This window comes from Lissotriton vulgaris, chromosome 11 (genome assembly GCF_964263255.1).
Source record: "Lissotriton vulgaris chromosome 11, aLisVul1.2, whole genome shotgun sequence".
In the NCBI taxonomy this organism is placed as follows: domain Eukaryota; kingdom Metazoa; phylum Chordata; class Amphibia; order Caudata; family Salamandridae; genus Lissotriton; species Lissotriton vulgaris.
The window spans coordinates 485,554,883-486,131,598 of NC_141699.1; the positions used below are offsets into that span (position 1 = coordinate 485,554,883).

General features: G+C 45.2%; 1 protein-coding gene across 1 annotated transcript; it reads left to right on the forward strand.

Moving 5' to 3' along the window:
* Nucleotides 1–80,257: 80,257 nt before the first annotated feature.
* LOC147682140 (guanylate-binding protein 1-like) lies at nt 80,258–472,838 on the forward strand. The gene is made up of 12 exons (XM_086943549.1): nt 80,258–80,297; nt 94,548–94,652; nt 223,251–223,512; nt 228,051–228,178; nt 228,498–228,607; nt 318,476–318,681; nt 369,311–369,553; nt 378,950–379,230; nt 379,498–379,710; nt 412,162–412,264; nt 430,268–430,461; nt 471,940–472,838. Exons 3-12 carry the CDS (start codon nt 223,320–223,322, stop codon nt 472,072–472,074), a joined length of 1,806 nt encoding a protein of 601 aa, XP_086799675.1. The 5' UTR covers nt 80,258–80,297; nt 94,548–94,652; nt 223,251–223,319; the 3' UTR covers nt 472,075–472,838.
* Nucleotides 472,839–576,716: the final 103,878 nt, after the last annotated feature.

The following is a 576,716-nucleotide window of genomic DNA, read 5'->3' on the forward strand; positions in this document are numbered from 1 at the left end:
AGAGCACATATGGCGTCATGTGATAAACTGGACCGCATGGCAATAGCCATGGAAACAATGTGTGAAGCCATACTGACACAGAACATTGCCAGTTGCAATAGGCACATGAGATCAGTGACAAGCATGCACGCTTACACCAGGGCATTAAATCGTGTGACCAGCAGCAATGCTCAACTAATTAAACATACAGTTTGCATGCAGAAGGATTTAAGTCAATGTTGTGGGGAGCTTTCTGAAGGAATGATGTCACTCAAAAGTGCTGTGGAGGACATGCAACCTGATGTAACCATTGATAAGTCAGTACAAGGGGGGATTACTGATGATTGTGCAAAAAGCAGTAGCCAAGCTAAACCTAATCAAGTAGGTGAACGCCGTAGCTCCAGACATCAAGAACATAAAACCAGCACATCCATGGGTGTGGGTAATTTAAAAAACAAACCTTTAGGGGTGCGAGGACGAAAAAAAATATTTCAGAAAATACTTGTCTGCCTTATGAAGGATTTGAAAATTCGAAATACTGTGCTGTGACTGAAGAAAGTCAAAACAAATTATTTCTTTGTTTGAACTTTACATGCATGAATGTATTCGGAGTAGCATGATCCCTATTTAATTTTCAAAAGATAAAAATGAGTTAATTTTGAACAAAACTGACATGCTTCTTACCTCTTTTAACAGTAATGTTGAGTAATTTCTGCCCTTCTTCTCCTCCCTTTTGCTGCGCCAGGTCCATGTAGTCTTGCATGGGTGTCAGACGAGGTCTTCCTCAGGATCTGTCGAGTTGATATAAGGGCCCACCTCTCGATACCTCCAATTCTGATTGTAGTAAATACACAGAATATTGAAGTGATCAAGCGGGGGGAAAAGGGTGTTGGGAAAGGAACAGCAGGGAAGGAGATCTCAAAAGGAAAAGTTAGTCAGGGGTGTTGGGTAGGGAACAGCAGGGAAGGAGATCTGAAAAGGAAAAGTTAGTGCTGCAAGTCTATACCAATATTCTAAGAACTCTGCAACAACTTAAAGAACTAAAATTTCACCTCACAATAAAAGACTTTTTGTCTTTAACCTGGGTTTAACTCCAAATCAACATATATGAAATTATTCCTTTAAATTGAGCATTAAAAGAAAACACATTTGAATCCCAGATTCAGCACAGACGTAATGACACCTTTCTTGTAAATAACCGCTTTACAATGACAGTCAAAAATGTCTCTTTGCCTAGTAAAATATAAACTTTTACATGGATAACCTCTGATAGGGTAGATATGCAATTTTACATAAATAATCTCAAGTTCTAAACCTTCACTTGAATATCCTTTCTTTAACAAAATAATTCTTTCTTTTGTAATTTCAATTCGCACTGCGACTGTTATGGATTGCAACCAAAGAAACCATAAGAAGAAGACCCAACAAGATAGAGCCTAAGCTCTCAGTGAATTATTTCACAAGAAACAAAGAATGTGTAATTTGCGCAGATAAAAAGACTCAAAAACACATTTTAAACATGTTCACTATGATGTGCTTTAAATGTTGGCCCAGAAAATAGCTTGAAAGGTCCTACCTGTAGAGTACGACCTACTCTACTGAGACACAGGGCGTGGCCGAAGAAACCTAGGCCTCGAAGATCCAACTTACTGGTACAGCCAAGGATTCCCAAATACTTCCACAGCAGGTTGCGCCTTCCCAAAGGACCTTCAGCAGGAATGCCAACCACTTACTGAAGTAAAGGCCAAGAAAATGCTTCCTAAACTCTGATCTCCACTCAGAGCAACTGGAGGACGCTGCTACACCTTCAAGATCCTAAGAATAGTGAGCAAAGAGGTCTGGGCGTGGTCGCGCACGTTAACGTGGCTACGCCCAATGTTAAAAGCGACCGCTTGCCGTTTCTCACGCATTTTGCGTGAGGTTTCCAATGCCGCTTGCCAAACCTCACGCATCTCGCGTGAGGTCGCCAATCCTCACGCATTTCGCGTGAGACAGTCAAATCTCACGCATTAGGCGGACTAGGGGGTATGAAGAGCACGTTTCAAGACATTCAAAGTACATTACATTACACATCAACATATACTCCTTTGGGTTGTGCAAATGAACCACCAACGCCCCCTGGAGGGAAAACTGTGAACCTTCCCACACAAATACTTCAAGCATGGTTCATGACGTGGGGCGGGCCCTAGACCGCAAGCCGCCCTAATATTCCTGACAGTACCTCCCCCTCCCAAGAGCGGTCTAGGGCCCGGCTTAGAAGGATGAAGGAGGTGGAATCTGCGTAACAACCGAGGGGCATGAACATGTTCCGCCGGTTCCCAAGAATCATTCTCAGAACCGTAACCTTTCAAAGAAACCAGATACCATAGTTTCGTGCCCCTGCGTTTAGAATCCAATATTTTTTGCACCTCATATTCTCAATTGCCCTGAATCAGGATCGGTGCAGGTTTGGGAGTTACACCTTGTCTAGCTGGTTTTAACAATGACGTATGAAATACAGGATGAATCCGCAAGTTCTTGGGAAGTTGTAGTTTGTATGTCACTGGATTAACTTGACGGATTACTGAATATGGACCAATGAATTTGGGACGAAACATGTTTTTGTGTTTAAACTGTAAGTTCTTAGTGGATAACCACACCTTATCTCCAGAAGAATACACTGGTCCTGCTCGATGACGCTTATCATATTGCTGCTTGTATTTCTCTTTACTTTGTAATAGCCTTTTGTGAATTTTCTGATGAATGCTCTGCATAAATTGTACTGTCTCTTGAACTGCGGGTGCATTGGTCTCTTCTTTGGGCAGATTTAGAGGAATTGTCTTTGGTATATAGCCATATAGGGCCTCAAAAGGAGAGGATCCTGTAGATGAATGAGGTGATGAGTTATAGGCTATCTCAGCAAACCATAGCAAATCCAACCAAGACTCTTTGGAATCTGTTACATAGCATCGCAGATATTGCTTCAGGGTTTGATTTAATCGTTTGGTTTGACCATCCGTTTGAGGATGATGACTGGTTGACATATTTGACGTAATCTGTAGACATTGACACCATTGTTGCCAGAACTTGGATGAAAACTGAGAACCTCGATCCGATATCAATACTGAAGGCAGTCCATGTAGTTTCACAATATTTTTTAGAAAGATTTGCGCTAACTGTCCTGCTGTAGGCAATCGTTTACAAGCTATGAAATGTGCGTACTTTGTTAAACTGTCTACAACTACCAAGATAACTGAATGTTGACTGTTTTGCGGAAGATTTGCTAATGAAATCCAAGGAAATATGTTCCCAAGGTCTGGTTGGTGTGGGTAGCACTTGCAACAGACCTTTTGGTTTACTATGATCCGTTTTGAATCTTGCACAAGTTTCACAGTTTTGAGCCATTTGAGTCACATCTTTCTGCAGAGTTGGCCACCAGAGTAATCTTTGTATTTTCTCTACTGTCTTCTTCGGACCTGGATGTCCTGCCATTGGATGAGAATGTAACCAACTGAAAACAGTTCTTTGTAGTTCTTCGGTTGGTAGATAGATCTGCCTTCCATGAAATGGTAGTCCCTCCTTGATAGTTTGATTCTCTTCCTTATTCTCCCATTTTTTCCATTGATTAGGAGAGAAGTTTTCATGTATTTTCTCTAGGAATTGATCAGCTGATAACAAGCAAAGTACTTTATCTGGGCTTATGATCGCTTGTGGATCTCCTTCGAACCTGTGCAAAGAAGAATCTTTCCTAGAAAGAGCATCAGCTTTCTTGTTGTCTTGACCAGGACGATAAGTTACTACGAAATCGTATTCTGCAAAGAACATCATCCATCTTAGTTGTCTGGGTGTCAAAATTCTGGCTGAGCTCATAAATTGCAAATTCCTATGATCCGTGTAAACAGTTACCGTGAATTTAGCTCCCATTATATAGTGTCTCCATTCTTTGAAGGCTTCTAGAATAGCAAGTAACTCTTTTTCTGCGATGATATAGTTTTGTTCGGCTGAGTTCAATTTTCGTGACATGTATGCCACCGGTTGCATTTGACCAGTTTTAGGATGCCTTTGAGAAAGAATAGCTGCAATTGCCACATCTGACGCATCTGATTCGATTATGAAAGGTTCCTTAACATCTAGGTGCATTAAAATTGGAGCTGCTGTGAACGCTTTTTTTAATTTCTGAAATGCATCATTTGCCTCGGAAGACCATTCAAATTTTACCTTTTTCCTCAGCAATCTTGTGATAGGAGCTACTGCTGCAGAAAAGTGATCAATAAATCGACGGTAAAAGTTTGCAAAACCCAAAAAACATTGTACATCCCTGACTGAAGTTGGGATAGGCCACTCAGCTACTGCTTGGATTTTTCGATCAGTCATTTTCATACCTGTTGGGGTGAGTAGGACACCTAAAAATTCCTCTTCAAATACATGAAAGTCACATTTTGTTAGTTTACAATACAAATTATGTTTTTGTAGAGTTTTCAAAACTTGTTTTACATGACCTTCATGTTCTTCCACAGAGTCTGAGTAGATTAAAATATCATCGATATAGACGATAACAAATAGATCTAAAAATTCTCGTAAAACATCATTGAGGAAGAATTGGAAGGCTGCTGGGGCGTTACAGAGACCGAATGGCATTACCAAGTATTCAAACAGACCATATCGAGTTTTGAATGCAGTCTTCCACTCGTCTCCTTGTCGGATTCGTACCAAGTGATAAGCCCCTCTAAGATCAAGTTTGGTGTAAATCACTGCTGTTTTGACTTGATCCAAAAGGACAGGGATTAACGGCAATGGGTATTTATTTTTGATGGTTATTTTATTCAGCGCCCTATAGTCGATGCAAGTTCTTAATTCCCCATTCGCTTTTGGGATAAAAAACAAAGGGGAGGCAGCTGGAGACTTAGAAGGACGGATAAAACCATTTTCTAGATATTGGTCTAGATAGTCTCTCAAATGTTGGTTTTCTTTTTCCGATAATGCGTAAATTCTACAATTGGGTACACATGATCCTGGCAGAAGATCAATCTGACAATCATAGCTTCGATGAGGTGGAAGTTTTGCTGCTTTCTCTTCACTGAACACTTCTTGAAATTCTCTGTATGCTTTGGGTAAAATTGTCTCTTTTTCTTCTGCAGTTGCGATTTTACTCACAATTGGTTCCAAGATTTTTAAACAAGATGACTGACAAAACTCTGAGAGGAATACAAGTTCTCTTTTTTGCCAATCGATTAGAGGATTATGCAAGCAGAGCCAAGGCATGCCCAGAATAAACCCATATTGAGGAGCTTGAATCACATCGAATTGCACTTCTTCTAAATGTCTTTGTTTATTTGAATCCTCACAGATCATAACCACCTTTGAGGTTTGCATTGTAACTGGCCCTCCGGACAAAAACTTCCCATCGACTGCTTGGACAATTTCTGGAGTTTCTTTTTTCTCGCAAATGATACTTAGTCTCTGTACAGTTTCTAGATCAACAAAATTCCCAGTAGCTCCAGAGTCGATTAAAACTTCCATTTGCCAAATCTTAAGAGTTATTTGGATCTGTACTGCCAACCTGAAATGAGCTTTGTAATTGGACACACAAGAGTTTATGGAAGGGTAAGCGATGGTACCCAAGAGATCCCCTTCTAAACATCTCGGGCAAACTAGTTTTCCGACGTTTGATCTGTTTTTTCTAGGATTGCCGCCTTGTTTGCACTGAAAGATTTAGTCTTTGGCTTCATCAAGCAATCCTTCACGAAATGTCCTTTGCGACCACAGTAAAGACATTGTCCATTTTTGCGTCGGGTTTCTTTTTCTTCCTTGGATAATGGTTGTCTAAGAGCTCCGATCTCCATTGGCTCTGAACTGGATTCAGAGTGAGATAGTTGAGTCCGAGATCTAGGTTCATTCTTCCAATTTGGCTTCTCGCTCTTTCTTTTATCTGACCTTCTTTCAGAGAGCCGGTGATCTAGTCGTAAGGTTAGATTAATCAAATCCGAACATGCTGTTGGTTGGGGATCAATTTGTGCAAGAACATCTTTTAACTCATCCCGCAAACCCTGATATAAAAGAGCAGCTCTCTTTTCTTCTGGCCAAGAGGTTTCGGCCACCAGTCTATTAAAATGGGACAAATAAGAAATAAGGTCTCTGTTCCCTTGTCTTAACTGCAATAATTCTCGGTCTGCAGATAAAGTTACAGTTCGCCTATCAAACACCTTTTCAAATACCCCTACCAAACGTTTCCAGTTATATAATAAAGCACTATCCTGTCTGACCAACGGAACCGCCCAGGTAGCGGCATCTCCAGACAGATAGGATATAAGGAACGCAATCCTGTATTGAGGAGTAGGAAATGCTGCAGGTCTGCAAGAAAAATGTAACTCAATTTGTGTCAAGAAGGTTTGCACCTTAGAAGGATCTCAAGTGAAACGTTCTGGGGATGCTAAAGGAATTTGCGGGGGTACAGTAACAGAGATATTAGTGGGAGCCCTAGAACCTGTATCCTGAACTTCATCAGGAAGTGGTGTATTCTGAAGTTGAATGTTATCCACTTTTTCAGCCAATTAACGCAGTTGCATTCATGGTTTCATTTAGATCAGCTTGCATTTTTACAATTACCGCCATTAAATCATCTAAGGTGGCCATTACAGCAACTCCGACAGATCAGGAGGAAAAGAATTCGTGGGCTCACTATTCTGTCAGACGAGGTCTTCCTCAGGATCTGTCGAGTTGATATAAGGGCCCACCTCTCGATACCTCCAATTCTGATTGTAGTAAATACACAGAATATTGAAGTGATCAAGCAGGGGGAAAAGGGTGTTGGGAAAGGAACAGCAGGGAAGGAGATCTCAAAAGGAAAAGTTAGTCAGGGGTGTTGGGTAGGGAACAGCAGGGAAGGAGATCTGAAAAGGAAAAGTTAGTGCTGCAAGTCTATACCAATATTCTAAGAACTCTGCAACAACTTAAAGAACTAAAATTTCACCTCACAATAAAAGACTTTTTGTCTTTAACCTGGGTTTAACTCCAAATCAACATATATGAAATTATTCCTTTAAATTGAGCATTAAAAGAAAACACATTTGAATCCCAGATTCAGCACAGACGTAATGACACCTTTCTTGTAAATAACCGCTTTACAATGACAGTCAAAAATGTCTCTTTGCCTAGTAAAATATAAACTTTTACATGGATAACCTCTGATAGGGTAGATATGCAATTTTACATAAATAATCTCAAGTTCTAAACCTTCACTTGAATATCCTTTCTTTAACAAAATAATTCTTTCTTTTGTAATTTCAATTCGCACTGCGACTGTTATGGATTGCGACCAAAGAAACCATAAGAAGAAGACCCAACAAGATAGAGCCTAAGCTCTCAGTGAATTATTTCACAAGAAACAAAGAATGTGTAATTTGCGCAGATAAAAAAACTCAAAAACACATTTTAAACATGTTCACTATGATGTGCTTTAAATGTTGGCCCAGAAAATAGCTTGAAAGGTCCTACCTGTAGAGTACGACCTACTCTACTGAGACACAGGGCGTGGCCGAAGAAACCTAGGCCTCGGAGATCCAACTTACTGGTACAGCCAAGGATTCCCAAATACTTCCACAGCAGGTTGCGCCTTCCCAAAGGACCTTCAGCAGGAATGCCAACCACTTACTGAAGTAAAGGCCAAGAAAATGCTTCCTAAACTCTGATCTCCACTCAGAGCAACTGGAGGACGCTGCTACACCTTCAAGATCCTAAGAATAGTGAGCAAGGAGGTCTGGGCGTGGTCGCGCACGTTAACGCGGCTACGCCCGGTGTTAAAAGCGACCGCTTGCCGTTTCTCACGCATTTTGCGTGAGGTTTCCAATGCCGCTTGCCAAAACCTCACGCATCTCGCGTGAGGTCGCCAATCCTCACGCATTTCGCGTGAGACAGTCAAATCTCACGCATTAGGCAGACTAGGGGGTATGAAGAGCACGTTTCAAGACATTCAAAGTACATTACATTACACATCAACATATAATCCTTTGGGTTGTGCAAATGAACCACCAACGCCCCCTGGAGGGAAAACTGTGAACCTTCCCACACAAATACTTCAAGCATGGTTCATGACGTGGGGCGGGCCCTAGACCGCAAGCCGCCCTAATATTCCTGACAATGGGGTTATTGAGGCTGGTTGTCAATGTTTGGTAGTACATCCTCCAAATCCAGTTCTAGGCCTCTCCTAGTGGCTAGGTTGTGCAGCATGGCACATGTTGCTACTATTTTACAGCAAACATCAGGATGATATTGCAATGCTCCACCAGTCTTATGCAGTATGCGAAACCTAGACTTCATGACACCAAAAGTCCTCTCTATGACATTGCGGGTTGCTATGTGGGCATGGTTGTACTGCTGTTTTTTGCGGGTTGCTGGAGTTAGATATGGTGTGAGTATGTATGACCTCACAGCATATACACTATCACCTATGGTGTGGGGAAATGGGAGACAGAAAGTATCAACGTAATGCCACAGCATGGTACAAAGTGAAATAACATATAATTTGACTGTATTTACCAAGCAAATAACCATCTCCAAATTCTCCAGAAAGCAGTCGAGCATGGATGGCACTATGTCTAAAAATATAGGAGTCATGGGCACTCCCAGGGCAAAATTAAACTAAATCAGTGATGATAGTTTTTGAATTGCAAATTGCTTGAATGTTTAAAGAATGGTAACTTTTCCTGTTGCGGAAAATGTACTCATTTGCAGATGAGGGACAAATGGGAACATATGTACCATCTACACAGCCTATTACATGCGGGAAATGGGCCATGTTGTAGAAGTCTAACTTTGTTTGAAGCAATTCCTGCTGTGTGCTTGGAAAAATAATGTGATGCCTTATTCTTTGCAGCATTGCATTGAGAAAATAATTGAAACATCTGGATAGTGCACTCTGTGAAACCTCCCCCAGCAACGGCTTTGACACCCTGGAAGGACCCTGAGGCTAGAAGGTGAAGAGAACATAATACCTGTACATGGGTGGGTATGGCTTGAGTCCTACGTGTTGGTCTATGCAAAATGGGGTCTAATTCAGCTATCAGGTCTAAAATGGAGTCAGCATTTAGCCTATACTTATCATAAATTTCAGCCTGTGTCTGCCCAAGCAAAGTGATGAGCAATCTGAATATTCTTTCATTGAGCATCCTACTCCTCCTTGCTGCTGCTCTCAACCTCCACCTACGTGCCAGGACAATGACTGCTGCCATCCCAAAAGAGTTTTTGAACAATTGTGGAACCCCTTACATACTCTCCCAATTAGTTTCACATGTTTAGATAAAAACAATTACCACCTGCTCTCACTTCTTCTAAATTTAAGAATTCTTAATAGAGATTTCTAAGAAATTCGCAATTAGCGATTTTTCATGCATGCAGATTTTTGAGAAAATATTGCGATTCCTTACGTTTGCGAATTTTTAAGGAATCGCAAATCCATTTGCGATTCTTAGATTTGCGAAAAAAACGTTTCAACATGATGCATCCCAAAATAAGAAATTGCATTCGCAAACGGCCGAATTTTGCGATTCGCACCATTTGCAAATGCAATTTCTGTTGATGCATGTGCCTGAATATGTACATCTAGGTTTAATTCAGCACATAACTATAGGGAAGGTAAGAATTGGAACATACTATAAATTCAGCTTATCTCCTTAAAGGGAGGGCGAGAAAAGGAGCATATACTATATAGAACTGATTTAGCATTGACTAAAGGTGGGTTAAAAAATGGGAACACACTAATAGACAGTAAAACATGAAAATCTCATTTACCAAGGGACGGGAAAGAAAAGGAACATATGCAATCCAGCTTTGCAGTTTTAGGGAGGGTAAAGAAAAGGAATGCAAGTTAATTTACAATCTTCCACACATACTTATATTTACCTAGTATAGAGTGAAGACCAACCTTGGCCACAGGTCAGTTGGAAAAGACAGGAGGATCCCCAAAGACTTCAGTGCCAGTAGGCAAGCAGGTGCAGCTCATGGACAATCAGGACAGGATAACCCCAGACTTTGGATCCGGACCGGATCACCAAAGGTTAAGACCGAATCACTGACAGAATTTCGACTACAAAAATATCGACCTACAAGAATATCGAGTCAACAATATCGAGGGCAAAAATATCGACATCCTATCTACAACATGGTAAGTACAAAAATATCGAAAAAAAAATATCGATGTAAAAAATATCGATGTTAAAAATATTGTTTTTTTTTTAATATAGAAATGTAAAATTAAGTCTATAAGACTAATAAATAAAAGAAACATATTTAAAAGTATCTAATAATATTTAAAAGTAATAAATAATACATATATTAAGAATACATTAATTAAATATATACAGTAAATATGTAATATATATACACTGAACAATAAGTATTAATAATTATTTTACGAATTTATAAATTAATGAAATATATTCTAATTTACTAACACATTTACAAACATAAAAGAGTAACATAAATAAAATGTAAGTAATATAAAAAATAAAATTAATATTTGATATTTTAACAATTAATTAAATAAAACGTTGGATAGCGTAAGGCAAAAAATACTATTCCTACTCCAGAGAGTACAACAGTAGGGAAAACTGACCCTGAACTCAAAAAACACCCCTTTCCCCAAGAACTGAAACTGACCCTGAACCCTAAAAATACCCCTTTACCCAAAAACTGAAAACTGACCCTGAACCCAAAAAATACCCCTTTACCCAAGAACTGAAAACTGACCCTGAATCCAAAAAATACCCCTTTACCCAAGAACTGAAAACTGACCCAGAACCCAAAAAATACCCCTTTACCCAAAAACTGAAAACTGACCCTGAACCCAAAAAATACCCCTTTACCCAAGAACTGAAAACTGACCCTGAACCCAAAAAATACCCCTTTACCCAAAAACTGAAAACTGACCCTGAACACAAAAAATACCCCTTTACCCAAGAACTGAAAACTGACCCTGAACCAAAAAATACCCCCTTACCCAAAAACTGAAAACTGACCCTGAACCCTAAAAATACCCCTTTACCCATAAACTGAAAACTGACCCTGAAACCAAAAAATACCCCCTTACCCAAAAACTGAAAACTGACCCTGAACCCTAAAAATACCCCTTTACCCATAAACTGAAAACTGACCCTGAAACCAAAAAATACCCCCTTACCCAAAAACTGAAAACTGACCCTGAACCCTAAAAATACCCCTTTACCCATAAACTGAAAACTGACCCTAAACCCTAAAAAAAACCCTTTACCCAAAAACTCAAAACTGACCCTAAACACTAAAAATACTCCTTTACCCAAAATTAATTAATATTATTTAATTAGCAATTAATTATTAATGAACAATAACAAATAAAGTAAATATATTAGCAAATTAGCTGTAATTATTATAATTTAATAATTAATATTAATTTTTCCCAATTAATTAATTAACAGTAATTAAAAATTATATATCAATAAATTACTCTAATTAATGTAACTAATTAATAGTATTTAATTACCAATTAATTAATAATGTTAAATATGTACAAAATAATAATAATTAATTAACTAATTAATATTAATTATTTCCCAATAAATTAAATATAAATTTATAAAAACATATATTAATTAATTAATTATTATTAACTTACTCCCCACCCCATTCCCCTATAAACCCACATCCCGCTACAGAAAATATATATCAATTAATCAATTAATTTTTTCCCAATTAATCAATATTAATTAGCAATGAATTATAATGAATTAATTAATCCTACTAATTATTAATCAACTTACCATAATTAAATTACTTCCCACCCTATTCCCCTATAAACCCACAACCCGCTACAGAACATATATATATCAATTAATAAAATAATTACAATTATTTTCCTATTATTTTCACATAATTACCAATTAATTATAATTTATTAATAAATCCTACTAATTACTAAACAATTTACCATAATTAAATTACTTCCCACCCTATTCCCCTATAAACCCACAACCCGCTCCGGTACAAAAACATAAAATTTACTTATAAAATTATTTATTATTATATAAAATTTATACACATATAATAGTAATTATTTTAAATACTTAAATTAAACATATAACACATACATAATAAAAAACTATACAATAATACAAATATCGATATTAGTGTCATCGAAATTAGTAACATCGATATATATGCTATCGATATTACTTACTTCGATATTACTTACATCGATATTAAGTATTTCGATATTACTTACCTTGGGTCGATATTCTGTCCTACGATATTCTTGCCTTCGATATTATGCACCTTCGATATTTCAGACTCGATATTATGGTAGGTCGATATTTACAACTCGATATTTTGACTGTGTACCGTTAAGACCAGCACTCGCAGTTTCGGTTGCAACGCCTGCGCTACACCCTCTCTACAAGGAATCTGCCAAAACACCGATTGGGTTATAACTTTTATCAGCAAAGTGCTTTGCCAGCACTTTCACTTCCCAAAACCCAGATTGGGTTCTTGAACCTCCCAACAGAGTGCTCCGCAGCTCTCTGCTCCTAGTCACCTATTGAGTGCGTTGGGTCAGTGACAGGTCAGCTAATCAGACAAGTCGGACAATTTCTCTAGCTAAACCTATGCTAGTTATACTGCTTTTTCGGGTCAGTGTACCACCCCCCAATGTTGCAAGTGTAAGGATCCCCAATTTTGATTGGACAAAGAGAGAGGACAGGTCATCACACCACCTAAATTTTACACTTTCTCAGACTCCTTATTCAAATTCCATCCACGCCCCTTAAATTCCAGGTTCTCATGACATATGCCTTTTGGTTAACAATGGTGAATATAACATTGAATACAATTGTAACAATTTTCAGCAGACTTCAGTTCCTTCTAGCTAGGTCGCAGGTCGGGTTCCTGGCGCATCTTGGCTGTTGCTGCTATCTGGCTGGGTTCCAATGCTGCAGAGTTCATCTTTCCTCCGCAAGGTGACATGAGCAGAAAGGACTTCCAAATTGGAGTAGTAAGCACCTCCCAGGCCCAAAGAGTACGATACACGTAAAGTAAAAGGAAACAATTTAGAACGCAGTAATAAATGATTACACTGTATACCACGAATCTCTATACTAGACCCATTTCTTTAATATAAACTAAAGCATTAGGATTAAGCAGAACAAACAGCTTTGGGAAAGCAGCAATGCAAGCTTCTCGCATGTGAGAACACAGAACAGCCATTTTAGCACTAGTGCGCAGATGCGACAAAGTTTCCTCCAAAGCTGAGAGTACGTCATGTCACGTAGGTATGACAGATGCATGCGCAGTAGATATTCCCGCGTAGCAGCAGCCATTTTAAATGCAAGCGTATTAGGATTAGAAAACACATAAGCAAGTTTCTCTCAGATACCCAATATAGAGAAGAAGGGGTAAATTAACCAGGTTGGTTATTTCGTTATATGTTATTCGAGGTTCATGAGTACGAGCAAGTCGCTTCACATGCAAATCCTTGCTCCATCAGCATTTGAATCTTTAGGTTTGGTTGTCAACTTGCAGTGTGATGCGTGGGTTCAAGCATGCAGCCTAATGCACTATACAGAGTTATTTATGATTAGTATGGTCTGAGACAGGCCTCACCACCAGCGTTGGAGTGCAAAAGTTTGCTAATGGACCTTTACATGGACCCAATCCTTTAACATAGAAGCTATTCTTGATTGGGGCTTCAGGAATACTTGGTGCAGCCACAGGTGGCCAAAATCGCGGGGCACTCCAAAGGCATACTTTGGATCAGTCAAATGGTTATGGGTTTCCTAGTCACTAAGTTACAAGCATGGGTGTGAGCTTTCAATTCAGTTACTTGTGTGGAGAGGCCCTGGGGTAAATATCTGCTCTAAGTGACTTGAAATATAGGGGCATATTATCAAGGGGGTTTATCTCCGCTTTTTTGGCTTTAAAAGCCAAGAAAGCGGAGTTAAAATTATCTCCCTATTACTTAGCTGTCACTAACACCAGTTAGCGACAGCTAGTAGGAGATAGCAACCATCTTGGGCCCCACTTTGCATGTCAGTGATATTTATCACTAATGATATGCAAAGTGGGCGTGCCAAGATGTTAGCGACTGAAAACAGTCGCTAACATCACTATCTCCTATTACCAACTTTTGGAGATATTCGCGCTAAGCGCGAATATCTCCAAAAGCTAACACCTGCCCTGAGCAGTTCTAGCCATGTTATCCAATGGGAGGTGGATAACATGGCTAAGAGCATTAGCTCGGTAATGCATGAATATCGCTGACTTTTCAGCGATATTCATGCATTGCGCCGATTTTTATCGCATTTGCGATAAAGCTTGGTAATACCAAGGTTTATTTGCGGTAAAAATCGCCGCAGCTCAGCGGTAAATTTTTGTCTCTAACCAAGCAATAGCGATTATTATCGCTATTGATTGGTAATATGCCCCATAGTGCTAAGCTGCTTACCATAACTCTGGGGAACAAGAGCTTCATGGTTTGCATGGAGGTGGTATCCTCTGTAGCCATACACTGTAATTATGTTAAATAGTAATGTGAAGAAACTACGGTTAAGTTTGCCACATTTCTTTACGGAGAAAACAGAATTTATATTATAGATTTTCAGGTTTACCCCTAAGTTTCATGCCTGATTTTATCAGAATCTGTGGTTAAAAATGTTTTTTACAACTCTGCCTGTTGCTGAAAACTGGTATTAGTGTGACTTAAGCACAGCAAATGTTGTGTTGATGCCATTCTTGAAAAAAATGCATGTATTAATATACAACACATTTTTCCAGTTTTTACCCCAAAAGGTTTTGCATCATTTTAGTTATTTTTCCGGTTTCCTCAGGGAAATACACAAACCCTGGGTAAAAGGACACACATTTAGCCTGGATACCTTGTAGAAAAAAGCTCAGAAAGCATAAGAGCAAACAGCCACAAATGTTAAAAGAAGGGCTCAGCAAGGTGATAGAGTTAAAGCCTCAGCATTTAAGGGATTAATATCTAGCAACCTTTGGCACCCAAACCTATGGGTTTATAAGGCACACGTAAAGGTTAACTCGATTATTACACAAAAGTTGGTTTTCTTCCATAGCAACGTTATTTTACCTGACGTATGGCTCCGGGCTGTTTTTATACAACAACTCAGCCAAAATACAATGGTGCTCCCAAGCCATAACTAAAGGCTAAAGTGGACATTTGGATGTATTCAATTGAAAGAACTATTTTAAGAACAGTACATATACACTGTGGCACCCAATGGCTTTGCCATATTGCACAATCCACATAATACTAGAAAAAATAATGTCTGTAAAAAGTGAGAAATTAGCGGAGATTACAATGTTAAAGTGAATTTGATACATTCACAAAACATGTGAATGAATAATGTGTTCGGTAATAGCAAAACATAATTTTAGCTGTGATTTGCTTTTGTTAGTGCTCTGGGCAGGTGGTAAGTAATGTTTGTATGCAAGGCACCTTAGATCTGTAGATGGTGTACCTGTGTGGAAGTTTTAGATCTTCATATGAATCTCCATTATGTAAATGATGTAAGTGTGTGGTAACTAACAGGGCTGTAGGATCAGAGTTTCAGGTGCTGAATTTGCACTGTGAACTTTAGATCAGCAGGTCATGTAGCAATGCACTAAACCTCAGCTCTGCAGTTGATAACTTTGGGCAATGAGGCCGAGATATGCAGGAGATATACATATCCAAGAACCTCAGGATTGTGGATGATGTGCTTATGCTAAGTGCTGCATCTCTATCAGATATGATTCCACACCTAAATTCATAAGTGAAGGTGATGCAGTTGCAGAGTCAACTTCCCTTGCAGACACTGTGCTCCAAATGGCCCCTACAGTTAAGAGAGGACCCTGTTCAGTTCAATGTTTTGTTGGTGTGGAGACCTTGCTAAATTATCAGATGTTGTAGTTGGGCAGTTAAACCAAGGGCGACAGGAATCTCAGACGTTTCATCATACATGTTGAAGTGTGCAATCATTTTACGCTATGAACTATGTCAGATCTGGCCAGTGACATATGAGTGCAGTGAGCGTAAGATCAGAAGCAGACATTCTTGTATCAAATGTATAAAATCCATCTCACCTCAATAAAATATATTTAATTTCTATCAAGTTTACAATAGGCCCATATTTTCCCAAAATATACATGTTTTTATAAGGGTTCAGGGATTAAGAGTAACATTTCAATTGTTACACCAGACAGCCTTAGTTAGGGTGGCCTTCCCCAAAACCTTTTGCCTTCCTCCTCCACTTTTTCTGACCTCATTTTTGCTGGGATTAGGACTCTGCACACTTTACCTCTGCTAACCAGTGCTAACGTGCTTGTGCTCTCCTTCCCTAATCATGGTAATGTTGGTTTATCCCCAAATGGCATATTTCATTTAATTTAATTCCCTGGTAAAGTGGTACTCCCTGTACCCAAGGTTTGTAAATTAAATGCTACTAGTGGCCTTCAGCACTGATTGTGCGACCTACTTAAGTAGCTCTGTGACCATTTCTCAGGCCTGCCATTGCAGAGCGTTTATGTGCAGTTTACATTGCTATGTCGACCTGGCAAGGTAAAGCTGTCGACAGGCCCAACCTTTTCCTTTCTATACATATATCACACCTAAAGGAGACCCTAGACATCCCAGAGGGCAGGGCGAACTGCATTTAAAAGGCAGGATGTGTACTTTTTAAGTTTTACATGTCCTGGTCGTGGAAAAACTCTCAAGTTCATTTTTAACTACTGTAGGGCTTTTTGCTTCCATAGGATAACATTTGGATTACCTTATTACATTTTATATGTGTAATTTACAATTGGGAAGAGATAACCCCCCCCCCCCCCCCCCCATTCTGGTTTCTCTGGAATCCTAGTTTAAATTCCTAATTTATGGTGAAGTCGGATTTTAAACTACAATTCTGAAAATGGCACTTTTAGAAAGTTGGCATATTCTCGCTTTAGTCATTTGCTGTCTGATACTTGTCTCCGATCACATGATTGGGTGTAGTTGTCAGTTGGCCTTTGGGTTTTCCTCTTAGGTATCCACACATAATGGGAGTTATAGGTGTTACTTGATGGGCCATCCTTGCAGGATGGGAGCGAGGAGCTGGGCCCAGCCTCATTTACCTGAATAGGCTATGTGCTGCCCACACACAAAGGGACTGCATATACCCCTGTAGTGAGGCAGGAGCCAGGGCAGGAAGGGAGGACAGCTGTGCATATCAAAAGCATGTCTTTGAAGTCTACCCGACTTTAAAGGTATCCCTAGGTATAAGTTTTGGACCTCAGACACCACAACTACAGTACACTTCTGGACTGGTGGATACTTTGCCAGGAAGGACTGCTGTGCTGCTGAAGCAGTGCCACTCTACTGGACTACTGCTTTGCTGAACTCCTGGTTTGCTGTGCTGATCTGCAGTCTCCTTCACACTTGCCTTATTGAGAAGGACAGGACCATCATCACTTGACCCCAGAACCCAGAGTGACACCAAGGGCTAGGTGGATGGCCTCCTAATCTGAAGACGCAGGGAAATGCCACGCTTCTGACCCCTGCACCTGGACTCTGCCATCTCTGAGTCTACCCTGCCAAGTGGTGCCACCCCAGTCCTGGACTCCCGGGCCTAAGGTGCTTATTAGCGGAACCGACACATCTTCTCTGTTGAGCGCTGCATTCTGGAGCAGAACTGATGCATCTCCTTGGCTGAGCAGCATATCCCCAGGTAGAACAAGTGATTTGCTTCTGCTGTATGGCTTGGACCCATTGCTAAAGACTTGCATCGCCACCACCTCCCACATCTTCAGACTGATGCGTAGCCTTTGGAACAGCTGCTGCTTACCCAGCACATGCTTTTTGCATCCCTCGTCGATGGCAGCCTCGTCAATGACCCATAATCGACGCATCGCTCCTGCTGCACCTGACAACCTCTACACCGGACTACGCATTGCAAGCCTTGTCTACAGGATCTTTGACGTCGTCACATCAGGACCTTGCATCGCAGCCTGTTGCATCTGGGAACAAATGCATTTGCTCTGCTTGGCGATACATCTTCAACGTGGATCCACGCAAAGCTCCGCAGCCAAGATTTGAGGTACTTTGTTCAGTGGGTCTAACTGGGTCCTTGTAGCCGGCCTGTGCTCCATCGTTGCAGGCCTGAACTTGTGACTTTGCCCTGGTTCAGCACTACAAGATATCCCCAATAGGGCTTTTTGTTCCTTAGGGCCGTTTTTCACTATAAAATATTAACAAATTAATATCTCCAGCTGTACTAATTGGATTTGTGGCATTTTGGTATTGTTTTATTTATTAAAATCATAGCTATTTTGTTTTACTTGGTGTGGAATCTTTTCGTGAGGTGTTTTCATTGATTTACTGATGGAAGTATTGCACAAATACTTTACACACAGCCTCTAAAGTCAAGCATGACTGCTCTGTGACAAACAATCAGAGGGTGGGCACGGGTTAATTTAGCGTTTGCTTGCCTCTTTCCATGACTAGGATTGTGGTTGCTGCTTGACCAGACCCCAGTAAACCAACAACCCACTTTCTAACAGCTACCTATGACCAAACCCATTAACCCTGTTATGTTTCATACAGGTACCCCAATATAGGCTCAGGTAGTGAATGCATCTTTCGGCTATATTCCCCTGATATTTGCACTACATAACGGTTCTCAGTACTGACCATTTACCTTGGTACGGTAATGCCTACATGACATGGGGTTTTCTCTGAAAACTAGCCTCATTCATTATGCATGAGGATTCTTGGAATCACAGCAGTATTACGATCTCCTGCATAATAACAATGTATACGGGTCATTCCTTCCGTCATCCCAGTCCAACATGACACAGCAAGGTATAACCCCTGAGGGTACCGCTTTGGGTATATAAACATATCTTTGCTGAGACAGGCAGAGGAGTAAAGGACGTCCATGCTAACGCACAGACCCAATACGCTGAGATTCCTGCACGCAGACACTCTGGCTCATAGTGGTCTGACATCCCTTGCGGGGTGTCCATCTCGAGACCAAGATGGGGTCCCACAGTCTCTCACTTCAGGTAAGGGGGTTAACTTTATCCTAGAGGGATTCTTGGCTCTAAACCTACATGCATGCCAGGTAAACTTAGGTACATCTAGTTAGGGTCGCATCATAGATGTACGCATTTTATTGTCCTGTATTTTTATACCTACTTGCATTCATCGTTTTAGTACTATGGTAGAAATCTAACATCCTTTTACTCTGTTGGTGCTTATAATCATTTATATCTGTTTCTGTCTAATGGTTGGTTCAGCACACCTATTTTACACTAGAATGACACTGGTTCAATAAATGCTTACTGAAAATGTCCCTGCCGTTTATTCTGTATATCTCTCTGAGCCAAAGTGAGAATGAGTGACTGAGCGAAAAAGTATCGCACTGTTTCCATGATCCCTGATGGGATAGAGTTGTCATGTTTGATAGTTGCCAACAACTATTCTCTCCTTGTTAAGAGGGGTTTCTAGTGGCACTGTGAGCTAGCTGATATACAGGCGAACATACTCGGCGGGGGTATCTGGAATCCACAGTCTATGTTGCCTAACAAACGTGCAGATCCTATATAGGTTTATAGGAACTGCACAACAACCCCTTAGTCTTTACCTTTACCCCTTACCCTTAGCTTCTCACTCTTAATCTCCTCTCCCCTCTCCCTTGTCCTGAAACCCTTACCACAATCCCCTTAACCTTGCCACTTCCCCTTTACCCTTTACCTTTAACTCCTTATCCCTTAACCTTAAACCCATTTCCCTTAACACTTTGCCTCCTTATTCTTTAACCATTGCCCTTATCCTTTAGCCTTTAACTCTTATCCTTTACTATACTCTCTAGCCCCTTGATCCCCTAACCTTAACTGTTTGCCCTTAACCCCTTATCACTCATGTTTACCCCTAAAGCCCCTTATCTATAACCTTAGTCTCTTACCCTTAATCCCTTATCCCCTTACTCATGATCCCTTACAATTCCTCTTTACTCCTTACCCTTTATTAACCATTATTTTAATAAACCATTGGGGGAAAAACACATGGCAAAGGTACAAAATATGAGATGGTGGTGGTGAAATAATAAACTGTAAAAAAGGGTTTACTCACAGAATTACGAGTGTCGGAAATTGGGTTACTGGTTCGGGGAGGTCGTGGGGTGAAACCCTACTTTAGCAGCATGCACAGTTCTCTTCTGTTTGAAACACAAGCAAACCCCAGATTAACCTGTGTGTAACCCTCTGGCAGCGTGGCACAAAGCAGTCAGGTTTAACTTAGAGGCAATGTGAAACGTTTTTATGCAGCTCTTAATCAGTCATGAAGTGAAAACATATTATACAAGACAGAGGACCCTAGTAAGTTAGGATCATGCAAATGATAGACATATACTAGATAGTATATATGACCTCTGTCCAGCCGGACAGGAATTTATTAATTAGATATTTTTTACTGGTTCATATAGTAAACATTTATACAAAAGTGGGCACAACCTGTGACCCACAGAAGACAAGACAAAACAAGTGAAAGCAAATTATGTAAAAGCGCACAAGGCGGTCTGTACTAGTATTCAGTTTTACAGACTTGGATTCTATTTTAGCAAACCATTGTTAAAGGCATTTTGTGACTTTATAAAAAACATATGGTGCTGTAAGGTCGACGACGTTTTGATGCAAATTAAGAATACATGCATCATCATCAGGACAAAAAACATTAAATCATGTTTGTCTTGAGAATATTTCTGTAGTAACATAGCCTCTGCAAGGAAATTGTACGTACTGCTGGTGGTAGGTTTAGTCCGCCCGTTTGGACATTGCAATGGATCTATTTACCGGCCATACCCGGGGGCCCGGTATGATGAAGGATTCAAATGATTGATATCGGTGGTTCCTGGGTCGCTAGTACAGCGGTACGACGCTCTGGCATGAGAGGTTTTAGTAACGTCTTGCTCGATGGCAGGACGGATGGGGTTCTGGCGGTGATCGCTATGGAGTGAAAACATAACACAAGAAAACCTCCACCCCAATTTTGGGGAAAAAAAGTAAAATGTAATAAATTATTTGACACCCAAACGGAAAAAATCAAGTTAGTAGAACCGGAGATATGTAATTTTAATGGTTTTGTGGAAATCAAACACTAAGAAGCAAAAAGCACTAACCGTGGTTATCTGGTCGCGGTACACCAGACCCAAGTCACTGAAGATGGAGAGCGGGCCGTATGCAGGACTTAGTTCAGCCCTTTAAAAAGTACCTTGTAACCTCAGGGTCGAGATGCAAAGTCCTTGCATTGAGATTCACAGGCCGACATCAAGGAGCCGTCAACGAGGAGCTGCAATGTGAGGTCCAACATCCAGGTACATCGCTGAGGAAGATGATGGGGCTTGTGGAAACTTTCACTGCAATGCGCCAGCGCAGGGGAAAAGATGCATCACTCTGGGAGGGTGTCAGTGTCAAGAAACAGCGATGCTTAGTGATTTTTGTTTATTAAAGGACACCTTTTTTGTACTGCATGCTTTTTACTTAATTTGGCACTGTTTTTGGGGCTCTATAACCCAAAAATCATGCGGGTCGAGTGTTGATTCAAACAAGGTCAGGTAATTTTTGTTGACTTCAGCCCTTTTGCTCATATCTTTTTGCTATGAAACATCATTTAACCATGTACTACTTTGGACGCGAGTAAATTGAATGAATCGTCAAAATGTTATTGTTTTTATATTTGTTCCTAATTTGAACAATTTTAGAAGTTTCTTCAACTCCCAATATCTCATGGGTATACTGGAGAGATTTCTCTACCTACCAGTTGGGTTACTGGTAAGATGGATTGACAGCACAGTGTCCTTCAGCTTTCTTATCCATGTAGTTGCTAGTGATGTAATAGTGCATGTCTTGGGTGATATGTAATTTTGAACAGGTTTCAAGCTCCACCAGCTTATATTTCTTTTTTTTCAAATCTTATTTTTCCCAAGTGAAATGGAGTCCTCTGAAATCACCAGCAAAAACTGTCTGAGAAGATTGTGGCATAATTAGTCATGATACAGTATGTTAGAAATTCTTGACATCCTGTGGTACATCCCACATACGGTATCCATGCCAAATGTGCTTCCTAATCTTCCAACATCATGGGGATTTTAAAGGATACCATGGGTTTGTTGATTCCTCTAGAGGGAATCCAGAAATTAACCAAAATACATCTACATTTTTATTTTAGTTTTAAAATGGGAAAAAAGGACTACAGACGAAAGTGTCAGTTTTTTTCCCTGCAAATGATATCAATAAAGGGGCTGTGGTGCTGAAATCACCATCTTCCAAGCTTTCAGGGACAAGCAGACTTTTGACAGAAAACCACAATTTTTTACACAGTTTTAGCATTTTTCTGGGACATAGCCTATTTTTGCTATTTTTTGTACTTTTAACCTCCTTCCAGTAAATGGTAAAAATGGCTATGAAAGAAATGATGGATCCTGAAAAGCTATATACTTCTGAAAAGTAGACAATGTTTTGAATACAGCAAGGGGTCATTTATGTAGATCTTTCAAGGGTTTCATATAGAGACTAACAGTTGAAAATATAAAAAAAATTAAAATGAGTTAAAAGAAAACATCCACTTGTGCCAATGTTTTCACCTGTAACTTCTACTAAGTATGACAGATGTTTGAAAGCCATATGCTGTTACATCTGCTGGACCCTTCTGGTTGTGGGGATATATAGGACTTGTAGAACCACCAAGAACTCAAGGAACACAGAGCCAATAACTAAGCAGCATCTTGAAATATTTTTTATTGCGTACTGGGTATATGCAATTCAGTTGGGAAAATATAAACGGAAAAATAGGTTTGACAGTCACCTATGTATTTCTGAAATGGGAATAAAATATAGAGTTTTGAAACAGTAGCTATTTGCACATCTCCAAATTTGTGGGTACCCATACCAGCATGTAAATTATACCAGCTCTCACCAGGTTCTGTTACCCAGAAAACCTTGCAAACCGCAAACTTTGTTAAAAAACACTTTTCTTCACATTTCTGTGGTGGAAAGTTCTGGAATCTGTGTGGATCCACAAATTTCCACCCACCCCACATTCCCCAAAGTCTTCAGAGGAAAATGGTACCTCACTTTTGTGGGTAGGCCTAGGGCCCGTAACAGGAAACAGCCCAAAACGCAATGTGGACACATCACATTTTCACAGTGAAAACGGACCCTATTTTTGCAAAGTGCCTAGCTGTAGATTTTGAAGCGCAAGCTCTGCTGGAACTTAGGGAAACTTAGCAAACCTACACATTTTGTAAAACTAGACACCCAGGGAAATCCAGGATGTGCTGACTTGTCTGGCTCTCACCAGGTTCTGTTACCCAAAATCCAGTGCAAACCTCAAAATTTGTCCAAGAAACCCACATTTTCCTCACATTTCTGTGGTGGAAAGTTCTGGAAGAATCTGTGTGGATCCACAAAATTCCACCCACCCTGCATTCCTCAAAGTTTTCCGAGAAAAATGGTACCTCACTTGTGTGGGACGAGTCAAATACCCGCAACAGGCAAGGGGGGTCCCATGAGTTTTTGGAAAAAAATCAAATTTTTTTCAAATTTCTGTGTGGGAAAGTTCAGGAATCTACAGGATCCACAAATTTCCTACTGTCCAGCGTTTCCCCAGGTCTCCCGGTAAAAATGGTACCTCACTTGCACGGGTCAGCCAAGCACCTGCGACAGACAAGGGCCCAAAACATATTGAGGAGCCATCAAAATTGCCTATCACAAAACAACACAAGTGAGGTATCATTTTACTCGGGAGAATGAGGGGAACGCTGTGGGGTAGGAAATGTGTGTCTGCATGGTGACTCCAAACAGAAATATGTGGATTTTCGGCTAATTGAGGTTTGCAGAGGATTATGGGTAGGAAAACGTTGGGGGATCCATGCAAGCCACACCTCGTTGGACTCCCCCGGGTGTCTAGTTTTTAGAACAGTATGGGTTTGGTAGTTTCAGAAGATGTCCGCTGAGACCTGGACCAAAAACCCAGGTAAACCCCCTTGCAAAACCATGTTGTTTTGTGATAGGTAATTTTGATTTCTCCTCAATACGCTTTGGGCCCTTGCCTGTCGCAGGTACTTCACCCACCCACGCGAGTGAGGTACCATTTTTATCAGGAGACCTGGGTGAATACTGGTTGGTAGGAAATTTCTGTCAACCCGGTGATCCTACAACTTTCCCACACTGAAATTTGAGAAAAAGTAGTTTTTTTACCTCAGAATTTGAGGTTTGCAGGGGGTTCTGGGTAGGGAAACTTTGGGGGATCCACGCAAGATGTATCTGCCTGGACTCCCCCGAGTCTCTAGTTTTCAGAAATGTGTGGGTTTTGTAGGTTTCCCTAGATGGCCGCCAAGCCCGGGACCAAAAACTCATGGGACCAACCCTTGCAAAAGCAGATAGTTTTGGAATTGGTAATTTTGAAGTCTCCACAATAAGATTTGGGCCATTTCCTTCTGTAGCCACTATGCCTACCCACACAAGTGAGGTACTATTTTTATCCGGAGACCAGGGGGTGGGAGGATATTTGTAAAACCACAGTTGATGGACAGAATGCAGAACAATGTCATGCATTCACCCCAGTACAGAGATCTGGGCCTAAATCCAACGTTTTTTTGCACTCCACACCACCCCAGTTCAAACATGGCCATGTGCACATCAGCCTTGACCCTGTGCCTCATGGGAACAGTCCAGCCCGAACTGCCAAGCCATCTCTTTCCTGGACTGGAATCAAGCATCCTAGGACCGGTTTCTGGCTATGAGCCATCTTCAGCCAGGATAGCTTGGCTCCAGTGGTGTGGAGAGCATGGGACTCGTGTCTGAGCATACCCATTCCACTCGGGGTGACAAATGCAAAACCACAGTTGATGGACAGAATACAGAACAATGTCATACATTCACCCCAGTACAGAGATCTGGGCCTAATTCCATCGTTTTTTGGCACTCCACACCACCCCAGTTCAGACATGGCCATATGCAAATCAGCCTTGACCTATGCCTCATGGGAACAGTCCAGCCCGAACTGCCAAGCCATGTCTTTCCTGGGCCGGAATCAAGCATCCTAGGACCGGTTTATGGCTATCAGCTGTCTTCAGCCAGGATAGCTTGACTCCAGTGGTGTGGAGAGCATGGGACTCACGTCTGAGCATACCCATCCCACTCGGGGTGACAAATGCAAAACCACAATTGATGGACAGAATGCAGAACAATGTCATACATTCACCCCAGTACAGAGATATGGGCCTAAATCCATCATGTTTTTGCACTCCACACCACCCCAGTTCAGACATGGCCATATGCAAATCAGCCTTGACCCTGTGCCTCATGGGCACAGTCCAGCCCGAACTGCCAAGCCATGTCTTTCCTGGACCGGAATCAAGCATCCTAGGACCGGTTTCTGGCTATCAGCCGTCTTCAGCCAGGATAGCTTGACTCCAGTGGTGTGGAGAGCATGGCACTCACGTCTGAGCATACCCATCCCACTCGGGGTGACAAATGCAAAACCACAGTTGATGGACAGAATGCAGAACAATGTCATACATTCACCCCAGTACAGAGATCTGGGCCTAAATCCATCGTTTATTTGCACTCCACACCACCCCAGTTCAGACATGGCCAAATGCAAATCAGCCTTGACCCTGTGCCTCATGGGAACAGTCCAGCCTGAACTGCCAAGCCATGTCTTTCCTGGACCGGAATCAAGCATCCTAGGATCTGTTTCCGGCTATCAGCCATCTTCAGCCAGGATAGCTTGACTCCGGTGGTGTGGAGAGCATGGGACTCACGTCTGAGCATACCCATGCCACTCGGGGTGACAAATGTAAAACCACAGTTGAGGGATATTTGTGTCAACCTGGCGATCCTACAACTTTCCCACACAGAATTTATTTTTATTTTCAGTAAAATTTGAGGTTTGCTGGGGATTATGGGTAGGGAAACATTGGGGGATCCACACAAGTCATACCTCATTAGACTCCCCAGGTTGTCTAGTTTTTGGAAATCTGTAGGTTTGGTAGGTTTACCAAGATGGCTGCCGAGCCCAGGGACAAAAACCCTCCCTTGCAAAACCAGGTCCTTCCAAAATAGGTAATTTTGATGTCTCCACAATATGTTTGGGCCCTTCCCTGCCGTGGGTACTTGGCCCACCCGCACAAGTGAGGTACCATTTCTATCGGGATAGTTGGGGAAATACTGGGTGGTAGGAGATTTGTTATTTCTTCCTGAAGTGTGAAAATTTCGGCACAGTAATGCAAGGAAAATGTGACAGTCACATTTTGAGGTTTGCAGGACATTGTGGGTAAGATAACTTGTTGAGATCCACAAGAGAGAAATCACCATGTACTCCCATGTGTGTTTAGTTTACAACAATATCTACAGTTGGTAGGTTTTTCGTAGATGGAATGTACACCTTGGCAGAGAGACAAAAAAGACAAATATTACTGCACAACCATCTACCCCTCAAGCACACACACCTACTGGTTGGATTTGGCACGAGGGAGAGTGATGGTTTAGTATATAAAATGTTATTAACAAGAGATTTCACAAAAATGATATGCACTGTCAACAATTGAAAGGACAAAAAACTGAACTAGTGACTCACAGCTCGTGAGCTGTAAAGCCCGGCAGGGCCCCAACCGCTTTACAGGCCATTCACACACCTTTCGTACGTGATCCACACAAGACCATTCATACCACCATGCACAGAAACAACACATTACAACATTCACAAAAAAGGACTAGGTACACCCTGTTTGAGAAAGACAGAAAAGACAAATGTTACTGCACAACCATCTATTCCTCAAGCACACATACATACCGGTTGGATTTGGCATGAGGGTGAGTGTTGGGTCAGTATATACAATTGAATTAACAAGAGATTTCACAAAAATGAAATGCACTGTTAATAATTGAAAGGACGAGAAACTGAACCATTGACTCAGCTTGTGAGCTGTAAAGCCACAACAAGGCACCAACCTCTTTACAGGCCATTCATACACCTTTCATACGTGTGACACATACAAAACCATTCACACTGCCAGCCGCGGGCCCATCACATTACAACTAGGGGTGGGCGGAATTCGCGAAATTCACTTTCGCAAACTATCGCGAAAATGTCAAATATCTCTGCGATCACGCGGAAATATCGCGAAGACCCAGAACTTTTTTTGTCGCCCGTTCGTGATATTTTCTGCGTGATCGCAGCTCGCCAACTTACCCATGCGGTTGCTCGCGTGCGCAGCCATCTTGTTTTCACTTCTCCCGCCCGCCCGCGATGCTTACTTCCTGTTCCGGGTTGCGCAATGCATGCTCGCGCCCGTTCGCGGTACGTATTTTCTGTTCGGGAAAGCTTTTACTTGTTCGAGCCGCTTTTTGCCTGATCGGGGAGAAAATATCACGCAAACTTGCACACGTGGACGCAATGGGCGCGGGCCATCTTGTTTTTCACTCTATTGCATGGTTCTGGGGCCTGATTTTGAATCCTCCCTGTATCTTTGCAATCCTTTGTTTTCAGCCACTTTTTAAAAATCATTTTTATTTATTATCTCTCTATTTTCCTGCGTCTATATTTTTGGTTTTTGTCTACTTTTTTTGAGTTATTTAGCTACTTTTTCACTCTTTTTTTATTCCCTGCTATTTACTTTTCTTACTATTTTAATTTTGGTTGGTGGTTGCTTTCGGCACCGCCCACCACAATGTTAAAATACAGGATGCACCCGTCACTGTGGCGGGCGCATCCTAATTGCCCCCACGGGTCCCCCGCCCTTAGGGCGGGTGGTCCCTTTTTAGCGTGAGGATGGCCATCTGATGTCCTAAGTAAGAATTGTTGTGAACGTTTGAAGAGTGAAGACACCCTTTAATTGGCATAGGGGCGGGGGTATTGAGTAACCAATGGCCTCATCTATCTGTGATTTCAACTCCGCTTTGAAAATTTTATGAAGAAGACTAAAAGTCAGATCAGATCACCTGGTTTTCAACTAAAAAGTGAAAGACAGGTGGAAGGAAGAAGGATGGGCGAGATTTAATAAATGTTATGTACTGTGCTTTATAGTGCTACCATGCCACTATGTGTATAATTAACTTGTCTTACTGTTTTTCTAAGACTATATTTTACAATTGTCTTGTTTTTTCTTTTTGATATACAGCTACTCCTTCCAAGGTTGATCGGGAGGGGTTGGCCGCCAAGGCACGGCGCCGGAAGCTGGAGGCAATCCAGCGTGAATATCGGCGGCTGGTGGTCTTGGCCGAGGAGGAGGAGGAGACCGCTGCAGCACTTGAAGCCTCCTCCAGTGCCCCAAGCCCCAGCCACCGCCCTCCAGCGGTACAGCGCCACCGTCTGGCGGCCGCCCGCTGCCGCAATATCATCTCTGGTTCCCCCCCCCCTGTTGCTCTAGCTGCCGCGCTCTCAAGCACTGTGTCACCCGTTTAGAAGAGCAAATGTGTCCTCCAATCCCGCCACTCCTCTTAGAGTCCCTGTCTTCTGACCCTTTTTTAATTCTTGTTTGGGTGGGTGGGAATTGGGCATTGGGGATTTTTGGACATTTGGACTTCAGTTTCTTACGGACATTGGTTGGGGTTAGGGAGGGGGTGGGTCAGCTTTTTTGGTTTTAAAATAGTTTATTTTTGTTAGGGTAAATTAAATCTATATTTATACTATACATGCAATGTTGTTAATGTTTTGTAGGTGGGGTTACTGTTTTACATCACACTGTTTCCTTGCTGGTGCAGGTCCACCCATAGCCAATGTTTGATTTAAATAATTGGCTGACTGTGTAAGACACAAAAAGATAGATGCAACACCCCTCACTGATTGAGTTGTCCTACCTATACTTTCAGTCTATCTCTTCTAGTCTATGCATTCTTTATCTGGACTCAAAGGGGTGTGTGAATTCATTGAAAACATGTCCATTATTAATTATGCCTCCCCCAAACTTCTCTTACCTTTGCTTGATGTTTAACTTATGCGCAGAGATGGCTGCATGGTGATGATGGTTCCTTGCCTAACAACATGCCATGGTTGTGGTGGTGGTAGTAGTAGTAGTAGACACTGGCAGGGCAGCAGCATTTAAAAAAAAGAAAATTAGACAGTCAGTCGCCTGAGAGAGACTGTTTGAGGAGTAGTAGAATGAAGTACAGTACAGAACTTACCGAGAAACAATAATATGCTAAAATATTTTACAACAAAACATAATGGTGGTGGGGATAGCCTACTTGACAGAGTTACAAACTATAGTTGTGTCAAGTCACTTGACTAGGCCTACAGCGTAACAGTTAGTGCTGTGTATGAGGAATGACAACAAATCCAATCAATGCAGGCAATTAATGCTGAGGTATATGTTCCTTTGTTAAATAAAAATCACCTCTAATATATACTGCTCATACTGCTCATGGGTGGGCAAGCAGAAGAAGATCATCGCTCTGTTTTGAAATTGAAGTACTGTTGCTTTCGCCACATCCGCCCCAGCAAGCGTGTGATTAATTATTGGTGTACATTTAATTTAGTCACACCTCAATAAGTCACACAGCCCGGGGGAAGAGGGTTAGGGTTTGTTGAATGGATGGCAAGGGGGTTTGGGGAAAGGTTTGACAGTGAAAAACAGTACACGTGAACAAACAAATGACAATCTTTGAAGACTACCATATCCATATCAATATGTTAAGGGAGAAAAAGGAAATGCATGCATGATGATAATTGATAAGGAGACCCGGATTACATACACTTCTTGTTTTGTTGTTCCGGGCTTAATACTTTTACTGATAGCAAATAGAATTTTTAAATATTAGTAGGGATGAATCATAAACAGAGAGCAAACCTAATGATAATAACAACAACAAGAAGAACACACTGTTGTAAAGATTGTAGACAAAAAAATGAATCAAATTATTTAAAAGAAGATGAAAGTTGATACTGTTACTGTGTTATCCTGGAAAAAAATATGGACTGGATTTGCATCTCGGCATTCCTCTTGGTCCTCTCGTCCATCAATCTTGGGTGTCGCCACTCGCCAGTCGCCACTGCCAGCCTGGAAAAAAATGTAGATTTATTGGTAAGGTAAGTGTGCATTGTAATGTTTTCCCAAGTATGGGTTAAGGCCCGGCCTGTAATTGTAGATGGAAACGCAAAGGGGATATTGAGAAACAAAGTTGAAACAAATGCACAAGTTCTGGTGTAGTGCAACAAGAACACTTTCCGAGGCGGCATGTATGCATCATCTCTACTCCAGTCTGTTTCCAGCATTGACCTTCAACAACAACAGGGCAGAGCAGGCCCACAGTGATAGGCCTGACGGCACGTTGCTTAGCACATCCTCCGTTTAGAGTACTTTTTTTAAAGAGTTGGACAAAGGCAAAGCACATATCCATTCCAAACATAGCTTTTTACAATTTAAGTTAGTTAATTAAAAGCACCGCACTAATCCCACCGCTACACCCGACTCCACTTCTACGCAGACGTTTGGGTCTGCTGTGGTTGTTGTTGACATGTTTACCTTTAGGCTTTTATGCCATGCATGAAACGTCCTCCTGACTTGTTATTATTCCATCAATCATCTCCGATACTTGTATTGACTGACTGTGAAGTACGGCCTGCAGTAGAACTAACATTTTGTTTTTACACAACAAGAGTAGAACTAATATTGACTTGAGTTACTCTTTAGTGTGTACAGTAAGACTACTAGTACACTTTGACTTCACTTCATGCACAACAAACAAACAAACAAAAAAAAACATATTGTTCAGAGTCAGGTGTCCAATGCATGCCATTCATTTTCATTACCTGTTCCTTCTCATCTTAAGTTAACGGGACGTCTTTTTCGCCATCATCATCACGGACGGTGCTGTTGTCATACTTAGTGCGCAGACTCAGTCCCCTTCCTGTATTCAATCAAAAGCAATGTATCAAGCTGCAGTAGAAGTACAAAATTATTATTTGCAAGAAGGGGGAAATTCACCTTGAGTTATGTTTAGTGTGTACTGTTCAAACTGATGATTAGTGCACAATGACATAACTTCATGCACAACAAACAACAACAAAATCAAACAATCTGCGACTCTGTGTCCAATGCATGGCATCAATTATTACCTGTTCCATCTCATTTTCAGGTAATGGGCAGTCTCTCTCGGCTCTGAAAGGAGGATAGCTATAGTAGTCGTCATTTTCCACTTCTTTTGGCGGGACTAGAAAAGTTTTTATTTTTTCGTCTATTTTCCATCATCCAATTATCATCATGAGGGTAATTGATTACGGCCGGAGATTCAGTATGATGGAGCGGAGGAGCTGGATTCGGAGGACTATAATGTCAAAAATGCAGACACCTGAAAGTTGTATATTGAAATACGAAGAGTAGAAGACGGTGGTAATGGAATGGATTTGTTGTGATTCACAAGTTTGTAATCAGAACGCCAGACACACAAATAAAGGAAAAAAAGGGAAGAAGACAGTAAGTGCAAGCCTAATTGTCAGGGAAATATAGCTCGTCCTCAAACTCTGGGGGTTCAGCCAGTAGTAGGTAATCATGTGACACACTTCCGCTGTCTTCCTCATCTTCCTCCGTTGCTTCCTGTATTGTGTAATTCTGTGGTATGAAGTGGTGATTCATTTTGATCATTGTTAACCTGTCCACGTTTTAGGGGAGAGACTGGTCCTTCTCATGTTACAATGGAACCAGCAGCACTGAAAACACGTTTGGAAGAGACACTTGTAACAGGACAGGCCAGATAGCTTATCGCCAGCCTGCTGAGCAGTGGCCATTCAGCCCTTTTCCTATACCAATACTGCAATGGGTTTTGATCAATGTACACCTCTGGTGAGTCGTCCAGATAGGCCTGAACCATCCGCTCAATGTTCAGGGGTGCTACTGCTGACCTTTCGGGCTCTTTTCTCTGTGCATCAGCACTGTGCTTATTAATGCCTAACTGTAAATACCAATCGTCTAACGATTCTACTGGGCCTATTGATCCTGTTATTGCTGCTGTTGTCGATCGTGATGGTGAGTGTTGTGATCCAAACGCACTGCCCTCAGCCTCCAAAGTTGCACTTGATGCTGCATACCCTTCTGCAGTACTTCTTGTGGGTTGATCTTGCAGGCTTTTAATTAACAGCCGTTCATTTTCCAACTTACTCGCTGCCTCAGCTATCCAAGTTTTGTAGCGGGCAACATCAATATCTGAAAAAGGAAAGAATGTCTTCAGTCTCAATTTTGCCTGTGGGTCCAGAATTGTGGCAGAAATGTAATGTTCTTGTGACAAAATGTTATTTTCTATCCTTGTATTTTCAGCTAAGCGACGGGCTAAGCTCTCCACCAAGTCATAGGCTTCCTTTTCGTCCTCTAAACCTTTGTATGATCCAGACACCTTCTTCAGCTAATGCTCTAGCATTTGCAATAATGGGATAGATTGGCCCATTGTACCGTTGTCCTTGCTGACTTCACGTGTGAAGACCTCAAAAGGACAAAGCATGTTATTATGTTATGTTATTAAGTTTTATTAAGCGCGAACAGCTGCCCCAGCAACGAGGCGTCCCGGCGCTGAACCATAACAGTAACCTGAGGGAGGGAAGGGAAAGGAAGGACAGAAAGGGATTAGGATGTGGAGAATAGAATGGTTTTAATCGCCTTGCGGAAGGCCAGTAAATTGGTCATGGAGCGAATGTGGGGTGGCAGGGAGTTCCAGAGCCTTGCCCCCAAGACTCTGAAAGAGCGGCCGCCTATTCTGCTTAGCCTTATACGTGGGGTGACAACCACATTTTGACCCGAGGAGCGTAGGGCACGCTGAGGGGTGTAAGGCTCTAGGAGTGGGCGCAAGAGACCAGGGCAGTCAGTCTTAAGAATTTTAAAGACAGTAGTAAGAGCTTTGAACTGAACTCGGGCTTCCATACGCAGCCAGTGTAGTTTCTGAATGGTATTTCTCGCAGAGCACCTACGAGGGAGGCCTACAACTGCCCTGGCAGCAGAGTTTTGTATGCGTTGTAGCCGCGCCATCTCAGCTTTGTTAAGGCCAAGGAAAAGGACATTGGCGTAGTCCAGTCGAGCCAGGATGGTAGACTGGACAATCAGCTGGCGCGTATGGTGGTCAAAAAAACCAAGAATTGGATGAAGGCTCCTCAACAGGCCCACACAGGTGGCAGCAAGTTTCTTAGTGTGGGTCTGGAAGTTAAGAGATGCGTCCACCCAGACGCCCAGGTTTTTTACCACGGTTTTGGGGGGAGGGATGGGGCCCAGTGCAGACGGCCACCAGTGATCAGTCCAGTAGTCGGGATTTTTACCTAGGAGCAGCACCTCCGTTTTGCCAGCATTCAACTGGAGGCAGTTGTGTGACATCCAGCATGCGACTTCCTGAGCTCCCGCTGCGCTCGTCCGCTGCGCTCGTCCGCTGCGCTTCCTCCAGATGCATCTCAGTCAGGCATTTAACTAGGCCCCATTTCGCCATCTGAAGGGTCATGCCTATCATAGTGGCATCCCCTCTTTGCATGACATAATCATTGAGTGGGCTGTACAGCTCAAACAGACAATCAAGCATGTAATACGTTGAGTTCCAACGTGTTGCCACCTCCTGGATGAGTGCTTTGACTGGCATCTTATATTCACGTTGAATGATCCTCAGCTGTTTCCGAGCTTTAAAAGAGTGGCTGAAATGAGTGCATATTCTTCGGCAGATGGTCAGTAAGTTGCTGACCATGTGTTCTTTTTTCAGAAAGTCTTGAACTATAAAGTTTATGCAGTGTGTCAAACACGGAACCCTGAAATAGGAATCAAGCTCCATGGCCTTAAGAACATTGCTTGCATTATCTGTGGCAACAAGACCAATACTAAACCCTCTTGGGCGCAGCCATTCCAAAACCTTGATGCAAAACTCTTGCAAAATGTTTACAGCAGTATGAGATTTCTCCATGGTGAACATGGCTACAGTTGCATGTTTCTGAGTAGCTTTAAAAATCTCAGCTGTGTCAACAGCACCTCCTTCAGATATCTCTAAACCCCACAAAAGAGACCCAGTGTGCAGTGATGCAAATGTAATCTGTGGCTTGGCAACTGGTCCACATGTCTGTTGTCAGGTGGATATTGTGAACAGCACTCTGCTGCAAAGCTTGTCCAACTAATTCCAGAACATCATGATGTTGTGCCGGAACAGCAATTCTTGCGAAATAGGACCGGCTGGGAGCCTTCCATTTAGGGCAGATGGCTGACACAAATTCAGGGATACCCACCCCTTCCACAAATGAAAAAGGGAGAAGGTCAGTGCTAACATTTAGCAAGCTTCCCGTTGTACAACCGTGCCGTTGGGTGGTTGCGTTGGAACTGCCCCTCCAACCTAAGCATGCTCTCAATGGTAAGCTGGATTACTTTCCTTTGTGGTGCTGTTGTTTTCATTTACCCACTTAGGCTCAACGACGCAGTTTGTCTCATTGTGATACTCAGTCGCCTTGGAGTCTCAGTCTGACTCTGAGTATGGCTCTTACTGCGGTGCTACTCAGTTGTTACTGAGGAAGATGTGGGAGGTACCACTACAGTACTGGGGACAGGGCTCGAAATACCTCCCTCTTCTTCACCTTCCACCGCAATAATATTGTCCCCTGATTCTTCATGACCAACTTCAATGGGTTGACTTTTTCTACTTTCTTTTAAGTGAAGTAGGTGATTCTCCCACACGATACTGTGGTGTATTCTGAGATGACTTGCTTGGCCTCCGGTACCATAGTTTGTACCAAGCTTACCGCGCCGAACACCATTGCGACAAATTGAGCATATAGCAATGTTCTTTTCCCTGGGGCTAACAGAAAAGAAGTCCCAAACTGGGGAGGAAAGCTTTCTGGCACTGCTGGGTGTGCCACTTTCAATACCAGATGAACTGGAGGGTGTGCTTGGAATGTGATGACTCTGTACAGCTACACTGTGACTTTTACTACCACAACCTACTGAGATGGTTTAGCTGGATGAAGGTCCTTGCCGGGCCTTGGAAAATATGGCATCTGGAGGGCGTGGTGGCGTAACCTGTGTTGGTGATATCCGTGCTACATCCCGCTCAGTAGCAGCCTTTCTGGATAGGGTGAGAATGTTGGTCTCAATACCCTTTGGGGCGGGAGTGATGTGCGTGATGACTGGGTCATCTTCATTAACATCATCCCCCTCTTCTAGATCTACCTCCATAACTCTACATTTTTCGGGAACCTTCCTTTTCAGAAGCATTGTCTTGTGGCGTGCTTCACTCTCAGACTGAGCTGGTGGCTGCCAAGTGGCATCACGATCAACAGAAGCAGGGCTTTAAGAAGAAGATGATGTACTAAGCCTCCTTTTCCTTGCTGGTGGTCTTGAAGACAATAGAGCTTCTGAAATAGTGGTTTGCTCCACTTTGTCTGCAGGAAGCTCGATTTCCTGAAATGCCTTTACGTTAGGAGCAACAACTACTATTGTGGGTTGTTCTTGCGGCTGCTGCTGTTCTTGCGGCTACTGTTCTTCTTGCGGCCACTGCTGCTGTTCTTGCGGCTGCTACTGCTGCTGTTCTTGCTGCTGCTACTGCTGCTGTTCTTGCGGCTGCTGCTGCTGTTCTTGTTGTGGCTGCTGCTGCTGTTCTTGTTGCAGCTGCTGCTGCTTTACTTGATGCGGTTGCTGCTGCTCTTCGTGCTGCGGCTGCTGTTCTTGTTGCAGCTGCTGCTGCTTTTCTCGTTGCGGCTGCACACTTATCTGCTGTGTTTCCGCCTGCGTTGATTGTGTACTATTTTGCGATAATGACATTTCAACATCGCTGCTCGTTAGTAGAGTGGCAACCTCTGCGACACTGAAGGGCTTGGGCCTAGGTTGGTGGGGTTGGCCCGCTGGTGCGGAGGTGCTGCTCCAAGCTCGGTTCCCGGACAACGCTGCTGCAGGCGTACCTTTTTTTTGGACCCAAAAAAACCTTGGTCGGCACACCAGTCGTGGTTAATGGCACTTCCTTTTTCTGTTCCTTCTTCTCACCGGCAACTTTCTTGGTACTGGACCTGGTAACTTTCTTTAGGGCCATCTTCTTCAGATGTCAGGCAGGATACAGATGCACAACACGTGGTCAAACGTGGACGTGATACGCAGCAGGACTTCAGTCTGGTTGGCAGTACAATGGGTGATGAATGATGATGACACCTCCTCCTCTGGCTTTTTGTGCACCTAAATGCAAATAAGCCAGGAGAAGAACATCAGTGGAATGTTGCATTTGTTGTTGTGGTTCAGTTACTTACTACTGTACAACAAAATATATAGTCTAGCCATTTCGGAGACTTTGTCAACAAGGGCTATGTTATACTACTGTGTATACACACACTTCACTCTCAGGAAGGATAGGAAAGAGAATATGAACCACCAAAATAAAAATGTATTGGAAGTGGGGTGGACCCTATTTGCCATTAAATTATTAGAGCATCACATAATTCATGGAGCTGCTGCTGGCAAAGGGGGTGGATGGATGGAAGCAGTAAGCCAATAGGAAAACCATGCAGGCATATATGGCAAAAGCAGGACACTACTAACTCCCAACACAAAGAAAGGCCACCAGCCACATGGACAGTTGAACACTCAAAAAAGCACAAGCAACAAGCAGGGGACGTGGGAAACACCAGGAGCTGACAAAAGGCCTATAAAACTCAGGCAAAGGATGCATGTTTGTAGCGACAGGGTAATTGTAGTCTATTTTCAGACTGGTAGTGACTATAATCCACTACCATTTTAGTCCTAGTTGCATTTGTGTTCATTTGTAGGGCTTAACTATGCGTTTTGACAGGGTTTAGTGCTTTTTTCCGTTTTCTTGGGCCTACCGGCCCGAAAGCTAGAGAGAAGCCATTTTGTATTTCTGCCTCGACTGTCCGAGGCGCTTGCAGGGTAAAGGTAGTGTTTAGAATTCATCCTGTTGTTCGCTAGAGAGGAACCGGTCAAGACTGGCCCTTATCGAAGGAATGTGTTTGTCTCCCCGGCTCTAGACGCAATACGCAGGTGGCCACTGTGGAAGGCGAAGGGAGCCGGGGACTGGTACAGGAATTCGGTGGAAGTCGGCCTAATACCGGAATTTTCCATAGAGAAAGTGAGCCCTATATTATCAAGGAGCAAGTAGAGAGGAGAGGGAGAGCAGCGTGTGGAGTAGACAGAAGAAGTTGTTCCAAAGGCTGGTGCATAGAGATTGATACCATCAGCTAATCGAAATCCTGAAACGAAGAGAGAGAGTGATTGAGAATCCTGTAGTGACATCATACAGGAGTGGCAGAGACTAAGTCCAGAAGAGGGTTCGAGTATCCTGGAACCATGGCAGCGTAGATGAGGCGTAGCGGTGCAGACGTGTATTCGTGAGCCATAGAGGTAGAGCAGAGTCCCGAGCACATTGAAGACAAAGCGAGAGAGAGAGGGATCTCCCGGCCCCGCCCACTGCAGCCGAGCTAGGTGCTGCCTGGGTCGTGACCTGGTGAGTCGCCATCTTGGGTGAGGGAGTAGGCGAGCGGTGCAGCGCTCGGCCCCTCCCGCCCTCGGCCCCATAAAATGGTCCCTCCATTCAGGGAGCGCAGCGGACGGGTGCAGCGGGCGCGCCGTCATCGCGCCAAAGTCGCGCCTAAGTCCCGCCCGTCTGTGCCCGTCCGTGCTCAGACGGGCGAAGGGGCCAGGGACGCTGCTCCCCCCATATCGTATACCGCCGCGGCACTTAAAGCACTGCAGTCCCCCATCTGCCCCCTTCACCCCACCATCTGGGCCCACATCTCCTCATTGGGAATTGAGGGAAGCTCCCCCCCTCTTCTGGGGCCAGACATTTTAGCCACTCCCGAGTCACACATTCGCATATTCTATCTCAACACCCGCTCCCTTATCAGGCATCAAATTGATGTCTTCCTTTTACTGACTGCCGAGAACCCCGATATACTACTACTCTCGGAGACATGGTTATCGGAGGACTCTCTTCCAGATATTTTAGCAGCATTGCCCTCTGATTACTACATGCTGAACGCCAATAGATCAGACGGCCGTCATGGAGGGGGCATGGCAGCAGTAATCCAGAAAAATCTACAACACATTTCCACCTCCTCGCTCACCCTCCCAGCAGTCGATAATCTTGTGATCAACCTGGGCACGAACGAGGGTGCCATCTCGCTCGTGGTATTATATCGCCCTCCCCACCCCATGCCTCTTTTTCCCTCCTCTTTTGCTGAACAACTGGCCAACCTCACCACTTCTTCCACACGTGTGGCCATCTTCGGGGACTTTAATTATTGGTTCCAGCATAAGGATGCTGGCCCCCAGGCCACCGAGCTTTTCGAGACCTTATCGTCCCTCAACCTAAAACAACATATAGATGCCCCCACACATACCGGAGGTCACATCCTTGACCACATACGGACCCTCGGGATCAAGCTCTCGCACCCGGTGATCACTCCCTGTATCTGGTCCGACCATTTCTTGGTCGAGACCACCCTCACCATCACTGGCCATATTAGGGCTCCTTCTTCAGAGGGTGGTATGGCGCGAAAATGGAAGGCTGTAGACACCCAGGGCTTTCTTGACCTCCTTTCAAAATCGCGCCCTCCCCTCACGCCTGACCTCAGCACAGGCAAGTTGGCCAATGACATTTCTCACTGGCTGCTATCAGCCAGTGATGTCTTGGCCCCTCTAACTAAATTCCCTCGATCCCGGCACAGTCACTCCCACAAGTGGTACAATTCTAGCTTGAAACAGCAACATCTTGAACTCCGCCAATTAGAGCGCAGGTGGAGAAGAGACTATTGCGCCACGAGCAGGGATACCTACTTGATTGCGCGCAAGAAGTACAAGAAAGCTATTATTGCGGCCAAATCTGCACACATCACTGATAGAATCCTCTCCGCACCTATTAAATCAAAAGAGATTTTTAGAGTTATGGGGGAACTCACCACTGACACCAGGACCCTTCCCACCCAGGCCCCCACTCAGGAATCCTGCAACACCCTCAGTTCCTTCTTTGTGGATAAAATCGCCATGATCAAGGATTCCATTTCTGCCCCTCTTCCTGACGCTGACACCACTTCCGTCCCTCACAATACTTCCTCATTTTCACACTTTCCTATCCTTGACTCCGCCACTCTAGCAAATCTTGCCACCCGGGTCAAGTCTGGCTCCCCGGATTATTGCTGTCCCCCTTCTATGTTACGTAACATCTGCTTGTCCCTCCCTGAATGTATCCTCCCTTTGCTGAATTCCTCTCTTTCCTCGGGTACGGTGCCTGGCTCCTTCAAGGAGGCAGTTCTTGTGCCCCTATTGAAGAAGCCTGGGGCCGATCCTTCGGTCCCAGCCAACTACCGACCCATCTCCCTCCTCCCCTACTTTTCCAAAATTCTGGAAGCCCATGTAACTGCTAGCCTCTCACAGTTTGTCGAAAGCTCGAACTTTCTGGAGGGTAATCAGGCCGGTTTCAGGCCCGGCCACTCCACGGAGGCAGTCATCCTGGCCGTGCTCGACACTCTGAGAGGCAATGCGGACAGGGGCACCCCCCAGGCCCTGGTATTGTTAGATCTGTCGGCCGCGTTCGACACGGTGGATCACAACATCCTCATCCGCCGTGTCGAACAAGCCGGCCTCCAGGGCCCGGCGTTGGCCTGGGTCCACTCCTTCCTGTCTGGCCCCCTTCTACTTTCTCTGAGGCAGTGGGACGTCACCGTCTTCAACTACGCTGACGACCTACAACTCATCTTTCCTCTCTCTACCCCCTCTGCTGTTTCTAACTTTCATGCTGTCATGTCTCACATTCTCCTCTGGATGAGTCAAAATCAGCTCAAATTGAATCCTGGAAAGACGGAGCTCCTTCTTCCAGGCAAGAGCTCCATCCATTGGGGTCCTCACTTCTGGCCCTCAGGGCTTGGCCCCCCTCCCGCCCCTGTGGCATCTGTAAAGAGTTTGGGAGTTATTATTGACTCCGAACTCTCACTTAAAGCCCAGGTGGGGGCGGTGGTCTCCTCCTGTATGTATCAGCTTCGCAGGATCAGGAAGGTCGCTTATCTCCTGTCCCCCGAAATTCTGCTCCAAGTCACCCTGGCCTTGGTCCTCTCCCGTTTGGACTTTTCAAACTCTTTATATCACGGTCTGCCCAAAACCCTGCTCTATAGGCTGCAGATCACTCAGAACCAAGCGGCACGGCTGGTCTTCAGGACTCCTAAATGGCAGTCGGCCAAGCCTCTCCTTGCCAAACTGCACTGGCTCCCAGTCAATCTCAGGGCAGCCTTCAAGATCGGCTGCATAGTATTTAAATCCCTGACAGGCCCCTCTCCTAGGTTCCTGAAATCCCTCATCACTCCATATCGCCCCTCTCGCAATCTCAGATCTTCCCATCTTCATCTCCTTGCCACTCCCTCCTTCAAACTCGCGAGGGTTGGAGGTCGGAGTTTCTCACATCTTGCTCCCACACTCTGGAACTCTTTTCCCCTCTCTCTCAAATCTGCTAACTCTCTCACTCTTTTTCGTAAATCTCTCAAAACCTGGCTTTTCCCCCTATCTGGCTAATCTCTACCTGCTACCTCACTGAAATCCCAATCAGCGCCAGGAAACTCACAGTGTCAGTGCGCTCTAAAAGAACCCCCCTAACATAACATAACATAACATCAGCTCCGCTGCTGAAATGGAAAGACACACGTCTAAGGTGATGCATTCTGAGCTTAGTGTAGAATACATCTAACCATTCATTTTTTATCCCCTTTTAGGTTATAGGTAGCGACTAACTTAATTCATGTGTCTTTTGCTCATTCTGTCATGCTTGATTGTAGAATAAAGATTTAATAATAAATATCTTTGAATGTTGTTTTTATGAATGGGATTTACCTTTCCTTTTAACCAGGTGCTGACATACAGAAGGATGGGATATGCCCGTCTGCAAAGGTAACTGATGATGAGGGTAGAGTGTGAACTTCATTTGGGAAATAACTCTTAAAGATGAATCCCCATTAGTATCCCCATTAGTGTATATCGTCGGGTGACGTTAAAGATATCGTCGGGTGACGTTAAAGATATCGTCGGGTGACGTTAAAGATATCGTCGGGTGACATTAAAGATATCGTCAGGTGACGTTAAAGATAACAGTCTTACGGGACTATAAATATAGCGTTAAAGATATCGTCGGGAGACGTTCAAGAATATAAGATGAGGTAATTATAGGATAAAATATGGAATCCATTAGGTGTTAGTGGTATCTGTGATTATACAGGCTTGAAAATAGCTTCTTTTCACTTTCTCAGGTGAGTATTCTAGATATCTTGTAAATAGTGGCCTGAGAAGAGTGTCGTTAGGTGACGACTGGGTTAGCCACGGTTGGTGAGCTGCCTGTCCTGAGAATCCGGTCGTTACATATGGCGTCATGAACCGTTTTCGATTGATGGGTGCGGGTATGCTTTCGTGATTCCATATAGGAGTCCGTTGGTTCTCCCCGTGAACGATTTTGTATATATTTGTGTGATTGTACAGTTTTTTCTTTGATATTATTTTTCATTTGTTCTTGTTTATTTGTTACGATTGTATGATGTTTTCGAGAAAGTTGAAACAGTCTTTTCAGTTGCCTGTAGAAATTCCTGGTTGGGAGTCAACTGCTTATGAAGCGCTTGCTCATGAATGGGCTAATTCTACTGGTTTGAGTGAGAACTGGAATTCATGTTTGATAGATGCTGAGCCAGCTCAGGCGGTTGCGTGCTTGCAGAAAGTTCCAGTGGTGAAATGCGAAGAGCTTCCCATATTGGGACGTAGAGGTTGGATTTCATTGAATGCGTACAGGCTTGTTCATGAGAAATGTTCTCGATTACAACGTGAGAATAAAATTTTTGAGGAACAGATTGTTCAGGTTCAAAATGATGTTACTCTTTTACGATGTCAGAATAAATTGCTTGCTGACAAGTTAGAAACGTATCAGGCTGTAGCCGAGAGGGCTGCTGTCCGCATTGCGAAATACGAGTATTGACACAGAAGTGTTAGAGTTAACACCAAGAAAGTGCGTATGGTTGTTGCGAAAGCAGGGCTCGATTGGAATCCTGATGAATGGGATGGTGACATTTGGAATTCGTCTGATTCATTTTCTTCGGCTGAAGAGAATGCTGCGCGTGCGCCTTCTTGCACTAGACGTCATTGTCACTCTAAAGACCGTACTGAGATTTCTGCTCAACCGATTTACCGACGTAAATTACAGGGCAAACCTAATGCTCCCCAGGGAATTCCTCTTGACAGCTTGGAGGATTATACTCAACAAGAATTAAACAACATTTTGGATAGGGTCCGGCAGAAGTTGGGTGAATCCTTGCTTACTTGGATGGTTCGTCTTTTTGATTTAGGTGCCTCAGGTATCTCGTTGGATATAGGCGATGCTGTGAAATTTTGTAGTTTGAGTTCTGATCCTACGGTTCAGGAATGTTTTCGTAATTACAATAGTGATGATCAGACTAATCTGTTGCAGTTAGCCGTACAAGGTTGTAATCACAAGTACCCTACTGAATCTGATTGGCCTATTAATGAGAAGCCGTGGTATACTTTGAGAGATGCTTCTCAGCGATTGAAGGAGGAGGTTATGAAGACCGCTATCTTTTAAGGTACAGCGAATAGGTTGATGGATGGTTTGCTTAATGCCTCTGTGAGGAACAGAATCATTCGTACTTCTCCTCCTGAGTACAAACAAGTGATGATGACTTTGTTAATTAATCAGTACATTAACCTCTGAGCACACTTAAGCAATTCCTGTATGTAACACAAACAAGTATCTGGCAAGTGTCTCTTATCTTGAAGAGTGAGATTTATCTTTTCAATCTCACAGGGTCAATTTCAATAATCAGAGTTCCAAAATGTTTAGTCTTTGTTGTTTATTTCTTTGTTTTTCTTCGTATCTCCCCAGATGTCCAAAGTTAATTACAACAGCCAACACGTGTTTCGTCGTGTACAGTATAATACCTCGACTTCTTCAGGGCTGTAATCAAATAAACATTACCCATAATCACTACACGTACTACGTATGGCTAGTCATGAGAGGTGGGAAAGTACCAACCACCTGTCAGTAAAATAATAACCTGCTTAGTGAGTAGATTTAAAGGAGAAAAGGAAGATAGAATTACCACTCCAGTCAAGTTATTCACCCTGAATATGTGTCCAAGATCAGGTCCCATAACCAAGAAGATAATCATAGTTTCAAGTATATACAGTAATTCACCTCTAAATTTTACAGTTACTTGAGGCATCAAATGCGTATTCCAAACGTAAATAAAGTTATCGATCTGTAAAGTAGAAGCCTGAGATGTAATTATATATATGCAGTAGCAGATCTAACACACTAAATAAAGTTAACAAATAATCCTCGTTTAGTTCCAAACAGAATGTATTACCACGAAAAATTATCGTTATCACCACCTATGTCTATTGTTCCAACAATCGGTAAATTTACCTGCACTGTCTTCCAATTCCAAATTGACAATAGCAGATCCTGTTCCGTTTTTTCAATCCTCAATCTGCGTTCACTAAAATCAAATATGATATATGATACTAAATAAATCTGCTGTTAATGAAGGTGCTCTATTTACGTTTAGCACTCCATATCACTTACCCAGTCTCTTACGGCAATAGGATCGAAGGACTTTTGAATAATATAGTAGGAAGTAATGTGTACCACTTACTTTTGTAGTGTGAGGCAAGAATAAGAGAAGCTCCGAATAAGATTTTCATATTAGCCCGGACAAAAGAGACTGGGTAAGTGATATGGAGTGATAAACATAAATAGAGCACCTTCATTAACAGCAGATTTATTTAGTATCATATATCATATTTGATTTTAGTGAACGCAGATTGAGGATTGAAAAAACGGAACAGGATCTGCTATTGTCAATTTGGAATTGGAAGACAGTGCAGGTAAATTTACCGATTGTTGGAACAATAGACATAGGTGGTGATAACGATAATTTTTGGTGGTAATACATTCTGTTTGGAACTAAACGAGGATTATTTGTTAACTTTATTTAGTGTGTTAGATCTGCTACTGCATATATATAATTACATCTCAGGCTTCTACTTTACAGATCGATAACTTTATTTACGTTTGGAATACGCATTTGATGCCTCAAGTAACTGTAAAATTTAGAGGTGAATTACTGTATATACTTGAAACTATGATTATCTTCTTGGTTATGGGACCTGATCTTGGACACATATTCAGGGTGAATAACTTGACTGGAGTGGTAATTCTATCTTCCTTTTCTCCTTTAAATCTACTCACTAAGCAGGTTATTATTTTACTGACAGGTGGTTGGTACTTTCCCACCTCTCATGACTAGCCATACGTAGTACGTGTAGTGATTATGGGTAATGTTTATTTGATTACAGCCCTGAAGAAGTCGAGGTATTATACTGTACACAACGAAACACGTGTTGGCTGTTGTAATTAACTTTGGACATCTGGGGAGATACGAAGAAAAACAAAGAAATAAACAACAAAGACTAAACATTTTGGAACTCTGATTATTGAAATTGACCCTGTGAGATTGAAAAGATAAATCTCACTCTTCAAGATAAGAGACACTTGCCAGATACTTGTTTGTGTTACATACAGGAATTGCTTAAGTGTGCTCAGAGGTTAATGTACTGATTAATTAACAAAGTCATGGGAGTTAGTGATGTAGGATACACATCATTTCTCTAGAGGCACCATTGCATTATATTTCTTGAACTATTGGACCCTGATAATAATTGGGTTGTGCGCCCATTTTCTTGTTGGTATCCACATTTTAGATTATTAATTAATCAGACTGGTAATTCTTTGTCTGAGGTGATTGAGGCTGTGCGTGAACTTGGTGAGTTGGGTGAGTGGATTAACCCTGAACGACAGTCTCAACCGGAATTTCGCACTAATGCTTTCAGATTCTCTAGACGTGACATGTTTCAAGCTCTGGTAAAGGATGGTGTAAAAGCTGATGACATTCATGATTTACCGAATAATCTGTTTTGGGTTATGTTTCGTAAGCATGGCCTGGACAGGAAGGAAGGAGCTAGAAAGGTCCGTAAATAGGACTTTGATGTTATTCATTCTGATGGCAGTGGTGATGATGCTATGCCACGTCGAGAGAGAGGCAGAGAGAGTGGGAGAGAGAGAGAGTGGAGTAAGACACGAGATGAATCGTCCCATTCCAGAAGAGATCGATAGAGAGACAGAGAGGAGAAAAGAGATCAGTCTGTACGCAGAGATAGAAGAGTTAGAGATCAATCCCCAGAGGTAAGATTGAGAGACAAAAGATCACGATCCCTTGAACGGAGATCACAATATTTTTCAAATGACAAAAATCCTTTTCTTGAAGAGAATGGGTATGAACGAGAGATGACATTACCTAAACTATATGAGAGTCTTTATCCTGATTTGACTTGGGTGACAGAACACAGTAAACAAGACAAGGAAGTAGGTCAAGCTCCAGTCCAAAATTGGGCTCATAAAGATTACAGGCCTTATGTAGACATTGAAATTTATTGGAGACATCAAAATATACAGAGGGCCCGAGCATTGGTGGATACTGGAGCGGAGGCCACTCTAATTTCTGGAAATCCCAAAAAGTTTAAAGGACAAGGCTACACTATTACTGGATTAGGTGGTAAAGAAACCCCCGCAGTACAAACTAAACTTGAATTGAGAATAGGTAGGAACCCCCGAAAAGTGTATCATGTATTGGTGGTACCTCTTGCTGAATATATAATTGGAATTGACATTTTGAAAGGTATGACATTGTATTTAGATGATGGATGTTACAAATTTGGACATAAGCATTATATATCAACAAAAATGTGAGAGTCGGGCGCTTAAAAATGCCTCCGATTAAAATTCCCCAAGCCACGATGAAACAATACCGTATTCCCGGTGGGCACGATGAGATCAGTGCTACCATTCAAGAATTGATGGTTGCAGGAGTGGTAATTCCCATTACTTCGGCCTGGAACAATCCTGTTTGGCCGGTACGCAAAAGTGATAATTCTTGGCGCCTGACTGTTGATTATCGAGAATTGAACAAACATACTCCTTCTCTGACTGTTGTAGTCCCTGATGTTATTACATTAATTGAAAGAATCCAGAAACATTCAGGTACATGGTTTGCAACCATTGACATTGCTAATGCTTTCTTTTCTATTCCCATTGCTCCCGAATGTCAATAACAATTCAGTTTTACCTGGAATGGTCGTCAAATGACGTTTAGAAGTCTTCCCCAAGGCTATGTACATAGTCCAACAATCTGTCACAGGATAGTAGCAGAGCATTTAGATGAGGTGACTGTAGACCCAAATATTCAGGTGTGTCATTATATAGATGATATACTAATTCAAGGTGAGACACAAGATCAGGTGCGAATACAGTTAGCACTGTAAGTCAAAGAAAAATCCCAGGACTCCTCATGCTTTTCTACACACTCTTGTCTTTCATACACCCAAATCTTATGAGCAAATACAATTTTTAGATATGTACCAAGCCAACACGGAAATATAACGTTTACACTCTCTGTATTTTATTAGTTTTGTATTTTTTTAAATTTAAAATTCAGATCACTTTCTGAAAAACACTATTAAAAACATACATGATATTATCACATTTGAATCAATTGATCACAATAATGCGTAAGATGTACAAAGTTAAAAACAAAAAAATAAAACAACATAAAATTAGGCTGCCCTGACTTCCAAGTACACAGTAGATTACAGTTAACAACCCCTCCTAACCTGTAGGTACACAAATTCCTACTGACGTGCTATACTGACCCAATAACCTCATATAATCTTAGGGAGATTTTGAAAAAACAGTATTCAAACTTATGGTATATCTGCTATCTCGTTGGGTTTTTAATGGGTTCTAACTATCCTTGCATCGACGCATTTCAGTGTTATTTCAATGATATGGTAACACCTTCTTCAGGACAGCATAATTCATGGGGTCATCATTTTTAAATTTCTTTCTGTGTGTGTAAAACAGTGATAAGTAACAATTAAAATCGCGCTTTCTACAACATTCTCATAGTCTCACATTCTAATATCCTAAGTTCTAATTTATCTCTTTTTATCTGACAGTACACAATAAACATATCTTTTCTTCTATTGTGTTCTATTTTATTCCTCCACTTTATAGATGTTTCTAAAGAGACACATTTTCTAGCAGGTACTTTTATTTTGACATGTCACAACTCATTTCGATGGTACAATTGAAACTCTTATTACCCTCCGTTATATTTCAGTGCTGGGCTCAATATATCAGTCGTCCCCCGTTCATCCCTCTCATTCAATCAAGTTCAAATACTCGCCTTATTTTCAAAACGAAGGGATGGCAATGCTTATTTCCCTCCTTTTCCTGCTAGGAGTTAATTATAGGTCTTGGATGTTTTTTATCCCTTGCAGGGCTTCCTGTTGCATAAATTGCCCTGTAGGATCAAAGCACGATGTTGGGATAATTAGCTCTTATATGGGTCTTTCATTCAACCTTGGAATTTTTATATAAAGAAAGAATCTTTTCCTAATCAGGTTAGTAGTTGGCAAACAAAGAAATGTGTAGACCAGGACGATATTCATATCACACTCTTCTCTTTGGTCATCTGATATTATGGTTAACCTAGGAAACGTATATCAGAGAATCACTGATCTGCTCTATCCATTGTTCTAGTCTTGCTGTTACTCGCATATGTTTAAATTTACCTTGGAGAGAGCTGCACGATTTTCTATTTCCCCGTTGTCGTTTCTTTTGTAATCTTCGTATCTTTATTCTAGTAGCGATATTCTGTTTTGAATACAATATAACATGTCAATTATGTATCCTCCTTTGCCATGAGCTAGTTTAGTTTTCTGACCTAAATGGATTGACAGGGTTCTTACCTTGTGTTTGATTAAAATTCATTTAACGAGGTATAGCTTCTTTTTTTCTGTATTCCATGAACCGGATATGTTCTGTAGGTTGAATATCAATAATGACCCTCATTAGTAATACTGGATTTTCCATATCTTAGTACACATATTATTTAAATTCCCTTACAACTAGAGCTAATAGTTATTTACGATTAGAAGAAGGGATTTTTTCAAGTCTGGCATACGTTTAAAATGTTGTCATCGAACCCGATGTGGCAGTAGCCTTTTTAATCCCCGGCTCTGTTGTCTCCGAAACTATCCACATATCTAGCGGTATTACATGTTCTCCAATTGTTTCTTCGGTTTTACGGTGACTGCATGTTTAGACCGTTAACCCAGTAGTTATTGCAAGGGAGATATTTAATCCCGCCGTATCCGGAAGTTATGCATTTCAACTAGTGTCCTCATAACATTGAAAACTAAATGCATCGGTGACCAGTGTGTTTCAATAGTTTTATTTAGTTTTTTAGCCTAACAAAGGGCCCCCGGGGTTTAGCACCCAATGGTAGCGAAGATGCTAGTCCCGATTACGGGTTCTGCGTGTTACCCTTTACGACATCTATCGGGACACTTACCTGAGTTCCTTTCCAAACGCGCGTCTACCTCGTTCACCCGTTGTCATTCTAAGGCTGCCTATCGATCCCTTTTTATCATCCACGCAAACACCACTAATAGTTTACAGGTGTATTTTGACTTATTAGCCTGCACTTGCGCACATCGTAATTTCTGTCTGGTTAGCAGGCACCGCCATTTTAGAGTGTCTAAGAGTTATTGTTATTGTTACGAGTTTCTTCGTGTTTTTAGTGATGATTGCGTATTAGAGGTCTACTTCACTACTCCCGGCGAGAAATTAATTCTAATTCATTTCTGCTTCCACTTCCCATACATTGTTAGCTTACCTGAGTCCCTTTCCTTAGTGTGATACCGTGTGTGGTAATATGTGATCTTGACATGTACTCAATGTATTCAGTCTTTTATTTATTTTTATTTTTATTGTTATTGTTATTGCTGACCTTCTCCCGTTCCTCGTATTGCCATTATTATCCAATCCCAAATTATTGCCATATCGCTTTTTCACCCAGGTTTAGATTTTTTCAGGATTGTTCCCTCTCAGTTACGCAAATATTACATTCAATATCAAGTGATAAATAATCGTTGCTGTGTGTATTAGATTAGCAACGATAATACAAATACTAATTTCCCTCATGGTATGCCCACATATAGGATTTTTTTCTAATTATATAGGGATTTTATACTATTTTATTATTCCTAAGCCATTGTGTATTTTTTTATTTATCACTATGTTACAGTTGTGTACTTGTACCGTTATCTCAAATTAGTGTTGCCCTGTCCTGCATATTTTGAGCCATTGTATATTTTCTTGAACCATTATATATTATTACTGGTTTCTTTATTTCCCTTCTATCTCAGATTAGTGTTTCCCAGTCCTCTTTCGAATTCAGGCCCGATTTTATGGTATTAAACTTGACTATATACCACTGTTCCTGTAGTTTATGTCTCTTTTTGCTGTCGCCCATCCTTGTCAGTTCTTTTATTTTCTCCAAGACAACCCACTGTATGTCCTCAATCTTGTGTCCCTTCTCTCTCCTGTGGTTTACTAGTGGGGCATTTTCCTTATTCGTTCTTATTGCCGATTTGTGTTCTCCTATCCTGAGTCTAAGTTCCCTGCCTGTTTCGCCGACATATCCACTGCCACAGGGGCAGATGATCAAATAAACCACATTTTTGCTTCTACAGTTGTTAAGTGTGGTAATGTTATGTTTAACTGAATTTAGGTTGACTTCTTTGGTAACCAGGCATAGGTCACAAATACTATAGGAGCCACATTTATGATTCCCTGTAGCCTTTTCTCCCAGCATGTTCCTTTGAGTTTCCACCTTGTCCTCCCTGTAGGTATGAACAAGACTTGAACGTAAATTTTTGTTCTTTCTGTAAGCGTACATAGGACGTGGTATACTGGTTTCTTTACCATCATTGAGAATTTTCCAGTTACGATTAATGATGTTTTTTATCTGATTAGCGATGCTAGAAAATCGACTCACCATCACTATTTTGTCTGTATTCTTTTTCCTCACTCTCTCCTGATCCAACAGGCAGTCCCTATCGTAGTATCGGGCTCTTTTTGAAGAATGACTGATTAATTTTTTTGGATAGCATCTCTCGTGAAATTTTTGTTTCATTTCTTCTGCATGTTTATAGTAGTCCTTAATTGTTGTACAATTCCTTCTTAAACGAAGAAATTCGCCGAAAGGAATACTATCCTTTTGGCTCTTTGAGTGGTAGCTGTTGAAATGTAGGACCGTATTGCGGTCTGACTCTTTTTTTAAAAGCTCCACCATTAATTGGTTACCCTCAGCCTTAATGCAGATATCCAAAAAATTCACTCTGGAATTACTGTAGGATGCAGTAAACTTCAGGTTTTCATCTCCTAGATTAATCCAGGTTAGAAAATCCTTCAAATCATTCTCAGTTCCTATCCAAATAAAGAAGATATCATCTATAAATCTGGTCCAATTCCTGATGTTTTCGTAATATGGACTGACCTCATTATAGATGTGTTTCTCTTCAAATATACTGATGTAAATACAAGCCAGACTAGGGGCGCAAGTTGCGCCCATACTGGTGCCCTGGCGCTGAATATATAAATCTTTTTTGAACAGAAAAATGTTATTGAGTAGAACCATAGATACACATTGTAGTATAAAGTCCCTATTCCCCCCTATAATTTCTGTATTTTCCAAAACTGTTCTAATTACTTCAATGGTATCTCTTTGGGGTATGTTGGTGTAGAGGGACTACGTCTAATGTCACCATAAATTCCCTCTCACCAAAAAAACGTACACCTTCTGTTCTCCCTATCATGTCTGATGTATCTTTAATGTAGGATTTCTGGGCTTGTACTATAGGTTTTAGGAATTTATCAGCGTATTTACTTACTAGGTTCCAATAGTGAATCAATAGATGCTACTATTGGTCTCATGGGAGGGTCTTCCATATTCTTATGGACTTTTGGAAGCCCATAGATCGCTGGAGTTTTTGGATTATTATTATTCAAAAATTTGAACTCCTCTTCACTAATTTCTCCATTTGTTTTCGCCGTTAGTAGAAGTACTTCTACTTCCATCTTTAGTGTTTTGAGCCTTGATTGTGATACTCTAGCATAGTGTAATTCATTTGATAAAAGAGACATCACTCTTTTGTTGTAGTCATCTGTATCTAAAATTACGACCCCCCCACCCTTGTCGGCTGGTTTAATAGTGAGTTGGGTGTCGTTGGCTACGGATTCTATGGCTTCTCTCTGTGCTTTAGAAATGTTGTGGAATTGATATTGTTTTTTATCCACTAGATTTCCTATTTCTATTTTTACCACTGATTCAAAAATTTCAATATTTTTGTCTACCATACCTGAACTTGGAGTGAAGGTAGATTTCACTCTTAGTCCTGAGTCTGTTGGAGCATCTCTTTCAGGTCTGTTCTCAAAGAATCGACGTAATCTTATTTTCCTAAAAAATGCTCTAAGGTCTTTTTCTATTTGGAATTTATTAATGCCCGCCGTGGGGACAAAATTAAAGCCCATCCCTAAAACTTCTTTTTCTGTTTCAGTGAGTGTCCTATTAGAAAGATTTATTATAGGGGTTTTCCTTAATTCCAGTACACCTTGTTTCTGGTTCTTTTGTATTCCTGAGGGGCCTGGGGTTTCTGATAGTCCTGATCCTTGTCTTTCATACACCCACATCTTATGAGCAAATACAATTTTTAGATATGTACCAAGCCAACACGGAAATATAACGTTTAAACTCTCTGTATTTTATTAGTTTTGTATTTTTTTTAATTTAAAATTCAGATCACTTTCTGAAAAACACTATTAGAAACATACATGATATTATCACATTTGAATCAATTGATCACAACAATGCGTAAGATGTACAAAGTTAAAAACAAAAAATAAAACAACATAAAATTATTACTGTTAGGCTACCCTGACTTCCAAGTACACAGTAGATTACAGTTAACAACCTCTCCTAACCTGTAGGTACACAAATTCCTACTGACGTGCTATACTGACCCAGTAACCTCATATAATCTTAGGGAGATTTTGAAAAAACAGTATCCAAACTTATGGTATATCTGCTATCTCATTGGGTTTATAATGGGTTCTAATTATCCTTGCGTCAACGCGTTTTGGTGTTATTTTAATGATATGGTAACACCTTCTTCAGGACAGCATAATTCATGGGGTCATCATTTTTAAATTTCTTTCTGTGTGTGTAAAACAGTGATAAGTAACAATTAAAATCACGCTTTCTACAACATTCTCATAGTCTCACATTCTAATATCCTAAGTTCTAATTTATCTCTTTTTATGTGACAGTACACAATAAACATATCTTTTCTTCTATTGTGTTCTATTTTATTCCTCCACTTTATAGATGTTGCTAAAGAGACACATTTTCTAGCAGGTACTTTTATTTTGACATAGTCACAACTCATTTCTATGGTACAATTGAAACTCTTATTACCCTCTGTTATATTTCAGTGCTGGGCTCAATATATCAGTCGTCCCCCGTTCATCCCCGTCATTCATTCAAGTCCAAATACTCGCCTTATTTTCAAAACGAAGGGATGGCAATGCCTATTTCCCTCCTTTTCCTGCTAGGAGTTAACTATAGGTCTTGGATGTTTTTTATCCCTTGCAGGGCTTCCTGCTGCATAAATTGCCCTGTAGGATCAAAGCACGATGTTGGGATAATTAGCTCTTATATGAGTCTTTCATTTAACCTTGGGATTTTTAGATAAAGAAAGAATACCTTTTCCTAATCAGGTTAGTAGTTGGCAAACGAAGAAATGTGTAAACCAGGATGATATTCCTATCACACTCTTCTCTTTGGTCATCTGATATTATGGTTAACCCAGGAAACGTATATTAAAGAATCACTGATCTGCTATATCCATTGGCCTAGTTTTACTGTTACTCGCATATGTTTAAATTTACCTTGGAGAGAGCTGCACGATTTTTTATTTCCCTGTTGTCGTTTCTTTTGTAATCTTCGTATCTTTATTCTAGTAGCTATATTATGTTTTGAATACAATATAACATGTCACCTATTTATCCCCCTTTGCCTAGAGCTAGTTTAGTTTTCTGACCTAAATGGATTGACAGGGTTCTTACCTTGTGTTTGATTAAAATTCATTTAACGAGGTATAGTGTCTTTTTTTCTGTATTCCACGAACCGGATATGTTCTGTAGGTTGAATATCAATAAGGACCCTCATTAGTAATACTGGATTTTCCATATCTTAGTACACATATTATTTAAATTCCCTTACAACTAGAGATAATAGTTATTTACGATTAAAAGAAGGGATTTTTTCGAGTCTGGCATACGTTTAAAACGTTGTCATCGAACCCGATGTGGCAGTAGCCTTTTTAATCCCCGGCTCTGTTGTCTCTGAAACTATCCACATATCTAGCGGTATTACATGTTCTCCAATCGTTTCTTCGGTTTTACGGTGACTGCATGTTTAGACCGTTAGCTCAGTAGTTATTGCAAGGGAGATATTTAATCCCGCCGTATTCGGAAGTTATGCATTTCAACTAGTGTCCTCATAACATTGAAAACTAAATGCATCGGTGACCAGTGTGTTTCAATAGTTTTATTTTGGTTTTTAGCCAAACAAAGGGCCCCCCAGGGTTTAGCACCCAATGGTAACGAAGATGCTAGTCCCGATTACGGGTTCTGCGTGTTATCCTTTAGGAGATCTATCGAGGACACTTACCTGAGTTCCTTTCCAAACGTGCGTCTACCTCGTTCACCCATTGTCATTCTAAGGCTGCCTATCGCGCCCTTTTTATCATCCACGCAAACACCACTAATAGTTTACAGGTGTGTTTTGACTTATTAGCCCGCGCATGCGCAAATCGAATTGTTGCACATTTACAAAGCAAAGGCTGGGAAAATAATCCTAATAAATTGCAGGGTCCAGCGCAACATGTGAAGTTCTTGGGTATTCATTGGCATAAAGGGAATCGAGAAGTGATTCCACAAGTAAAACAGAAAATTGCAGCATTTGCAGTCCCTAAAAACAGAAAAGAAGCCCAAAGATTCATTGGTTTATTTGGCTTTTGGCGTCAACACATTCCACATTTGAGTCAGATTCTGGCCCCTTTGTACAAAGTTACACATAAAAATAATGCGTTTGAATGGAACAGAGCACAACAATATGCGTTTGATTCGGCAAAAGAAGCGATTCAGCATGCTTTGGATTTGTGGCCAGTGCGTGATGGTGATGTGGATCTGAATGTATCCGTACAAGATATGTATGCAAATTGGAGCCTATGGCAAAAGCAGGGTAAAACTAGAGTACCCCTAGGTTTTTGGACTAAAAAGTTACCTGACGCTGGTGAGCGTTATACACCTTTTGAGAAGCAGTTGCTTGCATGCTATTGGGCTCTGGTGGATACCGAGCAATTAACATTTGGACATGATGTGATTTTGAGACCAGAAATTCCAATAATGCAGTGGGTTTTGAGTTCGCCGAAAACTCATAGAATTGGCCATGCTCAGGAGGTGAGCATTATAAAATGGAAGTGGTATATACAAGATCGGGCTCGTGTGGGCCCAAAAGGAGTTGCAATGTTGCATGAGAAAGTGGCGCAGGCACCGATGGAAGAGAGAGAGAAAGAGTTCTCCGTACCTATAGTACAGGAATCTCCTGTTAAGTGGGGTATGCCGTTCTATGATCTGTCCGTGGAGGATAGAAAACGTGTATGGTTTACGGATGGTTCAGCCAGGTACATAGGAGAAAAGAGACATTGGACAGCAGTCTCGTATAATCCCACGACTCAGAAATTGTTGAGTACTACTGGTGAAGGGCGAAGTAGTCAGTTTGCGGAATTGTATACTGTGTACCAAGTTTTAAAACAAGAGTTGCCAGGAACATGTCATATTTTTACTGATTCATGGTCGACTGCGAATGGATTGGTAGTTTGGTTACCTACTTGGCAGTCTCATAATTGGATGGTTCACAATAAAACGATCTGGGGTAAAGAATTGTGGCAGGAAATTTACGAATTACTTCCTCAATAACATTGCAGATGAGAAATCTAAAATTTCTGAGGCAGTGGTGGACCGACAAAATTCTGATTTTGCGGGATTGGCGAATTGGGCCCACCAAAAAGCAGGAGATTTTGTAGAGAAAATTACTAGCAGGTGGGCTACTGATAGAGGCATTCATATTCCTCTTGATTTGATTAAAACAGCAATACTTCAATGCCCTATATGTCAACAGAGGTGCCTAGAATAGTGAAAGGGCAGCTACATCGAGGTAATTCCCCCCCACAAATTTGGCAGATCGATTATATTGGTCCTTTGCCCATGAGTAAAAATTGCCAATATGTCTGTACAGTTGTTGATACTTATAGCGGTTTTCTAATCGCTTTTCCATGCAAGAGAGCTACCCAACTAAACACTATGAAGACATTGGATTTGATTACATTATATTATGGTACTTCACTTCAGGTGCAGTCTGACAATGCCTCACATTTCAAAGGACGATTAGTACAAAATTATTGTGCGGAAAACAATATTGATTGGGTGTTCCACATTCCTTATTACCCGCAGGCTGCGGTCTGATTGAAAGAATGAATGGATTATTAAAAGACCAGTTGTGCAAATAGTCAGATGGTACCCTAAAGAACTGGAGAGACCATTTATCAGATGCTTTATTGATTTTAAATACCAGACCTTATTTGTATGCAAATTCTCCTTTAATGCGTTTGTTTCCTCCCACGTTGATGTTCAACCTAATTCAATTAAAAGTTTCTTATTGGGAAATCACTCCCGGAGCTTTGGCTCCACATACAGCTACCCCTGGATCCGCAGGCTTAGACCTGCATTCTTTGAAAATGACTGTTCTAAAAATCAAAAGTATTGTGATAATTGAAACAGGAATTGGTGTTCAAATACCAGCAGAACATTTTGGATTGATTGCCCCGAGATATGGTTTGGCATTAAAAGGCATCCAGGTGCTTGGTGGGGTAATTGACAGTGATTATCAAGGAGAAATAAAAGTCATCCTGTTGAACAGTGGCGATTCTGAAATCATAATCCAGAAAAGTGATCGAATCACTCAATTGGTCATTATGCCTGTTTTCAGTGGCGCAATTCAAAAGGGCACTGCTCCAACTCTGTTAACAATGCGCGGAACCGGTGGATTCGGTTCAACTGACAATCCTGGAGCTAGAGTGTGGGTGCAGTCGCCGAATAATCCCCCTGAACAGGCTGAAATTATAGCAACAGGATCTGACAACACGATACTAGTGATGAGGCCAGGGCAGGAAAGCTGGGATGTAGTTCCGGCTGATAAATGTTATCTGCGAGAATGAGTAATGCCTGTTCTTTTATTGCAGATCATTGCATGGATTGCTGCTGCTGGATGGGTCATCGTTGGACTCCCTTTGGTCTGCTGCACCGAGAGTCAAGAGAGCGCGCAGGACCGGATTAATGACAGAGAACGTCGTTCCATTGCTTCGTGGGACATCACTACTAACTTTTGGACGCATCTAGCCAGGACCATTATGAATTCTACACACTTTTGCTTAGCATCTATGAGGTCTGTTAACGACCTCCTTACAACGTGCCTTGTGGCTGTACCAATCTCAACAGCCTCCCTTCTACATTTCTTCAATGTATCTGAAGTTTATCCTACATTTATCCATTCTGATTTTTCAGCGTATGATTACTGTGTATCCTGTACTGTTCTGAGCGAACCGGAATCCCCATTGACTTTTCAAATTTCGACATATAATATCACGGAAAGTGATATATGTTACAATATGACCTGTGACCCTAGATATATAGGCAAATGTGCCCAATTACAATTAGAACATTCCAACCCATCTTCCCTCATGAAAAAATTGTATGTGTTACCAGGACTCCTGCCGCGTGCACTTCAGTCCAAAATCATATGAGTTGCAAACGTCTTATAGTGACTGCAAGCCATTATTATCATGTGTTATTACCGCCCGGATGGCTCTTTTCCTGTGGCAATGTGTCCTGGTCCTATATTCCTGCAAATATTTCTGGAGGTCCATGTGCTTTAACACGATTAAGTCTTTTAATGTTTTCTTCTGATGAGGCTGCGTCATCCCGCATAGTGCGTGATGCACCACCACTTTCAAGAGACTGTGATTCTTCCTTGCATTTGTTTTCTAAAACTGAATATCTTAGTTTAGCTGCCTCTATTGTTCGTGTTCCTGCGTTGTCTGTATATAATGCCAAAACTTTAGGTAAACTTGCTTGTTGGATGGTGAAATCCTTGAATAATACTTCTGCTATTTTAACCGACTTATTATCAGACACTCAAGGCGAGCGCCGTGCTATTTTACAGAATAGAGCTGCGATAGATTATTTACTACTAAAACATGACCATGGCTGTTCAGATTTTGAGGGCCTATGTTGCTTTAATTTACCTGATCATTCTAAATCCATTAGATCTCATCTTAATAAATTACATGAGCTGACACAAGAAGTTAGGGAACATTTAGATGTAGGGTGGTTTGATTGGCTTTTTAATTGGCTGCCAGATTTCCATTCTTTACGCCAGATATTAGGTGGCATTTTCTTAGTAATTAGTTTTTTAATTATTATTTGTTGCTGTATTAAGTGTATACCATCCTTTTTCCGCATGTTCCGTCCACAAGTTATGGCCAGATCCTTTAGTATTGTTTCCTATTATTCCTCAACAGATATACGTCCTGTTTGAGTTCCCCTTTTGTTTTATTTTTGACTTTCAATGTTAGTGCATTTAGTCAGGAGTGGAATGTAGCGACAGGGTAATTTTAGTCTATTTTCAGACTGGTGGTGACTATAATCCACTACCATTTTAGTCCTAGTTGCATTTACGTTTATTTGTAGGGCTTAACTATGCGCTTTGACAGGGTTTAGTGCCTTTTTCCGTTTTCTTGGGCCTACAGGCCCGAAAGCTAGAGAGAAGCCATTTTGTATTTCTGCCTCGACTGTCCGAGGCGCTTGCAGGGTAAAGGTAGTGTTTAGAATTCATCCTGTTGTTCACTAGAGAGGAACCGGTCAAGACTGGCCCTTATCGAAGGAATGTGTTTGTCTCTCCGGCTCTAGACACAATATGCAGGGGCCACTGTGTAATGCGAAGGGAGCCGGGGACTGGTACAGGAATTCGGTGGGAGTCGGCCTAATACCGGAATTTTCCATAGAGAAAGTGAGCCCTATATTATTAAGGAGCAAGTAGAGAGGAGAGGGAGAGCAGCATGTGGAGTAGACAGAAGAAGTTGGTCCAAAGGCTGGTGCCTAGAGATTGATACCATCAGCTAATCGAAATCCTGAAACGAAGAGAGAGAGAGTGATTGAGAATCCTGTAGTGACATCATACAGGAGTGGCAGAGACTAAGTCCAGAAGAGGGTTCGAGTATCCTGGAACCATGGCAGCGTAGATGAGGCGTAGCGGTGCAGACGTGTATTCGTGAGCCATAGAGGGAGAGCAGAATCCCGAGCACATTGAAGACAAAGCGAGAGAGAGAGGGATCAGCTCTGCTGCTGAAATGTAAAGACACACGTCTAAGGTGAGGCGTTCTGAGCTTAGTGTAGAATACATCTAACCATTCATTTTTTATCCCCTTTTAGGTTATAGGTAGCGACTAACTTAATTCATGTGTCTTTTGCTCATTCTGTCATGCTTGATTGTAGAATAAAGATTAATAATAAATATCTTTGAATGTTGTTTTTATGAATGGGATTGACCTTTCCTTTTAACCAGGTGCTGACATACAGAAGGATGGGATATGCCCTTCTGCAAAGGTAACTGATGATGAGGAGAGAGTGTGAACTTCATTTGGGAAATAACTCTTAAAGATGAATCCCCATTAGTATCCCCATTAGTGTATATCGTAAAGATATCGTCGGGTGATGTTAAAGATATCGTCGGGTGACGTTAAAGATATCGTCGGGTGACGTTAAAGATAACAGTCTTACGGGTCTATAAATATAGCGTTTAAGATATCGTCGGGAGACGTTAAAGTATATAAGATGATGGATTTTATATGATAGGATATGGAATCCATTAGGTGTTAGTGGTATCTGTGATTATACAGGCTTGTAAATAGCTTATTTTCACTTTCTCAGGTGAGTATTCTAGATATCTTGTAAATAGTGGCCTGAGAAGAGTGTCGTTACGTGACGACTGGGTTAGCCACGGTTGGTGAGCTGCCTGTCCTGAGAATCCGGTCGTTACAATGCTAAAGCACACTGCTCTGCCTTTTTAATGCAACAAAATGCAAATACGAAAATTCACAGGCCCCAAAAAGGTCTGCAGGGTGCATTGCACACCAACACACACCAGACTCACACAACAAAGGCATGTCTTTAAGACGCCCAACATCAGAAAGCCCACCCCAAAAAAACACACTTCCTAACTCAATCCAATGCCATCCATGCCCTAAATGATGTCTAAATTCAACAGACCGCACAGAAACACTTGATTAATAAAGCTGTGGCTACCTGCTCTGAGCCTAGTGGATGAAAGCAGGCCTGTTGGCAGACAAGCTTGCAGGCCTAGACTTCAAAATGGCCACCAGCCACATGGCCAGGCCCAACAACATCAGAAAGCCCACCCCAAAAAACACACTTCCCAACTCAATCCAATGCCATCCATGCCCTAAATGATGTCTAAATTTAACAGACTTGAAAGAGGGACCTTACAGGCGTAAGGTGAAAAACCTGAGCACTCCTTTGTGCTAGATAAATGCAAATTACACAAGGGTGTTCGAATGTTCAAAGTTTTATTCACTTTGTCATTTTAGAGAATGTAATTCATCCTTCTGAATCAAAGGTATTCCTGTAAGTAAAGATGACTCAAAGTCAACATTGCGAGATAATTCCATAATCAAAAAGCCCTAAATGATGTCTAAATTCAACAGACCACACAGAAACACTTGATTAATAAAGCTGTGGCTACTTGCTCTGAGCCTGCTGGATGAAAGCAGGCCTGTTGGCAGACAAGGCCAGACAAGTTTGCAGGCCTAGGCTTTTAAATGGCCACCAGCCACAAGGCCAGGCCCAACAACAGAAAGCCCACCCCAAAAAAAACATTTCCCAACTAAATCCAATGCCATCCAGGCCCTAAATGATGTTTGAAAAGAAAATGCATTAAAAAAACAACAAATGAACAGTTGCTTCATCATGCACACACCCATGATGCCATGACTAGCTCGGGCCTACTTCTGACTACTACTAACCACAACATTTTTTAAAAAAGGAATGATAGTTACCAAAATTAAATTATAGTTGCAACAACTGCATTTCCCCAATCAAACAGACACAACAACCACTTACTTGTCAAATATCCAGTTCAAAAATCCTCAAATCCAATTGCAATGATGCAGCAGACAAAAAGAGTTATCTTTCCAGCTCAAAATCCAAAGGCAGAATGAGCAGGAGATGGACAAAGCACTGGGAGGAGCCTGCTGGACAGGAACAGGAAGTTGGAGATTCTGTGGCACTTCCTCCCTCTCCCCACCTTTTTAAAAAAGGACTCCTTGCACAAAAAAAACAGCCAAATGTCAATCTGAGGACTTTTTTTCATCCAAATCATCATTTGAAGAAGGTTTCATGCTGCTAGAGCTGATATTCTTCTCCAAATTGAAACATTTACATATTCGAGTACTCGAGTTTCACATAACTCCCTCCGGATGTCGATGGCGCGTCCAAAATGACATGATTGTGTTCTCTCGCTCCGTGTCGCGTTGGATATGACGTGTTCGGGGTCTCTGGCTCCTTGTTGCGTTTGATATGACGTGCTCATTTCCCCACGCTCTCGCTTGCGGTGGAGAATGACGTGCTCGAGATCTCATACTCTCAAGGTGCATGATCGTGAGACAAATTATGTGATCACGCGACGAATTACGTGATGGCGCGACGAATTACGTTAATGCGGGTGCGTACTCTCGCGAGATTGCGCAAATGGCTACAAAGTTAGCTTGCACAGGAACCACTAGATAAAACGAAGCAGGTGCTGCTTTATTTTATCTAAGTGCTTCCTGTGCAAGCTAACTTTGTAACTATTTTACAACGGCGCTGGCAGCTTGCTGGCGCCATTGTAAAATAATTACAGCTCACAGCTCACTCAAGGGACCCCTGCGCCCTTCGGGACGATTGCATAGTAACACACACATGGACGCTCGAACTAGTTGATGCTCAAATTCAGTGACTCATTCATTAGCCCAAAAACAATTGTGAGCGTCGTCGAGGCTGGACAGGTGTGCCTTCTTCCCAAATCTACCGTGGAAAATCAGCTGTGATGCTGGATAGGCTTTGCATCCTTGACTTTCACGAGCGCAATACCCGTGCTGTTCCTGTGACCAGGATCTTCTTTCTCTTAATCTGCTGAACTGATCTTTCTCTGACCTTTTATTCACACAAGACGAGGCACATACCCTACTGGGCACATTGTGTTCGCACGGGTTTCTGCAAGTTCGCACTCGTTTTGTACAATTTCGCAATTTGCGAAATTGTACAAAACCCTCGCGAACTTGCAGAAACCCGTGCGAACATAAAAAAAAATCCGCAAATTCGCGGGAATTCGCGGATTTTGCGGATTGCGAGTTCGCAAATTCGCAAAATTCGCGAACGCGAGATTCGCAAAATTCGCCCATCACTAGTGCCAGTAGGCGAGCAGGTGCAGCTCATGGATAGTCAGGACAGGATAACCCCAGAATTTGGATCAGGACCGGTTCTCCAAAGGTTAAGACCAACACCTGCAGCTTCGGTTGCAACGCCTGCGCTACTCCCTCTCTGCAAGGAATCTGCCAAAACCCCGATTGGGTTCTCGAACATTTGTCAGCAGATTGCTTCGCCAGCACTTTCACCTTCTAGAACCCTGATTGGGTTCTCGAACCTCCCAACAGAGTGCTCCGCGACTCTCTGTTTAGTCACCTATTGAGCGCGTTGGGCAAGTGACAGGTCAGCTATTCGGACAAGTCAGACAATTTCTCTAGCTAAACCTACGCTAGTTATAATGTTTTTCGGGTCAGTGTACCACCCCCCAATGTTGCAAGTGTAAGGATCCCCAATTTTGATTGGACAAAGGAGGAGGACAGGTCATCACACCACCTAAATTTTAGACTTTCTCAGGCTCCTCATTTGAATTTCCTATCCTCCCCTTGACTTTCAGGTTCTCGTGACATATGCCTTTCGGTTAACAATGGTGAATATAATATTGTATACATTTGTTACAACTGTAGTACAGTTCAGATTCTTCTAGCTGGGTTGAAGTTCAGGTTCCCAGGAGCATCTTCTCAGTCAATCAGCTCCTTGGCGGGATTTCAAAGGTCATTGCTCTGCAGACTCGCGGATCTCGCGCAGACGCAGTTTCATTCAAGATGGGAGTACAGCATTACAATAGGTTAGGCCAGGTTTCGAAGTGTAACATGAAAATGGAAAAGAAACAGTTTTAGAACATAGAATAAATGATTTCACTGTATACCATGAACTATACTATTCCCATTACTTTATAATAACTAAAGCATTAAGTTTTAAGCAGAACGAACAGCTTAGCAAAAGCAGCAATGCAAGCTTCGGTCATGTGAGAACACAGAGCAGCCATCTTAGCTTTATTGTGCAAGTGCAAACAGCTTCCCACCAAGACTTTGAATACGTCACGTCACATGGGTATGACCGACGCATGGGCAGTCCAAATTCCCGCGTAGCAGCGGCCATTTTAGGTTGCAAGCGTATTAATATCAGTAGACACATAAGCAAGCGTCTCTCGGACACCCCAATGTCATACAAGGGCAGATTAGTAAGACAAAACAGGTTGATTACATAGTTAAGGTTATTGGAGGTTCATGAATACAAGCAAGTCGCTTAACGTGCAAATCCTTGCTCAATCAATCCCCTCTTTGATGATATTTACTATCATGACTATTAATGGAACCAGATGCCAACTTTTCATATTTCACCCATTTCAATCTCTACAAACTGTCTATTTAGCTTTTTCCGAGCATCTTTATTGGGATGGGAATTTTTCACTTTTTTATATATCTGATTATTAAACTCTTCTAATTCGAGTTCATTGACATTTCTTTTTATTCCTCGCTTATTCACAGCATACTTCTTTTTGTGCTTTCGACATTTGCAGAAAATTATTCTGGCCTGGTGCTCCCTCCTCTGAGGGGAAGTCATCCTCCTCTGAGCAGAGGCATCAGAGCCTCCTGACTGGATAGAATGATGAGATTCCCTGGACAGGGATCGCCTCCTTCTTGGACCAAAGTTAAGCCTGCTTGAGGACCTGAATGGATTTAGGCCATTCTCAGTCCCATGTAGGCTTAGGTTGATCTGGTTCAGTTCACCAACATGAACCTGATCATCACCCACTTCCTCATCCTCATCCTGATTATCATCTCATCATCTTGATTATGTTCAGAGGAATTCTCTGTGGTGGGGTGACCTCCCTCTACACTGCCTGGTGGACCTGGTTGGTTTTTCCTGGTCACATCATATGCCTCTAATATCTCTGTTAGGTGCCTAAGTGTAGGGTTTGATCCTTGCTTCATCGTCATAGTTGTACACAAGTGCCTTAACTCATGGAAGGTAAGTGTGTCATATCTTGAAGGTGCCCTTGGAGGGTCAACTTCTACTGGGAGAGAACCAGTGGGTTCTACTCTCAATGACATCTTCTAGCATGGTGTGGTGTGTGCACCTACCTACACTAAGGGTATCTACTAAAACCTCTCTAGGAGTTGTAGTCAGGGTGTGCTAGGCCCTTTAATCTACAACAGCTAAGTTCAGTAGACCTTAAGTATTTTTAAGACTTGTTTTATATGTACCTTTAGGTACCTCAATGTGATCTTTAAAATGATATCTTACGATTATAATGGTAAAACAACAGTAAGTTCATATCCCAACCGCTGCACACCAATATGAGAAGTTGGCCAGGTATATGATGTCCACTATTCTAGTGGGCACCTTGCACCAGTCCAAACAACCTTTATGGTGATTGGTTGTAAAGTCAACCTTATAGACCAGCTATCCTAGCGGTAGCATGGACAAAGCAGTCTTAGGGCATGTGAAGCCAGCTGTTTTACCAATTACAATCACTTGAATACCAAATGAAAGGACACCACACAAGGTTTATATCAAATATATATGTATTTATTCTAAACACAACCCCTCTGCACTCTTTATGAGGTCAGAGGACAAAGCACAATACAAGTGACTTAAATAGCATATGTTAAGTTGCACAAATACAGTTTTGGCACAGGGGCCAAGCAAACCATATACTAAGAAAGTGGTATAAGTACCACAACCAGAATACACAGTAGGCCTAGGGCTTAGAGAATCACTGGGGCTACACTAAACAACCAGTAGTTAGGAAGTAGGAGGCCCACAGGAGGCGTGTGCAGTGTCTAAACACACACGGGGATTCTCATAGACTTTCAATGGGAACGAAGAAGTTACAGTTTAATTGATTCAAGACACGTCCGGATGGACTAGGACAAAACCCTCTTATACTAGGACACTAGGATAGTCAATACCCACGGGAGCACCGGAGTACTCGTGTTACCTCACCCAGGGAAGCCGGGTGCATAGGTGCCAAATCCTGTCGGGTTTCGTCGTCGTTTCCTATGGAGAGCTGCAAAGAAGTGCTGCAGGCGACCAGAAGCAAAGTGTCCGAATGGATCCAAGGGTGGATCGGAGCAGTGAAGAACCTGAAAGCAAAGGGGACAGAGTCTGAGTCACTAGCCAGTGACCAGGATGGAATCAGGAAGGAACAGGCAATGTTGGGTGCTTCAGATGAAGAAGGTGAAGTTTGTCTCTGCAGCCACGTGGTCCAGGAGGCGTCAACGATGACCAGGAGCTGGATTCGAGCTGTCCCACAAAGGATCTGGATATCTGCGGCATAGGTATCCTGATTGGACCCAACAAGCCTTGGCAAACGCAATCCACGCAGGAAGTGAAGATTCGCTTCTAGGCAGACCAGCAAGGTCTGGGGTGCTTCTCCTTTGTAGGGAAGCAGGAGCCGGCCTGGAGCAACCAGGCAAGCAGTGTGATTTCAAAGGATCGTCTTCAGAGGGCTCACTAGCCAGCGGGCTAGCAACCGGGAAGACATGTCGAGCTGAAAATGCAGAAGTGGCCCCACGCGGCACTCATGGAGTGTGGAGGGCTGAGCTTCGGTGCAGATGGTGCCCCGATTTGAGGCTTCTCAATCCCCAATGCACAACTTCGAGGAGGCCTCAGGAGCTGCGAAGTTAGCAAAGAGCAAGATGGCCAGGGCATCCGTTCCCACGTCTCTCGTGTCCACCAAAGGGTCTCAGCTTTGCTGCAGATGTGGGTCGAGGTCAGAGAAGTCTGGGAGTCCAGTTCCTTTGAAGCAGGGCCATTGGAATCCTTCAGGAGCGTCAACAAAGCAAACTGGCAATTCACTAGTTAGTGCCTGTTTGCACAGGGTGGTCACTCCTTGACCACCAGGAAGATTTCTTCAGTCTTCTATCCGTGTAGAACGTCAAAGGTCCAAGAGTACATCAACAGAGTTTTTCCAGGATAATGTAAAGTCTCTAGACTCAGCTCCTACCTATATACTGATTTGAGGGGCTGGATTACCTGCTATGTTTTGATAAAGCCAAATCAAATTTAGCAATAATCGCGAGGATTATAATGCATTTAAGAGTATATGGTATGGCTATATCGTAGAACAGCTATAAGGACATGGTTCCGAAAGCTGCAGAGGGGCTCAGCTCATGCTAGGGCATCCTCTCACACAAGACCAAGCTCTCTGCCTCCAGGATTGTTAAGGCCTGCCATAGGAGTGACTTATAGGTTACTATGGGCCCGATGTAGGTAATCCCAGATTACCAATTCTTAAATACCGAATCATACCGATTCGGTATTTAAGAACTGGCAATCGGGATGTAGGTACTTTTACCGATTTAATTACCTGATCAGTATGATTCGGTAATTACTGAATCAGTATTTACCGATTTGGTAATTGCCATTCATTCCTATGGGCCTCGAGGCTCATAGGAATGAATGTCAATTACAATTGGGGGAAACATAGAAGGGTGGCAGGGTGTCACTTTGACACCCTGTTGCACCCCTCAATTGTGCATGGGTACACATGTTGCAGACATACATGCCCTTAGGGCATGTATGTCTGCAACATGGCACTGTTTTAAAAGCAAAAAAAATGCTTTTTAAAGGGTTTTTAGTATTTACCACCAACTTCTAGTTGGTGGTAAATAACAAATTCTTAAACCCCTGTAGCACTGATTACAGTGCTACCTACATTTCAAAATACAGATTTGGTAATTTTAACGAATCAGTATTTGACCAAATCGGTAAAATTACCGAATCTGTATTTTAACATCCCCCTACATCCCAAAATCCAAATACTGGTCAGTAACGGCCGAAATCGGCCGTTACCGACCGGTATTTGCCTTCCTACATCTGCCCCTTAGTGTCTATATATATGGTAGATATAGGTATACTATATCTAAGCAAGGGGTGATTACACCACCTTGCCCCAGCTGAGTGATCAGCCAGTGGTGTCAGTTTAGAAGGCCCTCCAGGGGTGGCATAATACATGCTGCAGCCCCTGGTAGGCCTTGGATGCACCTATGCCCTGGGTACCTATGGTACACTGTACAGAGACTCACAAGGGTGATCCAATATCCAATCTGGCATGTACCTAAAGTACATGATATCAATTTAGAGAGCGAACAGCTGGGCTATGGATCTGATTAGCAGGCCTACAGCCATACTAAAGTCGAAAAACCAGTGGAGCAAAAGCAAAAAGTGGGGGTGACCATAGGAAGCAGACCCTACTCTCCTACAGTCGGTCCCTTTAAAATACGGGTTGGATGAGAAATTAGCTAATTTTTTAGCATATTTTCACAGAGACTTGAAGGCACGGGTGAGGATTAGCAACGACAGGGAGGTTTCAAGGGATATCTTTATTGGATGAGGGGTCAGACAGGGGTGTGTACTGATCCCTCTTCTATTCATCCTATACATAAATGAATTACATAACGTACTGTCAGAGCTTACCAACGACATACCTAACATCAATGGCAATGTACTCCCCCCCCTACTATATGCGAATGATGCGGTCCTAATGGGCCGCACTCCGAATGCACTAAGCACTTTAGTTAGGGGTTTTGTAGCTTTTATGGCAGACTTAGACCTTTGGACCAATGAAAAAAAATATTTTATAATGACCTGCAACCCCAAAACACATCGTATTAATTCAATAACCTCAGGTTCTGAACATTTATTATGCACCTGCACTTTCCTGAACCTGGGACTAGTATTTTCGGACACCGGATCTTGGGTCGGCCATGCTGCCCATAGCAGAAATAAATTTATAAAAGTGACAAACTCGATCTTGAGTCTTCCCCAACCCAAACAAGCAGAGGTAGTCTTATCTATAACTAAAATTTATAATACAGTGGAGCATATTACCAAGCCTGGCGATATTAGATTATCGCCACTTTAGCGGACGTTTTCGGCCGCTAAGCGGCGATAATTACATCGCCCTATTAGCAAGCTGTCGCTAACTGATGTTAGTGACAGCTTTGAGGCGATAGCGAGCGGTTTGGTGCCCACTTTGCATGTCAGCAATATTTATCGCTAATGACATGCATAGTGGGCGTACCTAACCTGTTAGTGACTGAAAACAGTTGCTAACATCGCTATCGCCTATTAGCAAGGCAGGCATAGCGATGGAAATATTCACGCTAAGCGTGAAAATCTCCAAAAGCTAACGCCTGCTCAGACCAGTTCTTACCCATTATATCCAATGGGAGGTGGATATTATGGCTAAGACCCTATTGGCGTTAATGCGTGAATATCGCTGTATTCTCAGCGATATTCACGCATTTCGCCGCTATCACCGGATATTTTATCGCTTTAGAGATAATGTTGCTAATAATATCTCTGCGATAATATCCAGCGATGCTTGGTGATGAAAAAAAACTCGCTAAGCCCATTTAGCGATAAATATCGCTAGTTGTTGGTACCGTATTTTCCGGCGTATAAGACGACCCGGCGTATAAGACGACCCCCTACTTTTCATGAAAAAATTTAGGTTTTGTGCTATATTCGCCGTATAAGACTACCCGTGATTCTAGCCCTCCTCCGTGACATGAAGTGTAAAGAACTGTCCATCCGATCTTTAAAAGAACGCAGTGTCTTGGTGATTCAACAGGAATGTACTGTTGGTAACTGCAGCAAAACATTATGTTGCTGTATTGCCGGCGGGAAAATATCACAGTCCCCTTTCTATGGCCATTAACTGACGCTCCTCTGCTTCCGATGACCGCGAGATTTCTGGCCACATCGGAAGGAGAGAGACGCCATATCAGGACATGCTGCTGCATCCCCCCACCCTCCCACGAGCAGTGGCAGATAACAGGGCGCCCGAATTCCTCCCCACTGGAGCTGCTGCGCTGCCATCACTAAATGCACCGACGCGGAGGCTCGAGGCATGCTCACAGGCTCGGTGCCCTGTATCGGTGTGCACAGTCTAAAGACTAGCTGGTACGTGGGGAGCTGTTAGTGTCAATTTAAGGACCTAAAACGTGGTGGGAACTGTGTCTTTCAGATCCACAGCTGTTCATATCTTTTGTATACCGTATTTTCCGGCGACCTGGGTTGTGAAAGCGGAGCGGCACGACTACCATAGCCGGTAAGGACAACAGCAGGCAGGCATAGGCAAGGTTGGTGGAGCGGTAAAATTTGGTTACCAGCGTATAAGACGACCCCCGACTTTCGAGCACATTTTAAAGGGTTAAAAAGTCGTCTTATACGCCGGAAAATACGGTAATATGCCCCAGTGTATTCCCACTGCCACATAAGGCGCTGAAGTCTGGAGTTTTTCAAACTGCATTGGAATCCAGAGAGAGGAAAACCGATTCTGTCAGAAAATCCTAGGGGCCCAAATTTCCTCACCAAACTAGGTGTGTCGTAAGGAATTAAATCTGTTTTATATAGAAGACTTTATTAGGTCCCGCCCAGCTATAATTTAGCTAAAAGTTTGGCAAAACCCGGCAGCGACTTTGACAAGGGAGATCATAGCCAACCACCTTAACTGCGACAAGGGAGGGTGCATACCCTGGCTTTATGCTGTTAGAAAAAGTTTAACTAGCGTTAATTTAGAGCAGGGGTCTTCAATCTGTGGGGCGCGACCCCCAGGGGGGTCGTGGAGTCCTGGGAAGGGGGTCGCAGATTCTGCAGAGTGCAGTTCCTGGCATTGGGCTAAGGGTGCTCACGGCGGAGGCCTAATTCACACCGAGGTGTGAAAAACATCAACGCCTCATTAACAAGTAAAAGGTCTTTTAAAGACCTGTCAAGTACTTGGGTGTGACTGTGTGTGTGTGTCCCTGAAGCTGTTACAGCCGGGCTCACATACACGAGCTGGGGGAAGCTGGGGGTGGGGTGGGGGGGGGATGGGGGAGTGGCTGTAATGTAGTCCTTTGAGTTCAATGGATGTTGCGCACCAGGAGCTGTGTGTCCCGTGACACGTCCCCCGCCCCCAGCAGGGAGGCACAGAAATGCCCTCCCATGAGCGGGAAAGAAGAAGAAAGACGACGCAGAGAGATACTGATCCCCCCCCCCCCCCATGAGAGAGGCACAGAAAAGGTGGGTGGATGAATGATGAGTGGATGGATGAATGAAAGGCTGAAGGATGGCTGGATGTGTGAAAAGGTGGGTGGATGAATGATGAGTGGATGATGAATGAAAGGGTGGATGGATGAATGATGGATGTATGGATGGAAGGATGAAAGGGTGGATGGATGAAGGATAGATTGGTAAAGGATAGATGTATGGATGGAAGAATGAAAGGGTGGACGGATGAAGGATGGATGTATGGATGGAAGGATGAAAGGGTGGATGGATTAAGGATGGATGTATGGATGGGAGGATGAAAGGGTGGATGGATGTATGGATGGATAAAAGGTTGCATGGATGAATGATGGATGGATGTGTGAAAAGGTGGGGGGACGAATGATGGGTGGATGGATGAAAGGGTGGGTGGATGTATGTATGGATGAAAGGGTGGATGGATGAAGGATGGATGGATGGATGGGAGGATGAAAGGGTGGATGGATGAAGGATGGATATATGGATGGGAGGATGGATGAAGGATGGATGTATGAATGGGAGGATGAAAGGGTGGATGGATGTATGAATGGATAAAAGTTTGCATGGAAGAATGATGGATGGATGTGTGAAAAGGTGGGTGGATGAATGATGGGTGGATGGAAGGAAGGGTGGATGGGTAAAGGATGGGTGAATGGATGGATGATGGATGGATGGATGGATGGATGTGTGAAAAGGTAGGTGGATGAATGATGAGTGGATGGATGAATGAAAGGGTGGATTGATGAATGATGGATGTATGGATGGAAGGATGAAAGGGTGGATGGATGAAGGATAGATTGGTGAAGGATTGATGTATGGATGGAAGAATGAAAGGGTGGACGGATGAAGGATGGATGGATGAAAGGGTGGATGGATGAATGATGGATGTATGGATGGAAGGATGAAAGGGTGGATGGATGGATGTGTGAAAGTGTGGGTGGATGAATGATGGAGGGATGTGATGAGGTCTAACAGGCGCATTTATGGTTGTCAAAAGTTGATGATGAGGAGTACCAGTTTCTAGAAACTTTTGTCGGAAGGGGGTCCTAACGCCTAAAAAGGTTTTACAAGGGGGTCTCGGCATCAAAAAGTTTGAAGACCTCTGATTTAGAGCATGTATTTCTAAATCCCTTGGGGCAAGAGGGAATAAATAAAAAGACTCTTATGGATGCACTATATGAATCGTATAAAAATGCAAGATATGCCTTAGAGCTCTCAAAATAATCAGTCGCTAGGTATATGTTATTATTGGAGGCTGACAGCCCATTAACCCATATGCTGTCTAAATATCTCCTGAAGAACATAAGTCGTTGGGAGAGAAGTTTGCTCTTTTGCCTCAGAAATGGCACCCTAAAATACTCACTTTACTTTCCTCTGGGATTCAATACTTACCTCGAGCAAATGCCCTGTGGCACTCGCAGAAATCAAACATTGTTAATTTTTTTTTTCTGCAATTTTTTATCAAAAATATACAAAACAGTATTTGATCCCCCACTTTAAGGCTACTGCAAACATTAATTATAGAACAGCATACCGGGAAACTCTCGGACTTGAGAGGGATGACTTCATTCTCTGTGTCTTCATGAGCACTTTGTAACGCATTTGGGTGTCCCTGAATACACAACACTTTTCCATTGGACAAATTTACATACCTTATAGCGCGGAACACCAAATGAAATCGTTACCTGTAAACTGGACTACCCTCAAAGATTTAACCTAAATTGTACCTTATATTATGCTGCTAAAACCTTTTACAACCATCTGCACTATATTTTAATATGGTGCTATTTATTTGTTGAATCCTTATATCTTGCTGCTAAAATAATTTACAATCAACTGCTCTTTATTGTAATATGCTGCTATCTGTTTGTCGAACCTTTGAAATTGCTCAAGATTATTATGCTGCTATCTGCCCATATCCCTATGATATTATTGTATTATATAATATGTTCTTTTACCTTAAATTTATAACCAAAGTCTTTGTAATCGGATAACCCCCCTTTTTTTACCTATTGTATTTATATTGTGTTTTTAACAAAAGTCAAACTATTGCTGGTTTTCTTGAACTGCGCTTTTATGGATATTTTATATCTGAATAAAGATTATTGAATTGAATTGAATTATCCCCATGGCACCCCAAAACCCATACCCACCCTGAACCCTAAAATTACTCCTCCCCCCCAAATCACAAGCCTGCCCTGAACCCTAAAATTACCCCCCTGGCCCCTTAAAACCCATACCCGCCATGAACCCTAAAAATACCCCCCTGGTACCCCCAAACCCATACCCACCCTGAACCCTAAAACTATCCCCCTAGCACCCCAAAACCCATACCAACACTGAACCCTAAAATTACCCCCCGGCCCACCAACACCCATACCATGCCGCATCGGAGGACTACGGCATAAAAATGCCATAAACAACGCGACCAACACAGGATGGTGGCACATCAAACAATATTAAAATAACACAAGCGCCGTGCCACACATGAGACGAATCCCTAAAGACACCATAGTAGCTATAAACAGAACTGTGGTGCTGCATATATGATTTTATACTTGCATGTTTCCACGTAGCAGAACTATTTTTGACAAGAATCGCTTCAGCGATCCAAATCTTCCAATGTGGATTACTAAATATATATTTGCCCACAGGACTACCTAGCAGTTCAGGCACAGACTTTCCTCTTCAGTGAATTTGCACAGTTAGAAACAGATGTTTTTAGAGACCCCCATCTCTTCCTTTTTGGAACCTGCACACTACCGGCCCTGATGAAGGTGACAACATCCAGCTTTCACCGAAACGCGCGTAGGCCACCTACACACGTCTGAGAACTTTATGTAAAGATCTAGAGAAAAAAAGAAAAAGGATTTCTTCGGGATTAGCCAATGATGGGTTAATGCTACCTCATGTATAAATAATAGAGCTGTGCTTCTCAGATGTGGTTTTGCATTTACACTTTGCACCTAGTATGAGTCCCAGTGTGTATGAGTAGAATGAATGATAGAGAGACTGTAGGAATGACTGTTTTTTGATTTCACATAGCTTTTCTAGTGGGGGTCACTTTGGTCAATTTTGTTGATGTTATTTGTTTAAAAAGTCAAAATTATTCTATTGGATATATATATAAAAACAAAAAAAATGTTCATGTATTTAAAGAAAGCAAAAATAATCATGTCTCTTTTATAAATAAAGATAGCTCAAAAGCTATACTTGGGCTTATCTTTTTATGTCTGTGTGCAGTAAATAAAATTAGTGGAGTGGTATGGCTCACTGGTTAGAGGCGGCAGACCTGTAAGCAAAGAACGGCCTGGGACCAGGGTTCAATTCCTGATGCAGCAGGGTTGTGGACCAAGGTCAAAAACGGACTCGATAGTTCTCGCCTCGGTGCCTACTCTAACCAGGGAACACACTCGGCAACTCTGGGCATTAAGCTTGCCTCATCTCTACAACGGCCCCCCACAGACGCCGGGGATGCCTGGTTTCACCATGGAGATACCCAGAATGGGACCATCTCACAGGGAAAACCAGGAAGGGTTCCCCAGTGGTCTTCAGCGCCAGGATACTCCATGGAGTCGCAGTGCGCTTTGCTTGTACACCCACATTTACATTATATGGTTTAATTTTACATAGAGCTATGACCAAAGTTTGAATTATACAGGTCCGCCAAGAGGTTGTTATTTCTGGTTTCTTTTCTTCCCCCTCCTCTTGGGCCTCAAAGTAAATAGGGTGCACCTTCGCTTTACAACACCAACACCCATACTCACCTGGAACCCTAAAATTACCCCCTAGCACCCCAAAACCCATACCCACCCGGAACCCTAAAATTACCCCCGGCACTCCAAATTTTCATTTGTTCTGCTCCAGTGCTGGAACAATATGTATAAGACATGAAGCTACTTATGTGTTCGCCAGTACAGTGTAGGTTTTGCTTTAAAATATTTGATTGTGGTTCACTTGGCCTAAACTGCAGAAATGTGTGTTGAAGGTAAAAAAAGGTTTCAATTTAAAACCGAATTAAAAGCAGCGTGGTTGTTTTCATGGTTGAATCTCATTTCGTCATCCTTGGAAGGATGAAAGGCTAAGCGGAATGGTTGGTGACTTGACTTAGTTCGCTATGATTGAGACTTCCAGGTTACATCCACATCTCGGGGGCAGGCTTTGTGACCTGTCTGTCCATCATGGAAACTCAAGTGTTTACAAATGACTGCGTGTGGTGGCTGCTTCTGGACAAAAAAGGTGTACGTGCAGGGAGGCACTCTTGATATTGATATGTCAATAGCTCAAAATAATGTTATTGCGAGACCTATTGCATTGTAAATGCTTGTTGTAACATATATCCATTGACTGGACTGTATTCGTGCATATGTGTGCATCCGAAATATATGCAGTCGATATGCTCACACAGATATCGATGCATATCCAAAAGTATTCACCACGGCTTCAAAATCTCTGCGGCCACACCGCAGGCACTGCGGTAAACTTGTAATACGGCTCGTTTAAGACCTCCCTTGCTGTGGTCTCCTGGCGGCCGCATAAGTGGCTTTTGGGCGGTCGGACTACCAAACTCGTAATAAGGCCATTAGTGAAAAGGTATCTCACGAGTAGGGATGCCATCTTTCCAAAAGAAAAATGCCAGCCATTTGTTGCTGTTTAAAGAGTCTAAAAATGCCTCAGATTGAGACAAGGCTGTAAATAAAATGGTATGTATTCATTTGTAATATGACGTTTCTAACTTTGTTTCCTTTGATTATTAGTAATGGATCATTTATGAAGCCCTAGGGCACAGACAAGTGCTAAAAATACCAACTTTAGGTGATTTCACTTATTTCTGTACTGGCTGGGGCATCAAAATAACGGTAGTACCAGTAGAAATCTGATTAGCTGGCAATCCTAATCAGGAGACTTACAGTTTGTTGCAGGATCAGCACGCTATTATATTTCCTATTTTCCTTCACCCTCCATTCCTCATTTGCCATAATAGTAAAAGTTTAACTTATATCTGAAACCCTACGCGAGCTGTCAATACAATGCTGTACTCCAGGTGTCTGGGAATGCATCCTGTATTCAGATAACTCACTCCTTATTCTCACTGCTCACTCTTCTCTTTCACACTCACCCTGCACTCACATTGATCACACTGTACTCAAACTGGTCACCATGCACACATATCATTCACCCTCCTCCTACAATACACTCACTCACACATGACCAGCACTCACCATATATGCATATGACACTCCACCAACTTGTCCCTTTCACCACTCACCCTGAACTCACAGCAATCACACTGCAATAATTATGTTACCCTGCACTCACACCGTTCATCCTCCTCTTAACCTGCGATCACATAAGCACACCACTCCCCCTGCACTCACAGTGACCTCACTGCACTCATGCCCCTCAACATTACCTCATGCCATTTTCCCTCCACTTACCCTGTGGTCACGTGAGCACACTACTCTCCCTGCACTCACACCACTCAACATGCCCTTGCGCTTTTCAATCTGCACTTACAAAAGCACACTACTCACATTGCACTTGTGACACTTCACTCGCCTGTCACTCACACTCCTCACTCTGCAAAACTCGCTCAAACAAGCACATCACTCACTGTGCATTCATTCCTCCCACTCTGCACTTTCATCCACACCCAAATTCATATGTCACATCACTCAATCTGCAATCGCTCCTCTCACCTTACTCTCACATGGTCACATTGCTCACTATGCACTCACATAGGCACCCCTGTCACTCACATTGCTTACCATTCACTCAAATGGGCACAGCACTCACTCTGCACTCACAACACGCAAACAAGCACAGCAGTCATCCTTAGAGTCACACCAATAACCCTCCACTTCTTCCCCTCCACTCACCCTCACTAGCCCAGTGTTATTCTGTATGAGAGAAAACTCTCAGCCTGCATTCATATAGGCATTCTGTTTATCCTGCCTGCACACAGAGACAAGTCTGCTGGAACTCAAACGGACACACCACTCACTGCACTAACTCCTCTCACCATGCGCTCAGGAGTCACTTTCACAGATCACCCTGCACTCTTGCCGCTCACCCTGCACCACACACATGCACGCCACTCACTCTGCATTTACACCACTCTCGCCACACTGCACTCGCTCGTCTCAATCTGCATGGACTCCTCTCACCAGACACTCACATGGGTGCTCCTCTCACATTTCAATCATGCAGCTCACCCAAAACTCACATAGGCACATTGTTCACCCTACACTTTCACCACTCACGCTCCACTCACTCACACTATTCACGATCACCCAGCACTTACATGGGCACACCTCTTACTCTGCACATGTATAAATTAAACAACTCTCATGAATATACACATTTTTCTACAAAGGCACTCACAGAATACCTGCTCTTTCCATAGTACTAGATGCCTATTTAATTCCATCTGTAACAGCAGGCTAGTGCAAGAGCGGAGAGTAGACTGAGAATGTGGGATGGCACAAAGAGGGAGAATAGGGCTGAGGCATTGGGGTATGGTGCTGGATTGAGCATTGGGTGACACCTTCAGCCAGTACTGGCTTTCCATTCACCACAGTACTTCATTCCCGGACATGTCTTTTTTTTACATTGTATGTTGGATCTCAAAAACTCCCAAATTCAAAGTGTTACTGGATAAAATCCATGGGGGCCGAAAAAGTCAAGCATTTAATAAGATACATTGGATGCTGTGTTATTGCATGTTTGAATGTGGATTAGTTATTTTCCAATAATGTATCTAGTTGATCCCCACTTGAAACTAAATATAAGCCCCATACAGCTATTTTAAGGAAGTGCAATTTTCATTCACTTCATAATTGTAACAAACATTGACAAGGCAATGTATTATTATTATTTAATAACGTATAGAGAATACGGCCTAGATGTATCAAGCCTTTTGCGATTCGTTAAGGCCGAAATTCGCAGAATTTCAGCCTTAACGAATCGCAAACGGACATTTTGCATCTTTTGGGATGTATGAGAAATTAGCAAAATAAGGAATCGCAAAAAATTGCGATTCCTTATTTTGCTTAAGCATTTAAGGAATCGCAATTTTGCGATTCCTTAAATGCCATGTATGAAGCAATTTCAATTTGCGAATTCAGGTTAAGAAATCGCAAATTAACACCAATTTGAGGTTGGTGTTAATTTGCGAATTCCTTTCAAAATTCACAATTAAGCAATTTTGAAGGTGGCATGTGGCACACATACATACCCATAGGGCATATATGTGCACCATATGCACACACATGTAAGTTTCAGGGGTGCAGCAGGGTGTCCATGAGACACCCCTGCACCCTTGCAATAATTCTCAAATTGCGATTAGCAAATTGCAAATTCACAATTTGAGAATTATTTCACAATCATTCCTATGGGCCTCCTGGCCCATAGGAATGAATGGGAAATTATTCCTTATTTGCGAATTTGCAACTTTCGAATTCGCAAATTAGGAATAATAAGGAATCGCAAAAAAAAGTGATTTTAAACATACATCCCATTATGCGATTTCTTAATAGCGATTCAGTAAAAATCGCTATTAAGAAATCGCAAATAGGAACGATGATACATCTGGGCCTATGTTTTTATTAAGCTTCACTAAAAGGCAAGGCAGGTATAGCAGAAGCAGCAGGGCAAGCTTTTCTAACATAATAAAGCAGATTGACTAATGGAGGTGTGAGTGGCACTGTGTCTGTGTGAGTGTAACAGAGTACAAATGCATGAAAGAGTGCAAGGGACATAGTGAGAGTGTGTGTGATTGCATGTGTGTTATGCGTGCAAGTGTGCTGCTGGTCTGGCAAGTGGAGGTTATTCTTGTTTTATGGACAAGGGCTACTAACATCATGTGGATGGGAGGTGTTACCTTTGGCAAACTGCAGACCTTGACATGCTTCTATGAAGACGCCATCATTTGCTGTGGGGACTTGAACTGTCTAACTGAGAAAGCTGCTATTCCAACCATACCCAGTGGCAGGGGCACAGAATACACACCACCACACCTGGCCGAAGGCCCTGACATGATGCACATAATTCTTAGCATATGGGGTGAATCCCGAGCAAAATGTTGGAACTGGTATTTGAGGTAATTCTTGTCGTAAGATGTCCTGTGTTCATTTTATAGGGGGTGTCAATGACATGATGCTCACCCTTGTATATCGGAGAGAATGTTTAGAGGTATCCATGACTGGGGCTGAAGTATCCATGATAAATTTCTGGCATTGTCATACTGAATGTACTCCTGGCATAAGGGACTCACCCATGAAAACATTATGACGTTGCTATAGTGGAAGTCATTTCTGACTTAAGACGTTTGAAAAAAACGAGATCTGCTTCTAGGAAAGGCCAGCAGTACCCATGAGGCACAGGGTCAGACTGATTTGCATATAGCCATGTCTTAACTGGGGTGGCAGAGTGGGCTAAAGAACGGTGATGGATTAAACCCAGATCTTTTGACTGGGTGTGAGTGTTTGATTGGTTCAGCTGCTCTGTCCATTACCACCCCTTTTTGTACCGCTTTTGGCCGCCACAAGTGTGGCAGGGTATGCTCAGACGTGAGTCCCTTGCCCACTTTGCCACTGGATTCAAGCAAGCCGGGCTGAAGACGGCTGGAATGCCAGAAACCGGTCCTCGGAAGCTTGTTTCCGGTCCAGGGAAGGCATGGCTTGGCAGTTTGGGCTGGACTGTTCCCATGAGGCACAGGGTCAGACTGATTTGCATATAGCCATGTATGAACTGGGGTGGCAGAGTGGGCTAAAGAACGGTGATGGATTAAACCCAGATCTTTTGACTGTGTGTGAGTGTTTGATTGGTTCAGATGCTCCGTCCATTACCACCCCCTTTTGTACTGTCTAGGAAAGGCCAGGCTTCCCTGGTGCACCTTGTAAGTACTGGAATATTTCATGAATTCCCTATAAGGGTCTGCAGCGTTTTAGAAAAGTTAATCCCAAAAGTTTCAAAAAATTCTCTGGGGAGAAGTCTATTTACCCTTACATTATCTACAAGAAATCTGTTACCTCGTTATTTGGGGGAAGTATCTCACCACACCACTTACATAGATCTTTTTCCTCATATAATGGCTATGAGATTAGCCTTGACTCCATTCCTGTAAATGCTTGTCCTGTCCCATTGCTGGGAGCAGGACTGGCTTTAGGGTAGTGTGATTGGTGCAGCCTTGGGTGACCACAGTGGTGGCGGTGTTTAAAATTGATTTTTGGTTTGAAAGCACGATCTTCCTTGCGCATTAGACAGTTTTTAGTCAACAATAAAAATGTCACGTTAACCTTGGTGAGAGTTCTGAATTTTGCCTACTGGCAGTTTTGGCTCATCATTAAGCTGAGTGGAGGGTTAATGCTGCAAAGAACGTGTACCATGCAGATCGTAAGAACTGTGTGTGAGTAAACTATGAGTAGCACCATAAAAATGACAAGTACATGGGAGAGGGGTTATGGAGAGATGAGGGGACTGTTGGAGAGTGTTAGTGAGGGAGTTTATGAAGAAAGGAGGGCAGGGCTGTAAGTGGGATGAAAAAGCTGGGGGGTCTGTCAAAGGGACGTGGCAGATGTGATTAAGGGCCTGGCTTTAAAACACTTATGCTAAAAATCTGTGTTTAGCGTAGTGTGCCGCCCGACTTGTATTTTGCTGTTTCCGTCATTGCATCCAGACATATGATACAACAAGCAACATACATCATACTTAAAACAAGTAAGGACTATTGGCTTTGTCAATGGTTGTTAGTTGCATAAGATAAATAAGCTGCAACTATGATTTGTATATCATATTGGAAAAGCTTCTACTTAAAGCCCTGATGACACCACAACAATGTTGCTGCTCTTGCGTTTCAAGAAGAGAAGGGGAAATCCAGAAAGAAAATGACTATTCAAAGGATTTGCCTCCCCTTACAACGCTCACCCAGCATGACGTCATGCGTAACTTCTCCACTAGTGAGAACGTGGTGTGAGCAGGTGCACATCGTGGTGTGAGCACGTGCACATCGATGTGCACGCTGTCTCGAAACGGGTCTCTATCAGTCTGTTTTGCGCCCTGGCACTTTTTTTCCAGACTGCAGTGACAGCAAGCTGCTGTCACTGCAGTCCGGCAAAAAACACGGACCGCCCTGGGCCAGGGCTCAAAACAGAGCCCGATAGAGACCCGTTTCGAGGCTCCCTTTTAAAAACTGCCAATGTTCAGACCCCTTGAGACCCGGCCCACTTAAAGCCCTGAAGGAGGGTATGGGGAAGAAAAAAAGACTGTCCTAACGGCCGCTAACGGCGATCGAGCCGCCCTAGCTGGGGGCGTAAATTACTCCCCACCCGAAGTTCGGGTCAAGTTGCGCCTCTGCAAAACCACCGGCGTACTGTCACATGCTAGACAGGGATGGAGGGAGGAGGTCCACGTTTACCCTGGAAAGGCCTTCTCTATTCTGGGAAATGGACGAATTCCTGCAAAATGACATAATACTGCACTTATTCCAGAATTTTCAGTTTCGGTCTGAGTGAAGCCCCCCAAAGAAGTGTATAGATAGGCTGGAACAGCCAGGGATGGAGGGAGGAGGTACGCGTTTACCAATGAAGGGCCTTCTCTGTTCCGGGAAATGGGTGAATTAATCCCTGCAACATAACATATTACTGCACTTATTCCAGAACTTTCAGTTTCGGTCTGAGTGAAGCCCCCCCAAAGAAGTGTATAAATAGGCTGGAACAGCCCCCGGACGGGCAGAGCCATCAGACGAGCACAAGAGGTTTACAAACTTTACAGTAAGTGTCTTTTTACATTTGTTTGTCCGTAGGCTATGCAAAGCCCATACTTCCCTTACTGCCTCGCTTTAGTTAGTCTGTGATAGTCCTGCTCTGTGTGCTGCTGCAGCTGCCCCCGGGTATGGAAGAAATTGGAAAAAATGCAACTAGATCCAGGGAGATTTTGAAATAAAAAAGATAAGTGGATTTCATTTTCCCCATTGAACTCCATGTAAGCAAAGACAATTTTCGGTGGGTGACTGCTAAAATAAAGTCAGGTCGGCGGGTTCTTCACTGTGACTTGGTGGTGAGACCGACCAGTGAGCAACGGAAACACAGCGCCCCGGGCAATTCTGAGACAGCACCGTGTTTTCATGCATTCCCAGGAAAATAGAGCGCCTCTCTGCAACCCGGGGTTGGTGTGGGGCACATATACAAAGAGTGCCCTTTACCAGTGTTTTTAATGTAACTTTTTTCCTCCGCCAACGATTCCTCTTTTTCAAAGCAAGTTAATGTGGAAATTGAATTTCTCCGATGTTTCCCAACTCTCCCTTTATTTTTTTCCCCGTGTTGGCTTGTCACTCTAGTGCCTCACTGCAAATTGATTCACAGCCAAACATCCACCTGCGACAATGGGAAACAGCCCCAGACGCCTAGAATGTAGTATAGAAGTTTTGAGTAGTAACCTGCATGCAGTGATGTGGTGTAGTGTCCCGCGGACTGCAGTACAATACAATCCCCTGGTCAATCATGACGCTGCAATGCCGCGTTGTGATTGGTCTGAGCACCGTGGTTCGGTGCTCAGGCGGGGACAGGGAGGCTGTGCATCAGAGCTTTCCAAACTCTGGGGCAGATTTATGTTAACTGGCGCATCCCGAGGGATGCGCCAGTTAACGTGCGCCACAGTGCGCCACAGATACGCCACCCATGGTGCGCCGCATTTATAATGCGGCGCACCATGGTGCAAAATGTGGCGCATTGCTGGAGTTGCGTCGCAAGCGCGACGCAGCTCCAGCAAGGCTCGGGGGGTGCCCCATTCTACTAATGCTGCATCAAGACCTATGCCTGCTTCAAGCAGGCGCAGGGTTTTCAAGCAGCATTGCCCTGAAGGTGACTGAGTGAAATCTCATAGATTTCACTCAGCCACTTTCAGGAGGCGTTCCTGCGCAGGAACGCCCCCCCCCTGCGCAGGAACGCCTCCTTATGGCACAGTGCTTTACAACGTGACACATCTACTAGATGCGTCACGTTGTAAATAGGGCGCATTGTTTGCGCCGCAGTTGCGTCAAATAAAGTGACGCAATTGCGGCACAAAGAGGCGCAACGGCCTCATAAATCTGCCCCTCTGTGTCCCGACACAGTAGTGTGTCGCCTGCAAGTGGTGGGTGTGTCGCAGGATGAGGCACTTAGCAAGTAATTGCTAATTAGGAGGCATTCCTTTGAAAGAGTGTCTCGGAGTCAGCCACAGCAGCGCAGACTCCGAGACACTCTGCTCTAGGGGGGCCGTGAGATTCACAACAAAGCCCCATTAACAAGTAAATGGTCCTTTAAAGACGCCTTTAACTTCTCAAAAACGAGAGATCCTTAGATTTTTTTTATTTACCTGTTCCCTCAATGTTTAAATTATAAAGTACTGACATCTGAAAGGAGAGTGCGCAGTAGCCAATCGATGCAAACATGTCCCAAAACGAATTTACTGAAAAGCAAAAATAAAAAAAACAATCTCTATCAATAAATCTGGGCCACTTTAAAAACTGCCTGTCTGTCCTTGTTAAGAGAAATGCATTGCTGGCTCGGCATTTACTCAATTTCCTCAGTCAAATTTCTATGTAAAAATTGCTTCTTTCTATAACGTGCAGCGCAATTTAATTCTATGTTCCTCACTGGTCCATTTCGTATTTAAACTAGGAAGAATATTTTTTTTAATCTGATCTTTTGTTCCGTTCCTACTTTATAAATATAAAGTAAAGCAGTCTGCAGAGGCGAGGCAGCACTGAGAGCTGTGCTCACAGATTGGTGTCACCCTCCACTGATGGTGTCATCCGGTGTGGTCCGCGCCCCAACCCCCCCCCCCCCCCCCCCCCCCCCGCCTAAAAGACCTGCATGCCCGGGAGTCTGGGGTGAGGTGCCAGAGGGTGACAGGCAGGGGGAGGGAGACAGTGAGAGAGCCGGAAAATAGAGAGGGAGACAGAGACAGGTAGGGAGACAGAGAGACGGATACAGAGGGATTGAGACAGAGGGAAGGATACAGAGAGAAGGATACAGAGGGGGACAGAGAGGGAGACAGAGAGAGGGAGATAGAGGGAGGGAGACAGACAGAGGGAGGGAGATAGAGAGGGAGATGGAGAGAGAGAGAGGGACATCGATGGAGAGAGGGAGATGGAGAGAGAGAGAGGGAAATAGAGAGAGAGAGGGAGATGGAGAGAGAGGGAGATGGAGAGGGAGATAGAGAGGGAGGGAGATAGAGAGAGAGAGAAAGAGGGAGAGAGAGAAAAAGGGAGAGAGGGAGAGAGATGGAAAGAGAGCGGGAGATGAAAAGAGAGAGGGAGATGGAGAGAGAGAGGGAGATGGAGAGAGAGAGGGAGATGGAGAGAGAGAGGGAGATGGAGGGAGATGGAGAGGGAGGGAGATAGAGAGAGGGGGAGATCGAGAGAGGGGGGAGATAGAGAGGGAGATAGAGAGGGAGGGAGACAGAGGGAGTGAGACAGAGGGAGTGAGAGAGAGGTAGAGAAAGGGAGAGAGATAGAGAGGGAGGGAGACAGAGAGAGGGAGGGAGACACAGACAGACAGATGCAGACAGAGACGGGGACAGACAGAGATGCAGAAACGGGGACAAACAGAGATGCAGATAGAGGGAGACAGCCAGACAGACACAGGCAGAGACAGACACAGGCAGAGGCAGACAGACAGGGAGAGGGACAGACAGAGGGAGAGAGACAGACAGAGGGAGACAGAAAGACAGAGATAGAGACAGACAGACAGAGGGAGAGAGACAGACAGAGGGAGAGACACAGACACAGAAAGCAGACAGACAGACACAGACAGACAGAGACAGACAGACAGACAGACAGAGACAGACAGACAGAGACAGACAGACAGACAGAGGGAGATAGACAGACAGACAGACAGAGGGAGATAGATGACAGACGGACAGACAGAGGGAGATAGACAGACAGACAGAGGGAGACAGATGGAGAGAGAGGGAGGGAGACAGAAGGAGAGAGAGGGAGGGAGGAAGACAGAAAGAGTGGGAGACAGAGGAAGGGAGACAGAGGGCAACAGACAGAGGGAGGGAGACAGAGGGCAATAGACAGAGGGAGGGAGGGAGACAGCGGGCAACAGACAGAGGGAGGGAGACAGAGGGCAACAGACAGCGGGAGGGAGGGAGACAGAGGAAGCGAGACAGACAGAGGGAGGGAGGGAGACAGAGGAATCAAGACAGACAGAGAGCGACAGAGGGAGGTAGACAGACAGAGAAAGACAGAGGGAGAGAGAGGGCGAGGGAGACAGTTACAGAAAGAGAGAGGGCGAGAGAGAGGGAGACAGACAGAGTGAGTGAGACCCCCCCCCGCATCACCCTTAGGTAGTTCGGGCTCGCTACGCTACGTTTGCTCGCTACACTGCCTTACTGTGTCCCAAAATTATGCACCTCCAAAAAGTGTGTCCCCAACATAAAAAGTTTGGAAAGCTGTGCTGTACATGTTTCCTACCAGGCTGTGTAATGCAGCCTGGTGGGGAACATGCAAAGTGCACAGGACTGTTTGCCCGGCCCAAGAGGGCCAGGCAAGCAGTCTTGTGCACTTTAAAGTATGCCTAACACTCCCCCCAGCCCCTGCTCTTGCCAGCCCAGCTCCACCCCCTCCCCCCACACTCCACTCCTAAGCTGTAATAACCTTAGTTCTTATCATTTATTTTACCTTTTTAAACTGTTTGCAGAGCATTGGGGCGACACTTCTCCGCTTCATCGAAGGAGCCACCACTGGTAGTAGTTTAGTGTCCCAATGATACAGCATCCCTAAGATGTGGTGTGGCAACTTAGTGACATATTTACAAGGGCATTGCGTCAAGGGAGCGTCACTTTTTCCAACGCTTCGGCGGCGCAATGCCCTGCCCCATATTTACAAGGCAGCGCTTTAACGTCGCCGTTGTAAATATGGCCCTTCTAGCCGCAGTTTTCTGCAGCAAAGAGGTGTGGAATGGGTGTTGCTGTGGGGGATCCTAGCAACACCCATAGCTTTGCATTGCTGGATATGGTCGTAAGACTGACGCAACTCCAGAAAAGTGTCAGAATACAGAGGTGAGTCCTAAGTTAAAAGCTCTGCAACAATTCTTACACCTGCTTTGAGAAGGCGTAGGGATTTTGAGGAAGTGAAAAGCAATACATTTTGCTGCATCATTTCTACATGACTTTTAACTTGGGAACGCCTACTGTGCATACATTATACCTGGCACAGGTATAATGTGGCGCAGGCCCGTACAAGTTAATGCATTGGGCCCAATGCATCAATTTGTAAATATGGACCAGGGTGGAGCACTGATTGTGCAGTCGCGCATCAAAAAAATTATGCTGCGTTGTTGCTAGCTCCTTGTAAATATGCCCCAATCATCCCTGCAACTCAGGAACCCTGCACCATGGTGCACGGTTGCCTGCCCCGGCACTAGTCAGCTTTTTTAGCGCAGGCGCAAGGGAAAACACTGGGGTGCACCAGTATTCTTGTAAATATGCCACATCCCTGCATTTTATGAATGATGCAACGCTGTACAGCTAAAGTGCATGCAGTGACAGCTTGGAATACTACTGAGGCGGAAGCCGGTAGTCGCTCGTTTTTAAAAATTGAAATCTGTTGTAATATTGTGTGCTTTTAAAACTTGTTGCACTGTGCAAACACCTTTGGCCCTACCTGTGCTACAGCTCAGCGGCAGACAGCTTGTCGCTTCGCTCGTAGAGCACATCGCGTCCTGCCGTCATTCCAGGTCGCCGCCAGACACGCCCACCGCGCCTGGCCACGCCCCCCCCGCCCAATTGATATAAATTACGCGCCAAAGCGCCAGCGCCCATTAACAGCTTGGAATACTACTGAGGCGGAAGCCGGTAGTCGCTCGTTTTTAAAAATTGAAATATGTTGTAATATTGTGTGCTTTTAAAACTTGTTGCACTGTGCAAACACCTTTGGCCCTACCTGTGCTACAGCTCAGCGGCAGACAGCTTGTCGCTTCGCTCGTAGAGCACATCGCGTCCTGCCGTCATTCCAGGTCGCCGCCAGACACGCCCACCGCGCCTGGCCACGCCCCCCCCGCCCAATTGATATAAATTACGCGCCAAAGCGCCAGCGCCCATTGACAGCTTGGAATACTACTGAGGCGGAAGCCGGTAGTCGCTCATTTTTAAAAATTGAAATCTGTTGTAATATTGTGTGCTTTTAAAACTTGTTGCACTGTGCAAACACTTTTGGCCCTACCTGTGCTATAGCTCAGCGGCAGACAGCTTGTCGCTTCACTCGTAGAGCACATCGCGTCCTGCCGTCATTCCAGGTCGCCGCCAGACACGCCCACCGCGCCTGGCCACGCCCCCCCGCCCAATTGATATAAATTACGCGCCAAAGCGCCAGCGCCCATTGACAGTTTGGAATACTACTGAGGCGGAAGCCGGTAGTCGCTCGTTTTTAAAAATTGAAATCTGTTGTAATATTGTGTGCTTTTAAAACTTGTTGCACTGTGCAAACACCTTTGGCCCTACCTGTGCTACAGCTCAGCGGCAGACAGCTTGTGGCTTCGCTCGTAGAGCACATCGCGTCCTGCCGTCATTCTAGGTCGCCGCCAGACACGCCCACCGCGCCTGGCCACGCCCCCCCGCCCAATTGATATAAATTACGCGCCAAAGCGCCAGTGCCCATTGACAGCTTGGAATACTACTGAGGCGGAAGCCGGTAGTCGCTCGTTTTTAAAAATTGAAATCTGTTGTAATATTGTGTGCTTTTAAAACTTGTTGCACTGTGCAAACACCTTTGGCTCTACCTGTGCTACAGCTCAGCGGCAGACAGCTTGTCGCTTCGCTCGTAGAGCACATCGCGTCCTGCCGTCATTCCAGGTCGCCGCCAGACACGCCCACCGCGCCTGGCCACGCCCCCCCCGCCCAATTGATATAAATTACGCGCCAAAGCGCCAGCGCCCATTGACAGCTTGGAATACTACTGAGGCGGAAGCCGGTAGTCGCTCGTTTTTAAAAATTGAAATCTGTTGTAATATTGTGTGCTTTTAAAACTTGTTGCACTGTGCAAACACCTTTGGCCCTACCTGTGCTACAGCTCAGCGGCAGACAGCTTGTCGCTTCGCTCGTAGAGCACATCGCGTCCTGCCGTCATTCCAGGTCGCCGCCAGACACGCCCACCGCGCCTGGCCACGCCCCCCCCGCCCAATTGATATAAATTACGCGCCAAAGCGCCAGCGCCCATTGACAGCTTGGAATACTACTGAGGCGGAAGCCGGTAGTCGCTCGTTTTTAAAAATTGAAATCTGTTGTAATATTGTGTGCTTTTAAAACTTGTTGCACTGTGCAAACACCTTTGGCCCTACCTGTGCTACAGCTCAGCGGCAGACAGCTTGTCGCTTCGCTCGTAGAGCACATCGCGTCCTGCCGTCATTCCAGGTCGCCGCCAGACACGCCCACCGCGCCTGGCCACGCCCCCCCGCCCAATTGATATAAATTACGCGCCAAAGCGCCAGCGCCCATTGACAGCTTGGAATACTACTGAGGCGGAAGCCGGTAGTCGCTCATTTTTAAAAATTGAAATCTGTTGTAATATTGTGTGCTTTTAAAACTTGTTGCACTGTGCAAACACCTTTGGCCCTACCTGTGCTACAGCTCAGCGGCAGACAGCTTGTCGCTTCACTCGTAGAGCACATCGCGTCCTGCCGTCATTCCAGGTCGCCGCCAGACACGCCCACCGCGCCTGGCCACCCCCCCCCGCCCAATTGATATAAATTACGCGCCAAAGCGCCAGCGCCCATTGACAGTTTGGAATACTACTGAGGCGGAAGCCGGTAGTCGCTCGTTTTTAAAAATTGAAATCTGTTGTAATATTGTGTGCTTTTAAAACTTGTTGCACTGTGCAAACACCTTTGGCCCTACCTGTGCTACAGCTCAGCGGCAGACAGCTTGTGGCTTCGCTCGTAGAGCACATCGCGTCCTGCCGTCATTCTAGGTCGCCGCCAGACACGCCCACCGCGCCTGGCCACGCCCCCCCGCCCAATTGATATAAATTACGCGCCAAAGCGCCAGTGCCCATTGACAGCTTGGAATACTACTGAGGCGGAAGCCGGTAGTCGCTCGTTTTTAAAAATTGAAATCTGTTGTAATATTGTGTGCTTTTAAAACTTGTTGCACTGTGCAAACACCTTTGGCTCTACCTGTGCTACAGCTCAGCGGCAGACAGCTTGTCGCTTCGCTCGTAGAGCACATCGCGTCCTGCCGTCATTCCAGGTCGCCGCCAGACACGCCCACCGCGCCTGGCCACGCCCCCCCGCCCAATTGATATAAATTACGCGCCAAAGCGCCAGCGCCCATTGACAGCTTGGAATACTACTGAGGCGGAAGCCGGTAGTCGCTCGTTTTTAAAATTGAAATCTGTTGTAATATTGTGTGCTTTTAAAACTTGTTGCACTGTGCAAACACCTTTGGCCCTACCTATGCTACAGCTCAGCGGCAGACAGCTTGTCGCTTCGCTCGTAGAGCACATCGCGTCCTGCCGTCATTCCAGGTCGCCGCCAGACACGCCCACTGCGCCTGGCCCCGCCCCCCCGCCCAATTGATATAAATTACGCGCCAAAGCGCCAGCGCCCATTGACAGCTTGGAATACTACTGAGGCGGAAGCCGGTAGTCGCTCGTTTTTAAAAATTGAAATCTGTTGTAATATTGTGTGCTTTTAAAACTTGTTGCACTGTGCAAACACCTTTGGCCCTACCTGTGCTACAGCTCAGCGGCAGACAGCTTGTCGCTTCGCTCGTAGAGCACATCGCGTCCTGCCGTCATTCCAGGTCGCCGCCAGACACGCCCACCGCGCCTGGCCACGCCCCCCCCCCGCCCAATTGATATAAATTACGCGCCAAAGCGCCAGCGCCTATTGACAGCTTGGACTACTACTGAGGCGGAAGCCGGTAGTCGCTCGTTTTTAAAAATTGAAATCTGTTGTAATATTGTGTGCTTTTAAAACTTGTTGCACTGTGCAAACACCTTTGGCCCTACCTGTGCTACAGCTCAGCGGCAGACAGCTTGTCGCTTCGCTCGTAGAGCACATCGCGTCCTGCCGTCATTCCAGGTCGCCGCCAGACACGCCCACCGCGCCTGGCCACGCCCCCCCCGCCCAATTGATATAAATTACGCGCCAAAGCGCCAGCGCCCATTGACAGCTTGGAATACTACTGAGGCGGAAGCCGGTAGTCGCTCGTTTTTAAAAAATTGAAATCTGTTGTAATATTGTGTGCTTTTAAAACTTGTTGCACTGTGCAAACACCTTTGGCCCTACCTGTGCTACAGCTCAGCGGCAGACAGCTTGTCGCTTCGCTCGTAGAGCACATCGCGTCCTGCCGTCATTCCAGGTCGCCGCCAGACACGCCCACCGCGCCTGGCCACACCCCCCTCCTACGCAACGACGCCGCCCATAAATTATGAGCCTCTGTCGGAAGCGCAGCGGACGAGCGCAGCGGGCGCGACGAATGCGCGCCGAAGGCGCGCATAAGGCAAGCTCGTCTGCGCTCGTCCGCGCCTCGGCAGCGACCGCAGCGCTCTCCGATGCTCCTGCCCTTTCACCTACCACCAGCATTCCGTATCTGACACGTGAGTCTCTACTCTCCCTTAGAGACTGTGCTCATGAAGGCCAACTCTCCTTCGCTGACACTGCCTACCCCCTACATGACTTCGCCTGTAAAGGTTTACTGATGGCCAGCCTGCTGAATGTCAGGTCATTGCCTAAACACGCAAATGAAATTTCCCAGCTTATTGAGAATCATCACCTCGACGTATTGTTCATGACCGAGACCTGGACCCACTCCGACTGTAATATAGATCTGGACTGGGCATGCCCACAAGACTTTAAAATCTTGCATCTCCCCAGACCTAAGGGTCGGGGTGGTGGAGTTGGCATAATTTACAGAGTCTCCTGGTCCATAAAAACACTCGACATGGACCCAGTGGCTGGTACGGAAATACTTGGTCTTTCAATCAACTGTCTCTCCGGAATAACCTTCACGGCTGTAATATGTTACCGCCCGCCGGGAGCTTTTAATTCTACACAGCAGCAGTCGCTCCTTACGACTATCACTAATATGGCCACTTCCCACAACAAGTTGATTGTTCTGGGTGATTTTAATCTTTGGCCCAATGGCAGTCTGGACTCTGCTCTAAACAATCTCTTACTTTCCTGCGAAGGCATGGGACTTTCTCAAATGGTCAGTAAACCCACACACTCGGCTGGAAATCAGCTCTATTTAATTTTTTCCTCCACCCAGTTAGTTCTCCTGAGCGACATCCTGCCTATGTGTTGGACTGATCATGCGCTTATCAAATTTCACATAGCCAGCGGCAGAGCCAACAAACCGTCACTCAGTGCAGCACCTGACCCTCTGTATAGAGATTGGAAAGCCTTGGATAAACGGAGGCTGGCCGGCCCCGTTTTTGAGGTGGAAGATAGCTTCTCCACCGCCCGGTCGGTGGAGGACAACTACTTGTCCCTCTGCACCAAGATCTCCAATACCTCAGAGCGTCTCGTCCCTCTGAAAAAATGCAAACCAAGGAGTAGAGCAGCCGCCCCCTGGTTTAACGACTCATTGAGAGCCCTGAAGCTGGCCTGCAGACAATCTGAGAGAAAGTGGAGACAAGGTTATCTTGACTCCAACAAAATTCTCTGGAAAAATAACCTTCGGGAGTATAAAACTGCCATTGTCCAAGAAAAGGCTAACTATTACTGTTCTACTATTTCCAACGCCACCAACAGTTCAAAAAGTATTTTCCAGATACTTAGAAATCTAACTCACCCAGAATGCGCTACGTCGACGCAGCTTCTCACCCAAGCCCTCTGCGATAATCTGGCAACTTTTTTCATTAATAAAATCAATATCATTATTCAAAACTTGAAGACCCCCCCCTTACTGGGAGATGTCAACACCCAGGGAGCCAGTACCTGCCCTCATGATTTGCCGCCTCGATCCTCCAGCTTACCGGCTAGACTGCGAGAATTTCCTAAGATCTCTGAACCCGAGTTTGAAAACCTGGCGCTCGGAATCACCTCGGGTTCCCCGCTCGACCCTCTGCCTCCAAAAATTTGGAAAAGCTCTGGAACAGAACTTTTTGGCATCCTGCGCCAAATATGCAACCAGTCTCTGCAATGTGGCTACGTCCCAACCCCATGGAAACAGGCGCTTGTAACTCCGCTCTTGAAGAAACCCTCCCTGAGCCCAGATTGTCTTTCTAACTATCGACCCATCTCCCTACTGCCTTTCCCTGTGAAGGTAGTGGAACGATGGGTCAGTTCTTGCCTTTCCATTCATCTTGAGCAGAACAACCTTTTAGACGATCTCCAGTTCGGTTTCCGCCCTGCCCACGGTACCGAAACTGCGGTTTTAACAGCCATGGAGGATCTTCGCATGCGTGCAGACAGGGGCCAGCCTGCAGCATTAATACTGCTGGACCTGTCTGCCGCATTCGATACGGTCAACCATAGGACGTTGCTGCTGAGACTCAGGGAAGCTGGTGTGGAAGGCACAGCTTTGCTTTGGTTTCACTCTTACCTGCAGGACAGGAGACAGGCTGTCTCCCTCCCCCCATTCCAATCCGCCTTCTCACCTGTGCCACAGGGAGTCCCTCAGGGATCTTCCATTAGTCCCATCCTTTTTAATGTGTACCTTACACCACTGATCACATTAATTAAGTCATTCGGGTTAAAAACAATCAATTACGCAGACGACACCCAGCTCATTCTCTCCTGGGAAGGAGAAGACTCCATCTCTCTGACCTCCTTCCATGAGTGTCTTAGAGAAACGGCTGGATGGCTCCATAGAAACTCTCTTCAATTTAACGCCTCCAAAACAGAGGTTCTGTTCTGTGCTGGCACCACTCTATCTTGCCAGTTCCCGATTGACTTCTGGCCGCCTGAGACAAGAGAGAAACCTAAACCTGTCTCCTCGGTCCGCAACCTGGGGGTCATGCTCAATAACAAGCTGAGTATGGAAACCCAGGTTGCAAAAACAGTGGGGATATGCACGGCTTTGCTACGCTCCTTGCGAAAAATTATGCCACTTCTCCCTGCACAAGCCCGGGCGTTGGTAGTCAGGTGTACGATTCTGAGTCGCCTTGACTACTGCAACGCCCTGCTCCTTGAGTCCCCTGTCACGTTACTGGACCGGTTGCAGCGAATTCAATCAGCCGCGGCCAAGTTGGCTCTTGGCTGGTCGAGAAGGTCCTCGGCCACAGCGGCATTGGCCGAACTGCATTGGCTACCCCTAAAGCAGCGGGTGGCTTTCAAGTCCCTTTGCATTGTATTCAGGGCTCTGCATGGACTCGGGCCCAGGCCCTTGCAAGCCCTGTTTCAGTAGTATACTCCCGCCAGAGACCTGCGATCATCCTCGGCGTATCTGGTAAGGGTGCCCAGATACAATAAAGCCAGAACTGGGGTAGATCCTTTAGGGTCGCAGCCGCCAAATTATGGAACAGCTTGCCCATTGACATACGCCAGACCCCCCAACTTCTTCCATTTAGGAAGCGCATCAAGACCTGGCTTTTCCCTTAGACCTCCCCGCCTCTACATACCTCGGTCTCTTTCTCAGTAAAGTATTCTCCAGCGCCAGGAAGCCTGCAAGGTATCAGCTGCGCTATATAAATAATTAAAATTAAAAAATTAAATTAAATTAGTGCCCTCTGCGGCATTTCACTGTAAATATACCCCAGAGTGTCCCTTTTATGCAGTGTGTGGTGAAATTGTGGGGTGAATTAGGGGCAAATGTATCAAGATTCCATTTTGCGATTCATAAATAGCGATTTTTAAGGAATCGCTATTTAGAATTTGCAAAATGGAATGTATGAAAAAAATCGCTATTTTTTTGCGATTCCTTAACCTTCCTTATTTGCAAATTCACATTTTGCGAATTCGCAAATAAGGAATAATTTTCCATGCATTCCTATGGGCCAGGAGGCCCATAGGAATGATTGTGAAGTAATTCTCAAATTGCGAATTCGGAATTTGAGAATTTTTTCAAGGGTGCAGGGGTGTCTCATGGACACCCTGCTGCACCCCTGATACGTACATGTGTGTGCATATGGCGCACATACATGCCCTATGGGCATGTATGTGTGTGACATGCCACCTTCAAAATTGCCAAATTGTGAATTTTGAAAGGATTTCGCAAACTAACACCAATCTCAAGTTGGTGTTAATTTGCGATTACTTAACCTGAATTCGCAATTTTAAAAAGCTTCATACATGACATTTAAGGAATCGCAAAATTGCGATTCCTTAAATGCTTAAGCAAAATAAGGAATCACAATTTTTTGCGATTCCTTATTTTGCTAATTTTACATACATGCTAAAAGATGGAAAATGTCCGTTTGCGATTCGTTAAGGCCGAAATTCTACGAATTTCGGCCTTAACGAATCGCAAAAGGCTTGATACATCTAGCCCATTAGTGCCTTAATGTCCTTGAAATGCAGTTTAATGGAAAGTTTACAATGGCACAGCTGCGTTTTAGAAGTAAATGGTTTTGTGCTGCAATGAAGACAAAGATGCAGAATTGAAACATGGCTCAGTGTTTTTTGGAATCTACTGGGTGATACTAGGTAAAGGTCACAAGGTTAAACAGTGCACTGATGGCAAATTAATTATTTTTTCAAGGAGGGCAGTAGTTCTGCAGGTGGCTGTTCACAATGTGGACTCAAACACCAGCACCGCATTGACCTCTGTGGCCCTCTGTCTCCATGCTGTTTCGCGCGTGTTCTATGTTCCAGTCTAGCCACCTACAAGCACTCCTGAAGTCCACTGTCACACCCTCCTCAGCTAACCTCGAGCCATATTTTCCCTTTCTGCTTTCAGTCTTTGCTTCAAGTCTTTGCTAAAAAAAAGAACCCCCTCTCCAAGTTTCAAGGTCTGCAGCTGCTAAAATACAACCCCCTCCCTTTAGCCTCACTTTTCTCCAGGCTCGTAGCCCTTGCCTTTGGTGAAGTGCATTTTTTTCCTGTACATAGCAATACAGTTGGCAATCTGGCAGTAGGCTTCAGCTTGCCACCACCATCATCCCACCGTTGTGTCAAAATAGTTTGCCGTAAGTAACTTGATGCACCACTTCATAGTCAAAAATGCTATATTCATGAACCATATTTACCGAGCCCTTAAGTTTTCCAGGCCCATGTGTGAGTAGCTCATTAAGTACATGGTATTTGTTTATAATGTGGGACTTGTAGTCCTGATTGTTGCATTATAAAATCAGGACTACACATGCCAGACAGATAAGAAACATCCTCGACCAGATGAACATCTTTCACAGGGACCTGGGAAAATTGACAAGTTTCACATAATGTGTGGTTGTTTATCGTGTCTAAAATGCTATTTGGTAGGCTGTTTCAACTATGGTGCAGTGTAGTGTGGTTATTCATTGGCCACAGGTTACAGTGTATTGTGTTTGTGTTATCAGGATGCAATTTTATAATTTGTAGAAATGCACATTTATGATTTGTTAGAAATGGCTGCCTTTTGTGTGGTGTTCCCCTAAATGTATGCCTTCTGTAGCGTAACATGTGTTTTTTGGCATTAGTACTCTGTGCACTTTAACCCTCGCAACTAGTGGTAACGTGCTTGAGCTCTTTCTTTTTAAACATGGTAAAATCAGCATACATCCAATTGGCACATATAATTCACATTTTAAAATCCCTAGTTTATATTACTACCTGTACCAAGGGTGTGTACATTAAAGGCTACTAGTGGGTTGCAGCACTCATTGTACCTCTCACCAAGTATTGGCAGAGACCAATAGGTCTCACCTATGTGAGAGCTATTGGCTTTGCCAATGTCTTTAAGCCATGTTGTATAGCAGTGTGGCTGGTGTTCTGCATTGCTAAACGTTATTGGCGTGGCATGGAGGAGAGTGATGTGAGTGACATACTGTAGAGGGGCGGAGTGTTAAGTGGCAACAAGTAGAGTGCTTCCGAGAGACATTGTATACACTCAGGGCTTTGCAGTCCACTAATTGCTTACCATTCGTTGGCTAATATTGTCACTCTTATTTGCAGTCTTGTTACTAGGTAGTGCCTGCCTCTGTCACCTCCTCTTTATCGGCTGGAGCTTGAACTAAGTACAGCTTGATTGCTGTCCTTCCACTGATCGTGCTGATCCAGGTACTATTCTTTTTATTTTTTTATATTTCTTCTTCCACCTCCCACCCCAACTTGTCCCTATTCATTCTTACCCCTCCCAGCCAGAGTCGTTTTAAGGCATGGGCAAAGTGTTCTGTGTCCCAGGGCGCCAGCCTTTTAGGGGGTCCCCTGATAGAGCCAGATCTGTTCTTGTCCTGATGAATTTGAAATATTATTGGACAGTATGTTGTAAAGGCATTTTCCTTTAAGGAATTTTCAATGTGGGTAATATGTAAGAGTCTATTACGACATTTTGCAGACAAGTGGTTTGTTTATGTTTCATGCAACATCCATAATAAACGTTTCTCTTAGATCAATACGGGACCTGACATATGAGTGATGGGAGGGGGTCACAGAGATTTTTTTGTAATATTGGTGCGTTACTGCTATGCTACAACACTGACAACACACATCACTATTCTTGAATATTAGATGGTAATACATTTAGAATTTGGACAAGTGTGCGTGTGCAGTGCACTGTCAGTGACCTGGCTAAAGAGTAATGAAAGAGCTGAAATTAAATTATAATATCAAAGTGTTCTGAACAGGGGCTCCCGACATACCTTTGGCCCAGGGCCCCCAAAATCCTTCAAAAGTCCATGCTCCCAGTCTCATTGTGTGCGTAAATCGCTATGATGTTGTCAACACTGGCTACATCAAAGCGCTTTTTTCAGCCTCCAACAATGTAGCTTTCTCCTGTTTATTGAATTCGTTTGATAAGTAAGAATAATGTGAACATGCAAACTCTTTACAGGTAATACAAATTAAATGTTATAAATGTTTTTAAAAAACTTGTACATCCTTAAATCTGTTACAGTTTTCGAAATGAATATGCAGACAGTATTTGTTTGAAGACAATGGAGTGATACGGGCTTATAATGGCTGGTATAAGCCCAGAGCTCCAACATTCCAATGTTTCTTTGTTCACAGCTCTGGCTGGGAACAAAGCCTTCAGGGAGCCTGAGGGGATTTCAATCCCCTCACGCTCCCTGAAGGCTTTGTTTTATTTGTTAGAACATTCTGCCCTCTAGTGGCAAAATGTTCTAATAGCCTTATAGTCCTTCGTAGATGGGCTATACCGGCTATTAAAGTCCCTCTCCCTTGTAAAAGTCCCTCGTCTTCGGCTCAGGCCTTTAACACTGGAGAGGGCCTTTACTAGCCGGTATATCCCGCTATGGTGGGCTATAAGGCTATCTTAGTAACATTCTGTGTAAAAAACTGTACCAATCACAAGTCAATCCTCAACATACAAATAACATGATTTATTCTTGTGGAGGTAATTTACTTTGCGGACTTAGTGATGCGTAACTCCTTTTTTGGGATACCATTTTGGCACGTTTACCTTCAGATGTAGATCGTTGGTTCCTAAATTCAAAAGAAATCTGTGAAGATTGTGACTATCAAGTAAAGAATTTATGGCTGCTTTATCGTAACTCTTGCATTTTGCAATGGCGGCTCCTCCGCTAAGGGTGGAAGGGCGTTGTCCCACTGTGCAAAAAGGAAAAATAAAATGACAATAATGTAGCATTATTGTCATTTTATTTTTCCAATTGCATGCAGTCAGTGGCCTGTGTGGGGCGAGGCGGGGCTGGCCAGAGCAGGGGACGAGCGGTATGCACTTCTAAAGTGCGCATGAACTGTTTGGCCAGCCCTCTCGGGCTGACCAAGCAGTTCATGCATTACCCAGCCTGGTCAGCAACATGCACAGGTCCTCTGTTCCAGTCTGAGCTCCGATCCACGGTGCTCAGACCAATCACAACTCTGCATTGCAGCGTTGTGATTGGCTATTGGGAGCCTGTGTGCCGGGTGCTTCCTGCTGCTGGCCGGACTGCAGAAATGAAGCAGACGCAAGGGAGGCGGCAGTCTTGGGGGCGTGGTTAGGGCGAGCAATGAGAAGGAATTCTGGGAAGGAAGTCCCACTTGTGGGACACCCCCGCGCCGCACGGCCACCAGCTGCTGCGTGTGCCCCTGCCTGCCCTCTGCCTCACTGCTGCCTCGTTTTGCCGGTTGCCGGCTGCCGCCGCTACGAGGATTGTTTTTGCCGTGTTTTGTCAAACATTTGTGCCTGCTGTGTTTAACTTCTTTTTTTTCCTTGTTTTGTCGATTATTTGTGCCTCTGTTGCCTAACTTCATTTGACCCGTGTTTTGACTTTCCTTCCTTGTTGTCCGCCTACCTCGCCGCCCTCCGCCCTCCTTTCCCGCCACCGCCGCTTGTCCCCGCCCCTTTTTTCTCTTCTGTAACCCTCCCCGCTCCCGCCTCTCAGCTGCTCCGCCCACCCGCGCACTTGGCCTTAAATGGCGACCGTGCGACGCAGGTGAGTGTGACCCACTTGTGGGACACCCCCGCGCCGCACGGCCACCAGCTGCTGCGTGTGCCCCTGCCTGCCCTCTGCCTCACTGCTGCCTCGTTTTGCCGGTTGCCGGCTGCCGCCGCTACGAGGATTGTTTTTGCCGTGTTTTTGCCGTGTTTTGTCAAACATTTGTGCCTGCTGTGTTTAACTTCTTTTTTTTCCTTGTTTTGTCGATTATTTGTGCCTGTGTTGCCTAACTTCATTTGACCCGTGTTTTGACTTTCCTTCCTTGTTGTCCGCCTACCTCGCCGCCCTCCGCCCTCCTTTCCCGCCACCGCCGCTTGTCCCCGCCCCTTTTTTCTCTTCTGTAACCCTCCCCGCTCCCGCCTCCCAGCTGCTCCGCCCACCCGCGCACTTCGCCTTAAATGGCGACCGTGCGAACGCGCAGCGGTCACGCGCAGCGGGCGCGCCGATTGTGCGCCGAAGGCGCGCCAAAGGTAAGCCCGTCTACGCCCGTCCGCGCCTGGACCGCGCCCAGTGCCAGGACCCCTGGCCCACGAGGACCCCGACCGACCCGCCTGACGTACTCCACCACCACCCTCACCGCTCTCAACACCGGCCGACTCCCAGAATGCCATCAAGCCACTCCACGACGTACCCACGGACCTTTCAGCTGCCACGCCTGCAAGTTCACCTGCATCTGGACCAGCCTCGCACCAGCACCCGCCAAGTCGAACACCAGCAGCACCCACCTCAAGTGCATCCTGCTCAACACCCGCTCCGTCCACAGACACGCCATCGAACTCTGGAACCTCCTAGACGCCACAGCCCCTGACGTTGCCTTCCTCACGGAGACCTGGATGAACGCCTCTTCAGCTCCCGACATCGCCATCGCTATCCCAGAGGGCTACAAGATCGTCCGGAGGGACCGAAACGCCAACCAGATGTGAGGAGGCATCACCATCGTCCACAGGAGCACCATCCGTCTCACGACCAGCACTGACAACACCCTGACCAGCGCCGAACACCTGCATTTCCAGATCCACACCAACCCGAACACCACCCTCAGAGGTACCCTGATCTACCGACCCCCTGGACCACGCACGCAATTCAGCGAGGACATCGCCGACTTCGTCAGCCCGCATGCCCTCCCCTCCGCCGACTACATCCTCCTGGGAGACCTCAACTTCCATCTGGAGAACAACAACGACCGCAACACCAGCACCCTGCTCGACAACCTCGCCAACCTGGGACTCAAGCAACTGGTGTCCACCCCCACCCACCTCGCCGGACACACACTCGACGCAGTCTTCTCTTCCAGCACAGACATCGACTTCAGCCACGCCACAGAGCTTCAATGGACGGACCACAGCTGCGTCCACTTCACCTTCAAGAGAACGACGACCCACCACCACCAGAAACAGGCCGCCCGCAGAAGCTGGAACAAGATCACAGCAGACCAGCTCGCCACCTCCCTGAGCCAGCACCCTCCTGCCAGCTCAGCGAACCCCAGCCAGGCCGCAGACAACCTCACGAAGTGGATCAACAACTGCGCGGACGAACTCGCCCCACTGAGGACCCCGCCTAGCAGACCCGGCAGCAAGAAGGCCCCATGGTTCACCGACGAACTCAAGAGCTCCAAGAAGAACTGCCGAGCCCTCGAGAAAGTCTGGAGAAGGGAACCGACACCGGACAACAGGACCTCCTTCAAACTTGCCACCCGGAAACACCACCAGCTGATCCGCGCCGCCAAGAAAACAGCTTTCAAGGACCGGTTGGACAACAACGCACACAACTGCAAGGAACTCTTCAACATCGTGAAAGAGCTTTCCAACCCCAGCGCAGGAAACAACGACATCACCCCATCGCAAGACCTCTGCAACTCCCTCGCTTCATACTTCCACAACAAGATCGCGGACATACACAACAGCTTCATCAACCAACCAACGCACACCATGACCGAACAACCACCCCCCACCACCACCCTCCACGCCTGGACCCCGATCAGCACCGAAGACACCATCCGCACGATGAACTCCATCCACTCCGGATCACCGACCGACCCCTGCCCTCACCACGTCTTCAACAAGGCCGACGCTGTCATCGCACCCCACCTGCGAGACATCATCAACACATCCTTCGACACCGCCACCTTCCCCGAGAGCTGGAAGCACGCCGAACTCAGCGCTCTTCTCAAGAAACCCACAGCGGACCCCACCGAACTCAAGAATTACCGCCCCATCTCGCTCCTCCCGTTTCCAGCCAAAGTCATCGAGAAGACCGTCAACAAGCAGATGGCCGCCTTCCTCGAGACGAACGGATCCCTCGACCCCTCACAGTCCGGCTTCCGAGCCAACCACAGCACCGAGACCGCCCTCATCGCCGCCACCGATGACATCCGAGCCCTGATGGACAATGGAGAAACAGCGGCCCTCATCCTCCTAGACCTCTCCGCGGCATTCGACACGGTCTGCCACCGCACCCTAGTACGGCGCCTCAGCAACATCGGCATCCAGGACAAGGCGCTGGAATGGATCATCTCCTTCCTCGATGGAAGAACACAGAGAGTCCGCCTACCACCGTACAAGTCAGAGGCCTCCGAAGTCATCTGCGGCGTCCCCCAAGGATCATCTCTGAGCCCCACCCTCTTCAACGTCTACATGAGCCCCCTCGCGGCCATCGTACGCAAACACAACCTCAGCATAATCTCCTACGCCGACGACACCCAGCTGATCCTCTCCCTGACCAACGACCCCGCCGCCGCCAGAGCCAACCTGCACGAAGGGATGAAAGAGGTAGCCGAGTGGATGACGACCAGCCGCCTGAAACTGAACTCGGACAAGACGGAGGTCCTCATCCTGGGCTCCTCACCCTCCGCCTGGGACGACTCCTGGTGGCCTCCCGCCCTGGGCACCGCACCCAAACCGACAGACCATGCACGAAACCTGGGCGTCATCCTGGACTCCTCCCTCTCCATGACCAGGCAAGTCAACAACGTCTCCTCGGCGTGCTTCAACATCCTACGCATGCTACGGAAGATCTTCTGGTGGATCCCCACCGAGACCAGGAAGACCGTCACCCAGGCCCTCGTCACCAGCCGACTGGACTACGGCAACGCCCTCTACGCCGGTACCACCGCCAAGCTCCAGAAGAGACTCCAGCGGATCCAGAACGCCTCAGCCAGACTCATCCTCGACATCCCACGAACCAGTCACATCTCCGGACATCTGAGAGACCTTCACTGGCTCCCCGTCAACAAAAGAATCACCTTCCGCCTCCTCACCCACGCACACAAAGCCCTACATGACCAAGGCCCGAGCTACCTCAACAGCCGAGTCAACTTCTACGCTCCCAAACGCCACCTCCGATCAGCCGACCACGCCCTCGCCGCCGTCCCCCGCATCCGAAGAGCGACTACAGGAGGAAGGTCCTTCTCCTACCTGGCCGCCAAGACCTGGAACTCCCTCCCGACCGACCTGCGCCTGACCCAAGACCACCTCTCCTTCAGGAAGAAGCTGAAGACCTGGCTGTTCGAGCAGTAGCGGCACCCCCCCTCCCCCCCAGCGCCTTGAGACCCTACGGGTATGTAGCGCGCTTTATAAGTGTCAATGATTGATTGATTGATTGAATTCTGTTTTGAAGGTGTTGAGCATGAGGGTGTTTTCAGTGGGCCAGTTTTGAGCGTTGATCAGGATGGAGTTGAGTAAAATGAAGTTTTCCGAGGAGGAGACTTTCAAATAAAGTTGGGTGTCATCCGCATACATATGAAAAAGAATGTTCACTGAGTTCAAGGCATTAACTAATGGTTCCAAGAATAAATTGAAGAGTATGGGTGAAAGGGCTTGTGAAAACCCCATAGAGACTATTGACGGCTTAGATAGGGATTGATTCACTTTGACGCTTTGAGATCTGTTGTGGATGAAGGAAGTGAGCCATTGCAAAACCACACCTGATAGACCCATCCTGTGTTCTAGCGTGGATAGTGATTTGCTGTGGTTAACATTGTTGAAAGGCAGAAGATTGGTCAAGGAGAATCTGGAGGCAGGATTCATTTTGTTCTAGCAACTTTAAAATGTCATTCCAGATGTGAGTAAGTGCAGATTCTGTGCTTTGGCCTCTCCAAAAGCCAGATTGATTTTGATCCAACCGTTAGAATTTCTCAATGTGAGCACAGAGTTGAGATTGCATGCACTTTTCTAAAAGTTTTGCCAGTGTGGGGATGTTGGAAATAAGACAGAAGTTATTCAGATCAGAACTGCCTGCGTTTGTTTTGTTTTTAGAATGGGGGTTACTTATGCAGCTTTTAGGCAGCCGGGTATCTTGCCTTGCAATAGTGAAGTATTAACAATCTTTGCCCAAATGGGGAGTATGGCAGCCTTAATTTCTTTGAACATGGGAGGAGGTAGAGGGTTGTTGAGGTGTTTGGATGGTTTAATCTAAAGAAGAGTGTTGTAGATGTAATTTTCACTGAGGGGTGTAAAGGTGTGCCGAGAGGAATTCTTCTTGGGTCTAGTGCTAGGAGGGACGAGCAGCTCCATGTGGTCAGGTGGAGCAGTGCTTCCAGAATTTTTAGTTCTAGGTCGATATTGATGCTTCACATTTCTTCGACAAAGAGGGCAGCCAATTCGTCACAAGTAGGATTGCCTTCGCCAGGATCAGGGCGGATGGGTGCTTTGAGTGATTGTTGATTAACAATTTTGAAAAGTTTCTTGGGGTGATTTTTGGCTGGATTAAGTTGGGATCTGAAGAAGTCTGCTTATGCACTGTTGATTTTTTTTGTTGTAAGAGCTCCTGACAACTCTAAGGAGGTTTAGGTGTTCGGTAGATGGTATAGATCTCCAAGATCTTTCCGCTGACCTTACTTTACGTAGTTCCGAGTTTGGGTTGTTGTTGAACCATGGTTTGGCGATTTTTGAGGAGGCATATTTTTGTTGTAAAGGGGCTAAATCGTCCATGATACCCGAGATAGAGGCATTATAGAAATCAGTGGGGACATGAACATCTTTCATTTCTGCAGGAGCCTTTGTACTGCAGGCTGCAAGGTCTTCAGTGTTGATATTTCAAACGTTCTTTTTCCATTGCTTTGTTTTCTTGGGTTGATCGCCCTTCACGTACATCTCCCTATTACCCAGGTCCGGTGGCTCAGTGGACTAATGCATCCACTGTAGGGGCCTGTGTTTGACCTCATGGTCACAGGTTTGAATCCGGGAGGGACCACTCAGCCTTTCATCCAATTGAGGTTGATAAAATCAGTACCATTGAGTTGGGTAACAATATACATCTGTTATTACAGCTCCAAGATTCCCAGTTGCTGGGGTGAACGGTGTGCTTTACAAATACACATGTTATGATATTAATAAAGAAGATGCAATAGTGGTTGCAATAGTGGTCGGACCAGTCGCAAGGGATAATGGAGGCCAGTGTGATATGATGAGATCCAGAGTTTCTCCCTGGTTAAGAGTTGAACTATCACAGATTGTGTCAGCTTGTGTTACAATAGGAAGGATTTAAGACAGTTCTCTACGTGGTCATTTGGCTTAGACCATTGGAGGTTGAGGTCTCCTCCAAGAAGATTTGGGACACTAGAGGGTCATTGTTGGATGAGATGATTTCCATTAAGTGCTCAATGAAACAAAGATTGCACCAGGGGGATGGTAGAATGTGCGTAGTTTACAAACAGGTGGTTTTTGCTGGTAATGTTGCAGCAACCAACAGTGCTGTGAAAAGTTGAGCAGAGCCACAACACTGCAAAGGCAATCTGAGCCACGGCATGGCAGTTTGAGGAGCTCAGCCCAGCCCTCAAGCACCACCAAAGTACTGCATTAATAACCCTGGTGAGTTCTGGTGTGTCAGTGACAGGTGGTAGGCTCTGTGTTGCTGGCTGGTGGTGTTAGCAGAGGCAGCTAAACCTGGGCCTGCTAGGGCAGCGAAACCTTTCGTGAAATCTTTGTGTCCTCATCACTGTGCCACCAACCTCCCTTCCATACCCGGTGCAACGCCAAGAGATAATTGGAGAAGCATCTGTGGGAGACAAAAAGCATCAGCTAGCGACAAGGGGGTCCTTGCTAGGGGGATTGGCATTGGCAGAGGCAGAGGTAGCCAAGCTAGGACTTGGTGCAGCATGGAGCCATGGGCCACGCACAAACAACCCATCTGGCTGCATAGTGGCACTTGGCAAGGAAGTGTTTGTGACCCACACCCGAAGTAGCAACAAAAACCTGGAATGGAGGGGTGAGTCTGTGCTCATCTGACAAGGAAGAGACACTTCCCCGCCCCCAAAAAGATTTGTTCCACTCGGTCCACTTTCAGAAACAGCGTGTTTGTGCCCCTCCTTTGCAAACAGCTCGAGAGTAACTTGCAGTGGAAGTGAGGCAGCACTGGAGGAGGAGTATTTGTGGGAGCTGCCCAAAGGGATTTCAGGGAAAAGTTAGCAGCACAAAGATAAAAGCACATTGGGAAAGTGCAGACACCAATGAAGATAAGCCGAAGAAAAAAATCATGTAGAAATCAACAAGAAGTGTACATTACTCAGTGCTGGCTATGAATGATGTGATGCAGCTTTAGCCACTGTTGTCAAGGGTTGAGCCGGGTTTGGTGCAGAAGCAGTCTGGCCAGGTTCTGGAGCAAGTGCCACCTCAGAAGCTCCCCTTCATCAAGACCACTTGCTTCATTAAACACCCTTCTCACAGATTTTCTCATTTGCTCTAAAAAAAAACCCACATCAGGTAATGCTGAACTCCAATTCTTAAAGATATTGCTCTGTGAGTGAAAATGAGATCTGGAAAGTAGGTGGGGTGTCAGTGACTGTCCAGTACTATGTCTGGAACACAGTCAGGGAATTGGGCAAGAACTTGTGGCTGGACAGAAAAAGTAAGCAGGAAGAGGAGTACAGCAGTCCCCAGGATCACACATACAGTCAGAGGAAAAAGGTATTCAAAGGGGAAGCCAACACAAGGGAGTAAGATGTTTAAGACTCGGAAAGGACAGGCACTCATGAGGTGATTTAGCATTCAGACTAACTACGCCCAGGACGCAACTGCATTAATACTGAAGGGAATGCGGAGGAATGCCCTAGGGAGCTCCACACGGTACAACTGAAGCTCAGTAAGTTCCTCACCCTCAATTGCTGTTACAGATACTGACTGTGAATACCCATTTATTGGATATATATGCAAAGGCAGGAAACTCACAGTGGGCAAGAAACACCACCAAAGCTCCTACACAGTCATGAGCCATGGCGCTCCGGTGCTCAGCTCGTCATGACCGCGCCCGTTTAGTGGAACGCTCGCATGCTGGGCTGATTCCCCTGCTGTGCTGAGCATTCCATTGGAACGGGCGTGGTCATGACGAGCTCAGCTCGTCATGAGCACCGGAGCTCCGTGGGTCATGACGAGCTGAGTTCGTTATGAGCACCGGGGTGCTGTGCGCTCGCCCCCCCGCCCCCCAGCACAGCGGGGGAAACAGCCCCACAGTGCAGCAGTTAAAATGGGTAAGTTGAGCTCCTTTCTACGCCCTAGAGGCTGTGGTCAGAAGGGGCCGTGTCACCACTAATGGGGGGATTGCCCTATTGTACAGACGTATTGGGTGAAAGTAACATCAAAGATTTTGGAAGTCTGCGGGAAAACAATGGAAATTACGCCCCGATTGTGCCTCCTCAATACATGGGATGCAACTGACTTGACGGAAAAAGAGAGGACCTCAGCTTCCCTTGGATGTGTGGTGGCAAAACGCAATATAGCAAGAACTTGGAAGGGAGCCACGGGTCCTAAGCTCCGTGATTGGGAGGCCGACATGACTGGTACATGCAGACGGAGAGGGTTATATTTGAAGGGAGAGCGTGCCCTCAAAAATGGACTAAGATTTGGGGGGCATGGAACAAAAGTAGAGGAATGTTATGTACACCGTTTAATGATTTCCCCATGCAGGAATGAGCACATCTTTGGAGATAGGTGGTCACAAAGTAGAGACGATGATATGCAATGTACTAAAATGTTGGTCTGTGGCTACAAAATGACTGTAAAGGTATAAATGCACTGTATCACTTTATCGTGAACTAATATTACTTTGTTTTTCTTATTCAATAATATATATAAATACAAAATAAACACCACCAAGGTTGTTAGCTGAGCTCATGGATCCTGGCGATCAAACAGGAACACACAAGGCGGTAACAGCATGGGTGTAGATCTAAATACACAGCCACGATAGACATGGAGCTAGCAAGGAGGAGTGCTTAACAATAAAGAAGGAAAAACAAAGGGCACACTTGGCAGAATACAAGCAACAAACATAACAGGAAACTAGAAACAAGACAGCATTATTGGATAACTGCAAACTAGGAACTGGAGCAAAGGTAATAGGAAGAAAGTCAGGGTCTGGGAAAAGGTAAATACAGAAGGAGCGAGACTACAAGGGTGCACTAAAATAGTACTGGTTCAGGAATCTAGCAAACAAGGAATAGCTAAGACTGAGGTGTCAAGGTAGCTCTGAAGGCAGTGCTAGTTCAGGAACAAGGATAGCAATAGCTCTGGAGTGAAGGAATCTAGGTAGCAGAGCAAACAGAGCTAATTCAGGAACAAGGAATAGCTAATGCTCTGAAATCTAGGAAGCACTGGAAGTCAGTGCTTGTTCTTGAAATAGGAATAGCTACAGCTCAGCAAACAAGGAGTCAAGAAAGCACTGCAAGCAGTGCAAATCAGGAACAAGGAATAGATATAGCTCAGGAATTAAGGAACAAGGATTAACTATCGCTTATGAATCAAGGAATTTCAAAGGCTCAGGAAGAAGGATAACAAAATCTCAGGAAACAAGGATATCAAAAGTTCGGGAAACAAGGATCGGTGTCACCAGAAGACAGCTTCACTGACCAACCCTGACTGTAAGGAGCTGGGGTTTAAAAGAGCTCACAGTAATAATGTGCATCAGGTGTGAGCAAGCTAGCAGCAACCAGCCACAGGTGAGCTGAATTCCTCCACCAATCCTTGGCCTGCAGAGGTGGAGACGAAGCAGTGTGCGGGGAATTCTAGGTAATGGAGTTTCAAGCATGAGCAGGGTGTCTTCAACAAAACCCCGGCATGGATTGCGAATGGATGGCAATTTCCAAGCAGCGTCCAAATGACTGGAAGTCAGTATGTGCATGTAGGGGGGGGGGGGGTGGAGTCTGGAAGCTTATAAGAGCATTGGAAAGTACCACAATTCGACCCCCTGGTGGTGGGCATGAGAGCGCAGGGAGAAAATTGAGACAGTACAACCCCTCCAACGACCGGCTCCCTGAATCTATAACTGTATTCAAATCCCTTGCTCCTATGAAAAAAGTCTATTTCCATCGAAGTTGTAGAGCAAGATACCAGAGGACTGCAGGAAAACTGTGATTTTTTGGAGGGTAGACTAATAGGCTGTAAATTAACAGCAGTATTGAATGCAGAACCCGAAGAGTCCAAATCAAGTAACGAGGGCTTAGAAGTCTGAATCAAAGGTGTTCAAAGTCCAGATAATGGCAGGCTACAGTAGCAGATTGACTGTAGGGTCAAAAGCAGATAACGGATTGGCAGGAGACACAGAGGTGAAAGACAAGCTGGCTAAAGACAAAGGAGGTAACGGGAAGCAGACCTGAGTCTCTGGTCCTGGAGGAAAACATACAGAAGACTCACATGCTGAAGACTCTGGAAGCAGGTATGCAGGAGATCCAGGCCCTGGAGGCTTACATGTTGAAAGTCTTTTTCTGAGGTTGCAAGTATGCATGCTGAGATCTCTGAAGGCTTGCAAACTGGAAGCACAGGGTCAAAATTATAGCAAGATAGAGGTGCAAGGTTAGAAGGCAGGCAAGATAGAGGTGCAAAGTTGGAAGGCAGGCAAGCTAGGAGCTTGGTGTTAGAAAGCAGGGTGGCTGAAGACTCTGACTCTGAGGGCAGGCAGGCTGGAGGCTCTGGCTCTGAATGTATGCAGGCTGAAGGCTCTGGGTCTGAAGGCAGGAAGGCTGAAGGCTCTCAGACCAGGCAGGCTGGAGGCTCTGGCTCCGAAAGCAGGCAGTCTGGAGGCACTGGCTCTGAAGGTAGGCAGTCAGCAGACTCTGGCTCTGAAGTCAGGCAGGCTGGAGGCTCTGGCTTAGAAGGGAGGCAGGCTGGAGGCTCTGACGCTGGAGGCTCTGGCTCTGAAGGCAGGCAGGCTGGAGGATCTGGCTCTGAAGGCAGACTCTTTAGAAGCTCTGACTCTGTAAACAGGCTATTAGGAGGCTCTGGTTATGTAAAAAGACTTTTAGGAGGCCCTGGCTTTGTAGGCAGATGCGCTGAGAGCTTGGGCTCTGAAGGCAGGCAGTCCACAGGTTCTGGTACTGATGGCAGGCACGCTGCAGGCTTAGGCCAGCTGATGACTCTGGCTCCAAGGGCAGCTGACTGCCTGAGTACTCTGGCTCCATAGGCAGCGGGCTGAGGACTCTGGAGATTCTGAAAGTAGCGAAGCAGCTGAGCACTCTGGGGACTGCAAGAAGACAAGCCGAAGGTGGAGAGGCACAAGGATGACCGACTTTAAATCCTGGGAATGGTAGTAGCTCATGAACAGTGGAATTCCTGTTGTCAGTATTGACATTGTCACTGTACCTTGTAACATTAAAACACACTGAAGGTCTTTCTTCGGGATGGCTAAAAATAGTGCTGTCTTAGAGCCTCTGTTGATCAGACGTCCTGTACCTTTTGGCAAGTCATAACTCTTGGCCAGAGATCTCTTGGCCATGGGAGATTTTTTCCATTTCTTCTGCATTACAAGGTGGACACATGCATCACAGCCTAGAGTACTATTATTTCCTGACTTTTTAATATGTGGAGTGCTTAAAGGCGAGAGAGCAATCAAGGGGTCAGGATTTTGTTCCTTCTCAGTGAGGAGGTTGGCTTCAGTCGCAGCAGTTAGATCAAGAGCATGGACTGAGTCATAGGATGTTGTCACATCAGGAATTTTATGGGGCACTGGTTCAGGTTTTGTCTGTACGTCAATGGCCTGTGTCTGTGATACCCCCAGGGAGGAACACTACCAGGAAGAAAAAACAAATACATATTTAGGGTTTTTCCTGGCATCTGGGATTCCTTAAAAGTGGAGGGACACAGCGCCGATTTAGAGCCTATATGAAGTGTAGCACTAGAAGACAAAACACCAGAGGAGGTAGAAAATTCAGAATGTAAACAAATAGTTTAATTAAATGTAATTTGAGACAAGGTACCATGGCTATTCTAAGTGAGCCTCAGTATTATCCACACATTCACTAGACCAGATCTGAGGGAACCCCAAAAGAGAGCCCAAGGTTTCATTCTCCAATTCGAAGAAGGGTAACACACATGCTCAAAAGTAGTCTTGTACAAGGGTTCTAGATTCCCCTTGAACTCCGGGTTGTAGTTTTTTAACAGAGTCTGAAAAACTTTAATTTCTTGGTGTAATTCCAGACTCTTCAATTTGATGATATCCTTTGATGAGCGTAGATCTTTTTGTACAAGGACAGTGTTAGGCTTAGCAAACTTCACAGCAAGCAACAGAGTTACACCTTGGATATCCACCTGTATCCTACAAGGTCTTTTCTCTCTGTTTTTTAAACTGATTATTGTTTACTTTGAATGTAGTATTAAATATTGTCTCTTTAGTATCAGGGACTGTGATATTTACTGGGTCACAAGACTGGGCTATATCATTTGAATGGAAAACAGCTGATATGAAACGCATCTGCAATTTCTTTGTCTGTTTTGTGGTTAAACATGTTATTTTATAACCACTTCCAGCAGAACTACGTGAATCAGAACTTTTTTTCAGCAAACAGAGTAAGGTATTATTCTCATTTTGCAATGCTGAAACAGTAATTGAATCGGGATCAGAACAGAAGATTAAGTCAGGATCTGGCATGTGTTTGAGAGACAATAAGCAAAATATTCAGAGCATAAATGTCCATTTCTCATAAGAAGATTCTTTGTTTCAGGACTAGGGTGAACAGCCTCAAATTTTAAAGTAGATACTAAATGCTTTTATTGTTGGGCACTGGAGAATTGCCTTGCACAAACTTACTTGAAGCACTTGTGCCTTCCTGTCTTAAACCTTTTATTATGACACACCTTCAAAATCAAGGTTGTCAGCTGAGCACAGGAATCCTGGCAATCAAACGGGAACATGCAAGGCGGTAACAGCATGGATGTAGGTCTAAATACACAGCCACGGTAGACAAGGAGCTAGGAAGGAGGAGTGCTTAACGGGAAAGAAGAGAAAACAAAGGGCACACGTGGAAGAAAACAGGCAATAACAATACCAGGAAACTAGAAACAAGACAGCAGGATGGCTGCAAACTAGGAACTGAAACAAAGGTAATGGGAAAAAGTCAGGGTCTGGGAAAAGGTAAATGCAGAAGGAGAGAGACTAGAAGGGTGCACTAAAATAGTACTGGTTCAGGAATCAAGGAAACAAGGAATAGCTAAGACTCAAGAGTCAAGGTAGCTCTGAAGGCAGTGCCAGTACTGGAACTAGGATAGCAATAGCTCTAGAATCTAGGAAGCTCTGCAAGCTCTGTTCATTCAGGAAAAAAGAATAGCTATAGCTCTGGAATCTAGGTAGCACTGGCAGGCAGTGCTTGTTCTGAAACAAGAAATAGTTACAGATCGGCAACCAAGAAATCAAGAAAGCGCTGCAAGCAGTGCAAATCAAGAATAAGGAAAAGCTTTAGCGCAGGAATCAAGGAACAAGGATTAACTATAGCTCAGGAATTAAGATATATCAAAAGCTCAAAAAACAAGGAAATCCAACACTCAGGAAACAAAAATGGGTCTCACCGGAACACAGCTACAATGACCAACTCTGACTAAAAGCAGCTGGGGCTTGAAAGAGCTCACAGTAATCACATGCATCAGGTATGAGCAGGCTAGCAGCAGCCAGCCCCAGCTCAGCTAAATTCCTCCACCTGTCCTTGGCCTGCAGGGGTGGATACAAGGCAGTAAGCAGGGAATTCTAAGTAATAGTGTTTCAAGCATGAGCACGCTGGCTTCAAGCATGAACACCCTGGCTTCCCCAAAACCTAGCATGGATTGGGAATGGATGGCAATTTCTAGGTAGCATCCAAATGACAGGAACTCAGTATATGCATGAAGGGGAGGGTCTGGAAGCTTATTAGGATACTTACTGAAAGGTCCCACAATTCAGTGTCATGACCGTTCTACCTTTCGACGCGCAATACCTCACCCATGCTTCGGGTTTATTTCGATCGCGTTTTCCATTCGACGCGCATCTCTACAAACTTGAATTCTTCTATTCGGGTCGTCGACGCAGACCTTCGGGCCTACCTGCGCCATTAGGCGTGTCCTCAATGTGGATCCAAGTTTCCACACACCGATCTTCACGAGGTGTGTAACCTCTGCCTTTCGCCCGAGCATGAGGCCAAAGACTGTCTTGCTTGTGCCTCTTTCCGCTCCAAGAAAACAATACGGGATCGTCGAGCTCGAAGAAGCATGGCTCGACCATCAACATGCATGCCGGACGATATCTTCCAAGAAGGCAATAATGTACCGGAGCAGGAGCACACCAAAGAAGGCAACATTAGTGCCTCCGAAGCTGATGATTCTGTAGTCAAGGACATCACTCCAGGGCAGCGGGTTGTAAGTACTGACATCGGCACCTCCCCCCACCCATTCACAAAAAGGCTTTGGTAACACCTTCACCTTCGGGCCTGGGTGCACACTGAGACAAAACTTCCCACGCCCGCCTTCCGGCTCGGCAAACAAGTCAGTACATAAGCCTTTAGGCTACTCTGAATCGCGCCAGACTACCGTCGGTGCCAAAACCCCATCCCCGGCACCAAAAAAGAAACCACTGTCTTCGTCCGTACCAACCCCTGGTTCCACATAGGCGCATTCGGCACCGAAATCCACTGGTACCGACTTTTCAGCTCCAAAAAAATCATTGAAACCAAGCAAACAACCAGATCCAAAGTCTACTGGCGCTCAGCCTTCAGATCCCGCAAAATCATCAGAACCAAACAAACAACTGGTTCCAAAGTCCACTGGTGCTCAACCTTCGGATCCGAAAAAACAATCAGAACCAAAGAAACAACCGGTTCCAAAGGCCCCGACGGAACCCAGGGAAACTCCCGTTTCCAAAGCCATAGAGCATAAAACTACTCCAAAACTTACGCCACACAAGCAATCGGACCCAAAAAATCAGCACCGAAAGAACACACTCCAGAGGAGGAGCTTTTTCGACCTGATCCAAACCAAAACACTCTCCAAATAGACCCCAAAACAGGTCAACTTATACTTAGTCCCACCAGGAAAAGGAAGATGGACAAACCTGTACCAGATACACACCCTTTAAAGAAAAGAGATATTGCCACCTCACCTTTAAGAATTCCTTCTCCACCTCCTCCTCCATACCATTCTTCTATCCCATCTCCAGTACCCTCACAATATCCTCCATCTCAGGATGATGAGGACACCTCTGGGGGGGATGGGGATGGTGAACCTTTAGGGGAATCTAGTCATCCTAATACCCCAGATGACCCATGGGATGATTATGGCACACCAGATGTTCCTAATACACCACAAGATGATATCTACCCATCTAGACCATCCCCTCCAGAGGATACTATAGGATTCACTCAGCTCATACACAGAGCTGCACAATACCACGGTGTGAATTTGCACACAGACCCTGTAGAAGACGACTTCCTCATGGACACATTGAACCATCTCAAAGGTCCACTTCCATTCTCCCAATGTTAAAAGGGGCAATTAAACACGCTCCTGAAGTTTTCAAGGATCATGTAAGGGCTAGAGTCATTAACCCCAGGGTAGAAAAGTCTGCCCCAACTGACCCTGTTTATATTAAAGGGCAGCTTCCCTTGGATTCCTTAGTAGTCTCCAACACCAGAAAAAGGTGCTAACTCCTAAACCTCAGGTGATGCTCCACCTCCTGATAAGGAGTCAAAACTGTTGGACGCATCTGGTAAAAGAAAAGCGCCCCAAGCAGCCAACATATGGAGAATTGCCAACACACAGGCTTTGCTGGCTAGGTATGATAGGGAACACCATGACGAGCTAGAGACCCTACTACAAGATCTTCCAGATCAATATAAAACAAAGGCCAATGATCTCATCCAGGAATGTGAACTTATAACCAATACCTCCATTCGATGTGCTCTGGATGTAGCAGATACCGCCTCCCGAGCTTTAAAACCAGTGTCCTATTGCGCAGACATGCATGGCTACCCATTTTGGGGTTCAAACCTGAGGTTCAAAATACCATACTAAACCAACCATTTAATCAGGAACACTTATTTGGGCCTAGTGTAGATTCATCTTTGGAGAAGATGAAAAAAGATACTGATACTGCCAAATCAATGGGAGCATTGCAATTGCAAGCTCCCAGAAGTTCCTTTCGTCGCTCCTCTTATAGGGGCGCCTATAGAGGTTTTACCACTGATAACCCCTCCACTTCCTACAAAGGTCCCACCCAGACCTCATTTAGCAGAGGCTATTACAGAGGAGGCTACAGGGCAATAACGTTTGATATTCCCAGTTACCCATTTACCCTGAGGAGGTAGTTGGGTGCGGGCGAGCGAGCGCTGCATTTGCTGAGTAAACAGCGTTTTTACTTCTATGTGTATTTGCTGCTGATTACGAGCTGCTTGTACATTTTAATTGTTTTTTAGTCGCACTCTGTCACTTTATTGCACTGTCAGCGCCTGAGGCGGAATGCCGGGCGACTTTTAGGCTCTCATTTTTACCTCTGTATTTTTAATTCTATCACTCACCCCTCTGCTCGAGGACCAGTAGGCCGGTTCTCAGCTTTGGCGGCCATCTTGTGGGGAGTTTGGCTCGCCGGTCGGCAGGTCGGCAGACTAGTGGTGCTGACTTGGACCGGTGACGCTATATATTTGAGCAAGTAGAGTGCCCAGGTTAGACCTTCTATATTGCCAGTTACCCATTTACCCTGAGGAGGTAGTTGGGTGCGGGCGAGCGAGCGCTGCATTTGCTGAGTAAACAGTGTTTTTACTTCTATGTGTATTTGCTGCTGATTACGAGCTGCTTGTACATTTTAATTGTTTTTTTAGTCGCACTCTGTCACTTTATTGCACTGTCAGCGCCTGAGGCGGAAAGCCGGGCGACTTTTAGGGTCTCATTTCTACCTCTGTATTTTTAATTCTATCACTCACCCCTCTGCTTGAGGACCAGTAGGCCGGTTCTCAGCTTTGGCAGCCATCTTGTGGGGAGGTTGGCTCGCCGCTCGGCAGGTCGGCAGACTAGTGGTGTTGACTTGGACCGGTGACGCTATATATTTTGTTGCCCCAGGCTCCGCGCAGCGGACGCCAGCAGTGGGCGCCTTCCTTCGCGCCAAAGGAGCGCACAAGGAAAGCCCTTCTGCGCCCTTCAGCGTCCCGGAGGCTGACGGGTGCGGTCGGGAGGCTTCAGGTCCTGGGCCTGTGGGTACCATGTTGAAGTATACTGCAGCAGAGCTACTGGCTCTTAAGAATGGGGTGAGCACCTGCTGCACAGTCTTTCCTGGGCGGCATAGGGGTAAGAGGCGATGCCCGGGTTGTGGCTGGCTTCCGGGCAATGCCTCCGCCTCCGTCTCTGTTACCATTGCTTCCTCCATCAAGCATTCATGTCTTCTCCTTAACACAGGATCTTTGAGCAGACACGCGGTAGACATCTATGAGCTTCTGGTGACTGAGGAACCTTTTTGTCTGTTCCTCACAGAGACGTGGCTGAGGGGAGGCCTCGAACCCAGACATAGCCACTGCAATCCCGCTGACTATGTTATTTTTAGGCAGGATAGGGCGAAGGGCAGGGGTGGAGGTGTGGCAATTGTAGTGAAGAGGTCTGTTACATGCTCCATTATCCCTACTGACGTTATTCCAGGCTGCGAATCTTTGGCCTTTTCCATATCGCTGTCACCACACCAATCATGCACAGGGCTATTGATCTATAGGCCACCCGGACCCATGGGCTCTTTCTATGAAGAGCTGCATGCAGTGGCTTCGGCACTGTGTCTGAGGGCAGAGCACTGCATCGTGCTGGGGTATTTTAACATCCATATGGACGACGGGGTGGACGTGGATACTATTAGGATCTGTGATATCACTTTCCCCCTACCTGAATACACCCACTCACAGAAAAGGCCATACCCTTGACCAGGTTTTCTCCACCGTTCACATTGACGTCTCTATCCCTTCTCCTGTGCTATGGTCGGACTATTTTTTGGTTAACTTCCACATCCTAGGCACTGATAAACCACTATGCAGTACCCCTTTACGGCCTTGTCAGGCCCCACTGGCTTATCATCGGGTTTATCCTGAAATGTTGGCTCAGGCGCTTTTACTTCACCCATGCCCGTTGTCTGGGACTTTAGAGAGGGATCTGGCTTCGATGCAGACATAGCTTATGGAAAGGTTAGTTGATCTTGCCCCCGAGATTGCCTCCCACAAATCTGCCAAACGTGCCTCTGCGCCGTGGTTCACGGAAGCCTTGGCCTTGACACGGAGGCAGTGTAAGGTTGCGGAGAGAGCCTGGCGTCGCCAGTATGACATCACAGCTAAGGTGGCATATAGGGCCTCCATTAAAGCCTATCATCAGGATATTCTGCTTTAGAAGAAAGCTTATTTCTCAAAGAGAATTGAGGCAGCCACCAATTCCTGTAAAGAGATATTTACAATTGTTAGGGAATTTACTGCCCCTAAAATGAGTACGCCGCTATGTGCGCACTCGGAATCCTGGGTGTCCTCACTTGCCATTTTTTTTCCAGCAAAATCAAGACCATTCAGGACTCTTTCTTGTTGGCTGGGGTAGTGGCTGAAACCGCCTCCAGTGCCAGGGTAGGGTCGGTCTCTAGCTATGAGCCCACGTTTTTGGAATTTCCACCTCTAGCTGTAGCTACATCACTGGAGCTCTTAGCTAAACTAAAGTCTGGGTCCCCTCTTGATCCCTGCCCAGCCAAATTTTTGGCTAAAATAGTGGAGGTTATAAATCCCCTTGTTAACCCCGTGCTGAACCTTTCCCTCAGCACGGGTGTGGTACCGTCAGTCTGGAAGCAAGCTATGATCATCCCGTTACTTAAAAAGCCCAGTTTGGACCCGGAGGTCCATGCTAACTATAGGCCTATTTCCCTCTTGCCAGCCTTTGCTAAAATAGTGGAGAAACACGTACATACATCCCTCTCTAGCTTCCTTGAAAGCCACAATCTGTTACATTCCACTCAATCCGGCTTCCGCACCAACTTGAGCACCGAGACGGCGCTGCTGGAAGTTACAGAGGCAATCTAGGAGGTATTGGATGCAGGAGGAAAGGCCATGCTGGTGATGCTCGACCTGTCGGCGGCCTTTGACACCGTCCCCCATGAGGGTCTCCTCACCAGACTTAGTGAGATCCGTCTGCGGGGGACGGTGCTCAGCTGGTTTAGATCTTTTTTAGTGGGCCGCTGTCAAACGGTCTGGGCCCCCCATTATTCTGCGGTAGTGCCGCCACTGGAGGTCGGAGTTCCCCAGGGCTCTGTTTTGAGCCCTACTCTTTTTAATATCTTTATGACCCCTCTGGCGGCACTGGCGGAGTCGTTTGGGGCCCAGATCGTGTCGTATGCCGACAACACTCAGCTTCTCTTCACGTGTGGGAAGGGGTCTTAGTTCGACGGTGAGAACATCCGAGGGTGCCTTGGGGCTGTTTTTAAATGGTTCCAGCTAAACAGCCTCAAGTGTAGCTCAGACAAATCTGAGGTACTCTTTTTCGGCTGTCAATCTGATCCAAGTTGGCAGGATTGGTGGCCTGTAAATATGTTTCCTCCATTGGCGGCATCTACGATGGCCAAGAATCTTGGAGTTAAAATCGATAACGACTTAACACTGTTAAGCAGGAACATGTTTCGGCCTCCTTAAGATGCTCCATAAGTTCCTTCCCTTGCTCTAGTTGGCACACAGGAAAACTACTGTGCAAGCCCTTATTGGATCGCGGCTTGATTATGCCAATCTCCTGTACTTGGGCCTGCAGGAGTATCTTCTCCAACGTCTACAGGTGGTTCAGAACTCAGCGGCTCAGGCCATTTTTGGCCTACATAGGCAAGCCAGAGCGTCTGACCTCCTGTACACTCTTCACTGGTTGCCTATCTGGAAACGGATAGTTTTCAAGGCACTTACTTTGGACCACAAGGCTTTTCATGCTACTGGGGCCAAATACATTCAGAAGCGGCTGGCTCTCTATCAGCCTGCCAGATCTCTGAGGTCAGAGTCGCAGGTTCTGGTTGTGGTCCCAGTTATAAGAATAGTACGGACTGGTGGCCGGTCTTTCAAACGTCTGGCGCCTCAGCTCTGGAATACCCTGCCGATTACTCTTCGCAGGAATACCAAACTGTTGGCCTTTAGGAAGGACCTAAAATCCTGGCTTTTTGCTCAGTAGGCCTGCCCCCTCGCCGCCTGCCACCCTGTTTCCACTGTAGGTCATTAAAGCGCCGGGACACTCCTCGGAGTAGCCGAGCGCTATACAAAACACCACCTAACATTAACATTAACAACAAAGGTAGAGGCAAAATTAGCAATACTCGCACCATCTCTACCCCCAAACAATGACAATCCTCTACTCCGCCTAGACCACTCTACTGTGGTTGGGGGAAGATTGCTACAGTTTCTACCTGTCTGGAGCACCATCACCACGGACAGGTAGGTGAGACAAATTCCAATCCGGTTATTGCCTAGAACTCACTTCACCTCCCCCAAACATACCACCCAAACAGCGTCCAATGTCAACAGAGCATTTAACACTTCTAAAACATGAGGTGCCTTCCCTCCTATAAAAACATGCAATAGAACCAGTTCCCCTGCATCACCAAAACACAGGGGTTTACTCCCTTTACTTCCTCATTCCAAAGAAGGACGGAACCTTGAGACGTATCTTGGACCTCAGACCATTAAACCTCTACATACAATCAGACCATTTCCACATGATCACTCTTCAACAGGTCCTTCCTCTGCTCAAACAAGGCGATTTCCTTGCCACCTTAGATCTCAAGGATGCCTACTTCCACATTCCCATTCACCCTGCTCAAAGGAAATATCTTCGATTTGTAGTGGACAGTCAGCATTACCAGTTCAAGGTTCTCCCATTCAGAGTTACCACAGCACCCAGAGTCTTCAGAAAATGTCTGGCAATGGTAGCAGCCCACTTAAGAAGGCAAAAATTCACGTCTTCCCATATTTGGACGACTGGCTCATAAAGGCCAAGTCGCATACCCAGTGTGTAAATCACACACACACCACAATCCAACTACTTCACGACTTAGGGTTTAGCATAAACCTCACAAAGTCTCACCTCCAACCATCCCACATCCAGCAATATCTAGGTGCCACAATAAACACCTCAAAAGGCCTTGCATATCCCAGTCCAGCCAGATAGCAAGCATGCAAACCCTTATAACAAAATTTCAGCCGCAACACTTGCTTCCAGCTCGAGTGTTCATGCAACTAATAGGGATATATGATGTTACAACGCGGACTATTACAACGCATACCGTTACAACGCGGATTTTACAATGCGGATACTGTAACAACGCATGTATTTACAACACATTTTTTTACAACGCAGGTACCTTTACAACGCAGACCATTACAACGTAAGTATTGGTAAGTATATATTAATATTAATAATATAATAGTAACTTAATTTTTAAAAATATAATTTAATGTAATTTTAAATAATTTAATTTCTGTTAATTAATTTAAATTTAAATTAATATTACTTTATTTTTACCCTGTACCCCTGTACCCCAGAAACTCAAAACTGACCCTAAACCCCAAAAATAAATTAAAGTAATTTTATTAAATATAATTTAAATTAATTATTGTAAATTAAAAAAAATATTACTTTATTTTTACCCTGTACCCCTGTACCCCAAAAACTCAAAACTGACCCTCAACCCCAAAAATAATGCAATGTAATTAAATTTAATAAATTTTCTATTAAATAATTTAATTTAAAATTAATTTTAATTTATTTTTACCCTGTACCCCAAAAACTGAAAACTGACCCTGAACCCTAAAAATACCCCTTTACCCAAAAACTGAAAACTGACCCTGAACCCTAAAAATACCCCTTTACCCAAAAACTGAAAACTGGCCCTGAACCCTAAAAATACCCCTTTACCCAAAAACTAAAAACTGACCCTGAACCCTAAAAATACCCCTTTACCCAAAAACTAAAAACTGACCCTGAACCCTAAAAATACCCCTTTACCCAAAAACTAAAAACTGACCCTGAACCCTAAAAATACCCCTTTACCCAAAACATATAACATTTAAAATATAACTATATACTTACCAATACTTACGTTGTAATGGTATGCGTTGTAAAGGTACCTGCGTTGTAAAAAAATGCGTTGTAAAAACATGAGTTGTAACAGTATCTGCGTTGTAATGGATGCGTTGTAACAGTAGTGCGTTGTAAAAAATGCGTTGTAACAGGTGCACACCAACTAATAGGGATGATGGCCTATTGTATATTCATAGTACCTCATGCAAGACTCCAGATGCGCCCCTTACAGGAATGCTTAGCATGTCAGTGGAACCAAGCTCAAGGTCAGCTAACAGATCTGGTGTTGGTGGACTGCCGCACACATCCCTCTCTGCAGTGGTGGAACACCCAAAACCTTTCCAAATGGTGACCGTTCCTAGAGCAGGTTCACAGATTGTGCTAACAGCAGATGCATTGCTCAAAGGCTGGGGAGCTCATCTACTAAATCACACCATACAGGGCACATGGATACCTCAGCAAAAGCTACTCCACATCAATCATTTGGAGTTACTAGCAATCTTTCTGGCATTAAAATCATTCCAGAAACAGATATCAGGCAAATCTCTCTTAGTCCGCACCGACAATATGATAGCAATGTACTATTTACAAAATCAGGGCGGGAGGCACTCTCTGCAGCTCTCTCAACTAGCACAGCGCATATGGAGGTGGGCTATTCCTCAAAACATATTCCTTTTAGCCCAACATCTTCCAGGAATTTAGAATCACATTTCAGATCTGTTAAGTCTTCAGACACAACAGATTCATGAGTGGGAACTTCATCCACAAGTTCTTCAACTGTTTTTCCAAATATGGGGTCAGCCAGAGATAGACCTCTTCGCCACACATTACAACACAAAATGCCCAAGCTTCGCCGCCAGATATCCACGCCCATTGTCCAAAGGCAATGCAATATGGGTGAATTGGTCAGGCAGATTTACGTACGCTTTTTCACCTCTCCAACGCATTCCATTAGTGGTGTGCGCAAACTGCAACAACAGTCACTAACACTAATCCTGGTTGCTCCAACATGAGCCAAATTGAGTTATTACAACATTCTACCCCCATAATGACAACCTGACACACATCTAGGACCCAGCACTTGGTGAAGGCCCTAGTGCATGGGACAAGTCAACAATCTCATAGTCCTAGCCTCTAGATGGGCTGCTATGCTCCGCAGTTTTTTTGGGATGAAGAATTTCAACAAGATGAGGTTTTAACCTGTAAAGACCTCCAGCACATGAACCAGCATCCATGTAGGTCGTCCTGAGGGCCATCAAAGAACCCTCAATATGACAAAATATGCCCCTAAGTCCTTTCGATCAATCGCACGTCTCTCCAACAGGCCAAGTTTGTTCTTCGCCCTCTCTTGCCCAGCAACATAACTACAACTCTTTCTTACCCCAATCAAACTTTAATTAGGAGCTAAAACCCTAGAAGATGAAGGTGCAAATGATAAGAAAGCCATTGGGGATAAAACTACCGTCCAGATAGGCCAACTAGGATTTGCCCCTGGGCTGAAGAGGGCCCACATGGAACCAGCTCTGACTCACCAAAATTGATAGTTGTAGATACTACACACCAACTCTCAAATATGGCCATTTGGCCTCAGTGTTTGAGCACTGTGTAGGTGATCTCTTCAGCACATACAATGCTGATAAGTTGGACACTCAAGTGGATTTACTCAATGCACTTGCAGTGCAAGTCCAGGGGATTCATATCAAACTACAGGAGTTAAACACTATAAATAACCACATCGGTGCTAGGCCTTTCTCCACCTGTGCTAAACCTTTTTTGGCTATTTGAGGTAGTTTGCGCTTAGGTCCCTGTAACATTTTGTCCACATAATGTATCCATGTTTAATTTGTGCCCTTTTTTCCAAAACCCTGAGGATTCAAAAGGTACCCTTGGTTTGTGGATTCGCCAGGAGGGGATGCAGGAATTTGCCAAAATGCAGCTACATTTTGGGTTTAAAAAAAAGAAAATGGGAAGAAGTGCTGCAGAAGAAAGCTCCTGTGTTTTTTCCCTGCAAACGGCATCAACAAAGGGTTTATGGTGTTGTGCTTTCCTTCCAGTTAGTGGTAGAAATAGGTGTGAAAGCAATAATGGATCCCAGAAAGCTGTACATTTCTAAAAAGTGGACAAAAAGCTGAATTCTGCAAGGGGTTATTTTTGTGGATCCTTTAAGTTTTTTTCAATAAAAGCTAATAGTTAAAAATAGAAAATATTGAAATTGAGTTGAAAAAAACAGCTACCAAGGTTTTCACCTGTACCTTCTTATAAGTAATTATTTTGAGAGTTTTATATAGTGCTGGCAGGACCCGTGGGTATCAGAGCACTTCACAACATGTACACAGGAAATAAGAAAAACAGAAAGACAAAAAAAAACTAAACGGACGGCCGTTCATAAGGTAGGTAGTAGAGTCAAGAGTTACTTGCTTGTAGGCTGCTATAGAGAGCTATGGTATTGTCCAGAGGGTTAAAGGCGCAGAGCGTGGAGGAGTTCCTTTAGTTTTCTCTTGAAGGTCATGTAGGAGGGGTTGGTTCTGAGATCTCCTGGTAGGGAGTTCCAAATTTTGGGGGCATTGCCCGAGATGGAGCAAGCCAGGGATTTTTGTTTATGTCTCTTAGGGGTATGAGAAGTAGGTTGTTGGTGCTCCTCGGGTTTCTTGCCTGGCCTGCCTTGGTGAGTCTGGCTGCCAGGTAGACTGGTTTACCAGTGTAAAGGACTTTGTGGGTGAGAGAAGCAGTTCTGAAGTGGCAGCGAGCTTCAATTGGGAGCCACTTGAGATTTTTCAGGGAGGGGGAGATCTGATTGTGCCTTTGGATCCGGTGACCATCCTTGCTGCTGCATTGAGAGTTGTTCTCATGGGGCTAAGTGGGATTTTGCTGTGCCTGTGAGGGTAGCATTCCCGTAGTCCAGTCTGGCCAGAACCAAGGCTTGCGTTGCAGTTTTGAGATCATTAGAAGGGAGCATGGGCTTGATTTTTGTTAAGCAGTTTTAATTTGTAGAGGGCGCTCCTTGTGGTAGTCTTAATGTGTGAGCTCATGTTCAGGTTAGGGTCGGGTATGATTCACAGCGAGTAGGTGAAGCCAGCCAGGGTTAGGTTGAGATTTAGGGAGTTGATAAGCTTTATCCATTCTTGGACTGGTGGGGTTGTCCGACGTTTGAGAGGAGACACATTTCTGTCTTATCCTGGTTGAGTTTTAAGTGGTTGTGTGAAAGCCATTTTATTTTTTGTTAGAGTATCGTTTAGACTGCATATGTCTTCTGGGGAGGATAATTGCAGGTAGAACCGGAATGTGATCTGCATAGAGGTGGAAGGGAATGTTAACTTGCTTGACTATGTTAGTGAGGGGCTCCATGTAGAAACTGAAGAGAGTAGGTGAGAGGACTGAGCCCTGGGAAACACCTCTGATGGATAGTGGAGGTATCTGAAGTTGCATTGCTTATTTTTATTTGTTAACGAACATGTGAACCATTTCAGCACCATGCCGTCCACTCCAACCCATTGTTTGAGGGTGTTAAGAAGATGTTTATGGTCCACTGTGTCAAAGATGTCATCTGTTATATTTAGTAACGCTGTTTCTGTGCTACAGCTCTTTCTGAAGCCTGATTGATAAGAATCCATGAGATTGTAACTGTCGATGTGCTGGTTTAGTTGGAGTAGGACACATTTCTCGACGATTTTGGCTACAAGTGTAGGTTTGAGATTTGCCTGAAGTTGTTGAGGTCCTCAGGGTCTGATCCCGTGTTTTTTTAGTAGTGGAGTGACTTGGCCTAGTTTTAGGCAGCCTGGCATGACCCCGTGCTTAGGGAGCTGTTCATTATCATCGTCCAGCTAGACGTAATGATATGCTTGAGAATATTTTATCCACGGAGGCCGGGAGGGGGTCGGCGAAGTGAGAGGAGGGCTTTGAATTTGCAAATAGTTTAGAGATGTCCATTTCTGTGAGTGGGTTGAATGCTTTCCAGCAATTGGGGGTAATGGGAGGATTTGGTTGCCCTCATTTGTCTCAGGAGGGGGGATCCCTACTTGTGAGTCAGAGGAGAGCAGGATGGGAGTTTTTTTATCTGTGGTCTGAAGGCTGATTATGATAGGTGCTTGTGTTAGGCATTCAAGAGAGGAGTTGATCATCATGATTTTCTCATCAAAGAATTTAGGGAATTTATCACAGCGTTCTTTGGAGACCTGAGGGGCCTTATTGGGTGGTTTGGAAGTCTGTTTTTTATGATGCTAAAACGGTCTTTCAGGCGATTTATTGCATTGTCCAGGGCGCTGCGGAAAAAGGCTGGTTTTTCTTTGATGATGTGATTTTTATATGTTCTGCGTTCTGCTCTGAGTTGGTGAAGGTGAATTAAGAAAGGGTTTGTTTGCCAGGGTCTTCTTGCAGATCTGAGTTGTCTTCTTTCTGTTTTGAGGTCTTTGTTAAACCAGGACCTCAAAGGGGTGTCTCTATTCCTTTTTTATTTTCAGAGGGGCTACTTGGTCTAGGACGGCTGACATTGTAGAGTTAAAGTGGATTGTGAGTTCATTTATTGAGATGCTGTCTGTCCTTGGGGGAAGGCTAGAGATATTTTTTTCTTCCAGATCAGCTAGGGGACCCTGACTTATGTTTCTAGTCCACTGGAGGGTTTTCTTAGTATGGATGGAGTATGGCTCTTCCAGGTTTAATTGGAACAGGATAATGTGGTGGTCCGACCAGTCTTCTGGGAGGAAGTTATTGATAGTTATCGCCTTCTCCTGGTCTGTATTGGTGTAAAGGATTGAGCCTCTGTTGTGGGTTTGCTCTTTGCAGTTTTAGAAAAGTTTGTACTCAAGTAAGAGTTTGTTTAAAGATTGGATTAGTGTGTTTTTCTCATCATTCCAATGGAGGTTGAAATTACCTAGGATTATGTTGTTGGCATTTGCAGCCGCGGTACGTACAGGTAACAGCGGTGAAGATGTGGGGCTGTGTAAGGGGGGATTTCGAGGGACGATGCAGAGGGAAAAGGAATTATTCATTTAATTTTCCCTCTGCATTGTCTGTCAAAATCCCTCCCTTACACGACCCAACCGCCCGCTCTGCTGCTACCTGAACAGACCGCGGCTGGGCATTTGAGAGTGAGCAGTGAGTTACCAGGTCAGATAGGTGTTCCTAGAAGGGGCGTGTGTTGGGAGGAGGGTGGTAGAGGAGGGTTCTTTTTTCTTGGTTGGCGTCATGTGATACTTTTTGGCCAGCTTTATCTCTTCGTTGTGTGACATTCCAGGACTAGATCGAATTGGTCTGTGAGCTTGGTTGTTTAAAGGAGTAGTAATCCCGCTATTTGGCTGAGTTTTTGAAGGCTGAAGTGGAGGTCTGGCATTGCCGGATGGGGAGAGGAGTGAACAGTGGGCATAGTCGCAGGAAGTTTTGAGGGTCATTAGGATTTTGTTGATACCTAGTATCACTTTATTTAGCTGACTTTCCATAATGCTTAGTCTTTCCTTGAGGTCTAGCGTGGGTATTTGGCTAGAGGAGATGGAAACGGAGGTGTTTAGCTGTGATTCTTTTATGTGTTTTGTTTTTCAAGATACATGGGGAGCAGGTAAGAGAGTTGATGAGCCGGGAGTGTGAGCATAACTTACCTGCTAGGGATGTTTCAGAGGGTGCTTTTTGTGGACATGGCACTGAGTCAGTCATCGGTGTCGAGAGGGGAGAGGATACGCTGTGCCTGTCATGTGTGGGTGCTGTTTGGTCGGTTTCTCTAGGGGCGTGGGGGGATAGGAGGTAGGGTAGTCTTTGGTTGAGTGCCGGGGTAGTGGAAAAATAGTTGGGTTGAGTGGGAGGTCTGACGTTGGTGCTTGGATCTGGTCTGATAGTTCTAACTGTGCGGTCAGTGTTTTGGGAGTGAGGGTTTATGATCTGGGTGAGTGGGATGTGGGTGACCGGCTTAAAGTGAAAGGGGACAGAATTGGAAACCATGGTCGTGATGAGGGTAGAGTTGTAAACTTGGGGGAAACTTGTATGGATGACCTCTTTCTAAATGGCTTCTGTGTGGGGGGTTGTGTTTAGGGACGGGTGCATACGAAGAAGAGAGCCTTGCAAAGTGTGGGGAATATGGATTCGAAGGAGCATAGTTTGGTGTTTTTGGCTTGAATCAGTATAATTTCGTTGCTGTAGATAGTTAGGGTGGCCTTGCCTTTGAACATGGGGGAGTGTGAGATCATCAATATGTGGCCATGTAGTAAGTTAGAGGTTTTGCTAACGCATTGGTAGTTAGTAAGGGTAGTATTCCATTTCGCAGAACGGGTAGTGTAAAAGATGAGATTGGTTTTCTCCTAACCTTTGGAGGGGTTGTAGTAAAGATCTGTAATGAGTGTTTCATTATGTTGTTTGATCACATTGTTTTTGAGTTTTTTGGAGAGGTAGCTGAGAGGTTTGGGAGGTAGGAGATGTGAAGGAGTTTAGGCCAAGTGGTTTCAAATGGTGAGGAAAGTGGGTTACTGTGGAGGCAGGCATGGTGCTTTGGACTGGTGGGAGAAATAAATGTGGGATGGGCGCCATTTGTTTGTTTACCCCCCAAACGTAGGCTCATGGGGATTAGAGTGGACGGTAATGACAGAAGTCAGGGGACCCTTAGGTTACTCTGCATTACAGGACATGTGTCTGAATAAACTAGTAAATGAATGTTATTAATTAGTTTTTTTTTACAGTTGTAACTTATGGGGGTTGGTTATTTTTAGATTCACAGAGTTGGTGCAATGGATAGGTGACTAAGAAGGGTACACACAGTGGGAAGGTAGTTTCCTGATCCAAGATGGCCGCTCTATAGGCTTGCATGAAGGCATGCCTGACCCTATCATGGGAGGTAAGGCATGCTTTTACGTGATACACCATGCGCACTGCGGTTCGCCCTATTAATTGAATTCTTCGAGCTGGAGTAGCAGAAGCCAAGTGCAGCCAGCAGCAGGAGCAGGAACGAACCAGAAAGGAAGGCAGTGGTGGGCTGCGGGAGACTGGCGGCCGGGCTGCACTGCCATGGACATCCAGCACTGCCATACTCACCCACCAAGGAGGAGGCTCAAGTAAGTAAGGCCTTACTATGCAGGGCAGTAGGGGGTGCCAGAGGGCTGGGAGGCAATGTTAAGGTGCAGGTAACTCTGCCAGGCCACAGAACTCCACGGAATTTCATGGAGTTTCCCAGTAACTCTGTGAAATTCCATAGAGTACAATTCTGCAAGCTCTGCCCAGGGTTATTTTTTTGCAAAGTGCCTAGATGTAGATTTTGAACCTTAGCCGGCACCTAGGGAAACCTAGCAAACCTATACATTTTTTTAGTGGGGTGACTTGTGAAGCTCTCAGCAGGTTCTGTTATCCAGAATCCCTTACAAACCTCAAAGTTTGTAAAAACAAAAACACATTTTCCTCACATTTCTGTGATGGAAAGTTCAGTTCAGGAACCTGCATGGATCCATAAAATTCCGCCCATCCCACATTTACCAAAGTTTCCCCACAAAATGGTAGCTCACTTGTGTGGGAGGCCGAGTGCCCATGACAGGAAACGGCCCAAATATCAACGTGGACACACCATATTCTTACAGTGAAAACTGACCCTTTTTTTTGCAAAGTGCCGAGCTGTGGATTTTGAACTCTAGCTCAGCTTTCACCTAGGGAAACCTAGCAAACCTATGCATTTTTTAAAACTAGACACTCAGGGGAATCCAGGATAGTGTGATTTGTGTGGCTCTCATCAGGTTCTGTTACCCAGAATCCCTTGAGAACCTCACACTTTGTAAAAAATAAACACATTTTCCTCACATCTGTGATGGAGTGTGCTGGAATGTGCGTGTATCCACAAACTTCCACCCAACCACATTCTCCAAAGTCTCCCTATAAAAATGGTACTTCACTTGTGTGAGTGGGCCAAGTGACCGTGGCAGGGACGGGCCAAAAAATGTTATTTTCTTTCAGCTAATTTTGAGTTTTGCATGGGGTTCTGGGTAGGAAAACGTTGAACGGTGCATTCAAGCCATACCTCCCTAGACTCCCCTGGGTGTCTAGGTTTCAGAAATGTGTGGGTTTGATAGCTTTCCCTAGATGGCGACCGAGCCAAGAGCCAAGAACCCAGGTGACCACCCCTTGCAAAACCAGGTCGTTTTGTGATAGGTCATTTTGATGTCTCCACCATACGTTGTGGGCCCTTGCCTGTCGTGGGTACTTGGCTCAGCCGCACAAGTGAGGTACCATTTTTATTGGATGACCTGGGGAATGCTGGGTGGTAGGAAATGTGTGTCCGCCCGATGATCCCACACCTTCCCACACAGAACTTTGAAAAATTTGATTTTTCAAGCTAAATTGGAGGTTTGCATGGGATTCTGTGTAGGAAACTTTGGGGGATCCACACAAGCCATACCTTGCTGTATTCCCGGGTGTCTAGTGTTCAGAAAAGTATGGGTTTAGTAGGTTTCCCTAGATGGCCACCAAGCCCAGGACTAAAAACCCAGGTGACCCCCCATTGCCAAACCAGGTTGTTTTGTGATAGGTAAATTTGATGTCTCGACAATACGTTTTGGCCCTTGCCTGTCGCAGGTACTTGGCCCACCCACACCAGTGAGGTACCATTTTTATTGGGAGACCTGGGGGAAAGCGGGGTGGTAGGAAATTAGTGTCAGCCTGGTGATCCCACAACTTTCTCACACAGAAATTTAAGAAAAAATTGTTTTTTGCAGCTAAATGTGATGTTTGCAGGGGATTCTGGAGAGGAAAAAGTTGGTGGGGGGGGGGGGGTCCACGCAAACCATACCTCCCTGTACTCCCCTGTGTGTCTAGTGAGAAATGTATCGGTTTGGTAGGTTTCCCTAGATGTCCGCCGAGCCTGAAGCCAATAACCCAGGTGATTCCCCTTACACATGCAGGTTGCAATGTGACAGGAAATTGTGATGTCTCCACAACAAATTTTGGGCCCTTGCCTGTCGTGGTTACTTGACCCACTCACACAAGTGAGGTACGATTTTTATCTGGAGTCCTGGGGGAACGCTGGGTGGTAGGAAATTTGTGTCAGCCCTTTGATCCCACAACTTTCCCACACAGAAATATGAGAAAAATCTGATTTTTGTAGCTAAATGTGATGTTTGCAGGGGATTCTGGGTAGGAAAATGTTGGGGGTCCACAAAAGCCATACCTCCCCGGACTCACCTGGGTATCTAGTGTTCAGAAATGTGTGGGTTGGGTAGCTTTCCCTAGATGGCCGCCGAGCCCAGGGCCAAAAACCCCTATGACCCCCCCCCCCTGCAAAACCATGTTGTTTTGTAATAGGTCATTTTGATGTCTCCACAATACGTTTTGGGTACTTGGCCCACCCACACATGTGAGGTACCATTTTTATGGGGAGACCTGGGGGAATGCTTGGTGGTAGGGAAATTGTGTCAGCCCGGTGATCCCACAACTATCCTACACAGAAATTTGAGAAAAAATTATTTTTGTTGCTAAATGTGAAGTTTGCTGGGGACTCTGGGTACAAAAACGTTGGTGTGTCTATGCAAACCATACCTCCCTGGACTCCCCTGGGTGTCTAATGTTCAGAAATGTGTGGGGTTGGTAGGTTTCTCTAGATATCCGCCGAGCCTGAGGCCAAAAACCCAGGTAACCCCTCTTACAAAAGCAGGTTGTTTTGTGATAGATAATTGTGATGCCCCACAATACGTTTTTGGCCCTTGTCAGTCATGGGTACTTGGCCCACCCACACATGTGAGGTACCAATTTTATCGGGAGATCTGGGGGAAAGCTGGGTGGCAGAAAATTTGTGTTTTTTCTTATACCATTAGATCTTGACATAGTAATGCATAGAAAATACGTGACTAGTGTCACATTTTGAGGTTTGCATGGCATTGTGAGTAAAAAAATTGTTGGGATCCATGAGAAGCACACCACCCAGTACTCCCCACTATTTTTAATTTACAAAAATATCTAAAGTTTGTAGATTTTTCCTTGAGACCAACTACACCTTAGCACAAAAAGACCCACACGACAAATATGACTGCCTATCCATCTGTTCCTCAAGTACACACACATACAGGTTGGATTTGGCACAAGGGCGGGTGAAAGGTTCATAATGTATATTTTATTAACAAGAGATTTCACAAAAAGGATTTGCACTGTTAATAAGTAAAAGGTTAAAAACCTGAACCAATGACTTAACAGCTCGTGAGCTGTAATGTCACGTCAAGACACCAACCTCTTTACAAGCCATTCACACACCTTTCGTACTTGACACACATGTTCACACCACCAGCTGCGGGCCCAGCACATTACAACACTCACATCAACAGACAATGTAGAAACAATGGACACCCTGGCAGAGAAAGGCAGAAAAGACAAATATTACTTCAAAACTAACTATTCCTTAAGTACACTCACATTCTGGTTGGATTTGGTTGGATTTGGAACGAGAGTAAGTCAAGGTTCAGAGCGTAAAATTTTATTAACAAGAGATTTTACGAAAAGGAATTGCACTGTTAATAATTAAAAAACATTAAATCAGTGACTCACTGCTCATGTGCTGTAAAGCCATGGCAAGGAATCAACCTCTTTACAGGCCATTCACACACCTTTCATAGGTAACATGCACAAAACTATTCACACCGCCAGCCGCGGGCCCAGCACATTACAACATTCACATCAACAGACAGCGTAATTCAAGAGCCCATCGCTTTCAAACTCCCACATGACTGACACAGCAATCACACGTGCTGGTAGTTGATGTAGTGTGTGCAGTGGCTTTTAGTTAGCAGTGTGTGTAATGACCAGCAGCAAGTCACTACTCACATCCTGCAAACCAAACGCCAGTCCACGCTCACCACCAGCCATGCACCAGCCCACGCACACACCGCCAGTCAAGCGCTAGTCCAAGCACACCACTGGCCAAATGCCAGTCCACACACAACGCCAACCAAACACCAATCCACCTACACTGCCAGCCAAGCACTAGCCCATGCACACCACCAGTTAAACATCAGTCCACCCACACTGCCAGTCAAGCGCCAGTTCATGCACACCGCTAGCCAAATGGCAGTCCACGCGCACCGCCAGCCAAGCGCCAGTCCATGCACGCCACAAGCCAAGCGCCAGCCCACACACACTACCAGTCAAGCGAAAGTCCACCCAAAAGGCAGTCAAGCACCAGTCCAAGCACACTGCTAGGCAAGCACCAGTCCACGCCCACCACTAGCCAAACACCAGTCCACGCACACTGCCAGCCAAGCGCCAGTCCGCGAACACTGCCAGCCAAGCTTCTATCCATGCACACCGCCATGCAAACGCCAGTCCACACACACCGTCCTCAATTTTTTTTTAACAACCAGGAAAACACAAACCAAATGGAACTAGATACAAAACTATAACTACAAACACAACAGCAGTAACTAAATACATCTTTCTAATGCCAACCGTGGAACAGAACTACAAATATAAAACAATGCAGACCAGGCAGTTCACTATTAGACTCACGGTTGCTCCCAAAAACTCTTTTGAGTGTGATACAGTATGAAACATGTGGGCATACACAGCCGAGGATTAGAAGGACAATCAGCTCAGTGCATACATCTCCCCTTCCGCATTTCTCTTCGCAAACAGACTCTACAGCTCTTACAGGGATTGTTTTTCTTGTGCCTTGGAGGAATTAAATTGGGAAAGTGGTAATCTTTGAATCTATGAGAAATTATTGTGGGTGGGACTGCGCACACCTATCACACCTATCTGTGTGTAGACTGTTTTAGCTCTTGTGTTCTCTATATGTAACAGTGTAGTGTGCTGGGTAGGAAAGAGGTTGCCAGCCTCTATGTGAACAAAATGAAAAATGTAAGTGTGACCATTCACCTGCATATTCCCACTCAGCCTGGGGTGCAAATGCTAAACTTGCTCAAAATAACAATATATTAAATCAGTCCTCTTCCAAAGTTCAAAACATGCTATTCACACATTGTCTATAAACATTTATCATTTATTACGGATGCCTCTTGTCTTTAACATGTATTTAACAAAGACATATGATCATTACAGACATTATATACATAACATACACAAACAACAAATACACTTTGATGTTGTTTTCCCAATGCATTTCTGGATTATCCTATCTGTTCGTCAGAGGAACTGAAAGTCAAACAAATGTTCTGGTTAAGCATACAAGGAGGACTTCAATCCACTGCATCATTAAACATTGTCTCCATTTACAATCATAACCCGACACTGAAAGATCTTTGAATCCAGCCACATCCTCCAACACATGCAACACTTGCAACACTTGCTTGTTTCACTACAACAAGTCTGCCTATCACAGACTCCTGAAACTGAACAAAAGTCATCCATAACGCTGGGGAAAACTCCTTGAACACAACAAAAGCATTAAAAGGTGCTAAGTTAAAGAGATGGATGGCCAACTTCTTATTACAAATGTAAGCCTTACGAACAGCAGTGTAAGGTTCCTCTGATCTACTCTATCTACACCACCCATATGCTTGTTGTAGTCTACAATGCACATCCTGGACTTTCGGACTTGGACATTTGTGCTCCCCGCCATTTTCTTTTTATGACTCGCTTCTTCTTCTTCTACCTTTCTCCTGATCCGCCATTTTAGAGATCTCTGACCTCCCCCTCTGTCCTAGTGACCTTTCTAGTGTCTCTCCTCTTGCCTATGACACACTCCTCCTATGACACACTCCTTGCTGTCTTACTCATTACTATCTGCTTCCCTCTCTCGTTTGTCTCACTTTCCTGCCCTTCTCTGTCCCTTCCTTGGTGCTATGACTGCATCCCCCCTCCGGCCCCACTTAATGGAACTCTGCTTTTCTGTATATAGAGATAACTCTAATCACTAGTATATGCAGTAGACCTTTGTACTCTCTACCACTCCTATGTGACTCTTAGAGTATATCAATTTGCATCCCTTCCCTATGTATATAGAGATAACTCTAATCACTAGTATATGCAGTAGACCTTTGTACTATCTACCATTCCTATGTGACTCTTAGATTATATCCATTCACATCCCTTCCCTCAGTATATAGAGATAACTCTAATCACTAGTATATGCAGTAGACCTTTGTACTCTCTGCCATTCCTATGTGACTCTTATAGTATATCCATTCGTATCCCTTCCCTATGTATATAGAGATAACTCCAATCACTAGTATATGCAGTAGACCTTTGTGCTATCTACCATTCCTATGTGACTCTTAGAGTATATCCATTTGCATCCCTTCCCTATGTATATAGAGATAACTCTACTCACTAGTATATGCAGTAGACCTTTGTACTCTCTACCATTCCTATGTGACTCTTAGAGTATATCAATTTGCATCCCTTCCCTATGTATATAGAGATAACTCTAATCACTAGTATATGCAGTAGACCTTTGTACTATCTACCATTCCTATGTGACTCTTAGAGTATATTCATTTGCATCCCTTCCCTATTTATGTAGAGATAACTCTAATCACTAGTATATGCAGTAGACCTTTGTACTATCTGCCATTCCTATGTGACTTTTAGAGTATATACATTTGTATCCCTTCCCTATGTATATAGAGATAACTCTAATCACTAGTATGTGCAGTAGACCTTTGTACTCTCTACCATTCCTATGTGACTCTTAAAGTATATCCATTCGTAGCCCTTCCCTATGTATATAGAGATAGCTCTAATCACTAGTCTCTTCTTTGTGTGACTTTACATCTTGTACATTTGCAATTTTTTCTGTTTGTATCTTTTATGTAACGCATGTTATCCTTAGTCCTTATGTTTTGCAACTGGTTCTTATGTAAAGCGCTCTGACACCTTCGGGTAAAGTTTGCGCTATATAAAATCGCATTAAATAAAAATAAATAAATAAAAAATAGGTGTGTGCACTTCAGCAACCTGACCGGAAACTGTCACAGGTGAAGTACTTTCATCATGGATGGTAGTCAACATGTAGACACTCCTCTTGTCCACAAATTTCACAGCTAGTAGTTCATCACTATGCAAGGCACTGCACTGTCCTCGCTCAAGGCTTTTGCAAAGAAGCTCTTTTGGGTAGCCTTTACTGTTAGAGCGGATTGTGCCGCGAGCAAGAGTGTCCACTTCGAACAATTCCTCAAACAATTACACAGCAGTGTAGAAGTTATCTAGGTACAAATGGTGACCTCTACCACGACCCCACACAATTTTCTCTGAAAGTCCTAAAGTGGACGGGCAACCAGGGGGGTCAATAGTGGAATCCCTACCCGTGTACATCTGAAAATTATAGACATATCCTGTCCTACTCTCAGATAACATATACATCTTAATTCCAAAACATGCCCTCTTGCTAGGAACGAACTGCCTAAAGACCAAACTACCCTTGAACAGGACCAAAGACTCATCAGCAGCTATTCCTTTCCCTGATGTAAAGATCTCTGAAAATCGGTCTACAAAGTGATCAAGGACAGGCCCAATCTTAAAAAGACAGTCACAGTCAGGGTGATCTTGAGCAACGCCGAAGCATTATCAACAAAATGCAGCATACGAAGCAAAAGTAAATACTGATCACGACTCATAATTGCAGGAAATATGTCTGTTGCAATCAAGGGGACTGGCAGACCAATATGAAGACATGGATGGCTTCCTTATCAAACCTATCAAAAAAGTTAAACTCAAAAACTTCTTCATCTCATCCAGAGTTGTGGGAGTCCAATGTGAAGCTCTAGAGCGGGGCCAAAGTCTGGCAATGTTGTCCTTCCTGACAGAAAACTCCCTGCTAGAATCTTGCACTTTCTCATCTTCCTCAGATGCACTGTCAGTCTCATAATGATGGTCAGAGGTGGATTAAAAAAGCATACCAACCACCTGCTTAGCAGTAATCCTGCGGCTTGCCATAATGCTTACCAATAAAGGTAACTTGACAAAATGTCTACAACAAAAAACACTTTGTAAAATAATTAATAAACAAAATGTGGTTTTATATTAAAGACCTATGTTCTCCATAACAATATCAGTCACTTGCCAGAAACACCTAGACTCAACACCTCCTACTCTGCCCAGACGCAGCAAGGAACAACAATATCCCACAAAAAAAAAATTGCACGAGACAAAGCAATACACATCGTGCACAAATCCAAAAATAATTTCACACTCAAAACATAAGCTAAATATGCTGCTATTATGACACCACTTACAAAAAAGTCATTCATGCATGACAATAATATTCATTTGAAGTAAACACCACAAAATGTTTTTATTACCCAACACATGCAACTACGCAAACTGCAGATCAACCACTGCCAAAACCACAAACAGGAATCAAAAGCTTTGTACTAGAAAAAAAAAGATAAAAAACCCATCACATTAATATACGCAAATCATGCACCAAAATCTACCAGCCTAGCTTGGTAGGGGGGGGCAGATAGGATGAAATATTAAGCTAAAACATGCACTCCCAAAAGGGGCCTCTCTCCAAAAACAGCCAACGTCCCTGGTGTTTAGTGGCTTCTGCCCCCCTTAGGAGCAAGTGAGCCTAAAAGCATAAGGCCGCTCTGCCCCCAAGGGGGGGAAGAAACAACCAAAATCATCACCCCAGTAATGGGGAGCAAGCCTTGCCAAGGGGTCACCCCCCAACATCGCCGAAATTCATCCAAAAAGAAATCCCTGGTGTCCAGTGGCTTCTAACCCATTTGGGGGGCAGATAGGCCTGGAAACTTTCAGCTAATCTACTTCCAAGGGGGTAGAAAGGGCTCAAAAAATCACCCCAATAAAGGGGAGTGATCATTCCCGAAGGGGCGGCTCCCCCACATTGTCAAAAAATGATTTAAAAAACAATTCCCTGGCGTCTAGTAGCTTCAGCCCAGCCTAAAACCATAAGGCCTATCTGCCCCCAAAGGGGCCAGAAACAACCCAAGCAAATTACCCTAATAAAGGGGAGCGACCCTTGCCATAGGGGCTGCTCCCCAACATTCCCAAAGAAAACCCCTGGTGTCTAATGGCTTAAAAACATTAGGCCGATCTGAGCCCAAGGGGTGCAGAAATGCCCAAAATAATCACCCCAGTAATAGGGAGCGACCGTTTTTTTTGTTGCTGAGTTTTATATTGCGCAAACTTGACCCGAATCAGATATCGGAGCACTTTACATAGCACCAGTTACGTTACATGAGGGCACACATTCATTTTTGTTGGGCACGGGGAGATTAAGGGCCATATTATCAAGAACTGGCGTTAAAATTATCGCCGCTTTAGCGGCAGGAAACTGTTGCTAAAGCGGCGATAATGGGCTTGATAATATGCCGTTGTGAATACACATAGAAGCCCAGGTTGACACCAGAACCTGGGCTTCTATGGGTATTCACAAGGGCATATTATCAAGCCCATTATCGCAGCTTTAGCAGCAGTTTTCTGCCGCTAAAGCGGCGATAATTTTAACACCAGTTCTTGATAATATGCCCCTAAGTGATTTGCCCAGAATCACAGGATATTCATCATCATTTCCGAGACTCGAACCCAGTTCCGCAGATTCGAGGTCGACCGCCCTAGCCGTTAGGCCAATTCCTATCCCCTTGCCCAAGGGGCCCTTACCCAACATCGCCGGAATCGATTAATAATAAATCCCTGGTGTCTAGTGGCTTCTGTCCCCCTCGGGGGCAGATGGACCTAAAACCATAAGGCCTATCTGCCTCCAAAGGGCAGAAATTGGCCCAAAAAATTACAGCAATAAAGGAGAGTGACTCTTGCCCAAGGTCCGCTCCCCGACATTGCCAAGGAAAATCCCTGGTGACCAATGCCGTAAAAACATAAGGCAGATGTGGCCCCAAGGGCTGCTCCAGAGAGTTTTCGGATGAAAGGAAAACCCTTTCGTTTCTACTGATACCTCTTTGTTTTGAAAATAACCTCCCCGAGGAGAAACTCACCTCCTCCTCCTGCACATTTTGGAAGCAAATGTCTTCCAGTGCGTCCGACTTCATCTAAAGACATCAGCACATGATAACATAACATAACGATGCCGCTGATGTCATTAGATGATGTGGTTGGAGGGTGGGGGGCCAGCAGAAGGACTTCCGCTGCCTTCCCTGGTCGGGTCTACTTAAAGGGCGGCCCACGGGGGAGCGACAGTGCTCCCCATGGATGGGTGCTAGGACGACTGAGAGGAGGCCCACGCACATGCCCACTGTGACGTGGGACGGCTCTCGGCCGTAACATGCATGAATGGGATTAAAAAAGTACAACATGATCCAACTACTACACACCATACTTGTGAATGCTCCACCACTATGAAGTCCCTTGCCACAATACCTAAGATCCTCTCAGAATTGCTGTATGAGGTAAAGGTGTCTCAAACAAAAACGTTCATCCAGCAAACTGTGTGTCACTTGTATCCTGGCCTCCGTGATATCCCAAAGACAACAGGAGCGGCATTCGAACAGTCATAGCAGGTAGAGCAAGACGCAAATCAAGCACAGGAACCAGAGAGGGAGCAAAGGAATGACTCGGTTGACACACCCAGCAACGTAAACCAATTTAGAAGTGACACCAATCATATCCAGAAAAAAAAGGAAGATGAAAAAATCACTAACAGCGCAACTTCTACACAAAAACGAATACATCAACATCTTCTGAACAGGAGGTCAGGTACTTCTTCGAAAAAGAACTCAGAGCTCACAGTTGCCCCATACCCAATTTTCCAGAGACTGGAGGAACGCTTGAAAGCCGTTGATTACATTACTATTCCTGCACTAAAATACCATACTGTGTTATTAGCATCAAATATACCAGAAAGCTCAGATGCCATGAACCAAGTGATGACCTGTGCATCAAGTTGTCACTCTGTGCCACAAAGACATGTGTCCGAAATACTCACACTTGCCCTCACGGCAGACAACACAGTCATACTGAAATCACATCAAGGCTTTGTAGGCTGTCCAGTTAATCCTGTTCCGACTACTGAAATGTGGCCTAATACTGAGGAAGAACCTGAAATATACAGCAGGTATCCCTCCGAGTTAGGGGGTAACGACGCACTAAGGAGGGCCACCATAGTGGATCCCCATTTTAATACTCAAAGAAATCCTCCTGATACACATATATCTCCACCACTGGAGCTACCACTTGTGAAATATCCTGCTGTTACATGTATTTCACCACCATTGGGGTTACCACCATTGAAACCTGAAGCAATTTCTAAAACACAGATGCAGAGTCAGATTTGTGGCTCTCTAATGCAAGAAAGTGTAAGGATGGAGCTAATCCCTCAATACAACTCAAGGAGTCCCTATGACATTTTAAATCGGAGCGCAGTTTTAAGATTGCTTGCAGCAGTACAAGGTTTGCAGCACATTAGGACAAATAATATAGAGGCTGTTGACTTCAGTCCTAACCCGTAGTGCTAAGGGAACGACATCACTACTATCATTTGGTCCGACGAAAGCATTGCATCCTTAATTTGGCAATTAGCAGCTTTGTGGAATCCATATGAGGAAAGTGGCAGCTGCTCCTTACTTTCGCAGTTGCAATCAACAGGTATGCTAATGGGGGGATATTGGACCGGAACACCCCATAGAAGTCTGGGAAGGCCTACAAATAACAGTCAACAATACTGTAGTGTAGTTCCTATTTTCCCAATAGGCTCTGCGCATTGGAATAACACAAACAGCAGTGTAGACGTAGGACTGAGGTCATCTAGGTCTCTACTGACTATGTTAAACTTAATTTAGGTTTGCGCCAGTTAGCTCAGAGGTCACTGGAAACTTTCTTGGATGAAGAGGGATGGATTACCTTCCCTGGCTCAGACAAGAAGGGATTCAGTTTCCGACAACCGCATAAACATGACAACTTTACTCCCTCAGAATAAGAGTATATTTCTAGAGTCGTGTGAAAACAATAGACAGATATTTCACTCAGTCAGCAGTGCATACTTAGTTTCACCAGAATGCAGAGAAATAGAGAGACGGGCGTTTTCAATAAAAGGTGTTATTTATTGAGCAGTCTTCCACAATTGCAATACTTAAAGTAAAGTGCGTACAGTAAAAGTAGTATTATGAAATAATACTAAAAGCATTGATACGGTTTCTTAGCCATATGATACTTTAAAATGGATAAAATATATACATACAGAAATATTTTGACTAAAAGGCTCAACTGGTGCTTCTAACTACGCCTACCCCGGTGTACCTGACCTAAGCCTAATACGTGGGAAGGGACAAGTAAGTAGCGATGTTAAGTTAAGTTAGTTAAGATAATTTTACCAAGAATCTGCATCAAGAATTCTCCTAAGGGTTTAGTCAGCTCTGTACCTTGGTAATAGAATGTGGGAGGTCTGGTATCTCCTTCCTCAGAACTCAATATTCCAGTAACCCGCAAGGGTAGGCTGGAAACACTGGAGCTGGATTTTCTCGGCCGGAGAAAAAGACAGCGTCTCTCTCAGTGCGTCAAACAGGAGGGGCGGCTTCCGCGAGCACTCGCATCAGCTGGGCTCTCGGGCAAGTAGATAGCCGCTCTGCTCCAAACCACTGTGTCCTTGCTTAAGGCAACTGTTGGTATTTTATACCTGAAAGGTGCCGGGTTTGATGTAAGGTTGGACATAAGACGTCACCAAGAACTAATAGTTCTTGCAGGACTTCAGGAGTTTTTGTTCAAATCAAAACAAAAGCAGGGGGGGTTTTCCCGGGCTGCTGGAGGCTTGGTTTGTTTAAAGAACGCGTTGTGCTTTCTAGGAGTCGATGGGAGTAGCCGTGCTGTGCTTTGGATTGCATGGGCTATTACTGAATATGAATCTGATTCTTATGCCTTTTTCAGGACATTATTGATTATAACCTCACAAGGGCATAAATCGGAAATATCAAATTAGGGTCCTAGATAAGAACACGACACCCACTCCACGAATTGATGTCCATCATTACTTAGACTAAGCCATATTAAACATTCAAAAGTGCATGTGTTTTTTCCCGACCCACCCCAAAATACATATTTCGCATTTGAAATGGTATACGGTAAATACACGAAAATTAGTATTTGTACTGTACACTTTTCAAGCAGTGTTATCATTCAGAGAAATGCATATATATATCAGCTGAACGAATTGCAAAAATTACACATGAAATGGCTCTAAATACAGAAAAGAAGTTCGAGACCATTCCATCACATATTTATACTAATTGCTGTATATGTGCTAGAGGCTGAGGTAAAATATTGTCTCTAGTATCTTAAAATAGAAGCTCTGTTCTCTAATATTAGTTCTACTTTAAGCAGAGTATCATGTGCTGAAAAAAAACGTAAATATTTTGAAAATATGGGCAAAAAGTAATTTCGCTTTCAGGGGAAAAGTTCCAAATATTTTCTGTAGCTTTCTTTATCAAAAACTGAAGGCCGAATTGAGAGTTTAGGGAACGCTGTGTGCTCATTGTTTTTATTAAGAGTTATTCTCGTTGACTGGAGAAAACATTATCTCAGACAGACCTGCAAAAAATTGGTCTACCACATCTGGTGAAAGTTCGACCAAGTAAGAAAATGCTGCAACATTCTGCGTGATTGCTATCATCGATGGTTGGATCAGCAATGCTCACAGAAGGCTTTACCTGTTCGGTGCTGCTTTCCTCTCGTACTTCTCCGCCACCTATTCGTAGTGGGGAAGTCTCAATGAATGCCGTCATCAGAATCGGTAGCCGCTGGGGGCAACACGATGCATGAGTCGTTACAGGACCTAGCAAAGTATCGATATCCATTGGTACTCTTGATTGTAGTGTAAGACAGATGTCCAACACACATTCTTCTCCGCATAGCAGACATCGAAGCACAGGTATGATGCAATTTTGCCAGATCGGTCTGAATGAAAGAAACCAGGTTGTACTCAGATCTCTTAGTCGGGCCAATCCGAGGACCTTAGTGATACGGTCTCTGTATCGTATTGCTAGGATCGTTTGTTCCATCGTTGCTAGAGTCTGGCCTTTGGATTGGCTTGCCATATCGGTGCTGAAGAAGCAAAAATAAAATTCCTGCCACGAGTCCCAAGATTAAGGGTAGGCCGCCAAAGACAGAATGGACAAAATTCGGGAAGATGCCCAGAACTGTTTCAAATGGTGTTAACAGTCCCAAAAAATTGTCTTAAATACATGTGCGATGCAACTGGTATCAGACATGTTTAAGATTTGGCTTAACACTTCTACGAAATGTACGGGGCAATTTGTTGATAAAAGGGTATGTATCTCTGCTGTTGTCCTTGCAACTTGCAGATCATATGTTTCTTTTGATGACGTTAGAGGCACAGTTGTTTGTAAAAGAATAGACTTCATTCTGCTTAAAGTATCAATTCGAATAGAAGAGATATTCAACCGAGGCCATAACGCAGCCCCCATATCTGGATTGCTGTGTGGATACAATACTTGCATACAGCAAATGGCCCTGGAAGTTACAGTTGTCAGATAGGCTTTTCCTGGCAGCATGCCACAACAGCTGTGGTCATTTATTAAAATGTAACTACCATTAGAAAGTGGTCTAAAAAATGGCTCTATCTGTTTTGCAGGCTTGCCATGCAGGTGACATGAAAGGTTGTTTGAAGACCCTTCGCAGGCTCCATGCAAATTAACATCCTGACACAGAAGTGTACCGCTTAGTGATTTTTTACAATTTTTACCACTAAGAAATACCTCCTTGTTTCCTTTACTATAACATCTGTGTGTATAAGGTAAATCCCAGGTTGATTTGATGTATTCTTTACCCAACCTTTCATACTGGCCTGCTGGTTTATATTCTTGACAGTAATTAAACTGGAAAGTTGTTATCGGAATTGTAATCGTTCCATGTATTATCCATTCAATGACAGGTCTTTCTGGCATTGTCAATGGTAATCTCTCGAGTTTTTCAATGCTCAGGATTGTATAATCTGCTCCTTTTTATGCCAAATTGATTTGTTTATCAGTAAGGTTAAAGAGACCGAATAATGATGTTGTGTTGATTAAACGCCATGGTACGTAGCCTGAACGCAGATTTTGCAACGTCCATCCAAGCTGTACAATAGAACGTAATTGAGACTGACCATGTTGTAACATTAGTATGTCCTGCTCTATTATATCAAAGGCAGACAATACAATACTGTCCAGTGAATATATTCTGGAAGACAGAGTCGTTAACCCATTGTCCACAACAGAAAGTGTTTTTTCCAAATTTATACGATCAATTTCTCGTATTTTTTCTGCTGTCTCAATTTGCATTACTTTCCATGCTTTGTTGTATGCAGCATATATACCGGCCGCTATGAAACGTTTTTGACGCTGTTTGCGTGGTCCCATTAAGAAATCACGCAAGTCAGCACCGTCTTTAAGTAAAGTCAAGTGTTGCTTAATTTCAGCCAGTGTGGATTTCTCTAGCCACTCAAGGCATAGTTTCCATACACTGTATGTTGTAACTATCCCTAGATGTTGTTTCTGGGTATATCTAGGGTCTGGTCTGGTCATTTTGAACCCCTGTGTTTTATTCAGGAATCTATCTTGACAGTTATTCGTGTCTGTTGGCCAGATCAACCACTTTTTCCAATCAGTGTGTGTTCTGTTTTGGTATAAAATATTAGAAACGTCTATCTCCACATCAGTAGTGCTGTCACTATCAGGCATGGGTTTTGGAATAGACGGTGTGTTCATGTCTTTTATCTTAGCAAGGTCAAGACAAGTAGTTTGTTGAATTGTGTCATTCAAGAAAATAATTTGTTCTGGGATCATGCAGGCCCTAAACAGGGCTTCTAGGCCTTGTACTTGCCAATCTTTGGAACCCCAGATGGTTTTTGTTTCAATGGTGTTTTTCCAAATTTCGAAACCTAATGTAGACATTCTGTCATAACATTTTTCTGAATAAATCAATGTAGTATTTGTCAACATTGTTTTCATCCCTGTTCTATTTGACATTTTAAAATAAAACGTTCTTGGGTCACTGTTATTAAGTCCTGAGAAGTATTGGAATTTATCAGAAAACTTTTTTGAACTGCCTTTTGGTGGAGTAGGACAGTGTTCCCACTGGTTAAAAGATAAAACATTTCTAGGCTGAGCACTTTTATGCAAATAGTGATCTCCATAATGGTTGTAGCAGTAAAGCTCTTCATAATTGGATGAACCCTGCAAATAATCTTGTTCTGTAAATTTTGCTGACATTACTAAATCTGACATCATATTATTAATGTTTTCAAAGTTCCAGTCATCAGAGAAGGTACTAGGTGTCACAAAATCACTTAATGAAATCTTGAGCTGGTGGGGATACTTTAAAAGCTCGACTGGGGCCAAAATGTCATAATCAGTTCTGTCCCATGCTATCCCACCGGGTATTGGAATGGATGTGATGTTTACTGATAACAGTTCTCTTTTCTTGATGTGAGAAGATGTGTGTGGCTTTAGGACCAAGTTGATGTTCTGACTTGCTGTGTCCATTGTACTATATTTTCCTTCAATGAATCTTCCCAAACATATAACCATGATGAGCCAAAGCAGGAGGAAAAGTACACCTAACATAATCCAAAATTCAATCCATGGTGAAATTAGGTAAGTCTTTTTCAGTTGGTGGAAAAGTTCAATTAGTTTGTTTTTAAAACTTTGTGTTGGAGGCGTTTCTTCATGTTCTCTTGGGTCTTCAGAGAAATTGTCGAAGTTGATGAAGTAGCCTGATGCAGTTCTATCAATTGTAGGAATTGCTTCCGGATTTTCATTTGCTTTTGCATTTTTCTTTGTTTCATTCGAATAGTCTGAGGCTACATCATTGTAGATTGGTGTTTCTTGACGAACTGTTATTATTTGGCTTTCAATAGGCACCATTTCCATGGCATTATTGCACAGTCCTTTTTTATTCATTGCTGATTTCTCCAATTTGATTAGTCTCTCAGCATGAGCCTCTTGGATTGTAGCAAACTTTGGTATTCTGCTATTTCTTGGGAGTCCACTGGGCCTACTACTTATTATTGGCCACATGATTGTGGTTTTACCAGGTCGATGGATACAACTCGTTTCTTCTTTTTACCAGCAAGGGGCCGTAGTCCTACTGATCTTGATCCGTTGATAGCTAATAAAGGTACAGCTTTTCTGTATGAAGGCCCAAATTCCTTCTTTACCGCGATCTTTTCTCTGACCAGATCCCCAATCTTTGGAATCCAGACAGGTCTTGCTGTGACAGGTGGTTTTTTCTCAGTGGATGTCGACTGTTGTTTCAACTTTATGTTACTCAGGTTTTTTCTTTTTTCATTTAGATCCTGTAAAACAGCCAAACGATCTTTGATATCAAAGCTTTTTTCTTCTACCACTGAAGTGTGACTATCTAGGTCCTGAGTAAGCATTCTAGTTCCGAACAATAGTTCGTATGGAGTGAGACCTTTTTGAGAGTTTCTTGGCAGATTATTAAGACTACGTTGGACACTTGTTAAATGTTTGACCCACCCATCACCTGAACCTAATACCCTCGCCGTTGTAGATTGCTTTATGTCCCGGTTTTTTCTTTCCACAACCGCTTTTCCCTCAGGATGGAAGAGTACCGCAATGCGATGCCCATGCTGTTCATGGCCTCTTTGTAAGCTCGAGAGCTAAACGCAGGACCCTGATCAGAATGTAGCATGCCAATTGCGTATGGGCCGATAAAGACTCACAAATCTTTTATAACAGTTCTGGCGTTAGCCGAGTGTGGTGGTCTACATTTTAAGTGTTTTAAGTCTTTTATTAATCATGGGACGCATTTCTCCTACTGGATATCTGCGTTATAGATAGCCTGATGCTATCTAATAGTGGTATCTGGGCTACAGGTTGGACCGGTTCACAACTGCGATCTCTGTTGCAGTCCTCGCAATTTTTTGCAAAATAGTAGATATCTACGCTCATTCCCGGCCACCAGTACTCTAATTGTAGGTCCATCAGAGATTTCAGGTTTCTTGGTGCCTCATACCCAACCCCATATGTGCTTCTTGTAGTAAGAAGATTCTCCTGTTCGTGTTTGGAATTACCCTATCCCCCACTTCAGGTATTCAAGCAAACGGAGCGGAGTTTGCATCAATTATGTATGTATTACTGAGTGGATAGTTGAGAGGTAATGCTGAATAATCGCCTTTTAATTAGGCTTTTACCGCTAGCATGGTTTCCCCATCTATGTGTTTTTCTGAATGCTTTTCAGTGGCCATGGAAGCCGGGTGAACCGCTTCCGCTGTGGCTGTATTAGCCAATGAATTCCCTGCAACGTGAACGCCATCACGTTGATGACTCAATGCGTGTATCACGTGAGTCTTTTGTAGTTCTTTCTGTAAAAGAACTACCTGTTCCCAAAGCCTTTTATGCTTTATTGTGGCACCTGTGTCATCTTTGTAACCATTTTTGATCCATGTCTGCATGTCACTGTTATAGGATTTGACGCAGAAATACGAATCGCACACTATTAGTATGGGGAATTCGCGATCAGTATTTTCAAGCGCCATCTTTAAAGTTCTTATTTCAGCTCGTTCAGGTGAACAGTTTCTGATTGATTCAATTTTGGTAATCATCGGTCTGAATTTACCAGAGCGCCAGCGACCTTTAACAATCGCGCACGCTGCTTTGTACGATGTTTCCACTACATTGTAGTGTTTTGCAAATCTGTCCATGTAGATTACACAAGTGTACTTTTCTAGAGGCAGAATTTCGATTGGCAGAGGATATTCCCGTTAATATACTAGATCATCTAGTTTTTTCAGTTTTGGGTCAAAATAGTATTTCTCGTCTTCTGTAGCAAATGAATTTTCCAATTCTATCCATTTTGGATTTAAGGCCACTTTAATCAGATTACGTGGACTTGTTAATGCCTCAAGGGCTGGGTTTGATGTAAAAACAGTTATCCTTCTGCCTTGGGCCAGGGCTCTTTCTTTTGCTACAGTAGTTTGAACCGCAGTTAGAATTTTTTCTGTGGAGCTGAATTTCATTTCAGCTTGAGTGTACAAATGTGATTTGTAAGCTATAGGTACAGTTTCTCCCGCATTAGAGGTCAGGTATGTGAATCCGCATCTTCCTGGGATGACTCAGATTACAAGATTGCGTGTGTTCTCACGTGTTTGCAATTTTGTTTTAGTTAACATGTCTGTTTGTAGTGATATCAAAATTTCTGTGTGTTTCTGAGTCCAATTGGTTTGTTTGAAATCTTGTTTTATTAATTCATAGAGAGGTGTAACCCTCTCAGCATAATTTAGAATGTATGTTCTTCCGAAATTCAGGAAACCTAGTAGTGATTGTAAATTCTTCAGCGTTTTTGGAGCTTGGAGTGTAGCACATTTCTCTAAGAAATTGTCTGGCAGGCTTTTGCCTTCACTTGATAATTCATAACCTAAAAATAGGACAGTTAGATGGGCAATTCGTGACTTTTTAAAGTTGAATTTGTAACCCTCTGAGGTGAGTCTAAGTATTATGGTGTTCACCCTTTTTAAGTGAGTCTCCAAGTCATCGTCTCTGAGGTAGATGTCATCGACATATGATAATGCTTCATCATCATATATTTGTAGTAACTCTGTTACCCTTGCTGAGAATAATCCTGGGCTATTCTTGAATCCCTGTGGGAGTCGGCAACATTGTTTTTGCGACCCAAATATTGAGAAAGCGGTCAAATACCTGCTTTCTGGTGCAATGTTTTGACAGAAGAATCCATTAGAGATGTCTAATGTTGTTTTATATTTTTTGTGCACAATGTTATTCATTAGTTCTGCACTATGTGAGTTTTGTACTGCAAATGTTTTACAACAGGAGTTAAGGTGTCTGTAGTCCAAAACTAAACGATACGAATCGTCTGGCTTGGAGACAGGAAACAAAGGATTGTTCATTTGAGAGGTGCATGTTTCGATCACCCCTTGGTACTCAAGTTGAACTAAGATTTCTCTGACTTGTTTTTAGCTTCTTGTTTAACTGGGTACTGCCTTTGTGCAGTGGGCTTATTTTTTAACTGGATCTTGTGATGAGGTGAGTCCTCATCCCATCCTACATGATTTTTGTACAAAGCAGGACATTGGGCTACTGCCCATTTTCTTGCATAAGTATATTTTTTATGAATCGGGATATTATTCGAGAAGGCAGGCATAATCATTTCTTCGCCATGAGGGCACTCCCTGACAAACTCTGGTGGTCAGTCTTTCCCAGCTAACAGAATGTCATAGCCTTTTGCAGGTTTTTCCCAAAAGAGACTTTTTATTTTCCTGGTTTTATCTCCCTCTATACGTAATGTTATTTCATATAGCTTATGGGGCACACTAACTCGTGTGTCTGCAGTTTCCACTTGAATGTATTCATTTGTGTCCACTGTCTCAGGGTCTTGTGAGCTATGGTCACTTCTGCTCCGCTGTATAGCATTGTCTGTGCCCACTCTCCGTTTTTCAGCTGTGTCCTCAGTATCCTCGGCATGTTTAATCTTAATACTTGCTACCTTCTTTCTGGGAAATTGTAATTTTTTACTTTGATGAGCAGGTTCCTTGTCTTTGGACTTGGCGTGCTCTTCTCTGTGTTCTGACCGTCCTCTTCTTTCCCATTTCTGTGAGGAAGATCGAGAAGGATTCAGTGAGAATGATCTAGAGGGACGTGTATCAACATCTTGATATCTGTCTGGTTTTCTTATTTTATCCCTATCTCTAAGGTTGTATCTTTTTTTCAGAGGGTTCCCTTTGGGGAGACTTGTCTTCTCGGCCTGGAGATCTCTCTCTACGCTGAGGAGACCTTCCTCTGGACTGGAAACGTTTTTCCCTGGGTATGGTTTGTTTATTACCTTCCCAACTCTTTTTTGGAGTTTTTAAATTATTTTTAATAAATGTTTTTTCAGGATTTTCGATTAGTTGGGGTTTTATCGGTTTCCCACCCAAACTATCTCTTCCTAGCTCTTCATAGGATTTTTCTATAATTCTGGTAAGTTCCAATGGTTGGGCTGCTGTATCTGTTTCCTTCAGTTTCTGGCGGATCGCCACAGATGCTGCTTTACCTTTTATGTTGGCTAATAATATAGCCGAGACCAGCTTGAAGTCTTTTAGTAATTTCATACCCATAGTTAAAGCTGGTTCTGGACCGTATTCATTTTGAATCTGTCGTAATACATCTGGTATGACCGCCATAGACGGGACACCATGTGTTTTTGTGTAGATGGAAGCAAAGACTGTGCCTCAAGTGTCACATTCCTCCACATGTGGTGCGATCCCCATCGGGAGGCAGACAGTCAGAACTCTGTGTTTCTCAGTAGGAGTAGTATCCGGGAATACTGCCTCTATTTGAGTAATTTTCTGTGCTAACCAGAATGGGATTTGTTCCCGTTTTATGGGTACTTTACCAAGACATGATTGTATGTTCTGTGGTGTGATTTTGTTTATGTTCCCCTGGTGAGGGGTCTGCTGTGGAATGTTAAATGTCGGTTGAACTATTGAAATCCACATGACATATTGGACTAATTGTCTATGTATTTTCATTAAGAGTTTTAGCTGAGCTAAAAGTTCAGGAACTGACATTTTATCAATGTCTGGATGTGGTGTATAGCTGGCTAGAACCGGCCACGTTGCTCCTGGTCTACCTAGTGGACCGAGCCTGGTGATATGATCATTATGTTTTAGGGCGCCTTTAAACCAGAGCAGGTGCTCTTGGTATTTTAGTGGAATTTCAATATCCTCGAAAGGAGTGTATTCATCCGGAGGTTCCTCTATTTCGTAATAGTGGAAGTCTTTTGTCTTAGCGTGTGCTGCTGGAAAGTGTATCCATGAATAGAATGCCTCTGTCTGCCGATATTCATGTGCCTCTATCACGAATATGACTGTACCACCTTGTGCTATCAGTCCATTTTCTATAAGTTTTAGAGTTATAGTTCTTCTTACATTGACCGGAATGAGTATTGCATCCGGGTCGGTTTCATGGAGACTTGTGTCTTCCTCTAAGAGTCGAGCTGCTAGTCTTGCTCGCTCCCTTTCTTGGTCACTTTCCGCCATTTAACTGACTGAAAGTTTTCCGTTGCAGATCAAGTTTCAAGGAAACAAAGATTAGGTGCACAATATTTTGGAACACTGTATCCTTCAACGTTGATCAAACCAGAAACTAATACATAGGATTCTCATCCTACTAAGTTCCAGCGGATATTAACCTTTCACCCACTCCAGGCTTCTATTGGAGTTTTTACGGGGAAAGGGTTCTGTGTGAAACAGCACGACTGAGTTACTCTATTGTCTTGCGTTAGATTATCGCCTTACCAAACGTTGGGCGCCATGTATTGTAGTTCCTATTTTCCCAATAGGCTCTGCGCATTGGAATAACATAAACAGCAGTGTAGATGTAGGACTGAGGTCATCTAGGTCTCTACTGACTATGTTAAACTTAATTTAGATTTGCGCCAGCTAGCTCAGAGGTCACTGGAAACGTTCTTGAATGAAGAGGGATGGATAACCTTCCCTGGCTCAGACAAGAAGGGATTCAGTTTCCGACAACCGCATAAACATGACAACTTTGCTCCCTCAGAATAAGAGTATATCTCTAGAGTCGCGTGAAAACAATAGACAGATATTTCACTCAGTCAGCAGTGCATACTTAGTTTCACCAGAATGCAGAGAAATATAGAGACGGGCGTTTTCAATAAAAGGTGGTATTTATTGAGCAGTCTTCCTTCTCATGCAAGAGAAATGAATTGCCACAATTGCAATACTTAAAGTAAAGTAAAGTGCGTACAGTAAAAGTAGTATTATGAAATAATACTGTAAAAGCATTGATACGGTTGCTTAGCCATATGATACTTTAAAATGGATAAAATATATACATACAGAAATATATTGACTAAAAGGCTCAACTGGTGCTTCTAACTACGCCTACCCCGGTGTACCTGACCTAAGCCTAATACGTGGGAAGGGACAAGTAAGTAGCGATGTTAAGTTAAGTTAGTTAAGATAATTTTGCCAAGAATCTGCATCAAGAATTCTCCTAAGGGTTTAGTCAGCTCCGTACCTTGGTAATAGAATGTGGGAGGTCTGGTATCTCTTTCCTCAGGACTCGATATTCCAGCAACCCGCAAGGGTAGGCTGGAAACACCGGAGCTGGATTTTCTCGGCTGGAGAAAAAGACAGCGTCTCTCTCAGTGCGTCAAACAGGAGGGGCGGCTTCCGCGGGCACTCGCATCAGCTGGGCTCTCGGGCAAGTAGATGGCCGCTCTGCTCCAAACCACTGTGTCCTTGCTTAAGGCAATTGTTGGTATTTTATACCTAAAAGGTGCCGGGTTTGACGTAAGGTTGGACATAAGACATCACCAAGAACTAACAGTTCTTGCAGGACTTCAGGAGTTCTTGTTCAAATCAAAACAAAAGCAGGGGGGGTTTCCCGGGCTGCTGGAGGCTTGGTTTGTTTAAAGAACTCGTTATGCTTTCTAGGAGTTGATGGGAGTAGCCGTGCTGTGCTTTGGATTGAATGGGCTATTACTGAATATGAATCTGATTCTTTTGCCTTTGTCAGGACATTGTTGATTATGACCTCACAAGGGCATAAATCGGGAATATCGAATTAGGGTCCTAGATAAGAACACGACAATACCATTAGAAATTACCCAACAGCAGCCCAATCCTGGGGATTTCCAGCAACCATGGATTATTAACAGCACACTTAGTAGAGTCGCATGAGGGCCAGACCTCTAGAGAACAGCCTGGTAGAATCTGCGCATGGAACCACAACAGCCTTGGAGGAGGATGTTCATCTAATTTATACGCTTTTTTTTTTTACAATTTTTATTGAGAATTCATGAGGCATAATGAGAAAACAATATACATGATTTAAATGAAAGAGACAAGATACAATATAAAAAATCCGCCTAAATTAACAATACAGAGGTAATACATAGATCGATTATCGGATTACATAGCTTAGTATCTAATTGAATTAATTCTTTTAAATAATCAAATAGTTAATGTTATTAATATGAATATTAGAAATATTAAGCCGGCTGCCACAAACAAAAAGGAGATGAAAAACAAAGAGAATGACAGTTAAGAACATTACCATAGTTCTGAGGACCCAATGAGCTTACTACAATCTGCTAGCCCGCCAGGCAGCCACTGGTGCCCAGATCTTCATCCCCACTTCTCTTAATTTTTTACCCTTGAGTTCATACAAAGCCGCCTCCACATTTTGTATTCCTAATAGTCTGGACATCCACATTTGGAAGGTTGGGGACTCAGTATCTTTCCAGGCTGCTGAAATTAATATTCTAAGTACATCTGTAGATATGAAGACTAAAGCTTCAGTCTCAATATTTAATTTCAATTTGCTTTCGCATCCTATGATCATGAGTGTTGGAGACAAATTTATCTTAGCATCCAGCAACCCGCCTAGAATGCTTCAATCTCTGTTAATTGATCCAAGTTTCTCGCACTGATAAAACATATGGATAATATCAGCCGGACCTTTACAGCATCTGGGACAGTTGCTGTTCTCCCTCTTACCCCAATCATAGAGCTTGGGGGGGGGTATAATACAAGTTAAATAATGTTTTGAAGTGCTTAGATCTTAAATTGGAGGAGCGTAGGAATCTTCTATCCATTATAAGGGCTCTGTCCAAGTCAATGTCCGGATCCTCCAATTTTTTTTTTTTTTTTTGAAAACCTTTATTGACATTTCAACCAAATACAAATACGGGCCTACAACCCCCGGGGCCCGCCGCTAAGCAGATAAAGAAACAGAGAGCAATTTTAATCACATGCAGCACCTCGGGGAGCAGAATCTCCATGCTATCATACTCTCAGTCACTGAACAGCCTAATTACGAAAACAAGATATAAGAGGTTTTCATTTTATAGTATAGGATGGAAGGATCAGGTGCGAAACAGTTCCCCAGCAGCGAAAAATGGCAGGCAGAATAGTAAACGTGGCAACAGTAAACAGTAATCGATCAAATCAATGGCGCTGAAACAGGAGGCTCAGGATTTGAGGGACATTACGGTCAATTCGCGCCTGCAGTCACCTGCCCAAAACCCAGAGAACACTACGAAAATTGAGGCACAGATGAAAATGCAGTGATTGATAACAAAGGAAAAACACTGCACTGACGCAGAAAAAGAAAAAGACAAAGAAAGATAAGAGAAGAGAAAAAAGGCCATAGAAACAAAATAAAAGCAAAAAATCCCCTCCCCCAACCCCCCACCCTGCACCCCTGCAGATGACTACGCCCCCCCCGCCCACCAGCAGTGTGGCTGTCGCCCGAGTACCAAACCCGAAATATAGAAGAAACAGAGAAAAAGGAGAAAGAAAGGAAACCCCACCTAACGGGGAAACGGAGGAGGGCGATAGTCCATGCGCTCCCGGTCTCTCCCCCCCGCCCTAACAAAGGGGGCCCCCTAAGTCAACACAAATAAAGTTGTCTACCATACAAAAATACCCCGGGGGAAACCACAAACCCCCCGCCCCGGAATCTGTCTGTTAATGAAGCAGTCCCGTTACCAATAGGACCATCGCAAACAATTCAACCTGCAATCTCAGCCTTGGCCCCGTCTAACAAAGTTGCCGAGTCCCTCGGATAGGAAAAGCCCCATCCCCGGAAAGTCAAGATTCACACAGAAGCAGCCGAAGCTTGAGTCAGCAAATGGGAGAGGAATAGCAGGTCCCACCGCATACGGCTTGCACCAACGATGTCCCTCCCCGTCTCCGAAGCCCAGCATCGTTCCATCCGCCATGTTGGAAGACCGACTGGGGAGAGGGTGCGACTCGCTCCGATACAGATCAAAGTGTGGGCCAACAGTGTCCAGGATGGGGGAAGCAGTGAAATGCTCCGATAACTGTAAGACCGATGCTTCCGAGAACGTAAGAGAGTCACCAATCTCAGCACACAGGATGAGTTCCATTTCTTCAGGGGCAGGGACAGCTTCCAGCACCGGGTCCAAACGCGCCAGTGGGGCTTCCAACAGGGGGCAAGTCGGCTGCTGGGTCCCAAAAGTAAAGTCAGGGCTTGCTCCCGGCCCCATGTTCCCATCTGCTGCAGACAGCCAATGATTGACCTGGGCCCTCACCAACGCGCGAAGCGCCGCAAGTTCCGCCATTACCATCCGCAAGGAAGGGCCCCATTGAGTTGGTTCTGCCAGGTTCCATACGGCCGCAGGCATACCGATCCCCACGGAGAGGCCCCCTCTCCGGGGCAGGGCAAGCCAGAGCAGAAACAAGCCGTGAGGGACGGGCCAGCAGCACGCAGCAACGCGCGGCGGGACCCCCACCCCGGGGCACCAGCGGTGCTAGTGCCGGGCCTGCGGGCCGGGGCCCCCCGCGACGCAGTACCGCGCGCCACCCGTCGCCTCACCTCGGGTACAGCACCAGGCAGCAGATGGTTGCAAAGTAGTCCAGAGAAATTTTCAAAAGTTCCAAGGACCGGACCCAACCACCCTCAGCAGTCCGTTGTTGTTCACTTTGGACCCGGGTAGACCAGCAATTGAGGCCCCGGCTTCCAGCCTGGGTTAGGCCTCAAAACATTTTCGATGTTACTTCACCCCAGAACATCAGAAAAATTCCGTGATCACACCATCGGATTGCCGACTAGTTCACCCACACGAATCCGGGGCAGGAGGTCAGGATAGTCGACAGGATAAGCGAGCGTAGGACGGGGATCAGCGGAGCCGGGAGACTATGCGGTCATCTTGGTTGGTAACGTAGCTCCTCCCCGGATCCTCCAATTTTGAAGCCCAGGCTGCCTTAGTTTTGCCCATATCGTCCTGGGATTCCTCCACAAACAGCCTGTACACTCCGTTAATTCTATGTTCACCCCCCCTTCAGATAATCCAGTATGTTACACCTCTCCCTTAAGATGATACGAGGCCTTGTTGATCTGATTGTACTGACCACCTGAGCATATTTGTAATCTTGGCTACCCTGGAGGGAGTGCCTTTGTCTCAGGTCTTCCAGAATTCTACACTCATCCCTGACCATAACTTGCCCCAGAGTCAGGATAGCCTGTCTCTCCTAGTGTCTCCAAGACCCATCATTACTTAGGTTAGGAAAGAGGCCAGAGTTCCAAAGTGGGGTGTGGTGATTATATTTAGAGATTGCCAGAGCTTTCTGAGCTGCTCCCCAGACCCCCCATATCCCTTCAAGTGTCTTGTATCTCGATTTATTGTACTAGCTTCTTTCTGTTCTCCTTAATAATACCCTGGTAGCCTCACTGCCAAGCAGCAGTTCAAAAATAGATGGGATAACATCTTGTCTGCTCGGGGAGTTTACACTATTTCCCATTTATACGCAGTTATGAAATAGTTCTCTTGCCAGAAACCTGGCAGCAAACGCAGACCCCAATTGTAAGAATTAAAGAATACTTCAATACAGCAACAAAGGAAGTGAAGACAGGTAGGGCCACAGACAGAATGGCAATCTACATTCAACTGACATCTTGTGTGCTCCTGAGGTAGTATATCGGTCAATCATGGATTCAGTGTGTTAAGATGTCAATGGAGGCACACTTTACATTATTGATAATAAATCTGTATATCCACCCTGCTCGCAAGAGTAAATTGAATAAGATTCATACCCTCATTTGCTTATTAGAAACCTTAAATGCTACATATCTACAAGCTTTCATAATATCCGTCAATTTTAAAATGAATCTATTGCGAGGCTCTCATGGCAAAACACCATTTTGTAGCCCAGAAATGGTCGGAAATAAAACAAGAAGGGATGCAATTGACAAGTCCTGCATAACAGCTTCAGAAGTTCAGGGATTTTACACCCTGAATGGCTGCAACCAATTAGATACTCCAGCAGCCTTCAACAGTGAAACAGTCCAGTCAGGTTCACCATTGACTATACAGTCGCTGACGCTGATCTATTTAAGAGGCTGGCCACTTTTTCAATACAAGTAAGATTGGACAATGATCACTTTGCTCAGACATTTAATTTGGAACTAACTCCTCCCAGTGTCCCAAAAGCACAATGCCTGTCAACATCTGACCAGACATATACCGTGAAGCTCCTTATAGGGAAAGACTCATCAATAGAGAATATCATGATTTTTATTTCAAATCACCTCTTGCAGAAAATGGTGAGCCTCGCTGCAGCAATGTCACTCGTCCATGAATGGGAAACATTTGTTGAAATCATCATCACACACGTCCCTACAACCCCGTCAAGGCATAATGCAGCAATGTCACTCGTTCATGAATGGGAAACATTTGTTGAAATCATCAACACACACGTCCCTACAACCCCGTCAAGGCATAATCCACAGGGGGTGGAATGGTTCACACCACAATCGCGTGCCATGAAGAACAAACTCAATAGAGAACCCTCCCTGGTTCAACTGTGCAATATAACCAGATTGAAGTCCAAATATAAAACAAGCATTTACAATGCAATAGGTCTCGCATCATTAAAGTTTGAGTTATTGACATTGTGTATGACAATGCGTTGCATAAAATTTTTAGCAAACTTTGAATTGGTGAGCAGTGAGAGTGTGTGCAAGAGTATGCTGTTCTTGAAAGCAGTGTGGTAGAGAGTGCAGGAATTTGGGTGACCTGAGCAATGTGGATGGGGTGAGATTACAGGAGTGAGTGTAACTCGACAAAATGTGTTTAATTGGATACCAGTGAGATATGGAATGTGTGTGTGGTGTGTGCATCTGTGCGTGTGTCTGGTTGTGTGCTTGAGAGTGAGAGAAAGAAAGAGAACCCTCTGAACGTTTAATAGAGGGTCTACAGGGGTGTGTCCGCTTGGAGACAGTGGGGGCAATATATTGGGGAATGGAACGTGTTTTTCCTCTTCAAGCCTTGACTGAAAGGAAGAGATAGAACAAGCACTAAATATGCATTGACACTGATCTTTCTCCACCACATATTAAATGTTGTCAGCAACAGATCTAAATATTAAGAGGACATGAAACTAGACCATGCTGAATTTTTATTATATGATTGTAAGCTGGTATAGATACGATCTCCTGGGCTACTTGTAACTCACATAATTTCCTGTTTTCATCATGCTTATGCTACTGCATAGCTTTCGCTCATGATTGTTGGTTCTAGCCAAAAAGTCTCATGGACTTTCATGAGGGAAAGGTACACAAGATCATTTGTTCTGGCAAACAGATGTTGAAAATGGTTCTCACACATTGAAGAGCATGGTGAAAGTCACTATTTGTCCTATGGGCAGCCTCCTCGTGTAGCATGCATTAAAATGTGCATTTCCAGTGATAATTACATACTCTGTGTGCAAAAAATAAACCCACCCCTAGATGAAGCCTGTATTTATACATCCATGCATCCATCGTTTTGCCTGATCATCCTTCAGTTCATCTGTATGTGCCTTTTCGATTATTTTTAAATATACATTTGCTGGGGGGGCTATAGGTGAACTTATAAGTCTGCTGCCTGTGTTGGGTTTTATAAACTTGTGTTTAGTTTATGGTCTTGGGGACCTGACTCTCCCTGTCTCACCCTGGCATCTGTCTAGCAGCTTACCATGTATCCTCTCTGCGAAACTCCAATTCCTTAATGATAACATCTCCGAGAAGAAAGCAACAGGTGCTACCGCTGCTTGACTGTCAGCCCCTATCAGAGATGCCATTTCCCCCGCCTTAATTAGACCAATTACACGAGTGAAATAGATGAAGTTAAAGCCTCAGTAACTAATGGGTTTACGGCTCAGGGGCAGGCCTGGCCTGGTTCAAGGGCTGCAAGAGGGCAGGGGAGTTACAGACAGAGGCTGGGGAGATGTCAGCCAGGTAAGACAGCTTGTGGTTGACTGACAAGAGAGCTGACAAGGAGAAATGTGCAGTGTTTTAGAGGGAGGCCGATAAGGATCTCCGAGATTTTTAACTGGAGGTTTAATTTCCACTTAGCACCTTTGCCTTGCCCCTTTTCCCGTCACTTGCTGCGCGCGGGGTTTGAGAAGATGGAAGTTGCCTTTTGTTTGCGTAAGGTCAGGCAGAGTTATTTTGTTGCATAAGGGCTTTAAACGCTCCATGAGCACACAGAAAGGCCCAGCAGGTACCACTCACATTGCTCCAGATACCGTGTACCTTCTATTGACGATTTTATACATAGCACACGCCACATAGAGCAGTCTCTCGGCGCTTGACTAACAACGTAAAATGTAGATGTTTTTCTAAGGAAACAACACTTGCCAACATATGATCTCACTATCTGATCACACCCCTTGCTCCATCCTTTTGTTCCAGCCATTCGACCATTCCCTTGTCTGAGATCGGTACGAAACAAATAATGTAATTTGCCCGACTCCCACGACTATATATACACATCGTTGGTTGTGCAGCTTCCTGGCCTACCACAAGAGAAATGCAATCGTACAACTCTGACATTAACATATTTATGCTACAGAGTAAACATGAGGATAACCTGGTTTAAGCTAAACTAGTCGCTATGGCTGCATTCCCTATCTCCGGCGCCACCCTCCATGGTAACAAACAGATTGGGCAGTGACAAGGTCACCCCAGTCTCGTCCATTCATTACGAGTTTATACAGGCACTGGTTCTCACAGAGAGGAAGCATAAGGTGCCCATAAGACATTACGCTGCAGGGAAAGAACGCCACGACTCCAACACTAACCGACCACATGTGTTGCGCCCTATGTTCTGATGCCCTATGAAAAGTAGCAAATCTGTATCACCTACCAGGGCTCACGTGCGTACTCCTCCATCTTGAAACGATTAGGACAGCTGACGTAACTAAAGAAAAGTGAGTAGGCAGTGGGAGGGGGGTAGGGAGCATGGTTGATTCTACGTGAAGACTGACACCTTCTACAAGGTGTGGTGGGGCAGGCATCTTCATATTCTTTTGTGATTGGCTAATTTCTAAATCAAGGCGTGATTATTAGCAAGGCTGCCATTATCAGAGATTGCGCGAGACGAAGGATTGGCGATTGATGTCTCAATGGGATTGTGTGCAGTGGTTTTATGTATGTTGGGGTTAAGAAGCAGTTACATTTTGATACTTGGAATAGTGCAGTTAAAGTATGTGCGACCCACAAACGAGACACATAACCTTGCTATTAAGTTGCTATTAAGTTGCCCGGTAGAACGCCAGCTCTTTCTTTCACTAGGTCGTGCGTTGCACGCTAAGAATCTTTACTTAGACGTCACGCTAAACGTCAATCATTGCTAAGCAGTTTCAGTCTAACGAAGGTTAAGGAAAACACTTGTATCTTTTATGTCTCGTGTCCTCAGGCTAAAAACTATTTTTTTTTCAATCAAATTGGCTGCAGCAGTAAAAAAACAAGAAAAATATATTCCGTTAAGTGTGATTTCCTGTTCTTCGCACTGCAAGGTCAGCTCGAAGTTCCCTTGTGTATCGCGCTAGAACTGGAACCCGGTACTAAAGTTAAGAAATGTTCTACAGAACAATGTCTTTGTGTAGGAATTTATTTGGAAAGCTATTTGAATTGGGTAGTATGGAAGCTGCAGGCAGTGACCACGAGCGACAGTCGTCTAACCTCATGCTGTACACTCCGGCTCCGAGCTCCTGCCCGATGTCCGACAAGCTGGCATCGATATCCTGCGCCACAGACTCGATCACCTCGTCCATCATCTTCAGCACCCAGGCCATGGGTGTGTGCCCTGGGGCCTACTTGTACGCCTCTTCTGGGGTAGTCTGCTCACTTATAGGGAGGGGGGAGTGGGCGTGGCTTGTGCACAAATGTTTTCGTGGAAAGTTTACGGGCAGTTTAGGGCAGCAGCCACAGTGCACTGCTGCCCGCGGCGTGGAGAGAGGTTCCCCTCATTTATCGGAGGTCAGAGGCAGCGGTGCACCGAGATCCCCTAATCAGCACAGCGGCGATTTCTGGCAAAGTATAACTAAAGGAGGGTAACACCCGTTCGGAAGGAAGCAATTTAGGCAGTATAATGGCACAGCTCGCTGGGAGTGAAAATCAGCACCATTCCGGCTCCTCCTCCCAAACACCTGTTGCCCCTGTATCACCGCCCGGAAAGCTTGCCCCGTCCTTCAGCACCGAGTGACTTCCTCCCCGGCATTCCGTATGCTTGTGTATCTTGCCGTGGGATTCTCCTAGGGTCTGCGTCATGCACCGTTTCCGTTCTACGGAGGTATCACCGCCCGGAAAGCTTGCCCCGCCCTTCAGCACCGAGCGACTTCCTCCCCGGCACTTCCGTATGCTCGATTAGCCCGGTAAGTTGAAAGGGGCGGCGGTGTGGTGTACTCGTGTGTGTGCTTGTGTGTGTATGCATGTGTGCAACGCGGGGGGGGCTGGGTGCACTCATGTGTGTGCGCGTGTGTGTGCGTGCATGTGTGCGGGGGTGTGCGTCTCTGTATGTATGTGTGTGCATGGGCGTTCGTGTGTGTGTCTGTGCGTGTATACGCATGCGTGTATCGTGTTTTTGAGCATCCCAGGAGACAGAGACTGGCCACAGTGCGCGTTCTTGTGCGCGTGGCCCGCGGAAATCGCCTCCTTGAAGAGGCAATACGCGTGGCCAGGTGCTGTCTCCTGGGAAGCACAGTCAGTGACAAAAGATCTCGGCGTGTACAGCGCTGACGCGCTGTATCGCTACGAGACCTAAAAAGCGGTTTGCGCAGCAAAATACAATTTTGGGATAAAACTATTGCATGCAAGTAAACTCCAAATTACTCTGGGCTGAAATAAACAAAGTGGTCAGTGGGAGAATTCGGAATTGCAATGCTTACAATACAGTCATAGGCAGCATGGCTAACGCACATCGCTACAGTATATACATTCAGAAGAATATAACTCCCCTTCCTTGTCATCACATGCAGAACCTGGCTTAGTTAGCAAGAAGAATCTACAAACTCAGCCCCAGCAATAGACGTACTTAAAGCTGATTAGAAAAGATCAAGGGCCAGATGTAGGTGGCCCAATACCGGTCGGTAACGGCCGAAATTACTGCATTTCGGCCGTTACCGACGGTATAGGGCATTTGGGATATAGGGGGACTAAATTGCAAATTTGGTAAATTACCGATTCGGTATTTTAAGGAATCTGTAAATTACTGATTCCTTAAAATAACGAATCGGTAAATTACCAAATTTGCAATATAGGGAGCACTAAAATGAGTGCTTTTCCCATTTTAGGATTCGTTATTTACCACCAACTATAAGGTGGTGGTAAATAAGGAATAACTTTGAAAATGCAAATCAGTGCATTTTCAACTGTGCCATGTGGCAGACATGTCCTTAGGGCATGTATGTGTGCCACATCTGCACACAAGCACGATTCAGGGGTGCGACAGGGTGTCAAAGTAACACCCTCACACCCTTGAATGTGTCCTCCAGTTTACCGATTCAGTATTTACCGATTCTGTAATTGCCATTCATTCCTATGGGCCTCCAGGCCCATAGGAATGAATGGCAATTACTGAATCAGTAAATACCGATTTGGTAATTTTTACCGAATGTTTTGCTACATGGCATTTACCGATTCTAAAATACCGAATCGGTAAAATTCAGTATTTTAGAATCGGTAAATACTATTTACCTACATCTGGTCCTAAGGGCCAGATGTAGGAAGGCTATTACCGGTCGGTAACGGCCGAAATTAACGAATTTCGGCCGTTACCGACCGGTAATATGCTTTTCTGATGTAGGGGGCAGAAATTAAGGATTCGGTAATTTACCAAATCGGTAAATTACCAAATCAGTAAATTACCGATTTCCTAATGTAGGGAGCACTTAAATGAGTGCTTATCCCATGTTCGGATAAGTTATTTACCACCAACTACAAGTTGGTGGTAAATAACGAAAAAAAACAAAAAGCAATTTTAAGCAAATTGCTTCAGTGCCATGTTGCAGACATACATGCTCTTAAGGTTTGTATGTCTGCAACATGTGAAGCCAGACACAATTGAGGGGTGCAATAGGGTGTCAAAGTGACACCCTGCCACCCTTCAATGTTTTCCCCCTTTTACTGAATCGGTATTTACCGATTCAGTAATTGACATTCATTCCTATGGGCCTTCAGGCCCAAAGGAATGAATGGCAATTACCGAATCGGTAAATACCGAATCTTACCGATTCGGTAATTTTTAAGGAAAAATGATCTACATCCCATTTACCTATTCTTAAATACCGAATCGGTAAAATTCGGTATTTAAGAATAGGTAAATGGAGATTACCTACATCTGGCCCTAAAACTTTAAAAAGACTCCAGTCAGAGGGGCCACCGGGCCAAAAAGCCTCCCCAACTGTTTATTTAAATAGGATGTCAGTCTCTGGTCCTCTCATTTAACACAACTTTTTAACTATGTCACGGTCTCAAGCAATATTCCGGAATCATGGCATGGCAGCATCGTCCAGCCTATTTACAAATCAGAAGAGCATTCAAATCCAGCCAACTACAGGCTAATCACCTTGATAGATGTTGAAGAAAAGATATATGCCCCAAACTTCTGGAGTAATTTAGAATATTGGGACTATACTTCAAACTTAATCCTGATAACTCAAACTGGCTTTAGGGTGGGAATGAGTACTTTACAAACCTGTTGGCTGCAACCTTCCTGGTTGAACAAGCAATCTCCAAATCCAGTAAATTGTACTCCTGTTTTATCTACTTCAAAGCCACCTTTGATAAAGTTTCATGGGCCCAGTTATGGAAAAATGGACAAATGGGGTGCACCACCAACACTGTTGAAAGCAGTGATTAGCTCATATTCCAACGCATGGGTACAAATCAAGGTAGAGGACGTCTGAAGAGTGGCAAATACAATCTACACGAACATGGGCTTAAAACAAGGGTGGGTCCTAGCACCGTGTCTATTTAATATTTTTATGTCTGACCTCGATATCCACCTGGCCCTAGTGTAGGAGGATCCTCCCAGGTTTGGCATGGTACAAATAAGAAGCATATAATACCCTGGCAACATCGTTCCCCTCAACAAGACCCCAATTGGTCTGCAGCAATCAATAAATCAGCTATTGGGGTACACCAACAATCTGCGGCTAAGCCTGAATTACAGCAAAACAAACGTGTTTTGCTTTACAGGTAGAGATAGCAGCAGGCAGCCTACATTTACTTGCGGGCCAATGGTAATGCACTAGAACAGGTCAACAGCTACAAGTACCTCAGTGTCCATCTAAACTCCCATTTAACCTATAAAGTCCATTTACAATCATGATGACCAATAGCTAACAATCTATTGTTTGCTTTTAAAACCTTGAAAAGTAAGACATTAAGCACCTCAACATGACATCTACTTTAAGGTGAAAGAGCAAATTGTCTGCCTTCAATGTCTTACTGCTCTGAATTGCTCAAGGGGAAAGATATCGTAACCCTAAACAATCTACAATTGTAGAAACAATTTGCAATTCCAAGGTATGTGTCGCAAACCCAAATTAGACTGGAATTTGGATTATTCCACCATGGTCCAAATAGGCACGGTGCCCTGGTAAACTTGTGCTGGATGACTAGGGCAGCCAAGGCAAATTCGCTTGCACATCTGTGTTGTTTGGAAATAGAAAGGTAGGCCCTCATACGAACTCTGTGTGCTTAGTATTACAGGACTCAATTGTTAAACTACAACTAGAAGATGCTTGGCACACCTCTATGGATTATGGTGAATTGAAACGCATTACAAATAACGCTGCCAAATTATCATCCTTTTCCATAGACAAGGCTGCAGTAGCAAGTAAAAGCCATGCCCGGGCAATTTTGCTGTCATATGAAGCTTAGGGTTTCCAGCCGTATTTATCTGCACAATTTTCACGGCACAAGAAACACGAACTCTTGCCACTATAACTTGGCGTGTTTGCAACAAAGGACCACACTCTCTCCTGGAAACAACACTGGACAACTCCAGAATGTTAGCTCTGTGGCAAAACAAACCTTTGCTCCACTTGCTATGTCTTTGTTCAGCCTTGCTAGTACAGAGAAGAAGACTCCTACGACCTACATTAAGAACAGTGCAAATTAGGACATGTCGACCTGCTGTTTACTGACATTTGGCATTCAAACAGTAGAATTTCTGAACATAGTAGCCAAGGACTTTGCAAAATCCAGTATCTAACTTTTAATCTGTGTCTCTATTGGAGTGGTGAGTTGGTCCATGTTTTATACATTTTATACATTTTATAATGTAGTATACATTGAAATTGCAGCCCAATCAACAATTGAAGCCCTTTTTAGAGAACAGTATTTCATTTAGTATGTGTACAGTAAAACATATCCACTTCATGGCAGAAGTCTTGCACAGTATGTATGCACCTTATTATCATTAGGATAAAGCGTTTCCTATGAAGTAGCCCTCTGTTTTTTACTCCTTACTGGATACAGCACTTTAGCTGACTATGATATTTTGTACTGACTGATGTTTTTAACTATAATGCTTGAGAGGCTATCTCGTATTATTTGGGAAACATGTTAGAATTTGCTTTATTGTGCATAAAATGGTTTTAATCATTAAACTAGATGCTTTTTCTCACTAGGTTTTGCACTCTACGTACGCACTTCATAAATACTACAAACACGCATTGGAAATGCAATAGGTCTCGGAATTATTTGAGTTAGAGCAAATGGCATCGTAAATGGCAATGTCTTTTTGCCTTGTGTTATGGAGTGTATGCATGTGGTGTGTAGTGGAATTATGAGGGTTGGATTGGAATTGTAGCAATGGTGGCATGCTGCGCTTTAGATGAATATGTTTAAAAGTAAAGTGCACAATACTGCGATTTCTACAATAGTTAATTGTAGATGCGTTAACAATTGATGTGTGTACTGATGGCTGGTGGTGTGTGTGCATGTAGAAATTGTGCACTGATGGCTGGGGTTATGTGTGCCTGGTGGAAGTGTACACTGCCGGCTGGTGGTGTGTGTGTGCCTGGTGGAAGCGTGCACTGACGGCTGGTGGTGTATGCCTGGTGAAAGTGTGTACCCTGCATACTCACACACTGCTCACCCTGCACACGCACACTGCTGGCCCTGGACACCCGCATACTGATCACCCTGCATACTCACATACTGATCACTGTGCATACTTACACACTGCTCACCCTGCATACTCACATACTGCTCACCCTGCCTACTCACATACTGCTCACCCTGCATACTTGCACACTGATCACCCTGCATACTCACACACTGCTCACTCTGCACACTCACACACAGACATGCTGATCACCCTGCACACTCACACACTGCTGGCCCTGAACACCCACATACTGATCACCCTGCATACTCACACACTGCTCACTCTGTACACTCACACACTGATGGCCCTGGACACCCACATACTGATCACCCTGCATACTCACATACTGATCACCCTGCATACTCAAACACTGCTCACCCTGCATACTCACACTGCTCATCCTGCATACTCACACTCTGCTCACCCTGCACACTCACACTCTGCTCACCCTGCACACTCACACACTGCTGGCACTGGACACCCACATACTGATCACCCTGCTGAGGGGGGCTGGAGATGTGGTGACAGAGGGGAAAGGGTGGGTGAAGGAGCGCTAGCTAGTGCTGGAGAGAGTGACAGGAGGGGCAATAGAGGTGTTGGAGATGTGGGAGAGAGAAAAAACAGCGAGCATCTCCTGGATGACGGGCGTGGAAGGGGGCGGTGCTGGAGGATGGGGGGGGAGTAATCGAAGAACAGGGCAAAAGAAAAATAATCAAAGTAAGTGCAAAAAAGAATTAGAGGAGAAAATACCCTTACCGGACAAAGGAGAGGCTACAGTCCAAACCCGTTGTTTGCTTTTGTATTTTCTATTTTGTTCCTCGTGTATCATTATTGGTCCTTTTGTGAAGCGCTCTGACACCTTCGGGTAAAGTCTGCGCTATATAAAATTGCATAAATAAATAAATAAAAACCCGTGCTCAAGGGGGGGGGGGAGCATTGGTGGAGGAGAAAGGGAGATTGAAGTCGGTGCCGGGGAGGGTGAGAGATAGGCGGGAGAGAGAGCGACGGCTGGGCCCTGGACACCCACATACTGATCACCCTGCTGAGGGGGCCTGGAGATGTGGTGACAGAGGGGAAAGGGTGGGTGAAGGAGCGCGAGCTAGTAAAGGAGAGAGTGGCAGGAGGGGCAATAGAGGTGTTGGAGATGTGGGAGAGAGAAAAAACAGCGAGCTACTCCTGGATGACGGGCGTGGAAGGGGGCAGTGCTGGAGGATGAGGGGGGGTAATCGAAGAACAGGGCGAGAGAAAAATAATCAAAGTAAGTGCAAAAAAAATGAGAGGAGAAAATACCATTACCGGACAGAGGAGAGGCTACATTCCGAACCCGTGCTCAAGGGAGGGCTGGGGGGGGGGGGGTAGTGGTGGAGGAGAAAGGGAGATTGAAGTCAGTGCTGGGGAGTGTGAGAGATAGGCAGGAGAGAGAGCGACGGCGGAGTCGGGTTCTGAGTTACAGCTGGTTGTGGGCAGAGAATGGATAGTGCGTCCGGGGAGGGGGAGAGGTAGCGAGGGCTGAGGAGCAAGAGGGGTGAGAACCAGCGGCGAGGGGAAGAGTGATCCAGTGCTGGCAGATGAAAAAGGGTGCAGGGAGGTAGTGCTGAAGTGATGGGGGAAAGGCTCGTGATAAAAGGTAGAGCCCGTGCTGGGAGACGGGCGAGGCATGGAAAGCAAACCACGGGGGAGGGCAGGTGAAGTGTGCCCGGGGGAGGAGGCTAGCCAGTGCGGTGGGTGGAGAGAGGAGTGCTGTTTGATATAGCGCCAACCCTCACCCAAATGTGAAAGAGCGCTTTATATATTATGATGATTGAGTACCAGGAAGGATGCAGCTACTAAATTGTGTTTTTTGTAGGACATTTATCACAACGTTCTATAGAGGAAACAGGACCGACACTGGACAACTACGGCGAATGCTGCATTAAGGGGGTGGGGAGTCAACTCCCCGAGACTTGCCTTTCTGCCCTAGGCGGCTCAGTGATTCAGCCTTTCCGTACACGTTTGGCACACATCTCCCTGTTACCCCCAGGAGGAATGGCACTGTCACCACGGCGATTAAACTGCCATGAGAATAAACCACCACTGCCTACAACCAACTGTTCAAATAATCCGATCTCTCTGAGGAGATTCCTGCACTGTCTTGCGCTCACTTCCAGTGGCAGGTAGTGCTTGCAGTAGGCGCTATGTAAACAGACCGGTGTCAGAGGGGGTCGTCTGTGAGCCGTCACCCGGCCAACGACTGTCATACGCTGTCACCCTCCTCTGTCACTTGTGACCTCTAGTCTCACCAATGCCAGGGTCACTATGCACGCCAAACACAATTGTGATGTATTTTTTTCAAAACTATCATTGGGAATGGCAAACTTGAAATTTCACTGCACCGTGTGGACCAAAATTATAATAAAATATCCAGAGCAGCAAGTGGTGTAAAAGCTGTCACTTGATTGGCAAGACTAGGGGAACATCTCTCTTGGAAGAGGGTTTCCCTCATAATGTTTTAGCGCTCATTACAAAGATCGCTTTTGTAATAAAAACAAGAGGAGGAGACGAAGAAAGAAAACAAACACTTACATCGTCCTCGCGCGCTCCGTGGACGGCCGCAGCCCCGGGTCTGCCGCGGCCGCTCCTGCAGGAAGGGGCACGGCGCATGCGTAAGCCCGAAATCTTCCATGGGGCACGGCGCATGCGCAAGCAGCGGGAGGTATAGCTAGCGGCTCAACTTCCGAGGAGGACAGCACCTGGCCACTGCGTGCGCGTTCGCGCGCGCGTGGCCGGCGCAAATTGCCTTGCGCGCGGCCAGGTGCTGTCCTCCTCGGACGCTGAGCCGCTAACTATAGGTCTCTGGCAAGAGCGAGCTTCGCTCGCTTCTAGCCGAGACCAAAAAAGGGTTGACTGAGAGATTGGCCTTGGTCTTGTTTTTGCGTATGGAGCGTAGTGTTTTTTATTTGATAGTTCTAGATTGTTATTCCGTGAAATTTCTCCCAAGGAAAAGCAAAATGACATTCTGTATCGATTTCTTATCTTTTATCCTTTCAACTGTGTATGGCTGCTGCAATATCATGTTGTAATATAATGATAATAATCGATGTACCTTTTTGTAAATGTAATGGTTTTAATTAACTATGCATGAATTAACTTAGGTCATCATTTATGAAAAGTGTTGCATCGCTGCAATGAAGCAGCGATGTGACTGTTTCCACTGAGTTTATCATCAAGTTTTAGGGCACCACTCCAATCATATACAGTCAATTCCAATTTTTCAGAGTCCACATCCAATTAAGAAGTCTTGACATTTTCTCAATTAGTTTTTATTTTCTTGTACTCAAAAGAATCATCAGCCAACGCGTTTCGTTCTGACCACCAGAACTTCTTCAGGGCGTGTATAACCCCTTAAGTGCTGCCTCTGTGCATTGGCTGACGGCAGCACTACCTCCCTAGTGCTGCGCACGACCATTAGATGTCCATTCAGCACTAGTTCCAATGGACAGCGCAGCACTGGGGAGGAATGTTTAATAGCATCTATGAGGTTAATTGTAGAAAACACCAACAGTGAATGCCACTGATATGTATAGGATCCTTCCAAACAACAAAAGTATTCCAATTTAAGATATCTGGATAAGTATAACTGGCTGGCTTATTCTCTCACAGGCAGTTAGTCGCAACTGTTGGTAAACGAATATGATAGTTCAAACATCAGATATGATTATCTCAGCAGAAAGCCTTATTAAGGTTCATTAATATGTATCCTCTTTGATGTTCCAAACGGAAATCCGACACAATATATTCCAAATTTGTGATCCCAATTAAACTCGTGGTGGAAATTGCTACCACTGCAACTCGGCCATATCCGCGCAAGCAGCAAACGGCCTCTCAATCCGGGACCAGTTTAAATCGCGTTTTAAACTCACGCCTCCTTCTCCCCCTTAATAGAAACACTGAGGACTCCAAATTGTACAGTGCTAGCATCCTAGCTCTCCAATTGAAAAAGGTGGGGGCTTCTGAACTTAGCCATTGCGATGTAATGCACAGCCGAATTATAGCCATTGCTACGTACAGGAAGGCAACAACATATCTAGATCTTTCAGCCATCCCGATGCCCTCACACCCCATTATCACCATCTCTGAGGAGATTACAACCGGAATACTGAGCACAGTGTTTATAAAGATCTCAACTTCACAGAGCAAATCCCCCAGATTTGGACTTGAATAAAACATATGTATAGAATCCGCTGCTTGAAGCCCAGACCTAGCACAACAATCACCTTTCCAATCCCCCACTTTGCGATCTTTGCCGGTGTATAATACAGATCAAACATTGCCATATAACTTTAAGTCCGTAGACTACCGGAGACTAAGACAAGGCTAGCTAATTCCAGTGTTGGCCTTATGTCCACCCCTGTTTTGTCAAATTTCCCCTCCCACTTAATATTCTGTACATCAAGGTCACCAGGAAAACCAGATAAAAGATGTTGATGAACAATACCTATTTTAGCCCTCCTCTGAGCTAGTTCAATAATAGTAACTTTACTAGGATTTGCACTCTACGTACGAACTTTATAAATACTACAAAAAAGGGTTGACAGATAGATTGTCCGTGGTCTTGTTTTTGCGTATGATGTGTAGTAGTTTTTATTTGATATTTCTACATTGTTACTCCATGAAATTTCTCCCAATGAAAAGCAAAACGACATTCTGTAGCTTCTTATCTTTTATCCTTTCAACTGTGTATGTCTGCTGCAATATCATGTTGTAATATAATGATAATAATTGATCTACCTTTTTGTAAATGTAATGGTTGTTATTAACTATGCATGAATTAACTTAGGGCATCATTTATGAAAAGTGTTGCATCGCTACAATAAAACAGCGATGTGACTGTTTTCACTGAGCCCTCCTTTCGACACGATGGATGCGCCATATTTAATGCAAGGCACTTCATGTCTCAAGGAAAGACAGACACATCAGGAATCCTGACATATCTGTCTGCACAAAAGTCACACATTGCTGGAGTTGTGTCACAAAGCATGACGCAAATCTAACAATGCATGAGGTAGGCCTGTGCCTATGGCACTGCATCAGCCTTTCGCCTGCCATGAGGGAGGCGTAGGGTTTGACACAATGACGTCCTAGAAGTGTTGCAGTGAAATCTCATAGATTTCACTGCAAAATTTGTGAACATCATTTTGTGTGAACCTTAGACTGAAGCAGTAGATCGCCGAAGCGCTGGAGGCGTGAGTCAGAGGAGGAGGGTGAGAGGACGCGTTGGCAGGCAGCCGCGGGCTTTACTGTCTTCAGCTTATCGTCGGCCCCTTTGCCTCTCAGCCTCTCCCCAGCTGAAAAATCTGCCTGCTGTACCCTGCTGTACCCTGCCCCTCCCCGTGCCCCCCCGTGCAGTAAGGTGCGGAGCGCGAGGGGTGTGAGCGCGGGAGGCCGCCAGAGTTCCAGTCTCCTTGTCACTGCAAAATTTCACTGCAACACTTCTAAGACCCTTTTTTACCTGTGAAAGACCACCCTGCATACATTATACCTTTTTTTTAAAAACAGATTTTATTTCCGTTTTCCAGTTATAAGTAGTTTTATTACATGCATTCATTTCTGGTGTATTTTTAAAAGTCGTGTCACATCAATTTGTGCAAATATTTTGACATCTTAGGGCCAGATGTAGGAAGGCTATTTCCGGTTGGTAACGGCCTAAATTAACGAATTTCGCCCGTTATCGACCGGTCATACTTTTTTCTGATGTAGGGGGCAGAAAGTAAGGATTCGGTAATTTACCGAATCGGTAAATTACCGATTTGGTAAATTACCCATTTCCTAATGTAGGGAGCACTTAAATGAATGCTTATCCCATGTTAGGATTCATTATTTACCACCAACTACAAGTTGGTGGTAAATAACGAAAGCCCCCAAAAAGCAATTTTAAGCAAATTGCTTCAGTGCATGTTGCAGACATACATGCCCTTAGGGCATGTATGTCTGCAACATGTGCACCCGTACACAATTGAGGGGTGCAACAGGGTGTCAAATTGACACCCTGCCACCCTTCAATGTTTTCCCCTTTTACCGAATCAGTATTAAATTGACATTCATTCCTATGGGCCTCCAGCCCCAAAGGAATGAATGACAATTACTGAATCTTACTGATTCGGTAATTTTTAAGGAAAAATTATCTACATTCCATTTACCTATTCTTAAATACCGAACTGGTAAAATTCGGTATTTAAGAATAGGTAAATGGAGATTACCTACATCTGGCCCTTAGTTCTATATTGTGGAACTGTCCAAGTTGCAATAAACTCCCTCAACTCCCCTCCCACCCACTCCCCCACTGCAGGTCGCTAGGTTGTCGATTTTTTCACCTATAATATTCCTCGTTGTAGTGACTGATTCTACTGCCTTTGGTGGCATTCTCCTATGATTCTCCTCTAGCCCCTCGGGTCGATCTAGGATTCCTTCTCCGGTAGAATCTGTTCTATTGTTCCTATGGGATCATGTCTTATTGGGTTTTCTTGTTGGGATTGTATCCATGATGTTGTGCTTCTAGATTCCAGATCCTCATGTTTCATGCTCTCTACGAGTGCCTCCCATGCTCTAAACCTCTCAATTGTACTTAGTCCTCTTTGTGCATTTCTAAGCATGATCCTGCCCTCAGAAGACCACCCATTTCTCCAGTTCATGTTTCCACCTAGCTATATTGGGTCCCCTTGGCACTTTCCAATGACTAGTAATTTCCCGTTTGGCTAGGATGAGCACCAATTCTTCAAACTTGTCAGTGATCGTTGTTTTAGCAATGTGGGGGAATAAATTGAGGCGGCAATGGGCCGGCTTGCATGGTACCTCTTGGTCAATAAGTTGAGCGAGTTCGATTGTCACCGCCTGCAAGTCGTCAGACAAGTCCTGACAGCGCCATAGCATGTGCATAAAGTCCTCCCCCACTCGCCGCATCTTGGGCAGCCCTCGTCTTCCCTATGGAAGTAGCAGTTAATACGATTTGGGGTAAGGTACACCCGGTGTAATATGTAGAAACTGATCAGTCTAAAGCCGGCGTTTCTTGAAATCCTGAGCGTCCTGTCCATTATATTCTCCCAGTCCTTATCTTCTAGGGGCCTACCTAAGTCTTCCGTCCAACTGTCTCTCAGTGCTCTCAGCGGTCTAATAGCATTGCTACCTATTGCCCTATAGAGGCAAGTAACCGGCTTTATGGTGCCCCCTGCTATTCCTATTTAACCACACGTAGAGTGATGATCTTGCTCTACATTGCCCCCTACCCAATGTCTTCCTATGGCCCTGGTGACTGCTCTGTGTAGCAAGAACTGACCCTGAGGGATACCACAATCCATTCTAAAAGTATTGAACTGTAGCAATTCTTCATCTTTATACAAGTCTTCCACTTTAATCGCCCCTGCCTGTGTCCAGTCTTCAAGACCCCTCCACTGTCCCCTATGTGGTAGAACTCGGAGCGCTATCATTGGTAGGTCTGGGTAGTAGGGTCGCCGGCTCCACGTCTTCTGGAGGCACCTGTGCCAGCATCGCCGTATCACTTTGCATTCATTTGTGTCATCTTGCGGCGCCCCCTCCCCCCCCCCCCAGTTCTCAGGAGGGTACGCAACAGCATGTCTTCCTCCGGGGTGAAAGGTCCTACCACCTTATCTGGCGTTAGTCTTTCAGACACCCACTGTGTGGGCCTCTGCAGTTGCCCCGCCAAATAGTGGGATTCAAACATCCGGGACAGCTAGTCCTCTCTCTTCATCTTGGTGTTTAAGTGTCACAATGGCTACCCGTCGTCAGCCAGATCCCCATATAAATGCTGATAAACATGAGCCGAGTTCACGGAACCACGCACTCTGCACCCACATTGAGAGTGTGGTAAAGTAAAATAGTAGTCTGGAGAGAGCCACCACCTTCAACAGAGCGACTCTGCCTGCCACAGAAATGGGAAGCCCTCCCCAGAAGGCCATGCTAGTCTTTATTGAGTGTTGTGCCCACCTATGTTTCCTTGGTGTAGGTCTAGTTGTGAGTGGTATGTCTTAACCCCTAGGTATCTAAAGCAGTTCGGCTCCAACAGCAGGTCCATCAGGCCCTCTGGCGGGGATCCACCAGCTATCGTTGGGAAGGGAGAGGCCTAAATTCCTCCAGCATGTCCCTGGCCTCTTGCAGCTCCATCTCCAGTTCGTTCAGAAATAAGAGGAGATCATCGACGTATAGTGCAACGTAGTGCACCTGTCCTCCCAGACTCTGGCCCTGGTATCTATTGACCATTTGGGACAAGCAAGCCAAGGGTTTCATGGTCAGGGGAAATAGTATGGGAGAGAGGGGGCATCCCTGGTGCGTGCCCCTTTCCACCCGGTATTGTTCTGAGATCATATGGCCTGTACGCACCTTGGCCAGTGGTTCCGTGTATAGCAGGCTCACCCCCCCTATGAAGTCCTGCCCACTCCCATCTGTCCTAGGACGGCATAGAGAAACCCCCGCTCCTGGTTCTTGAACACCTTCTCCATATCTATGGCAAATATCGTACCCTCACGTTCCTCACAGCCCCTACCTCCAGTATGGAGAGGATTCGCCTGATATTTAGAGATGTATTCCTTCCCGGGTTGAAACCCGCCTAGTACGAGTGGACAAGCGTGACCGTAAATGGGAGTAGCCTTGTCGATAGAAGCTATCTCAAAATTTTAAAGTCCAGATTGAGCATCAACAACGGCCTATAGGTAACCCATTTGGGGGGGGAGGTTGTCAGGCTTAAGTAGGGGAATCACCAGTGCTTCTTGTGTGGTCTTTGGAAGGAGGCACCCCTCCTCCCTGCTGCTATGTACACCTCCAATAGCTTGGAAGCCATTTCCTTTACATATGGGGCATAGAGCTCCGTAGATAGTCCATCAGTTCCCGGCGTTTTGCCCCTAGCCAGTCCTTCAATGGCTACCCTAAGCTCGGGCTCCGAGATTTCTGGCCCCAACTGTTCCGCCTCATCATCGATCAGAGTGGGGAGGGGAATTTTGCTGTTGATATCGCTTTGCCTATATATAGAGAGTGCCCCGATTGGTCGGCTATTTCCGTTATATTATTACCCCTGCTGGCCGGGTTGGCCAGCCAAGCCAGGAGTCTACCCGCCTTGTCCCTCTCCATATGGGTGCGGTCCATAAAAGTTCTGTAGTCAAAACATCGCAGTCGTTCTTATTGAACTGCCACTGCCTCCTTTGCATCCAAGAGCTCCTGGCGGAGCTCTGGGTGCTCGGGTCGTCGTGTCTCTATGTCGCGCAGTACTCTATCCTGCCATTCCACGTCTGTCAGTAATGTCCTATGGACCCCAATAGATGTCGCCATGCACCTACCCCTAGTTACGGCTCAAAGATTCCTACTCCGTCAATTTGGAGTCAGTGGAGCTGGCGTTATCATTAAAATATGAAGTTATATGCTCCCTTGTTTCCTGTACGAAGACTTGGTCCTCCAGTGCTTTAGGTTTAAGGCACTAGGTAGGTATGGGTTGGTGTTTGAATCCCCAGTGAATCCTCATCAGGGCTGGGTTATGGTGCGATATTGTACGAGTGAGATATTCCACCTCCTGCGTCAGAACATGTATGTCAGGAGAGCATAGGAAGGTGTCCAGGCATACGTGTAGTTTGCGGGCATGTGAAAAGTGAGAGTAGTCTTTATCAAGTGGGTGCGTGCTTCTCCAAGTGTCTATCAATCCCCATTGGGTATGCCGCTCTCTAAAGGCCTTCGCCACTCTATGTGCTGGGGAATCCCTGAGTGGAGGATGGGAGAGGTCCAAGGCTGGGTCCGCCACGCAGTTAAAATCGCCTCCCATAATAGTGGAGCTAATAAAATAAGGCGGCAGAATACCAGACATATTGTCCAGGAAGGCAATATGCTCAGAGTTCGGCCATATATTTTAATTATTGTTACATACTGTCCATCCAGGCGTCCCGTGAATATTAGATACCGCCCTTGGGTCGGCCTTGTGCCCCGTGTAATGAAATTGAACTCCTGCTGTACTCCAAATCAGTACTCCCCTGGCTAACGCCGAGTATGCAGTATAGTATGCCTGTCCTCTCCACCTGTGGTGTAGGGCTGCCCCCTCCGGGGTCAGTGTGTGGGTTTCCTGAAGTAGGGCGATATGTATTCCCCATCGGGTTAAGTGAGAGAATAGTTTATGTTGTTTCTGCATAGGGTGCATGACCCTGGCATTCCAGGACATTACATTATATTTCATTCCACTACCCATTGCATCCTCACTCCTCCCCCCATTCTCCATTTGTTCTTGAACCCACCTCAGAGTATGTGTCATGTGGCCTGTGTTGGTATTAAACCTTAGACATTCAGATCCAAGCTCCCTGCAGTGCCCACAACTTAAAACAAAAGATCCCCCATAACTTCCCCTCCCCAGGACAAGTAAGAAACTTTCCCCATCCAAACTTTGCGTTTGATTGCAGCAACTAATACAATTAGAAACTCAAGTGGGGTAAGTCCAAGCAGTCTTTCCGGAGCAAGGCAGTACCCACTCGCCCCAGCGTCCTCCCCCCAGTCCAGTGTTCTCATACATCAAGCTTTATGCCTGGGCCCCGGGCCTAGTCTTACCTGATATGTCATTGCCCTTCTGATGCGCCCCCACCCCGGTTTGTCCCATCTTACTGTACTTGCATGACCACCAATGTTCAGATAACATCATCCGCCGATCTGGGAGTCACCGTTTGGAGTTCTTGACCGGCTTTCCCCAGTGTGCTGGAGGTGTGGTCCAAGTCTGAATCTCCGGAGTCATCTCCTGGCAGCGAGGCAGTTTCTCTTCTGGATGCACTGAGGGACACAATCGCTGCCACCGCCCTTTCCCTTTCTCGTTGCGCCTCCGCTTCCGATGTGGTTACCCCTGTCATCATTCCTCTCTCTTTTTGGCGGTCTCGCCCCCTCTTCCTTTCGTCCTGTTTGGGGGTGCCAAGTTCCTGCTGCGTGTTGAAGAATCGCATCCCATCGGTCGTTGACATTCTCAGTTTAGCTGGAATATCATAGAGTATTGTATGCCCAGCTGGCTCGATTTCCTTTTGGCAGCCACATATGATGCTCTCTTCTTCTGGCCCTCCAGCGAGAAGTACGAACATATTTGGATTGTGCTATTCTCCACTACCAGTTGCCCCTTCAGTCGGGCTTGGGCTAGCACGTGATCTCTGTCCTTGTAGAATAGCATTTACAATACACAAGGGTTGCTGTGCACACCTTTCTTTAGCGTTTGCTTATTTGTAACTTTTATGCCAATGATTTGTTGATTTGCATGCATCCTGGGTCCCGTGATCTACCCAGATTTCACGGTACGCAATGAAGACAGTTACACTCCTTGTACCCGGCGCACAGCTTCTCTAGTGATTTTCGCATTTTAGAACTCATCCATGTTTATCAACAATGAATCCATATACTCCCAAACTTTTGAAACAGTTCATTTATTTCTTTGTTTTTTTCACACACTTGAGATGGATATGTCTTTAATAGCTTCTCATGCCACGGATATGCTAATCCAAGCCTTTTTCCAGGCACGTGGCAAAAAACATAAAACATTCTTAGTTGCAGAGCTCATTACACCCAATGCATTTTGGGCCATTTGAAAGCCCTTCGTCAGGGTTTTTCTACAAATGAAAAGACATTGCTGTTAGGATTCGATCTTTTAACCCCTTCACTGCGGCGGCTATTCCGCCGCAGTGCCGAGGGGGCGGGGCGGAAGAGCGGCGGGCGCATGCTGGTGACGGAACCGCTCCGTCACCAGCGTCGGTTCCGCTGTGCTCATGACGGAGTGGTTCTGTCATGGCCCCGCGCTCAATAGAACGATCAGCGCAGGTGCGGAATCCGCGCCACGCAGGCGTTCCGAGCGGGCCGTGACGGAACCGCTCCGTCATCATCACAGCGCGACCGCGGCTGATGACGGAGTGGTTCCGTCACCAGCAGGGGAGGGGTTAACCACTCTTACAACCTGTTTACATTTGTTATACTAACGAGTCCTTGCCCTATTGTTATGCAGCGCTTTTCCCTCTACACGCAAAACTATATTCCTCCCGCCATTGTGCCTGAAATGCTTTCCTAGTTGCCAGTTGTTTTTCTTCCATATGAACAGTCCCCAGATCTTCACCCCACAAAACTCCTCACTCATAGTTCGTACCCCTAATTGAATCAATGGTCTTTCCCTTTTCTTCACCCCTCTCCTTTATACCCAGGGTCTTGTCACAGAGTGCTGTGTCAGGCTCCCATTCATCTCCAGGCCCCCGCGTGGGCCCTCCGTGACTCTGCTTAGTGCCGCTAGATACTCGTGACTCCGTGGCTGGCCTCTGGTGTCAGAGTCATATGCCCTCCAGTGCTTTTATGGGGCCCACCCTTCTGCTAGGGCCCGACCTCTTTATGGTGCCTCTGGGGTCCAGCCAATCCTCTGCTCCACCTCGGACCACCAGCCCAGACAGCAGCTGTGTCCCATTCCCCGCAGGAGGCGGCCGCCCTCGTGGCCTTATTCTGGGCTCTAGCCTCCAGAGATTCGTGGACCGGTGGGCGCCCCTGCACCCATGGGAGAAGTCCGGGCCCACAGGCTCACCTCCTCTGCTTTTCCCCCGGCGGTCGGACTCACCCGCTCACCGGGGTTGTATGACAAAATATCGACAGACAAAAACTCGACATACAATAATAGTCCTATCTACATAAAGGTAAGTACAAAAATATCGAGAAAAAAAATATTGTTGTCAAAAATATTGATGTTAAAAATATCGTTTTTTTAAATGTTTTAATAATGATGTAAAAATAAGTAAAAAAATATATAACTTACAAAATTATAGATATAAACATTAAAACATATTTAAAAAATAGTAACTAATACAATAAATTACTATTCCCACTCCAGTGAGTGCAACAGTATGGAAAGCTTTGGATAGCGTAGGGGTAAAAACTACTATTCCCGCTACAGAGAGTGCAACAGTTCAGAAAGCGTTGGATAGCGTACGGGTAAAAACTACTATTTCCACTCCAGTGAGTGGCAAAGTAGGGAAAGCGTTGGATAGCGTAGGGGTAAAAATTACTATTCCCACTCCAGTGAGTGCAACAGTAGGGAAAGCGTTGGATAGTGTAGGGGTTAAATTAACATACTTATCAATTACATAACTTTCTTATAAAAAACAATAACATATTAATGATTACTTAAATAAAAAACTACCAATAAATTAATATTAATATTTACTTCAATAACATTAAATTACATCCCACACTATTCCCCCTTTAACACACAAAACACTACACATACAAAAAAATTAATCAATTAATAACAATAATAAATTAATATAATTATACATTAACTAATGAATAACTATTAATTACCAGTTAATATTTATTAACCAATTAATAATTATTTAACAATGAATTAATTACCAATACCAATAAATAAAAAGCATTAATGAATTATTTATAATTAAAATAATTAACTAATTAATAAAAATTGATTACCAATTAATACTTAATCAACAATTAATTACAAAAAAATACCAATAAATAAAAACAATCTCCATAATTAATTTAATTTATGTATTTCCCACCCTATTCCCCTATAAACCCACAACCTACTACACATACAAAAATCACATAATTAATTTATTTATCAATTAATCACTTCATAAAAATTAATCACCAATTAATTAATTAACAATAAATTAATTAACAATAACAATAAAAACATTAATAAAACATTAATTCTAATTCATATAATTAACTAATTAATAAAAAATTAATTACCAAGGAATAATTAACAATTAATTAATCATCAATACCAATTAATAAAAATGTATTAGTTAATTAATTATAATAAATTGCTTCCCACCCTATTCCCCTATAAACTCACAACCTGCTCTGATAGTAAAACGCAAAATTTACTAATTTCTAAACATTTATTTTAAAATTCATAAAAATGCATTAAAAAATGTTTAACATACATATAAAATACATACTAAAATACATCACACTAAATAAAATCGATATTATTAACAACAATATTTTTGCTTACGATATTACTTACTTCGATATTACTTACTTCGATATTTAAGTAAACGATATTACTTACCTTGGGGTCGATATTCTGGGCAACGGTATTCTTGACTTCGTTATTCTGTCCCTGGAGTACCGGGTTTTTATGGACCCGGCGGTGCCAGGGGACACACCTGAAAACTCAGAGTTCTTCCTGTTTCGGACCACAGAAACACGAGTCTTCTAGGTGAAGTCAAAGATTGTATTTATTGGCTGCAACCAGTAACAGGTATCCTAGAAGTACAACAGCATGTAGGTTCTCAGGAGACTGCTCAAAGATACAAAGCCAGTCTTCTTATTTATACGAGATATTATGCTTTAGGCTCAAATTCCCTATTTTACAATCGGTTATTCACATACTATACTACAAAGAAAGAACAGAATCATGATGACAAGCCCACATTCTGATAATTCCAACCCATGATCAATTACCCGGCGAGGTCCAGTATTTCCATCAGATATTGGCGGACCCCCAATAAAACAGGGAACCTCCTACTCGTAAAGTAAGTCATAAAGCAAGAAACAGGGACAGGTGTGTTTAAGATTAGGCGTGGTTTGCGTGCGATGAAAGGTTTATGATGTTTTGTGTCTTGATACGAATCTAGCTCGGCCACTGGGAAAGGACCTGGCCGAACAGGTTTGGCTTCGGGCAGTGGAGTCAGCTTGCCCAGGTCACAGAGGAGTCAGCTAAGGTGTACGTGTCCTTTTGACTGGGTTTTGGCTTCTAGTCATTTGGTTATGTGAGGGCAATCACAAAATGGATGCCGTTCACAAAATGGAACCCGAGGGTTTGGAACGGAAATGCTGATTTCAAGGTGATTTGGTCACTCGATCGTGACGAAAATGCTTGTGCATAGTATACTCGTCATTTCCGGTCCGTTGATACCAAAATCGTTTCGATACGATGAGGTTTATGACACGGGTCCAGAATTTCAGTACCACATCCCTACGATATTAAAAACTCGATATTAATGTATGTCGATATTTAAAATTAAATATTTTGGCTGCCCACCCTCTCCAGTGTAAGACAGTCAGGTTCTGCCTTCGCCTGCGGCCGATGTCAGTGTCTGCCCCTTCCTCATTCGATAATCAATATCCCGGAGGGCAGAGGCCAGGCCCCACAGATCGCCTCCCTCTCCACTGCTTTGGGGCCCCGTTGTGCACTCCTCCCCTCTCCATCTGCTCTCGATCAGAGAGTTGCTGTGTACCGGGGTCTCCAAGTTCATATCGGCCGCTGCTGCTGCTGCCATTTTGTTGTTTTTGCGTAGCTCCACCGATCTGTGGCAACAGTCGTCTTCCCCCACTTTACTGGCCCTCACTGCCGGCGTATAGTGTGCCTCTCCCAGTGGAGGTCCAGGTCCTCTTTTTTGCCTCCCTCAGGGGCCCCTTAATCTCATCAGGATGGCACTGGATAGGGGATAACCGACCGGGGCGTGGGCAAAAGCTCCCTACTCCATCGGCGCCAGACCATGCTCCTCTGCATACATTATACCTGACACAGGCATAATGTGGTGCAGTGCTTTACAAGGTAACGCATCTGCCTAGATGCGTCACCTTGTAAATATGCGCAACATGGCGCATTGTATATGCTGCTGCTGTGTCACAAAAAGGTACGAAATGGCGGAGCAAAAGTGTTGCAAGACCTTCATAAATAAGGCCCTTACTGATTAAGGTAGGTTGGAGTAGATTGCATTGGGATATATAGGGGTGGGGTAGATTGGAGTGGGGTAGATTGGGTGGGTTATATTGGAATGCGATAAACTGGAATGGGGTAAATTGGTTATGGTAGATAGGTGTACATTGGGGTGGGGAAAATAGGGGTTGATTGTGTGGGTTGATTGAAATCGATTAGGGTGGTGTTGTTTGGGTTAGATTGTGATGGGGTAGGTTAAGTTAGAGTGGGGTGAGGTAGATTAGGGTAGATACAGGTTAGGTACATTAGGTTATATTGGGGTGTGTTACATTGGAATAGATTGGGGTGGTGAGGATTAAAGTAGATTGGAATGGAGTAGACTGGAGTGAGGTAGCTTCGGGTAGTTTGGGGTGGGGTAGTTTGGAGTGGGAAACATTGAGGTGAGGTAGATTGGGGTGGGGTAGATTGGAGTGGAATAGATTGAGGTGGGGTAGATTGGAGTAAAATGAGGTGGGGTAAATTAGGGTAGACTGCAATGGTGAGATTGGAGTAGACTGAGTAGGTAGAGAGGTGTGGGGTTGATTGGGGAAGATTAGATTGGGGTAGATTGTAATGGGGTAGATTGGGGTAGATTAGAGTGGAGTAAATAGGGGTGGGGTAGATTGGAGTTGGGTGGATTGGAAGGGAGTAGATTGAGTTTGTATAGATTGTAGTGCTTAATTTGTAGAGAAATATGTGCCTGGTCCCTTGTCAGGAGTCCACTGCAGCTTGTACCACCCATTACCTCTGCCAACACTGCCAATGACAGTACCAACACAACTACTACCCCCATGAATATAGGAATGGCTTTGGCGGCAGGCATTAGTAATTTTTATTGTATGTTGGTTTACAAAACAACTGTTGTGCTCATTTCGAAATTAGACTAACGGTGCCACCATGTGGCAGATATCATAAGTGTTGGTGCTGACAATTGAGTGCCGGTGCTGAGCATCGGTAGCCACCAGTTCAAGTTAAGGAACTGGTAGTGTGAGGTTGAGTGGGGTAGATTGGAGTAGAGTGGAGTGGGGTGGGGTAGATTAACCCCTTGCATGCGCCTGTTGGTCAACGGCTGTCGCGGGCATTACCTCAGTAGTGCTATGCACGTCCGTTGGTCAACGCAGTCCCGCCCCCCTAATAGAACTCCTGCACCGCTGCGGAATTTGCGCCGCGGTAAAGGAGTTAAAATGGGGTAGATTAGAGTGGGGTAGGGTAGATTGGATGGAGTAGATGGGGTAGATTGGATTGGGGTATATTGGAGTAGACTAGGCTGGGGTAGATTGGGGTTGGGGTATATTAGAGTGGGGTAGGTTGGAGTGGAGTAGATTAGAGTGGGATAGAGTGGGGTGTGATCGATCATAAAACAAAGAAAATTAAATAGTAAAATGAAGCAACAAAAAACAAACTAGTAAATGCAATTGAGCAGACCGTGTATTCCCGATTAACCCTTGAAATCAATATCGTCCATAAATGGTGGCAGAGCTGTCATGTTCAGTGCCAAGAAACCTCTGGGTATTCGAGCGCTCTATAAATTATATTACCATAACCAAACATAACATGTTTAGAATATCACAAGGAAGGACAAAGCCAAACTCAGCATGCAAGATTGAAGCATAGAAACAACTAATAAAATGTGTGACAGGGATCAAACGAGCAGTTTAGTTAGCTTATGTGCAGCAGGTGGCATGTACTAGTGTGGTTAACGGAATACAGTGGAAGCTTGAAATAAAGTCCAGTACTTTTCCTGGTGTTGCTGGTGTTGCTTAGTGGCAGTCAGCTTGTCTTGGTAGCTTGTCCATTCTACTTTGGGCAGCAGCTGCAAATCATTACTTTCAATAACACATTAACTTCTGTTAACCCCTTGGGTAGGGGTGTTGGCCAATGGCCGACACCCTCTTTACCTCCAGAGTTTGGGGGATGGAATGGCCGACACCGGGGATGTAAATAAAAGTCCCTCTGGTGCATTGCACCAGAAGGAGTCCATTATTTCATGTTAAGCTCAGGCTGCTCGGAAAGAGCTTCCGAGCAGCCTGAGTGTTTTTTACCAACTTTGCTGTAGTGACGAACAGCGCACAGGGCCTGCTGATGCAATTACAGTGAAGTGAAAGTAAAACGAGCCAAAGGGCTAAATTTACTTCTACTGCATCAGTGCTCTCAGCCCCGACCACAGATTGGGGAGGGAGAGGTCTAGTTGGAAAGGGGAGAATCTCCCCTTTCCAATGCTAACTCTTCCCAGTGGATCCCTGCTTGGGGATCGCCACAGGAAAGTGACCCCAAGCAGGGATCAACCCACTAGGGACAATGAATGGGAAGCCGGCACTTAGGCAAGAGCTTGTGTTCCCCCGACCATATTTAACTATAGCAGTCTTTCTGCCCCCTCCCTCCCAGGCTGGCTAGAGCTACTTATCTATTGTCCCTAAGGAGGGAGAATGTGCAGAAAACCTACTAGACATCAGGGTAAGGATTTTCTTTTAAAATATAGAGGTGAAGACTGCCAATGTTGGGCATGGCCATGCCACCATCCCTTTTAAATGGGATGTTCATTACCCCAATCTGCCCCCTGGTGGGCACTAAGCCCACTAGAAGCCAGGGAAATATATATTTTTAAATACAGGGGTGGGAGGGGCAGGGCCAAGACGCGAATGGAGTGAGACGTGCGCTACTGAGTCTCCGCTCCATCGCGTCCTGTTAAAGCTTTTAAATCCGGCTGCCGTGCTTGCCGTCCTTTACTGAATACCGAGCCCGATGGGGGAGTGTCTCTAAGTGCTCTTACCGGCGGGGAGATGGTCCTGCTGACACTAGTAGTGCCACGGGCTACTGCAGGAGTTGGCTGCAGCAGAGTGTGTTGCTGCCATCTTGGCCTGGGAGCGGCCTGGTAAACTTTCCTATTTGCCGCTGGTGCTGGGCTTGCGGCCACACTGCTTGGACTGGGGGGACCCTCGAGGCATGCTCGGACTGCTAGAAGGCCCTTTGACCCTCCGGACCCGGACTGGCGCCCCTGTGGCGGTGAGCGCCGAAGGAACAGCTGGAAATCTCTACGGAGCTGCTTCCCATACTGGAGGTGCTGAAGCAGATGCAGGGCAGACGCTCCGGCCCCGGACCCTAATGCAGTGAGTGAACCTGTTATCTGTGTCTACACCCACCTTGGGGATAGCAAAGAGTGCAGGGTTTGTCGCCAGGGGTAGCCGCGGCTGGACTACTTGCCGCCATTTACCTACTTGAGGAGCTGAGGCTGCGGTGTCCCCCGTCCTAATCATTGAGGTTGTTGCCTCTGCCCTGTTCCTCTGCAGGCCGTTGGTTGGGTCGATAGCTTTAACTAACTTTCGGCTGCTGGTCCCTAGTGTCAGGATCCTTGCAGTGGAGCGCCCCCGTGGAGGCAGAAACTGTTGGCTGTGTCTCGGACGGAATACTGGTACGTGCACCCTGTGTTGCGTGGTGGCGGGCTGCCCAGCTGTTGAGCCCACGTGATCTGGGACACATCTCAGGAGTGGTGATATACAGGCTGCTTCCTGGCAAAGCTGGACCAGTGCAGCTGATGAGAACAGTGCGATACGCTCCACGAAATAATGGAAGGCCTCGCCTGCAAATCTGGGGGTAAATATGAACTGGGACTGCTGCTTGGTGACAGTGCGTGTCCCTGGTGCAGTCGAATGCTGATGTGATCAGCCGGTCAGTCTTGGGGAAGACTGCAGCATCACTGAATATACCAGGTACTGCTGAGGATAGCACAGATCTCCCCGTGTGAGGCCTTGGTGAGCAGGGCTTGGCGGGCTCTGTTTGTTGGGGACCCCTTATTTCTTTTGACTTTCTATGCTGGCTTGCTGAGACCTCATTAGCCTAAATCATGCATGGGGCCCTTCGCTCTGCTCGCTAGAATGTGGCTTTCCAGGAGATTATCCTGGAGCTGGGGGAATGTTGTCAATCTTTTTTGGTGACTCTGATGGCCTAGGAGGTCTGAGCCGTCAGATTGACTGAGCCATGAGGGATCTAGGATCTGGCAGCTTGTCTTGTTGTCACACCTATACCCCCCTGCCGCTTCTAGCCTTCTACTGGGACTGATCTCTGCAGCTCGGTCCATCCCTGAACTTGACATATAACTGACCTTGCCATCTCTAAACCTTGGGCGTTACCTCATTCGGAGCTGCTGTGACATTGTCAGGGAGCAATGTCTAGCTATGCCCACTAAACATAAAAGCCAACAAGGACCCAGGTCCTACCTCGACCAGGGACAACCTGGTAGCTTCTTTGTGGTCCAAATGCAATCTTCCCAAAGCCAAGGAAAAACCCTTCCCTGCCTACTTTGTACCGCCCCAACCTGAAGAACTATACTAAAATCCTCATGAACCGCTTGGAGGCCCATCTCCCATCTCCCAGGTATCATAGACCCAGACCAAGTTGGTTTTATTCACCAACGTCAGGGGCAGACAACATTCACTGAAAAGCCAACCATATTGAAAAAGGTCGGTATAGAGATATCCCTGCCTGGTGTCACTAGACGCTGAGAAAGTCTTTGACCGGGTGGACTGGCGCTTTCTCAGGGAGGTTCTTAGGAGAGTAGGGATGGGTCTCACCATGATGGCTCCGCACACGCAACCTACCACATGCATCCAGATTAATGCTCGCCTTACCGCCCCCATCCCGCCATATCGCGGCACCAGGCAAGATTGCCCGTTATCACCTCTACTATCTGCCCTAGTGGTAGAGCCTCTGGCGATTGCGATCCGCCACTCCATCTTTGGCATTCCCATGGGAGGGTACGAATATAAAATGTCTCTCTTCGCAGATGACCTCTTCCTATCCCTAACTACCCTGTCCTCTTCTTTCTCAGCACTAGCTACACTCCTGCGCTCTTTTGAAGGAGCGTCAGGCTTTTAGATCAACTTAGCCAGATCTCATGCCCTCTATCTCACCGTTCGGGCCTCAGAGATACAAGACTTACAAAATCTGATCCTCCTAAAATGGTCTGATAAGACATTCCGATATTTAGGCCTAGACCTGACCTCTTTGCTCTCTTCCTGGACTCAAGCTAATTGGCCTAGTTATAGATGTGCCATCCGGGAAGAGCTACGCAGATGACTCGGCCTTTCCCTCTCTTGGCTAGGATGCATTAACACTGTCAAAATGTTACTTCTCCCAAAGATACTATACTTATTCCAAACCCTCCCTACCCCAATCTCACAAAGTGACATCCTGTCACTCCAACGAGATTCTACTAACTTTATCTGGGATAAGTTCTGCCCAAGCTTTTCTAATAAGGTATTGATGCCACCTCGGGGGAGGAGGGCTCACATGTCCTAACCTCCTGGGGTACTATTGGGCTTGCCATCTCCGTTATATTTCAGAATGGGTGGTCCGAGAGAGTGAAAAGCACTGGTTCCATCTGGATTGAGTGGTAGCCTGTAGACCCCTATGGGACCTAACTTGGCTCCCTCGGAGGGCTCGGCCCATAGTGCATACATAGTCACTCCCACAAAAATGGCCTTAGACATATGGGACAAATTGGCGATACCACGGGGCCTGACCTCGTTCCCTTTCCCTAAGACGCCCATAGCACGCAATCTCATCTTCCATCTTGCTTTGCAACCTCGAGCCTTCAGTGCATGGACAGATGGAGAGTGTTGTATAACACAGGATTTATTTCAGGGTGACAAATTGCTCACATTTGACCAGTGCAAAAAAGAATTTCACCTTACTAAGGAGGCTTGGATACTATACTATCAAATCCGCCATTGGTTACTCTCACCCGCCTACACACCAGGAGCGACCAGACAACTCACTGCCTTTGAGACCCTAGTTCTCAAATTTGAGGGCTTGAGGGGCCTAATTTCCCATACTTACAAAGTCCTGCAACACCCGCAACGGCTTCAATCCCACACATACCAAACACAATAGAATATGGACCTTGGCGAAGAGGTCCCCCAGAGAGCTGGTATCGACTGTGGCGAGACATCGCGAAAGCTACCAAGGCATTCCTCAGCGCGAGTCGGCATACAAGCTTATGACGCGATGGTACTTTACTCTGGCCCGTATACAGCAGATGATACCGAACTTTCCCCAACCTGTTGGAGGTGCCAGGGTGACAGAGGAGATTTCATCCACATATGGTGGTCTTGCCCCAGCCTAATGGTATTCTGGAAAGAAATCCTTAGTTATATCAAGGACACAGTGGGATTCCCTATTCCTAGCTCTCCGATAGTGACTCTGCTAGGTATTAGACCTTCAACACTGTCTGCTATGACTCACTTGGATTGGTGCTTAATATCACAGTCCATAGCCTTATTCTGGAAGAAGCCTAACCCTCCACCTATTGCCGTGTGTTTTCTCCACTTATGGCATGTTTTGGCCCTCGAGCTGCTTTTTGCCCGATTTACCCATTCAGACATCAAATTCACTCGCATCTAGCAGCCATTAATTCAACATTTCTCCCAGATAGAGCACTCCCGCTCGGTTCCTCCTCGCCAGCGAGCGTTGCAGCTCTTTGATGACCCTCTTGTGCCCTACTCTAGAGGTCGACAACTGGCGTCCCCAACTCCATCGGAACTGTAGGGGGATGTCTAACCTCCCCCGCTTAAGAGGCCTTAATCCCCCCTCAAGATATTCTGTGTGCATCCTCCCTTCCCTGACCCCTTTATTTGGGGTCTGTCTGCCCCTACCCAGTTAGCAGTTTCAGAGATACACTTATTTCTCCCAAACTGCACTAGCTATACTATGTAGAGGTGAATACATGTACAAAGTACCACATAGACATACTTAAACCCTACTTCTTTTGTTTTTCATTAGGGGTGGGCCCGCACGACTCTCTCGTATTAATGCATTATTGCATTGAGGCCTTATCAAAAACAGTGTCCACCTATAACCCTTGCTAGGGAAGCAGCGTATTATCTTTCTCCTTTTCTTATTTTGCCCCCACATTTTGCTTTGGTTTATAGTGTAATGTATATGTTCAAGGCTTATGAGCTGGAGATCGTACACTGTGCATAGATCGCCTTCTGGTGTTGGGCTTGTATGCTTGCACTTTGTTGTTGTCTTGGAAGAGTCTTTTGTAGTCACGAGATAGGTGACTCCTCCCTTGGACGATAGTGCGCATGGGCATTGACTCCTTCCTCAGATTGTTTTTTTCTGCCATCGGGTATGGATATAACTTCTGCGCTACAGTTCGGGACCATATTCTACAAACCTTTTTGACGCGCAAACTATTGCAAACTCGACAGTATTGTTTTCGATCGCGTAATCTTTGGCACGCTCCTCAAATTTCGATTCCAGTAGTCGACACGGCTGCTGGGCCTATCGACACCGTTCGGGCCTATGGCTCATGAAAAGGACTCCATTTAAAAAATGCCCCCAGTGTGGAGCTTAATTCCCACACAGTGACCACCACAAAGTCTGTAACCGGTGCCTCTCACCAGAACACGACGAGAACAATTGCAAACCCTGCGCCTCTTTTCGATCAAAAAAGACCATCCGTGATTGCCGGGCCTGACGACACATCATGGGGCAGCAAGCAGCTACGGTACCAGTAGGCATCTTCGATGAAGGCCCGATGTCCCGGAGGAGGATTTTGAGGACCTGGAAATCGTGCCTGAAGCAGACGACTCAGACAACCACATCACTCCATGTCAATGAGTGAGTACAATTGCCCCTACCCCACCCGTAAAAAAGAAGGTCAAGACTTCGCCTGCTGGCCCCAGTCGCGACCGAAAACAAGCCTTCCGGTAGCTCGGAAATGAGCAAACCGCATGTCAGCGTTCCGCAGGCACCATCGACACTGAAGCCGAGAGTGCACCCTACTCCCAAAAAGGCATTGTCACCGACCATCCCGGCGCCCAAAGAAAAGGCATTGGATCCGAAAAGAAAACATTCAGAACTGAAAAAGATTTCCGCCTCCACTTCCAAGCCAAAGGACCCCACACCACCTTCTAATGCTTCGTAGCAGAAAACCAAACCTCGCTCGGACCCGAAAAAATCGGAGCCGAAAGCAGTTACCGAAGAGGAAGAACTTTTTCGCCGGATCCTATATATCCAAAACAAAAAACTCTCCACAAGGACCCCAAAACAGGACATGTGGCTACTGTTCCACACAGAAGAGGAAATTGGACACCCCAGGCATTCCTGTAGTGCCTGTGAAAAGCAAAGACTGTGCCACTTCACCTATACCACCCTCTTCTTCTGTTCTTCCTCCTAAGCCTGTCTCTCCTCCACATTCTCCTATACTTCCACCAAACTCGTCACTACCACAAGTTGAGGATGATTTAGGGAATGGGGGAGGGCAACAAAGACCCTTTCACTGATCCTGATGATGACACGGACGTACAACAGGATGATTGGGACGATTATGATGACCAACTAGATCCTCCAGACCTCCCTGACCCTCATGCATATCCAACAAAGCAATCTCCCCAAATGACAATATTGGCTTTGGTCAGCTTGTAAATAGAGCTGCTCGATACCATGGTGTCCAGATGCATTCTGACCCTGCAGACGAGGACTTTCTACTAGACACTTTTGAACAGTCCCAAAAGACTGTCCAAACCCTACCAATGTTAATAGGTGTCATTAAACTTGCCCCCAATATATTCAAGGACCCTGTTAGGGCTAGGATTCTCAATGCCAGGATTGACAAAAAATATAAACCCACTCCCAATGATCCCACCTACATCAAGGGTCAACTACCTTTAGATTCACTAGTGGTGACTAAAGCTAGGAAACATGCCAACTCCCATACCTCCGGTGATGCGCCACCTCCGGATAAGGAGTCTAAGTTGTTAGATGCTTCCTGCAACAGAGTTGCTGCCCAAGCAGCTAATCACTGGCGGCTAGCCAACACACAAGCATCACTTGCTAGATACAATAGGGCTCACTATGACCAACTGGAAACCCTATTGCAATATTTGCCTGATCAATATAAGACCATGGACAATGATTTAATTCAGGAGGGCAAATTAATAAATAATGCCTCAATCAAATGTGCCCTTGACGCAACAGACACCGCCTCTAGGTCCATTAACACTAGCATGTTACTCAGACTACATGCCTGGTTACGCATCTCTGGCTTCAAACAAGAGGTACAAACAACTATCCTCAATCAGCCGTTCAATCAAGACCAACTTTGTGGACCAGCTGTAGATACCACTCTAGAAACAAGCATTTACAATGCAATGGTTTCGCCTTTGGAAAAATTAGAGCTATTGGCATTGTAAATGTCAAAATTTGTATAACAGCGTTCTTCAGACAAGTGAAGAGATGTCCTCCGAGTGCGTAGCCAGCATCACCAGCCCTAGTGCAAGGACGAAAATTGGCCCTCTGACTGCTGTTTGAATGGAAAGTGTTATACCTCACAGTATATCCCAAGCGAAATCGTGGGCTTTACATTTCCATGTTTCTCCAAATATAGCCATTACACAAACATCTGAAATGCAAGACATTTGCATTAACGACACATGGGTCAAAAGCATCTTTGTACCTGGATCCCTGGCGGGACAGAGGTGTGCAGTGTTACTTCCACCATGGGCAAACAAGGGACGCTCTGCGCACCGCGTCTTGTGCTCTTCAAGGGCTGGGGCTGCCTGGGCCGGCAGCAGCAGTGACACACGTACTCACGACGAGTCCTCCTCCCGACCTCCGCTCCTCCCCAGCAAGCAGCCTGGGCCGTCAGTCACTCACAGTCAGTGGAGTGCACCCGCAGTGCAACGATGACAGTCTGCCTGTCAGTCACCACCGGCGCAGGCACCACCAGTCCACCACTCATCACCGACACCGCGTCCGCCGCCCCGGGGCCCGCACCGAAAGAGAGGGTGCTCGCATCAGCCCCCCGCATATATGGGAAGCACGCGGGGGCTGACCAACGCAAATGCTGCCCAGGGCCGTCATTGGTAGCGTTTTCGCGCGCTACACAAATGACGCCCTGGGAGACCCCCACCACATTGGCTATTTTTGGCATTGGCTAATGTATGCCTCCAGGCTTAATGTTGCAAGCAAGCGGTGACCTGGGTTGGGGGGGAGTGGGTGGGCGTGCAGGTACAGCGCACATGTATGGCATGAGTGTGTGTGCACCGTGCGGGCCCGTGCTGTCCTTCCAGCAAATGAAATATAGTGACACCAGAGATAACACACAACAAGCAAGAATGTAGCGAGGACGGCAGCCAGCCAGGCCTGCAGGCCACAATCAATGATGGATGCCAGACCTGCTCTAGGGGTGGGCGGGTCATCATGTGCCTGCACAGAGGCAGGCCCATCAATCATAGGACCTTTAATCAGTGACTGACTGTGTGTGCGCGAAGCAGCGCGATGCGCTCTGAGCCCCTGACTTTAACTTTGAGAGTGTGTGGGATTGGGGGCGCCCGCCCAAGCCACTTTTTTCTACAATCATGGGGTTAGTGTGAGCCATAATCATAGGTCAATGAGTCCCGTAGTTGGTGGGTTCCTGTATGGTACTGATAATGAGGGTGGGGGTAGGTGAGGCAGAGATGGCGGGCTCGGATCGTGATGGCTCCCACCGCGTACTTTGTGTGTGTTTGGTGGGGGGGGGGGCGGGGCGCTTGAACTCTAGTTTCATTACACCACTGCCAACTGGTGCCATGGGCATCGCATGCACCGCCTCCAGTAGGATTCTCTTATGTCCAATGTGTGGTCATTTGTTTCTACGTCTAGAGCCTCGCCGGTTGCCCGGTGCCCAAACACCAGTACTTCCTTTGTTGTCTCCGGTAAGAAAGTGCTGTTTTGTTGGCTCGACCTCTCCCGCGCGGTGTTGTATGGCTGTCCTGTGCAGGCACGCACTATTGGTTAATGGGGTCACTGTTCCGTGCTTGACTTATGTGCACGCGCTCGGAGTTTGCCAATCGTACTGTGCCCCCTGATTACGTTGCTCCCCGTGCCTCACTGGAAAGGGTGGTGTACCGCATCATGCTCTACAATGTTTGCTTAATGTTTGCACACGGACTGCGGGAGGGGGGCGGGCGGGCACACAGACAGCGGGAGGGGGGGCAGGCGGGTACACGGACAGTGGGAGGGGGGGCGGGCGGCTTCACGGACAGCGAGAGGCGGGGCGGGCAGGCACACGGACAGCTGGAGGGGGGGCGGGCAGGCACACGGACAGCGGGAGGGTGGTCAGGAAACAGCCAGCGGGACAGAGAACAAGACGAACAATGAACACAAACAGGGGTAAAAAAAAAAAAAAAGTCCACGCCCACAGTGCCCACGTCTTCATGACGTTGCGGAGAGGGAAAGAATCGGCGGAACGCCCACCAATCGCCTAGGGAAATGACTGACAGATCTCTCTTCCAATGGCTAGCCTCCATTTATGGAGCTAGCCAATGGAAGAGAGAGGCTGAACTAAAGCACACAGTGTAAGACATAAGATTTCGCTCTGCGCGAAACGCTGCTTGCGCAGCTTTCGGCAGGCGAAACCTAAAAAGTCTCCATCTACACATGGTTCCTTTCATCGCTCCTTCTATAGAGGAGCATCAAAAACAGCGGAGGAGACACTGACTCTTCTTCCTACAAGAACACCAAACAAACATCCCCCAAAGGGGATATTTTAGAGGCGGATACAGGGGAAATAACAGAGGGAGAGGCTGAGGTAACAACACTTGCACCTCCCCCACTAATAAGCAGTGACTTCCCTCCACTCCTTCCACACCATTCCATCCCGGTCGGAGGGAGACTATCACAGTTCCTACCTGTCTGGACTTCCATCACCACAGACAAGTGGGTAAGACAAATTATCCAGTATGGTTACTGCCTGGAGCTTACAGCAACCCCACCCACCATACGACCCAAACAGCGTCCAATGTCCACGGAACATCTCACGCTCTTGAAAAAGGAGGTTTTATCACTGCTTCAAAAGCAGGCAATAGAACTAGTTCCCTTACAGCATCAAGGAACAGGGGTTTACTCGCTGTATTTCCTAATCCCCAAAAAGGACGGCACCCTACGGCCCCCTCCAATCTCCACATACAGTCAGATCATTTTTATATGATCATTCTTCAACAGATCCTCCCACTACTTCAACAAGGTGACTTCCTTGCCACACTAGGGGCCCGATGTAGGTGGCCATTTACCGGCTGGTAACGGCCGATTTCGGCCGTTACCGACCGGTAAATGGGTTTTTGGGATGTAGGGGGCCAATTTTACCGATTCGGTAAATTTACCGAATCGGTAAAATACCGAATCGGTAAAATACCGATTCGGTAACTCCTAGATGTAGGTGGGACTCTTCTGAGTCCCAAAGGCCTTTCAGATTCAGTATTTTACCACCCAATCCAATTGGGTGGTAAAATACCGATTCCAGGTGTGCATGCACATGTGTGCATGCACACCTATGCCATGTGACGGACAGACATGCCCTTAGGGCATGTCTGTGTGCCACATGGCACACATGTCTGTATTTGGGGTGCTAGAGGGTGTCAAAGTGACACCCCCTGCACCCTTGCTGGAATCGGTATTTACCGAATCGGTAAATACCGATTCGGTAATGCCCATTGATTCCTATGGGCTTCAATGCCCATAGGAATCAATGGGCATTACCGATTCGGTATTTACAGAATCGGTAAATACCGAATCTTAACGATTCGGAATTTACCGATTCTGTAATACCTACATCCCCCCTCTATTTTACCACTTCTTAAATACCGAATCGGTAAAATTCGGTATTTAAGAAGTGGTAAAATATAATTACCTACATCTAGGCCTAGATCTCAAGGACGCCTACTTCCACATTCCCATACACCCTGCTCACAAGAAATACCTAAGGTACATAGTGGACGGACAACACTATCAAAGTCTTTCCATTCGGGGTGACCACCGCACCCAGGGTGTTCAGAAAGTCCCTTGCAGTAGTAGCAGCACACTTGAGAAGACAACTAATCCATGTCTTTCCATACCTCGACGACTGGCTGATAAAAGCCAAGTCATTCAACCAGTGCGATCGTCACAACCATCCAGCTACTACACGACTTAGGATTCTTAGTAAACTACATCAAGTCACATCTTCAGCCCTCCCACATACATCAGTATCAAGGGGCCACATTAGACACCTTCAGAGCTCTGGCCTATCCCATCCAACCAGAGTAGCCAATATACAAACCCTATTCACCAAATTTCCGCCACAGCATTCCTTCCCAGCAAGGGTATTCATGCAACTCATTGGAATGATGGCCTCTTGCATTTTCATCGTACCTCACGCAAGACTTCAGATGCGCCCCTTACAAGAAAGTCTAGCACATCAGTGAAACCAGGCTCAAGGACAACTTACAGATTCGGTGTTGGTGGACAGTTGCACACATCGCTCTCTGCAGTGGTGGAACACACAAAACCTTTCCATAGGACGAACGTTCCTAGAGCCAGTTCCACAGATAGTGCTAACAGCGGACGCATCACTCACCAGCTGGGGAGCCCATCTCCTAAACCACACAATTCAAGGCAAGTGGACCACTCAACAAAAAGTGCTCCACATCAATCACCTGGAATTACTGGCAATTTATATAGCGTTAAAATCATTCCAAGTACATCTACATCACAAGACTGACCTAGTCCGGACAGACAATATGACAGCCGTGTATTAAATACAAAAACAAGGAGGCACACATTCTTTGCAGCTATCTCGCCTAGCGCAAAGCATATGGACATGGGCCATTCCACAAAACATATACCTTCTGGCAGAACACCTTCCAGGACTTCACAGTCAGATTGCGGATCTGCTAAGTCGACACACACAGCAGATACACAAATGGGAACTTCATCCTCAAGTTCTTCAACCATTTTTCCAAATATGGGGTCAATCAGATATAGATCTGTTTGCCAAGCAGCCGCTCGCCTAGTGCGTGTTAAGTGCGCCCTAGGAGGAATTGTTAATGTGCGTTTAGCCTTTTGGTAGCATATTCGACTTCATTTGACTATCCACCTAACAATCCCAGCTTTGAGATGGGGTTACCTTTATGAGGTGGTGAGAAGGCTACAAACAACTGTTTTGTCTTTCTAAAGGGCTTAGTCCTGTCAATGTAATAAAGTAGTGCTTTTTTTTACGTCTAGTGTGTAAAGAGCTCTCTCTGCTACAGAGTCCGGGTTTTGGAAAAAACACCAGTAACTCTACTGATTGGTTAAGATGAAAAGCAGAGATTACTTTGGGAAGAAATTTAGGATTTGTTCTAAGAACCACCTTGTTACGATGTATTTGCAAGAATGGTTCTTGTATGGTTAAAGCCTGGATCTCACTTACACTCCTGAGAGAGGTAATTGCGAAAAGGAAAGCTACTTTCCATGTACGGAATTGTAGTTCACATTTGTGTCGAGGTTCAAATGGGGTACCCATGAGCCTGGTTAGAATACTATTTGAATTCCACACCGGAGAGGGTGGCAGTCTGGGAGGAAGTATCCTTTTAAGGCCTTCTATAAAGGCTTTAATTGCCGGTACTCTCAATATTGACAATTGTTGTCTGTTTTGTAAATATGCGGCTAGTGCTGCTCGATGTAATCTTATGGATGAATATGCAAGATTACACCTTTTTAAGTGTAGCAAATATCAAATGATGTCCTGGATTGAAGCATCCAGCGGATTGATTTTATTGTTATTGCAGTAGATTAAGAATCTTTTCCATTGTGCTGCCTAGCAAGCTCTAGTAGTATGTCGTCTGGCTTCTTTGATGATGATCATCCCGTCCGGTGGAAGGTTAAGGTAACCGAACTCTAGGACTTCAGGAGCCAAATCGCTAGATTCAGTTGTCCTGGATCGGGGTATATGATCTCTCCATGGTTCTGCGTTAGCAACATTGGGGAGAGACGTAGTTGTTGGTATGGAACTACTGAGTTCCAGGAGTGTTGTGAACCACAGTTGTCATTCTCACTCACAATGCCCTGCAAACCTCAAGCTTTGCCTGAAATAGCAAATTTTCTTTACATTTTTTTGACAGAAACTTCTGGAATCCACAAGAATCCACAATATTTCTACCACTCAGCATTGCCATGCTTAAAATAATAAGGCATATTTATAGAGAGCATTGCTACTTTATTGAAGTGTCCCATCGCTAAGATTCCGCTCCAGTGAAAGCCCTACAAGTGGACAAATTAAGATTAAAAGCCTGAGGTAAAAAAACTGTTTTTTCAAAGTTTCCTGAAGGCAGTTCCGGATGGAGATTTTTTGAGGCAGGGAGTTCTATATCCTAGGAGCCAGGTAACTAAAGGAGCCACCTTCAATTCTAACTTTTTAAAATTTAGGAACAGAGGCTAATCTAGTGCCAGATGATCTTAAATTTCTAGCTGGGACTTACGGTTTGACCAAAGAGTGACGGTATTGCAGACCAGAATTAGATAATGCGTAATTGCAATAGCAGAGAGCTTTAAAAGCAGTTCTCTGCTTAATAGGGAGCCAATGTAGCTTGCTCAAACCCGTTCCAATGGAAGCACATTTAGGAAGTTTCAGCAATATACGTGCCGCAGAGTTTTGAATGTGCTGAAGTCTACTGAGTCGCAGCTAGAAGAGGCCATGAGAAAGGGCATTGCAGTAGTCCAACCTAGAGGTGAACTGAGCTTCAATGACAGTTTTCTGAGCTGACACTGGTAGAAATCCACGGATCTTCTTGAGAATTTTCAATATCCCGAAGCATTTTGGAGCTAGTGAATTAACTTGGTTGTCAAATGAAAACTTATAGTCTATCCAGATATCAAGATTTTTTACTTTTTGGTAAAGGATCTAGACTAGCGGCCTACCATGCCATGCACCAAATGTCTGACTGATTACCCAAAATCAGCATCTAAGTCTTCTCACTATTTACCTTTAAGCAGTTGTTGTTCATCCTGACAGATACTTCCAAAAGGCACAGACGCAGTGGAAAAGCAGTGTTTTGGCTTTTTTGAGAAAGAGTGATGATCAGCTGCGTATCGTCCCCATACGAAATGATGGTGAAGCCAAAGAATTCGATTACATCGGCCAGTGGGTGGACAAGGATGTTAAACAGAGTTGTAGAGTGATGATTAGTTATGTATCGTCCCCATATGAAATGATGGTGAAGCCAAAGAATTCAATTACATTGGCCAGGGGGTGGACAAAGATGTTAACAAGAGTTGGACTCAGTTGGACTCAGGGAAGATCCCTTAGGCACTCTTTCACTACCATTGCATGTTTCCAACTCTGTGGAACACAGCCAAAAGCTAAGGAGCGATTCAGGAGGTCGCACAAAACAGGATAGACCACCGCAGAACATGCACGAGAATAGAAAGAGATACTGGATCTAAGAGGGAGCCAGATTTCAGAGAGGAGCTTAGTGATGCCATATCAGCCAATTCAATGGCATCTCTCAAAGGTGGAGAGTATCTGGCTTCCGAGGAGAATAAAGCGTAGATGTTATATACCTTCTGAGAGAAATTATTTAACTATAGAGAAGATTTTTCTAGAGGTGTTAGCGGCAGACTGAATTTGTTAAGGCTGCTAAGTAATCTGCTTTGCGCAGTGGATCGTATGGTTTGTGCCAAAAACATTTAAAGCAATTGCATTTCTGCTTCATTACGAGTGAATCTTCATGTAACCAGCAGGCTCACGGCTTTTGCCAAGAGACTTGCTTTGCGAGGGGTGACAATCAGTCTATGGCCCCTCTAATCCATTTGTAGGTTTCTTTTTTGGTCTTATTAACATTCCTGTTTAGAATGGGTCGCCTGTTTTCAAGTACATGACATAATCTTGCAGGGGTAGATTTAGCCCACTGATGCGACTATACTGGTGTAGGGTTAGAGCCCTCCAGAGCACTTTTGAGCACTATTGAAATGTTAGTAGCAAAATGATTGGACCAACTCAAATCTAGTGGAGCCTTAATCAAAATGTAAATTAAAGTCACCTACTACTAGGAAGTTGGGATGATGAAGTACTATAGGAGATGTGGTATCTGCTAGAGAGGTGATATAATTAGACAATGTGCATGGAGAACAATAAATCAAGGCCCCTGACAGTATGAATTTTATTGTAAGTGCCAGTAAAAAGAACCGAGGTCAATGGGAGTCTGCTTTCAAGGGCTCTCATTGACCTTGGTTTGATCTGTTCCTGTCGCAGGCACTAGGCCTAGCCACACAAGTGGCACTGCGTTTTTATTGACCCATATGGGGTTATGCTGGGAGGTAGGAATTTTGTGGTGTCCTGCAGATCCCAGAAGGTTTTATCAAAAAAAAATGTGAGGAAAAAGTGTGATTTCAGGCAGTTTTAGGTTTGCAGAGCTTGTGGGTTCCAGAAGCTTCTATCACAGAAATGTGAGGAAAATGTTTGAGGTTTGCAGACCCCTGCGGGTAAGAAAACCTGCCTCATGGCATCCACACAAGGCACACCACCTTGGAATATCCGGGTTGTCTAGTTTTCAAAAACGTCTGTGGTTTGTGGGTTTGCATGGGTGGCGTCACTGTACAGTCCCAAATACCACAGCTACCACTATTGCTTATCTATCAAAGTAGTGCTGTAGGGGCTTTTGTGTTGTGGTCTCTTGGTCAACCCACACAAGTGGGGCACCAATCTTATCGGAAGGCATGTGACAACTTGGAGATGTAGGAAGTTTGACTCCTCGCATATTCCAGGACTTTCTGTCACAGAAATGTGAGAAAAACGTATGTTTTTTTTACCAAAGTATGATATTTGCAAGGGCTTCTGAGTTAAGTTACCTAGTGAGAATCACGCAAGTCACGAATCCCTGGAATGTCTTTTAGTAGTTTTCAACAATGTGCAGGTTTGCTAGGTTTTCTTTAGGTGCAGCTGAGCGATGGCCCAAAATCCACAGCTATCTACTTTGAAAGAAAAGGGTCAGTTTTGATTGGAAAAATGGGATGTATCCATGTTGTATTTAGGGCAGTTTACTGTTGCAGGCACAAGGCTTACACACACAGCTGAGGTACCATTTTTATCAGAAGACTTAAGAGAATGCTAGGTGGAAGCCGGTTTGTGGAGGATTCTTTTTTTTTGTTGTCAGAGTTTGAAGTTTGCAATGGATTCTGGGTAAAAAAAAAAAACGGCTGAGAGCCACGCAAGTCACACCACCCTGGATTCCCCCAGGTATCTACTTTTAAAGAATGTGGAAGTATGCTAGGTTTCCCTTTTCTCTGGCATAATGTATCCCAGTTATCCACATTGGAAAAAAATGGATCTGTTTTCAGTGGAAAAATGTGATGAGTCCATGCTCTGTTTTGGCCCGTTAGCTTTCAAGGGCACTAGGCCTACTCACACAAGTAGGGTACCATTTTTATCATCATCATCAATCCACTTTATTCGATTATATAAAATCATAAAAGTACAGAGTACAAAATACAAAAAACACATTCCGAAAAAATGTGAGCAATATATATATATTACAATAGTTTGTGTTTATTTAAAAAAAATCCAAATATCTCAAGACGTATACACTGTTTAGCCTAGGACATCTTTTTTTTCTTGATTCGAACAGCAGCAACAAGAAAACAAGCAACATTGAAAGTATCCCAGGAGTTACTCAACATTTGAAAGTAAAGTAATGAAGGTCTAACTTGTAAAAAGCCCTTTCCAGTCATTAAAGAGATTTAAAACTTCCTGCGAATATCATTATAAAATTCACAGAACATCATAAAATGTAAAGTGTCCTGTGCACTAAAATTATCGCATTGACATGGATCCGCATCCTCTGGTTTACACCACCCCAGAAGATCACCCAATGAATCAGATTAAAACGGAACCTAGTCAGGAACCAGCGATGTAAAGGCTTAGTCACAGTTATCAGGTAGGGTTCAGTTAACAAGGTAGTTTTAGTCAGAAAATGGACCCTAGCTGAAGGTTTCTGTAGCTCCGTTTCTTCCCCTTCCATCATCAGTGTGTTCTTAAAATTCATTTTGACCCACTTCACTTGTTCCTTACCGATCTTTTCTGGGGTTTCAAATAATTCTGTCCGCCCTATTTTAAAAAGTATACACTTGACATACGACAACCACTTGATTTTACTAGCTTAGTCCATTTTTATCAGAAGACCTGTGGGAGCATAAAATAGTAGAACATTTATTATAACCATTTGGATTTTACTGCATTTGTGCCGTATAAATCTAAGTCAGTGTGTAAGAAAGTAGGCATTTGGAAAAATATCCTTTAAATCATATGCTAGTACGCAGACCCACAAATTCAGAGATGTACAATTAACCACTGATCCTAAACTCCATATCTTGGTGCCCATTTCAGAAATACTTAGTTTTCCTTCATACCCATTTTTCACTATACATATGTCACCATAAGAATTGGTCTGTAGTCTGTGCACAATGAAAAACCATTCAACGGTGTAACTCAGCTGTTGGCTCTGTGTACCTTGGGTTCTTAGAGAACGTACACACTCTATACATTCCCACAACCAGATGGATCTAGCAATCGTAATAGTATATTGCATTTGTAAATCACCCATTGTGACAACTTGTTTACTACAAATTTTCAAAATGTCTTTATTCAACAGTCAGTTTCTTTAGAAAAACATTGAGGGATCTACACATATGAGCCCTTGATAAATTCAGAATGTTGTCTACTTTCAAGAAATCTATAGCTTTCTCTAATCACCCATGGGTTTCACACTTGTTTCCACCACAAACTGGCAGCAGATTGAGGGCACAACAAATAGAAAAATGTAAGAACTGTGGTAAAATCATTATTATTTTATTTGGCTGTGCATGTTCCTGAAAGCTGGGAAGATAGTGACTTTTGCACAGCAAACCGTTCGTTGATGCCATTGTTTGGAAAAAAACAGACACTTTTACCCGGAGCAAATTTTTTGTTTTTTTCCCCCCCAAAACTCAAAATAAATCTATATTTTGTCAATTTTCTCAGTCCTCTCCAGAGGAATCTACAAACCTTGGATACCTGTACAATCCCCAGGATGTTCGAAAAAAGGACACAAATTTGTTGTGGATACCTTACGTGAAGAAAAGTTATAGAGTCCTAAGAGCCAAGTACCCCAAATTGCCAAACAAGAATTGGCATAGCCAATAGGTCTCACCTTTGGGACCTTATATGTATTTAGCCATGCAGCACATTATCCTGGGTGCTACAACATCCACTGTTCTTTAACATGTAAGCTTTGAAACTAATAGGCACATTATAGCACTGCATTGAGAAGTACTTATTTAAAGTGTTATTTTTGTATAACTGGTAGTCTGAACACAAATATCTGGAAGTGTTTTCAAATAACATGTGCATACATTTCTTTTTAACTCAGGAAAATCATCCACAGTGTATGTGTCTGCCCAACCCATGATGATCATTACAAAGTTTTACAGTAGAATATTGGAGGGCCTAATTCACAGAACTAACTTAAGACAAAATCCTAAACTTACTGCCATTTTGGTATTCACAGAAGACACTTACTCATTTTGGTATTCACAGAAGGCACTTACTCATTTTGGTCTTCACAGAAGGCACTTACTCATTGACAAGTAAGTGCCTTCTGTGAATACCAAAATGAGTAACTTAGTCATTTTGAGTAACTTACTAATTTTGAGTAACTTAATCATTTTGGTGTTCACAGAAAGCACTTACTCAATGATGAGTGTAGGAAAGTGGCTCTATATATACTGGACCAAAGTAAGGTACAGTGTGTATAGAGTCCCCAGTCCCCAGAGGTTTGGCAGAGGCTAAAGTTAGATATAACCTCACTCTCCAAAGTGGTAGCTTGGTTGAGCAGTAAGGCAGTATCAGAGGACAATGTAAAGCATTTCTTGTACACACTCAGTCAGCAAATGGTCTCACACACTCAAGAACTGAACTCTAGGCCAATTGTTTTGGGATGTATGATGTTACAACGCATACTTTTACAACGCCTACCTTTACAACGCAATTTTTACACCGTAAACATCCATTACAATGCATACCATTACAACACATGCCATTACAATGAATTCTTTGAAACTACCTTTACAACGCATTCCACTACAACGCATACTACATTTACAACTCATACCATTGCAACGCATAACATTACATTGCATGTAAGGTAAGTATTGTATAGTGTAGGCGTAAAATTCACTATTCTAACTCCAGGGGGTGCAACAGTAGGGTAAGTGTTGGATAGTGTAGGGGTAAAAATTACTATTCTAACTCCAGGGGGTGCAACAGTAGGGTAAGTGTTGGATAGTGTAGGGGTAAAAATTACTATTCTAATTCCAGGGGGTGCAACAGTAGGGTAAGTGTTGGATAGTGGAAGGGCACTATGTTTTGTGTTGCTATGCGTTGTAATGGTATGCGTTGTAATGACTGCGTTGTAATGGCATGCGTTGTAGTGGTGTGCGTTGTAGTATCATGCGTTGTAATGGTTGCGTTGTAAATGCATGCGTTGTAATGGATGTTGCGTTGTAAATGTTTCGTTGTAATGGAAGTGCGGTGTAAAAGTTGCATTGTAAAGGTTGTTTCCCATTGTTTTGTATCAAAAGATACAGTTGTTTTATTTTAGAACCAACAAGGTATCAAAATATACTTTCTCAGGATGAGTTACTTTAGTTAAATACTCTTCAAAATAGGCTATAGATTTTTTGAATGCTATAGTTACAGTCTGTTGCAATATGCAACACAATTTCAAACACAATGCAACATTGAGCTCAATGGGAATTTCTGGTTAAATGCAATTAGTTACTTTGTAGATTACTTTTCGAACCATAGGACTGGATCCTAGATTCAGTCCCGGGACATGAGCTGTAAGCAGTTAAGTAAAAGCGTTTTGGTTACAGCAGTGATTTTTAAGGAATATTATTGCATTTTAAAAGTTGACACATAGAAACTTTTCAGTTGATATTACCAATGTTATCCTTTGGAAGGAAATTCAATTTGCAGGTAAAGTATGTTCACGTGACTGTTGTAATCCAGTGCTGGACTCCTAGGTTCAGCAGTGGGACCTCTATCTAAAACAGGCAAGTAATTACGTGTTTATCGTTGGCACGAGTTTTTAGAGAATATTTGTAAGTTTCAAAAATCGACACTTAAAAACTTTTTCAGCAAAAAGCAGTCAATGATATCCTATAGAAGGATATTCAAGTTACTGATAAGTACAGTTAGAATTGCTTTTCAGGATCAGTACTGGGCTCAGAGATGCAGCACTGAGGTCTCTCCTGATAACAGGTGAGTAATCGGAATTTGTAGTTCGGTGATTTTAGATGAATATTTTAAAGTTCCAAAACTCCACACTTAGAAGAATTTCCAAAAGAAACCAGTCAATGTTAGCCTATGGAAGAAAAGTGAGTTATCGGCTTTAAGGTAAGTACTCGACTGGCAGAGTTAAGGTTCTGGGCATAGACTCAGGGGTCTCCCAGGGTCAGGTAGGTACAGTTGGTACACCCTCAGCGACACAGGGGCAGCCGGGTGCAGAGGTATTTAGGCCCAATGTTATCCAATGAGAGGCAGGGGGCCTTTGGTTGGTGGCTGCTGGCTAGCAGGCCACGCAGGCTGTGGGAGCTGGGCTCCTGGTCACTTGCTCTGGGCAAATGGGGAAGTAGGATAAGACAAAGGTTGCACTGCCAGGGGCACTCGGGCGGCTGGGTGCAGGGTGCTTTGAGCCATCGGGCACTCAATGTTATTCAATGGAGATCTTGAAAAGGGAACAAAGGCTGCAGGCTCGGGGACGGTGGATCTTCTGGAGCGACCAACACTTCGAGGGGTAAGTTGGGATCTTGGAGGGTAGGTAGGCACCCCGGAGTTGGGCACAGGAGGCCAGGGGGTGCCGGGTGCAGGGGTGTCTTTGGACGTCGGGAAATCTTACCCTCTGCTGGTCGCGGTTGGAGGGGTCCCTGGTTCTGAATCTGCAGGTGTCGTCTGGGTCGTCAAGGAGTGTCCTTGGGCACTGGATTCCAGGTCAGAATTGCCGGTGGGACGTCCTCGGGGTCTTTATCCACTTGGGCACAGGCCAGGGTCGGCGGGTGCAGAGTGGGCTGGATTCGCGGTTTCTGGCTGGCACCAGGGGAATTGCTGTTTGAAGAGAGCCACTGCTCGTGGGAGTCCCAGTCTCTAAGAGGGTCAAGGCAGGCAGGTCCTCTGGGGTTCTTGAGGTTGCTGTCTGCAGGAGACGCTGGAATTTAGCAGGAGCAGGTTTAAGGATCAACAGCCCTGTAGGGCTGGGGCCAAGTCAGTTGGTGTTGTCCTCTTGTTAGCAGCTGCACGGCCGGTCTTCTTCTTCTTGGTCTTCTTTCTTGTTTCAAAATCGGGATCTGAGGAAGGAAGGTTCAGTGTGCCCCTAAATACTAACCTTAGGGGCGTTACAGGTAGGGAAAGGGCAGGGACCAATAGGCCCCTCTTCTGAGGTGAGTACACGCCCTATCCTGCTCTTCTCCTGTGGGAGGTGGGCAGGAGTCTATCTCTGATTGGGCAGGGCTCCCCATCTTCAAGATGGCCGGGGCCTGAAGTTGTGCTCCACCTCGTCTCTCCAACCTGAGGGGTGGAGTTGGCACAGGCTGGCACCCCCCCCCTTCCTGACGTAGGGTTTCTCGCCAGTCTTCCTGCCAGAGTGGGGGTCAGAACTGGTGGGGGCCAGTTGCTGAGTACAGCAAGTGGCCTGGAGAAGCTCATAAAGACGGCATGCCTTTGAAGCTTCCCCCTGCCCATCCTGGGGGAGGAGACCCAGCACCTCGCCCAGGATGTGTATTGTTGCAGGCCCAGGAGACGAGACGTGGATTGTAGGTTAGGTTCCAGGGGGAATCTCTAAGATGCCCTCTGTAGTGCATATTAAATGAATTCCCACACTGGCATCAGTGTGGGTTTAATGTGCTGAGAAGTTTGACATCAAGCTTGTCAGTCTTCAGTGTAGCCATTATCGTGCTATGGAGTTCGTAATGACAACCTCCCAGAACCATATACTGGCATCAGTGCCCAGGAATGTCCCTGGGTACTGTAGGGGCACAGGGCTCATGCACCTGTGCACACACCACTGGCATAGGGCACCCAGCTAGAGGGGGGACTGATGTATGCCAGGGCAGTGGGTTTGTGAGCATGGCACACAGGGATGTGTGCCATGTCGACTCTCTGTTTAGTTCTGCACCAGGATACTCAGCCTGCAAAGGCAGTGTGTGGGTGTCAGGGTGTAGGGCCCCTAAGGGTGGCACAATAATTGCTGCAGCCCTTAGGGGTCTTCCCTGGTCAGAATGCCCTGGGTACCTAGGGTACCTTTTACCAGGGGCTGACATGTGGCCAGAGATGCCAATTGGGTTTCAGCTTCAATGCAGTTTTTAGGGAAGGAACACAGTCCCCGGGCTCCTGATTGGCAGGAGCCCAGGTCATACTCAGTCAAAGCACATCAGCAATTCAGTAAATAAGTGGGGGCATACCATGCAAGAAAGATGGCTCTTTCTCACAATGAGTAAGTGCCTTCTGTGAATACCAAAATGAGTAACTTACTCATTTTGAGTAACTTACTAATTTTACGTAACTTACTCATTTTGGTATTCACAGAAGACACTTACTCATTGATGAGTAAGTGCCTTCTGTGAATACCAAAATGAGTAAGTGCCTTCTGTGAGTGTGAATACCAAAATGGTAGTAGGTTTAGGATTTTGTCTTAAGTTAGTTCTGTGAATCGGGCCCAAAGACTTTAGCAGAAAAGGTTCTGGGAGTAGCGGGCGTCTCACAGTAAAGTGCTTCAATGTCTCATCAAGAGTAGTAATCACTATGTATATACAATTACATATTGAGTCCATTCACCTGTAATCTGTTCTAATAGGCAGGCCAAAGAAGACAACACACCACGCACCACGAAGCGGCCGAGGCAATATTTATAGGACCAGGCACTCCCAAAAGAGCAGCATCTCAAAAAAGAAAGCTCCAAGGAGCAACAACTAAATGACTGAAGGTCTTCACCCACTAAAAACTAGAGGTTCCCACGACAGCAACGCACACACTAAAGTACAGCAAGCAAAATACATGCCCAAGGTAACAATGCCCCAAAGCTCAGAGCATTCAAAAGGCAGCACCAACATAACTAAAGCTCTGCCCACAGGGCCCATGGATTGCCCACTCTAACCCCACCTCCTAAGGCAATCCAAGACCACTGACAGCCTCACCTTGTGCACGCCTTTGTAGATATAAAAGTAAAGCTCCCGACCCACATTGAAGCAGACCCGGTCCCCATTACCAGACTGTTCGTTGACATTGACAAAGGAAATCTTGATGGAATTGGAGCTTTGCGAGTTAAAAGACACCGGGTTAGGAAGGCAATAATCAGAGCAGCTTAGCAGCTTACAGAGTCCTTCTCAGGTGGTGAGCTGGGTCTTAATCTTGTTCCTCTCCTCCCCTCCTCTTCCGCCACCATCTTGGGGAGCAGCATTGATCCGGTCATATGCCCCACACCAACACAGCATGCATGCGCAGGCGGCACTCCTTTGCTCAGGTGGTCAACTCTATCAAGGCAAGGAAATGTAAAGTTGACACAAGCCTAGGATTGTAACAAAAAGAGGAGAAAGACTAGAATGGAAACCAAATAGATGTAAGCTGTCAATTGTGAACAAAGTAAAAGTTCTGACCATGTTGGAATCTGGCAGGCACATATCCACTACACAAAATTTAAAAAGATAGCAATTTCTTCTTCAAATATTTAATGACATTAAGGAATATACAGGAAACAAATGATGGACGGAATGCTGACAATGCAAACATTCTCCCCCAGTCAAAAGATATGGGTTAAATCCATCGTTCTTTTGCCCACTTCGCCACCCCAGTTTGGACCCAGCCATATGCAAATCAGTCTTGACCCTTTGCCCCATGGGAACTGTCCAGGCCGAACTTCCAGGCCAGGTCTCCCTGGACCAGAACCAAGCATCCTGGGACCGGTTTCAGAGTATGCCACCCTTCTTCAGCCAGGCTAGCTTGAATCCAGTGGCATAGTGAGCAAGGGACCCTCGTCTGGGCATACCCATCCCCCTTAGGGCGAAAAGTGTTACAGGAAACAAATGATGGACGGAATGCGACAATGCAAACATTCTCCCCAGTCAAAAGATCTGGGTTAAATCCATCGTCCTTTTGTCCACTATGCCAACCCAGTTTGGACCCAGCCATATGCAAATCAGTCTTGACCGTGTGCCCCATGGGATCTGCCCAGAACAAACTGCCAGGCCAGGTCCTTCCTGGACCAGAACCAAGCATCCTGGGACCGGTTTCAGGGTATGTCACCCTCCTTCAACCAAGCTAGCTTGAATCCAGTGACATAGTGAACAAGGTTCCACCTCTGGGCAAACCCATCCTACTTAGGGCGAAAAGTGTTACAGGAAACAAATGATGGACGGAATGCTGACAATGCAAACATTTTCCCCCAGTCAAAAGATCTGGGTTAAATCCATTGTTCTTTTGCCCACTACGCCACCCCAGTTTGGACCCAGCCATATGCAAATCAGTCTTGACCCTTTGCCCCATGGGAACTGTCCAGACCGAACTTCCAGGCCAGGTCTCCCTGGACCGGAACCAAGCATCCTGGGACCGGTTTCAGAGTATGTCACCCTTCTTCAGCCAGGTTAGCTTGAATCCAGTGGCATAGTGAGCAAGGGACCCAGGTCTGGGCATACCCATCCCACTTGGGGCGAAAAGTGTTACAGGAAACAAATGATGGACGGAATGCTGACAATGCAAACATTTTCCCCCAGTCAAAAGATCTGGGTTAAACCCATTGTTCTTTTGCCCACTACGCCACCCCAGTTTGGACCCAGCCATATGCAAATCAGTCTTGACTGTGTGCCCCATGGGAATAGTCCAGACCGAACTGCCAGGCCAGGTCCTCCCTGGACCGGAACCAAGCATCCTGGGATCAATTTCAGGGTATGTCGCCCTTCTTCAGCCAGGCTAGCTTGAATCTAGTGGCATACTGAGCAAGGAACCCAGGTCTGGGCATACCCATCCCACTTAGGGTGAAAAGTGTTACAAGAAACAAATGATGGATGGAATGCTGACAATGCAAACATTCTCCCCAGTCAAAAGAACTGGGTTAAATCCATTGTTCTTTTGCCCACTACGCCACCCCAGTTTAGACCCAGCTATATGCAAATCAGTCTTGACCCTGTGCCCCCTGGGAACGTCCGAGCCGAACTGCCAAGCCGGGTCCTCCCTGGACTGGAACCAAGCATCCTGCAACCGGTTTCATGATATGTCACCCTTCTTCAGCCAGGCTAGCTTGAATCCAGTGGCATAGTGAGCAAGGGACCCAGGTCTGGGCATACCCATCCCACTTAGGGCGAAAAGTGTTACAGGAAACCAATGATGGTCGGAATGCTGACAATGCAAACATTCTCCCCCAGTCAAAAGATCTGGATTAAATCCATCGTTCTTTTACCCACAACACCACCCCAGTTTGGACCCAGCCATATGCAAATCAGTCTTGACCCTGTGCCTCATGGGAACAGGGAGAATGTTTGCATTGTCAGCATTCAGTCCATCATTGGTTTTCTGTAACGCTTTTCGCCCTAAGTGGGATAGGCATGCCCAGACGTGGTCCATTGCGATGAACGCAAGGTAATCGGTTTTATTTTATTTTTTATTTTATTTTCCCTATCCAATCATCTATTCACTTCCCCCCACCTCGCCTCACCCTGCTGGTCTTACCTGTAGCGACCACGCCTGGCTACTCTTTTTTCTGTCTTAAGTCTCGGCAGGTTTGACATGCCAACATTAAAGGAAGGTTGCAGTCTTTTTTTGGACCCACTGATTACAGGGTGTGGTAAACTACGCAAAACTGAGTTTTGGCTCAGGAGATAATTAAACTCCCCCCACTCAAAATTAAGGCATTGGTGCCACACTGCAAACACCTGTGATCAGCGGAAAATGTAAAGACAGACCCCCGTCCAGCAGACGAATTGAGAAACATACAGCCTGATTGATCATTGTTAAATCCGGTCGCAAAGTTCCAGATTCTGAGAATCTGGCCCTTTGCGAGCGGTATTTTTGCATTTGGGATTCATCATCCCAAATGCAAAAATCGCTATTTAAGAATTCGCATATTTGCGAGGAATAGCATTTAAGGAATCTCTATTAGAGATTCCTTAAATGCTATTCTTGAAACATTTTTAAATTGCGAATTCGCAAAAATTTCCCGCTATTTACCGCGAGGTCAAACCTCGTGGTAAATAGCGGAAACTTAGAAAAATGCATTTAAATGCATTTTTCTAAGTTTCATGTTACACACACACATGTCCTTGGGACATGTGTGTGCGCAACACCAATGTAGCATACATTTCAGGGGTGCTACAGGGTGTCCTTTGGACACCCCTGCACCCTTGAAATCACAATTTCAATATGCGAATCGCTAATTGCGATTCGCACATTGAAATGTCTTCCCATTCATTCCTATGGGCCTTTGGGCCCATAGGAATGAATGGGGAGATATTCCTTAATTGCGATTAGCAATTTGCTAATCGCAATTAAGGAATAATTAGAAATCGCAATTTATTTAGCGATTTCTTGGTGAATAGCATTTTGCTATTCCTTAATAGCGATTCCTTAATAATCGCTATTAAGGAATAGCAAATACTCACCTTGATGAATCAGGCTGATAGTCCCCAATGACGAGCAAAAAAGAAGACCCCACCATTGGCCTGAAAAAGTAAAGTTATGACACCAAGCCACATCTCTGATCCGAAAGAGACATGCATTGAACCCCACATTCTCTTTTTCTTTTTTTTTTTAAACTTTTTTTATTGAGAATATGGCATGACACATGGGTAATACAGTTGCTTGCGAGTTGGCAATAAATGTTGTAGACTAAATGGTTCCTTAAAACATACATATCGCAAAGTGAAAATGACAGTTTAAATTATACAGAATTAGGTGTCATTAGTAACATCCTCTAGGATGTTCGAAATTACCTCCCCTGTGGACATTCCATTGCCCCCATATTTGCGTCCATTTGTTCGGGCACCTCCTGGCTTCATAAATGTACTTCTCTGTAACCATACACCAATCTATATCTTTGCACCAGTCAGCTGTATTCAGTGGGTTTTGAGCTCTCCACAATTGGGCAATGTTCCCTTTTGCAACCATCAGCCCCAAGGTGACCCATGTTCGTTCCCTGGAGTTCAAGTCAGTAGGATCCCATATGTTCAACAATGCCCGTTTATGGTTAAATTGGATCTGTTGATCCAACGCTTCCTCCATCTGGTGCACAACCCCCTCCCAGTAACTCTGGATCACTGCACATTCCCAGAGAGTATGGATAAAGGTTCCCTCCTGTCCACATTGTCACACACAGCCACCATCCAGAGTGTAAACCATGCTAACCATCAGGGGCCCTGACAAGTAGGATCTGTGGAGAAACTTTAACTGCACCAGGCGGGGCCGGGAGGAGATGGCCACCTCCTGAGGGGAGGCCACTGCTGCTTGCTACTCCTCATCATCTAAACCTGCCACATTGTGGTCCCATTTGGCTCTCAGTTGGGTCAGGGATCCGCCATGTTGTTGATGAGCTTTTTGTAAGTGAGTGAAATGGCCTTCTCCGGTAGGTTGCCGTCCAAGATCCTGTCTTCGAGTGGAGAGGATTCACGGAGCTCACTACCCTTGGGAAGTACAGCGAGCAAGGCATGCCTAATTTGGAGATATCCGAAATATTCAGACTGGGCTAAATCGTATTCTTGCTGCAATCGGGGAAAAGGGACCACCTCACCCGACTTCCATAAATCATCCACCTTGGAGATACCTATGAGGTCCCATCAATCGAAGCTCTTCCAGCAGATCAGTTTAACTAATTGCTCACTGTGCCAGAGTGGCGTGGGCTGTGTGAGTTTTCTTTCCCAGCCCAGACTCCTGGTAGCAACCTCCACATGTGCACTGGGTGCCCGGTCGGGCACGTCAGAGCAGGTTTCAAAGATCGTACATATAAAGCACCCTAAAAGCCGCCACCCGGGAGGAGCTACCTGTCGATTTGAAAGGCTGGGTCTCCCTGCAGTCTGTACATGCATTGGTTGATTGTTGCGAGTTGCGATGCCCAATAGTATCTCCTAATATCCGGAAGTCCGATGCCCTCATCAAACCATCCTAGCCTGAGTTTATGTGTTGCAATACAAGGTGGTTTACCCTCCCACAGCAAATCCTGAACGATACAGTCAAGTTCCTTGAAATACAAGGAGGCGACAGGTAGTCTGGTGTTCTGTAACTCATACAAAAGTCTGGGAAGGGACATCATTTTGAATAGGGACGCATGCCCCAAAAGGGTCAGCGGAAGCATTTTCTAGTGTTGGACGTCTGCTTTAAGATGCACTAGAGGCGGCAGGAGAATAGAGTTGTAGAATCTAGGTAGGTATTTGGAGACCCAGATCCCCAACTATTTAAAGCCATAGGCTGCCTCCGCCAAGTGACAACCCCGAGGGAGTGAAGGCTGTTTGCCATAAAGGACATAGAGCACTGATTTAGACCAGTTTATCGAATATCCCACAAACATACCAACCACATGAAATATGTCCAGGACCACATTGAGGGATGCCACCGGGGAGGGCAAATAAAACAAGATATTGTCCGCATATAGCGAGATGTGGTTCCCACCCTGTCGTTTATTTAAGGCCCTGTATGACGGGGTTCTGACGGACCCATTTCGCCAAAGGCTCTAGGGCCAAGGCGAAGAGAAGTGGAGACAAGGGGCTAACCTGTCTGGTTCCCCTGACGAGAACGAAAATGGGAGATTTCCTATTGTTGACGACTACTTGGGAAAGCGGTTGATGGTATAAAAGCCACACCCATTTGATAAATTCAAGCCCAAAACCCTGTTTATGAAGAACAGTGAACATGTAGGGCAATTCAAGGGTGTCGAATGCAGAAGCAGCATCAAGGTATACCACGACAGCGTCGTCCCTGATCGTGTCAACCCGGCACAGCACTCCATGGAGCCTGCACAAGTTGAGGGAGGTATTCCTAGCGGGCATAAATCCCGATTGGTCCGAATGGACCAGGCAGGTAAGGACCCTGAGCAGGCGAGTGGCAAGAATCTTAGGTAGGATTTTCGCTTCACAGTTGAACAACAAGATTTGGCCTATAGGGTGAACACTTTTTGGCTGGCTAACCTACTTTATGGATGACAACAATATTGGCGATTCTCTGATCCTCAGGAAGGATACACTCTTTTTTACTTTCACAGTACATTTCGGTGAGATAGGGTGCTGTCTTGCTCGCCATGAGCTTGAACAACTCAATAGGCAGACTGTTAGGGCCCGATGCTTCCCCCCATTCAAATCTTGGATGGCTTTTCAACTTCCGCGACTGTGATGTCGAGATCGAGGTTGGAACACTCCTCCTCTGTAAGTAATGGCATTGAGATATCGCGCAAAAGTGAGGAAGCCTCTTCCTCCTTATGCATGGTGTGGATGTGTAAAGCAAGTGGTAGTATCGGCCAAATGCGTCCGCTATATCTTGTGGTGCAGTGAGGCGAGTATGTGAGTCTGTTTCTATCTCAACCACGACGCGCTGAGCCCTATCTCTGCAATCCAGCCAAGGAAGTAATTTGCCAGCCTTATTGCCTACATCGTAGATTCTGCTGAGCGTGGCCCTATAGTACTTCTTGGCAGCCCCCGTAGCTAGGTCAGAGAACTCCTTGACTTTTATATGCAGTTTCTGGTGCACCTCCGCTGAGTCCTGTATCTGGACTGCGTTCTCTAAGTCTAGGATTTCCCCCTCTAAACGCATCATCTCTGCTCCCTTCTCCCTGCGCTGTCCGGCAATCAGGGCCAAGACCACCCCCGTATAACAACCTTTTAGGCCTCCCAAAGCATATTCATCGAGTAAACCGACCCTTCGTTTTTCTGAAAGTAAAGATCCGACTCTCTCCAGACCTTGTCCCTGATGTGGGGAGTCGTGAGGTACCAGGAGTTAATTGGGGCAGTACGGCCGACAGTGGGCTCACCCACCTCAAGGGGACACTACATGGGTGAATGATTGGAGATTCCCCTAGACAGGTGTTGTATGTCCCTGAAGGTGTGGAGTTGGTGCGCTAGCGTCAACACATAGTCTATACGGGACATACTGCAATGAGCGCCAGAGAGATAGGTGTATTGTAGTTCGGTCGGGTGAAAGCTCCTCCAGGCCCATCGCTCCCAGAAAGCTGTGGATCCACCTGCGGGAGGGGGGCAGGGCCCTCTGGGGCCAATGGTCGAGGGAGTCAGAGACAATAGAATTGAAATCGCCCCCGATCAACAATCTGCCATCTGGTAAGTCCGGAAGGAGATCCCCAAGATCTGTGAAGGCCTGAGTGTGCAATCCCGTTGGTATGTATACAGAGAGGAGATTAAGTGTGCACCCCTCCTAGGTCCCGGAGACAGCCACCAATCTACCCAGGACATCTGTGCGGACCGAGTCAACAGTCCTGGGGAACGCTTTCCAGACCAGTATACCCACTCCCCGAGAACCAGAACCGAAAGCTGAGTGTGCCACCAGCTGGAAACCCCATTGTGACAGGGCCTTGCAGGCATTCCCAAGCAGGTGGATCTCTTGTAGGAGGAAAGCATCCGGGGAGTGACGTTTTAGAAATTGGAGAACTACACCTCGCTTAATATTATCCCCCAGCACATTGACATTTCACAACAGCAACTTAAGCTCATGTCTAATCGTCGTGCCCATCACTTCTTCTTAGAGATACGCTCAGTCGCGGAGGGAACCACCCAGAAAGGCTCTCAGGAGGAGATATTCCCGTAGACCATTTCCCCTTCACAAATAGATATACCAGGAGCATGGAACTTGTACCTATTATTACCAGAAGCCAGTCAAATATGTCATACCTAGACAACAAAGAAACAACAATACAAATTAAAACAGTCCACAACCCAACCCTCGCAAGAACCCAGAAAACACTAACCGGAACCCACCTCCCTGCCTCCCTGCATGGCTAGGTCAGAACCTCCCACCCACCCAAACTTGAAGAGTGCCTATCGCCGACCCCTCAAACTTATGGGTGTGTGTAACCAACCGGGCACCGGTCCCTGAGACGTAAGCAACTGGTAAACACACATTTTAGGCAAAGATAGTGCGTAGGCACCAATCAATACCAAAACACATTATGCCCATCACAATGAAATCTGGGAATCATGGATTAAGAGCAGTTCAGTCACTGAGATGGTCCTGACCGCAACTCAGTCAAGCGGTTAGTTTAAAGATCCCCAGCCCTCAAAGAGAATAACATAAAGTAAAGACCAGTCACTAAGACCCTCCAGTCGCCACTTTCAGTTCGCCAGGCAGCAAGCTGATGTCAGATTCATCAGCGCCCTTCTCACTCCTTGCTCCTCGGGCACGATTTCTCTTGCGGCCCACAGTGCGCCAGCCATCCAGCCAGTCCCAGGCCTCCTCCGGGCTGACAAAGAACCAAGCTTGGCTGGGAAGAGCATGGCGTATTTCAGATCCTCTTCGCAAAGTGCCTTTTTGCCATCTAGGAGGCTGCAGGCTGTCTCTGCACTTTAAGGGTGAAGTCTGGAAAAAAGGTGACTTTGCTGTTCTGGAAGTCTAGTGGGGGTGTCGATCTTGCAGCTTCAAGGATAATGTCTCTGAAGTTAAAAATCCTAGCCAGCAAAGGCTGTGGAGGGGCACCTGGTTTTGGCCTGCCGCTCGGCACCCGGTACACCCTTTCCACAGAGAAGAAGTTGGAGAGACCGCTTGGTTTGAGGTAAGTAGTGATCAGTTCCTCCACAAACAGGTCCGCTGCCGGCCCCTCCGCCTTCTCCGGGACCCCCAGTATGCGGACATTGTTGCATCGAGAGCGTCCCTTATAGTCGCCCAGCTGCGCTTCTAGTTTGTTAGTGTGGTCTGGAGGTCCTCCATCTTGCGCTGCAGTTCAGAGGTATCTTCGACCAAGCTGCTCGTCTTAACTTCCACATCCTTCAGTTGGGTGTTCATGGAGCGCATATCCGCCCAAATAAGGGAGACTTCAGAGGACACAGAATCAATCCGTGACTCCAATGAAGTACGGACAGACGTAATGGCAGTGAGAATATCTTGCAGCTTATGTTCTTTTGTCTCTCCTCTGGACTGCAGCTGCTCCATTGTGGCTGCTCCAGGCAGGCCGACCGCGGGGCCTGTGCACCGAGGGACAACCGGGGTCACGTGCCTCCTCTCTTCGATCGCCCTGAACAGTAGGTAGGAAGTAGGGCCGGTTCAAGCCGTCTCGGAGCAGTCAATTCACTGCTTCACCGTGGAATCCAAAAGTAGAATTCGGGACCACCCGCTCTTGAGCAGCTGCGCTGGTGGCACTAGATCTTCCTCCGTATAGGTGCGCACTCACCGTCAGTCGCACTCAACACTCTGCGCTGGTGAGCGCTGCGCCGGTCCACGCCGATTACGCCCCAGAGCGTGAGCCCCGAGGCCCACCCAGTGCCAAGGAACGCAGCGGTGTGTCACAGGATTCAGCCGGGCACCGCAGGCACAGCTTTCACTGTGGGCCAAAGCTCAGTGTTCAAGCAGTCCCTGGCCCCCCTCGCACGGCGACAGGATCTCGGCCATCTCTTTTCGGCACTCCGGCCCAGAGTGGAACCTCTAGCGGTGGTACGAGTGACTCGCGGGCGTAGTCCCAGCAACCGCCCGCCGGGCCGCAGGGTGCGTCATCGGACCAAGAGCCAGATCCGCGAGCCGGAACCAGCTGTCTCACGGCTCAATCGGTCCGCTGCAGGTTCCTGTGCCTCATGGTGAGTTTAAAAACCAGTAGGAAATCGGATATGTGGTCAGATTTACTGAGGCACTGGCTCAGGTGGTCAGAGCCACCTTAGGAAGCTGCCATGTTGCTCGGCGGTTGGCCACTGAACCCCTCATTCTCAAGGGAAACAGTAACCATGACAGTGAAGTGTGTTAGGTTTCAGTAGTAGGATACATGCAGTACAGACTGTGGGTTAATTACTGGAAAATTGTTTAGCACCTTTTTAGGTCGAGCTTTAGCAGCAGCGCGCATGCCCTGCGCGCTCTGCGAAGCATGCAGTAGTAGAGTTTGGGCAGGGCACAAGTCCTATAAAAAGAAGTGGGGAACTGACACTATGACACCTCATGACGTCACGTGCGGAACGTGTCCCGGTGTCTGAAAATTACACCGGGACACTTTCAGCTTATTTCTGTGGGGCCCAGCTTCTTGGCAGGGGAGACGGCGTCCACCCTGTGAAAAGAGTGGGGGGATGCCGTCCACCCGCTTGTACCCCTGACTCAAACCCTGAGTATGGGAGACAAGCTGCCCTCACTTTCCACCCATATTTTTCATTGCTCGTGCCTTCTACCCCTTCACTGGCCCTCCCGTTGTCTGTGCCTTCTTGCAACCACCCGCCTACTCTCCCGCTGTCTGTGCCTTCTAGCCCCCCTGCCCCGCCCGCTTACACTCCCCTTTGCAATGCAATAGGTCTAGTGTAAATGCGAGACTTATTGCATAGCAAATGGTTGTTTTCCCCACTTTGACCACTGCCCTGCTTGTAATTGTAATAGTAACAGTATTTGTAGAGCGCGATTGCTGCCCATGGGCGTCCAAGCGCTGAGCTGACCAGAAGGTGACGGAAGGGGCAAGGGCTCCCTCAGAGACTGAAGCCTCCTCCCCTCCTGCAGCCAGTCCTTCCATCCTGTCCTTCAGATCACCCTATCCGGTTGGTGCATGGCCCGAGCACTGACAGGAGCAAATGTAGCGAGATTGCACTACTTACGAGGCATGCAATTTATTAATCTTTCTGCGCAGTAGAAGGCACAGTGCCCCTTTAACAATCCACATGAAGCCCCTGTTCAAGGCCCGAGCACTTTGCACTTAGTGCAGCAACTCTTCCATTAGTCCACAAGACAAAGCAGCCGATTGAAGGGGGGAGCCGCTTTTACACAGAAAACGCGTGCACTTCGCCCTGAACCTGGCTTGGCCACAAGCGTTCCAATTCTTTTTTAAAAACACACGCTGCAGACATGCCACATAGCTGGAAAGCCCCTGGTGTTCACTCACTTCACAAGCAGTGGGATAGCAATTAAACACAAGCCTGGGAATCTTGTTTCTGACATTATTATTATATATAAGGTGACCAGATTCTCAAAATAAAAAACGGGACAGGTCATAGACATAGAAGTAGGTCTGACAGAAGTACCCAGGGCTTTAAGTGTAATGAAAAATTGGGGTGGGGGAGGGTCTCTCAAGGGGCATGGCCAATGTAATTAAGAACGTGGCTTAAAACACATAAGCTTAAAAAATCTGTGCCTAGCAAAGCGTCCCACCAGAAAAATGTGCTGCTTCTGTCATTGTATCCAGATACATAATACAATGAATAACAACACACATACAACAACCCAGGACTATTAGCTTTGTCAATGGTTGTTAGCTGCATAAGCTAAATAAGCAACAACTTTGGCTTCACTGTGCTTAACATTGAAAATGCTTCAGTTCTTGAATGATGGTCTCTTTGAATGCAGTAAAGGTTGTTAGGTCTCGGCCTGCGAAAGGCTGCGCACATGCGCAGTCTCGCTGGCGAGATTTAATGATCCTGAGTACGTTTCACTAGCGAGGTTAAGCCCTGCCCCTCTTTACAATTGGCTGGCATCACCGTTCATGCTAAATGTTGGCCAGCCATTGGAAAAGAGGTGTTAGTGACGTACTCTTTTCTCTTTTGAAGCCGTCCCTCTTGGACTGGCTTCCTTGACGTACTGCTGTGGTAAAAGCTTTCTTATCTTCTTTATGGGTCCAAACAGATGGCCCCATAAAGAAGATAAGAAAGCTTTCACGCCAGCCGTCCAAGTGGGACGGCTCTAAAAGAGAAAACTCTGCATTGTGGCGAGCACAGAGTCCGTCCAAGTGGGACGGCAGAGAAAAGAGTATCTGTACACGTGTTCCCCGCCGCCTTCAAGTCTTCAACAGCCATCGCAATTTACATAGCAAGTGAAACACACCTTGCCAGGCACTAACCTCGGTCTCTAACTAGCACTTGCCGTGACAGCTAGAGGGAAGCCCGTAAATGTAAATAAAAAAAAAAAAGAATCAGAACGACCAATCCGCTGCTCGCCTACAACAACCAATGGAAACGGAGGAACAAGGCTCAGCTGAGTTGATTGTGCAGTTGAGAGAAAGAGGTTGTTCCCTTTTAATGCGTTTTTTGAAATTGGGAGTTGTTGTTTTTTTTGTTTGTCTTAGTTGCTTAAACCAATCTCCGTTCCAAAAGGGCCCCTCTTTTTCTAGGAGGTCATAATCTACTCTGAAGGTGGTCCGCTGTCGCTGTCGGTGGCGCTGACCTTTGCCCCTCGGGAGCCCAACATGCCACCATATTGGCTGTTGTCTGTGCAAGTCTGTGAGTTAGGAGTGGAAGAGAGAGTATTATGACCCAGAGGAGGAGCAAGCCAGGGGCAGCCGTTGGGGTGCGCTGGGGGTCTGAGCGCGGAGGGGAGGCAGCAGTCAGGGGAGGTGAAATGGATGGGGAACCTGGAAGCTGACTGCAGGAGGCGGTCAACTGCAAAGAGCAGGTGAGGGGCCCTATGGGTGTGTGGAGCGGAGGGGCAGCGGAGAAGTCTGGTGAGCATGATAGCAGCGAGGGAGCAGGGGGTAAAGTTGAAGCAGATGTGATAGGCGAGGAGGGCTTGTTTCTGGAAGGAACTAAAACTTGTTCTTGCTGTGTGTTGCTTAACCCCTTAAGTGCTGCCTCGGTGCATTGGCCGACGGCAGCACTACCTCCCCAGTGCTGCACACGACCATTGGACGTCCATTCAGCACTAGTTCCAATGGACAGCGCAGCACTGGGGAGGAATGTTTAATAGCATCTATGAGGTTAAGGCAGGTATGTTTGGCTGCAGCGAAGGGCAGGTCGAGGGAGTACATTTGGAGAGAGGAGTCACATGCATATTAAAGCTGTGTTTTTGGTTGTAGGTTTGATTGAGGAAAATCTGTTGGTCGGTGGTAGTATGAGGTTTGGAGATGCAGTGTCCGAGTAGCATGGGACGTTGCTGAGGTTTCCCATCTGTCGCTCGAGTACCCCACTGCTTGTGGAGTCGCACAGGAGGCTGCTGTCGCCCCTTTAGTATAGTTTATACTAAGGCCCTGGTTTATTACAGTGTGCTGGTGACACTCCGATATCTACAAGATGTCCCAAGCACTAGCATGAGCAGATGGGCCGCCTAGATGGTGACAAAGTGATTACGACATTCTCTGAACAAGGTAAGCACCCAAAGTTTCCATTACCTTAACATATTGTAGACAAGATTGCCGATTTTCACCGCTGGGGCGTCTTAAATGACTAAGCTTCTGCATGTAAAGGTCTTGAACATGTAGACACGTGCTTAATTTTGGGTTGACCGCAGAATTTGGTTGCTTAACTTAGAAGCAGTAGGATGAAGTGCTCACGCCCAATCATGTAGATTTTTGTATCTATTTGCTTTACCCTTTAAACATTCGACTCTTCTGTTTTAAATAATTAGCTAATGCAGCAAATGCCCTTTGCCATAATCTGCTGCCTGTAATGCGCGAGTAAGTTACCGAAAGTGTTTTTTCGGCATCTAAAAATGCACTACTGCATATCGTGGCAGTTCAACCTTGCGAATTAGCTGCTCTAGACTGGAAATAGACAAAACGACGAGTTTCTATTTTATTTTGTCTCCTCTTCGAGTCTTTAATGCCACCTTGTGTGAAGAGACGTAAAATGGGCGTTCACTATTAAAGTGGCAGCATTTCATTGCCCCGCTGGTTTTCAGTGTCTTATTGCAGTGTTTGCGCATCTGCCATTACTATCTGAATGCAAAATGTTGCTTATTTTTTGGTGTGTGTATATGGATCTGTGTGTGTGTGTGGCTCTGTGTGTGTGTGGCTCTGTGTGTGTGTGTGGCTCTGTGTGTGTGTGTCTCTGTGTGTGTGTGTGGCTGTGTGTGTGTATGGCTGTGTGTGTGGCTCTGTGTGTGTGGCTCTGTATGTGTGTGTGTGTGTGGCTGTGTGTGTGTGGCTCTGTGTGTGTGTGTGTGTGTGTGTGTGTGGCTCCCGTGTGTGTGTGTGGGGCTCTGTGTGTGTGTGGCTCTGTGTGTGTATGGGGCTCTGTGTGTGTGTGCGTGGCTCTCTGTGTGTGTGTGGCTCTGTGTGTGTGTTTGGCTCTCTGTGTGTGTGTGGCTCTGTGTGTGTGTGTGGCTGTGTGTGTGTGGCTCTGTGTGTGTGTGTGTGGCTCTGTATGTGTGTGTGTGTGTGTCTGTGTGTATGTGTGTGTGTGTGGCTCTGTGTGTGGGTGTGTGGCTCTTGTGTGTGTGTGTGTGGCTCTGTGTGTGTGTGTGTGTGGCTCTCTGTGTGTGGCTCTCTGTGTGTGTGGCACTCTGTGTGTGTGGCACTCTGTGTGTGTGGCTCTGTGTGTGTGTGTGGCTCTGTGTGTGTGGCTGCATGTGTGTGTGGCTCTGTGTGTGTGTGGCTCAGTTTGCGTGGGCAATTATTTACTTTTTCTTAGCCATAGTATGCAAATGTGAATCAGGTGCAAAATCTCAGTTTTTGCATTATCCGCTTTCTGCCTGCAGCGGACTAGAAAATGAATGAATTTTACGCTGCATTTTTGCAGTGACCCATTGACTGCCACAAAATTACTGCCCAGGCATGTCAAATTGCAGATACATTTCACAATGGGGGGAGGATCTTATAGGAGATGTGTCTATAAAGGGACAAAATCAAAAGCCAATGGCGTTTACGAGGCATGAGGGCACAAGGTCATGAAGAGGAGTCGGGGCTTTGGGCTGAGATCTGACCCCCAACATCCCTCCCCCCAAAACAAAAGCTTCTGAAGCTACCACTAATGCCCTGGGGAGTATGTAAAAAAAAAACCCATGAAACGCTGCAGGGCCCACCCTCCAGATATGAGCTGGAAACCCACAACCCACACCTGCAGTGTGAGAGACAGCAGTGTGTGAGAAACAGCAGTGTGTGTGAGAGAGACAGCAGTGTGAGAGAGACAGCAGTGTGAGAGACCTTTTATTCATGTTTTGGTTTTTGAAACATAAATAATACTCATTGTTATTTGCAATGTCAATAGCTCAAACCTGCGTAAATACTAGACCTATTGCATTGCAAATGGAATAGGTCTCACATTTGCGAGAGATTAAGCTATTGGCATTGTAAATGACAATGGCATTTATTTATCTGTTTTCAAAACCAACACATAAATAAAAAGTTTGTCATTTACAATGCCAATAGCTCTAACTTTAACGAAGGCGAGACCGTTGCATTGTAAATGCTTGTTTTTCGTCACCGTCAGGACAAAAATGGAGAGCCCAACAGAGACCCGTCGCATTTGCCCGGTCCCAGAAGTAGCCCCACTCCGCTGGCCTGTGAACAGGTGGCCTTCAGGTTTGATGCAGATCCCCGCGGTCGGTGCATATACCGCACTGAGCTGCTCGACTGGCTGGCTTTCCACTCCCAATTGTGACATCTTCTGGGTGGTTGCACCTTCTCACTGCGCCTGGCTAGCACTGACTGCTCACACTGACTTCAGAAGTACAGTAGGCACACCGAGACACTATTTAAAACCTGCGCAAAAACAGGGACATTTATTTAATTTGGAGCAAAGTGTCGGGACACTGCTCCAAAAACCGGGACCGTCCTGGGAAAACAGGGATGTCTGGTCACCCTATTATTATATTTTTTGGTAGATTTTAGCTGTACCTAACACCAGTCCTCCTCTGTTTCATGAAGCACATGAGTCACTGAAAATGACCCTACTTGTGTTCACGGGCTTCCCCAGAGACCTAATCCTCCTGCCCTCCTGCTGCTGCAGCTTGTCCTCCATTACTTAGATTATTAGGCGCCAAGCGGGCTTGGATTAGTTACCGGACATGCAGTTAATTAATCTTTTCTGGCAGTAGAACGTACAGTGACCCTTTAACAATCCTCGTGAAGGTCCCCTGCCCCACCCTGCAAGGCCTGAGCACTTTGCACTTAGCACGGCAACTATTCCTTTAGTCCAAAGAACAAGTATCTAGGGTATGTTCACCAGGAAAAAAAGCTTCAGAATGAAGAACTGGTGAGGAAATGGACAAATTACGTGGTAAATTTGCCCAAGTTCATTTGTGTTTTAACTCCAAACAAAGCTTCTTGTAAAATCTTTACTGTTTGTTTGATAAAGTGGAATGACATTGTAAAACTATGCTGCACAGCTATATTTGTGCAATCTGACTTGAGTATTAAACATTTTCAGCATTAAAGGCTCCCCAAGTAAATTAGCTTTAAACAGCTGTCTGCTGCTATACGAGTCCCACGTTCACTTAAATATTCTTTTTGGCAATGTATCCTTCACCAGTCTCTGTAGAATAAATTATTCTATGAGAGCAGAACCTTAGTCTGCTTTTTTTATGCAAGAACGAACCTTAGGCCGCACAGGCACAATGTAGATAAACTAGACACACCTTGACTACTTTAAGGCAGGTTGTCACGTCTTGGGATAGTCTTTTAGATTTCAGGGGGCTTGGTCCCATCCCGTCGACCCTTCACCTTGTCGAGATAGGATCTGCAATCTGACTTTTTTAGGATTAGAGATAAAGTTAATCAAAGTGGTGGCATCACACCCTACCACATTAAGATTGGTTGCAATGGCTCTGGCTAGCCTTGATGAATCCAAGGCAAATGGTTCAGTTGCGCTCCCCCTTCCAGTTGTGAGAATATGGCCTGGAATCTGCCTTTTGCAGTATTGGAAGATGAAATAATGGTGAGCCATGCCAGCCTGGAAAACAAGCACTGGCGTTGCCAATAGGTTTCGCATTTGGAAAGTTGGAGCTATTGGTTTTGTAAATGACATTTTATATTTATAGATTGTTATTGACAATGCCAATAAAGATATATAAATCTAAAATGTCATTTACAAAACCAATAGCTCCAACTTTCCTACTGCGAGACCTATTGGCAACGCCAGTGCTTGTTTACTGAAGAGGAGAGATGCGTGGGCAGAGAGGAGCCTGTGTGAACGTGCGGCGGAGATCAAAGAAAAACGCTAACACCCATATGGAGAGGAAGGGGGGTGGTGAGTTGAATGCGTGTGGCAACCAAGGGAGAGCGCGGCGCACGCTGGAGAGGGAGGGGGTGGGCTGCCTGGCGAGTTCAATGCGTGTGGCAACAGTGGTAGCAAATGGAAGCCCTTCATACTGTTCAGCTCAATTAAAGAAGCACCCAAACCCCGAGTGTGCTGTTCCGCCTGGCACTGGAAACTAGAGAGATGCATATGTCGAGGCATAATGCTGAAAAAACCTGCCGAAGGTCTACACACATACAAGATTGTTGCTGAACTGGTGTAATCATCCCACTAAGACTGCAACATCCGAGGAATGAAAAGAAAAAAATGAATCAATAAACAGAACTTTAAAAAAAAAAAAAGATCATGTGGTGAATGGTCACAAGACAGCAAAAGCCATGTATAAAAGACGTCTCTTAGGAGTCTCTGCAGTGGCTACTTGTATTCTGGCTTACCTACCGGTTTAGTCTGTGGGGTTTTAAACATGAGTTACATTATAAACAATTATTAGAAGCTCCCTACACCGAGTGAAGCGATCTGGTCCACTGCACATTACTGAATTTATATCATATTGGGCTTAAATATTCATCCATGTTTGATCATTTGAAAACAGTCTTTCAAGTACTACTGAGTAATTTCATGGTTCACATTATACCTAAACGGTAACTAAAAGCAAGAATAATTGATATAATTCTTCTCACTACATTGAACTGTGACCCCACTCCAGGATATACATTTTTACTGAAGAGGAGAGATGCGTGGGCAGAGAGGAGCCTGTGTGAACGTGCGTCGGAGATCAAAGAAAAACGCTAACACCCATATGGAGAGGAAGGGGGGTGGTGAGTTGAATGCGCGTGGCAACCAAGGGAGAGCGCGGCGCACGCTGGAGAGGGAGGGGGTGGGCTGCCTGGCGAGTTCAATGCGTGTGGCAACAGTGGTAGCAAATGGAAGCCCTTCATACTGTTCAGCTCAATTAAAGAAGCACCCAAACCCCGAGTGTGCTGTTCCGCCTGGCACTGGAAACTAGAGAGATGCATATGTCGAGGCATAATGCTGAAAAAACCTGCCGAAGGTCTACACACATACAAGATTGTTGCTGAACTGGTGTAATCATCCCACTAAGACTGCAACATCCGAGGAATGAAAAGAAAAAAATGAATCAATAAACAGAACTTTAAAAAAAAAAAAAAGATCATGTGGTGAATGGTCACAAGACAGCAAAAGCCATGTATAAAAGACGTCTCTTAGGAGTCTCTGCAGTGGCTACTTGTATTCTGGCTTACCTACCGGTTTAGTCTGTGGGGTTTTAAACATGAGTTACATTATAAACAATTATTAGAAGCTCCCTACACCGAGTGAAGCGATCTGGTCCACTGCACATTACTGAATTTATATCATATTGGGCTTAAATATTCATCCATGTTTGATCATTTGAAAACAGTCTTTCAAGTACTACTGAGTAATTTCATGGTTCACATTATACCTAAACGGTAACTAAAAGCAAGAATAATTGATATAATTCTTCTCACTACATTGAACTGTGACCCCACTCCAGGATATACATTTTTACTGAAGAGGAGAGATGCGTGGGCAGAGAGGAGCCTGTGTGAACGTGCGGCGGAGATCAAAGAAAAAAAAAATTACTAAAATACAAAAGTCTGAAATAACTTGAGTGCTGGTAAAGACCAGACAGAGCTTGATTACGTTTGGAAGGTAAATTACTTTTTGAGGGCCGAAGTAGCTCCGTCTGTTTCAAATGCCAGAAATAAAATGAAAAACCGGGAAAGCAAGACTATTCCGCCATGCTCGGCTCGAAAAAGGAAATGGCCGGATGGGGGCGGGAGAGCCTGGTGGGGGGGCGGGAATGCGTGCGAGGGGAGAAGTGTGATAGGCAGATGGGCCGGATGGGGGCGGGAGAGCCTGGTGGCAGATGGGCCGGATGGGGGCGGGAGAGCCTGGTGGGGGGGCGGGAATGCGTGCGAGGGGAGAAGTGTGATAGGCAGATGCGCGGAGGGAAGCCGGATGGGGGCGGGAGAGCCTGATGGGGGCAGGCGGATTAGGGAGATGCTCGTGCGTGTGTGGTCACGTGACCCGCTTTTGTGGTCACGTGACCTCACATGCACTGTAAAGAAACCGCAGTGGAAACCGCAGTGGTTTGACTATTCGATCGAGCCCATGAATTTTCACCATTCCATTCGCAAGCGAATGGTAATAGGCGAAACCTAAAAAACTAGCCCCTACCTGCTGATCGCAGTCTAGCCTGGCTGATTCCTGGGCAGTTGGTCTTGTTTTTGTGACTGACAACATTTCAGAGATGTCGCCCACACCTTGCCGTAAATACCTGTATTTGAAGCTGACATTCATTGAGACCTGCATTCTGGTCACTTTAAACACTCCTAACATTGACCATAAATAACTTGGTGGCAGGGTGTTGCTTCTCAAGTGTGTCAATTCAGCCTTTGCTCACTTTTAGTATTGTATCATTCGTATAGCGCTTTGTACCCCTGTGTTGGCACTGAACTGTTTACCAACATGGAAATCAAGCTACACAGTGCAGGGTGTGTGGTTGGGACAGTGTCTATATCGGAGGGTAGTTTTTATGGCATGGGTGATGACTGTGATGGCTGTCATAGCTTGCAGCAGCTGTCCTAGCTGTGTATCGTGTTTACTCTGGTCTTCTACTTCACTGTACTCTGCTTGACTCTGCTTGCTCTACTCACACTAGATGGCCTTCCACGTCCTCCTTCATTTATGTTCCCAAAATGAATTTGTGCATTGAACTAGACCTGGCGGATCAGTCCTAGGAATTTCACACAGATAATCTGTTTGGCATCCTGTGTTTAGCACAGACTCCATCAATAATAAACTCTGCTTGTGAGAGTTTTTGGTTTGCATCAGCCACCCACCTTAAGACTTGTACCTCTCATTTGTTACAGAAAACCACTTGTGTTTTGTTGACAGTATTCCCCAGGGCTAGTGCATTCTCCATATTCCTCTCTTCAACCCTCAGCTCATTACTCTTACGCAGAGATTGATCTTTCATTACTGTTCATCACAGCTGTCTTTTGGAACTTAAAAGAGCTCAGTTGTACATAATGTCATCTTGGTTATATAAATAAGGTAACAAAAATGCTTATAACACATTTTTATTATAGCTTTTCAATATGCTGCACGTCAACTACAATTCTCTACAACATAGCTTAACCCCTTCCGTGCGGGGCACATTCCCCCGCTGTGCTGGGGGGCGAGGGGCGCGTGCAGCGCCCCGGTGCTCATGACGAGGTCAGCTCGTCATGAGCCACGGCGCTCGTGTGCTCGTGCTCGTGAGCTCATGACGAGCTGAGATCGTCACGGCCACGCCCGTTCCAATGAAACAATCAGCACAGCAGGGGAATCAGCCCAGCGTGCGAGCGTTCCACGGAACGGGCGCGGTCATGACGAGCTCAGCTCGTCATGAGCACACAAGCGCCGTGGCTCATGACGAGCTGACCTCGTCATGAGCACACAAGGGGTTAAAGACATTGGGAAGCCGATAGTCTGGCTAAACACTTATAAGGTCCCAAAGGCGAGACCTATTGGCTATGCCAATGCTTGTTTTATATTGTTTCAAGCTCTTAGCCCACTCTATACACACTGTCGCTTGTTCACTCACAGTATTGCTGATTATAACAACCCTTCCTTTTCTTGACAGATCCCAAAACAGTGTCCTGCATCATCATCATTATTTACCTGGTCCATTTTACCTTCTCTGTAAGAAATTATGGCTGCCCAGGTCAGTATGCCAGCTCCTGTGTGCCTCATCGAGAACACAGCAGAAGGAAAACTTGTAGTGAAACAAGAAGCCATTGCGATTTTAAACAAGATCACTCAGCAAGTGGTAGTGGTGGCCATCGTGGGACTCTACCGTACTGGAAAGTCCTACCTAATGAATAAGTTGGCGGGAAAGAACAAAGGTGAATGTTCGACTCAACTTGTGTCAAGTACATTTCAACTGTTTACCAAATGTCATAGGATTTACATGTGTTGCCAGCTGTTAGATGCACAGCTATTTGATAATCCGGGGTGATCGGGAAATATGAAACTAGGAATTGGAACATGGGGTATTTGCGTCTTCAACATAGAGTTATATACAGCTAGTTGCTCTCACTCATCCACATGTAATGTTTTCTGTGTAAGAACAGCTGCTCAGCTTTCTTTAGCATGTTATATGAAGGTCTGACTCTTTTTTGGATGCACATAATTATCATTCTGATAAAAATGTCTTGTTTTGCTCGAATATCTAATCAATAGTTGATTGTTTGAGTAATATTGTGATATACTTGTTTTGCTCCGAGACATTCTTTTGTGGAAGAATTTGGAGAGTTTACCTTTGTTTTACAAAATATTCAGGGTGGGACCTCGGTATTTTCTGGAATGGTTGACATAAATTTTCCTGACTACACATAAGACATCAGTTATTCCGCTCAAATTCCTCATCTGTCATGTTTTCGTATTCCTGCTTTTACTAGCTGCAAATAGAAGGTTAAACGTATCAACACCTTTAGGATGGTGGTAACTTCACTTGTTGACTCAGTCATGCCATGGCAGCACTTCTTCAGTCAATGCCCACCCTATTTATCAAACCACAACTATTGTGACCATTTTCCATTACCCCTGGCAGAACTTTCCCATTGAGGCCCTCATTATGAGAGGCCCAATCCCGGTAACTCTGAGGTTGGGAAAAATCCAGCCCATTACAAATTGTAACCTGATGGTCAACTAGGATGTGAGGAATTACCAGAGAACCAGTAATTCCGGGACCTAATTCCATCAGTAATTTCTAGTTTTTTTGATCAGGCTCTGCGGTGCCCCCATGGATTTCATAATTCTGATGGGGCCAGGAGCTGCTGTTTCCGCCAACCGCTGTTTGCATTTCAACTGGTTAACAGTGGCAGTTGTTATTATAACTCTTTGAAACTGCAGAATAAAACACTATATGAAATAAAGGCTATTTTAATTGGGAGCGAAAGATAAGCCTTGGAGGAAACTGTCCCAAATCTTCACTACTTCTTAAAACATGGAAGCTGTTATAATTCGGGGTACTCGTTCTAGAGATGGTGCGGATTTTATTTTAATCCTTCTTCCGAGCACTATCCAACTACTGCTCTATCCTGATGCAATAATTCTCGACCACTGTATTCTTTCTATGAAGAAATCAAAGAGATTCATGGTCTAATTGAACCCGAGTCTTTCTCCAACACCCACACCAAGGCACGTATACAACATCGTCCTTGACTGTCTCTGGAACACGAAACCTCTTCATTCGAATTGTAACTTTTGAACTGTCCCAGATTACTTATCACCCCAAAGGGGTTATTACTGTAACTAAGAGCGCTAATTCAGCTGCACACTACACATCTCTTCAACAAGCGTCATCACCAAAACAGGCTACCTTACCTCGCCCATCATGCTCTGTTCTGAAATTCCTACCTACACTGTGTGTCATTCTTGAACCTCAGTGGGATTGCAGCCTGTTCCTTTGCTAAAAAACATAACATGTTTCAGTTTTAAACGACAGATCCTAACTCCTTTACAGCCAGCAAAGGTTTAATTGTCTGCACAGACCTGTCACAGGGTGCCCCCATAGACTCCTTGATTAAAACTAGCAGGGAAGCTTGCTGCAAGATTGGTAATAATACACTTAAAAGTACAACTGCAAAGCAGAAAAAAAATGTAACCTGTTTCCATTATGTGTGATTTACTCTAAGAGTCAGTCCTGCCTTATTTCAATGTTCTCTGTAGCAGACGGAAACATCTGTTTAAATTTGCAAAGAGGTAAGGCCTTTTACTAACATGCGCATATGAAATATGAAGAGGAGTTTTATGTTAGGATTTTTCGTTGATTGGTTGGTAAGCTTGTAAAAGCATATGTTTAAAAGTTATGTCCTGGAAAAAAGGACTCCAACGTATTCCTTTTGATGTTTTCTTAAGCAAGAAAGCATTTTATGTATTACTAGCAGCCCGCCCCAGCGTTGCCTGGGGCAGAAGGGGGCTGGGGGCAGCATTTCAGGCTTGCGTGCACTCCCGCCCCGGCCCCGCACGCCACAACATTGTCTGTGTCCTGGACAGTGTCGTGGCGGGCGGGGTCCGGGGCGGGAGTGCGCGCAAGCCTGAAATGCTGCCCCCAGACCCTGAGCCTTACTGCAGTTGTTCCGGGCCAACCTCCCGCACCGGCTCCCTCCAGTCCCGTGTCCCTGAAATGCTGCCCACAGACCCTGAGCCTTACCGCAATTGTTCCGGGCTTATCTCCTGCAACGGCTCCCTCCCGTCCCGTGTCCCAGAGCCTTACCTGAGCCGCCGCTCCTCCCCAAGCTCCTCACTTCACCGCCGCTCTTCTTCGTCATCACGTACGTTGCGGCCAGCGCTACGTCGTGGCCGTCAGCGTCGCGGCCGGCGCTACTTTCAGGGCACTACTTTTTTTTTAAAGTTATATTTTTGAATTTACGTTTTTTTTAATTTTCTATAGCCTATGTCCATCTGCACACCCTGAGGATTACAACAGTGTATTGGGTGTGTGGATTGGCGCCGTGGTTCCTGAGTTTACCTTGCCAAAAAGTTTGTGTTCTCTCTTTATAATAGTAGTATAGATGTGGCCTGGTTTTCTTTCCAAGAGCAGAGCATCTCTCTATTTTGAGGTTTCACTGAAGAACTTTGTAGTTTCTTCAAGGGAGAATTCTGGGGACCTTTTGTGTAGGGTCGAGTATATTCTATTCATTCAGAGTGTAATATTGGAAGATGGTGCCCTCTGCCACAAGAAAAAAACTGATTAGTACTTTTGGAAATTGACCTTTGTTGATATCCTATTTCATTTTTAAAATGTGTTAATGCAAATCCTGATAAGCGTCCGATATTTGAATCTCTAATGTAAGGTATATTTTTATCACCACCATTTGTTTGTCAGTGATGAGTCTAAGGTAACATTTGTCATCTCTGTTTTGGGTAGAGATGAATAAGAATGGTCCTCACCAGTCTTACAGACTGGTAAGTAAGTTAAATGACTAATTATGAATTCATCAGAGAACTGCAATTGCTGTGTACCCAGGGATTCACTGCTAAAACTAAAGGGTCAAAATTAATTTCTGTCTGGCAAGATACTATTCGTGTCTTGAGTATTTGGTCTTTTCAAAAGTTTGGTGGGAGAAGTGCGCTTGTGGGAAGAAGCTGAACTCTCAGCATTACATAGTGGGTCGAGAGAAGAACTAAAATATACCTACAGTTATTACTGAGAGGATGGAAGTGCACTACACCAAGATTAGTGTCAGAATGATAGATGGATGTTCTGGATGAAGGAAGGAGTGCCACCCATACTGATCAAACAAAGAGAAAGACTAATAAAGGACAAATACCATAGGGAACCTCTGAAACTGGGAAGCTTTAAAAGACTTTTAAATGTGCTTGAGAAGAAGATACATCATGGGAACATCTTTGTTTAAAACGTGGTGAAAATCAACATTTGGGCCTTAGATATAGACAGTCTGGATTATGGGGCAAGTGCTCATTGGAGGATCTTCAGTTGGCTTTGAATCCTCCGGGATTTTACCTTCACCATAGGAACAGTTTGACAGGGGTTATTCTGTTAGAAGATTCTACAGTGGTGGGCAGTCCTCCGAGAAGAATTGACCACTCTAAAAATCATGAGACTTTCTGTTTCCACCAACCTCCGGATCAGCTCCTCTGTTCTGGAATGTACCTAGGTGCTGGTGGGAAATGAAGGGCTCAATGAAAGGGAGAAGCCATTGAGCCAATACACAAATCTAGTCTTGTCTTGTGAAGCAGTGTTCAGATACATGCTTCCATGTCATAGACCATGAGAGAAAAGGAAAATCAAAGAAGATATTAGAATCAACTTAATGTGAATCTTCAGGACAATGTATTCATATCTAATTGATGAAGACACAAAAGATTCTGTGAGAGTAAAGGTCTAGTGTGTAGTTTGTGAAGGCTGTGAATGTTACTCCCTTAGCAATTGGTAATATATCCTTATGGGCAATTGAAGATACGCACACTCACCCGTAAGGAGAAAATACATTTGTTTTGACAAATGCTTTCTTTTGAACAATTTTTTACCTTTTCTGGCTAATGATGAAAGATCCTCTTTCTTCGCTGATAAAATGACGCATTTCATCTTAATTGACAGCTGTGTCACCAGGGCCCAATTTAGAGTTTAGCAAATATGATGGATATCTGTCTGTAGGCACTTGTAATAAGGCGGATGGCTATCTGTCATTTTTGGGACAGGGAAACCTTCCACCAGACTCTTAATCAGGTCCTAAGATGGTGTGCATTTTGCTGGATAGCACGGCTGTTTATTAATCTTCAGGAAACTCATCTATTGCATGAATTAGACACATATGCCTCCAACTGGTTTTGGGCATCTATATTTGCAAGATATACATTTGAAATTGAAAAAGTAGCATTGCCACTTTAATCTTAAATTTGTTTTGTTTCCTAGGCTTTTCCTTGGGATCTACCATTCAGTCTCACACTAAGGGGATTTGGATGTGGTGCGTGCCACACCCTCTGATATCTAAACATACCCTAGTGCTGCTGGACACTGAGGGCCTTGGCGATGTGGAGAAGGTGAGTCGTCAGAGATGGCCTTGTCTTCAGATAACTTACCACAGTTTTTAAATTGGAAATACTTTATGGTTATCTGTTTAATGTCAATGGAGAGCTTGGCTTGTTCCACAGCAATAATAGTAAACCGTAGTATTGCAAATAAAAATAGTTGGAAATACAGTGTCTCTAACTAATTCCTGTAATACGTATTCTGTAATGTCCACACTACTATGATACACAATTATATCCTATAATAAGTCTCTCATGGAGGTCTGGCAAATGAAAAATCTAAGTGTTATTTTATTGTGAATACCAAACCTGTACTTTGTATCTTTTCCAGGGAAATTCCAATAACGATAACGCAATATTTTCTCTGGCAATACTACTGAGCAGTGCCTTTGTCTATAACAGCATGGGCACCATTGACCAATGTGCACTCGATCGACTGCAGTATCCTTTGGAAAACTCATCAATGTCATGCATGTATATCCTTCTCTGAATCCATCCTTAGAAATCTGCATTTATTGGCTCTTCTGGTGAGACTGTCATCAATGGTAGAGCAACTGCGGTCCAAAGTTATAGGGCACATTATTGATATAAGGGCATAGAATGCACTGTTCAGTGTTTGTGCTTGGTTCTTTTTCAAGAAGCCTGTGTTCTCACATCAGCTGTGTTGGTGTCACACACTGCTGTTAATGTATCTGGAGAAGTCACATATGCTGTGCTTTTACCTTCAAATTAATAAGAATGATATAGAAAATGTACATTAAGTTTCATATGTAACACAATGTAGCACTGCAAATAAAGTATAGAACTGCTAAGCTGCTTAAAGGCAGTAGACTATCTGTTGTCATCCACCGCATTACTTCACTAAGGAGTTGGACGTCAATGAATGGTCCACCACGTTAGGAAAGGAAATCCTTCTGGAGCAAGCACCTGAGACATTTTCTTTTTTTAAACAAAGTTGTAATATGAGAGAAATGGTTCCCTCTGTTTTTTTTAAAATGTTGTATATGAGGCACAGTGCACTGTCACATCAATCAATGGGAAAGAAGACCGCACATTAGTGAGACACCATTTTTATAAGGAGAAGTATGGAAACACTAAGTGTTAGGAATTTTATTGATACTTACTAGAAGTGAGGAAAATGCAGGTTGCGCGCTTTAGTTTCAGGTTTGCTGGGCATTGTGTTTAAGAAACCTTGTGGGATCCAGACAAGTTACACTGCCCTGGACTCCCCTTTGTATCTCGTTTTAAGAAATGTCTGTTTTTGGTAAATTTCCCTACGTGGCGGTCGAGCCCTGGCTCAAATTCCACAGCTGCCCACATCGCGAAAAGGGTAATTTTTCATAACAAAAATGGTATGATTCATGTTACATTTTGGCGTCTTTCCTGTCCTAGAGCAATGTTTACTATATGTCTTATTTTAAATTGTGCCACTCGTGCTGAGATAATACATACTTATGTAGAGGGTAATGTAGTAGGTTGAGTGTGATGGAACTACACAGTCACGCTGTATGTGGTAAAACGAACAAGATGGTTGGGAAAATGCAAGCAAGATTATAATGGAGTACGTGCACATGTGTGATTGCTAATTCACGAGTCTGCCTAATAATGCAGGCATGTGTGTAAAATGAGCAGGAATGCTGAGGAAATACAGTCATGTTTATTCTGAACAACATGAACTGTTGTTGCTAACATGCCTGTGCTTACTAATGTGTGTAGTGGGCACTGAGACATTTAAGCATGTGTCTTCTTGCTAATATAGACGTGTATGCTGGGACTACAGATGTGTGTGCATTAAGTGTACTTACAAGTCGTCTTTTGTGCCCTTTTATAGCAGGCAAAACTGGGGTGTGAGGATAACTGGTCATTGTCTGTGCTGCCACAAATGGAACAAGCACTGGAGGGGGTGAGTGTATGTGTGTGTGCGCGATCTAAAGATGTAAAATCAAAATTCTCCCAAAGCTGTCTGAGGTGTATGGAGGGACCAGCAAAATGAAACCAGCTGCTGTCTCTGACAAATTAAAACTAAAGACATGACAGTGACAATGAAGCCAGCCAATGGTAAGTTACTGGGTGAGCTCTAAGCAGTTTTTTGGTCTCGCTAGCGAACGCAGCGCATGCACTGCTTCGCCATGGCTAGACTATTGTTGTGGGTTTGGTGCGCGAAGGGAGACAAACCATGTGCGCGCACGGACAAGCGATGTGCTTGTGCATGGTGTCTCCTCTCTGCCGGTCGCGCACGCTTGCCCACGGCATCTCTTCATACAAGAGTGTTTATTTAAGCAGCAGATACGCTTGATGATGTGCACGCATGTGAAATCCGAGCGGCAGTGCCTGGAGTCAATGCGGCCTAGTAGCACGCATACATACTAGACTCCCAGAAGCAGGTCAGTTGTTTTGCCAGCAGTGTGTCCGGGTTGCTGGGGGCCTGTGTGGCTGGTTCGGCGGCAGAGGGAAAGGGAGATTACACGCAGACAACCAACGAGCCGGTTGGGGGGGGGGGCGAGCGAGGCAGAGAGAATCTCTGGGCCTTGAAAAGCAACAGCGAGGCCTTCGTGCTAGAGTGAGGAGTCACTGGTAGAAAGAGGCCTCGCTGCTTGAGGGAAGCCTTGTTCGGGGATCTCTTCCACGCTGGTGCCTCACCGTGGACAGGACGTTAATATTATAGGGCACAAGGAGTGTGAATAAGAGCAGCTCACGTTATTTTTGTCCCTCCTTTTATTTTGCAAAACTAAGAATTAAAAATTATTGTCACCCACAGGAACGTAAATCCCCAAGAGTGCAGTGTTGTTACAGGCATACTCATATGATTTTATAACCACCCAGTAGGTATACATGTGTGTTTTTTCTCTCGCTCCCGATGGCGTTAATAACGCCCAATACACGGCATTAGCATAGGTTATTTTGTTAGCATGGATCAATCCCGATAAAAATATTATTTTGTAACACCTCTTCCAAAAATGAAAGGGCACACACTTTCATAGTCTGTTTTTTGTTGTGCATTTTTCACAGCATATGTAAATAACACAAGGGTTGTCTGTTGGGCATTAGTAAACACCCCAAAACATACACCTCCCCGTTGTCACGAGTGCAACCTGGTAAGGCCTTTTACTAACATGCGCATATGAAATATGAAGAGTAGTTTTATGTTAGGATTTTTCGTTGATTGGTTGGTAAGCTTGTAAAAGCATATGTTTAAAAGTTATGTCCTGGAAAAAAGGACTCCAACGTATGCCTTTTGATGTTTTCTTAAGCAAGAAAGCATTTTATGTATTATGTGGCCTGGTTTTCTTTCCAAGAGCGGAGCATCTCTCTATTTTGAGGTTTCACTGAAGAACTTTGTATTTTCTTCAAGGGAGAATTCTGGGGAACTTTTGTGTAGGGTCAAGTATATTCTATTCATTCAGAGTGTAATATTGGTAGATGGTCCCCTCTGCCACAAGAAAAAAACTGATTAGTACTTTTGGAAATTGACCTTTGATGATATCCTATTTCATTTTTAAAATGTGTTGATGCAAATCCTGATAAGCGTCCGATATTTGAATCTCTAATGTAAGGTATATTTTTATCACCACCATTTGTTTGTCAGTGATGAGTATATGGTAACATTTGTCATCTCTGTTTTGGGTAGCGATGAATAAGAATGGTCCTCACCAGTCTTACAGACTGGTAAGTAAGTTAAATGACTAATTATGAATTCATCAGAGAACTGCAATTGCTGTGTACCCAGGGATTCACTGCAAAAACTAAAGGGTCAAAATGAATTTCTGTCTGGCAAGATACTATTCGTGTCTTGAGTATTTGGTCTTTTCAAAAGTTTGGTGGGAGAAGTGCGCTTGTGGAAAGAAGCTGAACTCTCAGCATTACATAGTGGGTCGAGAGAAGAACTAAAATATACCTACAGTTCTTACTGAGAGGATGGAAGTGCACTACACCAAGATTAGTGCCAGAATGATAGATGGATGTTCTGGATGAAGGAAGGAGTTCCACCCATACTGATCAAACAAAGAGAAAGACTAATAAAGGACAAATACCATAGGGAACCTCTGAAACTGGGAAGCTTTAAAAGACTTTTAAATGTGCTTGAGAAGAAGATACATCATGGGAACATCTTTGTTTAAAACGTAGTGAAAATCAACATTTGGGCCTTAGAGATAGACAGCCTGTATTAGTGTGCCTACTGTCCTGGCTGAGATGAATATGCCTACCATCGACCTCTCCCCATTGGACACCTTGGACTCCTTTCCACCTCTGACCTTGCAAGATCTTGAAATCTTGACTAATAAGATCAAATCTGGTTCCCCCCTGCATACTTGCCCACTGAAAATCATCAAGCAATGTAGGGAGACCCTCTTACCACCGCTGCTAGAAATAATGAATCTAGCTATAAGAAACGGTGTCTTCCCTTCGGAGTGGAAGAAGGCAGTAGTGAAGCCTCTGTTAAAGAAGGCCTCCCTTGACCCGGAGGTCCTAAAAAACTTCCGTCCAATCTCGTTGCTTCCCGCCCCGGCAAAGATGCTTGAGGCACATCTGAACAAGCATCTTGCGGCCTTTGTGGAGTGCTCGGGCTGCTTGGATTCCTCCCAGCACGGATTCAGGAGGGAACATAGCACCGAGTCGGCCCTCACCATCGTGCTTGACAACATCCGCACGACAGTGGATGGGGGCCAGACCACCCTCCTGGTCCTATTAGATCTAACTGCAGCCTTCGATACCCTCTCCCCCTCAGTACTTACATCTCATCTGAGGGACGTGGGGGTAAGGGGTGCAGCGCTAGATCTATTGACCTCTTTCCTTGCTGGGAGGGAAGAAAGAGTTAAATTGGGTGAGTTTCTATCTCCATCCCGACCTGTGCTATGTGGGGTCCCCCAAGGGTCGGCTCTCAGTCCGACCCTATTTAACATCTACGTGACCCCACTGGCCAGACTAGTAAGAACTTTCGGGATGGAGGTAGTTTCCTATGCTGATGACACCCAAATACTCGTCTCTCTCTCCCATTCAAATGTGCAGACCGCCTCCAAGTTTAGATCTTGCATGGAGGCGGTTGGTCACTGGATGATTCAGAACTCTCTTAAACTGAATGGGGAGAAGACTGAGGTGATGGTGTTTGGAGGGACCGAAAACATCTGGTCAGCCAGCTGGTGGCCTGATTCGCTTGGAGTGTGCCCTTCCCCCACAACATCTGCTAAAAATCTTGGGGTGATGATAGACCCTGCCCTGGATATGGGCAAACAGGTGAGTAGAACCATCTCCACCTGTTGGGGCTTAATCCATACCCTGCGAAGGATCAGAAAGTACCTTTCGCTACAGTCCAGAAAACAGATAGCTGTTGCACTCATTGGCTCACGCCTAGACTACTGTAATGCGCTGTACGCGGGGCTAAATAGGAGCCTCCTGCAGCGCTTACAGGTGGTTCAGAATGCCACAGCAAGATTTGTTCTGGATATTCCCAGACGTACCTCTGCCACATTGGCCCGGAAAACATTGCATTGGCTTCCGGTAGAATACTGAGTAAGGTTCAAGGTCCTGTGCATGACATACAGAGCCATTACAAAAAACAGTGACTCGGGAGTGGGCTCCATCATCTCCCACTACACTCCTGGAAGGAACTTGCGTTCCTCCGGGAAATTGCTTCTATCAGCTCCTCGCATACGAAGAGCTAAATGGGGTGGCAGGGCCTTCTCTACCCTAGCTCCCAAATGGTGGAATGATCTCCCTCTAGATCTCAGGTCCTTACCCTCGCTACAGACATTTCGTAGTGCCCTTAAAACCTGCCTCTTCCGACAAGCCTATGTGTAATGGATGAATGGTTCTACTTTCTGATTTTATTGTTAGGCGCCTTGATACCTGCGGGTTATTGTTCTGCGCGTTATAAATTTTTATCAATCAATCAGTCTGGATTATGGGGCAAGTGCTCATTGGAGGATCTTCAGTTGGCTTTGAATCCTCAGGGATTTTACCTTCACCATAGGAACAGTTTGACAGGGGTTATTCTGTTAGAAGATTCTACAGTGGTGGACAGTCCTCCGAGAAGAATTGACCACTCTAAAAATCATGGGACTTTCTGCTGCCACCATGCTCTGGATCAGCTCCTCTGTTCTGGAATGTACCTAGGTGCTGGTGGGAAATGAAGCGCTCAATGAAAGGGAGAAGCCATTGAACCAATAAATGAATGTAGTCTTGTCTTGTGAAGCAGTGTGCAGATACATGCTTCCATGTCATAGACCATGAGAGAAAAGGAAAATCAAAGAAGTACGTACATATATAAAATGCCCAATTCGCTTAAGGAGTCACAGACACTCACCTATGCATTGTGTAGATTTTCACTTTTCGTGAGAAGTCCCAATCATACCCTAGGGAAATCTACAATTTTCACAGAGCTCCATGCATAACTCTTTTCCCCAAACCCTCCTAATAAGGATTTATTGATCCCTGTAAGCTTAACACATCCTCCAATTTCTTCCCATGCCAGAGCAGTGATTCCCTAGTCACCCTGCTCTTCCATCCCACAAATCCCTTTGCCAATTTCCATGTTTCAAGCACTGCAGTTGTCATTGGCAGCAGACAATTTTGTACCACTGTTGTATAATTAATGTTCATAAATTAGGCTTCACATTGTGAGTTTTATTTGATCAGATCAAGGTTTCGGCTACTGGGGATGATGACCTTTCATTTATAATCACCAATTGGCTCATCCAATAATACCCTCTCAAGTAAGACAAGGAGATGCCACTGGGACATCGGTTAAGGAGTGGTGATCGTTTGAGAAAGGAGTTGTAAGTATCCAGATGATGTTTCTGCAGGAGTGTCCGGAACTGATGACAAGCCCAAGCCCTTCCCCCCTACACCTCCTGTGTCTATCAAACCCTAGAACACAAGTCTTATGTGGAGGGAAAGGAGGGAACAAACCAAGGGAAGGAGGGGAGAGGCTCCTTGGACAGGAAGGACGTCTTCTGGCTGGCAGAATGCAGTGACTAAAAAAGAAATGTTATATTAAGACAGCACTCAAGCATACAAAGGAATCAAAAATACACACTGGTCTATTAGGTCATACCCAAGAGAATACTGGTGTTCTCTCTACACGTAGATGAAACCTTCTTCTCTCGTGGTTGTCTCTACATCTGAGTGCGCATCTAGTCTCGCCTGTGAGTGCAAAGGGCTATCAGTAACAACCTCGTAGACGGTGGTTATAACAAGTATTTTCCTGTAGCTTACCCTAATAACTATCAGATGTAGGTAAAGTCTGAATATTTTCCTAGTAGCCTGCACAACTGTAACATCAAGCAGCGGACCAGAGCTGTAAATGTATGAATAACTGTTATTCCTATATACATGTATAGTCTCTTGTAATTCAAGAAATGTAGCACTGAGCGCCTGTACCTGTTCTTCTGGTATTATGCAGCTGCAACGAATGCCAGAACACCAAACTATCCAATGAGTCCAAAGATAAACAAAATCGAAGAGGCAACCAAACAAGGGAAGGGTATTAATAAAAGGCAAAGACCACTATTCCCATAATGCCTCTAGCGGGCCAACGGAACCGTCCCAGCCCAAGTCCGGCTGACCGGCGGAACAGCAAGTCCGGCCGGCAAGCGGAACCGAGCGAGGACATGCCGGCCAGCCCACAGGAACACTCAAAGGGATAGCATGTCTCATGGGGAAGGTGCAGGAGGAAAACAAACGTGAAGAATGAATCCAGAACAAAGATACGCCGTCCCGCACGAGCAAGGCTCCACGAGGTGGGAGGGAGCTCGAGAACGGCCAGAAAAATCACAGGGCAATTCAGGACCCCGACAGGATTAAGGTTCAAGAATACAGGACACGGGCAAACCCGAAGCAATAGGAAAAGAGTGACTCGGCGAAGCGGAAGTGACGCGGACACTAGAACGCGAAGCCCCTTGTCAAGGGGAAGTCAGGCTTTTATGGCTGCCTGACCTCCTCGTGCATGCGCGGTACGGGGCATCCATCTTGGATGAGACATCGGAGCTGGCAATCATGACAGGAATTTGAGATGAGTGCTGAACCCTTTTCGTTCACTTCAGATGAAGTCTCTAGTAAGTATAGCAGTACTGCACCTTCCTGCTGCCTTCAGGAAGACGTCTAGTACTCTACAGTGTATGCTGACTTAAAATGGACCTCTATTGGTAAATTTAGGTACTGCACCATTACTGCTGATTTTAGATGGACGTCTATTAAGGGCCTGAGGCATCTTACCTCTTTCTGCTATCTTCAAAGGAGCCTTTAGGAAGGTTCTGAAGTACTGCTCGAGAGGGACATTGTAATGACAGCCCAGGGAAGACGAGGACGCCACAGTTTATGTACCAAACTCGTTTATTCAAGATAAGTCAACACTGCGACCTCAGCCACAGCCTGACCGCTTCGGGAGCCTCTTGTCACCTTGTCCCCGGCGCTCGCCTTGGAACGCTGGTCGCGGTGACATTCTAAGTGATGTCACCGCGAGCAGCTCCATCATACGCGAGGGCGCCGGGGGGTTTTGTTAAGGAAGATACCACACATCCCCCTCCCCTGCGGAAGGAAAACATTAAATACAACATGGCTTTCAGAACACACCAGGTGGCAGAAGAGCACCCAACGGGGGTGTACGACAACGAAAGGTCTAGGCCTGGTGGAAGCAAATGACTAATAGTAGGCAAGGTGGTATAGGTTACATCATAACATACTGATCAAAATGCCTAGGTGGTCTGGTCACTCTCGTGTTGTGCCTATTGCCTGGGTGAGGGACCACTGACTGCCTCTTGGTGGTGGAACTAAGGTTCTGCCTAGAGTCTCCCTCCCAACCCCTTGAACTCTCAGGGTCTTTCTCTGGCGGATGGTATCTTACAACTCTCCCTAGGTTCCATATTTTCCCTTCCTGTGTCTTGACAGCATTCTTGAATAGTTTGGTGATTTTGGTGGGACTGGTGTATCCTGACCAACTTGCCTTTCCTGTGGGAGCTCTGATTTTGATGCTGTCTCCTACATTGTATTCAACCTTCCGTGTGGCCTTGTGCCGGTCATATCCTTCTTTCCTCTTTTTCATTGCTTCTTCTTGTTTCTTCATGCTTTTCGCCTCTTTATTTCGGTCCGACCACCCCTTGTGCCACTCCATCCATCCAGGGGTTAGCTTGGTGTTGGGTATCCTGGCGCGGAGCAGTTCGAACGGGGTGACGCCCGTCGTCTGATGCGGCGTGAGCCTGTAAGCTTCTAACCGTCTCCACGCCTCTTCTTTCCAGCTTATGCCATTGGCTTTGGCCAACTGTATGCTCTCCTTGAGGGTTTTGTTAAAACGCTCGACCATGCCATTGGTTTCGGGGTGGTATAAAGCGCAACGCTTGTGTCTGATGCCTCTTCCTTCCAGGAAGTCTTCCATCTCTTTCGAGCATAGTTGTACTCCGTTGTCCGTGAGGATGTTGCTGGGCAGGCCTTCCCGGATGAACACCTCCTCTAGAAAACCGATGACTGTCTTGGTCGTGACTTCACTGACAAACTTTATCTCTGGCCACCTAGAATATAAGTCTATGAGCACCAAAATGTAGGGCGTCCGCAGTTCCCCAGACATAGGGCCCACAATGTCTAATGCCAACTCATCCCACGGTCCTGACGGGGGCGGCCTACATACCATGGGGGGCGTCTGTTGTCTCAGGACCTTGTCGCTGTTGCTGCACGGAATGCACTCTCTGATTCTCCTTTCGGTGACTGGGTCCATGTTTGGCCACCAATAGCTCTCCCTGAGTCTTTGTTTGGTTTTGGTGATGCCCAGATGCCCTTCGTGGGCTATCTCGACCAGGTTGTCTCTCACTGTTGCAGGTGGTACAAGTCTGGTACCCCTGAATAGACATCCGTCTACTATGGACAACTCATCCTTAATGGCCAGGTATGGCCGCAGGTTTTCATCTTGTTTGTCACCGTGCTTCCATCCGCCTTTTACTCTCATGTAGATCTCCTCCAGAACTTTGTCTTCCTCCAACGCCTTTCTCCATGTCTCTTCTCCCAATGCCCTCTGGATGGTGCAGACATCCTCCATCTGAATGTCCTCTTCTTCTTCATCCGCCTTGTCTTGCTTCACTCTCGCTTCTTCATCACTGACGAGTCTGGACAGACAGTCAGCTGCGAGGTTTTGCGTTCCGGGGACGTACTCGACATCGAATGTGTATTCTTGAAGGCTGACCACCCACCGCCTTATCCTGCTGGAGATGGCATCCAAACCCTTCTTACTGAATACTTCCACTAACGGCTTGTGGTCGGTACGGAGAGTGAACTGTGTTCCCCAGAGGAAGTCTCTGAACTTCCCTACAGCCCAAGATACAGCCAAGGCCTCTTTTTCGATCACCGAGTAGTTGTTCTCTGACTTCTGGAGTGACCTTGAGGCAAAAGCTATGGTTTCTTCTCCTTCTTCTCCAACTTGGGTGAGGACAGCTCCCAATCCTTTAGCGCTTGCGTCGGTGGTGACTACTGTTGCCCGGTTGGGTATATACGACTTCAAGCTGGAGGGCCTCAGCAAGTGCCCTCTTTACATCCTCAAACTCCCTCTGGCACTCCTGACTCCACTTGAATTCGTTCTCCTTCTTCAGCAGTAGCCTGATGGCGTAAGTCCTTCCCGCCAGGTTTCTTATGAACTTCCCGTAGAACTCCAACATCCTCATGAATGATTTGATCACGTCCTTGTTCTTGGGGGGTGTCAGGTTCACGATGGTGTTTTGCAGTTCGGCTTTGGGGCGTATACCTTCCGTCGTCACCTTGTGTCCCAGGAAATCCAAATCTGCACATCCAAACACGCATTTATCCTTTTTCACAGTAAGTCCTTGTGACTGGAACCTTCCTAGCACGCATCTCAGTCTCTCATCATGCTCCTTTTGGTTCTTAGCAAATATAAGCACGTCGTCCTGGTAGCACATGACTCCTGGGATGCCTTTTAAGATGTTGCCCATGATTCTCTGGAAAACGGTGGCTGCCGAGACCAGCCCGAAAGGCATCCTTTTGAATTTGAACGCGCCCATCGGTGTCACAAATGCCGTGAGTTCCTGTGACTCTTCGTGTAGTTTGATCTGGAAGTAGGCTGAGGTGAGATCGAGAGTGGAGAACACCCTAGCTCCCTCCAGCATGCTCATCATTTGGGTGATGTTCGGTAGAGGGTAGCGGTCGACCACGACCTCCTTGTTCAACGCCCTTAGGTCGATGCAGAGCCGGACTGACCCATCCTTCTTCTTTGCGGCCACGATGGGTGCCAACCACTCCGTCGCTTCCACCGGTTCGATGACTCCTGCCTTGCATAATCTCTCTAATTCAGTTTTCACCTCTTCTTGGATGGCAATGGGGAGTTTCCTGACTTTAGCCACAACTGGCTTAGAGTTCTCTCTCAATTTTATCTTGTGGCAGTAGTTTTTTAGACATCCTAGTTCTTCTCTGAACACTCCTTTGAACTCTGACACGAAATCCGTCTCATGTTCATGTATTTCCTGAATCAGGATCTGGGGATTACTGTTGGGATTAAGATACACCCCTAACCCTTTCTGAGCTCGCCACCCCAAGATGTTGTCACCTACTGTGGACACATAGACTTTTGACACGGTAGTCCTGTTACTGTATTCAATCTTCCCTAAGAAGTAGCCTTTCATGGAGATGGGGCGACCAGCATACCCCCCAGGTCTCAAATCCATTCTTTTCAAAGTTATTTTCCCTTTGGACACCCGAGAGAACTCTTTCGCGTTGATAATGGTTATCCTGGAACAGGAATCGAACAATGCTTCTAGTTCAATTCCGCCTACCTTTATGGTGTCTTTTGGGCTGTTGACCTGCTCTTCCTCAACCTGCACCACTACTTCACTGCACCTAGTGTCACTTTTGACCTGCAACTCTTTGACTTGCACCACAAATTCGTCGCACACCACATTGGTCCTGTCTCTACTCTTGCTACTGACCCCTTGCCCACTCTTGCAGTATTGCTTGAAATGACCTTTCTTGCCGCACTTGTTACAGGTAAATCTGAGGGCGGGGCACTCTTTGTCGTTGGCTAGATGTCCCTGTTTGCCACACCTATAGCAGGTGCCCCTGAATGATCCCCCTTGTTTGCTCTCCTTTTGTTCTCTGCCCTCTACCTTCTTGCCTTTGATCTGAGACACTGCCTCACATTCGGTCACCACTTCATTAACGCTAGTCTTGTTGTCGCTCTTCTTTTCCCCAGTGTCTTGCTTTATCTCTCTTACACATTGTAGCATGTGCTCCACCTGTTTGGCTATGATCAGTACCTCCCTCAACAGTGGGTCATCCTTAAGCCATAACTCTTCACGCACACGCTCCATCCTGCAGGCTAGTACAAACTGATCTCTAATTCTTTCTTCACTTGCCCCCCCGAACTTGCAAGTAGCTGCTAACTTCCTCAACTCAGAAACGAAATCTTCAATAGATTCCCCCTCCTTCTGTGCTCTTTTACCAAAGTGGTACCTCTCCATAATGGTGCTTGTCTTAGGGAGATAATGCAAATCCAACTTCTTGAGACTGACTTCTAACTCATTTAGACCCCTTGCTTTCTGCGTCCCTAAGTCTGGGAGATGGTCCAAAACCTCCTCACCTTCCGCCCCTAGGTAATATGCTAGTAACGCTACCTTCCTTTCTAATCCCAGGTTAGGCCCACACACAGTTGCGGAATTCAAAAACACTTTTTTTCCATTTTTTCCATTGGATAGTGGGATCCCCTGGGTTGGTCAAAAAGAAGGGTGGAGGGGTCACACTTTGCATTGCTATTACTACAGAGCGATGTTAGCAGAGCTACAACCTGGATGAAATGATAGTGTTCAGGTGTACACAATGTAACAGCAGGGCAGGGTACTAATTTCTTACCAAGAATGGGCAACATATACAATTGTGGTTCTAGGCCAATACCCAATGAGGACGAGCTAAAAAAAAAACACACAAATATATATATATGTATGGCAGATCAGCAAACAATGTCGTGGAGTATGCAGTTTTACCACAAAACAAACCCAGTTCCCCACACAAGCAAATGATTTCGCCCACAGAAAGCAGGTATAGACTTTTCAAATAGTTCCTTTTCTTTTACTATAGCTTTTAGTCTCATAAACCAATTGAGAGAGTCTCCTCCCCGCTTGGCGGGAACTTCCTGTGGAGGAGCATCTGACTGAACAGTTCCTGTTCGACCTGGGCTGGCGCGGAAGCAAGTGAGTCAAATGCTTTCACTTTTATAGTCGAGCTGAGTCCTAGATTTACTTGACAAATCAGTTAATTCCTTACTGTCTCTGACTGGATAGACCTCGGCACTGGGTCGGGGAGGCGCCGGTTGCTCTCCTTAAACTTTCTCTGCAGACGCGCTTGCCCTGCGCTGCCGCTTGGATAGAGACGACGTGTACTGCTCTCGAGCGCTCGCCTTTGATGTAGCCGCTTAACATGAGGAACAACACCGCGCTGGTGTCGAGCGTCAGCTGTCGGTTCCTTTGTCCGACTAAACTCGCCTCATGCGCTTCCTTCCTACGCCATCAAGCACCACAGATGCACACGATCTATTCAACTCCTCACGCTGATTGCTACACGCCGTCCTTGTGCCCGACACGACACACGAAACACGCCTCAAATCCTGTGATTCTCCTTAACCCAGCGAGCTCACACTGACACGCCGACACTTCCTGACAATGCCAAATCCTTATCTGCACAGACGATTACTTCAATAGAGGCCTTCCTTCTGCCAACACGGAAAGCTCTATCATGCGCCGTCCGATCTGCGCCAATTATCCCCTCTCTGAGGTGACGGAAAAAGGGAGTCTTAATTACACACGTCTCGCTGCTTTACATTCTAACAGCTGTGCCTCAAATTCCATTCTCCGGTTTCACTCTTGACTAGTGGGGCCGCAGGACGGGGAGTAGTAAGAGCAACAGCTTCGCTTAACAATGCGCTCTATTTGTTTTCAGTAGAAGGGGGTTCGCGCCCACAGCTCAATTCGGTCAGGCGCCTTCACTATTCTTCCTCTACTCTGCGCATTCACACGCTGACAAGGCTACCTACTTGCTCTTCGTTACTTGGCTGTAGATGCTCTTTCTCACCATATCCTTTTTATATACTCCCCGAAGGGACGGCTCCTTACTTGCACAGTCAGTTTAAACGCGCATTGGATTCTCCAGACGGCTGCTCTTTTCTTTTCTTTCTTCGTGCGTGTTGAGGTCGCGTGCGAGTTTCCCTCGTCGCCAGTGTAGTGACGGCCCAGGGAAGACGAGGACGCCACAGTTTATGTACCAAACTCGTTTATTCAAGATAAGTCAACACTGCGACCTCAGCCACAGCCTGACCACTTCGGGAGCCTCTTGTCACCTTGTCCCCGGCGCTCGCCTTGGAACGCTGGTCGCGGTGACATTCTAAGTGATGTCACCGTGAGCAGCTCCATCACACGCGAGGGCGCCGGGGGGTTTTGTTAAGGAAGATACCACAGACATCTAGTAATAAACTGTGGTACTGCATCCTAGTGCAATAGGCAGCATAGGGTGGAAGGAGCAGATTCAACAAGCATTTGCAATGCAATAGGTCTCACATTTATGCGAGTTTAAGCTATTTGCATTGTAAATGACAATGCCTTTTATTTAAGTTTTTAACCCCTTCCCTGCAGGGTTAATTCCCCCACGGTGCGGGGGGCGGGGGAGTGAGCGCGGCACCGCGTTGCTCGTGATGAGACCAGGTAGTCATGACTCAAGGTGGAGCTGTGCTCATGACGACCTGGTCTCGTCACGACCCCGCCCACTGATTAATTCGCCTGCACAGGCAGGGAATTAACTGTGCATCGGCGGAGCAGCGCCGTTATGACAAGATCAGCTCGTCATGAGCACAGCTCCACCGTGACTCCTGACGAGCTGGTCCCGTCATGAGCACCGAAGGTGTTAAAAAGCAAAACAAAACAAAGGAGACATTGGCGTTTATAATGCCAATAGCTCAAACTCGCGTAATTGCAAGACCTATTGCATTGCAAATGCTTGTGACCTTTTTGTTTAAAGAATATATCTCGACCACAGCTCATGTGCTATCTCAGGCAAGACCTGACAAGAAACGAAATTGAGGAGGAAATCAACCAGTGGTAAGTAATGAGTGCGATCTAGCCTGCATAAGCTAGCAAAATAAGTGTCTTAAGATAAAGTTTCTTAACAATAGGGTGACCAGGCATCCCGGATTTCTAGGGACAGTCCAAATTTTCCACCAGCTGTCCGGTAGATTTCAGCAAGGTTGGCTTGTCTTTGGGACTCCAGTATGTGTACTTTTGGAGAATGTGGTAAAATGTCTAACTGTTCGTCACCTGCAGTCACACAAGTCCTATGACAAGCTTTAGTTGTGTCTTGATAGCAGAGGTACCTTGATATTGATATACTTGGACTGTTTGTTTTTGATGTTTGACTAGTCTATAAAAATGTTGAAAGAGCCCTCCAACTCTACGCCATTTGTATCACGTATATATTACTTTTAATGATAATGTGCCATAAACAATAATTAAATGTCATATCTCATCCAAGAGTACCATAAATTAGGTAACAGCAACATCTATCATTTACGGTGCCTAGAACGGGCATCGGGGTGGTATTTAAAGCTGCATAAAATCTCTTCTTGGGGTATGATCACAGGTTTGCTTGAGGCAGCCATGAACCGCATTCGTGCCTGTGAAAGATGTCTGCATAGCGAGCATCTCAAAGTGTGTAGGCTGTTGTGCTAATGTTGCTTTGTTTAAGTGACCGCGCTTGCTGGTTTTAGCCACATCATATGCGTCACTTTACTTTTGGTGGTCAAAACAGCCAGGGCACACATCCGGATAATACAAACTATTTTCCAGGGTGGATGCTGTCCCTCCTGCCAAGAACCTGGGCCCAAGCGAAATATGCTGTACTTATTCTGGTCAAATTTTCCATCACCGAGACAGATACAGCACTGCCTGCACGTTGAATGCTTTCCATTCCGTGCAGCAACGTGCCCGCTGAGAGGAGGCTCCCTTATTTCACATTCAGCTAAACATAGATAAAAGACTGATTTAAAAGACCCTCAGCCCTCCTTGTAATGGCTTTACAGGAACTTAAGAGAAATTCAGTAACTTTGAAAGCAAGCTTTTGGCTTTTTTAAACCCCATATAAAAGAGATATGGATGCACTAGAAGGGCAGTTTTTCGGTCTGTTTGAGGATTTTGATAAATAAAAATTTAAAAGCCACCCTTTTTAATGTCTTTTACAGTGCTACTCCTACCAATATAGGGTGTTCATTATACATTGACAATAAATCAATCAAGTGTGCAAAACAATGTACTGAATGTGGTACATAAGATGATGAGGGTGTAGTGTAGTTCCTATATTCCCAATAGGCTCTGCGGTTTGGGATAGCATATACTATAGAATTGACGTAGGACTTAAGTCGACTAGGTCTCTATCGAATATACTAAACTTAATTGTGTGTGTGCCAGCTAACTCAGAGGTCACTAGAAACTTTCTCGAATAAACAAGAAGGGATTCGTTTCTGACAACCGCATAAACATGACAACTTTGTTTCCCAAGAATAAGAAATATATCTCTAGAGTCGCTGAAACAATAGATAGTAATTTCACTCAGTCAATCGTACATGCTTCGTTTCACCAGAGGGCAGAGAAATAGAGAGACAGGCGTTTTCAATAAAAGGGTATTTATTGAACAGTCTTCTTTCTCATGCAAAAGAAATTAACTGCTACAATCGCAATACTTGTCATGAAGAAAAGTGTGTACAGTAAAAAGAGTATTACAAAATAATACTGTAATAGCATGGTATGGTGTCTAAGCCATAAGATACATACATAAATAAATAAAAGACATAAACATACTCCACTGGTGCTTCTAAAATACGCCTACCCCAATGTACCTAACCTAGGTCTAGTACAAGGGAAGAAGTAAGTGTGGTGTAGCAAAGATTTAGTATTTTCTGCCAGGAATCTATTCAAGATTTCTCTTAGGGTCTAATCTGCTCCGTCCCTTGGTTTAAGAATAAACAGGTCTGGTATCTCTCTCTCAGGACTCGATTTCCCAACAACCCACAAGGGTAGCTTGGAAACACTGGAGCTGGATTTCTCGGCAGGAGAAAAGACAGCGTCTCTCTCAGTGCGTCTGCTGGAGGGTAGGCTTCCTTCGGCACTTGCTGTAGCGAGCTGCGTCGGGCAAGTAGATTGTCGAACTGCTCCAAATCACTGTGTGTTTGCTATGGCAAGTGTGGGCATATTTTTTTTCTTTCATTAAACATTTTATTGGGATTTAAGGTACATGATCACATCAGTCGATGAACCCTCCTCCCCCAAACGAGCATACACAGTACAACAATCCAGCATCGCAATATACGTGTCAGAAGTCTCCAGAACCTTCACAGGAGCAGTATGGATGCTGGTCCCAAATGCCCACCTCCCTGTGCCTCCGCTTTAGAAGCAGATTCACTAGCAAGGGGGAAAAGGGGAAGTGGACAGAGAAGAGAAAACCTTGACAATCGCTGGTATCCTCTGGGTCGTCACAGGAAAGTGTAGGTTCACTGCAACCAGTCTGTTGGGATACCTAATGCACAGAGCAAGGGAACATAAGAACACTATTTTCTCTACTACTGGATTTTCTATTAAACAACTGAAGCTGATCCTACCAGAAATTCTATGGGCAATGCTTCTCTTCTATTGATAGTACTTGCTACAGGGAGCGTAGAGCTGGAACAGAAAAGGAATAGGGTAAAGACTTTATCTACTATACATTTGTGTACTCTATCTCTTGCGTATGCTAAGCCTTACTCTCTATACCTGAATGCTCTCCTGCAGATACCTTGACACTGGGGTTCCTTGGATTCGGCAGTTCGAGCTACAATATCTGGTCCAAACTCCAGAAGTCCATGAGAAGCGCGCAAAAAGGTTCAAGGGAGGGTAAGAGGAAGGAAAAGCCAGGGTAAGCGCAATAAGGAGTCAACAAGGGAATATTGTACATCACTTAGCGCAGGTGCGCATGTCTTACTGTCTCTGCTGGCAGTTTGGTATTTCACTCACGGCTTCAAGCGGAGTATTCTTTCAGTTATTCGCTGAAGCTCCGTAAGGTTGGACGACGAATTCAACGTCTGGCAGAAGTCTTAGGACGAAGCTGCTGGATACTCTGAGGAGAATGTTTTCACTGAGACTCCACAGCATTCACTTCAGGATTCTGAATTCAAGGTCGAAAAGGATGAAGTCTCTCTGACAAGCCCAAAGGAACGGACTCGGAATTACTCTGAATTTACTCTCTGCTTCCAAACTCTCTGTTATTCTTACCACAGAAAGTTAACTAGGAGAAACGGAAAACTATGACTGACTCGGAACGGAACGTTATTGAAGTGCGCAGTTTACAACGCGCGAACGTTCCAAGTACTCTAGACTGCACTAATTCTGCTGAGAACAAGACGGCCTTTGCAGCGGCCATCTTGGGAGGAGGTTCTGACTGGAGAATAAGGAAACCAAACCCCTACCTTATTGGATTTGACCAAGGGACGTCTCCTAGCATAGAATTTAGAAGTACATATTCTGGCTATCCTGTGGTTCCTGACAACACGGGTCCTTCTGTGATCTTATACACAGCCGTTTAGCCAACAACCCGTAAGAGGGCAGACAGCGATCACCATAGTCTCTGAGTCCAGACTATCCGAAAGGTCAAACTACTCCTGCAACCCCCCCGTCGCGCTCTCAGAACCACACACATCTCATCCGAGCCCTATATGCGGGGAAATACTCTGGAGCGAGCACACCCTCCCCAGTGAACCTCTAGTATGGATTTGCTCAAATCTCTGAATCTGCCCCTGTGTTTCTAAGCATGGAAACTCTGGCTGTTATACCTTCCCCAGCACGTCATAACTTTGAGATCCTCTTGTGTCATCGCTGTGCACCGCCTCCACCCCGCCTCCACCTGTATCCTGCGTTCCATAATTAGTGCCTCTGCATCTTAGATGCATCTGGTATAATCCCCAAAAGTTCTTCGGGCGGCTCGTGGGAGGCAGCAGTTCGCTATAATGTTCAGACTGCGTGCAGCAGTAGAGCATGTCGTGTGCCCAGCGCTTAGTTGTGGGTGTTGGTCCTCTCATCCAGCAGAGGGCCACTGCCCGTTTGGCTATGAGCATCCCCATATCCACCAGCCTGCGCACTGCGCTAGGTAACTTCCTAGAATGGCCTAACAGCGCCAGCGCAGGATCTGGGACCAGCTCAATCTCCACTATCCTGCTCAGTTCTGTGAAGATATTCTCCCAGTATGCCCGAACTCTCAGGCACTGCCACGCCAAGTGCAAAAAATCTGCTTCCGGCACGTGGCACCTCTCACATTCAGCCGTCTGGCGGAGACCGTACCTACGCAGTCCATCTGGGGTGTAATACACTCTATTGATAAACTTGAAATGCACCAGTCTGTGCTTACCACTTAAAGAAATCTGTCTGGTGTTTACGCAGCAGTAGCGCCACATGTCATCATCTATAGTAATCTGTAAATCTCTGCCATGCCAGCCTAGCCTTCGTGAACTGGTCCTCCCTATGTGACATCGCTATTTTATAAAGATTGGTCAGTAGTTTGCGAGGGTTCTCTGTCTTTATTATATATGAAAGTTCAGGGACCTCCGGCGGTTCCGCCAGGTCGTCCCCAAGCAGTCTTAGAAGTGCTCCGCGTACTCTATGGTACTGAAAACGTAGAAGCAAGGAGTCCTCCCCCAAACTCCCAACAACCTGATCCCAGGATTTAACCTGCTCTTCCTGAAAGAGGTCTCCAGCGAGTCTGTTTTTCAACTTGTGCAATGCGTGTATCACTCCTTTCTCTCTGCAGGGGGATAGCCATTGGGCCCATTCCACCAGCATTTTGGGCGAGTAAAGCAGCGCGCCTCCCTGCAACTGCAGGAGGCAGTGCCATGCATGATTTGTGGCTGTGATGGAGTCAAGAATCCCAGTCCTGCGGTCCGCCGGTTTGAAAATTGTTGCCGGTAGGGGAAGTGGATCCGCGAACAATCTTTCATTGCAAACGTGAGGGATGCACACGTCTCCATGCACCCAGGTATGCATGTGCGACGCCTCAGCCACCCTGTAGTACAGCTCCAGGTCTGGGGCACCAAGGCTGCCCATGCTGCATGGCAGCGAGAGAATCTTCCACTGTACTCTAGGCTGCTTACCTGCCCATGATAGTTTAATTATGAGCTGCACCAGTCTCTGAAAAAATACCCTAGGCAACACCATCGGGAGGGTAGCAAACAGGAACAGCATTCTAGGGAGCACCACCATCTTCATGATCGAGATTCAACCCAGCAGCGAAAGCGGGAGCCGACACCAGGCCTCCACATCGTCTTCCAATTTGCTGAAAGCCACCCCATAGTTTTCCCTGAACAATATCTCAGAATCAGTGTGCAGTCGTACACCCAAATATCTGATCGAATCAGTGGTCCACAGCAGCGGGAACTCCATGTCGAATTCTTGCGTCACCAGAGTGAGGGGGAAGGTCAGAGACTTCGTCCAGTTCACCCTCAGGCCACAGAGGGCCCGAAGTGTACCACCTCTCTAAGCATCAATGATAAATTATTTTCTGGGCCACGGACATAATGCAGGGTGTGGTCCGCATACATAGAGACCACGATCCTGTATGCGGGGAAACCTATGCCCTCGCTGCAATGGTATTCCCGCAGTGCGCACGCTAGCGGCTCTGGCACCAGGGCATACAGTAGTGGGTACAGCGGGCACCCCTGCCGGGTCCCCCTGCCGATGGGGAAGGAGTCTGTGACCAGATTGCCGAGCCGTGTCCTGGCCCTCGGTTTATTGAACAGGGATCCTATCATTTGCAGGAATGGCAATCCGAGTCCCATCCTTATTAACACTTGGTGCATAAAAGGCCACTCCACCGAGTCGAAGGCCTTTTCCATGTCTAGGAACACGGCAATTGCCTTTGTGTCTTGCTTTACGTGTTACATAGTGCCGAGTACCATGCGAATATTATATGTGAGGTTTCTGCACAGGATGAAACACGCCTGCTCCGGCGCGACGAGCAGTGGAGCTAGGAGCGCCAGACGGTTCGCCAACACCGTGGCAAATATTTTAGTATCGACAATCAGCAGGGAGAGGGGTCCATAGGAGCTGCACTCATCAGATGCCCTATCCAGCTTAAGAATCATCACCATGAGCGCCTCTCTCATTGATAGCTGCATGCAACCCACCACACATATATCATCGAACAATGCCGTCAAGTGTGGGAGCAATTGGTCCTGGAATGCTTTATAGAACCCCACCGCGAGCCCGTCCGCCCCGGTAGCACTACCCAACTGCATGCCCGCGAGCGCCTCGACAATTTCATCTTTCTCAATGGGGAGCATCAGGAATTCCCTATGCCTGTTGGTAAGTGTGGGTATCTCTACATGTTCCAGGTAATCCAGAATTTCGTCATCGAGATCACCGCTCTTGGACGAGTACAGATCTGTGTAGTAGCTCCTAAACCTCTGCGTAATGTCCGACTCGTCTGTGAGGCTCGCGCCCTCATCAGTCCTTATCTCCGTTACTTGTGGTCTCTCCCTCCTCCCTCTCAATACCCTCGCAAGAACTGAGCTAGGCCTCTCTCCCTAACCGTACGCTCGAGCCGTAGCGTACTTTCCCATATGTTTGACCTCCCTGTCATGATATTCAGTCAGCAGTGACTTAATATCTTCTTCCACTACTGAGTCTGGGGTTCCCTGCTGCGGCTCCTCTAACCGTGCAAACTGCCGCTCCAGCTCTGTCAGTCTTTGCCTGATGGACTTAAGGACCCCCGAGTGCTCAGACATAGCGATTCCCCATATGTAGACCTTACATGCCTCCCACACTGTTTGGAAGCTGTCCACTGAGCCGATGTCAATCTAAAAAAATACATCTATAACCTCCGCAAGTTCCCCTCTGAACAGTGGATCACGGAGCGAGAAGGGCGGAAATCGCAGTGTAATTGGCGGGATCGTTTTCTTAGGGGTATCGAGCACTAACAGTAGTGGTGAGTGGTCGGACAGGATGCGAGGAAGGACCCTACAATCACGTATCAGTCCCAGTATAGAGGAAGACGCCAGCCAATAATCTTTTCAGGTGTGTATGTCGTAATAGGACGAGTAGGGGTGAATATCCTCCCTGCGCTGCATGCCTCGCCCTCCACACGTCCTCTAAGTCTAAGTTAGTGATCTCGCTTTGTAAAGTCAGTGCAGCTTCAGAGGGCCTACATGCTGGGCCTGCGGATCTATCCAGTGTCGGGTCAAATGCTAAGTTAAAATCCCCCCCCACAGGAACTTGGCCGTATTATAGTCTTATAGTCTTGGGCTATCAGTGCTAATGACCTATGAAATTACGGGGAATCATAGTTTGGGCCATACACATTAACAACAACTAAGTCCAACCCCAGTCCTTTGCATTGCAATATAGAAAAACGTCCTGCCGGGTCTACTCTCAAGAGGTCCAATGTGAGTATCGATTTGGGGTTTACCCAGGTCATTACTCCCCTGGCATGAGTCGTGAAGCCCGCTGTATTGATATTTCCCTCCAAACCTCTACCACGCAGCATCCTGCTCGTTTGTGGCAAGTGAGTCTCCTGTAGGAGTGCCACATCGACTTGATGTCGCTGTAAGTAGCTCAGCACCTTCCTCAAATTCCGGTAGTCGTTAAGACCCCTGACATTCCATGTAAGAGCCCTTATCGCGTCTCCAGGTCTAGGTTTCTCTGGTTTAGTCGTATTCGCCATTGCTATCTAATCTGAACTTTGTGTGTGTATGCTCACTGAGTGTTTCTGTGTTCTGCTGTATGTGCAAAAACCAAAACAATCCCCCCTACCCCCAACATCCACACCAAACAGTCAATCACCTCCACCTCCCACCCCCAGCAGACCACCCCCAACCTGGCCTTGCAGAATTCCCGCCACCCACTCTCTCCTCGTCCAACTTCCCGAACTGTATGACCCTCTGGGAGTCATTAGAGTGCATAGCACACGGGGGCCAAGGTTGCTTCACAACCAGCTAGTAGTGCGTCTGCACAATATACTAAACACTCTCCTCTGTAATCCTGTTGTGCTGTATCTCATGCATCAGTAAGGATTACATTATACACGCCCTTCTGTGGATCAGAGACCCCGGGAAGGGCCCCCAGTACCTGAAGCCCCCCCCCTCCGATACCTGGTGTACCGTCCAGCAAGCGCTATCCAGCTGTGCGTGCCTTCTAGGTAAAGTTTCACAAATGACCGGCAGTGCATGTGCAAATATTAACCTCTTTGTACATCACGCTAGAGGCAGCCATCCAAGCTATCAGACCCTCTTACCCACACCCCACCCCAAGACATCAGGGAACCAGACCAACATCCAGAATAACCCCAAGACATAGCCCCCACCGCATTCACCCTCCCATACCCCCTCCGCCATTGTGAAGCTTGAAAGAAGAAAAGTCACTCCTGCTCGTCCAACTGGCTGCTTCTCTCCTCGCCATCCGATGGCCTGTTTGAGTCTTTGCGACATTCCCTCGCCCAACCTTTCAATGCTTGCTGCAGGGCTCTTGGATCTGTAAATAGGTGGGACTGCCCCTGTCGGTTGATGCATAGTTTTGCGGGGTACAGCATCGCGTAGTCAAGGCCCAAATCTCTCAGCTGCCGTTTAAACGGGGCAAAGTGCTTGCGGGCTTCCTGTACTCTGGCTGTAAAATTCGGATGAAGCGATATCATTGAGCCCTCGTATTGTAATGACTGTTTGTCTCTAGCCAGTCATAGTGCTGCATCTCTGTCCCTGTAATTAAGCAACTTGGCAATGATGGGACGCGGCGGTGCTCCAGGGTGCGTGCGCGGGCCCAGTGAGTGGTGTGCCCGCTCCACAACAAACATTGGTGAAAATACTCCCTCCCCAAGGAGTGTCACCAGTAGCTTTTCAACAAACATCTCCATGTTGCCTGTCTGGGTTGTTTCTGGAAGGCCCGTGATGTGCAGGTTGCAGCAACGCGAGCAGGCCTCCAAATACTCCGTTTTGTCTTGCAAGGCCTGAATAAGTTTCCCGATCTTCTTATGATCAGTGTCCAGCTCCGTATGCGCCTCCTCCACCTCAGTTAATCTTCTTTCAGACATGTCGAGTCTTTCCGCATGTTTATCGATCCTCTCTGCCATTCTGTCCATTCTGTAGGTTAGAGCGTCTATCTTCGATCATAGCGAGAAGCAAGTTTTTTATGTCTTCACCTGCTTCGACTTTTTCTCCAGCTTGCGTGCTGTCTCTGTCGTCCCCTTCGCGTCCTGTGACTTTGAGCGCAGTTTTTTAAAAGTCAGCTTGCTCTGTGTCTTGTCTCCTCTACCCATGCTGCCAAGTGTGTTGCCCTTTGCAAACTCCACCAGTTAATGCGGGTTGGTCTGGGTCCGTAGCACACCTGCTATGTTGCCAGGTTCCTCACCACCGCAGCTGGGTGTATGCACCGCTAACAACGACAATCCCTCGCCGGACACTGCGTCGTCCCAAAGCATCCCCGGTCTCACAGGCTTGCTCATCGAGGTAGCCTTCCCCTTGATCTTCCTAGCGCCGCTCTCCTGCTTAACCCCGGGCCCGTATCTTGCCCTGAGATTCGCCGTCTTATAAGTTGTGGCTCTCAGTACAAACACAGCGCTCAAGCAGTGTCCAGATTACTACCTCAGGGGGAGGGGGGGAACCACAGACACCCATCCGGGTCAGCGCGGGACTGTGGTGCACCTCGTACTGCTCTCTCTCATTGGCCTCAGACCATCGGGTCGCGCCCCAAAAATATTCTCCGCCGTCTGCCCCCTGACAATTGCAGTGTGTGCTCGATCCATGCGCTGTACAGCTCGGGCCCAGAAAAGTTCTGGTTTATAGCCGTTCCTCACTCTGTCCGTGGGTCTGCCCTTTGCGCACACGGGCCAACTGGGGCCTTTCTGCTGCCGTCGGTTCTGCAAACACTCCCTAGGGGCCACAGAAGTTAGCAGATTCGCACCCACCATCTCAACCCCAGCAGGGCTCCGCCCTCTTGGCGCCTACCAGCTGCCGCCGCAATTCACTCCACTGGTGCCGTGACAGTAAGCCGCAAACTCCCCTTCAACGCCGCAGCAGTAGGCAGGGGGGGGACGTGCCCCAAGGCCTCCCACCTCCCCCGGTCCTGTCGTGCAGTCAAAGCGAGCCCTTCTCCAGGCCTCCAGGGTCCGCCGCCGAGTCAGCTCTCTGCCACCGTTCGATCCCAAGCCGCACGCACGATGACGCTGCACAGCCTCAGGCGTAACTCCAGGTCACGGCTGCAAAGCCTACCACACCACCAACCTGTCGCGGCCGATATCGTCGGGCTCTGTGCCCCACCCGCTGCCAGCTCCGGATTTCTACTATCTCAAGGGGTGCCTCAGCAGCGGCAATACAGCTTTATGATGCAGGATAATGAAGGATATTACAGACAACGAGTCGGAGCTCAAGGCTCAAGCGGCCATCTTGGTCGCTGGCAAGCTTCGCCCCCAAGTGTGGGCATATTTATACTCTGAAGCTGCAGGCTTGACGTAAGGTTGGACATAATAACGTCACTCGCAGTTCTTTGAAAACTCCATGAGATCTTGGATAAATCAATATTCAAGCAAGGGGAAGTCCCTGACTGCTGAAGAAATCCAAGAAATCGTTGTGGATTTTCGGAACTAGTGGAAGTAGCCATGCTGTATTTGGACTGAATGGGCCAAGTCTAAATAGGGTTATGATTTCTATGCCTATATACGGATATGATAATTTATACCTATATAAGGGCATGAATCGGGAAAATTACACTAGGGTCCTAAAATGATACATAACACCCACTCCATGTATATATGTTCAACATTACTAAATACTAAGCATTTTCTAAAACATATCTAAAGAATGTGTTTACAATCCCACCCAAAATACACAAAAAATGCACTTTGAAATGGCTGTAAACAGGAACTGGAGCATTGTACTGTACGCATTTTAAGCAGTGTTATCATTCAAAGCATATAGTATGACATTGGAAATGCTAACTGAATGAATCACAAATTTACATTTATGAAATGGCTCTTTAAGACAGATGAGAAGGTCGAGACCATTTCATAACAGATTATATAATACTGTATTTATGCTAGAGGGTAAGGTCAAATATTGTCTCTTGGAAGAATTTTAAGAAATCTTATTCTCTAAGAATAGTTCTACTTTAAGCAGATTACTTTGGGCCAAAAAAGTTCAATTTCGGAAAAAGTCAAATCAAAATCGGTAGAAAAATAGAGTTCCAAAGTTAGACGCTTTGTTTTGAAAAAGAGAAGGTCGAATTCAGAGTTCTGAGAACGCTGTGTGCTAGTTTCAAAAGTTATTCTCGTTGGTAGGAGAAAACATTAAATCAGGCAGGCTGGCAAAGAAGTTGTCTACCACAGTAGATGAAAGTTGGACTATGTCAGAAAAAAAACCAATAGTGCATAGATGAGATACATCGCCGTCAGCGTCATCTGCATTAGCAATGTTCACAGAAGCTGGTACCTGTGTGCCTGGTGTTCCACTTATCTCACCCTCAGTCGGTGAGACCTCAACGAATGCCATCATCAGGATTGGTAGTCGCTGGGGACAACACGATGCATGAGCCGTTACCGAACCAAGCAAAGCGTCAGTATCCACAGGCATTGCTGATGAAGAGTTAGACAGATATCTAACACTCATTCTTCACTGCAAAGCAGGCATCATATAACAGGCAAGATGCTATCTTGCCAGATTGGTCTGAACGAAAGAAACCATGTGGTATTCAGATCTCTCAAACGAGCCAAGCCAAGAATCTGTGTAATTCTGTCACGGTACCGCATTGCCAGGAGTGTGTGTTCCATTGTATTCTGGATATCACTGGGGACTGGACTTGCGATATCAGAGCAGAAGGAACAAAAATAGAATTCCTGCTACGGGTCCCAAAACGAGTGGCAGGCCGCCGAACACAGAGTGCACCAAGTTTGGAGAAATGCTCAGGACTGCTTCAAACGGTGCTAATCGCCCGAAAAAATTGTCTTAAATACATGTACAATACCACTGGTATCAGACATTTTTAAGATACGACCTAACATTTCTAAGAAATGTATAGGGCAGTTCCTTGATAATAGTTCATGTATCTCTGCAGAGGACCTTGCGACTTGCAGATCATACGTCTTTTCGGACGAGGTTAGTGGCACAGTTTTTTGTAAAAGAATGGCTTTCATTCTCCTTAAAGTATCAATTTGAATAGAATAGATGTTCAGTGAAGGCCACAACGGAGACTCCTCGTCTGACTTACTTTTAGTAAACAATACTTGCATACAGCAAGGGACCCTGGCTGACACAGTTACGAGGTAGGCTTTTCCTGGCATCATTCCACAACAGCTGTGATCATTCAACATTATGTAGCTACCATTCGATAGCTGCCTAAAGACTGTCTGAATCACTGCTGCCGGTGAACCTTGCAGGTGACAAAATAGATTATTTGCAGAACCATCACATGCTCCGTGCAAATTAATACCTTGGCATAAAATTGTACCACTTAGTGAGTTTTTGCAGTCTTCAACACTAAGAAATACCTCCTTTCCCCCACTCCAACATTTGTGTGTGTATGGTAAATCCCAGTTCAACTTAATGTATTCGTTACCCAACCCTTCATACAGGCCTGCTGGTATGTGTTTCAAGCAATATTGAAACTGGAAGATAGTCAATGGTACCGTGATGGTGCCATGTATTATCTATTCTACGACAGGCTTCTCAGAAACTGTCAATGGTAATCTTTCCAGTTTTTCTTTGCTCAGCACCGTATAGTCTGCTCCCCTCTGTGCCAAAGAGATTTGTTTATCTGTATGGTTAAATACAGTAAACAATGACGTAGTGTTGATTAGACGCCATGGCACGTAGCCTGAACGAAGATTTTGTAACGTCCAGCCTAACAGCATTATAGAACGCAATTGAGACTTGTCATGTTGTAACATTAGCAAGTCCTGTTCCATCATGTCTATGGCAGATGGTACAATGCTGTTCAAAGAATAAATTCTGGAGGACAGAGTTGTTAACCCATTGTCCACTACCGAAAGTGCTTTCTCCAAATTAATAGGTCAATTTCACATATTCTTTCTGCAGTTTCCATTTGCGTGACTTTCCATGCTTCATTGTAAGCAGCGTATATACCGGCGCATATGAAACGTTTATGTCGTGGTTTATGAGGTCCCAGTAAGAAATCTCTTAAATCAACGCCATCTTTAAGTAAAGTTAAGTGTTGTTTAATTTCTGGTAGTGTAGACTTATATGGTCACTCAAGGCATACTTTTCATACACTGTATGTTGTTATTATCCCTGGATGTCGTCTCAGGGAATATCTTGGGTCTGGTCTATGTACTGTAAATCCTTGTGTATTGTTCATTAATCTGTCTTGACAGTGATTTGTGTCTGTGGGCCAGATCAACCATTTTTTCCACTCAGGATTAGTTCTGTTCTGGTTTAAAATGTAATTTACGTCTACTGTTACTATCAGGTGTGGGCTTAGGTATGGACGATTTGTTTAAATCGTTTATCTTAGCCAGGCCAAGACAAGATGTCTGTTGAACAGTGTCATTTAAAAACATCATTTGTTCCGGAATGATGCAGGCTCTAAATAGGGCTTCTGAACCTTGCACCTGCCAGTCTTTTGTGCCCCATACAGTTTTTGTCTCAATGGTGTCTCTCCAAAAGTTAAAACCTAACATGCACAGTTGAGCATAAACGTTTGCAGAATAAATTTGTTTAGTATTGGTCAACATACTTTTCAATTCTGTTTTATTTACATTTTTCAAGTAAAAACTTTCTGGATTTGTGATGTTAAAACCTGAAAAGTATGGACATTTTCCAAGAAATGTTCTAGAGCTGCCCTTTGGCGGCGTTGTGCAATGTTCCCATTGATTATAAGTAAAAACATTTCTAGAGTTTGCAGATTTGTGCAAATAATAATGCCCATAATGATTAAAACAATACATTTGTTCATAATCTGACATTTCTACGTCTACCATCATATTGTTAACAGTCTCAAAGTCCCAATCATCATGGAATGTAAAGGCTGAAACAAAGTCACTTAAAGAAAACTTAAATTGATGTGGAATCTTCAACAGTTCTACAGGACCATAGATGTCGTAATCAGTATTGTCCCATGCTATACCACCCGGTATAGAGATGGCTATGATGTTCACTGTTGACAGGTCTTTTTGTTCACGATGAGATGAATTGTGTGGCTTCAGGAGCAAGTTGATGTTCTGACTTGCTGTGTCCTTTTTACTATATTTTCCATCTATTAGTTTCCTCAAACTTAAAACAAGAATGAGCCAAAGGAGGAGAAAAAGTACACCCAATCCAGTCCAGATTTCAAGCCATGATGAAACCAGATATGTTTTTTCAAGTTTATGAAAGAGTTCTGTTATTTTTACTTTGAAAGTTTTATCCGCTGGCTTTATTTCAGCCTCCCTTGTATCCTCAGAAAACGTATCAAAGTTGATGAGATAGCCAGGGGCAGTTCTGTCAATTGTTGGAATTGCATCCGGATTGCTTGAAATCGTCGAAGCTGCTTCATTCCTTGTCATATCAGTATAGCCAGTGCTATCTCATTGTAGACAGGAGTTTCTTGACAAACTGTTATTGGGTCTTAAGAGGCACAAGTTCCATGGCATTATTGCATAGTCCTTCTTTTCTCACTGCAGGTTTATCAAAGGTGATTAGTCTCTCAGTTTGAACGTCTCGGATTGTAGTCAGATTTGGTACATCAGCGGAGTCCACTTGGCCTGCTACTTATTATCGGCCACATGTTGTGGTTTTATCAGGTTGATGGACACAACTCTGTTCTCCTTTCTTCCAGCAAGGGGCGGTAGTAACACTGATCTTGTTCCAAGAATTGCTAAGACAGGTACTGGTTTTCTGTAAGAAGGTCCAAATTCCTTCTTCACTGCGATTTTCTCTCTGACTAGATCCCCAATTTTTGGAATCCAGACAGACCTTGCTGTGACAGGTGTTTTTTCTTCAGTGGTCGTTGGCTTCTGTATTGTGTTGTTCAGACTATTTCTTGTTTCATTTAAGTCCTGTAAAACAGTAAAACGGTCTTTGAAATCAAAGGGTTTTTGTTCCACCACTGAAGTGTGACGATCAAGATCCTGTATGATCATTTTAGTACCAAAAAGTAATTCATATGGAGTGATTCCCCCAGAGAAGATCTTGGCAGATTATTTAAACTACGTTGGACACTTATTAGTTGTTTGACCCACCCATCACCTGAACCTAATACCCTAGCTGTTATAGATTGCTTTATGTCTCGGTTTTTTCTTTCCACAAACACATTACCCTCTGGATGGAAGGGACTAGAATACCGCAATGCAACGCCCAAGCTGGCCATGGTTTCTTTGTAAGCCTTTGAGCTGAACGCAGGACCCTGGTCAGAATGTAGCATGCCGATTGCGTATGTGCCGATAAAGACTTGCAAATCTTTTATAACAGTTCTGGCGTCAACCGTGCGCTGGGGCCATAATCAAATGAATCTTGTGTAGGAATCCACTGCTACCATGATATATTTATAGTTACCATCCCTCTGTAAGGGACCTTAGTGGTCCTGGTAAACACACGCTAGTGGTTTATCTGAAATAAGAAGGGGTGTCTGCGCAGGACGTTTTACTGTTGAAACCTTCTTTTTCTGACAGATTTCACATTCTAGAACATAGTTTCTAGTTTGTTGTCTCATGTGTGGCCACCAGTATCTTTGTTTTAATATTGACACTGTGGCGGTAATACCCGCATGTGCAGAAGCTAGTCCTTCATGTGCTGCTAAGATTAGCCCTAATCTATGTTCCATGTTTGGAATTACCTTATCCCCCCACTCCAGGGATTCGAGCAAAAGGAACATTATTTGCATCAGTTATATAATAGTACTTGAGTGGAAAACCTTTTGGAAGTGTTTTACCACTGTCTTTTACTGAGGCAATGACAGCTTGCATTATTTCGCTGTCTATTTTTGTTTTTGAAGAGTGATTGCAGCTACGGAAGCCGTTTGCACAGCTGCCTTCGCGGCTTCATCATCCAATGAATTCCCTGCATCGTGAACGCCATCACGCTGATGACTCAGTGTATGGATCACATGAGTCTTTTGTAGTTCTTTTTGTAATAGAACTACTTGTTCTCAAAGCAACTTATGCTTGATTATGCCACTGTTTGCGTCTTTGAAACCGTTTTGAACCCAGTTCTACAAGTATTCATTGTAGGATTGAACGCAGTAATATGAATCACACACTATGAGTGTGAGGAATTCACGATCCGTATTTTCAAGCGACATCGTGAATGCTTGGAGTTCAGCTCGCTGAGCTGTACAGTCTCCGAGTGATTGAGTTTTTGTTACTATAGGTCGGAATTTACCATCGTGCCAGCGACCTTTAACAATCGCACACGCAGCACTATAAGCCTGTCTACCCCCAATTGCGGGTTGTGCTGATCCGTCTGTATAAATTATACAATTGTATTGTTCTATAGGCAGAATCTCAATAGGCAGAGGATATTCGTGTTCGTATTGTAGAAATTCTTGTGTTTTCAAGTAGGGATCGAAAATGTATTCAACGTCTGTTGCAGCAAGAGAGTTAACCCACTGTATCCATCTTGGATGTAGAGCTTTAGCATTTGGAATGCTCGCTTTTGTCACTGCCTCCAGGGCAGGTACGGGTGTAACGATCATCATGCGTTTTCTCTGTGCTAGGGCTCTTTCTTTTGCTACTGCAGTTTGAACGAGCGTCAGAATTTTTTCTGTTGAAGTGAATTTCATTTCAGCTTGCGTGTTCAAGTGTGATTTATAAGCTATTGGTGCCTTTTCACCTTCGTTAAAGGTTAAGTATGTGAATCCGCATCTCCCTGGGATGATTCAGATTACAAGATTGCGTACGTTTTCGCGTGTCTGTAGCTGTGTTTTTGCTAACATGTCTGTTTGCAATGAATGCAAACTTTCTGTATGTTTTTGAGTCCAATTAGTTTATTTGAAATCAGGTTTGATTAGTTCGTAGAGAGGTCTAACCCTCTCTGCGTAATATAGAACGTAAGTTCTTCCAAAATTCAGGAAACCTAGAATTGACTGTAAGCTTTTCAGAGTTTTTTTGGAGGTTGGAGCAGCGCACACTTTTCAAAAAAGTTGGCTGCTAGGCTTTTGCCTTCACTTGAAAGTTCATATCCCAGAAATTGGACATTGAGGTGGGCAATTCGTGATTTTTAAAAGTTGAATTTGTACCCTTCAGAGGCGAACCCAAGTATAATGGTGTTCACTCTGTCCAAGTGCCTGTCCAAATCATCGTCTGTAAGATAGATGTCATCGACATAAGATAATGCCTCATCATCATACGTTTGTAGTAACTCTGTTACTCTGGCTGAAAATAACGCTGGACTATTTTTGAATCCCTGGGGGAGACGACAAAATTGTCGATGTGTCCCCATTGTTTTAAAAGCGTTCAAATACCTGCTTTCAGGTGCAATGTTTTGACAGAAGAAACCGTTTGAAATATCTAAAGTCATTTTGTATTTTTTGCGCACTATGTTGTTCATCAGTGCTGCACTGTGTGAATTTTGTACTGCAAAAGTTTTGCAACAGGTGTTTAAATGTCTGTAGTCCAAAACTAGACGATATGTATTGTCTGGTTTGGAGACAGGAAACAAAGGATTGTTCATGGACGAGGTGCATGTTTCAATCACCCCTTGGTATTTAAGTTGATCTAAGATCTCCCTGACCTGTTTTTTAGCTTCTTGCTTAACTGGATATTGCCTTTGTGTAGTTGGTTCAGTTTATAACTGGATTTTATAATGAGGAGAATCCTCATCCCATCCCACATGATTTTTTATATAATGCTGGAGCCTGGGCCACTGCCTTTTTCTGGCATAAGTGTATTTTTTATGAATTAAAACATGATTTGAGAAGGCTGGCATAATGATCTCTTTGCCATGTGGGCACTCCCCGACAAATTCAGGTGGACAGTATTTTTCAGCTAGAAGAATGTCGTAACCCTTAGAGAGCTTCTCCCAAAAGAGAGCTTTTAATTTCCTAGTTATATCCCCCTCTATCCGGAGTGTTACTTCATATAACTTATGGAGTACACTAACCCTGGTGTCGGCAGTTTCCACTTGAATGCATTCATTCAAATCCACTGTCTCCAGATGATCCTTCAGGATCTTGCGAGCTATGGTGACTTCTGCTGCGCTGTCTAGCATTGTCTGGGCCCACTCCCCGTTCTTGAGTTGTGTCCTCAAGATCCTCGGCATGTCTGATTTTTACACTTGCTACCTTCTTCTTGGTGAATTGCTGTTTTTTATTTTTTGGAACGTGCTGATCCTCTTTGGACTTCACGCATTCTTCCTTATGTTCTGACCGTACTCTTCTTTCCAATTTCTGCGAGGAAGTCTGAAAAGATCGAGAGGGACGTGTATCATTATCTTGATATCTATCAGGTTTTTTCAAATTATCCCTATTCCTAGGGTTATATCTTTTCTCAGAGGGCTCCCATTGAGGAGACCTTCCTCTGGACTGAGATGGCTTTTCTTTGGGAAGCGTTTGTTTAGTGTTCTCCCATTTCTTTTTAGGAGTAGTTAGATTATTTTTAATAAAAACCTTTTCATGATTTTCTGTTAGTTGGGGTTTTACTGGGTTCCCACCCAAACTATCTCTACCTAGTTCTTCATAGGATTTTTCAATAATTCTGGCCAGTTCATATGGTTGCTCAGTTACATCCATTTCTTTTAATTTTTGGCGGATCGCCACGGATGCTGCTTCACCTTTAATGTTAGCTAATAATATAGCCGAGACCTGTTTGAAATCTTTTAGTAATTTCATACTAAGATTCAAGGCAGGCTCTGGTCCATATTCATTTTGAATCTGTCTCAGGACGTCTGGTATCACCGCCATAGTCGGAACACCATGCCTTTTTGTGTAGATTGAAGCAAAGACTGTACCCCAAGTGTCATAGTCCTCCACGTGTGGTGCGATCCCTATTGGTAAACAGATCGTTAGAATTATGTGTTTCTCATGAGGTGTACTATCGGGAAACACTGCCTCTATTTGAGTAATTTTTTTAGGTAACCAGAATGGAATTTGTTCCTGTTTTGCGGGTAATTTACCAATGACAGATTGTATAGTCTGTGGCGGGATTTTATTTGTGTTCCTCTGGTGAGGGGTGTGCTGCGGAATCCTTATAGCAGGTTGGACTGTTAAGGTCCGCATGACATATTGTACCAATTGTCTATGAATTTTTATTAATTGTTTTAGCTGAGCTAACAGTTCAGGTCCTGTCATTCTTTCAATTTCAGGATGTGGTGTATAGCTGGCTAGTACCGGCCATGTTGCTCCTGGGCTACCTAGTGGACCGAACCTGGTAATGTGATTTTGATGTTGTAGGGTGCCTTTACACCAGAGCTGATGCTCTTGGTAAGTTAGTGGAATTTCAATATCCTCGAAAGGAATGCATTTCACTGGAGGATCTTCTACTTTGTAGTAGTGAAACTCATTTGTTTCTGGATTAGCTTTAGGAAACTGAATCCATGAAGAGAACACCTCTGTCTGCTGATACTCATGTGCCTTCATAACAAATATTACCTTACCACCTCTCGATGATACGCCATTTGTCATAAGCTTTGTAGTGATGGTTTTCCTTACGTTTACCAGGATGATTACAGCACCTGGGTCGTTTTGTTGAAGACCTGTGTCTCCTACTGCTGGTTGGGGTGCTGCTGCAGCTCTAACTCTCTCTCTATCGTCTTCACTATCTGTCATTTTGTTGACTGAATGTTTGCAGAGCAAGTTTCAAGGAAACAAAGATAAGCTACACAATATTTTTGGAACACTGTATCCTTTAATGTTGAACAAACCAAAAAACTAATATATAGGATTTTTTGTCCTACTCAGTTATGGCGGATTTTATCCTTTTACCCACTCAAGAAGTCTATTGGAGTATTTTACGGGAAAAAGGGGTCTGTGTGAAAAGCACGACTGAGTTACTCTAGTATATAGAGTTTGCTAGATTTCCCTAGCTGCCGACAGAGCTTGGGTTCAAAATCTACAGCTAGGCACTTTGCAAAAAAATGGTCAGTTTTCACTGTAAAGTGTGTCCAAGTTTCATTTTTAGCGGTTTCCTGTCACAGGCACTAAGCCTACCCACACAAGTGAGGTACAGTGTTTATCGGGAGACTTAGGGTAACACAGAATTGTAGAGCAACTGTTATTACCTATTAACTTTTGATGCAGTTCTGACTTCCAAATGAAAGAGAATGTGTAAAAAATAAGTCATTTTGAAAAATAACCTATAATTCTCATGCTAGTATGGGTACTCACAATTTTCGGAAAAGTGCACATATCTACTGTTTCTAAACTGTATATTTTGTTCCAATTTCAGAAATACATAGTCTATGTTATGTTAACAAATGATTTATAAAGCGCGCTAACACCGATTGGTTTCTTGGCGCTAACAGACAGAAGAAGGAAAAATACTTGAGCAAAGAGTAGGCGGAAATCTATTGAAATGCTTGAATGAAGAGCCATGTTTTTAATGCTTTCCTGAATGTAAGCAGGTCCTGACAGGACCGAATTTCCAGGTGAAGGGTGTTCCACAGACGGGGAGCCAGAGTGCCAAATCTGCAGCCTCCAGAACGTTTACGGCTGAACGATGGTATCTGTAAGAGGCCCAGGTGGGCAGAGCGCAAATTCCGCGATGGGACATACTTGATGATTAGATTATCTATAAACCTTGGGCTCTTACAGTGTAGAGATTTTAAAATTAGGCACCCCGTCTTAAAAGTGCATCGCTGAGCCACTGGGAGCCAGTGGAGTTGCCTCAATAGAGGGGAGGCAGATATCCAACTTGGACGATTTAAAATCAGTCTCGCCCCATAATTCTGTACCATCTGAAGATGTTTCAGAAGAAAAAGCGGGAGGCCCAGATAGACAGAGTTTGCGTAATCTAGATGGGAGATCACAGTCGCAATTACTACCTGAGTAATGGCTTCTGATGTTAAAAGACGTTGCACTTTCCGGATTTTCTGTAATTGGAAAAAACACTTGCAGACCACCTGGCCTACTTGTGTTCTTAGTGAGAGATCACTATTCAGGGTGACTCCAAATGTCTTTGCCGAGGAGGAGGGGATAGTCGTTTGACCTAGGTCAGGCGGCCAGTAGTGTGGGTCCCAGTGCCTAGTACTGTCTCCAGTGAGAACCAGCTCGGTTTTTCCTGGATTCAGTTTTAGATGGTTCTGGTCCATCCATGATTGGATGAATCTCATCGTAGATTGGAAGGTGGAGATTGATGCTTCCGAGTTGTCAATAGAGAAAATCAACTGCAAATCATCTGCATAGTTGAACACCGTTATTTGTTGGTTTCTCAGTGCCTGGATCAGGGGGAATATGTAGATGTTAAACAGGTGTGGTGACAGGGAAGATCCCCGTGGGACCCCACATGTGATAGTTTGTTTGATGCCAACTAGTTCTCCAAGTCGGACTGCCTGTGAGCGGTTTTCCAGGAAGGATTTCAGCCAGCTGGCTGCAGAACCTTGGATGCCGGCCTGTGTGACACGGTCGATCAGGATGGAATGGTCGACCGTGTCAAAAAATAGGTGTCTTTCATACCGATTTTTCCATGTATATATTTTTCCAAATTAATTGCTATATACCCAGTACATAATAAAAAACCATTGCAAGACGCTGCTCAGTTATTGGCTCTGGGTTAGTCAAGTTCTTCGTGAACCTACAAGTCCTACATATCCCCACAACCAGAAACGTCCATCTGATGTAACAGTATATTGCTTGCAAACAGCTGTGATAATTAGAACAAGTTACAGGTGAAAACGTTGACACAAATGGCTTGTTCTCAACTAATTTCCAATTTTCCTATATTCAACTGTTAGTTTATATAAACAAACCTTGAAGGATCTACACAAAAGACCCCTTGCTGAATTCAGAATTTAGTTTAATGTTCAAAAATGTATAGCTTTCCATGTTTCCATTATTGCTTTCATACCCATTTCTACCATTAACTTGAAGGAGATTGAAAGCACATAAAATAGCAAAAATAGTCTATGTCCCAGAAAAATGCCAAAACTGTGTAAATAATTTTGGATTTCTGACAAAAGTCTGCTTGTCCCTGACAGCTGGAAAGATGGTGATTTCAGCACAACAAACCAGTTGTTAATACCATTTGCAGGGACAAAAACAGACGCGTTTTGTATCTGTAGCCCTTTGTTCCCATTTGTCCCCCAAAAACAACATTTTGCTGTATATTGGCTAATTTCTGGGTCCCCTCCAGGAGAATCCACAAACCCTGGGTACCTTTAGAATCCCCATGATGTTGGAAAAAAGGGCGCAAATTTGGCATTGATACCTTATGTGGATACCTTATGTGGTTCAAAGGTTACAGGTGCCTATAGGGAAACTACCCCAAATAGCCAAAAAATGTCTTAGCACAAAGGGGGGAGGGGGGAGGGGGGAGGCGTAGCAGCGAGGGGGTTAATGCATATATGTGCATACATATTTCATATTAATTAAGAATTTTTAAATTATGAGTAATATGTTTTCTATACTCATAGAGTTAACTATATATTTAATGTGCTTGAAGTGAAGTACTTTCCCTACTTTCGCTTAGACTGTAGTAGGAATAGTAAATTTCACCCCACCGAAATCCAAACCTTTTTTTACTGTTGCACAGGCTGGATTGGGAATAGTAGATTTTACCCCTCCAAAGTAGAATACTTTCCCTACTTTTGCCCTGTTTAAAGACGAATTAGTAAATTTTAGTCCTCCGAAATCAAATGCTTTCAATACTGTTGTACCCCTTCCAAGTTCAACTCGTTTATGACTGTTGCACTGTTTGGAGTTGGAAGAGTAAATGTAACCCCTCCAAATTCCAACACTTAGCCTGTTAAGCACAGACTAGATTGGGAATAGTACATTTTTTCCCTCTGAAGTCCAACACTTTCTGTACTTTTCTGCTGTTTGAAAGTGGGAATGGGAAATGTCACCCCTCTAAACTCTAACGCTTTCCATACTGTTGCGATGATTGGAGTAGGAACAGTAAATCTAACCTCTCCGAAGTCCACCACTTTTCCTACTATTCCATGAACTAAAAAAGGAATAGTATACTTAATCTTTTTAGACTCCAATAGTTTTCATAATATTAGTTTAAGTAAGAAGACATAGCATTAATTGTTTTTTAAATATTTTATCCTATTAGTCATTAAATGTATTCTAATGTTTATAGCATTGTGTATGCACGAACTGCCACAATGGATATGTGACTGATTTGCGCTGCCAGATATATACAATTGTATTTCCTTTAATATCATGTAATCATGTTCGAAATCCCCATGAAAAATTGTATGGAGAGAAAGCATTTTGGGACCTTGCCTCTTTCTCGGCCCCCCCTTGACAGTTTACCCTGGAACTTTCAACATAACAGCTGAAGTGAGCCTCAGACGAATTTTGCAGATTCGTAAAAAGGCACCAAAGTTATTGGCACAGCAAAAAACTCTTTTCCTATTGAAACGTGGTTCTAACTATAACTACCTACTGGGGACTGCCAGTAGGTAATATATATATATATATATATATATATATATATATATATATATATATATTCAATGAAAAAACCATTGGTTTTAGGCCATATATAGTTAGGAATTAGCATTTACAAAACCTTATTTTACTCGCATAAAACCATTGAAATTCCATATATAGTTAGAAGCGCTAACTATATATCGCGCACCCGCAATCCACTGCTGATGATGTCACATATTACATCATTCATGACATGGTCAGTGACATCACTGATGACATCACTGATGACATCTCAAATGACATCACTGATGACATCACTGATCACAACATCCAGTGATTGTATGTGTCTGTAAAGTTTAAATATGTTTTACATATTGAAGAATGAGTGGATGTATAAGTGTCTGGATGAAGAATTTAGTAGGTGCATGACTGACTGTATGAAAGAGTGATTAAATGTGTCTCACTGAGTGCATGGGTTAGTGACTAAACTGTCTTAATTTGTGCATCAGTATGTTTGTTGTTGTGTAAGCTGCTGCATGTGTTGATCAGTAGCTATAAGAGTGGCCGTATGGGTTATTGATTGGTTGCCCAAGTATTTGAATGGGAGGCTGAGTGTGTGTGTGGGTGGCTGGGAGGTGCGTGACTCTGTGCATAGATGTGTAAGCAGTTGATTCACTAGGAGTATGAGTTCAAGAGTGCATGTGGAAACAGCTATATGGGCGGTTGACTGTGCATGGGTGTGTTGGTGAGTGAATGGATTTCTCATTGCTACATGTGCAAGTAAGTACGTATGTAAAACACAATACATGTGAGAGTTGAGATATATAAATAACTGAACATAAGAGCCAGTGAATGTGTGAGTGGCTGTATCGATCACTGTGAGCTTGTATCAGGGATTATATAAGAGAGTAAATATGTGTTATTATATGTTTGAATAAGTAAGATGTGTATAACTGTATAGTTGAGGAAATGGAGGTGTGATTGATTCTTTGCATGACTGACTAGGTGTGTGAGTAACTCCATGGATGAGTGACAGTCTGTGAGTGTCTGTTTTTACTGAGTGTATGTAAGGTTATATTAGAGTCTGAAGAGGTTCATTGTATTATCACATGAGTGATGTGATCAGTGATGACAAATGAGATGTCATCAGTGATGTCATTTGAGTTGTCATCAGTGATGTCATCAGTGATGTCATTTGAGATGTCATCAGTGATGTCATTTGAGTTGTCATCAGTGATGTCATCAGTGATGTCATTTGAGATGTCATCAGTGATGTCATCAGTGATGTCACTGACCATGTCATGAATGATGTAATATGTGACATCATCAGCAGTGGATTGCGGGTGCGCGATATATAGTTAGCGCTTCTAACTATATATGGAATTTCAATGGTTTTATGCGAGTAAAATAAGGTTTTGTAAATGCTAATTCCTAACTATATATGGCCTAAAACCAATGGTTTTTTCATTGAATTTTCAAGGTTTTGTAAATGCAAATTCCTAACTATATATCCACTATAACCTATGGTTTTTTCTGTGAATTTCATTGGTTTTTTAATAGCAAATATGAAAAGCTTTAAAATGTCAAGTACGTGATAGATAAAAACATTTTCGTATTTATGCACGCTGATGTGCTTTGAACGCTGCACCCCCCCCCTCCCCTCTTTTGTCTTAGTAGTACTCTCTCTTTGCAGATACTGAAGGGTAGTTAACGCAGGCCTTTACCCCCGTTGTAATCCGTCGTGCCTCCTTGTCTCTCCATTTGATTGATTGTTGTCCAAGCATTTACTGTTTTAGAATTGGTTCTCTTTGGATCATTCTCTATTTACAAACAAGCACAAAGTCGCAATATACTCTGTTTAGTCTTTGCAGATAGTGAAAAATCGTGTAAAAAAATAAAAGTAATCGAGCAAAATCAGTAGGCCACTAATTGGATCTCTTTTTGACCTCGCTAAAATAGAAATATTAGGAACAACCCTTCATGAGAAATACGAAAATAGTGAGATGAACTGAGCTCCACACCATGAGGGCTGCAAGACAGCTCGGCTCCATCACCCATCCCGCACAAAATAACGACAAACCCTATGCAAATATTAAAAATATAGACAACACACCAGCAAAGAAACAGGGTAAAACATTTTATTAAAAACTATTTACATAACGTTGGTTTATAAGATGATGTCAGTAGTGGACCGATGTGTGAATAGATCGAAAGCAGCACAAGGCTCCAAGATCCGGATGGCAAGCTCCTGGATGTTGGGTGCCATAGTTTAGAGTTCTGAATTTCAGCCTTTTTCAATGCCTGTGCTTTGTTGAATCAAAATGGCGGCTTGACACAAAGCTGACTCAAGCGTTGCTACTGATGCTATGCAGACCAAAACTGGTTTTCAGTTTGTACATTTTTCTAGATTTTTCAATCCAAGTTTGGTTGACTTTGTAGAACGATGGCTTCAGATTTTCAACATACGGTGTGGTGGCGCTGACTGGGAGGGGGCGCTTCACTCCTGCCCCCTCCCCAAGTAAGATTTTCATACGTGAAAGTACGTTAATGGTTTTGGTCCCTGAGATGCTTCGATGTCACTGCCATTCTCAAATAGCATAAGTTCTGGATGTTGGGTGCCATAGTTAAGAGTTCTGAGCAGTGCTTGTAACACTGTCTGAAGCTTATTTCCACCTACTGCAGCTTCACTATTCTCAAAGTAAGTGAGTGTCGTTTGTGGACCTGACTGCATTAGAAAACAATGTGATATGTTACCTTCCTAAACAGCTTGACGGAGGCCCCTGAGGGGCGGTGTGATGGCCATGGACTCGGAGAAGACGCTTGGCTCCGACACCCTCCCCAAGTCTTATAGCACTGGTGTAGCCTGAGATCGCCCCCGACATAGGTGGCCGGCTCCCGGGGTCCGGCGGAACTTTTTGCCTTTTGATGACTCTTCAATTCTGGACCTTGTCCCACAATCCGTTTGACCTGAAGACAAGCTGTAGTGGGGCGCCCCTTTATCGTTTTAGTTGCCATTCCGCCCGCTTTTGCTACACTGTGCCTCTTCCGCCATTCAGCTGTTTACCGCCCGCTCTTGCGACTACAGCGTCTCGCTCACCATGTAGTTGAGTTGCGCCCGCTCTTGCGGTGCAGCGATAGGCGGCTGCCACAGGACTCTCAAAATGGCGGCCGGCTCTTCGGTTTTGGGCCTGGTCCACTAAAATGGCCCTGGGACACCTTGGAACTCGGACGCTTCCCTGATAGGGCTTGGGTCCCATTCTCGAAAAGCGTCCCCTCAGCCGTGAAGATTCTACAAAAGTCTTGGGGGCCTCCGACTCCCGCAGGCTTCTGGTGGGGAGCGGCTGCCATGATTGCTCGTGGAATGGCCACGACGGAGCTACGAGATGGTAGTGGTCTCATGCTGACGCCAGCTTTAGTCTGAAACATCCAGAAACACTATAGACTACCAATTCGATCAGTTCCGGTAGCGCCCCAACATGACCCGGAAGAGAAGAACTTGCCCTCCCCTCTTTGACTGATGGTTCTTGTTGCCTGTCCCCTCTGTTGTCATTTAACAGAACTTTTTGGACTGCTGAAAGGGGTTGTGTTCTGAACGCTGGTTGGTGGAGACATTTAGACTATATTCTTGACCTACGTTGTCGCGTAATGCGTTTTATGACACGCCGCGTTAGCGCACCCGGAAGTGATCCGAGGCGCGGCGCGCAGCGCGTAACGTAAGCATAACAGGTCATGTGACTTGTTAATAAAACTTTTCATTGGTTCATTTTACTTTTGTTAATTTAATGATGAAAAGCTTGGTCATATGACCTAAAAATTATGCTTTTTATTATTTTCGAACAATATTTTTTTTTCAAACATATGTTATAATATTCCAGGCTAATGTACTTTCCCGGAAAATTTACAACTGTCTTGCAAGTAAAATATATTCCTTTTTCGAGAAAAAGGGCGTTTCTTCCTTCCATGACGGAGCCGTTGAGTAAAAGAGATTCGGCCTGCTGTCTTAGTCGCCGATACGCCTGATTATCAGATTCTTATCGATCACTTTATGTTGCAGACATGAAAAACACAACTGCCCTTGACCATTTATCTTTACTGCGTTCCTGCATATTATACCTTTTATCCGTCATGTAATTGGACTGCTTTATTTCACTTGCCTTTTACTGATTCGAAAACAGTGACTAAAAGTAAAAACTTTACCAATGTAAATACTACTACCGTGTTTTGTTTTAAAAACCTTTATTGTGAAAATGTCAGTATACAAATACGGGCCTATAACCACGTGGGCCGGCCACGGAGCAAACTGAAATCGTATATGATGAGGAGACATTTACACTGTAGAGGAACGTAACGAGCGGGCCATTAGGTTGCAAGAACTAAGGTGTCTAACAGTTGCGGAATCGGTGGACATACATTTTGTAATTAAAATAGAACAGGGCCACTTACAATAACATTTTCTAGATATACATTTGCGGGCAAGGAGTTACGAGTCCCATTTATACCGGCGCCATTTTGGGCGAGGCCGGGCAGGTCCAAGATATAGTCAAAATGTCTCCACCAACCATCGGCCAGACCAGAACCCCTTTCGGCCCTTTATGCTACAAGATGGTGTCTTCCATTCAGAAAATATTGTTGGCAGCATTTTGAAAGGAAACAGAAACAGCCGTTCTCCTAGTGAGTTTCACATTGTTACATTTAGGAAGAATGTTGAAGAGTAGTATGTGGAAAATCTGAAGCCATTTTTCTACAAACTCTCAATCAGACTTGGATGGAAAAAAAAAACCTGAAGAATGTACAAACTGAAAACCAATTTTTGTCTGTATAGCACCAACAGTAACGCTTGAGTCAGCTTTGTGTCAAGCCGCCATTTTCATTCAATCAATAGCGTCCCCCTGCACACATTCAGGGACCTGATCGTGTCTTCAGATGAAACGGATTGTAGGAAAAGAAGCAGAAAGGAAAAGGCAAAAAGTTCCGCCGGACCTAGTGAAGCTGCAGCAGGTGCAAATAAGCTACAGACAGTCTTACAAGCACTGCTCAGAACTCTCAACTGAGGCACTCAACATCCAGGACTTGCCATTCGGATCTTGGCGCCTTGTGCTGGTTCCGACCTATTCACACATCGGTCCACTACTGACATCACCTCATAAGCCAACGGGGCACCCCACGCCGACTTTCGGCGCAGCATTGTAGGATGGCCACACCAGTGCGGCAACTTGCTGGACACAACATCGGGGCCATCCAGATCTCGGCGCGTTCGACTCACTGTACCGCAACAGTGACCGCAACTCAGCTGGACACGCCGTCTTTCGGCGCAGCATTGTAGGATGGCCACACCAGTGCGGCAATTTGCTGGACACCACCTCGGTGCCATCCGGATCTCGGCGCGTTCGAGTCACTGTACCGCAACAGTGACCGCAATTCAGCTGGACACCCCGTCTTTCGGCGCAGCATTGTAGGATGGCCACACCAGTGCGGCAATTTGCTGGACACCACCTCGGTGCCATCCGGATCTCGGCGCGTTCGAGTCACTGTACCGCAACAGTGACCGCAACTCAGCTGGACACGCCGTCTTTCGGCGCAGCATTGTAGGATGGCCACACCAGTGCGGCAATTTGCTGGACACCACCTCGGTGCCATCCGGATCTCGGCGCGTTCGAGTCACTGTACCGCAACAGTGACCGCAACTCAGCTGGACACGCCGTCTTTCGGCGCAGCATTGTAGGATGGCCACACCAGTGCGGCAATTTGCTGGACACCACCTCGGTACCATCCGGATCTCGGCCCGTTGTGCTGCCTTCGGCCTATTCGCACATCGGTCCGCTACTGACGCCGCCTCACGTGCCAACGGATTTTCTACGCTTTTTGTAGCCCTATGCCGCATAACAGGTCATGTGACTTGTTTATAAAACTTTTCATTGGTTCATTTTACTTTTGGTTTCCTAAAGATGGAAGGCTTGGTCATATGACCTAAAAATAACACTTTTCATTGGTTTAGAACATTTTTTTTTCCCAAACGATGAAAGCCCCACCTTGTTTCTGGATCATTCAGACTGAAGCTGGCGTCAGCATGAGAGCACCACCATCTCGTGGCTCCGTCGTGGTCATTCCGCGAGCAATCATGGCAGCCGCTCCCCACCGGAAGCCTGCGGGAGTCGGGGGCCCCCAAGACTTTTGTACAATCTTCACGGCTGAGGGGACGCTTTTCGAGAATGGAGCCCAAGCCCTAGCAGGCAAGCGTCCGAGTTCCAAAGTGTCCCAGGGCCATTTCAGTGGACCAGGCCCAAAACCGAGGAGCCGTCCGCCATTTTAAGAGCCATGTGGCAGCCGCCTATCGCTGCACTGCAAGAGTGGGAGCAACTCAACAACATGGTGAGCGAGACGCTGTAGCCGCAAGAGCGGGCGCAACTCAGCTAGATGGCCGCCACCTGGGGAGGCCCGTTCACGCCGCCTCCCCCACGCCCCCCCCCCGGGCCGCCGCACGCCAATTTTCGGAGCAGCATTGTAGGATACCAAAACCAGTGCGGCAGTTTACTGGACATCACCTGGGTGCCTGTCGTACATGTTGTGTCAGCCATGTGACACTGGACACAGACCGCTACTGACGAGGCCTCCCCCCGCACCACCCGGGACGCCCCACGCTGTTTTTCTGTGCTGCATTGTAGGATCCCTAAACCAGTGCGGCACCCAGGCGACATCACCTGGGTGCCGTCCAGAACTCTGCACGTTGTGCTGCCTTGGGACTATTCGCACAAAAGACAGCTTCTAACCATTGTTGCTTTTTGTGTTGAGAAATGTTTAAATGTTTTTAGTTTTTATTCCGTTCGTTAAAGTTAATAGTTAATAAAGTTTTATAACCTTACTTTGTTGGAGTGTTATCTATTTTTTTTAAAACGGGTGAATGGGGCCTTGAATCGGGTTATTGTCATGTGTGGGCTTTGGAAGTGTGCTGCTGCAGGATCGGACATTTCAAACTCAAATGCACGTTCTTTTTCTTACCTTTCCGAAGCATGGAGCGCAATAGCAAGCAGAGAAAGGGTGATGCACGTGTTGAACACTACCTGACCTGGCAAGTTGCTGGCAGTGCCCCCCCGCCCGCTCCTGAAAGAGGAAACACACACACCGCCGCTCCGAGTACTTCACAAATCTTTAAAAGACCATGCGCTTGTTCATGAGGCTTAAATGGTTTATCACCTCTTCTAGAACCCCTGCATCGACCCTCTGACGTTTCCTGGAAAAATTACCATGTAACACAATACCAAGCCCTGTAAGCTGAAACCCCCAAGGAATCGTGGGGCATATTATCAAGGGGGTTTATCTCCGCTTTTTTGGCTTTAAAAGCCTTGAAAGCGGAGATAAAATTATCTCCCTATTACCAAGCTGTCGCTAACACCAGTTAGTGACAGCTAAAAGGAGATAGCGACCATCTTGGGCCCCGCTTTGCATGTCAGTGATACTTATCACTAATGACATGCAAAGTGGCGTGCCAAGATGTTAGCGACTGGAAACAGTCCCTAACATCGCTACCTTCTATTACCAACTTTTGGAGATATTCGCGCTAAGCGCGAATATCTCCAAAATCTAACACCTGCCCTGAGCAGTTCTTAGCCATGTTATCCAATGGGAGGTGGATAACATGGCTAAGAGCATTTGCTCGATAATACATGAATATCGCTGACTTTTCTGCGATAATAGCAAGGTTTATCTGCGATAAAAATCGCCGATGTACGGCGATAATTTTTGTCTCTAAACAAGTTAGAGACAAAAATTATCGCTAGTTGTTCGTAATATGCCCCCGGGTTTTTGCTTGCAGAAATCGGGAGGCGGGAGACTAGCACTGAAATCAGTAGTCACACGCCTGAATCGGGAGGATTGGCATGTCTGAATTCTCTACAGCTGGGGCCATAAACTACATCCGCAGGGTTAGGTGATAGCCTGGGACCAGCCTGGCATCTAAAATGGCTGCCGTGCACGACAAAATTGTGGCATTGGAAAAAAGGCAAGATGGCGCAGCCGCTGGAAGAGATGTATCAACATATATCAGCCTCCTCAGCCACCCTCAGGAAACATAGGGGATTAGGATACGTCTCCCGCACCCCCTTATACCTAGTACTTTAATTAACGAAGCACAAAATGGCGAATTCCCGTTTCGCTACCAGTTTGCGGCCCAGTTCGCGGCCCGTGAAGCGCTTCTACCGTGAAAAATCATTTTTTTTTATTTTCCCCACGGGACCCTTTAATAACCCCAACAACATTCCTAGGGGGTCAAGAGGGGGATACCTTGCCCCCTTTCATTAAATTCCCCCTTAGTTTTTCACCTTTTCTTCTCTCTCGATCCTACCGAGAGACAAGATGGCGGCCGCTCCGGACTGTCACGCAGCAAAAAAAAAAAAAACCTCACGCACAGCCGCTGGAAGAGATGTATCAACATATATCAGCCTCCTCAGCCACCCTCAGGAAACATAGGGGATTAGGATACGTCTCCCGCACCCACTTATACCTAGTAATTTAATTAACGAAGCACAAAATGGCGAATTCCCGTTTCGCTACCAGTTTGCGGCCCAGTTCGCGGCCCGTGAAGCGCTTCTACCGTGAAAAATCATTTTTTTTTTTTTTCCCCACGGGACCCTTTAATAACCCCAACAACATTCCTAGGGGGTCAAGAGGGGGATACCTTGCCCCCTTTCATTAAATTCCCCTTTCGTTTTTCACCTCTTCTTCTCTCTCGATCCTACCGAGAGATAAGATGGCGGCCGCTCCGGACTGTTTAGAATGTTGACAGACACCGGAGAGCCAATCAGCTTTCTGCGCGCAAAGTTCCGTTTCGCGAAAAGTAAGCGGACCGGATCGCTGCCCAGAGCGCTGTTACAGATATATATCTTGATTTAAACGTTAATTTCTCAAAAACTACTGGAGCACATATATTGAGACCTAGCAAAGGCACATCGGGCTAACAGTCCCTACAATTTTGCCAAGTTTCGTGCAAATCCATTCAGCCGTTCGAGCTAAAAGTGAGGCCAACCGTCCTATGGAAATTAACATGGGAAAAATGCGTTTTGGGACCCCCCTTTTTTCTCGGCCCCCCCTTGACGAAACCCCCCCAAATTTAAAAGGGCTGCTCAGAAACAAAATGTGCCATTTTCCTGAAAATTTCAGCCGATTCCGTCCACAAACGCCAAAGTTATTAGACATAGAATTTTCAGAAATGCCATAGGGAAAAAATCCTAACTATATATACCTACTGGCGATAGCCAGTAGGTAATATATATATATATATATATATATATATATATCAAAATTATCCAAGTTTAAACGCACGCTCAGAGACCAGATGGTACACAGTGTCGCTTTATTGCTGTTACGCGTTTCGGAAGCTTCTGCTCCCTTGCTCGCAGAAGCTTCCGAAACGCGTAACAGCAATAAAGCGACACTGTGTACCATCTGGTCTCTGAGCGTGCGTTTAAACTTGGATAATTTTGAAATTGATTGACTGGCGGGGCTCTGCCAGTGCAAACGCGCCACCAGACTACGGGAGGTTCCCTCGCAAACGAGCCGTGGAGAGTAAGCATATATATATATATATATATATATATAGGTAGTTATAGTTAGGACCATATTTCCATAGGCAAAGCATTTTTTGTTTGGCCAATAACTTTGGCATCGTTTAGCGAATCTGCACAACATTTTCAAAACATTTGCTGCAGTCAGTTCCGTTGCTTTGTTGAAAGTTTTGGGGGTGATCCGTCAAGCAGGAGCCAAGACAAAACGGGGGTCCCAAAACCTGTTTGTCCCATGCATTTTCTCGTAGGGATTTTGAACCTGACTACAGCCTGAGCCGCTAAACGGAATTACACCAAATTTGGCAGAAACATAGATATTGCTCCTGGAAGGCGTGCTTTTTGTGATTTGGTGAAAATACATGCAGTAGTTTTAGAGATAATTAGGTTTGAAAAATATAGATATCTGGGGAAGTGGATCCTTGCAGTGGACTTGTGGATATTACTGACATTTTATTGGATGCCAACAGTTCAACCAGGAAGTGTTGGCAGCAACCTTGGAACTCGGCCTGAAGGGCAGAGGTTGAAAGCAATTATTTTATTCAACTTTACCCTGAATTTGCAGGAGGACCCATGGATCCATGGCAAAATTGGGAAAATATATATAGGAAGCCCGCGGCTGGTGCCAAATCCCAGGTTCTGTGCATTTTAATTATGCGGGGGCAACTGCTGAGCACCGGAGACCAACACATCCCTGGGGCTAACAATATTAAAATTATGTGGGAGGCTGTTACATTCTTGCATTCCTTCAGTTTTGTTTTCTATCTCTATTACTTCTATTATTGTGGCTGGAGCCTAGAATGTATGATACGTGCCTGCATCTTACATCCTGGGTTCCAGATTCTGCTTCAACTGTTTGATTGATCTGGGCTTGCTGCCTAACGGACGTGCTGTGCTCCTTTCATTAAGCTTTAAAATAAATCCTTATATTTTTTACTACACATGCTTCCTACTTTTTATACTGGCGACGAGGGACATCCATCATATTTCTGCCACGTTATTTTGGAGCACAGGAGCAGAAATTTTGAGAATCCACTACTTCAACATTTAAAACTACATCTCTTACTTCAGAAGAGAAGCGGACCGCGTTGTATCGATTTCCTGCTTACTCCGGTGAATTTCCTTGAAGTATTCAACATTTCCTGAATTTCTTCGTGTTTTTGGCTTTTGGTGAGTGAACCGAGACTGGTTGTGTATGTCATCCTGATGCTCGACGCTTCAACCAATCAGACACTGCCTTCAGCGTCTGCTCTGATTTGTCACTCGGTGTCAGGCAATTCAACCAGCCTCTTCTACGTGTCATCGCGCATCACGCTAAGCGTCATCGCGCACCACGCTAAGCTGCCATTTTGTTTCCATGGTAACTGGAGTTACCGAGAAGAAAGAAACACAAAGCATTTGATTTATGCCCACCTGACAGGAGAAATCGAACTGTTTTTGCTTTTAATTTAAAAGGAAAAGGTACATTTTTACACGCTCTTCTCTTCTTGCGTGTTTTGTGTTAATTCATTCTCACTTGAGAGAATTTCCTTCAAAACGACTGTTTTTCTTAATTTTAAAGAATTCTTTACAAACTATTGACTTCCTCACATCAATACTATTTGATAAACTTCACGCTACACCAACATTTCTTTCTACTTTTGGAGCCTTATACAGTGGAAATTTTAACAGGAGTTCTCTTTATTTTATTGCAAGACTGCCATCTACTGGATATTTTTAATAATTGTTTTAACCTTCATTACATTTTGGATTCATGTTGAACTTTATATGGTGATATTATTTTATTTCTTTTTCTTAATTTTCTTAATTTATTTATTTAGTATTTATTTACATTGAGGATTTAATATATCCTTTAACATGCAATTTGATCCTCCTTCTAAGTTCTTACAATCTAAGGGTGATCCGCCTATTCCATGGACAAGATGGAAAGAAGAATTTTTTACTTATCTCAAGGCAATGGACGGAGAACGCATGTCTGCAGAGAGAAAAAAGAACATATTTTTACATTGTCTTGGTTCAGAGGGACAGTTAGTATTTAGAACATTGCCACCTGTTAGATTGGGTGGTGATAGTAATGTATATGATGAAGCTGTTTCAAGGATTGAGGGGAGATTCAAACCTATTACTAGTGTTGCACTCAATAGATTCAAATTTTATACTAGAGTTCAGGATGAAAAAGAATGTTTTTATGATTTTCTTACAGCTTTACACGCATTATCACTACATTGTAATTTTGGTCTTATGACGGATGAAATGATCAGAGATCAGATCATTGTGCACATAAAGAGTAAGAAAGTTCAAGAACAGTTGTGGATCTTAGGTGACCCTAGCTTAGAAACAGCTATCAGTACTGCTAAAGCTCTTGAGCAGTCAGATAAATGGATAAAATCTTTGGATAAAGCATCTACTTCTAGTACTTCTACCTCTAGTAATGAAGTTAGTGTTGTTAAACCTCATGAACAAAAAAATGTTTATTATTCCAATAGGAACGATGGAAAGACTAAACTGTTTTTCTGTTTTAGATGTGGTAATCCTGACCATATTTCCTCTTTTCCGCAGTGTCCAGCTATTAGTAGACAATGCAATAAATGTGGGCGTTCTGGACATTTTTCGAAAATGTGCAAAACTCCTACAAAGTCCTTCCAAGACACTAAAAAATCTTCGTTTTCTACTTCTAAACGTCCTGCTGGTAATGTGTCATATGTTAATGATGAAGCGTGTAATGATCCAGATATTAAGGAGTTTGGTATTGTTGTTTCTGTACAAGAGTCATTTGATATTTCACAAGCTGATACTTTATCTTCTCCTAAAAGTTTTGTTAACATTTTAGGAAAAGTATTAGAGCTTATGGTGGACTCTTGTTCCCCTTGGACCATTATCACTCATGCATATTGTATAGAATCGTTTGGAGATCTAGTTGATATCAATGCGTTATCTAAACCTGATATCAGTGCTTACAATTTTGATGGATCTAAAATCAATTTTATTGGTTTTAAGGAAGTTCTACTTACAATCAAAAGTAGTTCTGCTATGGTTAAATTATATGTTGCATGGAAAGGAGTGAATGTGTTGGAATGGAGGGACCAAGCAAAGTTAGGAGTTACGTTGAACCCTAGGCTAAAAGATCCTGTGTCAGTTCTTGCTATATCTAATGGAGAGTCTACTGAGTTACCTGAGTTCACAGAAATTTCTCGTGCTTTTCCAAAAGTGTTTTCTGATAAGTTGGGTAAGTTGAATGGGTTTAGTCACAGAATCAAAGTTAAGCCCAATTCTGTTCCTGTTAAACAAAAACTAAGGGGGGTTCCTATTAGTATTAGGGATGAGCTTAGAGATATGTTGGATACCATGGTGAAGGAAAATATAATTGAGGAAGTGGAATCATCAGAGTGGGTTTCTCCCATTGTTTTAGCCATTAAACCTGACAAAAGTATTAGGCTATGTCACCCACTTCCTAACATTAATGAAATGCTATGTATGTTAGATGGTGCATGTGTGTTTTCAATGTTAGACCTTAGGTCTGCGTATCACCAGATCGAACTCACTGAAGACTCTAAACAATTCACAGCATTCATCACCCCTCATGGGTTATTTCAGTTCAAGAGAATGCCATTTGGTTTGGCTTCAGCTGCTTCAGTGTTTCAAAGGGCCATGTATCATATCTTTAAAGAGCTAGGATCATTCGTCAAGTGTTTTCAAGACGATATACTTGTGTTTTCTAAAAATAACTGTGAACATCACTCTCACCTTAAAGAAGTTTGCTCTAAATTAGAACAATTTGGTCTGACAATTAAGGCCAGTAAGTGTAATTTTTTTTGTAAATAAATCTGTTGAATATTTGGGACACACTCTTTCTGGAGAAGGAGTTGTACCAAAGAAAAATCTTGTGGATGCTATTATGAAAGCACCAGCCCCTGATAATAAGGAAAATTTGCTCTCATTTGCTGGGTTATGTGAGTATTAGAGCAAATTTATTCAAAATTTTGCTAACAAGATGGAACCCTGAGAGAGTTGACCAGGAGTTCTGCTAAATTTGTTTGGACGGACAAGCAAGACATTGCTTTTAAGAAAATCAAAAATGAGATTGTCAATGCTCTCACACTAAAATCATTCTGTATTAATAAGAAATGCATTGTTACTGTGGATGCCAGTCTATATGGGATTGGAGGTGTTCTGAGTCAGTGTGCGGGTAAGGATGAGTGGTGTGTAGCATTTGCTTCAAGAACTTTATCTCCCACAGAAAGAAGGTACTCGGTTATTGAAAAAGAGCTGCTAGCCTGTATTTGGGCTGTGGAGCATTTTAGAAATTATGTGTGGGGAAATAGGTTTATTTTGAGAACAGACCACAAACCGTTGGTAGGGATTTTGTCTCCTGGGGGTGGATGGAACTCTACTGCACGGATAGCTCGTTTATCTTCACGCCTTCAGGAATATGATTTTGAAATGGTGTATGTACCAGGAAAGAGCAATGTCACGGCAGATTTTCTCTCCAGGTTACCCTGTAGTATTGATAAGGTTTCTACTATAGATCTTGATGTTGATGTTGTTGCTTCTATTGCTGATTGCATTTCTCAAGAGTTTTTAATGTTAACTGAAGAGGAATGGTTTAAGGAAATGGAAAAAGATTCTGTATGCCAACAAGTTTTTGACTACGTAAGAGTTGGATTGCCTAATAGTAAGTGCACTTCTGCTGAATTAGCTTCTTTTTGTCAGGTTGCTTCTGAAATTGAAGAATTTGGTGGTTTTTTGTTTAAGACTGGTAAGCTAATTCCTCCTGCTTCTTTACAAGAGAAGATTTTGTTGCTGGCTCACCAAGGTCATATTGGTATGTCGTCTATGAAACGTTTGATTAGAGAAAACTTTTGGTGGCCTGGCATTGATAAGATGGTTGACAGAATGGTGAGGGAATGTTCACAGTTTATTAGTAGCGATAAAATGCTTCATTTATCTTCTGCTCCTCTTAAGCCTGTGGCTTGGCCTAATTTTCCTTGGCAGAAAGTGGCTTTTGACATCTCTGGTCCTTTTAAACATTTGCCTTTGAATGCTCGATTTGCTTTAGTTTTGGTAGATTACCATTCTAAATGGCCTGAAGTAAAGTTTGTTAGTAATGCCTCTTCACAGGTCATTATGTTTTTTTTTTTAAAGAGATTTTTGCTAGGGAAGGTTTTCCAGAGATTTTTGTCACGGATAATGGTACACAGCTGGTTTCTTCTGATATTGAACAGTTCCTTAAGAGTTGTGGTATTAAACATCATACTGTCTCCTTATATGAGCCTAGGGAGAATGGTCAGGTTGAGCGTTTCAATCGAGTTCTTAAGGATTGTATTAGTGGTATAAGTTCTTCTGATGATAATTGGTTGGATGTTATCAGGAAAAGGTTATGGATTTATCGCATTACACCTCACTCTGTTACTGGAGTCCTTTCAAACTTCTGAAAGGAAGGGAACCTACTTCTGTCATTTGTCCTTGGTGGGTTGAGAAGTTAAACAAGAATGATTCTAAAGTTGATCTTGAGAGCGTTGCTAAACGTGTTGAAGATAAGCAACAGAGTATGAAAGTGTTGTTTGATTCAAAAATGAATGTCAAACTTCATGATTTTGTTGTAGGAGAATGGGTGAGGGCTAAAAAACCCGAGTTTCTAGTTAAAGGGTTTTCTAAATGCTTTCCTCCCATTAAAGTGGTTAAAGTTTTCAAAAACAGTGTTGCCACTCAAGATGGAAGAGTTTGGAATGTTCGTAGGGTGGCCAAATGTCCTGGTTCTTTTAACTCACTTCCATCTCAGACGCCTTGTCTCAATAACAATCCAGGCATGTTGATGCGCAATGTTAATGTGTGTCCTCAAGGTTCTCCTCATGAAGATTTGTCAATTGCATCTAGAGTTAAAACTGATGTTAGACCCAAAAGAATGCCTAGTAGGTACCTGTGTTAATTTCGTTTGTTAGGGATAAGATGTGTTACATTCTTGCATTCCTTCAGTTTTGTTTTCTATCTCTATTACTTCTGTTATTGTGGCTGGAGCCTAGAATGTATGATGCGTGCCTGCATCTTACATCCTGGGTTCCAGATTCTGCTTCAACTGTATGATTGATCTGGACTTGCTGCCTAACGGACGTGCTGTGCTCCTTTCATTAAGCTTTAAAATAAATCCTTATATTTTTTACTACACATGCTTCCTACTTTTTATAGAGGCCTGCATGTCTCCCCGTAGCCCCGGAGGCCACCACCTCCCCAGGATTATTTCTAAAAGGAGTTCTGGGGAGGCTCAAACGGCCTTCCATGCAGCCCTGTGGACCGCCATCACCCCAGGGATGATTGCAATGAAATGGGGGTCCTCTGGAACCACCACCTCACCAGGACTGTTTCATTTTTACATGGGGGGCCTCACGGATACCTCTGGGGACCACCACCTCTCTGGGGCAGGCCCTACTCAAAAGAAGAAAGGAGGGGTGGCCACGCAGCACCCCTCCGAGAGCCATATATGGCCCTGGGGACCGTCACCCCCCCAGGGCCGGATCCTCCTATGTCCCTGGGTGCCCACACCCCGGGACATAGCTGTTTGCTTTGGCTTGGCGGAGCTTCACTACTCCCATCAAGCCATAGCAAATTGTGATCTACTTTGAGCAACCAGAGCACAATTGCTTTGACAGAGAGGGTGCTGCATGTTCAGCAGCTCCCTCTCTGTCACAACAATGCTGGCTCCTGCAAGGAGGCGAGGAGTTCCAAACAGAGTGGGTGCCCTGGGTGTAACCAGGGCACCTACAAGTGAGGCAGGGCCCGGGGTGATGGGATCCCTGGGGCTGAAATCAACCTGGGAGGGGGCCACTCTGCTCCCCTCCCTTTAAATATATAATTTTTTTTAAAGGCAGAGCCCCAGGGAATGGGTCTCCTCCCATTAAGATATTAACAATTTTTTTTAAAGGCTGGGTCCTGAGTGATGGGGTCCCCATGGGCCGAAATTGGCCTGGGGGGCTGCTATTCAAAAAAGGGCCTGGCCCTAGGGGATGGGGTCCCTCGGGCCAAAATTGACCCAGAGAAGCGGGCCATGTGACCCTCCTTCCCCAAATAAACTACATTTAAAAAAAGCCTGGCAAGTCACAGGAGGCTGGACCCCTTTCTTCGCCACTCTTCAAACATGCCTCCTGGCGTACTGTTGGTTGGAGAATGTAGTCCACTTGGACGCTGAGGGTCCTTGGGGGCCAACAAGCCCTCTTCTTACCTCCAGTAAGGCCCAAGCAGCTTGATTTTTTAGAGGACTTCAGAGGACACACCTCTTTCTACACCACTTCGCAAATGCATCTCCTGGCACACTGCTCGTTGGGGAATGAAGTCCCCTTGACTCCAGAGGGTCCATGGGGGCCAACACAACCTCCTGTTACCTCCAGTAGGTCCCACACTGCAGGATTGCTGAGAGTAAATTGGAGGCCAAGCTTCCTTTCTCCACCACTCTCCAAACTGCCTCCTGGCACACTGCTGGTTGGGGGGGTGAAGTCCACTTGGATTCTGTGGGTCTGTGTGGGCCAACAAGCCCTCCTGTTACCTCCAGTAACTCCCGCACAGCAGGATTGCTGAGAGAACTTTGGAGGCCACACCTCCGTTCTCCTCCACTCTCCAAACTTGCCTCCTGGTACACTGCTGGTTGAGGGATGAAGTCCACTTAGATGCTAGGGGTCTGTGGTTAAATACCACACAGAGGGATTGCTGAAAGGTCTTCGGAGGTCAGGCCCATTTTCTCCACCACTCTGCAAACGCACCTCCTGGGGCACTACTAGTTGGGGGATGAAGTCCTCTTAGAAGTTGAGGGTTCCTTAGGGGCCTAGAAGCCCTCCTGGTATATCTAGTAAGTGTGACATAGTGGGATTCGTGAGAGAGGGTCAGAGGCCCCACCACCTTTCTCCACCACTCTACTCACTTATCTATAGTCCCTAAGACAAGTGCACACTCTCCCATGCAACCTCTCTCACACTTACCCACTGATACAGTGACTCACACACCCATTTATTCACCCATATATCTACTCAGGCACCCAATCACTCACCCATTCATACACCCAGACAGTCACTTATGTACCCTGTCACTCACCCTAAAGGCATTTATGTACCTGTTCAGTCACCCATTCAGCCACTCATACACTCTCTCATTCATCATTTGCAGCCACTGACACACCTGCGCCTATCCGTTAACCCATACAGCCACTCATTCAACCTCTCATTCACCATTACAGCCACTTCCACACAGACCCACTCACCCATACAGATACTTGCACAGCCACTTATGTACTCATACACCCACTGACACACCTACTCGCTCACCCATACAAACACTCATATACCTACTCACTTATGTATACAGTCTCTAACATACACACTCACTCTTGTATACACCACTTACAACCAAACTCACTCACCAATATAGGAACTCCCACAGCCACTTACCTTAGTATATATGTTTAACACTCAGTAACTTTAAAAAAAACACTCACGATCACTGAATAATGTCATCAGTGATGTAGTTAGTGATATCATCAGTGATGTAATTTGAGATGGTTTCAGTGATGTCATGAGTGATGTCCCTTACCATGTCATGAGTGATCTAATACGTGCGGTCATAAGCAGTGCATTGCTGGGGCATAAGTTATAGCTAGCTCATCTAACCATAACTACTAAATTTCTCTGGTTTTGTACAAGTCAAATGTCAGCCCAACTATAATGCCCCTGTAACCTAAGGTTTTTACTTTAGGGCACAGATGGTTTTATGTGTGAAGAATTTGAATCTAACTGTAACGTGCATGTAACCTTTGTTTTTTTTGTGAATTTCAGTTTTTTAAATGTAAAGTAATATTCAATTACCATATGTTAATCCAACTGCTGCCTGCACAGACTTTGGCTGTGTGCTGCGTGGCGTTGACCACAGGGCCGGTCCGCAGCCAACCCACCTGCATGGAGCCTACTCAAGACTACTCACAGCATTTGGTAGACAAATGCAGCCCCCCTCCCTGGGCTGACATTGTCCCCATGGACCGCATAAGCCAGGGCACACTGCATTGTTTTAGGGGAGTGGGTATGTAGCCCCCCTCCATGGACTGTATTTGGCCACGGTGTCCCCATTCCCAGGGGCCCATTGCCTAATTCATGGGGGAGGGAGGCACGCAGCCCCCCTTTCTAGGCCTATTTCGGTTCTGGGAACTCCATCTCCCTGGGCCTGGTCATATTGTAAATAGATGGGGTGCTCGCAGTACCCCTCCCAGGGCTGTTTTCTGGCCTGGGAAGTTAATTTCCTAGGGTCCGCCCATATTGTAAATGGAAAGGGGGGCATGCAGTCCCCCTCCCTGGACTGATTTTGGCCCTTGTGACCCCTTTTCCTGGGGCCCAGCCACATTATGTAGTGGAAGGGGGGCATGCAGCCGATTCCTGGGCCTATATGGACCCCGGGTATCCCATCCCACTGGGCACAGCCAATAAAAGGTATGTACCCTGGAGCCCATCCAGGGCACCCACTACATCATTTTGGAGGCCGTTGGGGAGTCACATGGCCCCCATAGGCCCAGCTGGCTCCTTGCTTCCAGTTGGAGCTGGCATTGCTCCTGCCCACAAGGACCTGCTAAAATTGCTGCTCCCTGTGGGTGTGAGAACTTGTGTTCATCTATTTCCCTGCCTGCTTCAGTGCAGGCAGGGAAACAGATGAAAAGTCTGTACCCAGCAAGTAGTAGCAGTTTTTATGCTCCTACCCGCTGGGATTGGTACTGCCCCTGGGATCGGTCTTAGGACCTGATTATGGCTTTGGTGGTCTTGGAGGGGGCCGCCATGTCACCAAATGGCTCCAAGACCGCCAAAATCGTACGCACACCGCCTGCCAGATTACGAGTTAGAATCTAGCGGGCTGTCCTACTGCAGCGGTCCCACTGCGGTGCCTTTGTAAGTCTCATAATAGAACCTAAGAAAGGCACCGCTATGGGCCCACAAAAGCACATTCCTGCGTGTCATGGACTATGAAGTCCATGCTGTGCAGGAACAGGGGGTGCAGAAAGATGGGGGCCTCTCTGCATGCTCCCCGTGCACAAAGGCACCAGGAGTTGCCTCACTGCTTCACTTTTCATGGCGGGCTCACCGCCATGAGAACTGTGGCAGCGAGGAAACTCTTAATATGCTTGGTGTTGTTTCAGCGGCACCACCAGCAATTATTGGTGGCCTTATATTGCTGCAACGCTGCCATGGATTGAGCATCCTAAGTGGCAGCAGTGCTTCTATGTTGGTTCGACCGCCCAACTCATAGCATCGGTCCTATAGCTGTCCAAATGCCCAACTCGTAATACAGTGGTCGGTTGAACTGCCAAACTCGTAATCAGCCCCTTAGTATTTGCTCTTGCTTGGCGGGAAAATTGCGCTTACCAGGCAAGACCAAACATAGGTTTCCCTGCCCGTTCTAGTGTGGGCAGGGAATCCACTATGTCCCGAGAGTGGGCATTGCTGGAGCCGGTCCTTTAGGATGGGGTCCCCAAAGGAATTAATGCCTCCACCTCACTCCCATTTGTTTGCACAGCCGAGCCCTGGGGGTTGGGGTGTTTGGGACCAAAAACATCCCAGGGAGGGAGGCGATGTTTTCTCCCTCTATCTTTTCTTCATGGCTAGGCGCAGGGAGGGGTTGGTCCGAGGGGCCACAATCGACCCTGAAGGTGGGCTGCACGAACCATCCCCTTTAGTGTTTCAGTCGGGCCCCGGGAGTGGTGGTCTCCTGCGTTTTTAATGCTCCCACCTGCTGGGAGCAGACTTAGTGTTTGCTTTTGCTTGCCGGGTACTTAAAAGTTTTTCCTGCCAAGCCAGAGCAAATACAGGTTTCTCTGCTTTTGCTAAAGCGGGCAGGGATACAGCTATGTCCCAGGCGTGGGGACCCCAGGACAGAGCTGGAGCAGGCCCTGGAGGATAGGGTCCCAAGGGCCATTAATGGCTCTGCCCCACTCCCATTTGCTGACAAGGCCGGGCCCTGGGGGTTGGGGTACCTGGGGCTTAAAAATGTCCTAGCGAGAAAGGTTGTGCATCTCTCCTCTCTCTTTTTTTTTAAGACAGGGCCCTTGGGGGTGGTGGTCCCTGGGGGCAAAAATCAACATGGAAGGGCAGGCGCATGCCCTCCCCTTCTTTGTTTCGTACAGGCACCAGGGGTGTCATGCCCAGGGCCAAAATCTGTCCAGGAGGAGGGCCACATGCACCTCCCCCAATTAAAATTATAACCAGTCCCTCCCGGAGTGCTAATAACAAGAGCGAAAAAATGCACTTGATGTTGTTTCAACATTTTCCCATGGATCCGCAGATCCATCACTAATTAGCAGGAAAATAAAAAAAAACATTTTTTTCTCCTGACGGGATTCCTGTGGGATCCTACTACCAGGCTTAGGGGGTCAGGCTATTCCTTCCCTGCCCCCTTTTCTTTTTTTAATGTTTTTTCTTAGGCCTTGGCTGAGTCTGAGTCCCACAGTGACTGCCAACACTTGGTTGAAGTACTGCCAACAGATCAGATCTCAATTGGAGGTTTGTTCGATCGGTGGAGGATTTACATTCCTAGAGATATATATACATTTTGCTTCTTTAATATCTCCAAAACTATGTAACTGATTTACACCAGATTGCAAAAAGAGATCTTTCTGGGCTAAGATCTTGCTTTCTGACAAATTTGGTCTAATTTCGTTCAGCAGTTCGGGCTGTGGTCTTGTCTAAAGTCCCTATGGAAAATTGCATGGGGAAATGCGTTTTGGGAGCCACCCTCTTTTTATTCCGCCCCCACTTCACAAATCACTCTGAAACTCTATAGCCAGCATCTGAAATGAGTGAAGTACCCTTTTTGATAAATTTCTTGAAGATTCATCAAACTGTAGCAACATTATCATCAGAATATACAGATATATCTATATATATGTCATCAGTGATGTCATCAGTGATATTATCAGTGATGTCACTGATCATGCTATGAATGATGTAATATGTGAGGTCATCAGCTTTAATTGCGGAGTTGTAAGTTATAGTTACCTGAGGTAATTATAACTGCAGAATTTCGCTGGTTTTGTACGAGTGAATTCGGACACTAACTATATCGTCCCTGTGACCTTCATTTTGTTCTGTGAATTTCTAAGGTTCTTTTAACTCTATTTGATAACTATAATGTCCCTGTAACCTTTGTTTTTTAGTGAATTTCTAAGGTTTTTTAAAAGCAAATTCCTAACTATAACGTCCTTGTAACCTTTGGTTTTCAGTGAATTTCTATGGTTCTTTAACTAGTCGCGTTTGAAGGGGGCTGGACCTTCGACCAGCTCTCAGGAATCCTGCTGTGTAGGACTTACAGGCGGCACCAGGAGGGCTTCTTGGCTCCCAAGGTCCCTCAGTAGTAAAGTGGACTTCATACCCCAACCAGTAGTGCACCATGAGCTGCATTTGCTAACTGATGGAGAATGAGGGCATAGCCTCCAAAGACCTCATAGCAATCACACTGTGTGAGACTTACTGGAGGTAACAGGAGGGGTAGTTGGCTGCCAAGAATGTCCTTGGGGGGCAACTACCCCTCCTGTTACCTTCAGTAAGTCTTGCTCAGCAGGATTGCTGAGAGGTTGCCAGAGGCCATGTCCCCTTTCTCCATCACTCCGCAAAAGCACCTTTTGGCGAACACTACTAGTTGGGGGATGAAGTTCCCTTGGCTGTTGAGGGTGCTTGGGGGCCAACTACCCCACCTGTCACCTCCAGTAAGACCCAGACAGCTGGATTGCTGAGAGGTTGTCAGAGGCCATGATTTTTCCCCACCACTCTGCAAACACACCTCGTGGCCCACTACTGGTTGGGATAAGTAGTCCACTTTAGTCCTGAGGCAACCAGGAGTAAAGTGGAATTAATTCTGCAACCAGAAGCGTGCCAGGAGGCACTTTTGCAGAGTGATAGAGGAAGGGTGTGGCCTCCAAGTCCTTTGAGCAATCTTGATGTCCGGAACTTACTGGAGGTAACAGGAGGGCTGATGGCTCCCAAAGACCCTCAGCATTCAAGGGGACTTCATCCCCTAACCACCACTGCACCAGGAGACACGTTTGCAGAGTGGTAGTAAAGGGGTTGCTGCCTCCAGGGACTTGCCAACGTTTTTTTTATAAAGATTTTTTTTAGGGAAGGGGGCTAAGGGCTGCGTAGCCACCCTTACCTGTGCAAATTTTGGCCCGGGGAACCCCATCCCCCAGGACCAGTCTTTTATGAAATGGCAAGGGGGCCACGTGGCCCCCTTCCTTGGGGCAAATACAGCTGGAACCCATCCCCTGGCACCCAACTTTTCCTTTTATACTTTTTTTTATAAAGGAAGGGGGATGTGTAGCCACCCTTTCCTGGGCTGATTTTTGGCCCTGGGGACTGTCCTTAAAGGAAAATGGGATGCATTTGAAAAAGAAAAATGAAACATTTCTGTTTCATTAGTCAAGAGTAGGCTGTGGTCTGTGGTACCACTGCCTGCTCTTAAAAAATATTTTTGCACACACTCACAGAGGGCAAAGGGTCCCCTGGGGACCCCTTCCCATTGGCAGGTGGCTTACCACCTAATTGAAGTAGGTGGTAAACTGTGAGAAATAATCTTACATTGCAGTGCAAGTCACTATTACGAAGGAACACCCTTGGCATGCATCTTCTAATAGCGAGTTGCAAACCCTATTTTGCGAGTCGGTAAAAGGTTACTGACTGGCAAAATAGGGTTTTGTACATTGGCAGGACCAATTTTGGGGTCGCAAACGGACCGATTTCCCGTTTGCGACCGCAAAATATGGTTGTACATCTGGCCCTAGGTGTTAAGTAGTATAATCTTTCAACTCTATTTCTTCGGAAAACCACTTTTGAAATGTATTTCCTATGATCGCGGCGCAACCAGACATTGCAATAGCGCTGCTAGACGTGAAGAGCACATGTTTTTTATAAAGTCTAAAACACATATATACATATAGTGTGGACAGTATTTGAGAGTAGGGGTTTAGTAGCATTATCCTTTAACTTGAGATTTTGTATTTATTCTTTAGAAAACCACTTCTGAATGTATTTTCTATTATCGTGGCGTTGTTGGGAATCGCAATTACGTCGCGAGTCGCAAAGACTGTGTACTTTTTACAAACTCTTAAACAAATACTTACATATAAGGGCGGAATGCCTCCTCCCAATAGTCGGAATCCTCCCGTCCATGCCGGAGCCATTCCGACCGACTCAGTTGGTTTACAGTCCGACCGCATGAATATGATGTTGGTGGTCAGAACTTACACCGACAGACCGTTCCGACCGACTCACAAAATATTCCTGTTGGTCGGAACCGCACCACAACCCCCTATGGAAGGCTTTTGTGCCGTCGTGATTACGATGTTGGTTTCCAACAGCCTTTCCCAGCTGGCCTTTCCGCCACGGATAGGCTGTCACAAAGTGACTTTGGGTGCCCCTGGTAGGGTCCCCGAGCCCACGTTGCCTACGGTTGGTGGTGGAGGGGGTGCCTGTAAAACTCTGCACTGTGTGGAAGGCACCATGGGGTGTCGGCCACAGGGTGCAGGATTTTACCCACACACCCCATTTCCCCATAGGAGCTTGTGTTACAGCAGGTTCTCTGGAATAACAAGAGCTCCCATAGGACACAATGAGAATCCAGCTGAACAATGTTCGTTGCATCATGATCCAAATCGGTCGGTCCCTAATCCGAGTCTGTGTCGGGCAGAGGCTTTCCGGCATTGCAATGACATTGGTACACACGAAGGCTGTCTGTTTTTTTCAAAGTGTAAAACATATATATACATATAATGTAGAAAATGTTTGAGAGTAGGGGTGTAATATTGTCATCTTTATGTTGAGTTTATTTATTTCAAATGTATTTTTCTTTTTGGGGCCTCCTCCGGAAGTCACAATTACGTTGCTAGTCTCGAAGTTCGCATGGTTTTTACAGAGTCTACGACGCACATTTACACACATATTTTAAGATCTTATAAAGAAGAGCTGTTTATTAACAGAATCTTAAAACTTATATTTTTCAAGTTATTGTAGTAAAAACTGCTTTTTAATGGCATAACCGGTACCTCCGTACACTCAGATCGTCATGAAGGCCACGTGACAGGGACAGAAAGTGGTATGATTGGATAATACACTTTTCAACTATCCTAGAAGGTAGACCCCACCCATATCAATTTTCCTGAAGCTTTCTTTCATTCTGCTGAGATCCAGAGGAGGTGACTGTTGTTATAGCTGTACACCTTGCAATTTTGCATTTTCCATTGCAGAAAATGGCTACATCACTAGGAGAATAGCAGCAAATGTCACAGGAGGTGGACCAGAATGTTGAAGAGGTAGCAGAGGAAGACTCTGAAAAATGAAGGACCTGCTCAAGAAAAAAACAGCATTGCATTTGAGTTCTTCACAATACCGTCCAGTGAGTCCAAAACTGTTACGAAAATAGTTAAGTGCTCTATGTGCGATACAAATATTGTCTAGAGGGTCAAATAAGTACAGTTGTGGAACAGCTTCATGTTATATCACTTAAAAACATATCATGAACGATGCCTAAAGGTAGCAAAAAAGGAAAGGGATGCTGGAACAACATCTGCACCGCTGGCTGCAGCGTCTGTACCTGGTGAGAAGATCACTCCAGAGGTGCAGAGGAATTCTGGTGATCTTGCTATATAATTTTGTCACATGGCATTGTACTGTATGAATTGTGGCACAATAATAAGTGCTGGAGGGCAATCAATTGCAGCCATGCATGATTGTGCCAGCCACCAAAATTGTTCATTGATGTTCAAAAACGTTTTGCAGCTTTTCATGGTGCTTGTTGTTCGTTTTGCACATCTGCTGTATCAGTTGCCTAAAAGAACTGTAAAAAAAACATTTAAAAAGCACATAAAAAAGGTTCTAGTAAGAACCACCATTTACAGTTAAAAAAAGATCATGTATTCTGTAAGAGTGAACGATTGTGTGTTTTAGTATGGAATGGATGTATATGTGTTGTGTCAGTGATTGAATGAGTCCATCAATAGTGTATAAAAGTTACAATGACTGAATGGGTGGAGCATGGATGATTAAATGAGTACATGAGTGGTGCATGAGTGATTGAATGAATGCATGAATGGTACATGGATGTTAGAATGAGTAGTGCATGTATTTAAGAATGAGTGGATGAGATAGGTATAAATGAATGAATATATTAATGCATGAGTAGTGCATGGATGATTGAATGACTACATCAGTGGTGCATGGATGATTGAATGAGTAAACGACAAGTACATGGATGTTAGAATGAGTGGATGAGTAATCATGCAATCAATCAATCAATCAGGAGTTTGGTAAAGCGCAACTACTCACCCGTAAGGGTCTCAAGGCGCTAGGGGTGGGGGGAGGTGGGGGGGTGCAGGTTCCATTCCATCAAGGAGGGGGTCTGTCGAAGAGCCAGGTTTTGAGGTTTCTTGCGAAGATGGGGAGCGATGTTGTCTGTCTGAGGTGGAGCGGAAGGGCGTTCCATGCTTTGGCCACGAGGAAGGAGAAGGAGCGGCCTCCCGATCTGGTCTTTCTGGTGCGGGGGACCACGGCGTAGGAAAGCTGGGCTGATCGTAGGGTCCTTTGGGGTGCGTGGAATTTGAGTCGGCTGTTCAGGTATGCTGGTCCGGTGCCGTGGAGGGCCTTGTGTGCGTGGCTGAGCATCTTAAAGGTGATTCTCGCCTCGACGGGGAGCCAGTGGAGTGTGCGCAGGTGCTGGGAGATGTGGCAGTGTTTTGGCAGGTTGAGGACCAGTCTTGCGGCGGCGTTCTGGATTTTCTGTAGCTTGCGGATGAGGTTTTTGTTTATTCCGGCGTAGAGTGCGTTGCCGTAGTCGAGTCTGCTGGTGACCAGGGCGTGAGTGACTGTCTTTCGGTGTTCGAGGGGGATCCATTTGAAGGTCTTACGAAGGAGGCGGAGGGTGTGGAAGCAGGAAGATGAGACAGAGATGATCTGGCGGTCCATTTTGAGCTCGGAGTCCAGGATGATTCCCAGGTTGCGTGCGTGGTCTGTGGGGGTTGGCGGGTTTCCGAGGGCGGTGGGCCACCAGGTGTCGCTCCAGGCGTCGGGGTTTGGGCCCATGATGAGTACTTCTGTTTTGTTGGTGTTTAGTTGAAGGCAGCTGTTTTTCATCCATTTGGCGATGGCTTACATGCCTTCTCGAAAGTTGCGTCTGGCGGTGTTGGGCTCGTTGGATAGGGAGAGGATGAGCTGGGAGTCGTCTGCATATGACACGATGTTGAGTCCGTAGGTTCTGACGATGGGGGCAAGTGGAGCCATGTAGACATTGAAGAGCGTCGGGCTGAGGGAGGAGCCCTGGGGGACTCCGCAGGTGATCGGTGTGGGGTCCGAGAGGAAAGGGGGGAGTCTGACCCGCTGCGTCCTGCCGGAGAGGAAGGAGCAGATCCAGTCGAGGGCCTTGTCCTGGATTCCTGCATCGTAGAGTCTGCGTATTAGGGTGCGGTGGGAGACTGTGTCGACCGCCGCTGATAGGTCGAGGAGGATGAGGGCTACTGTTTCTCCTTTGTCCAGTAAGGTGCGGATGTCGTCTGTTGCGGCGAGGAGGGCGGTTTCCGTACTGTGTTTTTTTCTGAAGCCGGATTGGGAGGAGTCGAGGATGTTGTGTTCTTCAATGAATGTGGCGAGTTGGCTGTTGATGGCTTTCTCGATGACTTTAGCTGGGAACGGGAGCAGGGAGATGGGTCTGTAGTTTTTGAGGTCGGTGGGGTCCGCTGAGGGTTTCTTTAGGAGGGGGTTGACCTCGGCGTGTTTCCAGTTGTCGGGGAACAAGGCGATCGCCAGGGAGCGGTTGATGGTTTGGCGGAGCATGGGTGCGATGGTGTTTGCGGCTCTGTTGAAGATGTGGTGGGGGCAGGGGTCCGTGGGGGCCCCTGAGTGGATTGACTTCATTGTCTTCAGTGTGTCTTCGGAGTGAGGACTGTCCAGTCATCAATCGCTGGTTTCCGGGTGTCGGGGGTGGTTGGTGAGGGTTCAGTGTGTTGGTTGTCTTCGTCGAAGTTGTCGTAGATGCTCTTGATTTTGTGGTGGAAAAAGATGCTGAGTTTGTCGCAGAGGTCTTGTGAGGGAGGGATGTCGGTAGACTCGCTGGTGGGTTGGGCAAACTCCTTGATGATGCTGAAGAGTTCCTTGCTGTTGTGTGCATGGGTGGAGATTCTGTCTTCAATCGCTTTTTTCCTCGTTTCTCTGATGAGTTGATGGTGGGCGTTGGTGGCGGCTCTGAAGTTGTTGTGGGCTTCTGTGGATTTGGTGTTTCTCCAGGCCTTTCAAGGCGGCGGCATGTGCGCCTGGACTCTCGAAGTTCGGTGGTAAACCATCTGGCTTTCTGATGAGTAGTGCATCGGTGTAAGCATGAGCGGATCAGTGGGGTATGAATGCATGAATGAATGCATGAGTAGTGCATGAATGACTACATGAATGGTGTATGGCTGATTGAATGAGTAGTGCAAGGATGATTGAATGAGTGAATGTGTGGTGCGTGAATTATTGAATGAGTACATGAGTGGTGCATGGATAATGGAATGAGTGCATGAGTGGTGCATAGATGAGTGCATAAGTGGTGCCTGGATGATTGAATGAGTGGTACATGGATGGCTGAATAAGGGCATAAGTGGTGCATGGATGATTGAATGAGTGGTGCATGGATCATTGAATCAGTGCATGAGAGGTGCATTTATGATTGATTGAGTGGATGAGTGGTGCATGAATTGGTGGTTTTCCCCAAACTGAATAATTGGCAAACAATAGAACGTAATGCCCATGTGAGGGAAAAGCCAACCAAACAACGATGCATTTTATGTTGTTTTGTAAGTTTTACAAAGATATTAGAAAACAATATTTATGTCCAATTTTTATGTCACAGAAACTATTTTTTATAAGGATGCGATGAAATATGTATGTACCCTTGAAAATGAAGTAATCTGTAGTGCCGTTTTTGGTTTTATAATTCGGGCCATACAAAGAAGGAAATACTTAAAGTTTTTATTTATTTATTTATGTGTCTTATAAAGCGCACTGTCACCTTGCAGGCATCCTGGCACTGGTGGCTCAAAGAGGGCGGAAGTGTCAGACAGAACCGGACAGGACGGGCAAGTTACACATACTAAGGAAACAGCCAGGTTTTAACTTTTTTTCTGAACGGGAGAAGCTTCTTGATTTGCCTGATTTCGCACGGGAGCAGATTCCAGAGCTTGGCCGTGGCCACCTCAAAAGATCTTCCCCCTGATCTGGTCTTCCTAAACCTAGGCACTCTCACCAACCTAGCCGCTGAGGAACGAAGCAGCCTGGTTGGGGTATACCACGCAAATTTGGATTGCAGGGGTAGAGGGCCTATTCCATGTAAGGCCTTGAAAACAAGGCAGAGGGCCTTGAATTGTACCCTCTGTCGCATAGGAAGCCAGTGCAGCTTCGCCAAGGCCGCCTGCGCATGTGCTCTCCTAGGAAGCCCCAGAACCAGCCTAGCAGCCGCTGATTGCAGTCTTTGGAGCCTGTCCAAAAGGAAGCCAGGGGACTCCAGTAGCAAGGCATTACAGTAGTCCAGCCTACTGAGGATCGTACACCTTGCCACCTGGACGCGCGCCTGAGATGGTAATAATGGCATGATCTTCCGCAAAGACCGCAAAATAGCAAAACAGCAGGAGGTCGTCTTATTGACGTGTGTCTCCATGCTGAGCTTCTGATCAGTACAAAAGGGGGTGGGGAAGGACGGAGCATCTGAATCAATCAAACACTCACACCCAGTCAAGAGATCTGGGTTCAATCCATCACCGTTCTTTAGCCCACTCTGCCACCCCAGTTCAGACATGGCTATATGCAAATCAGTCTGACCCTGTGCCTCATGGGAACAGTCCAGCCCGAACTGCCAATCCATGTCTTCCCTGGATCGGAAACAAGCTTCCGAGGACCGGTTTCTGGCATTCCAACCTGTCTTGCTAGCCTGATACTAGGTGGATGCCACTGTGCTAGCCATATGCTGTAGATAAGAAGCTTTGTATACCATTGGTAGCCTAGCCTGTAGTTGACAGGGAGGTGGACTGAGGGTGATTTGTGAACCTACTGATGGGTGTTAATTGACTCCATGTACAGAACACCTTGGATGGCGGAGATATATACATCGCCAGAGTAGCTTCATGTCTGGTTGTCTGGTTTGTGTATTTTACGCAGTCGGTTTCTGTTATTGTAGAGCGGGGTCTCATATATCCTGAGCCAGGTCCAGGAAGAGGTGAGGTCCACTCCCCGGACACACTGGGTGAGTAAGCAAGTTGTTATATTTTTGTTAAACAGTTTATTATGTTTTTTACAGACCAGGGTAACAGATTGTGATTTTCCTGTACGTTTGTCCTCTCTAAACAGTACATATTCAACCAGGTGCCGAAGAGAGGAGTTGAAACAGTCGAAGGAACATTATATCCTTTACTGATTTTTCACTTGTGTGGTTTTTTTTTTTTTCATATATTTTTCACACTTTAATCACAACCAATGCAGTAGTATTATCACAGAACAGAGACCCTGACGAAAGCCGAAGGAGTCATCCCTTAGTGGCTGAAACATGTTGGTCTCCTCGCAGCTATTTGTTTGGACTGCGATGATGATATTATACTGTTCTTGTTTTTAGTAAGGAAGGGGCCAGCAATTATTAAAGTTTTCTGGGTTGAGTTCCCTATCCTTTTTTAAGACTACCACTTATTTTTTATTTACACTGCACTCCCCATCACATCAACATCATGTGGTAGTACCGAGTGATTGTGGGTCGCTACCCCGTATCTGGTTATCGGGTTATGCCGGTCTCAATGATCTAGAGACACAATACCCGATAAGGACTACCAAATGATAATATTGATCATTACAAGACTGTTGATGGGAATCCTACACCAGGGGTGACTCACGTTACTGGTTCTTCACATTTTGTGATCTGGTTTGTTAGTATCATTTTGTTCGTACCCTTGTACTATTGATAAGGTGTTGACGAGCAGAGGATTACGGTTGAATCCCTAATAAGACCCCTAAGTTTGAAGTTGTTTGTTGCATCATTACAGTAGTCCAGCCTACTGAGGATCGTACACCTTGCCACCTGGACGCGCGCCTGAGATGGTAATAATGGCATGATCTTCCGCAAAGACCGCAAAATAGCAAAACAGCAGGAGGTCGTCTTATTGACGTGTGTCTCCATGCTGAGCTTCTGATCAGTACAAAAGGGGGTGGGGAAGGACGGAGCATCTGAATCAATCAAACACTCACACCCAGTCAAGAGATCTGGGTTTAATCCATCACCGTTCTTTAGCCCACTCTGCCACCCCAGTTCAGACATGGCTATATGCAAATCAGTCTGACCCTGTGCCTCATGGGAACAGTCCAGCCCGAACTGCCAATCCATGTCTTCCCTGGATCGGAAACAAGCTTCCGAGGACCGGTTTCTGGCATTCCAGCCGTCTTCAGCCCGGCTTGCTTGAATCCAGTGGCAAAGTGAGCAAGGGACTCACGTCTGAGCATACCCTGCCACACTTATGGCGGCCGAAAGCGGTACAAAAGGGGGTGGTGATGGACGGAGCATCTGAATCAAACACTCACACCCAGTCAAAAGATCTGGGTTTAATCCATCACCTTTCTTAAGCCCACTCTGCCACCCCAGTTCAGACATGGCTATATGCAAATCAGTCTGACCCTGTGCCTCATGGGAACAGTCCAGCCTGAACTGCCAAGCCATGTCTTCCCTGGACCGGAAACAAGCTTCCGAGGACCGGTTTCTGGCATTCCAGCCGTCTTCAGCCGGGCTTGCTTGAATCCAGTGGCAAAGTGAGCAAGGGACTCACGTCTGAGCATACCCTGCCACACTTATGGCGGCCAAAAGCGGTACAAAAGGGGGTGGTGATGGACGGAGCATCTGAATCAATCAAACACTCACACCCAGTCAAAAGATCTGGGTTTAATCCATCACCGTTCTTAAGCCCACTCTGCCACCCCAGTTCAGACATGGCTATATGCAAATCAGTCTGACCCTGGGCCTCATGGGAACAGTCCAGCCCGAACTGCCAAGCCATGTCTTCCCTGGACCGGAAACAAGCTTCCGAGGACCGGTTTCTGGCATTCCAGCCGTCTTCTGATCAAGCATGACCCCTAGGTTGCGAACTGATTTCACTGGCCGCACTTTAGTCTCTGTCTCGGGAGGCCAAAAGTTCTCTGGAAATGGCCGGGAGATCTTATTCCCGGTGCTAAAGAGCACCTCCGTCTTCCCAGCATTAAAATGGAGGGAATTGTTCTTTAGCCAGCATGACGTATCACGCAGGCAGTTGTGGAATACCTCCACAGGTGTAGAATCCTCTCCCTCAAGGGAGAGGATCATCTGCGTGTCGTCAGCGTAGTTTATTATTTTAATTTTGTAGGCTTTAATAAGTGAGATCAGAGATCTTAAATATAAATTAAAAAGAATGGGACTAATTGCAGATCCCTGTGGCACCCCGTGTGAGACATTGGAAAAAGCTGATTGAAAGGGAGGCAGGGACACCACACCGCCTGCTGTCTGTCTTGCAGAAATGACCAGTTTAGACCAACTTGTTTATGAAACAGAATGAAGGATGGCTCTTGATATAAGGTATTTCATGATTCAGTGGGACTACTTAACGATGTGGACTGATGAGGTTCTTAACTATAGATTATTGTATATATATATGGTCATGTGATCAAGGCTCCGCTGAGCTGAAACGTCTGTGACTCTTTCTGCCAAATAAAGATCTGTTAAGCACCTCGAGGTCCGTGTCCGGAGTCTGCTTGTTGGCTGTGCGAGCTGCGCGAGCTTGGAGACAAACGGAGTACAGGATATATATATTATATATATATATATATATATATATATATATATATATATATATATATATATATATATATTTTTTTTTTTTTTATAAATGTCAATATACATTTTTAAACTGCATGTACTTTTATGAATCCAACAAAGATTCGAATAAAGCTAATATTGATTGAGTGGTGCATGGATGTTAGTATGACTAGATAAGTAGTGCATGGATGATTGAGTAAGGGCATGAGTGGTGTATGTATAATTTTATGGTTGGATGAGTGATGCTATTGTTATTATGAGTATATGAGTGGTGCATGGGGGTTAGCATGAGTACATGAGTGGAACAAGGATGATTGAATGAGTGCATGAGTGCTGCATGCATGATTGAATTAGAGCATGAGTAGTTATGTTATGTTATATGTCGATTTATAACGCGCACTGTTAGTCGAGACTGTCCTGGCGCGGTGAGAAGACTGAATCAGAGTGATCAGGAAGAAAACAACTATGTTATTCAAGATGTATAAAAAGGTGAGTGTAGTGTATATATTATTGAATGTGTACATGAGTGGATGTTAGTATGGCTGCAAGAGTGGTGCATGGATGATTGAATGAGTGCATGAGTGGTACATGGATGACTGAATGAGTGCATGAGTGGTGCATGGATGGTTGAATGAGTGGATAAGCGGTGCATGGATGATTGAAAGAGTGCATGACTGGCGAATGCATGATTGAATGAGTGGTGCATGGATGTTAGTATGAGTACATGAGTGGTGCATGGATGATTGAATGAGTCCATGAGTGGTGAATAGATGAGTGCATAAGTGGTGACTGGATGATTGAATGATTGCATGAGTGGTGTATGGATGATTGAATGAGTGGTGCATGGACTACTGAATAAGGGCAGAATTGGTGCATGGATGATTGAATGAGTGGTGAATGGATCATTGAATGAGTGCATGAGAGGTGCATTTATGATTGATTGAATGGGTGAGTGGTGCATGGCTGTTAGTATTAGTACATAAGTAGTGCATGGATGATTGAGTAAGTGCATGAGTGGTGTATGTATGATTGAATGAGTAGTATGAGTGATGCATGGATGTTAGTATGAGTACAAGAGTGATACAAGGATTAACGCATGAGTAGTGTATATATGATTGAATGAGTGCATGTTAGTATGGTTGCAAGAGTGCTGTATAGATGATTGAATGAGTCCATGAGTGGTGCATGGATGGTTGAAGGAATCCATGACTGGTTCATGGATGACTGAATGAATGCATGAGTGGTGCATGTATGAGTAGATGAGTGGTGCACGGATGTCAGTATGAGTACATAAGTAGTGCATGGATGATTAACTAAGTGCATGAGTGGTGTATGTGAGATTGAATGTGTGGATGAGTGAGGTATGGATGTTAGTATGAGTATATGAGTTATGTTATGTTTTGGGAATTTTTAAAGCGCAGCTATTACCTTAAGGTGTCTCGGCGCTGAGCACTGCCTAGTGTGTTCCTTGTAGTGGGAAGAGACTATTCCAGAAACAGCCGGGCCTTCAACTCTTTCCTAAAGGTATGGAGGTTGGTGGCATTCCTCAATTGAAAGGGTAGATTGTGCCAATTTTTTGCTGCACTTGTGATAAACCTCCTGCCACCCCAGCTAGCTTAGTAGGGGGGAAAATCACTTGTCTGGCTTCCATAGAGCATAGAGTCCTTCAAGGAATGCATTAAACAGAGGGGTGAAGGCCGTCCAAATAATCTCCGGGGTCAGTTTGCTCAAAAAGGCGGGGCAAGGGTCCAAAGGGGATCCCGAGCGAATCAACATCAAGAGTTTGATGAAGTCTTGTGTCTCCAGTGACATGAAGCTATCCAATATTGGGATTGTTTTACATCTCTTAGATGTAGGTGACACAGACACCCTTGCACCATGGTGCAAGGATATCTGTGTTGTGTGGAGTTTGTTTTTGTGCAGAAAGACACACCTTCCTGCACAAAAACAATCAGTGAAGGCATTTCTCTCCTTCAATGTATGCTGTGCATTGTAGCATATATTGAAAGAGAAAAAATGAGGAGAAATTCTCCTTGTTGTGCCTTGCTACAGAAATTGGAGGCTGGTGCAGCATTCGCACACATGTCCAGATTTATGATTTCTGATAAATCTGGAGATGTGTCTTGTTCTATCAGTGTTCTGTGCAAATATGTACAATGGGAAATATTATGAACAAATCAAATTTTTTTTTCAAGTCACACGATATCCTATGACAGGGAGATTCCAAAACTACGTAGGGTTAAACTGGGTGTTTTGAAAACTATATTCATACTTTGTAGCTTCTTGCAGATCTGCTTGCATAGTATTTAAAGAAACTAACTTGTACTAAGGTTAATGGCTAGGCCACTCCTTAACTATATGATTAATAAGTAGAGTAATTTCAGTACTGCAAAGAGAGGACAAGATACATTAATAAGTACTTAGGTTTTGGCAAAGTGATAGGACATGTTTATAGAGTGGTGAAGAGAAAGGATGGGGCCTTATGTGACATGTGAAAACACACTCTGTGATGTGTTTTCAGATAAGGAATGTAGTCTATTTTAATCCTGAAAGTCTTGGGGTCCTACTAGCCCACCGTATCTCTCTATAGAACACCATACAGCTGCATTGCAGAGAGGTAGTCCAAAGCCATATCCAATTTTACACCTCTCTTCAATGCAACTCTCTGGCAGTTTCTGCTCATATCTGGTGGGTTAATTGCCCCCCAGCGACACTCAAGATTCAAGACAACTTTATCTAGTAACTTAAAACGCCCACAGAGCATCTTTCCACACATATCTGCTCTGTTCATTCCCCCTTTCTTCACCAGTGTGCAAACATAGCACATTGTATATATGAATGCTTAGTTAATCTTACCTTCACAGTAATAGAAATAAAAAATGCTACACATTTTATTTTGTTGTTCTTTATAATTAAAATTTCTGAAAATTTCATATTCAGAATTAGGATCTGTGAAAGAGGAGATAAAATACAGTTATAATGTATAATATTATATTTTTTACAACACAGCATCATTTTTAGCTTTTATAAATTATTTTCTTTGCCTGTAATCAGAATATATTGAATTTCACTAGAAACAGTGATTCCAATTGTACTCATCACATAACAGAGGGCAAAAAAGAACAATCAATAAGATTGTTTAAAAAAAAACTACATCTAACATATTTATCACATACCCAACTATTTCTGAACATTGCACAAAAAATACATCCTCAATAACAAACCAAAAAAATAAAAATCACACATATCTAAAATGCTTTCTTATAAGAGGAATTTCTTACTTGAATATGAAAGAACTCAAATAATGATACAATGAACAATTTTTTTTTAATTTTCATACACTGTAAATAATGTTCTTTAAAAATATATGCTGACAGAATGTGCAAGCAAAAGTCCCTAATTCAAATATTTACTTATCCTCTAGGCCAAATAGTATTCTTGAAATCAATTGTATTGAAATTGTCCAATAGTAATCGTATTAATACATATTAATAAATTCCTCAGAGTCGAATTATGTTCCTAAAACTTTGGATTCATAATATTACGTAGGAATTTGGTAATTATTGATACAAACTTTGTTTAAAAAACAATTGAGCATCATTACAATATGTCCATCCTTTATCACATTTTAAATAGGCAGTGTAATGTCCAGATGTTGTAGAAGGACCATCATGGAAAATAATTGCTACAGCTACAAAAGTTCGTCCTGATATTGATACTTGAGTTGCTACAAAATGTTTAATTAAAGTTTCCAATTTTCTTCCATCAGCTGTACAACGTTGCATCATTAAAATTATATATTGTCCATATCTTTCTATAAATAATGTTGATAACATTTCTGATTTGCATTGGCTACACTCCATGTTTTGATTTGCTGCTTTAACTATTTTCAAACTGATAACCAACAATCTCTTCAACAGTATCCTTTTTCTTTTTGCTTGCAATCACAACATTATTTTGTTTTTTCCCCTTCTCTATACCTTCACTACAGATATTCTCATATCTTCTTTTTCGACCTATCACACACTTTTCAAATACAGGATATTCACCTATATTGCGGGTATACACTCTTCTTAACTCATTATACTCTTTTAGACAGTATGCATCTGCAGTAACCTTTGTGTCATCAAAATCAATGAAAAACAAACTAGATAAAGTTCTGACTTGGGACAAAGCAACATATGCCATACACTCTTTAAACACAGTACTTCCAATGTTCACCAAAGCATTGTCTACACTTAAACCTTGAAATTTTTGAATAGTCACAGCATATGCCAGAGAAAGTGGAAACTGTTTTCTACAGACATATAAATCTTTAACAAGCAAAAAAGGAACTGAACAACGACCAATTTGTTTTACTTCTTCAATCTGATCAAATTGAATTTTTGAAAATTAAATTCCATCTTTATTCTGATAATTAACAAAATCCACAACTTTGCCAATTGCTCCATTAACTAAACCTTTTTCTACATCCAAATCACGCCTTAAAATTACCCGACAGTTTATACATACATATAGATTCTTTTTTAAACCAGCAGTTTTAGATATCGATTTTTCGAAAGAACCCAATTTTGTTTTCAATTTTTCTGTCAAAATAATAGTGATTCCTTCATGCTCCATTTTATCAATGGCTTCCATTTTTATAATTTCTTAATTTTCCAGCTTCAAAAGTTGTTCATTGAATATAGAACATTCATGCAGTGTTGGCAATAAGCAGAATATAGATTTGTTTTCTGCAATTTTCATATATATTTTCTCAGGAACTATGGGGGTCATTAGGATGACGTCCGGACTTAGTCTGCCCGCCATCCTATCGGGACTAGGGACTGCCCGCCATAAGGATGGGGGTCCCGTGGGTGGAATTAGGATGCGACCGCCACAGTGGCGGCCGCATCCTGCATTTATAACATTGTGGCGGGCGGTGCTCTCTGCACCGCCCGCCACAATGCCATAAATGCATGTATGCATTTGCATAGACAATGTGGCAGGCACCGCGCGGTGCCTACCGCATTGTATATGCAAATGCAGGGGGGTACTACAGGTGTGAATACCACAGGTACCCGCCGTGTGCAACCCCACCATTCCTTCACTTTGGGAGCCCGCAGGTTGCCTCCAAAGTGAAGACCGCATGCCTTTCCGTGGCGGCATCACCGCCACGGAAAGGCACCTGCCCAGGCCCATCGTAATATGGCTGGCGGTGTCTAATAGACACCGCCACCATATTATTCCTTTTCCACCCCGGCGGCAAGACGACCGGGGAGGAAAAGCGGCGGACGGTCTTGCCGTCCGCCGAGGTCCTCCACGCCATACTAATATGGCGGGGGGAAAACGAGCGTGGATGAAGGGGCGGGTTCCTCCCGCCAGGCTGGCGGTTGCTACCGCCAGCCTGGCGGGGGTAATCTGCCCGACATCATAATGGGGCCCTATATTTTCATTTGGAAACAAATTGGAAAGTAATCGACTCTGCAAAGCTTGTTTGCCATGTTTTGTCAGTAATCCAATTCTTATATTTTGAAGAATAGTTCCATAATCAACATCATTTGTCTGTTGCATATATGTAATGAGTTCTTTGTATTCAAAATATGACCAAATTTTAACGTTTCCAACAGTACCCAAAGACTTTCTGGTGTCTTCATGTGCAAGTGTTTTAAATACTTGTTGTCCTTTTACGGGAGTACGTTGCAGTAGATCTCCAAAAACTATGACATGTTTTCTCCAAATAAGACATCGTACTCTGTTTTAAGAATTTGCTGCATTCTTAAATGCACAAAAGAAAGCATTAAGTTTGAGACCATGCTTACCTCATCAATAATCAGTAGTTTCATTTTCTTTAGCACTCTTGAAACTTCATAGCAAGCTTCTCCAGATAGCTTGTGATATTCCAATTTGTTTTCATGCTCCACAGGTAGCATAAGTCAACAATGCAATGTAATTCCTTTAATGTTGTGTGCTGCCAACCCGGTTGGAGCAGATACAACACAAGACAAATGTGAGTCAGTTGTTTCCTGTAGATAACTGGTGATTACTTTAATTAAGAAACTTTTTCCTTTTCCAGCTTGTCCAAATACATACATTCGGATAGGTTGAAATGATGTGCATTCTTTCTTTTCATGAAGAAATCCATGGTCAATCTGTTGTCTCACTTGCTGATATATTTCTTTCTGTACAACATTTAGTTGTTCTCCCAAGTTTGCTAAGTCCATAACATCTTCTTGAGCTTGATGCATTGCTGTTTTCACCTCATTCATGGCGATTGCTGGTTCATTTCAACAATTGGTTGTCCTAGTGGATCTTGACTCAATGGAGCAGAACTTTGACTGTCTTGAGAACTGTCTCTCTCTCAGCTGCAATAGTAGCTTCTTGATCAATTTCGTAGTTCAACATTTTCATATAATTTGCAAAAACAGCACATTCTATGGTATCTATACAAGCATTGAAGGAATCTTGATAGCTCTGAAAATCTTTTTTCAAAACTGCATCTCATCCCCTTGTGTGCTGCCGTGGGCCGTTGGACGTCGCAAGGACTACCTCGCTGGTGCTGCGCACGTCCAATGGCCAACGCGGCCCTGCCCGTTTTGCGGAAGTGCCGCAGTGCCGCGAAATCGCGGCCGCGGCAAAGGGGTTATACACCATTTTAGAAAAATCTTAGTTCTCAAACTGCCATTTCCCATACAGACACCTTCTGAGTGCATCCGGGCCTCCCTTCAAGATGCTTAGTGTGGATTGTGGGACACAGCTATATTTTCTGGAGACAAAGGTGCGCAGAAAACAGAAGCATTGACAGAGACCTAGCTTTGCCAACTGTAAACATTAAATGGATTGGAAAGAGAGGGTTAAAGTGGCACCAATTGATGCCATTGGTTAAATCCTTTTTGCATCTCCAACACCCTGCCCTCATAATTGTGCACTGTGCTGGCAATGACCTAGGCCCTTTGACTGGGGTAGGTCTGAAAAGGCTTATGAAGGACACCTTTGGAGAATTGATGTCACTTTTCCCCCAAACTTCCTTTGTCTATTCTAACATATGCCAAAGGCAGAAATGGAACTGCTCCAATCATTTTTGTCCACAGTTTGAGAAAGCTAGAAAACATGTCAATAAAGCTGTTTTCTCCGAGATTAAAGGATGGGTCAATTTACCAGAACAATCTGTGTTTCAATTAGGCATGAGCGGATTTTGCGGATTGGCAATCCGCGAATTTGCGGATTTGCAAACTCGCAATCCGCAAAATCCGCGAATTCCCGCGAATTTGCGGATTTTTTTTTTTTTTTGTGTTCGCCCGTGTTTCTGCCAGTTCGCGAGGGTTTTTACAATTTCGCAATTTGCGAACTTACCTGTCGGGTCGCAAGTTTTGCGAACTTGTTGTTTCTACGTGTCCAACCTGTTTGGGACACTCTTCTTCATCACTGCCACTCTCTGTCACCACTGCCACTCTCTGACTACTCATGCCACCCTCTGGCCCACCCATGCCACCCTCTGTTTCATCACCACACCCTCTGGTTGTCCAGTGTACATTATTTTTGGCAAAGCAAAGCACACCTTCCCTGCCTCAAGTGACCTGAATTAATTTGGGGCTGATTAATGTGTCACAGAATATTTTTTTAGCTGGCACCTGCTTCCTTAGTGCGCCCTGATTAGTGATCTTTTGCACTTGCTAAGTGCTTTCATTGTTGCAAAATTAGTTACAACACCTGCCCTGCCCCAACTGACAATAATGAATTAGGGGCTGATTAATGGATTTTAACTTCCAGCCTGGCTCCTGCTTGTCTCCCTTAGCTGTAATTCAGGACCTTTGTGGCATATGTGTAACTATTCTGAGGTTCAGAGCAGGGTCACATAATAGTTGCAACTGGCAACTGAACTCTGGAGGGGCCCCTCAGGAAGCACTACAGGAAATGGCTACTAATGATGAGCCTGAACTTTTGAACCTGGTAAGTAGTTACTTTCAGTTTTGCTAAAATCGTATTTCTGCAATTTCGCACTTATTCGCGGGGCGCGAACTCACGCGAACAGTGCGAGCAGTGCGAGCAAAATCCGCTGCTCGCGGATTTGCGGATTTTTCAGGAAATTCGCAAATCTCGCGGATTGCGGATTTCCCGAAAATCCGCAAAATCCGCGAGCGGAACGGATTTTCCGCCCATGCCTAGTTTCAATATGGATGGCATCTATAGGAGAGATGGTGTACATTTTTCAGATGAGGGTAACAGAGTCTTCCTCATCAGCTTTAGACTCTGCATAGGTACTTACTTATAGGTACCAACATCTCCCAATTAACACAACTGCTCTTTTTAGAGCCACCCAAGATCTAAACACATAAGCTTGATGTATATCTGAAAAATGTTACTTTTTTTTGCTAGGAGTCGCACACCCAATGTGTTAGGAGTCGTGCACCCAACGCGATAGCAGTCATGCACCCAACGCGTAGGAGTCGTGCACCCAGCGCATGCACACAAGGGGGCTGCGCTTAGCACCACACTGGGTGCGCAACTCGGAATTGGACCGTAAAAAAAAATTAGCACCTATCACTAATTTCCCTTGGTGCCTATATACAATGTTGGGGACCGTGAGGGGAGCGCCAATGCCCCCATGGTCCCAGCCGGTTCCCTGCATCCTTCGGGAGACGGCATTGCTTTTCTACACGGGGAGCTGCTGACATGCAGCTCCCCGTGTGGGAAAGCAATATGGTTTGCATTTTGAGAGAGCAGGTTTTCCTGCTCTCTCCCTCAAAATCCAAACCAAGTTTGCTATGGCAGGGCGGGAGCCTCAGCTCCCACCCTGCCATAGCAAACAGCAGTGTCCCTAGGGTGGGTAACCCGAGACACTGAAGGAGCTGGCCCTGGGGGGTGGTAGTCCCCAGGGCCCTCGACGGCTTCAGGAGGGGGGCCATGCGGCCCCCTCCCACAACATAAAAAGCCCGAGGGTTTGGGGGGGCCTTTGAGCCCCCCAACCATTTTTTTGAAAGCCCCAGGAGTAGCGGTCCCTGGGGCTGGGAGGGCCTTTGAGCCCCACCCACCCATGTATTTTGCTGGGGGTTGGCCTTTGAGCCCCCCCACCCATTTATTTTGTAGCCCCGTTGGTGGTGGTCCCTGGTCAAAATTAATATTTTTGCCCCCGGGATTTGGCCCCCTGGGGCTAATTATTAAAGAAGAGTGGGGGCCCGCGCTTTGTTTTATTCATTTTTTACTGCAGGACCCGCGCACCCTGTGTGCATTTTGCCATTTTACATTTTTTTTTTACATTTTTTTGTGGGACCCCCTAAGCAGGTCTAGAGGGTCAGGGTATTTCTACCCTGCCCCCTTTATTCGTTTTGCTCATTTGTTCCACTGATTTCTGCAGCCTCGCTTCTACCGAGGCACAAAATGGCTGCCAACACTTCCTGGTTTGGAGTGTTGACAGCCAATTAGCATGCATCTCGTAGGAGCTCATGATCGGGAGGGTGCGCACAGGGTGCGCGGATCCACCACGGCCATAGATATATCTATGATTTTACTTTTGATTTTCTCACCAACTACTGAACAGATTTACACCATTTAACCAAAAGGCACAACTCTGAACCAAGGGTTACCTCTTTGCCAAATTTGGTGTAATTCCGTTCAGCAGTTCAAGCTGTAGCTGCGTTTAAAGGTTCCTAAGGGAAATTGCATGGGGAAAACACGTTTTGGGACCCCATTTTTTCTCCGCCCCTGCTTGACGAATCACCCCAAGACTTTCAGGATAGGAGCGGACCGGAGCACCCCACCAGTTTTTAAAATTTTGCGTAGATTCGTTAACCGGCGCCAAAATTATTCCAAATAGAATGTAGCGGATTTCCTATGGATAATAGGTCCTAATTATAACTACCTACTGGCAACCGAATACGCACACACACACCCACACACAAATATATATATGCATACACATTTATTTAATTTACATTGGATTACATTTATACAATAAGATATATATTTACCGTTTACTACTTTATACTTTATATTAAAAAAAAATCTATATTTATGCATATTTGTGGACGATATTAGTGTCAACTATGTTCTTTTTTAGGATATTTTGGTAAATACTGTTATAATTATAGAAGCATGATATTGTGGTAAACAATATTTTTGACATGATATCCAAGGTGCTATTCTCTATTTGTAAATGTTTTGCCTAGTTTGTTTATTTAGAGGCTCATTTGAATTATTTAATTATTTTCATTGAATTGACGTGCTCTGTTAATTTCTTCATTTTTTACAGCAGCTAATTGTCCTATTCTGTGTTAAGGGATGGCTATTTTTGTGCTGTTGTACTGCACACTGGTAAATTTCCTGCACATTTTCCTAAACTCATCCTATTTGGATAGCCATTACCTAGTTTCTCCTTGAAATCATGGAGAGCAATTAAAGATGCTGAAGTGTAAAGGTTTTGTCAAGGACCTTTAATAGAGGAGACAAATGGAAAATAATATTTGAAAAAGAGCTGCCCAAGATCACTCAGGAAGTCAGAGGATATGAGGAACCCAATGAGGAAGCTTCATGCAAGATAGCAAAGAAGTCAGTTGATCACAGAGAACAAGAAAACAAGAGACAAGCCCACAATCAGAACAAGTAACATCCACAGGTGCAAGGCTTACAGAGAAGTGGATATAGGGGCTAGAATTCATAAACTCCGCACAGTTAGACTGCAGTTCTGGGACTTCCACAACTAAAATTTCTCTTGCAAATACAAACTGCAAAATATCCACCTATAGGACATCCATGCAGGGTCAGTGAAGCCGATAACTCTGTTGATGTTATAAAAAGTAACATAAAGAGAATGCTCTTAGAGGATGAGAAACACCACATAGGTTCTCAGCTTTTGCCACACATATTGGTGATCCCACAGAAACATGCAAGTGGCAAAAGCGAGAAGCAGGGAAGTAGGAAAGTAGAGAGCTTAATACAATGCCATAAAAGACAAGGCGATGATATGCATATTTCACAGGAAAGAAGGGAAAACACAGCTAACACCAGGTGGAAAACAAGTAAATATATCAGACGGAGCATAGAAGCGAGGAAAACGATAGTGCAAGGAAGAACAGGAGCAAGGACCGGGGAAGGAGGTCACCGATCGGACCACAACTCCCGGGCACCCCAAGAATCGCGAGAGCACCACGTAATTGCCCGAGAGCGTCGGGGGCGCTCAAAAGATCACAGCGCCCTCCGCAGCGCTTAACGCGCACAGGCGTGCCAGGGAAAAGCCCGGGCCAAGGGCGGGCCCGTCTGAGCCTGTCCGCGACAGGAAGAGGCAGGGCTGGGCCTACTCTCTTGGTCCCGTTGGAACAAAAACTATACATCCAAGTAAGACTATTTTACCTTCGTGACATCCCTGCTAAGTACTAGTTAAGACTCACTTAAGACAATCCAAGCTCGAACCCATATGTGGAATTGAGTGTCTAAACTACAATTAATATGTAGTAATAATACTCTGCAGGATTTTATTTACTATTGTATTCATCGTGTATATATGAGCTGTTTCCACATCAGTAACCCAAGGCGGACCATTATCCATCTTTTTAACTTTATCTATACTTACATCCACGTTTCGGGGTAAAGTACTGAGCAGACAGCAGAAAAGATGGGGGTAAGGAAGTTACTCAGTCCTAAATTAAAAACAGGACGTAGGGTAAACACAGATTCCCAGCAAACCTTGCTGAGCTATTTAACAGGCGCAATGGGAGCTCTAAATAAACAGATGAGCTCAGCGCGAGGAACTCCTAGAAACTAGCTCTTTAAGATCTAACTTGGAATCTAACCAATCCGATTCCACTGAGAGTCCCAGTCAAATTCGACCTAAAAAATCACTTCTAAATGGCTGTGTTCAGCTCATCCCAGATAGAATTAGTTTGAGTAATTCGGATAGCTCCCTACAACCACCCCAAAAGAAACACAAAAATCCCAGCTCTGTCAATAACACAGGACATGAGACCAGCACAACTAGAGTAGCACAAAAAACTCTTGAAGTAGAAGAAGATGAGGTGGTCTATCAAAAAAAGAAGTATACAAAACAAAGTAAAAGGAGGGAGGTACAAGACAACCTTCTATAAAACCCCATATTGGTACTGATAGTAATTCGGAGGTGTCTACCAGGGACATCAAGACCCTTACCACAGTGGTAGAAACGCTCGACATGTTCCTGCGCCTTAGGCTCGATCAAATCGAGCATAGACTAACCCTAATAGAACAAACACTATCTATAACCAACAGACAAGTCAGAGAGCATATTCCACCCCCTTCTAACGAACGAGAAGAGACAATCATGGGGGGAAACTCAACAGTGGGGGATACAAACATAAGCACTCAGAAGAAAATCGTAGAAAGGACCAATGTCCTAACTTCAAAATCTTTTCTAACCGCCACTTCAGGTGAAGAAATTAAGCCAACTAATAAGATTTTGGACTTCGTGGCAATAGATGTCCCTTCCCAAATTCAATCCCCATGCTAATTTTCCAATCCCATTCCTGAAAGTCAACCTAAAACCAAATTGGCATTAGATCAGCACCTATATTTGCCACCCCTAGCCACCCCGTATATTATAGTGCTTGCAAATGTTCCAAGGAAACTCCATTAGAATTAGAAGGATGGGAGACATTGCGAAATAAATCACTATACTGGCTAGGTAGAAGGACAGGTATAAGGGATTCTCTATTTAGGGAGTTCAAAATGGCCAGAAGGGTCCAGTGGGTGGGAGTACATGGAAAAACACTTCAAGGAGACTGTATAGTCCTCACTTTTAGATCACCCATCTTAGTAAAAGAAATTTTGCGGACTGCAGGAACCACCCATATAGCCAGGGGAGAAATTAACATACTTCCATTAGGTTATTTCTATCTCCCCCCGAATCCCACACAGTACGTTCACAATGCTATATAGTGTAAGAATCTTTTTTATGACGTCCCAACCACAAATAGATACTACCCACTTCTGGGTTTGGATGACTTGGATTGACTGGATAAGGTAGACCCCACATCTTTAGAAGTAGAGCCACATGTCACAGAGGTCATTCAAAATGCAAACCTCGAATTGCCTACCATAACTCCCACAGACATAGATGTTGGGCTCTCTTTTAAAATCCCAAAAATAAAAGATAATACAGATAAATCTTTATTGAATATACTTTTTTGGAATGTTGTGGACTTGAGTTCCAAAATAAACAACGAAATGTGGACTAATTTTATTCATAAATGTATCATCCTTTGCCTGCAGGAGACAATGGCAATAGCCGCAATCCATATAGAGGGCTATAAAACCTACCTCTCTACGGCACTCCCTTCAACTTCTGGGAGAGCCAAGCGCGGTTTGTCGGTCTTTGTTTCGAACTTGGTTAAACTGGAAAAAACTGTGTTAGTCAAAACACAGGCAAATTACCAAATGTTATCGCTGTATATGAATAAAAACAAGCTTCTTACGCTAGTTAACTTCTATGATAACTTGAAACAGGACGATGCAATTAGCGTAGTAAGAGAAATATATTCATGCTTACAAAATTTAAGGAATAATACAAGAAAGGACATGGTGATTATATGGGGTGGGGGACTTTAACCAGTCCCCTTGCCGGGATAGTAACGGTTGAACCTGTGGTTTTGTGGATGAAAATAACGATCCGTTCACGCACTTCCCACATACACCTATTGGGAGTTCCTTGAACGAAACATTACTTGGATTAGAGCTGGGTTTGGCTAATGAGTTGACTACCCCCCCATTCCCGCTTACCAGCACATTTAACGGGAGAGGGCAATTTAGCATAATCGATTACATACTCATCTCACGCCATTTCGCTTCTAAAATCATTGACTTTATAACACATGAAATAGCAATAAGTGATCACTATCCTAATAGTGTCACGTTGCAGCTTCTTGAGCAAATAGATGAAGATAACTCCTTAAGGACCTTGGGGGAAGCAACTTTATTCCTAGACAGACTAAACGGTTTCTCCTTAAAATGGGCAAAAGCAGATCCAGCGGCAATTACAATGAAAGTAGTTAAAAATTCAAGAGGTGCGATTGGAAAATGTCTTGATCCTACTACTGGATACGAGGAGGTTTTGACTAACTTTCTAGATATAACAAAATCAGTTAAAGAAGCACTTTGTATCAACTTAAAAAAGACCACCCTTAATTGTAAAGGTTGGTTTGACAAACCATGCACTAAAGCCTATGCTAAACCGTAGAACTAACAGGGGCAAAAAAGAAATACTACACAAATGGGAGTCTAGAGGGAAGACAAACAGAACTAGGACGCCCTCCACTCTGAAAGCTACTAAACAACACCAGTCCTAGTCCTCATGGCAATATTCATTTGCTGGACTGTAAACATCCATGGTCGAAATTCGTTATCCACGGGATCTCTTAAGTCTGAAGAAAATCCTAAGATGTTTCAATCTATTGCCTCTTTAAAATAACAACCTCTCTGATAAATACAAACAAGACAGCACAGACAAAAAATGTGTGAAAAAGCGAGATGGCACCTCACGGGCGCACCACCAATGGGACCCCTGGTTGGTACTCACCAGGATGGCCCTGTTCTCATCATCGGTGCCATCAAGCTAAAACCAAAAAAGTGTCTCGACCCTCAAAAATAAAAGGACAGTGGATGGTGCAGTGGACACAACTTATATGTGACAAAACTAACAACATGTAACATTTAACATATAAGTCACTGAGCAACTGGGGCCATAAACTTTTATTCTCATTCCCTTCTCTGTTGCAAAACAGTGAACACACATATACTAAAAAAGAAGAGAGAAAATACTACCAATCGATTCTCTCTCTACTTACAGCCGACATGTTTCATTGCCTTTGATTTTTCGGCAATTTCTTCAGGGCAATATATTTTAAATGCCACTGCAAGGGACACTGAAGCCTGGGTGCCTGCTTGCAGATTTGTCTCTCATACCAGTGGTGAAATTGTGTTAAAATCGAAATCCAGCTCCATTAAGTGAGCATGGTCCTTACTCCCCGTTTCAAGCAATTTACGGTGTCAGAGTAGCGGTCGGCGTCCTCTCAACCCTCGAGCTCGAGGGTTGAGAGGACGCCGACCGCTACTCTGACACCGTAAATTGCTTGAAACGGGGAGTAAGGACCATGCTCACTTAATGGAGCTGGATTTCGATTTTAACACAATTTCACCACTGGTATGAGAGACAAATCTGCAAGCAGGCACCCAGGCTTCAGTGTCCCTTGCAGTGGCATTTAAAATATATTGCCCTGAAGAAATTGCCGAAAAATCAAAGGCAATGAAACATGTCGGCTGTAAGTAGAGAGAGAATCGATTGGTAGTATTTTCTCTCTTCTTTTTTAGTATATGTGTGTTCACTGTTTTGCAACAGAGAAGGGAATGAGAATAAAAGTTTATGGCCCCAGTTGCTCAGTGACTTATATGTTAAATGTTACATGTTGTTAGTTTTGTCACATATAAGTTGTGTCCACTGCACCATCCACTGTCCTTTTATTTTTGAGGGTCGAGACACTTTTTTGGTTTTAGCTTGATGGCACCGATGATGAGAACAGGGCCATCCTGGTGAGTACCAACCAGGGGTCCCATTGGTGGTGCGCCCGTGAGGTGCCATCTCGCTTTTTCACACATTTTTTGTCTGTGCTGTCTTGTTTGTATTTATCAGAGAGGTTGTTATTTTAAAGAGGCAATAGATTGAAACATCTTAGGATTTTCTTCAGACTTAAGAGATCCCGTGGATAACGAATTTCGACCATGGATGTTTACAGTCCAGCAAATGAATATTGCCATGAGGACTAGGACTGGTGTTGTTTAGTAGCAAAAAAGAAATAGCCATTTTTAGAAGAGAATATAACAAGGTGATAAAATCAAGAAAAAGGGATTTGAAAAGCGAACTATGGGTCCAACTTCAAAAAAGCTGTGCTATGAAGGACAATATTGCTTTTTGCGCAACAGTTAAACCTCCTTTTCTAGTTGATAACAATAACGGCCCAAAAATCGACGTGGCCATAGATGAGAAATCATGGATCGACCACTTTACTCAGATCTTTACTTTACTCCCACAAGAGAATCTAGCGATTGGAAAGACGAAAACAATTAACGGTCTAACTAGCACTCCCTTTCTTCCAATTGATCTTGATATTACACTTGTGGAAGTTGAGATAGCCCTCCTTGCAAGCAAAAACGGAAGGCCCCCGGCCCAGATGGGGTCCCAGCCGATTTTTATAAGTATAACCCAGCCCTGTGGACCCCTATCTTAACTCGTGTCTTGGAGGCATCGTGCAAGGTAGGGTTACTAGAGTCATGGTTGGACAGCATATTAGTACGAATTTTTAAAAAGGGCAATAGGCAGTCTCCCTCATGCTACCGCCCAATATCGCTGCTAGATTAACTGGGGAAGGTTGCCGGATAAATTATCCTAGATCGCCTCCAGCAGTGGGCAGATGAGAATAAGATCCTCTCGGACATTCAGTTCAGGTTTCGAGAAGGGCTTGGGACTACGGAACAGGTCCTTAATTTGACACTTTTCCTAGGTAAATATGTACATGCCAAGGGCAGTGCTTTGTATACTTAGATTTATCAGTGGCTTTTGACTGCGTTAGCCATAGCAAGTTATGGGCCATCTTGGTGAAATTGGGGGTCGACTTGCCGCTAGGAAATTTTTTGCGTGAATTATACTCCGGAGCGACTGCACGAGTGAGGTACGGTCTTGAAGGACAACTGACTGAGCCGTTCAGCGTGCAGCGGGGAGTAAGGCCTGGGTGCGTCCTGGCCCCCTTTCTCTTTACTCTCTACAACAACGGTCTTGAACAAGACATGGTGAGGGGGTGCCGGGACCTACCGCAAATAAAAACACGCCCAATACCTGCCCTGCTGTACGCGGACGACGCAGTGATCATGGCTCGTACCGCACTCGAACTGCAGCGTGCTCTCTCAAAATATCACCAATTTATGGCCAAACTAGACTTGAAAATAAATATCAAAAAGACTTATGTTATGACATCAGGCCATAATACACGTAGATCTAAGGCAAATTTTATAGATAACATCAAACTAGAAACCACAAAGACATACACCTACTTAGGGATTGTAATAGACAACAAGCAATCCTGGAAACAAGCATTTGAGGTCAGGAAATTGTCGTTTGTGAGGGCAACAGCAGCACTAGTTATTTTTTCACGCAAATTAGGGAAACGACCCCCAAAGGAACTAGTGTACATTTATCAAGCTAAATGCAGGAGTACTGCACTTTATGGGGCTGGAGTGTGGGGATACGGGAAGGTGGATTCTATTCAAATCGTGGAAAATTCCTTTCTTAGATTTCTTTTGGCATTACCACAGGGCTCCGCAACCTTTGCATGCCACATAGAACTACGTCTGCCTTTTTTGACAGACTTAATTAAAATTCAACCACTTCTGTTGTGGCATCGCATATGGTCATCAACTAGAACAACTTTTTGCCAAAACCTCATACAGGATTGTCTCTCTCTAGAAAATGCACAGAAGATAGGCTGGATTGCTTATATTAAGAAGTTCCTATTTGATTTTGGCATGCAGGAATATTTTTACAATCCGGCAGCAATCACTGTGCTGTCGAGGAAAGTGTTTAAAACAATGTGCATTACTCATCTAGAGCTGCTGCGACTGAGTAATGAGGTATAAAAAAAACGGTGCAACATGCGCTAATGGTTCAAACATCTATGACCATCCAGCCCTATTTAACTTTTAATTTAACTATCTATGAAAGGTCTTTATTAACCAGGTTTAGGATGAACACTTTCCATAAACTTGTCACCTTCCAGCAAACCAACGATTGGGCAAAGTGGCTATCCCCCTGCCAATGTGATGAATCTTCTGCCCAAACCACAATGCACACTGTCTTATTTTGTAAGTTTTTTATTGAGCACAGACAGCACTGGATCAGTCCCATTTTAAAATCTATGAATTTACGAAGATGCAGACCAGCATTTCTCCGTCTACAGTGTCTAGAGGAAGAACATATTGCGAAACAAGTTGTCATATTTCTGAAATTTATAATAAGACATAGGACAAATCTTGAATAATTTAATAGAATATCATATTTTGATCTTTTTTAATACCCCATGTCTATATACATGTCTTACAGATTCCGACTATTGAAACTCATGGTAGCTTATTTTTATCTTTTAAAAATTTTGTATTTTAAATTTGTACATAACAATTTTATAGTACTTTTAATGGTGAAATTCTGTTTTGCATATGTACTTTTATGGTTTTTTACAATACAAAAACCGAATAAACAATTTTTTATTTGATTTGACTAGGGAAAGATTAACACAAATAGCCGGGATAGGAAGGCAGCTTCTGGGTACTAAAAAGGCTATAGCCCTCAAATCGAGAATTAACTGAAACAGAGGTTCAGGCAAACAAACTATGGATCAATGAAAGACAGTAGGCTGAAGAACAGAAATGCTTTAAAATAGCTCATCAATGATCGGGCACACAACTAGCAGGATCTGTAATGCAAGACAATAATAATAAAAAATAATAATAAGCTGAACATCAGTAGTGGGGATATGCCACAAGGTCGGGAAAATGTACACTTTGGGAGATAAATCATTATGCCTGTTATAAAGTCCAAAATGGATTCAAAATGAATAATAACTACGAGACTGGATGCCATAACAAAGATATACCACAATGTCAGGGAACTCAGTCTAACATTGGAATGCCCCACAGATGTACATAGCTGACCATGGAGAAATTACAGACAAGCTACTGCTGCCCATCAGCGTTAATATAAGGATCTTGAATATTGCAATATAGCGAACATGCATCTCTTTCATTCTTGATCTCCTGCATAGAAATTTAAACAAAGATGTGCACTGTTTTCATTTCCTCATACTTGTATGAAATGCTAACCATTATGTGCAATAATATCATTTCTAAAGGAATTTACGTGGATATATTTCAAGAATTGTTGACATACACTGATTTTTGGTCTTGTTTATTGTTTTCTCACAATACATTATGAACTTTAAAACATTTTGAGCACATTAAACATTTCCAAAGGGTTATTGCAAATTTGTTCTCAATACCTTTATCTATTAATGCTCACTCTCTTATAAGAAAGCATTTACAATTCAATCATTTTCATTTGTGCCTTTTCAAAGGACAATTGTGAAAGTACATAAGCAAATGTACTTGAGATAAAAACAAGCCATGTTTGAGCCTCATTTTTGATTGAACATTAGACACAATCCTCCCTGCCCGACATTCATATGTTTCTTCCCAAGTGTTGTCCTCCTCGAAAGTCCATAGATCATTAACCTGTAGTCTTATATTTTCTAATAAAAGAATCAGACACAAGAAGGAATATTTCATAAGAAAAGCTTTATTTTTAATTTACACTTGTCCGTAGCATTTTCTAAGATATACAGAGAATCTTCCTGTTGAAGTGCTATTTTACCTTAATTTGAAACCAGTTACGTGACAGAGCTGTCCAACCATATCAACGTGAAGTCCCCTGGACACAAAGACCGTAAGACACATGCGGCTGGCACTGAAGACTTCATGAGTGTCTTTCCCACTTTCATCTGGACGGTGCGAGACTTCACCCTGGATCTGAAACTAAACGGAAAACCAATCACAGCTGATGACTACCTGGAGAACGCCCTGCAACTGCTCAAAGGTATGTGCAACTATGTTAAAATGCTTCATCGATCGTATCAGAACCTCTAAAGTTCTTCTTCCCTCAGTCACAGGCACAGTAGGTGGCCATTGTTTGTAACTGTGGTTTATCAGTGTAAGTAAGCCTTCCCTTGAGGCGACTGCGTTCTTCACAAACAATTAGTTAGTTTCCATTGTTGTAAATATGTTTCTGTCGTGGGTAACAAAAAGAATGATGAGAGCTAAACAATCTCTACATCATTCCCCATAATTTAATCACAGCAGACAGCTGGATTTTTTTTAGGTACACCAAAAAAAGATACAAATAATTTCATGTATAGCAAACAATTAAATCATACATGTCAGAAATTCATACATAGAATAGAAAAATCAAATCCTAAGCACCTATTATATAAACCTTTTATATAATGTGAAATCAATGTATCGAAAGAAAGGAAAACATGAAAACCCCATCCCTAATATATTCAAAAGGCCAATAAACAGAAAGAAAAAGATCTTTTTCAATTATCTCAACCTTTCCAGATTCACGAAAATTTCTATATTGATCTAACGCTATGTGCATAGAGATTTTCCCACGATTTAACCCTCTGCATTTTTTCAATCCATTGATCCAATGTAGGGATTATATCACATTTCCAATTCGCTAATATCAGCGATCTGACAACAAGAGAGGAAATAAAAAAGAATTGGAGCTGTGGGAACATAATCACATAAAAGACTCCATGGGCATCCGGGGTACTTGTACCTGTAATTTCGCATTCAATGGATCTTCTCCTAAAATGTAGCCAGATGTGGGCAATTGAGCACCATATGCAGCCATTCCCCTTTCTCGTATGTACACCTGAAGCAGGCAGATGATGCCAGTGAATGCATCGCAGGAATTAACAACAGGGTGCTATAGAGCATCCATCTCCTGAAGAAAACCATTCTTCTGCAGTTGGCAGCACGTATTGCTTTAGAGCTCAGCTGGTACTGGAACCTCCATTGTGTGATATCGATTTTGTTCCAGTTAAGATTGTAATTTTATTCAGAAAATCTATTTCAGTCCGGCTAATTTTTGGATATATATTCTATACCTGTTAACTTTGATATGAAAAAAACGTTGCTAATGCTATTGGCTAGTGGCTTTTCTCCGATATTGTATCCGCACAAAAGTGTTTAATTTGAACAAAACTAAATAGTAGGATGGAACTAATGTTGGGATAGACACTGATGACATTGGATAAATTCATTATTTTCACAAAAAATATTTCTCCTACGAAGCTCCAGAACAGCCTTGCGATTGAGAATTCCTGCGACTGAGAATTTGAGTGTTTAAAGAAAGCCCTAATGGAGTAAAGTCAACAAATTTTTATTGTGGATGGAACCGTGGCACTCCGTATTCTTGCCATATGCGGTTGAATCTATCTATAAAGACCCATGTCATCTTATATCTGGATCTCTTTGGTACCCTGGGGATTTTTAAAAAAGGCAAAAAGTTCGATTTCACCTGGGTTTAGCTTGTTATTTAAATAAAAATGACTATCAATCGAAATACTCAGAAAAGCCAATCCATAAAGTCAACCTGACAGTACAGTTTAATTCTTCCTGATTTAAGAGAATAGCCTGAAGTTTAATCTGGGACTTCTTCCCTTGTTAAATAAAGGGTGGAAGATCGGAGTCAATAGTGCCAAAGAATGATTGTGGAACTATAATCATTGAAAAAAGAAAAGTACTGATGGAAGGATATTGATTTTAATCAAGTCAGCCCATTGTCGTTGAGAGAATGTGCCATTGGTCGAGTAGTTTGCGCATTTCGTTAGTGTAGACCTATAGTGTTATATTCCCTAGTTAGGCCTATGTAGCGAAGCAGCTTATTTCCTACATTGCCCTCATAAATAACCTTTCCAGCTATGACCTTTGGCACACATTTGCATGCACAACAAAGGTGGATATAGCTTTGCACAACATTATCACACATCCTGGACATCATGTACAAGGTCTCGTCTCGCACTGTGTACAAATGTCATCACTATCTTCATTCAGAAGGCGACAGGGCTATCTATATATCCATAACATCACTAATCTATGCATTTATCGCAAGTTTGCTTTCTATTATAAAAGATGAGCATCCCTATAGATTAGCAGAGGAGGTACTTCCACTGACACTGGGAGTCCTTGCAGGAGTCCTGACATCTCGTGAAGGGTGTCCAGTTCTTGACCAAGACAGGGTCCTTCACTCTATCCCATTAGGTAATGGGGTTGGATTGTCCTTTGGGGGAGTTCTTGGCTCTACACCTACACACTCTACGTACACTTAGGGTAGGGTACGTATAATAGGAGTACCCTAGATTTCTGCCTTGTTTATAGGCCTACATATATACATTGTTTAGTTCCATGGTAGAACTATATCTACTTATCATGTTTATCTGCTTCTGTCTACTAATCATTGCAGCACACGTATTTTATGCAAGAATAACGTTGGTTCAATAAATATTATTGAAAACGTGCCACTGTGTATTCTCTGTATATTTCTCTGAGAATAAGTGAGCACATGTGACTGAGCGAAAGGGGACATGGCTGTCATATTTAGTGTTTGCCAGAAACCATAGATTAGGGGCATTACAGTGGCATTGTGAGCTAGCTGGTCTATATGCCAACAAATCCTGCGGGGGTGTCTGGAATAAGTCTTGACACCGAGCACCTAGTTTATGTTGTCTGAACAATACACAGATCCAATGGATTAGTAGGAACTACACAACATGGCTCCCAGTGCTGGTTAGGCTCTTACTTAATGGTCAAAATTGAGTAGTTCAGTCATGCTTTCTCAGAGACCCCCATTCATATTTTAACCGGAGATTCCCATAGTGGGGAAAAAACAAATCTTCCTCCGCTGATTAGGTATACCTTATTTATTGGCTGTAGGTCAAATCAAGCTTGGAAGATTAGAGGATAGTGCATACAATATTTTTAGAAGATTTAGCTAAATACTACTGCTTTAATAATGACCACACAACCAGGTGATGACATTGAAGAACAGATAGTTGGACTAATGTTTTCAGAAAATTGCAGACAGGCGGTTACCATGTAAATTGATACTTGTATAGCACACTACTCACCCGCAAGGGTCTCAAGGCACTTGTACGAATACCGCTGTGGAACCCATCCTGGCTTTCCCTGTGAGGCGTCCACTACTGGGTACCCCCAAGGTGGAGGCCAGGCATCCTTAGCGGTTTGGGGGCCGTTGTGGAGCTTAAGCAAGCTATTGCCCAGAGTGGGACTCCATGATTGGAATAGGCACCGAGGCAAGAATTATCAGGTCTGTGGAATTTTGAGGCCGAGACCCCCCGAGGCAGAGAATTGAACCCTGGTCCCGGGCTAGACCTCTGCATCAGGGTCTGCCACTCTAATCATTGAGCCACACTTCTCCAAGACATTGTGGAAATGAAATTGTTACAACATGGCCTGCCAGCAATGGGTGGAGATGTTACCTATGTGGTTGAGGCATACAAAACATTCAGAACAGAGATATTGTATTCTTGAGTTGAATTCCCACCTGCAGATGCACACACACGATTATTTCACAAATATATTGAATATGAGCCACCTGATGAGTTTTTCCCATACATGGACTTAGAAATCTTGTTAACTTACCAAGAGCACATTAATTGGTTTAAAGGTGCCCTACCCCATACCACACAATATGTGAGAATCAGTCCGCTCAGCAGAGAAGGAGCGACTTGGCCAGTCCTAGCATCACACACACTGCAACCAGATGTTGCTGCCTTAACATCAGCAGGAATGCGCAAACTTTATAGATATCTAGTAAATATGTACAGAAATCTTACTCAATATGTACTGAGAACATTGACAGTCGAAGCTGCAGGGTCTCCTCAGGCTATGGAACCACAAACGCCTACTACAGATATTATCCCACAAACAATAAATGCCGTTATGGGAAAGGTTCCCACCAGCCAGCAGCAAATCCCGTTCTGGATAGCACAAAAAACAGCACAGCTTGAAGCCATTTGTCCCTGTACGGGCCCACAGGAAAAACACAGAATACCACTGACAATGTGCTTGCCAATGGGGATGGCTACCCCGTTAGAAGATTGTATCACTTGGGGTACAACATTCGCTGCTGTATATTCCAGAATGCATGGTACGCCTTCAATAGCAGTCATACCAGATAAATTGAAACAGATACAGAAAAAGTACAGGGCAGAGCCTGCATTAGATTTAGGGATGAAACTGATGGGCAATTTTGCCCAGATATCAGCCATTTTGTTGGGTAACATAAAAGGGGAGGCAGCAGTGGTGGCTATACACGAACGCCTGAGGGAATTCCCCCCACTCAGCAGGCTGGAAACTGCCTAAGATTATCGAAGATACATATGCTTCTCTAGGCAGAGATAATCTGGGAGCCAGACCTGGGAAACCCATGGTGAAGAGCAGTTCTGAAAAAGATAACTCTAAGCAAGCACTCGATTCTTCGAAGAAGAAATGGGATAATAAACTAAACAAACGCAGTCACAGGGTGAGTCTCCTCAGCAGGAGCACACTGAACAAAAATTCAATCGGAGAAACTGTGACAACATTAGAAAACCTGACAGGTATCAGGATACTGGTCCACGTTCATCTCGTTCCATTCAGGAGACAAAATCGTTCGGAGAGAGACAGACTCAGAATACAGATTGGAAGAGGGGGTCAAGTCAAAAAAGGAGACACATCGCACTTCGGGCTACATAATTAAACAAGAAGACAAACAAAAGAATTCAAAAGCTCAATTTAAAAAGAAGACAGTACCTGGGATCAATATTAGAAATACCCAGGCTACTGAGGACTCTGCTTCTGAATGGGGAATGGGCAGTGATGATGCTGGACAGCGCAGCAGAAGTCACAATAGCTCGCCAGTACCTTATGGATTATCTGGAGGTAGTATCACTGAGCGAACATATCATGGTGGAAACACCTGCTACAAGGGTAAGTGTCCCACATCGTTTATATGAAATACCACTCCAGATGGAGGGGAAAGTACCCAGGAAGGTAAACGGTCTCTTTTGGGAGAACCTGACATACGGTTACAACATTCTTTTGGCTGAAAAGGATTAGCCACCTGAGTTCATAATTGATTGCTCAATGGCGGAAGAAGATATTTTACCTGCATTCTCTGGCCTCTTGCCAGAATCAGTTAAAAATTCATACGCACAGGAGGGGGCTTTAGCGCTAGCTCCCACACTCTACTGAAATCATGTTGGGTAAAATGATGAGTCACCTCTTCACGAAATCCAATTCAATTCCTCAATCCCAGAGACAATACCAGATTAAACATGAGACAAAGAAACAAGTCAGGGAGATCATGGATCAACTTGAATACCAGGGTGTGATAGAGAATTGAACCTCACCTATTAATAATTCTTTGATTCCCTTAATGAAACCCGATAATTCATATAGTCTAGTCTTAAATTACAGACATTTAAACACATCTACATTCACATTTGCTGTACAAAATTCACACAGCAGTACCGCACTAATGAAGGATATCGTGCGGAAAAAATACTAAACAACACTAGACATATCAAATGGATTTTTCTGCCAAAATATAGCACCTAGGAGCAGATATTTACCAGCATTCTCTGTGTTAGACTCCCAGCACCAATTCTGTCATTTACCCCAGGGGTAAAAGAATAGCCCAGGGCTGTTTTTAGCCAGGGTGACAGTTACTTCCAACTTTTGATGAGGAGGCATTGCCCTATGTAGATGACTTTTTTCTGACGGACAATGAATTAATGGAACACTTGTCTAGGGTGAACCACATAATTCTTGGGTTGGCCGACTTGAGATACAAATTACATTTTTTTAAACTAAAAATTGCCAACCTCTGTGTCCTATTTTTGGGGTACAAATTGTCAAATGAAGGCAAAAGCTTGGCGGCACAATTTTTTGAAAAATGTGCACTGCTCCAACCTCCAACGACTGAAAAGACTACGATCCATTTTAGGAGTTTTTCATTTTGGCAAGACATACATTTTGGTTTACGCAGAAAGGGTGATACCTTTGTACGATTTACTTTCACCTGATTTTCAGTGCACCATTGGACACAGGAACATACTGATATCCTACCTTCAGTACAAGCAGACATGGTAGCTTCCAAACATTTACACATGTGTCAATACAACTCACTTGGTGATCCAAGTGGTCACTGAACCTACCGGGTACACCTACATCACCTTCAATGAAGGCGATACAGTACCTATTTCATACAAATCACATTTGTAAACAAACTCTGAAATGCATTTTGCACCAACAGAAAAAATACTCACAGTAGTACATGTGAGAAGTTGGCCTGGTATATGATGCTCACTAGTTCTAGTGATCACCTTGTACCATGCCAAGCAGCCCTTATGATGATTGGTTGAAAGTCAACCTTATAGACCAGCTATCCTAGTAGCATGGACAAAGCAGTCTTAGGCTAAACTCGGTAATGGCATGTGAAGCAAGCTGTTTTACCATACAAAATCCCCTTGAATACCAAATGAAAGGACACCACAGAGATAAATATTGAAAATATATATATATTTATTTACTACAAATATCCCCTATACTCTTTATGAGCACAGAAGCAAATGCGTTAAAACAAAACACAGTTTAAATATACAAAAGCTGCACAATATGGATGAGCCCTAGGGGCCACATAAACCATATACTAAAATAGTGGTATAAGTACCACGAATCGGAAACGAAGTAGGCCAAGGGCCTGGGGAATCGCTGGAGCTGTTTGGGACTAACAGTGAAGAAGTCGGGAAAGGCCAGCGGGACTCGGGTGCAGCGCTTAAAACACACGGATACACCAATGCAATGTCAATGGTGCGTAAAAGTTACAAAGTTAGTGAAAAGGGAACCTTCCGGATGACCTAGAACCTAGCAACTTGGAACATAGACACTAGAGGTGTATTGCTACACAGGGGCACTGGAGTGCCAGGTTTACCTCACCCACAGGAAGCGGGTGCATATGTCTCAAAGTGTGTCGGGTTTCGTCGCGCTGGTCTATGGAGCCTGTAGATGAAGATACTGCAGGCGGGTCGTCGAGGAGAGTTCCGGTGGATCCAAGGGTGGATCTGAAGAGGTGAAGACCTCAAAGCAGAGGGGACAATGTTCAAAGTCACTAGCCAGTGACTACCGTGGAACCAGGATGGAACCAGGCGATGTCGGGTGCAAACAGGCGAAGAGGTGAAGATTGTCTCTGCAGCCACGTGGACACGAAGAGGTCGAGGACGTCCAGGCATTGGTCACAAGCTGTCCCACGAAGGCTCTAGCTAATGGCAGTGGCGGCTTCTTGATTGGAGCAAACAGGGCTTGGCTAATGCAAGCCACGCAGGAATCGATGCAAGCTTCTCACTCGGACCAGCAAGGTCAGAGCGGGTGCTCCTTTTCAGGGGAGCAAGGGCCAGTCCTGGGCAATGAGAACCAGTAGTGTTGTTTGTAGGTTTCGTCGCCAAGATCGCCGCTAGCCACGTGGCAAGTGGCCGGGATGGTGCGTCGAGTGGCAAAGTGCAAAAGGGCCCCACGCAGATCGTGGAGATGCTGGGGGACTGATCTTCAGTGCAAATGCTGCTCGGTGGTGGGGCTTCTCAAACCTCAAAGCACAGCATGGCAGGTGCCTCGGGTTGTTCGCAGTCACCTTCTTGTGGGTCCTTCAAGATGTCCGGTCGCACGTCTCTCGGTGCCTCCACGGGTCTCTTCTTTTCAGGGACTGTGGATCGGGCTCTGAGATGTCTGAGAGTCTGGGTCTCGTCAGGCTCTGGGCTCGGGCTCCGGCAGGAGGCAGCAGCAAAGCAGATGTCGAGTTGCTGGATGGTGCCTGTATTCACAGGGTGGTCACTCCTTGGCCACAAGGGAGATGCTCTTCAGTCTTCTGTGCAGCAGAATGTCGAAGTCCAGTTTTCTTCTTAGTTTCAAGTCGAGTTCAGGATGATCTGAAGTCTTGGGACACAGCTCCTACTCTTATTCCAAATCTGGGGGGGGCAGTTACACCCCCTTTCCTTTGTCCAGCTCCATGCCAGGACTGGGGCTGGAAAGCCCCAGCACCGGTTTGGACTGGCTTATGCACAGGGACACCCAGTGTGCCCTAGGCATGTCTCATTCTATTCAGCCCTGTCCTACCCAATACACAAAATCCTGTCTGGGGTGGTGCTCGTACCTCCCAAGGCAGGAAACCCTTTGTCCAAGCCTCCCTCGCTGGAAGGACTCCCAGCAGCAGGAGGTCAGACTTGTGTCTGTGGTGGCAGCATCCATTTTGTGATGCTGAGGCTCGAGTTTAACTTTAACCGGGGTTCAGGTTATGTACATGTTGTGTCCCTCTAGAAGGGTGGAATGCTACCTCCTTCGCCAGCATTGGCGAGGGGGTAGTATCCCAATTCGTATGACACCTTACTCGACATGTTTTGATAAAGCCAAACCAAAGTTAGCAAATAACCGCAAGGTTTATAATGCACTTAAGAGTATATGGTATGGCAATATCCCAGAACCACTAGGGGAGTTGTTCCCGACAGCTGCAGACGGGCTCAGCTCGTGCCAGAGCACCATCTCACATGAAACCAAGCACTCTGCCTCCAGGATTGTCGAGGCCTTCCATAGGAGTGGCTTATAGGTTAACATGTGTCCAGATAGGTTTAGATATAGGTATACTATATCTAAGTAAGAGGTGATTACACCAACTTACCCCAGCTGATTGATCAGCCAGTTGTGTCAAAATATGGAGGCCAGGCCAAGGGTGGCACAATACATGCTGCAGCCCCTGGTAGACCTTGGCTGCACCTATGCCCTGGGTACCTGGGGTACACTGTTACAGGGGCCTATAAGGTGAACCAGATCCAATTGTGTATGTACCTAAGGTACATGAAGTCCATTTTAAGGATAGAGCAATTAGCCTGGGGCCCTGAATAGCAGGATCCCAGGCCAACTTAGTCAAAAACCAGCTAAACACCAGGCAAAAAGTTTGGGGGTAACCATAGTCAGATATCCACTTTCCTACAGTGCAGACTGTTGCAGTGAGAGGGAGAGAGAGCACTTGCGCAGGGTAAACGCATAATTGTCGTGACTTCAGTGCCAACCCTAGAGGCCATTACAAAGGCAAGCATCCCGAATGCTAAAGCATTACATTCATGATGGATTCAAAGGGCTGACTCTCTCTCTACAACAGATGTAGATTACATATTTGATTCTTCATTACGAATACAAGCATTCCTACAGTAAAAAAAAGAATTTCCTGGTGGTGCAGGCTGTGGCCCGACTTTACACCAGGTCAGAGCAGGTGTTAGTTTCCTGCTGATAACATGCATTATCACATGTTTTGTGATCTTATCACCAATGTGGCTGGCCATTGAGAATGTTGCGGAGTGGTATTGTTGCAGCTTTTTGCTCAGGAATGCCTACTCTGCATCTCATTAGCGATAGTTGCGGGGGTCATTCGTTGCAATGTTTTTTGCGGTTTTTGCTATCGCAGGTAAACTGGTGCTATGGGCTGTTAGTACCAGCTTGTGAATAGGGCGATAAATGTATCGCGATTTTGGCTGCGATAAAGTGCCGTTAACTTGGCGATAGCTCCTTGAGAATATGCCCCTCTGTATGCTCAGATTTCAGGAGTGAGGGATAGAATAATACCGAACACTAATTTCAGATTTGGATTGTTACTAGCTGCACTCAAGGGTCTGAGTTTAGCACATGTAGGGATTACAGCTACAGTTTCACTACTAAAGCAGTGCTATTAGTGGCCAGGTCTTACTAACCAGACCAAGGACTTTGTCCTCTAATTCAACATATGCCAGCAGATGAAGGGCTCCACCATAACACGTCTACCACAAACACCTTTATTGTTCTAAGGCAAACCTCTTGCATGTGTCTATTTGGATCACCGCGGCCCCTTACACTGTGACGGGACTTACAAGTACATCTTGGTGGCAGTAGATTATTGCTCTAGATTCCTGTTCGTTTGGCCCCAGCGCTCGTGGATGCTCGAACTGTTATAAAGTATTTGCAAGTCTTTTTCGGCACGCACTCAATTGGCGAACTACATTCTTACTAGGATCCTGTGTTCAGCTCTCTGACTTACAAAGAAGCCATGGTAAGTTTGGATGTGGCCTTGCGGTACTCCCCCAATCATCCTGAGGGAAATGTAATAGTCTAAAGGAAATTAAAGGAAAAATCATGACTTAAAGCAATCATTTACAGCAAGGGTATTAAACTTGGGTGTCAGTTGGGTCAATCACCTACATGGGGTCCAGCGAGCACTAAACAACATGCCAAGAAAATCCCTTGGGGGTCATACACCTTATGTGCTCCTGCTGGGAGAAGGATGTGTGTACCCAACCTCGATAGTGTTAGCACGGTGGCAGCTGAAATCCCATTTGACCTCAATAATTGTTTGGATGTTTTACAGGGCCTAAATGAATACTGAGCTTTAGAAAGCAACATCCAAGTAAAACGCACCGCCACTGGGGAAGTGAAAACAGTAACGACAAGAACTGCCTGGGTCCTGGAGATTGGGGACCTGGTCAGAGAGAAAATTGTGGACAAGAAAGAATTTCGGCCATCTTACAAGAGTGCCAGTACATGTCTCAGTTGTCGAAGGAACCAGAACTGTCCTTCCGCCTCTTGCGGGCTGCCAAGATAAAAAAGTTTGTCTCAATTCATCTGATCAAACAAAACTATGTGGCCGATTCTCAACAGTATGCCATGTGGGCGACAGAAGATTCCACTTTCTAAAGTGAAGCTGTTAACAACAAGGACATGATGCTTCTTCCTGTTGAAACAACTACAACTGTACAGTCAACAAGTACAGAAATTTCAATTATAAATATTGCCGACGTCTCTGTAAACATGCCACAGATTGAGTTCTACAAAATCTACTGAGCTGCCAAGAATAGACCAGACGACGTCTAGCTACTTCATACATTATGACGACTTCTCATTAGATCCAATGGAACCTCAGCTGCCGAGACCACCTCTCCATTTCAAGCTTCAAATTTATGCTTCCTATCTTTGGCTGAAAAAAATACTTACTTCATTGTTCCCTGGATACACCTATGGATTACTTTTACTGGTACTTTGCATTATTATAGTACCTGTCTGTTCAATGCATGTGTGCTATTGATACACATACTTTGCATACTCCTGCCGTCTACTGTCTTTTTTCTACTCCTGAATAGACACTTTCTCCCAGAACGCTCTGCAGTGCAACTCATGAACTTGGTTCTTAAACCACACACATCATCACAATGTGAACTAATAGACTTGTCCCTGATGACCATTATAGCAGTTCCAGTTCTTGAAGGAATTGTATAGGACAGGGTATCGTATGATGTATATGGTTCTACTGATCTTTTGAACATTCCTTATTTGTTCAAAATTTCTTTAAATGACATCATTACCTCTAGTACTTTCTCTGATGATTGGGACATTGAAATTGTGCACAATTTGCTTTCAGATTTAGAGCAATCAGCTGCATTTTCAAATGATGAATTGTAGGATGGTAGAAGTAATTTTGGAGACATGGTCTGTTACCAGCATTATAGCCACCATTATTTACATAAAGCTAGTATCCCATATTCTGTTTATAATTACACACAATGGGAACAATGTCCAACACCGCCTAAAGGTAGTTCAAAGACGTTTGTACATACATTTTCTTATTTTTCAGGTTTTGAAACATCAGACCCAGCCTCTTATTTCTATGATCTTACACCTACACCTGCAAAGAACAATATGCCAACAAATACCAAACAGACATACTCTGCTTCCTTTATTTCCTAACTGTCTATAGAGGGTTATGACTTTCCGAAAGACACAATATACACAAAGTCTATCTTGGAGACAAAAGATTGGCAGGCTCAGGGAATGTAGGGTTTATTTAGAGCATGCCTCATACCACATCAAATGATTTTCCTGAACAAAACAGTGCAACAAACTTAATGTCTGGGTATTGTAAAATCGAAGGATTTGAACGCATCACGTATTCCCACATTCTTCCGTTTTGAGAATTGGCAGCACTATACACACTTTTGTGAGAATACACTAGATACCTTGATAAGTAATGGTTCTTTCGAATCATCAGACCCCGATTGGAATGGTTGGGTGGTTTGGCCTGTCGACACAAATGGTTGTCAGTCTAGATTTCTTGGTAACACTCAAGGGTTTAGGATCAATTGGCCTGATCAACGATTTGTATAATCAGAACACTCAGGAGTGACATCATATAGTGTTGGGAAGCTATGCCTGGATTGACTAAACACCTCAACACTCTCCCAGGTGAAACAATACTTGTCCATTCTGTCTGATGACATGGATCTCAGCGATTTTTTACTTTGTCACCAGAACCCACATCAAAAGCGCTTTTTGTATTGAATATAGAACGAGCTGTGGAAGATGTCTCAACAGGAAGCTGCTGAGAGATTGCACAAGAGTGATAGGGTTAATGTAGAAAAGGCTTTGGCTGTGGTTGACAATGGTATGACCACTTTATCATCTAGAATTTATTTACTGGGCAACATAGTGTGTTCCGCAATTGACTTAATACAGCAAGACATGTCTATATTACAACATGGACAACCACAATTACGGTCAATAGTAATACTGAGCTTGACGTTACAAATGTTACATCCTGGCCACATGCAGTGGCGTTACATCAACGGTACAAATCTGTTTTCAGCATATGATCTAACCGAAAGATGATAATTTCATGAAGAGGTGTGAAATATACCATGTTGCACATTGAAAAATTTGACCAATTACCTTTCACCGTGGCTGAAGCACTATACACTGTCTAGATAATCCATGGTTAAATCGCCCTACCAGTCATGACCTTTCAATTTCAATATTTTCTCCAATACCAACAGGTAAGTAGATATCAAGTGCCACGGAAAGGATATGTGCAGGAGTATTGGGAATTTCAGTTCAGATTTAGATGCAGAAATGGGGACACAGAAGTTTTTCTTGGTGGCTCTGACTGTGAGGATGCTTTAAGCGGCTCCATAATTTGCAAGGACATTGCTCTCCATGGGGAATGAAAGGCTTCAATGGCAAACTTGTCTTGTTATCTGAAGGGTTCCACAGCTGCTTTGATTCATCCTGTATTCAAGCTACTCTCAAATGGGAGCTATTTGATGCTGAGTGTTCATGGTTGCAGCGGAATGGAACCGGGCATTGCTATCTAGTGAGGGTTAGTTCTGTAGTCACTTGTTGTACACAAGTACTATTTCCACCTGCCCGCACAGTTAGGGAGGGAGCACTATGGCTTTGATAAATGTTTCCAACATAAAATTTGACTCCCTAAGCAAATTGCAAGCCATGCTTTTACAGAAAGATGTGTCCTTAAATTCAGCCAAAGAGACATTTGATCTCCAGGCTATAAGGTCCTCATCTGAGCTATAGACACTACTCCATACTAACTTCCCACTGCTTTTTGGGGAGCTGGTTCATCGTATCTTTAACATATCTGATATGAAAGGAATAGCGCACTTTTTAAAATGTATCGGCTCTGGTTTGGTTAGCACCTTTCAGACGATATTCGGAGTTATACCATCTTTCATACACTCTGTGTTAGGAAGCATTTTTGGAGGGCTCCCACTTGTCTTGCTACTTGTGGCAGGAATACTGCATCAAAAAGCTTTATTCGAGGATTAACTCATAAAAGCACAAACATACATTTTAAAAGCATCATTAGATAATTGTTTCCTCGTTGAATACAGTAGTTTAAAAAAGATTATACAAACATACACAATTGATCATGAGCAAATAAATTTAAAACTTTGATACATAATTACACAGGTGCCAGAAAGGGTGTCCCAATCAGTGTACTCTAGGTGACAGCCCTCTGTCTAATAGACCATGCCCAGCCCAAATACTTAGCTGTTGCTAGAACTGCAGGCATATGGGTGGAAGTACAAATGATTTGTAGGGCCTCAATACCCCTGGATGTCCCTAAGTTTTTACAAACAGGGACTAACCAAACTTTCCTCGGGGTAACATAGGCTTTGCAAGAGAATAAAAAGTGGCCTATACTTTCTTTTGATGCACCACAAGCTGTACAATATAGGGTGGAAGAACTCCTCCACCTGCCTGTCAGTGATCTCAATGGAAGAGCACCTGATCTTAACTGAAAGAAAAGCTTCCTGTCCCCGGGGTTGGTTATGCTATCCCAGTAGGGTTCCAGGGCTGGATACAGTTTAACTACCACAAAGCGCCCCGTCATGGAGTCAGATTTAGCTTTACTCCAAACTCTTGCAGCTACATGATCCCAATATAGATCTTTGATCGCTTTTTTGCTTGGAAAAAGCTTCCCGGTTGGATTATCCCATAAATTTGAGAGGCCAACATCACATAGAGAAGACCTAAGGTTTTTTAGCCAATCTATCCTATGAAATATATCTGCGTTTATTATGGCTAAAAACCCCTCTGCATAGTGCATGATCTCCGGGGTAGTCCAGAGGCGTCTCCAATAAAGAATCGGGCGCGCCATCGCTAGGTCACTAACTGCTCTCCTCCCCAGGTCGAGACCAAGGGAAATCAGTGGGGTGCTCTGCGGGAGTCCTGTTATTCCCCTAAGGAACCTGTTCTCGGAGGTCTGCAAGGGGAGAAGCTTCCCAAAGCCCCACAGCTCTGCCCCATATAGAGCAGACCCGAGAGCCTTGGCGTCATATACTGCCAAAACGGGTTTTATTGGTTTGGACCTTGATTTTTTGTGCTCCACCCGAAGTGTCCCTGAGATCTGTTGGTGCCTCAAGACCGCCATTTCTATTTGTTGGGACCATCTAGAATCATTTGTTATCTGTATCCCAAGATAGGTAAATACAGTAACCACCTCTAGCAAACAGTTGTTCAAAAATATTTTTGGCCTGGGTCTGCGTTTTGGTGCAAAGGCCATCAGCTTGGTCTTACCCACATTGACTTCTAGGCTATGTTCCCCACAAAAAGAATCAAAGATGTTCAGAGCTCGCTGCAGACCACCTGGAGTTTTAGATAGAATTAGCGTATCGTCGGCGAACATCAGGATCGGGACCCTGAGGCCCGCCAGCGATGGCGCATCTACACTGGCGTTCCAACATTCCAGCCACAATCCCATTTATGAACAATGAGAAAAGCAGGGGAGCCATTGCGCACCCCTGGCGCACTCCGCGCTCAACCGGGAAGTCGGCAGAGGATTCGCCATGCATACCCCATTGGGTTTTAGCGAAGTTGCACTCATGCAACCTCATTACCAGGGTAAGTAGCTCAGCCGGGAGACCCATTTCGCTCAAAACTGCCCAGAGCTTTCTCCTAGGGACCAGGTCGAAGGCAGCCCGCAGGTCAACAAAAGCAACATACAGGCTGCCTTCTCCTAGCACCACCGTCCCCCACTGTAGCAGAGCAAAACGAAACACCTGGTCAACTGTACTGGTGGCCCGCCGAAAGCCAGCCTGGTAAGGGGACAGTGCATTGTTCTCGTCAACCCAATCCATCAATTTTTTAACCACCATCCTACCTACCACTTTTTGGACAGTGGCAATCAGGCTTATCGGCCTGTAGTTAACTGGGAGAGACCGATCCCCTTTTTTGTATATGGGTATGATGATCGCTCCCCTCCATGATTCCGGGACAACCGAACCCTTTGCAATGGCATTTCCCAAAAGGAATATATATCTGGCCCACCGCACCTTATCATTAATAAAGACATCAGCTGGTACGCCATCTAAACCCGGGGCCCTTCCCCCGGGGATAGTGCATAGAGCATCATCAGTTTCTTTAAGAGAAAATAAATTCCCAGTGGAATATACAGATAGAATTGCTTCCACACCCTTATGCTGTGCAGTCTCAGCATATTGAGGTTTGAAGTGATCTACCCAGGCACCCTCTGGGACGTTGTTACCGGGTTTATCTGGAATTCCACCTCTGCCCCACTTGACAATGTTCCAGAATAACCTAGAATCCTTAGCCCCCGAGGCCTCCTTTAATTCGATCCAATGTTGTTCATCCCATAGTTTTTTAGCCAGAGATAGGCTGGCCTTATAGTGCTTTCTGGCGCCACTAATCACTACACCATCCCTACTCCGAATTGCTCTGCCCAAGCTTAGCCTAGCTTCCCTACACTGGCGATTATACCATTTAGCTAGTCTAGATGGTTATTTGCTATTTATCTTGCGGGGCCTCAAGAAATGCGGGTTTAGGAGGGGAAAGAGTTTATCATGGATATCAGTTATTTCCCTTGACCCTGGAATTACTGAGGTTACATCCTCCATAGCGGTGATTGCAATATCCACCTCGGAGGTTATAAATGCCATAGATTCCACATTAGCCAATACACTCGGCCAATTCAATCTACGCATGTCATTAGTCATGTCAGGCAGCGGAGCATTGGTCGACTGAGAATTCCCTGTTGTAACCGACCACCAGTTATGGGCCACACAGAGAGGGTTGTGGTCACTCTCCAATCTACCCTTTACTTCCATGTCACATACTAGCTGCCACAGATTCAGGCTACAAAGGACATAGTCTATCCGACTTTGGCTACCGCCATTGTCAAATGTGCAGGCTCCTCCCCTTCGTTCTCCCGTTTAGGGCTCTAAGTCCCTGTTCCATGCAGATGGCGTTCAATCGTATTATGTCGTTGGTGCACCGCCTAACCGGAGCCAGATCCAAAATTGGGACGCCCCATTGCATGTCCTCCTCCCGCCCCAATGGATCATCAGAGATATCTAGAGGTTCAAAAGTCCAGTTTAGATCACCAGCAACAATAACTTTGTTGCCCAGGGAGTGTTTTTCCAAAAGAGATGACAAGGCCTCTAGGATAGGTGACCTCCCTCTTATATTGCCCCTAACATAGACATTATAAATGTCTAATCCTCCCCTAGGGTCTGATACCATTCTTATCAATTCGATATCATTGCTACCTTATTCTACCATAGTGGTTGTAACGGGTAGACCTTGGCGTATCCAAATGGTTAGACCCCCCATGGGTCGTCCCTTGACACCTTTGCTAGCCGGGATTGAGAAATTTGAGTAACCCGGGAGGAATATAGGATCGCAGGCCCATGTCTCTTGGAATAGGCATACATCAAAACCATTGATGAAGTCTACCTAATTTTGGGATACCAGCTTACTACTTAGTCCCGCGATATTCCATGAGACCATTTTACCTAATCTAGAACCCTGTACGGGAGCTAATCCTACAGGGGGCGCCCCAGAATGACTAATTGGGATTCCTACGTACCCTTCCCCAGGATGGCTAATTGGGATTCCTACGTACCCCTCCTCATCTAGGTTGTTGTCCTTGTTGTTAATCTCAACATTCTGAATGCCAGGAATGCTAATTTCGTTTAAATCCTCATTTCCTAATGCCCCGGGAATTAATGCAGACTCCCCAGACCTTTTATCCTCGTTGTTATTCTCAACATTCTGAATGCCAGGAATGCTAATTTCATTTAAATCCTCTTTTCCTAATACCCCGGGAATTGATGCAGACTCCCCAGACCCTACCTCCAAATTCATGCTTCCCCGATTAGTCATGGTATAATATAGATTAAACTTTTCATGTCCCAATCCCTGAAGATTGTTACCATTTTGTCAATCAACCCACCCAGGATTTGCCATAATTTCAAAACGATTAGAAGTTGGTATATTATAAAGGTTTCCCTGATGGTAAGCTACGGTAAAAAGGTCAAGTCCGGGAGTGGAGAGGTTGTGGTAACAACCTATTTCTGGGGTTATGCCAAAGTGAATACCTGGTGGTCTCGGGTAGAAGAAGGTCAGGTCGACTACACCAATACCTGCGCTACTTGTGCCCAAGTTCTGCCTCGTAATTAGATGTGCTACCCTGGAATCCTTAAAGGTAACAACTACACAATCCCGCTCAAAGCGCTTAGGGGTGCTACCTACCCAACCTATCCTTCTAACACCAATGATCAGCCCGTCCACTTCCCTGGGCAGTGGTCTGTTAGTCCTTAACCAGTGCATTGCTTTGTTTTTCAGCATCTGGAAGGATTCTTTCTGCCCAACCAGCAACGGTGGTACGTTGGTGAGGATGGCAACAAAAGGATAGGAGTCTGGGGGCAGATTCATGGGTGGTATCCTACGGGGCACTCTAGTAGGGATTGTGTCGGGCAGACTAGAGACCAGAGTAGCAGGGCAGGTCGTTGGGATTTGAGGTAAGGCGTCCAAGATTCCCAATTTTGGATCTATCATTGGTACCCGTAAACACAGTATCTAAGCGTTTTTTGGGTTGGGATGTGTTAACCCGTGGATAGTCTGGTGGGTGGGAAGTGTTCTTGGGGATTTGCCCTGGAAGACGAGGCCCCGTTTCTGTAGTAATACCAACAGGAGGGAGGGGCTCTGGAATAGGTACACCACTTGCCAGCCCACTTATTTTAATGGGATCATTTCTGTCCCCCGTCCTAAGTTGGGTTTTAATTAGGGATTTGGTTGAAAAGAAATTGTCTAAGGTAGCCTGTTCAAAGCAATCTAATCGGTCAGCTAACTTTTTGACTCGTTCTTCAATGGGGGTCAGTAATGACTTCATCAACTTCTCTAACTGCATAAGCAAAGGTAAATCTAGAGATGAAATCTCAGCAGACTCTGTCACCGGTGAATCACTAGGGTTAGATACAAAGTTAACCAGGGTGACTCCATCCTTAGCAGCATGAGCCCCGCCTAAACCAACCCCTATAGGCTTACAAGGAGTTCCCAAACCTATTCCAAGTTTCCTAATTTTCTTAGGATGTTTAGGAAGACAACTCTTCCTTAGAGTAGTCTGTCTTTTCCTTTTGATGCAAGAATTATAAGAAGCCGCATGGGGTAGCGCACCCGATTGGGCAGTATTTTCCTCATCAATAGAAGAAACAGTTGGAATAGTAGGCAAAGGGGAAGACAAGATGGTCGTGACAGCAACCGAAAGAGTATTTCTGGTCTGGACCTAACTTGCCCTCCACCCTGACCAAGCTATGCGACTGAGAAGAGGCATGGGGCTTTTCTACTAACACTGGCAGGGTTAAAGGAGGTAAAGGGGGAACCGGTGCCAGGGAACCCAAGGGTGGCCGTTTCTCCAAAGGAAGTTTAAGGAGTTCAATAGATTGCCTACGCTTGGCGCGTCTCTCAGCTAGGGCAATCTCTTTATCTATATCACGAGTTGCCCGGCTAAAATACTTGTCTAGGGGACCCAAAATTGTTACCCCTACCGTGGGCTGGAGGGGACTCAGTACAGGGGTGGTTGGGGGGGAAGACATACTTGGTAGTCAGTGTCACTTGAAAGGGAGAAAAAACAAAGTAGACCAGAACGGGACCTCTCAAGGCACAGGGGCAACCTAAGACAATGACCAATAAATAAAGCAAAACAAGATGACAAAAGGCCTCGCTGGTTGTAATGATGTCCGTATGGCAATAAAGATGACAGAGAGTGGGCCCAGCCCAGCCTCCTACAGCCCCTGACGGCCACAGACGGCCCACCCTTGTCCCGGGCTTAGCCCGGCGCCAGCCCGCGCGCGTCCCGTGTGCGCGACCCCCTGGTCAATTATATAGAGGGAGGAGGTAGGGGCGGGAAGAGGACCAGCTGCGGCAGATTAGCAACGCACTGCCCGCTGGTACTCGCAGTCCCGCTGGGGTCCAGATGGAGTCTCTTCACCGCCCTCTTAGCAGAGTCTCCTTCCTTGAGCGGCGCCCGCGGAGCGGGGGCCGCGAAAAGTGGGCAGAAGTCCTGGGGTGAAACACCGAGCAAGCACACCACTCCCGTGATTTCAGAAGCACAGGAATCTGCCGAAATGCAGGCAGCACGGCACTTTACACAGTCCGGGAGGTGGGGGCGAGAAGAGGACCATCTGCGGCAGATTAGCAGCGCACTGCCCGCTGGTCCTCGCAGTCCCGCTGGGGTCCGGATTGAGTCTCTTCACCGCCCTCTATGCAGAGTCTCCTTCCTTGAGTGGCACCCGCGGAGCGGGGGCCGCGAAAAGTGGGCAGAAGTCCTGGGGGTGAAACACCGAGCAAGCACACCACTCCTGTGATTTCAGAAGCACAGGAATCCGCTGAAATGCAGGCAGCACGGCACTTTACACAGTCCGGGAGGTGGGGGCGGAAAGAGGACCAGCTGCGGCAGATTAGCAACGCACTGCCCGCTGGTCCTCGCAGTCCCGCTGGGGTCCGGATTGAGTCTCTTCACCGCCCTCTATGCAGAGTCTCCTTCCTTGAGAGGGGCCCGCGGAGCGGGAGCCGCGAAAAGTGGGCAGAAGTCCTGGGGGTGAAACACCGAGCAAGCACACCACTCCTGTGATTTCAGAAGCACAGGAATCCGCCGAAATGCAGGCAGCACGGCACTTTACACAGTCCGGGAGGTGGGGGCGGGAAGAGGACCGGCTGCGGCAGATTAGCAACGCACTGCCCGCTGATCCTTGCAGTCCCGCTGGGGTCCGGATTGAGTCTCTTCACCGCCCTCTATGCAGAGTCTCCTTCCTTGAGCGGCGCCCGTGGAGCGGGGGCCGCGAAAAGTGGGCAGAAGTCCTGGGGGTGAAACACCGAACAAGCACACCACTCCCGTGATTTGAAGCTCAGATCACAACGGGAGAGGGGGAGTTTCACTTATATATCGTTCGTTAACTAATAATGTTCCTACTTCCCTTGGTCCATTGAGAGCTAAGTGGGAGACCTGGTTGGGCCCTCTTGAAGAAGAGAATTGGAGAGACGCACTGATGGTCGCCAACACTATCACTGTCTCGGCTAGACTACGCCTGGTCCAGCTTTACTACCTAAATGCCTCTTATCTCACCCCTGCTCGGCCACATAGAGCAGGCCTAATCCCACACCCAGCGTGCATAAGAAGTAAAGCTGAACCCACAGACTTCTTCCACATGGTATGGTCCTGCCCACACATAACTTCTTACTGGGCTGCACTGGAGGCAGAATTTACTGGGATGTTGGGATGGGAGGTTCCTCACAACCCCCTGAACATGTTACTGGGTGTCACTGACAGACTAGATGGATCAAGAGCGGATAAAGTGTTCCTTGGGACCGCCCTTGTAGTGGCCAAATGCGACATCGCAATGGTGTGGAAGAATCCTACCCAGCCTACTATAACTAGATGGCACAGAGCAGTAGACTGGTGTGCTGCACAAGAACTGCCACTATACGAAGCTCAGGGATTATCCGGCCAAGCACCAGAAGATATGGGGTAAATGGTTCGGAATCCTAGACTAACTAACTTCCTTGTCTTCCAAGGCCTAATTCTATATGCCTCTTTGAAGACGGAGAAACGTCAATGTATACACAATATTGTTACACTCGCATAATGTCACATATTGTGGTGCTGCTGATTATGCTGTGCTGTTTGTATTTATGTTTTTATCATTATCTCCTTGCAAAATCAATAAAATTGATTATCGAAAAAAAAGCAGAGCATTCAAGTGGGGCTTGTCCAACAATCCAAACTGAAAGTTCTCCTCGAGGGAAAATGTTGTTGCATTTGCCTCAGCTGAGCAAGCTAGTGACCTACTGCAATCTATTATTCGAAGGGAGGGAAGATGAAGGGAGCTCTTAAGAGACAAGTAAAAAGATGATGGGACTCTCAGTTTTTGGAAAACAGACAACTGGATTTAGCTTTAGTGTTCTAATATTCTTAATAGAAAGTGATGATGAAAGTCAAAGGTGAACTAGAATAGGTGAGAAAACACTGTTTGATTCACAAGTGTTAGCACTGCATAACCTAGAGAAACCTATATCTGTTAAGATGATGTATCAAATGCATTCTTAGAATATATGATGATCCAATAGAAGTGTGGCAGCTTCACTAGCAAGATTTTTCAACCTATTACTGAAGACTGGATATTCTAGACTACTTGAGAAGAGCGCCATAAGTCCAAGTACACACACACACCTGATAATACAAGGCAAAGTGGTAAATATGGGCTAGCCTGCTATATTATGGTTATGGAAATATGAATGCAATCAAGTGTAAGACAAAACAGTAGTGAAATATCAGGATGCCAGTGGGTGTCTGCAATCATCAAATCATGTTGTCAGCAGTGGAAAGTTGTGGGAGACCAATTAAATTGAGTTTGTTTCTAACTGGATTACTTGCTGAAAAAGCTAAAAATACTGTGATTTCAAGATTATACTATGTGCAAATTAACCGAATAAGACCATTCCAAAGCGTTGCAGCAAGCTGGAGAAGGAGCAACTTCCCACCCAAACTTTCTTGATGGAAATAACCACAACAGGTTAGCAGATGCCAATTTAAGGTTTCTAGCAGGACAATCAGCAGATTTCCAACTCTGAATGAACCAGTGGCTAGAATTGATGAGTGTGTAATGTAAAATATGTAGTGCTTGGATAAAGAAATACTTAGCTTAGTGTAGCCATTGAAGATTGAGAAGGTGCCTGACCATACAGGATCATGGCATAGCTCCATTAACAATGCGTACTAGATCAGTTTGAACCACATGCAGCTGATTGACACACTATGCAGGGAGCTCTAGGCACAGTGAATCCATATTAAAGCTGCATTTAGATCAAGCCGGCAAATAGTTACTTTATCTTCAGATTCAGTTTCGTCATCTGAAGATCAGCTGTTAATCAAAGCAGAGCAACCAGTATTCCATGCATGGGCCAGTCTTCAAGAGGCCAGCAGTAAAGTTAGATCAATAAAGAAAGCAACATTGTTTGCTAAGCCTTTTCAATCAATTTAGCCAGAAAAGATAGGAATAATATAACCAGGAAATGTCTCACAACACTAGGATTCACTTAGGCTTTTTTTTAAGCATGTGGGCATCCATGGCTTATTTCATAGTCCTTCTGCTGTCTAAGTCAGACACAGATGACTGATATAATAATATGTGCAATTTTAGCCACATATGATATTGACACTGGCTTAACATTTTTTTAAGTTACTGTATCTGAGGAAGTGTAAGTCATGAAGTTATTTTGAGGGTTTTAATTCATACTGCCATCTAACTTATGCCTTTTTCTATAGAAGATACACACTTTTGACAATACTGTTTCATTCTGTTTCTTAGTCTATATCTACCTACCACACACTGGGCTAAGTCTTTCTGCTTGCTATCACTAACTTTAGTGAGCCAAGTGTGCAAAGGAAGTTACTTGATTATTGAATTGGAATGAAACAGAATCGTAGGCCTTGCAACCTTCTTATCCCTCTCTAATCTATAAACATTTAGAATGCTTAGAAACAGGTTAAGTTAATGCACTAAGTGCTATAAAAACTATTTGATAGAGACACCCTTCCCTCCTTAGCCAGACTTTCACTATATGTATTGCTGGTAAAAGGACCATATTAAGTGGTTCTTCTGATTGTTGTTTGTAAAGCCTGTGCACACACTTCCTTCCTACAGATTACCGTAGTACTATCTGGGATTCACATCTCAACAAAACTTTATAACGGATGTTAATAGGATCCGGTGAACAGTACAGAACAGAACAGTACAGGAGGACATTCAGAGGATAGAATGGAATAGCGTGGAGGGGAGTGATAAGACTAGAGTACCATAGAGTGGCATAGCACACATGGACCTGAGGGTGTCTCTCATCTGTACTGTCTCTCCCAGGCCACAGAAACTGGATATCACTGGCCGGATAATTCATTTGTTGTTTTAGTCAGTTGTTGTAGGGGTGGTTGCTCTGGTCTCTGGCTGTAGCACTGTAGCCGCCAGGCAAAGAGCACACAATAACAAAAGCACCACCGCTTTCAGCCAGTCAGCCAGGATGAGACACTTCAGCACAAAAAGAGATGCTTCTTGAGACTCTCCGTCAACTAAGTTACATCGTTGAATTGCTGCCTGCTGTAATATCCTGGTCCCCTCCTGCACAACTCAGCCAAAGATTACGCAGCTCAAAACAAAGCAACTGGGCAAGCGCTATCGCAGTCAGTTTACATTGTTAAGAGGCATGTGCTTCTTTAGGTTTCAGACTGAGACTGCAACATAACTTGTTTCATGAAGAGAATGAATTGTATTCATGGTGTATTTGCAATGAATGATGTCAATTCCAGCTCCATGCAGCTGTAAATGCCAAGCTGTCAGCTTTGCAAGAAATGCTGCTTGTGTGCTCTGCACCTAAGCCAGTCGCAACTACCTGGTGAAATATGAAACTACAGAGGCCATTAGGCAAAAATAGCACAGGCCGCCCATGAAGGTGGCCTTAGGGGCTGCTGCACCACAGATGAGGGAGCAAGGGGTTTTAAGGACAATTCTGCCCCTGCATAGGCTACATTTTGGGAGCAGGGGCAGCGCACAAGACACTTTGAGAGGGGGAATGGAGAACGAAGTACCTGGTTGGGGTCATACAAATTGTCCAGAAGCCTCAGAGAGAACCTGCTTGCAGCACAATTTTGCACTGTGCCGCCCAGCCGCACCTGGCTATCGGGCCATCCACTGGACCCCGAGGCCACTGATCAACCTTGCTCCGCAACACTACTCCAGCATGACATGCTGGTCTGCCCCATCTGCGGTTCCAAGAACTGCATCACCGCTGCAGCTGAGCAAATGGAGCTCTCTGAGAGACACGCAGAGCCGAGCTGCATCCACGGACAGAAGGATCAAGTGGCATTGATGCTACTAAGGCCCTTCCCCTTCCCCTGAATGACAGTGAGCTTTGGTGCGGACATTTAAAGTGGCAGCACCCTGTGCGAACACTGGCCCCTACGGAAACAGAAATGCTTGATATTTAAATTAGTATAACAAAGCGGCGGTGCGCTTTTGTTTAAACTGTTTTTGTTTTCAGCCTGGAGTAAATTTCAAGGTTTTTGTTTGAAAGCTGGCCTACCGGGAACAGAGTCACTTGACTGGCAAGGTGCATAAAGCCACGCTTGCAGCCAGAGCAGAGCAGATAAGCCCCACTCACCGTAGCTGAGCTTGGTGCAAGGAAAATTTTAAAGCGGCAGCAACCTGCTTGTTCTGTCACTTACACCATTGGAAGGTACTGGAAAGGGTTAAACAGCCTCACACAACAACAGCACGAGGCAAAAGAGCTTGAGCACACTACCTGCAGGGTGCCATTTTTAGGTCTCTCCTACGCAGCGCCCATGCGTTGCATAGGCAAAAGACCTTTATCATTCGCTTCGGCTTTTCACCCAAAAACGTGCACGTGTTCCACTGCCTTCAATGGAAACGCATGCACGTTTGGTGATTCCTTTGTGGGAGCGAGTGCGCCATATGGTAGCAATTATTGTGCCTTGCTGCTTGCTCCCACAAGGGAATCCGGCGCAAGCCCCCTCCTCTTTCCCCTCCCCCTGCCGCCACGCGAGGCGCATGCACGCGCTTGTTTATTTATGTATGGCTCCCTTAGCTGTGCTGATTGAATCCTCAGCTCATCCAGGCTATGGATAGTCTCATCTGACTTTTCAGAAGCACCTTTTGAAAACTGTTTAGCACAATTATTTAAATGTGTGCAACAGTCACCTGAAATATAATTCTGATATGACAGAGATATATTCGTCCTCAGATGAATGGTGGGCAGCAGGACCTCCGTTACCTCACCCGGCAACAGTGGTAAAAAAACCTGGGGGTGAAATTTGGCAACAAGTTGTCATTTTGCCAGAAAATTCGCTTCACCGCTGGTAAGTGCTTTGCCTTATCACGGACTCTGAAAATCTGTCTTGGTCATTTACCTCTTGGAAGCACAAAAAACAGTTGTACATGCCTTAATTACTTTGCGTATCAATTACGCCAATAGTGTCTATCTCCCTCTTTCTATAACTTTGATTAATAGACTGCAGGTTGTGCAGAATGCTGTGACGCATGTGATCTTACAGCTCCTAGGGCATTTACTGATAATGAATCACCTTAGGCAGTTGCACTGGCTGCCTGTGCACAAGCACATTCAGTTTAAATCTCTGACCCTGGTACATCATATATACCATGAGATCGGCCCAAAATATTCGAGAGCTAGATTTCAGCTTTATTATCCTGTTAGAACTCTGAGATCAAGTGGAGCAAGACTGCTCAAACTTCCCACTTTCAGGTTGAAGCGAACTGAAAGCGAAGCCTTTTCTTACTTGGCAGTTAAACTATGGAATAGTCTTCCATTGCAGAAGTTGGATGATGAATTTAAATTCAGGAAATTGCTAAAAACATTGTTTTTTCCTCTCAATAGTTTTCCTGATCAATGAAATATTGGACCCTGTTCTGTTTGCCTAACACCTTAACGCCATGTAAGGCAGCTGTTTGTGCTCTATAAACCCATTCATTCGTAAGACAGAAGGCTTGTGTTTGTCTACCTGAAGGGCAGCTATTTCATATTCAGGTTACTGCTGGCCATGAATCTTATTCCTGCTCAAGTTCATGACACAACTAGCAGCTGATGCAAGTGTGTGATGGAGGTGCAAGTATTCACTGTGTCTGTCGCAGGGAACTACTTTTTTGACATTTCATCACTTAGATGAGTGGCACTTTTTAAAGTTCATGCCATATTACATACACTACTCAGAAAGCAGAACGCATGTGATGTTGTGTAGGAAACTGACAGCCTGCTGCAGTCCGGTGACTTCCGGTTTAAGGAAAGTGTTCACACGGATGTACGCACTGAAGTTTTCTTACATACTGCTTAAACAACCAGCCAGTCATATAATTGCTTTCATTTCCTTACCATAGAGCATTGTGCTCTCAGGATTAAATATGATTGCTTACTCGTTTTGAAAAAACCCTAGACTTACATGCCAGTCAAGGATGAAACACTTGTTGGCTGAGTTTTACAACCTCACAAAAGCCTGTTCTTTGTGCTTTGCATCTGTACAACCTTCAAAATCTGTGACAACAAAAGAGTACCAGAGGGTCTGGGAGAAAAACAAAGGGTTTGTGGTGTGTGAAACCAAACGACAGTCACCCTTACAACTGACCTGTGGAGAAGAAGTATTCAATGACACCCTGATGGATGGTCAAAGATACCCATCAGTCACCATTTGGAACCACCCTTCATCATTTGGGTTTCTTTCAAAACCATCTACCTAGGTATGCCATTCTCAAACAGAAGGAGACCAAGATGTTAATAGATCCCTTCAGTTGAAAAAACAGGTAGTATGGTGTACCACTTCTCAAGGTTAGTAAGTGTAAAAGTGTAAGATGACTGATAGAGTGCAGTGCAAAAAACTGGGTGGATGAAATAAAAATAATAAGGTGTGTTTAAAATTGGATGAGGGAGTACAGAACAGAATTTATTGGGGTGATACTCACTCCGCCAACATTAAAAAATTTGTTAAGACAGTTTAAGAAATGAGCTGTCTAGAAATGGAACCAGGTCAACATGTTTCAGCAATTAACGGACATGTGTGTCCTTGCTTTCTTCAGGACCTTAACAACAAATTAATGCTACTGTGTGACAAAGAAATAATAAGTGATAATAGGAAACACAGTTCACAGACAAGTACTGATTTCACCTGCAATCTCTAGGTGAAGAGTCTTGTCTTGTTCCTTACAGGTTATGTCGTTCACGTAACTTGTAAGAAGTGAAGACCTCACCCCACCTGGCAGTGGCTCAGGAGTAGAGTGAAGCACCGCTCTATCCGTCGGTACTTCTAAGCCGGCGTCTGAACCGACTGGGGAGGCCCTTCAAAATCGCCATTGATTGATTTGGACATGTATTGGAGAATATAATAATAAATATATATGCAAATACATAGAAATGGACATTGGCATTATCATTTAGTTATGAACCTCTTGCAGAACGGATTTGTAATGTTTACTATGTATATGCATACTGTCATCGTTTACTCTGTATATATATATATCTAGGTCTATGGGCTTTAACCTAGTCAGATGCATTAACAATCAATGGACATGCTGTTGTAACAAATGACAGGGTGTTATGGGACAGGAGGAACAAGTGAATAGCTGATTACATTAACACAGTATTATATTACATTCGCGTATGCAGCACATATTCTGACCTAGGTGTGGTCTTGCAGTTCTAACTGAATCTCATAACTTCCTACTCTTCTCTTGAGGACTCCTCACAGACCGGAGTTTGGTTTTGTTATGAGCTGTAGATTGTCACCACAGGCATGTTTGAGGACTGATTAGTCCATACCATTCGCGGATGACTTCAGCACTCCACGAATGATTGCGCTGCCCCAGCAGCACTCCCCTAATCAGACAACCCAGTCCTGATGACGATCCCGAGTTAAGAGGATCGAAACGCCGTCGACTTAACAGCGCATTAACAGGCGTACCTCTCAACGTGGCTCAACACAAATTATAAAAATACTGTATTCAGTGATGCCACTTTGTCACAATACTTGAGCCACCCACGGTACATAACTTGCACCATTGTACACTGTGCGCCGTCTATGCTGTTCACCCTTTCACTTGCGTCGCCACATTCTCCACAGACACGTTTTTGAGCACCAAGTGCAATATGGTTGTCACAAAATTTGTTTTATGCAGTGCTGCCCTAACTGTATATGCCCGACCATGAACTTGTGATTTACAATATAAGATGATTTACAATCTTGAATCGACTAAACGAGAGTTCTCCTTATTTCCGTCATTGTAATGCTTTTTGCATGCATACCTATTTGACTAATACTATTACCTGTTGGGACATTGTTCTTTTATTCCTCATTACATATCTAGGCACATAACTAGTAAATGATTTTGCTCATCTTTAAAACTTTCCACAAGTTTCGGGGTTTGGAGATCAGTACTGTGACAGTTCTGATTTATCCACATGATGACATTTCCAGTATTGGCAATAGTGAATGTCAGGCATTGAATATGCTTTTCCAAATTCTGGTGCAGTTACAAATGTGGAAAGCAAAGGGCAGCCAACATGTGTTTCACCTCTCTTAGCTGATAAGGCTGGTACTCCTGGTGTCTGTGTGGTCAGTTGAGCGATTGGTAAAATGTTTTTGTTCATTCTGGGAATAAAATCTAACTCAGTCATGGTTAACAAACATACTTCTGAGAGATTTATAATTTCCCATAAACACATTCTGGTTAGATCAAAACACAGTTCTGAGAGAATCTCCACTTAATACCTGGTAGCTATGGCGCAAGTAGGAGACAATCCCCAGAGAATCGTGTGGCAAGTTCAAGCATTACCAACAATTCTCAAGTGGTAATGGAGGTGCAGGATTTATCCTGTGCACTAGCCAGTGATTCAAGGAATTCTACCCCCACAATCTTATTTTTATTGCAGTCCTCAACCTTATTCTGCAACACCTTCTCTTTGCCTTACTGTGAAATTAATAATAATAATAATCAAATTTATAAAGAGCATGGTTACACTAGGCTAGTGTGTCCCCGCTGAGGAGCCCCTGTTTCAAGATGACGTACCTAGTTGCCTCCAGGCGGGCCTGTATTTTTTGCTTCTTTTCCACCCCTTTATCTGTCGGGGTCAAAACTTTTTTTTTTCCTCCTACTGTGAGCGGAGTCTGTCTAGGAGAGTCCTTTGAATGAATAGAAGCCACCCTACTTAGCACCTCCAAGTCAAGGGGTAGTGATAAAGTTGCCCTTTGTTCTGCCGACTATTCATGCCCACTCCCAGATAGCTAATCCCTGCTATGTGGTCAGCAATAATACCAATTGGTCTTCCTGTGTCCAGAGGCAAGCCATTTCCACTGAGCTTACAGTAGTTACCTCTGACAGCCAAAGGTATGTTTTCTACCTCTGGAAATGTGATAGTTGGCAGAACTGATTATCCCTTCTGCTGCAGCACGGCCTTTCTAAGAGAGTCTGAGGAATGAACAGGAGAATTCCCTCCCTGGCATCTCCAAGTAAAGGAGGTAGTGCTAAAGCTGCTGACTGTTCGTGTCCACTCCCAGATACCCAATCCATGCTTAGTGGTCAGTTGGTGATGCCCATTGGCCTTTACTGGGCCCAGGGTCAAGCCATTATCCTCTGAGACTGAGGTATGAGCTCTCCCAGGCAAGGATGTGTATTCCTTCTCTGGAGGTCTGATGAGTGACAGTACTGGTTTTAATGTACCAAACACAAAAGAAAAGGAGGAAATATGAGTGATCTCAAGGATCAGAAGCAATATTTGGGAAAGATGCAAAGTTTCTTTAAAACGCCCTCACCCACTAATAGTGGCATGTTTCATCATAGAGCTGCTATAACATCCCCGCATGGACCAATGCCGGGTATGGAGCAAAGGGAAGGGGAAAGACAATACAAACAAAGATTTTGGGATCCATGCAGCACAACAACACAAACATGGAATATAGAAGAATCTCAGGGATGCCACAAATACTCTTTATTCTATGACTCCCCGGATAGAATTAACAAGCATTGGTATAGCCAATAGATCTCGCCTTTGGGACCTTATAAGTGTTTAGCCATGCAACAGTTGATGTTGTTGCACCAAGGATATTGTACTGGTAACTAAACACTTATAAGGTCCCAAAGGCAAGACCTATTGGCTATGCCAATGCTTGTTTTAGGGAGCAGCCAGGGACAGCTGAGATACAGCAACCCAACCCAGCTCATTATTTCAGCGTCAGAAAAGAAGCCAGCAAGGTGTGGGTTGCCTACAGAAGCGGAGTGAGTTGGGGACAGCATATGGAGTCGGGGTGACCCGGCTCACAAGCTGCAGCAACTAGAGAATAGACCAGAGGGACTGGGGACAGCTCACCATGAGCGACACAACCCAGACCCCATCCAGCCCACTTCCCTCTCCCGCTTTGATCCATGAAGTACATGCTAGTTAGCATAAAGGGCACAGTGGCAGCCACAAGGTGGCGTGAGCCAACCCGGCAGCACAAATAAGGAGCATGGAGACCCAAGGAGCAGGTGGGCAGCCTGGTGAGGTGGAGGGGCTGCTGCGTACAGATTCAAAACAGCACAGAAAAGATTGGCTGCACTGCCAACTGGGCAAAGGCCTGTATAAGGGTTCCAACAGGACAGAGGTTTATCAGGCACCATGTTGGACACTGAAGATACAGCATCGAATCAGATGTAGTGCAAAGACCCAAGAAAACCGGAGAACCACGACCAAGGCAACAAAGAACAGATGTGAGAAAAGGTATTGGGCATGTGGACCCGCCTCTTGTAGCCATCCCGGCAATGGAGGGGCCCAGCAGAAAAGCCAACAGCAAGACAGCATGTGATGAGTATAGCAGTACAATTATGCATGAATGTTTGAACTCATTTGCACCTGTGTTGTTTAATGGCACAGGCATGGCTCAAGGGGAGGGCATAACAGTCACACTTACATAAAAGGGTGACTTGGTTATCATAGCACCTGATAGAGCCAGGGCGCACAGTTCTGACCCATGCACAGGTATAGTGGGGCTCACCAGTGGGGAGTGAGATGGATACCATGGCAGGGTCCTCAAATATTCTGGCCCCAGCGTAGGTCAATGGTGGAGGATTAGCATCACCCATGGAAGCGCGGGCGGCACAACAAGGGGCAGCGCAACAAGGGCGAGAAACTCAGCCTTTGTGGGGCAAGTTCCAGAGGCAAAAAGGGAAAATAAAATAAAATAAAGTAAGGAGCATGGAGACCGAAGGAGCAGGTGGGCAGGCAGGTGAGGTGGAGGGGCTGCTGCATACAGATTTAAGGTCCTCGTCAGGACAGCCATCAATGATCACAAGAGCGACGGGGTTAGCGAGTCTCATACCCCTGGCAGTGAAAGAAAGAATTTGGAGGAAAGGATTTATTGAGATTTTCTTACTACTAGAGATACATTTAGAGAGGGCTTTACCTGAGACTGTGTTACAACAAAGAGGAAGACAGGACGGAGAGAAAAAGTGTGAGAAAGAAAAATAATTTTGGTAACTGGCTTGATGCGTTCAGGATAATGGCATACATTATTGTTGAGAAGTTCCCACATTGTGCGGCAGACCACTGGCTCTATGAAGCCAATACCCATGAGGGGAGGCATTGTTGGATTATGATAAGGGCTTTAGATTGAAAATGCAGACACACCCTGAAACGGAGTGGAATGAGGAGGATGTATCTGGATTCAGCCACAAGATGTTGGTGGCAAAAGAGGTGAAGGTTCATTCAGGTAAATGTGAATAGCCCTTTTGGAATACCCTGTTTAAGGAGAGGAACGACAAACAATTCACTTTACAAGCCCATTGCATATAACAACTGGAAAGCACCAACACACAGCGGGTCAGCAGCGATTTGCTGGAAACATGACTTCGAGTGCACATGGGGTGCGGCATGCAAAATTAGGCACACTTGCACAGTCTGATGGGGAAGGAGCACCGAGCCTCAGGGTGCAGGTGCAACAAGCACCACGGCAACAAGAAAGAGAAGAGGCACTAGCAGGGACGAGGGGGACCACGAGGGATGGGGATGTTTTCAGGTATCCAGGTCACCCATTAACACGCACCAGCTCAAGAGGCTATCCAACAGGTACAACAACAGGAAGGACACTGTAATACTGGTGAAAGGCTTTGAAGAGAGTTTTAACATTCAGTTTGAGGGTTCCATCCCTATGGGCAGGGTGAGGAACATAAAATCTGCCCAGGAACACCCAGAGATTGTGCAGCAGAAAATGAAGGAGAAAGAATTGGGGAGAATAACCCCCCCCCCCATTCCCCAAAGGATTGATGATCTCACACCTGAGGATGGTGCCCAAAAACAAGGTGAGTCAGTTCAGGCTCAACTACCACCTTTTCTTTCCCGAGAGTGCCTCAGCATGCTCAGTAGGGTACTCCACAGTGGAAGATGCAATTGATTTGGTAAGAGCAACAGGTAAAGGGTTCCTTTGGCGAAGGCAGATATTGAGTATGCTTTCCGACTCCTCCCATTACACCCGGATAGATTTTACCGGCTAGGCTTGTAGTGCGAGGGAAAGACATACTTTGACAAGGCAATGCCAATAGATTGCTCTGTGTCTTGTTCATACTTTGAGGATTTCAGTACATTTTTAGAATGGACCATGGACAAGAGACAACCGCAGGGAGGCAAGCTGCATTACCTTGATGATTTCAAGTTCATGGGGCTGGCAAGTACAGGGGAGTGCACGGACACACTGAATGCTTTTCAAGGGCTAACCAAAGAGCTAAGCCTGCCACTAGCATCAGAAATCCGGTATTCCTCAAGCTAGAGCTAGAGTCGGTGGTAGGGACATCCAGGTTTCCAGAAGACAAGGTACTTGAGATAAGGAGGAGGTAAGGTCAATGTGCAGCAAGGAGAAAGTGACGCTCCACGAGCTACAAAGGCTGGTTGGTAAACTCAATTTTGCTGCAAGAGTCATACCAGCAAGGCGAGGTTTGGCGTGGGGCCAGACACGGCTGATGGTAGGTTTGCTGAAAAAGCACCATCATACAAGGCAAGGGGCAGCAGTGAAGGGTGACCTGGTTATGTGGGACTTGTTTCTAGCAGAGTTTAATGGGCTCCTCATATGGAGAGAAGGATGGGCGACGGCCAGACAGATACCCCTTTTCACAGATGCAGCTGGCAGCCAGGGATTTGGGGGAATACCTTCCTTGAGCTGTTCCTTAAAGGGTTGGCGCTGACAGTTTAGGAAGATAGGGTGAGGGACATTAAACTGACACTATTGTTGGACAACCAGGGGGTGGTGCAGGCCATTAATAATGGTACTACTATTACAAAAATGCAGCAGTGGAAAACAATAAACAACAACACAAGTACATCCCTGTATCCGCGGTCAGTAAAAGAGAACACTACACAGTGCTACCACAGACTGCACCCCTGCTGCTATAAGGTGCAAATAAGTCAACAGCAAAGGAACATGACTTCTACAACACTCCACTACTTCCTGGAGCACATAAACATTTGAAATGAGATGTAGTCAGTTGTAATTTGAAAAAAAATAAAAGCTTATTTCTAATATTGGCAAAAGGCATTGATTTCTAACAATGTCATAATAGTGTTGGGAGCTTTGACATGTGACAAAACGTAATAAACACAATCCTTCAAAGTTGCAATTTATCCACAAGATGTAATAAGTTTGGATGTAATAATTGGTTTTAATGAAATCAGCACAGACAACACATTTTTCTTCTAAAAATACTTCCTCAGGGCTGTGGATATAAAAAGCATCAAAATCACTTTTCAAGCATAGAAACTGTGATCTGCTGAGCAAATGTCAGTTCTCTGCAGTCATGCGTAAACCTTAGACAAGGCAGCAGGCAGGCCTCCCAAGTGCCTCATTCGGGACCCACTCTTTCAGGATAGGGCAGCAACAAATGCTGTGCAGCATGGGATGACAGCGGCAGAAATCAAGGCTGTGGGCAAGTTGCTCTCCAACTCTTACAAAACATATGTGAGGCCTCAGCTGGCCTGAAATGGATAAGGGGCAGCGTAGCGAGACAAACTGACAGTGTGCTTGTTGCCTTGGCAGGGGCCCGGCCCAGATTGGTTTGGGTGGTCAGTCATTCTTTCATCCACCGGATACTGACATGGTGGATTCACAGTGGCCACAGACAGGCGTGAAGTCGTGAAGGCACTTGCATTAGTTGGTGGGGCTACTTGGGGATGAGTTGTGATAAACTATTTGTGACCTTAGGCAAACTACAGGCAACAGCCACTTGGCACCCTGCCATCTTGATAATTCACCTGCGTGGCTATGACCTCACACAACTGGGGAGGAAGGACCTCCTCCATGACATCCGGCTAAGGTTAGCAGAAGCAGCATGAATGTTTGGCAGCACCACCATCATATGGTCAGAAATCATCCCCAGGTTATCATGATGGGGGTGCATGTCAAATGGGGCAGTGGATAACTCCAAAAGGAAATGGAACATTTCTGTCGGCAAATACTGTAAATGCTTTGAGAGCATCAGGAAGGGTCTGATCTATCCAAGATTCTACGGAATTATACTCAACTGATGGAGTGCACCTGTCATAAGAAGGAATGAACGTTTTTGGGGCCAACTTATGGGCAGTCAAGGCAATGGCAGGCTGCACTCAAAAAAGGAAAACAGAGCACACAAAAAAAGAGAGAAAGGGACAGCCGCCTGGAGATGTGACCTTTATATGCATTGTGGCGGATAAAGGGGTATATTTTTGATAAAGGAGGCACACTGGCAAGGCCACTTAGTTGGGGATGCCATACGGCAGGGTGAGTAGGCCGATGGGGGGAATAAGCAAAGCATAGCACTCGCAGGCCAGACATGCTGGAAGGCAGGGCACAAAATTAACAAAAAACAAGGTAGATAGTTGAACCTAACAGCAATAGGAGATAAACCCCGCCCTCGCAATCAGAGAAAAACCATCAAGAAACTGTATGGCCCCAAAGAAGCGGCATGTGTGATTGCCTCAACAACTAAAAGGTGTCATCAATATACCAAGCTAATGACAGGACTGGATTGAAACACGGCAAAGGTGATTTATGACCTGCCACCCATTTATGATTTTGACAAGCCACTCGTTTATGATTTATAATCCGGTTAGAATGATTTCTGACACTCAGAATGAATTATCACACTGTAATATTGCTATATGGCCCTGTAATACCGATTTATGGCTGGCCACTGTGATTTATGAGTTCATGCGGTGAAATAGATCATACATGTAAAATAAAACCGCAGCCAAGATTTCCCACAAGAAAACAAAGGCACACGTCAGGTGGAATTTCATTCACAAAAATGTATGCGGGATATGATATACATGTATAAGTTGGAGTGTGCTAAATGCTAGGGTTATGGACTTTAGCGCTGACTAGGGGTGGGCGGAAAATCCGTTCCGCTCGCGGATTTTGCGGATTTTCGGGAAATCCGCAATCCGCGAGATTTGCGAATTTCCTGCAAAATCCGCAAATCCGCGAGCAGCGGATTTTGCTCGCACTGCTCGCACTGTTCGCGTGAGTTCGCGCCCCGCGAATAAGTGCGAAATTGCAGAAATACGATCTAAGCAAAACTGAAAGTAACTACTTACCAGGTTCAAAAGTTCAGGCACATCATTAGTAGCCATTTCCTGTAGTGCTTCCTGAGGGGCCCCTCCAGAGTTCAGTTGCCAGTTGAAACTATTATGTGACCCTGCTCTGAACCTCAGAATAGTTACACATATGCCACAAAGGTCTTACAGCTAAGGGAGACAAGCAGGAGCCAGGCTGGAAGTTAAAATCCATTAATCAGCCCCTAATTCATTATTGTCAGTTGGGGCAGGGCAGGTGTTGTAACTAATTTTGCAACAATGAAAGCACTTAGCAAGTGCAAAAGATCACTAATCAGGGCGCACTAAGGAAGCAGGTGCCAGCTAAAAAAATATTCTGTGACACATTAATCAGCCCCAAATTAATTCAGGTCACTTGAGGCAGGGAAGGTGTGCTTTGCTTTGCCGAAAATAATGTACACTGGACAACCAGAGGGTGTGGTGATGAAACAGAGGGTGGCATGGGTGGGCCAGAGGGTGGCATGAGTAGTCAGAGAGTGGCAGTGGTGACAGAGAGTGGCAGTGATGAAGAAGAGTGTCCCAAACAGGTTGGACACGTAGAAACAACAAGTTCGCAAAACTTGCGACCCGACAGGTAAGTTCGCAAATTGCGAAATTGTAAAAACCCTCGCGAACTGGCAGAAACACGGGCGAACACAAAAAAAAAAAAAATCCGCAAATTCGCGGGAATTCGCGGATTTTGCGGATTGCGAGTTCGCAAATCCGCAAATTCGCGGATTGCCAATCCGCAAAATCCGCTCATGCCAAGCGCTGACAGCTTGTGCAACCAGCGCAGCCTAGGTTGCAAAATTAAAACAGTGACGTAATATTCTGTAATAATGTTGGTGTTTAGGAACCTACATACAAAATATTCACACACCTTTAATGAAAGATGAAATCATGCAAGCTATACCATATTGATCAGGAACATATTATTTTACGTTAATGTTATGAAACCTCAGTTGGTCAATGCAAGCACTGCAGATGTTGTGTGTAACCAGAGAGGAACTGAACTGTTTCCTCATTGGTGCAGTGCTCGATAGTGTCTTCCTTATTATAGTGCTACAAGGTCCCACCCTGCGACAGAAAGCACTGTAAATATGCACATTGCTTCCAAATTGGATTGCACACAGTATAACATAGGCTGGTAAAAAATATGCTCATTGTAAAGCAAGTGTTAGCTTTCCATTTCAGGGGGTTTGCAGCAATTTCAAGATATTTTTAGAGCTACTCATTTCTCAAAGGGGTGAAATGCCTGATTATGATCCCTTTCCATGCACCACATTGCTTGAATTTACTCGCCTGAATGTGTCACATATTTGGCAGTTGAATGTAGATCATAGGTCCATTGAAACCACGGAAATGTCACAAATAACTAATCTGAAAACTTGGCAGCTATGAAAAGGTAGAGGAAAACAGTTATACATTTCTATAGCCCTGATTATGAGTTTTCACGGTGCGGGAGCGGGTGGCAGGCCACTGTCACGCTCCCACACCGCCAAAACTCACTGGCGGTCAATAGATTACCAGTATTTTTGTGGTCTGGCGGGCAGCATGGCAGTGCAGTTAAAAGGCTCATGGTGAGCTGTAAACTGCACCGCTAAGTGACCCCAGTGCACGTTCCTGCACGGGAAGGAATGCACCATGTCATGCATCCCTTCCCGTGCAGGGACTGAGGGAGCAAAAATACAGGGATGCACAACATCTGCCACCCTGCATGCACCCCATGCACACGGTCAAGAAGGGGCCCTGTAGGGCCCCCTTTCTTTCTGCTCCTCCTACTGCTTCACGGAGGAAAAGCCTCCATAAGACCGCTGGAGGCAAGGAAAGTTGTAACATGCTTGGCAGGCAGTCCCTCAGGGCACCACCAAGCATATTGTGGCCCTCAGACTTCCGCGCCACCACTGGGGATCTCTGATCCCTGGCGGTTGCAATGGTGCAAGGGCAGACCACCTGCCCTAGTCGTAATAGGACGGCTGTGTCACCAGACTCATAATCAGGCATAATATATTTTGACAGCAGTTTAGGAAGAACTGTTCATTTCTTTTTTTTATTTATTTAAGTAGCACAGTAATTTGTAGGTGTTTCCGTACTACTCCATAGACTTTTTGGTGCATATTTAAATATGTTACAAATGGAAAAATATGCTGTAGTGCAGTATATGTGTATATGTGTAAAAAAAACGGTATTACAGTGTATTTTAAAATATTTTCTTAAGAATGCATTATGTTTTTATTTCTTTTAAGCACAGTGGTACTCCCAATGCAGTACCACAGTACTCCATATATATATTTTAAAATATATAGAAACTTAGAAATAGTTTTTCCTACCTATTAATTACCACTTTAACAAAATAGTAATAAGTAGGGGAAAAATATCAAACCTAATACTGACCTAGATCTGAGGGTGTAAAACACAGCTAAAATGGCTGTTTTTCACTGTTGTAGAGACAGTCATTAGCCAATCGCATAATGACGTGTCATCGCTATGTACTGCAGTACTTACGGGAAATACCGCAAAATTGCCCGATGTACCTCAACAACCAACATCCCTGAAATAAAATGTCTTATAAATTAAAAATACTTACCTGTAGTGCCCAAAAGGATCTCCTGCACCCCATTAAGTGTGATCTAACCAAATTTCATTCAAATTACCAGCATGTTCATGCTACGCATAAGTGGAAAGTCCATAGGAAATGCTTTGGTGCTCAAATGTGTTGTGGGGCCACCCTTTTTTCTTTGCAACCTCCAATGTAGAAAGAGGAATGCATCTGCAAGGTTTTGTGAACATCTGTCAAACGGGTGCAAGGTTATTAATGGTGGAAAATCTGAGGAATTCCTATCTCTGTTAACTTGTTAACTATAACTACAGAGTGGCTAATGGGTTTCCTTAGAAAAAATGTTTTTTTGCGTGCTAATAACTTTGGCATCATTTGATGAATCTTCATGAAACTTTTCCCAAATGATTCATCCACCTCAGCTTTTTCCGGGAAAGTTTTGGGTTGATACTTCACAAAGGGGATCCCTAAAAGTGGTTTATTCATGCAGTGTACCACAGGAACTCGAGATGCTATAGCCAAAATGGCTGAAGAGAATTACGCCAAATTTGACAGAAAGCTAGTTCTTGATCCAAGTGGTGCCTTTTGTGATTTGGTGTAAATTTGTTGAGTTGTTTTTGAAAAATGAAGGTTGAATTTTTTATTGAGTTTTCACACTGCAGTTCTTCTACAGAGTACTTCTGTGCCATGATCTCAAAACACACAAACTGATCTAAGGAATGTTGCGCTCACCAGTTTAGGACTCAGGAACTCGGTCCCTGGGTTCTGAAAATGAAAAGAAAACAGCATATAAGGGGGCATGGTATGACCAGCCTAAACTCCTGGTCTGCGGGGAGAACGTGCAAACACATATTTATTTTTCAGGTCACTGCAGTATTACAGTACTCAGTGCACCCCACCCAACACGAAAACTCAAAGGAGACCTGCAAATTTGCAGGGAGATTACCTTAGGACCAAAAAAGAAAAAGTTGGGTAAGTGTCCGTGGGGTACTGAGCGAGCGTGGGGGTGGGGGGGTGAATGTGCAATGATGAACCAGTCACCTGTAGGGGTTCGGTTCAGGGACTCACCGCAGGCAGGCCCTGCACCCAATTCCATGCCAGACACAGCGGAAGGCCATTTGTGGCAGGGATTGGTATCACCTGTGGACGATTGGGTACCCACAGGAAGTTGGGATAGTTACGCTTGTTAATGAAATCATACATCACGTTAAAAAAAAGCTAGAAATTCACTGAAAAAACATTACAGTTAGTCAATGGTAATACCGTACTTTACATTACGAAAACCCTAAAAATCCAGTTAAAAAACAAAGAATAAAGTGATGGTATAGTAAGATAAACATGTCAGTAAAAATAAAAATGTTAACTAAAAAACATTACTGAAAGTCATCAGTTCTAGTTAACTGAAGTAACTATAATTTACACACTTGATACGCACTGTTTATGAGCTCACATACTACATCACTCATGACATGTTCTATTAGATCATTGATAACATCACAGATGACGTCTTAAAAGACATAATTATTGACATCAATGTGTATTGCGAGTGTGCAAGATATAGTTACTTCAGTTAACTACAACCGGTGAATTTCAGTAACATTTTCTTGCGAAATGATACACGAGCAAACATTATAAACCCAAAAAAGCACAGTTTATGACATCACATATTACATCATCATGACACACCACGGTGAACTAGGTAATAACCCACTCCACCCTGACAGGTCGGTAGATCACACACCATACCTTACATTAAGCCCTAATTCTGTAAACCCATAACAATTCAATTCACAGAGCAAGACAATACAAAAAGTGTACATTTAGATACAGATATCTGCCATGCCACTGTTTTGCAATTAGTGAGATTGGTTGGCAAATGGGAATGAAAGTAACCTTGCAATATAATTAGTATTGTGATTTATTAGACTGCAGTTTGTTTTCTGACAAACAAATTGCCCCAGAACACATTGGGACACAATCTGTAACACAAGATATAAAAATTGGGTGGACGGGAATGCCCCCTGCATGGCAGATAGACATGTATCATTGCCTGCTTGCCCAAAAGCGTGTATAGCTGGTAACCTGACTTTTTATTTTGGCTGTGGTATCACACTAATCTATGCATGTGCACAGAGAACTAGGCTTACCTCTAACTATGAGGGGTCCTGTGACCTGCAGGGACACACCAAGAATGCTGACAATGGACTACTATCCCCGTCATGGATGTAGCACCTAGATAAGTGATGTCAGGATACAATGGTTGGATTCAGTCAGTAGACTGACCAGACCTTTTAATCTGGATCAAGCTAATTCAGGCCTACTCATTGACCTTCATACAGTTCTGCTTCTGTGTGTGTGTCATGCCTTGTGTTGAAGTCTCGTGTGCATGTCTCTATTTGTAATAAGTAAAGCAGATGTATGATGTGTGGGTGACACAGAGTAATAGAAGACAGTGGCATCTACTTGGGTAATTATTCAAGAATAGCTTAGAGCGAAATGGCGGGCAAAGACTGTGCTCTCAGACAGCTTGCATTCCAGTAGCTGGAGAGAGATGGCACAGACAAAGAAGTAAGGGAAGAGAGATAGGGCTGTCTTTAGAAATTCTGTGACCCTAGAGGCGCCCGGCGGCACAATATCGGCGCAACCCGAGGAGCTCCGCAACATCGAGCTGCGCTCGATTAGAAAGGGACCTCTTCGGTGCAGTGCTTCTTTATCCAGACGACGGATTTTGGCGTCGGAAGGCATGGAGGCTTTTCTTGCAAGGTTTCAGACCATGACACGATCTGGATAACTATTTACTTGCTCCAAATATTATTTTCCTGATTGCGGCTGCCATTTTGGGCACTTTTCCCTCTGCGCAGCAGGTTTTATTAGCGCGATGCTGCTGCTTAAATGCCTCTCTTTAAAGTCTCTTTCTCGCTTTAATGCAGCCTGAACTTTGTTCTCTTTGGTCCTAGAAGGGACATTTTTGGTCTTTCTTACTGGTATTCTGCAATGAGTAATTTGCCTCACATCATGTTGTGGAAAATTGGAGGTTAGAAAAATAATTTTAGTCGTATTTATATGGCTGCTGTTATAACGCTATTTCTACATTAATTTTTTATTGCCTACCTTTATTGAAAATCCTTGTGAGCTCTCTACAACGTATTTGGCTGGCCCCTCGCCACTTTCCTTTGTTCACAACTTGCTGCAACCTTAATCTTTTACATTTTCTCCTTTCACATCAGTGCTGTTCTGGTTCCTGCCTCTTTTCTCTCATGGCTGCACTTCACCTATAGAATTTCAGCCTCTAAGTCTTTCTGGATCATACACATAAATCTCAGGGGACCTCATCTGTAGGACGCATAGACTCAATCGCTGGAGCGGGTAAATGCATTAAAAAAGACCCGCCTCCCCCTCCAAGTCACCACTTCCCCTCACGTTGGAAGATATTATGGAGGAACTGCGTCTTATTTGGCCATTTTTGACTGATACTGCTGCTACCCTTCACCGGATTGAAGATAAATGGTCAGATCTTGATTCCAGGCTTTCAGATGTTGATCAAAAAGTCAGTGATGCTCAAGATGTTGTAGCTAGAGTTGACGGTCACTAAAAAAGTTAATCAACTCAAACAAATCATGGAGGACTTGGAAAATCATAATAGGCGCAACAATCTGCACATTTATGGCATTCCAGAAGGTTCTAAAGGCTCAGACACAATTGCTTTCTTGAAAACCAGAGTCCTTCAGATCACTGGCCTCCCGAAATCCACGGAATTCAATATTCAAAGAGCTCACAGATTGAGTCCTCAGAGTGCATCCTCCTCTTCAAAACCAAGAGGTATAATTGCCTATTTCCTTCTATATTCAGATCTCATGTCAATTCTTAACGCTGCAAAACAACATATCTCATCCAGAAGAAGTATGCAACTCAACACTGGGAAATGCTATTTAAAAGGTATTTATTAGAAACAATTTATAGAAAACACAAGTTATAGGGTTAATACCTCAATCCATTGGACAGATTATTATAAAGGTGAGGTGAAAAAAGACGCAAAAGGAATGAAATCACAACCATACTATCACTCTCATTAATAACCAGACATATCACAATCAAACCACTGGCATTCATACATACATACAAGAGAGCTCGTTTTTATCTCCTTCTCTTCTGGTTCCTACTCCATATTTTTATCTAGTTCCATTTGGTTACCTCTTCCTTCTTGGTATTCTTCTTTTGCGTGACTGTCTTGTTCTTCGCCGCCCCACCTCACACTTTAATGTCCTTTTGTTTGAAGTTTTCTATGGTCAAAGCCTGCGGGCTCTTCGTCATCTTTTTTATATCTCTTCTGGAGGAATCCTGTCCTCCTCTTTCTGTCCCTCTCTTTACTTCTTATTTTTCTTTCCTCGTCTTTTTTATCACTTTTTGGTCCACACACATTACTCTTCTCTTTAAACTTTTGTATTCTTATTTCATGTTTTTACCATGTTCTTCTCTCAGTAACTTACTTTGGTTCCTTTCAGCCAAACTTTATACTCTTCTCCTTTCATGCTCTCTTCTTTTCATTTTTACGATCTATCGGTACCCTTCCACTTTTATTTATGTATTACTTTTTTGTTATCTGCACATATCTTCTATCTCCTTACTGATTTTTAACTCATTTTTACTCACTGTTCTCTCTCCATCTAGTGTATTTCCCTGCCACCTATCTTTTTATTTCTCTTACTCTTGAAGGACTCCGTAATATTTCATGGAATGTTAAAGGCATGCATTCTCCTGTCAAGAAACAACGGGTATTATCCCACCTTGCCAAATTTAATTGTCATGTAGCAATCTTTCAAGAATCACACCTTAAGTTACGTAAACACTGGGTGGGTGAAATCACCAGCTGTTAATAACAAGAATGGTGTGATAATTGTGTTCCATAAATCTTTGAATGTTCTCTTACAAAATGAGTTTACTGATACAAATGGTAGATGGTTATATTTAGATGTCAAAGTTAATAACAAACAATTTTCTTTCTGTATTGTTTATGGCTCAAATGGTATTGATCTATCTTTTTGGAGCGATTTTCCACCTTCCTTTATTCACACTCTGCTGAAAATGTGATTATGGGTGGGGATTGCAATCAACTTATGGATCCTTTCCTCGATCATAAATCCCAAACCAGATACAATGCAAATAAGATGCAATTTATGAATACGATTGAAATAGGTTCTAACCTTATTTCCAATCATGCCCCTGTTATTCTAGACATGGATTATCCCTCCTCTTCTCCTACATCTCGACGGTGGCGCTTTAACAATTCCCTTCTTTTAGACCTTCAATTCTCTGAACAGTTCACCTTATTCGCACAAGAGTTTTTCTCTTCACAACCTTTCCTCCGTCTCTCATTCCATCTTGTTTGGGATGCTTTCAAACATCTGCTAGGGGTTTCGTTATAGAATTTGTATCTCGAAAAAAAAAGAAAGCCCTCTCACATTCAACATTGCTTCTAAAACAATTCAAAACCTTAAAGCATAAATACTTCACTACCAATTGCCCTGACACACTACCCCCTTCTTGTTAAAGCCAAAATACAATATAACAAGTTATTTTGGAAATTGGCTTGTTACTTTCTTCTCAAATGTAATGCAAAAATGTATGGTGGACATAACAAGGCAGGAAGATCCCTAGTAAACTATCTGAAAACCAAGAAACAAAAATCTAAAATTGTAGCCATAAAGGAAGATTCTTGGAATCTGCACCTTTCAGATGCCAACATACTCGAATGCTTCACTAAATATTATTCCTCTCTTTACACTCCTGAAACCCACCCTTCTCTAGATCTCATTGACTCTTTTTTTAAAAATATTCCCAAACCTCCTGATAGTGCCCTCGATCTTTCATCTCTTGACGTCCCTATTTATGTATGAGAACTTATAAAGGCCATTGCTCTCTTACCCAAAGATAAAACACTAGGACCGGGTGGTTTTACTGTCCGATTCTTTTTACATTTCAAAATGTTTCTTGTTCCCCACCTCATGTCACTGATTAACTCTTTTCTGCTTTCTGGTGTGCCACAGGGTTCCTTCACGCAGGCGATGCTTTGTTTAATACCCAAGAAAGATAAAGATCCCTAATTGTGCTAGAACTATAGGCCCATTTCCTTAATAAACACTGACTGCAAAATGTATGCCAAACTCCTCGCCCTTTGCATCAATAAGGTTATCCCCAATTTAGTCAACATATATCAATCTGGCTTTGTTAAAGGACGGTCAATCACCGATAACGCACATAATTTTCTTAACATCATACATCTAACTACAAAGTCTATCTCTCCTGTGGCGGCTATCACCTTAGATGAGGAAAAAGTATTTGATAGGCTTAATTGGGTTTTGATAGATTTTATATCCTGTGCTTTAAGATAGCATGGTTTCAGTCCCCCTATCATCAAATTTACACAACTCTTATATTCTGCACCTACTACATCTGTCTGGGTAAATGGCTGTCAATCTCGATATTTTCCTCTTCTCAGGGGAACTAGACAGGTATGTCCTCTTTCCCCCCTTCTTTTCCATCTTGCACTTGGACCTTTCATAGAAACTGTTAGATGTTCACCACATTATACGGGGTTTCAATTTCATAACCTTTTTATTAAATTTACTGCATATGCAGATGATATCTTGTTACTCATTTTTAAGCCATCCGTTTTGTTGCCGGTTTTCTTTTCCCTTTTACATGATTACTCCAATGTCTCTGGTTATAAATTGAAAGTTGACAAATCAGAAATCCTGCCTTTAAAGAAATGTTGCCTCCCCTCCATGTTCATTGGTTCTGGCTTTGACTGGAACTCTTCGCATATTAAATGTTTAGGAGTTCTTTACTCCAACAATATCAAAGAAATTATTAGAATCAATCATACTGATATGCTTTTTTTTTTTTTTTTTTTGTTCCTCATCTTAACCATGGCTGACCCATCAGTGCCGTGGGCTCGAAAGAGTGTGACTGGGAAGACCAAAATGCTGTCTCAGTGCAGGACTGGTAGGGGTCAATCATTAAGAAGGATCGCCAAGACCCTACAGCTAGATTAGCTTCACACTAAGTCACAGCCCCTTTTGTAATCTTAAAATGGAACTTGCCATTAGCCAAATTACACCACTGCCTATACCACAAATTGACCTTAAATATGAAGGACAGACGTGAATAAGCGAAAGGAGTACGACATGGCTTCGTAATCATTGGAACTGGGGAGAAAAAAAAAAGAATATCAGTATGCCCTCATTGATGGTTGGTCTCCACTTTTCCTTTCTTGGTTGGGTAGATTAGCTATGATTAAGATGATGCTTCTCCCAATCATTAATTTTTTTCTCTCTATGCTCCCTGTCTCTCTTCCTAACACCTTCTTTTGCACCATCAATAGTTCATTGTCATGTTCCTTTGGAATAATCGTAAACCCAGAATTTCGTTGGCTCGTCTTCAACTTTCTAAAGGTTTGGGCGGGGTTAATTTCCCTAATCTCAGACGACACTTGGCCTTCACCCTTAAACAAAATTTGGACTTTTTTGTCTGACTCCACTGTTCCGCCATGTACAGCATGGAGCACCTTAGAACAGGCCCAGTATTCTCCTTTTTCTTTCCTTTCCTCTATCCGTATTACTTTGCCTCCGAAACGCTTCTCCTCTCCTACTCTCATTCACTCCAGGGCTCTCACGGTCTTCTTGTGTGGCTTTCATCTTTCGGCTGATCGTTCCCTGTGTATTTCCGATCTGGTATTATAAACATTTTAAGATCAACAATTGTGCCTTATTTTGGAAGGAATGGATTGACAAAGGCATTATCGCCCCCCAACATCTGATGAAAGATGGTTCTTTTATGTCATTTTCCAAACTCCAAATTTTATATGATATTTCCTCTCATCACTCCCCTCACTATGTTCTACTTAAGGATGCTCTTACTCATTACTACTTTCAGGAAAACCCTATTGTTGCACTTGAGCACTCATCCCGCATTATTGATTCTATTGACTTTTCCACCCAATTTAAAGCTGCCACCATTTATAAGATATTATCTCATTCCCCTGCAATTCGAACCAAATCCACTTTGGAACTCTTATGGGAAAAAGATTTAGACCTTGACCTCTCTATTCACACCTGGGATTCCCTATGGTCTAAAGTTCATACCACCTCACATTCAGCCAGCACCACACAGACCTTATACTATTTTTACAATAGATTATTTTTTACTCCTAATGACCTTTATAGATTCAAATGATTAGACTCTCCTAAATGCTGGCCTTATCCCAATGAAAAGGGGGATTTTCTTCACATGTTTTTTGATTGTCCCTCTGTTAAATCCTTTTGGTCAGGTATCTGGCTGAAATTAAACAACATTTTATCTTCTAATTGTCCCCTTTCACATTACACATGTTTTTTTGGGGAGCTTTTCCACCGGCCTGGGATACTCAAAGTAATGATGGCAATTTTATTAACTCATTTTTAGCCATCTCGTACCAGATCATCACTACTAACTGGAAAGATACCTCAAAAATGTCATATCAAACCTGGTGGAATTTACTGTCTCATCATCACAGATTGGACCGATCTTGTGATACCTCTACTGCTTTGTTGATTAGAAGAGACGTATTATGGTTGCCACTAACTAACTTTCTTTCCGGAGTACCAAACTGACTCTGCTTGTTGCATATTAAATTTGTTCACCATATACCTAACCCTGTTTCAAAATTGTTTGTAATTGCATTACTTCCAGGACTCTTCTTTTCTGTCTCTTCTTTCTCCGCCTCCTCTTTTCCACTTTCTTCTTCTCTCTTTCCTTCTTTCTCTTTCTCTTAAAATCTTTTAAAAATGCATTTCCTCTTAGTACAGTTTTTAATCTATGAGGATATTGTTTTGACATTGTTTCTCATATCATGTTTTGTTTTATTCATATCCTGCCGCTCTATGACTTTGTACAGATGTTTTACAATGTTTATTACTTCAATAAAGCATTCTAAACTTTAAAAAAAAAAGACATTCTGTGACCCTTTTCGTTAACAAAGAGATGATGATAAGTCTTTCTTAACACTGCTGTTTGGTGGATGGTGGCAGTGAGGAGTCATAGTACAGGCTCTCTCGTGAATGGTGAGGAAGTCTCTAGGTGAGGCTTACTATTCTGTCATTCCCTGATTACTTCTTCCATTTGGCTGATAACAGCCAGATTCAGAAACCTCACACTGCATCACTCTACACAAGGGCTGTGTCTGGAAAACAGCCGGCAGATGACATGTGAAAGGAGAACCACCCCAAACCAGTTCTACAGTTTTGAACAGGTGATCCTGTGTCACGAAGTTGCGCATGAGAGTGGTCCCTGAACCACTTGTTTCCATTTCCAAGTCTTTTAATGTTCAAGACAATGGGCCAGATGTATCAATATACACTTTTGCGATTCTCAAATAGCAATTTTTAAGGAATCGCTATTTGAGAATTGCAAAATGGTATGTATGTAGAAATTCGCTATTTTTATGCGATTTCTTAAAATTCCTTAATTGCGATTAGCAAATTGCTAATCGCAATTAAGGAATAATTTCCCATTCATTTCTATGGGCTAGGAGGCCCATAGGAATGAATGTGAAATTATTCTCAATTTGCGATTCGCAATTTGCTAATCGCAAATTGAAAATAATTTCAATGGTGCAGGGGTGTCTCAAGGACACCCTGCTGCACCCCTGAAGATGACATGTGTGCGCATTTGGCGCACATACATGCCCTAAGGGCATGTATGAGCGTCACATGGCATCTTTACAAATTGCAAAAAGTGCATTTGTGAAAGAATTTGCAAATTACCACCAACTACAAGTTGGTGGCAATTTGCGATTTCTTAGCCAAAATTCGCAAAAATGAAATGCTTCATACATAGCATTTAAGAAATCGCAATTTGTGATTTTTTTAATGCTTACGCAATATTAAGGAATCGCAAAATTTGTGATTCCTTAATATTGCAAGGCTTTTTGCATGATACATACCATTTACCTTACCTATTTTTTAGTCGCAAACGCTGTTTTTTAGCGATTCGCAGCGTTTGCGACTAAAAAATAGCTTGATACATCTGGCCCAATGTCCATTCCACAGAGTACTTGAAGAATGGTACTGCAACCAGGGCTGGTGTCTGCATGCCAGTCAATCTCTCAGAGGTGAGGTGATATCACCTGAAGTCCAGACTTTATGCTGTAGAAGCTGTTGACTGCAATAAAGTCTTCATACCTGCTGTGAGAAAGAAGGAGGCTGTCTGGCCCTACATAAAGAGAGACTGTCTGGAAGGAGCGATGCCTTGCACGTGTCCCGCGATTGCAGGACACCCAGCAAGAAAAAGACTGCATGAGAATCGTGCCTGCGGGGCCCCCAAGGCAACAATTGCGACAATGTGCTCCTCACCTGGGCTGCATCAGTCAGAATGCTGAAAGCCTGAGCAGAGCCTGCATCTGCCATAGTACCGATGGATACATCTATCAGATTGCCATGGGTCAGTGGGCTCCATCTGCTATGGGCCCGATGTGGGCTACATCTGCTGGACTACCGTCGGCCTGTACGTGGGCTAAATATACCAGACTGCCCTTTGCCCAGCGGGGGCTACCTACTTCAGTCTGTCCATGACCATAACTGATTGAGACTACTGACCACCTGACTCATTAGCAGCACCTGCTCATAGGAGGCTTCATCAGGGAAGGACTGCCGAGGCCTTTGCTATCCTCATTGAGTCCTAGTGTTGCAACCTCTGCCATGTGGAGAAGTGTGGCTCAGGGGTTAGAGGCGGCAGACCCGGAAGCTGAGATCGGCCATGGACCAGGGTTCAATTCCCCGCCTCGGCGGGTCTTGGGCTAAAAATTCCATGAACTCGATAATTCTTGCTCCGGTGCCTTCTCGACTCACGGGTTCACACTCTGCGACTCTGGGCAATAGCTTGCTTAATCTCCACAACGGCCCCTCGCGGCGGGATGCCTGGCTTTCACCTTGTGGATACCCTGTTGGGGTTGTCTCACAGGGGAATACCAGGACGGGTTCCCTAAGCAAGCGCCGGGAAACCCACTGCGGGTAGCTGTGCGCTATAGAAGCTCAAATACATTTACATTTACATAAGTGCAGGGCAGGCACGCTGCCAAAGTAATCTGTGCCCAGCTCTGGTGTCTGCACTCCATGGACCCCACCAACGTGCATGGAAGTGCTGCTTGGGGATGGAAATGTAACACAATAGAATCTAAGTATATCAACTTCCATAGGAAGGGGTAAGATATTGCAAAAGACTAGGTGCAGTTGAGCATTTAATCACTGCACCAGAGACAAATTCACACCAGTCTAACCACTGGGAAGGCTGAGCTAGAGGGAATTCCAGGGTAGGAAAAGAGAGGGAGCAGTACGGGTATGTAGACAACAGGGGAGTGCACTCGGGACCACTGACCTGTGTATTTCCTGAAGTGTTTGGTATTTAATACAACTGTGATTAAAGTACTCTCATTATTGTAAAAGCAAGGACTGGACATCAATGTTATTGTGTTTGATGGTTGAGTGTTGGGTTCTAGGCTCGAGCACCACATCACTACCTCCCTGGGAAGCCTGTGAAAGCTTGTCCTCATTACTCTGAGTCAAGAGTGGAACGTGTTGCACTTGGCCCAGTTTTCTGAGCTATAGTAAGGTGGGCCCTGGGCCATCCTTGGCAAAAAACCACAACCCCCACATTTGAGGCCTAGTAGATCCTGCCAGCCCCTGGCACCCAAATGGGGTCTGACATAGCGTAAGTAGGCCACAGGGCTACAGAAGATACACTATTAAGCAGTAAAATTGGCTGTGAAAAGAGAAATCTATCTTTTCTGTATTATCCAACTTGCTGTGCTACATACAGAAGCCAGACCACCTCTGAAAACCCTATGGCACATCACTAGCATATGGTCGCCTCCGCATAGATATTGGCCAAACCATGGACGAACATCTATTAAGCAGGTCTTTTATACATTCTATTGGCTAGATAGCCACCAGGGATAGGGAGAAGAAGCGCATTAGCTGTATTTCAGTATTACTATTCAGGCGGACATTTCAGCAGTTTCAAGGCAGTTGTTGAGAATGCTCTTGTTGTATTAAGCCTATTTTATTGTTTTGTCTTTCTGACTGATTCTGTTATCACCAGCTTCAAACAAACCTACTAAGTGTTTGTCTTTGGGAGTCTTCTCTCTCAATTGCTCGTCTGTCTCACCAATTGTCTTTTCCGGCTCTGTCCATAAACTGTGTTACGATCCTGCATGATATATCTGAATTGTTATTCATCTTTCATTATACAGGCAGCCATTCCGAAATAGCAATTCAAAACAAGCCAAGGGAGTGCATCAGGTTTTACTTTCCAGGCAGAAAATGCTTCGTTTTTGATCGGCCCACAAGTAAGAAGAAGCTGATGAGACTTGAAGAGCTCCAAGAGAAGGACCTGGAAGATGACTTCGTCGCACCGACAAAGGAGTTCTGCCAATTCATCTTTCAGAAATGTGGACCTAAAACTATCGAAGGTGGACATTCAGTGACTGGGAAATGTGAGTTTGTGATGCTTTTGCTACGTAACTTTTGCTATCCTTAAAATGAGTTATAGCCTTAAAAGACTGTGCATGCATCTCCACCTTAAAACGTAGTCGCCACATGAAGTGAGAAATACTGCAATGAATTTCTAACTAAGTGCTACTTAGCACTAGTAGGAGACCAAAAGATGACATTACATTATGGCTCATAACAAAACACCTTAATAAATATATGCTCTTGAGAGATTGGTATCATATGCTTAATGGCTCAGATACTTTCTGAGCATTTACAGTTCTTGTTCTCGTTATCTAGAAAAATGATTGTCTTAAGACTTGCTCCATTTTAGGGGTATGCACACTGCAAAGCTGAGTCAAGAGTTAGAATATTTATCACTTACGATACTGATTGTACAAAGTATTAGTAATTTTGTTACATGGATGAGAAGGCCCGAACAAAATATGTTTTTTGTTTGATTTTATCCGAATGCAGGGAAGTATGAGAACACGTATCTCTCGCAGGATACAGTACTCCTGTCGGAGTCAAGAACTGATTTGAATAAGAGTACAAAAGTACTGACAGTATGTGTATATCTAAACAAAATTTGCTTTTTTTTTGCTCAAGAGGCCTTGGCAGAAAACGTTCAGTGATCCTTCCTGTTGGGACGGGAATGTACCCTGAATGTTGTACAGCCATGTTGCCTTGCCCAACTGAGTGTATCTGGTATTCAAACTTGTAATTTTGGGCTTTAGTATCACAACAATATAATCCAGCTCCAATCCAGCATTTGCACAGATGCCTAGGCCTGTCACAGGACATGAGTATGGTCCTGGACATGTCTGGTTAGCAAGAGGGGGTACCCTCATTGACAGACAATTGGACTACTGTATCTTGTTCTTTTAGCACATATAGTGGTGGTGGCAGCATACTGTGATTTGTGAATCCATAGTTGTGACCAGACCTTTTCATCTGTGCAATTGGAGTGAAGGCATCTTGGGCTACTCATGTAAAGTTCTACATCTATACCAACGGTCTCCAGCCAGTAGATACTTGTCTTCCTTCAGTTCTGAAGAAAAGCACCACTCACAGAACTCCCGCCCCTTGGTATAATGAGTCACTTCAAATCGATAAATCTTGATGCAAAAAATTAGAACGGGCTTGGAGAAGGAATTACTCCGCCTCTGCTTGCCTCGCTTATAAAACTGAGCTGAAGCACTATCACAAAGCCTGTGCCCAGACTAGGGCAAGCTACTTGAATAAAATGATTTCCGAAGCGGTCAATAAATTTAAAATTCTGTTTAGCGTGGTCAAGGAACTTGCTGGCTCCAGGACTACGGCCACACTTCCCCCCCTATCTAACAATAAATGCGACGAGCTCACACAGTATTTCATCTCCAAGATAGAGAACATACATCAGGACATTGCCGCTCATGGAGCTAGTAACATCAGTAATATTTCGGCCAACCTGCTCCATGCCGTTGGTGAGGCCGTTGTCTCCCTAACACAGCCATCGGTTCCACTCCTGTCCTGGCCTGATTTTCTTCCTTCAACCCTCTTGGAGACCCTGAGAAAGGTTAAGTCAGGTTCGCCATTGGATCTGGTGCCTGCCTCCATACTACGCTCCTTGGACCTCCCCCTGCTTTCTACCATCTGCACGTTGCATAATCACTCTCTAAATACTGCTACTGTCCCCAGTTGCTGGAAGCAAGCTATGGTCACTCCACTCTTGAAACAATCCACTGCTGATCCCAATGTTTCCTCCAATTATCGGCCCATTTCTTTATTGCCTATTTTTTCTAAAGTCCTGGAGAGATACATTCACGTACACTTGTCTCAGTACGTTGCGCTTAACAACTTATTACACCCTTCTCAGTCCGGCTTCCGCCCGGGATTTTCCACCGAGACCACTCTCTTAGGTGTGACTGAAAATCTACGCCTGCTTCTGGATCGAGGGGAAACGGCTGCATTCATATTGCTTGATCTCAGTGCAGCATTTGATACCGTATCCCATAACATCCTCATCAGAGCCCTTGCGAACATTGGCATTGGGGGTAAAGCCTTGGATTGGCTCTCGTCCTTTTTGAAGGATCGGACTTTTCAAATTTTTTCCCACTCATCCACCTCTAAAATGTATTCTTTCCCACATGGTGTACCCCAGGGTTCCATTCTGAGTCCTCTTTTGTTCAATCTTTATGTTACCCCCCTGGCTCGTATTGCTCAAAGGTCTGGGCTGAATTTATTCACTTACGCCGACGATTCACAAATTGTTTTTTCCCTATCCCAAGCTGACCCCACTTCGCCATCCCATTTGCAAACAGGACTCAGCGACATAGCTTGCTGGATGAACAGCAACCTTCTTAAATTAAATGGCGGGAAGACGGAGGTCCTGGTATTGTGTAAAAAACCTGGGAGCATATTATCAAGGGGGTTTATCTCCGCTTTTTTGGTTTTAAAAGCCAAGAAAGCGGAGATAAAATTATCTCCCTATTACCTAGCTGTCGCTAACACCAGTTAACGACAGCTAGTAGGACATAGCGACCATCTTGGGCCCCGCTTTGCATGTCAGTGAAATTTATCACTAATGACATGCAAAGTGGGCGTGCCAAGATGTTAGCGACTGGAAACAGTCACTAACATCGCTATCTCCTATTACCAACTTTTGGAGATATTCGCGCTAAGCGCGATTATCTCCAAAAGCTAACACCTGTCCCATAGCAGTTCTTAGCCATGTTATCCAATGGTAGGTGGATAACATGGCTAAGAGCATTAGCTCGGTAATGCATGAATTTCGCGGACTTTTCGGCGATATTCATGCATTTCGGCTGATTTTTATCGCTTAGGAGATAAACCTTCATAATAGCAAGGCTCCTAAGCGATAAAAATCGCCGCAGCTCGGCGATAAAAATATTGCCGCTAAGCCAACATAGCGATAATTATCGCTAGTTGTTGGTAATATGCCCCCTGATCTTTAGAGCCCGAGGCATTGGCCTTCTGCCATGGGTGCCCTGCCGGTCCCTTCCGAACGTGTGCGTAACCTTGGAGTGACCATCGACAAGGGGTTATCTATGAAGGACCAAGGCAACAAAGTAGCAGCCACCTGCTTTACCATCCTGCGGTGGCTCAGAAAAATCTTCTGGATGCTTCCCTCAGACACCCGGAGATCTATGGTTGACGCCTTGGTGTCCTCCAGATTGGACTATGGTAACGTGCTCTATCTGGGATCCACCAAGGCGGTCACTCGCTTCCTCCAATTAGTTCAGAATGCCGCTGCTCGGCTCCTTTGCGGCTGTCGAAAAACAGACCATATTGCGGAGCGTCTGAGGGAACTCCATTGGCGCCGCAACGATAGCTGTGTAAAGTTCAAGGCCCTAAGCTACATGCACAAGATTAAGGCGGGTGTAGCTCCCCTATACCTTCAGTCTCTTGTTAAGCCCTATATCCCTTCTCGCTCTCTCCGCTCTTCTTCTCAATACCTATTCTGTGTACCCAAGTTTAGACTGTCCAGAATGGGTGGTAGTGCCTTTTCTAATCTAGGACCCAGACTTTGGAACTCCCTCCCTCTGGCTATTCGTATGGAGGACACCCATGCTTGCTTTCAAAGAGCAGTGAAGACCTGGCTCTTTAATCAGTAGTTTTTTTTTTTGCTTGATTGTTGTTAGGTTGCTTTTGGTCAATTAGCGCCGGGAAACCCTCACGGGTAGCTGTCGCGCACTATAAACTTAATAAATAAATAAAATAAATAAATAAATAAATAGCTTATGAGCTGCTGTAGCTCTCCAGCTACCCCTGAGTAGCTCACCTGTGTGCAGCCCAGCTTACTATATTAGAAATCTTTGGCTTGGCTGAATTAATATACATATAACAACATTGAAATTATACAGTACTAATAATATTAGTAGGTGTCAATGCATTTCATTGAAAATAAGTAGCTCTCAGTACAGAAAAGGTTAGAGACCCCTGTCCTATACACTTACAAAACTCATGGAGCTAACACTGCAAGGGTATGTTGTGCGTCTTGGTGTGTGTAACCAGTGTGGTTCATGCATGGTGTGTGTGTGAGCGATCCAAACTAATAGTGGTGTGTGGCAACCCTTTTGATTACCACAGGCTTGACCTTTGTACAAGATGGAGGGGATGCTCTTTTCCAGACCGTTGAAATGTATTCCTGATCTGTGAAGCTGAAGAGAGGGGACCTAGGGAATGAATTGAGAGGAGTCAATACAGGGTATATTTAGAACCTCAATTAAGACTTTTACCTTGCAGGGAACTGCTGATTAGTCTTCCTGAACAATGCCATTTGGTAGAAGGTAGGGGAGAGGAGTAGGTCTACAGACCCTGTTGTGCAAAGTGGAGGGAACCTTTAGGTGAGGACCATCATTTTCTCTTTCCCTGATTACACTTTCATTTGGCTGATAACAGCCTGGGACCGAAACCTCACACCTGCACCCTTGTTGTGGGTGCAGCAGACTGGTGACTACCTACTGTGAGAAGCATCACCCTACACATAGGCTTTGACTAGAGAGCAGCCTGTAAAGTACACTGAACAAGATAATAACCCAAGCCTATCCTGAAGATGCAAACAGTGTATACCCAGCTCCTGTCTGATTTTGCTGGATAAAATTATCTCCTCAATACCCCACTTTTTTTCTAGTAGCAAGTTTTTTTATGACCAAGGAAGGAAATGCTCTACATAGTTCTGAGAGGGCTGCTGTGCAACCATTTCTCGTGTCCCTCCGAATCCCCGTGCCCATGCCTATCTGCCCCCCCCCCCCCGGAACCCTCCCTGCTATCCCCCGGGTATATTGAAATTCACTTATTTCTTTCAGGGCTCCTCTGCCTCCCAACCCCTCTTCATCTGGCCTACTCCTCTAAGTTCCTGCTCCCGTCTTAATTTCTGCAATCAGATCATCCACCTCCTCCACTGAGCGATCCACGTACATATGATTGTTCCACATTGTGCAGAATGAGACTGGGAATTTTACCTGCGCCCTAGCTCCCAGTTTATTCAACTCCTCCATCCACTTGCCCATTCCCCATCCCTTCTGGGCAGTAGTGTGGCACACATCTGATCTGATTGAAAAAGAGAATGATCTTGAGGACAGTAAGCCTTCCTTAAGTGCTATCAATAAAATAGCCTCCTTTGTGGTATACGTAAGAAAGTTTATTTGAATTGTTCTCCGTTTCTGTTTCACGGGGATTCTCTTGTAGGCATCATGATGAACCCGCTGTATTTCTGTAGATAGATCTATGTCTGGGCAGTTTTTGAGAACCTTATGTCTTAACAGCGAGAGCACAAAAGCCCTAATATCAGACCCTCCTAGGGCTTCTGGGACATTAATCAATCTCAAATTGTTCTTTCTGGAATTGTTCTCAAAACGCTCTAGATCATCCCTTATTTCTTTATTCTGCCTCATTAATCGATTCATCCCTGCTGAGGATGTATCGAGTGCCTCCTTTATCTTAGAGATTTCCTGCTCCAAAGTCTCAGTTCTTAAAGATACTTCTTCCAGCTTCTGTGCTAGAATTACGCAGGAGGCCTGTATCGCCACTTGATTGTTTTCAGATACTGTAAACCTGTTCCCCATCTCTTCCTTGAGGGCTAAGAGGATATCAGCCAAAGTCTCAGGGGTCGTCTGAGGAGCTTGACTAAGGTCGGGAACGGGCTGTATAGATATTGGCTGTTCATCTTGATTGTCCCCTTCATGTGGCTCCAGCATGGTAAATCTGTTTGTGGTGGGGAGCGTAGTCATTCTAGAGCTGCTGGATTCCACTGTAGTCCCTATAGGCAAAGGCGTAGAGGCTATGTGGGAAGGTGGGGGGGGGGAAAGATTGCCCCTCGTGCCTCCTGAGGCTGACTCGCCTCCATCCTAGTGCACTTACAAGTCCCAAAAGTGTCTTCTTGAGTGGGGATTGAGATTGGAGCGGCGAGAACCTTGTAATAGGATTTTAGCGAGGGTGTAATCTTCACTTTCGGTACAGAAGCCTTTTTTCCTCTACCCCTGCTCCTGGGACTCTTTACAACAGTGGGGAACACAGCTCTTTCCCCCTTCTCCCACCTCCTCTTCTTTTTTTTTGGACCCTCTGGTGACCTAGATACGTTAATATTGCCTGTGCTATTCGTGGGGTAAGGGGATGGGGGGTCCGTAATAGCCAACTCTGGGAGAGAGATGGATTGTGCACCCCTTGTGTGAAGCGTATATCAACAAACTTTTCCTGCAGAGAGGTTGGATCTCATTTTCTGATATCTGCCCCTCTCCATACAATATTGCCCCCCTCCCTCCCCCTAACTCCACCACTCGCTGGGTGCCTCTAAGGTTGTTCATGGAAGCCACAGGAGGTGGATAGAATAAGGTGCCATTAAATGAGGCCGAGGCCGGATACAACAAACCCCTGCGGCTCCAGCCGCCTCTGGTACCATCTTACCACCTTCAGCTAGCCCGTCCCTGAGACCTATCCCTGCCACACCACCTTCAGCCACAAAGGTCTTCGGTTTGGAGCAAAGATCACAAGCCTGTCTCTGTGCGCCTCCTCCAATGCTTCCAGTACTGCCTCTCCCGACCCGGTCCTGGAAGTCTGCAGTACGGCAATGATGCCACTCTGGAGCCGCGCCCTCCCACCGCAGGGTTTGGAGCATGCCAACGCCTCCCGCGGATACGGAGCCATTACCTGGAAGACAGGACAACAGTCTGAAATCCGTAATGAGTATGGCAGGGTAATACGGGGGTGGTAACGAGGAGTGGAGAGGGAGCGGGGAGGCCTAGGGAAGCCCCATCACTCGCATTACCGAACCAAGGGGTATGCCATACCGGGACCGCTTAGCTGGTGGCCGCCATGTTCCGTCAAATTTACCGAGTGGTTGAACCATTCTGTAAATTTGCAAAAAGTGTTAAAAACGCTGCAAAAGCATTTTTTACACATTCATGTTACGGACACACATGTCCTTAGGACATGTGTGTGTGCAACGTGATGCGAAAACAACATTTCATGGGTGCAGGGGGGGGTCATTTGAACCCCCCTCTCCACCCTTGAAATGCAATCAGGATTTGCGATTTTCTAAGTGCGAATTCGCAATTCCCATTCATTCCTATGGGCATTTTAGCCCATAGGAATGAATGGGAATTGCGAATTCGCACTTTGCTAATCGCATAATATTTGAGAATCGGTAAAAAATGCGATTTTTACCGATACTAAAATATTTTGCGAAAATGTACATGCATCCCATTTTGCATTTCCTAATTTGCGATTCCCTAAAAATCGCAAATTAGGAAGTGCAAAATGAAACAATGATGCATGTGGGGGTAGATGCCCACTTTAAGAACAGATCCCTCGCATGTGTTAAGAAACTTAAGACTAAGCCATAAGAGACTTAGGTCAAGTCTGTCAAATAGTGAGAACTGTACCTGAGCTCAAATCATGCTAATATATTTTACTCTGAGGGGAGGGGCCACTTAGATAAGAAGGGGAAGATAGTGAATAATGCTGTAGTACCTGATAGCACCCAGGGACACAAAACTGTATTTAGTTGTGTTTAAATTTATTATGTTCTAGTTTGTATTAAAGTACTGTCATTCATGAAGGCGTAACACTGTTTTGGGATTTTGTTTATTGCATTGTGTTTGTTGAGCTCTTAGCTTGAGCATCCTTCACACTACCTCACCAGGAGTCTAGTGACGAAATCGTTGTGCTTGGCCCTCTTTACAGAACTACAGTAGGCAAGATCACAGGTCGCCAGAGGCAAACAACCTCAAACCCATTGACAGGGGCCCAGCAGCCCTTGTTTGCCCTTTCCCGCCAAACCCAAACGTAGTGTGACACCTCCTGTAAAATGAAAAAACAACGAATAACTGTGGGTCTCAGGCAAGGCTATGTGTGTAAAAACTGGCCGTCTATCTGCTACAAAAATTCTTTTGGAGGCAGACTACTGGACAGAGATCCACTATGAAAAATGTCCATCAGTTACACGATTCGTACCGCCCAGTACATCATTTGGTCTACTTCACAGTAGGTAGCCCGTTGTCTATCTCCATGTACAGAGAGAGGAGACAGATGTCTGGTGATAGTTGTTATAGTTGTAACTGAAAGCAGTGCATAAGTGATTTAGTGAAAAATAGTGAAAGTGTTCAGAATAAAATTGGATAGGGCACGCAATGTAACTTTATTCTGGAGCCATGCCTTTCCAAATATAAAACCAATAGAGTGCAATAAAGTCAGATGTTTCAAACAAATACCTTCTGACTGGGTGATCTGGAGAACCATGTGCAACCCAAGACCTTCGTATCGAGGACAATTTTAGACCTCCTCATTTTATTCTACATGATGATGCTTGTTAAAATATTTACCAATTTGTTGCAATGGTATTATCTATAATTTTCACTGAAGCATATAAACATAAGAAATAAAGTTGACTTTTTCGGATTCCAAATATAATTACCAGTACAGTATTGCATTTTAAAACTTTCAATATTGTTATATAGTTGGGTTCCATGCTTCTCACTCACTGCTTTGAATTCCCGGAATAGAGGCTCTCATCAATATTTCTGTGGTTAGGTATATATTATAAAGAGAAAAGGTGTGTGTTCATTCTTAATAAAGCCAAAAAGAGTAGTGTATATCAGACACATTTGGGGCCATTCTTACGGCAAAGCTCCCGAGGTGAAGAGTTCTTGTGTAGAGGCTTACATATAGGTCTTGTGGGTGTTCCAGCAACATCTAATCTAGATACCTCTTATTTTAATAACGGCTAACCAGGGCCCACATTGGTTTTTACAAATACTACTTAATCCTTTTTTCTTCGTTTTGTTTTACGACCTGGCTTTGGTGAGAGGCAAGATAGGCCTTGTGATGCTAACACAGTCTCGTGTATATGGTCAGCCCACGGTAGCCTCATAGCATTATCCCCAAGAAACAGTTACATTGGCAACTGAAACTCTGGGACACGATTGCATACGGAATAGATACTGTTTCTTGGCAGTTTGTCTGGTACTTACATACAGGGTCATGAAAAACAGAGATTAGACGTATCCCCCAATGTTCAGTGCCTTAAGTCTATTACACTGAGAGTCTCTTGTGGTGGTACTTAACACAAGTGCAATTCCCATACTGAAGTGTTTGTGTTGTTTTGGACTGTGATGCTCTTTCTTCCTCCAGTTGGGGATTGAGAGAGGTCGAGAAGGTTGTTGGTCTGTTGTGTGGAACGGTAGTTGAGGTAGTTAAGGATGGGGCTTACACCTTTGAAGGTATCTCTTGTTATTACGGCTGCGCCATGGATTATTACAGATGCTGACCCTTGTGAAATCGAATAAAGAGTTGTTTAAAAAATGAGAATATTTAAGTCCCTTCTCTCAACTGTTTGATGCTGTCTAATTTGTGGGATCAAAATAAGGTGCCTACGATTTGACGTTATGGGTTTCTTTCAGTTTTGGCAGATCTGGCAGTGACTTACGTGGATGCCATTCGCAGCGGGTCAGTGCCTTGCATTGAGAGCGCCGTGGCTGCTCTCGCACAGATGGAGAACTCTGCAGCAGTCCAGGAGGCTTTAGCGCACTACGAGAAGCAGATGACGGCCCGGGTAAAATTCCCAACGGCGACAATGAAAGAGCTGCTAGACCTCCATTTTGAGTGTGAGAAACAGGCCATCGGAATCTTCATGAAGCGCTCCTTTAAGGATGAAGATCAGAAGTTTCAGAAGCAGCTGGGGGTAATTTTACGAATCAGCCATTTTGTTTGTGTTTCTTTGTCATCTCTTATTGTAGGCCTGAAGAGGCAACCTCAATCCCATTGTAGTAGACATTTCAAATTTTCAATAGCACCGTTTGCTGCTCGTCCCTGTTTAATTGTACACCACAAAAACAACAAAAAATAAAGATTGATTTATTCCTGGACTTAAAAAAAAACATTGCACCTACTGTGTATATCCGGTACATAACATACCCCCTGTTAATGATCACATTTGCTGTTCATGCAGGAGATGGTAAAAGCCAGATGTGAAAAAATGTGTGCGGATAATGAGCAGCGGTCCACTGATATCTGCAGAGATCTGCTCCAGAAGCTTTCATCGACCATGCAAAAGAATCTGTCAGGTGGGGTTTACTTAAAGCCAGGAGGATATCTACAATTTGTCGAGGACCAAAAGAGAGTAACAGAACAATACAGACAGTCACCTGGCAGAGGGATAAAGGTATGGATGATAACATATTGGAGCATCGCATAATCCCTGTGTTCATAGGGTTTTAGCCTGTTATGAATATTTCAATTGTATAGCCCTAGGAAGGAATTACCATGTTCCTTCAGTGCATGATAACACGCACACCCGCAAGTGCTGTATTATATATAAAGGTTCACTTTAACTTTGTATAAACTGTTGGAATGGGATTCTTTTAGTTTAAACTGAAAATAAAATTGCACATTTACTTCCTTAGCTATTATTTAAATGGCTGAACTGTCTAGGAAAATGATGTTAGCTTATGTACCTCTAAAATCAAGATATTGGAGTGTATGGAGCTACTGAGGAAGTCATGACATAAAAAAGTATGGAACCATGGAAGGACCCCAGATACAGAAATGTATTGGGTCCTGGGATTCTCATCAGCGGTACTTGGCAAGTTGGCAGGCCTAGTGAAGCAAGAGGTTGTTGTTCTGTCGTAAATCCACTTGCATAATACTCGTTACTCTGCGCCAGGGAGAAGCTTCCATGGGTGTTGCGTGGTGTTCCCTGCAACACCCATGGATTTTGACGGATTCCCAGATTTACAAGACCTTGTAAACTGGTAATGCACCAAGAAGATACACCTCCCTAAGATAGCATTCTGCAGCACACATAGAAAGAGGAAAAAGCCTATCAGTATTGTTTTTGTGTAGGAAGGTGCGCCTTCCTGCACTAGAACAATCCTGCATGCCTACACAGGCACCCTTGCAGTATGGTGCAAGGGTGCCTGCTTTGGCACTAGGCAGCCCATACTGCGCCAGTGTAGGGGAAAGGACAGGATGCGCTGTAATTTCTTAAATACAGTGCATTCCTGCCCTTTCCTAGTGATGCAGCACGGTAAATAAGATGACGGTGTGCTGCACCACTTTTATCATAAATATGGCCCAGTCTTCGTTGGGACAGGCCTACCTAAACCTAGTCTTACCATTTGCTCTCGAATGATGGTGTATGTGAAAGGCCTGTATGTCAGAGCCTGGATGTGGGGGTGTTTACTGTAGTAATATGTTGCCTACTAGTATAAGGTTGAGAAAATATCAGGACATTGTTAGTGTCTGCTTATATAAATGAATCATGCCCTGTACATGTTAAAAACAATGACCAATTTTTGACCTAAGTTAAGGGGAGTTCGGCGTGTTTCTTTGACACTTGATCAGCAGAAAATTAATCAGGACTAATGAATAACTAGGCTTGTGGAATGTGTCTCCCAAGTGCACCAATAATATGCATTCTTACACAATAATCAAAATTATGGTGCATTTGTAAGGGAGTTCCTGTAGCGTGAGCTACTCCTCACGTTATTGCAATGGCCAAAGAAAGGTTCGAGGTGTAGTGAGCCACCTGGCCACTTCAATATATTGTAACACACTGCAGCCTTCCGGCCTGGACTCGGACCGAAGGCTATAAATAAATGTGCGACGATTGCTAGTAGTTGTCTGCACTTAAGCAGTAATAAAACCAATGCCTCTTTGTAAAGATTAGAGCATAGGCCCAAGCACATTTATGTATCACCCCATTACATTGGCAAAGAGGTGGGCGAAGCCTACGGTGTGAACTGCCCAGTGGCAACCGCTGCCGAATGAGAAATTCAAGTTGAGGAGGAGCGCGTACCTTCACAGGCAATACATCGGTGCCGGAAGGGCTGGGGGGTGTGGCGATTGTGGTAGACCAGAGCAGAGTCACGGAGGGGCCTGCAGCCTCCTTGCAAAGTGAGCGCTGCTGGACAGGTGTGTGCGGAGCGAAGCCAATGTAGGGAGGTACCGCAGCAATAGACTGCAGAATGGAAGTGAAGCGGATGGCGGTGAAGGAGTGATCTGCATGGCAGCAGCATGTGCGAGGTGAGGCTGGCGAGGTGGGCCGGCATACTGAAGATCCTGCAGTGTGGAGGTGAGGCGGTCGTGTGCGCAGCTGTGGCAAGGCGCCACCATGGGAGCAAGATCGCAAGCAGTGGGGAGGAGACGCGGCAGGCAGCGGCCGAGGTATTGGAGCTGAACAAGAGAACGTTTGTGTGTATGCAGATGCATGCAGGCCCCCCCCCCCCCTTGTGGTGACAAGAGGAAGCGCGCGGGAGTAAGATAGAAGACAACAGAGAGCAATTTAAAAGGCAAATGTTGACAAAAAGCGTGACAAGTCTTCCCACCACACAAGCAGACCCATTACCCCCACATGGACAGTAGGCACTAAAGAGGGCGTGGTGCACCGCAGAATCTAATTAATCAGTCAGTACAACAGTACAAACAGAGGCGCTGCGGGAAACCAGTGAAGACGGAAAGGAGAAAATGTCAGTCCTGGCCACTGCAGGTGAAGGGGGAGTGGTGGAAGATCGTTACCATTCCACACTGAAGGAAGTGACCCGATTGGGCCACCCGGATCACTCGCGACCACCTCTCAGGCTTCCACACAAATGACGAGTCAGTCAGACAGAAGAGAATACAAACCAAGTGTATTTATTAAAGATACACTCGAGTGGAGTCAAGTCCGACCAGCGTCCTTGGATTGCTGCAGAGGGACTGGCTTCAACAGGCATAGCGAGAAAAGAAATACAGTTCAGAATCAATAAAGACATGCCCTCACTGGAATTTTCCAGTTGGTAGCTGGTGAACAAAGTAGGTACAGAAGGATGAGTCTCAATCCTGGGTCCGGGTACAAGCTATCTCAGCGTCAAGGTTACTCTGCCTGCACCCACCGCTCTAAGGGCGGGAGCAGGCCTATCTAGTGAGAAAGGTATATGATGACCAAAACAGTCTATTCATTAGTAAAGCAAAACTCAACCTTGGAGAAATAAAAAATAAATATCACAGCTGCTGTCTGCTGAGGCAGGCAGAGTGAGACAGGAGAAATTGCGATCATGGTTCAAAATGGCGGCTGAATATAAAATGGTTCCACAAATGCTAACTTGAATCATACAATGCATGGCGGGCTTTAGCTAAAACATTTCTAATCCAACAGACCCTCCTTTTAGCATTTGCTAGCATATTTCATAACCTCATACAGAAAATAAGTACTACCTCTTCAAACTGATACATGTATTGTCAATATTTAAAAACACCTTCATCAATCTTCATAAGATCATTGAGATCCTTCATCATCATGATTGTGTCATTAGTGTCCTGTACTGTAAGTTTTTGCTTAGCCTTCAGAGTGTTCACACAATAGGCACAACAAGCAAGGAGGCAGTGCATGCAAAGACAACATGTGAACATAATACCAGCAATTGCAACCAGAAAGATAAGAATCTTCCAACCCCTGAACCATCTGGAGAGGGTCCAAGTACCATTTTCTTGGTGTATGTCAGATGAAAGCCTATGCAACTTCTATATAGCAGCATATACATTGGGGGTGTGGTCTGGGATGTACACACAGCAGCTACTGCCAATAATCCAAGAGGCCCCTCCCCGATCAGCAAGAATGACATCTAACACCATTCTGTTTTGTAAAGTGACGAGCCTCATAGCCTGGAGCTCAGTAGTAATATTGGTCAGAATCCCTGCTGTTGTATTAACCCCTTCTACAACTCTTGTGAGCCGACGAATGTTAAGGCTATTGGACATGGGGCCCCAAAAGGTACAATACCCTTCATGGCATCCTCCAACTGTTGCAAAGCGGTATCTGTCTGATCTATATCTTTTGTGTCAATAACCCTTTTCACTCGGGACAAGTATACACTTCTGCGCTGTAGCCAATGGTCTTTATGGTAATAGAGCAGAGCGACATACACTGGGGGAAGAAGGAAAGAGAGGTAACACCTGCCTGACCATGCCCTAGGCAGCCAGACATAAGCCTGGGATCCACAAACGAAGTAGACATTAGGGGGCATAACCAAAGGTGGACTATTATTCGTGCTAAGTGGAAAGGTAAAATTACACTTGCTGTCCCCCACCTCTACTTCCCCCTTCCCTAAACACAGAAAGCAGCTGTGGAGCTGACCACATACACCGGTATTGGCTTATCCCTAGTCACATTAGGGTCTTGGAAGGAGTGGAAGTACTCAGAGGTGTGAATTGCTGGAAATCAGCCATTTCCATTTGAACCCATGTGCTATTCTTCACCTTGTCATAGTTGCGCATACAAGAATTTGGGGACAAAGTACCGGAGATGTTTAGTCCTGCCTTACCTATGGGAATAAACCCATGATGAAAATGTATATAATCAGTCACAGTGTTAGAATCAGCAGGGGTTATAGGCTGATGGGAGTGGTGGTGGAAATGGTGGTGCACCATTACAAGCAATTCGAACCAGCCCTCACAACTTCCAAGGTATGACAAAGGCATATACAATAAATTATCTTTCTTATGAGTAACTGAGGGGAGCAGCCCACAAACCCAACAATTTGGCATTTTAGATACATTATGAGCTTGATGCAACATTTGTATAAAAACATTATCAGTGTAAGTCTCACGGTGTTCTCCTTTGGGGGGTGCCAAAGTAACAAAGATGTGTTAGGGGGGAATGGGTGTTGTACCAACCAAAGAATGCACAAGATACTTCTTGTACAGAAAATATGATATCCCCACAATTAATAATGCAATGGCAAATATTGATGCAAAAACTATTTTACTTTTCGTGGACTAACCCTGCACTGGGTGCAGAGGTGCAAATGGCTGATCTTCAGTAATAGGCCGACAAAACGGATACATGGGAAAGCAAGGGAGAAAAAAGGAATGCAAGAAAACTAATGGCAAAGGGCAAGTGTTCCCAGTGTCCGTCTGAGCCTCACTGGTAGGCTCCTATTGTTCATCAACATTGGCGCTCTTGAGCACCAGCGGTGGAGCTGCTCAGTCCTAGCTTGCGATGAATCCCACGTCATCCAGGATACCGTACCCCCCTCCAGGGGAGCACATTCGGTTTATCCTGTCCAATGTCTGAACAATGCACCAATCTTGCCTCTCCCTAATCTACTATTGGTACTATAGGCAAAATGCACCCTAAATTGCGCAGTCCATTCTTACTAATCTGACTTCTCCATTGGTGCACTGTTCCTCTGTCTGGGGCAAAAATTGTACCTAGTTACTCTGGGCACAGAGGGGTCAGTGAAAAGGGGCTCAGACACAGAGGAGCCAGTGGAAAGAGGCTCTTGAATAGCCTTGATCTCCGGGGGAACTGCTGCATTTAGTACCTCATTATTCTCGGCCTCGTTTTGGGTCCACATAAGCTTAGCATCCGAAAAGGGGACAAATCGTGGGACTCACTGATCATAGGGCAAGAGCATAGGGCAAGGGCAGAGGCACTCTGTGGCAGTGATGACTATGAATCCAGTTCTTTCGGCCAGCGACCTTTACTGCTGTGCGGGTGGCAAGGACGACCTGGACCGATCCCTTCCACCGGAGTTCCAAATTCTTCTTCCGTAGAAAATTCTTGATTAAGATAAAGTCATCAAACCGAATATCATGTCCTAGCCCCTCAGGTACCGGCGGTAGGGAGTCCTGGATCTGTTGGTGAATAGAACGCAGACTTTCAGTTAATTCATACAGATAGTCTATTAACAGAGGATAAGAAAACCTATGCAGACGCGGGACGCCCAGACATTTGCCGAGCCTCGGAACATGACCTCATAGGGTGAAAATCCTGTCCTAGAGTGCGCTGCTTTGTCTTGTGGACAAAAGGGATAATGGTAAAGCATGTGGCCACTGCAACCCTGTGGTCTCCTGAATCTTTGCTAATTTCATTTTGAAAATACCATTATACTTCTCAACCAAATCGGCAGACTGGGGGCAGGGCCAGCTCTAGGCATGTGCAAGCTGTGCACCTGCACAGGGCCACCAAACCCCAGGGGCCACCACGCCAATATATATCCTTAATATATTAATCCTCTGATGATGGATACATATTTACGTGGTGGCCCCTGGCAGGGATTTGGCGGCCTCCGGCTCTGTTCCACTTCTAAACTCCCTGACCCCCTCCCCTCTTTACTGGCCTGCGCGCTCCGCCCCGCCCGGACCCCCTCTTCCGCGCCCCCTACCTACGCTCCCTGCCCAGGGCCACCATGAGCCTAGAGCCGGCCCTGCTGGGGGTGGTTTGCAGCATGAAACTTTTGTCTGATATATAGTCCCTCACAATCTAGCTGCATAACTTTGGCATTAAAATGACTTCCGTAATCACCCCAGATCAAACGGGGCAAGCCGAAGAAAGGAAATAACTCTTTTAGGAGTACTTTTACAGTCACCAGGGCTGTATTTTCTTTCGTGGGATAAGCCTCAACCCATTTACTGAATGCACCAACAGCCACTGACACATATTTTAAATTATTGACTCGATCCATCTCTATGTAGTCTAGTTAAAGTACCTCAAAATGGAAAGTGGGAGGTGCAAAATTACCAGGTGGCATAGGGTTACATTTTCCAGGATTGTGCATCATGCACACCATACAATATTTTACCAAATGAGCGGCAGTCTTTGGGATATTGTCATTTTGCCATACCAGCTCTAACAATTTGCAAATACCTTTACCTCTGATGTGGGCTGGCCCGTGTGCCATGGTGTCTGCGGGAAGAACATATGCATCTGGTAGCATCCATCTCTGTTTCCCTGACTTATCATTCCAACACCCCTCCTCATGCAAACGTGCTGTGCTTTACTGCCAAATGGCTAATTCCTCTAGCATTGCCTCACTCTTTATTTCCTTGACATTCTCCAGTGTATCTTCAAACATGGTAACCTCGGGCACCCACTCAGCGAGACCTGCTACAAACATTCTTTTCATCTTCGTACGAGCTGTCTCCTTAGCTGTCTGATTTGCAAAAACGCTCCCCTCACCCACCTTGTCACTAACTCTCCTATGAGCGCTCCACATCACAATCGACAATTTCTTAGGGCGCGCCAGGGGGGACAGAACCCTATATATGAGAGAACCATGTTGAATGCGTATCCCATGTGAAGTAAGCAACCCCCTCTGTGCCCAGAGCCGCCCAATATTATGAACAACCCCAAAGGCGTACTGGCTGTCAGTATAAATATTAACAAACAGTCCCTCGCTCAACTCACAGGCTTGAATAAGGGTGATTAGCTCAGCTGCATGGGCGGACTGAGAAGGAACTTGTGATGTCTCAACTACTGTGTGCAGCGTAGTAATTGCATATGCTGCAGTTTTGGTACTATCTGGTAATTTAAAACAAGAGCCATCGACATATAGATCCCATTGGGGGGTCAGATAAGGGAACATCAGTCAAGTCTACCCGTTTCTTCGTCTCTTCCTCAGTCCGAAAAATGCAATCATGTATGTCAATTTCCTCAGTCTCAGAAGGGAGGGGTAGTAACGTGCCTGTATTCAGAGTGGCACAGCGTTTGATCATGATATGCTTTTGGAAGAGCGTTAGCTCGTAACTGGTCAGTCGTGCACTGGTGAGGTGCTGCATATTAGTCTTATTCAAAAGTGTATCCACAGCATGGGGTACCATAACTGTGAGGTCAGTATGAAGTACAAGTCCAGCTGATTGTCTTATTGAGACGGCCACAGCAGCGACCGCTGTTAGACAGCTCGGGAGTGCTCGGGCGACAGGGTCAAGAACAGCAGAGAAATAAGCACACATCTGTTGCTTATCTCCAAATGTTTGTGTTAAAACAGAAAGCACGCAACCAGCCATCTCGTGTACATACAGAACAACAAAGAAGGGTCTTGACTCCAGCTCAGTAACGCTGAGTCACTATAATATACTAACAAAACGAATGTCAATACTGAGCTTAACTCCCAGAAATCCTTTTAACACAACTTTATGAATGAAACATAACAGTTCCAAAACACACCTTCAAACGGAGTGAAAAAATCAAATACACTCTCATCTTTCTTCTGACATGTCGTTAACTTGTCCCAATCTATCCTTCTTGATGGAATAAGAGAATGCATATATGCAATAATTTGGCCAGGCAAAGCTAGTATCTCGGCCATAAGCTTCTCACCAGGCTTCCTCTCCTGGTCCCATGCTTTAATCTGATCCCAGGTACCACCCAATTTCACAATGTGGTCCTGTGTGTGAACCTGCCTACAAATATGCACAGGCGCCTGTAAACCAAAGAACATTTCAATATCCGCAAGCGTCATCACTGTCGATGAAGCAGCCTCAGTCAATTCTTTGTAATATGCAGTAGGATTTTTTCTAAGGTCGGGTAGCTGAGTTTTAAGGGACAAAACCTCATTCCTTTTCCATGTAGTATAAACTGATTGTTCTTTTGTAAATGGGCCTCTACCCTTGCTCTAATAACGGGATTCTGCTGATCCCCTAGCTCTGGTAGTTCAGGGTGGTATATGGGGTGGAAACTGAGACACCACCTGTGGGCTTTTCTCGAGCAGTCTACTTCGAAAAGCAACCAACGTCGCAACATTACAAAAACCTGACCATCTGCCATATCAGCTACATAAACATGATCCTTAATATCATAAATAGCCTGTGGTGCTGCTCCATTGAAATATTGCCCCCAAAGCCCAATCAAAGTAGCCGACATATATTTGAGGGCATGCTGCTGCACAAAAGGCGCATAATCTTTCATCACATCCCACACCTCCTCCACACTGTAAATGGGGTTACAAGCCCACTGGGCTGCCTGATTAGCCACCACCTGTTTTTCAGCCTCCCCTACATTAGATTGTATCAACTTCTGTCCTAATTGGTCCTTGAATTTCGTCCAGTCCCTATCCTCTGAGCCACGTACTGGTGCCTCAAGATTCTGCAATGTTGGGGAATAGGGGAAAACAGTGGGAGTAATGAAAGAGGTACTGTGCAATATCATCTCTGCTGGCTGGGTCGTGGGTGTAAGAGCTTGTGAAAGGGCTGTCAAAGCAATAGGTGTTGCTGGAGTGCTAACAGCCGTATTTGCCACAGACTGTGATGACAAAGAAAGGACAGAAGGTGCCTTGGCCAAGGCAGACGGAGCAACAGTAGCAGAGACAGAGACAGCAGAGACAGAAGAACAGGGCAGCTGGGGCTGCAGAGGAAGTATGGGGTATACCACCTGTGGGCCATCTGGAGGCAGGGGTCGAGCATCTAACAATTCTTTAACAAAAGTGTCATTTTCCTCCCGGACTGCATAAGACTTATCAATATTCAATCTAAACCTCCTATCTTCACGCTCAATTCCTATCTCCTGCTTCTCTCTATCATGCGCTACAGCGTTCTAAGTCAATGTCTGTATTCTCCCCTACCGGGCCTCTTTCTCTGCTTTCATTCGCCTCTGTTTAGCCTCCTTTTGCCATGTTCTGAGGGAATCAAACATTGACTGCTTACTCCTTTTCACAAACAACTTCTCCTGAAGAAAATTAATGTTCAGCTCATCAAAAGTACCCGTCAACGGCCACTGCAACTCGGCATTGCCCCTCGTATATTTGTGCCATAACGTACTAAACATAATAGGGCCAAGGCCATGTTTTACAGGTGGTACAAGAGGCGGAGACTCTGGAAAACTTGGATACTCAGTGTCAACAGATGCAACTACTAGACGATGATTAAGAAGATGAGGTGTTTGTCATCACCTTCACAGGGCAAACCAACCAAAAGAGGTGACCTCGACCGATGTGACAAATACGGATTGGAGGTAACCAAGAGACGTGACAGCCTTCATAGATACTGGAGCAGCTGTAAATATCCTAGATGCAGAACATTATCACAAACGAAGCCCTCGCCCAAATTGATGTCCACAAGAGCAAAAATATTCACGTATGGGGGCAACACACCAATTCCACTACAGGGAGTAATTGAAGTAGAAGCCATTCATGGCAAGTTCTCAGCGAGCACAAGGATTCAGGACAGCTCAGGAATAATAATTGACTGTCACCTGGCGGAGGATTGGTAATGTTTGCATGGCAAGTCTACCAGTTCCATGCGGCGGAAATCATGGCAGAATTTTCTGAACTCTTCGAGGGGCTCAGTTGCCTGAAAGCAGTAACAGTCAAACTGCATATTGGCCGGTCAGTCAAGCTGGTGGAATTACATCACAGGAGAGTACTGTTTCATCCGCGACCCCTCATGGAGGTGGAGCTAGAAAAACTTTTGAAAGCTGGAGTAATCGAAAAAGTGTCGGTCCGACACCATGGATGGCGCTTTTGGGTAATCGCTCCAAACCCAAGTGTGGACATGCGACTGCCTAATAAAGGAGGGAAATACATATCACACCCAGCATCAATGAAATTGTTACTGACATCAATGGGGCAAAATGGTTCTCGAAAGTTGACCTCAACTCCAGATACCACTAGCTGTTGTTGGACGAAGCAAGTCGTTACATCACAACTTTCTCCACACGTGGGGTTAAGAAGATTCAAACAACTGAGCTTCAGAGTGTCATTGGCAGCCGAGGGGTTCTAAGACACTATCCGCAAAGCTCTATCAGGCTTGGTAGCAGTCATAAATGTTAGCGATTACGTATTGCTTTTTTCTCAAATGCTGGAGGAACACCATGAACGCTTAAGGGCAGCCCTGAAAGGACTGGTGGAGCGGATTGACACTGCACCATGACAAGTATATATTCCATACAAATGAGGTGGATTTCTTTGGTTACAGGTTCTCCGAAGAGGGCTTAAAAGGGGATCCAGCAAAGGTTGAAGATTTCAGAGCTGCCTCCATCCCTCAAAACCCGACAAAGATGGAAGCTTCCTGGGGATGGCAAATTATTGCGGAAGATTTTTACCCCATCTCATGACTATCTCGAAGCCTGTGGGGGCGCTCACTAAAAAAGACACCAAGTGCATATGGTCGAGTGCTGCATCACATGCATTCTAGGTGGTAAAAAGTGTGCTACTGAAGGGAGCAACAGTAGCTTATTTCAAGCCAGAGAGCACCATGGTACTCATAGTGGATGCCATTCCTGTTGGTCACCAAGCTGTACTCCTGCAACAAGATGAACAAAAGGAGTGGGTGCCCATTGCATATGCAAGCAAGGCATTAACGGCCATTTAAACCAGGTACGCACAGATAGAAAGAGAAGCACCGGCAATCAGATGGGCGTGCCAGCACTTTGACATCTATAACTGTGGGCACAAGTTCAGGGTGGTAACCAATCACAAACCACTGGTACCGCTGTTCAGTGGGAAAGCAAGAAACAGCCCTCCATGAATTGAAAGATGGGGAGTACAGCTCCAGCACTATGTCTTCGAAGTGGTATACCGCCCTGGAACCAACAACCCAGTGGACTATCTGTCACTTCACCCTGTTACTGCAGACCCTCGAGATCAGCGAGATGTTGATAGTGAAGCTGAAAGCTTTGTGAGACTGATCACGAAGTTAGAATGTCTGTGGGCACTGTCTCTGGCCAAAATTGTGGAGGCCACGAAAGAAGATGGCTGCTTGAATGCAGTCAAAGAGGTATTGCGTGAGAGTCACTGGAAGAACTTCCTGGATGGTGTGGGGAGGTTGAACGATGAACAAAGAGAGGCCAGAACAAGCCTCTGGAAGTGCAGAGATGATATCAGCGAAAGTGAGGAAGGACTTGTCCTAAGAGGAACCCAAATCATGATACCCCAGAGCGTCTGGAGGAGGACACCAGAACTGGTGCATCAAGGTTACCAAGGCTTAGCCAAAACAAAAGCGATGCTGTGGGCCAAAGTGTGATTCCCTTGGGTAGACTGGATGATCAAAGAACTTGGGAGAGGGCACCACTCCTGTTTGATCAATGGACGCGAGCCACCAGTCCCACCAATAATCAGTGAAGCGCCCATCACCCGACCTTGGTCGTGTATAAGCATGGATTTCTGGAAATTTCCTGATGGTCGCCTGACACTTGTATTGATGGCATGTACTCAAAGTTCCCTGTAGTGGAATGTGTGCAATCAACGGCCTTTGAGTTCATCAGTCCTGTGCTGGAGAAGACAGTTGCTCTACTAGGACTACCTGATGAGATTCGAACTGATAATGGTCTACCATTCCACAGCCAGATAAACTGCACCATCGCAAAGTTAGGAACAGGAGAGTGACCCCCCCCCAGTGGCCCCAAGCCCCAAGCCAATGGGGAGGTTGAAAGGTTCATGCGAACTCTCAATGAAACACTGAGGATTGGTGTAGATCAGCAGGTAGAATTTGGAGGGATGCCTTTATCAGTTTCTAAGAGCTTATAGACAAAACCCCCCTAGCCCTACTGGTTGCTTTCCGAGTGAGCTAATGATGAAGAGGGCAGTGAGAGACATTGTTCCAGTGAGTGAGCAGTGGACACCTGGAGTACATAATAAACACTGTTTGAGAGAGAGGTCTGGGAAGTTGTAGGAGTAAAAGGGTCTATGATCACTGCCAAAAGGGGAGAGAGCTTACTGTTGAGAAATATGTCCTGGTTTAAAAAAGTCACACCTCGGCTGGGGTGTGGAAGTCTAGAGCGGGTCGATTACTGCAACCCAATCATCTTGACTGGAGCTCGGTTGTTCTTCTCCAGCTACTTCAGGACCAATTTCTTGAGACCCCTCAGCTGCACAACCTTCAGCCTCAGTTTCTTCAGGTTCTGTCACTTTCTTCGTATGACTGGCATGGATCCATTGTGGCACACCTGCACACTTCACAGCTGTTGTGGTAACCAGGATTACTTGTCTTGGTTTTCCCCACTTCGGTGCAAGGCAACTCTTCCGAGTGTGTTTCTTTATTACGACCCAATCACCTGGGTTCAAGTCATGTGCTGGAGTTGTTGGTCTGGCGACGGCGTCTTCCCCAATCTGGTGAGAGACAGAACGCACTTGGTCACCCAGTTGCTTGCAGTATTCTAGTACCAAATTATCAGATATGCTTATCAGTTTGTATCCTGGCACCCATGCTTGCCGCATTCAGTATCTCATGTGGACTCAAGCCCGTGTTCCGGTCTGGAATACTTCTGAGTCCCATCAAAACAAGTGGCAACGCATCTGGCCTTTCCATTTGAGTAGATTCACACATTTTTCTCAATCTTGACTTGATAGTGCCATTCAGTTGCTCTACCACTCCAGAAGCCTCTGGGTGATATGCACAGTGTAGTTTTTGCGTAATTATGAATGCTTCAAACATTTGCCTTATTATTTCGCTATGGAAATGCCCACCTCTGTCTGATTCAATTGTAACTGGAAAACCGAACTGTGGTATCAGTTCCCTAAGTAACAGTTTGGCTACAGTGATGCTATCATTTCTGCGAGCAGGGTAAGCTTCCACCCATTTTGAAAATAGGCAGACAATGACAAGGACGTATTTCATTCCTCAACAAGGGGGTAACTGAATAAAGTCAAGTTGTAATCGTATGAAAGGGCCTTCTGCCTTCCCAATCTTTCCTGGCAAAACTACAGTTTTCTTTCCGGGATTAAATTGCTGACAAACCAGACACCTCTGGCAGAGTGCCTCTGCTATGTTTCTGAATTTCGAATTTAACCATGTTTGCCTAAAGATGCATATCATGGCATCCCTTCACAAGTGTGTGTCTCCATGTATCAATCTAGCCATAGGAGCAAGCAGACAGTCTGGCAACACAGGCACATCATCAAGGTAAACAATGACACCATCTTCATTCCTTCTCTGACAAACACATTTTCTCCATCTTTCCCTTTCTTTTGGTTCTGCTGTATTCTGTAAATCTCTCACTTCTTCCCAGGTTTTTATTCCTTCAAGCATCAGAAGTTGGCAGCTGTTTCCGCTTACCCTCATCTTTTTATTAATAGCCATTTTGTATTTTGCACAATTTTGGGCCAATTGGTCAGCATATCGATTACCTGCTGTCACTTTGTCATTGCCAGATTTGTGAGCAGCACACTTGACCACGGCCAATTCTTTTGGTAACTGGATTGCTTCCAGTAAATCTTGCAAACAATTTCCATTTTAATAGGAGTACCTGAAGAAGTTTGAAACTCCATTTGCAACCATAATTCAGCAAAGTCATGCACAACACCATAACCATACTGGCTATCAGTGTGTATGGTTATTTTGGAATTCCTTCCAAATTTACAGGCCTTTGCCAATGCAACCAATTCAGCTATTTGTGCAGACTTGACTCCACATACAAGCACAAGCAGTGCTCAACCCTCCGTCCTCATGTCTCATGCATGAGCCATCTACATGCAGCTCATAATCTTCGTCAGTTAAGGGCACTTCTTTTATGTCAGGGCGAGGTTTTGTGCTGAACTCAGTGAAATCAAGGCAGTCATGCTCAACTTCTCCCTTCACTTCTGCTGTGAGTGAATTTGGTAGTAGGGTAGCTGGATTAAAAATATTACATCGGGCAATGGTTACAATTCCAGCACCTACAAGGATTCTCTCATACTTAGACAGCCGACTAGGTGTGAGATACTGAGTTTTGGTTCTGGTCAATAAAATTACAACTGCATGTGGAACATACACAATTACAGGATGTCCCATGATAATGGATTCACTCTGTTCAAGACTCATGCAAGTTGCAGCTACTGCTTTCAGGCATCCAGGTAACCCAGCAGCCATTGGATCCAAAGTAGAGGAAAAATATGCTACTGGACGTCTAGTTAAACCATGAATTTGAGTCAGGACTGAAAGTGCACAATTGTCTTGTTTGTCACAAAACAGTGCAAACTCCTTCGAATAGTCAGGCATTCCTAATGTGGGAGCTGTACACAGACATTCCCGTAATTTCGTAAAAGCTGACATGCTTTCGTCATCCCACTCCACTGGGTCCTTAGCTCCTTTCTTTGTCATCTTTATCAATGGTCTTGCTAGGACTGCAAATCCCACAATCCACTGCCTACAGTATCCGACAACTCCAAGAAACATTCTTATTTCTTTCTGGGTATTGGGCAGTTCCATGTTTCGAATTATTCTAATCCTCTCGGTGGTAACCTTCCTGACACCTCTCTCTATCTGGTGCCCCAGATATTTTCCTGTAGAGGTACAGAACTGTAATTTGTCTGGCGACACTTTATGTCCTCCTTCACCTAAATGGTTCAGTAAAGCAATGGTGTCAATGACACAGTCCCTCCTACTCTTAGACGCCACCAAGAGGTCGTCTATATATTGCACCAGGACTGATTCTCCAGGCAATATCAGAGATTCCAGGCATTTTTTCAGAATTTGATTAAAAATCGAAGGACTCTCTGTGTACCCCTAAGGAACACGATTCCAGACGTAAACATGACTGTCGAATTCAAATGAGAAAAGAAATTTGCTGTCTGGATGTAATGGAATTGAAAAGAATGCATGGCATAAATCAATGACAGTAAACCATCCATTATTCCATGGTATTTGGTACAAGATCACTGCAGGGTTTGGTACAATAGGACAGCAAGGAACAACGATTATATTAACCTGTACGACCCTGTACTTACCACTTGGTTTCTTTATTCCAATTATGGGTGAATTACAAGGACTGCTCAACACCTCTTGTATGATATCTGCTTCCAACAACCTTTTAATTTCAATAGCAACCCCTGCTTTTACTTCTGCACTCATTTTATACTGTCTAGTATTTGGGTAAACAGCATCTTCTTTTATGGCTATTTTAATTGGGTCAACGTTTGCCATTAATCCTACATCTTTTCCAGTAAAATCCCATACCTCTGGTTTCACTGTCTGCTGGAGCTCTTGTATTGTCAGTCTTTTAATTTCTGAGTCAGGTCTTATTAGCATTAATTTATATATTCTGTCTTTATCCGGGGTCTGAATTTCGACACCTTTTGGAGTGCAAAAGATGGTACAGTTCATTTTGCACAGGAAATCTCATCCTAGTAAATTCACAGGACTTGAATCACAGACAACGAATCTATGCATTTCTTTGAAATTCCCTATTTCTAATTTCCATCGGTTCTGTAACTGGGGTACTAATTAATTTATTAGAAACGCCCACTACTTGGATCGCTTCTCCCGAGAGGGGTAGGTTTGGAACGTCTGCTGTTCTCACAGTAGAACGAGTAGCACCAGTGTCCAATAGAAAGGTGACATCATTTCCTTCAACCTTTCCTTCAATGTATGGTCCTGACTGGTCCACCGGCAAGGAGGCGCCAAGCACGCACTCCTCGCCCTCCCCCCTCAGGCACCGTCAGTAAGGTTCGTCACAAAGGAATGTATCATATAACAGGAATTGCGAAGTTGCTGCATTTTTATCCTCCCTTCCTTCCCAACTTTCGATGTCCTCACCCTGCTGTGCTTTGCTCCTATAATTATTTGGCCTAGGTGCACGAGGCAACTGATTCTGTTTTACCTGTTGCTGGGTCTTCCGTGGAACCTCATTCTGCGTCTGTGGATTTAAATCATTAATTTGCACATTATCATTCTGTACAGCCTTACACTCGTCCCTCCAGTGCCCTATCTTTTCGCACCCGTGGCAGGGGGAACTTCTTCCTGGCCTCTTCTCTGCTTATTTTTACCCTCGGTTTTCCCCCACTACCAGGGCCTTGATTCTGAGTATTTGTCATTTTAACTGATGTTCTTGGTGCTCTGCTAATTTTACCTGTGCCCACATGACTTTTTTTAAATTCCTTTTTCTTATTTTCTAGCTCATCTTCACAGTATTTAGCATATTTTAGGACTTCATCAATTGGTTTAGCCTGCCAACAGATTTTATTGTCTTTGAGATTTCAGGCCTTAACCCTAACACAAATCGATAAAGGAAGTGGGTCATATCTTTCATTTCAATATTATCCAGACCACTATACGTCTTGAACACTTGTAACAGACGCTCATAATATGAATGTACAGTTTCATCTCGATTCTGAGTAGTTCTATCTATTCGGGTCCAGTCTGTCTCTTTTATAGGTACCTTTCCTTTCAGGTACAACATCACCTGATTGTACTTCCTCATGACATCTTCGGAAAGGAGCCCCTGTCTTTGGGTCTCTAGGGCATTCCTCACTTGGCCAATAGATAGCAATTTTACATTCTGTCCACAGATCTACAGGAACTACAATGTCAAAGAAACCATCTAAATCTTTCAGGAGGAATTTTGAAACTTTCACAAATCTCTAGAGCTGTCTGTACCACTCTACAGATTTTTCTCTCAATTTTGGGAAGTCATTTGTAAATTATACAATATCCTGTCGGGACCATGGCACATGTACATACCCTCCACCCTCCACCTGGTACTTCTCGCATGGGACACAATTTTTCTACCTTTTCTGTTTCCTTTAAAACATATTCTGAAGCCAATTTTCTTGATCGCACTTCCTCCTTTTTCTTTGCCCCTCTTGCTTTCCATTTCTCTAGTTCACCCCATTTTTGCATCAAATTCATCAGCTCTCTGATCTGGACCTTTTTCCCTGACACATTCATGTTTTCTAAGTCTTTGTCAGAAAATTCTACTCGATATGGTTTCTGCAACACTTTAGAATTGCCAATGTCAATTCCCATGCTAGCTGCCATGTCCATTACTTTTTCGTGAAACACCTTAGTATTTCTAGTGATGCTCTTGCAGACAAACAGCAATTTGTCTTCACTAAGGGTATTTAATCTTTCCAATCCCACATTCCCCGACATCAATTCGTCTATTTCAATCCTTAATTTATATATATCTAATGGCTTGGGCTGCATTTTTGGTCTCTCTATTTCTCGGGTCCATCTTTCTATTTCTTCAGGAGTCACTACAGTGGCACTTCTTGTACCTGATGAAGTCTCTATCTGTACTTCCCTTGCTGGTACAGGAGTCATTTTTCTCATGGAACCACTTTCAGGCTCTCGTATTGGTAAATCCATTAAGGATATCACTGATTCACATTCACTTGCCTGATCATCTATTATCAGGGTTTCTTTTCTTGGCTGCACTACTGATGTAGTTATAACTGGAGCTTTTGGACTAGCTTGTTTATCTCCATACAATGGAACAACTGGGCCAATAGGTACTGGAATTATCAAAGCCTCAGGACTTGTATTTAACTGGGAAATCTTCTGAATTAATTCACTTCTCTGTTTATTTAAAGCTTCTTTTTCTCTCTCTTGTAGTACCCTGTCGATGGAGGTCTCATGTATCACTTGTGGAATTAAAGGTGGCTTAAAAAACAGGGCAGTCGGATTGGATAAACTTGACCCCTCATTACAAGGAGCCCTAAAGAACGGGTTATTTGGATTTCCTATTCTTGTTTCTTCATTATAGGGTGGTGGATTTTTCATTAATAAACCAGTAATCATCATCGGAGTCACCACTAGTCATTAAATGTCTAGTTTTCTCAGTCCTTTTACCTCCCAAGTCCTTCCACTAACATATTCTGTCTCCATTCTTTCTTTCTTTTCTCTTTGGTATCTCTTTGAACTTTTGGGTCAAACTTACTTAACCCTTTGTCAATTCTTGGTCTGTCCCGCTCAAAAGCTTTTATTTCCCATTCCTCTAATGCCTCATATTGCGTCAATCTAGGTCTGGTATGTAAATTATTCATTCGGGTCCGCAGATTGAACAAAATTCTTCCATTAAAGGTACCTTCCAAGGAAACGCTAAAATTCCATCATCTTTAGTGTATTCCACCCAGTTCTCTAACCACACGGAAGAATGGTAACCTCTGTCAAACATCATAAAAGATGCGGTTTGGTGTTTGGTGGGGGAATAATAACTCCTTCTCTAGTTTAATGGGTTTGTCTTTCTTGAAATAATTTTTAACTTTGTCTACGAAAGTCATTTGTCTCTTGCCTCCGTACATTTGGGAGGTCTACCTCGTATCGACTGTTCAAAAGCAAACCCCTGGTATCTGGGATCAGGTCTAATCTCTGGATAAATTGGATACCACATATACTTTCTGCAAATTTCCTTTGTTTACAAAATCACTTCCAATACTAGCGCGTCCTATATTTCTCGACAAACAACCAACACTGTGGTTGCAAGTAATCTCAACCAATGGGTGCGCGGCTTTTCTTGCAAGTCGAGTTCTCACGCTCCTGCGCTCACCCCTCCTTTACAATACTATCTCAGCTACACGCCCGCTGTTTCGACCAATACCAGCGCGGCACTGATTGACGTCAGCGCAGCTCCGCAACAGACTCCCTCCTTCACAAGGTAACGGAAACTCAGTTTTCTACTTCTTAAAGTGCAAGTGCTTTGTTTAATTTACAACGTAAAACATTCGCCACTGTACTCGAGTGTCTAGAAAGGAAAGATTTATTTCACTGCTGGTAAACCTCTTCTGTTTACTTTTCATATACTATGGATAGATCCCTTCTGTCTACCCATCACTCAAGCATTAGAGAACCTGCTACTCCCTCGACTCATCCACTCAGGGATATATACTAAGTCTAAAGTTTCACCAGCGAACTCTTTAGCAAATCAATCAAGCTCCGACGAACCTGCTACTCCTTCCGTGTGACCCTTTCCAGGTTATATCACAATAGAGGTTTTGCTAGCGAACTCGTTGCTATCATTTATTCAATCATTCATACAGAAAAACCCTAATTAGTGCTTCCAGTTCTGCCCAACCATGCACTAATTTTCCTCGAATAAGTGACCTCACTGCAACGTGGCTTCTATTCTACCACCCGCTATTCTGCCGCCGGGGATTCCAGACAAAACATATAACAGGTATGAACGAGTTTGATTAGTACATAAACTTCAATATAGCAGCATCAAATAAACATTTCAATAATAGCACATTTTGATTGATCAATAAAATATGAATTTTAACCCACTACTGACTAACTACCTAACTTTAACTAATCCCTAACCATCCCTCTGCTTACCAGAAAAGTATACTGATAGAGCGCGCAGGTCACCCAGCTAGGAAATATTTTTACTAATACTCACTTGGGCCCATAATTTCCAGTACCACACCTTAACATCACTTAGGTAGCTCACGCTCTACTATCAGTATAACTTGAGATTTAAAATACTTCTAATTCCTATATCTATAACCTAGCAATGTAGATACTAGGAACCTTAAACACATAGGATCAGGGAGTTGAGTATTAAGCTAGGTACTCCAGAACATTTATACATTTTAAAAATGAAGTAACCACAGACTCTGGGTGGGTTAAAAATGTTATCTAATCATCATCATCACCATATGTCATGAGCATTAAATTGAAGCATAAAAGACTATCTATAATCAAGATCATAAACAACGTATAGCTATGCAAAACATAAAGTACGCTAATCATTTAGAAACTTGAAATAAAGGAAAGGTAGAAACAAGGAACATGCTAATTTTAGAACACAGTCTTTCGCAACTAGATTAAAGGAGGGTAAAGAAAAGGAACATGCTAAACCCAAAAGACTTTCGTAATTCAGATGGCAATTTTAAAGAAAAACATATGCAATTTCGAGATATCAGATTTAGCGCAAAAATACTATAGGGTAGGTAAGATTTGGAACATACTATCAAATTCAGCTTATCTTCTTTAAGGGTGGGTAAGAAAAGGAACATATACTAAAATAGAAACGATTAGCATTTACTAAAGGTGGGTAAAAATAGGGACACGCTAATAATCAATGCAACATGAAAGTCTTATTTAAAGGAACAGGGAAAGAAAGGTCCATATGCAATTGAGCAAACTTTGCAAAATCAGGTAGGGTAAGAAAAGGAATGCAAGATAATATCTCCACACCCACACAGACTTATATTTACCTAGGATAGAGTGAAGACCAAGCCTGGCCACGGGCCAGTTAGAAAAGACGGGAAGAAACCCCAAGGACTTTAAGTGCCAGTAGGCAAGCAGGCGTGCAGCTCATGGACAGTCAGGACAGGATATCCCCAGAATTTGGATCAGGACCGGTTCACAAAAGGTTAAGACCAACACCTGCAGCTTCGGTTGCAACGCCTGCGCTACTCCCTCTCTGCAAGGAATCTGCCAAAACCCCGATTGGGTTCTCGAACCTTTTATCAGCAAAGTGCTTCGCCAGCACTTTCACCTCCCAGAAACCCCGATTGTGTTCTCGAACCTCCCAACAGAGTGCTCCGCAGCTCTCTGTTTAGTCACCTATTGAGTGCGTTGTGTCAGTGACAGGTCAGCTATTCGGACAAGTCGGACAATTTCTCTAGCTAAACCTACGCTAGTTATACTGTTGTTCGGGTCAGTGTACCACCCCCAAATGTTGCAAGTGTAAGGATCCCCAATTTTGATTGGACAAAAGAGGAGGACAGGTCATCACACCACCTATTTTCTAGACTTTCTCAGGCTCTTTACCCAGTTTCCGTACCCGCCCCTTAGATTCCAGGTTCTCATGACATATGCTTATCAGTTAACAATAGTGAATATATTTGTATACAAATGTTACACATGCAGTAACGTTCAGCTTCTTCTTGCTGGGTCACAGTTCAGGTTCCCAGGAGCATCTTCTCAGTCAATCAGCTCCTTGGTGGAGATTCAAAGGTCATTGCTCTGCAGACTCGCGGATCTCGCGCAGACGCAGTTTAATTCAAGATGGAGTATATCATGTAAGAACAGGCCAGGTTTCGAAGTGTTACATGAAATGGAAAAGAAACAGTTTTAGAACACAGAAATAAATGATTTGACTGTATACCATGAATCACTATACTACACCCATTACTGTAATATAAACTATAGCATTAGGAGTTAGCAGAACATACAGCATAGCGAAAGCAGCAATGCAAGCTTCAGGCATGTGAGAACACAAAGCAGCCATCTTAGCTTTATTGCGCATGTGCAACTAGTTTCCCACCAAGACATTGAATACGTCACGTCACATCACATGGTTATGACCGACGCATGCGCAGTCTAATTTCCTGCGTAGCAGCGGCCATTTTCAGTTACAAGCATATTAATATTAGTAGACACATAAGCAAGCGTCTCTCAGACACCCAAATGTCGTACAAGGGGCAGTTTAGTAAGACAAAACAGGTTGATTACGTAGTTAAGGTTTATTCGAGGTTCATGAATACAAGCAAGTCGCTTCACGTGCGAATCCTTGCTCCATCACATGTATACATGTCATTTGAAAGACAGACGGCATTATAGAAACAAATTATTTTAAGTAAAACTGCAAGGTTATTGAAAACACCAATACTGAATGCAAGCCTTTCTCAATGGCAGATAGGGGTGACATCAGAGGTCTTAACCTCCCTTTCTGCAAACTTGCCCAAAGACAAGAATGCTCTCATATTAACTAGAATGCCGAAAGTGCTGTTACTAGCAAAGTAAATGACAGGCTGATAATCACAGGGGAAATAGGTCGGACACTTACAGCAAACTAAAATAAAAGTGGCAAAATAACAAAGACAATGTTGCTTGCTGAACACTCGTGGAGAAACGGGACGCAAGGTCCCTGGACTGGTTGTCTTTGTAACTCACCGCAAAATTTCAAATTCTAGTCACTCAACTTTTGGTTACTCGGCTTAAAGAATTTCTGAGTATGGAAGAACAGCATTTCTTTGTTTAAGCAAGAAGAAATCTGCAAGGAAAAGCTCAGGATAATGACAGTACCTCGGCATATAAGAGCACACAGCCCCTGCATGGGCAGGGTAGAAAATATGTCTTATTTCCATCCAATGTTTAGGCATATTAAGGAGATACTAAAAAACACAGAGAAGTGTCTTTTGACTATATCTCTGCACCTGCCTATTGACAAGCAACCCTTACTTCTCCAAGGGGCTACATGTTGTGTGCCCAGAGCAGCTGACAACTGCCCACTTCCTTCTGCGTATTTGTGAATAGAGCAGCATGTCATCAATGAACAGTCAAGGAACTACATCAAACTCAGACAAATTAGAGCGAAACTAAGCTGGGACAGCCAGCTGCTGTCTAGCTACCCTTCCACAATTTGCTTGAGAGTGAAGGGGGCTGTGACAGCTGACCCGTATCCCTAATTGCAAATTCAGATTTGGTAGCGGGCAGGTGTTAGCTACTGGTCTCACCACTTACAATAGGGCCCTTTGCCCATTAGCAAGTCTAGAAAAAGGTACATGCCCTGCTTGATATTTAGGCAGTGGGCATCAAAACTTCATCTCTGCCCTTGACAAGTTAGGGGTGATGGAGCAATTGCTCCATCCACCACAGTTGGGCAATGGTGAAGATTTTATCTAGACCCCTTCTTCGGGCAAGGCAGGGAAGGTTTTCGTTCAGCCCCAATCAGTTGAGTAGTGGATCCTCCGCTAAGGTGGAGGAGCATCGCCACATTGCTTTTAGTTTTAAGCAGTGTGAGAAAAATAAAAATAAAATGATAATAACTTTGTGTTATCATTTTATTGATTACAGCTATTTTGCAGGCGACCGCGGGTGCTCTGCTCTCAGAACAGGGAAGGGGCGGAGTGGTTTGCCCACTGTAGGAAGCTGGTTCTATATATACTATAACAAAGTGAGGTATAGTTTGCACAGAGTCCAGTGGAACCGCAAAGGTAGGCAGAGGGAAAAGTAGATAATGCCTTACTTACTATTTGTGGCAGTGTTATGTTATGTTATAAAACGCTTATATAGCGCATGGCTACCCCAGCAACGAGGCGTCCCAGCGCTTGCAGACAAGCCCAATTACATAACATCCAGAGGGATAAGATAGAGTACCTGCTCAAAAGGAGCCCTAGATAGAAGAAAACAGCCAAGTTTTAGCATGTTTTCGAAACTGAAGGTGATTAGTGATGGAGCGCACATCCAGAGGAATAGAGTTCCAGAGTTTTGGAGCCAGGAACTTAAAAGATCGGCCTCCAGCTCTGCACTTCCGGATCTTGATGGTACAGGCAAGGGAAAGATCTGCAGAGCGGAGGGCACGTGGCGGGACATAAAAGGAACAAATTCCTTGCAAGATTTGGGGACCTAAACAATGCAACATTCTGTGAATAATACGCAAGGCTTTAAATTGAATGCGCTGTTTAACGGGCAGCCAATGGAGTCTACGTAAGACCTGAGAAGTATGGCAGCGTTTTGGCAGACCGAACAAAGTACGGGCTGCAGCGTTCTGGGCTCATTGTAGTCTATTAACGACTGTCAGATTGGACCCAAGCATAAGAACATTACTATAGTCTAGATGGGATAAGACCATAGCTTGGACAATTGTCTGACGGATGGAAGGTTCAAAGAAGCCGAGGATAGGTTTCAGAGAGCGCAGGCGACCATAACAAGTACCAGCGACTCTTTTTGCGTGGGAATCCAGGGTGAGTGCGTCATCTAGAATCACGCCCAGATTTTTAACTTCTCTCTTGGGCGTGGGAGGGGGGCCCAATGTAGGGGGCCACCACTGCTCATACCACTTTTGAGTATCAGTGCCAATAAGGAGGACTTCAGTCTTAGATGAATTTAGCTGAAGGCAGTTCTCTGTTAGCCAGCTGGAAATGGCCAAAATGTCCTCTTGAAATTTGGCTTGATCTCCCACGGTGTTATTAGAAAAGGTAAAAATCAGTTGCGTATCATCCGCATAGGATATTAATTTGATGTTACGTTCCCTGGCCATTATGGCCAAGGGGCGGACATACACATTAAACAGCGTGGGGCTGAGGGCAGAGCCCTCTGGGACACCGCAGCCTAATGGATAACTGCTGGATGAGTATGGGGGAGCGTGAACCTGGAAGGAACGGTCAGATAGAAATGACACGAACCAATCCAGAGCTTCATCTCTGACACCTATCTCCCACAGTCTCCTAAGCAGGATCCCATGGGAAACGGTGTCAAACGCCGCGCTCAAATCCAGCAGCACCACAGCTGAGGTGCTGCCCATGTGCGAGCAGTAAGGCTATATCAGAGGGTAGTGTTAAGTATTTGTTGTACACACTCAGGCAAGATAATGATGTCACACACTCAAAGACTGAACTCAGACCAATTTGTTTGTATCAAAAATATAATTTCATTATTTTATTTCTGGAACCAAGCCAAGCCTGGTGCAGGTAAGTGAAATAATACTTTGCAAGTCTTTATGCAGTGAATTACAGTTGAATGCAGGTTCAAATGCAGTTCGTTGATTTACAGGTAAGTCCACAGTTTGAAATTAATTTTCATTTAATGTTATCCAGTGGGGGGTAGGGGGCATCCAGTTGGTGGCTGCTCACGAGCAGGCCACAAAGTTGTGGGCACAAAGCTCCTGGTGTTAGGCTTAGGGCAAAGGGGGATCCGGCTTAGCACACAAAGTGCACCCGCAGTGGCACAGGGGAGGCTGGATTCAGTAAAATAAATAGGGACTCCCCCGAAAATCTGGTATAGACACACAGAGGACCCTTCACAACACATATGAAGGGAATCTGTGCCCAGGAGAACCCCCCGGATTCTACATCACTAATTGGAGTGTCAGATTCGACTATTTATTTTACGGGTCCTCCATTCTTGGACATTCAGAACTGGTCTACCTTTTTTACGAATACATAGGACACACCGGAACCCCTGTGGGGTTTCTTGTGGCATGCCCCCTGCGCCTGCCGTACCAGTTGCTCCCAGTCTCTTCCAGGATAGGGGATACTGACATGGCCATTTTACAGGGATTGTCTCAGGCATATTAACTTATGTCCTGATGATGATCACAATATCAAGTTAAATGGGATCAAAACGTCATCGACTCTGTACACATTGATACTCTCTTAATTGTTAATTGTATTGTGTTTTTGTGTTGCTCTTTGTATTGGCTTGGACAACTGTATATTTGAGTCCAAACCCTTGTAAATGGCAGAGCCTCCTTATTCAGTTTTTATTTTTCACGACAAATGTGTCCCCACTTGTATGTTCTTTGTGTGTGATCTTTCTTTGATATAAAGATATTAAAAGATTCTTTGTCCAGATAGACAGAACATTTATATAGACCTCATTGCATGTCTATATTATTCTTTACCTCTTTTTCTGTTGTTAGAAACCACTATTCATATTAAATTACTACACCCAAAGGTCCCTGACCAAATTTTGGATCCCCTTGTTGTTAAAACCAATTGTCCTTGGGCAAAGCAGTGTGTCCCTCAGTATAGAATCAACAAAATCAATGGGACAGAACATCGAAAATAGAATATTGGCTGGCAAGTCTAGATTTTATCTACCCAAGTCCACATTTATGTATCAAGGTGGTGTATATATCTTCAAGGTATGTATATATGAATTTAGGAATAGAAAATTAATCCTTCCCTATTTGGAGTTACCTTTCAATATTTTGTCCCTAGATTTCTATCCTCTATATTAGTATGCCACAATATTGTTGGTTGTGATATCTGTTAGAGACATCTAGCCGCAGATTCCTTAACTTAGAATATCCCCAGGTGTGAGACTGGATCCGGAAATTTTTTACAGCAGCACCTCTGCCACACGACCCCGCGACCCCGCCCTGACGTCCTCCAGGTATGTGACATCAGCGAGGTCATATAAGTCCCTCCTCGCGCGCTGACGTCAGTTTCCTTCTTTTCTGCGTGCAACGCGGATCCGGAGTGAGCTCCTCTGGCCTGTTTTCAGGCCTAATTTTTACCGATTTGTGCCGAGAATAGTGTGCGATGCCTTGTAATTCCTGTTCGCTGCAATTATCCGTGATGGATCCGCATCCTATTTGTATGTGGGGTCTGGGCGAGCACCATGACTCCACGGACTGTGAAGCCTGCCGATGTCTGAAACAGAAGTCTCTGCAGGAGCTCGTCTCGGCCCCTGGCCTCTTTGTCAACTGCACGTCCCTCTGCTGTTTGGTTCCACCGTCGATCGCCCTCTGGGGTCCGGAGCCGTCCTTCTCCACTTGGTAAGTCGAGGCGCTTGTCGCCTAGGTCTTCGACCTCACCTTCTTCTGTTGTCAAGGACACTGGTTCCCGGAACTTTCCGGACGTGCGCTCCTGATGGCCCCCCCCCCCCTCTATCCGCGCTTTCTGGGTGTGGGGTGACTCGGGCACAAATGGAGGCCTGTGCTACGGCTTGCAGGCCTCCCTTGGGTCCTCTCCTGTTCCTGGGGAGTCCTCGGGACCTCCGCTTTTTGCCGGGTCTCCGTCGAACTCGCCTGCGGGTTCGCCCCAGGCACCAATCGAGCCTTTGCCTCCCAGGAACGTTGTGAAAGAGGTGTCGTTAGGATGCGGCCTGGTTGGGTCCCCCTCTATGGTCCACATGGAGTCATTAGGGCACGGCCCAGCTGTGTCCCTCTCTACGACCCACAGCGCCTCTACCCTGCAGCATAGCCACACAGGGCTCCCTGTAGTGCCGCAGGTGGTTGCCGTTGCTCATAGCCCTGACTTGAGCATGCCTCAGCCTTCCGGGCAGGCGGTCTCCTGTCCGTACCCGAAGTCGGCGCCGGAGGCTCGCCTCCTCGCCTCCGCCTCTGCTCCTTTCTCTGGACTCAGAGCCTGTTCTTATATGAGGCGGCCCCGGGGCAGCACCGGAAGATTGCCTTGCTGGCCCTGGCACCCTCTCCTTCTTCAGAGGGGGAGCTTGTCATAATTTCAGCGCCGGACTGCGCCAACTCAACGCCGGATGCTGCTGAGTCGGCGTCTGGCGAGTCACGATCGGCACCGACACGTTTCGTTTTGGCGCCATGTTGACTCCGAGTTCTGGACTCTCCTATAGCGTACTCTGCAGAGAGTTGGGCACCGCCCTCCCAACCAGCGTCACCGGAGCTAGTCTTACCAGTGCCCCCCCTTAGAATTTGTGGAGCCTCCTCAGGAGCTCCCAGATTTGGCAGGCTGTTCGCCTCCCCAGGAGCCCCATCAGGATCCTCATTCTTCCATGGGGCTTCCTTCTGTGGGGCATTCTGTGCACCCTCAGTGTCTTGGGAGGGTCAGCTTACAACCCTCCCCCACTAATGAGCTGTTGTCCCCTCCGCCGAGGGTTACCGTCGCCAAGGCTGATACGGCTTTTTTGAGAGTGGTCTCATTGGCCACCCGCATTTTAAATATGCAACCTCCCTCTACCCTTTTGTCAGTGGATCCTTTGCTTGAGGTCCCCCACCGTGGGTCCAGAAATGAGGAGCCGCTTTTGCCTTTTGAGGCTTCCCTGTATGATGCCCTCTTGGGTACCTGGGTCCGACCTGCTTCCGGTGACCCGGTAGCTTGTTCAGTTTTGCTCCGCTACCGTCGAGCTCCACATCATCCGGTTTGTCTTTTTGTGCACCCTGATGCGTAGGGGTTGGTGTTGCAGACTGCCTTTCCTTCTCTGCCCCCTCTAACGCTTCCTCCCTCGCAGGAGTCCAGGTGGCTTGAGTCATGGGGTAGGAACATCTTTGCATCTACTAGTGCTGCACTACGGTCTTTAAATACAGTGTGGGTTTTGGCTCGGGCTACCTCTGCCCTGTGGGACTCTGCAGAGTCTTTGCTTACTGCCACCTCTGAAGGTGCTCACGTTGATCTCCTTCACCTCATCCTGGATGGCCGTGACCTTGCGGAATTCACACTTTGTTCAGCCTTAGATACTGTGGATTCTTTGGGCCATGCCATGGCGAGTTCTGTTGCCTTAAGGCGTCACGCTTGGTTGCTAGATAGCGTCTTCCCTGAAAATATCCGGGAGCGACTGGTTTACACACCCTTTGATGGGGTTTTGCTCTTTGATGCTCATGCTGAGTTGGCGGTTCACCGGCTCCTGGTGGGCTTTTGTCCTCCCACTTAGGTCCTCCTAGGCCTGTCTTCTGTGGTACTTTTTCATTTTGCATCCTTTAGATGCGCTCTGTGTTTAACATGAGCAGTGAACCTTCTTTTTCATTTTTCTGTGGTCAAGGGGGCTTACCCTTTTATTGGCATCCCTTGGATGCATTTTGCTTTTAGTTGCCTGTTGGACTTCTGTGGCCATGTTCCACAGGTTGCTGTGTCATCCACCTCCTTTGGAGGTTTCATGGTCTCCTCTTCAAAAAAGGCTCCTACCTGCCCTTACTGTTCTAGGTATGGTCCGGTATATACATGTTCATGCTCCTGGCTCGTTCTGTCTCTACATAATTGTATGTTTTTACATTCATGTCTACATGCCGGTTGCCTTGGTATCCTCTTCCTATGTAACCACCTCTTGTCGAGGCTGCGAGGTCTGGACCGATATCTCCATGTGTGGGGGAGCTTTTCTGAGGTGTTGCAAGTTGCCCATAGGTTCCTCCTTGCTTCTGCTTACTGTAGTGATTAACCTAATTGACATATGCTCCCTTTTTGGTGTTCGACGCTGTATGTGTCTTTCTGGAGTGTTGGTCTTGGATTCTGGGACTCTTCCCACCATTTGTTAACTTGGTGTTTTTGGCCCCTTCCTTCGGATAGGCCTTTTTTCCAAATTTTCACCTACTCTTGTTAAAGCTACTCCTGCGGGACAGTTCTTCTGATGGCAATGGTCATTGATTTCTGTCTGCTAGTCCATATTGTGGGTTGTTTCCTACCTTTGGCTTCATACTGCCTGGTCGGGCACTCTTCTGTTCCTGTGTAACCCACTTTATGGTCTCTATGGCCGTTTGCTGGCTGCATATTCTACCTGCTTCAGTGGGTTGGGGATTGATGCTATTGCCCCTCATTACCCTTTTTGGGGTTGGGTGTGCACTTGGTGTGCTTCTTGTTCTGCTGGGTATTCCCAATGCATTGCTTAGGTTCTGGCTCTTGCCTTTGGGCTCTTGACACTGGCTCCTTCGGCATCCTTCTATAGGCTAGTCTGTTAGGCACTGGTTGCATCTCTTCAAGTTCATTTCAAGCTTGGGCCAGTGCACTCATTGCGCGCCATTTAGCGGAGAGCGATCCTTCTTCCTCTCTCTTTTCTTGCTCTGGTATAGGGCTCATGACGTTCTACCTGTCATTTTTTATACGGGTATGGTGTAGCGTCATTCTGGCATTTTTTGGATATCTTCTATTCTGTTATTTGTGCTCTTTTGAGCTGCTTGGGTTGCTGTCTGGCTGTTCCGTCGCAGCTTTACCCCTTTATCCATCACTCTGTTGCCGGATCGGATGCTTGGCATTTTTCTGTTGTACTGTTGCAGACCCACCTCCCTTTTGGGTTATGTTGTATCTATTCTAAGTTAAGGAATCTGCGGCTAGATGTCTCTATCAGATGTACGAGTTACTTACCTTCTGTAACGATGTTTCTGGTAGAGACGTTCTCTAGCTGCAGATTCCTTAACGCTCACCCAGCCTCCCCGTTCTGCGAGGACCTTGTCTACTGGTGTTCTCCACTGGCCTCTTCAGTTGCCATTTGGTTATCTCTTAACGGTGTTCAGATTGTTGCGCTCCACTGAGTGTTTCCATATACAGGTAACTTCTGCCGAGGGCCTCCTTTCCTGTGATATGGTGCCTTTTGTTTCACGGGGAGAATCGTTTTCCTCTCCAGTTACCTTCCCTTCCTTCTGTCTTCTCTACTACTTTGAGAATCAGCTGTGCTCTGTTTCCAGCCTCTGTTATTAGAGGGAAAAGGCCAGTCTTTAAATTCTTTCCTACAGTGGACTGTTGTTCTTTCTGTGTTCCGTTCTTACTGGATGGCACGGTTCCACATGGCACTCTCAGTCTATTCTGTCTGTTGAGATGGTCTTCCCTTGTAGCACTCGTGAGGGGTCTTTGTTTAGCTTGAGGGGCTCTTTCTCACAGCTTCCACTGCAATCTGTAGGCAGTGTCTAATTCTGTCTTTAAGATGGTGTCTTCCACCATCCACCTTCTTTATTCACAGATTTGTCATCTCTCACACACTGTTCCCATACTTTCACAGTTTTTGGTTGGTGGCTCTGTGTTGGGCCGCGGAAAAGATTCTCAGAAGAAAACTGATGCCAGCGCACCAGGAGGGACTTATATGACCTCGCTGAGGTCACATACGTGGACTACGTCAGTGCGGGGTCGTGTGGTGCCGTCTCCCGGAGCGCAGAGGTGTTGCTGCAAAAAAGTTTGGGATCCAGTCTCACGCCTGGGGATATTCTAAGTTAAGGAATCTGCGGTTAGACGTCTCTACCAGATACATTGTTACCGAAGGTAAGTAACTCGTACATTCCATAGTGCAATCAACAAAACAAGGGGTGAATGGGAAAACACCTGCCTTTGGACAAGGCATTGGCGTTCAAGACTACTTTTATTGATTTGGTAGTGCAAGGAGCATGACAAGCAGCTTCCCCTTCAGGCAGTATTTCAAAGAAAATTACCTTCTTAAAATTAGTAGGATTACTAAATAATTACATCTCAAAATTAACTAATTAAACAATGCATCTACAAGAAAGACAGAGCCTCCAAACAAATGTAAAAACTACTTAATTCAAGACTGTTCGCATTAATTTGTTGCCTTGAAGTGATGTACTGTGGAAGATGACCGACACATTTCATTACGTTCATAAGAGGCATCAAGTTCAGACTTATGTCTTTGTCTGTTGATAGTTTGACCCTAGGAAATGAACAGTCATTTGGGGAAGTGTTCAATGTTCAGTTGGTTAAGGATACAGCATCCTAGCAATGCACCCTCTCTGAGGCTGAAGTCTTCAGCATGGCCCCTGGTTCTTAGACAGCAAATGACACTGCTCTGCTTTACTGTGCTCATAACACTGAGATCGGGGCAAGGTATGTATGAACTTCCTGTGTCCTGCTGTGCTGAGCAGGGCTTATGAAGTATGGATCGTGCTTCCAATGTGATCATGCCTCCAAGAGCTCTTCACAAATTGTAACGGGTTAAACGCTTTCGGAGGAAAGTTTTCATGATAATTAGATTTTCCATTACTCTCTCTGTATTGTTAACTTCACCATAAATTAAACGTAAACTCTGCTACATCAAATTTCTGGGGTCTTATACTACGTTATCTATTTACAACGCCATTAGCTGTAACTTTCACAAATGCGAGCCCTATTGCATTGCAAATGCTTGTTTATGATAAGTAATTTGCTCAGTCATATATTGCTGTGAACGTTGGGCAGTGCTTAATGCTTTTAACTAAAATAATAAGTGCATATCCCTTCAGGTTTTCTTAGTAGCCCACCACCGCTGCTGCCGAATCCTGATGTGTCTGAATACCTAGGCTTCCTAGTCTTGATTCCACATAATACTTCTTTTCTTCACCCCTCTACACATTCTGTCCCTTTATTTCTCTTTTGCAGGTTCATTCTCATCATTCTTTTCCTCTTTGTCACTGTCTTCCTACCTTTCCCCTTTTTACTTTTGCTACTGCTATCTCTTTTAGTCGCTGCCATGTCTGATGATGAAACATTAGTTTCCAGGTACTCAGAGTTAAAGTCAGCACCACCTGCAACTACTGCCACAAATCAAAAACTGGCTTAGGGGTTCCCCCTTGCAGTGAATAGCATTAGAAACGGCAAAAGAGTTTTCCTGATAACGTCCAGCTCTGTCGAATTACCTTTTAGATTCTACATACTTTTTAGTCAATACTTACTGTATACATCCTCTAAAACCAAAGCCTATTTCTTCTGCTTTGAAATACAGACTACAAAGAGAGCGAAGAGGTGCTAGTAAGCTAGTTAATTTTATGATCACTCTAGTAATACTAGTGTTAGGCTATTTTCTATTAATAACACTCACACCCCGATCCCATACATCTTCAGTCTACTTTTATGACTTTGAAAGGATGGCCAACTGTGCATCTATATCTCTCGGCCCTTCAGGTGTGCATGGTGTATGTCTAATGCAACTTTGGTGTGAAGCTGAATATGGTCCTACCAAGAGGTGGCATGGTACACTCACATTTGCAAAAGAGATAGCCTAGGACCATCATGACAATGTAGATAAGTCTATCCTTCTCTACTGTTACAAGCATGTGCTCTCCTTAAACTGCAGGTGACCGGTGTGGCATAAATCGTGTATTCTTTCCTAGGCAGATGAAGTTCTCCAGGAGTCTCTTCAGAAACAAGAATCTGTAGCAATGTCCATTCTGAAGATGGATCAGACCCTGTCGCAGAAGGAGAAGGAAATTGCTGGTAGGTGGTGATGTTATTGAACGTATGAACTGCAGTGAACACTGCAGAACAGTCAGTGGGCTTCAGATTCTATTTAAGTGCTAGTTTATCCCATGCAGTACAAACTGCTGAAATCAATGGATCTTCAGGAATTCTGACTATTGCTCGCAAACTGTGTTCCTATTCAAATATTTTTTAGCCCTTTTCTTTCAAGATTCCTCGCACAAGCAAAGAAGCTACCAAATGATTTTAAGCAAAGTAGTTGTTGCAGAGTTGCTGATCTGTAGGTTAAAAGGCACATAAATAAGCATTACCATGTAATGTGCTAAAGACACCATCTTCTTAGCAATGACTCGCTATATGGCAAAGCACATACTCCAGTAACAATACTGGCAGCAGATTGCAGAACTGTCTTCCATTGTACAACCATGCTCTAGTGAGATAGTGTAAAGGACACCCCCATGACCTATAAAGCATCTGAGGTACAGTTACTGCCAGCATCCTCTGCATGCTTTGGAGCCAATAATAAATAGAATTAAAGATGAGTAACAGTAACTTATAGGGACGTTTTTCACTAAGGGGTTCTAAGTGACATCAAATAGACAACTAGAGCACACCTTGAGTTGTCTATGATGTCACTCAGAATCCCGAGGTAAAAAACATCCCCATAATTCACTTTTTACCCATCTATAATTGTATTTTTTGTATGCCCCCAAAACCATTTGCCCCTGCTTTTAACAACGATGCAGTGGCAGAGGAGTAATAGGGGACTCGTATATTAAATGGCCTCTGTTATGCATCCCTGTCCCAAAAATTTTAAAAACACACGTTCCATCATTGACCAACTCCCACCACCTTTCCTGCCTTCCTTACTCTCCTGCAGCTGTGCTTTCTGCTTTCAGTCAAAGCAGACAAGCAGAGCTGTGCAAACAAGTTCTCGGATGCATGTCCACCTGGCGTGGAAGGCCTTTATGATATCACAAGAGTGGGTAACCAGTTTTATTATCAACTGTTGCTATGTCATTGCAGTGGTTACAAGATCCCGAAATTGAAATGCCACACATAACAGTATAAATAATAAACTCTGCATTTTGAGGGCATCTTGGCTCATATCCCTCAACACATCCCCCAACCAAACAAACAGCTGAGTACCTTTGATTAACCAGTACATGTTCCCCTTCAATCCCCAGGTACCTAAAAAAAAAAATAGCCCAGGGACCATAGAGACTACTTTCAGAGTGCCTCAATCTGAAGGTTAATTTGGAGGATGTAAAAAACAATCAAGGAAAATCAACCCTACTAATCAGTATTTAGCTAATGCCTGCCTGCTGGCTTTAACGCAGGGATGGGTATGCCCAGACATGGGTTCCGTGCTCTCCATGCCACTGCAGTCAAGCTATACTGGCTGATGAGGGCTGAAAGCTCAAAACCGGTCCTTGGATGCTTGTTTCCAGTCCAGGCAGGACCTGGCCTGGCAGTTCAGGTTGGAATGTTCCTATTGGGCGCAGGGTCAAGACTGATTTGCATATGGCTGGGTCCAAACTAGAATGACATGGTGAGCAAAAATACAATGGATTTAGGCCCAGATCTTGGCACTGGGGTGAATGTATGACATTGTTCTGCATTCAGTCCATCAATTGTTCTTTTTGCATTTGTCACCCCGAGTGGGACGTGTATGCCCAGACGAGGGTCCTGTACTCTCAATGCCACTGGAGTCAAGCTATCCTGGCTGATGAGGGCTGAAAGCTCAAAACTGGTCCTAGGATATGGTTTCCAGTCCAGGGATGACCTGGCAGTTTGGGCTGGACTTCCCATTGGGTGCAGGGTCAAGACTGATTGGGATGGTGAGCAAACAACGATGGATTTAGGCCCAGATCTCTGTACTGGGGTGAATGTATGACATTGTTCTGCATTCTGTCCATCAATTGTTCTTTTTGCATTCACTACTACTCCAGTAACAATAGTGGCAGCAGATTGCAGAACTGTCTTCCACTGTACATCCATGATCTAGTGAGACAGTGTAAAGGACACCCACATGACCTAAACAACATCTTGTGTACAGTTACCGCCAGCATCCACCACATGCATTTGAGCTAATAACAAATAGAATTATTGATGAGTAACAGTAACTTATAGGGACGTGGGGGCGGGGGGGCGAAGCTAGCCGAGCAACGAGATGACCGCATCTTAGGCGAGCTCCTCACTGATGCCCTCATTAATACTACCATAATCCTTCACATCTAGATCTAATCAAAGTATGAGGTGCACTTGATATTGGGAAGTAACCAGCACTGGAGGAGGCTGTGAATTGGCAAGCTCGGAAACTGTGAAGAACGGAATCGTGGACGGGACACTAAGGCCCAACAATGTGAAAACAAAACTGAAGCAGCGGGCTAAAGTGCGGGCTACTGCCGGAATGCACAGCATGCACGACGGCACTACAGGAGGCCTCTGCCCGATATGTGAAAGTCCAGGACAGCTGATACAGCGCTGACAAGGCGAGTTCTGCGCTACAGGGGAGGTGAAGTCAGCGCCCGATAGCAGACGTGGAAGACGGGGAACATAGATCGCTGACTGATACGGACGGCGCAGGCAGAAATAAAGCCGCCATAGAAAAAGCTATCCTCGCGCTGTGAAGGAGAGCGTCTGGGGACTGCTTGGCCCGCTGTAGGGGGGAGGTGAGTGCCTGCATGCGGCCCACAGCTCACACGACACAGTCCACAACATTGGAGAAACTTTCCCCGTGAGGCGGGGGACTGCCGGCAAACACCGGGAAAAACTCACAGCGGGGGGGCACATATGACTGCTCAATACACGCTGTGCTGGGACAACTGAGGCCGCTGCTGATTGCGGCCCCCCTATGTAGAACTGCAACACCAGGGACCTGGGCAGGCAGTTGCAGAACACGAGGGAGGCGCTTGATAGCCCTGGATAGGTAGCGCTCCTGGACTGAAGAAACCAGTAGTACGCGGCACACAGTGAACCATTTGAGCTGCCAAGAAAGGTTCACATCAGTAAAAACGTGTGAGAGATGGCAAGTTCAACTCACAAGGACGCCAGGAGCGACGTGGGGGCAGTGCCAAATGTCACCTACCTAAATGGGAATCCTGGTTTGCGCAAGTTCTGGTATGAATAGTACTAGCGGAAGACAGTGTGGCACGAAACTGATTCGCTGTCACAGGGTGAGTTGGTCATACCAAACCCTGCATAAGGGGTCCCTGGCTGCTGAAACCACACCGAAGCTCGTAAACACGTAGACCCGCCGCGCGAGAGAAACGCAAGTCCCAGAACCACTAACTGGCAGCGAAAGACAACCCCACATCTAGCGCTGCACATTTCCAAGACTGCAGGAGTGAGAACTTGCCTGCAGCTGAAACCATGGGTAAACCTGACAAGACCCAGCCAAAAATAACATTTGCGAACACTAAAAAGCAAAATGATCGAGGAAGAGAAGAACAGTCACAGCAACATGAGGAGGCCGGCGCGTCCAGTGGAATCACAAATGCTGAAGTACAGAACATGTTTACAACAATACAAACTGCACTCTCTAATATAGATGGCAAAATTGACTCTCTCACATACCGAGTCGACAGAATGTCGGAGCGCCTAGACAAGCACACTGAATGACTGGACATGGCTTAGCGTAGAATATCCGAAGCTGAGGATGCCCAGGTGCAGATGGATGCGAAACAGTCGAGAATGGACAGGCAACTGGCGACTCTATCAGCAAAGGCAGAAGATTTGGAAGCGAGTTCTCGCAGAAATAATATCCGCCTGACCACGGAAAGGTACGTGAAACAATTGCTCATAACAACGGTGGGACGGGATACCTTCTTCGAGATATTTATCGTTGAACGTGCCAATAGATCCTTGGCCCCAAAACCTCCAACCAGCTCACCAACTAGACCAATTATAGCGCGGATATTAAACTACAGGAACCGAGACGCAGCGCTTCGAAAGGCAAGAGAGATGAGGAAGCTGTCACATGAAGGAAAGGACATATCCCTATACCCTGATTTCACGGTAATGGTACAGGGGGCTAGAAAGAAGTTTGGGCAAGTGAAGCAGAAGTTGAGAAATCTCAATATCGCCTAGGCGATGCTGTACCTAGCAAGGCTCAGGATCACAGACGGAGGGAAGGTGAAAATATATACAGAACCAAAGAACGTGCTAAAATTCCTGCAACAGAAAGGCCACACAAGACTAAAAAGGAGATCCTCAAGAGGAGAGATAGAGGAGCAATCTACAACCTCAGATGTCTAGTAGCAGGAAGCGGAAGAAGCTCACAGCCATCATGGCTGGATTGAAAGATATGAAGTGCTCAAGGTGGCAAAGAGTAGATAAATAATGGCTACGATTTCGGAGGGGCTGCCGCTGCTATCGCCGACCGGAGGACAGCAAAGAACAGGGGGCTGACTCTGGAGGCTAACTGGAGTATTGAGAGAATGAACAGAAAACAGGCTGTTCTTCAGAGAGACGGGCACCCAAATGCAGATAAGTTGAGCGCCACTGAACTTTAAGCAAACCTGTATGTTGTTGTGCTGAGTATTGACCTTATATATCTGAACTCAATCCCCTTCCAAGGACATTGTTTTACCATTCAGGCCCTATTGATAGCACCTCTAGCAACATTCTAGGCTATGTAGAGTCTAGATGAAACATGCTTGCGGGGCATTGCCCATGTGGGGACTACCTACAGGAAACGGGCAGGCAGCTATTGCCCTCATGTATATACCACACTAGAGTATTGTAAGGTTTTTCTACCCTTTTTCTCTTTATGAGTTTTGTTACATGGTTATTCGAAGTGGGAATGACACCGCAATTGGGGACAGGGCGGAGTGGGTGGGGGCGGGGGTTGGGGTGGGGAAAGTTAGAAAATGTCTGGTCGGCAACAAGGGAAGTTTTGCACAGCTGAAGTTGTACACAAATGACATATGAAGAACACAGCAATTTCAGGTTGAAGTAAGTGTATATGGTTGAAACAGGAACAAAGAATCGAAAATTGACATTTCTGACATGGAACATACGAGGTTTGCAAAACCCACAGAAAATACGTAAAGCACTTGCATATTAGACAGACACGGTGTGGAAGTGGCATGCATTCAAGAAACATACCTTACCTCAACAACTGAAATGAGGGTATGCACCAAATGGGCCACATACCTAATAGCATTGTCATACTCTACTTATGCAAGAGGAGTATTACTGTTAATTAAACAGAATACTCCATTCCAGCTCCTCCACACACTTTGTGACGACCAAGGCCGTTATGTTATAGTACAGGGTAATTTTGGGGGCACTGTACTAACAATTATCACTTCATATGGTCCAAACACAGATGATCCAGGGTTCTGTGCTGAAATATGGGCCAAACTTAGGGATTTACTGAGCGCATCAATAATATGGGGAGGAGATATCAATACCTGTCTTGATCCGGCTTTATACAGATCGACAGGTAATGAACAATACGGTAAACAAGCAGCCAGGGCCCTAAAGGAAGGTATGGCAATGTGGGATATTGTCACGGGTCCCTCGGAGGCCTCTCAGGATCGGTTCGGTACTCAACTGGGTCCACCTATTGACACCCTCAATATCGAAATGCCTTATTAGCACGGAAGCTTACGGTGGTTAATCAGGGGAAGGAAAGGAAGGGAACAGCCGGGAGGGAGAACTGTAGAAAGAAGAACACCTTATTATAGCTCTGGGTATACATGTATCTAGAAATACCTTTCTCAAGTTTTTATCCGTACCCCACTTCCTATATACCTGTAAGAAAAAGACAACACTCTTCGGGAGTAACTGCACGTAGGATGATGAACTCTCTTCCTATCAGTTAAGCCTTTTGTAAGATAATACTGTGAACACAAATCATAGGTTATACCTTGAAGTACTTATCACCCAAACAACATATGACTCTGTTCTCATACATAGAAAACCCACCAGTGTGGGTGCCATGTCCAACGTCACAAGGGAGGAAGGATGGGTTCTATGTTCATCCTCTCCAGAGCCCTTGCTATATAAGACAAACAAAAACACACAACATGTAACAGAAATACACAGAACTATATCCACAATGGAGTAGGTGACTGAGAGATTGCTGTGCATTATTAGCTCCATAATGCCATATCTCATAGTTTTTGTAATGCTGTCACTGGTAAACGATTTGTATTTGGTAATCAACAAACAACCACTATACCTTCTGGTATGTTCAATAGTCTCTGAATCAAGAGATATGAAGGGCCTCCTGATTTGAACACACACTCAGGTTCCTTTTCTGTTAGCAATGTCAAAGATACGGAGGGAATCAGAGCTCCATTTCTACACAGGGCGGAGATTGTTTAATTGACTAGACAGACTGCATACTTCTTCCGTCGACTTCAACGGCATCAAAGATTGAAATATAGAACGAAAACGAGAGGGCAGTGTCACTGACACCCTTACCGCACCAGGCTGGTACACGCAGGCACTTCACCCGACTGCACGCTACGGGTACAGGATAATCTGCGCCGAGGCTTTCCAACTCCCGGCTTTCATAGCCCTCGGCGTTATTGAAGATCATCACTTCCGGTGAGCTCACGCGCCGCGCCGCACTGGCTCCTGGGAAGTGTAGTTCCTTCCCCCCGGTCCACCAAGCCTGCAGCGTTCTGTAGGTTCTTGCATACCTGCTCCAGATCTGGTCACATTCTTCCTGATGGCCTGATACGGGCCTGCTTCCAGCTGAGGTAGGTGTGTAACAGGTATGGCGGATGTGTAGAGAATGAGACACAGGAGCCAGAGGGAGGGCACATGTACATCTACGACACATAACACGTGGTCCCGAATAGATTACTGGCTGCTAACGGCAGAAGCATGCACAGGACACGTGAGGTTGAACATTTGCCCAAGTCATTATCGGACAACTCCCCGGTCAGCCTCACGATGGACATCCCCACACATATGCCAAGGTACTTTACATGGAGATTACAGGGGGGCCATATTAGACCAAGTATTTCAAACTGAATTGCGACAGGCGATAACCGATTTTTTTTTAGCTAAATGAAGGATCACTGGACAGTGCGGGAACACTGTGGGAAGCTTTTAAGGTAACAATTTGAGGTCACTGCATTAACAAGCATGCTGGGATCCTGAAGGACATTCAACAACAACTACGTACAATAGAAAAGACCATCAGTACGCTAGAAGCGGAACACGCACGGACACACAATCCAATCCTACTGGCCCAAATTAGGGACGATTACCAGAGATATGCAGAGGACGAGATAAAATACAGATCAAAATGACACACAGCGCGCAACTACGGAGAGGGTGGTGGGCCAGGGCGAGCCTTGTCGAGTAAGATTAGACCCTTGTACACAATGTCATACATAACACCGATAAGAGATGACACAGGCAAAATATTGTATGACACTAGGGTCAGAGCCAGACTCCGCAGGATCCGATTGCAGCAATACGGGTTCCACCTCCTGACCTCACCAACACCCCCCGTATTACACAGGGTGTTCGAGTGATCAAGCGAGGGATAATAACAAAACAATAACCAGGAAGGGAAGGAAGGGGACAGCTGGGAAGGGATGGCTGAAATGAGAAAATACACACAGTTAATACACAGGCAGTAATCCTACTCTCATGTCATTCTCGCTATCCTCCCTTCGTCCTGTATTCACCTGTATGTTTGGAAAACACTGCTCCACTCTTTGATTAGTACCTCGTACTATCACGAATAAACAGCCCCCTATATGAAAATAAGACAAGTATTACTGTTATGGCCAACATTCAAAGGGGTAGGAATAATGGAGACCACACCAAGAACCACACCTACCCTCCTGGTTTGTTTGAAGTGTGCAAACGTGAATATTCCCAAGGTATATTTTCCACTCTTTTAAAAGGCAGTTCCTTAGAAATGATAAGTGATTCCCCAACAATATCGTGCTCCAAAGAAAAAACAAACAAGGGTTCCCAAATAGAAATCAATGCGTGTCGCCACACTCTGTACACGGTATGATGTAGCCTCCTACTACAATCATCCGTGATTCAGTTAAATAGGATATCCAAATACACCTCCGATTACGATGAATCAAATGTTCCAATATTACCAAACATGGCAGAATGTAGGGCGCTACCCCACTATCCTCCGCTCTGGTGAATATGAAGTCAATTCCTCCCTTCGTCCTCGGAAACAAATATACGACGGTCTTATCTTACCGTATCTCTCAGAGCAAAGAAGGAACAGTTCAAACACAATCACAGCGAGCCCGCTGTAAACTTCTCCACAGAGGTTCCTCCCTTCGTCCTGCTCCGGCGGAACGAGACGCCAAAAAAAGCGTGGCTGTTCCAAACACAGTCAGCCCTTCGGTACCTGTCGGCAATTGGCTGAAACTCCTTTTACACAGCCGAGGGAAAATTCAACCTTTCTTTCTGCTCCGTTCTCTGAAGTCGCTCTGGATACAGCGACACAACCTTCTTCCAGGAAACTCCAGCTAATACAAATTACGTGCAATGTCTAAAGGCCACGCCCCCTCTTTTATCCCACTAAAAAGTACAGGGAATTCTGGGCGATGTAGTTTTAACATTGGGCAGGCGCGTTATTATTTCCAAATCCTGACAACTAGGGCCATAACAAACTGTTTTAGACAGTACTATACACAGCTCTATAGCCAACAAACACACACTACAGCGGACAAATAAATCACTATCTTCAGGACATAACTCTGGCATGGCTCTCGGATAAACAGCGAAAGTTTCTAAACCACCACATTAACAAAGATGAGGTCAACGATGCAATCAATTAATTACTGAACAACAAAGCGCCTGGGATAGACGGACTCCCTGGGGAGCTCTATAAAATGTATAAAGACCTGTTAATACCACATTTAGCAGAAATGTACGAGGAAGCATACGAAGAAGGCAGACTCCCCATCTCTCTGAAAGAAGCACTTTTAGTGACGCTCCCTAAGCCAGATAAAGAACTGTCAAGATGCGAATCGTACCGACCCCTGTCTTTGATAAATATAGACACAAAGATTCTAGCCATAGTCATTGCACCTAGAATACAGCTCTTGCAAGAAAAACTGGTATTGCAGGATTTGTACCCACCAGATCTACGACCCAAAATATACGCACCCTCTTTGCCCTGTACCATCATCTAGATCAGGGGTACTCATAGTACGGCCCGCGTGCCGGTGGCGGCCTGGCAAGCCTTCCTTGGCGGCCCGCAGACCTTGCAGACATTGTACCCTAGTTTTTTTTTACGATGTCTGCAACTAGAGCACCACTCAGACTCTGCTGCTCTGTGGGGGACGGGTGATTCCCGCCATAATCAGAGTGGGGCTGCAGGGGCGCTGAGAGGTGAACAAAGCCTCATTAAAACGCCAATGGTCTTTTAAAGGCCTGTGAAGTGCTTGGGTGCAGCTGTGTGTGTGCGCCTGGAAGCTGTCATAGTCTGGGCACACACAGGCAGGGTGAGGAGGGAGAGCGAGGGGGGGGGAGAGCACGCGAGGGAGGGAGAGCAAGTGAGGGAGCGAGGGAGAGGGAGGGAGGGAGAGCAAGCGAGGGAGAGCGAGGGAGAGAGGGAGAGCAAGCGAGGGAGAGCGAGGGAGGGAGGGAGGGAGAGCGAGGGAGGGAGGGAGGGAGAGCGAGCGAGGGAGAGCGAGGGAGAGCAAGTGAGGGAGAGCAAGGGAGGGAGAGCGAGGGAGGGAGAGTGAGGGAGGGAGAGTGAGGGAGGTAGAGCGAGGGAGAGTGAGGGATGGAGAGCAAGCGAGGGAGAGCAAGTGAGGGAGGGAGAGCAAGCGAGGGACAGTGAGCGAGGGAGAGAGAGGGAGGGAGAGGGAGCGCGATGGAGGGAGATCGAGGGAGGGAGAGCAAGCAAGGGAGCGAGAGAGAGCGAGAGAGAGGGAGCGAGGGAGAGGGAGGGAGGGAAAGCGAGGGAGAGCAAGGGAGGGAGAGCGAGGGAGAGGGAGAGCGAGGGAGGGAGAGGGAGCGCGAGGGAGGGAGAGCGAGGGAGGGAGAGCAAGAGAGGAAGCGAGGGAAAGTGAGGGAGGGAGAGGGAGCACGAGGGAGGGAGAGGCAGCGCGAGGGAGGGAGGGCGGGAGAGAGAGTGAGGGAGGGACAGCGAGGGGGAGCAAGCGAGGAGCGAGGGAGGGAGGGAGAGCAAGCAAGCGAGAGCAAGCGAGGGAGGGAGGGAGAGCAAGCGAGGAAAAGTGAGGGAGGGAGAGCGAGGGAGGGAGAGGGAGGGCGGGAGAGCGAGGGAGAGCAAGGGAGGGAGAGTGAGGGAGGGAGGGAGAGGGAGAGCGAGGGAGGGAGGGAGAGGGAGCACGAGGGAGGGAGAGCAAGGGAGAGCGAGGGAGGGAGGGAGAGCAAGAGAGGGAGCGAGGGAGAGCGAGGGAGGGAGGGAGAGCAAGCAAGGGAGCGAGGGAGAGCAAGGGAGGGAGAGCGAGGGAGAGCAAGGGAGGGAGCGCGAGGGAGGGAGGGAGTGGGAGAGCGAGGGAGGGAGGGAGAGGGAGCGCGAGGGAGAGAGAGTGAGGGAGAGAGAGGGGGAACAAGAGAGGGAGCGAGGGAGAGCGCGGGAGGGAGAGCAAGCGAGGGAGAGCGAAGGAGAGAGAGGGAAATAAGAGTGAGGGAGAGGAAAATAGAGTGAGGGAGAGGGAAATAGAGTGAGGGAAAGGGAAATAGAGTGAGGGAGGAGGAAACGGAGAGAGAGGGAGACAGAAGGAATGAGGGAGAGGGAAGGAGAGAGGGCGACAGAAGGAAGGAGGGAGAGGGAAGGAGAGAGAGGGAAATAGAGTGAGGGAGAGGGAAATAGAGTGAGGGAGAAGGAAACAGAGAGAGAGGGAGAGAGAGAGAGAGAGAGAGAGAGAGAGAGAGAGAGAGAGAGAGAGAGAGAGAGAGAGAGAGAGAGAGAGAGAGATGTGTGTATGCCGGGTCTGGTGGCTCAGTGGACGAAGGCGTCCGCTGCAGGGACCTGTAATCAACCTCATGGTCACAGTTTTTTTTTTCTGTAGCCCTGCCCCCTTCCTCACTGACCCCGCCCCCACCGGTGCGGCCCTTTCGGACACAAACCACACTGTAAATTTGGCCCCCGAGAGAAAGTTTGTGAGTACCCATGATCTAGACCCAGAATGTTGGCAGTGGCATGCTGGACGCTGCAAAGGCTTTTGATTTGGTAGAATGGTCATTTATGTTTGTGGTATTACGTAGGATGGGGTTCCCTGAACCTTTCTTTTTTTCTTTATAATATTTTTATTGGTATTTACATGATACAGAGAACAAAGTGACATACAACAAAACACCAAGTTTTTTGGCATTCACATTGGACAATCCGGCATTTGGTGGTAATATTGTTTGAGTCAAGTTCGTTGGTTGGTTTTACGGTCTGCACGTGACTCCCCCTCCTTCTTTCGCACATATAACATTGAACATTTAAGTTATAGATGATGGTTGCGTGTATAGATGATACATAAAACGTACACAGAACATAAAGTTGGCGGGTGGTTGTGTAGTGACAGGCTATTAGGTGGCTTTGGAGTTGTGGCTAGCTGATTAGGTTCAGGATTTTTGTTCTTCATGGTGGTTTGTATGGGCTTAGGAATGTGTCTAGTTTTGACCACATTGCTCTGTTGGGGTTCCTCCATGGTGTGTGTCTGAGAGCAGTGTTGTCCGCTCCTCTGAGAAATGTCACCCAGTTCAGCCACCCTTTGAATGTGACTTTGGAGGTATCTTTCCATTTTGCTTGAACAGTTTTGACTGCCGTAGTAAATAGGAAGTCCAGGAGGTATCTGTCCTGTTGTGTGCTACGTCGGATGTTGTGGCGAATGTTCGGTCTAGAGTGCATCCTACAGTTTTGTTGATGAAGTTGAGCATCTTCCTCCAGAATTTGCTGACCTTACTGTAGTGATAGATGAGGTGTGCAATGTCCCCTTTTTCTGTGTCACAGTTCCAGCATCTGTCATTATCTCTCAGACCTAACGATGCTAGATGCGCTGGTGTCCAGTAGGCTTGGTGTAGTAGCAAGAATTTTGTTTGTGCCAAGACCGGCAATATCATGTTTTTCGAGGGGGCTGCCCAAAAGGATTGTAGTTCTTGTTCAGTGAGTTTGGTACCTAGCTGTGTTTCCCAGTAGTTGGTGTTTTTGGCGTTGAGTCTGGTGGATATGGGGCGGAGGAGTTTGTACAGTTGTGAGACCTGGTGGCCGTCTTGTTTATAGTTTCCATGTAATGGAAGATTGAGGGTATGTGCTTGGTAAGCTTTGACTTGGATAGGGCTGTTTTGATTGCCAGGAAATTGTATAGTTCTATGTCTGGAAGTGCGTGTTGTGCTTTCAGGTAGTTGAAAGTGAGGGGAGACCCTACTGCTTCCAACTGCGCTGGACAAGAGAAATCTAGTCTTCTCCATGACTTTATGTCCAGGGGCTTGCCTCTGCATTTGATCCTGGGGTTTGCCCAGAGTGTTTCCCATTGCGAGTTTCGGATGCTGTGCTCAAGCTGCTGACATACTTTGAGCAGCGCTTGTCTTATGATTCTAAAGATAGGGTTGTTTTTCTGTGCCTGCTTGTTGGCAGTGAGGAGAGTTAAGGGGTCAGTGGTATTTAGAGTGGCTCTCTCAATAGAGAGCCATGTTGGTGTGTATGGCTGATTTGGGAGAACCCAGTGCTTTCCTTCTCTGGCTATAAAGGCTGTCTGGAAGGTTCTTAGGTCTGCTACGTTGAGTCCCCCAATCTTTTTCTCTAGTCTGAATTTTTGGAGGCCTATTCTAGGTTTCTTATCTCTCCTTATGAATTTGTTTAACATTTGGACTATCTTTCTGTGGAATTCATCTGTGAAAGCCATGGGGAGCATTCCTGCAAGATAGTTTACAATGGGCGTTATCATCATCTTCACAGTATCTATGCCCCCCAAGCAGGTGATGAACTTGGGTGACCAGGATTCTAGTAGACCTTTGATCTTATCTAGTGTTGCCTTCTTGTTTTGCTCCAGGGTGATTCTCAGGATTTTCCCGAATTGGATGCCTAGATATTTGACAAAGCCGGGTTGCCAGGCCACCCTGAGGTTTCAAATATCTCTTTGGTCGTGTGGATGTTTAGAGGCATGCATTCTGATTTATCTCTATTGAGCTTATATCCTGAGTATTTACCGTACGTTTTGATGGTGTGCGTGAGTGCTGGTATGGATTCAGTGGGGTTTTCCGTTATTATGAGTAGGTCATCCGTGTAGGCTGCAAGTTTGGCTGTAGTATTGTTAATGGTTACGCCCGCTATATTTCTGTTTGCTAGAATGCCCCTAATCAGGGGTTCGAGTGCTAAAAGGAACAGCAGCGGGGATAGCGAGCAACCATGTCTTGTTCCCCTTTCAAGGTTAATTTGGGCCGCTGTTGTGCCATTTATAACTATCTGTGCTTTGGGGCACTTGTACAGTGCCATGACTTTCTTTATGAAGCTATCTCCTAGGTTGAATGCACGCATTCTCTTTTCTAGAAACTGCCAGGATACCCTGTCAAAAACCTTTTCTGCGTGTAGCATAATTGCTACCGCCAAGTTATATGAATTGGAGGAGTGCTCTATTATCTGGCAGAGGAGTCTTCTGTTGTTGTGCGACATGCGTGTTTTCAGGTATCCTACCTGAGTGCTGCCAATTTGCTGAGGGAGCACTTTGTTAAGTCTTGTGGCTAGGATTTTGGTGTATAATTTGCAATCTAAGTTTATCAGTGATATGGGTTGGTAGTTTTCGGGCCATTGTGCGTCTTTGCCTTCTTTGGGTATCACAATTATGTTGGCTTGTGACATTGATTCGGTAACTACCCCTTCTGTGCTACAGTGGTTCAAAACTTTTGTCAAGACCGGCAGTAGCTGGTTTTGGAACGTTTTGTAGAAGGGCGCTGTGTATCCATCCGGTCCTGGGGCTTTGTTGTGTTTTAGTGCCCTAATGGCTGTGGTGATCTCTGCCATTTTTATGTCTTGACCTAGAGTCTTAGCTTCCTCTATCGTTATCGTGGGTAGGTTCATACTGTCTAGGTAGGCTGGGCAACCGTCCTGGTCAAGATTGTCATCTTTATTGTGTAGCTCTTTATAGAATTCCATGAATATTTGTATGATATCTTTGTGCCGGGTGTGTGTTTTGTTTCGTGCGCCTGTGATTGTGGAAATACAGTGTTGCCTTTGTTTGTGTTTGAGATATGACGCTAGGATTTTCCCCGCCTTGTTTGCTTCGCAAAGGTTGATTTGTTTGTATTTTCTTATCCATAGACCGGCTCATTCGCTTAGAATTCTGTTGAATTCGTACTTTTTCCCTGTGAGTTCTGCAAGGGCGGCTTTGTCCAAGGTATCTCTGATGTGTTTAGTTTCTAGTTGTTTGATGTCACTTTCTAGCTGGTCTAACTGTGCTTTTGTTTCTCTGTCTCTTCTGGCTTTGATTTCTATCAATATGCCCCTGACTGTCGAATTAAGGGCGTCCCACAGACTTTTTGGATCTATGTCTGGTGTGTCATTCTCTTTGATATAGTCTTTGATGGCTTTTTCAATTCTATTTTTGTCTTCCTGTTTCGGAAATGGTGATGTTGTTGAGGCGCCACCTGCGGGTGATGTTCTCATTGTGTTGACCCGTCAGATGTAGGCTAATACAGAGTGGTCTGAGATTGTTCTTGCTGCTATATCTGTGTGTTCTATCAGGTGAGCCTGAGATGAGGATGTAGTCATTCCCTGAACATTTCATTAGATGGATAGAGATTTTATATCATGTCCCAACAGCCAGGATTAGATTAAATGGGATGCCCGCTGTCGCCAATCTTGTTCACTCTGATTCTGGAACCTCTGGCCTGTAGGATCAGCCAGTGTCACAGGGAAGCTGCTCTACAGTTTAGCCTACGGCCTTTAAGCATCTCCTTATATGCCGACAACATGGTAGTATTTACAGGACACCCTAATACACACTTAAATATTCTTATCAGAGAATACATCCGATTTGAGCAATATGCAGGGTTGAGAATTAACTGGGACAAATCTGTGGTTATACCACTAACGCCGGCTACGACCCAACCAGAACTGGACTACCCACTGAAATGACAAACTGACTCGGTGAAATATTTGGGCGTATGGATACATAGAGACCCGAAGTTGTCATTAGGGAAAACTATGGCAGGGCAATGACTAAGCTAGAAGAGCAAATAACTAGATGGGTAAGATGCCCCTGACATTGGCAGATAGAATTGCGCTGCAAAAGATGATTGTACTGCCCCGTTTTCTGTACCTATTTATTAATATCCCAATCTGGCTGACACAGGCTTACTTCGTGGAGCTGGGGTCAGCGATGCAGAGACTGACGTGGGTGGGTAAGCAGGCTAGGATCAGCTGGACTATACCGACGAAACCATATCATAAGGGCGGTTTTGGTGCACCAGACCTGCCGCTATACTTCTACTGCGCACAAGCTCAACATGCACACTACTGGACTAAACCGCATGTGTACATTTCCCACGTCGCAGTGGAAACAGACAGCGTACAACCCGCCCCACTGATGGAATTTGTGTTAAACCCGAGGCCCTACACACTTAGAGACACGATACAGCCTGTGCGCTGCACTTCATATGCATGGCATGTGTTAGAAAAAAGAGCAAATAAATTGCCGATATACGCACCAGCGCTGCCCATTGCTAATCATCCGGAGTTATCAGTCACACAAGAAAAGGGCATGATGGTATTGCTAGAAGATATGAAACTTTCCGCTATGAAAGACGTTTTCCCACATGGTAGATTCATTCAAAGAAATGACCCGGCGCTAAGCACACACAACACACAAATTAAGGCATTCGCTCACCTACGGCTACAAGCAGCGATTAGGGACTTATATCGCACTTATTAGTCACCCGCCTATACAACACGTCACATTCGGAACAAAGTGAAGGGGTAAATAGATCTTTAGCCAGATGGGAAGCACTACTAGGAGACAAGATAGAGGAACAGGACTGGGAATATAGCTGCACACAACTTCAATTACTGACGTCCAACTGTAATCTACGAATAATACATTTAACATTTTTTCACCAATTTTATTACACCCCAACCCAGCTCCACAAATATGGCCTCAGAACACACGACAGGTGTCAAAGATGCAACGCTTTGAATGCAGATTTCCTACACTTGGCGTGGGCATGTCCACAGATACATAAGTATTGGCAAGATATTATGGGAGCGATAAGCGAAATGCTGGCTGCACAGGTGCCAAACACGCCTCTTGTGTGTTTATTGGGGATATATAAATTAACCCCGACCAAAAAGCTTAAGTTTCTGGCTGTGGTACTGCTATTAGCAAAACGACGGGTATCCATTAGATGGGGAAGCAAACGCCCTCCTAGATTCAAAGACTGGCTCATGGATATGTCATATTGTAGGGAAACTATGGAGACATACGTGGAAAAATTACTGCTTTCATCGAGACCCCACGATTTCTGGGAATCACTGAAACAATATCTGTTAACATTACAAGAGGAGGAGTAATGTAATGTATATGGTTAACGATGTTTTTTGTACAGGGTGTTTTGTCAGAACCTCTTTTCCCTTTTGCAATCTAGAGGAAGATGGAAAGATTCTTGTTATAATTGAATGTGTAATGCAGCATGGTATCTATGGAGACCTGATTGGCTGTAAACCTATAGTTATAAGTTTCTATTACCGTAATGTGATGGGATGTGAGTTTCATTGTTAGTTATGATTATACGAAATAACAAAATTAGCTGCTGTAAATCAAGGCTTACAAGTATTCTGATGCATACCTTTGTAAAATGAACATTCCTATGTATGTGTAAAGTGTAACTGTTGACCAGACGAAATACATTAAAAAAAATAGAAAACAAATATATAGGGACGTTTTTCACTAAGGGGTTCTGAGTGACATCAAATACACACTAGAGTGCAGTTTCAGTTGTCTATGATGTCACCCAGAATCCCGAGGTAAAAAACATCCCCATAATTCACTTTTTAACCATCCATAATTTTATGTTTTGTATGCCCCCAAAATCATTTGCCCCTGCTTGTAACTGCTATTCAGTGGCAGAGGACTAATGGGGGAGTCATACATAAAATGGCCTCCGTTATTTATCCCTGTCCCAAAGTTTTAAAAAACACACCTTCCATCATTGACCAACTCCCACCACCTTCCCCGCCTTTCTTACTCTCCTGCAGCTGTGCTTTCTGCTTTCAGTCAAAGCAGACAAGCCGAGCTGTGCTAACAAGCTCTCGGGGATGCATGTCCGCCTGGCATGGAAGGCCTTTATGAAATCACAACAGTGGGAGACCAGTTTTATTATCAACTGTTGCTATGTTATAGCAGTGGTTGACAGATTCTGAAACTGAAATGCCACACATAGAAGTATAAATAATAAACTCTGCATTTTCAGGGCATCTTGGCTCATATCCTTCAACACATTCCAAAACCAAACATACAGCTGAGCAACTTTGATTAACCAGCACACGTTACCCTTCAATCCCCAGGTACCTAAAAAAGAGCCCTGGGACCATAGAGACTACTTTCAGAGTGCCTCAATCTGAAGGTTAATTAGGAGGATGTAAAAACAATCAAGGAAAATGAACCCTACTAATCAGTATTTAGCTGATACATTGCCTGCCTACTGGCTTTAACGCAGGTCGAAAACATGTTCTGCACTCAATCTGCAAACGCTGTCCAGCTCATCATGCCAGGCAGCACCTACTTTGATGCCTTTTGATCATCCTATGGGCCGCTATGTATAAATGTAAAGTCCTAAATGTTTACAATATCTACTGCTCCTTGTAATTTTCCCTACCCTAAACACTTACATTGCCATCATCTGTGCTCGCCGTTTGAATCCATCTACAGTTAAACAGGAAGAAATGTTCACAGCTGAAAAAAAGAGAAATAGAAAGGTCCGAAGTATTAGATTTATTGGGTACCCCTTTCTTCAGGGATACGGTTCTCGGGTTTGCACTCTCACTATCGTAACAACTTTGAGTTTGCAGTGTACGTTTCTTCTTAGGAACCTCTCTCACTTATGTATTTTCATCAGAGGAGAAAGCAAAGGCTCAAGCTGCAGAGAGGGAGAGGAAGCTGAAGGAAGAGATGCACGCAGCAGCCCAGCAAAAGTTGGCGGCCGTAGAGAAAAGCCACGAGGAACATGTCAAGCAGCTGATGCAGAAGATGGAGGAGGATAGGCTGAAAATTATGCAGGAAAACGAAAACGTATTGAATCAAAAGCTCAAGGTAAGTCTCTGACCAGATTTATTAGTTAACATTTTATTGGATAGCATGTAATATTTATACTGTGTAATATAAATGTTTTACAATCCCATTTGAGTGGAATGGAAGTGTTACTTGGGACTCGAGTTCTCCATCAATCCCATTTGAGTGGAATGGAAGTGTTACTTGGGACTCGAGTTCTCCATCAATCCCATTTGAGTGGAATGGAAGTGTTACTTGGGACTCGAGTTCTCCATCAATCCCATTTGAGTGGAATGGAAGTGTTACTTGGGACTCGAGTTCTCCATCAATCCCATTTGAGTGGAATGGAAGTGTTACTTGGGACTCGAGTTCTCCATCAATCCCATTTGAGTGGAATGGAAGTGTTACTTGGGACTCGAGTTCTCCATCAATCCCATTTGAGTGGAATGGAATTGTTACTTGGGACTCGAGTTCTCCATCATAAGTGCCTCCACAATTAATGACTGTTCCTTCTGAGTCCATGTCCCTTCAATAGCACTTGCCCCTCCTCAGATAAATGCATCCATCACGATTGTCTGGTTGGGGAGTCAGCTGCCCTATTCACAAATTCTTTTCAACATATTTCCTTCTGGTGTCATATTAGAGGTGACAGGAGAGCAGAAGAGAAAAGGGTCAGAGTGTATGGCCAGTACACCGCTTTCTCTCAGGAAAAGAAACTTCTAATGAATACATAAGTCCGTTTCTGATGAATGCACGTTTTCAACTTTTGTGAAGAGACACATGGAGATGTCTATGGAGACCTACATGCTGCAGGATCTTGGCGATGCCTTGACAATAATCCATTGCCATCTGTCATGGACTGGCGTTCAGAAGGGTTGCGTAACGAAATTGTGACCTGAAACAATTTAGTCTCTAAAAAGTAACATTCCTTAGGAAGTATAGACTTAGGGGCTTATTTATGAGAGGGTTGCATCACGTCTGCAACACGCAGCGTGCTACATGCATAAAACAGACCTCTAAGTCCTATTTTTTAAACTACGCAACGCCACTTTGCTTGGCTCTGAGTGGCTTAAAAAATCTAGTGTAATGCAATGCAGCACTAATCACTGCATTGCGTTACTCTGCCTTGGGAAGGAATTCCATGGACTTTGCATGGGTGTTCCCACACAACTGCCATTGTTTTTGACGCATCCCCAGATGTACAAGAACTTGTAAAAATGAGGATGCAGCAAAATCTTACACCTTCCCAGGGCAGGAGTAAAAAGGAACAATATCTCTATTTCACCTACTTTATTTCGTTTTCTACGTGTGCTGCATTCTGCGGCATTAGAAAGAGGAATATGCCTCCCAGGATTCTTTTTGTGCAGGAGGTGTCCCTTCCTGAAGAAAAACTTTCCTGCATGCAAAGCAGCCACCCTTGCACCATGGTGCAAAGGTGTCTGCATTAACAATAGGATTCCAAAAGTGTACCAGTGCGGGGGAAAAGGTTGGAATGTACCCCATTATCTTAAATATGGCGCATTTCAGTCCATTTGTTGTCACGCTGTGCAATGCGGCAAGTTGACTTGCTGCGCTGCGTCACAAGGTTATAAATGAGCCCCTTACTACCAAACACCACATGTAATTATCTTGACGGTATTGTGCAAGTTGAAGTTGATGATGTTGCAAGTCGATACTTTTTAGTCAATCATTTGGTACCACACCTTTTAAAAGAATATCACGAAGTATGGGTAGATGGAAAATGTATTTTCTAATGCAAAGCTTCCTGGAGATTTCTCATCTGCAAGTATCTATTTGTGTCAGAATCGATGCAGAAGAATTTCAGCAAATAGTCCCTCAATTCCTAGGTTGCATTGTTTGTTAACAGCGCCAGGAGCAAGAATCGACTACGGCATGAATCCCTGTAGGCACCACCCTGCCGTTACACAGTAATTAATTACTTTTTCTGCGCTCTTCAGTCACCAGAATCCGATCCTCCTTTCTCATCTCCCTAGACAAAAATCGCAGGGTTAGAAAGAAGGAGCAGGTGCTATATCCACAATAGGACTTCAAAACTGCTAAGGCTACTTGTTGCAAGACCTAAAACATATAATCTTGACATACACAGCTGTAAATTAGACAAAAGAAGTGAATAGGACGGCATATTTATCCCTCCTACCTCTGGCTGTAATGAAGTTACACAGATGGTCCTGGCATCTTTCAGTATGCCTCGCCAGGGAAGTGCCCACATGTTCTTGCCAGCTTTTGGATGGTCATCTTGCGCATGATAACAACACACATTTTTGTGCAACAACGGAGCCTGAAGGTTCTTGATGCAACGGTCTCGAGGCATTATGAAAGGAGCAAGCCCGAATGGGTCAATATGAAGCATGCCTAAATCTGTGACGATGTCTCTAAGCTGCAGGGAATTTAAAGGCAAGTGCAACTCACTCTCAGTTATATGCTGGGCATTGAAGGACCATTCGCTGAGGAGCAAGATCCACCCCCACCAGCTCTCTAATCCCAAGGAAGTAGGGTGGAGCTTGCCAATACGTTTTAAACATGTCACTGCAGTGCCAGGCTGGGGGGTTTCACATAAGCATACCTAGGTAGAAACACTAGAGCGTTTCATAAATTTCAGCATTGCACTCCCATTTTCCAGGGAACGGCATTATGGTCTCAGTTTGCTGTCCTTTAACCATTGTGTTTAGGAACTAAAGAGAAAGTGTCAACAATGCATAAATGACACCTATTTGACCACAGAGATAATGCTTGAACCCAAGATACTAAGAGGAAGCTGTAAATACTCAAGCAGAAATTAGTTTTGCACAGGCTCATGTATGCGCAGCATTTTCACTGTCATTCTCCAGGCAGGTTCAGGCCAATACGAGCTATGGGTATTTTTGCCTCATACCCGTTCATCAAAAGTTCAGTTCCTACTGCGGGAGTAGTCAAGGATTAACTGTGTTCAGGCCAATTTCTGAGATTCAGCATTGTAGCTTCCTGGTCCTCTTGCACAGTTCTTTATGGTTCTTCCTGGGTATGCTATAGATTCTTGTAAAGTAGATACTAGGCTCGTTGGGGGAGTGGTCACTGGACAGGTAGAGGCTACAGTGCCTCAACCGTGGTAGTTGAGGTAGTTTGCCACTGGGGTCATAGAGCCAGTCCTACTATGGGTCACAAAGTGGATCAAATATAACCTGTTCTGCAGTTGCTCTCAAGGTAGCAGGGGCAGCAGTCACAGGCTTCTCTATGAGATAGTGCAGTGTGCTTAAGTTCAGAACTCAACATATTTGTCATTTCAGAAAAAGAAAGTACTTTTAATCACACAGTTGATCCGAATACTAGACAGTGCAATAGGTTATACCGGGTAGTATCTCTTGGTGGGATACTCCTATGTTGTGCTACACCTCCTGATTCCCTATACTAGAATCTCCCCAGTGTCCCTCTTTCTGTTGGGTTCCTCCACCTTGGAAATGAGGTTAAGAGTAAATGTAGTGCAGGTGCTGCCTTGTTAGCTCTCTCACATCTGCATTAAGTTGAAGTTTATTCATCAAGTCTTACTACTTTCGTTGAACATGGTAGTCAATAGGATCAGTCTTAGCACTCTGGTATAAACAAAAACAATGAAGACCCACCAGTGCCCTCACACATGGATCCAGGGGCTGCACTGTGCCTGTTATTTTCTGGCAAGGCGACACCCCCCTTTAACCACTGCCACGCAGTGCCTGTGATTGGCCCCTGAGGCGGCGGACGGCAGCTTTGGTTGTTCTTGCTGCACCTGCAGCCAGAGTGTTGCCTTGTCTCGATCCACATACACCCTCTTTGTGTGCTGCTTTGCCATGCAGAGGATTTCATGCTCTGGCACCAAGGCAGGATGTTTTCCAAGTCCTGCAACCCTTCCTCTCTCCCCAGCCTCAGCTGCTCCGGCCCCCAGGCAGACTCGGGCCACAGTTCCTCCGTATTAGGAAATACCTCACCTGCTGCCCTTCATGTGTGTTTGGGGGTGGTGGCACATATTTGTATCTAGTCCAGACAAGCACTGCAATCATTTTAAATGCCGACTCAGCTTACCAGTTTATGACTGTCAGCGGCACTGCACGGACAGTCAGGTCAGAAACTGAAACAGTTGAACTGGCTAAGGTACAACAGCACTAAAGCCCCCTGAGAGGTTCAGAAGGGGAAACAACCTTTACAACGCAGTCATTACATCTCACTACCTTTACATAGCACTCATTACATCGCAACATCCTTTACATCGCATGTCATTACAACGCAGCCATTACATCGCATGTCACTACAACGCATGTAATTACAATGCATGTCACTACAATGCAGGCATTACATCGCAAGTCATTACAATGCATACCATTGCAACGCATAGCACCCTTACACTATCCAACACTTACCCAACTGTTGCACTCACTGGAGTTAGAATAGTATATTTTACCCCAACACTATCCAACACTTACCCTACTGTTGCACTCACTGGAGTTAGAATAGTTATTTTTACCCCTGTACTATCCAACACTTACCTTAAATGTGATGTAATGGTATGGGCTGTAAAGGTATAATGCAATGTAATGGAATGCGTTGTAAAAGTAGTTTCTGAAAATACGATGTATTGGCATGCGATGTAAAAGAATGCAATTTAAAGGATGTTGTGATGTAAAAACTGCGTTGTAAAGGCAAGCGTTGTAAATGTATGCGCTGTAACGTTATACATTCGTTCAGAGGTACCAGTGTGATGTGGTCTAGAAAGCACTGAAGCAATTAGCAGACAACAGCAGTACAGCATTGGTGGAAACCACTACAGCTGAGCTCCACAGCATTTCCCAGTTTGTAGGTGGCCAGTCCAAAAGGGGCAAGCAATGATAGCATTGTGAAGGATTATGTACATGGGAGAATGCTGAAGATGGGTGCGTATGATTTCTGATGACATTGGTTGAGGAGCTAAGAAACATGTTGCATTAAACATTTCAGAGGGAATCATTGAGTTGGTGGAGATTAGGACTTACCTTCTTACAATTAGGTGATGCAGCAAGGGCTATTTGAATTGACCAGTCCAGCTCTGGTCTCAGCTGTTATTATTGTTATGGGGAGCAGTGTTGATAAGGGCAGCAGCATTTCCCAGTTGGTAAGTGGCAAGTCCAAGACCTACCTTGTTATAATGAAGTGTGATGCAACAAAGGTCTTTTTAGAGCTTTTCAATGCTTAATAGCGAATAACTTCTGATAGTTTTCCCTTTCCATGGAATTCACTGCTTAGTTTCATTCTTGAGAAAGTGTCATTCCAGGTGTCACACATTTGGTCATTGATTGTTACTTATAAGTACACAGAATCCGGTAAGAATAGGGCAATGTGAAACTTGGCATCTATGCATAATGTTGTTTGTATGATTAATAGGCCAAATATTGTGATGGTTTGGCCAAAAAAGAAGACTGATCCTTGGCTGAGCTTTCCGTATTTATGTGTTGGCTCGCCCACCACTTGTTTGCAACAGATTTGCAGATCTGGCATCTGCTCCCTTAAGCAGCTATACTCTGCTTAAACAGCCAGCAGAAACGGCAGGTGGAGTCATACACCAGCAATCCTAAATCCATTAGGAGCTGAAGCAGCACTACATTGTTGGCTGACAACACTATTGTTCTGTATTTACAGCCAAGGCCGGACTGGGAACGAAAACCGGCCCTGGCAAAGTGCTCGCCTTCCCCCCCCTACCCCCGGGGGGATGGGGGGCTCTTGGGGGTGCGACCGAGCTCTTTGCCGGGAGGCGGTGCCTGAGGACTGCTGTCAGCGCTCACCGGAGCCGGCCCTGGGTGTTTGAGGCCCGGCCTGCTTGGAGGAGGCAGGCTCTATGCTCGGGGCTCCTGCTCTCTCCGAGCTCTACTTTCCGTTCCGCTTTTGTGACTCTAAGTTTTAATATGAAACGGGTGAGAGCTCTCGACGGCTGCCATGAGGATGTGACCCACCCCTGAAACTGCAGAGAGCTGACAGTGGGCCCCGGGAAGCCCTGCGGCGCAGACAACTTGATTTTTGAAGTCCTACCATGCAAAAACCGGAAGATACAAGCTCCGCCTGAATCCCCGAGGGGCGATCCGATGGCCGTGGACGCCTGTCTGGGCTTCCTGTGTCTGCCGAGGCCGGTGCTGCAAAGGCCTGCCCATTTTTAGGACGAAGCTACGTGAACCCCGCACATGCCAAGGTGGATCCCAGAGACTATTAACGCGGTAAGAGGCCCCCCGCATTTATTGCATTTGTGAGGGTTCTTGACCTTTGGCTCATGCGGTCCGTCTCGCTGGAGTGATCACTGGTTCGGGGCGCCGCCATCTTGGTTTGGGCTATCTCACTGAACATTACACGCGTGTATACGGCTGCATCGCGGCTCCCAAGCCCCGCGGACCCGCTGCGGCGACACTGTCCGCCCTGTATTCTGCGACTGCGATACCTATCTAGCACAGCCAGCTCCTCCCCGCCGCATTAAATCTACTGTACATATGGGAAATAGATGCACAGTACAGAACCACACCAGTGCTACGCACGGCTGCTCATGCGAGATGCGTGAGCTTTGGTAGGGGCCATCCATTTCTCCTGTTCGGAGCGCACAGGAGCGCTACGAAGCGTTCACCCTGCCCCAAACTTGCTTAAAGTAGCAGTAACGCGGGGAAAAGTAATTTAAAGGACAACAACCTTTGCCAGATTGACACGCTTGGAACTGAGGTGCCGGCGCTTTGATCCTAAAATGGCGGCTGCAATCTGAGGATGAGAGATGTCCGTCGGTTCAACAGCAAGTAAAATTAACCGAGTGTCTTGGGTAAGCGCGTAACCAGCTGATTTGGTGTGATTGTAATGAGCGGCTGAGCGCAGAGATTAAAACAGAGACCAGACCCAGCTGTTGCTCTCAATCTACTATCTATGCCTGACCCCGTCATGGCCGCCAAGTAAGACCGAGACCGAGGTGAGAATTGTTTCTTGAGCGTTGGATCGGCAATGAAGTCCTGGTGAACTTGTTGGGCAGAGCGCTTGAGTGATAAAATCCTTGCTGCCAATCTACTGCTTTGGACAAGCTTAGCCAAATGGTTGTCGGAAATAGATTTAATTCCAGTGCCAGATGCACCATTTTTGCCTTCTACAGCTGCGCAGCAAGTAGTGCCAGCTGCACCGTTTAGGCCTTTTACAGCTGAGTAGCAAGCAGTGCCAGCTGCGTTGTTTAGACTTTTTCACAGCTGTGCAGCAAGTAGTGTCAGATGCACCGTTTAGGCCTTTTTCAGCTTTTTCAGCTGCGCAGCAAGTAGTGCCAGCTGCTTCGTTTAGGCCGTTAACAGATGTGCAGCAAGCAGAGCTGTTTACAGCTGCACTGTTTTTGACCCATTTCAGCTGTGCGGCTATTAGCCCATCTGCACCCATTTTTAGTTACTTCTCCTTGGGGTCAGATCTGATTAAGATGGAATCCGGCTGCAGGGACAGCACCATTGACACTATGGTTTTAGGGCATTTGAGTCCCCATCCGAGATGGCCAGTTGGACAAGGAGTCTGGAAGACTTGTAGGACGCCAGGCCAATAGATATATGTTGGTGCTAGAAATTGCTTTTCATGTAGTATGTTCTCCGCACCCTGCTCTGAGCACCTCTACTGATAGTCTTAAGATGTTGAGGCTGTTGTGCATACCTAGGCTTTGCTAGTCCCAAACGGCACATTAGCTCTGATATCCTCACCTTAACGTCCGGATTATGTGCCCCCTTTATGCCCTTCTATTTCTCTTCTCCACCGCTTTCCCAGTAACACCTTCCTCTTATCCCCCCCACACTCCTTCGCCACATTTTACCATCATGGCCACCCCTCGAGTTAAGGCTGGAACTAATTGCTACAAAATTATTTATCCTCCCAGCCTGTCTAAAGCTGCAACTAAACGATGGAAACATAACACTATTGAACGTTTCTCAGATTCCCATTTTGTTGATCAATTTTACAATAGTCGTTTAGGGAGGCTTAAAAATGATTTCATTTTCTTCACTCACGACATTCCCTCTTGGTCCAACAGTTTTTACTATTCCCTTAACGTCACCTCCTCCTCATCTATCCCCCATGCGAAAAAACTAAACATTTCCCCCTCTGCGTGCTTCAAAAGTAACCTCACTATCTCACTCTATAACAACGGTACTGTCTTGATCCAAGGCAAAGACAACTGCCTCTCGCTCTTTGACCGCCTCTTCCCCTCCTTACTCCCCTCCTCTGCAACAGGTTTCCCCATGACTCTCCTTCCAGCTCCACCCATTACTCCCTTTCTCCTCCGCCGACCCCACCTCACTCCAATTGGCTGCTCTCTCGAGAATCACAGGTCGGCCCCCTTCCATCCCCCTCCCTTGTGACCTCCCCTCCTATTCCTCCCCCCTCACAGTATGTCCCTTCACACATCACTTCAGCCTTACCACTAGCCAATACGCTCCTCGTCCCATCTGCACCATCCCGATTCTCCAATCTCTTCTCCTCCCCCATATTCCTTCCCATCACCCCCCTTTTTAGTCCACCTCTCCTCCAACCCTCTCCCCCAGTGAACTTTCCCTATGCTCCCCTTATCCCTTCCATCCCTCCTCCCCACCCCCTCCTCCCCTCGTTATTCACCCCGTTTTCTCCACAATCCCACTGCATCTCTCTCCTCCCTCCTACTCCTCCAGTAATGCTGCACTACTCCCCTTCCCCGCCCAGTAACCCCTTCCACTTCCCTCCCTCGGGCCCAGCAGAACCACTTCCTTTCCTCAACTTCCCTTTCTCCCAACCCCCCTCACTCTGCCGGATGCCCGTTCGCTCACAGCCAACTCTCCTAGCTGACAGGTCCTCCACAACCACTGCACCTCTTTTCCTCCCAAACCTCCTATATTCTCATGACTCCACACAGGCCTCCCCTCTCCTTCTACCCCACCGCAGTGTTCCGCACCCTTCTCCCCCTAAATTTGTCCTTAATTCCTCTCCCTTATGCAACACCAACAAAGACAACTCTCCCTTAACCTTCGATTCACTAACTCCCACTCTCAACCTCCCCCCTTCCCCACTTATGAACCCGACACCCCAAATAACCTCCTGTCCTGCCACCTCTCCCTGCCTTTCACCACCAATTCCACCCCCCCTTGTTTCAATCGAGCCACCCAACCTTCCGTGCTGTGCCTCATTCTCACTGGAAAACACGCTAGGCTCTCTTATCACCTCCATCTCCCAGCTTACAGCTGCCATTTCACTTTTATGCTCTAAGATTGCCACCCCTTCTTGCATTGCTACTCCTTCCCAACTTCCCATGAGATGCACCTCGCCCCCTCACCCCAGTACAGCCAAGCTCAACCTGTCATCTGAAAACTCTGTTAACTCACTCAAGCCCTTGAACGCCACCCTTCCTCAACCGGCATACCCTAGCAACCCCACTATCTACACCATTCCGACCATCACCTCTGTCAGAACAAAGCATCCACCTAAACCCTCCTGAGCACCCCCACATAAGTACAATATCCCGATCACCCTTCAGAGCCCTAGTGCCCCCGTCACCAAAACAGTCTTGACAGAGCTGCGCTGCATGCTTCACAACTGCAGATCTGCAGTAAAACACAAACTTGAAATCTCCGATACCATCACCCTTCACAATATTGACATGCTCTTCCTCACAGAGACCTGGTTCAAAGATACATTTCACTCTATATTTGATTTCCTATTACCCACAGGCTATTCTTTATTTAGGAATGACAGAACTGACAACACGGGGGGAGGTGTTGCAGTCATCTTTAGGAACGCCCTCCAACTTAAGGCCTCTCCTAACAGCTCCTCCAAAACCTTTGAAGGCCTTTCTCTTGAGCTTCAATTGCAACACCGTTCACCCCTCAGATTCCATGTCATTTACCGCCCGCCTCGTAGTGGCCCTTCGTTTATGGATGAACTCATCGACTTCATCAGCGACCAATACTCACAAAGTGACAATCAGACCTTCGTTGGTGACTTCAATCTCCAATGGGGTGTACCGCAAGACTCCTCTGTGAACTCACTGGCCACTTTCCTCTCTGCAAACGATCTTATCCAACACTGCACTGAATCAACACACTCTAAGGGCGCAATCCTGGACCTTGTTATTTCTAAAGCAGGCATGCTTTCTGCCACTACCCCAATTCATGTAGATTGGTCTGACCACCTCCTCATCCCATTCTCTCTTCAACTTTCACACTCTATAACTCTTGGCCAACCCAAGAGGGCCATCTCATGGTTCCGTGATGCAAAAAATATTGATGTCGGTCCCCTCTGTGAATCAGCTTTGTTATCACTTCCAAGGCTAGACCCGAACCTAGATGTTGACGAACTCACCTCCCAATGCCTCATAGTTCTTGCAGCTGAAATTAATAACGTCGCTCCACTCAAAAGCAAAAGGTTAAGGCCCACTCCCTCAGCACCTTGGTTCAACAAATCCCTTTATGAGGAAAGGAAGCAGCTAAGATTCCTGGAGAAACAATGGAGGCAAGTGCCCTCCTCCGACAATTTGGCCATGCTTCGCTCAGCAAGATCCAAGTACCACAAGCACATCTTCCTTGGGAAAGCGGCGCACTTCAAAACCCTCCTTGACTCCGCCAAAAATAGACCCAAAAAACTATTCGATCTCATCAAAATGCCTAACTGCTCTCCCCCAACCTCCAAGGTGGATGATTCTACAAAGAGAGCAGCGGATTTCGCTATTTTCTTCGATGAAAAAGTGAAATCACGTGTGGATCAGGTCGCTCATCCTACCCCTCCAGAGGAGCGCAAATCCTTAGCCATTTGGCAGAGCTTTGACCCCATATCTGAAGATGCCCTTCTCAAGTGCATACGAGAAACAAAGCCCTCCAATCATTCTCTTGACCCTATCCCCAGTGCCATTGCCATTGACTTCTATACCCATTCCCTCTCCTATTGGACCACTCTGATCAACCTCTCCCTCTGGCAAGGCTCCCTTCCTGCCTACTTCAAAACTGGGCAGGTCACCCCTCTTCTTAAAAAACCCACTGCTGATGCAAATGACCTCAACAACTTACGCCCCATCACTAACCTTCCCTTTCTTGCGAAGATCACAGAAAGATGTGTAGCAAAACAACTCTCTCGTCATATCAAGGACAATGATCTTATTGACAACTGTCAGTCCGGCTTCATCCAAAACTGCAGCACTGAAACAGCCCTACTGCAAGTGGTTGATGACGCGTTGAGGATACTCGATTCAGGGGGGTCCTGTCTTCTAATTTTCCTTGACCTTTCTGCAGCCTTTGACACTGTCAATCACAACACCCTCCTCAATATTCTTCAACAGAGAATAGGGCATGGATGGCACTGTGCTTAAATGGTTTGCATCCTTCCTTTCTGACAGATCCCAAATGATCAAAATAGCGAACAGTCTTTCACCTCCTGTGGCGGTAGGTCAAGGTGTTCCCCAAGGCTCGATACTTGCTCCCACATTGTTCAATCTCTATTTAGAACCACTTGGAAATCTCCTAAGTAAATCCGGGATTCACTATCATCTCTATGCTGACGACACTCAACTCTACCTCAAGATTGCTTCTACTCACGATCTCTCCATCCTAAGCCCCACTCTCGACTCCATTCAAAACTGGATGTCAACTCATCAACTGATTCTGAATCCCTCCAAAACTGAATTCCTCCTCTTCTCCTCCTCACTCTCTCCTCCCCCGGTTCAATCATGGATGGATCAGATGAATCTACTAAACAATAAACCCATCATTGTCGACAGCGCCAAATCCCTTGGTGTCATACTAGACAAAAACTCAATCTAATTCCCCACATCAATTCCATTGCAAAATCTGCTCGATACCAACTGCGCCTTCTTTGGGGAATCCGTTGCTTATTCCCGGAGCGGGACCTTATAACCCTGGTGCAATCACAGGTCCTCTCCAGACTCGACTACTGCAATTCTCTTCTTACTGGCCTCCCCAAATCCCACTTGTCCCCACTTAAGTATGATTTCCACTCAGCAGCTCGTTTCATTTATGGGGCCAAAAGAGGCGATCACATCACACCGATGTTATCTACCCTCCGCTGGCTTCCCTTTGAGGCTAGAGCTATCTATAAGACCGCTTGTATCACCCACAAAGCCTTGCACTCCTCCTCTCCGCGCTACCTGGCGAATAAACTGAAACTCTCTGGAGGCTCTAGACCTCCACGCAATGCGGAGAATCTACTGCTTGAACCTTCTACTTTCAAGAAGAAAAGAACGATGGTCCAATCCTTTTCAGGCAACGCAGTGAGAATTTGGAACTCATTCCCGCCTGAGCTCCGGACCACCGCCTCCTCCCAGGCCTTTAAAAGGGACCTCAAAGTTCTCCTCCTCCAGAGACACCTCCAAAAGTAACTCATGTCCTCTCTTTTATCTGAAGGAAGACCTCCCACTACTGAAAATTTCTACTTTCCATGACCATGGAAGTGCCTTCCCAGTGTGTTCTTGTGGTTAGAGTGTTTGCCTTTTATTGCAGTATTATCCATGTACTTGTGTTTGGTACCTTCTTGCAACTTGCACTCACCACTTTGCCCCTGTAACACACGGTTTGCTTCCTCTCACATGTTTTTTACCTTTGATACTTGCACAAGTGCCACCTTTGCCTACGTAACGTTTGTTCTTGTGCCTGAGTGTCTAGCATATATTGTAATATTATACCTCAAATTATACTTTGTTTTCTCTTGTAGCCTGCACACTTGTCACTTTTTCCTCCTGTGCACTTTTTACTACCTCATGTATTTTTGGTTGCGCACAATTTTTACTACCTCATGTATTTTTGTTTGCTCACAATTATCACTTTACCGTATGTAACCTAACGTTTGCTTTTGCAATCTGTTGTTCGTGTAATGTTCTCAGTTTGTATCATTTCTGTTCCTATTGTGAAGCGCTCTGACGCCTTCGGGTAAAGTCCGCGCTATATAAAATTGCATAAATAAATAAATAAATTTGCCGGGGCCAGTTTTTGGCCAATTTTGTTACAGGGCCTGTAACAAAAACGGCCCCCAGTGGCCCAAAACCGGCCCCACCCTTGCGGCACACCGGGGGATTGCCCAGTGCCGGCAACGGCCAGTCCGGGCCTGTTTACAGCCAATATTAACAGCTGTGGAAAGTCTCAGATCACCATGCACTGCACATCTCACAGCAACGCAGAAGCTGCCGGTGCCATCATAAGCGGCCTCTCTGAGTTCTCGGTCACCCAAAATACTTTGATGCATGTAGCATGAGAGCGAGAGCACCTGCGAGTATTTGGTGGCGAGCAGGTGTTCGTGTGTAAGTGTGCACAGATTCTTGTTTAGCACAGCACAACAAGAAAGACTAGGGGCATATAAAAGTGTTTCAAGCAGCTCTGATGCATGACATGGCTTCAGCTCAGTTCACAGATGCATGACAGCGGAGGATTCAGAGGTGAAGGAGACTTATAAGGAGGTCAGCGAGTTCACTCACCACCCGCAGTATATTTCGAACATGACTGCAGAATGCTCAGTATTACTCAAAAGCACCAGTTATCAGCAGCTTCAGCCTCGGTTCCGCCGATCAGCAGCACACACACCATACTTTGGTGCAACTAAGCGGCCATTTAAGTGACAGCGAATCACAGGTGGATACAGAACTCGTCAGAGTGAAATGCTTACATACTTTCGGGGAGGACATACGCTGGAAGTTACTTGAGAGAGTTCGGGAAACAAAAACCTAAATAAAATAGAAAATCAGGAGGAGGCCACTGAGGAAGGCAAGACCAGAATGGTGCTAGTACGATGCTACAATCTTGACACTGCTGCTTTTTTTTTAACGTTCTGTTGATTGCGCTGTGATGAACGCTCAGCCTTATCCTTACGGACATGTGCGTTAATTAGTTTTTTAATCTACCAATGTCAACAATTTTGATTGTACGAGTGATCGATGGGAGTGTGCCAAAGGTGCAGACACAGAAGGAGGTGCGGGGAAACCAGGGTCTTCATGATCCAGGTAGTAGAATGTAGGTAGGCAAAGGTTGGGGCCCCTAAGTGAATCATATCTTCCAAGTTTCCGAATTCTATACATCATGAAGAAATAATAATACAAAATAGAAAACTAAAATTACGTCTCTGAAACATGAAGGTTGCAATGGTTTGCAAGGGAGGGTTTAGAGTAGAAGTTTGCATAAAAAAATTAAGGATACGCGGGGCACAAGTCCTATGCAGGGCTGTAAGTGGGATAAAAAAACAAGCATTGGCATAGCCAATAGGTCTCGCTTTTGGGACCCTATAAGTCTTTAGTTATACAGCACAATATCCTTGGTGCAACAACATCAACTGTTGCATGGCTAAACACTTATAAGGTCCCAAAGGCGAGACCTATTGGCTATGCCAATGCTTGTATATTATAGATTCTTGTGATACTCTTTCCAACATCTGCATATCTGTTTCTGGTTTACTGCTGGCATCCTGCCTTGCTAATTAAACTATTGGCATTTATTTGTAATTCTAAAGTCTAGCTTTGAAAAAAATAGCATGTCTGCTCAAAGTTTATGGCATCCTGCCTGCTTCTTCCGTTCTCCACGCTATCCTGTCTTCACGCGGCCTTGTCCTAATTGTCACAAAGGATAAATGTACACAATGTAATTTAAAATTGAAGTGAGAAAGAGATCCATCTATCTACCTATCTGTTTGTGTGTATGTTAAAATAATTCTGCCATTCATCTTCTGCGATCTTAGGTTTTTCCGAACTTGGCAGCTTGTAATAAGAAGTTGAACAAAGATTGAGAAGAGGGGCTTTCGACGGCATTTACATTTTATGGCACCTATTTCTATGCCATACTGAGCTATTCTACATAGAGATGAGACGGTCTTTGAGGCACCTCTGCTGTATTTGCATTTGGTAAAACAGCCTTAATGATGTGTTGAGAGGCGCCCCCTGCCATTGTTGAAGCCACCGTGTGGGGGCCTGCTAAGTGTATGGGGGTGGGGGATCAGCGTACACAATTAATGGTGTCTAAAGCCATCCTTTCCTGAGACACAGCCCGGAGACAGCGGATGTTTATTTCAAGGAAGTGCAAATGTTATGAAGCATTTACATATTCCAAAGCATTTAATCCATTGTGCAAGCCTCTCATTGCATGCGGGCGGAATGTTTGTCTACTGCGTGCATTTATGGCATCAACAAATGCAGGGAGGATGACGCTCTGTGAAAGGGTGCAGCGTGGGACCCATGGTGTACGTGGTTGTTAAGTAATGTTTTGGCTGAGATAACATTGTAAAGACTGAAGCATAGATAGTTAAAAACATGCGCAATAACAAAACGTGAACAATGCGCATATAGTCGTTACTGCAACAAAATCTACAAAACCAGTAACTACTCTACAAGAAGAGACAGCTCTGAGTGACGATTTTGCAGCTATGCTGCAGGAACGGCCCTGTAACAAAAACGGCCCCCATGGGCCAAAACCGTCCCCCCTCCGTGCGGCACACCGGGGGATTGCCCGGTGCCCGCTATGGCCAGTCCGGGCCTGCTAATACTGAACTAGTTACCTTTCAAACTATAACTCCAGTCACATGGCCAGACCATCACTTGCTTGCTTTCCAACATAAAACAACACTAAGCGACTCACCTAAAACTACCTTACATCCATCACATATCGGCCGTGGAACAAACTCAATTTGGAACACTTGGAAACACAACTAACATCCATTATAAATCTGGAAAACATAAATTCTGTTCAGAATCTATATGAGTGGCTACAGGAAGCTTTTGACACCTGATACCACTCAAAACCACACAACAGAACAAAAGAAAAAAAGCGCCTTGGAGAAACATAGAAATAAAAGACATAAAACAACAAATTAGAAATCTGCAACGTACCTGGCTCAAAATAAACGCCAAACAAGACAAACTTCACCTACAGAAAATTAACAGATTATATAAGTCGGCTATCAAAAAAGCTTAGAAAAGGTACTAACTATTCAGACCGAATTCGAAACGCTAAATGTGCAAAGAAAGAATTCTATAAAATACTCAATGAATTTCGAAAACTAAATTGCCTAGAAGGAACTCATCCTGTTACTCAAGATTTTACAGTCAACAAAATTGGTACAAAGTTCCCCACCGGGATTAACTAAAATAACATGAAGGAGCCTCTCTCTTGCAGGGTGTGATAAAGCAGGGAGTGAAGAAATCCCTTATCGGAATTTAGGGTGCCTCACACATACCAAAGGTTTGATGGCTGTTGTCATCCCACCCGATGAATGTCCAGTATCATCATTGGCACCCTGCTCCAACGGCAGGCTGGCGGTGCAATGCCCGTCGGGCAGTACAAAGTGCTGCACTTTAGCGGAGATCTTTTATTCCTTTTGCCAGTGGGTGCATGTGTGTGAGGGACCTAGAAAGTGCAAAGGTGAGCGTGAGTGAGGTTAAAACAGGTCAGTAGAGTCCAATAGGGGAACCTTTAATAACATGGCTCACTGCCTCATTAAAATACGTGAAAAGGTGAGGGGTACTGAGGCGTGATGGTTAGGGTAATCAAGCCTCATTCAACCCTCAGTCCAAGTGCGGTCGACATGTTTCATGCCCAACAGGGCAATTCATCAGGACCAAAAGTGCTCATAGTTTGCTATTAGATTCCTCAATAAGTAAGGAACTGGGTATACGACCTGGCTTGTGTTGCAGGATCAACCCTTCATTGAAGCCCTCCCTGGGACTAGAGAAAGAGACAAAAAAGGGTACAGTCAATAGTTAAACTAGTACTATAGACATTTATGCATGAGTTCATGACATGCAAGTGGGTGAGTCTTGAAGGGGTCACACCCTGGTGAACTACTAACACTCAGAGAGGGTGAAAAAAGATGAAAAGCGGGACAAAGTAAGCAGAATGTGTGTCCTGCCAACTGTTGCCATTGGGAATTATCAATTAGCAAGCATTATAGTTGATCACAGATATATCAAGTGCACCAATTCATTGAGTCACACATGTGTGTCATGCGGGTTCGAAAAGGTGTGTATCTACACATTAGAAAATTAATAAATTAACCTAAGGAAGGTTACCACTCAAACACACAATTTATGTTCAGCAAGGAAAAGATCCCTCAGTTATTATGTTTGTACTAAATCCCCCAAATAATGGTGAATGGTAGAAAATCAGTCAGGGGGTAGCGGATGCGCAAAGCTTACCCGCAGTCCCTGGTCGGTGATCCCCCCGGCTGACCTGGTGGGGTCTGTGCTGGTTAACTAGCACCTGAGGATGAGAAAACGGAGCACCGATCGTCACATACTGTCAGAGCGGTCATGATTACCGTTAGACGGCATCACCAAAATCAACCGATCGTAGCGATCGTCAATCCAGAGCCTCGGGTGAGTTGCGCGGCAAGGGAACACGCCTTACCTGACTGACTTCTGTCACTGGCGTGTAAACACCTACCCAGCCCACGTCGGTTTAACCGCAGGAAAGCCGGTGCAAGTTGTCCGTGTTTCCACCGCTAAACATAGCGGGTTGCGCGCGCGCCCAGAGTGGGCGTGTCTGGCAGGGGTTGCTAGGACACGCGGCGCGTTCGGGCATGGAAACAAAAAACTCACAAGCCTGCATTGGCTTGCGATACTGGGCGCCATCTTTAAACGGGTTGGGAATGGTATTGACAATGAGGGATTAGGTGGTGACGAGTGGGGATTTGGCTAATAATATGGACAATAAGCCCATGAGGCATATCAACGGGACAACATAGTCCAAGGCACAGCATCATTCAGGCCATTTTCATCCGTGTGAAGACGATGTACCCATCTTTGCTCCATTTTGAAGAGGGTTTGTTGGTTCATAGACGGATGGCATTCCAGTACAGTCCATTGCAGATTCTCAGCCCCATGATTGTGTTCTCTGCAGTGCTCATAAAGCTTAGTGTGAGTCTTTTGACATCGGACGTTACTGTTATGCTCCATGATGCGCTGTTTGACCGGGCGCATCGTCATCCCGATGTAGAGCATCTTACAGGGGCATATGAGGACATAGATACACTTTGAGCTGTTGCAATTGGTGTGTCGGTTGAAAGTCCAAGTAAAGTCCCTAGGTAGTACAATAGTTTTGCCCTGGATGGTTTGAGGGCAAACTACACAAGACCCACACCGATAATGCCCAACGACTGGTGGAAGATCCCATAGAGTGTTAACTGTTCGTGTGCTAGATTGTTTCGGGCGAGTGTGGATGAGGGTGTCTTTTAGGCTCGTTGTCCTCTTGAATGCAAAGCGCGGACGAGGCCAATCCATGCCAGCCGTGTTGAGAATCCCCCAGTGTGAATTAACAATCTTTTTGATGAATGTCGAATGCCTTGTGTAGGACGTGACACAGGTGATAGTCTCATCTTTTTCTTTTGTGTGGACTTCAAGCAGCGACTCTCTGTTGTTATTGAGTGCTCGTTTGCATGATGTCTTCAGGAGTCGTGTAGGGTACCCTCTGTCTTGGAGCTTGTGTTGTAAAAGACTCGCTTCATGTTTGTAGTCTTGGACAGAGCTACAGTTTCTCCATCCGGAGGAATTGACCAAAGGGCAAATTCTCTCTCAGCGCTCTCGTGTGGTGGCTGTTAAATAGGAGCAAACTGTTTCTATCAGTTTTCTTCTTGAACAGGGTGGTGCTGATCGTTGACGGATCCAACTTGATCGTTAGATCCAGAAAGGGTATCGATGTCTCCGAGATCGTGCCTGTAAATTTCAAGTATGGGTCCTGCTGGTTAATCCATAGGCAGAAGGCCTCACAGCTGGAGCGGTCACCTTTCCAGAATATCAAGATGTCGTCGATGTATCGACGCCAGAGCGAGAGGTTATCTCGAAACGGATTCTGTTCCGGAGGGTAAATGTGGTTTTTTTCAAAAGACGCCATGTAGATGCAGGCTAGGCTGGGAGCAAAAGTTGAACCCATAGAGGTCCCACTGACCTGATGGTACAGTTGTGATTTATTATTAGCCAAATCCCCACTCGTCACCACCTAATCCCTCATTGTCAATACCATTCCCAACCCGTTTAAAGATGGCGCCCAGTATCGCAAGCCAATGCAGGCTTGTGAGTTTTTTGTTTCCATGCCCGAACGCGCCGCGTGTCCTAGCAACCCCTGCCAGACATGCCCACTCTGGGCGCGCGCGCAACCCGCTATGTTTAGCGGTGGAAACACAGACAACTTGCACCGGCTTTCCTGCGGTTAAACCGACGTGGGCTGGGTAGGTGTTTACACGCCAGTGACAGAAGTCAGTCAGGTAAGGCGTGTTCCCTTGCTGCGCAACTCACCCGAGGCTCTGGATTGCCGATCGCTACGATCGGTTGATTTTGGTGATGCCGTCTAACGGTAATCATGACCGCTCTGACAGTATGTGACGATCGGTGCTCCGTTTTCTCATCCTCAGGTGCTAGTTAACCAGCACTGACCCCACCAGGTCAGCCGGGGGGATCACCGACCAGGGACTGCGGGTAAGCTTTGCGCATCCGCTACCCCCTGACTGATTTTCTACCATTCACCATTATTTGGGGGATTTAGTACACACATAATAACTGAGGGATCTTTTCCTTGCTGAACATAAATTGTGTGTTTGAGTGGTAACCTTCCTTAGGTTAATTTATTAATTTTCTAATGTGTAGATACACACCTTTTCGAACCCGCATGACACACATGTGTGACTCAATGAATTGGTGCACTTGATATATCTGTGATCAACTATAATGCTTGCTAATTGATAATTCCCAATGGCAACAGTTGGCAGGAATCACATTCTGCTTACTTTGTCCCGCTTTTCATCTTTTTTCACCCTCTCTGAGTGTTAGTAGTTCACCAGGGTGTGACCCCTTCAAGACTCACCCACTTGCATGTCATGAACTCATGCATAAATGTCTATAGTACTAGTTTAACTATTGACTGTACCCTTTTTTGTCTCTTTCTCTAGTCCCAGGGAGGGCTTCAATGAAGGGTTGATCCTGCAACACAAGCCAGGTCGTATACCCAGTTCCTTACTTATTGAGGAATCTAATAGCAAACTATGAGCACTTTTGGTCCTGATGAATTGCCCTGTTGGGCATGAAACATGTCGACCGCACTTGGACTGAGGGTTGAATGAGGCTTGATTACCCTAACCATCACGCCTCACTACCCCTCACCTTTTCACGTATTTTAATGAGGCAGTGAGCCATGTTATTAAAGGTTCCCCTATTGGACTCTACTGACCTGTTTTAACCTCACTCACGCTCACCTTTGCACTTTCTAGGTCCCTCACACACATGCACCCACTGGCAAAAGGAATAAAAGATCTCCGCTAAAGTGCAGCACTTTGTACTGCCCGACGGGCATTGCACCGCCAGCCTGCCGTTGGAGCAGGGTGCCAATGATGATACTGGACATTCATCGGGTGGGATGACAACAGCCATCAAACCTTTGGTATGTGTGAGGCACCCTAAATTCCGATAAGGGATTTCTTCACTCCCTGCTTTATCACACCCTGCAAGAGAGAGGCTCCTTCATGTTATTTTAGTTAATCCCGGTGGGGAACTTTGTACCAATTTTGTTGACTGTTACATCACAGGACATGTACACTGGACCCCGGTAAAATTTGTCCACCCCCTGTTCCCTCTCTTTGATAACACACACACTCAAGATTTCACAGACAAACTGGCAAATCATTACACGGACAAAGCAGACACGTTGCACTCGTACCTAAAACAGAAACAAAGCACCAGCACTAACCCTTGTACAAAACAACTATCCAAGAATGCTCTAATCAAGCCTCTCGGTTCCTTCCAAAAAACACAGTTGATGGACAGAATGTAGAACAATGTCATACATTACCCCCAGTACAAGGATCTGGGCCTAAATCCATCATTTTTTTGCACTCCACACCACCCTGGGTTAGACACTGGCTATATGCAAATCAGCTCTGACCCTGTGCCTCATGGGAACAGTCCAGTCCGAACTACCAAGCCATGTCTTTCCCAGACCGGAATCAAGCATCCAAGGACCGGTTTCTGGCATTCCAGCCGTCTTCAGCCCGGCTTGCTTGAATCCAGTGGCAAAGTGAGCAAGGGACTCACGTCTGAGCATACCCTGCCATACTTATGGCGGCCAAAGGCGGTACAAAAGGGGGTGGTGATGGACGGAGCATCTGAATCAATCAAACACTCACACCCAGTCAAAAGATCTGGGTTTAATCCCTCACCGTTCTTTAGCCCACTCTGCCACCCCAGTTCAGACATGGCCATATGCAAATCAGTCTGACCCTGTGCCTCATGGGAACAGTCCAGCCCGAACTGCCAAGCCATGTCTTCCCTGGACCGGAAACAAGCTTCCGAGGACCGGTTTCTGGCATTCCAGCCGTCTTCAGCCCGGCTTGCTTGAGCAGGGAACTGCTCTAGACTGGATCGCGTCCTACCTTCGAAACAGAACTAATGTCATCCATATTCCACCTTTCTTGTCCAAACCGTACTCAACAAACGCAGGGGTCCCTCAAGGTTCTATCATCTCGTCCCTGCTTTTCAACATCTACATGAAGTCTTTACGAGTACTGATCAATAAATTTCACCTCACGTGCTACAACTATGCAGATGATTCAGAAAAGGGGGTGGTGATGAACAGAGTGTCTGAATTAAGCAGACCACTCTTACCCAGTCCAAAGATCAGGGCTTGATCCATCACCGTTTTTTAGCTCACTGCACCATCCCAGCTCAGAACCTGGCTACATGCAAATTAGTCTGTTGAACTATGCAGATGACATGCAAATACTCCTTCAACTGGAATGCCCCAAAGACATTGGAAAATCACCAATTTTCAGCTGTCTCAGAGCCGTGGATCAGTGGATGACTTGGAGCCATCTCAAATTGAATGCTTCAAAAACTGAAATACTCACTGTGCCGATTGGAAAAATTACAACCCGCTTGCCGCATGGCCTGATGAACTGGGATCACTGCCTAAAGTTTCGAAGGAAGTAAGAAACCTCGGAATGACCATGGACTGCAAGCTGTTGATGAATTCCCAAGTGGTTAAACTAGCAAGATCAAGATTTGCTACTATAAAAACGCTGCAACGAATTTTCCCTCATTTGGGATTTCCACACAAGGTCCAAGCTACCATCTCCCTTGTTCTGTCCAAACTCGATTAAGCCAATAGCCTCTACCACGGATCACCTTTAACGACCATAAAAAGACTACAAAGGATTCAGAACTCGGCTGCCAGACTACTCTTGCATATCAAACCACAAGGCCACATCTCCCCTGCCTTGAAAGCCCTGCATTGGTTACTGGTTGCCAGAAGATCCACGTTCAAGCTGCTTTGTATTACCCACAAAGCAATACATGGAATAGGACCACTCTTCATCAGGAATAAAATCACCAAACATATTCAACAAAGGAACCTCTGCTCTAAAGGAGCATCTCGCCTCAAAATCCCACCATACAAGAAAAAAACCATGGGTGGCACATCCTTCTCTGTTCAAGCAGCCAAACTATGGAACTCTTTACGCCCCAACATAAGATCCACCGACAACCACCTTATCTTCAGAAAACTACTCAAGATTTGGCTCTTCCCCACATAAGCACAATACGGAAACAAAAATTTACAGCATATCCCTCTGTATATAAGCATTTGTTTTCCCTGTGGATATGTACCTATCTTTGTGTATTACGTTATCAAACATGTAAAATAATTATGTTGTTAAGAGAAAATAAAAAAATAATAATAATATTAATCAATAAATAAAAATCATCTTTGGTCTACATGTACATACTTCCATTGTGCATCTATGTACCATCCATGTACTTGGATCTGTGTGTCTGTTACTTTTCTCCTGAAAACGCATATCCAATGCACTACCCTATTTCTCATCCTGTGACTCTATCAATATATTTAATCTAAATATACTTACTTCCTCTATGTATCTATATATTTTCAATGTACTTATGGATCTATATATTTACCACTTTCTTCTAATTCAGAACTTCCAATGCACTAGCCTATTTCTCAGCCTATACTTTGCTCAATATATCTTCTAGCCCAATCTTCTGACTCATCTCAAACTTCTTTCTACTACTCCTTCCAATGCACTACCCTATCTCTCACCCTATACATCTATCAATATATCCTCTAAATCCACTCTCTCATTTATACCAAACCCCTTGCGACTACTATGATCGCCAAAATAACCCTTTCTAGACTCTCTCCTGCTCTACCCCTCCTTGCATCATCTGACACCCTTTTACTACACCGATCCCCTAAAACAAACCTTTCTAAACTCTCCCCTCTGACTCCTCCCCTCCAAAACTCCTTTTTACTCATCCAAAAGCCTCTTCCTACTGCTAAGACCTAAAAAAAAAGAAATCCTTCACTCTTTTATCCCTCCACTATCCTTTTCAATCAAAATTAACAGACTAACATGTTCACTTCTCAAATTCCATATTCAACTATACTAATATACTGCCCAAATAACTGAATAACATATCTACTACTCAAATTACTTCATATTTATACTATACTAATTTTCAACACTAATCCTTTATGGGTTCCGGAGTGGCGTGCTACTCACCAGAAAAGCGCTTCAACATCCATCAGGGGTAACAAGTGCTATATGAATGCAAATCTTTCTTTCCCTTTTATCCCTCCGCTATCTTTCTCACTCCAAGTAACACACTAATATCCACCACTGAAATTACCTCATATTTCACCTTATTAATTAACCACTAATCCTTTATAGGCTTCCTTAATGCGTCAACAAGTGATAAATAAATACAAACCTTTGACCTCCTCTATCCTTCTGCTATCATTCCAAATCCAAATAACTGACTAACCTATCCACCACTTAAAATGTACTTGCATGTTTCACTATACTAATTCAACACTAATCCTCTATGGGTCCCGGAGTAGCGTGCTACCCGCCGAAAAAACGCTTCGATGCCTCGTCAGGGGTAGTAAGCGCTAAATAAATGCAATTACAATACAATCTACAGACGCGAGTCACACAGAAGAAAAGAAAGGCGCGTGGTCGCCATTAAGAAAGTTAAAGTGCTTCATGGCATGCGGCCCAAAAGAACAGGTGTTTCTATTCAGCTGGAGATCTTTTGCTAGCGTGCAGTCCTTGAATAAGCTACTCACTTGCCAACTCCTGGTGTGAAGGTCTTTATTACATTTTTTACACAGGGAGGTACTTCCTAAGCTGCCTTGAGCTGCCCCTGGTTTTGGTGAGGTGATATTGCTAAATGGGAGGGGATCGGACTTCCCGCTTGACGCTTTCTGTTGCGTGGTCGCCAATTATTAAGCACTCATTGCCAAGTCATGTTGTGGCTTGTGCTGTGTAAATAGCTAATATTTTATCGCTAGTCAACATTATGCTAATATTTCTTGCCGTCAGGCATGGTAAGCACCATATAAATACCGTTTACAAAAGCAGCTCCATCAAAATCGTTCGGCACATCCTAAAGGACTATGCAGAGAACATTTGTGACAGAAAGAGCCAGGAGTTCCGGGAGAGTGAACAGAAGCGCATCATTGAGCTCCTTGAAAATTTCTAATGGGCTTGTGGGAGCACTAACGGGTTTCAAACTGTTGATCAAGCTGCAGAGTTGTGACTGCCTCATGAATCCCTGTGACGTATATAATAGGTAGTGTGCCTGACCCTTGCCACCACAATGACTTTTATAGGAAAAAAACAACGATATGTTATGTTTGGAAATTGTTTGACTACAAGGAGGAATTGTTTTTTTAGCCACTTCTTTATATTTTGACTCTCAGCCCTATTTTTCCTGAAGAAGCCCCTTTGATCGATCCTGGCTCTGCCACGCAGCCTTCTCCTAGCTACCCAAGGCACAAGGATTGTGGGATTCTGGAAAGTCTTTTTTAGTGAAGATACTTTGAGAGACACGTTCTCCAATATACAACTCTTGTCTCCCTTATGAGAGCATCTGAGCGCCAGGCTGATGCAAGCTACAGTTCTTTAAGAAAGATCTCCAATTTGTTTACTGGATGGAAAGACAGAGCACTGAGCCCTAAGGACTGTTGGCACCGGTGCTTCTATCCTTAATTCCAGGTTGTCAAGAATTGATGCTGCGTTTGTTATTGGAAGCTTTTGATGCAAACATTTGGATGGCACTGTCAGAATTAGCCAAATGATTTCAAATGCTTAGATCTGGGAATGTGTAATATATATTGACATGACAGCAGTTGCTGGGTCACATTTGTGCTGGTAAAGAGATGGTCAGCAGAAATAAGAATAGAGATATTGGGTGAAGTTCAAAATTAATACGTTTCTTCTAAAGTTGCTTATTTCCTGTTGTTGAAAAAAAAAAACAATGGCCACTAGATGTCCCCAGAGCACTATCTTATTCCGTCAGTAACGTGCCAAGTCAAAGTGTGGACGGGCGGCTGTGTTTTCGAAGGCTTTCCTGAGGGGCTATGAAGGCGGATTAACATAGCAACACACACTCACGGCGAGAGCAGCCGCGCGCAGCGTTTCCCTTGTGGGAGCGAGTGCGATAATAGCTAACATATGGCACTGCTCGCTCCCGCGAGGGAATCGCCAAATGTGCACGAGTGGCAATTGAAACCAATGCAAAACATGCACGAGTTTCAAGCAAAGTCCTGAGCGATGCCTAAAGGTCCCATCCTAAGCAGCGCTGGCGCGCTGCTAGGCGAGCCCTAATAGAGGTTGGTGATCCGTGCCATGCAGAATAAAAGAAAGGCGCACCATAGCCATGCTTAATGATGAAGAGCTGGACTGTTCCCATGAGGCACAGGGTCATGACTGATTTGCATATGGCCAGGTCTAAACTGGGGTGGCATGGTGAGCAAAAGAATGACGGATTTAACACAGTTTTTTTGACTGGGGGTGAATGTTTTGATTTGTTCTGCATTCCGTCCATCAATTTTGTGTCTTTTAATGATGAAGAGCGGCATGCTGTGCTGCCCCAAAAAAAACAGAGAAATCATGTGAGCTTATTTCCACTCTGAACAAAACCTCATTTCAAACTTTTCACTGAGCTGGTGGAGCTGTTGACAGGCTGTTGACTGACAGAAGTGTGACGGGCTGTTGAACAGCAGCCACCACGGACAGCTGCGTACAATAGATGTTGCCAAAGTAAATAAATAGAGGCGGGCGAGCTGCTCCATGCAGAACAAAAGAAAGGTGTGGCCGCCATGCTCAAACATAAAGTGCAGCATGCCTCGCTGACTAAGGGATAAATAGTGGTGTACTGCGCTGAACATGGGTGTTGCAAAGTCATCCTGTGCCTTGGGCTGACCTCAACGTTTTGCCGACTGGTACTAGTGGTAACTGACTCTGACTGACCCAGGGCTCTGCTTATCCAAGCCCAGGACCAGTGCTATGCTGAAGGCACACATGGAATACAGTAAAAACACCTACACCTACATTCACTAGGGTGCACCATGGGTTAGGGTACCCCTGTTATTGGCATGACCTCCCCTATAAGGCCCTGGTACATATAGTGTAGTGTAGTTCCTATATTCTCAATAGGCTTTGCGCATTGGAATAATATAAACAGCAGTGTAGACGTAGGACTGAGGTCGACTAGGTCTCTACTGACTATATTAGACTTAATTAGTTTTGCCAGCTAGCTCAGAGGTCACTAGAAACTTTCTCGAGTAAACAAGGAGGAGTTTAACTTCCCTAGATAGACAAGAAGGGATTAACTTCTGACAACCATGTAACATGACAACTTTGCTCCCTCAGAATAAAGAGTGTATCTCTAGAGTTGTGTGAAAACAATAGACGGTTATTTGACTCAGTCAATCGTGCATACTTAGTTTCACAAGAGTGCAGAGAAATAGAGAGACAGGCGTTTTCAATAAAATATGTTATTTATTGAGCAATCTTCTTTCTCATGCAAGAGAAATGAATTGCCACAATTGCCATACTTATCATAAAGTAAAGTGCGTACAGTAAAAGGAGTATTATGAAATAATACTGTAAAAGCATTGATATGGTTTCTTAGCCATATGATACTTTAAAATGGATAAAATATATACATACATAAAAACATTGACTAACGTACTCAACTGGTGCTTCTAAGATACGCCTACCCCGGTGTACCTGACCTAAGCCTAATACGTGGGAAGGAGTAAGTAAATTGCAGTTTAAGTTAAGCTGGTTTTTGCCAAGGATCTGAATCAAGAATTCTCTTAAGGGTTTAGACAGCTCCGTACCTTGGTTCTTAGAATGAAGGAGGTCTTGTATCTCTCTCTCAGGACTCAATATCCCAGCAACCCGCAAGGGTGGCTGGAAACACCGGAGCTGGATTTTCTCCGCTGGAGAAAAAGACAGCGTCTTTCTCAGTGCGTCAAACGGGAGGGGCGGCGTCCTTCGGCTCCTCGCATCAGCTGGGCTTCCGGGCAAGTAGGTAGCCGCTCTGCTCCAAACCACTGTGTGTTTGCTTAAGGCAACGTTGGTATATTTATACCTGAAAGGTGCCGGGTTTGACGTAAGGCTGGACATAAGACGTCACCAAGAACTAACCGTTCTTTCTGACTCTAGGAGTTCTTCTGCAAATCAAAACAAGAGCAGGGGTATTTCCTGGGCTGCTGGAGGCTTGGTTTGTTTAAAGAACGCGTTGTACTTTCTAGGAGTCTAGAGGAGTAGCCATTCCGTATTTGGACTGCATGGGCTATTACAAAATCTGGATATGATTCTTATGCCTTTATAAGGATATTATTTATTATAACCATATAAGGGCATAAATCGGGAATATCGAATTAGGGTCCTAGATAGAAAGACAACACCCACTCCACGAATTAATGTCCATCAGTACTAAAAACTAAGCAATATTAAACATATCGATGCATGTGTGTTTTCCAACACACCCCAAAATACATAATTTGCATTTGAAATGGTATATGGTAAATACATGAAAATGAGTATTGGTACTGTACGCTTTTCAAGCAGTGTTATCATTCAGTTAAATGCATATATATCAGCTGAATGAATTGCGAAAATTACACATGAAATGGCTCTGTATACAGAAAAGAAGGTCGAGACCAATTCATCACATATTTATACAAGTGCTGTACATGTGCTAGAGGCTGAGGTAAAATATTGTCTCTAGAGTTCCTAAAAATAGAAGCTCTGTTCTTTAAGAATAGTTCTACTTTAAGCAGAGTACTTTGTGCCAGAAAAAAAGGTAAATATTTTGAAAGTGAAAAAAAAAAATTTGCTCTCAAGGGGAAAAATAGTTCCAATTGTTTTCAGTAGCTGTGTTTATAAAAAACTGAAGGCCGAATTCAGAGTTCAGGGAACGCTGTGTGCTCGTTGTTTTTTTTAAAAAGTTATTCTCGTTGTTCAGGGGAGAACATCATATCAGACAGGCTTGCAAAAAATTGGTCTACAACATCAGGTGAAAGTTCGACCAAGTTCGAAAATGCTGCAATAGTGCATATATGAGAATCATTGCCATCATCGATGTCGGGATCAGCAATGCTCACTGAAGGTTGTACTGTGTGGTGCTGCTTTCATCTCGTACTTTACCTCCACCTACTTGTAGTGGTGAAGTCTCAACGAATGCCGTCATCAGAATAGGTAGCCGCTGGGGACAACACGATGCATGAGTCGTTACCGGACCTAGCAAGGTATCTGTATCCATTGGTACTGCTGATGGTAGTGTAAGACAGACGTCCAACACGCATTCTTCACCGCATAGCATACATCGAAGCATAGGTAAGATGCAATCTTGCCAGATTGGTCTGAATGAAAGAAACCAGGATGTACTTAGATCTCTTAGCCGGGCAAATCCGAGGACTTTAGTGATGCGGTCCCGGTAGCGTATAGCTAGGATCGTTTCTTCCATTGTAGCTGGAGTTCTGTCTGTGGCTTGGCTTGCCATATCGGAGCAGAAGGATCAAAAATAAAATTCCTGCTACGAGTCCCAAAAGAAGAGGCAGACCACCAAATAATGAATGCACTAAATGTGGGATAATGCCCAGAACTGTTTCAAAGGGTGCTAACAGTCCCGAAACAATTGTCTTAAATACATGTGCGATGCCACTGGTATCAGACATGTTTAAAATTTGACCTAACATTTCTACGAAATGCACGGGGCAATTTGTTGATAATAGGGAATGTATCTCTGCTGCTGTCCTTGCAACTTGCAGATCATACGTTTCTTTGGACGAGGTTAAAGTCACAGTTGCCTGTATAAGAATGGATTTCATTCTGCTTAAAGTATCAATTCGAATAGAAGAGATATTCAAAGAAGGCCATATTGCCGCCTCCATGCCTGGATTGCTCTTTGGATACAATACTTGCATACAGCAAGTGACCATGGAACTAACGCTCATGAGATAGGCTTTTCCTGGCACCATGCCACAACAGCTGTGGTCACTTATTAGAACGTAGCTGCCATTGGAAAGCTGTCTAAAAAATGGCTCTATCTGAGTTGCAGGAGTGCTGTGCAGGTGACATGAAAGGTTATTTGAAGACCCTTAGCAGGCTCCATGCAAGTTAATACCTTAACACAGAAGTGTACCACTTAGTGATTTTTTACAATTATTACCACTAAGAAATACCTCCTTTTTCCCTCCACTATAACATTTGTGTGTAAAGGTAATTCCCATGTCGACTTGATGTATCCTTTACACAACCTTTCATACAGGCCTGCTGGTATATATTTTTGGCAATACTTAAACTGGAAAGTTGTTATTGGGATTGTAATCGTCCCATGTATTATCCATTCAATGACAGGTCTTTCTGGCATTGTCAATGGTAATCTCTCAGGTTTTTCAATGCTCAGAATCGTATAGTCTGCTCCTTTTTGTGCCAAACTGATTTGTTTATCAGTAAGGTTAAAGATAGAGAATAATGACATTGTGTTGATTAAACGCCATGGCACGTAGTCTGAACGCAGATTTTGTAACGTCCAGCCAAGCTGTACAATAGAACGTAATTGGGACTGACCATGTTGTAACATTAGCAAGTCCTGCTCTATTATATCAATAGCAGATGATACAATGCTGTCCAGTGAATATATTCTGGAGGACAGAGTCGTTAACCCATTGTCCACTACAGAAAGTGATTTTTCCAAATTAATACGATCAACTTCTCGTATTTTTTCAGCAGTTTCAATTTGTGTTACTTTTCAAGCCTCGTTGTAAGCAGCGTATATGCCGGCGTATATGAAACGTTTTTGACGCTGTTTGCGTGGTCCCAGTATGAAATCACGCAAGTCAGCACCGTCTTCAAGTAAAGTCAAGTGTTGCTTAATTTCAACCAGTGTGGATTTCTGTAGCCACTCAAGGCATAGTTTCCCTACACTGTATGTTGTAACTATCCCTGGATGTTGTCTCTGGGAGTATCTAGGGTCTGGCCTGGTCTGTTTAAACCCCTGTGTTTTGTTCAGGAATCTATCTTGACAGTTATTTGTGTCTGTGGGCCAGATCAACCATTTTTTCCAATCAGGATGTGTTCTGTTTTGGTGTAAAATATGGGATACGTCTTTCTCCACGTCTGTAGTGCTATTACTATCAGGTATGGGCTTCGGAATAGACGGTTTATTTAAGTCTTTTATCTTGGCTAGAACAAGACAGGTTGTTTGCTAAATGGTGTCATTCAGGAATATTAATTGTTCTGGGATCATGCAGGCTCTAAATAATGCTTCTAGACCTTGTACCTGCCAGTCTTTTGAACCCCAGATGGTTTTTGTTTCAATGTTGTTTTTCCAGAATTCAAAACCAAATGTAGTCATTTTTTCATAAAATGTTTCAGAATAAATCAAATTAGTATTTGTCAACATTGTTTTCATTCCTGTCTTATTTAACATTTTAAAATAAAACGTTTCTGCATCACTATTGTTAAACCTTGAGAAGTATTGGCATTTCTCATAATATGTTTTTGAGCTGCCTTTTGGCGGAGTTGAACAATGTTCCCATTGGTTATAATTTAAAACATTTCTAGGTTGAGCAGATTTATGCAAATAGTGATGACCAAAATGATTATAACAATATAACTCTTCATAATTTGATAAACCCTGCAAATAATCATGTTCTGTGAATTTAGCTGACATTACTAAATCTGACATCATAATATTAATATTTTCAAAGTCCCAATCATCAGAGAAAGTACTTGGTGTCACAAAGTCACTTAAGGAAACCTTAAACTGGTGTGGATATTTCAAGAGCTCAATCGGGCCATAGATTTCATAATCTGTTTTGTCCCATGCTACCCCACCGGGTTTTGGATTGGCTGTGATGTTTACTGATGACAGTTCTCTTTTCTCGATATGAGATGACTTGTGGGGCTTTAGGACCAAGGTGATGTTCTGACTTGCTGTGTCCATTGTACTGTATTTTCTTTCAATGAATGTTCCCAAACAAAGAACCATGATGAGCCAAAGCAGGAGGAAAAGTACACCTAACACAATCCAAAATTCAATCCATGGAGAAATCAGATAGGTTTCTTTGAGTTGATGAAAGAGTTCAGTTACTTTGTCTTTGAAAGTTTTTGTTGCTGGCGTTTCTTCATGTTCACTTGGATCATCAGAAAAGTCATCGAAATTTATGAAGTAGCCAGATGCAGTTCTGTCAATTGTTGGAATCGTTTCTGAATTTTCTTCAGTCTTTGGATCTTTCTTTGTTTCATTAGCATAGTCTGAGGCTACATCGTTGTAGACAGGTGTTTCTTGATGAACTGTTGCAATTTGGGTTTCAAGAGGCACAAGTTCCATGGCTTTGTTGCATAGTCCTTTTTTATTCACTGCAGGTTTATCAAATGTGATTAGTCTTTCAGTTTGAACCTCTTGGATTGTAGCAAGATTTGGTCTTCTGCTATTTCTTGGGAGTCCACTGGGCCTACTACTTATTATTGGCCACATGATTGTGGTTTTACCAGGTCGATGGATACAACTCGGTTCTCCTTTTTACCAGCAAGGGGCGGTAGTACTACTGATCTTGTTCCGCTGACAGCTAAGACAGGTACTGCTTTTTGGTAAGAAGGCCCAAATTCCTTCTTCACCGCGATCTTATCTCTGACCAGATCCCCAATCTTTGGAATCCAGACAGGTCTTGCTGGGACAGGTGGTTTTTCTTCAGTGGCTGTTGGCTGTTGCTTTAACTTTATGTTACTCAGAATTCTTCTTGTTTCATTTAACTCCTGTAAAACAGCCAAACGGTCTTTGATATTAAAGGCTTTTTCTTCTACCACTGAAGTTAGACTATCTAAATCCTGAATGTGCATTCTAGTACCGAACAATAGTTCGTAGGGAGTGAGACCTTTTAGAGAATTTCTTGGCGGATTGTTAAGACTACGTTGGACACTTGTTAAATGTTTGACCCACCCATCAGCCTAACCTAATACCCTCGCCGTTATAGATTGCTTTATGTCATGGTTTTTTCTTTCCACTACCGCATTTCCCTCAGGATGGAAGGGAGAAGAGTACTGCAATGCAATGCCATGCTGGCCATAGCCTCCTTGTAAGCCTTAGAGCTGAACGCAGGACCCTGGTCAGAATGTAGCATGCCTATTGCGTATATGCCGATAAAGACTCGCAAATCTTTTAAAACAGTTCTGGCGTCAGTTGAGCGCTGGTGTCTGCATTTTAAGTGAATCTAGTCTTAATATTTATGGGATCACGTTTCTACTGCTGGATTTCTGCGTATAGATAGCCTTATGCTTTCTAATAAAGGTATCCTGGCACTAGTCCGGTCCGGTTCACAACTGCAATCTCGGTTGCAGTCTGGACAATCCTTTGCAAATTTGTAATGTTGCAAGTTCATCCCCGGCCACCAGTATTCTGATTGTAATTCTTTTAGAGATTTCACGATCTCTTGGTGCCTTAGACCCAATCTCAAGTGTGCGTCTGCTATTAAAAAGACTCTCCTGTTCGTGTTTGGAATTACTCTATCCCCCACTCCAGGGATTTGAGCAAAAGGAACGGAGTTTGCATCAATTATGTATGTATTATTGAGTGGATATACTTCATAGTCGCCTTTTAATGAGGCTTTTACCGCTAGCATATTTTCTCTGTCTATGTAATTTTTAGAACGCTTTTTTGTGGCTACGGAAGCCGGTTGGACCGCTTCCTCTGTGGCTGTTAGCCAATGAATTCCCTGCAACGTGAACGCCATCACGTTGATGACTCAGTGTATGTATCACGTGAGTCTTTTGTAGTTCTTTCTGCAAAAGAACTACCTGTTCCCAAAGCTTTTTATGCTTTATTGCGGCACCTGTGTCATCTTGGAAACCGTTTTGAATCCAGGTCTGTATGTCATTATTGTAAGACTTGACGTAGTAATGCGAATCGCACACTATTAGTATGGGGAATTCGCGATCGGCATTTTCAAGCGCCATCTTTAAAGATCTTATTTCAGCTCGCTGAGTTGAACAGTTTCTGAGTGATTCAGTTTTGGTAATTAATGGTCTGAGTTTACCTAAGCGCCAGCGACCTTTAACAAACGCAAACGCTGCGTTGTAGGATTTTTCCTCTACATCATAGTGCTGTGCAAATCTGTCCATGTAGATTACACATGTGTACTGTTCAAGAGGCAGAATTTTGATTCTAGATTTTCTAGTTGTTTCATTTTCGGGTCAAAATAGTATTTCACGTCTTCTGCAGCAAGAGAATTTTCCCATTTTATCCATTTTGGATCTAATGCCACAGAATTCAAATTGCGTGGGCTTATTAATGCCTCAAGGGCTGATTCTGCTGTTAAAACAGTTATTCTTCTGCCTTGGGCTTGGGCTCTTTCTTTTGCTACAGCAGTTTGAACCGCAGTTAGAATTTTTTCAGTAGAACTGAATTTCATTTCAGCTTTTGTGTACAAATGTGATTTGTAAGCTATTGGTACCGTTTCTCTCTCATTAGAGGCTAGGTACGTGAATCCGCATCTTCCTGGGATGACTCGGATTACAAGGTTGCGTATGTTTTCGCGAATTTGCAATTTAGTTTTAGCTAACATGTCTGTTTGCAATGATCTTAAAATTTCTGTGTGTTTCTGAGTCCAATTTATTGGTTTGAAATCAGGTTTTATTAATTCCTAGAGAGGTTTAACCCTCTCTGCATAATTTAGAATGTATGTTCTTCCGAAATTCAGGAAACCTAGTATTGATTGTAATTTCTTCAGCGTTTTAGGTGCTTGGAGTACAGCACACTTCTCTAAGAAGTTGTCTGCTAGGCTTTTGCCTTCACTTGATAATTCATATCCTAAAAACCGGATAGTTAGATGGGCAATTCTTGACTTTTTAAAGTTGAATTTTTAACCCTCAGCTGCGAAACCAAGTATTATGGTGTTCACTCTTTTCAAGTGAGTCTCCCGGTCATCATCTGTGAGATAGATGTCATCGACATAAGATAATGCCTCATCATCATATATTTGTAGTAACTCTGTTACTCTTGCTGAGAATAATCCTGGGCTGTTCTTGAATCCCTGTGGGAGTCAACAGAAGTGTTTTTGTGACCCCATTATTGAGAAAGCGGTCAAATACCTACTTTCAGGTGCAATGTTTTGACAAAAGAATCCATTAGAGATGTCTAATGTCGTTTTATATTTTTTGCGCACGATGTTATTCATTAGTGCTGCACTGTGAGAGTTTTGTACTGCAAATGTTTTGCAGCAGGAGTTTAGGTGTCTGTAGTCCAAGACTAGACAATATGAATCGTCTGGCTTGGAGACAGGAAACAAAGTATTGTTCATTTGCGAGGTGCATGTTTCAATCACCCCCTGATATTCAAGTTGATCTAAGATCTCCCTGACTTGCTTTTTAGCTTCTTGTTTAACTGGGTACTGCCTTTGTGCAGTGGGTTGATTTTTTAACTGGATTTTATGGTGAGGAGAATCCTCATCCCATCCTGCATGATTTTTATATAATGTAGGAGCTTGAGCTACTGCCCATTTTCTTGCTAATGTGTATTTTTTATGAATTGGAATATGATTTGAGAAGGCAGGCATAATCATTTCTTCGCCATGAGGGCACTCCCTGACAAACTCTGGTGGCCAGTCTTTTTCAGCTAACAGGATGTCATAGCCTTTCGAAAGGTTATCCCAGAAGAGACCCCTTACTTTCCTAGTCTTGTCCCCCTCTATACGTAATGTTATTTTGTATAATTTATGGGGTTTGCTAACTCTGGTGTCTGCAGTTTCCACCTGAATGTACTCATTCGTGGCCACTGTCTCCAGAAGATTCATCAAGATCTTGCGAGCTATGGTCACTTCTGCTGCGCTGTCTAGCATTGTCTGGGCCCACTCACCGTTTTTTAGTTGTGTCCTCAGTATCCTCAGCATGTTTAATTATTTTAATACTGGCTACCTTCTTTCTTGGAAATTGTAATTGTATTACTTTGATGAGCAGGTTCCTTGTATTTGGACTTGACGTGCTCTTTCTTGTGTTCTGACCCTCCTCTTCTTTCCGATTTCTGTGAGGAAGTCTGAAAAGATCGAGAGGGACGTGTATCAATATCTTGATATCTGTCAGGTTTTCTCAATTTATCCCTATCTCTAAGGTTGTATCTTTTCTCAGAGGGCTCCCTCTGGGGAGACTTGTGTCCTCGGTCTGGAGATCTATTTCTCTGTTGAGGAGACCTTCCTCTGGACTGGAATCGTTTTTATTTGGGAGTGGAGTGTTTATTTCCATCCCAACTCTTTTTTGGAGTGTTTAGATTATTTTTAATAAATGTTTTTTCAGGATTTTCAGTTAGTTGAGGTTTTACTGGTTTCCCACCCAAACTATCTCTTCCTAGTTCTTCATAGGATTTTTCTATGATTTTGGCAAGTTCAAAAGGTTGTTCTGCTATATCTATTTCTTTCAATTTCTACAGGTACGTTATATCGTCCATTGCCAATTGAACTAATTCTCTATATGCCTTTGTTAGTTCTTTTATTTCAACTAAAAGTGCTTCACTTGACATTTCTTCAATGTTGGCATGTGGTGTTTAGCTGGCTAGAACCGGCCACGTTGCTCCTGGTCTACCTAGTGGACCGAGCGTGCTGATGTGATTTTGATGTTTTAGGGCACCTTTAAACCAGAGCAGGTGCTCTTGGTAAGTTAATGGGATTTCAACGTCTTCGAAAGGAGCGTATTCATCCGGAGGTTCCCCTATTTTGTAATAGTGGAATTCGTGTGTTACAGCGTGTGCTGCTGGAAAATTTATCCATGAATAGAATACCTCTGTCTGCCGATATTCATGGGCCTCTACCACAAATATGATTGTACCACCTCGAGGTGATACTCCATTTGCTATAAGTTTTTTAGTTATAGTTCTTCTTACATTTACTGGAATGATAATAGCATTCTTGTCTTCCTCTTGGAGACTTGTGTCTTACGCTAGGAGTTGAGCTGCTATTCTATCTCTCTCTGTTTCATCGTCGCTTTCTACCATTTTTACTGACAGAAAGTTATTTTTTGTTGCAGATCAAGTTACAAGGGAAACAAAGATTAGGTGCACAATATTTTGGAACACTGTATCCTTCAACGTTGACTAAACTAAAAACTATACATAGGAATCTCTTCCTACTAAGTTCCGGCGTATTTTAACCTTTTACCCACTCCAGACGTCTTTTGGAGTTTTTACGGGAAAAAGGGGTCTGTGTGAAAAAGCACGACTGAGTTACTCTAATGTCTTGCGTTAGATTATCGCCTTACCAAACGTTGGGCGCCATGTAGTGTAGTTCCTATATTCCCAATAGGCTCTGCGCATTGGAATAATATAAACAGCAGTGTAGACATAGGACTGAGGTCGACTAGGTCTCTACTGACTATATTAGACTTAATTAGTTTTGCCAGCTAGCTCAGAGGTCACTAGAAACTTTCTCGAGTAAACAAGGAGGAGTTTAACTTCCCTGGATAGACAAGAAGGGATTAGCTTCTGACAACCATATAGCATGACAACTTTGCTCCCTCAGAATAAAGAGTGTATCTCTAGAGTCGTGTGAAAACCATAGACGGTTATTTCACTCAGTCAATCGTGCATACTTAGTTTCACCAGAGTGCAGAGAAATAGAGAGACGGGCGTTTTCAATAAAAGGTGTTATATATTGAGCAGTCTTCTTTCTCATGCAAGAGAAATGAATTGCCACAGTTGCAATACTTATCATAAAGTAAAGTGCGGACAGTAAAAGGAGTATTATTAAATAATACTGTAAAAGCATTGATATGGTTTCTTAGCCATATGATACTTTAAAATGGATAAAATATATACATACATGAAAACATTGACTAACGTACTCAACTGGTGCTTCTAAGATACGCCTACCCCGGTGTACCTGACCTAAGCCTAATACGCGGGAAGGAGTAAGCAAGTTGCAGTTTAAGTTAAGTTGTTTTTTTCCAAGGATCTGATTCAAGAATTCTCTTAAGGGTTTAGTCAGCTCCGTACCTTGGTTCTTAGAATGAAGGAGGTCTTGTATCTCTCTCTCAGGACTCGATATCCCAGCCACCCGCAATGGTGGCTGGAAACACTCCAGCTGGATTTTCTCAGCTGGAGAAAAAGACACAGTCTTTCTCAGTGCATCAAACGGGAGGGGAGGCGTCCTTCGGCTCCTCGCATCAGCTGGGCTTCCGGGCAAGTAGATAGCCGCTCTGCTCCAAACCACCGTGTGTTTGCTTGAGGCAACGTTGGTATATTTGTACCTGAAATGTGCCGGGTTTGACGTAAGGCTGGACATAAGACGTCACCAAGAACTAACAGTTCTTTCTGACTCTAGGAGTTCTTGTGCAAATCAAAACAAGAGCAGGGGGATTTCCCGGGCTCCTGGAGGCTTGGTTTGTTTAAAGAACGCGTTGTACTTTCTAGGAGTCTAGAGGAGTAGCTATGCCGTATTTGGACTGCATGGGCTATTACAAAATATGGATATGATTATTATGCCTTTATAAGGATATTATGTATTATAACCATATAAGGGCATAAATCGGGAATATCGAATTAGGGTCCTAGATGAAACACAACAATAGGGCAGGGGGGTTGAAACTACCCTTAAATAGCTAGTATAGAATAGAGCAGGGCAGTTTATAGGCCAGAAGCCTTTTCTGCACTTACATGTGTACACTGCTGGAGCCTGAGGTCAGTTTAAAAGCAGCCCTGTGTTGCAGGACTGCTTTTAAAATACAAATGCAAATTGTGCCAAAACTTGACTTTGATGTTTGATGCAGTTATAAATATATAGACTGCAATGTTTGGGCATGGTAGGTGCCCTCAGTGTCTCCCTTAGGTGTCCCAGGGGTGGGGTGTTAGCTACTTTTAAGGAGAATGCTTATAAAAAGCGCTTTATATGCTCTTGGGTTAGTGAAATTGCACATTTCACTCCGCACATTGTTGTAAAGTGCCTCCCAAAACGGCTTTTGTGCTAGGAGCACTGTGGACTGAGGATCTGCAATTTTTTTAATGTATTCAGAACGCCTAAAGTCTTTCCTAAGTGGATATAAGCAGGGTCCTTGTAAAACCTGTTATATAGGCCCTGGTATTAGAGAAATTGTAGTGTAATCAAAGGAGAGAGAGAGGAACCAGAGAGGCTAGTTCGTTTCCCCTAGAATATTGTTATCAGCCAACAAGCACTAGCTCTGTTTAGTGTGCTATGTTTCTGTATGGGAAACCATTTGGTTTCCCATACCGACACATAGCACACTAAACAGAGCTAGTTCTTGTTGGTTGATAACAATTAGAGAAATTGCCCAGTTCATTTTTCAATTTCAGATCCCCACCCCATATGTTAACATTGCAAGAGGTTATTAGTTAATAACTGGAGAAAGAAAAAACCGAAAACTAGGATTAAAGGACTCAGTAGAATGTTAATGATTAATATGGTATTTTTGAATTTCTTCGACAATGTACAGACAAGAAGTTCTCAGACTTTCTTGTATGTAAGCCAAAATTCATTGTAGTGGTCTGCCCTGATTGGTCAGAGATTAGACTTGCTGCTTTAAAGAAGTTTTAAAACCTCCTTGGCTTCCCCACAAAAATCTTTAAGACTTGTTATTACCAAACGTCTCCCTATACTATCTCAAGTTTATAACTTTGACAAATGATCAGTCTGTATTGCTGGGATTTTATGCATTGTATATTTCTTTCCTCTGTTTTCTCTTTTTGTTTATCTTGCCCTTTCTGTGACTTTGTATTATTTTATTGTATGCCATCTTAAGCTGAATAAATTCTTCTATAAAACTTAAAGAGGTGATAAATGACCCCTGGGGTTAGGAGGCCATTCAGTGTCGGAGAGGTTGCTGGGCATAGGAATGCCAGAGCCAGTAAATAATGCTCTTCAAGGGAAGGAGGAGACAAGCTATAGAAACCAGTTATCATTTACTCCCTCTGCTGAAAATTCAGAAATATTGAATTTTGGAAGAATAGTGCTTTCTGCGTTAGCATTGTGCCACGCTGTGGAGGAAGTGGTCATGCTCTGGGGTGTTGCCCTGCACCTCATTGGACAGGAGTGCCCTTCTGCTTGACCCCAGAGAACACTGAATAAGTATCTGAGAGGGGCAGTGTCTCTCAGATCTGCTTTTTGAAACCTAAAAGAACTAGCAGGGCCTACACTGAGGAGTTTGATGTGCATTCACCAGGCCCTGCACTCTGAAGATTGCGCCTTTTTCACCATCTGAAACTACACCCCTGTGGATCAAACCTGCTTCCCAAGGACTAAAGAGTGGACTCCCTGCCAGCTTAGAAGAGCTCACCTGGACCATCACATTGAAGGATCCTCAGTCTGGAGTACTACCAGTGGATTGGTTAGGGTTTTGTCTAAGTGGATTGTGGGAACTGAAGTCCCAAACATTCAAGGACCCTCTTGGAGATTCCAGATTCTTGGATTGTGTTTTAGACACTTTGGACCCACAAGAAGAACTTCAGGAAGGATACCTAACATGATTAACTCTGTTAGAGGAGGCTGCATGGCTCTGGTGAGAAATCCTCCAGAAAAATTGCTAAATTTGAAGTTGACCCTGTCAGAGGCAACCAAATGTCTAAAGGTGGCACTATTGGGTACTAAGCACTAGAAAGTGACTAATCTTAAAAAAATCATATCTCTGGTTCCCTATAGTGTTTTTTTTTATTTTGGTGTCATTTAAAACATAAAAATATTTCCTATTTTTATAAATTGGCGTAGGATTTTTATTGTGTCTTGTATCTCAATTATTTACTGAATTTGTGTTTTAAATGCTTTACATACCTGTTCTGAGCCCTATAGCGTGTTAGTGGCCAGTGGTAAATGCATATCTGCCACTCCAAATAATCAATTTTCCAACAAAAGTCCATTAGTCAGTAACTATGGGGCATATTATCAAGAACGGTGTTAAAATTATCGCTGCTTTAGCAGCAGGAAACTGCCACTAAAGCGGCGATAATGGGCTTGATATTATGCCCTTGTGAATTCCCATAGAAGCCCATGTTCTGGTGTGAACATGGACTTCTATGGGAATTCACAAGGGCAGATTATGAAGCCCATTATCGCAGCTTTAGCAGCAGTTTCCTGCCACTAAAGCAGTGATAATTGTAACGCTGTTCTTGATAATATGCCCCAATATTTGGCACAAGAGGGATGCTACATGTTGAAAACGAGGGACATGTAGGAAAAATAACCACGTAGAAGCAAGAATTTATAAAGGACACAAATGAAAAGCAGTGGGTGAGCTGTAAGCCCACAGAGTTTATACAGCATGTCTTAAAGAGACCGCACATGTGCTGCCTAAGCTTGACCTAAAAAGCAATGGGGAGGTTTGCGTGGGGATGTTGCTATGGACGTTGTGATTGGGCCCTTATTCTTGAAAGAGACAACTAAACAGCATCGGCCATAAAAAATTGGGAAGAATATTAGGTATGACAATGAATTTCACAGTCTTATTTCATGTAATATTGTAAAAATCTAAATTGTACTTGCTACAAAGGATTAACCCCTTAATAAACCAACTGTGCTTCTGTTTCCTCACAGCCTACAGGACTTGGGTGAGGAGTGCAGTGTCTACAAACTGACTCCTTTGCCTCTCCTCTTGCCAATGTTGAGTGAAGGGTAAACATTTTCTAACAACATCATATGCACTCCAGTTATTGTATGGCTGTACTGGGAACTGGTCGGAAAGGTGACTAACACTGCTATTAACTATAATGGCTGAAGGGGGTTGACCTATTTCCACACTCTCTGTAAGATGTTTTATAGGATGAGCAAAACCGTGACCAACACTCAAACAGAGTGCAGGCTGAAGGAGGCCGACCCAAAGTACCTTCATGTCGCCTATTATTAAGTCTATTTGTCCTTTTTACAAGAACATGGCAAATAGACTTGACTGGCTTTCACTAGATTGTGGCTTTCCCAAAGTATTAACCATACAAATGGACAAAGGCAGTATTTACAATATCAGCCTTTTTTTGTTGAGAACTTTATTCAGCAAAGAACATTGGGGGTAATACCGGTATAAGTGTGCCATTTTATAAAAAGGAGTGTAAGCAATCATAGCCCTGTATTTTAGGATTAGGTTTTGTTTAAATGTTTACGTACTTTGAACAGGTAAGATCTCGGTGACTGTCTGTGTTTCAAGTGTCTCCTTCGTTTTTTTGTGGATGTGACTACATACGTATGCACCGGAGTATCTTCAAGAAGCTGCAACTGTCTCACATTGATCTAATTTATTCCACAGGAACAAGCACTGCTGATTCAGGAGGGAGCAGCGAAGCAACAGAAGGAAATGCAGGAACAGATCAAAAGAGTCCAGCAGAAGATGGAAGAGGCTTCCAAACCCCCACCCAAACCTCGTCGCTGTGTTATACAATAAAAAGAGACTGAGCAGCATTTACCAACCTAATCACTGATGTCTTCTGGGTCCCCACTTTAATGCAATTCTTTTCACTAAATGCCCTTCTTGTAGTAGTTCCAGATTTCTTTCTTTGTGAGACAACAATCAATAACTAAATCAGCAAATCAATGACACCTAAAGAATATGTTCAAACACAGTGACTGATCAATGATGGCAAATTCATTCCTCCGGCTCCGCACAGTCTTCAGTTGAGAATTCTTCATAGACACTAACATCAGCTCAGTATCCGTTTATAACCTCAATTAACCCATGTGAGCAAACATAAATCACCAGGAGCTTTCGCATTAACCTTAAAAAGCAACAAGTTATTGAAGTTACTCAACTAAGTGAGGCATGCTCATGTGTACAATGGTGAGGGATTCTTGAGAGGTATCTGCTAAAAACTGTGTGTACTTGTTCATTTCTAGCTCTCAGGGCCTAGGCCGTCCTGAACTCTTTAGTATTTCTCAGCTGAAGTCGATGTAATGCCCAACATAAGTCAGCATTCTAGTGCTGAACTCTGTATCTACACTCAACACCCACCCACCACTGATGTCACTAGTCATGTGACACAGCATCAATAAAAGAGGCCGAGCGCACGTGCTCTGGGCCGGTTGCACCCAGTTACCAGAGTGTCTGTGTCAGAGGTTCTTTCCAGCATGAGGGCCTAAGGCCCGACCCTTACAGTCAACAGGAGACTGCAACAACATGTTTTTGTGTAAGCCAATAAAGCGTTGTAATTGACCTAATTATCAGTCCATCATCTTGCTTTAATGACTAGCTGTGCTCATTATTTTCTGCTGACGCCAAGCAGCGCCAGCGGCGCGTACGCCGCACATGTCAACAAACGCGCCAGGACGTACACAAAAGGAGGCCAGAGCTCATTCTTACCTGCTGACGCCCACCATGTGCCACTGCATAACGCATGACTTCGCTACTGTCACCACCACAGATTTGCCACAGGACTGCTTCTCTGGTGATTCCGGTGGCCACGAGTGTGAGGGATCACATTTCCCGGCAGCCCCAGCGGCGCGTACGCCGCACACATCACCAAACACGCCCGTCTGAGCCTGAAGGAGGCTGGACTGGGCTCCCCCTATAACACCAGGCCATCTGTCATTGATTCCGGATTTGAAATGAAATGAAAAATTATATTTATATAGCGCCAAAACTATCCGGAGGCCTCGCAGCGCTTATAAGGATTGCTAAAATGGGCTACCCTGAAGGTTAACGAGTTTTTGTGTACAAATATGTTTTCAGCGCTTTCCTGAAAGCCATCCTGTTTGGGTTCCCTCTAAGGGCGAGGGGAAGGGAGTTCCAGAGCCTAGCAGCAGTGTGGGAAAAGTAGCGGCCACCCCACCTAGCTTTGTTGATTTTTATTGTGGTCGCTAGATGCAGTGAACCGGAGCGAAGGGCTCTGGAAGGAACGTAGGGTAAAACTAAGGGGAATAGGATGGGAGGGCCCGTTCGATGGAAGGATTTGTGCACAATGCACATGGCCTTGAACTGAGCTCTGGCGGCGACTGGAAGCCAGTGAAGGTCCTTTAGGGCCTGCTTGGCTGACTGCCAGCGGGGGATGTTGTACAGTAGGCGAGCGGCACAGTTTTGTGTAACCTGGAGCCTGTGGGTCACCTCTACCGGAGCTCCTAGGTACAACGCGTTTCCATAGTCCAGGCGAGAGAGGACCAGGGCCTGGACCATGATTCTCCTCGCCTGGAGAGGGAGCAGAGGGAGCACTTTACGAAGCATCTTCATAAGCCCCACACATGTAGCCGCTGTTTTAGTTGCTTGAGCCGAGAAATCAAGCGACTTATCGAGCCAAATGCCCAGGCTCTTTATCTGGGGTTTAGGTGGGGGAGGGACGCCAAGGCAGGAAGGCCAGATAGAAACCAAAGAGGTCAATGGATAATTGCCCAACAGCATAACCTCCGTCTTCTCTCCATTGAGTTTGAGGCAGGAAAGTTGCATCCACCTAGCAACAGCCTCCAGACAGGGACCTAAGGTGTTGGACGACCATGTACAGCAGTGTGTTACCTTCAGCCTGTTTGTTTTGAGTCCGTTATTTTCAGTTCCGGGGGTGGTGCATAATCCTGATTCCACCCTGAGCAAATGTAAGGGGGTTACGGGAACTTTGGACGCATTCATCATAAGGGCAGAAACACTGCTTTGTCATGAGATTCAACTATAACGGAGAGGCAACTTTCCCTAGAACCCTTATCTTTGCAGAGGCGTTCCTCAATAGGTACCCTTACTACAGGTGGTGTCCCCCAAACCTGTTTGTCTCCAACTATACAAGTGACATGACCGGTTTCCTCTGATCATGTTTATGATTTGAAAGCCCTTTCTATAGATACTATTAGCGGGTCAAGCATAGCCTCAAGGACACGGACCTCTAAACCCCCTTCCGAGGGCACAAAGGTTGAGGTACCTGTGAAGCGATAAAGGACATTGGTACCCACAAATTAAAACAAGAAAAGGGGCCTCAGCATGTTCACTCGGTGGTGACCTGTTCCATCGGCACACAGACCGAGGATATTTCCCTTTTATTATTGCATACTATTTGTGGGGGTAAAATCCCTCCAATTGTTGCTGGGGTGACTGTCCTGGACACTACTCTTGAATGGATAAAAGAATTGATAGACAATAACATTGCCCAATTGTGTGGATTCCTAGACCATTTGGACAGCAGGCTGGCCATAATGAGACTCCTCATACTTCTGCGGTTCCTCAGGCCCCGAGGGAGGGCTTGGGACTTGATACCCCCTCAACCACCACAAGTTAGTCTTAGCTCCCCTAGAGAAATTGTTGGCTAGTGTATCTGTTATTGAGGATTTACTGAGTTAAACCCAGGGTTCAGGCTCTGCTAATCCCTTGCATAATTCCCCAAGGTGTGTGTTGGCTGATGGTAAGGCAGTCCTTTTCTCTCAGGCCGACACCCCACAAATTTCACATTTGCTGGTCATAACAGTACTTCTAACTTAAAACACAACAAAGTACCTGCCCATGTCAAGCCTAGAGGCTCCCCACCTCCGCCTAACCCCTGTGCAATTTCAATGGTTAGGGATGATGTGGAGGAGGTGAGTTTGAACCTGCTGCCAGAGGCTTCTCCTTATACAATGATACTGATGAATGTACCGCAACTTACATCACAGGCAACTGAAACTTGGGAGTCTCTAAGAAATAAGGCTCTTTGTTGGGTTGGGCCTAAAACCGGCCTAACAGAGGTCTTATTTAGTGAGTTCAAAATGGCAAGAAGTGTGGGATGGGTGGGGAAAAGGGATAAAACACTTCCCGAGAATGTATTGTTCTTGCGTTTAGAACGCCAATCCTAACATATGAGATTCTACGTAGACTTGGTTCTGATCACGTGACTGTTGAATAAATGTCCTGCCCCTCGGCTATTTCAATCCCCCAATGAATCATACATCCCACGCACCACAGTAGAGATTCTTTCACCCCATAAATCACTCCCAATTCAGTGTACCCCTGCAAAACAGATTTGACATGCTTTTCTCTATGGAAGATATAGATTGACTTGCTAATGGATGTAGCCATGTGGTCCAAAATCCAATTACCACAGTAACCCATCTGGCCCAATTTTATTGTTCCCAGACCATAAGGTCCATGGTGACAACGACCAAAATATTATGGCCGTTCCATACGGTGATTATGGCCATTGTAATATGGAGCTATCGGCCGACATCCAGCCAGCTGGAGACAAAAGGAGACATTATTGCACATTGCAATATCGAGAATGGAGAACACCAGCAAATCCCAAATACTCACATGCATTTACCCAATAGTTATGGTAATTGTTCTAATGTTTCTACCGTTGACCTTCCCCACAATAATTGTGAACCCCAGTGTGCACTTAGGTCCAATCAAATGGAAATTCGGACATCGGACCGTACGCTCTGTTTCATCGATAAATAATTGAGACAGTGAGATACTACTGTGGAATATAATGAGGTTAAACTGCGTCACTTTGGAGAATATTTACCTGTGCTCCATGGTAGATACAATTGCACCAGAGATAGGAATACGAATATTAAACCAATGGGCATTTTTTGAGCAAGAATCGTTGAAAAGTAAGAATACAGGAGTATAAATAAAGCCTTGAAGAAGACTCATGGAGTCAAAACGCCCTGCGTCGGCTATGATTATGTATTCTCGTTTTAACAATTGAATGAAAATATCATCTATCAAAATAAAGAAAGAAGAACATTTTGTGATAAAACAAAGTTTTCAGCAAATTTATTGGGCTTTGGGAGCGTACTTATTGTGATTGTGACTGATATTAGATTGCACTCCAACAACTTGTATTACATTATCTTCTTGAGACTTTAAATATACTGGTATGTGCTGAGCACCTTTGTTTGTGGCATTAATTTTGTTTTTCCAAAATATTAAGGGAGCCAGGGAGGTCAGGTTCCCAGCTCGCGCCCTAACACCATTTTGTTTACATTACCTAGAACTTCTAAAAAAAACGATGCTGGTCTAGGGTGCCTTGACCTTTTTCTTTTGTGCTTCTTAGGTCCAGGATATATGTTTCAGAGTTTTGTCCAGGCTAATCTAAAGTCCTAGGGACTGGGATCCTTTCCTAATACTAAGTTTAGGGGCTGGACTACCTTTAAGGTCCCTCCTATGGGTGGACCTGAGGAGGGGGTGGTTACACCCCTTCCCCTTTGTCCAGTTTCACGCCAGAGCTGGGGCTGAGTGCCCCAGCAACCGTTTTGAACTGGGAAATGCATGGAGCACCTTGTGTACCCCAGGCAGTGTCTGGAAAAGCATTCACTGAATGCAGCCCTCCCTGCCCCAATACACTAAAGCCTGTCTGGGGAGGTGCCAGCACCTCCCTGGACAGGAAACCTATTGTCCAGGCCTCCCTTGATAGAGTTTCATCCAGCAGCAGGAGGGCAGGCTTGTGTCTGTGGCAGCAGCATCCATGTTGTGATGCTGAGGCTCTGTTTAACTTTAACCGGGTTTACCAGTAACTACATGTCTTCTCCCTCTAGAAGGGTGGAATGCTTCCCCCGCCACCAGGACTAGCGGGGGGGGGAGGAGTAGTATTCCAAAGTGTTTGACACCTTACACAACATGTTTTGATAAAGCCAAGTCAAAGTTAGCATTAACCGCAAGAGTTATAATGCTCTTAAGAGTATATGGTATGTCTATATCATAGAACAGCTATAAGGAGATGGTTACGAAAGCTGCAGAGGGGCTCAGCTCATGCTAGGGCACCCTCTCACATAGGAGTGACTTATAGGTGCATATGTGTCTATATATATATATATATTGTTATATTTTTTATACAGGGAGGGCTAAAAGAGATTGTTGGTTTAGCCCTTTATCTGTTTCAATGTACCCTTTTGAAAGCACTTTTTTGAACATGGTGGCCGTTATGTAGTCCACCTTTTGTGTCAATGAAAATGAAAATAAATTCTCATGTAACTTTGCGATCACATCATGTGATCAAGACAGTGGATACTGTCGAAACGCGTAATGGCGGGCATGCTGGGCGAGACTGAGCAAAAATAAACGCACTTGTTTGGCACCATTTCCTGGGTTCCTCTCTTCGTTTGTCCATGGCTGTGTGAAACTTGGCAGCGTTGGAGGTTGGAGACGAGTTTTTCCTTGATATATATATATATATATATATATATATATATATATATATATATATATATATATATATATATATATATATATCCATACTAATATAATAAAGAGAGAGCCCAAACCTTTGAGGCGGGTAATCTCAGGAACCACAGCACCAATCACAACACCCAATACAGCGTTGGAAAGGGCAGTTGCAGCAGAAGGACATAGGCTATGCAGACGCCCACCATATACATTTAAAAGGTAAAAGAACCGTGCCAGCAAAGTAGTCCCTTATGGGCGTGTCTGTGTTGTGCTGTGGGCGTGTGCTGGAGGCGTGACAAATGCTTGGGGCGTGAGGTACGTTCCGCCCTTCATGCCATGTCTCATATTGTGTGCTAATCCCACCCTGCTCCCTTTAAATACCCCTGCACCCCATAACCATAACCCACCCTTACTCCCTAAAATACCCCAACACCCTTAAACACTAACCCATCTTAACCCTATAAATATACCCTGTACCCCAAAACCCAAACCTAGCCCTGAACCCTATAATACCCCTGTACCTCCAAACCCAAACCTACCCCTGAACCCTAAAAATACCCATGTACCCCAAAACCCAAACCTAGCCCTGAACCCTAAAAATACCACTGTACCCCAAATCCCAAACCAACCCCTGAACCCTAAAATACCCCTGTACCCCAAAACCCAAACCTAGACCTGAACCCTTAAAATACCCCTGTACCCCAAAACCCAAACCTACCCGTGAACCCTAAAAATACCCCTGTACCCCAAAACCCAAACCTAGCCCTGAACCCTAAAAATACCCTGTACCCCAAAACCCAAACCTACCCCTGAACCCTAAAATACCCTTGTGCCCCAAAACCCAAACCTAGCCCTGAACCCTAAAAATACCCCTGTACCCCAAAACCCAAATCTACCCCTGAACCCTAAAAGTACCCCTATAACCCAAAACCCAAACCTAGCCCTGAACCCTAAAAATACCCCTGTACCCCAAAACCCATACCTATCCCTAAACCCTAAAACTACCCCTGTACCCCGTAACCCAAAACTATATCTGAACCCTTAAAATACCCAAACACCCCAAAACATATACCTCAGTACCCCAAAACATATACCCCTATACCCATACTTACCTTATACAAACATTAAAAAAACATGCTTTTACCATTCATGCATTCACAATGAATTTCATTGTAAGTGTATGCGTGGTAAAAGCATATAAAATGTAATGCCATGCGTTATAATGGCATTGCGGAGTCATGGTACTTTCGTGATGAAAGTGTGCGGAGTGATGGTATGCAGAAAGAAAGTTGTGGAATAATGGGTGTTTATCCTCCCCCGGTAAGTACATTGGTGGCACGGCGGCCCACATCTCCAGCAACATACTCATATTTTTTCACCACCCATTTGAAAAATGCACAGGTCTCTCTCATTGATGGCCAGCACCGACATACACTTTTAGACAAACCTCCCGCCGCAAGTTCTAGAATTGCAAACTTTAGAGCTGGGGAGCTACGTTCGAATCTCGGCATCGGCTAAACATCCTGTGATTCCAGGCAAATCGCTTTGTCTCCCCGTGCCCACCACAAATTAATGTGTTCTTCTGTAATGTGAATTGTGCTCATGCCATGTTGTCGAGTTCGTGTTATATAATATTGCAAGGAAAAATAAAGTAGGGAAACTCGAGTTCACACACTACTGAACGCGCACTCTTAAGTGCATCAGCAGTGCACTGTGAATCAGAGTGTTTCACAGGCCTGTCACAGATAAGAAATGCTATCAAAACGAAATCCTACAAAACAATATACTACTGGCCGGCAGCAATTCATACTCGGGACGGGCTGCTAGTATATATATATATAGAGATAGGTATACTATATCTAAGTAAGGGGTGATTACACCACCTTACCCAGGCTGTGTGAACAGACCTGTGGGGTCAGTTTGGAAGGCAAACCAGGGGTGGCACAATACATGCTGCAGCCCCTGGTAGGCCTAGGGCGCACCTATGCCCTGGGTACCTAGGGTACACTATACAGGGGCTCACAAGGTTGACCCAGTACCCAATCTGGTATGTACTTAAAGTACATGGTATCAATTTAGAAAGAGAACAGCTAGGCTGTGGGCCTGTTTAGCAGGGCCACAGCCAGACTAAAGTCGAAAAACCAGAGAATCACAGCAAAAAGTGGGGGTAACCATAGGAAGCAGACCCTACTCTCCTACCCCCCCCCCCCACCCCCCGCCCCCCAACACAGGGACATTAAACTAACCTTGACCAGTTGAGTCTTCATGTTCTAAGTGGAAATATCTGGAGAGCCCATCTGCATTGGCATGGTTACTCCCAGGTCTATGTTCCACTGTAAAGTCCATCCCCTGTAGGGAAATGGACCACCTGAGCAGTTTGGGATTTTCACCCGTCATCTGTTTTAGTCACAAGAGGGGCTTATGGTCTGTCAAAACTTTGAAGTGAGTACCAAACAAGTATGGCCTCAGCTTCTTCGGGGCCCAAACCGCAGTAAAGACCTCCCTCTCAATAGCTGACCAACATTTCTCTCTAGGGCTCAGCCCTTCTGCTAATGAAAGCTACTGGCTGGTCTTGACCATCTTTATTCAATTGTGAAAGCACAGCCCCACTCCCAACTCAGAAGCATCTGTTTGAACAATGAATTCTTTTGAGTAGTCTGGACTTTGGAGAATTGGTGCAGTACACATGGCCTGCTTCAGGTCATCAAATGCCTTTTGACAGCTGACTGTCCACTGAACTTCCTTGGGCATTTTCTTGGAAGTTAAGTCATTAAGGGTTGTCACAATGGAACCCTACCCCTTGACACATTTTCTGTAGTATCCAGGTATCCAGTAGACCCAAGAAAGCTCTGACCTGAGTCTGGGTGTTTGGAGCAGTCCAGTCCATTATGGTCTGGATTTTGCTCTGCAATGGTTGAACCTGGCCTCCACCTACAAGGTGGCCCAGGTACACAACCTGACTCTGCCCTATCTGGCACTTAGTAACCTTGAAAGTTAGGCCTGCCTTTTGCAGGGCCTCCAAAACATTTTTGAGGTGGATCAGGTGATCTTCCAGGGTGTAGCTAAGGACAGCAATATCATCTAGATAGGCTGCACAGTAGTCATCCAGGCCTGAGAGGACTTGGTTTGCCAACCTTTGAAATGTGGCAGGTGCATTTTTCAGACCAAAGGGCATTACCACAAATTGAGAATGTCCACCAGGGGTTGAAAATGCTGTCTTTGGCTTTGCATCATCAGCTAGTCTGATCTGCCAGTAGCCAGCTGTCAGGTCAAATGTGCTCAGAAACTTGCCAGATGCCAATCTGTCTGTGAGCTCATCTGCTCTGGGGATTGGATAGGCATCTGTCCTAGTGACAGCATTGAGACCTCTGTACTCCACACAAAACCTCATCTCTCTCTTACCATCTTGGGTGTGAGGTTTAGGTACAAGGACTACTGGACTGGCCCAAGGGCTCTCTGAGGGTTCAATGAATCCCAATTCCAACATCTTCTGGACTTCTGTCCTGATACAGTCCCTGACATGATCAGGTTGCCTATAAATCTTACTTTTAATAGGCGGACTGTCCCCATTGTCCACTTCATGAGTGCACCAGGTAGTCTGACTTGGAGTCAGTGAAAACATATGTCTGTAGGCTTGCAGAACTTGTCTGCAGTCATTCTGCTGTTGGTCTGTGAGGCTACCTGCCAAGGCTACACCATCAACTGAACCATCATCAAGATTCTGAGAGAGCAGGTCTTGGAGAGGGTCACTCTCTTCCTCCTGACCTTCATAAGTAGCCATGAGCAAGCCCATATCTGCCCTGTCAACATATGGTTTCAGTCTGTTGACATGGAGCACCCTGTGGGGACTCCTGGGAGTTCCAAGGTAAACCAAATAGGTGACTTCTCCCTTCTGTTCGACAATAGTGTGGGGTCCACTCCATTTGTCTTGGAGAGCTGCTGGGGCCACAGGCTCCAACACCCACACTTTCTGTCCTGGCTGGTAAACAGTCAGCACAGCCATTTGGTCATTCCAGGCCTTTTGCAATTCCTGGCTAGCCTCAAGGTTTTTGGATGCCTTTTTCATGTACTCTGCCATCCGGGAGCGGAGGCCAAGTACATAGTCCACAATGTCTTGTTTGGGAAGTTTGAGAGGTAACTCCCATCTTTCCTTCACAGACAAAGGGGTCCTCTTACAGGATGCCCAAACAAAAGTTCAAAAGGGCTGTAGCCAACCCCCTTTCGTGGGACCTCTCTATAAGCAAACAAAAGGCAGGGCAGTAGGATGTCCCATCTCCGCCTGAGCTTTTCAGGGAGACCCTTAATCATGACCGTTAAGGTCTTGTTGAACCTTTCAACTAGACCATTGCATTGTGGGTGATAGGGTGTGGTGAACCTATAGTTCACTCCACACTCCTTCCACATTGCAGTCAGGTAACTAGACATAACGTTTGCACCTCTGTCTGATACAACCTCCTTAGGGAAACCCACTCTTGAGAAAACTCCCAGGAGGGCTCTTGCCACAACAGGTGCTGTAGTGGTCCTAAGGGGGATAGCTTCTGGGTACCTGGTGGCATGATCCACTACCACCAGAATAAACCTGTGCCCAGAGGCTGTTTGGGGATCCATTGGTCCAACAATGTCAATCCCTACACGTTCAAAGGGAACCCCCACCACAGGTAGTGGTATAAGGGGGGCCTTTGTAGTGCCACCTGATTTGACACTGGTTTTCAGGTGACACAGGAGTGACACAACTCCTTTGTGTCTTCTGACATGTGAGGCCAGTGAAAGTGAGGGACTAGTCTGTCCCAAGTCTTGTTCTGGCCAAGATATCCTGCAAGGGGAATATCATAGGCTAATGTTAACCCCTTCAGCACGGCGCAAATTCTCGCGCTGTGCTGAAGGTTCTATTGGGCCTATGGGCTCATGACGAAACGGTTCCGTCATGAGCACAGGCCAACCGACGCTCATGCTGGAACCGTTCCGTCATGAGCGTCGAAGAGGTTAAAAGGAAGCCGCTGAATGCCAAAAGTATGACCAACCTCCTGGAAGCTCCAGGCTTGGGGTCTCTAGCCTCTAAATACAGGAGCCCTTCATCCCAGTAAACCTTGTGGGTTCCACTAGCATTGCCTGCAGCCTCAGCAGCAGCTTGCTGTCTGAGAGGTTCAAGAGAAGGGCAGTCCAACTGCGCCTGCCTCAGATCTGCCCTGGTAGGTCCCCCTGTCCCAGGAAACTCAACCTGCTCAGGTTTAAGCTCTTCCAGGACAGTTCCTTCTTCAGGTTCACAATCAGCTTCCTCAGAAGGCTGATCCTCATCCTGAGGCAGGGGGGAAGGCAAAGCCTTAACCCTACTGCTCCTTGTCCTGGTAGGCAACTGGTCCATTATTCCAGAATGCAGTGCCTATTCAGTGTTGCAATTTTTGACCTGTGACCTAGTCACATGAAGCACATGTGCTGAGATGCCAAACATTTCTGCATGTGTCCTATACTCCACTTCAGCCCAAGCTGAAGCCTCTAGGTCATTGCCAAGCAAACATTCTACAGGGAGGCCTGAGCTCACAACAACCTTCTTTAGACCAGTTACCCCTCCCCAGGAGAAATTAACAACTGCCATAATGTGTGTGGTAGTGACATTGCTAGCATTGGTCACTAGGTAATTCTCACCTAGTATGATCTTTCCAGGGTCCACAAAGCTGGGTGTCACCATTGTGACACTAGCACATGTGTCCCTGTAGACCTGAGCCACTTTATCCTTGATTAAAGGTGTTTTTTCTGTACTTGCCCAAGTTATTAGGACTCACAGTAGAGGCAATGGCTATGTCCCCATCACAGATCAAAACAGCTTGAGTTGGTATCCTGACTAGACCAGAATCTCAGTTCCCACGGTTAACCCTACTACACCCTTCTGTTGAGAACCACCACTTGGAGCTGAACTAGGGGGAACAGTTGCCTTAGGGGCAATGGTGGCGGGAGCTATCTTCTTCTTGGCACAATCGCTGTTCCAGTGAGTATTTACTTTACAAATCTTGCGCCAAGGTTTCTTTGGACCTTCTTTCTTTTTGGATTGTTGGGAACACCCACCATTAGAAGCTGTATGGGGACCTTGAGAATACTTCTGGTCTTTTGCTTTCTCCCCACCCTTTTGGTCCTGCTTCTTCTGGTCACCACCTTGGTTCTGTACCTTGTGCTTCACCCTGCTTCTGACCCATTTGTCTGCCTTCTTACCCAATTCTTGGGGAGAGGTCAAATCAGAGTCAACCAAGTGCTGATGCAATAACTGGTTCGGACAATTATTAAGAATCTGTTCTCTCATTATAAGGTTATACAATCCTGTATAGTCACGTACTTTACTGCCCAGTAACCAGCCTTCCAGAGCCTTAGTAGCACAATCTACAAAGTCTGTCCAGTCCTGAGTCTGTGTCTTCTGGGTGTCTCTGAACAGCAAACTGTACTGCTCAGTGGTTAGGCCAAACCCATTCATCAGAGCACTCTTCAGGACATAGTAGTTGTCAGCATCCTCTTCTCTAACAGTGAGGAGCTTGTCTCTGCCTTTGTCTAAGAAGGAGAGCAACACAATTGCTGCCCGCTGACTTTGGAGTACCTGCTGTACTTTGCAGGCCCTCTCCAAAGCAGTTACCCACTTATGGATGTCATCCCCAATCTGATAGGGAGGGACAATTTTGTTCAGGTTTCTAGGGTCATGAGACCTATCCCTACCACTAGGGATATTGCTGCCACCAGTGGGCTCTAGCCCACACAATTTCCTCTCACTTTCAAGAGCTAGGGTCTCTTTGGCCAGGGAAACTTCTTTCCTCCTGATCCTAAGCTTGACTTTTTTCATTCTAGCTTCTTGTTCCCTCTTCTCTGGAGAAGTTCTCCTTCTCTCATTGGAAGGTCTCCTTCTCCTATGGGAAGAGGCAGAGGACCCTAGTGATGAACCAGAATGGTTAGATTCTCCTGAGGAGGATCTTGCCCTTCCAGGCCCACCAGTAGGTTTACTTGAGTGGATAGAGGAGGGCCCTTGGCCTACTTCCTCTTCAGGTAGCCCTGTGTCTCCCAGGTTGTGATTATGGCCATCAGCCTGGTCTGCATCCTCATCATCCTCCTGGTGAGGTAACCCACTAGGATCCTCTTCCGATGAAGGATGGCCCCCTCCCTGCTACCATGTGCCTCTGGATTTGATGTCTTTTCTAAGTAATCTGCCACTAAAAGATTTACTAGGTGCTGGGTGGTTGGACTCTGTCCCTGTCTTAACTCTCTGGCCACACACAAGCTTCTCAAATCTTGAAACGTGAATGTGTTAAACTTAGTTGTCTGCCCATGGCTGCCATCTGGCAGAGGGTACTACCTCCTGCTCCTAAAGACATGGCTAGTGTGGTGTGGTGTGTACACCTACCTACACTGCTTGTTTTCCTACTAGAACCTCTATAGAAGTTGTAGTCAGGGTGTGCCAAGCCCTTACCACCTACAACTGCTAAGTTCAGTAGAACCTTTGTATTATAAGACTTGATTCATATGTACCTACAGATTTTTCAAATGATATTCTCAGGATTATTTGGTAAAACAATGCAAGCTCTTATCCCATCCCCTGCACACCGATGTGAGAAGTTAGCCTGCCATATGATGTCTACTAGTTCTAATGGGCACCTTGCACCAGTCTAATCGACCCTTATTGATGGTGGTTGTAAAGTCAACCTTATAGAAAGCTATCCTAGTGGTAGCATGGACCAGCAGTCATCAGGCTAAGACTTCAGAGAGCGCATTAAGCAAGTTGTTTTACCACTTATAATCCCTTGAGTACCAAACGAAAGCACACCACACAAGGTATATATCAAATATATTTGTATGTATTCTAAACACAACCCCTCTGGAATCTTCAGGTCAGAGGTAAAAGTACAATACAAGGAACTTAATTAGCATACAATAAGTTGCACAGTATAAGTTTTGCCCTAGGCGCCTCACAAACCATATACTAAAATAGTGGTATAAGGACCACGTGAGGAATAGAAAGCAGGCCTAGGGCCTGTGGAATTGCTCGGGCTGTCTAGAACCTCCAAAGGATAGGGTGCAGGAGGCCCACGTGAGACGCGTGCAGTGACTAAACACAGCCTCGGGTTACCATTGACTTTCTATGGGAAACAAATAAGTTACAATTTTAAAGATTAAGGACACTTCTAGGTTAACTACGAGGAAACCCTTTTAGACTAGGACCCTTGGAGGGCCAATCCACTCGATACTACCAGAGTATCAGTGTTACCTCACCCACGGAAGCCGGGTGCATAGGTGTCTTTTGGTGTCGGGTTTCGTCGTCGATTTCAATGAGATCTGCAAAGAAGTGCTGCAGGCGACCAGAGGGAAAGTGTCCGGGAGGATCGAAGATCTGAAGAACCTGAAAGCAGAGGAGACAGAGTCTCGGCCACTAGCCAGTGACCAGGAAGGAACCAGAAAGGGACCAGGCGATGTTGGGTGATTTCAGGTGAAAAGGTGAAGCTTTTCTTTTCAGCCACAAGATCCAGGCGGCGTCGACGACACTCAGGAGCTGGAGCTGGATTCGAGCTGTCCCACAAAGGATCTAGTTGACTGCGGTGTCGGTATCTGGATTGGACCCAGCAAGCCTTGGCAAACGCAATCCACGCAAGATGTTGAGATTGGCTTCGGTGCAGACCAGCAAGGTCCGAGGCGCTTCTCCTTTCTAGGAAAGCTGGAGCAAGCCTGGAGCAACCAGGAAAACAAGTTAGATTCAAAAGTATGTCTTCCGGAGGCTCACTAGCCAACAGGCAAGGAACTGGGAAGATGCGTCGAGTTGAAATGCAAAAGCAGGGCCCACAGGACACTCGTGGAGTGTGGGCGCCTGAGCTTCGGTGCAAATATTGCCTGGGGCAGGGACTTCAAGCACCTCAATGCCCAACTGCGAGATACCTCAGAAGTCGATGCAGTTAGCAAAATGCAGGATGTCCAGGAGTTCCGGTCCCACGTCTCTTGTGTCCGCCACGGGTCTCAGCTTTGCTGGGAACGTCGAGCAGCGTCAGAGATGTCTGAAAGTCCATGTCCTGTGTTGCAGAGTCTTCGGGATCCGGCGGGAGCCTCGACAATGCAAACCAGCAAAGTTGCTTTTAGTGCCTGTTTGAACAGGGTGGTCACTCCTTGACCACAATGGAGATGTCTTCCATCTTCCAGTCGAAATGGAACGTCGAACGTCCAGGATATATGTTTCAGAGTTTCGTCCAGGGTAATCTAAAGTCCTGGGGACTGGGATCCTATACTTTAGTTTAGGTGCTGGACTACCTCTAAGGTCGTTCCTATGGGTGGATCAGGGGACGGGGTGGTTACACCCCTTCCCCTTGGTCCAGTTTTGTGCCAGAGCTGGGGCGAGTGCCCCAGCAACCGGTTTGAACTGGGAAATGCATGGAGCACTTTGTGTGCTCCAGGCAGTGTCTGGAAAAGCATTCACTGAATGCAGCCCTCCCTGCCCCAATACACTAAAGCCTGTCTGGAGAGCTGCCAGCACCTCCTGGACAGGAAACACATTGTCCAGGCCTCCCCTGCCAGAGTTTCATCCAGCAGCAGGAGGGCAGACTCGTGTCTGTGGCAGCAGCATTCATTTTGTGATGCTGAGGCTCTGTTTAACTTTAACCGGGTTTACCAATAACTACATGTCTTATCCCTCTAGAAGTGTGGAAAGCTACCCCCTCCACCAGGACTGGCGGGGTGGGTGGCAGTATTCCAAAGTGTTTGACACCTTACACGACATGTTTTGATAAAGCCAAACCAAAGTTAGCATTAACCACAATAGTTATAGTGCTCTTAAAAGTATATGTTATGGCTATATCAGAGAACAGCTATAAGGAGATGGTTCCGAAAGCTGCAGAGGGGCTCAGCTCATGCTAGGGCACCCTCTCACATAAAATCAAGCACTCTGCCTCCAGGATTGTTAAGGCCTGCCATAGGAGTGACTTATCGGTGCATTTGAGTCTATATATATGTAGGTATACTATATCTAAGTAAGGGGTGATTACACCACCTTACCCAGGCTGTGTGAACAGACCGGTGGGGTCAGTGTGGAAGGCAAACCGGGGGTGGCACAATACATGCTGCAGCCCCTGGTCACCTAGGGTGCACCTATGCCCTGGGTACCTGGGGTACACTATACAGGGGCTCACAAGGGTGACCCAGTCACCAATCTGGTATGTACCTAAAGTACATGGTATCAATTTACAGAGAGAACAGCTAGGCTGTGGGCCTGATTAGCATGACAACAGCCAGACTAAAGTCGAAAAACCAGAGAATCACAGCAGACCCTACTCTCCTGCATATATCACTCTTGGATTCCCTTGTAAAAGTGGCCGGCATGTTATTTTAAACAGATTGCAGCTGTGGGCTGAGGACAAGGGCTTAATTTCAATGTTACATAATGGATTTCGCCATGGCTTGGGCACAGTGGAACAGAGCCCAAATCTAAACCTCCTGTTGGGAAAGTATTTACAGGCCAAACGGGGGAGTTTATATTTGTGTTTTATTGATTTGAGTTCAGCCTTTGACTGCATCAACACCAGAAGTTATGGAGTAGACTAGAGACCATGGGAGTAGATCCGCCACTTATACATTTCTTGAAATAGTCATATTTAGATGATGCCCAGGCTCAGGTTCATTACGGAAGAACTGGCAAACTTGGTTGCATTTTCCCCATTAAGAAGGGTGTGCGGCAGGGGTGCATGTTAGCCCCCCTTCTGTTCACTCTTTAATTAACAGTTTGGGAGCATTGTTATCAAGGGAATGCCAGAACTTACCACGCATTGGCAAACGGCCAATTAGAGCATTGCTATAAGCCGATGATGCTGTTCTTCTTCTTCAGAGCGACCTCTGACCCTGCTCTCAGGCTAGGTCGCCCCCACGCCGCTGCTGCCTGCCAGTCTCTTGGTTTCCCTACCTGGTTCCCAGCGCTGCTCCAGCGCTCGCTGTCACTACCTCCTGCCTGCCTGCTACGGGACGGTCCCAGCCGTCGCTGAGCTGTCCATCCTCGCCGCACTTTCCCGCCACTGCCTCCCTGCGGCCCTGCCCCCACCAAGCCCATTCGCCGCCCCGCTCCCGGCACCCAGCTGCTCCTCCCTCCCGGTTTCCCTCTTATGGAGACAGCGAAGCTGCCGCGCAGCAGCCGCGCGCACCGGCGCGCCACTCAAAGGCGAGCCCGTCTGCGCCTTCCGCGCCTGGACCGCGCCCAGCGCCAGAACCCCTGGCCCCAGCCGTTGCCAGGGCACCCGACTGAGATACGACACCGCCACCCTCATCGCACTCTACACAGGACGACCTGCCGCCTGCCACCGAGCTACCCCAAGGCGCACCCACGGACCCTTCACCTGCAAAGCATGCAAATTCACCTGCCTCCGAACTTGCACCCCGCCCACCGAACACAGCAACGACAACAACAACCACCTCAAGTGCATCCTCCTCAACACCGCTCCGTCCACGAACACAATGTCGAACTCTGGGAACTCTGTGATACACAGCACCAGACATCGCCTTCCTCACGGAAACCCGGATGAACGCCTCCTCGGCCAACGACATCGCCATAGCAATCCCGGACGGCTTCAAAATCACCCGGAAGTACCGCGTCAACAAAACTGGAGGAGGAATCGCCATCATCTACAGGAACACCATCAGCGTCACGACCAACGCTGAAGACACACTCACCACCGCCGAACACCTACATTTCCAGATCCACACCGACCCCCAAACCACCCTCAGAGGAACACTCATCTACAGACCCCTGGGCCCAAGGACACAATTCAGCTAAACCATCGCCGACTTCATCAGCCCGCACGCCTTAGCCTCACCAGAGTACATCTTCCTAGGGTACCTGAACTTCCACCTGGAAGAAAACAACGACAACAACTCCACCACCCTGCTCGACAACCTCGACAACCTCGGACTCAAGCAACTGGTGGACACGCCTACCCACCTCGCCGGCCACACGCTCGACCCCATCTTCTCCACCAGCAACCACGTCTCCTTCAGCCACTCCACCGAACTACACTGGACCGACCACAGCTGCATCCACTTCACATTCAAGAAGACCACCTCCCACCACCAGATTCTACAGATCCCCCACAGATGCTGGAACAAAGTCACCACAGACCAGCTGACCATATCGCTGAGCCAGAGCCCACTGGACCCCTGACACCAACGACGCAGCACACAATCTTGCACAGTGGATCACCAACTGCGCCAACGACCTCGCTCCACTGAAGAAACCCCCAGGCAAGACTACCAACAGAAAAACCTCATTGTTCACAGATGCCCTCAAAATCGCAAAGATATCATGCCGAACCCTCAAAAAAGCTTGGCGCCACAAACGGACATCAGAGAACATGACAGCCCTGAAGAGCGCCACCTGCGAATGCAACCAGATGATCCGCACCACCAAAAGGAGATCGTTCAAAGAGCGGCTGGACAACAACACCCACAACAGCAAGGAACTCTTCAGCATCGTCAAAGAGCTCTCCAACCCCAGCGCCAGCAACAACAACATCACACTGTCACAAGACCTCTGCAACACCCTCGCCACATTCTTCCACCGCAAGATCGCAGATATACACGACAGCTTCGGACCCCAGACTCCGCCTCCAGCCACCAAACCAACGACCCCCACCACCAGCCTCAGCGCTTGGACCCCCATCAGCACTGAAGACACCACCCGCGTCATGAACACCATCCACTCCGGCTCCCCCTCCGACCCATGCCCTCATCATATCTTCAACAAGGGGTGGTGAGGGACAGAGTCTCTGAATTAAGCAGAAAGCTCTCACCCAGTCAAGAGATCAGGGCTAGATCCAACACCGTTTTTTTAGCTCACTGCACCATCCCAGTTTCAGAACCTGGCTGTATGCAAATTAGTCTGTTCCTGTCCCAGTGCATGATGGGAACAGGGCAAACCAAACTACAAAAGCCAATTCTTACACTGGGAAGGAAACAAGCTCCCGGGTTGTAAATATTTTTGTCCACCCTAAGCGTGGAAGGGTATACTCAGACATGAGTCCCTTGCTCATTGCACCATCAGGATTCAAGCAAACCGGGCCGAAGACGGCTGTAATGCCAGAAACCGGTCCCCGGGAGCTTGTTTCCTTCCCAGTGTAAGAATTGGCTTTTGTAGTTTGGTTTGCCCTGTTCCCATCATGCACTGGGACAGGAACAGACTAATTTGCATACAGCCAGGTTCTGAAACTGGGATGGTGCAGTGAGCTAAAAAACGGTATTGGATCTAGCCCGGATCTCTTGACTGGGTGAGAGCTTTCTGCTTAATTCAGAGACTCTGTCCCTCACCACCCCTTGTTGTAAATATTTTTGTCCACCCTAAGCGTGGAAGGGTATACTCAGACATGAGTCCCTTGCTCATTGCACCATCAGGATTCAAGCAAACCGGGCCGAAGACGGCTGTAATGCCAGAAACCGGTCCCCGGGAGCTTGTTTCCTTCCCAGTGTAAGAATTGGCTTTTGTAGTTTGGTTTGCCCTGTTCCCATCATGCACTGGGACAGGAACAGACTAATTTGCATACAGCCAGGTTCTGAAACTGGGATGGTGCAGTGAGCTAAAAAACGGTATTGGATCTAGCCCGGATCTCTTGACTGGGTGAGAGCTTTCTGCTTAATTCAGAGACTCTGTCCCTCACCACCCCTTGTTGTAAATATTTTTGTCCACCCTAAGCGTGGAAGGGTATACTCAGACATGAGTCCCTTGCTCATTGCACCATCAGGATTCAAGCAAACCGGGCCGAAGACGGCTGTAATGCCAGAAACCGGTCCCCGGGAGCTTGTTTCCTTCCCAGTGTAAGAATTGGCTTTTGTAGTTTGGTTTGCCCTGTTCCCATCATGCACTGGGACAGGAACAGACTATTTGCATACAGCCAGGTTCTGAAACTGGGATGGTGCAGTGAGCTAAAAAATGGTATTGGATCTAGCCCGGATCTCTTGACTGGGTGAGAGCTTTCTGCTTAATTCAGAGACTCTGTCCCTCACCACCCCTTGTTGTAAATATTTTTGTCCACCCTAAGCGTGGAAGGGTATACTCAGACATGAGTCCCTTGCTCATTGCACCATCAGGATTCAAGCAAACCGGGCCGAAGACAGCTGTAATGCCAGAAACCGGTCCCCGGGAGCTTGTTTCCTTCCCAGTGTAAGAATTGGCTTTTGTAGTTTGGTTTGCCCTGTTCCCATCATGCACTGGGACAGGAACAGACTAATTTGCATACAGCCAGGTTCTGAAACTGGGATGGTGCAGTGAGCTAAAAAACGGTATTGGATCTAGCCCGGATCTCTTGACTGGGTGAGAGCTTTCTGCTTAATTCAGAGACTCTGTCCCTCACCACCCCTTGTTGTAAATATTTTTGTCCACCCTAAGCGTGGAAGGGTATACTCAGACATGAGTCCCTTGCTCATTGCACCATCAGGATTCAAGCAAACCGGGCCGAAGACGGCTGTAATGCCAGAAACCGGTCCCCGGGAGCTTGTTTCCTTCCCAGTGTAAGAATTGGCTTTTGTAGTTTGGTTTGCCCTGTTCCCATCATGCACTGGGACAGGAACAGACTAATTTGCATACAGCCAGGTTCTGAAACTGGGATGGTGCAGTGAGCTAAAAAACGGTATTGGATCTAGCCCGGATCTCTTGACTGGGTGAGAGCTTTCTGCTTAATTCAGAGACTCTGTCCCTCACCACCCCTTGTTGTAAATATTTTTGTCCACCCTAAGCGTGGAAGGGTATACTCAGACATGAGTCCCTTGCTCATTGCACCATCAGGATTCAAGCAAACCGGGCCGAAGACGGCTGTAATGCCAGAAACCGGTCCCCGGGAGCTTGTTTCCTTCCCAGTGTAAGAATTGGCTTTTGTAGTTTGGTTTGCCCTGTTCCCATCATGCACTGGGACAGGAACAGACTAATTTGCATACAGCCAGGTTCTGAAACTGGGATGGTGCAGTGAGCTAAAAAACGGTATTGGATCTAGCCCGTATCTCTTGACTGGGTGAGAGCTTTCTGCTTAATTCAGAGACTCTGTCCCTCACCACCCCTTGTTGTAAATATTTTTGTCCACCCTAAGCGTGGAAGGGTATACTCAGACATGAGTCCCTTGCTCATTGCACCATCAGGATTCAAGCAAACCGGGCCGAAGACGGCTGTAATGCCAGAAACCGGTCCCCGGGAGCTTGTTTCCTTCCCAGTGTAAGAATTGGCTTTTGTAGTTTGGTTTGCCCTGTTCCCATCATGCACTGGGACAGGAACAGACTAATTTGCATACAGCCAGGTTCTGAAACTGGGATGGTGCAGTGAGCTAAAAAACGGTATTGGATCTAGCCCGGATCTCTTGACTGGGTGAGAGCTTTCTGCTTAATTCAGAGACTCTGTCCCTCACCACCCCTTGTTGTAAATACTCATCATATCTTCAACATAGCCGACACCATCATCGCACCCCACCTCGGGAACGTCATTAACAGCTCCTTCACGTCAGCCACCTTCCCTGGAAGCTGGAAACACGCAGAAATCAATGCCCTACTGAAGAAACCAACAGCGGACCCCAAAGAACTTCCGCCCCATCTCTCTGCTCCCCTTCCCGTCCAAAGTCATCGAGAAAACTGTCAATAAACAGCTGACTGTATTCCTCGAAGAAAACAACTCGCTCGACCCATACCAGTCCAGATTTCGAGCCAACCACAGCACCGAGACCGCCCTCATCGCAGCCACCGATTACATCAGGACCCTGATGGACAACGGAGAGACAGCCGCTCTCATCCTCCTGGACCTCTGAGCAGCCTTTGATACCGTCTGCCACCGCACCCTAATAACCCGCCTCTACAACACTGGGATCCAAGGAAAGGCCCTGGACTGGATCACATCGTTCCTCTCCGACAGAACCCAGAGAGTCCACCTCCCTCCCTTCCGCTCCGAAGCCACCAAGATCATCTGCGGCGTACCCCAGGGCTCCTCACTCAGCCCAACCCTCTTCAATATCTACATGAGGCACCTCGCCGCCATCGCACGCAAACACATCATCAACATCATCTCCTACGCCAATGACACCCAACTGATACTCTCCCTCACCAAAGACCCTCTCACCGCCAAAGCCAACTTGCAGGACGGAATGAAAGATGTCGCAGAATGGATGAAGCACAGCCGTCTGAAGCTCAACTCTGACAAGACGGAGGTCCTCATCCTCGGACAATCCCCATCCGCCTGAGACGACTCCTGGTGGCCCACGACACTGGGCACCGCACCAACACCCACGGACCAGGCACGCAACCTGGGATTCATCCTGGACTCCTCCCTCACGATGACCAAGCAAGTCAACGCAGTCTCGTCCTCATGTTTCAACATCCTGTGCATGCTCCGAAAGATCTTCCGGTGGATCCCCACCGAAACCAGAAAGATGGTCACCCAGGCCCTCGTCATCAGCCGACTGGACTACGGGAACGCCCTATACGCAGGAACCACAGCCAAACTTCAGAAACGCCTTCAACGCATACAGAACCCCTCCACACGAATCATCCTCGACACCCCTCGCCACAGCCACATATCCGCCCACTTGAGAAACCTGCACTGGCTCCCCGTCAGCAAGACAATCATGTTCAGGCTGCTCACCCACGCACACAAAGCGCTCCACAACATGGGCCCCGAATACCTCAACAACCGTCTCTCGTTCTACACCCCCACCCGCCAGCTCCGCTCCACCAGACTCGCCCTCGCCACCATCCCACGGATTTGTAGAACCACCACTGGAGGAAGATCATTCTCCTACCTGGCAGCCAAAACATGGAACTCCCTCCCCGCACACCAACGACTGACCCAGGACCATCTCACCTTCAGGAAACACCTCAAAACCTGGTTATTCGAGCAATAGCGGCATCCCCCCTCCCTTCAGCGCCTTGAGACCCTCACGGGTGAGTAGCGCGCTCTACAAATGTACTGATTGATTGATTGATTGATTGATTGATTGATTCTTCTGGCCGCACCCCCTTGGCTTGCAGAAAATAGTTTCTAGCTTTGCTGCCTATATGACAAATTTAGACCTTAATATAAATATTAATAAAATATTTACCATGAAATGCAGTAAGCCCAATGTCAAGTGTCTTGACATTTTTATAAATAATAGAACCTCGATTTTACCAACCATTTTTCTTATTTGGGGAATTGTATTTGAAAGAAGGGGTCTCACATAAGCCCACGAGAGATCTGGGAGCTAAAAAAAAGGGCAAGAGCAGCGTATAAATGATCTCTTAAAGAAAAAACTGCCATAAGAACTGAACTATGGCAAGACCTTAAACAAGCCTCAGACTTGAAAGATATGAAAGGCTTTTGGAAGGCAGTGAATGCACCATTTCTGGCTACCAGAAATCTACCTAGTATCGAAATAACAATAGGGGAGGATAAATGGGTGACTCATTTTTCTAGCCTATATTGTAATACGGTTGATATTCAACATGATGAGGACCCGAGAACCAGCCCCTCAAGCTATCTTCCAATCGGTATTGATTTTAACTTTAAGGAGGTGATTTTAGCTATTAATGCAAGTACGGGAGGCAAAGCCCCGGGACCACATAGTATACCTGTGAGTTTATTTAAATCTTGCCCTTTCTTGTGGGGCCTACTCTTAACCCTGGTTCTGATGGCTTGTTGTACACATGGATTTACACCGACCTGGACGGAGTCTATACTTGTCCCCATATTTAAGAAAGGTGATCACAATGACCCGGCCTGTTACAGATCTATAACACTCTTGGATTCCATTGTAAAAGTGGCCCGGCGTGTTATTTTAAACAGGTTGCAGCTATGGGCTGAGGACAAGGGCATAATTTCAAAGTTACAGTATGGATTTCGCCAAGGCTTGGGCACAGTGGAACAGAGTTTAAATCTAAACCTCCTGTTGGGAAAAATTTTACAGGCAAAAAGGGAAGTTTGTATTAGTGTTTTGTTGATTTGAGTTCAGCCTTTGACTTCATCAACCACCAGAAGCTATGGAGTATACTAGAGACCATGGGGTAGATCCGCTACTTATACATTTCTTCAGTCATATTTAGATGACCAGGCTCTGGTTCGTTATGGGAGAACTGGCAAACTTAGTTACAATTTCCCTGTTAAGAAGGGTGTGCGGCAGGGGTGCGTGTTAGCCCCCTTTCTGTTCACTCTTTACATTACCAGTTTGGGAGCAACATTAGCAAGGGAATGCCAGGACTTACCACACATCGGCAAATGGCCAATTGGAGCATTGTTATATGCTGATGATGCCGTTCTTTTGGCCCGCACCCCCCTTGGCTTGCAGAAAATAGTTTCTAGATTTGCTGCCTCTATGTAAAATTTAGACTTTAATGTAAATATTAATAAAACATTTACCATGAAGTGCAGTAAGCCCAGAGTCAAGACATTTTTATAAATAATAGGAAAATAGATTTTACCAACCATTTTTAATATTTGGGGATTGTATTTGTATTTGTATTTGTATTTGTATTTGGCTCTATGGGCCACATCTATTGAGTCCAGAAAAATGTTATTTGGCAAAACTATAGGAGCCCTGATAAACTTTGTCAGAAAATTAGGAAAGCATCCAATTGCTGATTTATTGACAATCTACAAAGCAAAATTCATTCCTATTGCCATGTATGGAGCTGTTATTTGGGGTTATGCTAATGTTGAGCCATTACAGCAAGCAGAGAATAGGTTTTTAAGATACCTCTTAGCTGTATCACATAGCACAGCCACGTTTATCTGCTACGCTGAAATGGCATTGTTATACCTGCCAACCCGATTAAAATGCAGCAGATCCTATTATGTCACAAGGTTTGGACTGGTATTACTTCCGGGTTAAATCGAGACATGATTTATGACTGTCTGACTTTGCATCGGGTAGATCCCTGGATTGCGTATGTTAAAGAATTTGCAAATGATCTAGGACTTCCTGAGTACTTTGCTAGACCTGATATTCTGAATCATGTCACTAGGAAGGAATTAAAGTTGTTATGTACTGACCACTAGGAGACCATTAGACTGTCTATTAATATTATGAAACCATCTGTAAGAGCAAATCAATTGCTCCTGACCCAACTAGGGATGAAACCCTACCTAATAAATATATTAGGAACTTATGATAGGCTGTTATTAACCCGTCTACGGCTTGGCAATTTTCAATTTTCATATCAAGGTCACATTTCCAAAAATAAATGATTGGTCTAGTTCCATATGCCCATGTCCTTGCTATAACATTTCTGTACAGTTCACAATTAACGTTATGTCTTTCTGCAAGTTCTAAATTTCTGTTAGGAAAAGATGTATTTAGTCTATTTTAAATGTACATGGCCTGAGACAATGTCGACCGGCTTTTATGAAGTTAAAACTTTTAGATGACGACATTTTTACTGATCACATAGCTAAATATTTGAAAGGGGTGGTCTGATACAAGGAGACAATGGATGGCCCCTCTCTTTCTTAAACTGCTTGTGATTTTTCTGATCATATAAATTGTTTTGATGTATTCTTGCTTTTAATGTATTGTGCTTTTATGATTTAATACTTCTTAAATCCAATAGAGCGTATTCTGATTCTGATGCTGACTAGCTGTGGATGCGATTGTTAAATTGTTGACAAACTATACATTTTGTCCTAAATACAGCATTTAAACATGTTTAATAACTGCCAGACAGAAAACGGAGACTTGACACATCTGAGTGGCTAGGTCCTTCGCAGCTGCATGAGGCACGTGAATGATGCTGTCAAGTTAATATGGGTAAATGGACAGTAATTTCTTGAAAGAGTAAAATTACATATAGCCTTTTTACGGCGAGCCTTCCAAATCAAACTAATCATTACCGAAGGGGGGCACTGATTCACCACTGACGTCACCATGAGGCCTTGGACATTCTTTTAGCCCTTAATATAGGGGCAATTGCCAATATCAACTTTTTGTTGTACATGTACATTACCAATATCCACATTTTTTGTAGCAATACCGCCATTCCTCCAAAATGATATGTGCAGCCTACAATGCATATACAACACCTAAGCACTACATCCATACATTTTTCATCATCCATACACTAGAGATTGAAAAGCTTTCCATCTCCCATTCCTTTTACTTCACTGCACATCAAGGTGCAATAACAAAAATATGATAAGAGCACAATGTTGGTCTTCACACATGACAAGAAAACACTGCTGACACAAGCTATACGAAAAACACACTTTTTCCACCTAGGGTATTCCACTGCGTAGTATGATACCCCACCGTAGATGGGATCCAGTAACTCATCAAGGGAATGAAATGCTCAATAAATTCAACTTCCCTACAATAAAAGTTCCCAAAAATACTTGAGGATGCTTAGCATGTCATATTAGAAGAATTACACAATTAAAAATGGCAAAACGCATACAAGGTCAGTCAATGGACCCAAATTTGGACCCTGCATGGAAGTCTATTACTGAAGGGGCAGATAACTGCTTCGGGGTGCACAGAGTGAGGAGTGTAGTGGAATATAGGCTCAGTTGTGACCTGGTGACATAAGAAGAGTCTGGAACGGCATATGTTACTGAAAAAACAGAACACCAACGAATGAGCAGGGACTCACGTAGAGCTGAGCACCATCTGCAGCGTCACAGGTTCTGTGCAGAGAAATTAGAGAAAAAAGGAAGGTGCACTACATAAACAAATCGAGAGGTTATGACTTCTTTGAAGGTTCTTCTTTTATTAAATTTCTTTATGAACAATCGCTGTTTCGATTACCTCTGTTATTTGGCAGACTTTTCTACATATCTCCGGTAAGACGTCCCTTGGAGATTATACTGTATGGACATACAATATATTTGGGCGTGAATTTTGGAAGCCGTTTTTATAGTATATTAGCCCTGACGAAGTTCCCATGGCACGAGGGAACGAAACGCATTGACTGTGTGCCTTTGTTGTTCATAAAGAAATTTAATAAAAGAAGAACCTTCAAAGAAGTCATAACCTCGTCGATTTGTTTATGTAGTGCACCTTCCTTTTTTCTCTAATTTGTACTACCAATAAGCATCATTTGGCAGCTGGTGCTGGAAGTTGCTGCACTCAAAGCTTATTCTTGAAAACTATAAGGTTGTGAAAGTGCTTGACCTGGATCTGCTGCTGTGTTCTTTTTTGCTTTTGTGCAGAGAAATGTCATTTTCTCACTGTGCGTACACTCTGTAGTGGCGGGATGACCACACATCTATCTGATCAGCAGCCTGAAGGCAACAGAAGATTCTATTAGGACCGTGGATAGAGTAGAAATTGCAGATGTGTTAAACAATCTGGTGGAGTGTGACCGCACGGTAGGCTCTCTGCCAGGTTCTCCCCTCCCCTATCCTGAAGATTCTATGCAGTCTTGTGTCCTATACTTTGCTTCATTTATTCAAGGTATAGAAACTGTTCTATCAATAGCCGCAGAAAGAACGTTGAAAGATATTTCTGCTGGCCCATTGTAACTCTGGAATGAAATAAGGGTGTGTTGTTTAAACTAATTTGTCCCTATGGAAGAAAATTCTCCATATGCACCCAAAGACAAAAAATATTTAAACTCACTTATGCTTGGGGCTGAGGTGGGAATAACTGAAAAGGCCATCTTCACATAGGGCCAAATGTAGGTGGATAAACACCGGTCGGTTAGCCATGTGCGATGTAGGTATTACCGAATGCCATCGGTAATAAGGAATCAGTAAAAATAAGGGAAACCAGTTACCGATTCCTTATTTACCGATCGGCAGACACCGAAACAACAAAATACTGAATCGGTAAATAGGAAATCGGTAACAAATCACAAATGCAATGTACCTAAAATCGGTAATACCTAATTTGCTAAAAATCGGTATTTAAGAATCGGTAATTACCACTGACTCAAAGCAGGTGGTAATCAGGTGCACTGCATAAAAACAGCCCCAAAATGCAACAGTGTGAACACAATGGCTGTCCTCTACATTATAGCAAGGCGGCTACGTTTGCGAGCAGCAGGACTGAGGGTCTGGAGACGGGAAGAGCTTATGTACAAACTTCTTGTCACACTGTTCCAAATGACTGAGGCAGAAATACATGAGAGGCACAGGCTACACCCACAAACCATCCTAGACCTGATACGGGACCTGCACCCATACCTGGAGCATCAGACACCAAGGGCGCACGTCATACCAACATATGTGCAGGTGCTCTGTAGCCTACTTGCATCAGGAAATTACCAGGGTGTGATAGATGTGGCAGGTGGTGTGTCACAGAGTTGCTTGTCCCATTTCTTTAACTCCTTCTTGGCTGCCATGATGCAGAGAATGCATCAATACATACGCTTCTCCAGCACACAGGCGGAACTGAAGAAGACAAAGCTGAATTTCTACCAAAAGGCACAGTTCCCACATGTAATAGGGTGCATTGATGGGACACACATACCAATCTGCCCACCTGCTGCTACAGAATACATATACCGCAACCGCAAATCCACACATTCCATCAACGTGCAGGTGATATGTGACGCAGACTAAATCATTACTGACATTGTGGCCAAATTTCCAGGGAGTACCCATGACTCCTACATATTCCTGAACAGTGGGATCTACACACGTCTGGCTGGTGGTGAATTCGATGAAGGATACCTGCTAGGTAAATCAATGTGACACACCCTGATGTATACCTTGGATGAATGTATTGGTGACTCTAATTAATGGCACTTTCTTTCCCACTAAGGTGACAGTGAATATGCCTTGCGGTCATTTATCCTAACTCCATACCTCAACTCTTCCACCCCAAGTAATAGGAGATACAATGTGGCACATTAAAGCACACGCAACTTTGTGGAGCGCACCTTCGGACTACTAAAAAGCAGGTTCCGTTGCCTCCACAAAAGTGGAGGTGCACGTCACTACCGCTCCATCATCGGCTGCAAAATATTAGCAACATGTGCAATGCTGCATAACCATGCCACAACGAAAGGAACAGCAGTAAAAGTAACTGACTCTGAGGACGAGGGTGAGGACTGCCCACAGCCAGAGCACAGCACAGCAGGTGTGGCAGCTGCACCGGATGGGAGACACAGACGGGCTGAGATAACACGCAACCATTTCTGAGTAAGGAGACATAGCCAGTTACTGTATGTGAGTGATGGTGTTTAATGATCATAGCACACCACCACAACTTGAAGTGCGTCACATGTTATGCCTAAATTAAATGCAGTGTCCTAACAAAAAATGTGTTACTTCACCCAATTGAGTAAAACCATGTTATGGCTGGCTCTACTTCCTGCCCCCACGTGCTGCACTGCCGCGTTGCTTCTCACCACTATCCGCACTGCCAGTCTGTCCAGTGGCAGCACAGTGGTGTTCGCTGCGCCTCCTGGACTCTGCGGGAGGGGGCGTGATGCTACTGCAGCTAGTAGCCTCTTCACTTTCACCCCATCACCTGTAGTGGCCACCTTGTTGGTTTGTAGCACTTCAAGTGCACTGGTCACTGTGACCAGCCCCCTTGCCACATCACGGCTGCAGTGTGCCATCTCCTCCTGCATGGCCACCGAGTGCCTGCACAGCAGAGAGGTGGCAGTGGAGAGGCAGTTCACCGCTTTGGTGTAATTATCAAGTTTCTGCCTCTCCCTGCACCTTGACAGACGGTCCTCATCTAATTTGCTGCACGGCAGCCTCACAGCCTCGGACACGTTCCGCATGCCCTCAGCCATGGTAGTGTTGATGGAACTGATGCCCTTCTCAATACGGTGCATGTGGGCATTCATGTGTGCCATCTCCCGCTGCACTGACCTAATTGCTCTTCCTTGCAGCGCTTGACCTACAACATGTTCCCTTCAAGCTCACCGAACACACTTTCAACTTCGCCCTGAGAATGAGGACTGGCTGCCCTTGCCCTGCGGCGTCTGAGACTTGTGTGGGCACGCTCTGTGGGGGACTGTGACCCTGCCCCGTTGGCATCCTAAGCCACCTGGGACTGTTGTCCTCCTGTGCTGTCCTCCTCAGACACCTCCATCTGCTGGAGGGTGGCCACTGGATGCCTCCTGCATCTCTGTGCTGGTGGCGTGGATGGTGGCGGTGGTGATGGTGGTGGTGGTGGTGGGGTGGTGTGCCCAGCAGTTGACTGGACCTCCTCCTCCTGTCTCCTCTCTGTCCTGGGTGCCTTTGCTTTGCTCCCCTCAGCTGCCCTGCGAGATGGCTTGCCTGTGAAGACAGAATGTACATATGCTCACTTATTTGTCAGCATTTGCATTGTAATACATTTTATGCTTGCCAATCACACTGACTGTCCTCTGCTTGCTATTTTCTAATTGGTGTCACATGCCTTTGGGTTCAGTGGACTGACTGTTCTGACATGTGTTACTCCTGACTACATCTCCCATAATGCATCGCAGGTTTTAAGGAAAACAAGTACTGGAGTGGGAGTCCCTATACCTCTTTGGGGATTGGGGGTAGGGAGTGGTGGGCACAGCATGCTGTGAATGCATCTTACCCTGTTTGTTGGCAGCCCTGGCTGAGCTGTCTGCATCGCCAATCCCACTCACACTCTCCGGCTGGAGGGTGGACTCAACCAGGAGTTCAAGAGCAGTTGGTGCAGGTGCTGTGTTCCTCCCTCCACCTGAACGAGCGGCCTGCTTCTGCCTTTCTGCCATCCTCTCCTTAGCTGTCTTCCTTAGGTCAAACCATCTTTTTTTCAGGTCCTCAATGGAGCGCTGGGTGACTCCGATGGCATTTATTTTTTCCTGTATGGCAAGCCAGATCTGCCTTTTCTGTGACTCTTAAGATGGAAAACAACGGCTCCTGTGGGATAATACAAAAAAAATCTTAATAGAAATAACGCACAATGGCAATATTGGGGGTGAACTGGATGTCATAAAAAGAAGCTGTCTACACACGTATCCAGTATGGTATTTCATTGCATTATTTATATTGACATAAGGAACACTTTATACAATAAATATACATACAAAAATATATACACAATTTAACAGGTGTTTATGGTGTCCCAGTGAAATTATCATAGAACCTACGCTACTCTAGTGACATTACAGTGGCATATAAAAAAGACGGTTTATATTTTTCATTTGTTTCATCAAGAAGAGGCGACCATATGGTTTATATACAATTTGGTCATCAACAATTTAGACAAAAGAAAACTGTTGTTTGTGGTCTGCCACTTTGTACTGTCGACGGCGGTTCGACCCTTTGGGGATGTAGGGTCTCCTCAGGACTGAATAATTTTGCTTCTCTACATTATGAGAAACACTAAAACTAGATGGCCCCTAGCTAACATTACCACCCCATTATTTCCCATAGGTGTACCAACACTTCTTCAGCTATTCTCTTTGGCAGAGGTTCCTCTTGATTCCACAATTAATATAATATTCTGGTGTTTTAGGTCCAATATGTATACCCATTTGTTCTTTGTAGTCTTTGTTGCAAGAGTCTCTGAGCTCAGTGAAAACCAGTTCTGTCCTCCATGGACCAGCTTCACTACAGGAGGTGGCGACAGCATTTTGCAGACCAGACACAGCACATTCAGTGCTAGTGAAAACTCCTCCCACCACTCTAAATGCAGAGAGGTCTATTCAGCTTGGCTATAAGTCACCCAGGAAAGGCAGGACACACCTCAACCCCCCTTGTGAATGTCTAGAGTGAATGCACATCCTTAGCTCCTGTTACTCCAAAACCAGACAGTGAATACACAAACAGGCAACAGGTTAAACAAGAAAATGCCCACTTTCTAAAAGTGGCATTTTCATACACACAATTGAAAAAACACCTGTACTAAAAGGTGTGTTAATAAATTCTGAGTTCAGAGGGCCTAAACTCCAAATCTCTAGCTGTTCCCAATGGAAAGTTACACTTGAAAAATGTTGCAAGGCAGCTCACATGTTAGCCTATGGGAGAGCTAGTCCTTGCAATAGTGAAAAACAAAATTGGCAGCAGTTTACTACCAGGACATGCACAACACACCAGTACATGTAGTACCTTAACATACATTTCACCCTGTCCATGGGGGTACCTTGAGCCTACCTTAGGGGCGCCTTAAGTGTATAAAAAGGCACAGTTAGGTAGGGCCTGGCAAGGAGATGCACTTGTCAGGTAGACCTGGCAGTTTAAAACTGCGCTCACAGACACTGCAGTGGCAGGTCTGAGACACATTTGAAAGACTACTTGTGTGGGTGGCACGACCAGTGCTGCAGGTCTATTAGTAGTATTTGATTTACATGCACTGGGCACGCACAGTGCACTTTACTAAGGACTTACTAGTTAAGCAAATGTGCCAATCAGGGAGAACCAATCAGAATGACAGTTTACACAGGGAGCACTTGCACGTTGGAACTGACCAGCAGTGGCAAAGGTTCCAGAGAACTGTTATGAGCCCCAATGTACCCCAATATAGGCCTAGGTCTACCTTGCTCTACATAACTTTCTGACACTGACCTTTTACCTTTTACCTAGTTATGTGCCGAATAAATGTTGTGTGGTTTTCTCCCAAAACTAGCTTCATTTATTATACATGGGGATTCTTAATATCATATCTTAATGCCCTGCCTAGGGCATGCACCTTCTTCTGTATAATAACTCTGTACAAAAGTCACAGTTATCGTCATCCTTGAAAGACAGACCCACAGTACCTATTACACATCTAGGTAGAACCCCTGAGAGTACCTTTTGGGTATAAAAGAACCACGGGGCATATTATCAAGAACGGTGTTAAAATTATCGCCACTTTAGCAGCAGTAAACTGCTGCTAAAGCGGGATAATGGGCTTGATAATATGCCCTTGTGAATTCCTATAGAAGCCCATGTTCACACCAGAACATGGGATTCTTTGGGAATTCACAAGGGAATATTATCAAGCCCATTATTGCCACTTTAGCAGCAGTGTCCTGCCGCTAAAGCGGCGATAACTTTAACGCCGTTCTTTATAATATGCCCCGACATCTTCACGGGGCAACCAGAGGAGAAGTTTTCATGCTGACACAGGACTGACGTCCTGGCCTGCAGAAGCTCCAACATGCAGTGGTCTGACATCCCTTGCGGGCTGTCCAACTTGAGACCAAGATGGAGTCCTTCGTGCTCTCCCTTCAGGTAATGGGGTTGGCTCTTTCCTTGGGGATTCTTGGCTTTACACCCACATACATGCTAGGTACACATAGGCACACTTAGGGTTTGCATCGTAGGAGTACCCTTGATTTATGCCATGCATAGATATGCTTGCATATATTTACTGTTTTAGCACCATGGTAGAGTTCTACCTTTTATTTACTTCTTTGGTGCTCCTAATCTTATATATCTGTTTCTGTCTAATGATTGTCGCAGCAAACATGTTTTATGCTAGAATGACGCTGGTTCAATAAATCCTTATTGAAAACGTCCCCATTGTTTATTCTGTGTATCTCTCTGAGACCAAGTGAGCACGAGTGACTGAGCGAAAAGTAATGTAATGTTTCCACGATCCCTGAAGGATCAAGGGTTGTCACGCTCAATAGTTTTTTTTTTTGTTTTTTTTAAATATATTTTTATTGCAGGAATTAGCCAGAGTTACATGACAGATCAGCGACATAGCTTCAGTGGAAAGAAAAACAACAGATCCCCCGTGAGGAAACATCTTCTATACACAGCCATTCAGCCCACAACCCAAGGGTCGGGCGGCGTCTGCTATAAAGTCGCAAATGAGGATCCGGAATATTGCTGAGGTTGTTCCAGATAAACGAACGATCTTCATCTGCTTTTCCAAATCATCCTAAAAGAAACAGAACCCCCCAACATCCACTTAACCCAACTCCTCCCCCCACCCAACCCCGCCATCAGTGTGTGATATGTGTATGATGAGCTCGCGGAAGGAGACCTTAAGTGACTGCGTAGAGATCAGTGATATGGGCATCTAACGGGATTCAGGTTGTGCTGCGTCATCACTCTCGGAGTCGCTGGAAGCGCTGTAATCTTGCAGGGCCTGCACTAACGTCTCCCATTCCAATGCAACTTCAAGCGCCCTCTCATTCTGCTGTCGCCTCGCCAGCTGGTATCGCAGGGTGCTCTCCCCGGTGGCGCACTTCAGGAGTTCGTTGTGCCATTTAGCTCCCTTTGGACCAACTTGTGCCTTCCAATGCCTGGTTATCTCCCTTTTTGCGAGAATGAGGCCCAGGTCAATAAATTTACTAGTAATTTTGTTTTTAGGGGTATGAGGGAACCAGTGTAGGATCCCCACCGCCGCGTCAAAAGTCAAGGCTCTCCCAGTGACCCCATTAAGGGTGTCCTCTATCAGGAGCCAATAGGAGGACAGCGCTGGGCAGGACCACAGCATATGTATGAGGTCCGCCGCGGGTGCTCGGCATCTGGGACAATCCGCCGTGTCTGTGGCAAAGTATTGTTGGATTTTAGCCGGAGTCAGGTAGGCCCTGTGAAGTATATAGAAGTGAACCAATTGAAACCGGGCGTGGCGCGTGCCTTTCCAGGCTCGACGCATTAGTTGTGCCCACGTCGTTTCCGGTATATCTTTCCCTATGTCGGCTTCCCAGCCGTTTCGCAGTAGGTCAAGCGGGGGCAGACCCTCATTAAGTAATCTGTTATATAAACACGTGACCGCCTTGACCGTCCCCGAGGACATCATAACATATTGGCACACCGATGATATTGGTGGCTCCTCCATACCCCTCTTCCAGTGCGTCTGGATTGCTCTAATTATAGCTGCATGAAGGAGGAAGTCGCCTCGGGGAACGTCAAAGCGGTCTAGAATCTCCTGGAAGGGCAGTAACACCCCATCTTCATAAAGATCTCCCACTAACTGCAACCCTGCATCTTCCCAATGCCTTAAGCGCGACCAGTCTCCACCATGAGGCAAGGCCGTTAACATCCCCAATGGAATCTCCGGAGCATATGGGAGTTTCAGCTCCCCCCGGGGGTGGGCACGATTCCAGCACAGCCGTATAGTCCGTTCCTCGAGCGTAAGGTCTTGCAGAGCTAAGCGCTGGCGTAATGCAATGTAGGAGATAACATGTCTGGGCATTCCCCTGCCTCTCCCATCCTCCGGGCCTCGGAACTCTCTCGCTATCTCCTGGGTGAAGGCTTGTAACTGGGCCGCTAGATAGTATTTTTCGAAATCCGGCACCGCTAGACCGCCCTCCGATTTTGGTCTCATCAGGGTCTTGAGTGCCACCCTTCGGCGGCCTGACCCCCAGAGGAACCCCACCACCATAGATCTCAAGAGCCGGAAGGTGGCCGGCGGAACCCAAATCGGGAGCGCCCTAAAATAATATATCAGCCGGGGTAATGCCACCATTTTCAACAATGCTATACGCCCAGCCACCGAAAGCGGCAAGGTGGCCCAGAAGTCCATGTTGCCTCGCAGCGTGCGAATACAGCGGGCTATATTGCCGTCCAAAAGATCAGCAGAGTCATGGTACACATACACCCCCAGGTATTTGAGGCAGCTAGGTTCCCATCTAATCTCTCTGGTGGTGTCGGGTCTGGGCTCCCCCTTTCGAACCGGAAATAGGCAAGTCTTGGCCCAATCCACCTTAAGGCCCGAGATCTCTCCGAATGCCGTGAGAGCCTCTTCAGCCCCATCCAGAGCATTACCCGAGTCCTCAAGGAAGAGCAGCAGGTCATCGGCGTACAGAGAGATGTATTGCTGTCCTGATAAAGTTCGCAGTCCGCCGAAGTGGGCTCCGGTTCCACCGCGAGCGCGAAAAGCAGAGGGGATAACGAGCATCCTGGTCGCGTGCCTCGTTCCACCGGGTATTGTTGAGAGACCAACGGGCCCGGCCTCACCCTGGCCGCCGCCGAGGCATAGAGTACCATGGTCCACCTGACAAATCCCTCCCCCAAACCGAAACGTAGTAGTACTCTACGTAAATATTCCCATTCCAGGCTGTCGAAGGCCTTTTCCAGGTCAACCGAAAGGACCAAGGGGCACAGGGCCTCCTTGTGTGGTTCCTCTAGTAGATGGAACAAGCTACGAATATTCATAGTTGTATTGCGCTTAGGGATAAATCCCGCCTGATCCTCATGGACTAAGGAACGCATGTGCCCCAGCAGTCTCGACGCCAATATGCTGCTCAGAATCTTATAATCAACAGCTGGCATTGATAACGGTCGATAGGACGCCGGGTCATCGGACTCCCTACCAGGTTTGAGGAGGGGGTCTACCAAGGCTTTGCACATCGAGCCGGGGAGGCGTCCCAAGCGTTTCGCTTCCTTGTAGACTACTACCAGCCGGGGTGCCAATAGATCCACGTAGGTGGAGTAGAATTCGACCGGGAGCCCATCGAGGCCCGGGGTTTTGTTTCTCGCCATCCCTTTTATGGCGCTACGGATTTCCCAAATTTCTATATCTGCGCCCAAGGCCTTCGCTATGTCAGGTTCCAGTGCGGGAATCTCTAAGGATTGTAAATAATCGTCGATCAGGGTAGGATCACGGGTCAGTCTACTACTGTATAGCCGTTCATAGTAGCGCAAGTAGCAATCGAGTATCTCCGGTTGGGTATGCACCTCAGTTCCCTCCGCGGTGCGCATAGACACCGTTGGGGAGGCCCGGCGCATGGGGTTGGCCAGCCAAGCCAAGAGCGCGCCCGACCTGTCCCCCTCCGTGAGCGATCTGGTGACATAGGCCTTATAATCAAAACATTGCAATCGTTCGACCTCTGCCGCCACTGCCTCTCTCGCTGCAGCGGTACGTTCCTGAAGTTCTGGGTGGCCGGGGCGGCGAAGCTCCATCTCGCGGAGCTTCCAGTCCGCGTTGGCCAGGTCATCAAGGATAATACGTCGCATTCCCACTTTCTTGGAAATGCAATATCCCCTGACCAGCACTTTAAAAGCATCCCACTCCGAGGCCCTCGACCTAGCAGTGCCCCCATTGGTCGCAAAATAGTCAGTAATTTTATCCTCCAGGTCCGCCTTGAAGACTATATCCTCCAATATCTCGGGCGCAGTTTCCAAGTGGGTACGCTGGGGACCCCGGGAAACCAACTGAGATCCACTAATAGGGGGTTGTGATCCGAGATGGTCCTAGCCAAATATTCAGATCGCACAGTCGCGGACACCAATTCCGTCGACCCCAGAAACCCATCCAGTCTTACATGTAATTCGTGCATACCAGAGAAGTACAAATAATCTCTAGTATGGGGGTGCTGCGCATGCCAAATGTCTGTCAGCCCCCATTGAGCCTGCCAGTCCTTCCTGCCTTTAGCTACCCGTCTGTGAGAAGTTGGCCTGATATGTAGTGTTTCCAATTCTGGAACCACTGGGTATCAGTCCAAACAAACCCCAAAGATGTCAGGTTGTAAGTCAACCTTGTAGACAAGCTATCCTAGTGGTAGCATGGACTAAGCAGCCTTAAAGGCTTAACTTAAGAGGTCGTGTTAAGCGAGCTGTTTTACCACATACAATCCTGTAATCAAATGAAAGGACACCACACAAGTATATATTATAAAAATATATGTATTTATTTCTAAATTACTCCCCAGTACTCTTTATGAGGAAAGGGGCACAAGCGTTAAATCAAAAGCACTGTTACACATATAAAGTTGCACGTTTATGGATGAGGGCGGGTGGCCACTCAGACCATATATTAAAAAAGTGGTATAAGTAACACTTATCGAACAATGGTTAGGCCTAGGGCCTAGAGATTCGCTGGGAGCAGTCAGGACTAGCAATGATGAAGTCGGGAGTAGCCCACAGGAGACGGGTGCAGCACGGAAAGTGCGGCGCGCACCAATGCACTGTCAATGGTGCGTAAAAGTCAGTTAAAGTGAATTAAAAGATACTTCCGCTGAACCTAGGAACACAAAACTTTAGACACAGACCCTAGAGGTGTGTACCAGTGTGGGAACACCAGCGTTGCAATGTTACCTCACCCACAGGCCGTGGGTGCACAGGGTCGAAGTGGCGTCGGGTTCTGTCACGCAGGTTCTTGGTGCTTGAAGCTGTTGCAGCTGCAGGCGCTGTGAAGCAGAAGTGTCCGGTGCGATCCAAGGGTGGATCGAAGTAGAAAAGTACCTGAAAGCAGAGGGGACAGAGTCTGGGTCACTCAGCAGTGACCAGGGTGGAACCAGGACGGAACCAGGCAATGTCGGGCGCAATCAGGCGGTTGTCGATAGGCTTCTCTCCGCTGTCACGTGGGCTCTGGGGCATCTGCGACGTCCAGGAGCAGGTCACGATCTGTCCCACGTAGGCTCTCGCCGTCAGCACCGTCGGCTTCAAGATTGCAGCAAACAGCACTTGGCAAAAGCAATCCACGCGGAACCGGGAGATTGCTTATCACTCGAACCAGGAGGGTCAGAGTGGGTGCTCCTTTTCACAGGAGCTGGTGCAGATCTGGAGCAACCAGAAAAGCAAGTCGTATTTCAAAGTTCGTCGGCACAGGGGCCACAAGCCAGCTGGCAAGTGACCGGGCCAACGCGTCGAGCGCACACCAGCAGAAGGGCCCCACGCAGCACTCGTCGAGTGTGGAGGGGTGAGCTTTGGTGCAAGTGGAGCTCGGGGCTGGGGCTTCTCAAACCCCGGTGTACAGCTTCGAGGGTCACTCGTGGGCTGCACGGTCAGCGTCTCGTGGCCTTTTCAAGATGGCGTGCCCCACGCTTCCGGTCGCCTCCACGGGTCTCAGCTCTGCAGGGACTGTGGATCGGGCAGGTAGAAGGCAGGCAAGCTTGATCTCGTCGATCTCTGTCGCTCGAGTTCCGGCGGGAACTGCAACAAAGCAAGGGTCGAGGGCTGGATGGTGCCTGTTTGCACAGGGTGGTCACTCCTTGACCACAAGGGAGATTCTTCAGTCTTCTCACGTCGTGTAGAAAGTCGAAGGGTCCAGATTTCGTTTCTTATGTTTCTTCAGGATGATCTGAGGTCCGTTGGGACTGCTCCCCCTCTTATTCGAATCTAGGGGGTTGGACATCCTGCTAGGTCCCCTCCTATGGGTGGGACCCAGGAAGGGGGTGGTTACACCCCTCTCCTTTGATCCTGGCCGTGCTGGGACAGGGGCTGGGAGGCCCCAGAACCGGTTTGGCCGGATCCGGCAAGGGGCAGCCTTGTGCTCCCCAGGCAGTGTCTGGTTTCTTTGAAACCTCCCTACTCCAATCCACTATCTCCTGTCTGGGGTGGGAAACCTCCCTACTCCAATCCACTATCTCCTGTCTGGGGTGGTTTGACACCGCCCTGTGACAGGAAACTCTTTGTCCAGGCCTCCTCTGCCGGGTTTCGGTCAGCAGCAGGAGGTCAGACCCGTGTCTGTGGCAGGGGCATCCATTTTGTGGATCTGAGGCTCATTTTAAATCAACCGCGTTTCAGTAAAGTAACATGTCTTCTCCCTCTAGAAGGGTGGAATGCTACCCCCGTCGCCAGAACTGGCGAGGGGGTAGTATTCCAATTCGTATGACACCTTACACGACATGTTTTGATAAAGCCAAACCAAAGTTGCTATATAACCGCGAGGATTATAAGGCGCTTAAGAGTATATGGTATGGCATTATCCCGGATCAGCTTAGGGAGTTGTTCCCGACAGCTGCAGACAGGCTCAGCTCATGCCAGAGCACCATCTCACATAAAACCACGCACTCTGCCTCCAGGATTGATGAGGCCTTCCATAGGAGTGGCTTACAGGCTATATATGTGTCCAGATATAGGTTTAGATATAGGTATACTATATCTAAGCAAGGGGTGATTACACCCACTTGCCCCAGCTGAGTGATCAGCCAGTTGTGTCAATTTAAGAACCAGCCAGGGGTGGCAAAAGCTATGCTTCAGCCCCTGGTAGGCCTTGGTGGCACCTATGCCCTGGGCACCTATAGTGCATGGTACAGGGGCTGACAAGGAGTCCATTTCCAATTGTGGTATGTACCTATAGCACATGTATTATAAATTTAGAGAGAGAACAGCAGGCTGGGGGTCTGATTAGCAGGCCCACAGCCTCAGTAAGTCGAAAACCAGTGAAGCAAAAAGCAAAAATTGGGGTGACCATAGGATAGCAGACCCTACTCTCCTACACCGTCGGACCGGGGAGTCCGGGAGGGGAGGGTGTGAACGATCGGTGTCAACATCCACCACCTAGTTAAAATCTCCTCCCAGTAGGAGAGTCCCCGACAGGAAATGGGCCAAAGAGCCCGATAACCCGGATAGGAAGGCGAGCTGGTCCACGTTAGGTGCATAAACGCAACAAATATTCAGTGCCCTACCCCCCAATGTGCCAGAGATAGCCACGTAGCGACCCTCCGGATCTACCACAGATTTGGAAACCTGTAGGGGTATCCCAGCTCTAATCCATATCAACACCTCTTGCGCATAAGCTGAATATGTGGTGTAGTAAACCTGCCCTCTCCACCTACGCTGTAGCGCCGCCCCTTCCGCCTTAGTAAGATGCGTCTCTTGCAGCAACGCTATCTGCACCCCTCTACGTACCAGATAAGCGTGAATTTTGTGTCGTCTAGACATAGTGTGAAGGCCCGCACATTCCAAGTGACGCATTTTACATTAGTGATCTCAACCATTGTCCCAAATTGTCACATCCAGGTTCCCCCAGCAATGCTCAGTCATGGATCGTGCAATATTCGATTCAAGACCAATGGCGGACATCCCCCCCACAAACAACAAAACTTCCCCCTGAAACAAACCCCCTCCCACGCACCCCAGAATAGGACCCAAATAGCACCATCCAGTTCCCATCCAAACTGTACCCTCAGTAAACACCCTTTCCACAACTAATCCCACGGTAGCCACCGTAGGTATGCCTTAAGGGCCGAGTGCGGGCCGGGCGCCAGCAATTGGCCATCGAGTCTCGGGCTTCCGAGACTAGACCGAGCACCAAATCATCAGTACCAGGCAAAGCAAGGCCCCCCAATCCCACCAGTGACACATGGTCTAGTAACAACTCCCATAACCACCTCATCCCCCGCGATATTCCCCCGCCCAAATGGAGTCAGCTCACCCGAGTTCATCCCTGCCCATCCAGCATGCCCTCTGCCGAGTCCGGAGTAACCACTGGCAAATGTACACTATCCGTCTCCGAGTCCTCAGTGTCCGAGCGGGCCCCCTCTCCGCCAGGTTCCGATTCTTCGACGATGGGACCGCCCTGGGAGCCAGATAAGTTGGAAACCATTTCCAACACTCCCCGCCGCTCAGCCAAAGTCTCTACCGTCGAGGGCTTGCCCGGTTTACCGCGGCAGCTCCGGAGTCTTTTGGATCGCCGCTGCTGTCCGGGCTCCGACGTCGTCATGAAGGAGGATCCGCCGCCATCTTTGCCAGCCCTGTACAGTTCAAGCCAGTTGCAAACGTCCTCCGGGGTGTCAAAAAAATGAGTCGTATCATCAAGGATGATGCAGAGTCTCGCTGGGAAGAGGAGAGAGTACTGTATGCCCTCGCTCCGCAGCTCACGTTTGACCGCTAGGAAGGAGGTCCACTTACGTTGAGTTTCGTAGGTATAGTCCGGGAAAATGTTTACTTGGCTGTTCTCCACCTGGTATGGGCCATTGTGTCTGGCGGCGTTGAGAAGCAGATCCCTATCTCGGAAATACAACAATCGCGCCACCACCGGTCGCGGGGAGCGGCCTTGTTGAGGAGGTCTGGCCGGTACCCTGTGTGCTCGTTCCAGGGTATAGAAGGAGGACAGACCCTCCGGTGCCACTACAGTTCGGAGCCAAGATTCTAGATAGGCCACCATGTCACCGTTCTCGATTTTTTCCGGTAGGCCCACTACACGAATATTGTTCCTCCTATTACGCCCTTCAGCGTCCTCCGCCCGCCTTTCCAAGTCACCGATCCGGGTCAGGGCATCCTTTATCGCAGCGGCCAGAGTGTTTTGCGCCGGTTCTAGGACCTTCACCGAGCTCTCCACCTCTTTGACTCTGTCCGAGAGCTTACCATGGTCCGCCCTGAGGAGGCCCAGGCTTGTCGCAACCTGGGCGATGTCTTGTTGAAGGGCCGATCGCGTATCTGCGATCGCCTCCAGGATCCTATTGAATTGTTGCTGTAGGTGAGGGCCTCCAGAACTCTCCGGGTCATGTCGATCGTCCTTATCCGGAGCCTCCATGTCCGAGGCGGCCGGAGTGGTCCCTTTAGGTCCTCTTGGTTTCCCCATGGCGGACGTGCTCTGCAGTATGACTCGGGATGACCCACCGCTGGGCTCCTGGAGGCCACTAGAGGAGAGGTGGGGGCGGTCACCGCCGATCGACGTGGACCCGTCGGATCGAGTGAGGCCTCGGACTGCGATCACCAATATAGCCTAGTCTCCCACAGGGCAATATTATTGTGACGCCTACAAAGTTCCTCGGGACCTGGCGAGTGCAGGATCTCAGCGGAGTACAGCTGATCGTCTCGGGTGGCTTCGCTCTTCGGGGCAAGACCACCGGGGTCCCCTCGACGCCGAAAAATCGACTATCAATCTTCCAGGGATGTCTATGGTGTCTGGACACTCCCAGATCGACGGGAGGATAGTCGTCTCTCCGAAAGAGGAGACGTGGAGAAGGCACGTGCAGAGCTGGCAGGTTCCTCCGGGCAGAGGGTCTCGGCAGGTCTATCGAGCAGGTCCGGGCGCCATCTTGAGCTCCGCTCCGCTCCCTCCGCAACTTCGCTTTTCGACAAGAACAGTCGATTTTCGGGTTTACACAGGTGCCTCACCAAGTTGGCTTCAACTCGATCTTCGATTCATGGGGATCGGGGCGCCCCAAAACCCTCGGAATTCAGGATAAATGCGGGCTCAGTCTCTGAGCCGAGCTCTCAGGCGACCATCGCCATCGGCGTCCAAGCCACACCCCCCCTGTCACGCTCGATAGTTGTCAGAAATTGTTCGCTGCTTGGTAAGATTAGGGGGCTTATAGTGACACTGTGAACCAGCTGGTCTAAAGGATAACATATCCTGTGGGAGTGTCTGGATCAGTCTGGACACCACATCCTTAGTTTATGTTATCTAAACTCACAGATCGAATGTATTATTAGGAACTCCATGACAGAACCTAAGCCAGCAAAAACAAAATCCTGCACACAGCAAAAATACAGGTGGCAGAGACAAAAAGTCAGAAGAAACCACGCCAAGGATGCTAACTTTTAAACCTGTAAAAAATTTTTATCTGAAATCTTGTGTGATAAATTGATTTTATTTTAAACATTCATCTGTGCCATATGGGAATTTAAAGGGGGGCCTGGTACTTACTTGATTGGGAAGCCTGGGCTCGGTGTCTGCTCCTGCCCGGCCCGGTCTGACGAGGTAGGCAGTACCGTTGCGCGGAGGGCGGGACAGGGAGAGCCAGGTACTTCCACCCTACCACTGGAGCGGTTAGCGCTCTAGTTGCACGAAGTGGAGGGCTATTTAGCCCTGGTGTAACTACAAGCGTGCAGCGTTCGTGCGCAGGGGGAGTGCCGTCTACGCACCGAAGTCGTGCCGAAGGGAAGCCCGTCTGCGACCGTCCGCGACCGAACGGGGCCAGGGGCCATGAACCCTGGCCTTCCTGCTAGGGAGGGAAATGCAGACAAGCGCGTTAGCCATACTATCCAGAAGCTCTTAAGCCTGCAGACAACCCCCTTGCAAGGCTGTGCCGCCAAAGCCTGGCCATGCCTGGAAGGTCCCATCTTCTGCCGGCATTGTCAGTTTCAGGCCTCCTACACAAGTCAGCTGTTAGTGCCCTCTCCGTAAGATACACACTCACTGAATGGGTGGAAGAATTTGTTATGTAACATCCGATCTCTGCCCAAACATCACACTGAGGTCTGGGATCTCATTTCCACAGTACAGCCTGAGTTGTGCTTCCTGACAGAGACTTGGCAGAAACCACATTCGGTCCCTGCAGTTACTCTGGGTATTCCAGAGGGTTTTAAAATGGTGAGGTTAGACAGACCTGTAAAAACTGGAGGTGTTATCGCCATTTTTTATAAAAGTGGGATCACTGTTTCCATATTGGATCAAAGGAGCACTGCCAGTATGAAAGTCATGGTCTTTAGGATCAACATTCCCTTAAAGGCCTGCTGGAAAGGGGCACTGGTCTACCGCCCCCGGGGCCCTAGTACTAAGTTTACCATCTCACTAGTCGAAGTACTGGCTCCGCACATTAAATCCGGAAACGATTTTCTATTGCTAGGGGATTTTAATGTGCATAGCGATCTGCTGAATAATCCTGAGACTCAGTCCTTTTTAGCTGACCTATCATTGTGGGGTCTAACACAGCATAATAAGGGCCCTACTCATACAGCCGGCCATACACTGGATATGATTTTCTCTATCTCCTCCAAGATTGTATGCAGTCATCCCATGCAGGTAAACTGGTCCGACCATTTTGTTATGGAATTCTCCATACTTGGCATGGCCAAGTCCAGTAAACTGCCCCTTTTTCCACCTCTCTTGAGCAGACAGTGGCATAAAGTGTCATTAGGCTCTTTCCAGGAAGCACTTGTTGAACCCCAAATTGCTGCCTCTGACACCATCGAGCTGGCCTTATCCAAATATAATCTTGCCATCACCACTGCGTTTGACTCCATAGCTCCCATGAAATCATGTAGGCGGCGTCCCGCACCAGGTCAAGAAGTCTGGTATACTGACCAACTGCGCTCTTACAAACAGGCATGCAGAAAGTTGGAAAAAGCCTGGAGAAAATCTCATTCTGAGGTAGACAAAAATTGCTACTACACCGCCCTGGCTACATATAATAAAAAGATCAGACTGGCCCGAAAAAACTATATAGCCTCTCAACTAACTGAAGCGGGCAATTCCTCTAAGGCTTTGTATCATATCCTACAATCTTTCACTAAACCTACTGCCTGTGAGAGTCTTGATCTGTCCTCACAACAATTATGTGATGACATTTCTCTATTTTTTTCCAACAAGATAGAGATGATCTATGATACAATCATTAGGACGAGCAATCCAACGAGCTGCCCTCCAGTGCCACTACAGAATCCCAGGGCCTCCAACTCCATCATGCTTACCGCGCTTCCTGTAGTTAGCTTAGGTGATGAAGAGACATTAATCGGTCAAATTAAGACTGGATCTCCTTCAGATATTATTCCTGCAAGAGTTGTTCCATCGTTGGGCCAATCACTCGGTCCCATGATCCAGTCCCTTGTCAACCTGTCCCTCTCAGAGGGTCAGGTGCCAAAGGAGTGGATGACGGCCCAGGTGAGGCCCATTCGTAAGAACTCCAGTATCCCGTGGACCGAACTATCTAACCTCCAACCCATCTCTCTGCTTCCATATCTGAGCAAGATAGCAAAAAAACATATCAACACTTATCTGTCGAAATTTATCGAGCCGACTGGAGGTTTGGATCATTCCCAGTCCGGATTCAGGCCCAACTACAGCACCGAATCAGCGCTCCTCTCGGTGACTGATAACATCAGAATGTCCCAGGATAAGGGGAGCTCTATGATTCTGGTGCTGTTGGACCTGTCCGCAGCTTTCGACACGATATCTTGCTCAGTTGTTTGAAGGAGGTGGGGCTCAGCGCTGTCCTGGATGAGGAGTTTTCTATCAGGCCGCACACAGAGTGTCAGTATGGGCTCTTTCCAGTCTGCACCTGTGGAGCTTACCAAGAGGGTGCCACAGGGCTCGCGTTTGAGTCCCACACTTTTCAACATATATGTGGCCCCCCTGGCGGGACTCATGAGGTCATACAGATTCATCCCAGTGTCGTACGCTGATGACACTCAGCTCCTGTTCCCATTCAAGACATTGACCAGGGCGGTCCAACAGTCCTTCTCAGAGGGTATGAGGGCTGTATCACAATGGATGGCCTTGAATTTTCTACAGTGTAATGTAGGAAAAACGGAGGCAATGCTCTTTGGGGAGGCTACACTGTTTTGGACCGCGGACTGGTGGCCAGTGGACCTGGGCCCCGCCCCCAGCCCTAAACAGGTGGTGAAAAATCTGAGTGTCCGCCTGGATCAGGTCTATCCTTAAAAGAGCACGTAAATCAAACAGCTGGGTCCTGTTTTCACGTAATCGGACTACTCCGTAGAGTGTTTCCTTTATTACCGGACTCCACCAGGAAAACCCTCGTTCAGGCCTTGGTGCTCAGTCGCTTGGATTATTGCAATCGGCTACTGATATCAGCAAACGATACCATACTTAGCAGGCTCCAGGTGGTTCAAAATACTGCCACAAGGTTAGTTCTGAATGCCCCACCTAGATCCCCTTCACGCCCTCTATTGAGAAAACTCCATTGGCTGCCTATCCGCCACCGGATCAAATTCAAAACCTGCTGTGTCATCCACAAGGGTTTACGCAGCCGGGGCCCGACGTATTTGGCAGAGAAGTTTGTTCCCTATAAACCTGTATGTGCCCTCCATTCCAGCAATCAGTCCCTACTTCAAATTCCCCCCATCAGAAGGGCTAGACTGGGTGGAAAGGCCTTTTCCTACTTGGGTCCCTGTCTCTGGAACAAACTCCCCTCCACCCTTAGGCTTTGTACAGATCATCCCATATTTAGGAAAATGCTAAAAACTTTCCTGTTTCAAACTTAGCACCCCCCTCTTGATCTTGATCTTAAGAGCTCTTGCCTTCCGTCTGTCAGTTGAGTTGAGCGCAGAGATACTCCTTCAGGAGTCGATTCTAGCGCTATACAAACTTATAAATAAAGGATGTCCAGTCTAACAGTGTCTAAACCGCTTGAAGACAATGAACATGATCCCCAGACCTGGTTTTCTAACTTGCAGTAGACACTGGAAATCACAAGAAAGGGAAAAAATGTATATGCTTTTATATGTCTGTTTCAGGATAGATACTTCACCAGGGAGCTACTACCATTGCCTATCCAAGATATGTTTGTGTACAGTTTAGGTTGTGCTTTTTAGCAATAAAATAAACCAGTTGGACTACATTCAGAAGACTGAATCCCACACCATAATGTTCAACTCACATTTGTAAGCTTGTCCTCAAAAAGTCTGTAAAGGTATGCAGACAAAAGAAACAAGCATTGGCAAAGCCCATGGGTCTGGCATTTCACATAGCTACAGTTAGCTCAAGTAATTACTAGATGTCCTTTCCAAGTCAGAAAGAACTGTTGAAGTCTTTTACAAGACAGCAGCCCTTCAGAACTTTACTAGATGTACCTCTCAAGTCAGAAGCAACATCTTAACTAGTTTGTCACAGTGCTGCAATAACTCGCGTTGATGCTAAATGTCCCTCTCGAGTAAGATTCAACTGCTTAAAATGCCCTTCACAAAGTTGAGGGCGTGGTCTTTAATATAAAAATGTACATATCCACATTTACTACTCTAGTAAAGCTGAATATTCTTTCATGAAGGTGTAGTTCCATACGTTGTTACTAGGTGTCTCTCACAAGTCAATTAAAAGAGTATTGAACTTCTTACATGAAGCTACAGTTCCACTAGTTATTAAGAGGTGTCCTATCGAGTAAGATGCAAAAGCATTGAAATTCTTAAATGCAGCTGCAGCTTCAGTAGTGGTTACTAAGTGTCCCTGACAAATCAAATGCAAAAGCATTGAAATTTTTACAGAAATCTGCAGTTCCACAAGTCATTTCTAGTTGTCCCTCACATGTCAAATGCAAAAGCATTGATAGTCTTTCCAGAAGGTGTAATTCCATTAGTCCATTATGTCCCTCTAAATGTCAAACACAAAGGCTCTGAAATACTTACTCAAAGCTGCAGTTACACTAGTCATTACTATGTGTCGCTCAAGTCAAATGCAAATGCATTGATTTTCGGCCAGAACTCAGATTAGAAGAGCGACCAAAGCCAAGAGACACTCATCGCACTTCAGACTACATTATCAAAAATTAAGATAAACCCAAAGGCAAACCTCAATTTTAAAAGAAGAAAGTAACTGGCCTTAAAATAAGAAATGCCTAGGTTACTGAGGACCCAACTACTGAACGAGGAATGGGCTCTGATGATGCTAGACAGCGCAGCAGAAGTACAAATAGCTTGCCAGAGCCTGATGGAAATACGGGTGACAGCAGCATAGAATGAGCAAATCATGGTGGAAACACCTAATAATAGGGTAAGTGTCCCACATCAATCATACGAAATAACGCTCCAAATGGAAAGAGACTTACCCAGAAAAGTGAAAGGTCTCTTTTGGGAGAACTTGACTTTTGGATGTGACATCCTTTTGTCTGAAAGATATATTTCAGTAGGTGCCACTCAAAAGTGGAATGGAAATGCATTAAAATCCTCCAGCCTCTGCATATACACACTAGCTACAATAAATGTCTGTAGGGTTATGAAAATAGTTGATATAACCCTATTATACATACTGACTAACAGTCTTTGGGTAGTCTTTAACAATTTTTAGTTTTAGGGAACTATTTTTTAAGGTGTATGTGTACATGTGCAAGTGCAAAATGCACTTACTCAAAATGAAAGCATCCAATGGCTAGGTTGGGCTGGACTTTTGATCTATACATTTTGCTGGGGTGGGTGTTAGTATAAATTGAGTTACACATCAACAGACCACTGGTGAAAGAGTATTGATTGAGAGTCCCTGTATAAGTATGTATTTTCGGAATGTTGTTTTGGGAAAACATGAGGCTGGCAAGACGCCGAAATCTGCCTTTAGACCAGACCTAAAAAAGAGATCTGTGAATCACAGACCAGAATTGCCAGAATTTTTCCCAGCACTAGTGAGTGGAGCAACCTCCCAGCACAGCGCTACAACACAAATTCATACACTTTTGCTCATATTTTTTAATAAGAACATGTGACTGATTATTAGACTGAGATCATGAGAACAGCTGAAATATCTTACAAATACGTATATGGAACTGTCATTTCGCACTGAGTGGTTGGTGCTTGCGCGCTTCTCGCAGCTGTTTGTGTGCTTGGGGCTCCTCCTCAATGTTTTCTGAGTGGTCTGGGTGGCCTGTTACCGGGGAGCAGCCTTAAAATGCGTATGGGTGGGCAGGTACAGTTTGTTCATTGATTTATGAATCTTCCTACTGACTGCGAGTTTACGGTTCCTCAGAAATGTTTTTTCTAGAACTGTTGGGGAGACAGGCACTCTGCAAGTTCAAAGGGTGGAAGGTTGGGGTTTCACCTAGCAGGGTAGAAGGGAGGGGGGAGTTGGGTTATTGGCGTATTCCAGTCGTGGGGTAGGGATGTTCGCTCAAGACCACACTGATCAGCAATGTACGGGGATCAATCCTGGGCACACAGTGGGGACGAGGGCCTCTCCTAAGGTGTTGCACACTTGCAGAGATGAGTGGTGATCCAGCTGCAATACAGGTATGGACCTGGAACATAAACCGGCTTGGCAATAAAATTAAACGCACATTGGGATTACAGCAGCTGAAGAGGCATTCCCCAGATGTGGTTCTGCTTCAAGAGTCACATCTCCGAGGGAATAGATGTAAAGCCCTGGATCGGTTTGGATATAAAATGGTAGTGCATTCGGGGTTCACCTCTGAGTCCCGTGGGGTGGGAATCCTGATACGCAACACCTTGCCCATAGTTCTTTCAGGCACGTACGTTGATGATGTGGGCTGCTTTGCCGCAGTGGTGGGCATATGGGAAGGGCGTCTAGTGATTTTCTATTCCTGCTATTTAACCCCGGGCCTACATTCCACGTTCCTTCCCAAGTTGAGTTTGTTCTTGACCGATTTCCCTTTGGGAGTTCTCCTCATTGGCGGGGAAATAAATGCAGCTATGAATTCAGAACTCGACCGGTCCAGTCTCCAGGCGAGTCCTCAGGGGGAACAGGGTTTGTCGGACTTCGTCACGGCTCTGTGTTTGTGCCATTTGTGGCAGCCACATAACTCCTCCCTTAGACAATACATGTTATACTCAGTCCAACATGGGTATTCCTCTAGGATTGATTACCTCTTCAACCACGTTGACCAAATGGGAGACTTTGTAGGTACTAAGCATATGGCTAGGGGGATTTCTGATCGCTCCCCAGTCCTCACTATCATTAGAAGTCCGATTGTAAATAGGGCGACATTCCCGAAGTTGGATTCTTGGCGCCTGAGTGATCCGACAATAGGGGGAAAGCTTTGGGAGGCCTCGAAATTATATTTTGAGGAGAACCAGGGTACTGTGGAATCTCAAATCACCCTGTTGAGGCTTATAAGACAGTGCTGAGGGGGTCAGCCCAGCCCCTGATGGGGGCGCAGAAGAAGGAAGAATCCCTCCAGATTCGACCGCTAGAACAGGAGATTGACAAGATTGAAAGGGAGTATGCGACTGCCCTCTCGGTAGACCCAGGCCATAGATTGTTGCTGAAGCAGAGAGACCTCAGGCCACTGGCAGAGGGCGAGGCACGGGCCTATGCTGTAGCCATGCAACACCGGATTTACGATGTTGGAGATAAGGCTCTGAAACTCCTGGCATGTCTGGAGCGCCGAGATAGGGATCGCTCGTGGGTGTCTGAGATTAGGGACGCAGCTGGCTCTGTCTGCTTGACTAGCATGGATGTGGCAGAGGCCTTCGCGGCACACTTTGAGCGAATCTACATCCCAGTCTGCACGAGAATGGAAAAAGACTGTGAGGAATTTTTATGTGACTTTGCCCTACCCTTGTTGTCCATAGAGAAAAGTGAACTGCTCGAGGCAGATTTTACGATAGAGGAGCTTAGTCCTTGCAATCGGGGAAGGCCTCCTGGCCAAATGGCCTGCCAATTGAGATCTACAAACTACCATCATAGAAGCCTCTCTTCTCAAGATGTTTCAAGAGACACATGAAATTGGTGTGCACCCCCTGACCAGAGAGAAGCCATGATTGTTGTGCTTCACAAGGCATGGAAGCCTGCGGACCAGTGTACCTCTTACCATCCAATATCTCTGATCCATTTGGAAGCCAAAGTTCTGGCGAAAGTTCTGGCGGATAGGCTGATTTCTGTCATCACAGAATTGGTGCACTTTAACCAATCCGGTTTCATGCCCCTTAGAAGCACCCAACATAATCTGCGATGACTATATGGTGTACTATACATGACGGACGACGTTGGTGATGCCCAGACGGCATTGATGGAGCTGGAAGCCTCAATGACCTTCAACAGCATTGAATGGCCCTACCTGTTTATGGTGCTTCAGAGGCTGGGCTTTGGGCCGGTCTTCTGCAGCTGGGTACGCATCCTGTACGAAAAAATTATGGCCCACGTGCGGGTTAATGGGGTAGTGTCGAAGGCCTTCTCACTGCGGAGAGGTACCAGCCAGGGTTGCCCCCTGTCTCTCCTCCTTTTCGCTCTCGAGCCGTTGGCTCACTGGGTCAGGAGGGATACCGCAATCTGGGGACTGGCGGCGGTGGAGGGGTGGGAAGAGCGTATCTCCCTCTAGGCTGATGATATCGTTCTGTACCTGGCGCGTCCTCACCACTCGATAGCCCAAGTACTCCACATTTTTTAGCTGTTTGGCAGCTACTCTGGCTATACCATCAATAATCGAAGTCTGTGATTTTTCCACTGTCCCCCCCTCTCCCTTGGACCCCCGTTGCAGTGTTCGGCCCCGGTGGTGACCGAGGGGTTCAAATACTTAGGCATCTAGGTCATGCGTGACAAGAGGGAGTTCTTCATTATGAATCTTGAGCCCCAACTGAGTCGCCTGAGCACCGATGTCAGCCACTGGCGCACCCTCCCACTCACCCTCATGGGTAGGGCCGCTCTGTTCAAAATGCTTACTCTACCAAGATTCTTATATATTCTGCAGAACACACTGTACCCGGTCCCCCGGAGTGTTTTTAAACGGATATCTCAATCAGTGCGGACCCTCCTGTGTGATGGGGGGTCCCCTAGGATTGCGATGCATAAGCTATGCCAGGGTGTATACGACTGAGAAACAATTCTCCAAACATTCAATCATCATCAGCCTATTCTGTTAACAGATAGAATGGGAAGTACCTTTGCCTCTGGTAAGACTTGAAACTGAGGCAATAAAGACTCGGATACGGATGCAAGACAATGACAAAAATTATCAAAATAATTTCAAGAATCCTAATTCAACAGCCTCAAGAAATGTTTTCCATCTAGGACCAGGGGTTAAATCCGTTAAAGTCCATTCCAAAGTCTATTGTATGGAGGATTTGAACATTTTCTCTTCTATTTGCTCATGTAGATCCATTAAAACATTTGGGATGAAAGTACAACATTGAATGTCAATCATCAAACAAACACCTCCCTTAGCAGCCCAGACAAAATCAAGGCCCTCAGTTTCTACTTGATGAGCTTCCACTAGGTTGGAAACCAAATCTAGAGCAATGGCAGTCGAGTTTGCTACTTCTTCTAAACCATTGCAATGTGAGATATTTAGTTGACAGTCCATACCATAAATAAGGTACAGCATGGAAACGAAATGGAGGTTCCTGAAATGTCTCTGGGCAGTGTCTTTTGTAAGGTAGTGGGTCGTGCTGACAAATATCTGATTGGGGAAAACTATTAGCAAGTTAACAGGACCATGGCCAATTCTCAGGTGAGCAGACATAAACCTAGTTTCTGCATGCATAGCAAGTCCCAGATTAACCCCCGATGGTCACTGCCGGTGAGTAGTGCTCATGAAGGAAGTTCAACTCCAGTGAAGAAAAGAATGGTTTCAGTTTGCTTGGGAATGGAGATGTTGCATTCACTGTGTTCAACAAAAACCACAGATATGACTGTTTCCAATCTCACAAACCAGTTAAAAAGCAACTGATGCAGAATGCATAGTAGTATAATACTTTGCATTATAATATTATAATATTATATTATATTATTATAATACTATGCATAATACTTTGGTTATTGGACAAGGCCATTGGCAGGGTCATTGAGTGAAATCTGAATGGTGATATTATCACATTCAGAAATGAAATGCCTATGCACATGTATTGTTCCTGCCATCAAACAAGATTGGCATCATAGGTACTCCTCCATGGTAAACTGTGGGCAAGTGAGTGAATACAGAATATTACCAAAGGTTGAAATCCTGCTTATACTTCTCTAGAACTTAAAAGAAAGTGTTCTTGTTGAAGAGGGATTGCTTGTTCCAGATATGGGTAAAAGGGTCAGTGTTGTTGATTTATTTACGACTGCCTCGCACCCAGTGCAGGTCTAGCCTGACCATGATCCAGTCACGCTTGCAGTGAAGAGGGCTGGGCAGAACCACCAAAAGAACAGGTAGGTAGCTGGAAGGCTTCCTATCTCATATCATAGACAGTAGTCCTTGGCTGTAGGATGGACTGTTTACTGATTTTGTGTATGTGGTGTGCTAGTAGAGGCCAGGAGCACTTCATTCCATGGCATTTGAGTCTTTAGACTTGGTGGTCCACTTTCAGTGTGATGTGCGGATTCAAGCATGCAACCAACTGCACTTTACAGAGTTTTTTTACAATTAGTAGGTCTAGTATGGGCGTAATCACCAGGGTTGGAGCCCAAGTATTTGCTAGTGGACCTTCATATGGACCCAATCCCCAGATTGGAGACCATGAAGTGCTTCCATAGGGCTTATGATTAGGGCAGAATGAACGATCAGCAAAAGTTTTAGCTTTGGACATTTTGTCAAGGGTAGTTTAGAGTGCAGCATACTTAACAAGGTATTTAAAGGAAATTTGAGGGCAGTGAACAATCCTTTAACATTGAAGCCATTTTTGATTGGGGCATGAGGTTTCCTTGCTGCAGTCACAGGAGACCACAATTATGGGCCACTGAAAAGACATACTTTGACTCACGCAAAATGGTGACAGTTTCTTAGTCACTAAGATGCAATCATGGGTGTGGACTTTCAATTTAGCTACTTGTGTAGTGACTGTCTGGGGAAAACATCTGCTCTCAATGACTTGAAATATAGTGAAGGCAGCATATGCAGCCACCAGGACTCTTTGGTCATTCCTGTGGCAAGAACCATCAACATAATAATCAAGATCACAGTTTAGCAAAGGTGTGTCACTGGGATCAATGTTGGGTCTAGTGAGGTAGGAAGTGGTGAGAAAGTAGTCATGTGGTTTCCCATCAAAAGCCATTTGGACTATGAAGCAGAGTTTAGCTTATCAATCAAATGTGAGCGGCAAACAATAACTATTCCATTCCGTGACAAAATGGGCCTGGAAAGATGCTATGTTTTGTGGTCCTCAGCCAAAGCACAAGGTAAAGAAACAATGAGAGGTAGCCCAAGTACAAAGTTTTCAGACACTCCAAATAGGTAGGAAGTGGCTGCCAACATACATCAGCTTTAATTACATCATCAAGAACAGAACAATAATATGCACAGTTTTTTTATTTTACCATGATCCTGAGCAAACACTCCAAGAGAAAAGCCTTCCCTCTCATGCCAATACAGCATTAATGTTTAGTAAATTAGGCAAGCAGAAGCAGAGGACAGTGTTTGTTTTAGGGATATAAATGCTTGCCTTGCCTCCATTAAGCAAGGTAAGGGCTCGGGGTGTCCTTGAAAGAAACCTTCAGCATGTTTACCAATACTGGTGTATTCCAAAATCTACTGTCAACACATGCAATAGGTTGAGTTAGCTTATGGGTGGCCTCACTGTGGTTGGCAGACATGTGTCTGTCTTCAGCAGAAGTGATTTAACCTAAATATCGAACAAAATTGCAGCATTTCTTTAGACACTTTGTGCCTTTTTTTTTAGAAAATTCCGTTAGCAGATACAGGGTATCAACAATGCATTGGTCTAATGAGTCAGAAGCAACTAACAGATCATCACAATGCTGAATAAGTGTGGACTCCGCTGGGAATACCAAGGAGGTAAGATCTTAAGGGCATGTAAAAAGATAGGTAAGTCTAAATACACATTGGGCAGAATCAACCACATAATTTCGGAGCCCTCTAAACCAAGGATTAAAGAAATTGTGTGTTGGGTTGTATTAGGTTTAAGAAGACCACAGAACATGAATCAACAAAGTGAAAGCGTCATGCTGATCCTTGGATATGTGTTCTTTCTGTTAATAGGCTGTAGAGGCAGCATAGACCCTTCAATCCCTCATGCCCTTATCAGCAACATATATATGGCAGTAAGTGGATGTAATCAAGGGGAAGGGGAAAGGACCAAATATCAAACTATACAAAATATGTTGAAATGACAAAAGACAAGTTGCAAGTCTTACTGTGTAAAGAAAGAGTTCCCCTTTCCCTACTGGTCTACTTGAGAAGTGGTAAAGCGATTATACAGTTCTTTCTTCTAACAGCTAGAATTCAGCACAATGACACACCTGCCTATGTACATCTAAGCGTTTATGGTTCCTATGAGAATGTGAACAAACCTTTGGTTTAAAATTACCAACAATATTTCCCATGGGTTCTACCCCCAACCTGACACTTACCATGAGTCGGTAGTATTGCTAGTCTAATTTTCAGGTAGTTTGCTCGTCCAAGGGAGCCAAGACTCATTAATGGTCAATGCACCACATTATTCTCATGTATTATTTTACTTGTAGCAACTTGTCAGTTCAGGTTTGGGTTTCCTTTGTTTTCGAGTACTGAGCCTTAAGATTCCAGAAATGTTAATTTCACACTTATACATCTACACTCCTTCTATTACTTTAATTTTTTTATCACAAGTTATCATTTGCCCAACCACAGAAGCATCTCTTCAGTTGTAAAGAAGATTTGTAGAGTTTCTACACAACCTAAGTGCTCTGTTCAGGGGATTCAAAAGCGTCTTTACTCGACTCCAGTCTGTGAGAGGTTCCTTCCCCTGTCTATGAAGAGGCTTCTTTAAAGTACTCTAATAGTAACATGCTTAAGATACATGGTTCATTATGCACTTCACAACAAACTCATATAGTGATTATACAGTATTCTTTTTTCTAGCTGTTTACCAATTCCTTTCAGATACAAAAGGGTTACTTCCCAATAAGCGCAATACGCGGGGACTTATCTGAATGCCTTCCAAGATGTGTCTTCAGATCTGCTTCTGGAAACTGCTCTCTAGCCAACTGCTCTAGTTGGGTTCTCAATGCAAAGGGCTCAACTTCTATAGCGGCACTGTTACAGAAACAGATGCAATCTTCTCCAGTCTTGCAGGACTTCATGATCTTCATAATCTTGAGAGACTTGTGCCAAATTATGCGCTAATGTGATACTGAACTCTGATGCTTTCAAGACCTGATGACCTCTCCTGAGAACCAAACAATGTCTGAAAATTACCAATAAGGGATTTAATCAACAGTAATTCGATTTCCACTTGACAAAGGTTTATGAATGCGCCAATAGTGTCTTTAAACAAATATTGTGGCCATGGGAGTTTCTTGAAATCTGCTGATGACCAGGGGATACCACATAAATTTTCTCTCCCGCACAAGAAACAAGGACTGTTACCACTTTTTTGACAAATAGCGTGTAGGTCTACCACAAATTAATGGGTGTCTTTACATGGATTCTTGATGGGTAGAATGTAGGTGTCAGAAACATTTACAGTAAGTGCCAAAATCGTACGTTTTATCAAACCAGTAATGAGTGGACTGGACTGGATACTGTATTTAAGAAACTTTTTCATTGAATTCACTCTAATTTTCTTAACTGATTCAGCAATTAAAACATATGCAACATTGTACACTTGCCGAGATCACAACTACAATGATACTCAGCAGTCACAGTCTGGGAAGAAACAATTGTTAAATTATTTGTTTCACACAAATCCTTATTTCTGCATTGAGCTGCCAACAGTGTTTTCTCATTTTCAATGGGTATATTTAGATACACACCATCACCAGTACAAAACACATTGGAGTTCGTAATGCATAAGTGGTCCCTTCACAGTAGAGTCTCAGGAGAAATAGGGCCCAGAAGGAAAGAATGTCAGTTAGGAATAGGACACAAGAAAACAGACACATGACCATTTATTGTTTTTATTTAAACATTTGAATGATTACTTTTTTCAAATAAAAAAAAAACTGATTAATACATGTCATAACAATTTCTGAATACATAATGAAAAACACCTCATCTCATATATATGGAGAGTGCAAAGATGAAAGGCCAGAATTAATTCATAAATATACAAAAAAGCATCAAGAGATAGCAGCTTGAATCACCCTATGGCTTACCTTTGATGGTATGGCAGAGAAAAAGTGCCTGTGAAATAAATAGGTTAATAATTATAAATTTACTAGTTCACCAAATTACTAATTGGAGCCCATATATTTGCCGAAACTCCCATTTCCTTCTACCCTTTAACATTTATACTGAAAATTCTAGATTATAAATAGCCAGCAACCTAGACCTCCAGTTGGAAAAGTGGGATGGTCAGAGCTTATCCATTGAGAGGTAACCCAGGAGCGAGCAATGGCCATATCAATAAACAGGAAGCCTATCTCTAGCCTAGCTCTTTTATTTAATTCTATGCTGTCTAATAGCCCCAGAATAACTAGAGTTGGAGTAATTGACACAGGGAAGCATAAGACCTTCGTTGGAAGGCCTCTAGGCCCTGCACAGAAATATCAATTTTTGGGCGAGAATAACAAATGTGTAGAGTTTCCGCAGCAGCTAGGCCACATCTGTTGCATTTTCCTCCTCTCCCCCCTTCAGCTAATTTATCTACTTTTGCTGGAGTATCCCAGTTCAGACATGGCTATATGCAAATCAGTCTGACCCTGTAACTGGGGTGGCAGAGTGGGTTAAAGAACGGTGATGGATTAAACCCAGATCTTTTGACTGGGTGTGAGTGTTTGATTGATTCAGATGCTCCGTCCATCACCACCCCCTTTTGTACCTCTTTTGGCCGCCATAAGTGTGGCAGGGTATGCTCAGACGTGAGTCCCTTGCTCACTTTGCCACTGGATTCAAGCAAGCCAGGCTGAAGACGGCTGGAATGCCAGAAACCGGTCCTCTGAAGCATGTTTCCGGTCCAGGGAAGACATGGCTTTGCAGTTTGGGCTGGACTGTTCCCATGAGGCACAGGGTCAGAATGATTTACATATAGCCATGTCTGAACTGGGGTGGCAGAGTGGGCAAAAGAACGGTGATGGATTAAACCCAGATCTTTTGACTGGGTGTGAGTGTTTCATTGATTCAGATGCTCCGTCCATCACCACCCCCTTTTGTACCTCTTTTGGCCGCCATAAGTGTGGCAGGGTATGCTCAGACGTGAGTCCCTTGCTCACTTTGCCACTGGATTCAAGCAAGCCGGGCTGAAGACGGCTGGAATGCCAGAAACTGGTCCTCGGAAGCTTCTTTCTGGTCCAGGGAAGACATGGCTTGGCAGTTCGGGCTGGACTGTTCCCATGAGGCACAGGGTCAGACTGATTTGCATATAGCCATGTCTGAACTGGGGTGGCAGAGTGGGCTAAAGAACGGTGATGGATTAAACCCAGATCTTTTGACTGGGTGTGAGTGTTTGATTGATTCAGATGCTCCATCCATCACCACCCCCTTTTGTACCGCTTCTGGCTGCCATAAGTATGGCAGGGTATGCTCAGACTTGTGTCCCTTGCTCACTTTGCCACTGGATTCAAGCAAGCCGGGCTGAAGGCGGCTGGAATGCCAGAAACCGGTCCTCGGAAGCTTGTTTCCGGTCCAGGGAAGACATGGCTTGGCAGTTTGGGCTGGACTGTTCCCATGAGGCACAGGGTCAGACTGATTTGCATATAGCCATGTCTGAACTGGGGTGGCAGAGTGGGCTAAAGAACGGTGATGGATTAAACCCAGATCTTTTGACTGGGTGTGAGTGTTTGATTGATTCAGATGCTCCGTCCATCACCACCCCCTTTTGTATCTTTACATTTATACATCTAAGTGAAGCTTGTCAATGTGTTTTTCTAAACTTAATACACTTAGCTCTAAAATGGCTGCTGCCCTGCGGGGAGCCTTTTGCACATGCGTCTGTCATACTCATGTGACTCTTCTAACTCTTCTAGGGGGAATTTTTTCACACATGCGCATTCTTGCTTATAACTGTTGGGGTTCAGGGGGGGCAGGTGCCTTCTGTATAGTTCCCCAGTCACTGGTTTTAGCGTGTAGTGCCAAGTGCATATGCAAATTTATGGACGCTCCCTCGGGCTCGCTTTCAAAGGGCTTGCCCGCAGGAAACCGGTGCTTGGTTTCTTTGATGGTCCCTTGCCGTGTGTTTCCAGTTCCTGTTTTTCTACCTTGTTCCCTCTCCATTGTGCTCTATTTCAGCGGACCTTTGGAGGGCTGGTTTTTCGCTTCCCTTTTCCCATTTACCCTGTTTCTAACACCTTTGGGCAATTCTGAACCCTTAGTGGGGACCTTTTTTGGTATTCGGTAACTCTTCGGGATTCGCAGCTGTGTTTCCTTTGAGTTCTGGCGTCCCGTTTCTTTTCTCTTTTTTGTATGCAAACCATCTTGTTGTGTATCTTTTGGGTGGGTTCACGAAGGAGCTGTATAACGGCCGTTTTTTGTGCTACCTTCGTGTTCTTTTAAAGACAGGGTTTTTTAGGGTGTCTCTTATATCCTTAGACTCCTTTTTTCCCCTATCCCTTCTTTGTCATTTCTTTTGTTATTTTTTGCTAATTCCACCCCCTTTGACATTCTCGGTGTTTCCGGAGGGGGCGTGGTTGGTCTGGGATTACACCAGAAAGATCCAATACGAAAGCAGTGGATTATTTCCTGTCTCGTATCAAGCTACTCCCGTGTGTTTACTGGGGCAAGCAGGGAGGTCGATGGTTCGTGTGTGTACTTGGCACTGGTTTTGTTAATGCGGTGTGTCTAATCTTGTCCACCTTTTCTCTTTTAGCGGTCTCGACTGGGTTAAGCAGTCAGCTACCAGGAAACCAGAGGAGACGAGCTGTGTTCCCCAAGACCTTGGGTTCCCTTGTTTTGTTTACCCACCTTCTCCCGGTGTCGTGTTCTCCACCACCCCCCGGATTTTATCTGTGGGTGCTGGGGGTCACGGCGAGGGTAGGGGACTGGGACGTTCTTCACTCCTGCGGTGTTTGGCGTGGTTGGCAACGGAACAATAACTCGTAACTTAGGAAGCATGCACTGCAGCTTATGCTAAGGATGTTTGTATTGCTTAACCAATAATCGCTAAAGTTAAAGGGTATAAGGGGATTAGAACAGTAATAAGTGGTATACAGTGAACATATTTCTTTTTCTAAAACTGTTCTTTTCTATTCTTACATGTATCCAAAATTCACAAATGACATGCTGTACTGACAAACTACATCTTTGGCTGTATTGAGACTGCGCGAAAAGCACCAATGTCCCTGAAAACTAAACTATTGGACGCCTTCCAAAAGACAATGTGCTGGAAGATGCTCCTGGGAACCTAAACTTTGACCGGAGTTAAATGGACAAACTGGATACATTTCTGAGCATGCTCGGAAGAACCAAGTGACATTATGGAAATATTGAGAAAAGGGGTGTCTGGCAGTATTAAATATTAATGAGAAATAGGTTACAAAATGATGTGGTGTGATGACCTCTCCCCATCCCTTGTCCAATAAAATTTGGGGATCCTGACACTTGCAACATTGGAGGGTGGTACTTTGCCCCGAAAAACAGTATAACTAGGGTGGGCTTAGTTAGATAGTTGTCCGACTTGTCCGAATAGCTGACCTGTCAATGACCCAACGTACTCTATAGGTTCAAGAGCAGAGGTGCTGGCGGAGCACTCTGTCAGAAGATTCGAGACCCAGGTCGGGGTCTAAAGAAAATCCTAAGTACTGGCGAAGCACTTTGACGGTGGACTTAGAAAACTTCCCTGGGGTATTGACTGTTAGCTAGAGAGGAGTGACGCTGGTGTTGCAACTTTAACTGCGGGTGCTGATCGTAGTCCTTGGTGGTCCCGTCCTGATCCAATTTGGCTGTATCCTGCCTGATTTCTTTTGGTCTGCACCTACTGCTTTGCTGGCATCTTTCTTGGGGTCCGGTCCTCATACCTTCCCATGGTCGGGGTTGGAGTTCATTTGTACTCCTAGGTAAATATTAGTAGGGCTTATTCAGTTCAATTTGTGCTTTGATTTCATTCTCTATGCCTAACGACTTTTCCTTCCATTTAACTGCACTTTATGTCCTAATTTGCATCTTCTTAGTTGAATATGAATTTATGAAAGTTTTATGGTCTCATTTATTAAAAAAATCACCTAGATAAAGGTTTTCAAAACTTTCCGAGTCTGTGATTTTTATATGAGTGCAAACCTTATTTTTCTACCTATTATTCTAACTCCCTAGATCCTTTAGGACTTTAGGTATCGGTGCCAAGGATTGGTAAGTTACGGTATAGGTCCAATGGTAAAACAACTGATATTGAATTAAGTGAGCGTAGGTTACCTGGTTAATCTGATAAGGGCCCAGGTGAGTATGTCAGGTGACCACGCGCTCTATCAGTTACTTTTCTGGTAGCAGAATGATGGTTAGGGATTAGTTAAGATAGGTAGGTAGTTAAGAGGTTAACTAGTTGAATGGTTGATTAAACTGTATTTTATATTTGAAATAGTATTTTGAAAAATGTATTTTATGTATTAACCAAAATTGTTCGTATTCGTTTTATGTTTTGTTTGGAATCCCCAGGGGCAGAATAAACAGGTGGCAACTGGAAGCCACGCTGCTAGTGAGGTCACTTATTTGAGGAAGGCAGTACATGGTTAAAGTATAACTGGAAGTACTGTTTAGATTTTCTGAATGAATGTGTGAATAAATGAAAGCAAAGGGTTCGCTGGCAAAACTTCTATTGTGATATCACCTAGAAAGGGTCACACGGAAGGAGTAGCATGTTCTTCTGAGCTTGATTGACAGCAAAGGAGTTCGCTGGTGAAACTCTGGTCTTGTGAATAGCCTGGGACTGGGTAAGGCCAGGGAAGTAGCAGGTTCTTTTATGCTTAAGCGAAGAGTAGGCGGAAGGGATCTACTCGCAGTATATGAAGAGTAAGCAGAAGGGATTTACTTGCAGTGTATGAAAAATCTTTCTATCCTTTAATTAATCTCTCAAATACAGTGGCAAATGTTTTTACGTTATTACTTAATGAAAAACGCACTTTAGGGCGTGGCTTGAGCGCCGATGGTGGAGGTCGCCTGAGCTCTCGGCTCCGCGATCGAGCCGCCATTAATCCTGATCCCCGGGCGACACGGGCACCGCGACCCTCAGATCATGGAGTGCTGTGGGTGCTGAACCGAGGGGCGATTTTGGAGTCCTGCAGCGGGGCCCGATCGAGGTGAACGAGAGCCCGCGGAGCGAACGGCACAGAGCTTAAGATGGCGCCCGCTCCATCTCCGAGGTCCTGAAGCGGCTCGCGGAACCAGAGGGACCGGCGACTCCGGCGACGCCCTCTCCTTCCTTCCCCTTCTGGAGAAATGCCGCCGCTGCCGACTGCCTGAGCGCCTGGAGACACCTGTGAACTTTCCGAGCGGTGTCTATTGGGACCGCCACTCCACCGAGCCCTGAACACGCCACGAGGCCGCGGAAGAAAGGGGAGCGGCTCGACACCTCGCCCTACTCGAGACAACACCGACCTCCACCATCTTGGTCCTTGAGCTCGGCAGCGTGTGGGTCCACTTGAACCACACTGGAAGAGTTCTGAGACCAGCCTGGACACTGGGGGACAAAGAGAGTGGCTGGATGAAGCTCGGCCTAGTCACAGTATCCACGTAGGCCGAACCTGGTGGTCGATAGGGCCTGCAATTGGTGACGAAGGTGACGGTGTCTTGAGGAGATCGAAGACCCCGGCTGTGCACCACTTCCTGGTAGGGGAGACGGCCCGCTTGGCGCCCGTGCCACGTGGCATCAAAGACGGACGCCTTGCTGCCTGATCCCGGCGACCTAGCAGAGCCTGCGAAGACCCACTAACAGATATCACTGACTTCCTATACTCTCCGCGGTCAGATGAACCCGCTTGGGCGAGCACCCGGTTCCGTGCGCCTGGCTCACGAGCGGTCGTGACATCTCCTGCCACCGCCCCGGAGACCGATTGGCGGCCCACATAGGCACGGGTCCATCGACGGGAGCCGAAGGCATTCCGATTGATCCTCCCTTGACTGGGTGACCACCGGGCCCACCGCTGGAGGCCGCGGCCGCCATGGTGAAGCCGAAGAGTACCAAGGGTGGCACTCAGGCCGCCTCGGACGAGGAGGCGCCTGATAAAGAAGATCGATTGGATCCGGAGATGTCGGGGAGCCCACACCTCCAGCAACAATTCGACAGGATTCTGGCGGCGATAACCGATACGCGGTCGGCCCTCCAACAAGACATTGCCCAGGTCGCGACGAGCCTGGGCTTGCTCAGGGTGGACCACAGTAAGCTCTCGGACAGAGTCAGGAAAGTGGAGAGCTCTGTGGGAATCTTAGAACCGGCACAAAAAACTTTAGCTGCCGCCATGAAGGACGCTCTGTCCCGCATAGATGCTCTGGAGAGAAGAGCAGAGGACGCGGAGGGGCGCAATAGAAGGAACAACATCCGTGTGGTGGGCCTGCCGGATAAATTCGAAGGTGGTGACATGGTGGCCTACTTGGAGGACTGGCTCAGAACTGTGGTGGCACCAGAGGGGCTTTCCTACTTTTACACCCTAGAACGAGCGCACAGGGTGCCGTCTAGGCCGCCGCAACTAGGCTGACCCCCACGCCCGGTGGTGGCGCGGTTACTACATTTCCGCGACAGAGATTTGCTTCTCAATGCCGCTAGACAAAATGGAACGTACCAGGTGGCAAATAGTAGGGTGAACATTTTTCCGGATTACACTTATGAGACCCAGCGGAGGCGAGCCTCCTTCTTAGCAATCAAACAAGAACTGAGAAGTGAGAGCATCCAGTATTCTCTGCTATTTCCGGCAAGGCTCCGCATCATCCTGGACGGCACGACCAAATTCTTCGATACCCCGGATGAAGCGTGCAGTTGGCTTGAACTATACAGAGCTGGCAAGGATGGCCCTGGGTCCTCCTTCCCGACTACCTTGGAGGTAGGCCTACAGCGGAGGTCTAAGAGGATCCGGAATCGCCAAGGCAGACTTGGCCAGCCCTCGACGGTTGAGACTACAGCGGAATGGCCGGGGGTGCTGGAGATGGTATCCAGTATGTCAGGCTCCCAAGGTGGACCCATAATTGAAGACTCGGAGCCTGGCGGAGGTGGGGGCCACATGGACACAGAGGACTCTGAGACTGATAGTGTGAACCTCCCAATGATAACCCCAGAGACAGCAGAGGGTCTGCTCGATGGTCAAGGGTGATTTCGGGTGAGCCGGTTTCAACGGAGGGGGGGGCGGCTGAGGGGGGGATGAATCTTGGTGGGACCTGCTGGGTGACTGGATGTGGGGTGGGTTGGGGTCAAGCCCTTTTTCATCCCTCATAACTCAGGGCTCGATCGCACTTCGGTAGCTTTGAGGTGCGGAGACCCCCTATCGACGCTCGACCCCCACTTTGCCCTTAAGGCACACCTGCGGTGGCTCCCGTCAGGATAGTTTTGGGTTCCTTTGTGGGTGCAGTTTGGATGGGAACTAGATGGTACTATTTGGGACCTGTTCTGGGGAGCGTGTGGGGGGGGGATGTGCTCGGGGGTTGTTTTGTTGTTGGGGGGGAGGTACGCCATCGGTGCGGGCATTCACTGTGTTTACCAGTACTTGAGCATTGCTGAGGGAGACTTGGAGAGATACCATGGGACAATGGCTGATCTATCCACTCTGAAGTGCATGACCTGGAATGTGTGCGGGCTGCATTCCATGTCCAGGCGATATAAGGTCCATGCTTACCTGGTGCGTAGGGGAGTGCAGATTGCGCTTCTACAAGAGACACACCTTACAAAGACAGAGGGATTAGCGTTGCAGCGTAGGTGGAGAGGGCAGTTATACAACACCACATACTCAGCTTATGCTAGGGGCATGTTGATCTGGGTGCGGGCCGGGGTTCACCTGCAGGTCACTAAACACACTGTGGATCCGGAGGGGAGGTTTGTGGCCATAGCTGGCAAACTGGGGGGAAAGGACCTGAACATTTGCAGCATTTACGCGCCCAACGTGGACCAGCTGGCCTTTTTTGCGGCGCTGTCGGGCTCTCTGGCCCACTACCTATCGGGGCCCCTTTTGATCGGGGGTGATTTCAACTTGGTGGTAGATGTTGATCTCGACAGATCTCACCCTCCCCTTCCGGACTCACCAACCCACCGGGTAGCAAAGTGTAGGCTGGAATGGCAGACTAAATGGGTACTCACGGACGTCTGGCGAGCCCAACACCCACATGCCCGAGACTACTCCCACTTCTCCGGCATGCACAAACTGCATGTGCGATTGGATGGGTTCTTTGGATCGGCGGAACTAATGTCCGCGGCCGCGAGGTCCGAGTATTTAGCGAGGACTATCTCCGACCACAACCCTCTACTGGCTGACTTTGGGTGGCTCCCGGGTACCCCCTGTGTTCCGACTTGGAGGCTACGCCCCGAGATACTAGAAGATCTGGTGTTCCGAAGTGAACTGGAGGACAGAATCGCTGCGTACTTCACGGAAAACGAGGGTACGACTGATGCAAGGGCCACAGAATGGGATGCATTTAAAGTGGTAGTTAGTGGATACTGCATAACGAAGAAGGTGGGGATGCGACGGGTCCTTCTCGAGGACCTTGGCAAAGCTGATCGGAAACTCCGCGAGATGGAGATCCTCCGTCCCGGCCACCCGGAGCTTCAACAACAGACTGCGGTGGCGAAGGAGGCTGTAGCTGTTGAAGTTGAACGGCTACGTAGCTTCGACTACAAGGCTTATCTGACCAGGTCGCTCGCTGATGGTGATAAATCGGGAGCGTTCCTAGCCTGGCTGGCTAACCCTACGAGGCGCACCTCTCCCACGGTAGCTATGCGGGATGCGGAGGGCATAGAGGTTTATACCCAACCCGAAATCCTTCGCTGTTTCCTGAGCTACTATGAAGAATTGTACCGAAGTAGGATGTCACCGGACACCACCCCCATTGATGACTTCTTACAGGATTTACCTATCCCCGCTCTGGAGCCTGAACAGGCGAAGGAATTGGGGAGAGACGTGGAGCTGGGGGAAATCCGCAGCGCCATAAAAAAGATGGCACGGAACAAAACCCCAGGTCTCGACGGACTTCCAGTGGAGTTTTACTCCACCTATATTGACCTCCTGGCCCCGCGGCTTCTGATAGTCTACAGAGAGGCGAAGCGTCTGGGACGCCTTCCGGGTTCAATGCGTGAGGCCCTGGTGGTCCCCTTGCTAAAACCCGATAAGGAGAGCAACGACCCAGCGTCTTACAGGCCGCTCTTGATGCTCACGGTTGATTATAAGATTTTAAGAAGCATCCTGGCCTCAAGATTGCTGGGTCACATGGGCTCCCTAGTGCATAAAGACCAGGCGGGATTCATCCCCAAGCGTAATACTATGATGAACATCCGTCGTTTCCTCCGCCTGCTGGAGGAGGCCCACGACGAGGCCCCCGCAACCCATGATCCTCTCGATTGACCTGGAGAAGGCTTTTGACAGCTTAGAGTGGGAATACCTCCGTAGAGTGCTTGGTTGCTTTGGGCTGGGGGAGGGGTTCCTACGTTGGACTGCGGTGCTATATGCCTCGGCGATGGCTAGGGTAAGATCAGGCCCGCTGATTTCCCAACAATACCCAGTGGAGCGAGGTACGAGACAGGGCTGCTCACTATCCCCGCTGCTCTTTGCGCTCGCAGTTGAACCCCTGGCGCTGTCGATTCGCACCGGGGCCTATTATAGAGGATTGCGGACCTTGTCAGGGTGGCAGTACATTTCCCTCTATGCTGATGACCTATTGCTCTTCCTAGAGGATGCCGGTGAGGCCTTGGCCGGGGCCGACGCAGTACTCACTGCTTTCGGTGAGATATCGGGCCTCAGGGTGAACTGGGTGAAAACTTGCTTGTTCCCGGTTCGTGGGGGGGAGGCCCAACCCGACACTCCCAAGGCTTCAGATGGGCGCCTAGCTGCCTCAAATATCTGGGGGTTTACGTCTATCACAGCCCTGCTGACATCCTAGAGGGCAACATTTCCCGATGCATCCGGGCACTAAAGGGTAGCAAGTCCTTCTGGGCCACCCTGCCGTAATCGGTGGCAGGACGTATAGCATTGCTGAAATTGGTGGCGCTTCCTCAGCTATTCTAATACTTCAGGACGCTTCCGGTCTGGATCCCACCGGCCATCTTCCGGAACTTGAACTCACTGCTCGTGGCATTCCTTTGGGGATCGGGCCGCCGCAGAATGGCGCTTAACACCCTAATGAGACCTAAAGCGGAGGGGGGATTAGCTGTACCCGACTTTGAAACGTATTACTTGGCCGCCCAACTGCAGACCTACACCCAGGAGATAGCACGGGAGTTTCGAGGCCCGGAGGAGGAGCGGGGGCAGGGCATACCCAGACACGTTCTATCCTATATTGCACTGCAACAGAGGCTGGCTCGGAGGGACCTCACACAGGAGGAACGCACTATTAGATCGTGCTGGAACCGGGTGCAACGCAAGTCGGGAAAGAAACACCCCTACGCCCCTGAAATCCCACTTGGGATGCTCACTGCATTACCACATGGTGGCGATTGGTCACAATTACGGGCTTGGGAGGACGCGGGCATACAGATCATAGGTGACCTTTATGAGGATGGAGTGCTGTTGCCTTTCCAGAGGATTCTAGACCGCTTTGACATCCCCCGCGGCGACTTCTTGCTCCATGCGGCGGTCATGAGGGCACTCCAAGCGCACTGGCAGAATGGTTTTGAGGAACCACAGACGTCAGCGGCGTGTCAATATGTCATGATGGCGGCAGGAACGATCAAAGCCGTAACGTGCTTGTACTCCAGGATGGTCAACGAGCGGCTACCTCCATTGGACACACTCAGGACCCGGTGGGAGGCAGACATAGGGAGGGACATCCCGGAGACCACGTGGGCCCAGCTGATGCGTCGGGCCTGGAAGAGCACGCGTAAAGCTCGGTTCCAATTGGTCCACTTTTACATATTGCACCGCGCCTACCTGACCCCGGAGAAGATACAAAAATACTTCGCCTCTGACACGGCGGCCTGCCCTAGATGCCGGACGATTGGGGCAGACCTTATCCACATGCTATGGTCCTGCTCCGCTTTGTCCTCCTATTGGACGTTGATAGGAGACACCCTTAACAGGGTTACAGAGCGGTCCCTACAATTTGACATTGTGGTGGGGATCTTGCACTGGTTTCCTCATACCCCTAAAAACAAAGTTACCAGTAAATTTATTGACATGGGGCTTCTCCTGGCGAAACGAGAAATAACTTGACACTGGAAGGCACGAGTTGGTCCAACGGGCACTAAATGGCGCAATGAATTTCTTAAATGGGCTGAGGGAGAGAGCACCCTGAGGTATCAGCTAGCGAGGCGGCAGCAGAATGAGAAGGCACTAGAATCAGCACAGGCGTGGGAGGCATTGGTGCAGGCCCTGCGCGATCACAATGCACCCAGTGACACCGATAGTGATGCCGATGGGCAGCCTACGTCTCCGTAGTGTAACAAAGACACGGTATTCCCGTCAGGATGCATAATGTCTCCTACCACACGCTCTTTGCACATTTACCAGGACACCGATGGCGGGGGCAGGAGGGGGGGAGGGGGACAGAGGGAAGAGGGAGCATCATAAGCTTCCTAATGCACTGTTGGATTATTGCACTAGACGTTTGGACACTAGACCTCTGGGTGCGTTTTGTTTAATTGGAGTGGGGGGAGTTTTCTTTCTTTTAGAAAAGAAAAAGTGAAACTTTAATTTATAAATGGTCATATTTAGTAGGACGCTGGACCCGCAAGCATCGCTTCAGCAAAAATTGTCGCCCGACCTCCGGGTAGTGGGCTGAATGGCCGTGTATCAGTGTTACTTCACCGCTGGTGTTACCATCACCGATTGCCTTATTGCTGACCAATGTGTAACTTTAACTAATTCCTGCAATAAAAATATATTAAAAAAAAAATATGAAAAAGGCACTTTAAATACAAGTAGAAAAGTTACGCAATTTTCTTGCAAAGGAGGAAGTCAGTCGCGGAGCTGCGCTGACGTCATCTTGAGCCGCGCTGGTATTGGTCGAGACAGCGGGTGTGTAGCAAGATAGTAATTGTGAAGGAGGGGTAGAATACAGGAGCGTGAGAACTTGTCTCACAGGAAAAGACTGTGCTGCTATTTGTTGAAACATTTTGAAAGCTGAGATTTAATTGGTCACTTAAAAATAAAAGTTTTACTAGTATTGGTAGAATATTGTAAACAAATTGAATACTGTTTTTGTAAAATTACTTGTGGCATATAGGTCCGATTGGAGGTATAGACCTGACAGAAGGTTTTGCGCGAGAGCAATACATTAGAGGTAGACCTTACATAATGTACGGAGAAAAAAGAAAAATGTCATTCTTTAAAAGAGTTAAGAATTTCTTTAAGCAAGACAAAGGGCCATATGTATCATCATGACCATTTGCGATTTCTAAATAGCGATTTTTAAGGAATTGCTATTTAGAAATCGCAAAATGGTATGTATGTAGGAAATCGATTCTTTTTAGCGATTCCTTAACATTCCTAAATTGCGATTAGCAAATTGCTAATCGCAAATTTCCCATTCATTTCTATGGGCCAGGAGGCCCATAGGAATGAAGGGGAAATTTGCAATTAGCAATTTGCTAATCGCAATTTAGGAATATTTTCAAGGATGCAGGGGTGTCACAAGAACACCCTGCTGCACCCCTGAAAATGACATGTGTGGGCATATGGCGCACATACATGCCCTAAGGGCATGTATGAGCGTCATATGGCACCTTTGGATTTTAAATAAATTGCTTTTGTAAAAGAATTCGGAACTTACCACCAACTAGAAGTTGGTGGTAATTTGCGAATCCTTATGGGCATTTTTGAATTCATTTTCCTTTGATACATTGCATTTAAGGAATCGCACAATTTGCGATTCCTTAAGTGCAATCGCAAAATAAGGAATGGCAAATTTTGCAATTCCTTATTTTGCTGCCAAAATGTTTCATAAATACCATTTAGCAAATTAGCATTCGCAAAGGCCGAAATTCTGTGAATTTCGTCCTTTGCGAATGCTAATTTGCTTGATACATATGGCCCAAAGTGATTAAAACTAGGGAAGGAGTTATTATTCCTCCACCAAATACGCCTGCATCTTACATGATGTTCGAAAGAGGTTATCACACTTGTATATGGTTAGAAAATTGGATAGAATACACGAAGGTTGATGGGGTGCTAGAATTTCCCGAACATGGTAGTTTCAATGGTCGAGTATTCTTCAATCGGAGAACCCGTATGAATGAGCTGGATCCCAGACCTAGACTGACGCAGTATGAGGCATTAGAGGAATGGGAAGTTGAAGCTTTTGAGAGAGACAGGCTCAGAAGTAATCGACATTGGACTAAGTTTTACCCCAGAAACCCTAAAGAAACCAGAGATACATTAATGAAACAATGGAGGCAGTCCATGGTGGTAGAAGGATTGCACCCTGTACGAGAATTAGAAAAATCTCCTGTAATAAAATGCGTAGAGAAAACTCAGCATTTAATGACCAGTGCTGAGTCTGATGATGACTATTTAGAAGACTTAATGATGAGGAATCCACCACCATTCTGTGACGAACCCAGAGTAGTTACCCCTAGCATTACTCCAAGTGCTCCATTCTGTGCTCCATCTTTAGTTCCTCAAATATTGCATGAAAAACCTTTAGAAAAGGTATTAAAAGAAAAAGAGAAGGAAGCTCTAGAAAAAACAAAGAACTGAGTTAATTCAGAAAATTTCCCAGTTAAATATGAGTCCTGAAGCTCTGACAATCCCTGTCACCATTGGCCCTGTTGTTCCCTTTATATGGGGATAGGCAGATTAGTCAACCAGCCCCTGTCCTGACTACACCTGTAGTCCAACCAAGAAAGGAGACCTTGATTATAGATGACCAGGAAAGTGAGTGTGAGTCAGTAATCTCCCTTTTAGAGAACCAGACAGAAACTCTGCCAGGAAGAGTACACCAGGTTGTTCAAGGGAAGTGAGGATGGAAGCATCTTCAGGTAAAATCAATGCAACGGTAGTCACCCTGAAAAATTAGAAAGGTAGACTCGAGAAATTGACAGGCCTAAGTCAACAACACCAAAGTTATTGGACATATATAAATTAAGGATTGAATTAGAAGAAATGATGAATGGGAATGTGGGGTTGGAAAGGTTGAATGCATTAACAGATGAAGAGCTACTATTTATATGCAAAAGGATTACCAGAAACACCAAAGTATTTAATGAAAAATTAATGGATATTGCTATGGATATGGGGATTGATATTAGTAAATCAAAGGTTTTGCAGAAACCTTACCGAGCTGAATTTAGTGATAAAGATTTGGAAAACTTGAATGTGTCTGGGAGAAAAGTGCAGATTAAAGAGCTGATGAATTTTTTACAAAAATGGGGTGATTTAGAAAAATGGAAAACCAGATGGGCTAAGAAAAAAGAAGAAGTACGGGCAAAACAAAGAAAATGTTCCTCCGAATATGTGTTAAAAGAAGCTGACAATGTAGAAAACTATATCCTTTGAGAGAGGTACCTAGAGGAGGTTATGTACATGTTCCTTGGTCTCGACAGGACATTTTATCATTTACCAATGAGTTTCCAAAATTGCGAGAAAAACCTGTAGAATGGAACAGACAGGTTGAAAGGTTTGTAAAAGTATCAAAAGTCTTGTTGAAAGATTTAGATGGGTTATTTCACATTGAGGAACCTGTTGATTTGTGGACAGAATGCAAAATAGCTATTGATTGGCCTAGTGAGGAATATCCCAGGGATACGAAAACAGGAGCCCCGTCAGATGATGTTATGAAAAAGTATAATCAAGTAATATTTTACCTGAAAGGGAAAGTTCCCCCAAAAGAAACTGATTGGACTTAGATAGACAGAACAACTCAAAATAAAGCTGAATCTGAACATGCATATTATGAACGACTTTTGCAAATTTTCAAACAGTATAGTGGCTTAGAGAATATAGACACCAAAGACATGACCCATTTTATCTATAGATTTGTGCTAGGCCTGAGACCTGAGATTTCGCAATGGATCAAAGACCATAAAATATGCTGGCATGCCAAACCTATAGATGAAATCCTGAAATATGCCAAATATTGTGAAGACGAGCTGGATAATAAAAGAAATTTTTTTGAAGAAAAGGTAATGTGGGCACAAGTGAAATTGGCAGAACAGCAGGAATTAGAGCTGAATAAATTAGTAAATGATGCAGGAGGTCAGACAGATGGAGGCGGGGAAATATATAAAGGAAAATTTAACAGAGAAGAAGCGAAAAAGAAGTTCCCCTGCCACGGATGTGGAAAGTTGGGACATTGGAGGAACGAGTGTAAGGAAATACCAACTAATAACAATGTGCCTAACAATCCTTTAAAACCACAGATGCAGAATGAGGTACAAAGGAAGCCGCAGCGTCAGGTAACACAAAACCAGTTACCCCAGGCCCCTATGCAAAGGTCAAAGAGCAAAGCAAAATACAGCGTGGAAACTACAAATTGGGAGGGAAATAGTGGAACAGACCCATTAGCATCACAATTCCTTTTGAATGACACATTCTTTGCTGATGACACAGATTGACGGTGCCTGAGAGGGGAGGACAAGGATTGCGTACTTGGTGCATTCTTGACCTGATGCAGAGTTCTGGCCAGGGACCAGGGTTCGATTCCAGCCTCGGCGGGGTCTCGGGCTCAATTTCCTCGGACCTGTTAATTCTCGCCTTGGTGCCTATTCTAATCACGGGCCCCACACTGCAACTCTGGGCAATAGCTTGCTTAGCCTCCACACCGACCCCAACAGCGCTAAGGATGCCTGGCTTCACCCTGGGGGTGCCCAGGAGTGGACACTTCACAGGGAAAGCCAGGAGGGGTTCCACAGCGGTATGAGTATCAGCGCCAGGAAGCCTAATAGGCGACACCGCAAGGTGACCGTCTGGTGACAGTGTGCTCTATAAGTACCATGACATTTACATTTACATTCTTGCCAGTAGATCAGTCTGGCCCATACATAGAAGGGAAAGTTGAAGGAAATGAGATAACATTTTTATTGGACACAGGCTGTGAGAACAGCAGACGTTCCAAACCTACCCCTCTCAGGAGAAGACATCCAAGTAGTGGGCGTATCTAATAAAAAAATTAGTACTCCTGTGACTGAACCAATGGAAGTAAGACTAGGCAATTTTAAAGAAATGCATAAGTTTGTTGTATGTGACTCCAGCCCAGTGAACCTACTGCGACGAGACTTATTGTGCAAGATGAACTGCACCATTTTTTGTACCCCAAATGGTGTAGAAATACAGACTCCTGATGAGGATGGGATTTATAAATTAATGTTAGCAAAAACAGAAGCAGAAACTAAAAAGCTGACGGTTGAGGACATACCTGATGAGCTGAAGCACACTGTGGATCCCAAAGTAGGGGATTTTACAGGAAAAGATGTAGGATTGATGGCAAATGTTGATCCAATCCAAATAGCGGTTAAAGAAGGTGCAGAATACCCAAACACTAACCAGTATAAGATGAGCCCAGAAATAAAAGCTGGAGTTGCAGAGAAAATAAAACGACTAACAGAGACAGGGATTATACAGGAAATAATGGGCAGTCCCTGTAATTCACCGATAATTGGCATTAAGAAACCTAGTGGACAATACAGAATTGTACAAGACCTTTGAAAAATTAATAAGATTGTTGTCCCATGTTGCCCAGTGGTACCCAATCCGGCAGTAATTCTGTTCCAGATTCCTTGGAAAGCAGGATGGTTCACCGTGATAGACTTGTGTCACGCCTTCTTTTCCATTCCTTTACATCCTGATAGCAAATATCTTTTTGCTTTCCGGTTCAATGACCGTGTCCACGTTTGGAATCGGGTCCCTCAGGGGTATACAGAAAGCCCCTCGATCTTTAATCAGATCTTGAAGAAATGTCTTGAATCCTTGGTATTGCCTGGAAAGTCAGTTCTGGTGCAATATATAGATGACCTTCTAGTAGCATCAAAATCCGAAAGTGATTGCATTGTCGATACAATTGCATTGCTGAATCATTTAGGAAAAGAAGGGCACAAAGTCCCACCTGGAAAATTACAGTTCTGCACCACTTTAGTAAAATATCTGGGGCACCAGATAGAGAGAGGTGTCAAAAGAGTTACTAAAGAGAGAATAAGAATAATCAAAAATATGGATTTGCCTAAAACTCAAAAAGAGATCAGGATGTTTCTTGGAGTTGTAGGCTACTGCAGACAATGGATTGTGGGATTTGCAGTCCTAGCTAAAGCATTAATCCAGATGACAAAGAAACGTGCAGCGGACCCAGTGGAGTGGGATGATCTAAGCATGATGGCATTTTTGAAATTGCGAGACTGTCTGTGTACAGCTCCAGCGTTGGGAATGCCTGATTATTCAAAAGAATTTGCCCTATTTTGTGATACCTGAGAAAATTGTGCCCTTTCAGTCTTGACTCAAATTCATGGCCTAATGAGACGTCCTATGGCATATTTTTCCTCTACGCTAGACCCCGTGACATCTGCTTTGCCAGGGTGTTTGAAAGCAGTGGCTGCCACATGTGCTAGTCTGGAACAGAGTGAGTCCATCATTATGGGACACCCAGTAACTGTCTATGTCCCAAAATGCAGTTGTAATTTTGCTGACCAGAACAAAGACTCAGTACTTGACACCTAGTAGGCTGACTAAATATGAAAGTATTCTGATTGGCGCAGAAAATGTGACCATAGCTAGGTGTAATATTTTGAACCCACAACACTGCTACCTCAGTCCCACTTTGCTAAAGTGGAAGAAGCTGAACATGATTGTATCGACTTGACTGAATACAGTACCAAACCACGTCCAGAAATCGAGAATACCAATTAATGCATTCAGAATTTGAGCTATTTGTAGATGGCTCGTGCATGAGACATGAGGAAGGAGGGTTAAGCGCTGCATACGCTGTGTGCACTTTGGAAGGACCAATTGAAGCATCCCATTTACCTGGGGTCATGTCTACACAAGTAGCTGAATTAGTTGCACTAACAAAAGCTTGTACATTTGGGAAAAATTGAAGAGTAACCATTTACACTAATAGCCAGTATGGTTACGGGGTTGTGTATGACTTTGGCCAGTTATGGATGCAAAGGGAGTTCCTGACTTCTTCAGGTACTCCTATTAAAAATGGTCATTATGTTAAAGATCTACTGGATGCTATCCAGTTACCCAAAGAAGTGGCTGTGGTCAAATGTGCTGCTCACCAATCTGGAAATGACAAAGTGACAGCAGGAAATCGATATGCTGACCAGTTAGCCCAACATTGTGCCAAGTACAAAGTGGCAGTAAACAGAAAAATTGAAACACGTGGAAGCAGCTGCCAACTTTTGGTGCTTGAAGGTGTGAGTATGTGGGAGGAAGTAAGAGAACTACAGGATGAGGCAGAGCAGAAAGAAAGAGAAGAATGGGTAAAAATAGGCTGTCATAGACGAGCAGAAGACGGAGTTATTGTTTACCTTGATGGGAGGCCTGTGTTACCAGACTGTATACTTGCTCCTATGGCTAGGGTGTACCATGGCGATACACATTTAGGGAGAGATGCTATGATTAGGTTGTTTAGACAAACATGGTTCAATGCACGATTCAGGAACATAGCAGAGGCTCTTTGCCATCGATGTCTGATTTGCCAGCAGATGAATCCTGGGAAGAAAACAATTGTACTTCCAATTGGAAAATCAGAAGGACCCTTTATAAGATTACAACTTGATTTCATCCAGTTGCCCCCTTGCAGATGACTCAAATACGTCCTAGTTATTGTCTGCCTATTTTCTAAATGGGTAGAAGCATACCCCACACGTAGAAATGAGAGCATTACAGTAGCGAAGCTCTTACTCAGAGAGTTGATCCCACAATTCAGGTTTCCGGTATCGATTGAATCAGACAGAGGCCTACATTTCAATAATGAAATAAGTGCTCTGATTTTTGAAGCATTCAAAGTCAAACAAAAGCTGCACTGTGCATACCGTCCAGAGGCTTCTGGAGTGGTTGAGCAACTGAATGGCACAATCAAGTCAAGATTGGGAAAGATGTATGAATCGACCCAATTGGAGTGGCCTGATGCTCTGCCCTTGGTACTGATGGGACTTAGAAGTATACCAGATCAGAACACGGGGTTGAGTCCACATGAAATTTTGATCGGAAGAGCTATGAGGCAGGCATGGGTGCCAGGACACAAGCTGATTAGTATATCTGATGACTTTGTACTGGAGTACTGCAAAGAACTGGCTGACCAAGTGCGTTCTATCTCTCGCCGGGTTGGGGAAGACGCAATTGCCAGACAAGCTACAACAGCACATGACCTGAACCCTGGTGACTGGGTTGTGTTAAAGAAGCACATACGGAAATCTTGCCTAGCACCGAGGTGGGGAAAACCACGACAGGTGACCCTGGTCACCACCACAGCTGTGAAGTGTGCCGGAGTTCCACAATGGATCCACGCCAGTCACACAAAATGAGTGACAGAACCTGAAGTGATTGAGGCTGAAGGTTGTGCAGCTGAGGGGTCCCAAGTCGTCGATCCCAAAGTACTTGATGTTGAGCAACCGAGCACCAGTCCAGATGAATGGATTCCAGTAGTAGAGATACCTGCAGAAGTCATAAGAACAAGACGGCAAACTTATTTAGACAGAGAGAGAGATAGTGAGGACGAGTTAGTAATAGATGAAAGTACTCAGAACCTACAAGACAGCGGCACAAATGATCTAGAGGAAGACGTCAAAGGAAAAGAGCAGAGTACAAAAACAATTGAACTGTCACCGGAAATCACAGAGATTGAAAAGGGAGAAATTAGGGAGGAAGTTCAGGCAGAAGACAATCAAGAGCTCGAAGAGCCTCAACAGGTTCAGACAGGATTAGACAATTGTGTTCAGGAAGAAGACAAAGAAGCAAATCAAAGTCAATCACCTGAACAAGGCCAGAATAGTGACCAGGCAGAAGAAACAGAAGTAAGACCTGGATCTAGTCAGATAGAGAGTGAGGCATAAGAAAATAACGGAAAAGATGTGCCACCACTAAATGAAAACAAAAGAGCACTGGACAGAAATAAAAGCACAATACCAGCTAAGAGACTGAGAAAAGGAGATAGGTGGCTAAGATTTGTAAAAAGACTAAAACTACGTCTTAAGCCAATAAATGAAGAACCAGAGCAAGTAAATGAAATATCAAGCCAAACTGGAAAGATCACAACAATAATAAAAAGGAGAAGTCCACATTTGAAGAAACTGAATAAAAAGTTCCAAGGCCCAGAGTGGACCTACATTCTGCTCGAAAATGTTGACATCTGGAGATTAGTGACGAAAGTGAAGACGAATTGATCACTGACGAAGAATTAAAGTCACTTCATCTTGAAATAAGTGATGAAAGTGATGAAGAATTGATCATTGATCCAACTGCCGAAGAAGTGAAACCAATCTGAGAAATATATTGAGTAAACTTATTGACTAATAAGTTACAAATAGGGGTTGAGACTCCTTTTGCATTTGAAAAATGCCTGATTCAAGAGATACTCGAAGACCGAAACCACATTGCTTGAGAACGTCTTGTAGAATATGCTTGTGTAGCATAGCATTAATAGTAATAGTATGGATAGGATTAACAATAGCTATTCCACATTTGCTGAATAGAGACCTGACAAATAACGCTAGCATAGCTGGGAAAATAGATACATGCAAGGAAAATGAAAGCTCCGAAATAGCTCATAGTGTTAAAAGACGTAAGGTAGATGTAGAAGCGTCAGGTGAGGATGATTTACACTATAGTTGAATAAAGAATAGAACACATTTAAACGTATTTGCTAACCTTTTAGTTCATTATGTAGGAGCAATAGAGATTAATGACTGCTATGTCTGTATGAAATTACATACTTCTGTAGCTGAAGGTGTCACATATCATCATTTACCCCTGACATATGCCATGACATGTAGTGTCTTAGCTAGTCTCTTTTATAAGAAAGGACCTTTACAGTATTATTATTCAAATTCAGATGTAGTATTTTCAGAATTACCTCGCAACCACAGTTTTCATCCCACCGCTAGACACCAATATGTTGGACCTAGAGTAGTCAGGTCACCTAGGGTAGCCTGGCCTAGGGTAAGACAGTCATTAAATAGAGGCACATGTGTAAAGGTTGCACACCACCCAGCGGTAACCTAATGCAATTCCACTCAAAAATGACACTACACCTTAATTTTTATAAAAGTAGAAAAAGCTTTATATTTTCTCTTGTTGTCAGTTACTTATTTTCTTAGGTTCATTTGTTGTTTCAAAATCACTTTTACAATACAAATTAAGGGTCACACTTCTTTATCATGTAACGTCTTCCTCTCCTCCTTACTTAGCTTATTACGGTACTTTTGATGTTACATTAAACATTCACTTCAGTTGAAAATCTTCAGGCTTATACACTTAAATTGGCACCTTGGCACCCAAAGGGTGACACTCCCTCCCTTAGAACAGGTGACTATTTTTAGAGTTCCAATGGACAGGTTCAGTGCACAACACAGCTTATTTGTACAGCCTAAATACTTTTGGTCAAGAAGCCCAGAGCTACTTTCCCTCCTCCCGCCTCTGAAAGAGAATACAGATCTTTAGCATAATTCCCACTCTTGGCGGCACACAGGGGTTAAAGTAAACGTCACTGGGTAGTTGCCCTCTTTATTCACACTGTTTCCTCACTTTGCAGGGTCAATAGACCTTAGTCTCAGTCTCCTCTCCTTCAGTTTCTCAGTTAACCAAATACTGGCTGACTTTGGAGCACCACCCCTCCTTGGTGTCACACGGGGGTTGCCCAGTGAATTAACAGCCCCTCCCTTCTCCACCATACTTGGGACCAGAAGCGGTAACCACAGCAGCCAGGGCTTCTCTCTTCAAGTCGATGCCTCTTTCACAGGCCAGGCCTCATGCCCAGCAGCCCCACAACTAAGGAAGGCCTCCTCGAGGCACCAGTGGCCTGGAATTGCCACTCGCGTCCACTCTCTCCACACGAGTGGTCGTGCTTCTTCTCAGGCGCGATGGGCGGTGTCCCCGCGGGCGCCGCCTCCCTCGCTGCCTCCTACGCCGCCCACCTCATCTCTTGGTAGCCGCGCCTCCACACAGGCGCCACGGAGCAATGTCTCCGCTGGGCGCCGCTGCACACGCTTTCTCCTGTGCTTCCCACCTCACTCCTTGGGCAGCCGCGTTAGAGAACCGGCGCGAAGGAGCAGTGTCTCCGCCCGGCGCCGCCTCTTCACGAACTCCGCGCCTCGGGGCTTGCGCGAGAGAGCGGTGTCTCCCGCCTCAGCTGGCGCTATTCACAACACTTCTCCAGGGGCGATGTACCTCCTCAGACCCGCGCGGGGTCCCAGGGGCTCCTCCTCGACTACAGCTCCTCAGGGCCCCTCGTGGATTCGCGCTGTGCTACTCACAAGGCTGGTAAGTCAGTCTTTTGGAGCCTTATCAAGGGGGGGTAGAGGAATGTTCAGGAAGGACCAGAGGGGGGCCAGCAGGAGCTTGAAGGGCCACTTCCCTCAGGGGTAATGAACCACACCGGTGCTCAGTCAAAGGGACTCAGGGGGAAGCGTCCTCAAGTGGTAAGTGTCAGCCTTAAAGGTAACTAATTACTAATTGTGCGCCACCCTCCCCAGGTCACAGCCTCACTCCTCGGGTTCTATGGTCATCACAACATGGCCGCCCACACACCAGCCTTTTTATAGGCTGACCTCAAAAGGTCCAGAAGGGACCGGAAGGTTCTAGAAGAATCTTATTGTGACCTATGGACCCAGTCCCAGTGGTGGCAGTTGTGGCAGTTGAAAACCACCATTTTGTATGTCAGAAAAAATCCTGTCAGGAAGGCGCCTAGGCCTCAGGTGAAAAACCATGAGGGCAAAAGAGCATCTATCCCCCAGGCCAACACCATAAAAATCTAGTGGACACAAAAAGATTAGAAGGGTATGAGGGGCAAAAAGGGGACAAAATAAACAAATAATAGGAGGGGCTACGCAAAAGTTCAGACAGGTCTAACAGAGGTGATCTAAATCCTGTACATACAGAGAGTGAAGTAACACGTTACATGGGTGAATATTTCCTAATAGAAAACACTTTAGATTTAGCTGAAGCTCACAAGAATAACTTAACATGCCTTTTACATGACAAAGAAAAGATATTTTTGAATTTAGTAGAGAAACGAAGACAGGTTTTCCAAAAGAAAGCTAAAGAACATAAAGATAAAGTTCCTAAATGGGCTGAAAATATGGGTTATACCTCAGATGGCAAAATTCATGCTGCTATGTTACTGGATTTTGAAAAGAAAGTGAAACTCTGTCTCCATAGAGAGAGAACTAGTTGTTATAACAATGTATTCCTTGGCACCAGTGAATGTGAACAAACATATAACTTAATTGGGGGTTGGGGTTTCAAAGATGGAACTGACCCGGTGTTTCCTGGCATATATTTTATATGCGGAAATAAAGCCTATTATAAACTACCAGATCATTGGTTTGGGAGTTGCTATTTTGGAATTGTGTTCCCAAAGGTCTATCATGTAAATAAAATCACTGGAGACAATGAAGAACATAATGGACTAACATGTTTTAAACGAGAAAGTGTTGCTGAAGTTATAGGTGATATTTTTAGTGCACTGATACCTGGAGTGGGAGTGGTTCTAAATACACATCGAATTTGCAAATTGTCTACAGTGGTGGATCGCTTATCGACTGACACTGCTGGAGGATTCTTAATGATCAATACCGAATTGGTTGCGATCAGATCAATGGTTTTACAAAATCGACTTGCTCTTGACACATTGTTAGCAAATGAGGGCGGAGTCTGTAAAATGCTGAAGGCGCAACATTGTTGCACTTACATTCCAGACAAAAGTGTGGAATTAAAGAAATATGTGAGAAATATTACTAATTTGGAAAAAGAGCTGAAACCACTCGAGGTTGACAGTGCATGGAAGAGGCTAATAGATGGTCTCTCCTCAATAGGTAGTTGGTTTACTAATATAGGGAGAACAATTGTAGGTAAAATACTGATGCCAATGGCCAGAATAGCTCTCCTGATTTTTGGAATAATGCTTTGCTGCAAATGTCGCAAACACAGAAAATCTTACTCAGTAAATCAGAAAGGGAAAAAGAGAAATATTGATGAGGTTGAATTAGAAGAGCTGAAAGGGAAAATGTATAATAAAAGAATGAAGACATTTCACAAAAAGAATGTGAAAAAGCGAGAGAAAAAGTTTGAAGAAATTGAAATGGGTGAATTGTGAAAAGTTGGCATCTGTTTCCATTAATTAGTGATGATATAAAATATCATCAAAGAGGGGATTGATGAAGCAAGATTTCATATATATGACGACTTGCTCCTTTGAACGCCTCTACAGGTAATTATTAACGTATTTATAAACATGTTTTGTGTACTAAATTTATGCATATCTTTACATTTAGACATCTAAGTGAAGCTTGTCAATGTGCTTTTCTAAACTTAATACGCTTAGCTCTAAAATGGCTGCTGCCATGCGGGGAGCCTTTTGCGCATGCGTCTGTCATACTCACGTGACTCTTCTAATTTTTCTAGGGGGAATCTTTTCACACATGCGCATTCTTGCTTATGACTAGTAACTTAGGAAGCTTGCACTGCTGCTTATGCTAAGGATGTTTGTATTGCTTAACCAATAATCGCTAAAGTTAAGGGGTATAAGGGGATTAGAACAGTAATAAGTGGTATACAGTGAACATATCATTTCTTTGTCTAAAACTGTTCTTTTCTATTCCTACATGTATCCAAAATTCACGAATGACATGCTGTACTGACAAACTCCATCTTTGGCTGTATTGAGACTGCGCGAAAAGCACCAATGTCCCTGAAACTTCAACTATCGGACGCCTTCCAAATGATAATGTGCTGGAAGATGCTCCTGGGAACCTAAACTTTGACCTGAATTAAATGGACAAACTGGATACTTTTCTGAGTATGCTCGGAAGAACCAAGTGACATTATGGGAACTTTGAGAAAATGGGTGTCTACCAGTATTAAATATTAATGAGAAATAGGTTACAAAATTATGTGGTGTGATGACCTCTCCCCATCCCTTGTCCAATAAAATTTGGGGATCCTGACACTTGCAACATTGGAGGGTGGTACTTTGCCCCGAAAAACAGTATAACTAGGGTGGGCTTAGTTAGATAGCTGACCTGTCACTGACCCAACGTACTCTATAGGTTCGAGAGCAGAGGTGCTGGCGGAGCACTCTGTCAGAAGATTCGAGACCAAGGTCGGTGTCTGGAGAAAATCCTAAGTACTGGCGAAGCACTTCGACGGTGGACTTAAAAAACTTGCCTGGGGTATTGACTGTTAGCTGCAGAGAGGAGTGAGGCTGACGTTGCAACTTTAACTGCGGGTGCTGATCGTAGTCCTTGGTGGTCCCGTCCTGATCCAATTTGGCTGTATCTTGCCTGATTTCTTTTGGTCTGCACCTGCTGCTTTGCTGGCATCTTTCTTGAGGTCTGGTCCTCATACCTTCCCATGGTCGGGGTTGGAGTTCACTTGTACTCTTAGGTAAATATTAGTATGGCTTATTCTGTTCAATTTGTGCTTTGATTTAATTCTCTATGCCTAACAACTTTTCCTTCCATTTAACTTCGCTTTACTTCCTAATTTGCATCTTCTTAGTTGAATATGAATTTATAAAAGTTTTATGGTCTAATTTATTCAAAAATTCACCTAGATAAAGGTTTTCAAAACTTTCTGAGTCTGTGATTTTTATATGAGTGCAAACGTTATTTTTCTACCTATTATTCTAATTCCCTTGATCCTTAAGGACTTTAGGTACCGGTGACAAGGATTGGTAAATTACGGTATAGGTCCAATGGTAAAACAACTGATATTGAATTAAGTGAGCGTAGGTTACCTGGTTAATCTCATAAGGGCCCAGGTGAGTATGTCAGGTGACCACGCGCTCTATCAGGGGGTTCTTGAAGAAATTTGGGCATGTGCCTTCCATTCCACCTGCAGGAAGTCCTTTTGATGGGGGACCCTGGTCCCATCTTTCTGTGGCTTTCTTGGCAATTGCCCCAGTCTCCATGCAGGTTTTTGCTTGTTTTCGGTTTAGCTGGAAGCATTGCCTGAATGGGGGCCAGGAGTGCGTCACTACCACTGCAGCTCCGACAAGAAAAAAATCACACCCACCAAGCAGCGCACCTCCACACACGGCAGACCAGGACCGCCCGAAGTGAAAACATGGCAACAAGCCTCGCACAACTTTTCCCCAGAGCATACTGCTAGTCATATGGAGGGCTGGAAAACGCGGTTGCGGAGCGGCCGCGCAGGAGGGCTCCCAGCTCCGCGGATTAGACAGCCGCCATCTTGCTGTTCTTTAGCCCATTGAGAGACAGGATCATTAATAAAATAAGTAATAAGTGTGTTACAAATGCTAGCTGCTTCAATCATTTTGACTTGGAGGGGATGACTAGGAAATTAGACGTTTCCAAAGCTGATCTTCCGTGAACAACATAAATAAGGCATGAAGTGGGCGTTTAGTTAAGAACACATTGTATGTACCCATTCTGATCTACAGGAGCCAAGTTAACACAGTCTTTGCATCCTGCTTTCACACCCTGAAAATGCGGAGGAAGATCTTCATATCTATTTATTTATTTATTTAAAGTTTTGTATAGCGCGAACATGACCCAGGTGGGTATCAGAGCGCTTCACATAGGATTAGGTAGTGAGCGAGACAAGTAGGGCAATTTACATCAAGAGCAAATCAGATACAATAGAAGAAAATAAATATAAATTTAAAAAAATACTAAAAAATAAACAGTCATTTGTAGGCAGTCAGAGCATAGCATCAAGATCAGCGCATTGAACATTAGAGGAGTTTGTTCAGTAGTAGAGATTTGACTTCCTTTTTGAAGGCAAGGGTAGAAGGAATCAGTCTTGTTTCCACTGGAAGGGAGTTCCAGATTCTCGGTGCTATGCCAGAGAATGAGCGATTGTAGGTTTTAAGCTTATTAAATTTCTTGGGCTTGAGCAGCAGAGTGCCTGAGCTCCTTGTGGACCTGGAGCCACCAGATAGCTCAAGCTTGTTAGTCAGGTAGAGTGGGGTGTTGAAGTGTAGTGCTCTATGGGTCATATATGCAATCTTTAATTGTATCCTAGCTTCAAAGGGAAGCCATTTGAGCAATTTCAGGTCCGGTGAAATGTGATTGGACTTTTTAGAGCCTGTGATTAGTCTGGTAGCAGCATTAAGAGAGGCTCGGATGGGAGCTAGACTGAGTTTCGGCAAACCGCATAGAGTGGCACTGCCGTATTCTAGCCTGGAGATGACCAATGCTTGTACACCCGCTTTAAAGTCATCATGTGGAAGGAATGGTTTGAGTTTTCTTAGGATGCAGAGTTCTTCTTATTACCTTTATTTCGACTTTTTTGAGTCATAAAAGTACATGGTTAAAAATAGAGCAATTTGGATTAAACATCAGTATTTGATTTACAGTTGTGGCAATAAAAAACTACAAGAGCAACAGAGTCCAGAAGATTCAAAGCGTTGATACAAGATAGCATTTAAAGCCCCGTTGTTTAAAATAATAAATTAGTATAAAAGACAATAAAAAATCTATTAAACATTTATGTAGGGGCCGTTAAGAACAGGCACAACTTCAGGTGGAAATCCAAAGTAATCATAGTGTCTATACATCAATTTCTAGAAGTCGCCCTCTCTTTCCCCACATTTCCTACAAAAATATGGACATTGCAATAACAAATCGAGGTTTCGTGTCAGATTTAAAAATTCTTGGTGTGGCTTAATAGTTCCTTATACCTAGGTTCCTACATACTTGTATGATCCATTTATTCCTAGCCTTCTCATAGGCCGTACAACAAAAAAACACATGGACCTCTGTTTCTTCTTCCGTGTGGCACCCAGGACAAAGATAACAAGAATAATCTGACCACTTGTTTGTTAGTGCAAATAGCGGAAGGGTAACATATCTAAATTGAAGATAAAACCTCCTTGTCAGCGCGGGATATATAGTATCCAGGGCTTGTTCAAAGGAGTAAGAAATGTTATAGTTCAAGAACACCCAGGTCAAGCTTGTATTAGAGTGATCTTGGCTTAAGGACGACAAATTGTGCTCTTTCAGGATTTTGGATTTAAAAAAAATTGAAGTAGTTGCGCATGCATCTTCCGATTTTGCCCAAAGGTCCTCTCTCCCAATGGCCTTACAAGAGTCCCTCACTACTTCTAACTGCTCCTGGTAGCTGTAGGAATGACCTGAGCTCCTCCCTGTAGTGTCTTAGCTCCTCAGTGCTCCAAAGCCGACGCCAATATAGCAGTGGTCGGCTTGAGATAAGATCGGCCACAGGAGAGACGCCCAGATCCATCCTTAATGGTACCAGTGGGGTGTTAGCTGGCAGTACTGCAATACTTCGAATGAATTTGTTTTCAGTTATTGTAATGTTTTGGATTTACTGTGCCCCAAAGTTCCGCCCCGTACAGGGCAGCGGACCGGGCTTGCATTTTGTAGATCTCCAATAACGGGCTTATTGCCTTTGATGAACAACCATTATTAATTTTCCTTATCCCACCTATAGTCTGTATGAGCCTCAAGTTTGCCTTTTCAATTTGGGGGGTCCAGGCCATTTTATCGTTCAAAGTCAGTCCAAGATATTCAAAGACCCTGACACGCTCCAATGGAATTCCATTCATGGCCGGTTCCGGGTAGGTAGACGGTTTGGCGCTAAACACCATATATTTAGTTTTATTGATATTACCTTTTAGTTTCCTCTTTTTACAAAAGTCAGTGAATTCCTTTAGTACTCTCTGCATCCCCATAGGTGACTTAGAGAGGAGCACGGTATCATCCGCAAACATTAATGCAGGAAATTTGCGGGAGCCCAATTTTAGGGAATCCAGATCTTTAGCTTGATATAGATCTCCCAAAAGACCATTGAGAAAAAGGGAAAAAAGGGTTAGTGCCAATACACAGCCCTGGCGGACCCCTTTATCAACCGAAAATGGGGCCGTCAGCTGTGCATCTTTTCCGTACCTTACTCTGGCAAAAGTGCCTTCATGAAGGCGTTGCAGTTGTAAACAGAGATAAGGGGGAACCCCCATAGTGTACAGGATCTTCCATAGTTGATCTCGATCAACCATGTCAAATGCTGACTTAAGGTCAACGAATGTAAGATATAGACTCCCCTGTTCAAGTATGACATGCTTCCAGTGGATCAGGTGTAGCCTAAAAAGCTGGTACACAGTGGACATCTTGGCCCTGAAGCCTGCCTGGAGGGGGGTCATAATGGCCTGATCTTCAATCCAGTCTTGCAATCTCCCCAACAGTAGCCTCCCATAGAGTTTTTGAGAGACATCGATAAGGCTAATAGGCCTGTAGTTTGAAGGTTCCAGTGGGGATCCCTTCTTGTAGATTGGAACGATCTCAGCGCCGGCCCATGTCGGCGGCGGAGAGAGACCGTATTGAACTGCGTTAAAAAGAACAACAAGATAAGGGGCCCAAATTATGTGTTCACTTTTAAATAGGTCGCCCGGAATTTTATCCAGTCCTGGGGCTTTATTAAATTGCAGTTTAGCCAGCGCCGATTCTACCTCGCCCAGATCAAATGGGGGTGCATCAAATAAGCTCTGAAAATTAAAATTACACCCTGAAGTTTTATTTAGGTTTGGCTCTTCGGGTAAGGTAGAATATAGTCCTTTAAAGTACGAGAACCAGGTGCCCTCATCGATGTTGGGGTCAAGGGTAGTTCTACCCTCTATTTTCCATGGTGGACAAGGTTCCAAAAGCTTTTACTATCTTTGCGCTCGAGGGCACTCTTAGTTTCTTGCCACCTTGCAGCTTCCCATTCAATTTTAGCATTCTCAATAGTTCTCTTGTGGACCTTTCTAGCTTCCCTAATGCTTAGAAGATCGGACCCCTTTAGTACTTTCAAAAGGGCCTGCTTCGCTAGCCTACATGCTTTTGTGTACCATGTATTCCTTGGATCTCCAATTTATAGCTATTCTTTCCGCTCCTGTAAAAAAACGCTGCCAGAGCCTCAGTGAGGGTATGATGTAGGTTCCCTATCTCAGTGTCAAAATCAGGGTACTGACATTTCCCTGCCAGATCTCTAACCCTTTCTAGTACCGGAATGATACTAGCATACAATGCGGACAATATTCCTCTGATTCAATTACCTTGGTCCATCTGATCCGCCTCCCTCCCTCTACAATGGTCAAATTATTTTGGTACTTCTCCTTATTTAAATTATTATTTCCGGCCCAATTACAGTCCCACGTCATGACTAAAGGATTGTGGTCACTCTCAGATCTATCTCCTATGGCAAAGTCCCTCACCTTTTGCCATAGGTCCATACTGATCATGATATAATCAATAGTAGAGGACCGGCCGCGACTCACGAACGTCGGCCGACCGGGACTATCATTTGGTAAGCAGCCATTCCATGCCCTTAGTGCAAAGTTCAGTGTCAGAGATGTTATCTGGTGGGCTAACGGGGTGGAGCGACTAATAGAGGTCATATTTAGGGACAGAATTAGCCAGCTAGAATCCTCTTCCTCAGTGATCAGAGATATGTCAACTCCTAGTGGCTCAAAGAAGCAATTAAAATCGCCAAAAATTATAAATTTACAATTTCCTGCAAGACTTACTAAAATGTTAGTCAGACTAGCAATTGCCGGCGAGGTCTCACCATACTTCGTCGGACGAGAATAGACATTGATAATTGATAGTTTTTGAGTATTCTTACGAGTAAGGGTAACTCAAATTATGTCCGGTGAGTGCGTCTCAATACACTTGACCATACAACCAAGATCCAGAGCAACCCAGACACAGAGACCCCCAGATGGTCTACCTATTCGTCCTTTAACGGACCCCTCTCAGTATGCCACAAAACCTGCCCTAAATTTTGGTTCTACAGCCCACGTTTCCTGGAAAGCACATATATCATGGGTATCAATGTATTCCCCCCAATCTGGCTGGTCAAGTTTAGAAGTGAGGCCAGCAATATTCCAGGATAATATTTTTAGGCCTTCATTGGTTCTCTGCTCTACAGGCCCTCCTAGTTCCCCAGTTGATGTATTACTGCCTATAGTAGTGGTCCCTGGCATGATTACATCGGGTGGTAACAGCACATCAGTGCCTTCAACTTCAGTTAACTGAACCTCTACGATACTATGGGAAGTTTCTTCTGTCATGCATGCAGTTTGCAGAGGATCTTTAGTAAAACCCCTAGTTGTCGCCACTATCTCTTCCGAGCCTTCCCCAGATGGTTTTTAATTCTGAGTACACCTGTGTGAGCAAGGTTCATTTGAGTGGATTGCGCTCTTATTAGTGTTTTTCCCTGATCTGGAGTACAGTATGTCAATGGACATAGGTTCGCCCATACCCTGCCCTCTAAGTCAGTCTACTCCCTCCATCCCATACAATTCTGAAAAATGATTAAAAGTGGGTACGGAGAAGTTCGTTTTAAAACCTTCCCAGTCCCCTACGCCTTGCATTCTGAAGGGGTTATACTGTCCATGTGTTGCTTGGGGTGGGGGATAGAAGTAACTCAGATCAAAGACATTAATCGCTCTCTGATCCGTTTGAAAATATTCATTAGTTATATAATCTACCACTCGTCTGTCCCTGAAATTAACTACAATAGAGTCCCCCGGTATATCCTTTGTTCTTTGCCCCACCCAGCTTACCCTTCTTACAAATAAATCTTCCCCATTGATACAACCTGGAAGGGGCCTATTCTTGTTTAGCCAGAAAGTTACTTTATTCTTTAATTCTAGGTAACTCTCTGTTTTCCCATCTTTTAACTCTGGTACACCAGTGAAGACAACAACGTAGGGAGAGGACTCCGGGGGCAAGTGGATATGTTTTATCAAAGATTTTCCATGAGCCTCATTAGTCATTGCTTTATCAGTGAGGGGTGCCTTATTATACAGCTCTATTGTGTTTTAGGCCAACCTCTGCCTCTTTTTCAGGCCTACGGAAGGATTTCTCAGTGTTCTCCCTTACTTTTTCTAGGGTAGGGGTTTGCTGGTTGTCAAGGGAGACTACAAGAATAGGAGTAGAAGGGACCAGGGGATGAGGTATGAGGCCTGGAGCTACAGGAACTTTCTTAATGTTATCTCCAGGAGTGTTAGCGCCCTTAGTTTCCTCGAACTGGGCTTTTAGAGCCTCAAAGGTTCCCTTGGTGAAATCCTTAAACCTCTCCAACCTCTCGCCGATTAACCTTGTTCTTTCCAGGAGAGGTAAGATTAGGGACTTAACCAGATGGCCTATTTGTTTGAGGGAATCTTCAGATAGCTGGGCCAATGGGGTGGTTAAATCTGCCAGCGTACTGTTCGTAGTTGCTATGTTGGAAGCTGGGGATTGCACCATTGCCGGTTGTGCACTGGGTTTGGTGGTCTGCACTACCTTTATGGTGGTTGGTTGTGCCCTAAAAACTCTCGCCATCTTGGGGCATCTCCCCTTCTGACTTCCCCCTCCCCGTTTCCGTTTAGCAGTGCTTAACTTTTTCCCCCCACTAATGTTTACTGGGGAGCCTGGGGTTGCATTATTTGTTGTACACTTATGGTTGGGGTTGTTGGCGTGAGAGAGCAGGTTCTACTTAGTCCAGATGTGTCAGTCACATTCTCCTCCTCGCTCTCTAATATTTGTTCAGGGCGAGAGGGTTGATTACTGGCAGTGTTCCCCTCTTGTTGGTTTGGAGATGGTACTAGCATTAAGGGGCCTTTGTTAGGAGCGCCTGTTATACATCGGTTCGATTGATAGACGTCGCTCGGTAAGTGCAATTTCTTTTTCAAGAACGGACGTGGCCCTGATAATGAATTGGTCAAGTGTACCACTTACACTGCCACCAACCCCTACTCCCTTCCATTTCCCAACTCGAGTTGCCATTAAAGTAAGGGGCTATGTTTTTGCTCCCCCCAGATATCAGTATGTCGGACAAACTAGCGGGAGCAGGACACAGTTACACAGTTTGATAAAAGGTTGGCAGCTTCCACCCTAAGTAGCAGTAATCTGCGCAAGTAGCTCAGCCCAGCCCCGTATCTGAATGGAGCGACTAAAGTCACAATATTTCCGGATATTACTATAACAATTGTAATCAAGTCCAGTATAGTATAAGTGTTAATATAACCCTCAATAGTCTTATGGCAATGGATAAGGCCAATACTGTGAATCACTTTGGTTTTGCAAGAGAATCAAGTTATTACCCTTGTATTCAGCTTTAACCGGGCCTTGTGATGTCTCCCTGGTGAAGCGCTTAGAGAAGGGGGCCAGCCCAGCCTCGTCCGGCCTCGGACAGCCACAGACGGCCCGCCCTTTCCCCGGGCTTAGCCTGGCTGGTCCCGCGCGCGTCCCGCGGAGCAGGAGATATGGCGCGTTTATAAGCGCCTCCGGGTGCGTTTATAAGCGCCTCCGGGCACGTTGTGGGCGTGGGCGTGATAGAGGCTCCTGGGAGATGTAGTTTTGTTTACCCCCTCTCGGCGGCCGTGCCTGGTCTCAAATGGCGGCGGCTGCGGGGGGAAACCAAAGCAGTGGCACCAAGGAGAACAAACACCCAGTACAGCTGGCAAAAGAGAGTCCAGGTGAGCACAGGTCAAAGGAACCCACTCCGCCGAAGATATGACGCGTTTATAAGCGCCTCTGGGCGCGTTGTGCGTGTGGGCATGATGGAGGCTCCTGGGAGATGTAGTTTTGTTTCCCCCTCTCGGCGGCTGCTCCTGGTCTCAAATGGTGGCGGCGGCGGGGGAAACCAAAGCATTGGCACCAAGGAGAACAAACACCCAGTACAGCTGACAAAAGAGAGTCCAGGTGAGTACAGGTCAAAGGAACCCGCTCCGCCGAAGATATGACACGTTTATAAGCGCCTCCGGGCGCGTTGTGGGCATGGGAGTGATGGAGACTCCTGGGAGATCTAGTTTTGTATCCCCCTCTCGGCGGCCGCGCCTGGTCTCAAATGGCGGCGGCGGTGGGGGCAAACCAAAGCAGTGGCACCAAGGAAAACAAACACCCAGTACAGCTGGCAAAAGAGAGTCCAGGTGAGCACAGATCAAAGGATGCAGAGTTGAAAGTTCGCTCCTTTGCTCGAAGATCTGATCTGGCCTTGCATGTTTAGGTTTTTGTCTAGCACAACTCCCAGAGATTTAGTGGAGTCAACAATGTGAGGAGTGCAGTTGAGGGCTGTGAGGTTACAAAGAGATTGTTTAGCGGGTGCAATTAGGAGAAATTACCTATTGAGGGCGTTTAATTTGAGGTGGTTGGAAGTAAGCCAGTTCAGGGCTTTGAGGAGAGTTCCATTGAGCGATATGATGTCCTCGGCGGAAGAGATTTTTATATAAAGTTGGGTGCCATCAGCATACATGTGATATTGTATGTTGGAGGTTTTAAGAATTACAGTTAGAGGTTCCAGGAAGAGTTTGAAGAGGATGGGGGAGAGTGAGGATCCTTGGGGGACGCCAAGTGTGCAGGGACTCGGGTTGGAGAGAAATTGGTTAGATTTGACTCTCTGGGTTCTGTTGTCGAGGAAAGATGCGAACCATTTAAGGACGGTGCCAGAGATTCCCATTCTGTGTTCAAGTAGGTAAAGAAGATTGTCATGTTTGACAGTGTCAATCGAGCAGAATTAAAAGGCAGGTTTCATTTTGGTCGAGTAATGTGAGGGCGTTATCTACGATGTGAGTGATGGCCGTTTCGGTACTGTGGCCACTGCGGAAACCCGATTGGAATAGGTCAAGATGCTGGAATTGCTCAATGTGTTTGCGGAGTTGCTCATGAACACATTTCTCCAGAAGTTTCGCCAGGGTCGGAATGTTTGTGATTGGATGGTAGTTGTTCAGGTCGTCTGGATTGTTAAGGGAGCACATTCTGCAATATCCTAATCTGATGTAAAGCACCTACTTGTGAATATTCGTAAGGATTAATGATTATTTGGTGTTCTGTGCATAAAACCATTTGATTCTATTGTTAAACTCTGAGGGTTTACATCTCTACAGCAATTGAAATCATGCTGTTGTTATTCTTAATGTTGCTAGCAATGCTGTTTCAGTAATCGTTTTTTGTAGCTAGCAATGTTTTTTTTTTGTATCTCTGCATTATTATCCTCAAGGTAACCTCACGTGCATGTTCAGAACAAGCATGTACATTGCACTGGTCTCGCCTTTGCAAAAGTTAGAGCTATTGGCATTGTAAATGACAACATTTTTATTTATGTGTTGGTTTTGAAAACAGATAAATAAATGGCATTGTCACTTAGATGCCAATAGCTTAATCTCTTACAAATGTGAGACCTATTGCATTTGCACCCACACACACACAGAGCCACACAGAGCCACACACACACACACAGAGCCACACACACACACACACACACACACACACACAGAGCCACTACACATACAGAGACACACACACACACAGAGCCACACACACAAAGAGCCACATACACACACAGAGCCACACACCCACACACAGAGCCACACACAGAGCCAAACACCCACACACAGAGCCACACACCCACACACAGAGCCACAGAGCCACACACCCACACACAGATCCACACACCACCAGTCCGTCAAGTAAGGTTTCTAATGACCTATAAGTAAGTCCACCTAAAAGATTCAAGCCATGCCATCTCAGAACTGCACCCCTCATTACACCTTTCCCGACCCCTTAATGTCAGCTGCTCCTCAGGAGAAGGGTCCATAAATGGTGCTCTTGTATTTTGCCATATCAACATCTCAAGGATTAAAGACAGACCTAAGGATGAAAGGCTAAGTTGGCCCTTCTGGGCCTTGAGGCTACAGAAAGAGCTCTGAAGCACGTCTCTTAATCCAGATAGCTGCCTTGTCTCAGAACCCTTTCTTCAAACCCTGTAAAAGGAGGACGCACCACAGAGAAGTTTGCAAACTCGAACATAATAAAAACCACACACAGCTCGAGCCCCTGTATAATGAGCCAACCTTTCCAGGTCCTAGTGGTGCCCGGGTCAAACATAAATCTAGTTCTTGCACATTTACCCTTGAATGAGCCTGCACACATCTCTCCTCTTCTTAAATTTCAGCAATAGATGGGTCTAGACAACATGGTGTCTAACTGTGATGAAACCAATAGCATGTACCATACACAAACATTTTTGCAACTGGGGCACAACCCACAGAGGTGTTTAATGAGATTGGGTTTGAACCGGTGCCCTGAATCTTGTACACACAGACAGGTATACGTCAGGGGCACTATAGCGGTAAGCAATCAACAGAAAAGGCTAAATGGCCTGTGGCGCACGGACACGCACACCTGCAGGGAGTGCATTAAACCTCGCAGCTGTCGGAAAATTCCAACCTTTTGATCAGTGTGCGTACAGAAAACACAGGGGCATTCCCCGACGAGCTATATTAGATCGGAGCACGTGGCCTGCAGCAAACAAACATCCAAAGCAGGGACATTAACTCACCACTTCACATACTGGCACCCGAGACCCGCTGGGCACAGCTAGCTGTCTGCAGCAGGGACAGTAACCTGCCAAGCTTTCTTGCTGAGACTTGAACCTGTGACTCTTGGTCACACACTCATCTGGCAAACCAGTGCTCCACCCGTCCCCTCCCCGTACAGTCTGTGAACCGGGGGGGGGGATGTCTGCAACAGGCGCGTTGACCCACTGATCTGCCTCGTTGGAAACAACCCCCCTAGCATCTCGCGATTGCAAATGAGGCTCGCCCCGGCCTCGCCGTTCACTCCCTCCTCGGTGTATGGCAGCAGAAGCCGACAGTGAAACACAATCTTGTATTTTAATCTGAGCCCATCGGCAGAGGAAACAGGCAGCGCCCCCTCCACGTCCAGAATTACAAAAAGGGTGCAATGCAGAAGGGCACGCAGCGAGGAGGCAACAACTGAAAACACACGATGACACAAAACACACAACACCCCCCTCCGTCCCCCGCCTCCAAAACAATCCCATTACTCACCTTCTCAAGTTCTGCAACCCCCTAGCATCTCACAACTGCAAATGAGGCTCGTCTCGACCTCCCCGCTCACTCCCTCCTTATTTTTAAATAAACAATTGAGAGAGAAAAACTGTTTGAGACTGCATCGCATCGTACGCTTTCCCTGTCAAAGACATTTCAGGTTTTTTTAAAGTCATATTTAGACACTTTTCTGCATTCGTTCGGCGTGCTCTCAGTTTTATGAGTAGGGAATGAGCATTTCCACCTATGGCTATATATAGCTGCAATTAACCGCGGTGTGAATCCCGGTCGGTGTTGTATATATCTTCATATTGTTTTTCTCATCCTCGGAAGGTATTTTTTTTAAATTTAATTCGATTTTATATAGAGCGAACATTACCCGAAGGTGTCAGAGCGCTTTACAAAAGAACTAGTTGTGTTAGATAAGGACTTTGGATTACATGAGTTACATAAGAGATATAAACAGGAAAAAAATTGCAAATGTACATGTTGTAGAATCACTCAAGGAGGAGATACAAACGGACAAACTCTAAAATCACATAGGAATGGTAGTAAGTACAAAGGTCTACTACATATACTAGTGGTTAGAGTAATATATACAAGTGGAGTGAAAGTAGGGAAAAATTGCAAATGTACAAGTTGTAAAGTCCCTTAAGGAAGAGATACAAACAGATACATTCTAAAATCACATAGTAATGGTAGTAAGTACAAACGTCTACTACATATACTAGTGGTCATTTATTTTGTTTTGGGGGATTAACATATGTTGAACGTGCTGTGCACGCTACTTCGTTTACTGAATTCTACATACATTTTACTTTGTGATATGTTTTGGAATGTTAGCCTCTGAGTGTTATAGTTTTTCCCAAAAGCTGACTTGCATCTTGCAGATTCACTCGGGGGAATGAACATACTTGTTTAGCCCTTCTTTGATCTAGGGCTCTGTCGCGACTGCACGAACTACAGCTAGACCTCTTCCTATTGTCCATGTAGGTTTGAGTAACAACTTTGCCTGCTAGGGTTAGTACGACTATCATCCTAAAGGAGAAAGTGAAACTTCAAGTCCCAGAATCCAAAATGCTATTAGCTAAACAGAACGAACTGCAAGCACAATTCTAATGTGACATCAAAGTCTGTTATGACAACACCACCCAAGTCGTTATGGGCAGGTGATTTGCTGGTCACGCGGACAAAACCACGCCTGAACAACGGCTGGAGAATGACGCCTCGCGCACATGAATCGCACACAAAATGAGTGAGCTCCTAGCATCTACTGCCTGGTCGCCAACAGCACGGAAAGGTCCTGGCAGATAACACTACAGGCAATGTCACTGTGCGCCAATGTTCATACCTTTCCCAACTGAGATGTTGCTGAATCGGATCTGCGCTGGCTTGTCTCGGTCCTGGTAAACGCCCTTGATCCTGGCGCCGGTGCTGGCGGTCAGCACCCATGGGGTGGCGTATTCGGGCATGGTCCTGGCTGCTGTGCGTGCGGCAGATGGATGCAGATACTGGGCACCCCTTCTCCAGCCAGCAGCCCTCAGTGAAAGGAAAAGGAAGCTTCTAGCGAACCGCCGGTTAGACAGGCGGGACGTCTCTGCTGCAGTGGGGGCTTGCCCTTAGCGGCAGTTAGACCCACTCGCAGGCCGGGTTATAAAGAGCGCACTATGAAGTGAACAGCCATGACTTAATGAGTGCATAAAAAGGCAATGCAAGAGCTGCAGGTTGTGAATTGAAGCTGCTTCAGGTGAGGCCTGGGGGCGGGCGCTGTACCTGGTGCCTTTTGTCAACACAAACTTCGTGTCCTCGAGAGGCAGCAAGCCCCATCCTTTTCAGACTGGGGGGCGTGTTTTTGACTGTTCTTTGTAAAGAATGTGAGAAAGAAAGTCAAAAACAAACCGCCCAATCTGAAAAGGATGGGGCTTAGATAGAAAGTATTTGAAAGAAGAACATCACTAGGACCTCTTCTCCAATGGCTGGCCATAGTTTAGGAGGCCGGCCAATGGAGACGAGGGGCGGGGGTTAAGCTCGCTAGTGATGTTCTGTCTACCTCATTAAGTCTCGCCAGCGAGACTGCGCATGTGCGCAGTCTTTTGCAGGCAGAGACCTAAAAAAGAAAATGAAAATAGTATCCTTCCACAGAGAAAGAGTGTTAGATTGCTGCGATCACAGCAGTCAATCCTCTATGCTTTTTTACTGGTTGAGTTATAAAAAAAACTTAAATGAGGAATCCCTTGAGAGGCTCTTAAAGGACAACAAGGTACAAGGCAAAAGGGACAAGGAGAAGAAACATACCCATGTTTGTACCTTTTATTTGCTTCTTGGCAGTCTCTAGAGTGTAATATGGTCAAAGAGAAAGAGAAATTGGAAACCAATCCTAAGAGAGTGTGTATAAGAAAGGAATGTAAGCCAGTAATCCTGACCTATCTGATGAAGAATTGGGATCTGCTAACGCCCACTGAGACAGTTTAGCGCTCCTTTTCTGTCTAACCTATCCATTCATCTGGAAGGAAATTAAAGCAAAACAGCAGTTCATATGTTTATGTGCAGGCTCTAACCATAGGAAGCGGAGGAGTCAGACTTTTGACCCTTTGCAGTTTAACCTAGGTGGCCATTCAACCATTGCTGATAAGGATGTTGGTTCAGTTCATCCAGTGTGCAAAAAATGGATCCCAGCTCTGAGCAGATAATACACTACCTTGAATTGTGCTCCGAGGGCAGTTAACAATACCATATATGCATTGCATTCTATTGTTAAAAACTTCCAAAATCTATCTTCAGCTCTTAAGGAAAATAAACATTAGCAGAACTCATCAGCAAGTTAGAAGTCCTGGCACCATTATTGTGCTTTTTCATTTGGCAGGCTAAGAGTAGTCAAAGACGCATCTGAGTCAGTAGTCAGAAATGCCAGGTATAGGCAAGAGACTGGATGGTAAAGGAAGTTCAGAAGTCGATTATTGTGAAGATTTATTTTCTGGGAAATCAACTGTTCAAGCCCAAAGCAAACAGCCTGATGCAATGAGCCCTCAAAAAACACAGGAATTACATCCAGGAAACGTAGCTAAGGAAAATCTCTCTTCGATGGTCAAGAAATAGTCCTCCTTAGCATTAATGGAATACTATTCCTCATAATACAATTGATCTAATCACCCTGAGCATCTATTCAGCAGGACGAACACTCAAAGGGAAATAGGGAATGGATCCATTGTTCTAGCTCTTACAAAACGAATGCAGACTTTGCCAAGTCTGCCTTTTGGAAAGGACTTCTTTTTGATTGTTGGTGGCTCGCCAGTCAGCAACCAATTTAGATTTATTTGTCAAGATCACATACAAAAAGTCAGGGAGGAAAGCAGATCAGAGCTCTTTTAGAATAAGTAATGTAATCTGCTCCTTGACATAGCTGAACCTTCAGTTTAAATTTTCTTCTTCAGGTAACATGTAGATTTTTTGGCAGATATCCTGAGCAGATTCTTCCCCTTATTTCTGGATTGATTATGGCTCGGCTAAACAACATTTGTCAACTTAAACCACCCCTAGGGGTCGATTAGGATCGCGGACGGAAACGTGTTCCGTCCGCCGAGGAAGGTGGCAAGATACTCCGGACCTGTCCGCGGAAAAACCGCAATAGCGATTAGGATCAAATTTGATAGAAACGCCGATCGCGGCGGACGGAGCACACCAATCTCCGTCCGCGGCGGTCGAAGTACACCTGAGGCCGCGGCAGGCGGACGGAACCAAAAGAACACCGACCGCCGCGTACGCACATGACCAGGAAAACAACAACCTCCCCCGCGATACCTGCGTAGTGTCCGTGTCCGCAATTAGGATAACTCCGCAAGTACCCCGGTAGCCACCGCGATCCACGTCCGCGGCGGTACCAATGCTACGAGAAACTGTGCACCACAGCGGAAGTCCAACACGAACAACATCCCTACAGTCAAACCAATGCCATACATTGCGACAGAATATATCACCAAACACAGGAAAATGAACGACCACCCACCTGACACATCTAAAGCAAACACAAGACACAATGACCCACCCCCAAGAACCGCATAAACCACACCTGCCAACACACCCACCTATCACCTGACTGCCAATCAACATTCACACAGGGCCAACACACAGACTATAAATTAACTCCCACCCACTCCAGAAATCCTCTGCATCACAGCATAGCTGCTAGCAGGAGACACCACTTAGCCAACAGCATAAAACAGATATCATACACATAACCCACACCCAAACACACCCTGTACACAAAGACCCACCACACCATCCCTAAACACCACACACCAGCACCTCCTAATTCACACAAACACACACCCCGAGCACCATGGCACACAAGAAAAACCCTAAATTCACCGACACCGAGTTAAGGGTTATGGTCGATGAGATTATTCGTGTCGAACCCCACTTATTTGGGGCCCTAGTGCAGCAGACCAGCATAGCTAGGAAGAACAGCATGTGGGACCGGATCGTCACCAGGGTCAATGCCTCCGGGACCGTCCCGAGGACGAAGCAGGAAATTCAGAGGCAGTGGCACGACCTCAAGACCCGGGTGAAATCCATCAGAGCCAAGAACTTTCTCCGTGCCAACCACACAGGCGGTGGAACCCCCCCGGAGCCCCTACCGTACACTGAGTGGGAGGAGAAGGTGCTGACCATCCTGCACCCTGAGAGCCTTGATGGACTTGATGAGGGAGAAGAGGCTGGTAAGTACCAACCAAGCACCACAAACACAACAACACGGTGTGCCTCACACAACTCTGAAGACACATCTCCCAGACCCCAACCCATGCATGCAGTCCACATAATCGCCAACGTCTAAACCACTCCTACAGGCCCCCATGTCCATAGGGAGGGTGGTGGGGGTGGGTGGGGTGTGCTACAGGTCACTAGACCAACTCCCAACAGGCCCCCATGTCCATAGAGAGGGTGGTGGTGTTGGGTGGGGTGTGCTACAGGTCACTAGACCAACTCACAACAGGCCCCCATGTCCATAGAGAGGGTGGTGGTGGTGGGTGGGGTGTGTGAGGGGACGGAACTACAACTCCCAACAGGCCCCCATGTCCATAGAGAGGGTGGTGGTGGTGGGTGGGGTGTGTGAGGGGACGGAACTACAACTCCCAACAGGCCCCCATGTCCATAGAGAGGGTGGTGGTGTGTGGGGTGTGTGAGGGGACGGAACTACAACTCCCAACAGGCCCCCATGTCCATAGAGAGGGTGGTGGTGGTGGGTGGGGTGTGCTAGAGGTCACTAGACCAACTCACAACAGGCTCCCATGTCCATCGAGAGGGTGGTGGTGGTGGGTGGGGTGTGTGAGGGGACGGAACTACAACTCCCAACAGGCCCCCATGTCCATAGAGAGGGTGGTGGTGGTGGGTGGGGTGTGCTACAGGTCACTAGACCAACTCACAACAGGCCCCCATGTCCATAGAGAGGGTGGTGGTGGTGGGTGGGGTGTGTGAGGGGACGGAACTACAACTCCCAACAGGCCCCCATGTCCATAGAGAGGGTGGTGGTGGTGGGTGGGGTGTGCTACAGGTCACTAGACCAACTCACAACAGGCCCCCATGTCCATAGAGAGGGTGGTGGTGGTGGGTGGGGTGTGTGAGGGGACGGGACTACAACTCCCAACAGGCCCCCATGTCCATAGAGAGGGTGGTGGTGGTGGGTGGGGTGTGTGAGGGCACAGAACTACAACTCCCAACAGGCCCCCATGTCCATAGAGAGGGTGGTGGTGGTGGGTGGGGTGTGCTACAGGTCACTAGACCAACTCACAACAGGCCCCATGTCCATAGAGAGGGTGGTGGTGGTGGGTGAGGTGTGCTACAGGTCACTAGACCAACTCACAACAGGCCCCCATGTCCATAGAGAGGGTGGTGGTGGTGGGTGGGGTGTGTGAGGGGACGGAACTACAACTCCCAACAGGCCCCCATGTCCATAGAGAGGGTGGTGGTGGTGGGTGGGGTGTGCTACAGGTCACTAGACCAACTCCCAACAGGGATCAACCTTTGATACCGTGTCCCACAACATCTTATTGGACCGGTTGGCTGCCGCAGGGGTAGGAGGACAGGTGTTGGCTTGGTGTAGGAATTTCCTCACTGACAGACGCCAAATAACAGTGCTAGGCCCATATCAATCTGAGGCTAAAAACGTCAGCTCAGGGGTGCCACAGGGCTCCAGTTTGAGCCCAGTTCTTTTCAATCTATATATGGCACCCCTGATGAACTTGATCGAGTCATTTGGGATCAGTTCTATTTCATACGCTGACGACACCCAACTGATTTTGGTGCTGGACAGGGAACGGCCAGGTGCCGAGGAAGACCTTAGGGACTGTCTTGCAGCAACATTTAAATGGATGAACAACAACCATTTAAAGTGCAACGCCGGTAAAACGGAAATTCTGCCTGTAGGGACAAACAACCCTTTTTCCCCTATAGCATGCTGGCCATTAGATGCTGAAGTGCCACCTAATACAATTGTATCCGCCCGGAATCTGGGTATAAAATTTGATAATAAATTATCCTTTAAACCCCAGGCTATAGCAGTAGCAGGCATGTGCTTTCAACTCATTAAAGGACTCAGGAAGTTCTTTGACCTTCTGCCTCTCTCGGCCAGGAAAACAGTTGCAGTGGCCTTAATTAATTCTAGGCTAGACTATTGCAATGGACTCTATGTGGGAGCAAATAAGATCGTTCTCCACAAATTGCAGATGGTCCAAAATGCGGCAGCCCGCCTTGTATTGCGTCTGCCCCGTAGATCGTCAGCCTCAACAGCCCTGAATACTTTGCATTGGCTGCCAATTGGGAAGAGAATCTTATTCAAACTTCTCCTAATCACTTTCAGGGCTTTCCACCAACGTGGACCAACCTACCTACAAAAGGGGCTCAAAAGATACCACCCAGCGCGTTGCTTGAGATCCACAAACCAGAACCTACTCTCTACACCCCATTTCAAACTGACCACTAAAGGTGGCAAATCCATCTTCGTTCTGGGAACTAAGGCCTGGAATAGACTACCCCTTTCCCTGCGATCTTTTTCTCAAGAAGCCCCCTTCAGGAAGGCATTGAAAACCTGGATTTTCTCTCTGCCTGATGCCGTGTGCCGGACTCTGGTGTAATGTGTGTGAAGAGATTAGGACATCTTTTTCCTGTCCAACTTTCCATCTGAGTTGTGTAAGCGCCAAGATACTCCTTGGAGTGGAAGTAGGGCTATAGAAATGTCCATTACATTACATTACAGGTCACTAGACCAACTCACAACAGGCCCCCATGTCCATAGAGAGGGTGGTGGTGGTGGGTGGGGTGTGTGAGGGGACGGAACTACAACTCCCAACAGGCCCCCATGTCCATAGAGAGGGTGGTGGTGGTGGGTGGGGTGTGCTACAGGTCACTAGACCAACTCACAACAGGCCCTCATGTCCATAGAGAGGGTGGTGGTGGTGGGTGGGGTGTGTGAGGGGACGGAACTACAACTCCCAACAGGCCCCCTTGTCCATAGAGAGGGTGGTGGTGGTGGGTGGGGTGTGTGAGGGGATGGAACTACAACTCCCAACAGGCCCCCTTGTCCATAGAGAGGGTGGTGGTGGTGGGTGGGGTGTGTGAGGGGACGGAACTACAACTCCCAACAGGCCCCCATGTCCATAGAGAGGGTGGTGGTGGTGGGTGGGGTGTGCTACAGGTCACTAGACCAACTCACAACAGGCCCCCATGTCCATAGAGAGGGTGGTGGTGGTGGGTGGGGTGTGTGAGGGGACGGAACTACAACTCCCAACAGGCCCCCATGTCCATAGAGAGGGTGGTGGTGGTGGGTGGGGTGTGCTACAGGTCAGTAGACCAACTCACAACAGGCCCCCATGTCCATAGAGAGGGTGGTGGTGGTGGGTGGGGTGTGTGAGGGGACGGAACTACAACTCCCAACAGGCCCCCATGTCCATAGAGAGGGTGGTGGTGTTGGGTGGGGTGTGCTACAGGTCACTAGACCAACTCCCAACAGGCCCCCATGTCCATCGAGAGGGTGGTGGTGGTGGGTGGGGTGTGTGAGGGGACGGAACTACAACTCCCAACAGGCCCCCATGTCCATAGAGAGGGTGGTGGTGGTGGGTGGGGTGTGTGCCAGTGCCGACTGAATGTCAAATATAAATAAATTTACACGTAATGGCCACATGACTCATCCTCACATTTTTGTTTTGCAGGGGATCCTAATCTGACAGCTGCAATAAACACCCGGCCTCCAGCCTCCCCACACTCAGAAGTTTCAGGGGACGATTGGCCAGCCACCTCCGGGGCTGAGGATGGTGCCGGCTCAAGCAGGCAGCCAGGGACATCTGGCTCCCAGGTCACACCTGCACCAACAACTACTACGGCCTCTGGCATTACCACAACACCGGCTACTGTGACCTGCACAGCTACCTCCAGCACCACCTCCACCACCACTACTACCACCACTTCTGCCCCTTCCACCCTGCCCAACCCACCGCCCAACGCTGGGCCAGCTCCATTCCAGCCACGCAGGGAGAGTGTGAGGCAAACCACAGATGCAAGGCCAGATCCGGCAGGCAGGAGCACAGCACAAAGAAGGCATGATGAAACAACTACACCCAATGCCGTGCAACAGTGTCTAGAAGCACTAGCCAGGGTGGAGGAAAACTATCTACGTGGCCAGGCACAGGCAGACCGGGCCCACCAGGACTTTGTTGACAACAGAGCAATGTTGGGGGCCATCGAGAGGCGGCTTGGCCAACTCGTGGACATTTTTAGCACGTGGATATCCGCCAACACCACCCTCCCCACACCCCCTCAAAGAACGCCACCGCCACCACCACCTGCGCCACTGGCGGCGGATGTGGTACCTGATCAGCCAGCGCCCCCAGCTGACTCCGTCCCGACACAAAGACGGAGGGGCCGTCCGAGGCTGGAAGTGCGTGCGAGCAGTGTCGAAGCTCCTGCCACACGCTCCAAGAGGAGCCGACAATGACTCTTTTGAGTACCTGAGCCTGCCATTCACCCTGCCAACTATCCGGTCCCACCTGGCACAGGCCTGCTGCACTAGGCAGACACCACCCTATGTGGTGTCTGCACGGACATCTCATCTGCCATAACCTTTGACTCTCACTCCCCCACCCCTTCACTCATTTGTAAATATGCACCTACACCTATGCACAATCTGTAAATAAATACCACTTACTCACTCAATGATGTGTTGCCTCCATGTTTATTCACATGATTGCATCAGAAACAGACGTAACCAGGTTCAGGGATCCAACTGGTACAGAATCATGCCGCAAGGGAGTGACCTAGGGAAACATAGAAAACGCAAACACACGTTAGGAAACACCATCACACTCATCCCAACACACTGCAGTGCAACATTCAACAAACCACACACATCACAACAGGAATGGATGAGACTACACACATCATGGAGACGTGCAGGTACTCATAAATGAAGAGACACACACACATGCATACATCACATAACAGAACACATAGATGATGCCCAACACAATGACACAAGAGAAGCAAACCTACACAGGGCATACATAAGCAGCACAAGAGGGGCACACTCACAATCAAGGGAAGTAGCGATCAATGAGCTGGCGCCTCTGGTCCACACCTTCCTCCTCACCACTATCCTCATCAGTCAACATGGGTGGGTCGGGAGGGCGAGGAACTTGCTGTTCATCTGGGTCCAAGAGCAGTTCAATGTTATTGCGCACAGCCAGGTTGTGGAGCATGCAGCAGGCAATCACAATCTTGCATACTTTGCCTGGTGAGTAAGGCAGGGCCCCTCCAGTCTTATCCAGGCACCGAAACCTAGACTTAAGCAGGCCAAATGTTCGTTCCACCACTCGACGTGTCCTTCCATGGGCATCATTGTATCGCATTTCTCCCGCTGTAGTGGGATTGCGTATTGGACTCAGAAGCCAAGGCCTGTTTGGGTAAGCCGAGTCGCCTGTGTTTGTGGAAATTAGAGAGAGAGAGAAACATCACTACCTGAACATGTGGGCACACCAAGCCACACAGATATCACTCCTGTCACCACAGCATACTCACCAACAAGCCACGCTTGTGCCGGACGCAGATTTGCCATCAGTTGGGGGACAATGCTGCTCCGCATGATGTGGGCGTCATGTGCAGAGCCAGGAAATCTTGCACACACATGTGGGATTATGTTGTTGGCCTGGCACACCACCTGCACGTTTAGGGAATGGAAGTGCTTCCGATTTCTAAACACCTGCTCACGTGCCCGTGGTGGAGTGATCGCAATATGCGTGCCATCAATGGAACCCACAACGTGTGGTATGCGACCCAGTGCATAGAAGTCTGCTTTGACCGCTGCCAACTCTGCCCTCCTGTGGAAAATGTATGTAGTCATGCTTGTACAGCATCATGGCTGTCAGTACATCCCGAAGTACCGTGTTGAACATGGCCTGTGACATTCCCCCGGCATGTCCAACAGTGTACTGAAATGTGCCTGTTGCAAAAAAAAGGAGTGCCGCCATCACCTTTTGGGTGGGTGAAATGGAACCTGGATAGGTTCTTCGCGGCTGCAGGTGAGGAGACAATTGGTTCACAAGCTCCAGCAATCGACGTCGATCAAGCCTGAATTTCCTGATCACCTCCTGGTCCACCATATCCTCCAGCACAGTGTATGGGCGATGGACATTTTGAGCCCTCCTGTGTGGGAGTAAATGGAATGGAAGTCAATTCACATACAACGCATGTCTGTGCAACTCACTCACATGTCATCGCACTCTATCCAACATGTAATAGGCAGTGTTCAATTACCATATGTGTGACATCTCTTATTGTCACAACAACATGGATTGACGTAGCAACAATGTGCATCCACTAGCTACATGATGTGTTGCAACATGTGCAATGCACTTTGTCTCACCTCAACATTACTGCCAACAAGACATGTGACATGACCCACACGTGTATGCGCAACATGACATACACACATGCAAGTGCATGCACACAAACGAAAATATACACACACCATTTCTTGATGCACCAATGGCAACACCAATAATGGTGACCAAACGGACATCACATGCATGGTGACCCAATAGGCAACACGCATGCACTGAACACAAGTGAACCCCCACCATAGTCAATATCACACATATACCACTCACTGACAACTGAATCACAATGTGCCAATACATCCGGGATCTACTGTGTAGATGTGAGGTACGATAAACTTGTGTATGGAAATAACCGATGTCGACATGCACATGTGATGGACATTTGTGGCACAC

Coding starts and splice junctions, on each gene's coding strand:
- LOC147682140 (XM_086943549.1), top strand. CDS start 223,320: ATGGCTGCCCAGGTCAGTATGCCAGCTCCTGTGTGCCTCATCGAGAAC. Junction 318,682..369,310: donor CGCCCTGCAACTGCTCAAAG/GTATGTGCAACT, acceptor TTCATTATACAG/GCAGCCATTCCGAAATAGCA. Junction 379,711..412,161: donor CACCTGGCAGAGGGATAAAG/GTATGGATGATA, acceptor ATTCTTTCCTAG/GCAGATGAAGTTCTCCAGGA.